General features: G+C 53.9%; 141 protein-coding genes and 5 pseudogenes across 146 annotated transcripts, besides 5 other annotated features; 73 read left to right on the plus strand and 73 right to left on the minus strand.

Moving 5' to 3' along the window:
• Positions 1-729: 729 nt before the first annotated feature.
• NCS57_00262100 (uncharacterized protein) lies at positions 730-1,692 on the plus strand (the record flags this gene model as incomplete). The annotated part of the gene is made up of 4 exons (XM_053052647.1): positions 730-1,005; positions 1,060-1,139; positions 1,208-1,490; positions 1,549-1,692. The coding sequence occupies exons 1-4, from the start codon at positions 748-750 to the stop codon at positions 1,690-1,692; spliced, it is 765 nt and encodes a 254-aa protein (XP_052917893.1). The 5' UTR covers positions 730-747.
• Positions 1,655-2,790, minus strand: NCS57_00262200 (uncharacterized protein; the record flags this gene model as incomplete). Its single annotated transcript, XM_053052648.1, has 2 exons — positions 2,637-2,790; positions 1,655-2,574 (listed from the first exon to the last, which is right to left on the minus strand). The coding sequence occupies exons 1-2, from the start codon at positions 2,734-2,736 to the stop codon at positions 1,655-1,657; spliced, it is 1,020 nt and encodes a 339-aa protein (XP_052917894.1). The 5' UTR covers positions 2,737-2,790.
• An 876-nt stretch (positions 2,791-3,666) lies between these two features.
• Positions 3,667-5,662, minus strand: NCS57_00262300 (annotated as a pseudogene). The gene is made up of 3 exons: positions 5,376-5,662; positions 5,242-5,325; positions 3,667-5,188 (listed from the first exon to the last, which is right to left on the minus strand).
• Positions 3,667-5,662: a sequence feature.
• A 3,970-nt stretch (positions 5,663-9,632) lies between these two features.
• NCS57_00262400 (Oxidored-FMN domain-containing protein) lies at positions 9,633-11,164 on the plus strand (the record flags this gene model as incomplete). Its single annotated transcript, XM_053052649.1, has 8 exons — positions 9,633-9,795; positions 9,868-9,936; positions 9,986-10,082; positions 10,142-10,355; positions 10,429-10,443; positions 10,492-10,927; positions 10,981-11,077; positions 11,128-11,164. 8 exons carry the CDS (start codon positions 9,633-9,635, stop codon positions 11,162-11,164), a joined length of 1,128 nt encoding a protein of 375 aa, XP_052917895.1.
• Positions 11,165-11,660: 496 nt separating this feature from the next.
• NCS57_00262500 (RNase H type-1 domain-containing protein) lies at positions 11,661-13,034 on the plus strand (the record flags this gene model as incomplete). Its single annotated transcript, XM_053052650.1, has 2 exons — positions 11,661-12,559; positions 12,617-13,034. The coding sequence occupies 2 exons, from the start codon at positions 11,661-11,663 to the stop codon at positions 13,032-13,034; spliced, it is 1,317 nt and encodes a 438-aa protein (XP_052917896.1).
• A 626-nt stretch (positions 13,035-13,660) lies between these two features.
• Positions 13,661-14,767, plus strand: NCS57_00262600 (uncharacterized protein; the record flags this gene model as incomplete). The annotated part of the gene is made up of 2 exons (XM_053052651.1): positions 13,661-13,711; positions 13,778-14,767. The coding sequence occupies 2 exons, from the start codon at positions 13,661-13,663 to the stop codon at positions 14,765-14,767; spliced, it is 1,041 nt and encodes a 346-aa protein (XP_052917897.1).
• Positions 14,768-15,569: 802 nt separating this feature from the next.
• On the minus strand, positions 15,570-16,994 carry NCS57_00262700 (Serine/threonine-protein phosphatase; the record flags this gene model as incomplete). The annotated part of the gene is made up of 7 exons (XM_053052652.1): positions 15,570-15,592; positions 15,645-15,694; positions 15,744-15,816; positions 15,869-16,402; positions 16,461-16,566; positions 16,624-16,665; positions 16,836-16,994. 7 exons carry the CDS (start codon positions 16,992-16,994, stop codon positions 15,570-15,572), a joined length of 987 nt encoding a protein of 328 aa, XP_052917898.1.
• Positions 16,995-17,928: 934 nt separating this feature from the next.
• Positions 17,929-20,043, minus strand: NCS57_00262800 (Exocyst complex component EXO84; the record flags this gene model as incomplete). The annotated part of the gene is made up of 3 exons (XM_053052653.1): positions 17,929-18,283; positions 18,335-19,806; positions 19,861-20,043. 3 exons carry the CDS (start codon positions 20,041-20,043, stop codon positions 17,929-17,931), a joined length of 2,010 nt encoding a protein of 669 aa, XP_052917899.1.
• A 680-nt stretch (positions 20,044-20,723) lies between these two features.
• NCS57_00262900 (Mitochondrial import receptor subunit tom20) lies at positions 20,724-21,465 on the plus strand (the record flags this gene model as incomplete). Its single annotated transcript, XM_053052654.1, has 4 exons — positions 20,724-20,784; positions 20,896-21,141; positions 21,195-21,295; positions 21,349-21,465. 4 exons carry the CDS (start codon positions 20,724-20,726, stop codon positions 21,463-21,465), a joined length of 525 nt encoding a protein of 174 aa, XP_052917900.1.
• Positions 21,466-21,782: 317 nt separating this feature from the next.
• On the minus strand, positions 21,783-24,157 carry NCS57_00263000 (TRNA 4-demethylwyosine synthase; the record flags this gene model as incomplete). Its single annotated transcript, XM_053052655.1, has 2 exons — positions 21,783-24,049; positions 24,106-24,157. The coding sequence occupies 2 exons, from the start codon at positions 24,155-24,157 to the stop codon at positions 21,783-21,785; spliced, it is 2,319 nt and encodes a 772-aa protein (XP_052917901.1).
• Positions 24,158-24,618: 461 nt separating this feature from the next.
• Positions 24,619-26,012, minus strand: NCS57_00263100 (uncharacterized protein; the record flags this gene model as incomplete). The annotated part of the gene is made up of 4 exons (XM_053052656.1): positions 24,619-24,765; positions 24,816-25,531; positions 25,583-25,821; positions 25,876-26,012. The coding sequence occupies 4 exons, from the start codon at positions 26,010-26,012 to the stop codon at positions 24,619-24,621; spliced, it is 1,239 nt and encodes a 412-aa protein (XP_052917902.1).
• A 749-nt stretch (positions 26,013-26,761) lies between these two features.
• Positions 26,762-27,776, plus strand: NCS57_00263200 (Cysteine dioxygenase; the record flags this gene model as incomplete). The annotated part of the gene is made up of 3 exons (XM_053052657.1): positions 26,762-27,286; positions 27,343-27,595; positions 27,655-27,776. The coding sequence occupies 3 exons, from the start codon at positions 26,762-26,764 to the stop codon at positions 27,774-27,776; spliced, it is 900 nt and encodes a 299-aa protein (XP_052917903.1).
• A 1,814-nt stretch (positions 27,777-29,590) lies between these two features.
• Positions 29,591-30,704, plus strand: NCS57_00263300 (Glycoside hydrolase family 43; the record flags this gene model as incomplete). Its single annotated transcript, XM_053052658.1, has 3 exons — positions 29,591-29,885; positions 29,939-30,056; positions 30,110-30,704. The coding sequence occupies 3 exons, from the start codon at positions 29,591-29,593 to the stop codon at positions 30,702-30,704; spliced, it is 1,008 nt and encodes a 335-aa protein (XP_052917904.1).
• A 166-nt stretch (positions 30,705-30,870) lies between these two features.
• Positions 30,871-31,596, minus strand: NCS57_00263400 (N-acetyltransferase domain-containing protein; the record flags this gene model as incomplete). The annotated part of the gene is made up of 1 exon (XM_053052659.1): positions 30,871-31,596. The coding sequence occupies one exon, from the start codon at positions 31,594-31,596 to the stop codon at positions 30,871-30,873; it is 726 nt and encodes a 241-aa protein (XP_052917905.1).
• A 437-nt stretch (positions 31,597-32,033) lies between these two features.
• Positions 32,034-32,941, minus strand: NCS57_00263500 (uncharacterized protein; the record flags this gene model as incomplete). The annotated part of the gene is made up of 4 exons (XM_053052660.1): positions 32,034-32,310; positions 32,363-32,522; positions 32,590-32,785; positions 32,846-32,941. The coding sequence occupies 4 exons, from the start codon at positions 32,939-32,941 to the stop codon at positions 32,034-32,036; spliced, it is 729 nt and encodes a 242-aa protein (XP_052917906.1).
• A 2,118-nt stretch (positions 32,942-35,059) lies between these two features.
• Positions 35,060-36,327, minus strand: NCS57_00263600 (uncharacterized protein; the record flags this gene model as incomplete). Its single annotated transcript, XM_053052661.1, has 2 exons — positions 35,060-36,100; positions 36,145-36,327. 2 exons carry the CDS (start codon positions 36,325-36,327, stop codon positions 35,060-35,062), a joined length of 1,224 nt encoding a protein of 407 aa, XP_052917907.1.
• A 1,555-nt stretch (positions 36,328-37,882) lies between these two features.
• NCS57_00263700 (uncharacterized protein) lies at positions 37,883-39,017 on the plus strand (the record flags this gene model as incomplete). Its single annotated transcript, XM_053052662.1, has 2 exons — positions 37,883-38,378; positions 38,431-39,017. The coding sequence occupies 2 exons, from the start codon at positions 37,883-37,885 to the stop codon at positions 39,015-39,017; spliced, it is 1,083 nt and encodes a 360-aa protein (XP_052917908.1).
• A 652-nt stretch (positions 39,018-39,669) lies between these two features.
• On the minus strand, positions 39,670-40,686 carry NCS57_00263800 (uncharacterized protein; the record flags this gene model as incomplete). The annotated part of the gene is made up of 7 exons (XM_053052663.1): positions 39,670-39,782; positions 39,836-39,913; positions 39,962-40,022; positions 40,076-40,192; positions 40,250-40,348; positions 40,395-40,491; positions 40,547-40,686. The coding sequence occupies 7 exons, from the start codon at positions 40,684-40,686 to the stop codon at positions 39,670-39,672; spliced, it is 705 nt and encodes a 234-aa protein (XP_052917909.1).
• A 3,342-nt stretch (positions 40,687-44,028) lies between these two features.
• NCS57_00263900 (HET domain-containing protein) lies at positions 44,029-45,162 on the plus strand (the record flags this gene model as incomplete). The annotated part of the gene is made up of 1 exon (XM_053052664.1): positions 44,029-45,162. Exon 1 carries the CDS (start codon positions 44,053-44,055, stop codon positions 45,160-45,162), a length of 1,110 nt encoding a protein of 369 aa, XP_052917910.1. The 5' UTR covers positions 44,029-44,052.
• A 2,026-nt stretch (positions 45,163-47,188) lies between these two features.
• NCS57_00264000 (uncharacterized protein) lies at positions 47,189-48,248 on the plus strand (the record flags this gene model as incomplete). Its single annotated transcript, XM_053052665.1, has 3 exons — positions 47,189-47,707; positions 47,776-48,001; positions 48,058-48,248. The coding sequence occupies 3 exons, from the start codon at positions 47,189-47,191 to the stop codon at positions 48,246-48,248; spliced, it is 936 nt and encodes a 311-aa protein (XP_052917911.1).
• A 45-nt stretch (positions 48,249-48,293) lies between these two features.
• Positions 48,294-49,253, minus strand: NCS57_00264100 (uncharacterized protein; the record flags this gene model as incomplete). The annotated part of the gene is made up of 1 exon (XM_053052666.1): positions 48,294-49,253. The coding sequence occupies one exon, from the start codon at positions 49,251-49,253 to the stop codon at positions 48,294-48,296; it is 960 nt and encodes a 319-aa protein (XP_052917912.1).
• Positions 49,254-49,841: 588 nt separating this feature from the next.
• Positions 49,842-50,924, minus strand: NCS57_00264200 (uncharacterized protein; the record flags this gene model as incomplete). The annotated part of the gene is made up of 1 exon (XM_053052667.1): positions 49,842-50,924. The coding sequence occupies one exon, from the start codon at positions 50,922-50,924 to the stop codon at positions 49,842-49,844; it is 1,083 nt and encodes a 360-aa protein (XP_052917913.1).
• A 740-nt stretch (positions 50,925-51,664) lies between these two features.
• NCS57_00264300 (Aldolase-II domain-containing protein) lies at positions 51,665-52,656 on the minus strand (the record flags this gene model as incomplete). The annotated part of the gene is made up of 2 exons (XM_053052668.1): positions 51,665-52,497; positions 52,548-52,656. 2 exons carry the CDS (start codon positions 52,654-52,656, stop codon positions 51,665-51,667), a joined length of 942 nt encoding a protein of 313 aa, XP_052917914.1.
• Positions 52,657-53,163: 507 nt separating this feature from the next.
• On the minus strand, positions 53,164-54,657 carry NCS57_00264400 (HET domain-containing protein; the record flags this gene model as incomplete). Its single annotated transcript, XM_053052669.1, has 1 exon — positions 53,164-54,657. One exon carries the CDS (start codon positions 54,655-54,657, stop codon positions 53,164-53,166), a length of 1,494 nt encoding a protein of 497 aa, XP_052917915.1.
• A 1,617-nt stretch (positions 54,658-56,274) lies between these two features.
• NCS57_00264500 (FAD-binding PCMH-type domain-containing protein) lies at positions 56,275-57,987 on the plus strand (the record flags this gene model as incomplete). The annotated part of the gene is made up of 1 exon (XM_053052670.1): positions 56,275-57,987. The coding sequence occupies one exon, from the start codon at positions 56,275-56,277 to the stop codon at positions 57,985-57,987; it is 1,713 nt and encodes a 570-aa protein (XP_052917916.1).
• A 124-nt stretch (positions 57,988-58,111) lies between these two features.
• Positions 58,112-58,888, plus strand: NCS57_00264600 (uncharacterized protein; the record flags this gene model as incomplete). The annotated part of the gene is made up of 3 exons (XM_053052671.1): positions 58,112-58,114; positions 58,240-58,701; positions 58,745-58,888. The coding sequence occupies 3 exons, from the start codon at positions 58,112-58,114 to the stop codon at positions 58,886-58,888; spliced, it is 609 nt and encodes a 202-aa protein (XP_052917917.1).
• A 33-nt stretch (positions 58,889-58,921) lies between these two features.
• On the plus strand, positions 58,922-59,451 carry NCS57_00264700 (uncharacterized protein; the record flags this gene model as incomplete). The annotated part of the gene is made up of 2 exons (XM_053052672.1): positions 58,922-58,970; positions 59,015-59,451. The coding sequence occupies 2 exons, from the start codon at positions 58,922-58,924 to the stop codon at positions 59,449-59,451; spliced, it is 486 nt and encodes a 161-aa protein (XP_052917918.1).
• Positions 59,452-63,268: 3,817 nt separating this feature from the next.
• NCS57_00264800 (uncharacterized protein) lies at positions 63,269-64,651 on the minus strand (the record flags this gene model as incomplete). The annotated part of the gene is made up of 2 exons (XM_053052673.1): positions 63,269-64,180; positions 64,238-64,651. 2 exons carry the CDS (start codon positions 64,649-64,651, stop codon positions 63,269-63,271), a joined length of 1,326 nt encoding a protein of 441 aa, XP_052917919.1.
• Positions 64,652-66,765: 2,114 nt separating this feature from the next.
• NCS57_00264900 (uncharacterized protein) lies at positions 66,766-67,410 on the plus strand (the record flags this gene model as incomplete). Its single annotated transcript, XM_053052674.1, has 4 exons — positions 66,766-66,782; positions 66,925-67,017; positions 67,087-67,211; positions 67,271-67,410. 4 exons carry the CDS (start codon positions 66,766-66,768, stop codon positions 67,408-67,410), a joined length of 375 nt encoding a protein of 124 aa, XP_052917920.1.
• Positions 67,411-69,182: 1,772 nt separating this feature from the next.
• Positions 69,183-72,421, plus strand: NCS57_00265000 (uncharacterized protein; the record flags this gene model as incomplete). Its single annotated transcript, XM_053052675.1, has 10 exons — positions 69,183-69,432; positions 69,490-69,540; positions 69,594-69,628; positions 69,766-69,858; positions 69,922-70,359; positions 70,408-70,976; positions 71,023-71,295; positions 71,346-71,450; positions 71,499-72,136; positions 72,192-72,421. 10 exons carry the CDS (start codon positions 69,183-69,185, stop codon positions 72,419-72,421), a joined length of 2,682 nt encoding a protein of 893 aa, XP_052917921.1.
• Positions 72,422-72,810: 389 nt separating this feature from the next.
• NCS57_00265100 (uncharacterized protein) lies at positions 72,811-74,788 on the minus strand (the record flags this gene model as incomplete). The annotated part of the gene is made up of 2 exons (XM_053052676.1): positions 72,811-74,710; positions 74,772-74,788. The coding sequence occupies 2 exons, from the start codon at positions 74,786-74,788 to the stop codon at positions 72,811-72,813; spliced, it is 1,917 nt and encodes a 638-aa protein (XP_052917922.1).
• Positions 74,789-78,643: 3,855 nt separating this feature from the next.
• Positions 78,644-80,594, plus strand: NCS57_00265200 (uncharacterized protein; the record flags this gene model as incomplete). The annotated part of the gene is made up of 6 exons (XM_053052677.1): positions 78,644-78,723; positions 78,769-78,907; positions 78,954-79,372; positions 79,420-79,960; positions 80,011-80,084; positions 80,135-80,594. 6 exons carry the CDS (start codon positions 78,644-78,646, stop codon positions 80,592-80,594), a joined length of 1,713 nt encoding a protein of 570 aa, XP_052917923.1.
• Positions 80,595-80,684: 90 nt separating this feature from the next.
• Positions 80,685-82,556, minus strand: NCS57_00265300 (Sulfatase domain-containing protein; the record flags this gene model as incomplete). Its single annotated transcript, XM_053052678.1, has 2 exons — positions 80,685-82,312; positions 82,367-82,556. 2 exons carry the CDS (start codon positions 82,554-82,556, stop codon positions 80,685-80,687), a joined length of 1,818 nt encoding a protein of 605 aa, XP_052917924.1.
• A 577-nt stretch (positions 82,557-83,133) lies between these two features.
• Positions 83,134-84,976, plus strand: NCS57_00265400 (MFS domain-containing protein; the record flags this gene model as incomplete). Its single annotated transcript, XM_053052679.1, has 6 exons — positions 83,134-83,231; positions 83,280-83,454; positions 83,513-83,592; positions 83,643-84,123; positions 84,177-84,535; positions 84,592-84,976. The coding sequence occupies 6 exons, from the start codon at positions 83,134-83,136 to the stop codon at positions 84,974-84,976; spliced, it is 1,578 nt and encodes a 525-aa protein (XP_052917925.1).
• A 2,461-nt stretch (positions 84,977-87,437) lies between these two features.
• On the plus strand, positions 87,438-88,496 carry NCS57_00265500 (uncharacterized protein; the record flags this gene model as incomplete). Its single annotated transcript, XM_053052680.1, has 3 exons — positions 87,438-87,448; positions 87,525-87,630; positions 87,696-88,496. The coding sequence occupies 3 exons, from the start codon at positions 87,438-87,440 to the stop codon at positions 88,494-88,496; spliced, it is 918 nt and encodes a 305-aa protein (XP_052917926.1).
• Positions 88,497-88,971: 475 nt separating this feature from the next.
• On the minus strand, positions 88,972-89,641 carry NCS57_00265600 (4a-hydroxytetrahydrobiopterin dehydratase; the record flags this gene model as incomplete). The annotated part of the gene is made up of 3 exons (XM_053052681.1): positions 88,972-89,205; positions 89,259-89,321; positions 89,429-89,641. 3 exons carry the CDS (start codon positions 89,639-89,641, stop codon positions 88,972-88,974), a joined length of 510 nt encoding a protein of 169 aa, XP_052917927.1.
• Positions 89,642-91,778: 2,137 nt separating this feature from the next.
• Positions 91,779-93,124, plus strand: NCS57_00265700 (BZIP domain-containing protein; the record flags this gene model as incomplete). Its single annotated transcript, XM_053052682.1, has 3 exons — positions 91,779-91,851; positions 92,189-92,616; positions 92,672-93,124. The coding sequence occupies 3 exons, from the start codon at positions 91,779-91,781 to the stop codon at positions 93,122-93,124; spliced, it is 954 nt and encodes a 317-aa protein (XP_052917928.1).
• Positions 93,125-93,630: 506 nt separating this feature from the next.
• On the minus strand, positions 93,631-96,037 carry NCS57_00265800 (uncharacterized protein; the record flags this gene model as incomplete). The annotated part of the gene is made up of 4 exons (XM_053052683.1): positions 93,631-93,660; positions 93,710-95,430; positions 95,483-95,803; positions 95,860-96,037. 4 exons carry the CDS (start codon positions 96,035-96,037, stop codon positions 93,631-93,633), a joined length of 2,250 nt encoding a protein of 749 aa, XP_052917929.1.
• Positions 96,038-96,665: 628 nt separating this feature from the next.
• NCS57_00265900 (DASH complex subunit DAD4) lies at positions 96,666-97,112 on the minus strand (the record flags this gene model as incomplete). The annotated part of the gene is made up of 5 exons (XM_053052684.1): positions 96,666-96,694; positions 96,747-96,831; positions 96,886-96,930; positions 96,983-97,039; positions 97,110-97,112. The coding sequence occupies 5 exons, from the start codon at positions 97,110-97,112 to the stop codon at positions 96,666-96,668; spliced, it is 219 nt and encodes a 72-aa protein (XP_052917930.1).
• Positions 97,113-97,420: 308 nt separating this feature from the next.
• On the plus strand, positions 97,421-97,987 carry NCS57_00266000 (YL1-C domain-containing protein; the record flags this gene model as incomplete). Its single annotated transcript, XM_053052685.1, has 1 exon — positions 97,421-97,987. The coding sequence occupies one exon, from the start codon at positions 97,421-97,423 to the stop codon at positions 97,985-97,987; it is 567 nt and encodes a 188-aa protein (XP_052917931.1).
• A 1,024-nt stretch (positions 97,988-99,011) lies between these two features.
• On the plus strand, positions 99,012-99,771 carry NCS57_00266100 (uncharacterized protein; the record flags this gene model as incomplete). Its single annotated transcript, XM_053052686.1, has 5 exons — positions 99,012-99,039; positions 99,168-99,194; positions 99,262-99,310; positions 99,375-99,390; positions 99,475-99,771. 5 exons carry the CDS (start codon positions 99,012-99,014, stop codon positions 99,769-99,771), a joined length of 417 nt encoding a protein of 138 aa, XP_052917932.1.
• Positions 99,772-100,329: 558 nt separating this feature from the next.
• On the minus strand, positions 100,330-101,284 carry NCS57_00266200 (Profilin; the record flags this gene model as incomplete). The annotated part of the gene is made up of 4 exons (XM_053052687.1): positions 101,125-101,284; positions 100,777-100,916; positions 100,541-100,687; positions 100,330-100,464 (listed from the first exon to the last, which is right to left on the minus strand). Exons 1-4 carry the CDS (start codon positions 101,135-101,137, stop codon positions 100,330-100,332), a joined length of 435 nt encoding a protein of 144 aa, XP_052917933.1. The 5' UTR covers positions 101,138-101,284.
• A 3,580-nt stretch (positions 101,285-104,864) lies between these two features.
• NCS57_00266300 (uncharacterized protein) lies at positions 104,865-106,862 on the plus strand (the record flags this gene model as incomplete). Its single annotated transcript, XM_053052688.1, has 1 exon — positions 104,865-106,862. The coding sequence occupies one exon, from the start codon at positions 104,865-104,867 to the stop codon at positions 106,860-106,862; it is 1,998 nt and encodes a 665-aa protein (XP_052917934.1).
• Positions 106,863-107,682: 820 nt separating this feature from the next.
• Positions 107,683-108,567, minus strand: NCS57_00266400 (Synaptobrevin-like protein YKT6; the record flags this gene model as incomplete). Its single annotated transcript, XM_053052689.1, has 5 exons — positions 107,683-107,723; positions 107,814-108,179; positions 108,234-108,316; positions 108,390-108,472; positions 108,547-108,567. The coding sequence occupies 5 exons, from the start codon at positions 108,565-108,567 to the stop codon at positions 107,683-107,685; spliced, it is 594 nt and encodes a 197-aa protein (XP_052917935.1).
• Positions 108,568-109,119: 552 nt separating this feature from the next.
• Positions 109,120-115,079, plus strand: NCS57_00266500 (uncharacterized protein; the record flags this gene model as incomplete). Its single annotated transcript, XM_053052690.1, has 2 exons — positions 109,120-110,025; positions 110,073-115,079. 2 exons carry the CDS (start codon positions 109,120-109,122, stop codon positions 115,077-115,079), a joined length of 5,913 nt encoding a protein of 1,970 aa, XP_052917936.1.
• Positions 115,080-115,805: 726 nt separating this feature from the next.
• Positions 115,806-116,784, minus strand: NCS57_00266600 (uncharacterized protein; the record flags this gene model as incomplete). Its single annotated transcript, XM_053052691.1, has 2 exons — positions 115,806-116,545; positions 116,592-116,784. 2 exons carry the CDS (start codon positions 116,782-116,784, stop codon positions 115,806-115,808), a joined length of 933 nt encoding a protein of 310 aa, XP_052917937.1.
• A 2,559-nt stretch (positions 116,785-119,343) lies between these two features.
• NCS57_00266700 (uncharacterized protein) lies at positions 119,344-122,597 on the minus strand (the record flags this gene model as incomplete). The annotated part of the gene is made up of 3 exons (XM_053052692.1): positions 119,344-121,833; positions 121,883-122,420; positions 122,584-122,597. The coding sequence occupies 3 exons, from the start codon at positions 122,595-122,597 to the stop codon at positions 119,344-119,346; spliced, it is 3,042 nt and encodes a 1,013-aa protein (XP_052917938.1).
• A 1,052-nt stretch (positions 122,598-123,649) lies between these two features.
• On the plus strand, positions 123,650-124,699 carry NCS57_00266800 (DJ-1 protein-PfpI domain-containing protein; the record flags this gene model as incomplete). Its single annotated transcript, XM_053052693.1, has 3 exons — positions 123,650-123,791; positions 123,860-124,361; positions 124,465-124,699. 3 exons carry the CDS (start codon positions 123,650-123,652, stop codon positions 124,697-124,699), a joined length of 879 nt encoding a protein of 292 aa, XP_052917939.1.
• A 1,497-nt stretch (positions 124,700-126,196) lies between these two features.
• On the plus strand, positions 126,197-128,038 carry NCS57_00266900 (SAP domain-containing protein; the record flags this gene model as incomplete). Its single annotated transcript, XM_053052694.1, has 1 exon — positions 126,197-128,038. The coding sequence occupies one exon, from the start codon at positions 126,197-126,199 to the stop codon at positions 128,036-128,038; it is 1,842 nt and encodes a 613-aa protein (XP_052917940.1).
• A 514-nt stretch (positions 128,039-128,552) lies between these two features.
• Positions 128,553-129,923, minus strand: NCS57_00267000 (Carbamoyl-phosphate synthase; the record flags this gene model as incomplete). Its single annotated transcript, XM_053052695.1, has 1 exon — positions 128,553-129,923. The coding sequence occupies one exon, from the start codon at positions 129,921-129,923 to the stop codon at positions 128,553-128,555; it is 1,371 nt and encodes a 456-aa protein (XP_052917941.1).
• A 2,310-nt stretch (positions 129,924-132,233) lies between these two features.
• Positions 132,234-133,128, minus strand: NCS57_00267100 (putative electron transfer flavoprotein subunit beta; the record flags this gene model as incomplete). Its single annotated transcript, XM_053052696.1, has 3 exons — positions 132,234-132,316; positions 132,378-133,020; positions 133,078-133,128. The coding sequence occupies 3 exons, from the start codon at positions 133,126-133,128 to the stop codon at positions 132,234-132,236; spliced, it is 777 nt and encodes a 258-aa protein (XP_052917942.1).
• Positions 133,129-133,767: 639 nt separating this feature from the next.
• On the minus strand, positions 133,768-135,040 carry NCS57_00267200 (Arf-GAP domain-containing protein; the record flags this gene model as incomplete). The annotated part of the gene is made up of 3 exons (XM_053052697.1): positions 133,768-134,070; positions 134,139-134,888; positions 134,993-135,040. 3 exons carry the CDS (start codon positions 135,038-135,040, stop codon positions 133,768-133,770), a joined length of 1,101 nt encoding a protein of 366 aa, XP_052917943.1.
• Positions 135,041-136,219: 1,179 nt separating this feature from the next.
• On the minus strand, positions 136,220-137,917 carry NCS57_00267300 (uncharacterized protein; the record flags this gene model as incomplete). Its single annotated transcript, XM_053052698.1, has 4 exons — positions 136,220-136,672; positions 136,723-136,992; positions 137,049-137,340; positions 137,697-137,917. The coding sequence occupies 4 exons, from the start codon at positions 137,915-137,917 to the stop codon at positions 136,220-136,222; spliced, it is 1,236 nt and encodes a 411-aa protein (XP_052917944.1).
• Positions 137,918-140,348: 2,431 nt separating this feature from the next.
• NCS57_00267400 (NADPH-dependent diflavin oxidoreductase 1) lies at positions 140,349-142,422 on the plus strand (the record flags this gene model as incomplete). The annotated part of the gene is made up of 4 exons (XM_053052699.1): positions 140,349-140,582; positions 140,649-140,824; positions 140,875-140,973; positions 141,027-142,422. Exons 1-4 carry the CDS (start codon positions 140,442-140,444, stop codon positions 142,420-142,422), a joined length of 1,812 nt encoding a protein of 603 aa, XP_052917945.1. The 5' UTR covers positions 140,349-140,441.
• A 320-nt stretch (positions 142,423-142,742) lies between these two features.
• NCS57_00267500 lies at positions 142,743-145,517 on the minus strand (annotated as a pseudogene). The gene is made up of 3 exons: positions 145,235-145,517; positions 144,775-145,131; positions 142,743-144,724 (listed from the first exon to the last, which is right to left on the minus strand).
• Positions 142,743-145,517: a sequence feature.
• A 2,735-nt stretch (positions 145,518-148,252) lies between these two features.
• On the plus strand, positions 148,253-150,784 carry NCS57_00267600 (uncharacterized protein; the record flags this gene model as incomplete). The annotated part of the gene is made up of 2 exons (XM_053052700.1): positions 148,253-148,328; positions 148,398-150,784. The coding sequence occupies 2 exons, from the start codon at positions 148,253-148,255 to the stop codon at positions 150,782-150,784; spliced, it is 2,463 nt and encodes an 820-aa protein (XP_052917946.1).
• A 782-nt stretch (positions 150,785-151,566) lies between these two features.
• On the minus strand, positions 151,567-154,995 carry NCS57_00267700 (F-box domain-containing protein; the record flags this gene model as incomplete). The annotated part of the gene is made up of 2 exons (XM_053052701.1): positions 151,567-154,544; positions 154,605-154,995. 2 exons carry the CDS (start codon positions 154,993-154,995, stop codon positions 151,567-151,569), a joined length of 3,369 nt encoding a protein of 1,122 aa, XP_052917947.1.
• Positions 154,996-165,993: 10,998 nt separating this feature from the next.
• NCS57_00267800 (uncharacterized protein) lies at positions 165,994-167,229 on the plus strand (the record flags this gene model as incomplete). The annotated part of the gene is made up of 3 exons (XM_053052702.1): positions 165,994-166,178; positions 166,326-166,922; positions 166,977-167,229. The coding sequence occupies 3 exons, from the start codon at positions 165,994-165,996 to the stop codon at positions 167,227-167,229; spliced, it is 1,035 nt and encodes a 344-aa protein (XP_052917948.1).
• Positions 167,230-169,074: 1,845 nt separating this feature from the next.
• On the minus strand, positions 169,075-171,079 carry NCS57_00267900 (uncharacterized protein; the record flags this gene model as incomplete). Its single annotated transcript, XM_053052703.1, has 2 exons — positions 169,075-170,771; positions 170,821-171,079. The coding sequence occupies 2 exons, from the start codon at positions 171,077-171,079 to the stop codon at positions 169,075-169,077; spliced, it is 1,956 nt and encodes a 651-aa protein (XP_052917949.1).
• Positions 171,080-172,345: 1,266 nt separating this feature from the next.
• Positions 172,346-173,362, plus strand: NCS57_00268000 (Non-structural maintenance of chromosomes element 1-like protein; the record flags this gene model as incomplete). Its single annotated transcript, XM_053052704.1, has 1 exon — positions 172,346-173,362. The coding sequence occupies exon 1, from the start codon at positions 172,358-172,360 to the stop codon at positions 173,360-173,362; it is 1,005 nt and encodes a 334-aa protein (XP_052917950.1). The 5' UTR covers positions 172,346-172,357.
• A 574-nt stretch (positions 173,363-173,936) lies between these two features.
• Positions 173,937-175,340, plus strand: NCS57_00268100 (uncharacterized protein; the record flags this gene model as incomplete). Its single annotated transcript, XM_053052705.1, has 2 exons — positions 173,937-175,026; positions 175,078-175,340. 2 exons carry the CDS (start codon positions 173,937-173,939, stop codon positions 175,338-175,340), a joined length of 1,353 nt encoding a protein of 450 aa, XP_052917951.1.
• A 292-nt stretch (positions 175,341-175,632) lies between these two features.
• NCS57_00268200 (Protein SSH4) lies at positions 175,633-177,335 on the minus strand (the record flags this gene model as incomplete). Its single annotated transcript, XM_053052706.1, has 2 exons — positions 175,633-176,851; positions 176,902-177,335. The coding sequence occupies 2 exons, from the start codon at positions 177,333-177,335 to the stop codon at positions 175,633-175,635; spliced, it is 1,653 nt and encodes a 550-aa protein (XP_052917952.1).
• A 2,460-nt stretch (positions 177,336-179,795) lies between these two features.
• NCS57_00268300 (uncharacterized protein) lies at positions 179,796-181,576 on the plus strand (the record flags this gene model as incomplete). The annotated part of the gene is made up of 3 exons (XM_053052707.1): positions 179,796-180,100; positions 180,151-180,692; positions 180,744-181,576. 3 exons carry the CDS (start codon positions 179,796-179,798, stop codon positions 181,574-181,576), a joined length of 1,680 nt encoding a protein of 559 aa, XP_052917953.1.
• A 3,379-nt stretch (positions 181,577-184,955) lies between these two features.
• On the plus strand, positions 184,956-185,797 carry NCS57_00268400 (uncharacterized protein; the record flags this gene model as incomplete). The annotated part of the gene is made up of 3 exons (XM_053052708.1): positions 184,956-185,008; positions 185,055-185,213; positions 185,284-185,797. 3 exons carry the CDS (start codon positions 184,956-184,958, stop codon positions 185,795-185,797), a joined length of 726 nt encoding a protein of 241 aa, XP_052917954.1.
• A 2,736-nt stretch (positions 185,798-188,533) lies between these two features.
• NCS57_00268500 (uncharacterized protein) lies at positions 188,534-192,219 on the plus strand (the record flags this gene model as incomplete). The annotated part of the gene is made up of 3 exons (XM_053052709.1): positions 188,534-190,271; positions 190,330-191,482; positions 191,532-192,219. The coding sequence occupies 3 exons, from the start codon at positions 188,534-188,536 to the stop codon at positions 192,217-192,219; spliced, it is 3,579 nt and encodes a 1,192-aa protein (XP_052917955.1).
• Positions 192,220-192,977: 758 nt separating this feature from the next.
• NCS57_00268600 (uncharacterized protein) lies at positions 192,978-194,899 on the plus strand (the record flags this gene model as incomplete). The annotated part of the gene is made up of 2 exons (XM_053052710.1): positions 192,978-194,136; positions 194,292-194,899. The coding sequence occupies 2 exons, from the start codon at positions 192,978-192,980 to the stop codon at positions 194,897-194,899; spliced, it is 1,767 nt and encodes a 588-aa protein (XP_052917956.1).
• Positions 194,900-197,117: 2,218 nt separating this feature from the next.
• NCS57_00268700 (uncharacterized protein) lies at positions 197,118-198,921 on the plus strand (the record flags this gene model as incomplete). Its single annotated transcript, XM_053052711.1, has 3 exons — positions 197,118-197,484; positions 197,534-197,881; positions 197,933-198,921. The coding sequence occupies 3 exons, from the start codon at positions 197,118-197,120 to the stop codon at positions 198,919-198,921; spliced, it is 1,704 nt and encodes a 567-aa protein (XP_052917957.1).
• Positions 198,922-199,165: 244 nt separating this feature from the next.
• Positions 199,166-200,182, minus strand: NCS57_00268800 (uncharacterized protein; the record flags this gene model as incomplete). The annotated part of the gene is made up of 1 exon (XM_053052712.1): positions 199,166-200,182. The coding sequence occupies one exon, from the start codon at positions 200,180-200,182 to the stop codon at positions 199,166-199,168; it is 1,017 nt and encodes a 338-aa protein (XP_052917958.1).
• Positions 200,183-201,200: 1,018 nt separating this feature from the next.
• On the minus strand, positions 201,201-201,917 carry NCS57_00268900 (uncharacterized protein; the record flags this gene model as incomplete). The annotated part of the gene is made up of 3 exons (XM_053052713.1): positions 201,630-201,917; positions 201,427-201,575; positions 201,201-201,375 (listed from the first exon to the last, which is right to left on the minus strand). Exons 1-3 carry the CDS (start codon positions 201,822-201,824, stop codon positions 201,201-201,203), a joined length of 519 nt encoding a protein of 172 aa, XP_052917959.1. The 5' UTR covers positions 201,825-201,917.
• Positions 201,918-203,657: 1,740 nt separating this feature from the next.
• On the plus strand, positions 203,658-204,422 carry NCS57_00269000 (uncharacterized protein; the record flags this gene model as incomplete). Its single annotated transcript, XM_053052714.1, has 1 exon — positions 203,658-204,422. The coding sequence occupies one exon, from the start codon at positions 203,658-203,660 to the stop codon at positions 204,420-204,422; it is 765 nt and encodes a 254-aa protein (XP_052917960.1).
• Positions 204,423-205,290: 868 nt separating this feature from the next.
• NCS57_00269100 (uncharacterized protein) lies at positions 205,291-206,475 on the plus strand (the record flags this gene model as incomplete). The annotated part of the gene is made up of 2 exons (XM_053052715.1): positions 205,291-205,435; positions 205,487-206,475. 2 exons carry the CDS (start codon positions 205,291-205,293, stop codon positions 206,473-206,475), a joined length of 1,134 nt encoding a protein of 377 aa, XP_052917961.1.
• A 1,925-nt stretch (positions 206,476-208,400) lies between these two features.
• On the plus strand, positions 208,401-210,312 carry NCS57_00269200 (Methylenetetrahydrofolate reductase; the record flags this gene model as incomplete). Its single annotated transcript, XM_053052716.1, has 2 exons — positions 208,401-210,099; positions 210,155-210,312. The coding sequence occupies 2 exons, from the start codon at positions 208,401-208,403 to the stop codon at positions 210,310-210,312; spliced, it is 1,857 nt and encodes a 618-aa protein (XP_052917962.1).
• A 733-nt stretch (positions 210,313-211,045) lies between these two features.
• NCS57_00269300 (uncharacterized protein) lies at positions 211,046-213,426 on the minus strand (the record flags this gene model as incomplete). The annotated part of the gene is made up of 5 exons (XM_053052717.1): positions 211,046-211,396; positions 211,459-212,492; positions 212,550-213,089; positions 213,172-213,290; positions 213,362-213,426. The coding sequence occupies 5 exons, from the start codon at positions 213,424-213,426 to the stop codon at positions 211,046-211,048; spliced, it is 2,109 nt and encodes a 702-aa protein (XP_052917963.1).
• A 774-nt stretch (positions 213,427-214,200) lies between these two features.
• NCS57_00269400 (Elongation factor 2) lies at positions 214,201-216,980 on the minus strand (the record flags this gene model as incomplete). The annotated part of the gene is made up of 3 exons (XM_053052718.1): positions 214,201-214,218; positions 214,278-216,786; positions 216,973-216,980. 3 exons carry the CDS (start codon positions 216,978-216,980, stop codon positions 214,201-214,203), a joined length of 2,535 nt encoding a protein of 844 aa, XP_052917964.1.
• Positions 216,981-219,170: 2,190 nt separating this feature from the next.
• On the minus strand, positions 219,171-228,864 carry NCS57_00269500 (uncharacterized protein; the record flags this gene model as incomplete). The annotated part of the gene is made up of 2 exons (XM_053052719.1): positions 219,171-228,735; positions 228,791-228,864. The coding sequence occupies 2 exons, from the start codon at positions 228,862-228,864 to the stop codon at positions 219,171-219,173; spliced, it is 9,639 nt and encodes a 3,212-aa protein (XP_052917965.1).
• Positions 228,865-229,616: 752 nt separating this feature from the next.
• NCS57_00269600 (uncharacterized protein) lies at positions 229,617-231,487 on the plus strand (the record flags this gene model as incomplete). Its single annotated transcript, XM_053052720.1, has 3 exons — positions 229,617-229,729; positions 229,790-230,957; positions 231,005-231,487. 3 exons carry the CDS (start codon positions 229,617-229,619, stop codon positions 231,485-231,487), a joined length of 1,764 nt encoding a protein of 587 aa, XP_052917966.1.
• Positions 231,488-231,842: 355 nt separating this feature from the next.
• Positions 231,843-233,507, minus strand: NCS57_00269700 (Dihydroorotase; the record flags this gene model as incomplete). Its single annotated transcript, XM_053052721.1, has 10 exons — positions 231,843-232,194; positions 232,247-232,391; positions 232,453-232,516; positions 232,573-232,691; positions 232,784-232,867; positions 232,917-232,995; positions 233,048-233,113; positions 233,186-233,212; positions 233,315-233,327; positions 233,383-233,507. The coding sequence occupies 10 exons, from the start codon at positions 233,505-233,507 to the stop codon at positions 231,843-231,845; spliced, it is 1,074 nt and encodes a 357-aa protein (XP_052917967.1).
• Positions 233,508-233,986: 479 nt separating this feature from the next.
• On the plus strand, positions 233,987-236,205 carry NCS57_00269800 (uncharacterized protein; the record flags this gene model as incomplete). The annotated part of the gene is made up of 3 exons (XM_053052722.1): positions 233,987-234,488; positions 234,541-236,043; positions 236,099-236,205. The coding sequence occupies 3 exons, from the start codon at positions 233,987-233,989 to the stop codon at positions 236,203-236,205; spliced, it is 2,112 nt and encodes a 703-aa protein (XP_052917968.1).
• A 582-nt stretch (positions 236,206-236,787) lies between these two features.
• NCS57_00269900 lies at positions 236,788-240,055 on the minus strand (annotated as a pseudogene). Its single transcript has 3 exons — positions 239,713-240,055; positions 237,547-239,651; positions 236,788-237,492 (listed from the first exon to the last, which is right to left on the minus strand).
• Positions 236,788-240,055: a sequence feature.
• A 756-nt stretch (positions 240,056-240,811) lies between these two features.
• NCS57_00270000 (Isocitrate dehydrogenase [NAD] subunit, mitochondrial) lies at positions 240,812-242,337 on the plus strand (the record flags this gene model as incomplete). The annotated part of the gene is made up of 5 exons (XM_053052723.1): positions 240,812-240,898; positions 240,981-241,043; positions 241,190-241,276; positions 241,341-241,463; positions 241,546-242,337. The coding sequence occupies 5 exons, from the start codon at positions 240,812-240,814 to the stop codon at positions 242,335-242,337; spliced, it is 1,152 nt and encodes a 383-aa protein (XP_052917969.1).
• Positions 242,338-243,574: 1,237 nt separating this feature from the next.
• Positions 243,575-246,696, minus strand: NCS57_00270100 (F-box domain-containing protein; the record flags this gene model as incomplete). The annotated part of the gene is made up of 4 exons (XM_053052724.1): positions 243,575-244,024; positions 244,073-246,137; positions 246,196-246,536; positions 246,595-246,696. 4 exons carry the CDS (start codon positions 246,694-246,696, stop codon positions 243,575-243,577), a joined length of 2,958 nt encoding a protein of 985 aa, XP_052917970.1.
• Positions 246,697-249,396: 2,700 nt separating this feature from the next.
• NCS57_00270200 (TGc domain-containing protein) lies at positions 249,397-251,466 on the plus strand (the record flags this gene model as incomplete). Its single annotated transcript, XM_053052725.1, has 1 exon — positions 249,397-251,466. One exon carries the CDS (start codon positions 249,397-249,399, stop codon positions 251,464-251,466), a length of 2,070 nt encoding a protein of 689 aa, XP_052917971.1.
• A 1,810-nt stretch (positions 251,467-253,276) lies between these two features.
• Positions 253,277-255,813, plus strand: NCS57_00270300 (uncharacterized protein; the record flags this gene model as incomplete). Its single annotated transcript, XM_053052726.1, has 3 exons — positions 253,277-253,471; positions 253,578-254,762; positions 254,818-255,813. Exons 1-3 carry the CDS (start codon positions 253,307-253,309, stop codon positions 255,811-255,813), a joined length of 2,346 nt encoding a protein of 781 aa, XP_052917972.1. The 5' UTR covers positions 253,277-253,306.
• Positions 255,814-256,511: 698 nt separating this feature from the next.
• On the minus strand, positions 256,512-258,293 carry NCS57_00270400 (MFS domain-containing protein; the record flags this gene model as incomplete). The annotated part of the gene is made up of 2 exons (XM_053052727.1): positions 256,512-258,062; positions 258,114-258,293. 2 exons carry the CDS (start codon positions 258,291-258,293, stop codon positions 256,512-256,514), a joined length of 1,731 nt encoding a protein of 576 aa, XP_052917973.1.
• Positions 258,294-259,572: 1,279 nt separating this feature from the next.
• NCS57_00270500 (UDP-N-acetylglucosamine--dolichyl-phosphate N-acetylglucosaminephosphotransferase) lies at positions 259,573-261,036 on the plus strand (the record flags this gene model as incomplete). Its single annotated transcript, XM_053052728.1, has 2 exons — positions 259,573-259,998; positions 260,059-261,036. The coding sequence occupies 2 exons, from the start codon at positions 259,573-259,575 to the stop codon at positions 261,034-261,036; spliced, it is 1,404 nt and encodes a 467-aa protein (XP_052917974.1).
• Positions 261,037-261,838: 802 nt separating this feature from the next.
• Positions 261,839-264,583, minus strand: NCS57_00270600 (uncharacterized protein; the record flags this gene model as incomplete). The annotated part of the gene is made up of 1 exon (XM_053052729.1): positions 261,839-264,583. The coding sequence occupies one exon, from the start codon at positions 264,581-264,583 to the stop codon at positions 261,839-261,841; it is 2,745 nt and encodes a 914-aa protein (XP_052917975.1).
• A 4,046-nt stretch (positions 264,584-268,629) lies between these two features.
• Positions 268,630-269,282, plus strand: NCS57_00270700 (Phosphatidylglycerol/phosphatidylinositol transfer protein; the record flags this gene model as incomplete). The annotated part of the gene is made up of 3 exons (XM_053052730.1): positions 268,630-268,838; positions 268,898-269,114; positions 269,166-269,282. The coding sequence occupies 3 exons, from the start codon at positions 268,630-268,632 to the stop codon at positions 269,280-269,282; spliced, it is 543 nt and encodes a 180-aa protein (XP_052917976.1).
• A 340-nt stretch (positions 269,283-269,622) lies between these two features.
• Positions 269,623-270,246, minus strand: NCS57_00270800 (V-type proton ATPase subunit F; the record flags this gene model as incomplete). Its single annotated transcript, XM_053052731.1, has 4 exons — positions 270,109-270,246; positions 270,008-270,043; positions 269,816-269,953; positions 269,623-269,763 (listed from the first exon to the last, which is right to left on the minus strand). The coding sequence occupies exons 1-4, from the start codon at positions 270,163-270,165 to the stop codon at positions 269,623-269,625; spliced, it is 372 nt and encodes a 123-aa protein (XP_052917977.1). The 5' UTR covers positions 270,166-270,246.
• A 336-nt stretch (positions 270,247-270,582) lies between these two features.
• NCS57_00270900 (uncharacterized protein) lies at positions 270,583-272,007 on the plus strand (the record flags this gene model as incomplete). Its single annotated transcript, XM_053052732.1, has 1 exon — positions 270,583-272,007. The coding sequence occupies one exon, from the start codon at positions 270,583-270,585 to the stop codon at positions 272,005-272,007; it is 1,425 nt and encodes a 474-aa protein (XP_052917978.1).
• Positions 272,008-274,807: 2,800 nt separating this feature from the next.
• NCS57_00271000 (uncharacterized protein) lies at positions 274,808-275,914 on the plus strand (the record flags this gene model as incomplete). The annotated part of the gene is made up of 1 exon (XM_053052733.1): positions 274,808-275,914. One exon carries the CDS (start codon positions 274,808-274,810, stop codon positions 275,912-275,914), a length of 1,107 nt encoding a protein of 368 aa, XP_052917979.1.
• A 1,099-nt stretch (positions 275,915-277,013) lies between these two features.
• On the plus strand, positions 277,014-279,546 carry NCS57_00271100 (3-isopropylmalate dehydratase; the record flags this gene model as incomplete). The annotated part of the gene is made up of 4 exons (XM_053052734.1): positions 277,014-277,113; positions 277,180-277,211; positions 277,285-277,359; positions 277,423-279,546. 4 exons carry the CDS (start codon positions 277,014-277,016, stop codon positions 279,544-279,546), a joined length of 2,331 nt encoding a protein of 776 aa, XP_052917980.1.
• Positions 279,547-279,943: 397 nt separating this feature from the next.
• On the minus strand, positions 279,944-280,987 carry NCS57_00271200 (uncharacterized protein; the record flags this gene model as incomplete). The annotated part of the gene is made up of 3 exons (XM_053052735.1): positions 279,944-280,632; positions 280,714-280,875; positions 280,927-280,987. The coding sequence occupies 3 exons, from the start codon at positions 280,985-280,987 to the stop codon at positions 279,944-279,946; spliced, it is 912 nt and encodes a 303-aa protein (XP_052917981.1).
• An 881-nt stretch (positions 280,988-281,868) lies between these two features.
• NCS57_00271300 (uncharacterized protein) lies at positions 281,869-282,835 on the minus strand (the record flags this gene model as incomplete). Its single annotated transcript, XM_053052736.1, has 4 exons — positions 281,869-282,048; positions 282,104-282,399; positions 282,500-282,585; positions 282,825-282,835. 4 exons carry the CDS (start codon positions 282,833-282,835, stop codon positions 281,869-281,871), a joined length of 573 nt encoding a protein of 190 aa, XP_052917982.1.
• A 2,089-nt stretch (positions 282,836-284,924) lies between these two features.
• NCS57_00271400 (Hemerythrin domain-containing protein) lies at positions 284,925-285,818 on the minus strand (the record flags this gene model as incomplete). The annotated part of the gene is made up of 3 exons (XM_053052737.1): positions 284,925-285,119; positions 285,175-285,702; positions 285,753-285,818. The coding sequence occupies 3 exons, from the start codon at positions 285,816-285,818 to the stop codon at positions 284,925-284,927; spliced, it is 789 nt and encodes a 262-aa protein (XP_052917983.1).
• Positions 285,819-286,559: 741 nt separating this feature from the next.
• On the minus strand, positions 286,560-289,221 carry NCS57_00271500 (uncharacterized protein; the record flags this gene model as incomplete). The annotated part of the gene is made up of 3 exons (XM_053052738.1): positions 286,560-287,283; positions 287,336-288,405; positions 288,457-289,221. 3 exons carry the CDS (start codon positions 289,219-289,221, stop codon positions 286,560-286,562), a joined length of 2,559 nt encoding a protein of 852 aa, XP_052917984.1.
• A 2,995-nt stretch (positions 289,222-292,216) lies between these two features.
• On the plus strand, positions 292,217-293,345 carry NCS57_00271600 (uncharacterized protein; the record flags this gene model as incomplete). Its single annotated transcript, XM_053052739.1, has 4 exons — positions 292,217-292,329; positions 292,381-292,571; positions 292,630-292,843; positions 292,898-293,345. The coding sequence occupies 4 exons, from the start codon at positions 292,217-292,219 to the stop codon at positions 293,343-293,345; spliced, it is 966 nt and encodes a 321-aa protein (XP_052917985.1).
• A 1,230-nt stretch (positions 293,346-294,575) lies between these two features.
• NCS57_00271700 (Zn(2)-C6 fungal-type domain-containing protein) lies at positions 294,576-297,076 on the minus strand (the record flags this gene model as incomplete). The annotated part of the gene is made up of 4 exons (XM_053052740.1): positions 294,576-295,973; positions 296,024-296,506; positions 296,564-296,600; positions 296,652-297,076. 4 exons carry the CDS (start codon positions 297,074-297,076, stop codon positions 294,576-294,578), a joined length of 2,343 nt encoding a protein of 780 aa, XP_052917986.1.
• Positions 297,077-298,171: 1,095 nt separating this feature from the next.
• NCS57_00271800 (MFS domain-containing protein) lies at positions 298,172-300,072 on the plus strand (the record flags this gene model as incomplete). The annotated part of the gene is made up of 3 exons (XM_053052741.1): positions 298,172-298,814; positions 298,869-299,354; positions 299,405-300,072. The coding sequence occupies 3 exons, from the start codon at positions 298,172-298,174 to the stop codon at positions 300,070-300,072; spliced, it is 1,797 nt and encodes a 598-aa protein (XP_052917987.1).
• A 677-nt stretch (positions 300,073-300,749) lies between these two features.
• Positions 300,750-301,091, plus strand: NCS57_00271900 (uncharacterized protein; the record flags this gene model as incomplete). The annotated part of the gene is made up of 1 exon (XM_053052742.1): positions 300,750-301,091. One exon carries the CDS (start codon positions 300,750-300,752, stop codon positions 301,089-301,091), a length of 342 nt encoding a protein of 113 aa, XP_052917988.1.
• Positions 301,092-303,229: 2,138 nt separating this feature from the next.
• On the plus strand, positions 303,230-304,516 carry NCS57_00272000 (COP9 signalosome complex subunit 6; the record flags this gene model as incomplete). Its single annotated transcript, XM_053052743.1, has 2 exons — positions 303,230-303,506; positions 303,558-304,516. The coding sequence occupies 2 exons, from the start codon at positions 303,230-303,232 to the stop codon at positions 304,514-304,516; spliced, it is 1,236 nt and encodes a 411-aa protein (XP_052917989.1).
• A 551-nt stretch (positions 304,517-305,067) lies between these two features.
• On the minus strand, positions 305,068-306,490 carry NCS57_00272100 (PKS-ER domain-containing protein; the record flags this gene model as incomplete). Its single annotated transcript, XM_053052744.1, has 3 exons — positions 305,068-305,872; positions 305,929-306,299; positions 306,380-306,490. The coding sequence occupies 3 exons, from the start codon at positions 306,488-306,490 to the stop codon at positions 305,068-305,070; spliced, it is 1,287 nt and encodes a 428-aa protein (XP_052917990.1).
• Positions 306,491-311,428: 4,938 nt separating this feature from the next.
• Positions 311,429-313,311, minus strand: NCS57_00272200 (Vacuolar protein sorting-associated protein 17; the record flags this gene model as incomplete). Its single annotated transcript, XM_053052745.1, has 3 exons — positions 311,429-312,300; positions 312,347-312,800; positions 312,850-313,311. 3 exons carry the CDS (start codon positions 313,309-313,311, stop codon positions 311,429-311,431), a joined length of 1,788 nt encoding a protein of 595 aa, XP_052917991.1.
• Positions 313,312-314,101: 790 nt separating this feature from the next.
• Positions 314,102-315,015, plus strand: NCS57_00272300 (Protein BCP1; the record flags this gene model as incomplete). Its single annotated transcript, XM_053052746.1, has 2 exons — positions 314,102-314,188; positions 314,245-315,015. 2 exons carry the CDS (start codon positions 314,102-314,104, stop codon positions 315,013-315,015), a joined length of 858 nt encoding a protein of 285 aa, XP_052917992.1.
• A 17-nt stretch (positions 315,016-315,032) lies between these two features.
• On the minus strand, positions 315,033-316,183 carry NCS57_00272400 (Chorismate mutase; the record flags this gene model as incomplete). The annotated part of the gene is made up of 3 exons (XM_053052747.1): positions 315,033-315,701; positions 315,792-315,852; positions 315,915-316,183. 3 exons carry the CDS (start codon positions 316,181-316,183, stop codon positions 315,033-315,035), a joined length of 999 nt encoding a protein of 332 aa, XP_052917993.1.
• A 730-nt stretch (positions 316,184-316,913) lies between these two features.
• On the plus strand, positions 316,914-320,995 carry NCS57_00272500 (TRNA wybutosine-synthesizing protein 4; the record flags this gene model as incomplete). The annotated part of the gene is made up of 5 exons (XM_053052748.1): positions 316,914-316,979; positions 317,092-317,692; positions 317,743-318,749; positions 318,799-319,005; positions 319,553-320,995. The coding sequence occupies 5 exons, from the start codon at positions 316,914-316,916 to the stop codon at positions 320,993-320,995; spliced, it is 3,324 nt and encodes a 1,107-aa protein (XP_052917994.1).
• Positions 320,996-321,160: 165 nt separating this feature from the next.
• Positions 321,161-322,681, minus strand: NCS57_00272600 (uncharacterized protein; the record flags this gene model as incomplete). Its single annotated transcript, XM_053052749.1, has 1 exon — positions 321,161-322,681. The coding sequence occupies one exon, from the start codon at positions 322,679-322,681 to the stop codon at positions 321,161-321,163; it is 1,521 nt and encodes a 506-aa protein (XP_052917995.1).
• Positions 322,682-324,697: 2,016 nt separating this feature from the next.
• NCS57_00272700 (VASt domain-containing protein) lies at positions 324,698-328,740 on the plus strand (the record flags this gene model as incomplete). The annotated part of the gene is made up of 3 exons (XM_053052750.1): positions 324,698-324,945; positions 325,418-327,987; positions 328,037-328,740. The coding sequence occupies 3 exons, from the start codon at positions 324,698-324,700 to the stop codon at positions 328,738-328,740; spliced, it is 3,522 nt and encodes a 1,173-aa protein (XP_052917996.1).
• A 2,086-nt stretch (positions 328,741-330,826) lies between these two features.
• NCS57_00272800 (uncharacterized protein) lies at positions 330,827-333,958 on the plus strand (the record flags this gene model as incomplete). Its single annotated transcript, XM_053052751.1, has 3 exons — positions 330,827-331,020; positions 331,119-333,195; positions 333,251-333,958. 3 exons carry the CDS (start codon positions 330,827-330,829, stop codon positions 333,956-333,958), a joined length of 2,979 nt encoding a protein of 992 aa, XP_052917997.1.
• Positions 333,959-336,730: 2,772 nt separating this feature from the next.
• On the plus strand, positions 336,731-338,912 carry NCS57_00272900 (uncharacterized protein; the record flags this gene model as incomplete). Its single annotated transcript, XM_053052752.1, has 2 exons — positions 336,731-338,459; positions 338,509-338,912. 2 exons carry the CDS (start codon positions 336,731-336,733, stop codon positions 338,910-338,912), a joined length of 2,133 nt encoding a protein of 710 aa, XP_052917998.1.
• A 1,605-nt stretch (positions 338,913-340,517) lies between these two features.
• NCS57_00273000 (Dynein heavy chain, cytoplasmic) lies at positions 340,518-353,674 on the plus strand (the record flags this gene model as incomplete). The annotated part of the gene is made up of 3 exons (XM_053052753.1): positions 340,518-340,818; positions 340,871-353,178; positions 353,234-353,674. The coding sequence occupies 3 exons, from the start codon at positions 340,518-340,520 to the stop codon at positions 353,672-353,674; spliced, it is 13,050 nt and encodes a 4,349-aa protein (XP_052917999.1).
• A 465-nt stretch (positions 353,675-354,139) lies between these two features.
• NCS57_00273100 (Clr5 domain-containing protein) lies at positions 354,140-355,829 on the minus strand (the record flags this gene model as incomplete). Its single annotated transcript, XM_053052754.1, has 2 exons — positions 354,140-355,607; positions 355,654-355,829. 2 exons carry the CDS (start codon positions 355,827-355,829, stop codon positions 354,140-354,142), a joined length of 1,644 nt encoding a protein of 547 aa, XP_052918000.1.
• A 784-nt stretch (positions 355,830-356,613) lies between these two features.
• On the plus strand, positions 356,614-357,207 carry NCS57_00273200 (uncharacterized protein; the record flags this gene model as incomplete). Its single annotated transcript, XM_053052755.1, has 1 exon — positions 356,614-357,207. One exon carries the CDS (start codon positions 356,614-356,616, stop codon positions 357,205-357,207), a length of 594 nt encoding a protein of 197 aa, XP_052918001.1.
• Positions 357,208-359,591: 2,384 nt separating this feature from the next.
• On the plus strand, positions 359,592-360,633 carry NCS57_00273300 (uncharacterized protein; the record flags this gene model as incomplete). The annotated part of the gene is made up of 4 exons (XM_053052756.1): positions 359,592-359,610; positions 359,693-359,909; positions 359,959-360,361; positions 360,409-360,633. 4 exons carry the CDS (start codon positions 359,592-359,594, stop codon positions 360,631-360,633), a joined length of 864 nt encoding a protein of 287 aa, XP_052918002.1.
• Positions 360,634-361,035: 402 nt separating this feature from the next.
• NCS57_00273400 lies at positions 361,036-361,748 on the plus strand (annotated as a pseudogene). Its single transcript has 2 exons — positions 361,036-361,433; positions 361,502-361,748.
• Positions 361,036-361,748: a sequence feature.
• A 1,689-nt stretch (positions 361,749-363,437) lies between these two features.
• Positions 363,438-368,261, plus strand: NCS57_00273500 (uncharacterized protein; the record flags this gene model as incomplete). Its single annotated transcript, XM_053052757.1, has 6 exons — positions 363,438-363,532; positions 363,589-366,197; positions 366,244-367,139; positions 367,190-367,447; positions 367,508-368,088; positions 368,159-368,261. The coding sequence occupies 6 exons, from the start codon at positions 363,438-363,440 to the stop codon at positions 368,259-368,261; spliced, it is 4,542 nt and encodes a 1,513-aa protein (XP_052918003.1).
• Positions 368,262-369,172: 911 nt separating this feature from the next.
• Positions 369,173-370,839, minus strand: NCS57_00273600 (Mitogen-activated protein kinase; the record flags this gene model as incomplete). The annotated part of the gene is made up of 9 exons (XM_053052758.1): positions 369,173-369,251; positions 369,305-369,488; positions 369,544-369,622; positions 369,692-370,048; positions 370,104-370,203; positions 370,289-370,332; positions 370,468-370,597; positions 370,679-370,726; positions 370,784-370,839. 9 exons carry the CDS (start codon positions 370,837-370,839, stop codon positions 369,173-369,175), a joined length of 1,077 nt encoding a protein of 358 aa, XP_052918004.1.
• A 4,460-nt stretch (positions 370,840-375,299) lies between these two features.
• NCS57_00273700 (Alpha-1,4 glucan phosphorylase) lies at positions 375,300-378,372 on the minus strand (the record flags this gene model as incomplete). Its single annotated transcript, XM_053052759.1, has 7 exons — positions 375,300-375,707; positions 375,756-375,828; positions 375,892-376,808; positions 376,861-377,370; positions 377,421-377,686; positions 377,739-378,059; positions 378,210-378,372. 7 exons carry the CDS (start codon positions 378,370-378,372, stop codon positions 375,300-375,302), a joined length of 2,658 nt encoding a protein of 885 aa, XP_052918005.1.
• Positions 378,373-382,045: 3,673 nt separating this feature from the next.
• NCS57_00273800 (uncharacterized protein) lies at positions 382,046-383,392 on the minus strand (the record flags this gene model as incomplete). Its single annotated transcript, XM_053052760.1, has 6 exons — positions 382,046-382,145; positions 382,200-382,438; positions 382,492-382,621; positions 382,675-382,803; positions 382,859-383,204; positions 383,269-383,392. The coding sequence occupies 6 exons, from the start codon at positions 383,390-383,392 to the stop codon at positions 382,046-382,048; spliced, it is 1,068 nt and encodes a 355-aa protein (XP_052918006.1).
• Positions 383,393-391,375: 7,983 nt separating this feature from the next.
• Positions 391,376-393,733, plus strand: NCS57_00273900 (UDENN domain-containing protein; the record flags this gene model as incomplete). The annotated part of the gene is made up of 4 exons (XM_053052761.1): positions 391,376-391,659; positions 391,714-392,140; positions 392,192-392,404; positions 392,465-393,733. The coding sequence occupies 4 exons, from the start codon at positions 391,376-391,378 to the stop codon at positions 393,731-393,733; spliced, it is 2,193 nt and encodes a 730-aa protein (XP_052918007.1).
• Positions 393,734-394,466: 733 nt separating this feature from the next.
• On the minus strand, positions 394,467-397,008 carry NCS57_00274000 (CULLIN-2 domain-containing protein; the record flags this gene model as incomplete). Its single annotated transcript, XM_053052762.1, has 5 exons — positions 394,467-394,655; positions 394,725-396,616; positions 396,672-396,748; positions 396,801-396,887; positions 396,938-397,008. The coding sequence occupies 5 exons, from the start codon at positions 397,006-397,008 to the stop codon at positions 394,467-394,469; spliced, it is 2,316 nt and encodes a 771-aa protein (XP_052918008.1).
• Positions 397,009-398,175: 1,167 nt separating this feature from the next.
• NCS57_00274100 (uncharacterized protein) lies at positions 398,176-399,383 on the minus strand (the record flags this gene model as incomplete). Its single annotated transcript, XM_053052763.1, has 2 exons — positions 398,176-399,167; positions 399,254-399,383. The coding sequence occupies 2 exons, from the start codon at positions 399,381-399,383 to the stop codon at positions 398,176-398,178; spliced, it is 1,122 nt and encodes a 373-aa protein (XP_052918009.1).
• A 1,986-nt stretch (positions 399,384-401,369) lies between these two features.
• On the minus strand, positions 401,370-402,292 carry NCS57_00274200 (uncharacterized protein; the record flags this gene model as incomplete). Its single annotated transcript, XM_053052764.1, has 3 exons — positions 401,370-401,781; positions 401,836-401,989; positions 402,277-402,292. The coding sequence occupies 3 exons, from the start codon at positions 402,290-402,292 to the stop codon at positions 401,370-401,372; spliced, it is 582 nt and encodes a 193-aa protein (XP_052918010.1).
• Positions 402,293-402,336: 44 nt separating this feature from the next.
• On the plus strand, positions 402,337-403,758 carry NCS57_00274300 (Serine/threonine-protein phosphatase; the record flags this gene model as incomplete). Its single annotated transcript, XM_053052765.1, has 4 exons — positions 402,337-402,353; positions 402,415-402,538; positions 402,601-402,691; positions 402,758-403,758. 4 exons carry the CDS (start codon positions 402,337-402,339, stop codon positions 403,756-403,758), a joined length of 1,233 nt encoding a protein of 410 aa, XP_052918011.1.
• A 318-nt stretch (positions 403,759-404,076) lies between these two features.
• NCS57_00274400 (uncharacterized protein) lies at positions 404,077-404,826 on the minus strand (the record flags this gene model as incomplete). The annotated part of the gene is made up of 1 exon (XM_053052766.1): positions 404,077-404,826. The coding sequence occupies one exon, from the start codon at positions 404,824-404,826 to the stop codon at positions 404,077-404,079; it is 750 nt and encodes a 249-aa protein (XP_052918012.1).
• A 1,249-nt stretch (positions 404,827-406,075) lies between these two features.
• NCS57_00274500 (uncharacterized protein) lies at positions 406,076-406,934 on the minus strand (the record flags this gene model as incomplete). The annotated part of the gene is made up of 2 exons (XM_053052767.1): positions 406,076-406,840; positions 406,920-406,934. 2 exons carry the CDS (start codon positions 406,932-406,934, stop codon positions 406,076-406,078), a joined length of 780 nt encoding a protein of 259 aa, XP_052918013.1.
• Positions 406,935-414,592: 7,658 nt separating this feature from the next.
• On the plus strand, positions 414,593-415,263 carry NCS57_00274600 (uncharacterized protein; the record flags this gene model as incomplete). Its single annotated transcript, XM_053052768.1, has 2 exons — positions 414,593-414,850; positions 414,904-415,263. 2 exons carry the CDS (start codon positions 414,593-414,595, stop codon positions 415,261-415,263), a joined length of 618 nt encoding a protein of 205 aa, XP_052918014.1.
• A 998-nt stretch (positions 415,264-416,261) lies between these two features.
• Positions 416,262-417,983, plus strand: NCS57_00274700 (uncharacterized protein; the record flags this gene model as incomplete). The annotated part of the gene is made up of 3 exons (XM_053052769.1): positions 416,262-416,577; positions 416,628-417,045; positions 417,131-417,983. The coding sequence occupies 3 exons, from the start codon at positions 416,262-416,264 to the stop codon at positions 417,981-417,983; spliced, it is 1,587 nt and encodes a 528-aa protein (XP_052918015.1).
• Positions 417,984-418,229: 246 nt separating this feature from the next.
• Positions 418,230-419,045, minus strand: NCS57_00274800 (uncharacterized protein; the record flags this gene model as incomplete). The annotated part of the gene is made up of 1 exon (XM_053052770.1): positions 418,230-419,045. The coding sequence occupies exon 1, from the start codon at positions 419,031-419,033 to the stop codon at positions 418,230-418,232; it is 804 nt and encodes a 267-aa protein (XP_052918016.1). The 5' UTR covers positions 419,034-419,045.
• Positions 419,046-422,877: 3,832 nt separating this feature from the next.
• On the plus strand, positions 422,878-425,460 carry NCS57_00274900 (SH3 domain-containing protein; the record flags this gene model as incomplete). The annotated part of the gene is made up of 3 exons (XM_053052771.1): positions 422,878-423,001; positions 423,112-424,817; positions 424,870-425,460. 3 exons carry the CDS (start codon positions 422,878-422,880, stop codon positions 425,458-425,460), a joined length of 2,421 nt encoding a protein of 806 aa, XP_052918017.1.
• A 967-nt stretch (positions 425,461-426,427) lies between these two features.
• On the minus strand, positions 426,428-427,706 carry NCS57_00275000 (BTB domain-containing protein; the record flags this gene model as incomplete). Its single annotated transcript, XM_053052772.1, has 2 exons — positions 426,428-427,550; positions 427,651-427,706. 2 exons carry the CDS (start codon positions 427,704-427,706, stop codon positions 426,428-426,430), a joined length of 1,179 nt encoding a protein of 392 aa, XP_052918018.1.
• Positions 427,707-428,214: 508 nt separating this feature from the next.
• NCS57_00275100 (uncharacterized protein) lies at positions 428,215-430,646 on the minus strand (the record flags this gene model as incomplete). Its single annotated transcript, XM_053052773.1, has 6 exons — positions 428,215-428,402; positions 428,453-429,106; positions 429,160-429,328; positions 429,379-429,636; positions 429,683-430,474; positions 430,632-430,646. The coding sequence occupies 6 exons, from the start codon at positions 430,644-430,646 to the stop codon at positions 428,215-428,217; spliced, it is 2,076 nt and encodes a 691-aa protein (XP_052918019.1).
• Positions 430,647-431,315: 669 nt separating this feature from the next.
• NCS57_00275200 (GPI-anchor transamidase) lies at positions 431,316-432,538 on the minus strand (the record flags this gene model as incomplete). The annotated part of the gene is made up of 2 exons (XM_053052774.1): positions 431,316-431,955; positions 432,006-432,538. The coding sequence occupies 2 exons, from the start codon at positions 432,536-432,538 to the stop codon at positions 431,316-431,318; spliced, it is 1,173 nt and encodes a 390-aa protein (XP_052918020.1).
• A 3,244-nt stretch (positions 432,539-435,782) lies between these two features.
• On the plus strand, positions 435,783-437,991 carry NCS57_00275300 (uncharacterized protein; the record flags this gene model as incomplete). Its single annotated transcript, XM_053052775.1, has 2 exons — positions 435,783-435,817; positions 435,930-437,991. 2 exons carry the CDS (start codon positions 435,783-435,785, stop codon positions 437,989-437,991), a joined length of 2,097 nt encoding a protein of 698 aa, XP_052918021.1.
• Positions 437,992-438,846: 855 nt separating this feature from the next.
• NCS57_00275400 (uncharacterized protein) lies at positions 438,847-439,959 on the minus strand (the record flags this gene model as incomplete). The annotated part of the gene is made up of 2 exons (XM_053052776.1): positions 438,847-439,517; positions 439,617-439,959. 2 exons carry the CDS (start codon positions 439,957-439,959, stop codon positions 438,847-438,849), a joined length of 1,014 nt encoding a protein of 337 aa, XP_052918022.1.
• A 1,829-nt stretch (positions 439,960-441,788) lies between these two features.
• NCS57_00275500 (uncharacterized protein) lies at positions 441,789-443,623 on the minus strand (the record flags this gene model as incomplete). The annotated part of the gene is made up of 3 exons (XM_053052777.1): positions 441,789-442,644; positions 442,698-442,916; positions 442,968-443,623. The coding sequence occupies 3 exons, from the start codon at positions 443,621-443,623 to the stop codon at positions 441,789-441,791; spliced, it is 1,731 nt and encodes a 576-aa protein (XP_052918023.1).
• Positions 443,624-445,009: 1,386 nt separating this feature from the next.
• NCS57_00275600 lies at positions 445,010-446,511 on the plus strand (annotated as a pseudogene). The gene is made up of 3 exons: positions 445,010-445,262; positions 445,310-445,503; positions 445,552-446,511.
• Positions 445,010-446,511: a sequence feature.
• A 223-nt stretch (positions 446,512-446,734) lies between these two features.
• On the minus strand, positions 446,735-447,321 carry NCS57_00275700 (uncharacterized protein; the record flags this gene model as incomplete). The annotated part of the gene is made up of 2 exons (XM_053052778.1): positions 446,735-447,099; positions 447,159-447,321. 2 exons carry the CDS (start codon positions 447,319-447,321, stop codon positions 446,735-446,737), a joined length of 528 nt encoding a protein of 175 aa, XP_052918024.1.
• Positions 447,322-448,095: 774 nt separating this feature from the next.
• Positions 448,096-448,812, minus strand: NCS57_00275800 (C2H2-type domain-containing protein; the record flags this gene model as incomplete). Its single annotated transcript, XM_053052779.1, has 1 exon — positions 448,096-448,812. One exon carries the CDS (start codon positions 448,810-448,812, stop codon positions 448,096-448,098), a length of 717 nt encoding a protein of 238 aa, XP_052918025.1.
• Positions 448,813-449,018: 206 nt separating this feature from the next.
• On the plus strand, positions 449,019-449,998 carry NCS57_00275900 (Diphthine methyl ester synthase; the record flags this gene model as incomplete). The annotated part of the gene is made up of 3 exons (XM_053052780.1): positions 449,019-449,174; positions 449,228-449,352; positions 449,398-449,998. Exons 1-3 carry the CDS (start codon positions 449,040-449,042, stop codon positions 449,996-449,998), a joined length of 861 nt encoding a protein of 286 aa, XP_052918026.1. The 5' UTR covers positions 449,019-449,039.
• Positions 449,999-450,088: 90 nt separating this feature from the next.
• Positions 450,089-450,756, minus strand: NCS57_00276000 (Protein bli-3; the record flags this gene model as incomplete). The annotated part of the gene is made up of 2 exons (XM_053052781.1): positions 450,089-450,511; positions 450,562-450,756. The coding sequence occupies 2 exons, from the start codon at positions 450,754-450,756 to the stop codon at positions 450,089-450,091; spliced, it is 618 nt and encodes a 205-aa protein (XP_052918027.1).
• Positions 450,757-452,871: 2,115 nt separating this feature from the next.
• On the plus strand, positions 452,872-454,329 carry NCS57_00276100 (uncharacterized protein; the record flags this gene model as incomplete). The annotated part of the gene is made up of 2 exons (XM_053052782.1): positions 452,872-452,889; positions 452,935-454,329. 2 exons carry the CDS (start codon positions 452,872-452,874, stop codon positions 454,327-454,329), a joined length of 1,413 nt encoding a protein of 470 aa, XP_052918028.1.
• A 354-nt stretch (positions 454,330-454,683) lies between these two features.
• Positions 454,684-456,402, minus strand: NCS57_00276200 (Laccase 4; the record flags this gene model as incomplete). Its single annotated transcript, XM_053052783.1, has 1 exon — positions 454,684-456,402. The coding sequence occupies one exon, from the start codon at positions 456,400-456,402 to the stop codon at positions 454,684-454,686; it is 1,719 nt and encodes a 572-aa protein (XP_052918029.1).
• A 1,080-nt stretch (positions 456,403-457,482) lies between these two features.
• Positions 457,483-458,979, plus strand: NCS57_00276300 (ECM11 domain-containing protein; the record flags this gene model as incomplete). The annotated part of the gene is made up of 1 exon (XM_053052784.1): positions 457,483-458,979. One exon carries the CDS (start codon positions 457,483-457,485, stop codon positions 458,977-458,979), a length of 1,497 nt encoding a protein of 498 aa, XP_052918030.1.
• Positions 458,980-459,227: 248 nt separating this feature from the next.
• On the minus strand, positions 459,228-460,162 carry NCS57_00276400 (uncharacterized protein; the record flags this gene model as incomplete). Its single annotated transcript, XM_053052785.1, has 2 exons — positions 459,228-459,823; positions 459,871-460,162. The coding sequence occupies 2 exons, from the start codon at positions 460,160-460,162 to the stop codon at positions 459,228-459,230; spliced, it is 888 nt and encodes a 295-aa protein (XP_052918031.1).
• Positions 460,163-460,915: 753 nt separating this feature from the next.
• On the plus strand, positions 460,916-463,847 carry NCS57_00276500 (uncharacterized protein; the record flags this gene model as incomplete). The annotated part of the gene is made up of 6 exons (XM_053052786.1): positions 460,916-461,074; positions 461,124-461,550; positions 461,597-462,393; positions 462,445-463,007; positions 463,053-463,508; positions 463,556-463,847. The coding sequence occupies 6 exons, from the start codon at positions 460,916-460,918 to the stop codon at positions 463,845-463,847; spliced, it is 2,694 nt and encodes an 897-aa protein (XP_052918032.1).
• A 166-nt stretch (positions 463,848-464,013) lies between these two features.
• On the minus strand, positions 464,014-465,921 carry NCS57_00276600 (uncharacterized protein; the record flags this gene model as incomplete). Its single annotated transcript, XM_053052787.1, has 1 exon — positions 464,014-465,921. The coding sequence occupies one exon, from the start codon at positions 465,919-465,921 to the stop codon at positions 464,014-464,016; it is 1,908 nt and encodes a 635-aa protein (XP_052918033.1).
• Positions 465,922-466,851: the final 930 nt, after the last annotated feature.

Consider the following 466,851-nt stretch of genomic DNA (forward strand, 5'->3'; position numbering starts at 1 on the left):
GTTGAAGGTGTGAATCAGATCAGTCCCCCCGTCTTCACGACAACGTCTGAAGTGAGAGAAGGCCGTGACTTATAAGGGAACGTACTGACAGCAAGTCATTCACCGTCAATAAAGAAGAGCCGTCAGCGATGAGTAGGTCCCGGTAATGGATCGGTACGGTCTTATTATTGCAGGACGGAGGCGCAATCTTTAATCTTGTTCCCTTCCGTCAATCAATCGACGAGCCGCGAATGCACGCAATGTCCAAACGGATCGCTGCGGGGTTCCAGCGAGACCTTGGCTGTGCCCCGCCGCAGCGCCAGCGAACGGCGCCCTGAAACGTGGTGACTGCAGAAGGGGTCCCATCGGACCTACAGCGCATCTACAGGGGAGAGCCCAGTGGGGAATCCAGCGCGGGCCGAAAGAGAGTGGAGAGAGTACAGTCATTCAGTCAGGTGAAGGCATCAATGAGTCTGTACATATGTGACGCGAGAAAGGAATATCAAAGATTAATACGAGAAAAGATTCATAGAGCTAATATCCCAATTAGGGCCAGCTGTTCACTGCTCTTGCCAAGATTATTTGGCTTCGAGCTGGGAATGGAACGTAAGTTGGCATCCCTCGCCCGGATAAACAATCCTGCGCATGTGATGCCTTACACCTGCTGTCATAACGACATTCATAGCTTACCTCCACCTCCACCTCGTCCCCGGCCCTCTCCACCAAGAGAGTCGCAATAACCCATCACCATCTATCTATCTAATCGCAATGGATGAGAAAAGAGCCTCGCAACGAGCCATGTCACCAGTTCGCTCTGTCCGCCGTAACCGGCCTGCCGTCATCGTATTCTTCGTCATAGCATCCCTATACACTTTCTGGCTATGGCATCCCTTCTCGCCCATCGGCCTCAACCTTCCGAATGACGTCTCGCAGCCTGTCGATGCCAGCGTAGCCGACACTATCCATACCACCGATCGACTCGTCCCTCTCGAGGCGCATATTATCAGCAAATGCCCAGACACAAAGGTAACACTTCCATCTTGTCGCGACGCCTCAGACCAAGTACTCATTGCGCGTTAGGACGCCCTCCGGTTGTTGATCCTTCCCGTCATGCAGCGCGTCCATGACAAGGTCAACTTTACTCTATCGTATATCGGCCGGTATGTCTATCCGTCGCAGCTTCTACCCCTGAGTTGCGACACGCGCTGACACGTTCTTCTCTCCTCAGACCAACCGCCAACGACGGCGTCGACTGCATGCACGGCCCCTCAGAATGCATGGGCAACATCATCGAACTCTGTGCCCGCGAGCTCTACCCTGATCCCAAGATCAACCTCGGTTTCATCATGTGCTTGACCCGAGACTACGAGCACATCCCCGACCGCTCCCTTATCGAGGACTGCGCCCTTGAGCACGCCATCGACTTCCAAAAACTAAATGACTGCGCCGTCAAGGAAGACGGTGCCCACGGCTTGGACCTGCTGCGCAACAGCATCCAGAGAACCGCAGATGTAGGTTGCCGCGCAAGTTGAAGACACAAAACAGATGCTAAATTCATCGCTCTCCCAGGCCGGCGTCACCAAGAGCTGCACCATCCGCCTCGACGGCCAAATCTACTGCATCCGCGACGGCGGCGAGTGGAGCGACTGCCCCACCGGCCCCGGCGTTAACGACCTCATCCTTGCGATCGAGAAGCTCCGTCGCCAGTCTTGAGCGGTCCAAGGACGTCGGTCCATAACTCGCTCGCCTCTCCTATTGTGTAGCTCATCGCGATCGAGTCCATACCCCTCTCGTCATCACCCCCCATGGCTGAGAGGGTCTCTATGATGCTGTCGAGCCCGACCGCCTTGCCCGTCGCCTGCGTCGCCCCAGCCTCGAGCGCAACGTGAACGACATGGATGTGAAAGTGGTAGTAGGTGGGCTGGTAGTGCACGTACATCTTGAGCTGGTCGGACTCGATGGACGGGTACGTCGTTACGGTCGCGGCGATGAGCCTCTCCTTCATGTCCTTCAGCCAAGGAATGTGCTTCTTGTGGAGGTCCCGCAACGACCAAATATCCCGTCTCTCAACCAGCACCAGCAGGTGCAGCGCGTCGAGCGTCTTGCGATCCCAGTTCAGGTCGGGCAGCATGAGAAAGCCCAGGTCGCCGGCCTCACCCAGCTTGGTCCTGTAGATAACGTCCTCGACCTCCTTACGTCCTTCGATAATGTTGAATACCCAATTGAGTCGCCCTTGTCCCCGCTTCCTCTCCATGTATGGTCGGACATGGTCCCTGTAAATTTCTGGCGTCTCGTTCACGAACCGCACGGTTTGCTTGGTGTACTTGTCCACGTGCGTCTGGGTGCAAGGGTAGATGAGGTTGATCTTGAGGTCGGCAAAGAAGTCGGCGTCGTCGGGTTTGCTCTTCTCGACGCCGCTGCGCGCCATGTACCAGTGGTAAATGTCATTCGCGCCAAGATTCTGCACCCGCGCGAGCAGGGCGGGAACGTCGGTGAGGTAGGCCTCCGATGAGGGGAAGGGGGCACGCTCGAGGATCAGGAGGGCGGGTTTGTCGTCGATGGATCCGTAGAGAGAGATACGACGACCGGCTTGATCTTTTTGCCGTGTCAGTAAAGAAATGTTTGACAGGCAAGCATGCTGTCTTCTGTTGGCATACCTTGGTTGAGCACACGAGTGAGCTTGAATCTGGGGACCAGAGCCTCTGCATTTGCCTTGGTCTCAGCGGTGACCTCTGGATTGTTATTTGTCTGAGTCATGGTCAGAGATTTCTGGAAATGCACCGGTCTTTTTAATCGTGGAGCAAGGTTGTTGGCTCGAGGTTGTATAAAGTAGAAAGTAGACGGGAGCTGCCCCTCTTTGCAAAGAATGGAGAGGCCCCCGCGGTGGGGCTGCCCGTTCGTTGTCTCATGTTCCAGCTCCACCTCAGCTCCCAGATCCAGATCAAGACCAAGATTATCAGATAGGATAGATCTAAGACAGCCTGGGAAACACGAGGACTTGTGTGACTTGTGACTGGAATTCAACGATTCTAGATTGATTAAACATCGACGTCACTGGTTATCAAGAGGGCAAGTTGCTCTAAACTTGTAGTAATTTTCGCTAAACTAAATCGTCAGGCCTCATAGAGATCCTGGTGCTGAAGAGCTCTATAGTAGTTAGTACTCAATGTTTATCAAACATCATCGTGAGAAGCCTTAAAACGTAATGAATGTGGTGGTTGACTTTCAACCTCGCGTCTCAGCCCGTTCCCTCATCTTCATCTCCTCCCAATTGCCGCCTTGTTCTCCTTGGCCACTCATACGGGCTAAAACCCTTTGCCCGATTACACCATTATCTGGCCCACAACCGCCCGCGGCATCGCGATAAAGAAAATCGTTGGTGGTTCGCACCGGGTATATAATTCAGTGTAAGAATTGAAGCCGGGACAAGAGTCCCAAAGGTTGGATGGTAGAAGAGTCGAATGATGAAGATTTGGGGTGTTTTGGCACGAATGGTAGCCAGGGGGTTTCCATGGACAAGACGGTATTGAGAATGTCGATGATACGGCGCACAATATCCATCCCATGAACCCAAGGCTGTGGAAAGCCAATCAAAAACGCCTAAAAGCAAAACGCCATAACCAATGCGCCGACAGCATGTGCCTCCCGGGGCCGTATTCAAGAGTAAAGACGTCGTGACTGTATTGATCATGAGAGTGGCGAGTGAGTATTGAAACCATTCGATCCAGATTCCGTGGAACCGTCACCCTCGATTGTCTTCCTCCAGTGCTCGGGGAGGCAGACGCAAACCAAGGGGAATGCCTTGATTTCGCCTTCTGCCACCGGTGAGCTGTCACGACGCCCTGACGTGTTGGACACGCCGCTGTCTCGCTGGGCCTGTCGTCGCGCTTCCCACTCATCCGCCCGCTCGTTGAGCATCACACCCGTCGCCCAGCCATCATCCCATATTCCAACAACCTTGAGCATGTCGCCGCGATCCAGGGAAAACTCGTCTGTAGCGCGAGGCTGGTACGCCCAGAGAACCGCAACCCGGTCGCCAGGGTGGACGTCGTCCTGGGAGTAGTAGTCCTTGAAAAATGGCAGCTGTTCTGACTGTTGGCTAGTCATGGCCTGTGGTGATGAGAATCCCCCAGCACTAGTTGGGGACTGTGGCACCGAGCTCCCAAGCGCCGAGCTGCTTGAGAGTGAGCCGTTGCGCCTGGGCTTAGCAGGCGGTGGTCGAAGAATTCCGGCACGAATGTCTGAAGCAGGGCTGTCGCCAAAGCCGTCAGATGCAGACGAAGAGTTGTCGGCACCCCTTCGTCGATACCCTGCTGCGCCTCCAATGTTCGACGAGTCGTCACGGTGGTGTGAAGGAGAGTCGCCAGAATGTCCTTCCAGAGCAGACATGCGTGCTATGCGGCCACCCGGAAGGACCTCGTAGCCCTGGGGAGCAGCAGAGTGTGTTGCCGTCGGTGGTGCTGTCTGTGTCATAGTCCCACCCTGTCTTGCGGGCGAAGGTTGGTTGAAAATGCTGCCCTTGGGGCTGCTCGGTCTGCGTCGCCTCCTCAAACAGAAGAAAATACCCAGAGCGAGCAGTGCAACACCCGCCAGAACGCCGATAACAATGCCAGCGATTGCTCCACCGCTCAAGCCGCTATCGTCGTCGTCGTCGGTCTTTTCGTCATCCTTGTTGTCGTTGCCAGCGGCAGTCGTACCGGTTGACGTAGCTGATGGCAGTGTTCGCGAAAAGGTCAAGGTAGCAGTGAGAGCTGGCAGTTTGACGTCCTTGCAACGCTCCTCGGCGCCCGAGTTGTAGCAGCAGGTGTCAGTCGAATTAAGACCTCCTGAGCCGCAATAAGAACAGAGTCCCACGGTGCTGTTGCCATAACCGCAGTTCTGTGACTCGTTTTCGATGCCCGAAATGCACTTCGAACTATCGAGTGAGCCATTAGGAAGGGCACAGTTAGTGAAGTCAGCTCTGATCAGCTTAAGCAAGTCAGTCGACGGGTTGGAGCATAGATCATCATCTGATGTCACATAGGCCTCGCTTTGGGCAAATTCCGCGCAACTATCTGCGCAAAGGGGTCGGGACTGGTCTTCAGTGAGACCGCAGGCACCGATAGAGTTTTGGACAATAGCATTGCACAATACTGTTGTCGTGAAGCGCGCGTACATGTCGCTAGGGTCCTGAAGGTCGACATTGCCACAACCAAACAGGGATTGATATCTATAGTTTATAAGTAAGGTTTCATGACAACTAGCTAGGCAAAAAAAACTTACTTTCCCTGCACATAGGCCGTCTTAACGTAGCTCGACAACTGGTTGTCGAAAGACGCTCTGTCTGACACATATTGCAGAAAGGGGCTAAATACGACTTAGTAAAGCTTCACTGTGAAGGTAAACAAAGGACTCACAAATACTCAATCAGGGTTGCGTTGGTGGAGATCGACGCAGACTCAAACGCCGGGCAAGCCTTTGAGCCTTTGAGAGAAATACAATCCTGAGCTGAGACCACCACGGGGGCGGTGGACAGCAAGGCAAGGGCAACATTCTTCATGCTGAAGGGCCTCCGAGGTGATTTGCGAGCCCGCGATGGGGTCGCAAGACGGTTGGGTGTGTCCATCTGAAGCGTTGACAGTGATTCGTCCAAGTTGAGCGGGCTGATACGGAAATCGGTGAGATCGCGTGAGGCTTGGCAACACCTAGGTCATGATCGTCTGGAAAGAATCTCGGAATGAATACGGTCCACGGAGGTTGTCGTCGAACAGATTTCGAGGTCAGGTCGGAGTCGGCCTTTGTCGTAAAGAAGGCTACCAACAGAGAAATGTTGGGCAGGAGTCGTAACCAAAACTGCTCTCCTGAGCAAACGAGTGATTGGGAGATTAGCGTAGGTCGAAACTCGAAAAGCGTCGGCACGATGTATTTGCTGAGTTCGTGATGGACGGTGAAAAAACGATCGATTGTAGTTGGTCAAGGTTGGATTAGATTAAGATTAAAATCCCGCGAGGGAAGAGAGAGAAAGTCGTGAAGAGCGAAGTAAAGGAAGGTGGTACTCGAGAGTCGGCCCCTTTGGAGGAAGACGAGCTTCTCAGCTCGTTCCTTTCGATTGTCGTCGGGCAGAGCGTGCGTGCGTGCAGTTGAGAGGAGCCAGGCGACGAGACGCACGCTGACCGGGCACGGATGGGGGGAAGGGGAGAAAAGAGGAAAAAACGAGACACGAGAGGAGGTCCCAGAGAAACCCAGAACAGCGGACGAAGCGCGCACCAGGTGGTGGTGAGGATGGCGCAGTCCGGTTCGTCAGACCAGAGCCGACCAGGATATTAGGGGGGGGTTAGGGCACTGGAACTGCCCAAGAGATCGTCCACGTCCAGGCTCAGGTTCCGTAGGAAACGCGCACCGGAGAGAGAAGAGAGAAACGCGTGCAGGTCAGGGATGAGGGAAGAGTGAAGGACCTGAGGATGGCCAGAGTGGGCAAAGGTGGTGCCGCTGTCTGGTGTTTGGACCCCATGCTCGCCGTCCCAAAGATGACCGCACCGAGAGGGAAATGGCGATGGCCAGGGTGAGCCGACCCGCCCTATACCACAAGAGGCATAGTCCAGGGCCGGGTTCGCGACAACGGCATTGACACGAGGTACCTGGCTCACCTTGGTTGTATGTGGGAGGTACCTGCCCTCTCACCGGGCGCCTGGTCTTCCTTTCTGGACGGTAATTTTGGGGAACAGGGGGTGAGGCGGGTGCTGGCCGGGGGGATCCATGTCCCCCTAGCTTCTAGCGCCAAGATGTCCCCTCCTCCACTCAAGCAACGTCTCTCGTCACCACCACGGACCACTCTAGGAAGCACTATTTTCACTAATAGGCGCCCCCACTACAAACAAAGCTGAACCAGTGCCGTCAACACCACGCTTGCGAGTCGTCGTTTCTTTCTGTCAGGCTGTGTCTTTCTGTCATGATCAATTTATCAATCTGGACCAACACATGCCACAATGTCGGCACACGCAAACACGTCGCACAAGGTGACACGCGATGTCGACGATGCATAGGTACTCACGAGAATGGAGATAGCGCTTGACCATTTCCATCCTCTTCCAAGACCTCGAAACTGCAAGTCATCATCTTCTTATCCTACCCCTCACATGGATCGGATCTCGACCCAGTTGTCTCGCGACTCAGGTCGATTGTTTCTCTCGCCAACGTAACCGACTCCAATCGTGTCGGTTCCCACGTGCACTAGAGTCAAAGTCCTCTGAGACTCTGATCCAGTCACAACTCGAGAAGCGGATGCAGGCTCCGTTCGATTGCCCACTTGAATAAACCTCCTTGCCTTCAGAGGTCTTGTCTCTGCTGCACAACCGCATAAAAAAGAAAACCGGTTTTCACAGCATTGTGTTCTGGCCCGGTTGGTCCAGCTTTCGTTAGCGGCTACGCCGTCATCTCGATTGTCTTATCACAGCCTTCTCTTCGAGTCAGTCACTGCGACTCGTGAATTGCTGCTACTGTTGGTCACAAAGTCAACAGTTGTTAACAATTGGTTCCATAGAAAACACACAACTGCTATGCACAAGCAGAAACACAAACACACAAACATCAAAGAATTATACAACATGGATGTGCGGAAGCGGATGCTACCCTCCCATGTCGTATTGTGCAGCCACCAGAATTTGGCTGAAGATGCGAACTATCAATTGCGACTGGCCGATGAGACACAGCCGAGCCCCAGCTCAAATTTCACTTCTTCGTCAACTCTCCAACGCCTCATCAGCCCATGACTTTCCTCGACAACAAAGGCATACACTTTTTTCTTTCAACTCGTATCGTGTGACTTGCTTTCTCAAGGCGGGGAAACAGCTGTGCCTTTCAATTGCAGCATTTCCCTCGTGTTGCTCGAATTGGTAACTCGGTACCGACGTTTCCATGTCACCGCCGCGCAGCGTAACATTGCAACCCCAGCCAAGCTTGATAATAAACCCTCGCGCGTTTCGTCAGGAACCTGATCATGCTTCTCCTGGCTCTTGCATGTTCTAGCGGAGAAACGTTTGTGTGCCGTCTCATTGGCAGGAGGCTGATGCTGAGACTGTGCACGCCCTGCATGCATCACGATCGTGGAGTGCATATTCACAAGTCGTCGGATGCAGATTTAGGGCATTGTCAACAATCGGCTTCGGAAAGCCACACAATCGAGAACAACAAACAGGACAGTAACACGAAAGGCTTCCATCAGTAACGCCTCACCGTTGCTTGCCCGGTTTCGTGCCTTCTAAGGATGCACAGAAGCAACTGTGCTCAGGCACAAACACAAGATGCCACAGAAGAGGAACATCAGCACCCGATGAATCCCACGCTGGCTCGGCATTAAACCTTCACAATTACTTCAGAGGCTGGAATCAGATTAGCCAACACCCACGACGTCGAGAGTCTTGCCCAAGATCAGCAAGGCACGAACTCGGGTTCCTGCATGTGTAATTTCCCAACCTCCCAGGGTCCCCTGCTCGCTCCGGAAGCGCGTTTCACTTCGGGCCAGGGCACACTGTGCGGTTCGACGACGGACGGCACACGAACGGTGGGATTTTGTCCGGTGCCGGGATGCGACGTTGATATCAGGAGCGGCGTTCCGTCCAGGAAGGTCGAGGACGCGGAGGTTTCGGGAGCTGGGCGGATGAGGGCTGGTTCCGGCTGACTAGCAGGGGCAGTGATGTGAGACGGTTCAGCGAAGTCGCAGGTCTTACCTGGCAGAATCATCGACTGCTCATTGTTTCTCTTCTTTCTCGGTTGCTAATTGTAGGTATAAGTGCCGACAGACGCCGTGGTCGGCGCTCAGTGGGGCCGAACTTGGTCAACCTTCCGTGATGCTCACTGAGAATTGTCTTCAGCGTAGTGATCAGGTATACATTTCAGAGATTTAGCTACATTCTTCGAGGGCAGGAGATGACACATTTGTTGTCCGCGAGGTCTCTAAGACGGGCTAATGCCCTGTCCTCGATGCCTTGACAACGTAATCCTGATAGGTCAAGACCGTAGTTGTTTAGTACTGACGAACAGCGTTTCTTCTGCGAGCATGAGACTAACATCAAGGCCTGTACAAATGCCTTTGTTCATTGAGAATCTCTTTAGTCGCGCTCATGTGTAAGACCCGGCTGAGTAGACGGCGGAGTAACACTGTTGATTTCATGGTGCCACCCTATAGATATTGGCAGTTTTGAGGTGCAATTCGTTCAAAGTCGATGTCTGCGGCGTGGAAGATATAAACAATGCATTTTTAAGCTTGCGATAGCAAATAAAATCTGTTCTTTGGTATGCCATGATGGATTGCCCTCTCAATGCCTCTGTAGAGTAAATTCAGGTGCCCTTTGAAGTATCAATTAAGCATCAATAGTCTCAGTCGTGGAAAGGCAATTTGTCAGCCAAACACGGCGATGATTCTGATACTGGGAGGGCTACCCTATCACGCAATCCTGGCCACAGAATAACAAGCAAACCCGCATGCAAGCTAGCAAATCGTGGACTATTGATAACTGTAGAAGCCTGAATATAGCGCAGTGCATTGCTAAGCCGAACGGAAATGCGGAATGCGAAGCTGCCCCTCGTCAAGTGTCGGCTTTTTTTCAGCCACTTTTAAGGGTCTATCTCTTTACTAACTTTCATCAAACAACACAACAACTGAGACAGAAGGCAAAATGACAGTTTCGAAGGCGACAAAGCTGTTCACGCCGATCAAGGTCGGCGCCGTCAACTTGCAACACCGAGTTGTTCTGGCGCCGCTGACACGAAGGCGTGCAGATGCTGCAACGGCTGTACCAGCTGATTGGGCGGCTGAGTACTACGCTCAGCGATCTTCACGTAAGTTATAAACAGATAGAGCGAATATGATACGGTGATATTATTGTGATGTTAACTGTTGGACTTCGATAGCTGGCGGGTTGCTTGTCTCTGAAGGGACCTTTATCGCTGAAGAAGCGGGGGGCCTTCCCAACGTTCCAGGTAATGTCTCTGCCATATTCTTGCTGTCCCATGGCTTGACGAGTGACAGGAATCTACTCCAAGGAGCAGATAGCAGCCTGGAAAGGTATCACGGACGCAGTTCATGCTAAGGGAGGCATCATCTACTGTCAAATCTGGGCTCTCGGGTAATTCACTCACCATCTTTGACATCCCCCCAAGTCGGAGGAACTGACTGGCTTGATAGACGGGCCGCAAAGCCAAATGTTGTATCGACTGTTTGGAGCGCTGGTTCAAAGCCCCTTGTTCCGGAGGGCGCTGCGTCAAGTGACCCGCCTCCCAACTTCAAGGTCCTAAGCGAGTCTGATATCGATCGATTTGTTGGGCACTATCGACAGGCTGCCCTCAACGCAGTCGAGGCTGGCTTTGACGGAGTCGAGATTCATGGCGCCAACGGATATGTGAGTGCCAACTGCCATCTGGACAAGTTGTGAACTTGGGACGACCGACTAACATGGGATGCAACACCTATAGCTCGTTGATCAGTTTGTAAGTAATCCCTTGCCTTTCTAACACAACAGACCTAACACTCCACAGCTTCAGTCAAATTCCAACGACCGCACAGACTCGTATGGAGGTAGCCTCGAGAACCGTCTCCGCTTCCCATTGAGGGTTCTCAATGCCGTCAGTGACGCCATCGGCCCCGAACGTGTCGGCATCCGAATGTCGCCCTTCTCCCGCTTCCAGGGCATGCGTGAGGCCGACCCCCTGGCCCTCTTCGTCCCCTGGGCCAAGGCCATCGTCAAAGCTCAGCCATCTCTGGCATTTGTTCACGCTGTGGAGCCACGAGCCGACGGATCGCAGGATACACCTGAGCACTTGCGAAGGGCAGAGGACACATTGGCGCCCATCCGTGAGGTCCTTAACAGTGCTGGAGTCAAGTTCATTGTTGCCGGAGGATTTCTGCCCGAGACAGCCATTAAGCATGCGAGCGAAACGGATGATCTCGTGGCTTTTGGGAGATACTTCATTCGTAAGTTACCACTTCATGATTGTCATGGTATCTTATAGCTGACTCTGGAGTAGCGAACCCCGACCTCCCAGCACGAATCGAGAATGGCTGGCCACTGACAAAGTATGACCGCTCACTCTTTTACACTCAGAATGAAGTGGGATACACCGAGTAAGTTGACTCATTTGCTGGTCTGACCGGTTCCTAATCATGAATGGCAGTTACCCTCCATACAACGACAATGAATCTAGACTTTGATAGATGTCTTACCTATCGTACCTACCTAGACAAAGATGAAATAGAAGCTAGAAATAGACTTGTTCCATCCGATGCCATTTTAAAATGAACAACTCCTCTACCATAGAGCCAATCTTGTAATTGATCACCGCCTTGCCTGGCACTGCCTGCCAGTGACTGACAGCTGCACACCCAAGGGAGCTTCCATCGGCAGGTGTAGCCTACCTCGGTACCTGCTCTGTTTTTTTTTCGTTCTGCACAAACAACCTCCTTCCCCTAAAGCCTTACCGATATCTCCTTGGAGCAGGCGCGAGAAGCCCTCTTGCCTCTTTAGAGGATACAAAGATTGTCCGTCCTCGATATTGACTTCTCATCTCCCCCTCATGAACATCACCACCATCGCAACCCTCCCTGCCCATTCCTCACTGCTCATATCTCCATCATCCGGCCCACGATTCACCTCAGTTGAAGCTCAAGGACCCCCCAGCTTGTTTCCTTCCATCCTGTCGAAGCAGCCATGTCCTTCGTCAAGGAAGCTATTCGAGACCTCTGTGCCAAAGCTCAGGATGTGTTTTCCCGTTCCGAGAGAGCCTGGCTCGCCGCGCGTGAGGCGTGGAACGAGGACCCCGATACGCGGGCACAGAGTGACGGCACAATCCTGACTGAACCCCAAGAGACTCCAGAATCGACAGGCGGGCGCATGGGCAGGAAGAACAAGAACAAGGCAGAAAAGGCAGAAAAGGGAATGTGCAAGAAAATGCGAGTTGGGTCATCTGTCGACATTTTCGTCAAACCACCGGAAAAGGCACTCGAGCGGGCACTTCTATCGGACGGCGTACCGAGTGATGCCTCGCGCTTGGTTCTCTGGACTGACGCTTCAGAAAAGCGTACCCCTAGCCACGCCTCCAGTCTCACAGGCATAGCTGTGGTATTCCGACACAAGTTCCACTGGGTACGAATTACGGCCCGGTTGAACCATTTCAACAACATCGCCATTGCAGAGACTCAGGCCATTGTATATGCCCTTGACTATGCAGTACAGCAGTCTGCACAACTAGGCGTTCCCTTGCGCCAAGTTGAGATCTTCACTGACAGCCAGAGTGCGCTGATGAACTTGGCAAGAACAAAGCCCCCAAAGCTCAAGCGCAAGACCCGCAAGGGGGCGCTCGAAGTCAACAAGGCACTACTCGAGTCAGCCAAGAAGGCAATGGATGCGCTGGATGCAGCTGGTATCGGTCTGGAGTTGCACTGGGTCCCGCGAGGCAAAGCCAAGGGGAACAAAGTTGCAGACGAGGGATCACGGCTTGCAAGACTGGCAATGGCAGACCTTGTATTGCCTGATCACGTTATGATCGAAGTCATCCCAACTCTCGATGACAAGGAAGTTCTCCAGGTGCCCGTAGAAGAGACACTTGCGTAAGCCTCTTGATATCGTTTGCTTTTGCAAATGCGCTGACAAGTATGATTGTATAGGTATGCAAGAGCGACATCTGCTCATCGCCGACTCATGGCGGAAGGAGTCGCAAAGATGTTTACGTCGCAAGTCGAACCGCCGCCAATCAAACCACCATCCGGCAAACCGGCTTCGATCGAATCACCTGGTGCAACACACTCCCTCATCCCGGACGCGGCGCTTTACCCGGTTGACCTGTTGGGGATGAAGCCTGTGTCTGAGAATCAGCCAATGCTTGAAGTTCAACACCCAGCTAAGCCTGAGCCTGAACAACAACCCGAGAAGCAAGCAACAGCGCGAGTCGGACTTAACATGCCACGACCCGAAGCGACATTTGTCAGAGATGTACATGTCCCAGACCGTTGGGCCGCCCCTCAATCCCCTCGCAGCGATAGGGCTGAGGGATGGCCCGATGTCCGAGATGCATCTCGCTTCTGAGTCGTATCCATAAGCAAAGAGCGGCCAACGACAAAGCTCCGCGCATCAAAGAGATGGACGCACTGGCCGCCTTCGCCTCGTGGACCCAGCACGCGAGGAAGCTTGGCCATTCCCACGCACATGGTCGCCAGAAACAAGACTCATATAGCCAGCCAATCATATAAGCCCGTTTCAACAAAAACGCGGGCTTGCTTCGCCCTCGCGCCGACAATAAGCTCCGACATGCCGACATTGAGCCAAACCTTTTGCCTAAAGCGGAAAGCAATCTAGACCCCCGGGCGTAGATCTGCCGTCTTGCCGCCCTTTCGCGATCCCGACGACCGATCGGCCGTGTGATTCTCAGGCACATCGCCGACTTGCAAGGGCTGCGGGCGTCATCAAAATGAAATATATACTCATGTGCCCTGGACGTGACGAAAATGCCTTTTCTTCATTTTCACGCCAAGTTCAGCCTCATCCAGCTGCGACACGCGTCACAACAAACTCAATCGCCATCCCCAGAATCGGCTACACCCTATCCAACCATTCTTGGCGTCGACTCGACCTTTGAATCCATTATACCAGGACACGCCTAGGAAAGATCGAAAGAATTTACGTCAAATTGACTACTGGGCGACAATCTCACAATGTCTTCACAACAAAGTCAAGGCCAAGGCGGCGGGATGCCTCCTCAGTCTGTGAGCTCTTGTACCCCTTCTAGTCAAAGATATCACTTCCAGGACTAACATGGTTGCCTTTTTCAGGGACCTCCATATCTCCCAAGGACAGCAGGCCTCGGTGGCAGGCCTACCCCATCAGTTGACGATCCTATCAGCGGCGTGTTACTGGGCTTGTTTGTGACCGGTGCCGCCCTCAACATGACCATCTTCCAGTTGAACAGGCGTCGCTCGCACAAGTTCATCCTCTCGGCTCTCCTTTTCGGTTTCTGTATGGCTCGAATCATCGCCAACGTCCTGCGCATCGTGTGGGCTGCATACCCGACCAACGCCCGAATCGCCATCGCAGCCCAGGTCTTTGCCAACGCCGGTGTCATTCTACTATTCGTCGTCAACTTGATCTTTGCTCAACGCATCCTCCGCGCCTATCACCCGCATATTGGTTGGAGCAAGCCTGGCACGCTCCTATTCCGTTTCTTCTTTTTCAGCATCGGCGCTATGCTCGTCATGCTGATCGTCGCCGTCGTCTACAACTTTTACACCATCGACCCTCACACCAAGCACCAGCTCCGTGATGTTCAGCTCACTGCCATTACTTATCTCGCCGTTTTGGCCTTTCTTCCTTTGCCAATTATCGCAATCTGTCTCATTCTTCCACGGAAGGCTCCCATGGACAAGTTTGGTCAGGGCCGAATGCGCACCAAGCTCGGCCTCCTTATCTTCACCTCAACTCTGCTCACTCTGGGTGCTGCGTTCCGCGCTGGCGTCAGCTACAAGATCCGACCCGCTACCAACCCAGCCTGGTATCACCACAAGGCCTGCTTCTACTGCTTCAACTATGTCATTGAGCTCATTGTTGTCTTTTCGTACGCCCTGTCGCGGTTCGACCGCCGTTTCCACATCCCCAACGGCAGCAGCGGTCCCGGCGACTACTCGGGAAGCGTCAAGTCGGACAACCCTATGTATCGTGTCTGCACCGAGGAGGAAGTCTTTGGCGACGATGAGCGGCCACGAGCCGAGCGGCAACAAGAGCTGGAGGAAGGCCTCAATCGCAAGGTTAACAACGAGAGTGTCTGAGGGTGGAACTTTGAAGGGTCTGTACAAGTTGATATTTTCCTTTGTTATACCAATCCGCGATGGAAGAAATAAGGATCATCTGCGGACACCGGACTAGTAATCGGATGCATACATGTCAGAGTCAGGGGGAGATTAAAAAAGGGGACTGCGCATAGCACACAAACAGGTATCTAGATGGATGAGTTATGAAACCTCTCACCACAAGCTTAATAATGGACCATCTCGCGAATGCTCCAAATCAAATACATTGTACAAATTCCTTGACACTAATACATTTGCTTGAACTGACACTGAGCGACCCTCAACTCCATCTTGGCCCTTCATCATGACTACACAAGTCTTTGTCCATGCCCCGAAAAATGCTTCGTGACCCATTGACATGTAGAGACTTCACACAGTGATGAGGGACATGCAGTAACAAAGTACAAAGTACAAGGCTTGATCATGCAAACTCGTTTCTGTGTCTTGGACCGCGGGACTCAATAATGCGTATCTAAACGACCATGAAGATTCAAGGGGGGTTGACGTAGGGGCGACGGCAAAATCCTCTCCAGCAAGGGCATCAAGCCGCTCCCACTGCCACCACACCTTCCCCGCCATGTCCGAGAGCTTGCCACAAGCAGATATGTAATGTCCGTACAAGTCCTGCGCCAAAGGGGGTTTTGTCTAGTCTTTGGGGGATTTCGTTGTGTGGAATCGCACGAGGTCGAGCGGCAAGTCTCCGCGGCTGGCGCAGTGGCCACGGAGAGGAATGCGGCCGCGATGGCTCGATGTTGGTGAGACGTGGGTATACAGAACGAGATTAGAGGAAGTAGTCGGGAGTCCCTGCAATTGTGTTAGAGTCGTGGTTCTAGACGGAAAACGCGAGTAAACCTACGCCTTGAGACCATAGGCTCGCCTGCTCTGGGGCATGGGTCGAATTGCAAGCTAGATATGGTTAGCATGCGACATGTATGTCAATCAAGTCGAAACATACAAAGTATACTTCAGGTGCTCATCAATCTCCATGATGGCGGCCTGGTTACCGCATCTGTAGCAGTAGTTGGGTGCTGCAACGCATGTTAGCTCTAGACCCAGGAGAGGCGAACCCTTGGAGCATACCTGAGAAGATTGTCACGACATTTCTGTCTTGAGACCAGTTGTAACCCTCCATGACGAGCTGATGGGCTCGCGCAATCAGGGTCAAGCCGTTGTTGTGATTGAAAGCCTCTGAAATATCCTGGCCGAATGTGTACCCCGCACCACGGGGGGAGATACCCCAGCCGCATCGGTCGTCGGGGTCTGACCACAGGAGATCACACATGGGACCCTCGTGGGGGACCTCCTGGATGCGATCGAGAGCTCGGATGTTATCCAGCGTGTCGATACTGGGGGAGAGACCGCCGTGAAGACAGAAGATCTGGTTGTCGATCAAGGCAGTGAGGGGGAGGTAGTCGAAGAGGTCGGTAAAGTACTTCCACACGTTTGCGTTGCCGTATTTTCGGAGGCACTCGTCGTAGAAGCCGTAGACCTGGGTGATCTGACGGGACTCGTGGTTTCCTCGGAGGATGGTGATTCGCTGAGGGTATCGGATCTTGAGGGCGACGAGGAGGGTGACGGTCTCGACGGAGTAGTAACCTCGGTCGACGTAGTCGCCTGGACACATTGGGAGTGAGTATGGTAGTCCTTGGCTATATGCCCATGTGATGCGTACCCATGAAGAGGTAGTTGGTATCGGGGTTGGGGCCACCAATCTTGAAGAGCTCCATCAGGTCGTGGAACTGGCCGTGGATATCACCACAGACGGTGACGGGGCATTTCTGGCGAGGCGGGATCAGCTCGAGCACCTGGCTCGCCGGCGCGCATCATCAACGTACCACGGGTTGCACATTCGACTCCTCCTGTAGAACTTCTCGTGCCTGCGATTCCAGTCAGTCAGCACTGCGTGTGGTTGATGATCACGCGAGGGAAGCCCGAGCTCGTCGACCGGGATGCGGCGAGCAAGACCATCGCCGTCTGCGACTCAGGTGCCTCGCCCATCCCGTCCAGCAGCATCCCAAGCGCGTCCCATTGCCAAGCAGCAACTCACCTTGTCGCACAGTCTCTGAACATCAGACTCGGCCAGCTGCTTGCAGCCCATCAAGCTCTCGATCCAGCCGTCGAGGGTGGGGATGGTGGTGGGCTCGAGGTTGAGAACGGGGGACGCATCGGCGGGTGCGCGCCCGACATCCTCCATATTGGTGTCCATGGCGGGTTTTCGGGGTATCGAGGGGATTGCTAGGTGGTTGAAAAGGGTGGGAGAAGGGGGTGAGAGGAAATGACGTTGACAGTTGATGCGGTCACGCCTGAATCGCGAGCGGTGGGGCACGAGGCACAAAGGCGGCGGTCGTCCGTCAGGGGAGAAAAAAGAAATGGAAGCTGGGGGGAAGAGAAGGGTTTTCTTGGTTACAGCGGGATTAGCTACCGACTACCAGCAGCAGCTTCGAGGGGGAAAATCGTCTATGGGAGGGCGCGGCAGGCGGGCCAGAGGTTTCGTGAGGCAGGAAAATTTGGTGTGTTGTTTAGGTGATGATGATGGGAGGAGGAGGAGAGGAGGGACGGATCGTGTTTGGCGGTTGCCAGCTGGACTGGGCTGGGCTGGGGCGACTCTGGGGGCGCTTGTGCTTGTCCTGTGCTTTGAGGTCCGGCGTGGGTGGTGCGCTGGCGTTGGCGCCCCTTGCCACTTCCACTTTCAGCCTTGGAGATTGCGGGAGCTCTCTTGCATGCGCCTCGTGTGGCGCAACCTACATACATACACCCAGACAATGGGATGTGAGACTCGAATTTGAATGCATAGATAGGTAGACAAACCACAGTCATGAGATGAAATGATAAACCTCTTTTTGCTTTTATCAACGCCCATCAATTCCTTCTTTTCCCGCAAACACTCCCTCCATGATCATATCATCTACAAGGCCTAGCCCAAGGCGGATGTGGCTTCACCATCTTACATACCAAGCAACCACCTCGACGTCAAAGCCCACGAACAACTCAACTATAAACAGGTTTCTCACAAAAGCAAAAAAAAGAAGACAATCATCGCGGCTCTCCAGTTCCAGCCCGGATTCGCACCATAAACGCCATGTATTATGCTGACAAGGTAACCAAAATGTTCCCAGCATCAGCAAGCACATTCAACTTCCTCACGACAACCCCAGTCCGATAGGCGCCTCCTCTTCCACTGGACCGCTGCTCTGCAGGTCCCGTCCCACCAGGTTGACAAAGTCCAAACCGACTTCTGACAGCTTCTTGGCGTGCTCCTTGGCCCTGTCCATGCACTGCGTCCAAACTGCTCCCCCAGGCTCCGTGCTACTAAGCTGCCGTGCTAGGATCACGTTGAACGCTTCCACCTCCTCCTTGGACCACTTGACACACACACTCATCATGGGAGGAGGAAAGCAGGACTGGAAGCACTGCACCGTGTTGTGGATAATGGTGAAATACACAAACGAGAGCTCCCAGATATAGAGGTGGAGGTCTCCCTGAAAGATGCATTGCCTGAGCTTCGTTAGCTTGTCTTCCTCACGTTATTTCATATTCTCAACTCACCTCGATCGCTTGTGAATCGTGTCTGTCCTCGCTGCCAGGTATGACTCCCTAGCACTGTCTTCAAACCCAAGTCTGGTCAGCCAGCTGACGTTGCGCCGCGTCTTGGCATTGTTGTCGTGCGTCATTTCAAGCTCACGAACAATCATGCTAGCCAATTTTGCGCATCGCTCGCCGACTTTAAAGTTGATGAAATCCTGAGCGATGGCGTTGTTCTTGAGCCCTCGAGCAATTGCCTTGAGCTTCTCGACGCGGACAACAGCCACCTCGAACCTCTGCATCGCAACATCGATATCGAGGTCGTCCATCTCACTCTCGACCCAGCGTAGGTTGTGCTGCTTGCCGTCCACCTCAATGAGCATGTCCTTGATATCGGACAGAGTCGCCAGGAGCTCAGTCTTTTGAAGGAGACCGGGATCTCGAGAGGCAAAATAGTTTATCGTCTCACGTGCCTTGTTGTTGGCCTCCATCTCAGATCGAAGACCCTTGCGAAGCTGCTCAACTGCTTTGCGCACGTTGAGGAGTAGCTGCTTCTTCTCGGGGTCCTGAGGTTTCTCCGTCCGATAGATGAAAGATTCCTGTCCGACTCCTCGCACCATGATGGCATCAGCCAGCTTGTTGCGCCCTCCAGACTCTGCAGTACTCGTCATGTCCACCACCTCGACATCCAGGAGCGGCCAGCAGCGGTCCGCCACCATCTTCATCATCGGCCCTCGCGCGTCGGAATTCGACGCATCAGTCTTTCGCTTCTTACGCGATGCTATGAGCAGGTGATCGTTGAGCAGAAAGATCTGCATCGCCCGGCGTGACTTGTACGTGGCATTGTCCAGCTCGATCCAAGGTCCTGCGTTCTGGACAACATGACGTCCTGCCGCGTTAGGGAGGAACTTTTGCGATCCTTCCACGCCCTTGAATAGTGCTTGCATCTGTGTGTTCCAGAGAGCGCTTCTGTCTGCGACGGAGCTTCGTCTGTCCCTCTTGCTGAGCGTGAGGTCCCCAGACATGTTGGAGTCGTCGCCCTTTGCGGCGGCTGCCCTCATTGCCGTCGTATTCACCTTGAGCTCCGACATGAAGTTCTTTAGATTTCTCATCTCGCTCTTGAGCTTCTCCGCCTCCTTGCTAATCTTGATGAACTGTGTCCTGTTCTGCATGACGCTCTGCTGCAGGTCTGTTCCCACACGAACTTTGACCTTGCGGAGCGAGTCCTCGAACTCGCGGATCTGATCCTCGGTCGCATCGCTCAGGACGGCCGCGACGTATTGATCCGGAGTCAGGTCTGGGTCTCGCAGTGCCTTCATGTCCACGACGGGGGCAGCTCCGGCTCGTGAGGGGGGCGGTCGGGCAGCGGCATGGTCTCTGGGCTCGTAGTTACCCAAAGAGGGCGCTGGCGGCATCGGGGGAGCACCGGCATTGTAATTGTTGGCAGGTAGAGCATTGAACCGTGTCGAGTATCGTCGCTTTACAAGATCCGAGGTCTAGGCAGAATATTGTGAGCATGTTGGGCTATGAGGGTTTCAGGCAGAGCACACCTTTGTACCAGCCACTGGAGGTGGACGCGGTCGAGGTCGAGGGGCAGCCTCGTTAACTGGCGGCAGTTTGGCTGAGCCATCCTGAAGAATAGGACTCGAGATCTGTCTGGGGGCGCTGATGGTCGGGCGCTTCTTCCTCTTGCCGCTGCGGAGCGAGTATATCTTGCTGCGCTCCTCCGACATGCTGGGCGAGGTACGACGTGAGGTGTTGGATCAGGCAAGGCGCGCGGGAAACGGCAACGACGTTGGAACTGGAGGGTTTAAAAGAAGCACAATATGGCACCGAGTCGCGTGTTACAATGGGTACGAGGTGTCATTCGAGTTCAAAAAAGGCATGTCTGGCTATGACGCCAGCCGAGCTCTCTGTTCTCATTGAAGGTACGTACGTGTAATCGTCGAGCTCTCTACCTGTCGGTATTGAAGCACAGGCCTGGCCGTGTCAGGAGGTGGGGGTACGTACCCAGCCTCTCTCAGCCGCGCGCCTCCCGTCAGTGATGGGGCCTGAGCTCCAAGCCTCCACTGTCAGTGGTTCCGAGGGGAAGAGCTCCAAGGCTGCGCTGGGGTCGTCCAGAAAAGGACTAGCGCCATCATGTGCTTCCGGGCAGTTCAGTTTGGCCCATCCCATGGCCTGCTAAAAAATTGGTTTCCCAATCGCGACGCCTCCAAAGCTGCCGCTCTCGCTCGACTTCTTGGACAACCCTACCAGCACCATTTGGACGACGTAATCGCTCCTCCGTCTCCGACCTCGCCGCAGACATCGCCGTCTTGTCCTGCCTCCCGGATCTCAGCATTGCCGTCTGATCTTGGGGTTTACTCGGCTTCGCCCTAGTGTCCCGCCCGCCACATCAAATCAATTGCCCGTCATGGTCCAAGTCTCAACTGTGGTGACGGCATCTGTCGTAACCGCCGCCGCCGCCATCGTTGGTAAGCCTGCACCGATCATGCCTCGGACGACCGTACAATGTCGAGGCTGCGATCCGATTGAGCCCGAGGAGAGCTGTATTGGCTAACTCGGACTTTGCCCCTCTCAACTAGGTTATGCCGCATACTTTGACTATCAGCGTCGAAACCAGGCCGAGTTCCGCCGGAACCTGAGGAGGAACGAGCGTAAGCAGGCCCGCGCTGCCAAGGAGGAGGCCGAGGCTTCGACCCAGCAACAACGCAAGAACATCCGCGCCAGGGTTGAGGAGGCCAAGGAGGAGGGCTTCCCTACCGGTGTGGAGGAGCGGGAGGCCTTCTTCAACGAGCAGGTCATGGCCGGAGAGATGCTCAGCCAAGATCGTACGAGCTGCCCTCGAATTGACTGTCTGCAACTTGCTAACCTGCGTCTGTAGCTTCCAAGGCTCTTGAGTCTGCTCTGGCTTTCTACAAGGGTCTCAAGGTCTATCCCGCGCCTGGAGACCTGATCCGCATCTATGACAGCACTGTCCCCAAGGTAAGCCTGATAACCACCTCTGTTCAACTCGTATAATTCTGACACCCGTGAAGCCCATATTAGATATTCTGGCCGAGATGATCGCTTATGACTCGACGCTCGACATCCGGACGCCCGCTGCTCCTGCTGGCATCAACCTTGCCGACATTCCCAACGTTGGCCTCGACTAAGAGTCTGAGACAAGATAATCTTGAAAACTACTTACCCCCCAAAAACCTCGCGGTGCTCACTACTCACTCTCCGAGCTCCACCAAAATCTGAATGGAGACCTGACGGCCTTCGATGTACCATAGTTCCGCTCTTCCAGCTTCCATAGAGCTTTGTGTAAACAGGTGTACGTTGAAACGAATGGGCTTGGGAACGGCAATGCTGGCAGCGTTTCCGTCACACATGAAGTTTAATCCTTTTTTTTATTCCTTGATATTCTCCATCTCGTGCAGTAGCTGTGGGCTTCTCGGCCGTGGTGCCATACTAAAGCCACTCCCACCTATGACGCTTCAATCTTACGCCCTTTTCTATCTACTCTGTCGTCCCGAGGATCAAAGCCACCATTACCCCAGTTAGACCAGTCAGGGTTTGGCTCTGGGTCCATATAATCCTCGGGCGTCCAGTCACCATCGGGACCACGCTCCTCCAATAGGTCAAAGAACTTTTTGTAGTCGATGCGAGTGTGCCACTTGCCATTGACGTTGAACCTGTCGCTGGCCAGCAGGATGCAGCAGCTGTGGGCATGCTCAGCCGCGATACCGTAGTTGAGGCCCTTCTCCTTAAGTCTCTTCTCCAGGGCCTTGACAAACTCGCATACTTCCCAGTAAAAGGGCACATTGGACATGCTCAGTCCAGCATTGGAGGAAGTTGATGTACCACAGTATGTGACACCCTTGACCTCAACAAAGCAAGGGAGACCCTTTTCCACGAGCCGAGCGTAGCCCTCGGCCTCTTCCTCCACGTTGAAGCCCTTGACAAGCGTTAACCGGAAGACGGTTCTGTGGCGGAAACGCTTCTCGCGAAGGATCTCCAAGCAGCGCTGGAATCTCTCCCAAAAGTCTCGGTGTAGAGGCCGGTCAATCTTTCGCAGAGACTCCTTGTCGGCGGCGTCGATGGACACGTACAGCTGGGTCACCGCCTTTAGGGCCGCCAACTGGTCAGGGTGCTGAGCGTTGCAGACGAGGAACGACGAGATGCGCTCCGCGTGCAGCATGCCGAGGAACTCGTTGATGTGGGGGTAAAAGATGGGCTCGCCAACAAGTGACAGCGCGCAATGCCTGATCTGCATGGCTTCGGCGAAGCGCTCGGCTCGGACACCGGGCATGCCACGTAACATCTTGATCTTCTTGTAGTGGTTGGTCTTGACGCCTTCAAAGATCATGTCCGGGGGGTCGACGACCCATCGCCAGGTGGTTCCAACGGGGTTTGTGCCGTGGCGCCAGCAGAAAACGCACTTGTTGGAGCAAGAGAGAGAGGGAGTGGTTTCCATACACTGGTGCGAGTTGATGCCGTAGAATGAGAACTTGTAGCATGATCCTCGGCCACGGAGGGCCGACTTTGTCCATCGGCAGGTCTTGACTCCAGAGTGGGATCCCACGATTGCGTAACCTTGCTTCGTGAGAGCGGCGTATGTGGGCGAGTTCTTGGCAACCATTTCTTTCGGTCCTTGAGGTACCATCTTCTTTGTGGAGCTGTATGTGGTGAAGTCGACGGCAAGGGGGGCCTTTTGAACCATTGAACCATCATCCTTTCGAATCATGCGTCCCAGGTCCTCGACATCATCCAGGGGTCTCCCATTCTTCTTGGCGTCGCTGGTGTCGTCGTCCTCGAACAAGACCTCGCCGTCATCCTCATCTTCGGCGATATCTTCGACATCACTCTCTTCAGCGGCTCCACTGCCTGGAAGACCCTCTCCAAGGTTTCCAGTACGGGCGACATGTTCGATGACTTCCTCAACACCTTTGGTCCATTCTTGTAGTCGTTCCTCGTGGTCACTCTTCATGTCGCCCATGCCGACGGGGTAAGCCCTCTTCCGGCTGGTCAGCTTGGCCATCCACTTGTCAACCTCCTTTGCCTGGAAACAGAAGCCTTCTCCCTCTGTGGGCCAGTTCTCCTTGTCGCCGAAGCCAAATACAGAGTAACCTAGTAGACCAGAGAGGGGCGCAGTATCAATTCGGAAGTCGTGGTGAGTCTCTTGTAGGTGCTCGAGGAAGGTATCGTTGATGGTATCGATGTTGTAGCTGGGAATGAGGAACGTGTAGAAGTAGTCGACATCTCCATGCATCTTGGGAGGGGCAATGAAATAGTCGTCAAAGTCGATCTCGGTGAGATCCTTGAGCTCGGGCTTGAGGAATTGGCGGCCAGATTGCTTGGCAAGTTCATCTTGTTTGGCTTCCAACTCTTTCAGATACGCCTGCGCAATCTTGTCCGTCTTGGTGGTGATGGACGAGAAAAAGACGAGGACCACGATAGGTCGCGTAAGATCTTTTTCTTGCTCATTCTTCTTGGACGGCTTCCTGGCTATTCCGCCCTTGATTCTTCGAGGCCCTTGGGGTTTGACATCCTTCTTTTCATCGATCGTCTCGACGGCGGGGGTCTTGGTTTCGACAACTGCCTTGGGCTTGGGAGGCTCCTTGTAAGCCTCAGCCAAGGCAACCAGTTCCGTCTTTCGGCCAATGAAGGTTAGATAGATTCGAAGAGTACCGAGGACGACGAGAGCGGCGACGAGAATGGGAGTTCGGTGGATGTGCCAGACATCGACCAAGTCTGTATTTCGAGTCAGCAACCATGTGCGCGACCCAGTGGAACGCATCAAATCTTACCTTCAACAAAAGAGTCGAGCCGCGAGGGCGCCGAATAATTTGCCCAATCCATCCTGAAGATCTGCCTGCCGCGATCAAGCTGCGAGGCCTTCTAACTCTTCAAGTTCGAGTCGGAGGAAGGTTTGTGAAGCAATGACAATTGCCGTAAACCTTCCTTCTGGGGAAAAAGCCATTTTGCCCCGCCCCAGGAGAATTTTGGTGGGGACCCTGGGCTATCGTCATTGTGCATCGCCAATCGGGTGGCTGCGATTTGATGGAGAAGCTGCTGACAGGAACAAGGATAGGGCTTCAAGACTTTGATCAAACATGTGCACTATTATCAATAATACAATTACATAAATATTCTGCATTTTTTGAACATGTAATTAATCATCTATATATGCAATTATTTTAGAAGAAGATGCTGTTGTCGGCTGTTAAAGTTGACAATGAGTACGAATCACTTGCTAAAGAGGTGAGCAAAGCAAGACTTAGAAAACACGCGCAGGCATCAAAAATCGAATAAAGAGCCTCCTAGACTCTTCTGTCCGATCCTGCAGCCTGCGACTTGTCTCGAAGATCCTTAAGGCATGGCGCATGGAACATCTCGCCAGTAATGACCAGCTTCAGTGTCCTCGTCGCCACAACTATCCACAACAAGACAACCGACAGAGAGATGATCTATAGTTCAGTTAGCACCAACTTCAACTACAAGAGTCAAATGTTCATACCATTGTAGAAACCTTGAAAAAGTCGCTGTCGAGGTTCTGTGCAAGCGCACTCGTGCAAGTCGCCAGCACACCCAGCGGGAATGTAAATCCCCACCACCCCATGTTGAAGGGAAAGTTTTGCATCGTGATGATGCTGATGAGTGCGAAGGACAGCCAGACCAGGGCGAATCCCCACATCATGATGGCCAGAAACACACCCAAGACATACAGCATTTCACCGGCGCGGGCCGAAATTGTGGTGAATGCAGTGCTCTCCGGGATCAACTGCATGGCCACTTTTCCGAGTTGCTGGATGCCATAGCCTCCCTGACCAAGAGGACCGATGGGGAGGAAGACCGAGACAATGACTTCCTTGGGAGGGATTGAGTGGATGGTAAGTCGGTGGAAGTACAAAGCCAAGACACAGGCCGAGAATGACTCGCCAATTCCCCAAAGAACGTATGAGGTGATGACCGTGGTCAGAGCGTGGTGACGGTTGGGAAGCACCTCGGCAACAATACCTCCCGTTGCAGCCGCGACCACAGCTGGCACGATGGGGAGCAACAGAGCGGCCGTGATGTTCTGAAGGCCAGGTCGATGGCGATGCATCACGATGAAGGGCATGCTAATGCAAGTACCGATAGACAGCCAGACATCAACCCACCAGAAGGCCCAGGCGAGGTAGATGACCCAGTCTCCCCAGGGCCTACAGCAGAACACCATCATGTTGATGATGGCTTATCCAGTGTCAGCGTATTTCTCCGTAATAACAGTAAGATCTAACTCACTTGCAAAGCCCATGGGCATACAGCCCAAGAAGAGGGACTGGGCGGGATGAGATACCATGGCCCCCCAGATCTCAGGGTATAGCGTATATCGGGCGATGGAGATACCCATAAAGACTGTAAAGAGAAGGACATTGAGTCCAAAAAAGACATACGAAATGTACTGCAGCCATATCGCATTGTAGGGGAGATTATGGAGGAGGATGGACACGATGCCCGTCCCCATGTTGACCGCAAACCATCTTGAATGCCGTTGTTAGAGGCTTACACTGGATCAGATGATGATAAACACTTACGATGGAGTAAAGTTTCGTACAACTCTTCGCCAACCAGTATTCTCCTTACAAGGCAGAGTCGACTCGCATGGCCTCGGGGCAGAGCCGTTACACGCAGCCTGCCCGTTGGAACACTGAGTCGACGAGACGTCAGACATGATGAAGCGTTGCACCGCCTGCTCACTCGCTGGTGAGAATGTGACGTGAGTCGCCGATCGGGGGCGCGAAGCGGAAGCTAAGATTGAGAGGCGTACAAGGGTCTCTCAGTCGGCGATTGAAAGTGAGACCGGGGTTTGGGTAATGAAAAAGAAAAGTTCTCTGTAAAATGGAGTCTTCTCGGTGCCTCTTTTCGCGTTCAGCCCGTCGTTTATTGCCAAAGGAAGCAGTTTTTATACAAAGGAAAAACGGAGCAGGCGGCGAAAACAACTTTTGCCTTGGAACGCCATGTGGACATGGTTCGCGGGTTTCCATGTGTCAATTTCGGCACCCGACAACCGGTCTAAACCCAAACATGAACCCACTGAGTCCCCGGTCCCTCCGACATAGGCGTACAGAGGGCGGATAGCGGGTATTTCGCCATATTCTAGACTTGCAAAGAGTGGGAAAAACTGTCAACTTTTCTAACCGCAAGCAATTGCTCGTAGATGGAAACTCTCCGTATGGCCCCAGCTACCATCGTCATCTGTGGCAACTCGTCCTCGCACCCCTGAATCCTTCCTGTCCCGTCCGGCAGCAGCGCTCGCTTGTCCGCCCTGTACCAAAAAGGTAGCGCCCACTCAGATACCACGGAATACCAGCAAGATACCACAGCCCTACCTAGCGTCGCCGCGTCCAACCACAATCGCCAGGCGAGCTCACCGGACCAAGTCTGGGTCGCCGATACAGCCCGTGTGGCATTTGAGCAATCATGTCGGTAACCGTTCGCGACCCACAGCCAAACGTCGGTGATACTATCGCCCGGATGCTGAGAGCCGGATCTGACCGATGGGAGCCAAGGAAGGAGAGGCCACACACGTCGTTGTCCCCCGCCCCGTGTTCCCAAGAAGCCGTGTTGTCCCTTTCCCTTCAGATACCGCCCTTCAATCCTAGAACGAGATCCGATCCTAGAGCATCATCATCAACCCTCAACAGTATAGCAACCATGGCCATCGGCATCCTTTCAACCTCGAGTGCCCTGAGCACCGGTCCTATCGACGTCCCTAATGTTGGCCCGTTCCAGCAGAACCGTTTCGAGGAACTCGTGCAGCGCCTCAAAGAGGCTCTCGGCCCGTCGTCGGGTCTGACGTGTGATGATGTTGATGTCGACTTCCTGACTCGTCTCATGCAAGACTATGATGGCTCCGATATGGAGTGGTCCCGATATGCTTTTGGCGACCACACTAGGGGCTACACCCGTAACCTCGTCGACGAAGGTAACGGCAAGAGCAACCTGGTGAGTCTTTTTCGGTCAACTAGACCTAGCCCAGCAGTGACTGATGCCTTGCACAGCTTGTCCTTGTATGGTCTCCTGGAAAGGGGAGCCCTATCCACGACCACGGCAGAGCCCACTGCCTCATGAAGATCCTCAAGGGCAACCTGACCGAGACACGCTATGCCTTTCCTAACGAGGACGAACAAGAGAAACCGATGGAGGTCATCTCCGAAAAGACATATAAGGAAAACGCTGTCGCCTATATGGCCGACGAGCTAGGACTCCACAGAGTGTCCAATAGGGGCAGCGACTTTGCTGTCTCATTGCACTGTAAACTCCCCCCTCAGCCCACGACACTTGTCGCAGTTAACTGACCTGCAACTCTGCAGTGTACACTCCGCCCAATGTAGCAAAGAAGGGATGCCACATTTTTGACGAGAAGACGGGGCGTAGGAGCCACGTGCCGGGTTGTCACTACTACTCGGCGTACGGGCGGCTGCTCAAGGAGTAGTCAACAACAGGCGCGGCTTCAACAGCCAAGGCCTTGATGAGAAATGACCCCCGTGTGATTAGCGAAGAAAGCAATGAGTTTGGTTCCCGGTTCCTTTCGTATTTGTTGCCGTTGGTATGGCCAGATTGGTAGATAGAGCAAGCGAGAGGGAGGAGTCCGTTTTTGTATGTCGGCAGCACAATATTAGCACATAATGAACCGCTCTGATTCATAAAAAAGACCCGCAGCTGGTGCAGAGGCGTTGAAGAGGGAGGATGAAGGAGGAAAGCTGGTCGTTTGCTGGTCGTCTTCCTCTTGATCAGGCCCTCATCGCCATCAAGCACGCAATTCAGGCTATGCCCTATTTGGGGATGGGTGCGGGAAGCACTGTGAAGCACTGTGCATGTCGCGATACCGAGCCGTCCCGAGTCCCGTTGATGACGGGGAATAGGAGACTGAAATGGGCAGAAAGAAGGCGTGAAAAGGTCACTCAAGTCTAGGAGGTGTAAGTACATTGTATTTGATGTCTTCTTTACTCAAATACTATGTTGTTGAGGCAGAGAATTGGAGATATGTCTCTCCGAGAGCCGGGTGTCCCAGCCGGCTTGATCGCGCAATTCATTGCCCAAGCCCACACGAGTCAAGGGTGCTTGGCCTTGGGTCGGCTTCTGACACTGCCTCTCGAATATTATTTTCTTGGGAACTGTTCTTCAAGGAAACCGGGGAAGTCATTCGGGTTCCTCGCTAACGTGATCTGCGCGTTCTACGAGAAGCGCCATCCAGACTGTTCCTTGGCTGTCAGGATTTTGCAACTATGCACTGACAATCGCTCTGGCCGATGTACAAGGAAGGTCCTTGACTTGTTGAGTGTCTCCCACTATCTGTGGTTTCTGCTGATTGGCTCGTTGGTCCTGGCCTATGTTGTTTCTCGACTTAATGGACACTGTTACTAGTTTATCTTTACACAGAACTGTCCCTAGGTTTCAAGAACATGTCCCTTCTTAACCCATATTGCTTTTTTACCATGTCTTCTTTGCGACACTGTATTTCTAGTCATACGAAGCGATATGGAGGCGTCAATGAAAGGAACACTCTGTCACCAGTGATGCAGGCATCTCCTACCTGTGCAAAGTGAATGCACCCAGAGCACATGGAACATTCGGCCAGGCCAGTACTTGGATCCAGATGATGCGATCCAATCACTTGACGTCAGACACTTGGCACAAGAGACAAATCTGCAGTCTCTGAGGTCATTCGCAATGGTAGACCGAATACGTGCACCGTGGCCTGTTTAACCCCTCATTCACTTATGCGCCATCCGTTCACTGGAGCGCTTCGGCGGGAGCATGGGTGCGCGAAGCTAGGTCCTCCTCGGATCGGCGTCCGAAACGTGGATGCCGATTTCTCATTGAGGGGAAATTGCGGGAGTAAAAACATGGTTTGCATGGAACCCCGGGTTGAACTTGTGGAGAGAGGCCCGTCCCCGCACTCTCGGGAGATCTTTCACATGGAAGACTCGGTGAAGCTTGTTTGACGGCCTTGTTAGACTGGGGGCCATGGTTGGAGGGCAGTGCTTAGGCATAGTCGGGTGACTCTTAGTCTATATGTGATGTAGTTTAGTATCCCGGAGGTCATTGCACCGAGATCATCCCGATGAGGCAACTCGGCCGCTTGTTGTTTAACATAGACGACGCAGGAGGGCAGGTTTGACTGGCGTGCTTGGCTCTGGCGGTTGCTTATATAGAACCCGTTCTCGTCACTGAGGCCAGGCTGCCCATTCCTTTATGTTGATCGTTTCCCTTCTCTGGCTCAACTTGTAAGCCAAGATATAAAAGATGAGATTTCTATCATTCTTGGCTGCTGCGACCTCGGCTGCTCTCGTCGACGCTCGTGCCGTCAACGACCTGAGTGCTCGTCAGGACTCCAGCTATGTCGGATATCTCATCTCGACATTCAGTGACCCCACTCCTCAGGTTCAGTGGCATCTTTCCGATGGCGACAGTGCATCGAGCTTCAAGTTCTTGAATGGCGGAAAACCTGTCTTGACCTCGAACGTGGGCACCAAGGGGGTGAGAGACATTTTCCTCACCACCAACGCTGCTCGGTCCGAGTACTTTATCATTGCAACAGGTGAGGGGTGAAATCGGCCCTTGATATTAGAGCACGTGCTGACACCATGATAGACCTTGATATCAATGCAGAGGGCTTCAACTGGGACTGGGCTACTCGGCATGGTAGCCGTGGTCTGGTCGTGTGGTCCTCGAAGGATTTGGTGAACTGGACCAAGCCTTCATTGAGGATGTAAGTTTACGGAATGTCTAGCCTAATGCTCAGTTTGGCTGATTCAGTTACAGTATCGAGACGGAGACCGCTGGCATGGCTTGGGCCCCTTCTGCTGTCTGGGACGACGCTACGAAGCAATACTATGTCTTCTGGGCATCCCGTCATTACAGTTCCTCCGACACCGGTCACACCGGCGTCGCCAACCTTGACCGCATCCGCTATGCCACCACCAAGGACTTTGTCAAGTTTAGCGCACCAAAGGACTACCATGCTCTCCCCGACACTCCCCTCATCGACCAAGAGTTCCAGTACCTAGGCAAGCCAGGCAACTATGTCCGATTCCTCAAGAACGAGACGGTGAACCAGGTCTACCAGGAGATAACCGAGAACGGACTATTTGGAACCTGGACCCGAATCCCTGGATACGTGCGACCCGAGACGCCGCTCGAGGGCCCGGCGTCGTTTGCCGATCTCCGCACGTCTGGGTTGTATCATCTTCTTCTTGATGACTACACGCAATACGTGCCCTTCCAAACTTCCAACATTCTTTCACCCAAGTGGGAGAGGTCTAACCTTCCCAACTTCCCCAAGGGACTGAAGCACGGCTCTGTTACGCCGTTGACCCGAAAGGAATACGACGCCGTTGCTGCCAAGTTCCGTAGCTAAGAGGTTGTATTAGCTGCTTAAATTAAAGCAAAAACCAAGTTCTTGACTGGGAATATCTCAATAGTCCATATGTTGAGCGGTCAGTCATGTACATAAGCTGAAGTATCAAGGTTGAAGACACTTTACGACTTTTGAGAAACCATCCACCGCATGTATTTGAGTGCACCTAAATAATCCGCTCCCATTCCACTTCACTTGGCTCCTTCCAGTACTTTGACTCCTCCAGCTGAACAAATCCAAGCTTCTCAAGAACTCTGCCGCTCCGAGTGTTGGTACGCTGAGTCTCTGCAATAAACTTGGTGACCCCTCTCTCCGCCGCAGCCCAATCCATCACCACCTCTGCCGATCTATTGGCGATGCGCTTACCCCAGTGATTGGGTGAAACACCGTAACGGATCTCGGCCTTGTCCTTCCATGACGAGATGTGGTCGACGTTCCGCCCTTGTCGTACACCGGCATAGCCAACCCACTCTATTTCCTCGAGCGCCAATGATTCTCTGCCAGTATCCAGTACTCGAATTTGCTCATCCTCGGTGAGGCCAGGCACTGAAATATTCCTGGTGACGGCATTGTCTCCCAAAATGCGCTTGTGATCCTGGGGTTCCAATAACCCCACGGCAAAGTCGCCCACGCCTCTGTTTCTCCAATCGTTGTTCACATCCCGAGTTGAGATGATCTCGTAAGTTTCCTCATCGGTCCAGGATCTGGCGGGGAAATGGTCCCCAAAACCCATTTCGCAAAAGGAGGTATTGGCGTGCAGAGAGGTGTAAAAAGCGCGGTAAGATGGTGATGACATGGCAACTGGCGTGGGGACCAAAATCAGGTTCGATTTTATCAAGGCCACGGGGCATTCGATGTCGTTTGTTGAAGCATGTTGAGTTGTAGAGGCCATTTTCGATCAATTGGGGATATGTGTACGGTGGAATAGGAAGTAGATGGGTGTTGGAATTCAAGACAAGATTTGCAGTATCCGCATTCCCTATTAAATGGCCTGCTCTGTAGTTTTATTCGCTTACCAAGCACCTGCACTATCCCTGACAAGGAAAACTGTTTAATCGAACGTTGCAACTTGCCGAATGACTCAATGCCCCAGAACTTTTGACACCTGCCGCTTTTGTATTGCTGACAACCGTGAACCCCATAAAATATCGGATGAAAATGCAGACAATATTGAAATGGATAATTACTACATGAGTGCCTAGTATTTGTGTATGCATGAACGCGGCAAGTCTATAACTAAAATTCACTTTTATATATGGCCTGTTTCCGTTCCATAGTCCAATGCTCGATTGATGGCAACCAGTAAAAGCGCCTCATCTATTAACCACATTAAGCGTCGCAGCCTGCAAGCTTCTTCCTCTCACGTCGAGCCTGAAACCAAGCAGAAGTGTCGCCCATGGGGACACTGAAGGGGAGCACTTCCTGGCAGAGGTAGTAAAGGACGCAGTAGAATCCTAGCAATCCCGCGATGAAACCGAAAACACCAGCTGCCTTCATGAGGGCAGTGCTGGCAGCGGCATTGCCGTCGGCGAGAGAGAAGTAGGAGGAGGCGTCAAAGATTAAGCACAGTTCGATGCTCATAAAGATGCAAATATACACAAGGTTACTATTGATGTCAGCAAAGCCAATGACGACTGGGTAGCATGTCGATCACTTACAGCTGAATTGAAGCAATGAGGAAAAAGAAATTAAAGACGGCCCAGATTAGGACAAAAAATCCGAGTGCGTTGTTGTATTCAGGATTGGAAGCACCTCCATAGGCGTCGATAATGCCCCATGAAGGTATAAGGGTCGCGCCGTAGCCGCCGTAGAAGAGTCCTGGCCAAAGAGATCAACTGAATGCTCACGCCATAATGGAAACTGTGTCTGCTGATGATGGACTTACCGAAAGCTGTAAGAACCGTGAATGTGAATGTGTCTCCTTTGATCATTGCCCACTGCGCAGCAATGAGCAGTCCAACACAGGCCACAAAGCACAAGTTCCCGACAAAGATTGTCTGAAGGGACACGCCCCGGAAGCCCATCATGGACAGCGAAAGTGTGAGTAGTGTAGTAGCAAAACCACCCATAGCTAGAGGAGCCTGCAAGGGGCAACCCTATTAGTTGTTTGCGACACTTGCTCCTGACATGCTTATCCATACCGGGTTTCCGATTCTCTCCCCCAGTGGCCTAGAGTAGGCCTCTGCTGTAATCTGGATGCTCTCATTGTTCTTCGTCGAGGATACCGAGTGGGCCATGGTTGTGTAAGGATCGTCGAATTGACGGAGAGAAGACAAGAGAAGAGACAGAACGACGAGAGAAGAACAGAGCTGCTAGTAAGACACTACAAGTTGCAGAGAGGATAGGAGAAGAATGGGCTCGGGGGAACGAAATAAATCTTGAGAAGTCGCACAGGGCCACAGTCACAGCCGGAGGTGGTTCCCGCCGTCGGCCTGCTCTCGGCCGGCGGCCTACACATAGAGTTACGTAAAGACTGCTTAGTCTCCCGGTTAAGCTTCCAAAACGGCAACGCTAGCCGAAAATGGTCGAGTTTATGGAATTCTAGGGAATTAATTGGGTTGTTAGGACACAGGGAGAGACTGGATGAGCCGCACTAGTGGTCTGCCACGGATCTTGGTGATCTTGGATGAGGATGCCTGAACAAGTCCGTGTGCTTTCCTTTGCAAATAAACTTATTAGAGAAGTTGGGGGTTGCTTCTCATGGTTTGCTCCCATGTTGCATGATGAATTAGTGTTTCTGACCTGATGCTTGGTCTGAAGCATCCCAACCTATCACCAAGTCAAGACCATAAGCTACACCACTGGCTCAACAATGCGGAGTGAATCGGAAGTGAGATGCAATTCCCTTTACAGAGCTTGCAAAACAATAACCCGAACCGGAGCCCCCGCGCTTCTAGTTCCCATCTCGGTCGTCGAGACAAACGCAGGGATCGGGTTTGGCAGCCGAGACCGGCCTTCGGGAGGCTAGGAGGCCCGTTGATTGGACGGGTCAGATTCGAAAGGAGTGGCAACTTGCTGCATTACACCGCTCTCGATCAAATTTTGTCGATTTCCTCACATGTTCGTGATCTAGACCTCTGTTGGGGTGCAATTTTGACTGACAAAGAGAAACTTGGGGTTTGCTGCCAACCCCATACCCACTCTGGTCTAGACGCCCCGGTTCCCGTTGCCCTTCCGGGGTATGGGAATGGGGGGCGCATCCTGTGGAGAAAAGCCGGTGCTCATTCTTTTTGCCCTTTTTGGCTTCGTCGGGTTTTGGTACCGAGATCGGGAGGAATCGGGCACTTGATGACATTATAAAAAGGCCAGAGTGCTCATCTTTGGCTTGAACTTTGCATCTTGGCTCTTAGAGAGTCTCTGAGAGAGACTTTGTAGTATACCTACATAGGTTCACATCGTCGCCAATCACATTCGGCCCCTGGCTCGTGCAACCCAAGCCGCCAAGCTTTCGAGATCCAGCCCTTGCTCGTAAAGCCGCTCCAAGCCGCCTCTCGCAATTGCGCGAGTGACTAATAGTCATGCAGAGCCAACATCCCCTTGGACGATGAAGCCAAAACAGACCCAGTTGGGCATCAGAGCAGCCTGACAGAGATAACATGTCTACTATTGAAGGATAGTGACGGCTTAGGAGTTATGAGCCTGAAGTTGAGGGCCTGGATCTCTAGTGGTTGATAGATATTTAAACTTGTGTCTTGGGCCTGTTTTCGCTCGCCGAGTACTCAACACCAAGTGTCATCTCCAAGACCTTAGCGAGGACAACCGGAACGACAGGTATGATACGGTGTAATGTTGAGTTGAAGTTTCTCTCATAAAAACATCGTTTTGAACAACGATGTTGCTCTTGTGACCCGCTTACTGCGAGAGAACCCTCACCAACAACGAGTATGAGTTCCAAGGCCTTGGCAACGATTGCCGAGCTGGGAATATCGACGATCAGCTTGAAAGAGGGTTTCAAGTCCGCAATGAAACTTGTTTCAAAGACTGACAAAATACCGGCCCTTCCATATTGCCTTAGGCCAGCAATTGGATACCTCCGACTGCATGGTGTGGCCGTTGGTCGAATATGCTGCACATTCTTCAGCTTCATCACCAAAGTAAGCAAATCTTGTTATCGGCTGGGCATATTCGTTTCATTCGAGCATGGTCAGTGTATTTGTGGTACGAGGGCTTGTAGATTGCCATTCATTCATATTAAATTCGTGACCTGGACTACCAGAGTGCCCCTTGATTTAGATTGCCTATTAAGCCCATTCCCCTTTTATTTTCCATGTGAAAAAGCACCAATATCTTTTCTATCAATACAATTACATCTCTTCTTCAACTCTCGTAGCTTGCTACTAGGATTTTATATGCATCTAGTGCCTCCAACTCCGTGCCGAGCCGGGGTCCGACTTTGGCGGTTGTCTATCGCCGCCAGAGATCTCAACATCCACCTGATGATTACGAGGCAAATTCTGTCCTGATATGCTATCCTGCTCGACCTCGCGGGTAATATGTATCATACGGCGGGTCGACTCGTCGTCATCGTTGCTCTCCTTGTCTTGAAAGTGGTTCTCGTTGTCGTCGTTCCTGCTGGTACCACCATTCGAAAGCTTCACGTGGGTTCGTCGACCGGATGTACCGCCGATGGTTACTAGGTTGACGTCGCCAGATCGTCCGGGGGTTTTGTCTTTTGAACCGTACGAGGGGGCGAGGTTGCGGATGAGACGGCGCAGCATGGGCATGGAGCCGGCGATGATACCGAGGTCGCATTCGAGGACTGTAAGCAAGACGATCTTGCCAATCTCGTCTGAAGTATTGTTAGCTCTGTTCCTGATAAGGGGGCGATGAATCGTACAAAATCTTCCAGAAGGTGCAGTATACGCCCAAGTATAGGTGATACGGATAGTGGTGGCCACTGATGCAAAGACACCCAGCGACAAGACGCCCATGGTCATGAGCTTGGTCCTCTTGGGCATCTGGAGGCGGCGGAGCAGAAACATAGGCACCAATGCGGTACTGATATCGGTAAAGATGTTGGAGGCCGAGACAAAGTAGGACACCCTCAGAATGACTGTCTGTCCAGAGGTGCAGTCTCCTGGCTCACCCCATGCCGCCGCGACGGGCTTGCACTGGAAGATGGCCACAGGCCATGAGATCTGCCAGACGATCCAGCTGAAGCCGAAGAGGCCCCATAGGATCTTTGTGTAGATCTTGTTGAGGTCCTTGGCGAGTCGGAGAAGGGTCCAGATGATGCTCGACTTGATGATTGCGCCGTCGAGGACGTAGATGAACTGCCAGATGATGGTCCAAAGACCTATCTTGTACTGCATGCCGACGGTGATGACATCGTCGCGGGATCCGATGCCGCTGTATGCGAGAACAATGACCGAGGCATTGTGCGCAATGTTGAGGATCTGAAGGGTTAGTTGAATTCAAGCCAGAGTTCTTCAAGACTTACCAGGCCAGCAAGCATCAACCAATCTTCGACAGCAAAGGCGTTTAGTGAGATACGGACCCAAAAACGCAGGCCCGCAATGAGGATTGAGAGAATCGTAAAGATGATGGTCACCACCAACAGAACGAGAGCCAAGCCCTCGGGCTGGATGGGCTCATAGACTGTCGTGGTTAGGTCCTTGGCCATGATTACTTCTTGATCCACACCCAAAAAGTACGCACCCAAAAAGAGACAAAAAACTTCTCAAGGGGAATCGACTCCTTCTCTATCTTCTCGAGCGGTCACCCACAGGGATTCGACCCAATGGCAAAGAGTGTAAATCATTACCTGTTTCTTTCTCCAATGTTACTTTCCGCTCGGTGGTGGCGGCGGAACGATGAGTAGTCCTGGACCCAAGATCTTAACGGCCAAGAGTTAAAAACGTTTGAGGCTTATTCCTGTCTGGCCTGGCCGGCACCATTTTGACTGGGGAAAACATGCAGAGGGCTTGCATTGGCGGGCCCAAAGGGGATCCCGAAGAGTCCGCCAGAGGACCCTTGTTGCGCCTCTTTGGGCCACTCGGGCTCAGGTGAATACCCTCATTGGAAATCTTTTGCTCATGGGAAAACCTTGTTACTGGGGGGCTGCAGAGTCTTTCAACCGAGGTATCACGGTCGTTTCGGCGATTCACCGCGAACCCCCAAGGATATGGTATCCCACTCTTTCCCAAGGCATCGTCCTGGTCTGTCTCGCAGTGACCACCAAACGAGTCGGGTACGACACCCACTCGAATCGTCTAGATCCCTGCATGGCCTCGGAGAAAACTCTTCATCGCGTTGGTCATACGACTTAGGGCTGGGAACGGGCCGGGCGAGCCGGTCCGTAGGGATGATCAATGGGACTCTTGGTATTCCCTCTTAACTACCGGACGGACTGCCAAGAGTTTCGGGCCAATGGAAAGCTACAAGAAACGCCATGATATGTTGCTGTTCATTGCGGCTGTTGGCCAAACATGTTTGGCACACCCGACAATGTGGTCGGCTCATGGCTTGGGACTCCCTTGGCGACAGCCGCATGAACAACACACTTAGGCGAGAATAGGCGAATGCAGACAACAGGCAGGAAATGCGAGATTGGGATTCGCCCCTGTGGGAAGAGTAGTCGGTGGGCGATGAAACTACCGAATGCTACCTGAGAGCCCCTTGAGTGGTCTGACAAGTCGTAGGACCCTTGCTATGCGGACCACGGCATTGGTAACTAGGGTCCAGGTTGCATTGAAACCGCATCCTGGGCACTAGGATCGCTTCTCATTGGGAGAGCAATGCTGTGGTCTCGTGCCTGCATTTACCACGCAATGGTTTGACAACTACCCAGCAGGCGAGCCCGCATAGGATCCCCCCATAGGCTCGTCAACGCCTTGATATCCACACGTTCGTCTTACACATTGTGGAGGCTACATGGGTTGAGTCATGTTAGAAAGTCGTCACAGTGCGCGAGACTCCCAACCCCCTTTTGCCGGTGGAGTTTGGCTGGTTGCATCAACTACGACGCATTGTTTCGTGGTCAGCATTGGATCATGGTCTCGAGTTTTATTATCTGCTCCTAGCTCCAAACCGGGATACAAGCTGATCATGCCCCAAGCGAGATATGTGTTTAAATAGACAAGAATTTGGTTTGGAAGCTGCTCGCTAATTCTCGGTCGCTGTCACCTTCATCCCATCCATCAACGAAACACCACCAGAAAAAAGAAAACACGCACAGTATGTCTACAACAGAGAACGAGCAGCTCCCCACCCTTCCTTCGGACCTCACGGCCGAATGGTTCGGGGCCAAGCTCGGCCACGAGGTCAAATCTGTGGAGAACACGCGCAACATCTGGGGCACGGCATCCAAGCTGTTCTACACCATCACGTACGAGCATGAGAGCAGCGAGGAGAGGCCGACGCATGTCTGTGTCAAGGGCGTCTTCGACCCCAAGATGATCGAGGCCCAGCCTTGGACCGTCAGCCTTGCCCAGCGCGAGGCCGACTTCTTCACAAAGGTTGCGCCGTCGGTTCACCACATGCTCTTCCCCAAGGGATGGTGGAGCGGCACGAGTGAGAAACAGGGCATCGCCATCATGAATGACCTAGCGAGTGAGGGTTGCACCTTTCCCCCAGAGGTCGCGGCGTACTCGGTCGAGCAGGTCAAGAATGGTGTTGAGCAGCTGGCTGGTCTTCACGCGCAGTACTGGGGTCAGAGCCAGGACGATCACCCCTGTAAGAACCCCCCCTTTCTTCTGTCCTGATTAGATGTCTAACGTGGAGATAGGGATCTGGAATAACTATGACCCAGCCATGAAGTTCATGTGCGTGCCCTGGGATGAAGTCGTCCGCAGGCCTGGCCGTCCTCAGCTGCCCGAGTACCTCATGGATGGGACACGGTGTAACGAGGCTCTTGACCGTTACTACGCCGAGCGTAACCCCCGGTTCAGGACTCTTCTCCACGGAGACACGCACATTGGCAACATCTACTTCACAGCTGATGGTAAAATCGGCTTCTTGGATTGGTCTGCCTTCCACTTCGGCTCCTGCTTCCATGACGTTGTCTACCACATGACGGCCATGCTAAGCGTCGAGGACCGACGAGCTCACGAGATGGAGATCCTCGACCACTACCTCGAGACACTGCACAGTCTCGGCGGGCCTAAGTTTGACCGCCACAACGACCCCGAGGTCATGATCGAGTACAGACGCTCCTTCATGACAAACGTCATCTGGCTCATCTGCCCGGATGGCCTGCAGAGCAAGGAGCGTATTGAAACCCTGTGCGAGAGGACTGTTGCTACTTATGACGACCACAAGGTTATTGATGTTATTCTGAACCAGCCCAAGCCGGAGCCCAAGTCAGAGTCTTGAGCGAGGAACTTGTGAGGTTCCATAATATATGAGAACGAAGAGATGCAAATAGTATTCGTATCAAGCATGCCTATTCATTTATGATTTCACTCAATTGTCTTTATGGAACTATTTTTGATTCACTGTCAGTATTGATAGTGAGTGTTTTCAAACTAGGTTGTATTCAATGAGACAGGCTTAACTCAGTCAGGCAACTATTGTCGCCCCCTTCTACTAGGAGTTTCACATTCTGCAAAGGGTAAGTAGAGCCACATGGGCACATACATAGACGGGCCGACATGGTGACATTGCGCTATGCGTATCCTGGCTGACAAGGGTCTGGACATGGGCGAAGACCACGTACGAAAGGCTATTTACTACCTGTACTAGTCTACTTGCAAGGAATAATTCCTTCTATGGAACCCTTTTATCTTGTATACGAAGTTTGAACAATAGGCCTGACTTGCTGCGTGGTGGCGCCGGTATTGTTTCAATAGTCGGTTCATCTGAAATTTACGCGAATACCCCCAGACATGGTAACAATCAAAACATCAGATCAATATCGGCGTACTGATCAAGATGCTCTCACAATGGTTCTAGATTCCCCTTGCTAGGCACACATGTTCCTGCTCCATGCTTGACCACTGCTTGCCTATCAAGCCCCAATCTCATGTTACTCGTCATCCCGTCTCTCCCTGGAAGCCTGGTTCAGTTTCATTCGACGGGCGGCGTCATAGATTTGCTGCATCTTCTGAGTATACTTGATGACATCTTCTTCTTCATCACCTGCGATCCTCAGTATGGCGTTAATGAGATTGGACAGCGGCATGTTGACTCACCAGCGTACTCGCTGATCAAAAAGAGAAATTCACTCGTCTTCAACGCGGATACATCGACTACGGATGTGCAAACGAGATCTAGAAGAGTTAGTTATGTAGCCTAATACGCGTAAAGGAAAGACTCACATCCCAAGGCGCTTTCGTATTTATCACTGAAGCCCTTGCCGGCAAAGTTCCAGCGCCATAGCTAACGTTTGTGAGCATTCGTACTCGTTTGTTGCAGAAAAACATTTAGCATACCATTACATCGAGGCGTATAACCGCGTTGTGCATTACGTAGATGAAATACTTCTCCTCTTTGTGCTGGCCGACGTCGGTCCTTTCCATAAAAGGCCCTAGAGCAGAGGTGACGACTTTCTGCCAAGCTAGTGAGTGATTTGCGCGTACGTCCAAGGGACATGAATATGAACGAACCTTGAAGCCCTCCTTGACAGCGTCTCCAGTATTGGACCCCCCAGTCCCGGTGCTGAAGAATTCATCGATGGCATCACCGATGCTCTTGCTGGGCTTGACCTTCCATTAGGATTTTATTGAAAGGATCGTATGGTTGATCGCATACCTCATCTTTGACTATCAACTTGTGGTACCTCGTCTTCCGAAGGGCTCGGATGCCAGGCACATCTACTTTTTGAGCCGCATCTTGATTCAGGAACTTGCTGCGAGGGTTGAGCGCTTTTCTGTCGTCTTGCTGGGAAGGATCTAAGTACTTACGCTTCAAGCTTTGCTTCAAACTCGTTCAGACTCGAACTGCACAACTGATTAAGCACGTCGAGGTCTTGCTCCGCCTTTGCCCTTGCCTCTTCGTCGGCCAACTTGATGGCAGAGCGAACTGTTGTAATGGCCTGGCCCATGTTGCTGGTTTGGTGATTTCAGTAGTTCAGGCTGGATGGTAGTGGCACAGAAAGTTGATGTTTGCTTTGGCTGAGAGTGCGAAAGAAGCGGGAACTTGCTCCTTACTGTAAAAGCGCGACCTCTCGCTCTTAACTTTAAACAGTGGCAACTCTTGCGGTTCATGCAGAAAAATCCAGCCTATCATTTCCAGGTAAATGTTGAGCGTAGAGTAGCTAAATGGGGTAAGAGAAGCGGCACTATTGCGGGCTGCCTGTCTTCAGCTGACCATCACACACGGCTTGATCCACGAGAGCTGGAGTCTAGAAGCCTATATATTGAAGACGTGCAGATTGACTTACCTCATATAGAAGACGGCCGCGCGGCGAACTATAGGCGGCTTAGCGCGACTGGACTATCGATCTGGGGCTGAGTTTGCTTTAGCAAGGCACGCACCTACGTAAAAAAACGAGACACCAACACAAACATATTAGCTTATCCATCTCTAGGTAAGGATGGTTAATAAAAGAAAAGAAAAATAGAGAAGAGAGCTCTAAAGTATTATTATTATTATGATATATTTCTTAATATTTCATTATATTTATATTAACTTTTTTATTAAATTGTGGATAAGTTAGTTGACACCGTCTGCCGTTCCGGTGTCTCAGTGTTTATTTCTTGACCGGCGTGCCATGCTGCTCGAGTGAGTGTATGCCGTTGGCTAAATGTATCTGAATGAAAGTGGCACGGGTGATGCTATGTCTGCAACGGGCCTCCTGACGCTGGTTCTGTGGGCCAAAACTGGCGGTTTGTCAGTCTGGATTATTTCGCCTTACTTCGTGAACAATCACCAAGTATTAAAGTCATCTAGAAATCCCCGAATTTGTCATATTCGCAAAGCTAGGGACATTGGGCACTCATCAATCGATATGACCAATCCCTAGGACAACTTCCAACCGGTCGATGGCCAGGGCTAGCAGACATTGGTACACAAAAGCTTGATTACTTCGTCTTATCTTAGGCTGCACTGCCTCAATGCTTGCCAATGTTTACTCAATCAAACTAGAAGCCCACCCGTGTTCCTCTTTTTTGTCCCAACCAACCAGGTACTCAACAGCTGGCTTGGTAGCGAACCCAGAACTGGGTTCAGCAGCATCCCTTATAGTCATGACTACATACAACGCTTTCAGTTCTCGCCGGAGAACTCCAGCTCAAAATAGCTTGTATCTCTATGACTGTAAAACAAAAATGCTGACGCCCAAGATAACCAGATTCAGCTTTGACATAGGTCAAGCCTCCGCCTCGCTCGGTCACAGCCTCAACCGATATGTCTTGGTCTGGCACTAATTGGTTGACTTTTAGCCATCTCGCTCAGTGGCTCACTAATGAGCGAGTTGAGGCCTCCATGAACTTCTAATGATCAGCCCAGCTTCTCAAGTAAGGGTGTAAATACTTGAGTGAAGGTCTCTCCTTTGACCCCTTACCTGAGTTCTTCATCTCTACGGAAATCCCCACTCTTTGATGATGGCTTCTCTGATGAGGCTATGTTGTTCATTGGCGATGACGGAGAAGAGAGTCTTCTCCTTGCGTAGCATATGGTTTTGACGTTTGCCCGTCTGTTTTCCCGAGACTACATTTATTTGCAAGAGCTTTATGCTGAGTAGAGAACATAATTGAAGTACCTAATTCACTATCAACTGCCTAGAGTTGATTGCCCAGTATTGTAGCAGGGAACAGTTGTTGAAGTTGTTTGTGATAGTTTTACCTGAATCAATAATACCCCCCTTCTAATGAAGAGACGACTTATATATCGCTTACTTAATCCCCTGGGCGTATCATATCATACCAGCTCGATCTTTTCGATATTGCATATTTGGGAGGGCTTACCCAAGCAAGACAACTCAGCAGAGCCTGATTCCCCCTCTTTCCTTTTTTCCCTTCCTAGAACTCTACCACAGCTATGAGGCAAACTTTCTATCCTTAAGCCCCGGCCCTTGATGGGATAACTAAGCCAGGAGACCTTTCTATCCTTAAGCTATAAAAACAAAGAGCCACAACCATGTCTCTGGGTGGCTCTGCGAGAGCCAGATCCGCCTGGCTTCGAGAACACCTAACACACGATCGCATTCTTCAAATCCATTCCCAGACCTTGGAGGCTACTTTCGCCTTGCAGAATATTCGCCACGACTTTGCCGAGAGCATACTCTATGGCTCTTATTCTTTCGTTCTCGCGTCTGCCATGGCCTGTGGCCATCTATTCGTACACGGAAGATGGAGAAATGCCATGATTGGAGCCGGCGTTGTCGGGGCGTTAGTCGGCGCCGCCTTCATGGTGAATGCACGGAAGCTTTGGGTGAATTTCTTACGCCACCCCCAAAAGATCCTATCTACAGCGTGGTTGCCGAAAAATCGACAGGTTACGATGAACTTGTTTCGCTTCCTCAGCGATGCTGATGATAAACACATTGATTGGTGTGTACAGCATTCATCGCCGCATCCTGCTTTTACAACTAACCAAGGAAAGGGAACCTTGGTCCGATCCAAGCGGCAACGGAATAGAGGATCGGGTAGCCCTTCAATCATCACATCTTCCCAATATATACTTCTACTTGTCCCCACTAGTGGGCGAAATTCGCATCCTTGAAATCGAACCGGGGACCTTCAATGCCGATATAAAGTGTCGAATGCGTGCGTGGCCTGCCAACGGGGAAGGGTACACGGCTCTATCATACGTTTGGGGCAATGATCCGCCGACCAAGTCAATCTCGGTGAATGGGAAGTGCGTGAAGATTCGGAAGAATCTGGACAGCGCTATTCGCTACATCCGAGACGAGAATGAACCACTCAGGCTGTGGGTAGATGCGATCTGTATCAACCAGCAAGACCTGTCTGAGAGAACTTCCCAGGTCGAAATGATGTCGGAGATCTATCAGCAAGCCCAGAGCCTAACCGTCTTCCTTGGTGAAGGGGATGGGGACCTTTCGATATTGTTCACCTTCATTCAGGACATCAACGACGACATCGCTATAGATCAAGTTCTGGAGAAAGCGGACTTGCTGAGAGTGCTAGATCAGTTTTGGCAGCTACTTCAGATGCCTTGGTGGTCACGGATCTGGATCATCCAGGAGTTTGCATATGCAGATGCGAGCCCAACGTTCGTGTACGGCCATCGCCAGTTCAGTGCTAGCTGGCTTTGGTATGGGTTTGGAGTCCTCAGAGACAAACTACTCCAAGATTTGTACTGCTCTGTCCAAATCTCAGATGGCAATCCTCAAATGGGCGACTCTGTCTTGCCAGTTTGGAGGGGGGCTGGTTCCGTGATCCAGGGCTTACATATCTTGCGATCGAGACAACAGCTCTTTCATTGGCGACAACAGCCCGCCCCAGCAATGCATAAGGTTTCGGAGCTCCTGAAAGACACTCAGTTTTACCACGCCACGGAACCACGGGATAGATTATTCGGGCTACATTCTCTCACGATGGACCCCTTTCGGGCTTGCTTTTTGCCCGACTACCACCAATCGATGCGAGCAGTCAACATCCGGATGGCAGCATACCTTCTTTGTATTGAGGGATGGACCGAAATGTACAACTACTTTCCCACCACAGCCGACGCAACCCTCCCTTCCTGGGTTCCTGACTTCTCTACCAACCGCGAACGAGATAAATGGTCTCGAATTTGGGATAGCTCTCCCTTGCTGAGCCTAGGAGAGCTTGAATGCTGGGCTGAAGGGGCTATTCTAGGCATTCGTGGTATCGATTGCGGTACAGTGACTGAGATGATGGGTCTGAACTGGAAGGGCAAGGACATGACAGTACCATCGCAGGATTCAAGTACCGCCTCCTGGTCTCAATTGGGACGTCATGATGCCAACAGCTTTGAAACTCTCTCTCGAATCCTAGCTGATACTGAGCCCGAACGTCCGTTGCCTACCACCGAGGCTGAACTGGAGAACTGGAGCGCAAGTCCCAACTTGTGGTTGGGCCTTTCAAAGATCGCACATGAAGCCGATAGCCTGCCGGCGTTTGACACCGATGTTTGGGATTTTTTGAAACTATTCAAAAGCACGCTGACCAAAACCGACTATCACCTGCTGGATCTCGGAAGGTTGGAATTTCGAGCTGACCTGACCGCACCTACGATAGAGAAGCGACTGAGGAAAATGCCAGAATGGAAAGACAGCAGTATTGATGAAGCTTGGCGAGAGATGAAGACCCAACTTGGAAAACGCTCAGACTTATGGCCGGATGAACATTTCCAGGGCTTCATCTTCACAACTGACACGGGCTTTACCGGTCTGTGCCCTCTTGAAACTCAGGTTGGAGACAAGCTCGTTGTTCTCTTTGGGATGCCAACGCCTTTCCTGGCGCGAAAAGACGAGTCAGATGGCAAGTATGTGCTTATTGGGCCAGTCCGGGCTGCTAGAGAAACCCTTGAAGGGATCAAGGAGGAGGCTAAGCAAGGAGCTGATGGGGAGGGGATTTTATATTTCAAGTAAGTATGAGGGAAAAGCGAGGTGTTTCAATGGCCTGGCCCATTTGACGTTTGACGTTTGATAGCGACATCGGGTAGTTTATATTGGACTGTAGTTTAAATTGGATAGTAGTTTCGCAGAGGATAATAGAAATACTTGAAAACTGGAGTCCATTGCCCAGTTATAGGATGACTGGTTCGCAACACCACATCAACATCAAACCCAATGCCGCGCAATATCACCACCATCAATCAACCCAAACTCAGTCTTTCAAGGGATTCATTCAGACCCACGCGTGGGTTCCGAGAGAAAGGTACAGAACCCTGTGCATGCTCCTCAGTTCTGTCATGGCCTCTTTCACTTTGAGAACAGACCGGGAACAGGGATCTGGCATCGTTATCCATGAGACCGTGTAGCATCTCATCTCTTGCTTGATCGATATTATAGACTGGACGACCCATAGGTTCGAGTGTCCGAGGAATAAAGTCGTTGCAATAAAGGCTGATTGGGTCTACCTCGACCTGTCGTGCTGGTCGACTCTCCACTGGGTAAAAGTGCCGCCACCGAGTTTGGTTAAACGAACTCATGAGCTTTTCCCGGCCTGAAAGACTACAGTAGTCAAACTGTTAGAGTGTTGTGATGATGGGGTGAATGGACGAGTCGTCATACCGATAACGTGTGCTCACGCCTGCATTACGCCTCACGTCAAAGTTGTACAGGCTCTCGCAGTTGTTGCTCCACACCTTTGCCGTGACGAGCCAGTCTCCCGTGAGCCGTGTTCCATAGTCGTTTTCCACGTACTCGGAGAATGTAAAAGTGCGAACCCAGCTGTCGCCAACGGATTTGATCTGAGGGCCCACGAGATCCGGAACATAGTAGGAAGACCACTCCTTGATGCCACCGCTACCCCTAAGCTGCCGCTCGATATCAACGAGAATGAACCGAAGTTCCATCCGCCAGGGTTCCAAGGAATGCGTGTTGCCAATGTAGATCTCTGGCATGTGTTCTGACTTGATCTCCCAATTGAACATGTCCTCGCTGTCATTGTAAGCCAGTGGCTGGAAAGGATACCAGACTGGCGTACCGTACCCTGAAGCCATGCTGAAAGGTTTCTCAAGATGGTTAACAGATGAGATAAAGGGGGGGAGGAAGGTGGCAGAATGCTCGAGGGGTTGTAAGTGATTGAGTTGGACAGCTATCAGTTGTGAATAGGGGGAATGAGCGACATTTTAACCTAGTCCCCCGCTTTAGACTGGTCATTTTGTTGAGAAGCGCCCAAGGTTGAAAGAAATGCGGGTTACGCTGTGGCTGAAGTGATGCCACGCTTTCGCTTCTTGACATGTCTGTCACTGCGAACTTGATGACGCCTCCATGTCATACTTAATGAAGCTTCATACTCTCTTGTTTGTTCTAGCCGAGAGAAAATCTGGGGTATAACCGACAGGTGCTGTATCGTCGACGGTCAGAGCCACCTCAACTTCGTGCACTTTGGAACTTCTCATGTTGGTAGATGACCTGAAGAAAAAGGGAGGCCCCAGGGAAACACCACAAAAGAGCGGATATGACATCAGTACGGAGGATATCTATGTATCTTGAGAAACCTTAGTTCTCAAATGATGTTTAGATTCTGCGGGTTGATGAAAGGCAAATCTCTGGCAATGGATGCGTGGCGGACTTGACTGAGGTACGCCGACTCCTTCATAACCACAATAAACATATCTGCAGAGCAATATCGCTTTGATATTTATCCCGAGCTACTGCGGATTTCCGCTGTCCGTCTCCGCACTCCAAACATGGCGAGCCTGTGTCGTGACGAGTGGTGGCCGACATTGCGGAATTCCGCAAAGACGCCAAACCAACAGGGGAATGTGCACAACAGACCGTGCGATTGATGTTACCACTGCAGAATATCGTAATCAATGTCTTGGTAGAGGATTTCAGCTATAAAAGGTCCTGGTTCTGGCGCTGAGAGGGAGCACCAGTTCCAAACCACTTTCACAGTATCTGCACCCTACTTAACTCCCTTCTTCCATCTCTTCACTCGCCCAGCATGTCCAGCAACCAGCAGCCCGTCGGCTACCGTGTCTTTGACATTACCAAAACCTCCCACAAGAAATCATACCCTGCCATCTCCCCCACCAAACCCTCCCTGTCCCAGGCTGGCAAGACCGTCCTCATCACCGGCGGCAGCGGCGGCATTGGCTTTGCGATTGCCCGTGCATTCGGCGAGGCTGGCGCAGAAAAGGTCATTATTGTAGGTAGAGACGATGCCAAGGTTGGCTTGGCGGCGGAGCAGCTCAATAAGCAGAGCCAAGGTTCCAGGACTGTCTTCGAGGGCAGGGTCTGCCAGCTTGCCGACTCTGAGGGCATTGATAAGCTCTGGGAAATTTTCGAGGTAGAGGGAGTCAAGGTCGACGTCATTGTGTTGAACGCCGCAATGACTGGTCAGTTTGGTCCTATCGAGAGCCTGGGTTGGAAGAAAGTCTGGCAGGAATTTGAGGTCAACGTTCGGTCATACCATCAATTCTGTGAGCGACTGCACCAGAATGCCAAAAGCCAAGCAGGCAAGGTAAGATACCTGACAACTAGGCCCTTTCTCCGCAAGTTTATTGCTTCGATTAACGCAAATACCTTCAGAGGTACATCGTCAATGTTTCAACCTCGGCCATCCACGACTTTCCGGCGGCGTCATACGCACCAAGCTACTCCCTCACCAAGAACTCGGCTACTCTTCTGCTCCAGCAGATAGCCAGGGAATGGAAGGTGTCGGATATTCAGATCGTGAGCTTCCACCCTGGGGCGCTCCTGACCCCAGGCGCCATGTCTTTGGGACTGGACGAGACCTCTCTCCCATGGGACGATAGTAAGTGGATGCCCAGTGAACTGGAATTCAGCTGAGAGCTAACTTTCCACTCAAAGTCAGCCTTCCTGCTTCTGTTGCCGTGTGGGCCGCTTCTGACGAGGCTGCCTTCTTGCATGGCCGGTTCGTCTGGGCCCGTTGGGATGTCGAAGAGCTCGCTTCGGGCGAGATTAGAGAGCGGCTCGAGAGTGATGAGAAGTTTCTGAGAATCGGTGTTCATGGCCTTGAAACACCCAAGGCAATAGTGTGAATGGCCGCCGATAGCTTGCACAGTTGCGCTTGATGCAGATGTCCTCTAATAAGCCGGAAGCGATCTGTCTTCCCTCAACCCCCATCTCTTGAGTGTTGCCTTGTCTCCACCAAACCACTCCTCCAAGGCGTCCAAACCACGATAGGTGGCGCAAATAACCCTGCCCAGCTCGTCAAAGTCTTCAGGGTCGGCACCTTGTGTGTCATGACCAAAGGTGGACATGGTGAGCTCAAGCCGTCTGGACGTCTTCCATATCTCCCGCCACTCGGCCGCTGATCTGGCCTCCCAAAGAGCTGCCTGGGCCGTGAAACCAAGCTGGGATACTTTCCCCTCGCAATCCCAACCAAGCTTTAAAAAGGTGTATACACCCGAGATTGTTTCGGCAAACACTACCGTCCGTCTCACGCTTTCCTGCCGTATCCAGTCTGCCCATTCCTTGACTGGTCCAAACGGGCTGATTGTTAGCCTCAACTTATCCGCCCATGCTGATAGCCGAGCTCCATCACGCTCTGCCTGAGCTTGTTGGGTGATGTCGCTGGTTGAAAAGAGCCGTATGCATTGGTAGATGAGCAGTGCTTGCACAGGAGGGAGTAGATCAAGTTCCATCGGAGGATCGCAGGCCAAAGCAGCTTCAACTGCATCAACCAACAGTGATGCTCGCCGTGCAATCTCAGTCTTTACGATTGCCACATTGGACGGGTTACGCATGGCGTGTAAAGCACTCGCGGCGAGAGCGTCCTGAAGGACAGTAGAAGCCCCGACTTGAGTGTGGTGAATAAAGGCAGTGTGACCAGCCTCTGCTAGTGCGCAGGCTTGTGCAGCGAGACGTCTTCCTGCATACTCGGTGCGGGCTTGAAACCTGCTGCCTGTTGTGATGGTTCCTTCGTTGGGGTCATCGATGATTGGCGTTTGCTGTGAACTGCTGTTTGTTATAGACGTGATCCCTAGGTCTAGCGGTGACAGAATTCCCCCATGTCCAATAATATCGCTGAGAAGAGACATCATGGCAGGTGATAACGGCGGAGGAATTGCAGGTGTAGAGTTGGTAGAGAAAAGCATGTAGTTGGTAGCGTCAGGAGTTCCGATCCAAGATGTATCTTGGTATGGCAGACTGGCCTCCAAGAAGGCATTGTCGACCGGAACCAATGATAGCGAATTATCACCACTCTCATTGTTGGATGAACGACTAGGTTCGGGGGCTCCCCACGGATACACGCAATTAACTCCTCGGGAAATGCATCGTCCACAGCATGGCAGGCCAAGGTCACAGCGTCGCTTCGAAGCCACACACGCGTTGCATGATTTCCGCCTCGTTGAAAGCTTGGATCGCATAGTGAAGGAAGAGAATGAAGTTGTAAGTGGGAGCAAGATTAGCGCGACGGGAAGGCACATGTCGCGATGATTACGCGATTGGGCTTGGAGGCACGGAATGGAATAATGCTGCACCGACCCCAGCTATCTCCTTCGGATTGAGGTCCAACTCGGGACAACTCACTTTCTTCAAAACCCCCAAACATAGTCAACTAAACTCTACTTCCTGCCTGGCTATGGCTTCAACTCGTCGTTCTCGCAGGCGGGTGAGGTAATGCCCACCTACTTCGACTCAAGCGGATGAAGCTGAAAGTTGAAAGAGACCGACCCGGTCACGACATTCATGCTGTTCCTCCTCTTCAGATAATGGAAAGCATCGAGTTTGCTCCTTTCCTCTGGCGTCCCAATCTTCAGCTGCTCAAGAACCTCGGGCACGACCGCATACAGAATCTCGAGGTTGCCATCCTCGATCTTGAAGGAAATTCCAATCCCGCCCTTGGCACCGAGACGTCGAGTATCTTCAGACTCACGAATACCCACTCCATAGCACGCATCAGCACCGACTTTGCCAAACAATTGTCCCTGGTAGCTACTCATGAGCTCAGTACAGAACCGTCCCGTACCTCCAACAAGTTCAGGATATCGTGTCATGGCGTTGAAAGTGCGTGCGAGGTTTCGAGTTCTCTGAGTCGTCGATGAAGCATCTTTCTCAACCTCGTCGGCAGCGTCTGCAAAGAGGGCATACATGCGTGCCATGTAGAAAAGCGGAAAGGCCGGCGCAGGAAGATTACACCCGTCAATGCCCCATTCAACATTCTCAGGGTCAAGAGAGAGTTCCTCCACAACCTTCTTGACCTGGAGCTGCATGGGATGGTCTGGCAGGTGATAATCCAAGATATCAGCACCGAGACCCTGGGCACCAGCCATCATGGCAACGTGCTTGCCGCTGCAGTTGTTGTGAATACCAGTGGGCTCAAAGTCGGCCTTGATCCAAGCCCGGTTCAAGTCCTCAAGAACTGAGGGGTGACCGCCGCATCGAAGATATTCTTCCCCAGCCTTGATCTTAGCGAGCATGCCTCTAGCACGAGTGACATGGAAATCCTCGCTGTTGTGGGATGCGCACATAAGAGCGAGATCAGCGTCGTCAAAGCCAGACTTTTCAAAGCCTCCAGTCTCAATAACGGCCACTGCTTGGGCAGGCTTTGCAGCGGACCGCACATGGGTAATTCGAGAAGGATTTCCGACAGCGAAGAGGATGTTGCCTTCAACATCAGTTACGGCAACGTGAACGCCATGAGTGTTTTCGATGATGCCGCCTCTGTCGGTGACGACGTAATCCCGGTCAATCTGTGTGGACCGAGTCATGCCGGTGTGTCTGTCAAGAGCAGAAATCCGTGATAGAGTCGTTAGGTATTTCACGGGATGAAGTGAGGAGATCTTGCCCAGCTCAGGCGCAACATATTGACCCCAAGTAGTGCTGTACTGTTCCTCGGAAATTCTTTTTACGCACGACCAGGTCGAATCTTTATCTTGTTTGAATGATGAGCCAACTTGCACAAGTTACATCAAGTCCTGCAGTGAACGCAAGGGTAAAAACACACCGCCTCTCAACTACCCCTCTCGGCGAATGACTCCGACTCTCGAGGATCGTTAGACAACTGGTCGCTGGCAACTCCAGATCAACACCCTGCGTTTGACAACTACTGCTTACAGTGGGTAACGTTAACCCAGCACCAATCGCAACCTTTTTTCCAGCCGCGAACTTCGCGCGAAATCTCCCAGGTGCGTGTGGGACAGGTAACTCGATTGGCTCAATGCAACAATGGTATCATATCACAAATATAACCCAGGCAGGTCGATGAGTCAATTGGACAACGTGACTTGGCTCTGCTGATCTCGATCTCGAAAAGTTTCCGAAAATGGTAAATTGAATAATAGATTTACGCTTTCCTTGCAAGATGGTGTCATTTACCACTCTGAAGGCATAATTCACAATACTTGAACCACCAACTTCATGGAGCCGTATCACATCATCAAATTTGGGCTTAGACACCTCCCCACTGCTCTATCTAACTGTAACTTGTTTATTCACTCCCCCACGCTTATCAAGACGTAGAATTGGCACCGTTTGGCAGCGCCAACTTGTCGAACCCCCTTGCCAGAACCTCCTCTCCGCCGGCCAAGAAGAATTCAAACTCGATATCGGGCTGGGCTTCTCTGTACAGTGCATTCTTCTCAGACGCCATCTTGAAGTTGTAGGCCGCCTCTTCGTCCGTAATGATATTCTTAGGGATGCCATTGGCCGCTGCAGCCTCGGCTTGGAGTTGGATCTCGCATGACCGCTCCAGAAGTCCAAACATGAACCCTGCCTCATCCACCGTCTCGCCGCATGTGAGCAAGCCGTGGTTCATTAGAATCGCTGCCTTCTTGTTTGACCCCAGGGCCTCGGCGATGTTGATACCCTCTTGAGGCCCAAACACGATCCCGTCGTAGGCATCGTAGATGGCAAGAATTCCATAAAAGTTGCAGACATCCTGGGTCAACATATCAAGAGGACGGCCAAAGACTGACCAAGCCCTTCCAGAAATCCCATGTGCATGGCAAATGGCATGTATATCCGGTCGCCGAAGATGAACTGCCGAGTGGATGTAGTACCCGGCCATGTTGACCGTTCTTCCACCAGTTGCCGGATTAGGTGCTCCTCCAACGATCTCACCCGATGAAATATCGATGCAAAGCATATCTCCAGCCGTGAGCATACCGAAATGCCGACTCAGAGGGTTCATCCACATCAAATTTGGAAACTCGGGATCTCGGACTGAGATGTGGCCAGATTGACCTTCGACATAGTTTTGACGGGCAAAGTATCGAAAGGTGGCCGCCATATGAGTCAATATGTGTCTACGGTGCTCCTTGAATGTTGGAAAGGTTGGGATGTCTGATGAACTGATCAGTTCTGATCGAGCTTTCCAAAGGTGCTAGATATACCTGGCAAGACATCTCCATGGGAGATTGCCTCCAAGGGCGTCTTTTCCTTTAACTTGGTGCTTTGAGACACCTCCAGGGCCTCGTTCAGGATTTCTGCAGATGGAGTCATTGTAAAGTGATAATAAGTAAAGAATGAGGGTTGAGAGAGAATCAAGGCTCAGTTATTATCAAGATGCCTGGTTCGAAGCAACGTTGGGCAGCACGGGTCTACTTGAGATCTAGATATACCACAGATCTTAAATAGCCCAGCCAAGGCCCTTTATCTTGTTAGGGCGCCTTCTAAGAACGAATAATCTGTACCACATTGGAAGGCGAGCATGCAACGGGCACAATGGAAATACTGTCAACCTCGAGATCAGAGTACTGCGACATTTTACATCAACAAACTATTGGAGAGACTAGCGTACAGATACATGTCAAGAAAAGGCCAGCCACTCGCTGACAGGCGTGACAGGCAGTGTATGAGACGAGTCTATGTCATGAGGTCACTAGAGCACCCTCTAATCACAACGCCTTCTAATAGCTGCAGCGCCCTCTAATCAATTCTTCCATAGCCTGTGTACCTCAGAGATTCTTTTCAGATAAGCCAATCAGCACATGAGAAAAAAAAGTGAAATCACACCATGATGATCTTTGATCGCCCTGTCCCGTTCCCGAACAGATCCGTTGAGAGAATGGATCCCCTTTCGTCGTCAAAGATAGTGGCAACGCCCACTCTTCTCCAGACTTCCAGTGATTTTCCTGTTCTTGTCGTATCTTCTGGCCCAAGCTCAAGAATGAGGCCCGTTAGGCGCTTATCAATGCCGATGTGCAGATAGAGCAGCCTAGTGTTCCCTCTGGGCGTGTTCATATCCAACCTCCCGTGAGCGAAAACATGCTCTTGTTCTCCGCTGCCGTGACTGACTCCGTCGGATCCAGCTACAAGTTTGAACGGGAAAAATTCTTCGTCATCATTAACACTCTTAGCCTTCACAACCGTTGAGATAGGCCGCACCCAGGCTTTGACCTCGAGATAACCATGTATCTCACCAGTGGGAGTATGTTCCCTCGAGGGGTACACATCGATAACATCCACCTTGATCTCATCAAAGATGAGAGCCAGTGGCTCTGGTACGCTTCGCTTCCCCTTTGGCAGGATTCGGGGATTGAACAAGACGTGTCCATCCAGCGCACTCCATGACCAACTCGGTGCACGAGCGGCATCAGGCCTTCTGGCTTCTCCGTAGGGAAAAATCCAAAAGAGCTCCTCGCTGATCTTGTGCCTCCACATCCCTGCAAATCTGATGTACTCCCACTTGGTGATACTCATCATCTCCTCAGCCACGCTTTGGATTGCGATGAGCTTGTCTTTGCCCTTGGTTAGGTTTCTTGGGCAATACTGCGTCAGGCACCACTGCCAAAACTCATAAAGCGTATCCCAGGATGTCGAAGAATCTCTGGGCCAGAGTATTCTGGTCATCAGGGCATAGTGGGCAGCTGGTTCGTTCTCTTCAGACTTGATGCAGGACCGGCATTCAAAGAAGATCTTGTTGCGGCAAAAGTGTATGAGCCTCGTCGAGAGGCTTCTCTCTTGCATTGTCCAAGCCCTGGTGTTCCACTTGGAGTTGTTGATTGCGTATGTAGGGAACGAATCTTCATAGTGTTGACGATGGTAGAAGACCATATATCTATCCCGGCCATGCCCAGATGGTGGAATATCTTGGCCATAGTCAAAGGAGTAGTAAATCTTTGCGGCCAGAGTCTTTTCGAAGTCGCGGTCAAGGAATCCGTCATGCGTTGACGTGGCTGAAGTTGCGACGATGGTTACTACGGCGTGGCGATACACGAGGTGCATCTTGACAGCCTCCCGCTTCCAATCATCGGCCGAGTCTTGGATGATGCAGAGTGAGTCGATCCAAAGATATGGGATCCCGAGTTGAATGCATACTCGTGCCGCATCAGCAAAGTTCTTGGGTAGGTCGGTCGGCTCTATAGTCTGCCGTAGCTGCTCAAGATTTGACTGAAACGTCTGTAGAGGAGGTGATGTAGATATATCTCCCCACATATGACTGAGTGCAGCAAATCGAGATGCTGTTTTGAAAGCAGAACTGGTTGTGTCAACCAGTCGCATCTTGAAGGAGTTGCCATTTGCAGTCACCTCCAACAGTCTAGTAGGTACCCATGGCTCCATTGGACTATTGCAGGATGAATGATTGTCAATGCAATCATCTATCCAACCCTTCATCATTCTTGTCGTGTCTTGGCAAAGAGTTTCCAAACTAGGAAATCTCCTCCTGAAGCTCTCATCATCTGCCTCGAGATCTTGCAGCGAATCATTATCAGCTATTGTCTCTGAAGATCAAGATGACTTACCGGGAGAATCAAAGGCGGACATCTCAATAACAGACCCAGACCAAAATTCGGCACCCGTTTCGCTCCTCAAAGGACGTGTTACTGGGCCGTACTTCAGCCACAGCGAGTGTACCATCCCGTTATACTGCGGAGGTTGGCCCTCGAGGGAGAAACTACCCGATTCATGGAGGGGTTTGAAAGGCATTAAGTGAAGAGTGGCCGTGATGGCGATTCTTCGATCCCAGTTCATCGTCAGAGACAGATCTTGCCCAGTTTCGTGATCCCAGAAGGGGTGCGTGTCATTCTCGTCGTTGCGCCAAGCGGCCAAGGACCCGACCGAGATCAGAGCATGACGGAAGAGGTTGCAAAGTTTGCATCCACTAGTAGCCGAAGCTGAAAGACTAGGATAGTCTGGATATACATCTTCTCGTCGGTATGTCGTGTGGATATAGGTAGCCTCGTCGGTCTTTTTGCGGTCGGGCACCAGAGATCTACATGTTTCGCAAGGCCACTCTGCCGGTGATCTAAGAATATCTGGAAGTCTTTGAGGGTTCATTATCTCCAAGTTCTTTAAGAAAAGGTGCTCGTTTCTTCTTCCGTCAAACTTGACTATGCTGCTGCCTTGTTGAGTGAATTCATGGTCGTGAGGGGTCATTAACCTCAGGCCAAGTTCAGCCAATGGTTGAAAAGTGCATATGCACGAATAACAATGCGGCTTGAGATTCTGTTAATCGAGCTTGAGGATAAGTTACTAAGCAATGATCTTGTGGTCTTATCAATGTACCTCAGCTGAAAAAATCTGAGTCTGGACGAGGATTTCTAGTCGCTGTCAGTCCGCCACAGCATTCGTAACAGTTTCCCCATTCCTCGCACGGAGCGGCCCGTAGTTTAGCTTCGGGTAGGTAGTTGATACGCAGTTCATGTAAGCTAAACTCAGCTGGTCTTGGGCGGAGGTATGTGACTGCAAATCTATCTCTGTGAAAGCCAATAATCACAACACGGTGAGCCTGAGGCTGGCTGAAATACGTGATCAGCATCTCAATGTTTCAGCGCAACTGAGGGGTTCAACCCGCGTGTAGATCACCGATTGGATGCAGCACTTTGTGGCGTGGCCAGGAGCTGTTCTTCGCCTCGGTCTAGATCGAACTATTGAGTAAACCCCGGTCACTTGGCTATGCATTCTCACCATAGCATCCGCGCCGAGATATCACAATACGAACAAACACAGTGCTAGGAATGAGAAAGTTAAGACATAGTCCCCTATCAGACTAGAATCACCCATAACTATAAATAAGTGCTGTGTTCCCAAGCCTTTTCCACTCCAAGTTAAGCATCCACAATCTCAACTGTTTCTACTCTGACCACACACATCGTCACTCTCATATTGTCCCCAGCCATGGCACAAGCACAGAACCAGCAGAGCCTGCTCCAGCTTGGCATGGAACAAGTCGGCTGGTTCAAATCCAAGAAGATCCCCGTGCACACCCCCGGAGAGGTCGAGTATGAGAGAGCTGTCGCAAACAGCAACCTCTTGTACCGCTTCGCTAGACCAGCCTGCGTACTCCAGCCCGAACACAACTCTCACATCCGCATCATCATCGCCCGTGCCAAGGAGAAGAAGCTGCCTGTTTGCATCAAGAATGGTGGCCATTCTTATGCAGGCTTTTCCACCATCAATGATGGTCTTTTGATTGATCTGGTCAACATGAAGAGAGTCGACCTTGATATGGAGAAAAAGACCGTCACGATGCAGGCTGGTGCTCAATGGGGCCATGCATACAAGGAGCTCATCAACGATCATCATGACGGATGGATCATCAATGGCGGGCGATGTCCTACTGTCGGAGTCAGCGGTTTCACCCTCGGTGGCGGCCTTGGTCCTTTTACTCGTAGCTTCGGTATGGGTAGCGACACCCTGCTCGAGGCCACTATCATCACGGCTGCCGGGGAGACTGTCACTGTCAAGAACACCGGCAACACGAAGAAGGAGGAGGATGATCTGTTCTGGGCACTCTGCGGTGCTGGTGGTGGCAACTTTGGTGTTGTCGTCGAACTCAAGATGAAGCTTCAAGAGCTGCACGGAAAGGATGTTGTTGCTGGGAGGTTTACATGGTCGCCCAAGCACTGCGAAAAAGCCCAAAAGGACTTTATGGACACCATGGTCAAGTTCTACACCACCAATTGGCCCAACGAGATGACCATCGACAGTTCGTGGCTGTGCGATCTCAAGGATGGGAGGGAAGATCCTGCGGTTCGGTTCCTGGTGTACTACAACGGCACCGAACCCCAGTTTGATGAGCTGATTGATCGGCACCTCGGAGGCGTCAACGAAAACGGGAAAGAGAAGAAACTGCCAAAGCAGCTCAAGAGACGTACACTGCAAGAAAAGTCGACGAGGTTCCTTCACGAGACCCTTGTCTCCCAGTGGTCAGAGGAGACCGTCAGGGCGTTCCCCTCGAACCCATCCTACAAGATCTACACATCATTCGTCTTTGGTAACGGGAAGGACGAGATCCAAAAGATCACCGAAATCATCAAGAAAGAGATGGAAGAGTTCAGAAAGGAATTCAAGGGCGAACAGGGTCTGCTTCAGGTCACATGGATCCATTGCGGAGGCAAGGCGAGCGAGAAGCAGCCCGATGAATCGGCCTATCCCTGGCGCGGAGGCGTCTACCACGCATACATCATGATTGACTGGCAGGAGAAGTTCCTCGAGCTGGACATGAGGGGCTTCTTGGAAAAGATGAATGAGAAGCTGAGGCCCTTCTCCCACTCGCAGCGAGCCATCTTCATCAACTTTCCCGACCCAGCTCTCAAGAAGGATGCCCATGAGGATGCATACTACGGACTAAACAAGGAGAGGCTGCGCAAGATCAAGGCCTCTTGGGACAAGGATAATTTCTTTGGCTGGTCTCAGGGTGTCCAACTTCCGGAGAAGGTGGCGCATCACGAAGGGGACGAGTGCGCAGACGTAGCCGGTCATGAAGAGTTCCTGGAGGCAAACGAACTGTTGGACAAGATTGCCAAGCGTCAGTGGGAGACCTTTACGGCGCCCCCTATTAACGCGCTCGTTGGGGGTGTTCAGGGTGTTACTGGCTTTGCGTTTTAAGTCTGAGACAAGGGCGTGGATCATACATCTCATTGAAGGGGTAATCAGTTGCTAGAAACATCAAAAACATGGTACCAATAACAATGTTGGTCAATAGACAAACTGTGTTCTTGGCGTCAAAAAAATGGTAGAGTGGCGCATCTGCCACCAACAAACAACAATCTCTCCAACCCCTCACTCTCTGTGTGGCGACTTGTCCTCTTTGCCTTTATCACTTGGACTCTCTTTAACACTCTACTCGTCCATCACCAGCTAAATGCGGCCGGACAAACTTCTTTGAAGCCACAGAGCCCCGTCCGAGTGTACATCGCAAGTCTGCACTGGAACAACGAGCGCATTCTTCGCGACTCTTGGAACCAAGGCCTTCTCGATCTTGTATCAGTTCTCGGCCCCAGCAATGTCTTTGTGAGTCTGTACGAGAGTGGCAGTCGGGATGGTTCCAAAGACACCATCGGCGAACTCGACAAGGCGCTGGGGGTAATGGGAGTCCCACGGAATATCACATTGGACAAGACTACGCACGCCGATGCGATGGCTTCACCACCTCTTGAGCCAGGGAATGGCTGGGTCAAGACACCGCGTGGAAGAATAGAGCTTCGCAGGATTTCATACCTTGCCCGACTACGGAACATGTCTCTCCAGCCCTTGAGAGCTATGGCACGGAATGGTATCGAATTCGATTATGTTCTTTTTCTCGGCGACGTCGTGTTTACTGTATGCTTTACTCATCCGCTACGGGTGAAACTAACAGATCTAGATCCCTGATGTGCTTGCACTGCTCAACACAAACAATCGTGATTACGCAGCGGCATGTTCACTAGACTTCAGCAAACCCCCTCGGTACTATGACACATTTGCGCTGAGGGATGCCGACGGCCATGAGCATGCGACGCAGACGTAGCCGTACTTTCGGTCATCCAAGTTGAGAGCTGCAATGAAGCGAAGGGAACCTGTTCCTGTCAGCTGCTGCTGGAACGGTATGGGTAAGATAGCCCTCAAGTCCCTGGACTAGCCTTTCAAGTAATAGGTCAATTAACGCTCGGTCCAGTCTTTATGCCTGCGGCTTCATTTGTTGGTGATCAGGGACTCACCTTCCGAGCCATCGACGACTCTCTCGCAGCAAAACATCTCGAGGGCTCCGAGTGTTGCCTCATTCATGCTGACAATCCAGAGTCAGAGACGAGAGGTGTTTACCTTAACCCCAACGTTCGCGTCGGATATGACCGCCGCGCTTATGAGTTGGTTCACTCTAGCAGATCCTGGCTCACTCACACTCAGATCTTGTCCGGCCTGTGGAAGAATAGGCTGGCAAGGTGGTTCACAGCGCCGTTGTTCAAAGAGTGGTGGGTTCGAAGTTTGGAGCGTGAATGGCAGAGGCAGAATCCTGGCCGCAGTAAGAACGGGATGATGTGCATCATCAATGAGATGCAGGTGCTTGTTCATAACGGTTGGGCCCATGTTTGAATGGTGCTTTCAGATAGTTAGAGTAGATCAAATGTTAATTTCAAATTCATTCAATCGTAAAGTTGCTTGATCCATTGCAACATAGCTTCGGAAAAGAGTAGAAACGCATGAAGCTTGTCCGATGTCATCCCTACTTGGCCATCATCGTAGTTCCGGCTACTAACATGTTTGCCTTTTTGCAATCAACTCTTTGACAGTCAACTATCTCATATTCCTTTAATAGGCCCTCCTTGAATGGTCAGGCATGAGCCTCTAGACCCACTGCTCTAAGTCTAGAACTAAACCCCCTTCGTCCACTAATTAAGACAACTTTGAAGTCCTCGAGAGACTATTGAAGGAGAGATTACTTGAGGGAGGTTCCCAGGTTAACTGTAACCTGTCTGAGGAAGATTTGACTGGGACTTGCGTTGATATTCAGCAATTCTACCGCTGTTAAGTTGTTACGCCGCGCGAAGCACTGGGAGCTCAGGGGTGATGGCAGATTTTCCACAGTCCCGCGTCAGAAGAATAAGCCCAGAATTCATATTTAAGCCGGTTCAAAGAACAGATATAGAACCTTGATTGGCCAAATTTAATGAAGTCAATACACAGGCTGAATAGTTCTCACTGTATCATCCAGTTCGTCCAACCGGATCATCTGGATACAACGCATTACCCGCAGCAAGCAGAAGCAAACAATCCTTGAACGTCTAACCAATCACACAGCGGAAGGATTTCAGTTCATTTGTTGGTTCATCGTCGGCATTTCTTGCAGACAATCTTGGTGGTGTGGGGTTTGAGCCCTGAGCCCTGGTTGTGCTCGGGAGGAACACATTGGATCGTTGGATCAGTGCTCCGATTTGTCCAGAGGCAGTCTCAGATAGATATATTTTACTTTATAGGTGCTGATTGGCTTGCTGGCGCTTTGAGGCTGTCTGCAACCAGTTGTCAACTGAGCAGTTTGTGTCAATGGTTCATGAGTTGAGGGTGACACAGCGTACACGGGAAGGATTTAAGGACATTTGAATCTTGTTGGAGATTTAAGTTATATTGCATGTTTTCTTTATGCAGACCATCCTTCAGGTAGAGTTAGTTGAGTTAATATGCCTTGTTTGACAAAAATGGTAGACTTGCGATAGTGTCACAGGGAGTAATGGCTCAGGCATTGCTGAACAAAACACACATAGACCAGCTCGTGCAAATACGTAGATGACAAGATACTAAAATAAACCATCAAGACTAAACATACTTGAGATAATACGGTGAGGGTTCTCTAAATTCCAAACATTGGCATCCTTGTGTGTAGGGTAGAGCCACCATCTTTCACTTCATCTGAGATTGCCACGATGGAAGGCATCCAATATTAGTGTGGAACTAGGTATACCAGATGAATAGAATCAAAGACTCTTAATCGAAGTACCAACTAAGCTTCTATCTTTCTGCCAACTCAAAAGAATGTTCTTTTCCTCAGTTACAGACAACACCTTCATGTCGACTCAATCCCTTTAGCAGCTATTCACACTCGAATCTATCAACGGCCACGGAGACAGTCAAGGTGTGGTATTGCCCCATAAAACCAGACAGGGGTCATGTTCGAAAACAAACCAATGCCAGCGAATTGTGGGCCGCGCAAGCCTTCAGGCATATACGAAAGTGACTAGTAAACAAGCAAGGCACCGATCAAGATCCATCTTCGAAACAAGGCCAAATCTCGGTGTACGACTCATGAATCTGTTCAGCCGCATGCGAAAATAGATTGTCTCTGATTCGGACGACAATTGCAGACCGGTCATTTCCGTCAAGTCTTCTGCCGGGCTCCACGTGGAGTGTGGCTAATGTAGGAACCCGGCGGGAAGCGATATTCAATTCCCGTTCATCTCCGGCCAAGCAGTGTCTATTCTGAGCCTTGACTTTCAGACACGTCGTCTTTCTTCTCCGGCTCCGAAGCGGGCGAGACAGAGTCAAAGACGCAAGGCTGGCCTGATCTCATGGCGGCTCGAGCTGCGAGGTGCGGCTGTGGCTGCGGGCGCAAAGGATTGCTTGGATAGATTACCCATCTGGCATCCAGTAGACCTTTTTGGTCACGGGAGACGCCAGCATGCGCGTCCTGACTTGTCAATTCGTCAGATAGATTGCTTGTCGTGTGGGACCGGAGAGGCTGAACAGAATGCCATGTATACATATTTCCAGGGATCTAGCTTCAACGCACGATGCATGCGGCAATTTGCAACGGGCATGACGTCTTGTGTGTGAATTCTCAGAAGAACTCAGATTCCAGGCGGCCGACCTTTGATGCGACCGTTTGCTTTTTGCGGGGGGGCTGGACGGAACTTGACGGGCTGAAAGATGCCAATGTCTCAAGTCAAGGGCCCTTGTCTCTTCATCAGGTTTATGTCGCGCATATGAGCGATTCGCCTCGCCTCGCCTCAGATGCCCGATCCGACGTAGCTGAACGGAGAAAAAAAAAAAGTTGGCCTGACTGTGGCAAGGGTCTTTCTGTCTTGTGCGACATGCAACCTTGCAGCGCATCATCTAACATTGGCTGATCGCCTAACCCCTTGATCCTAGTCCCTGCCTTACCCCCACCCCGTCGAACTTGGCGCCTCGGGAGTTGTTCTGGTGTCTGGGGAAGAAGAAGAGGGCCGGTCGAGCTAGGGTGTGTGTGTGTGTGTGTGTGTGTGTGGTGATGTGTCCAGGGGAGGATCGTTGACGAGATCTTGCCCCTTGTAGCCGCTCAAACCCCCTTGTTTCTCACCCATCCTGCCATCTCATCGCACTTCTCTCCTCCCTCTGCAACCCGATCTGCATCCACCATGATCTGAGCCCGGGATGCTCGGCGGACATGGCATGCCGTGAAGGAATAAGCGCCCACTCCATCTCTGTGCGACAGAAGAGGACCTTTGACACCTGTAAAGACACACTCTGGCATCCATCCAAGCATTCTAGACCCCCAGATCTGAGACAGGCAGGCCTGCCTGCTTCATCATCACCCACTCCAGTCGGCACCTTTCCACTTCCCGGCCCCCATTCGCCCGATCCGCCGAGCGCTCTATTCTTCATGGCCCCTTTCACTCATTGAAACACGCGTAGATCCAGACACAGTTATCCATTATCGCGTGAGCTCTGTCTTGGCTTGAGACATGTCACCATCAAAGATCGAAAGATGAGTCTCAGAACCTGACTCGATTGCCGGCTTCAGCCTCTCTCATCAGGCTACCCGAATTCCTCGGCCTCGGCAATTGGCAGCGGGACAAGTCGTCCTCCCCCTTCTCACAGCCCATGACCTGATCCCACCAAAATGTCTTGGGCGTCGTCCCCCACTGAGACACCTGGATGTTCTCGCACATCATCAACAGCCCCCGGTCCGCACGCCATCCATGCTATGCCATGCCATGCCACTTCGATCCGCGCCGCACGTACCCCGGCTTTTCTGCAGATGGCTTGTAGATACCCGTAGGGTCCTCCTTGTTTTTAGAGGCGGCTGTGGCGGACTCTTTGTGACCGGATATCCGACCGGATGCACCATGGCACACCATGGACAACTCATGCATTGGCGTCAACGCCATCATCATTGAGCTCAACAGCGTGAATGAGCATGACACGGAGTGAGCTGTCCGAGACTGCCAGCTATAGAGACAAAGAAAATGTTCAATTTAGTGCTAGATTACAGTACAATTTCGTTGCGCGGGATATAGTAACGATTGCCGTGATAGTTCCTTTTCTCATCTTGTTTGTCCCCGCCCGCCACCAAAAAACGCCTGATGAGTGAATGATATCCAATCCCAATCTAGTATGCTGCAAATCCTTTGTGATATTCGTGCCGGGCCGACTAGCCCCCTCATGCATCATCCTCCACCGTAGGTCTCTTGTACGATGAGCCCTCGTCCGATCCATTGGACACGCTGCCAGAGTCGTGGTTGCCCTTCTCCTTGTTGTCCCACACTGAGCTGGCCGCCGTTACCGAGCCGCTACTGTTGGCGTGCTCCGCCAGCTTCTTGGCAGCCGAGAAGATCGAAAAGTCCTGGGTGATGCTTGTGACGATGCTGTTGCCATCATGTGTCTCGGTCGTCTTCTCCGTCTTGCTGTGTTTAGTGTCGAGGTTGAGACGGCGAAGGGCCTCGCTGATGCGGTCGCGCTTGGCCTGCTCCGACTCAGGCTCGGGAGATGCAGTCTTCTGCTCCGGCTTGAGGACAGGTGACGGTGGCTCAGCACCGGGGTGACGTCCGGTCTCGAGGAAGCTGGCCTTCTCAGCCTCCTCGCGGGCAGTCTCCTCCTTGTGCTGCTTCATCTTTTCATCGAGGGTCTTGGGCGCAGTGGGGTCGGGCACTGGCTTGGGCTCCTTCTTCTCACGACGGGTAAGCTCAACTTCAAGGACACGGGTGCCCATGGGCACCTTGGACTTGAGGCCATCGTCGTCGCGGTCATAGTAGAGGGCCCAGATACCGGGGAGCTCTTCGACGGCGCAGAAGCCCTCCCAGCCTTCACATGTCATGCGACGGTCCTGCTTGGTGCAGTCAAAGGGGCCAGTAATATGGCCTTCAGTATCGGCACGGACGCCATACTTGACCTGGTAAGTGTTCTTGTCGACGTAGATCCAGTTCAGGAAAGGAGGATCATCGCTGATGGTGGTGACAAGGCCTTCGTACTCGGTATCAGGGAAGGGAAGGAAGTAGCCTGAGAAGGCATAGCCTTTGCTGACATTGTTCTTGGGGTCGTGATTATACAGCGGGTGTTCATTAGCGATGTAAAGCTACGAGACATCATGTCAGTCATGTCGTTGTCGAGAGTGTATTGAAGATCAATCTACCTTTGAGTCCTTGAGGACAACCAACTTGTTGTTGATGTCACGACTTCTGATGGAAGGCTTGACACAAGAGACGACCAAGTTGCATCGTCGACCACGATGCTCTTCACGCTTGGACTTTGCCTGACTTTGTCGGATGGCCTCTTGTGTGCCCAGCATGGCCGGACACACGGTGAGGGCAAGGAGCATGGGGACGGACATGACGACGGCTTGCGGGTCGTCCTTCTGGACTGCTTCCTTGAGCTTGTCGACTTCCTCGAGGAGTTTCTGCTTGCAAAGACCGCCAAAGAGTTGCTGGAGAGTGCTCTGGGTCGAGTTCTCGGGTGTGTTCTGACTCTGGCTTGAGCTGTCTGGCGTGCTCGGTGGTTGGGGAGTGGAGTTGCAAGATGAGGAGGACGAGGGCGATGGAGACGACATTGATGTCGCCCGGGGTCACGTTTGACGTACGTACGTGAGGCGATATTCACGGCGGCAAAACAAACCGGGAAAAACAAAACAAGGAAGTTGTCTCGAGAGAGTATGCAAGACACGATGCAGGAGGAGAAGAAGGAAGGAAAACTTCTTCCGGGGTAATCTCTGAAAGAGATTATACAAAAGTGGTACCCTATTTATGGAAGGAGAAGCAGCCAATGGAGGAGCTGAAGACACCCCCAGACGCCTGCCTTCCATCGGGAACAAGAGATTTCTGCTATGGAGGCATGTACGTGGACGGGAAGGAGCTGCCCTGGCTGGATCGGGTCCATCATTGGGGAGGCAAGAGACGGACATGGTGTCCGGGAGGCGGCCGGTGTTTCCCGATGGAATCATGCCATCCTTAGATCCGAACCGAGCGTGGACAATGTACACAAGCGTCAAGCGTTCCACTGGCCGTGCTTTTGGTCGTCGAGAAAAGAAAGTTGATGGAATTTGTGGAAAAAGAGCCTGACACGCCCAACCCCATGTCCCTTCCCCGAGTGGAACCTGCCCGCTGCCGGAGTGTGGAGGCGGCGCTGATTTCTGGCCAACAATGCGCATGATGCGAAACATCGACGACGGGGATCCCTGCCTTGCCGCAAGCCCATCTCTTGACAACCTTGGCTCAATCGACGATATCCTTGCCCAGCTCCAGGGAGGTCGACCCCTGTCGTCGAGCTAGAGCTCTCCCACCCTTCGAGAAATGCCGTGCAGATTTGTTCAGCCCCCAAGGCGTACACCAACATCTTGAGAGGGCTAGGCGCGGGACTCAACGGCGGGCAATCGGAAAAGCCGCTCGACTATCGACTGCGGGCCGTCCATGAGCGAGACAATCGGCCGCCACCGGGTTCATCGGAGGTCCGGAGGAGTTGACTATCGGGAGGGGCCGCTTATACCGCTGTGAGAGTGCCTGGCTAACAAACTGCCTAGGCTCTATCCTCGGAGTGCCGCGACCTACGTTCCTTGCTAGGCGTCTCAGCCGCCTCGCAGTGTAGCTCCCGTGCTGCCCTTGTCGCTCAGTGTCGCCACGGCGTATGCCAACATCGGATGATATCGCGGATACGTGTCACTCGAGTACCTCCCCCTCCCTAGTGTCCCCATAGGCCCATCTGTAACCAGCCGTGGTCGTGACCGTGACCCTGCGACTACGCAAGAGTGAGTCTCTATGATGCTGTGCTTGCTTTGTGTGGTATCTGGTTGCGTGCTTGCTTTGCTTTGCTCTGCCTGCTCGGGCTGCCACGCCCCCATGCCCTTACCCATGCCTGCTTCTACAGCCGCCGCCCCTTGCTGCCCTGGATCTTGAGCCTGGAAAGGGCGGCAAAGAGATGTTATCGGCCGAGGCCATGTCGGTTGAGCGCCTCTCCGCGCTCGCAGGGGATCTGGATCGAGGTCAAAGTTGCAATTGAGGCTTCGGCAAGGACCCTCTCTCGTGCGGCTGCGGCTTCGAGATGGAGCTCCCCAGGGGCATGGACGCATGTAGGTCATGGGGGGCTCCAGGGTGTGCAAGGTCCCAAGATGCAACCGAGACCATCGATTGACGAGTGTCGATGCACGCGCGGCATGCCCCAGGAAATTTGACAAGAGCCGCGCAGCTATTCCTAGCGTGCCTCAGCGTGAGACAGCATGGACAACTCATCAAAGTCGTGAGGTTGGTGATGCTGGGTTCTGCTGGTCAAGGTATCCGCAGCAGCATGGATGTGCCCCCGTCCGGTGTGTGGAGGGCGTGCTGGAGCGTCTTTTTCGGCATGTCGTCGAGTTCACCAAGGCGTCCATCGGGATGTTTCGCGGCAATGTGGAACTGGATGCGGCCTTGCGAGTGTGGCCCTTCGACGCAGCCTGGCAGGCATACGGACAGACGAGACATCGCAAAGACGACACGGACAAAGCAAAAGTCACCCTTGAAGGCTGGGCCAAAATGTCTATATAAGACGGCCTTTCCATCGCCCAAGATCCAACTTCTTTCCTCACCACTCACCATCACATCTTCTCAACAATCATCTACTTGATCCCCAGCTCCAACCACCACCACCACTTTCAACTACTTCGACAACCTTTGTCCAACAACCCCAACCAGCACAATGTCTGCCCCTACTTCGTAAGCAACCCCGAGTTTCCTACAATCTCCTTCCTTCTCTCGCAATGGCACTGGCAAGCAATGGCTTCTAGCCACCGCTTTGGAGCTGCTTCAGCCTCTACTCTCCAGAGTCTCAACAGCAATGGAGTCTAACACTGATTAGCACTCCCCCTCCTGCCTCTGACTCCCCCATTGCCCAGCCTCCTTCTCCTGCTCCTGCTCCTGCTGCTCCTGCTCCTGCTCCCGCTGCGCCCACGTAAGAATATCATTGACAGCTTGGGCTACCAACTTGATCATCGCAATGGCTAACACTTGGATATCACAGCCTCGCTAAGCCCGCCTACGCTTCCGACTCTGACTCCGACGGTCAGGCTCGTGGCGGCCGCCGCGGCCAGAAGCAGCAGTTCGTTGTTCCTCTGCCCACCTCCACCGGCCTCTCTCAGCCCGCTGGTAAGTGATTGGCTCTTCTGAGCTCTCTCGAGAACCACTTTACTGACGAACTCCTGCAGGCCAGCTCCTCAAGGGTGCTACCGACGATGCCGGTGCCCAGAAGTCCGCTGCCCTCCTCGTCGGCATCAAGCTCGACCTTGAGGCTGAGGTCCACCTGACTGCCCGCGTCAAGGGTGACATCGTCGTCGGCCTCTACTAGACGGCGAACTCGTGCTCGCTTGAGTCCATACCTGGTGGATGGTCGCAAGTCAATCAGCATGGGGACATGTGATGATAACGAGAATGGTGAGCACTCTGGCAACGCCCACCGCTATTGAAGGGCAGGCAATTGGAAACCTTTCGAGGTGGATCAGGGTGTCCAAAAATGGAAAACTTTCCTTTACTTCTGGACCGGCATATATGAAAATTCTTGTAGCTTAGACAATACAACCTCTTTGCTACCTACTTCTCTCTCTCTTTGCCTGGCATTGACTTGACTACTTGGCTTGACTGACTGACTACCTGACTTGGCTGACACTGACTTTTCTGGCTTTTAACACAATCTGAATAACATCAACTAGCAGCTTCAACTACCTGGTCATTAATAACAAAGAATGCCAAACATATTAACCCTCAGCACCGACTCAATTCTTCCATCTCAATCATTCGACTCTTCTTGGAGGTAGAATTAAAGCTGACAACCTGACAGGCCCCCATGTCATGCCGAGCCGCTGTCTCACGCTTAGTGGCCCGCGTCCCTGGCCAACACAACCGCACTTATCCAATGCGAGTAAGGCAAGCGACCCGACACGCCATTTTCCCGGTGAAGGTTGCAACGGCCCGTCCAATAGTCGCGATTGAAAGCAGAAAAAAAAGATCCGATTGAGATCCGATTGAGGAGAATCGACGATTCCCCCCAAAAAAATTCCCCGGCAGATTTTCAGCCCCGAAGCGAGGTGATGTGTCAATTCACCCGCCATCGAGCGCTAATTGTTCGAGAAGGTTGCACTGCAGCGACCACGTCTACGTTGTAGGTTGCTGTAGCGGACTTTCGGGGAGGATTCATCTTGCGCCCGTCAATGCGCGAACTGCATCGATAATTTCTCGGGGGAAGCGAACAAAAAAAAAAAAAAACATTAAGACATGCAATAACAGCTTCTGCGAACCCGCATCCTGCACGGATACGTGTGTCGTTTTGCGCTGAGGGGTTTGAGGCTGTCGGTCCGAACGGGAAAGTGTTTCGGGAGCTGAATCTCGTGATGCAGATGGTTACCAAGCAATCAGATCATGAACTGCATCGGAAGTGTTTCCGGTAGGTTTGTCATGTAATAATGAGATCTGTTATTGATAAGAGATGCTGAGAAGAAAGGTCCATGTCGCTTCTGATGTGGAATCGCTGCACATTTGCGGGGGAATGTCTACCTGGGGACTTACCTGAATACCCGGCTTATATCCAATACCACCCTCCTGTAACTATCTGGTTCTACAGCAACCATAGTTGCTGATAGCCCTGGCTCTATCCTCCCAATCACGGCTTTCGCGTTTAGAGAAATAATATCACCAAGACATTATACCTTGAGGTATCTAGGAAGCTAGATATGGTGCCAGGTACCTATATCGGGTTTGCGGGGAGCCCCAGCCACAGGAACCTTTGTATCAATCGTATGGTGAATCGCCGTGCATGTCGCATCGACGTCGCATATCGCAGACACTGATAAGAGTCTGAAGGCATAACATCAATGCTCACTGCAAACACCTATCGCTTCATCAAGGAGATATCGTCAACGATGGTGTAGCCGGATCATCTGGTTGATCCGGCCCCGGCCCGAAGAAGCAATTACACCACCGCGTCGACTGTGATGAGGAGTAGCAGAGAGGAACGCGCAATTGCGCCAACATTTTCAAGAAGAGATAAAATAAACAAGAGCTAGAATACGTGTCTCCTCCAACTCCCGCTCTTCACACACTCTTTTTTTTTATGGCGCAGCTACAATGCCCAGATCTGTGAAACGCGCGCACGAGCTCATCGACCTTACGGGCGATGACGATACTGAGACGCGTTCCAAGCGGCCCGCGCGGGCGGCGCCCGGCACTTCCAACTCGGTCCCCACGCCGGGCTTTTACCCGGGCAGCCAGTCTCAGGGCGTCGTGCCTGCCTCTCTGGCTTCATTCGCCGAGCCTGACTATCTCGACCTAACTCAGGAGAGCGAGGATCCTCCGTTTGAGCTCTATGGAACCTTTGGTGCGTTTGAACCCCCTCTAGATCCGTGCGCGTGTGCACATTCCTGACGGGTCGCAGTGGGCAAGATTGTTGGTGTGAGGTACTATAATGGATATGCTTCACCGGGTGGTAAGTCCCTGGGTCTTGGCTCTCACGGACGAGAGGAGGCTCACATCAGATAGAAACCGTTCTGTGCAGGCGAGAACCCCATAATCAGGTTTGTGACACCTCTGTACCACCTCAGGTGGTCCCATTCTCTGTCTCGGCCCCCGCGCCGTGACATGGTATCGCAGCATGGACCCGTGTGTCTGTGTGTCTGTGTATCTCAGGGCAGGCTCTCTGACCTTTCTGCAGTACGACCGAAACGCCATCCGGGTCAACAACGTCTTTGGTGATCAGATCGGCCATCTCCCGCGCAAGGTTGTCGAGAAAATCACCCCATATGTGGTAAGACGAGCAAAGTGCTGTGCGATCCGTCAGTTTGTGTGTGCCCTGTCTAATGTGCTCCAGGACTCTGGCGACATCATGCTCGAGGCCCAGCTCGCGGGCGAGAAGGGCTTCTACGATTGCCCCATCAAGCTGTTCTTCTATGGCCCTAGCAACCCTGCTGAGCGCTCCGTGCTAGAGGAGAAGCTCAAGAAGGACAAGCTTGTCAGGCCTACGGAGCTGAAGAAGACCAAGAAGGAAGCCGAGGCTCGTAGAAGGGCACTGGGCTTGGTGAGCGGAACTTCAAGCCATGGACTTGGTTCAGAGCCCGCCATTGCTCAGAAGCCTGAGAAGCCTGAAGTGTCCATGGCGACGCTTTTGCAAAACAGTGAAGCGATTGAACTGCGTAATGGTGCAGACGCCATCAAGAAGCTGGCAATTGGCGAGGACCAGCTTGAGAAGCTGCCCAAGGCCGAGCAGCCTGCCCAGTTGAAGTCTCAACTATTGCCGTACCAGCTCCAGGTTCGTCTAGTCATACGTAGTGTGTGATTGCCACTGACCAATTTGTAGGGTCTGGCCTGGATGGCCTCCAAGGAGAAGCCCCAGTTCCCAGAGAAGGGTTCAGAGGATGTCATTCAACTCTGGCGGCGTGACGCTAGAGGCCGCTGCTGGAACATCGCATCCGACTTTGTCACCTCAACAACCCCTAAGCTGCTCTCAGGTGGCATCCTTGCCGACGATATGGGTCTCGGCAAGACCATCCAGATCATCAGCCTGATCCTCACAGGTGGCGGGGGTCCTACTCTCATTGTCGCCCCGGTGAGCGTCATGAGCAACTGGGCCCAGCAGATCAAGCGGCACGTCAAGGAGGAGCATCAGCCTCAAGTTCTCGTCTACCACGGCGGCGAAAAGAAGTCGGTAGAGGACCTAGCCAAGTACGACGTCGTCATCACCAGCTACGGTAGACTTGCTCGGGAACGCGACCAGGGCGTGTACAGAGCTCTCACGTCAGAGAGCTTCAAATGGCGCCGTGTAGTCCTCGACGAGGGCCACACCATTCGCAACGCGAGAACCAAGGTAGCCCAGGCTGCATGCGAGATCAACGCCGAGTCGCGATGGGTTCTAACCGGTACCCCAATGTGAGCTCCCCAGACAATTCCTCGGATAACTACTAACCCGACATAGCGTCAACTCGGTCAAGGACCTGCACTCGATCCTCAAGTTCCTCCACATCACCGGTGGCATCGAACAATCCGAAATCTTCAACGCCAAGATCACTCGCGAGCTGGGCTCCGGCAGCGGCAGTGGCGAGGCTCTTCTCCAGGCCCTCATGCATGACCTCTGTCTCCGCCGTAAGAAGGACATGAAGTTTGTCGACCTCAAGCTGCCTGAGAAGAAGGAGTACATTCACCGGATCGCCTTCCGCAAGGACGAGAAGCGCAAATATGATGCTCTGCTGTGAGTTGGGTGAGTCCTCATGCTTGAATCAATCGCTGACAGTTTGATAGGGATGAAGCGAGGGGTGTTCTTGAGGCATGGCAAGCTGGATCTTCCTCAGGACAACAGGGCCGCTTTCAAAACGTCCTCGAGCGACTCCTCCGCCTCCGCCAGGTGTAAGTCCCCTACGTCTGACTCCATGTGACCCCTTCTAACCTCTTCAGCTGTAACCACTGGACCCTTTGCAAGGAACGTGTCGCCGACATCCTCAACCTCCTTGACGAGCACGAAGTCGTCCCCCTCAACGACAAGAACCGAGCCCTCCTCCAGGACGCTCTCCGTCTGTTCATCGAGAGCCAAGAGGACTGCGCCATATGCTACGACACCCCATCCGACCCCCTCATCACAGCATGCAAACACGTCTTCTGCCGGGCCTGTATCGTCCGCGCCATCCAGCTCCAGCACAAGTGCCCCATGTGCCGCAACCAGCTCACCGAAGACTCTCTACTCGAACCCGCCCCCGAGGACGCAGGCGACGACGCTAGCAGCTTCGACGCCGAGACGCAGAGCTCCAAGACGGAGGCCATGCTGCAGATTCTCAAGGCCACCGTCCGTAAGCCGGGATCCAAGGTGGTCGTTTTCTCGCAGTGGACCTCGTTCCTCAACATTATTGAGGTGCAGCTCAAGGCTGAGGGAATCGGCTTCACCCGTATTGACGGCAGCATGAAGACAGACAAGCGTGATAGCGCTATTGAGGCCCTCGACAACGACCCCGACACACGTGTCATGCTCGCCAGTCTTGCTGTGTGCAGTGTTGGACTCAACCTCGTCGCAGCCGACACCGTCATTCTCTCAGACAGTTGTAAGTCTAACCCCCATTTCCTCATAGTTGTAGATCCCAGCTCACAAGCCAATAGGGTGGGCACCTGCCATCGAAGACCAGGCCATCGATCGTGTTCATCGCCTAGGCCAGACCCGCGAGACGACCGTCTTCCGACTCGTCATGGAGGGCTCGGTCGAAGAGCGCGTGCTAAATATCCAGAAGGAGAAGCGGGAACTGGTGACAAAGGCCTTCCGCGAGAAAGACGCCCGGGGGAAGAAGGCCAAGGAAACTCGGGTGGCCGACGTACTCAAGCTTCTGGGATAGAGCAGGCCATGTGGCTGCTGGCGTAAAGGTGTGGTTGGGTTTGGAGGCGTCAACGGTTGTACAGATATCTGGATTCTGGAGCGTGGAACATAGTGCTCGGGATTGGCGTCCATGTAGTGAATGCTCGGGTCATGAAAGCAAAGTCACAGATTCGAGCGCGAGAGAATCACTGTGGTCATACAATACGATCTGCCTGAATGGTTTGTTTGCTATGACAATTCGTTTGTTCTGACGACTTGTTTGCTCCTCCGGCCAACAGCAGTAACCGCCATGTATGTCAACATGGTTTCCACTACCTCCAGCAGCCCGACATCAATTAATGGCCATCAAGACACTGATCGATGCTATATTCACTAGTTATACAAGGGTATTGTCACAGCCCAAGATCATCACTTCAGCCATCTGGCATAAGCCCAGCGAATGCGCTCCAAGGCCTTCTCTTGCACCCGAATGTCTTTCTCATTCGACAGGTAGTCCAGATCCTCAAGAAACTCCTTGCCAACCTCCCGAGGCATAAGCTTGTCGACGAGGTTCCGCAGAACGTGCACTTCGCACAGCAGGAGACCGTGGTCCTTGTGCTGGAGACTGTTTCCTGAAGGATGGGCCTGAGAGAGGATGCGGTCGATGTTACGGAGGATGCGGATGGCCTTGCCAGTCTTGCGGGACTGGCGCAAGCCGGACCGGCCACCGAAGACACCGCGAACGTACTGGAAAATGCTGTACGAGACGAGAACACCGGGAGTAAGACCAACAAAGCCAAAGACCAATTCCTGGCTCTTGAGGAGAGAGTCGATGCCAGTCATGGCAACTTCAAGGTCAACCTTTGTCTTTTGGACTTGGATCAAGAGGGACCGGACAAGATCTCCACGAAGGGTGCCCATGAAAGGGCTTTGCAAGTCCTTCTCAAAGGCTCGCAACACGGGGGTAACATCACCCTCAGCAACCTTGCTTCGGATGTCGGCGACTTGTTGATCGGTCAGCGGTGCTCCTGATTCAGTGGCGAAGTGAGGCTTATCGAGAGCAAAGTCAACCACCATGCGCTCGAGACTCTCACGGTCGGCCTTGAGGCTGTCTCTGCTCATGATGGCGATCTCACTCGTCTTGTCATGTCGAATCGTCGATACAATCTTCTCGACTGGCTCAACAACCCAGTTGAACCAAAAATCCCGTACTGTAGCGCCAAAGTCCAAAAACCACTCGAGGATATCAGCCTTGCGATTCACCAAGATGCGCAAAACCGTGGTGGAGGAAACGAGACCAATGGATGCAGGAAGCCAGTAGCGTACCAGACGGTTAGGGCGGCCGTTGTCTTTGGTGATGGCACGTGTGGCACCGACATACTCCGGAAGGACCTTATCAATGAGGTGGACCAAATGTCGAGCAACAACGCCTGGCCGATCAGTACTGCTTTCCCTCATGATGGTAGCCGACAGCACGTGGTGGTTTCTAACACCTCCAAAGACTTCCTTTTCAAAACCCATGACGTCCAGGCGGAGAGAGCCTGCCTCCAACAGGACCATCTCCATGAGGGCGACACTTTGTCCGACGACCTCGGTAACATGGTCCACCTGAATCTCCGTCTTGCCGTCATCGTGGCCGAATTGGAAGCCCGAATTCATCAAAACACCGAGACCGGTCGCCGTGAGCTCTCGCAAACGCTGAAGATTTCTCCGGTTCTGGCGGGCCTCTGCGCGGTAGAGGGTCAGAGGCGACAAAACCCTTCGCCGTATATTGCTCAGCGATCGATCCTGAATGGTAGCTTGGACGATGCTGAAGAAGTTCTTCCATTGGTGAGCGAGACGCGGCGATGTCGCGGCGTAAATCTCCTGTGAATAGGCCCAAAGACGCCAAGGAGAAGTCTGGATGGCGTAGAGGCTTGTGTATGAATGTGAGCCAAGGACGTCATCCCAGTACCAAATGTCATCACTGAGAGGAATGATCTGACCCAGCAGGGTGTCGAGAACGATACCGTATAGCTGGATGGTAGCTTTGCACACTAGTAGCCATTCGATCTCGGGCTCAGCAGACGCGAGTTGGCGGAGTCCACCCTCCCCTAGCGGAGGACGCTCCTCAAGGACGCCGGATGAAGCAAGAAGACGTTTGATGCGTTGGGCAGACAAGAGTGGTCGAGAAGAAGAAGTGCCGAGAGCCTGGATGATGCTGGACAGATCGTCTAGACGAGGATTAGGTGGAGCATGGCCGAAAGAAACAACCGACTCGTCCACCGATGGTTCAATCTCATTCAAGGGAGGGAGACGGTCCAGGTAGGCGTCTAGACGCCTAACCCGACTGTAAGCAGTGTCAGTATCAGGGTTGGTCTAGTCAATTGGAACCCAGAAGGTGAACGCACTCCAAGACAAGAGACATGGCTGAGAGGTGAGCCTGCTAGAGATGCCGAGACGGAGCTGGGACCGGAGCCGCTAGTGGAGAGCACGGCCGATAATGCCGGGCGGCAGCGGCAGAAACGGAGACGATCTGGTCACCGAGTCACGGAGTGAAGCTCGGGACAGGAGCGGGAGGCGTAGGGACAGGGTTGTCCGGCCGGGATATTGTGTGTGTGTGGTGTGTGTGGGTAGAGAGAGATTGTGCGAGCGAGATTAAGATGAGTTGGACAAACACGAATGCGGCATGTGGAGAAACAAACAAACAAGGAAGTCGCTATTGGGCAATTCTGGCATGGCAGAATGGTCAGGTTCGGATCTCTCGAAGCCGGAAGGCGTGATGTGATGGAATGGAAGAGATGGAAATCCGATTGGACTCGGGAATTGGCTCCCCATGGATGTAAACATTCAGATATTTCGCGATGACGAATGACGACAGTAGCTGGTGGTTGCCCTGTTTGTTGCAAGCCAGATACCTAGCCACGGGTAGTGACGTCTTCAGAAAGAAAGTTGTGGGCTACAGCTATGGTCCGTATTCGTATTCGGATATGGTACCACCTCTCCCTTGCAAGTTCTCATTACCCACCGTTTCAGTAAACGTTTGTTCAGACAGCCACTTGAAGAGTCTCAATTGGTTGATGATTTCGATATCTTGAGCAAAAACCTGACCCAAATCTGCTTCAAGAACTTCACTTACACCCTGCCGGCTTCAGCGTAACGAGCACAGCTTCAGAGCTCTTCAAATCCAGCTCCACAACACCTTTATTGGCCGCATACAGCTCCCAGTGTTTGGAACCCTTCTCAACCAACCTGCCATCAGTATAATTCCAACTCTGGCCCGCCCATTGAATACCTTCATCCGCGCTCGCCCCATTACCAGTGAGCCTCTGTACTTCCACCTTGTCAGCCCACAAGGGGACTTTCAGGTTGAACTGCTGGACGGGACGCTCGTAACGCGTGGTAGAGTTCCACTCATCAAAGTTGATCACCACATACTTAGCCAGGTTGCGAGACTCGTAGATGCCGTATGCAGACACGTTCCAAGGTAGCTGGGGAATCGGGTAGACCTGGACCTTGGGGTGGTGGCCGAGGACATCAGCAGCAAAGATCTGGCCGTACAACGGAGCGCGGACATGAGGCTCACGCCCATCTCGAGGAACAGGAACCCAGCCGCTGTAGCCAAAGGTAGTTCCCTGGATCAGGTTGTACCTGGTAATATTCTCCAAAAGGTTAGTCTGAAATCTGTATGATCCTAAGAGTAACTCACTGTTGCCATGCCCATGAGGAGATGATCAATCAACCAGAGGGCTGACCCAAACACACCCTCAATCTGAGACATGTTGAGATTGTATGAGTTGCTGTTGGTCTCGCCAAAAACAAACGGCAGCTTCGGGTCATGCTCATGACAAAGCTCGATTGCACTCTTGTACTGCGTGACGTTGGCAGCATTGGCCGTGTGGTTCATGTATGAGTTCTGCAGCCGAACCCACGGCTCGTTCCGAGCGGCATACTGGTGGTAAGAGACTGACTTGAGAAAGCCGTTTTGGTCCAGACCATCTTGAAGGGCCTCCTCTCTGTTTGGGTCAGACAGTCAGTTTGGTCTTGAAAGCCGACGACAGTGAAAGACTCACATGCTCCATTCCGGTTCCTTTGTGCCGGCTACAAGTAGGCCCTGGAAGAACCGCTTCTTTGCGAGGCCATACTTATTGTGCTTGAGAACGTGTTTCGAAGCCTTTGTAGCATACTGATTCCACTCATTCACATATTCCTTGAGAGAATAACCTTCGCTCCGGTGTCCAAAGCGAACCATGAGGTCTGGCTCGTTGCCAATCTCGAAGCTTTCAAGCTTGTCTTTGACATTGTCCACGACAATCTTGGCAACCTCGAGAGCATTCTCAAGGCCGCCTTTCTTGCCAAACGTGTTGCCCATGTTGAGTTGCCATGACCAGCGAGTGCCGGGGAAGTTGTGAAATCCATCAAAGAAGCCAGGACCGATATAAACCATGTCTGGAATTCCATACTGCGTGGTGAAAGATTCGGTCGTATTCCACCAGTTATACGCGCCAATTTCTTGGCTTGCATTGTACCAGACACGGTCCCTGATAATCATGAGTCAAATTCTTGCTTATGGTTCTGGAAGTCTTGCGTTGATGTGCCGCCTACACGGACAAAGGGATGAGAACCCGTCTTTGAGTAGAGCAAGTCAAAGATGTCGCGAGAAAATAGGTTGGGATGGGTTGAGTTTCCTAGGCGGAGACGAAGCATGTGAGCATTTGAAAGATTCAAAGGAACCTTGAAGTAGCACTTTACCTGTATAGTCGACAAAAAAGTGAGCTGGAAAGGAGAAGGACGCAAAATCGTGAGGGATAATCCATGAAGCACCAACTGGGAGCTTGTCAGGGGATGTGATCTTGATGGGTTCTGAGAAGGCCTGGGCAGCTGTGGTGCAGCACAGGGCCACAGCAAGGACCGAACCAAGGACTGAAGCCATTTCGAATATTCAGTATTGAAGACAGAGTTGATTAGGTTTGCCTATTTCTCTCGGATCCTGGCCCTTCTTATACATGCCTAAGATAGTAGAGGTACCGCTGATCCTAGCCGTCTAGTTCATCAACTCGCCCTACTATCCCTGGTAACTACTCATTTCAGCAATAATACCAAGATCGCTAGAAAGAACCATGACTAGAAAACGCCATTTGGATCCAATATGTCGAAGTTGAGTCGCCGGGGTGAAGGATTTAATACCGCCGGTCTTCGCACCGGAACTCGCACGCTAGCTTCGGCTTTCGGCCCGCGGACTTCGCACGCGATGGTGCAATGGCGTGTGGAGAGGCAAGAGGATCGCGGGGAAGAGGCTTGGGCTAGAACTTGCCGTTGTAACTTTCCACTCGGTTGGGTCGAGGCTAGGCGGTATGTTTATGGCCTCGTGAGTGATTGCTCGGTTATCTTCCTGGTCGACGCTGTCATCTGGTGGCCCTTGTCGGCTTGGGAGCGTGTTTGCGGGGTCACACGGCTGAGAGTTGCGGATACTACAGCTGGAAACATGACAGACGGATAGGAGTAACTGGGAATGGCCAGAGAAATTGATGCAAGAGTCCGTTTTCCGCCAACCTTGGATCAATGGATCAACCAATGTCGGCCTCGGAACGCAGTGCGTCCAATGACGCCCCAGAAACCAGACCTGGTAAGCCTCAGTGAATGGGCAATACAGGGCCTTTGACTAACACGGGAGAAAGTTGCAGGGTGCTTAGTCTGCCGGTCACGAAAGGTTGGTGATGTCGACGGCTCCCCTCGCCTCCTCACAACTGAGAACTGACATAAACAACACCAGGTGCGATGCGACAAGTCACTCCCCAGCTGCCGGAGGTGTAACCGATTAGGAGTTGCATGCCCTGGCTATGAGCCGGATCACGGCTCCATGTCCAGGTCCGAGATGCTCAAGTCGGCAGACGACATCTTTAAGGCGGCTGGAGTTGACAAGCGTCGGATTGGGTCGTGCAACGAGTGTCGGGCATCGAAGAGTCGGTGTACCAGAACGAGACCTACTTGTCAACGATGTAGAATGAGAGGTCTCAGCTGTGTCTACCGAGGACTCGGTGCCGACAAAGACTCGAGTGTCAGTCCCTCAGATCTCACCTCTCACAAAGGCCCTGATGAGATGTCAGGGGTAAATGCTGGGTGAGTATCTCCATCTCGATAACTCGGACAGTTAGAATGACGAAATAGACTGTACTCGGAAGTCATCCCAGATGATCCTGCCTTGCTCTCCCGCCTCATTAATACGTATTTCAATCGCTTTCATCACCTGAGATGTCTAGCGTTCATTCACAAGCCATCGTTCATGCACTCAATGGCTCGAGCCAGTGTCATTCAGGATTACAGCGAATCTCTGCTATACGCCATGTGCGCTTTGAGTGCGAGGTACACTTCACACTCTTCCACTTTAAGCTGTTCTAACCTCTCTAGATGTATTTACCTTGACTCTTTACATGCCTCATCAGAGCCAAACCATGAACCTGGGCCTGTCCCGGGCGATGTGTGGGCCGAAAAGGCGCGCAAGATGGTGTTTGACGAAATTCACCTCCCGACCATTCACCAAATAATGGTACGTCGAAAGTCGGCAATCGGTGACAACGATCTTACATATATAGACCATGATTCTTCTCTGCGAGTATGGGCTGAGGAATGATCAACACTCACTAGTGTTCATGCTCTGTGGCTGCGTGTTCCGCGCTATGCGTCTTCTCGGCCTGGACAGTCCCCCGCAACACCTCCAAGCGACGACTCAACTGTCTGGAAATCTTGAACAAGAGATTAACCACAGGATAGTATGGGCGTGCTACACAATTGATGTTCTTCTATCATCAGGGGTCGACAAGAACTCTTCTTGGCGGGAAGACATCCCTCAGGTGCCATTGCCGTGCTCTGACAAGGACTTTTTACTTCAAACACCATCAAACAAGACGTTTCTACCCGGTATCGAACAGGAAGACATGTCAACATTCGTAAAGGATCTCGATCTCTTACCACTGGTCACAGTGTTGGTTAGATTGCGAGGCAAAGTCCTTCGGTAACTCATTGTGTTCCTCCACTCGTGATGTCACTAACAATTGACAGAATCATCCGAACTTTGCCGCCCACTGACACAAACATATGGGACTCGTCTTCACCGTTCATGCTTCTTATCAGGGAGCTTGACACTTTCTACGAGAGTCTTCCAGACAGACTCCAGATCACTGAGCTCAACACTTACATACACAAGGACCAGCACACGATCGGAGCTCTCTTCTACCTCCACCTGATGTATAATGCCGCCATCTTTGATCTCACGAGGATATCCCTAGCCGGATTCAGCTTTCCCCTAGCTGCGGCGTTCCAGCACGCACCACCCGAGTTCCGTTCTCAGTGTCAAGAACGTTGTCGCTTCCACGCTGCAGCAGTCTCCGATATCGTCCGGCAAGGGCTCACACATGGTCGTGTCGCATTTGATGACAACTTCTGCGCAGATGCGGCGCTCGAGTCTAGCAAAGTGCAGATCATCCATTCAGCGACAGTGGCAAACGATGACCAGTCTACGGAGAAAACGAGGCAGAACTTGAGGACAACACTTCAACTCTTTGACCTTGTACATGCGAATCAGGATGGTCAGAGTACATATGTGAGTTTACATTGTCTTCGAAGAAGTCCAGATACTCACACTCTAGGCAGGTCCGGACGCTATTGCCTCTATGCATTCTCTTTGGCTTCCGTGACATTGCAGAGGAATGGCGAGACTCTCAAACGTATGTTCAATTACACAACTACCAAACTCTCAGACTAACCATTCTTCCAGACCACATCGCATGTCACCTGAAGTAGCTGGCACCGCAGAGGTTCACCACTTGGTCAGCTTCGCCCCGTTCCGTCGAGCGCAGACAGAGATAAAGGCACGCCAGAGCGCCAGTCCGAGGACCTTTTCTTCGTCTGTAATCTCAGCTTCGCAACCTGCGCGACGTACAAACGAGGAGCGGCCGCCTATCAACTCTGTCGACAATGCTGGCCCAGATCAGCATCTCGTCGCAGCTCCCAACCCAGGACCTACTGCTCCTCACAACCAAGCAATGGAGGTCATTGCACAGGGGATGGATCCAGGTCAGATGGAGATGACCGATCTACACATGGTACATCCTTCCATGGAGGACTATATCCGGACAGCGGGTGAGATGTCAGACTATCTGACGTGGAACATGTCTGAGCTGCCTGATCTGTCCATCTGGACTGACTTTGGAGGCCAAGATCCATCTTCTGGCTGACAGCTGAAGGGTGGCCTTTACTAGACATCTTAGTATGCCCGCATAAACTAGCAGTTGCAAATCTATATATCCTAATAACTGCCAAAATCCCTACGATACAGATGGAATGACGCCTTTGAGTCTCTCCGGTGTGATCTCGGGCCTACCTATGTACTTGATCCACGCATAAGGGTCTTCCAACTCATCCACCAAAGTCGTCTTTGCATCGCCCTGAACGCCAGCCTCGTACTCACCAGCCAAGCCCACAACTCCCACATCCTTCTTATACTCCTCCCACAGCTCGAGCATTTCCTTGAGAAGCTGAGGATGCTTCTGAGATAGATCGTCCACTTCTCCAGGATCCTCCCGTATGTTGAAGAGCTCCCACTTCTGTGGACCCTTTGGTGCTGGGACAAATGTGATCTTCCAGTCGCCACGCCGTAGAGCCCCTGATCCAGCAATCTCGAATCCCATCACGTAGTCTTGGTCGTGCACCTGCGCCTTGGAGCTTCCTTCTGTGTCATGGATGAGTGAGAGGAATCTCGTCCAGCTACGGCCGCGAAGAGGTGCAATCTCTCTGCCTTTATAATGTGTCCCAGGGTGCTTCAACTTCGCTAGGTCGAGAACAGTTGGTACAATATCCATGACGGTGCAGAACGCGTCCGTGATGACTCCATTTCCAGCTGTCGAGGATATACCCATACTGACGGGTGGCCTCACCACAAGAGGAACTCGGCATCCGCCCTCTGTAGAGTGCATCTTGTAAAGTCGAGAGGGAGCTGTTGCCGCTTGAGCCCAACGACAGCCGTACCAGACAAAGCTGTTCCCACGGCCGATATTCTCCAGACTGTTATTGTAGTACTTTTCCACATGAGCCATAATGCTATCGCCAACGATAGGCTGGGCTTCATAACTCGCCCCTTCGGCACCATTGTCGCTCATGAACAAGACAAACGTGTTATCATACTCGCCGGTCTTACGAAGATAGTCGACAACGCGGCCAATGTTCCAGTCCATGCGATCAACCATACCAGCATAGACCTCCATTGCACGGCCCGAGGCCTTTCGGATGTCTTCAGGAAGATCATCCCAGTTCTCTGGCTTTCCGTCTATTATCACCACAGGATGAGGGTTCACGCCTGGGTCAACCATGCCAAGCTCCTTGAGTCTAGCCAGTCTTTTCTGTCGCAGCGCCTCAGGGCCATCGTCATAGAAGCCGCGGTACTTGTCGCATACCTCCTTGGGTGCTTGAAGAGGCCAGTGCGGCGCGCTGAAGGGAAGATAAGCAAAGAATGGCTGGTCTTTCTCCTCTTCTGTCCGGTTCTCCAGATATGACATGAGCTTGTCCGCATATGCATCGCTGCTGTAAAAGTCGTCTGGCAGCCGACCGAGGACTCTCTCATCCTCAACGTGAAGGGCACGGGTCGCAGTCTCAAAGAACTTTCCAGGCTCCGTCGCAGGATCCTTGTACTGGGGTTCATAAGCGTAGTGGTTGGCGCACCCCGGGAGGAGGGCGAATGATTTCTTGAAGCCGCGCTGTATGGGGTGATGTTCTGGCCTGAGGCCGAGATGCCATTTGCCAGACATGCAGGTAAAGTAGCCGCCGTCAGATAGAAGCTCCGGGAGTGCCACAACGCGTTGGTTGAGGTAGCCCTCATGACCCGGCTTTCCGTAGTGAGCTGGGGATGCGCGAGTGATTTCTTGGAGTTGACCGAGTCCAGCAATGTGATGGTCAGTTCCTGTATTTCGGTCAGTTTTAGCAGCAAGTAGAATAATCTAGGATTAATTCTTACCAGTCATCAGCATCGATCGCGTTGGGGAACACGCTGCAGCAACATGATAGTTGGTATATCGAAGAGCACCGCTCTCAGTCGCCAAGGCGTCAATGTTGGGCGTCTCAATCTCCGAGCCAAAGCAACCGCAGTCGCTAAAGCCCAGGTCATCGGCAACGATGATGAGAAAGTTTGGTCGCTTCTCCGCCATTGTCTTCTCTTTCAATTGGCTCAGGATGAAGCTATTCAAGGTTGGAGATGAGGTGCTTGGGCAACCGTCCCATGATATGTCTCAGCGTGAGCGATATCGTGTCAAATGAGCACGCAATGGACCTTGAAGAGGACGACCCCTTGTATTCCCATTAGTTTCCAGCAAGGATTTCTCTCGGGGCGTCAATTGGCGCTCAATCAGAAGCCCCGTGATGATCGTCGGAACTCGCGCCGGAACTCGCAGGCCCGCCACCGGCTTTCGCATCATCTCTCCACATCCCATCTACGGACTTCGCACTCAACGGCCCGCAACCTTACGCCCTACAGCGCCGGTTCAAGGTTATTCTGATTGCCCATGGGGTAATTGCTACGATGATGTGATCTAAGTTAGCTCTTGTGCCATTTCCGGCCCTAGCTCTGGGGTCCTGGGGCTTGTATATATACCAAGCTCAAACATACGAGACCAGACCATCCAAGAGCCCAGGTCGATCAGGTCTCTTGTGTCTCATATTCCTCTTGGCTCACATATATCTCTTGACTGAGGCTCAGCAGAAGACTTGATTGCCGACCCCGTCAACATGGCAGGAAAAGAGTCCGGCAGCCATGGGGCAAACGACAGTTTGTCGCCGGCTCAGCGACTGAAGCACTTTAACGGGATGCTTGTTTTCATCATGATGTGAGCCAACCTTTCTCAACACCTGACACACGATACTGACTTGAATAGATACTTGGCATTTTGCGCCTTCAACTTTGGCTTCGATGTCGGAACGTTTGGTGGCGTCCAAGCTATGCACAGCTTCACCAGCATGTTTGGCGAGTGCGACGACAAGAACGTTTGTGCTCTTCCTGGATGGCTTTCTTCAGTCATGACAGCTACACCTTTTCTCGGCAAAGCAGCGGTATGCTTCTCGCTAAAAAATTCATATGCCGCCATCATGATGCTGACGCTCACTTCAGGGTTGCATCGCCTGTGGTTGGATTGCTGAGAAATGGGGACGTCGAGCCGCCATTCTCGGCATCTGCCTTGTCTCTTTTGTGTAAGTTATGCTGGAAATGGTTCAGTACTTCAACTGACGCTCATCTCTAGCGGAGTTGCTCTTCAGACGAGCGCCACTACAGCAGCCCAGTTCACCATTGGCCGAATCATCACATTCGGCATGACGGGCATGGCCATCGTCGTGATTCCAATCTACTCGGCCGAAGTCTCCCCCAAGGTTCTTCGTGGAATGTTTGCTTCGACAATCCAGGTCATGATCATCTTTGGTCAGGTCATCTCAACGCTCGTCACCTACGGCACCAAGAGCATGCAGAGCGCCTCAGGGTGGCGTATCCCCATTGGTCTTCAGCTTCTAGTGCCCGCCATCATCTTCTGCCTCTTGCCCTTCTTGCCAGAGTCACCTCGCTGGCTGTTGAGCAGGAACAGAAGGGATTTGGCCGTGGTGAGCATGAAGAAGCTGAGAAAGTCTGCTACCGATGAGGATATCCAAACTGAGATTGAGGCATTGGCTTATGCGCACGCTCATGAAGAAAAGGGCACCTGGGGAGAGGTATTTGATAAGAGCAACCGCGTGAGTACATTTCCCGGGTCGAAGAGTGTAGAAAATACTAATAATGTCATCAGGTTCGAACTGGCGTTGCCGTCCTGGCCATGTTTGGCCAACAGATCACAGGCCAGGCGTTCCCATCCCAGTATGGCGTCATCTTCTACCAGTCTCAGGGTTACGGTGATCGCTCGTTCCTGTTCAATGTCATTTCCAACATCATTGGCATGTTTGGTGTCATTCTCACCTGGTTCTACATCGATACCACGGGACGCCGGCCGGTCATCATGGTCGGTGGTTTCCTGATGGGAGTGTTCCTCATGATCCTGGGAGGCGTGGGATCCATCGACGCGAAGAGCATCAACCACCATGAAAAGGAACTCATGGTGTCTTCTCTTATGCTCTTTCAATTCTTTTACAGTCTGTCGTGGGCTCCATGGTAAGTCCATATGAAAATCTCCGTCTGAAAGGGATAAAATATCTAACCTTTCACAGTTCATATGTTGTCCTCTCAGAAACGGCCGCGCTTCGTCTCAAGGAAAAGACCAACCTCTTTGCGAGCGTCATCTCTGTGCTGACAACCTTTGTCACCTCATTTACCATGCCATATCTCATCAACGCCAAATATGCAAACCTTGGTGGAAAGGTCGGCTTCATCTATGGATCCATCAACTTTATCATGGTGGTGGCAACCTTCTTCTTCATCCCTGAGCTCAAGAGCAGGACCTTGGAGGAGGTGGATCAGCTCTTTGCCAGCGGAGCGCCGTTGAGAAAGTTTAGTGCGATCAGTACCAAGTCTGCCACAGAGATGTATGAGGAGGAGGTTAAGCAGGGTGGTGCTGAGGTGAATGAGAGGGTTGACAAAGTGGAAGTGGCCTAAGCTTGGACTCTGAGACTTGTTCAAGATTGACACTCTTAGTGAGTGCCGGATTTGTGGTTTTCCTCACAACAAAAACGCGCAGTCAATTCCAAGCTTTCGTACATCACATATTAAAGCAGTTTTCAATACTATGCATAAGACCATTATTAAGTAGAAAACCATGGCTTTTTGCTACTCCTTCAAGCACTCTGTTCTATTGTGTAACCTTTTAGAAGAGAATTTAGAAGTATCTGAATAGGCTAATCTAACACAAGTGTAAAACTTGAGTATGTTTTACGACGTTCTGTAGTTTTGACAGGTCCTTTAACTGACATCATCGTGTGAAGAGTGAGCCTTTGTGGATCACAGTTTCTAACAAATAGCCCAAAAAACAGACGTTTATAACAAAGCATTAAAACATCATCTCTGGAACTCAATGGCTCGTCTCAATACACATAAAGAACAGCGCAAGACGAAATCAAATCATTAATTTAACCGTGCGTAACTATGTTCCATGTTATGCGCAAGATATGGCTCTACAAATGTTCATCCTACTGTAGCCACCCTACACTAACACACTGTTCCATCGGGGAGTTGTCAACAAAGCTTGAAGCGCATAGAGGAGAGGACGCCAAATTCAGGGAACCAATAGCAGACACTGCAAAGGCGGTCAACAAACTCATCAAGCTACTATTGCACCCCAGCGATGATGGTCATTCACGTTGGCCAAGAAGAAACGGAGATTCCCGGTCCCACGACCGTTTCGAAAAGGGCATCTCAAGCGCAGGCATAAAATGTACAGGGCTCGTATTCGGTCGCGCAACGAGCCGCACGCCTTCGCAGCTTCCCCGAGTACGGGAGGCGCCCTAGTCCAAGAAAGGAAAGTCAAGATTCGCACCAGGCCGTGGGTATGAACCTCTTCTAGATCATGGAGGATCGAAGCGCCGTCTGCTGGCGCCGACAAAGTTGCAATTGCAAGGAGCTTGATTGGGCGGATGGCCTTGCATGTGAATGGGAATTTGCGGGAGTCAAGGATGGGAAGAATCATGCGAGTGAAGACGAACGGGTGAGGCTTGGAATGGATGCCGAAGGCGCGTCTAAGAGGAGAAGAAAGCCGAAAACGAAAAAGAGGGCGCAAGATTGATGGACGGCCATGCGGAAATGTGTGACGGGTTTAGAACAAGGGGGGAGGGGCACCCACTGACATTTGACCCAGTAGATCGGATTTGATAATCTGATACTTGGAGGCGAGGGTGATCTGCGCAGTAGTCCAGGGGTATTTTTCTAACTCGATCGCTGCCGCCTTCAAGCGCCGGTGAAGGAAAACCACACCACTTTCTCGCCAACTCTCACGTCCGGGAGAGCGCCGTCCCGAATGGAGCCTCTCAATCCAGTCGAGTTACACATCACTTGCTTGGATGGCCGGCAGTGCTCTGCGAGGATGAGATCCCAGGGTTCGGGTTGGAGATCCCTGTGGGAGAATGGGAAAATGTGTTGCCACCTACTCCATCCAGGATACGCTCAAATGTAAGAATCACCTGTTATGATGAAGGCAGAGCACGGCCAGCAACAAGGGCACGTAGGGGTCGAGGCATGAACAGGTTGATGTGCTCTTGAGCTGCGCAGCGAGTTCTGGATCAATTCGCGACGCCTCAAAGAGATGCTGTCTGGAGTTAGGAGTTGGTGATTGCGCCCGCTAAATTGATCTTGATTTGGATCTTCACCGCCTTCAATTGCACCTCCAGCTTGTTAAAGAGGCGCCATGTTCCCCCTCATGCTCGGCCCCGGCAGAAAAAAAAAAAAGCAGATACCAGGGGCCTCTGAATGGTCCGAGAGCACCTCAATTCATTCCTCAAAATTGCCGTCCAAGATCCTGGATATACGAAATCTGGAGCGGTGACGAGCCTCCGAAAACACATCTGAAAATCCCCCTTGACGGTCCCTGGAACGCCGTCTCCCGTCACGTTTCGGCCGTTTTGACTGGTGCTCAGCCATGCAGGCTGGGGCCGGAAGCCGGAAGGGCAATTAGATAGTGGCCTCATTCTGGAACCATTTTCGCTGGCTCGCCCATCTGCCATCGAGTTTGCCGTTCCGTCATGCACGGGCCACACGATCCAGGGGTCCTTATGCTTTTGTGGAAGCCTTTGTTTGGGCTGTCAACGGCCCTGTTGGGGGCGAGGAGCACGTGTGAATCTCCCTTCTCGGCCTGTGTGTAACCAACCCAAGGGCCCGCCGCCCACCACTGGTACGTACCCCCATTGGATCTGTCCGGGCAATCGAGGAAATGATAAAACCTCCCCAACAGCCGCTCTGTTTTCTTCTCCCATCACCGCCCATCGCGACACTTGTTCTACGAGCCGCCTTCCTCGACGACTCTTGGCTAAACTGGTGTTTGCTGGTGACCTTTTCCTAGACCTCCCGGGCCTCTCTCCTTCTTGAATTTGTCCTTGCGCAATCCGGTGCTTCAAGTTTACCTTTCACCATGGATGTGCTGTGAGTCTCCCCCTGATACTCTTGGCCACATGCGCCAATGCCTCCCACAAACATTCTCTGACCCCTTCCCTCACAGAAACACGACCATGAATTCGTTCAACCAGACGAAAGACTACTTTGTTGTCCTCGAAGAGGTTTCAAAGTACAATGTCCAGCTCAATTTCCTCGAGAAGCTCTGGGCCGTATGTCGATCCGATTCCCTCTCGCCGCCGTGCGCCTAGACGAACGAGACTGACAATCTACTCAGGCCTGGTACCTTTGGATGCAGAACGACACCCTCGCGACCGGAATCATGAGCTTCGTCCTCCACGAGCTCGTCTACTTCGGCCGCTGCATTCCTTACATGATCATGGACTTCATTCCCTTCTTCAACCGCTACAAGATTCAGTCCCAGAAGATTCCCACCCTGAAGGAGCAATGGGACTGTGCCGCCATCGTCCTCGTTAGCCACTTTACCGCCGAGCTTCCTCAGATCTGGTTCTTCCACCCCATCGCCACCTACCTCGGCATGGACTACAACGTGCCCTTCCCTCCCGTCTGGAAGATGGCCTACCAGATCGCCATCTGCTTTATTATGGAGGATGCCTGGCACTACTGGTTCCACCGCGCCTTGCACTACGGCCCTCTCTACAAGGCCATCCACAAGATGCACCACACCTACTCCGCTCCCTTCGGTCTCGCCGCTGAGTACGCCTCCCCCATCGAAACCGCCCTCCTCGGTATTGGTGTCGTAGGCTGCCCCATCGTCCTCCTCAAGGTCACTGGCGAGCTTCACCTCTTCACCATGTACGTCTGGATCGTCCTGCGACTCTTCCAGGCCATCGACGCCCACAGCGGCTACGATTTCCCCTGGAGCTTGCGCCACTTCCTCCCCTTCTGGGCTGGCGCTGAGCACCACGACCTTCACCACGAGAAGTTCATTGGCAACTACGCCTCCAGCTTCCGTTGGTGGGACTTCTGCCTGGACACCGAGGCCGGTGCCGAGGCTCACAAGCGCCGCCGTGAGAAGAAGCTGGCTGCCATCAAGGCCCAGAAGAAGGCTCAATAAACGGCTACAGAGGAAACCCTGGGAGGACGACACACTCTTGATTGCGGTGAATCGAGGCCGGCCGAGCCAGGAGCTTGACGAACTGAAAAGCAAGTGGAGGCTGTTGATCATGATGAAGACGTAGACCGTTTGCCCAGCGGGCATGTGTGGTCTGCGATTCGAGCATTCGCATGGCGTTTTGGGGATGTGGAATAAGAACGACTTTTTACGCTTGTATATACAGAAAATCATTACGCCCGGGAGAGGCTCTAGACTTATCTACTTAATAATCGACGTCGTTCGTTGAAATTGGAGCAGTTTGACAGAACCTGATGTCATCATATCTCACATACCCAGGTGTCATGATATCCAATACAGTCTCATGAGAGCTCAGCAAGGTGTTACAATTCGTCAATGTCATGGACAATCTCCCCGTTATTCTGCCTACACCATATGTACAAACCTCGCCGTTGCTTCATCGCACATACGCCATCGATCATTTACTCTTTGGCGTACAGCAGTCTCCTGCAGCACCAGCAGCCCGATCAGCCAGCCCTCGGATCGCGCAGCTCTGCCCCTCCGCCTCGACCGCCGCCTCGGGCACTGGCTCCGGGGGCAGCTCGCCTAGCTGCGCGGCGAGAGTGTCACACTGGGCAGCCATGTCGATATCCTTGTCTGAGAGGCCGGCTGGGTTGTGGGTCGTCCAGCGGACAAAGGTGGTGTTGTAGACCTGGTTGATGGTTAGAGAGTGAATGAGAGAACGAGATTAGGAGGGATATTCACATTAGACCACTCTGGGTGGTGGTTTTTAATCTTGCATTGGAGTGCCACACCTGTCATGAAGTCCTGGCGTCGAGTTAGTCGGTTTGTTGATATTTTCACAACCTCAAAACTAGTTCTGCAAAACCCATACACAAAACCACTCAACAGTATTGAGATGTTTACCAACTCACCCACGTCTTTGCAAAAGTCTTAAACTTGAACTGCCTCTCCAGCGCCGCACCATCCTTGGCAAGCGTCCACCGTCCGCCGTCGGATGTGAGCAGAGCCTTGAGGGCTGGCGTGACGCTCGCGGCGTCGGTGCCGGCAGAGAATCGTGGCTGGGCCATGGTTGAAGCTTGACGGAGGAGACCGGGGAGACGGGTCGAGGGACGGAGAAGGGGCATCCTGGGGGAGGAGATGTGTTGTTGGTAGCGATGTAGATTATCGGGGTAGGCTGAGAGAAGGTTGGGTGAATGAGAGGTGGAAGAGGAGTGAGAGGCGAAGATTGAAAATACATTGTGCACTGGAAATTGTGGGTGGCGGGCCATGTACCGTCTAACATCTCCGCTTCATTCATGGATCTTGGGCTATCTTTCACGGTGTATATTTAGATTATGGCCAAAACCCGAGAGATGCACTAGGCAGTTTACAATAAGAGCCTAGTGGTGTTTGATCTCTATTTCGTGTTGTTTATAGACGTCCGAGAACAGGTACTGTATCTCGACAAAGGTACGTGGGGTGAGCCGGGTTATGAGAGGGGAAGATACGGAGTTGATAACTGTGGTCCTCGTGCTGGCAGGTTTCCTACTGCCTCTCTCGGCTTTGGACTTTACTGTACACTTTGTTGAGGGGATTTTAAGCCTGAATGGGTGTCACGTCGTCCTACGTAATGAAGAGGACTATCCTCTCATGACCATTTCGGTATTGGGTGTGACTTACACAACTATAACCCGAGGTTGACGAGACAAGCTACCGAAGCTTGAGTCTCGGAAATTATCCAAGCTAATTTAGCGTATTCATCCCAATCCCTTTTCGAAGACATTATCATTTATCTCGGACAACAGACCTGAGGCCTGGAGATAGGCGCCGTCCAAGGGCCCGGAAAGCTCGGGAGGAGCTCCGAGATCATTGGCCGAACCAAGCGAGGCGCCGGGCTTCGCTGGTCCAAGGCCTCGTGCGGACTGGGAATGGCTGCAGGAAAGATTCCATGTTGGACATGAAGGCGTGCTTGCTTGGTGAAGCTCTGGACATGGATGTTGTTGACCGAGTTTGGCCCGCGCCAAGCAAGCAGTCTGTCCACATGGTTACTGTAGCAGTTTGAACACTCAACGCCAGAGGAGAATGTAGCAAGCTGAATCATCACGTGTGATGTCGTCGGAGGTGGAATGAATGTGTCTTGGTTGATGGTTCGCATGCCTGCAGTACGCAGTAAAGAGTTCAGGGCTTGCTTGTTCAGGGCTGGTGTGAGGCTTCACTCACTAGGTCACATTGCTGTAGATGGCGCGTCCAGAACTCTGAGAAGATTCCAATTCACACAATAATGAATTACAACGTCAACACCATTTACAGTTGTTGCGACGATCAGCCAAGGACTTCCACATCGGGCATTCAGGGTTTTGTCCGCGTGAGTCCGTGGCTCTGCAAGCTGGTGTCGGGAAAGGTGGCCCGAGCTCCTTCTTCCCCCCCACCATCGCTCCTTCTTGGCGCTGGGCACGGCCCATTTACATGATTTCACCCGCCTTCGCTGCTGACAAACCCTTTTCCCTGCTGCATCTACACCACTCCCCCTCCCCTCCTCATCAGTCAGCTTCCCATTTTGCGATTGCGAGAGCTCGACTCGTCTTGCGCGCCTGTTGTTGCGCGCCGCCAAACTTCATCAGCAAAGAAGAAAAAAAAAAAAGTCGGTGCCTGGTAAAGGCAAGAGGTGTCGGTTTTTGTTGCTCTTCTGGAACTAGCGTGTTGGTCTGCTACAAGTTTTCATTCAGTCTGTCGCTCAATCAATCAACCAGGCATCAGCGCCTGAAGCAACGCGTCTTTGTCGCTCCCCTCAGGTTGAAGCTTCACTAAAGCTCGCGGCTTCGCCTTGGAGACGAGAAGAAGCTACAATCTTAGTGGCCCCTGGGATTTTCTCAACAACTTGCCGCCTCGGTCATCATCGCATCACCACTCTTCTCAAGAAAGAGATTGATTCCTGGCAACGGCTCTCAGCTCCGCGTACAGCAGTAACGGAGACGGCACCATCATTCAGCCTAGCAAGCTGCTGTACGTGCAGCAGTACTGTACAAGCGATAACCTCCACCACCTAGGGCGGAGAGAAGCCCCATCCATCATCGACGGAGCCTGTCGACTGTCGCATCCCTCCATCCCCGGCCCAGCCACGCCATTTTCCGCCTGGATCACCCTCCTCTACGCATCCAGGTTACATAATCCCTCTTCGAACGTATCACCAGTCGCCGGCCTTCTCCCTCTTCGTCAGCGTCTTGCCCGCCCCTCGTAGTAATAATCATCGCGCCCACGCCGCCGCCCACGCCCACTTCCTGAATGCTGAGTCAGACTCTCTTCCCCCAGAGCTCAAGCATGCAGAACTCCTCAGCCAACGGCGCCAGTACTCAAGGTCAGTCAAGACAAACTTCTCTTTCTTTTTTGTCTCTGTCTCTGTCGCTTCGCTTGATACTCAGGCGCGTCCTGGTCCCTCGCTGTACACTCCTCCCTTCGTTGCACCCGCCACCCATCGTCATCTGTCCATCGCGACACTCATACAGCACCTTGCATCTTCCACTTGACATCATCCCTGTCGCGCCCTAGCGTATGTCAATAGTAGAACTGGGAGAGCTTCATCTGTCATCTCCTGTACATTCTGCTCCTCATCGCCGGCGTCGGCCTCGCGCTTCCTCCGATTTCCGATCCGCTTGCCCCTGGGCGCATTGGCTAACACCAGCACCCCTCTCCAGAGCAGCATCTGCGCGCACAGCTCGAACTCCTCAAGAATCACGACGCGACGTCGCCTTCGTCGGCACCTCCTGGCGCTCGCGACCTCAGGAACCCGCCGCTGCAGCCTGCTCCTGCGCGGCCATCGAATGGATTCGACCACCTGGCCGCTCCTCAAGACGCTGTTCGGGCTATAGCCGCTAAAGGCGAGGCTGAAGCTCACATTCATCCTGAGCTCCGCGCCCGACCCAACCACGCGCCAACCGCAAACATGATGCCCATTGCGCCCCCGTCTGGACATAGTCCAGGGGCTACTGCTGGTCCTTCTGCCGCACCCATTGCTCCCGCGCCGCAGATCCCTGGCCCGATAGACGAGATGCCAGGCGATGGCCGCAAGGCGAAGCGGGAGTTGTCCCAGTCAAAGCGCGCAGCCCAAAACCGAGCCGCTCAAGTAAGTGGAACGAATCGCGAGCTGTAGATCCGCTGTACTAATTGGGTTTGTTTAGAGAGCTTTCCGACAGCGCAAGGAGGGATACATCAAGAAGCTCGAGCAACAAGTTCGCGACTACATGGAGATGGAACAGTCCTTCAAAACTATGCAGTCAGAGAATTACGCCCTTCGCGAATATGTCATCCACCTGCAATCGCGACTGCTGGATGTTCACGGCGAATTCCCCCCACCTCCACCTAATGTCAACCTTCAACCGGCGCCACCAACTTCGGGACCCGCGCCGAGCGTTCCTGAGCCGGCACCTAGTAATCCTGCCGTGGGAACACCTCTCGAGGCCGTCGCGCAGGCCGTGGCCGGCCTTGCGGCTCAGGAGCAGATGGCTGAGCGACAGCAGTACACGGGTAATCAATTCAAGCCTGAGCCCGCCGCCGAGGACACGCGGACAGCGGAGGAGATCAACAGACAACTACAACAACCCGAGGAGCCTGCACAACAACCCGCGGCTTGACCGCAAATGATATCCATCTGACTGTTGGAAGACGTTATTTTTATCACGGCGTTGAGGATGCGATTGTGGTGACCAATGTTATGTTATATAGGAGAGCGGCGTTTCGGCTCCTTTGATGTTATTACAACCAAGACCCCCATGTACGGAGTTTCCGTACGGAGCCTACAAATCTCGCGGTAATGTTATCCGTGCCGTTTCTACCCTTTACAGGTCTTGAGGAATCTGCATGATTCCAACAGGACCGGGGTGCTCACCGGCTGGGCTGGCCGAGCTGATATTGGAACAAGTGGGAGGTGATTTGCAGAAGGGCGTATTGTGTTTCTGTTTTCAAGACTTTCAGACAGTGCTTGCAATAAATCACCCAAGTTAGGGTTAAGCTGAGCCAGAGCTTTTGAAAGACATTGTTCCATGATTAACGCAACCTGAAGCTAATAAGTTGACAACCTGATCTACCGTACATGAACCAACCCGCTTTTGACTCCATGCCCCCATCAACACTGCCGAATCTACACGTACGAGTTGCCCATGTCGTGTTCCTAGGAGAGTCAGTGGTGATTCGGGTCGAGCTTGGTTGGTCAGACGTACCTTGATATATTCCGCCCCCTTTTCTTGATACTCCTCCCTCGAGATCTTGGCCGTCTTCCATGCCGAGCTTCCCGCCCAGCCAGCAGCGCCCTTCCAGGCATCCAGCAGGGCATCCTCAGCACGACGCACAGTCAGCGGGGCGTCAGCGGGCAAGAGGGCGCGCAGACCATCGCGCACGCGGTCATCAAAGTTGCGGAACAGGGTGTTGCCGCCAGTGAGGAAAACGTCGCGGAGGAAGTCGTCACGGTTGGGCACACCGCCAAGACGCTGGTTGAGGATGTCGCCGGCGATCTCGACGATGCCTGATTGGTCGACACCGGCGATGGAAGGGCGGAAGACGACTTCGGGGACACGGATGCGCTCGACGTTGAGGTGGATCTGGTTGAGCTCGGCCTGAGAGGCAGGGTCGAAGGGGCGGGGACCGCGGGCGAAGGCGTGGAGGAGAGACTTGGACCAGTCGGACTGTGCCTCATGGGTGTGCTCATAGTCAAAGTCTGGATCGTACCGGAGGAGGTCCTGCTCGAGGGACTTGAGGGTCGAGTGAAGGTCCTCCTCCTCCTGCTCGTCATCGCTGTTGTCACCCACAGCGATCTGACGGTATACACCCCAATCATCATCGTTGGCGCCAAAGTTATCGTCGTCACCTCCGCGCCGTCGCTTCTTGGTCGGGTTGTCGGAGGCCAGGTTGGCGATGCTCTTCATGCGGATCTGCGACGCAAGGGACTTGCGGTTTCCAAGATCCTGCTTAAGGCGCTCCCGTTCCTTCATCTTCTGGAGCGTGTCGGCGCGCCTCTGCCGCTTCTCGTCGAGCCAGCTCTCGAGGTCGTTCTGGCGTCGCTCCTGGTCTAGACGCTCCTCCTCGGCGACGCGCGCCTTCTCGGCCTCCTTTTCAGCCTTGGCACGAGCTCGAGCTTCGTGATTGGACTTTAGCAGACGCTGCTGGCGCTTCTGCTTGATCTGAGCCTCGTCGAGCTGGTCGTCGGGGATGTCGAGGAGATCAAAGTTGGGCTGCTCCTGTTCCTCCTCAGGGTCACCACCGACATCCTTGGTCCGGGCCTTCTTGATGGCCTTTTCCAACTCCTTCATGATCTTCTCCAGGTGTGCCTCATCCTTGATATCGTTGCTGTCGAGAAGGCGACGGGTCTCCTTCTTGGTCTGGTCCGTGATGCGCCTCTGGAGGTCCTTGTAATATTCCAAATCTTGCTCCTTCTTCATCAGCTTTTCCAGGCGCATCTTGGCAGCCTGCTCTTGGAGTCTCCGCCCACTCTCCTTCTTGCGCTCCGCTATCCGGGCCAGCTCCTCCTCGCTCTTCTGAACAATCACCTCTTCTGTGTAAGGATATTGGATGACAATATCGCGATCTTCTAGACCTGTCCAATCCAGGTACCCCTTTAGCTCGTTGTCGTAATCCTGGGAGACGTAGCCGTGATCGCGAAGCATGTGCTCTGCTTGTGAGACGTTCAGCTTGCCAGCAAAGGCCGGGTATTTTAGTCGGATGAGTTTGAGAAGATATTCGGCATTGTGATAGCCTCCCCAGTTCAGCCGCGTCGCCTGGCCAAGCAAGGCCTTGGAGTTGTAGACTGGAATTACGTGGGTGGAGGTGTATGATGATGAGACCACTAGACCAGTCTTGCCTTTGTTGTGTCGATACGAGAAGAGAGAATCGATTCCGTATGCCAATGAAGGTGCGCCGTAGCACTCGAAGATGATTTCGGTCATGGCTTGGAGACGAAGGGTTAGCATGCGGCGCGCGCGACAGGTGATTCAACCTACATTTCCTCGAGTATGGCAAGTTTGCGACGGCCTCTGTCATGACGATGGGAACCTCAATACCGCCGTCCGCCTCGTTCATTCCGAGTTTGAGAAAGATGTAGTCCAGCACATGCTCCATAACGTCCCAGTTGCTGACGATTCCGGTGCCAGCCTCGAAGGCGCCTCGAATGTGTCCTCGCGCGGTCGTGTCGGCGTAGCAGTCGGAGCCAGCAAAGGAAAACGTCTTGCCCAGCTTTCGATCGCGATACTTGGCCATGATGGGAGGGATGCTGAATCTCGGCTTCGAATCGAAGGACCAGCCGGCGCGCACGGCGGAGGATCCTGAACACCCTGTGTTAGCTCCTGGCTCGTCGCACGCCCTCGCGCAGAAGGCTCACCATTATCGATGACGATGGCCGCACTGCCGGGATTTTGCAGCGCGCGCCTCCGTCCATCGCTCTGAGGCTCGATGTAGTTCTCGAAGCGCGTCTCCTTGACGGGGAAGATCTTGGCAGGAGGGTACGTTTTCGGCTCGGGCGCCTTGATGGCAGGCTCGTCGATGGCAGAGGGAGCCATGGTTGTGGAAGTCTATGGCGGATTACAAGAGGGGGTTGGAAATCATGATGGGGAGAGAAAAGAAATGGGAATATTCGACACGGATTTAATTCGGTGGCCAATTGGTGTAAGCTTGCGAGACGTTGGAGCTTGGAGAGAAGCAAGGTAAGGTAAAGGGTGCGAGGCTGCAAGGCTGATGAGGGACGTGACATGCCGCAACTCGGGATCCACTAACTTAACGCGATCAACGCCACGGTTCAGGGCAACCAGCGACATGAACGAGAGTGTTCAAGGCAAGTTTCAAGGAATAGGATGTTATTCATCCCATTATTCAAGTTAAGTATCAACAACAATAAGATATTTGACGGCATTCGTATCGACATCCATCTCTCCTTCTACCATCCGTGTAGTTGCACCAGTTGATAGGCGCAGCGTCCCGTCTCCAGTATCACCGGGTTTCAGTCGGTAACCTCTGGTATCTCGCCTATCATCGCCAGGGTGGATATGCCCTTCCGTGGACAATAATGACCATCTGGTCGTGCAGGTAGACTCTCAGGTCTATTCTCTTATCATGACTTCGTTCATTCGTTCAAAACAGCATCCATGGTAAACACCAACCGCCGTATGTCTAACAACCCTCACTCAAGTCTCAGTTAGGAGGCTTCAAGTTATCCGTAGCTGCCAAATAGTGAGAAAAATCCTTTGTAGATTGAAAGAAGGGAATGCCTACCCTCAAGATGAAATAGAACATTAGACTGGTAGTTCTTAAACATTTGAGCTACCAGCTCCACGTTCATGTTTTGGATGTTGATGTCCTATGGGTATTCGTCAGCCCGTGACGTTGCGGTCAAAGGGGTTGTCAATTCTACCTGAAGGCTCTTGTTCATAACAACGACAGCTTCATTGAGCTTCTCCTGCAAGCTATTAGCGCCCTCACATTCTGAGCCTGAATCCATCACCACGTACCACATTGGTGATAATGCGGGACAAGAGGAGGTTCTGTTGATGCTCGTGTGGGCTCTCCTGTAATTACTCGTAAGTCCAGAGTCATAATTATATATGCATTTCGAAACAGCTAATGTGAGAGACTTACCATTTTTGCAAATTGTGTAGTCTACAAGTGTTGATGTCTCGACCGAGTATGATACCGTGGAGCCCTTGTTTACTTCGCCCTCCTCGGGCATTCGTCTTGGCGTAACTTCTCCCTCAACACCCTGGCCGATTTCAGGAAGGCGGTGAAACGCGGCAGAACCTGGAGGTCCGACCAGCTCGTGAGCTATCACGCCTGGCGTAGTTCAACGCCAACACGCAGTATTCTTGCCATTCAATACTCAGCAACATTCCGACTTTTAATCAAGTTTTATCGCAATCTCATCGAATATCATCCGCCAGGAATAAGCGAAAATGGCCGCCCCTACCGAGGCGCAGATCGCTCATCAGCAGCTCATCGAGAAGCTCGATATCCATTCTACCCACAAGAAGTTTCGCAGCTCAACCTGGAAGCCGAACCAGCGTCGAAACAAGAACCTGAAGGCCATCGTCGGCGATGCCTCGCGACGGGAAGCTTCAGCGATGGGCACGCCCATGGACGTTAGCGGCAACGCGACCCCGGCCGACGATGGCCTCTCGACCAGCGGCACCTCAACACCTGCCACCGAGAACGGCAAAGAGCCTCCGAACCTCGCCCAGGCGTCGCGCAGCCTTTCGAAGCTCGTCCTCGAGAAGAGCCTCAAGCCTACGGGTGGCCCTGTCTCGGCTCCCACTGCTACGTACACAAACATCGAGTCAGCGCCATCTCTGGCGCACAACAAACACTACTGCGATGTGACGGGATTGCCAGCACCCTACCTCGACCCCAAGACGCGACTGAGGTATCACAACAAGGAGATCTTTGGTCTCATCAGATCTCTACCTCAGGGTGCTGCAGAACAATTCCTCGAGGCCCGTGGCGCTCACACGGTTCTGAAATGAGCGTGGACACTTGACATTATACACTTAATTAAAGCGATGATTTCTACGTAATCCAAGAGAGGACGGATGGATGGTCGAGCTCTGCAAGGAACTACAAGGCACATAAACACTACGCAAAGAACAGCTAGAGACACACGAGTGTCGGACCAACAAAGTCAAGCCCCAACTATGCACCCAAGGCCTCTCGGCCAAGGGATGGCAATTGACGCTCCGGCTTAATCGTGATCGCGGTTGCTCTCCGCCTAGGTCGACAGACTACCGAGAACGTATGGGGAAGAGACGTGTCTCAGTTGCCAGGGCGAAGAACGCAGCTGGCCGTCGCGGCAGGTTGTACAGAAAGGAGGGATGCAAGGGCAACTCCATCTGTTGTGTTGATTGATGATTCCATCCGGGTGAAGCGGTTCAGACATAATAGAACATGTGTTGGGTCTTGCTTGCAGAGTCTCCATTATCGCCATAGTCCTTACCGTGAAGAGATCCCCTATGCGGACAATCGTATCGGAATCGCCGCGAGATCAAACGAGGTGGTCGTGTGAGCCATGATCATTTCGAGAATGTGAGAATGCAAGGTGAAGAAGCAAAGCCTCGTAAAACTCGCAGCGAAATTTCAACTGAAGCCCGCACCCACCCACCTCGGCCCCAGCAGCCAATCGCCACCCTCCCGTTCCAGGGGGGCCACATCTCCCCTAGCCCACTTGGGCAGGGCCCTGTCCATCAGCATTTGAGCCCCAAACGCTCAGAGGACTTTACGCGCCCCTGGAACCTAGGGAAGGGAAGGGACCTCTGGTGGGTGGCTGCTGCGTGTCCTTGAGGGCGGCGAGAGCTGATAAAGGCAGGAACCACGTGTAGCAAAAACGAAACATCGACCTTGGTGTAATCTTGCACCCAGCTTCGCCTTGCAACCAATTCCTCTCCTTGCAACAAGTCCAGTCTCGCGCAGTTATTACCGATCGTCGTTATCCCCCAGTCTTTGCCTCCATCCATATTTTGACCAGCAAAGTTATACCAAACCAAATCGCCCAACATGTCGATGTGGATGTCGGACAGCCAAAGTACGTCTGTGCCTGCCTGTGCCTGCGCGCGCCCTCGCGACCATCTTCCTATTCGGTCCCTGAGTTGCATTGGATCGCCGCGCATGGACAAGTCGAGGAGGACTAGCAATACTAACTGTTGTAACTAGAAATTGGAGTTGTCTTCTGCTCTGGCGGTAGGTATGCGCTCGCGCAGAGCTTCGGCGCATTGCGAGCCATGATGGCTGATGACTTGTCATGCAGGAGGCTTCTTCCTCATCGGAGGTGTGATGCTGTTCTTTGATAGAGCCATGTGAGTGTCATCCAGTTTTCCGAATGCCCGCCGTCCTGTTGTTGACGATGCTGACTGCTTACAGGCTTGCCATGGGAAATGTACGACTCCCTCCCTTTCCTCGAACCCCTCGAACCAACGAGCGATGCAAGAACCCGAAGCTAACATGTCCTCCGCACGAATAGATCCTTTTCCTCATCGGCTTGACAATCATCATCGGACCTCAAAAGACACTCCTCTTCTTCGCTCGAAAGCAAAAGGCTAAGGGCACCGCCGCCTTCTTCCTCGGCTTGATCCTCATTCTCATGAGATGGACATTTATCGGCTTCCTCGTCGAGGCGTACGGCATAGTCATCCTGTTTGGAGACTTCCTCGGTACGATTGCTAGCTTCGCGCGTGGCCTTCCCGTCGTGGGGCCCTATATCGGAATGCTCGTCGACAGGATTGGTCTTGGTCGACGCAACGCCGAGCTTCCTGTCTAGGTGGTTTAAGTCGGTTCTTCCAGGGAACACAGACTTGTGACGAGACGAGTTCATGTTCACGAGGCCCAGGAGCTTGTGGGGAGTCGCATTGATTTGGTAGAGTGCCAGAGGCGGAGTTCAGGGAGGAGCATATTGGCTTGGAATCCCGGCATCGGCGTTTATGAAAGGAATGTGTCACGAGCACATTGGGAGGGACAAAAGCACTGTATATTACCTTGTCTGCTTGAACCGGCGCAGCAGTTTGGCGTAACAGCGAATACAGTCAGTTGGACATTTCAGTTCACCATGCTGAACAAGACTTGTATGGGAAGATTTGGAGGGCACTTGGATTGCCTATATGCAGAATCGTTGTAGAAACAAATTCGTTTGGACGATTCCTGGCCAAACAAAGAAAATGTCCTCCTCGCCGGTCGACGCTTGGGCTCACCGCCCAGTGCTTTGAAAACAAAAGCCCTCCTCTCAACACCAGCTCGTCACAGCTGCGATGCCTATCCGGGCCGCGGGTAGACAGCGTTCTTGGCGCTCCCTAAGGGGATCCCATCCCGTACTCGCGAATATCTAGTAACCCTGGCCGATGAGGTAATCGGCGAGGGCCTCGACGGTGCTGGTGGCGTTGCCAGCAACCTGGGCCTCGCCGTGGTGGCCGACGACGATGGCCTGAGTGGTCTTGGCAACTGCGACGCCGAGGCGGCCCTGTTGGAGTCAGATGTTAGCATATGCGGTGAGGGATGGCTATGGAGAGAGCTCTCGTGGGGCTCGGTATCCGTACCGCTCGGGCGTAGAGACTTCGGCCCTCGACTCGGGTCAAGACGTATCGCTCGCCGCCGATGTACAGACCCTCACCAAAGGCCTTGTCGATGGCGGCCTTGTCTTCGCTGACAATGGAGGAGATGGCCTTCATCTCCTCGGGCTTGAGCTGTAAGTGGGAAGAGTCAGTACGGACTCGGACAAAGACGGCGTATAGAGGATCAGAGGACCGCCCAGCTGTAGGACGAGGTTCTGTACCTGAAAGTCGGGGGAGTGGGCCCAGGCGCTGTCGCCAGCAACGCTGATGATGGCGCCCTTGTCGATGTGACCGGTGGCGACGAGGCTGTTGTGTTGATAGAGGTCAGCATCGGCTCGGTACTCGGTCGGGATCAAGACGGCTGGAGGCCTCGGTCATGACTGAGGATTAGGTGTAGAATTACCTAGTGTCGACGTATGCTATATCGGCGAGACAGCCATCACGTCAGCTTTCTTGAAAACCTCAAAATGTGCAGTTCAAGGTGGGGTTATCCAGAGGCGGTGATGAGGGAACCAGACGATGGAGGGGGAGGGGGAGGGGAAAAGGTGGGATGGGGGATGATGACTGACCTTGCCACGACATGATGATGGAAGAGGACTGAAGAGAGCAAAAAGAAGAAGAGGCTATAGGCGGGTATGCTGAAAAGTACAAGGAAGACGACGGGAGGCCCAAGATCGGAGGAGGTTCAAGTTGCGGCGCGAGGTTTTGAAGGTTTGGAGGTTTGGCGGGGGAGGTCGAGTTGGGGCCTTTGGCCGTCCGACGACTGGACTGGATGTTGTGATTCTCTGGAGCTTTCCATTTGCCCCTCCACTCCAGGCTCCGTCCGCCCCCGCCAAAAAATTGTTACTGACTGAGCTGCTGCTGCTGCCCAGCCAGCAGCCCAGCAAGGGCGTCCTCTGCAGTGAGGCAAGGTATTTTTGGGCCGTGAGGATGATAACCCCCCGCCAATGGGTAGATCTACCAGGAAATGCGGTGTAGGAGCGGTGTCGGTCAATGTACCGTCGACTTGCTGCGACTCAACGGTTCCCAAGCATGATCAGCGCGCCTTGCTTCATGTCACGCATTTTGCATGTTGCCATTGTCGAAGCTGGGCTTGTGTTTGTGTGACGTCTGATCCAGGCACGCATTGTTTACTCAGCTTTTTTTTCCTACTCTGCTTGGATGCTTTACATTGGACGTCCTTTGCGAGGCTATGCGTTGCAGCACACACAAAGTAAGCTTACTCTGAAGCTCGTGATGGACAACAGACAGAGACAACCCTCATTTCATCATCCGACGTCACTGGGAGGGGCTTCAGCTTTGGTGTTGGCGCCAGAGGCACGGGAAGCTCGTACGGGCCGCTGGTACAGACGGAAACATCCGCCAGGAGTTCAAGGCTAGAATTCTAGCATCGCCAAGGACTCTATCTTGAGCTTCGAGTCAGAAGAAACTTGAGAGAAATAAGGCCGAATTTGACGAGAACATTACGATGATGTGACACTCTCAAGACTCTCAACATGCGCCTCGGTTTCGTCGTTCGGCGAAACAACGATTGTGGCGGCCTGTTTCCAAAAATGGCTACAATGTTGAGAGAGAAAAGCAACTTGGAAACAAAAGATGTGAGGATGGCAACCAACTCGTTGCCTGATCCCTAACAAGACTCCATCGTCTGACGTGTCCTGGCCGTTGTTAAAATGAAGAGTCCATTCGGCAATACTACCGAACTTTAATCATAAGAGAGCAGCATTGGCTCTCCTCGGATGCCCGGTGTACGAGCACAGGCCGACTTTTCGTTAACACCTGAGTTTGCCGGTCCTCTTTGTCCCTGTGCAATATGCTCTCTACAATAATTATCGACAGGCTCGGCTCTTTAAAGTCGAACCAAGCACAACAGCCGCTTACTTAGACAACGAGGATCCTGGGATGTTTCACGTCTTAGGTCGTCTGTTAAGAACAATAGCATTGCCGGTATTGCCCAGGAGCGGGTATTGGCCGGATGAAACAGATTGCTGCCCTGGCTTGGGTAACCTTCGCATCAACGGCGAGCGGTTCCGAGGCCCGACGCCTTGAATGCAACTCTGCTGAAGATCGCTCACGAGCCTCAGGGCTGCTCCCCCCCCCCCCCGGGCGAACGCCTTTGGCCCGTGTGAGGGAGGCCTTAGAGAAAAGGACCCCTGGAAATTGGCAATCTGAGACGCGTCACAGAAATCCCAGTCGACTTAGTGGTGGGCAACATGAAACAGGGCACACAGAGCCCCTGAGGTCCTTGGGTTGATGAGGTAGGAGGCGAATGATGAACCTAGCGATCCAATGACGAACGACGGATGCGCTATTATTCCTGAGCTTCCCTTTTCGGGCCTTGGGGGACTCACGAGGGCCTGGTCTGAGGGGGATAACTTCAACTTGACCGTCAGCCCTATTCGAAGCGCTAGCCTGGTGATTGCTCCCCCCGTGTAAGTGAGATGAAGGACGGGTGCAGCTCTGGGCGACGCCGGCGAGGCCGGTTTCTACGAGCCGCGCGGGAGCAGCTCGACCATGTGCGCCACCTGAACTTCTAGAAGAACGGGAACCGCTTGTTCTACATAGCGCAGCGTAGCATATTGTTTTGTCCAGCCAAACCGTTGGAAACAACGGGGTCGCGTGTGTGCGGCCTGGCCCTGTGGCTGACCGGCAGAAGAAGAGCAGGTTTTCTGCGGCTGTTTTGGATCGGTGGTTTGCTTTTTACCCTGAGACTAGTTCCTGCTAGTGACGGGGTGGGTTTGGGGGGAGACATTTTGGCGCGCGTTCCTCCAATTTAAAATCAACCACCCGGTTGTCGCAGAAGAGACAGACAGAAGGTATTTTGACTACCGAACATGAGACCAAAGCTCTGCCCAGCGCCGCGTAGTCGCATGCATTTCATCACTGCGACGTGTGCGCCCCAGAATGGTTCCAGAACCTTTTGAGTTGTGATCCAATGCCAGCATTTGCCCTGTTGCGGTGTGAGGTCAAGTGCCGCCCATCGTCAGGACAGGGATCCATCGCGACCGAGCGAGCCGCCCACGCCCAGGCTTTGACAAGTCGCTGCGCTGCAACACCTGAAAGATTGTCGATGCGATTCGGCGTTACATCGAAGGGTCGACATGGGGCCTGGGGCTGTTCCGGGAGGGTTGAGGGGGCTTATTAGACAACGATGTGTCCTTGTTGCTACGTGCTACGCAGTAATAAGGCCATGGGCCATCTCGGGATGGCCGTTTGGCGGTTAGACGCAGCTGATTGATGCATGCGTATATCACGACGGATCATGTAGGCAGTCAAAAGCGCCGCTAAATCATGAAACTCGGAGGCAGGCTCGCAGGCAGGCAATGTGACTGTGTAACGCTGTCTGCTGAAAAACACACGACCGGCTTGACTCTTTTTTGTCCATCCCTCCAGATTTCTGACACACGAGACAGACCGTGTCTACCCCCGGGTCCCACCTCGGAACGACAGGGCTCCCTCGTCGACAGCTTTGGCGCTTGGTTCGGACCACGTATGAACGGCCGACAGCGCAAGTAGCGCCAGCAACCAAAGAGTCCTCATGCGGTTAAAGGGCATTTTTTGGATCTAAATTCTGAAGAACCGCCTCATCAACCTCAAACGTGCGGGCGAGTTGCCGTCTGCTGGCCCGTTCACACCAGAGTTCTCGAGTATCAAAACGCAGCCCCAGGACTAACCCCCCCTTGGTCGCCTCCGTCATCCCAAAACAGCACATCATATCTCGTTTGTCGGTTGACGAGCATGATAATAAGCTGACGTTGCGTCCGTCCATCCCATCTTTCCATCCATTCCTTCCCAAGCAAGCATCGCCCGCATAGGACTCATTTGCTCTCGGCAGCCAATCCGGGGATGGGCTCTTTCGACAACAAAATTGCTCTGCGCTTATTACAAACCATCCTTGCTCGCCGCATCGTCATCCAGGGACCCAGTTCCCTGCTTCTAGCCGGCCGTTTAACCGCATTAGTCCGGATTCACATCTACAGCTTCATACAATAGGCTCCCGGCAAAGGCGGGGTGGTCCTTGTGAGACGGGGGGGCAACCTAACTAGACGTCTATATCACCGATACTGTCCCTTCTTGACGAGGATCCCGGGCCCCTGGGAACTTGGTCTTTTGGTGAACCATCTGCTGTATCAGACCCTGTCGATACAAGGGATTGGCGGTCAAAACAGGACGGGACTCACACTCTTTACTCTACCCATACCCCCCGCTTCCTCTGCCTGCCCAATTTATTCTCGACACTCCGCATCATCATCCCTCCCCGCCGCAAGATCGCGAGCGAGTGAGTGAGTGAGCGAAGCGATCTTCAGTCATGCCTACTACACTATCGAGAGCCGCCACTGTATCTGCTGCAGCCGGTCCCAACCGACGCAGAGGAAGCTTCACGGCTGACCGAACAGACACCCACAACCTCTTTGACAGGCACGCTCTCGACAAGCGAGTTTCAAGAGACGACCTCTCCCTCGCCCTCAAGAGCTACCGAAAGGCCAATAACGGAACCGCATTCCATGTTCCCATCCATGGCCGACCACCGTCTCCCGACACCAGCCCCCGGAGCTCGTCACTAACACGCATGACTATGGTGCGGACCTCGACGCCGGATTCCATAGGAGACTCTAGCGAAACCGGTGTTATTGCCATCGGCATGGCGATAGGAAGCCCAACACAAGTGGGCGAGTTCACGCCAATCGCGGCGTGGAACCCGCAAAGAACCAACACCGCTGCAGCCGAGATACCAGAGCCCGCGCCTGAACCTGTCGACGACACGCAGCAAAAGACACGGAAATGGGGGATATTTCGTTCAAAGTCGAAGCGAGCTGCCCGCCCGGCACAGCCTCAGCGGTCCATGACGGACACGCCCAACGTATCTACAACATCACTTGCCTCTGGAGGCGCGGCGCAAGACCAGAGGAAGACACCAAAGCACACGCCCATTGTCATACGGTCTCAGACAGAACCCGTACCGAATGAGCCAGAAGTACCACCACCGCCACCGATACCAGCGGACCTGAAAACCCCGACAGACCTCAAGCCTTTGTCACCAGGCAAACTCGTAAAAGAAAGGCCAACGGGCATCGAGAGGAAACCCTCAAAAGAAGTGAAGAAGGAGTCGAGTTCATCAGGGGGTATCGGCCGCAAGATGTCATTGAGAGCACTCCGTGGTGACTCGGCGAGGAGAAGAGCAGAAAAGGCGGCAGCGGCAGCTCCTCCTCCTCCTTCACCTCCCCCAGTACCTCCCATGCCCCAACTTACGGCGTCTCTGCTTGATATCGAGATTCCCAGCATAAAGATGGAGCGATACAGCGTCATGTTTAACGGCGTGCTCCAAACGCAGGCCACGACCTCGTCCGCTTCATCGCTCCTTGCTCGGCGACATGCCACATTGGACCGTCTCCAAACGATTGGCGATGGGGTTGCCGAAGGACAGGACGATAACTCACGGCCACGAAGAGCAACTTCACCACAGCCTTCACCGACCATATTAGTAGGCGCAGACACATCGAAGCCGCTGCCTTCTCCTCGAAACCGAGCCTACACGTCCCCCGCTCTCATATCGCCCGTGCAAGCATCTTTCCAGGATGAGGTACAAGAAACCGCACAGGCACGAATCGTTCAGGTCCCAAAGCCGTCTCAGAACGCACCGAAACTCGTCTCCAAGTTCAGCGTACGCAGAGCAGGCTCTTCTCCAAACAGGCGGAATCTCACTCCTACTCGGGGGACATCACCTGTGCCGCTCGTCTCACCTACCGCTCGTTCGAAGGCGCCTTCTCCTTTCACGCCCGACACCTCTAGCCTTATCCTCGACTCTCCCGCGCATACAGACGACGAGGCTTCAGAAGCCCGTTTTGTACGGGGGCACCCTCAATTGTCACCCTCGGAACCTTCATGGCGCATGGTCTCCCCTCCAGCATCCATCACATCGTCCAGCCCCGAAACCTCTAAGAAGCTCTCTCCTCCGTCATCCCTAGCATCGCCAGATAAAATCACCGTCGTCAGACCTCCGGAGAACAACCCCGAGGATGCTCTCCGCAACGCCGTCGAGATCTCTATCGCCCGCCAGATCAGCGTATCGCACCAGCAGCGCAAGATGCTTCATCCCCTGAAGAGCAACCCGAGCGTGAGACGAAGAGGCGACAGTAACCCCATGGCACCAGCCGGAGCCTACATTCCCATCGAGAAGAACGAGCGCCTCGCCGAGACCAAGACAGCAACTCCAGTGCTTGTGCATCCTAGGGGGGAACTGGCCCACTCGCCAGATACATGGCAGATGCATCGGAAGAGTGAGAGGGTGATTCTCGAGGGACCTTGAAGAGCCACGCTATATTTCACACACAACGACACCTTTACCTTTTCTTCCCTATGTTGGACATTTTAGACCTCTTTATACTTCTTTTCACCCACATGTTTTTTTTTTACAAAATACCCCTTTTTTCAAAAGCTCTGGCAGCAACCAACTCGCAGAGGCCTCACTGGCATGAGTCGACCTCTTGCATCCACCTCAGGGCAACCATCCCTCCAAAACAACGTTTTTCCCTTTGTCTTTTTTTAAAGAGCAAGCAAAACAGCAGCCTTGATGGCCAAGATTGGGATACCACGAGTTACGAGTTGCAGCAAGGCGCAGGAGAAGCATCGGATTGGCAGGACAGGGAGAGCGAAAAACTTGAACCCCCTGGAAGCAAGCATCTTGCTGGAGTTTTTGTCACAAAGGGGGAATGGGGTTTTTCTTAAGAACGGATTTTTTTTTTTTTTTTTCTCTCAAGAACGGGTTTTTTTCACATTTGGTCGAGACGTCTTTTTTTTTTTCAACTTCATCTCTGTGTCCGTTTGTTGGGACTATATAAAAGAAATACAAGGCACGATTCTCCCATCATTAGCAACTCTACCCGCCGAGGCTCCCACGCGTAGTTGATGTGATGTGATGAGATGATTTCCTCCCTTGCCCCATATCAAAAAAGTCTAGTTAAGCTGCTGTAACGAAACGACATGGCCCCGCGAACGAATGGTGGACGAAACGATTGGAAAGTATCTGCGCCGCACGAATAGGTAGGTAGTTAACCAATCTCAATACCGACATTCCCATGTATGCTGAAAAGAAGCCACGTTCAACGCCGGAAAAACGAAATGATTCATTACATCAGAACACAGCACGAGTTCTGCTTCTTGGCTTGCTCTGTCGGGATGAAACGTTAGTCAGCCAGGTCGCAAGTTTGACACCCGGGAATCATGGACGCCCGAGAGACCGAAAAGGGGGGTAACATACGGTAGAACATCTTGCTCTGAGCGCTCAGGCCGTCACTCTTAGCCACCAGGTCGTCAATCTTCTCGCCGCGCTGTAGCACGCTCTCGATGGTCTTGTGGAGGACAATCTTTGTCTCGTCGAGCTCCTTCTGGATCTTCATGATGCTGTCGGCCTGCTGAGGGTCCTGGTACTTTGTGAGGTACTCCTTGAGCTCGGGCATGACGAGGGTGGGTGTGCCGCTGGCCCAGCCGGATCGGGGGTTCTTGGAGAGGAACTCGTCGACGACCTTGCTAAGGAGCTGATGCGCCACGAGGGCAGGGTACTGGTGGTCCGAGATGATGATGCCGCAGACGCCCTCGGTGCGGCCGTAGGCGTGGAAGGTGTAGTCTGTAAGATCGCGCGTGAGCGTCTGAAAGATTTGTGCGGCAGAGGCTTATGTACCTTGCTCCTCGACATCCTGTCGCTGGCCGGGACGGGTGCGCTCGGCGACGGTCTTTGCGAAAAGGGTCATGAACTCGCCATAGCTGGAGGAGATTGGGTTAGTTGGGCGTTATGCGTCGGGACCCTTGAAACGGGGACCCGAAACTGAAGACTGACTTGTTGCGTGTGAATCGTGAGTAGCTGCTGAGCTCCTTCTCAGCAACAATCTCGTGAGCGGGCTGGCTCTCGTTTCGGAGGATCTGGTCGCAACAAGCTGTGTTAGCCCAACTCGGTCGGTCGGTGAGGGGCACGGGGGGTGGGTGTTGTAGCGTACGCCGATGTAGTGCAGCTTCATGATGGCGGAATTGAGTCGATAATAGGCGTGCGATTGGGTTTATAGAGGACAGAGAGTGTGCGGTCGGGAGCGCAAGCGGGCGGCGATAGGAGAAGGCGGGAAGGTTATATGTAAAAAGGAAGAATGAGGCCAGCCCGGCTAGATAGATGCGCCCATGCCCGCCCGTCGTTCACGGAGGTCGGTAGGACTTTAGGCCAGGCCAGGCCCGGGTCAGGGCGTCACATGTTCCCCACGACGGGCTGACGGGGTCCTTGACTAGGCCGCTGCGATTGCCAAGTTTAGGTAGTTTGAGCCTTCTGTGGCGCCTGTGGCGGGGGCTTGTACAGCGAGGTGGGGGTTATCAGAGCGGTATGACTCTACGAGGGCCACCGTCATGAACCAATCCACGACAAGCAACTTCAGTCAAGGTCAGCGATATCAAAAAGGCCGCGACTGCTGCTTGTTCAGGCAGCAGGATATTGGATTCTTTCACACATTACGCAGAATACAAGGCTTTTTTCGATCACGCGGAGACCAATTCAAGAGCTATCTTTGTCATTCACAAACCCAATCATGGCGTCTTCGGAACTCAGTGCCGCCGAGGCACAGTGGAGGGAACAGTTTGCAGCTATGCAAGAGGCCATCGCCAACCTCAAGATCCCCAATGAAAACGGCCCCGTCGATGGAGATGTCGACGAAGACGAATTTGGTGGCTACTCTTCTGGAAACAGCGGCCAGGATGTCTGGGACTTTATCTCGGACGATGACCAGGATGCTTTCAGCAGCGACTTTGCTGATGGAGAGGCCGCCTTTGACGGCTCAGCTGTAGCTGATTATAGCGCTGAATGGTTCGCCATAAAGTGTTCCGGCATTGCGGCCAAGAATGGGCTCTCTGCCGATGTGTTTGAGAGTCAGATTATGAGTGTTCTCTCGTCCAGCCGCTCCGACGATGAGCTTCAAATCCAACTTACCGACCTTGTCGGATTTGACGATCTCGACTTTATTATCGAGGTCCTAGGTCACAGAGACGAAATCGTTTCTGCTGTCAACAGCCAAAACCAACAATCCTCAACTGGACCCCGACTTTTGAACAAGTCCCAGAGGGAGGATGCTCTCCGTCGTCAAGACCTGGCGCACAAGACTGCCACTCTTGCGCCAGCTCATTCCAAAGAGCCTCATTATCCTCACGTCTACAAGTCATACAGCGCTGGCAACACCCTCAGTTATGCTGGAAAGAAGTATGGTCTGCCGGTGGGCAGTGAGCGGAAGCAGTTTGACAAGTACGAGGAGTACTCTATCCCAGCTGGCCGAAAGGGTGTCCTTGGCCCAGGCCAGAGACTCATCCCCATCAAGGAGCTCAATGGGTTGTGTCGAAACACTTTCAAGGGTTACAAGACGCTCAACCGCATGCAGAGTCTTGTCTATCCTGTTGCGCACAAGACTAGTGAGAACATGTTGATCTGTGCCCCCACCGGTGCTGTAAGTCTTTCGTCCGATGTTCGAAGTCCCAATGCTAACTTGTTCAGGGTAAAACTGATGCTGCCATGCTCACCATTCTCCAAACAATTGCTCAAAACGTTGAGCCCAATCCTTTTGAGGATCCAGCGGCCACCGACTTTTTCGTCAATGCCGAAGACTTCAAAATCGTCTACGTTGCTCCCATGAAGGCTCTTGCTGCTGAAGTCACGGAGAAGCTGGGCAAGCGTCTGGCTTGGCTTGGTATCAAGTGTCGAGAGTACACTGGTGATATGCAACTGACAAAGGCTGAGATTATCCAGACTCAGATCATCGTCACAACCCCTGAGAAGTGGGATGTTGTCACACGAAAGGGAACTGGTGATACCGAGCTCGTCCAGAAGGTCCGCCTCCTCATCATTGATGAGGTCCATATGCTCCATGACGAGAGAGGTGCTGTCCTCGAATCCCTCGTGGCCCGAACCGAAAGACAGGTTGAGAGCACACAATCGCTCATTCGGATTATCGGTCTCAGTGCCACCCTGCCCAACTACGTCGATGTGGCCGATTTCCTCAAGGTCAACAAGTATGCTGGCCTATTTTACTTTGATTCGTCTTTCCGACCTGTGCCCCTTGAGCAGCATTTTATTGGTGTCAAGGGCAAAGCTGGATCCAAACAATCCAAGGACAACCTTGACCAAGTCGCCTTCGACAAGGTCAAGGAGATGCTCGAGCGTGATCATCAAGTCATGGTGTTTGTTCACTCACGACGAGATACCATGCTCACGGCTCGCATGCTGAACCAAAAGGCTATGGAGGCGATGTGTGCCGACCTATTTGATCCCTCCTATCACCCTGGTTACGACCAAGCTGCTCGAGACATCAAGCAGTCCAAGTCCAAGGAGATCCGAGAGTTGTTGTCAATGGGCATTGGTGTTCACCACGCCGGTATGGCAAGATCTGACAGAAACCTGATGGAGAGACTGTTTGGTGAGGGCGTCTTGAAGGTTCTGTGCTGTACAGCAACTCTGGCCTGGGGTGTCAACTTGCCTGCTGCCGCAGTCGTTATCAAAGGAACCCAGGTTTACAGTGCCCAGGATGGTAAATTCGTCGACCTCGGCATCCTCGACGTGTTGCAGATCTTTGGTCGTGCTGGCCGTCCTCAGTTCGAAGACACCGGTATTGGCATGATCTGCACCACTCACGATAAGCTCACACACTACTTGACTGCCGTGACAGAGCAGCAGCCGATCGAATCCAAGTTCTCTACCAAGCTAGTGGACAACTTGAACGCTGAGATTGCGCTGGGAACCGTGACTTCCATCCCTGATGCAGTCCAGTGGATTGGATACTCTTATCTGTTTGTTCGCATGCAGAGGAGCCCAATGACCTATGGTATCGAGTGGTCGGAGATTCGAGATGACCCTAATCTGGTCCAGAGACGACGTCAACTTGCTATCCAGGCCGCCAAGACACTGCAGCAGTGCCAGATGATCATCTACAACGAGAGAACAGACGAACTGCGCAGCAAGGACATTGGTCGAATTGCGAGCCAGTACTATATCCTTCACACCAGTATTCAGGTGTTCAACGCCATGATGCAGCCCCAAGCTACAGAGGCAGACATTCTGAAGATGATCAGCATGAGTGGAGAGTTTGACAACATCCAGTCGAGAGACAGCGAAGAGAAGGAACTGACTCACTTGCGGCGGGAAATCATCCCTTGCGATGTGGATGGAGGCATCGACACTCCTCAGGCGAAGACTAACATTCTTCTCCAATCTTACATCTCTCGAACTCAGCCCGAGGATTTTGCCCTTTCAAACGACATGAACTATGTTGCTCAGCAATCAGGACGAATCTGTAGAGCACTGTTCATGCTCGCCCTCAACCGTCGATGGGGTCACCAATGCTTGGTGCTGCTCACTCTGGCGAAGTCGATCGAGAAGCGTATCTGGCCGTTCCAGCATCCCCTTCACCAATTCGACTTGGCAAAGTCTGTTCTTAACCAACTTGACGCTAAGGAGAGCCTGACGATTGAAGCCATGAAGGATATGGAGCCGGCCGAGATTGGCGGCTTGATTCACAACCAAGGCGCCGGCAAGAACATTGCCAGGATTCTCAACAACTTCCCCACGGTTCACGTCGAGGCCGAGATTGCGCCCCTCAACCGAGACGTTCTGCGCATCAAGCTCTATGTCATCCCTGACTTCAAGTGGCATGATCAGATCCATGGCACCTCCGAGTCCTTCTACGTTTGGGTCGAGAACTCGGAGACGTCAGAGATCTATCATCACGAGTTTTTCATTCTTAACAGGAGAAAGCTCCATGATGACCATGAGCTGAACTTTACAATTCCTCTCTCAGACCCCCTGCCGAAGCAGATCTACGTCCGCGCCGTGTCGGACAGATGGCTTGGTGCGGAAACGGTGACGCCAGTCTCCTTTCAACATCTCATTCGACCAGACACCGAGAGTGTCTATACAGATCTGTTGAATCTGCAGCCGCTACCAATCTCGGCTCTCAAGAACCCAGCACTGGAGGAAATCTATGCCAAGAGGTTCCAGTTCTTCAACCCCATGCAGACTCAGATCTTCCACACGCTTTATCATACTCCGGCCAACGTGCTCCTCGGATCACCCACCGGCAGTGGAAAGACTGTGGCTGCTGAACTTGCCATGTGGTGGGCGTTCCGGGAGAGGCCCAAGTCCAAGGTTGTCTATATCGCCCCGATGAAGGCACTTGTCCGCGAGCGTGTTAAGGACTGGGGAGCTCGTCTGGCGCGGCCTTTGGGGTTGAAGCTGGTCGAGTTGACTGGTGACAACACACCCGATACTCGAACGATTCAAGACGCCGATGTCATCATCACGACTCCTGAGAAGTGGGACGGTATCTCGCGTTCTTGGCAGACGAGAGGATACGTGCGACAGGTCAGCCTGGTCATCATTGATGAGATTCATCTCTTGGCAGGTGATCGAGGTCCCATTCTCGAGATCATCGTCTCGCGAATGAACTACATTGCTTCCTCAACCAAGAACGCCGTCCGTCTGCTGGGTATGTCGACTGCATGCGCCAACGCGACGGATCTCGGTAACTGGCTTGGTGTCAAGGAGGGTCTCTTCAACTTTAAGCACTCGGTTCGTCCAGTTCCCCTGGAGCTGTACATCGATGGGTTCCCAGAAGTCAGGGGCTTCTGTCCATTGATGCAGTCCATGAACCGCCCAACGTTCCTGGCTGTCAAGAACCACAGCCCTGACAAACCTGTGATCGTCTTTGTGCCCTCGCGACGACAGACACGTCTTACTGCCAAGGATCTCATCAACTTTTGTGGAATGGAGGATAACCCTCGTCGGTTCCTCCACATGGACGAAGACGACCTGCAGCTGAATCTCTCACGAGTCAAGGATGATGCGCTCAAGGAGGCCATTAACTTTGGCATCGGGCTGCATCACGCCGGTCTCGTCGAGTCAGATCGTCAATTGGCTGAGGAACTATTCCTCAACAACAAGATCCAGATCCTCGTTGCCACCAGCACACTCGCCTGGGGTGTCAACTTGCCCGCCCATCTCGTCGTCGTCAAGGGCACGCAGTTCTTTGACGCCAAGATTGAGGCCTACAAGGACATGGACCTGACGGATGTGTTGCAGATGCTGGGACGAGCTGGCCGTCCCCAGTTCGACAACTCGGGAGTTGCTCGCATCTTTACTCAGGACGCCAAGAAGGACTTTTATAAGCACTTCCTCCACACGGGCTTCCCTGTCGAGTCTTCGCTGCACACCGTCTTGGATAACCATCTTTGCGCCGAGGTGTCTGCTGAGACCATCATCACCAAGCAGGACGCTCTCGATTACCTCACCTGGACCTTTTTCTTCCGGAGACTGCACAAGAACCCTTCGTACTATGGTCTCGAGATCTCGGCTGAGGAGCACAACAGCATCGCCGCGCAGCAGCTCGCCAACGAGTACATGATCGAGATGGTCAACAAGTCGCTCAGCGAGTTGGCAGACTCCAAGTGTGTCGAGGTGTTCCCCAACGGCGACGTCGATCCCACACCACTTGGCAAAATCATGAGTTACTACTATCTCTCCCACAAGACCATCCGTCACCTCGTCCGTCACGCCAAGGCGCAGGCCTCATTCCTTGACGTGCTCTCATGGATGTCCCGTGCAACCGAGTACGATGAGCTCCCTGTTCGTCACAACGAGGACCTCGTCAACAGCACGCTCTCGGACAATCTTCCCTTCCCTGGTCATGCTTTTGGACTCCCCATGTGGGATCCCCATGTGAAGGCCTTCCTGCTGCTTCAGGCGCACATGTCGCAGATTGAGCTGCCCATCACTGATTACGTGGGCGATCAAACCAGTGTCCTCGACCAAGCCATTCGTATCGTTCAGGCCTCCATCGATGTCCTCACAGAGCTCGGGTATCTGTCCAGTTGCCTGCAGATGATGGCTCTTCTCCAGTCTATCAAGTCAGCTCGCTGGCCCACTGATCCCCCTGTTTCGATCCTCCCCTCGGTGGACACTGATATCAAGAACGATACGCCTCTCTCCAAGATCAGCGCCCTCACCCGTCCGCAGGCGATTCAGTTAGCTAAGAAGCTCTCTGTTCCGACCAGCCAACACAACCGCTTCGCACGCGCTGTGTCAATCCTCCCTAACGTATCCGTTTCCATCGACGAGGCCACTGCACTCTCGGTGACAATCGGTCTGAAGCGACTTAATCCGCTTGTGGAGAGGGAAGCCCGTATCTACGCGCCCAAGTTCCCCAAGCCGCAGACGGAGAGCTGGTTTGTCATTGTTGCAGATGTAGCCCGCGATGAGGTCATGGCTGTGAAGCGAGTTGGCTGGACTACGAACCCCAACCGCAAGCTTCAGAGTGGTGGCAAGCCGACGGCCAGAACAAGTATCAAGCTCCCTCCGGCCGAGGCTGGACAGGCCCGCAAGTTGGACGTTCTTGTCGTCAGCGACGCCTACCCAGGTCTCGAGTACCGAGTTGAGGGTGTTGATATCCCCGCGCCGCCGACGGTCGACGATGAGGTGCAGTCAAAGAAGGCGGCCGCGTCTGGATCAAAGTGAATTTAGTCTATTTATGTATTGACACAATGGAAGTGGTGTTTCTGGGGGTTAGACCGAGACTCTGGCGGCGACCCATATGCTACATGTAACAAAGACGATGAACCCAAGAGAGAAGAAGATGAGAGAGAAATTTGGGTATAGACCCGAGAGCTAAGAAAAAGAGAAGATAGAAAAAAAGAAACGTCTCGTGAGAGAAAAAAAGCCATAACACAACCGTGGCCAAGACACACAAAAAACACCCCCCCAATGATTCCCCCTCCCCTATTATATCCCCTGAAGAAATGTCGTGATGCAAGCTTGACCGCGCCCGCCCAGCCTCATGACCGATAATCCTCCAACTCCTAGCGAAGGAAAGTGAAAAAAAGAAGAAAACATGAAACGCCCGATGCGTCATGAGAGCAAAAAAGAAACAAAGAAGAAGAACAAGCTATATCGTGGGGTAAACAAGGAAAAAAAGGAGCCAAGACCAAGTAACATGAGAGAAAAAAACACCCCAATGCTTTGAACCCGCAAAACCATCCCTCCCAAAAAGCAGAACCAGAACCAGAATCACCGGGTATCACACAGCATGCGCTCGCTTGATCCATCCATCCTGAACTCTTTCGCTCGTCTCGTAGTTTGGTTGTTTTTGTTCCTTCGTTCGTAGACGCGCCATTCTCGAGAGGGGTTACATCGTTTCACCCTCCAATTCACCCCTCTAGTCTCGCGCGTCTGGCGCAGGGTCCTTTAACAGCACTTTTTGCGCTCCTTGTGGTTCCAGTCGTCCGGAAGGGTCTGTTCCTGGGTGCCGGCCTGCTCGACGGTGACGGCGGGGGAGAAGCCAGGGGAGAAGAGCCAGCTGCGACGATCACGGCCGACGCGGAAGCTGGATCGAGGGTTTGCGCCATCAAAGTATCCCCCGTCCATGCCCGTCTCGTAGCCCGGAGTGCCGGGGATGGCGGTGGCAGTGAGGAGGGCCTGCTGCATCTTGCGGTTCTGCTCGACGAGCTTGCGGGTGACGACGCGGAACACCTCCTCGACACCCTCACCCGTCTCAGCGCTGATCTCGTGACAAGCGTCCCAGCCTACTTCTTGTGCCCAGAAGCCCGAGCTACGCTTCGAACTAGGACTGCGGGGCTCGATGGTCGGAGGGGACATGGCGTGGGCGCCCAACATGGGCGTAGGGTCGCGGTAGGGGGTCGCGGTCGGAGGCGGAGTGCTGCCCATTCCCGGGGCGAGGTTCTCGGCGACGTAGGCGATGCAGCGCTCGAAGGGGACCTGACGAGCCGAGGGGTCGCGGGCGACGATGTCGGCCTTCGTACCAACGACGTGGAGGACGACGTCGTTGGGGAGGTTGCGGCGGAGCTCGGTGAGCCAGACGCCCATCTCTGCGAACGAGTGGGCGTCGGTGATGCTGTAGCAGAGGATGCAGGCGTTGGCGCCACGATAGTAGAGGCGGGAGATGGATCGGAAGCGTTCCTGGCCGGCTATTTCTGTCAGTAGACCCATGAGGGAAGAGGAGAGGTGACTGACCTGTGTCCCAGATCTGCAGGCGCACGACAGTGTCCGAGTCAGAGTCGACGACGCGCTTCGCAAGGAAGCTCGCGCCGACGGTAGAAGTTATCTTTGCCGGGTCAAAAGCGCCCTTGCAGTACCTCATGACGAGGGACGTCTTGCCGACGCCCTGGGCGCCGAGGACGACGATCTTGGCCTCGAGCGACGACATGATGAGGGGAGGGGGGCGCCCAGAGGTGAAGAGGAGGAGGATATCCCTCCAGATTTATTTGAAAAGGAAAATAATTAAAGAGAAAAAAAACAACAACACACACAACCTGAGTCACACGAAAAAGAAGAGGGAGGGGAGGGGAGAAAGAAGCAAAAAAGAGAAGAGAGAGTAAAAAGGAGGGTGAGATCCGGGGTGAGGGGGGGTGTGTGCGGAAAGAGAGGGAAAAAAAAAGATAATGGACAAAAAGGAAAAAGAGGGCCGCAACAACAACAAATTTCGGTCCTCGTGGTGATGGTGGTGGTGTGTGCCTGTCTCGTTTTGTTGGTTAATAATCCAACGTGCGACAGCCTAGCACAAGGCTAATCGACGAGGCTACCAGGTCTTTATTCCTCTGGAAGAGAGAGTGAAACGAGAAGAGGGGAAGAAGAGGAGAATCGTGGCCGTCTCATGGTGTTGAAGAAGAAGAGCAAACACAGTCGGGAAAAAGCAAATCCTCACTCGCAACCACCATCAACAACGGCCACGGCGGCGGCGATACCCGGACAAGCAAGTCGTCAGGATTAGGCACCAAGAAAGGAAAGGATTCAGTTGATTTAAACATGTCTCAACAATTGGCATTTCTTCAACTCAATTACACCCCCCAAGCCATCGTTTCCTTCATCGCACACTCTCATGATATCCTCATGCTCTTTCCCCCTGTCGCTTCAGGCGCTTTAGGGGAGGAGACCACCCCCGCTGACGACATTCGCTAGCGTCCCAAAGTTGAACGGGGGGAGCTTCACGTGGTGGTCCTTAACTACGTCATCCATCGCCAATCGACTCTCTCGGTTCCTCCACCACCTTGAAATGTTTGGTTCGCGGGAGAAACATCAGATTGCTCGACAACAAACAATTGCTTAGCTTGGTTTATTTCTTCACCGCCATCTCATGCATTTTCATTGACAGGAGGCACACACACACATACAACAGCAGCGAAATGCCCTATCATGGGCAAATCCACCATGTGGGCTAAACCTACAAAGAACCACCAGATCGGCCATGCATGCCATCCATGGATGTCAATGTACGTGCGCACACATGCATCCTGCAGTCGGCTCATGCTCAATGACATCTGCCCGCCAAGCTGCTTCAACATCAAAAGCCTCAACTGTCCTCATCTTCTGTTCCACCAAGGAAAACATGCGTCGCACCGAGCACCTGGGAACATTCCTCAGGGCAGCCGCCTTGTCCTTCCCCCGCAACTGCGCCCCCTGGTCTGCCGCCCAATCTTGGCCCGTGATCCACAGGGGTGAGAAAGACGCACGAGAGTTGTTGCACTCTTGTCCTCTGAACCAGTCAGTGGGGAAACATGGACGGGCGTGACATGCCCTTAGCCCGTCACGCCCAAGACAACATGACGCACAGCCAGGGGCTCAGCTGGCCCAAGATCGCGATCTTATTAATAACAGCACCTCTCTCTCTTCCCTCAAGCCCAACATGAAGCAGATATGCCCATCACATTAGCTCGAGCCCCCCGGAGATTAACGCCCATGCGTCGGGCAAAAACGAGAAGAAAGGGAAGGAGCCAGTCGGCCAACTCCCTTCCCGATGCCCAATAAGCTTCATCCCGCAAAAACGCTCCCCACAATCTCGCCTCAGCCCTGTTTACCTAAGGCTCCGAGCTTCCCCAGACTTCATGCCAACAACACCAACACCACGGCACAACACAGGCATCATGAGATAGTGCAAAAAAGGGCAAAAAGAGAACAATTGGATGGCGATGGGATTGCTCCCGCCAGGGCTTGAACCTGAGACCTTCGCATCACCGATATTACAGTGTAAACTGAAGTATTAGTACGACGCTCTAACCAACTGAGCTACGGAAGCCGTCCAATTGTTGAGGGAAGGCCTCCGTAACGCGGGTCAAACCGCTCAGCACCACACGACACCTCAGGTTGTCTCATTGTCCATGCCAATGGTCATGGTAAATGGCAAAGCTGAATCAGGCCGTTGGCTATGAATCACTGCCTTCTGTGGTCTCCGCAACATGGATGCTAACAGCATTGGTGGAGTTGATTGTGAGTGACCAACTACCCTACGGCTTGCTACTTCCCCCACGATACTTGGCACCCATGACAAACTCATCAAGAGAATCTTACTAGAAGAAATGATCCTTGGGTCCCTCCCGTTCTGAATATGTCAGAGGTATCATATTCTTGGGTGTTTGGCGCTGGCATCAATACCACGACAGACAGAAACTTAACTGTCTTCGTAATATCTCTTCATAAGTTTATTGCAGAATTATCCTATGAATGGAAGAAGATAATCAAAAGTAAAACAGAGCTTATATACAACATATTATAATCAGTTGTCTGATTCACATGCTTAAGTATCAGCCAAGAACTTCTCATGCAGGTCATTGCGTGAATCAATGGGTGAACAGGCACAACACACACACGATAAACTTGACCGATACGATCCAATGCCTACAAAGGCGAGATAAATTATAAAAGATAGTCATGCAGAAACGCCAACTCCTGGTTGGCCCCATCTATCTGTCGTCCTCGCTAAATATAGTCGTCATGTTCCTGATTCATATACGAACCCTCGGATCCCTCTAAAACCCGACGGCTTCTTGTCCTTTTTTGCAACGCTCTCCTCTCGTCCCTTATCCTTCGAGTCCCTGCGAAGCCTGTTGTGCGAAGCGCTCGCAAACAGATCTGAATGGCTCCTGGCCATCAGCCGTCCTGACTCACTACGGCCAAAGCGCTGGTCCGGACTCATCGAGAGCGACCCCGAAGCAGATCCGTCCGTCCCTAGCGGCGACCCCGGTCGGTGAGCCCAACCACTTGACTTGGGTGACAATGGCGTCCCTGGTTTCTGATCCAGAGGCGGCGTCACGTTGTATGCTGTGCCCTCCGTCACATCCTGGCTTGACAGCACACGCTGTGGTCGTGTCTTCATCATGACCGGACTTGTCGACATAGACAAGCTTTCGGCGTCTCCTTCTGATGCGTTTGACGTCTCGATTCTGAGCTGCCCTGGTGTCGCGCCTGTCTGCATATCCAACAAAGACGACTGGAGAGCCGTGTACTTGCGCATCAGGAGGTCGTATTGCTTCTGCAGCTCAGCCTGCTTTTCTCGGCTCGCTGCGAGCAGGGCCTCGATGGCTTCTTTCCCTACAGGAGGGGTTCGGCTCCGCCCTTCTTGCGCTTCTGACAGTCTGGCCTGCAGTGTTGCTACCTGAGATTGGAACAACTTCCTACTGCGTTCCACCTCACCGTCACGACTGGCGAGCTGCAGCTTCAATACCTCGACCTTGCCCTCGGCTTCCATAGCTGTGTTGATAGCCCTCTGTCGCTCGAGTTCCTTGGCCTGGTGGTCCCTTTCCACCACTGTTAGTCTCTCTACCTCGCTCTTGAGTCGGTCAATCTCAGCATTGTGGATTTCAACAGACTGCATATTTTGCTTCGAGCTGAGCTCCTTGACTTCGGCCTCGCAAAGAAGGACGCGCAACTTGTCGCGCTCTGCCTTGGAGCCATCCAACTCCTTTTGAAGTGTTTCAAAGTCCGCCTTGAGTCGCTTCGATTCGTCACGTAGCTTCTTGAGCTTGGTAGAGAGATCAGCCTCCCACTTCTTTGCGAGGGCTCGACTCTTCTCTGAGTCTCTCCGGACCTGCATCTCGGCCTTCTTGGCTTCCTCAAACCGATGCTTCAAGTTGCGGTTCGTGATGAGGAGATTCTGGGTTTCTGCCTCTGTCACCGCCTCTTCCATATGTCGCCTTCGCAAGTCGCCAATATGAGCCATATGTTGCTGCTTCAAGAATCTTTCAAAGTTGAGATCGTTCTGTAGTAGAAGTATCTGGCGTTGTAGATGGGCAACCTGAGTGCTCGTGTCTGTCAGTGAGAGAGGCGAGCTTATTGTCGGCGGTGCTGCTAGCAACGATGCGCCAGGTCGCTCCGCCACGGACTCTTGGTGGCTGAGTGATAGTGATGGTACGCTGTCGTTGGCCAAGGACTGATGGAGACCTGACTTGATGGCCTTGTTGGACTGGATCATGTCCTGTAGTTGCGTATGCGACGACGATTGTGTAAGGTGAGGCGGTAGAGTCGGACTATCAGCACTTGGTTCTCTCATCTTGGCGTCTATTGAGTCGCGGGTGGAGGGGTGGCTTGACTGAGATCCTTGTCGAATCAAAGCCGAAGGCCGACGACTGCTTGCTAGTGACTCCATGCTTGCGGACTGAGGCAGGCGATATCCATCCTGGTTCTCAGTCGTCGCCAAGCTGAGTAGTGCTGAATCCTGGCTATCCTTGGCAGACCCCTCGCTCATCGGTGCAGCTCCAGGCACAGGAATAGAGGGCAAGCCTTGTCCGAGCACTTGGTTGGGCTCAGTGGTGAGGCAGAGACCCATGCACTCAGCGACGACTTCGGGAGCCTCGCTCTTGATCCAACGTCCGAAGTCCGTCTTCTCTGAATCGATGGTGAGGGTGTAGAAGTTTGGGTGGAGCAGATGACATCTTCGGAATCTCTCAGACTGATCCCTGATTTCCGTAGGTTGCACTTCCATGTCGTTGGCGTTTGCAACGTTCGCATGTCTCAAATATCTCTGAGGCTTCCGAATGTAGTCCATGAAGTTGATAGGATACAAGCCATAAAGAATGGTGTAGTAGTTTTGAAGGTGGTAGACAGGATGGTCATCGATTTCGGCCAGGTAGCCACACACCTCCCAGCTGGCTTGATCGGCATCTTCAGGCTGTGGCTCGACTATCCCTGCGCGTTCCCGCGACCAGAATAGCAATCTTGCGTAGATGTTGAACAAAGTAGGGAGATGTGGAACTAGTGAGCTAGGCATATGCGGTAAGAGCATGATGAGGACGGTCAGAGCAGCAGACACAAGGGTGGTTGAAGTATCTTGTTGTAGGCATCTGAGGATATCCCCGAACAAGGGCGTCTGGAGAATCTGGTGGATATGAGGAGGTTGACTTTGGAGGTAATCTCCTAGAAATCTCAAAACCGCCTTTCGATACTGTCTTTTAACAAAGTAGCGGTCCAGTGCGGTGAACAAGTCCTTGATCAGGTCAGACGAGTCGGCGCAGATAAGATATTGAAAGACTAACCTTGGGATGTCTCTTCCCGAACTCAACAAGAGCCTCCCGAGTAATCTTTTCATTGTATTCAAGGTTCGTAACTGCTTCAGTGGCAGCTGGATAGAGCCTTTCCATCCACCTTGTGAAAAGGCGGTCGATCAGCGGGCTGGAGGCAAGGTCGGCATCGGAAGTCTCGTGGTTCTCCTCGGCAATAGACATGATCTCCATGAGGATGGCCAGAGACTCTTCCACAACGCCCTTTTCTGGGTATCCCTTGGCCAAGATCCCTGAGCAAGAATCCCACCATGTAAAGATGCGCTCGGGTGTTCGAAGGACAGACAGCAGCTGTCGGAGGATGCTTAGCCAAGGCGCATAGACGGCTGGCGTATCCTTGACGTGCTTGTCAAAGATGGACAAGAGCTCCTCCTGGAGGCGATCAGCCGCGGCTTCATCGTGCTTCTGGTTTCGGCGCAGATAGGCGTCGATGGTTTGGGTCAGTTCGTCGGGGTGTGAGGCGGTTGGCTCGGCGAGGAAGGCGACGATCGCCTTGGACAGATCCTTCAGCGACCTACACAAGTGGAGATGATGGTCAGCGGATGGCGGAGAAAGGGAGAGAGATGTCGCAGGAGTCAAAGGAGGAGATGGAATGGACGATCATGAGGTCGAGCTGCAGGACAAGGCCCGAGACGACGACTTGCGATGGAAGAATTTTAGGGGTCAAGATGACGTACGCCGATGAAGCCATGACTGGCGTGACGGCCTCATCCGGGCTCGCGAGACTCAAGGTGAGCAGACCGAGGCGATGAGGCCCGTACAGAGTGGATCTTCAACTAAGTTACTGAGGCTCCCGGGGGTTTATTCTGGGTGAAGCTATTCGGTCGCTCTCGGCGTCGGACATTGAATGGATGGACAGCTGATTTTGGTGCAGGCCAGGTGGTCCGTTTCTGGCTGAGCCAAGTGGGGGATAAGCCTCGGAGGGCAGCGACGACGACCGAGAATTAGCGGGAGGTGGCCTGGGAGGTCACTGAAAGCAGCTGGTTGCCGGGCGAGGCAGCGGCCAGCCACAGGGGGGGTTTCAGTGGCTAGGGGTGCTAAGCGAAAATGGGCTTAGGCCTGAGGCGGCGGCAGATGACCGGTTGGTGCCTTCCGCCTTCCGGAAGAGTGGATACCTGCCTCACCTTGGGTGCGGCGCGGCGCGGATGGTACCTACAGCAAGGTACCTCGCCGACTTAAGGTGATGGGATGGGCTGGGATGCCGTGCCGCCGCACTAATAACCCCGCAAACCAGAGTGGGCTAGTACTCTTTAGTGGGCGTATGATCGATGGATGGATGCACGGCAAAGGCCTGCGAGTTTCTCTGGCGCCCGGGCTGCTGGCGTGATGACCCACTCGAAGCCGTACGTCTTGTGGAATCTGTCCCAGAGGTGCCCATCTGACCTGGAATCGAGCCACTCGACTCTGGCCCAGGCTGCGAGGGGAGGTATTGGCTGGTTGCAGTTGAGTTGCAGTTGCTGAGTCGCGGGAGGTCAATCCATGAAGTGAGGGGAAGAACATCCCTAGGCTCCCTTCCATTACTTAACTCGGCCTCCTCCTCCTCTTGTCCTTCCTCCTCTTCTCTCTCTTTCCCATCATCATCATCATCATCCAGATCAGATCAAAAGCCAATTCACCACCACAAACACCTTCTTAGCAGTCAGCATCGCCTTTTGTGCTTGCCTGCTTAATTCACCTACATACGCATACCCGCGACAAGATTCAGTCTCGAACCCTTCCCAAACCACCACTTAAACCGCCAAGATGAGTGCGAACAAGACCTCGGCCGTCTCTGACGAGCCCATTGACGTCCTTTTCGCCGTCCACGAGAAGTTCGATCTTTTGGACTTTGCCGGTGCGCTCGAGGTCTTCAACACTGCCGCCCACGACTTCAATGACCCTGAGAGTATGTGAACCCAATGGCGCCCCCTCTGACTTTTACCCCTCCCGCTGATCACAATCCCCCTCCAACAGACAACAAGGCCTTCGAGATCACCATCGTCGGCCCTGAGCCCAAGGTCATCTCGGACCAGGGTGTCATCGTCGGCTCCCAGATCTCCTACAAGGAGGCCCACGACCGCCTCGAGGACTTTGATGTCCTCGTCGTCGTCGGCGGCAACTCCAAGGAGGTCGTCGAGAAGGAGCTCGAGCCCCTCAGCCTCATCACCGATTTCTCGGAGCTCCAGAAGCGGGACCCCGCCCGCGAGCGTACCATCCTCTCCGTGTGCACCGGTGCCCTCTTCCTGGGCAAGCAGGGCATCCTCTCTGGCCTGTCTGCCACCACCCACCCCGACTTCTTCACCACCTTTGAGAACATCTGCAGTGATGCAGCCACCCAGAACCTCCAGGAGCGTACCGACGTGATCGAGGACGCCCGCTACGTCGTCAACAACCTGCGATTCGACCTCGGAGACGAGGACGAGAACCCCTACATCCGCCGAAAGTCCGATTCCGGACGCCGCCCTTCAAACGCCCGGTACGTAACAAGTTCCTCTGTCCTTGCACCCCCATCCCCGTTTTACCCCGCTTTGCCATGCATTAAGTTTGAGACGGTCAACTGACTTGGGTTGGTGTAACAGAAAGGGAAGCATGTCGTGGAAGGGCTCCAACACGCGCCGCGAGTCAATCACTCGTCGTGCCGCAATGCGGCTTGGTGGCCTCCGTGTGGTCACCTCAGGGGGTGTCAGCTCTGGCATTGATGCAGCTCTGTATCTTGTCAGCGCTCTCGTTGATGATGCGTGTGCGGCGGAGGTGGCCAGGATCCTTCAGTGGACCTGGAACAAGGGCGTTGTCGTCGATGGTCTCGACGTCTAAGATCCCTGGCAGTGAGTGCCGATTTGTATGAGTTAAGAGTTTACGACGGGCTCAGGTATAGCCCTGATTTGAGACCAATGTTTTTTGTAATGTAGTTTCGCGGAGACGAGCGGGAGAAACCTAAGAAAATCCTAAAAAAGACTAGGAGCTCTCTATTCAATTCAATTTTCTGTTTTGGTCACACTCTCTTGACTCTCAAAACGATCTGCAAATCCCGGCGGGGGTAGTGGAATCTTGGTGTCTGAGTGAAAATGTGGAGGTGGAGGCCACAAAAGGCGCCAAAAATGCCACAAAAAGCGGGCACCAAGGGCAATGACGTGGTGTAGCTGGCCCCACACAAGCTCGGAGAGCTCCAACCCGGCTGAGCAGATGAGGGCGAGGTCGTGTGATGCCGATGAACCAGGGGGGCCAGGGCAGGGTCAGGGCCAGGGGCAAGGAGCGGGCAGAGGACAAGGGGCACATCAGGCTATCGGCAGACAACGACATACAAGTCAGTCCACTCCCACCTCTTGGATACATGAGTCAAAACAAAGGTGTAAGGATCAAGAGCCCGACAATTTCCAGAATGGGCCCAGGTGACGCTGGTGAGCAAGATTCGGTGAAGGGATGTGAGATTTGGCCTCATGGGGTGGATGGAGTTGGACTTGGGAGGGACAATATCGCCAGGTGTCAGCTCTTTGCCATGGATGACAATTGGGTTAGTGCTGCAGGGAGTAAATCATGAGACTGGGTTACAAATGGCCATTGTCCTCCCTGACGGACTGCTTGTCAGATATGCGAGCGTATAACAGCACAGCCATCCATGTTTTCTTTGTTCTTGCGCGTGCTGACCCTGCCCTGCCATGAGCTCACCTTGCTGTGCTCACCGATGACTTGATCAATGTCGTGCGGCGGGCTCAATTGGCAGCCCGAAGCGTTTCTTTGTTCTAAAGACATGTTCATGATCCGTTGCTCTCGGTGGATAAAATCATGGTTGAGCATGTTGTTGGAGATCCACCATCAGCTGCATATCATGAACGAGATATACGAGAATGAATGGGCCAGGAGGGGCTGTGCACTGGGTCCAGTATGGGAAAAAGTTTGATATCAAGCTTCACAGAAAAAGTCCGTGACGTCCGAGCTGGATATACAAACATTCACTCATGCTTTTGTCATTGTGTTTCATGACATCTAGAAGAGAGGTTGATGGCGGCTGACTCCGGCACGGTGGAGCCCGAGCTGGGTGGTCTAAAGTGGTGGGTCTTTATTGCTGACATAACCGCCTTCCACTTCGGCTTCTCATTGGCCAACGCGACAATGGTGGGCTTGACTATTGCGACGAGGCTGAAAGATGCTGAATACGTTGGAAGCCTTTCGCAGCTCCCTTTGTCTAATTCCATCCTTTCAACCTCGACCGCCGCCCCGAACCGTTAAAACTGCGTCTGTTTTCATGAGGAAGAGCGTTGGAACGAAGATTTATCAAAAAACAGCCGCCGAGGCTAGCCAATTCCTCAAATCATGACCGACTGGGCCAAGCTCAAGGTCGTCGACCTGAAAGCCGAGCTCAAACGACGCGGCCTCCAGCAGCATGGCCTCAAGACCGAACTTGTCGCGCGACTAGTCGAAGCCGATGAAGAGCAATCGCGAGGGGAGGGCTTGGGCGAGCCTGAAGGCGCGAACGAAGATGTACCCATGGCCGATGAGCCTGTCGACGATGAATCTCGAACCGAATCTGTAACCCCCGATGTCGAAGCGGTCGAGAAGCCTGCGGCCGAAGATGCAGAGGTGGAGGAAAACACGACGAATGAAGAAAAGGCGGGAAACGACAAAGTTGATACGACCAAGGCAGACGTGAATGCAGAGGAGAAGAGCGAGCCACAACAACCAGAGACTGTCAAGAACGGGGCGCCCGAGGAAGCTCCTGAAGTCTCCAACCCCACTGCAGATGTGCCGATACCTGGAAAGGAGGCAGGTGCTCAATCCAGAGAACCGACAGTCGAGGAGGCATCAAGAGCTGCAACTACGACCGCGGCCTCTCCTCCCTCTCTCGAAGCAACACCCGCTGCAGAGAGACAGAAGCGCAAACGCCGCTCTCTCACACCGCCGCCAACTGAAGAAGCCATCGCGCGCAAACGCGCCCGCGCAGACGAGGGCACGGCAAACGGAGACTCCTTCCCCGCGCGTGAGGAACAATCACAGCCTCAGGCTGAGGAGCAGGAAGAACCTGCGCCTATGAACATCGACAACGAGGAGCCGCAGCCAGAAAAGAATCAAGAAACTGCACCTGCGTCCGCGCCCGCGCCCGAACCGGAGCCCGAGTCAAACGCGCCGCGAGAGGAAGCACCCGCCGATAAACCGCAGGAAATGGACTACGAGAGAGATGTTGCACCTTCGGTGCACCCAGCTACTCCAGCCCTCTATGTCAAGAACTTGATGCGCCCCCTTCGGCCCCAGGACGTCAAGGCGCACCTCGTTGACCTCGCAACGCCACCAAGAGATCCCCTTGACGATAATATCATTGTCGAGTTCTTCCTCGACCAGATCCGCACCCATGCCTTTGTCGTTTTCAGGACCACCGCTGCGGCCGCCCGCGTTCGCAACGCCCTCCACGACATCGTCTGGCCCAATGAGAGCAACCGCAGGCCCCTCTGGCTCGACTTTATTCCTCCCGAGAAGGTACGTGACTGGATTGAGACGGAGCATGCCAGCGGCGGTCCGCGTGGACGCTCCAGTGCTAGATGGGAGGTTGTTTATGAGAACGGCCCCGACGGGGTTGTCGAGGCTCATCTTGAAGAAGCCACAGCCTCCACGTCTCGCGCAGGCCCTCCGCCGGGTCCACGACAGCCCACGGGCCCCTCCATGATGGGCGGCGACCCTGTTCCCCTCGGCCCCAGAGGCTATCGCGACCCTGCTATTCCAACAGGACCTCGTCCTGTCCGACCAGGCACCGGACCTGGCCCTCGTCCTCCCCCTACCAACCCAGGTGGTGCCTCCAAGCGCACCAACAGCCGGCCTGCTATCTACTACCAGCCAGTGTCCGAAGATCTCGCAAGCCGCCGAATCGACAACATGCGCTCCTTCTACTCGACGGACCGCGACCGCGACTTTGGCCGCGACATCAACCGCTACTCCTTTGAGGACGGAGCCTCCTTCGTCGACCGAGGCAAGGAGGTCTTTGAAGGCATCCGACCCCCACACCGCGAGCGTGCCGTTGAACGTGAGCGTCGCGGAGGACGTCGCCGTGGCGGCAGAGGTGGTGGTCGCCCTCGGAGTGATCGCTACTTACCTCCTCCCCGCGACGACCGACGACCTCGGTTTGGCTCCGAGCCCGAGAACGGCTTTGACCGGATGAGGGACTGATTCTACTTGCTCGGAGGAGGAAACTTGGTGCATATGCTTTTCCGTGTACATACATGAGAGATGAAATGGGAGATGGTCACTGGCTTGGAGGGCGGCGTCGAGGGGTCTAAAAGGCTGGCACGGAACAAAGGGATGGGATCATGGTGGGCTTTACGGTATATGGAATTGAAGCTCGATTAATCAATTACCTTATGACTCGTCTGCCTGTGATATGATACAAAGGGTCATGGTTCTGAAAGAGATGGGGAGACCCAGAATGTTGTGAGACCTGCATTTGCAACCCCTCCACAATTGCAGGATCAGGTGGGGGACAGTGGAATCATCAACCTCACAGCGAGTCGAACTGGGGAGAATTAAGATATAATGTTCCAAGTTTGTTTATTGCTCTACGTATCCACAAGAAAAAGTATCAATCTTTATCCCTTCTCCCGCAAAGTGCAAAATCATCAACTGTCCGTTACCCAGCTACCGATCCTTGACGCCAAAACGATTCTCTACAATGATCCGCCTAAGCCTAAGCCGAAGCGGCAAGGGGAGTGGGCTCGACGCCAACACGCTGTCGGCTGAGAATGTCGAGCATGAGGGGGCTGGGTCGGTTGTCCTTGTAGACGGTCTGGTTGCTCTTGGCGAGCTGGACGTTCTGGAGGTACTTGTCGAAGAGGTAGGAGCTGTCCATGGGACCGCCCTTGGCCTCGGGGTGGAACTGGGTGGAGAAGATGGGGCGGGTCTTGTGCATCATACCCTCGTTGCTACCATCGTTAAGGTTGACAAAGTACTCCTTGAACTCGCTGGGAAGAGTGCTGGCGTCAATGGCGTAACCGTGGTTCTGGCTGGTGATGTGGCACTGGCCTGTGGTCAAGTCAAGGGCGGGGATGTTGTGAGCACGGTTGCCGTACTTGAGCTTGATGGTGCGGGCACCGACGGCGAGGGCCAGAAGCTGGTGGCCCAGGCAAATACCCATGATGGGGATGGACGAGGTCTCCATGAGGCGAGCGAGGTTGTAGACAGTGTCCTGGCAGTGAGTAGGGTCACCGGGACCGTTCGAGATGAAGACACCGTCAAAGTGCTGAGCGACCTTGTGGATGGGGTAGTCGTAGGGGAAGACGGTGACGGAGGCGCCTCGGCTGACCAGGCTGCGGAGAATGTTCTCCTTGACACCGCAGTCGATGAGGGCAACGTGCAGAGAGGCACCGGGAGACTCGACAACGAAGGGAGCCTTGGTGCTGACGCGCTTGACCAGGTTGATCTGGCCAGGGTCGATGAAGCTCTCATCCTCATCGGCATCGTACTCGTCACCAATGGAGATCCTAGCGAGGGAGGAACCCTGCTCTCGGAGGTAGGTGACAATGGCACGGGTATCGACGCCAGAGATGGCGGGAACACCCTCTCGGGCGCACCACTCTCCCAGACTCTCAACGGCGGTCCAGTGGCTGTAGTTGACAGCAACGTCGGAGACGACAACACCGGCGCACTGGACGTGGGGGGACTCGAAGTACTTGAGGAGGTTGTACTGGTCTCGGGCGTTGGAGGGAACACCATAGTTGCCAATGAGGGGCTGGGTGAAGACGAGGATCTGGCCTCGGTAGGAGGGGTCGGTCATGGACTCGGGGTAGCCAACCAGGGAGGTGGTGAAGACAGCCTCGCCAGAGATGTTGGCGTTGGCGCCGAAGGCCTTGCCCTGGAAGACGGGACCATCTCGGATAGTGAGAGTCGCAGGAAGGGAAGCGACAGGAGCAGTAGCTCGGGTAGCAGTGAAGGGCATTTTCCTGCCCTTGCTGCCAGCAACGGCCTGCTCAGACAGGTATCGGACCTGAAGCATAGATCGGCCAGGAGCCGACGCGGACTTGGCCGCGGGTTTGGCAAAGGATGCCAGTCGGGAGAACATTTTGATGTCGGTTTAGGGTGGTTGTTGAAGTCAAAGGAAGAGGAGCTGGTTGGTCAATGAAGCCCTTTAGCAAGATTGGGACTTCCAGAGATGGTCTGTAGCGGAAAGTTAGATTAGTTTCAGAAGCCCAACGGATCCAAGATGGGAAAGCTTGGGAAGCGGTGAGTCAGGCCAAGCTAGAGGTGAGACGAACCAGAGAGATAATCCTGTAGCAAGCGAGTCAGCAACGAGTCAATTGAAGAGTAGAAGTATTGGAGAGACGATAGGAGAAGCATTGGGTGTCGAGGAACCCGTTCTTTACTTCCCGTCAAGCGGACAAGTTTTCAGCGGGGTCGCGATAGGATGCTCACCGACGAACGGAGCAGCAGCCGCACGCGACACAATGACTCGACAGACATAGAAAAAAAAGATGGTAGAAACGTACCTGCGAGGTGAAGATCGAAGGGCGTCCGTTCATATGAGCGGATTGTGAGACAAGCTCGGGGTGGGAGGAGGGGTGAGAAGCGTGAGACTATGCAGTCAGGGCGTTTGTATGAGTTGTACGAGAGTTGATATATCGCGAGGATTTCTTTCTGTTGTAGAAGAAAAGAAAGAAAGAAGAGGGAGGGGCCGAAGAAGGAAGAGAAAAGACGAGAGAGACGCTCGCGCCTCCCTCCTCCTGACAACGCCGTGTTGGTCATTGGCCATGTTGGCTCCTCCCCGCCAAGTTTTTTTTTCTTAGTGGGGTAGCTTAGACTCGATTTTTGCTCTGGCGGAAGCTCAAAGCCGCCGAGCCGCCTGCGAGAGCCTCTGTTTTTGCCTGTTTTTGCGTGGGCGGCTTCGGCGCTCCGCCTGGTGACACCGCTACGGAGCCGCTAATGCAGCCCCTGGACCCTGGTGACGATGACCCGTCATTGTGGGAGGGAGTTTGCTCGTGCTCCGATATCGTTTTTATCTAAGCTTGGCGGTTGAGTCTGAGTCTGGTCTGGGCTTGACCAACACCAATTACACGTCGCATCCTCTATCGGATCGACACTCTTTCCTCCATGACTGTTGAGTCGACGAGACGAGGGCAATGATGGCCTTTTATCCTCCATGGCCCATGACGTACCGAGTCAACTCACGCGACGTCAAGCTCTTCACCTCAGCTCAGCTCAATGGGGAGGCCGGGCAGTGGAGCAAACAAGAGACAGCTCCAGGATCCTTGTTGGGACGACGGAAGACCAAGGGCGCGCCCACTGATTCGCCCGCTTTCGCATGCGGGCGGTCAAGCTGAGGGCTGCCATGGGGCTAGAGTCGTTAAGAGTTTAGATCCATCACGGGTTTTTTGTTGATAACGGGCCAACAACCCCAGGAACATGGCGTCCGTCATGTCCGAATCCCGGACGGGACGGCGGAATGGGCTTCGATAAGGGCGTTCCTGGATCGGACACAATGAGTCAAGACAGATAATCAGATCGTAGTAGTCAAGGATCATTATAAGCCCAGACCATGAATGCCGAGATCAAGATGGACCTGCTTCTATGTAGGGAGATGCATGCACAATCTCAAGCACAGTCCTCTTCTCTCACGAGACTCTTTTCCACTTAGCATCCACTCATGATACCCACAGGTACCACATTCATAAGTGCAAACTGCCGCCCATTTCTTTCATCGCACCCCGGCAGTACCAAGCGGAACGGACTGGGGCAGTGGAATTTCACTTCATCTCAATCTGAGAGTTGTAAAATCGAAACCTCACCTGTAGTGGTGAGGTTCTGATTTTTGCATTTTTTGCCATTTTCTGCGAAACTAGTCAAACATGGAAAACTCCAATTGTTGCATCGAGGAAGGAATCAGAAGCATTGGACCTGGCAACTCAACTTGGAGTTAGTATGGAATCGATTGATCAATTGATGAATCAATCAAGGTCGTCAACCTGGTCTCAAGGCGGCTTCTCACTGAGTGGTATACCTGTTGCAAGCTTGGAGTTTCAACTCATCTTCACCAATGGCGGGATAATCACCGTGTCCAAGCATCTGATTCCCAACAGCTTTCTCCGTATATACTATTGAGATGTCTTGCTTGGTACATGTAACTACGTATTGCAGTGGTTTATGAGGGGCCGTTCATGGCTTTAGGTTGTAAACTATGGATACTCTTGTGCCCAAATATGTCGACTTTGCTCCTACACCTAGTGCTCTCCTTGGCTCTCTGAGAAGGGAACTGGAATCATCAACAATTTACATATTGACATGACGTTTATTTATTCTATTTCTCGTACACTTCACCGAGGTTCTTTTTACAACAAAACTCCTCGGCTCGTGCATATTCATCAAGTTGCCCTCTCATTTACAGCGCACCAAGCTCCTTGAGCTTGCTAACCAGGCCACCAACATCCTCGACCTTGCCACCACCCTGTCGAGTGGGAGGCTCTGTTAATCGTTAGCAATCCATATCTCTCGGACATTCTTCCCAATTGCACAGGAAACTCACCGGCAACCTTGAGCACCTTGAGGCGCTTCTCATTGTCCAGCCCAAAGTCGGACAGCTTGACCTTTTCGAGCTTCTTCTTCTTGGCCTTCATGATGTTGGGCAGGCTGGCGTACCGGGGCTCGTTGAGCCGCAGGTCCGTCGTGATCACCAGGGGCAGCTTGGCCTTAACCGTCTCGACGCCGCCGTCCACCTCCTTGGTCACAATCACCTCGTCGCCGGCGCCGAACTCGACCTTGCTCGCCTGCGTCGCCTGCGGCCAGCCCAGGAGACCCGCCAACATCTGGCCCGTCTGGTTGGCGTCGTCGTCGATGCTCTGCTTGCCCAGCACCACCAGGTTGCTCTTCTGCTGCTCCGCCGCCTGTCGCAGGAGCTTGGCCACCGTCAGGGGCTCCAGTTCCTCGCCGTCCTTGAGCTCCACATGGATGCCGCGGTCCGCGCCCATCGCCATCGCCGTCCGGAGCACGTCCTGTGCCTTGGGGGGTCCAGCCGAGATGACGCAGATGTCCTCAACACCACCGGGGGCTCGCTTCTTCTCGCGGATGCGCACAGACTCCTCGACCGAGAGCTCGTCAAAGGGGTTCATCGAGTGCTTGACGCCGGCCGTCTCGACGCCCGTCTGGGCCTTGTTCACTCGGGGCTTGACCTGCGACGTTGTCAGAGCTCAATGGATCTTATCTCATTCCAATTCTCGTGCCCTTACCGCATAGTCGATAACCCGCTTCACAGGGACGAGGATCCGTAGTGCCGACATCGTGGTGGTTTGCTGTTCAATGCGAGGTTGAATTGAAGTTGTCGGGGGGGAACGGCGGCAAGAAGTACAAGACGGCCGAGCCAAGTCGTCATGGCAAAGCTCGGGCGGGAGCGGTACCGGCTAGGGCCGGCTCCAACCTCGGCCGACTACCCCACGTGACAGCCGTCTTGAGGCCGAGCATCGGATTTGTGCGCCCGGTCACCGGGACCTTGAGATGTGAGCTCAAGACTTCGCTTTCTTGATTAGAACCGTCAAAACCGGCGTTTTCAATGTCAAAATTCGTGTCCAAGAGACCGATTCTTGACCGAGAAAGACAACCTCTACCATAAAACCACCTGGGACTTACAACAGCCCCCGTGGCTAACTCGGCTTATAGCCGACTTCGACCGCCGGCGACTAGAGGTAGAATGCCGAGTCCAGCCATCAATACCCTCTTACATACGTCAGGCATATATCGAATCCCCTTCACACTGGCAAGCATTGCTGCCGTCTTACTGCAAAACCCTGGAGATGACCAAATTCTCTTGATCGAGACTCGCTCCATTAACAAGCACGCCTATACTCCAAAGCTCCAACTCCCAACCATCAACAACATGTTTCCTCTCAATCTACCGTCTAACATCCCTCCTGTAGTCTGCCTCACCAATCATCCCATTCGTCCGTCTGCTTCTTCGGCGCCGGAGCTGGGTTCTTCTTGCCCATGCCCATAGCACTTGTGCCGATGGAGCTGTTGTTGGGTTGCCTCTGGTCTGCCAGGTTGGAGAACTCGTCCCAGAAGTTCTTCTTACTCTCGTCCAGCGGGGCATCCCGGCTCCTTTGGTGCTCGGGGCCCTCTACGAAACGGTTGAAACCCTCTTGTGCGTTCTTGCCAGCTTGCTGAGCTGACTTGGCGAATGAGGCTGCTGTTAATTGCGCCTGCTTGGCAAAGTCACCCTCGGCGATCTGTACCAGGTGGTCATGTTAGTCGAGGCCATCAGAGAGGATAGGAATCGTAGATAATGAGGTCATACCTGCTTGGCCGTGGGCTGGATGTAGCCATCGTTGACTGTCTTGGCAGTCTTGGAGACTGTCGACGTAAACCAGCCGAAACCCTTGGTCAACGCCGCCATCGTGTCCTTTTGCATATCGGCAAAGTTGGGCAGGTCATTATCCGACTGGCTCGGCCCAGGCGTGCTGCCAAACCCAGCATACTTGCCTCCCTGGCTGGGAGGCAGATGGTCTGGCCGTGAGGCATTGTCGGCGCCCAGCCTGGCAAAGTACTGGTCGTCCACCCTGACCTTGCCCGACCCCGGCGCCGGGCTCTGGTTCCGGTTGGCGGTACCGCCCATGGGAGTTGACGACCGCGACGCCGGCTTCGCAGCAGCGGGCGCGGGAGCTGGCTTCTTGGCGCCGGGCACGTACTCGCGGCCCTCGACCTTGCAGCTCAGCCTCTCCTTCCACTCCTCGCCGACCTCGCCGCTGTACCGCTCCGCGATGGTCGAGTCCTCCCAGGTGATGCCCATCATCTTTGTCTGCTCATGCGCCTCGAAAAAGTCCCTCCACCCCTCGTTGCCACCGAGTCGCATCCGCTCGATCTCGCTCGACTTGAAGGCGTCCATCGAGATGCTCCTGACGAAGGAGATGTGCACGCCGAGACCTCGATGCACGCCGGCGCACGACAGGCAGATAAAGATGCCAAACTTGGGAGATGCCCATTGCGGGGATGGCGCATTGCAGTCGCAGCAGAGGTTGTTCTTGGATTCCTTCTGGAGGGCGGCAAGCTGGGATAGACGTCAGCACGTGTGAGCGCATCGCCGCCAGGAGGCGACGGCAGAGAGGCCACAAGCCTGATAGGGAGGAAAGGGAGAAAGAAGGCTTGACTGACCTTGGACCGCGTCTCGGGATCTACCTCCCACATGCCCTTGGACGCCATCGCGACAGACGTAGAGACCGTAACCGATCGGATGCTCTCGAGTCGAAGGTTTGTTTGGGTGACGGATGTTTGGTATGGGTGGTTGATGCCCAGCTGGCGGCTCGAAACCAGTTGCAAAGGGAGACGAATGGATGTCTCAGTGCGCTAGAGGCTACAGTAGGTGACCCCCCTGCCTCTTCTGCTTGGATCCAGTACTCCGTACACCACTCAGCGCTCAGGGCACTGAAGCATGGGTCCTGGTCCCGTCGGGTCTTGCTGCGTGCCAGTAGGCTCCGTGTCCAGTTCAAGCTGGATCCATCCATCCATCCAGTGGCAGGGTCCTTAAGGGGTTGGGTCGGCGGGGCAGGCCGCTGCAGTTCATACCTGGGCACCGTCCTTATCCCCCGAAACAGCACATTTCAAGGTTCTAGAACCAACATGTACAATGCCCACGTGAGCTTCAACACCACACTCCTTGACATGTCGTATCAGGAACCTGGAATAGCGTTTGAAAGCATATCTTTGCGCCCACGAACATTCACACATAGCTACCTATTGACAGTTCATCCTCTCCAACCGAGCTGGAACGCTCTCAGCTTCCCAGGTGAGAACCATGACGCCTCCCCGATGATCCCCACAATCCTCCCAAACAACGACGTCAACATCGCCTTCGACATGCCTATCAAACACTACATCACATCATCGACAAACTCACTCATTCACTTTCAGACCACATCACTTCAAACGCATCATCAGGCATTCTAACCCACCAGCATTACAATCATCTTGTTTCATCAAAAAAACGCCCTGTTTAATAAATGCGCCGAGCTTTTCTCTCCCTCGAGCCGCCTCCGGCGTAAACTAGTGTACATCCCAGCAGAAGAGTGATGGAGAAAAGGGTGATACAAATACATGAATGAGGGCCTGCGAACTTTTGCGTTCCGATTATGGAGATATTAAGTGTTTTGAGAAAAGAGAACAAGGTTGACAAGAAAACACCATCCCGAGATTTCATCAGAGTTCGAATAGCTCTTGGTTACGTCCCAGTCAAGGTGTTGAGTAATCCCCTTTGTTTCTTTTCATCTCTGTAGCGAGAATCTACCGTAAGAGAAATCGTTGAAATCGCGTGCCAAATCGTAAGAGTGATCATCGTGGCATGAACAAATCTTCATACCCGTGAGACTCGCGTCAGGCCCAGACTTAGGCAGTGGTGACGGGAGTGGTGGTAGCGGCGGCAGGGGCAGCAGCGGGAGCCGCAGCCTCAGTCTTCTTCTCAGCAGCAGCCGGGGCGGCAGCAGGAGTAGCAGCAGGGGCGGCAGCGGGAGCCGAGGCACCAGCAGCGGGAGCAGCCTCAGTAGCAGTGGCAGCCTCCTTCTGGCCGTTGACAGCACCGCCATCGTGGTGGTCATCATCGGTCTTGTCGGGGCTGTCAATAGCAACCTTGACGGCAATCTCACGACCCTCAATCTCCTTTCCGTTCATCTCAGAAACAGCCTTCTGCTGAAGCTCCTCAGAGGCCAGAGTGACGAAGCCGAAGCCACGGCCCTTGCGAGCCTCACCGCGAGCCTGAAGCTTCTTGATCATGAATCGGGGGATGGGTCGGAGAGCGATCTTGGCAGAAGAGGGCTCGTAAGCCTTGAAGAGCTCAATGAGCTGTTGACAAAGTTAGCAGATACTCATCTCACAGCTCAGGGGTTACTGACCTTCTCCTCGGTCAGGTCATAAGGCAGGTTGGCGACCATGACCTTGGTCTTGGAAGGAATTCCATCAGCGGGAGGGCCACGCTCGCGGCGCTCGCGCTGAGGTCGAGCTTGAGTCTTGGTCTTGGTACTGTCGTCAGTGTTGATCTTGTTTGTGATGTCGGTCAAAGGTTGAACCTCAGTGGTGGTAGGAGCAGCGACTGCGGCGGCAGCATCCTCGGTAGCAGCAACGGCCTCGGTAGCCTCACCCTCCTTCTTCTCACCGGCGCCCTCCTGCGTATTGGTCAATAAAAGTTTCAGAGGGGCTACATCTTTCGATTGTGACTCACACGTCCAGCGCGGGCGCCGCGACCACCACGACCACGGCCTCGGCCACGGCCACGTCCCGAAGCACGGCGACGAGATCCCTCAGCGCCGGAACCCTCTCCGTTGGCGCCCTCGGTCTTCTCACCAGCGGGCTCGGGCTTGCGAGCGAGCTGGACGGAAACCTTGCGCTCGAGGATCTCCTTGCCGGAGAGCTCCTCGATGGCACGCTCGGCCTCAGTAGGGGTGGAGAGGTCGACAAAGGCGTAGCCGACAGGGCGGTCGGTGCGAGGGTTCTTTGGGATCGAGACAGACTCACTAGAGAGACGTCAGTAAATGCTTGGCGTTCGCCATGAGGTGATGGTGCGGTGGCAGTAGATGGACGTCAGGCCCGTGCAGCCAACAGGGACAAGCCCAGTTTGCGCGGCGCCTTCCCAGTTGTGAACCGTCCAGATGCGACGTAGAAGTCGAGGCCTCCTGATGTGGTGGTGGTTCTGGGGCGTGCTTGCCGACATTCGTCGTCGTCTGATGTCCAGGGAAGGAGCGCATCGCGATGGCAGAGAGACACGTGTCTCCAGCGGGGTACTCGAATGTCGAGCTCAAAGGGCGGCGAGAAGGGGGACAAAAGGCTCGAGGGATGGGAGGCGAGATGATCAAGAGAAGAGGGAACTCACACAAGATAGCTCTTGAAGAAGTCCTTCAACTCCCCCTCAGTTGTCGCATAGGCCAGGTTGCCGATGTAGAGGCGGCGGCCCTCAGCAGCGCTGGCCGAGGCGGCCTCGTTGGCGGCCGTCTTGTCATCGGCAGGCTTGCTGGTAGAGGTATTGCTCAGAGTGTTTGCGACGTCATTAACGGCAGCATCCAGGTTGTTGGTGGTGTTGGCGGTGGTAGTCATGATGGCGGCTGGTGGATGAAGGTTGTGGTTAGGTTGAGTATGACGTTCGGAACTTGGGGACCTGTGGTGGAGGAGCGTTCGAGAACGAGGGCTGCAGGTTGGACAGGTTCAACTCTGGTGCAATAAGGAGGAGTTTGATCAGGGTAGCTTGGTGCCCTAGAAACGGGGGTTGGGGATTAGACAGACGACGGTGCGTTGCGCGGAGACACAAGTGAACTGGAGTTGTGATGGGGAAGAAGAGAAAGGGAGGAGAGAGAGCGATAGGAGCCGCGCGAATCTTGAAATATTTTTTCGGATTTGGGCTTGGGGGAGGGAGGAAGGGGCGTGTTGAGCATGGGGTTGGGTCGGTCAGGTCAGGGGGGTGGGAGGGAAGGCGTGAGCGAGCACTCAGCAGGCAAGATGTGGAAAGTGGGAAAGTGGCCAGGGCTGGGGGAGACGGGCAGGTGCGACGAGTGGAGGAGGGCTGCGGGTACACGACACGAGGAAGGTACTCGAGGGGGGATCGTGATTAGGCGGTGTCTGCACGTTGCGGTCAAGGAACTGAGGTACTGTCCACCACTGAATGGGTATCAGATACATGGAAGCTCCCAGAGAGCTGTGTGCGTTGTGGATTCCCTCCCGCTTGGTGGTCCCGGCACACCTGAGGCTGCTTCCTGCTGGGGGAGTTCTCGATCAAGTCACGAATGGCAGGACGTACCTAGAGATGAGGCGAGGCGGTCGCTTCGAGGAGGATGTCGATGATTCAGAGACGCAGAGTGTAGCAGAGGGGCAGAGTTGAAGAGAAGACGGTCTCCTGATTTGTTTTTGGACTTGTTGACGGCTGTGAATTTGTGCCAGTTCATGTAGGTATTAGGGCCTGGCGTGTGGGTGTGCGGGCCTGCATGTGCGTCACGACCTTGTATACTGTATCGGTCAGGTCTGTGGCATAGCATTGTAGATGGACATCTGTCATTCAAAGTTTAACATGAATAGGGGAGCGTTTGAGTGACTCGTGACTTGGTGTATACATTGTCATCTATAGGAACACCAACACCGCCGGGGAACGGCAAACAAGCCAAGCTGCGCAATGGATACTATTGTAGTTGACCGCTGGTTCAACGTTGTTCTCAGATGGACACCTGTGGGGGCGTGTTGTTGACAGGCTTGGCACCTCAGCTGTAGTTTCGGCGTGTGTCATCGGTCACCAGCCATCACGACATCAACAGCAAACGGTTGCCGTGCCGTGCTGCGATGCGCTGTGATGCAGGTCTTGCCATCCATCCATCCATCCATGTTTGACTTACACGGGGCTGAAGAACAGTCGTCAACCTCGTTCGCCTGTCCCGCAACTCACGTTGATGCGTTTATGCACGACACGGGCAGCTACTCCAATTAGAGCAAGTCTGTTTTCACCTTTATTTGGAAACCTGGCCTCAGGGCTGCCTCATTGGGAAACGAGAGAAATGCAAACGCGTTGTATCCCGTTGGCATGGAGAAAAGTACGGACAGAAGCCAGCAAAATGCATGATATCGTTGCAATACTCCTGACTGGGCGCCTGAAGGGCCGAAATTGCTTCTCGTCCTGGATAATTTCACAGCTGATTGAATCTCCCGTATCTCTGGAGGTTGTCTCCCCCCCTGACAAGGCCAGCTCGCCCTCCCCGACCCCGACCCCGATGAATAGGGGGTTTGCTGGGACACTGCCCCAGGCCAGGACCTTAATGGGAGCTCCCCCTCCACCAATAAATAAACGAGATGAGTGAGCTGCTATTCTTGCACATCCACGCCCATGCCCGACAGCTCGGATGCAACGGGCCAGGATACCGGTAGGTACAGTAGGATGCCAGGTCCCGGGAAAAGAAAAGCCAAGTCCTCGAGGCAGTGGAAGCTCCACCGCGACTCGGGGGAACGAGGCTTCTAGAACGAGGCCGCTGTCAGTGCACTTAGCACCCCCTGTGGCTTGCACCTTCAAGGCTCCAGGGCCCTGGTCAAACCGGCATCATGGAGCAACCGTCCTTCTGTGGCGCCTCCACCTCGATGGGATTCCGGGGATTAAAGAAGCGGATGAGTGTGTGCGTGCATGAGGCTCTCAATCATGATGGGAAATGGGCGGCATGGGATCAGGTGAAATGCGGTCTGCTACACCGCAAACAGAGGCCAGTGATGGACCTGGGGCCCTTGGCTGCAATTTCACCAAACGACTGATTCTACTGACCGAGTCTGTACAATCCCCCAGCACAATTGCTTTTCACAGCCCAACTCTTGAATACACCCCTTCCCCCAACATCGTCAATGTGCAACAAACAGTGGCTGATTCATCAAGCTTTGCCGAGCGAGCAGCAGCCCGATTGATAAGATCCGACCCGACGCAGGTCAGGTCTCTCACACACGGGCCCCGCCATCGGACATGGAACTAAACGGGCGCTAACCAAGAAACCTTCAATCTTCAACTGCGAAAGCGGAACCTGCCTTGAAGCCCCCCTGCTTTCCCCATTCCTTCAACTCGAGTCCAGCCGAGTCTCAGCAGCAGAAGCAGCAGTTCGCCATGGCCGTTCAGGACAGGACCGTGCTCATCCTCTACGGGTCAGAGACTGGCAATGCCCAGGACATGGCCGAGGAGCTCGGGCGAGTCTGCCAGAGGCTCCACTTCAAGAGCCGAGTTGAAGAGCTGGACGCGGTAGATCTGGTAGGTCGCCTCGCCATAAGCAGCCAGCCCAGCATCCTAGTCACTGACGAATACCTTGTTGTGTAGAATGCCCTCTTGCAGCATAGGTTTGTGATATTCGTCATATCAACCACTGGTCAGGGCGATATGCCACACAACTCGCTCCTCTTCTGGAAGAGACTGCTGCGCAAGAAGCTTTCCCCAGGGTGTCTGTCTTCTGTTCAGTACACAACCTTTGGTCTGGGCGATAGCACTTATCTCAAGTTTGTGTCCCCGTAAATACTACTTTGTGACACCGGCTTACACCTCTCAGGTTCAACTGGGCAGCCCGCAAACTGAACAGGCGCTTGGAGCAGCTTGGCGCTACTACTTTCATTGAATCCTTTGAGGCTGATGAACAATTTCCCGATGGGTGAGTTTACTTATTGAAACTCGCTTCACACACATCTCACTGATGCTGTTTAGCATTGACGGCAGCTTTGTTCGCTGGTCCGAAACCCTCTCCAAACACCTCCTGGAGCACCACCCTCCACCATTTGGTCTCAAGCCCATCCCCGACAATGTTATCCTCCCTCCCAAATGGTCTCTTAGCAATGCCTTGGAAAATGGCCAAGTTGCCAACGGTCACTCTTCTCCCCAACTCTCAGAGTTACCTCCCGCCTCACTTCTCCCCATCCCCAACGGCTGGACCGCCACCCTAGCCGACAACGTGAGACTCACACCGGAAACCCACTGGCAGGATGTTCGACTCGTCTCCTTCGACATACCCAGGCGGGATGGGGTCAAGCTCCAGTGTAATCCAGGGGATTGCCTCACCATCTACCCCAAGAACTTCCCCCAAGACGCTCAGAAGCTCATCACCCTCATGGGTTGGGATGACATCGCCGACAAGCCCCTCGACCTATCCCTCTGCGACTCCCTCCCGCAGAACCTCTACATAGACCCCAAGTGCACACTAAGGGAGATTATTCTCAACAACATTGACTTCACCGCCATCCCTCGGAGGTCCTTCCTAAAGAGCATGTCCTACTTCTCCACCAACCCCGACCACAAGGAGCGTCTCCTCGAGTTCACAATGACCGAGTATCTCGATGAGTATTTTGACTATGCCACGCGATCTAGGCGGTCGATCCTCGAGGTCCTTGAAGAGTTCACGTCGGTCAAGCTCCCGGCTGAGCGCATCCTCGACATCTTCCCCCTTATTCGCGGCCGGGACTTTAGTATCGCCAATGGCGGTGTGAAACTAAACCATCCAACAGATGAGGATGTCACACGCGTTGAGCTCCTCGTTGCCCTGGTCAAGTACCGCACAATCCTCCGCAAACCTCGCCAAGGCCTCTGCTCTCGCTACTTGGAGAACCTCCCTGCGGGTTCCTCCCTAACCATCACCCACAAGCCTGTCTTGTCCCCCATCCACGGTCCGCAAAACGCCCGGCGTCCTCTCGTTGCTATCGCTACCGGCACCGGCCTTGCCCCCATCCGGGCTCTCATCCATGAACGCTTGACCCACCCCTCGCGAGCGCCCATGCACCTTTTCTTCGGCAACCGAAACCGCGATGCCGACTACTTCTTCCATGACGAATGGGACGCTGCAGAGCGTGATGGGAACCTCGACGTGTTTCTTGCCTTTTCGCGGGACCAACGAACCAAGATTTACGTCCAGGACAGACTACGTGATGAGGCGAAGCGCCTGGAGGGGCCCATAATGGACAATGGCATCTTCTGCGTCTGTGGCGGCTCAACCAAGATGGCAGATGCAGCAAAGAGGGCGGTCTTTGAGCCCTTCTCTGAGGGCTCGGATGATGCCGAGGAACGCAAAAATGTGCTGTCTTCGTTGACATGGTGGCAAGAGATCTGGTAGATGATGATAATGGATAACGAACAATAGACGATAGATGACTTTTTTGATATGGACATAACAGTCTTGAATAGAAAGCTAAAAACTATCACATCATTCTATTTGATATCATATTAAAACATGTGCTCGCTCATACATATGAACATAGGGAATGACGACGAGTAACCACCACAGGCACTCGTACCTTTTTTGAATAACAATTCAAGAATGCCCACAGACGCCATAGCTCAAAACCAATTCTATGGCCTACCCAGTACCACCTAATGTAAAAAAACACCAGAAGATAGCTCCAGGCTATATCATGAGACATCCACACCAAAATATCATCGCTCTTCCTCCCAGCTGTACCGTCTCTCAGCCAATTGCGGGACGTGGACCAGCTCACTTCCCCCGTCGATGCGCTCTTGGCTACGAGGCGTATCGGGCTCAGCTGTTTGACTCATGCTGGACAATCGCATAGACTGTGCCTGAGTAGATGACCCGTTTGTCGTTCGTTTCACCTGCCCGGCCACTGCTCCTTGTCTTCGCTCCTCCTCCTCCACCGTAAAGTTGCTGCCCAAACTATCCACGGTGCCCTCATCGTCCGGTGTGGCGTTGATAACATCATCAGCCTGGTGGCTTTGATCTAGTGTGATTCGAGGCGTATCGTGTCTGGAAAAGCGAGCATTTCCGGGCAGCGGCCCTAGGAATACCACCTTGGACGGGTCAATCGGTGTCCTTTGCACCGTTTGAGGTCGCGGTACACTCAATGAGGTGTTTGATGCCGAGAATGATTCAACTCCAGAATTAGGCCGCCTCGTTACTGTGGAGCCATTGGTCTGGCCGTCTGAAGATGGGGGGAAAGGTGAGTTGGGTGAGGTGCTTCCGTCATGAGTAGGTGAGACGGGATAGGTGGCCGTCATCGGAGAGGCCACGGTGAGGGGGCGGCCAGTTGCATCGAATCCAGGAGTCATAGGAGACGGCAAGGGTATCGAATTTGGATTTGAGTTGCCTTCTTGACCCGTTCCTGTCGAAGGAGTTGGTGAGCGTTGCAACGCACGCGGTTGGGCGTTTGCCGGGTTTGGTTGATAGATGGCCTTCTCTGGAGGCAACACGGTTCCGTCGGTAGGAGGTGTATACGCTGGGACAGGGCCTTGTAGCTGTCTGTCAAGCTTCCGCCTTGCCACCTCATATGCGGATATGCCTTGCGAGCTGTCTGTGCCCAGTTCCGTATCTCCATTCCATGAGGTACCGTCATCTCCGTCAAGTTCCGCCGGCGGTATCGGAGCTGGCATCTCGTATATTTGTGTGTTGGGGGCTTCGGATATCTTTTCGTTCTCCTTCCCGTCCTTGGGGGTCTGATGCTCCGAGTTGCCCCGTCGAGTTAGTTTAGAGAGTAGTTGCATAATAGGTGACCTCGGAGATCGAGTCACTGGACTGGCAGCCAAGTTCTTGTCGTCTTCCGAAGAAGGAGCGCTTTCAGCAGAACTCTTTCGTTTGCGACGATAACATAGCCATCCCACCAAGGCCGCCACGCAGGCCACAAACACCCCAGAGCCAGCTCCAATCCCTGCAATCGCACCCTTAGAAAGTCCATTTCGCGAGTTACCTAAGAAAGGTGGTGGGTAAGGACTGCTATTGGGCTGTCCAATGGCGACCAACTCGGGGTCGGATGATGAGTCCTCGGGGAAGAGGGCCTGGTGTATTGAAAAGATTCCCTCGTCGTATTTGGTGATGAGGTATGACTCCTGCAAGAATGACCGGCCGAGGATATAAGTGGTGCTGTTATGTGCCTTCCGAAGCATGAAATAAGGGACCGCAGGTTCGCCATACTTGATCGTCTCTTCCATAAAAGGGTACTGAAGAAGGCCGACAAAGGCTCTCAATGGCAACGTAATGTTGACAACGCCAGAGACGTTATAAGGATCGCCAAAGTTGTCGTTGTTGTCGAAGCTGGACAGTACAAAGGTGAGAGACAAGTTATCTGCCTTCGAGTACTCGCGGTATTGCTCGTTGCTAATGAGGTAAAGGTCAAAGGTGCTGTTGTATGTGAGGTTAAGCGCTGCCGCGAACTGATCGCAGACATCATCCGGGAGCCATAAATAGGGAGTGCTACTGTCAAAAATAGCATCGAACGACGTTTCCCACTCCGAGAGCAGCATAGATTCTGAGTCCCAGCTATCCTGGACAACACTGCCATTGATCTCGATACCACGGACGAGAGTTCGCTCCATGCTATCTGGTTGAGACAAGGTGAAGTCGGCATTGTGCGATTTGAATCTCGACGGCTCATAGCCTCCGAGTGTCAACGAGACGGGAGCGTTTCCTGCGTAGTTAGCCTCTGGAGTCAACAGACGAAGGGCATGTGATGCATACTGTAATGCGCACCGGCTGTATAACCGAAGCTGTAACTGGGAATCCAGCCATAATCCTTGACTGCTTGGGTCAATGGCGACTCTGCAACTGTTCCGTTAAAGTTGCCCTGCGTGATTCCTAAGCCAAAGAGTCCGTTGAGATAACTAGTGGTGTTGACGGCAGCCATGAGGACCCCATCCATCGAATATGGCACCGAGCTGGTAGAACTTTGCGTGGTGATTCGGTCGCGACCATACTCGCCGTTCCCCCCGTACCCTAGGTAACTGAGTCCCAGCTCCCAGGTTCCCAACGATTGCCAATCGCTGGATTCCTCGGGCTCATAAATGCCGCCCCGAGCAGCACTACAATGAGGCTCCCCTATGGAATTATTAGCACGGTAATGTCGCCGAGGTTCGGCCAGGTCCTCTTTGTTGAAATCAAAGGAGAAACGTCGAGGTAACCATGGGCCGGGCAGACATACGAGGTAAACATCCTCCTGATCCAACAGCCCAAAATTCCGAAAGAGCTGTGCTCACAAGAACATCAACAGCCTGTGAGTTTGAGCCCAGTGAAAAGGAAATAGTTGACCAGTTGCCGTCGATTCCTTTCCTAGTTGAGAAAGTCAGACGTTGATGTCGAGTGAATTTGACAGGGGACTTGCCATTGACTGGGAGATAATAGGAGCGGCGCTGGATCACCAGCTTGGGCTCCAGCGACGAGAAGGAGAGACGATCCAAGGATAGCTGTCCACATCTTGAGACCGACTGACACGATGTGAAATTTCGAAGTGGTTAACCTCAACGGCGAGGCTTCTGCTCGTCCAGGGCCAGGCAGGTATTCTCTTCAAATCTCTGGGTGGACAACGGCGATGATGTGACAGCGACCGCAACGCGCTGTCGGGGGGGCCGTTTCACGCCGTTTTGGGTCCGCATACAGGATCGAAGGATCTACCTAGCCATGGGCTTTTCAAAGGTCCGAAGCCGCTGGATGTACGTTGAAGCAAGAGAGCGGGGATGGGAGGTGATTCACGCGGCTCTCATGAGATAGGGACATCGACTTCTCTGCGCGAGATGGCAGAGTGAGACGACCGACGGAGCCAAAAAGTTCGACGCGCCACTCCCTGAAGAAAAGCCACAGGGCGCAGAGTTGCTACACCCATCTTGGCGTGTCCTAGCTTGGCCCTGGCCCATCTTACAGGGCCTCAAATGTCTTAGGTCTTGTGGCGGGAGGAGCGGAGCCCAGTTCGTCACCCTGACTCGCCGACGCCGAGCTGGGCCTGTCGAAGTTGCAAGGATACCCACCACCGACACATGGTCCTCCGCTTCTAGTGGATTTCGGTTCAAGCTGAGAGGAGGGAATGGCCTTACAAGCATCCGTCGTCCTTCCAGTCAACAGGGAACGGAGCCCTAGATCATCAGGCTCCCCGGTTTCTTCAGCCTTGGGGCTGAGAGGATGGCAGGCGGGTCGAAGAAATCACCGCCGCTCTTCCCATACAATTTTGGTGCTGGTACCGGCGGTGTTTTTTTCGACCTGCCTGGATGCATGCATGGTGCTTGCAGAAGCATGGGGAGGATCTCTGGACCGCATTCTAGATGCTGTATGTCGTGCGGCACAGGAGAGTTGGAGAAGGAAGGTGACTCGCTTGCGAGAAAAGGGTCCAAGGCGGCAGGCAATCTGCAGGATTGTATCGAACTTCAAAGATGAAAAGAAGTGAATTCTTTGCGGCCAACTTTTCAACTCCAAGTTTCGGAAGCTGATCAATAGTCTCAGATGGTCCGACATGAAATGCAATAACTCTACCACTGTCAGTCGTCCAACCTCGACGGAACCCACCATGACAGACCGAGGCCGTGACCCCGATTCCTCCTTCGCCACCAATGCAGCTGAAAAGTTCCTTCAGTAGCGCAGATAACGAAGACGGTGAATATCCAAGCCCCGGAATGAGATCATTGGAGACGATTAGTTGGAAGCACCAGTATCCGCAGCCAACAACCGTAATTTTAACCTAGTCCAACCTCGATCACCCCTGAAGACGTTGTGCCTCGAATCTCCCACGTAGGATATCGATCTGTACGATAATAAGACGATAGCCGGGAATTGAGGACCAGGTCCAGCGGATGCACATATCCCTGACATTGGAGTTGTCCTCGTGATCCGAGAGCTGCTGTCCACGGGCTCGAGTCACGGAATCAACCAACAAGACAACTGGTGGTGAAGCCATCATCTCACGACTCCACAACACCTGGGGATCGACAGTAGGCGCTAACAATTCGCTAAGATTCATCTCCCCTTTCTTGCTTTAGGGAGGATTCTGTCGACATTAGCCTTGAGTGCGTGCGCTGCACTTGTCGCGCTTGTTTTCAAGTCCTGATCTGATTTTGATGTTCAGTTAATCAGACAACGGCAGTTCTTTTCAGCCCGCACAATCGATGTCCTGATTTCCGAGCTGAGTGTCTTAAACATTGTTCCACGGGCTGTCGAGATGTATTGAACTTTTGAGTGACAGCGATGCAGTCTCGGTGAACATTGGACAGGCACCGTCGTTAGAGCTTACGTGTGCCATCTCCTATCAAAGCCCGCGTGCCTGAACGGTCCGATGAGGCAGAGCGAATGATATTTCAGAGGTCGAGTCGGTTGAAGAGAATACTCAAGCCAAGAGATCAAAAGGCTGAGTGAGGGAGGTGCTGGTTTGCCAAGAAGGATCACCCTGGTCCAACACTGGGCTGGTCCAACCTTGTGGGTTCATCCCCAGTACAGCGGAGGTTGGAACCCAGGAGTTGGGATGCAGAACCGGGAGAGAAGGTTGAACATGGCTTTCGGAGTAATTGAACCATTGAAACACGTCTTTCGGGTCTGATGGGCATATCGGAGGGCTTCACCCACGCGGGTTGTACACTCCCGCAGCGCCTCTGCTCTAGACCAGTCCATCATGGCTCTCTGTGGGTGTCCTCCGACCGACCGCAGAGATGCGCCGCTGGTGCTGGTGTCGGTGTGTGGGTGTCACATCCCGAGAGAATGAACACTAGACACTCTCGGCCTCCATGGCAGGATGAAACAGTGCAAGGAGGCCCTGGCTCCAGCGACAGGACGGCCCCAGTTCCTTTGTGGTAGTAGCCCCAGTCGCTTGGCCTGGGCGGGGGCGCATTGTCGCCTGTGCCGTGGCCGATAAACCCATGCCAGGTTGCGCTAGAGCTTGGCCGTTCAATCGGTGGTGGGTTGGGACAGTAGCGTGCCGGCTGGTTCATTAACGTTCAAGCCCTCGCCATCTTGTTCTGGCTTTGGTTCATCTTTCCATGCTCTCTCGACGACGTCAAGGCCAGGCTTGGTCAGACCTCGTTCGGCCTCTACAGAGATCAACAAGTTGATGTCGAGACGAATACCTACCTCCTCAGACTTGGCCTCATCACTCGCTTAAGAGGCCTGCCTGTCGTTCGTTCGTTCGTTCGTTTTCGGTTCGATGGCTCACTGGCGCCTGACGTGCTAGGCGAAAAGATCCAGCATGCATCTACACACGGTCGCGTTGCTCTCGATCGCAGCGCTCGTGCATTCCGTCGATGGAATTGTCGTGCGTCGAGGTGAGTTTTATTAGTTGTGATTGATGATGGAGAGGGGGAATACGAATTCATGCTAAAAATCACCCTCAGACGCCGTGAACCGTGAGGCGGCACCTGCGCGATTCCCCTTAATCAACAGCACCACAGTCGCGACTTCCTCAGGCGGCACCAGCACTCGCTTACTTACACCATCAACCTCGGCACTGGAAACCACCACTTCCAGGCTATCTTCTTTCACCTCCAGCCTCACCACTGAAGCTGCCAAGTCAGTTTCTTTAAAAAATCCTCTGACAGCTGGACACAAGGACCAGACCAAATCTTCCTCTGGCCCGTCGGCACAGCCTCCCATCGGCACCAAAGTTATTAGTGTGCCCAACGATCACTCGTTTTCGAAGCATCATTCGGCTTCATTCACTGCAATTCCGGCCAAAGCTCCTCCTTCAGCGGCCAACCAAGCCCCAGATACAGGGGCATCTCCCGACAATTCCAGGGGTTCGGCGGACAGGGCCAGGCCTCAACAAGCGTCTGATCACTCCCTTCCCACCGCAGCTGTCGAGCCGGGGAACAATGCCAGGCCTGCGCCTGAAGCGGCCTCAACGGCCTCAGCACCCTCACGAGGCAGGGTGAGGACTAAACACGCTCCCGATTTCTCGTTCCCGACTACATCCGCTCTCAACAAGACCAAGTCATCCACTTCAAGCACCAATGGATGGTATGGTACCACCATTACTTTCAAGGGGAACGGCACCTTCACTGCGGTACCTGCAATCTCTTCAACGCCTTGCACCAGCCTAGGAGAGGATGAGCCCGTCACCGTCTTCTCCATCGTCTATACAGCTACGACAACATTGTACGGCAACTACAGTGACTACACGGCACCTTATCCCGCCATCAACACCCCCAACTACTGTACCACAAGTTCTGAAGCGCTTGGCGAGGAAGAACCTACATCTGCCCCCAAGCCTGGGCAACCACCGCCACCGAAATCATCGGGAGGATTCGGTGTAACCACCAAGCGACCTGGACAGCCAGTGGAAACCTTTTCATCCTCTAGGAGGACTGTCACCTTTGTCACCACTGACAAGAATCCTGCCGTCGTTGTTACTTCAAAACCACCTCCACGCTTCAACCAACCCACTCAGGGAGTCAATGGGCTCCCGGTAAGTAGGAAACAGATGGCCCGTCCCTCTAATATGCCTCAGGATGGAAATCATGGCCAACCTGGGGGGGATAACCAAGATGCGAGACCCCAGCAACGGCCTGAATCACAGCCGCAACAACGGCCCCAATCGCAGCCCCAATCGCAGTCTCAACCACAGCCTCAACCCCAACCCCAACCCCAACCGCAGGTAGAGTCGCCAAGAACCTTCAGCGTGACTGCCAGAGGTCCAGAAGTCATTATCAACGACCACACCTTTTCAGACCTGAAGCCAGGCCAAACAACAACGGCGACAGCAGACCATGGAACATTTACTATTTTCCCCTCCAAGGTTGTCGGCGAAGGGGCAACGGTCAAGAAACCACAACCTTTGGGGAGCGTCGTCTCGGCTGCCACTCCTACCAAGGCCACAATCGGTGGAGTACCTGTTGTTGTTTCGGGGTCAGAGGCTGTCGTCGGCAGCACGACATTCAAGCTGCCTTTTGTCGGTATGTCGACGAGGATCGAGGTTCCTGTGGCTGGTGCCACTGCGACAGTAGAAGAACGGCCGGTCTCCATTGTGCCGGGTACAATCGTGGTGGATGACGAGACGCTCACCTACCGCGCAGTCGGTGCACCCCAGACGGATGTTATCATACAGGGAGGCGAAATGGTCACTGCGTCCGGAGTGTCTATCTACGTCTTTCGTTCTACAACCCTCACATACGGACCAGGCATACCAGCGACAACCCAGGTCGTCGACGACGACACCATTACCATTGGCCCTTCCGGTGTTATTGTTGAGGCAACCACTCTTGGTGGTGCTAATGCCAAAGCCACTGATACCAAATACCAAATCGTGGGCGGTGCCACCATCACAAAGGTCAGCCCTTCATGGGTAATAATCGACGGGACAACCTTCACAGCTGGGCCTGGCGCCAAGAGTACCACGAAAGTGATTGGCGGCGAGACCATCACCATCGGTCCTAGCGGCATCGCCATTTCTACTACACTTACAGTCCGATACCCATTTGGAGCTTCAACTGTGACTACGATCAAGGCCACGGCAACAGGAACAGGAACAGACAGCCTGCCTACCGAGACTGGAAGTGCCAACAAGAAGGCGAAGAAGAAGGGTAGCAGCGAAGACGAGGAGGACGATGAGGATGATGATGAGGACGAGGATGAAGATGAGAAGGACAAGAGTAAGGACAAAGACAAAGGGAAGGGGAAGGATGATGACAGCGGTGCGGCTTCTCAACGGTTTGGCCTCACTGGGGGAATGACTGGGTTCTGCATAGCGATTGGCGTTTGGACTTGGATTTGGATTTGGATTTAATATGGGCCAAAATGGCTTGGATGGGTGGCATCTTGAATGGAAACCCAGGTTAAGGGGCACATGTCAGGGGTACTACGGATGGTACGGGAAAGACTGGCTCTGGTTGGGCATGTAGGTTTACGATATGACGAATACCTGGCAAACGGGGCTCTTGGAAATACGAGCCATAAGCACATGGAAACCGCAAGATGCGGGATATTGTACTGTACCATAGTAATGTATTATCTTGAGACTTGAACCGAGATCATATGACCATGATGTCTCATCCTATCACCGCCTTGCCTGGATTGAGCTGGCATTCCCCTCCCTATTCATAGCCCAAACACAAACTCTGGATCATCCAACCCGAGCCGTCCCGAGGCATTCTTCGTCCTCGAGTGTGCCTGGCAGGAATGATCGACACGAGGATACGAGCGGGGGCGTTCGCGGCATGACGACGCGTCACGGCTGGTGATTTGAGACTTGCATCCGTTTGGTGCTGACAGGGGGGAACAAGGTTCAGCTGTCTGTGGCCGTGATGGTGGTTGTTTCGACGTCGGTGGTTGCGAGATGTCGACAGATCACATGTCGCTGGTGGAACGAGGACAAGAATAAGAGATTGTTGCAACGGTTCAGGTAAATGTATAACTATGGTTCTAAAGGGTGCCATGGAGAGGCCGAGAAGTAAAGTAAGATAATCGGATGCTTGCAAAAGAGTCCGATATGGGTATCAGACTCATCGGCAGCAAGAAGTGAAAAGTTCGAAACGCAAACGCAAGCACACACAGATCTCTCGGCGAGCATTACCACCTCTGCACCCCTTTTCCCTTCCCAACACCCTCCGTCTCCAGAGGCGGGAACTCCTCAAACTGAACGCCAAGACCAACATCGGATGGAGCATGGCCTGAATCCTCCATGCTGAGCTTGAGAGCAAGTTCAAGGTCATAGTCGCGCGGCTCGGCGCGGCTGGATGAGCCGCCGGTCTTGGATGCCCCTGGAGAGCTGAGTCCTGAATGTTTGCCCTTCTTGCCGGGTTTGGCCTTGTACGTGAGGGAGAACTCGTAGTCGCCTGAGCTCATTGCTGGTGGTGAGTGGCCATTCTCGTTGACGCCCTCCATGAGCGAGAGACGAATGGCCTGCTGGATCTGCTGCTCATAGTCGTCCTCGTTTTGCATTCTACAAGAATCCTCCCCGGGAGGGGCCGTGGGAGGAGTCATCTCAGTGATGCTCGGCTCAGGGGTGATGGTGTCGACAGTGGTTTCGCTGAAGGTCGATGCAGTGTCAAGACTGGCATCGGCAGCCGAGTCGCTGGTTCGTCGTTGTTCCTCGAGGAATGCCTCTTCAGAGACCATCTGTGCATACCGCAGAGCCTCTTCCTCTGTCAGGTCACCAAGCGCACCAACGCCGAACCGATTTTGCAGGCGTGCCCGCTCCTTGGCCTTTTGCTCGTTCTCAAGTCGTAGTTCAGCCTCCTCAGCGGCGATGAAGTCGGTAACGACTCCGCCCTGGCGGCGGCTGGCCAGACGACCATGGACGTCAGAATGCCTCAGGCGGCGCTTGCGGCCCATACTATGGGCCGCAGAACTATATGCCCAGTATCTCAAGAAAGCGCCAAAGGAAACGACGCCTCGAAGGATTGTTGGATCAGGGTCAAGATAGATGGCGCCAACCGCAGAGTAGCTGGACTCGCGAAGAGAGGGATTCATTGTCATCATGTGTCGAGGAACTCGACCGTTCGACCTCGCGTTGAGGGTCCGAACAGGCTCAAGGGTAGAAGCCAGGGGATCCCAAGCCTGGACAAGCCCGTCACTTCCGCCGTGGACAACATACAACGCTGTTAGTGCCACGCAGGAGACTTCGGGGGACTCGGTCTGAATCTGACGGACTGGGTCGATGCCTGTACCCTTGGTGTTGTCCCTGGCATTCCACACAAGAACAGCACCTGTGTTGGTTCCGATAGCAAACAGACGAGACCTACGACCTGGGATTTCCTCCTCGGCTGTGTAGAGGGGGTCTTCCGCGAGTGTGAGAACCGAAGTATTCGAACGATCCAGGCCAACACTGGTGACTGTAGCATGAAAGTGGCCTTTCAGGTTCATCGGACAGCTATCCCATTCATGGAGATGTAACAATGAGTCTGGCGACGATGCAGAGGCAGGAGAAGCAAGTCCTGGTGATTCTTGCTCAGGGGTCACGATGGTCTCTCCCGGTGCTGTTCCGAAGAGCGATGATTGACTGGCAGCAGGAGGCGCAGGAGGGGCTGGTGCCAGAATGACCGAGGACGACTGAGCCTCCTGAGAAACCAGAGATCGAGTATAGCGTTGAATGTTTGCAGGACGGCCTTCAGCTAGGCCACAGTCGATCACAAAGATGCTCTCGCCTGCACCCTGGCCGTCGTCACTGGCAAAATCAACTTCCAGCTTGCGCTGCATGTCCCATCCCTCACAGACCTTCCTGAAGTGAGCCGGCTTGTGGCGCAGGAACTTCTCAATCTCCCGAGCTTCAGCAGTCAACTGACTCTTGCTCAGGTTCATCGAATTGGAAGGAGATCTAGGCGAGTATGCTCCTCTAATTGCATTCTTGTCCAGATCATCCGGGCGAGCAACGCGTCGCGTAGAGTCGAGGAGGTGCCAGTATACTGAACGACCAGCATACCAAGCATTCTTGGTGATGTCCTCACTCTTTGCCTGGTTCTGTGCGCTGGGTGTCTCAGCCAGGTAGTACACTTCGCCGAGAGCATTCAGAGCAACTGCAAAGATTCTTCCAGCCGTCTTTCGCTTCTGGCTGTAATTGTCATCAACCTTGAGGGAAATGATGGGCACACCAGGGCTAAGAACCCATCGAGCGGTGATTTCTCCAGCCTGATATCGCTGCGGGCCAGAATCACCACCAATAGCGAAGGATGATACGACACCAAGGGTTGAGCCAGTAAGCATCCCGATCATCGAATTGGTGTTTGCAGGCACAGCCTGCGACTTTGCCAGCCAGACGCTACAAATAGCCTCAGACATTTCTGGTATTTTGGGGATATCAGGGTAGGTATCCACGACACCAGAATCACCGCCAAGATACCGTCCACGGTTCTCGTTGGTGCTGCGGAAATAGGCACGGCCTCCTGGGAAGCCTTCACCGGCGAGCAGGCCGTAAGGCTGACTCACATCAAGAACGTTGGGGGTGGCAGCAGGGCCTTCTCCCAGCCCAAATGGCACCAAGTTCGGGACAACCTCGTCAAGCTGCATTGAGCTGAAAGGATCCACGAACCCCCATTTCTCGATTCTTCCGTTGGTGGGATCGCTAATCGATGCGACTCCTAGATCTGCGGCTCCATGGATGGCTCGCGGGGGCTTCTTCCCGTTGGTAAAGACAGCGTGGAGGCTAGATACGAGCCAGGGCAGCTTCGAATTGAAAGTCAAAACTGCGCTGGTTTTCTTTCCAGAGCGGACAGATGCGCCAATACCACCAGAGGCAGCCGAAGCACCAGGCTTGCCGCGCGCAAGACTCCTCATCAGGCGCGTACGGAGCAGGTACTCCTTTCTCCAAGATGCCATGGGCGTGAGACGAGCAAAGTATCGAGACTCGGACTGGATCAAGTCGTGCGAACCATGAGCCCAGATATCCACGTTTGTCTTGACTTCGAGCGCCTCGTGTCCTGGGAAATACCGCAGAAAGGCCATTCTCCAAGCATGTGAGCTGGTGATGAGCGCATAGAAGCGCTTCGATACCAAGGCGATTGCGGCATGGGAATCGGAGTGCAAGTGCGAAAAGATGTGCGTCAAAAGCTCTATAGAAGTCCCAAGTTAGACTTTTTACATTCGATCTTATCAGAGGTATGATAACGCACCATTGGGGAAGTCTGCGAGCTGAACTCCATCAGAAGGTGTCTCTGTGCGCTTGGTGACCTTGAAGCCCAGGGCTTTCTTAGGGGTCGGTGGAGTCATTGCACTCTCATACTCGGAGATGCGATGGCCGGGAGCTGCAGGTCGACCGGCCGATCCATGGCTGAGACTCAGTCTGCGTAGCTCTTCATCGAGCAAGTCGGCGTCGACGTCATGGCCAGAGTCCCGGCGGAGGGCCGAGGCAGAGCGTGGCTCAGGACCACTCGAGTCTCGGGAGAGAGCTCGGCGGAGGCCGCGCGGGTCACGGTGAAGGAGGCCATGCTGGGAGGAAGAGGTGTAAAAGGGATTATCCTGGTGAGTCAGAGGTTCTGGATTCTCGGGAGGCTCTTGTTGCATATAGCTGAAGGCGTGGAACTCGGGGAACAGGGGTGACGACTGTGCAGGGAGTGTTTGCACAGTCTGGGGCGCCGGGGCGATAGAGTTGAAGTGGGTGGATAGATTGATTGGGCGCTACAAGTGTGTGTCGCTGTGAGGAGCTTGGAGTTGACGACGACGAGGGGGGGAAGTTGGTGGTGATGGTTCCAAGTTGGTCTTTTCTGCCGCGCGACGCCGCGTCGAGCTTCTTTGGCTGGGAAATTGCGTTGCCGATGATGAGCCGGCCAGAGAGTCCGTAGAGGTCGTGAGGAGGGGGAGCCAATAGCTGACCACAACAAGACATCGTGTTTCTCTATTTCGAAAAAGCGATCAAGTGACGATTTCTCACGATCGATGCTATGCTCTGATCGGAAAACGTGCTATTCAAGAGTTCCGATTCTTATTCTCGTTCTACTGTGGGCGTTGTCGACTGGCTTGAGTTCGCCGCGTGAGTCATCTAATGGCTGTTATTGAGCCATTACACTACCGACTTAGATTCATCAGCAGTGATGCCTAGCGGAAGAAGATAAAAGACTTTGAACAGGTGCATCTCGAATACCAATTCTTGAATCATTTCACAAACCTTACTGTCAAGTTTGACTTTCATTGCCCTAGAGTACATCTGCCTATCCAGCCGAATGAGACTGAGATCGGATGAAAACATCAACCCTCTATTGTTGTCAGCTTTCTATCGAGATGAGGTTGACCCCAAAGACTTAAATTGTGCGCCTGGACGAAGCTGATGAGTTCTTCTTGAGCCCTGATTCACTGAATGCACCCTGATCTTCACCCCAGTTGAGAGACCTCAAACACATTAACCACAATGATCTCAACGCCGTGCCACAGCAACGTCTTCCGAAACTCAGGCTGAGACCAATATCCCTTCAACCGCCTCACTGACTTGACTTAATTTGAATGTCTCTGATCATCTGAGACTCTGCCAACCAACCTTGTGAGACTCCTGTTGAATGCCTCAGCCTGTGGAACCATATGCGTGGGCGTCAACATACCCGATACCCAGCCGTGTCTCCCTATCGAAACGCCCCTCGATCTCAACAACCCGTGGCTTCATTCCCGATCTTGAATTCCTGCCTTAGACATGATTCTTGCAAAGACATGACTCTCCAAGACCTCCACTGTTGGGCCGCCAACCCTGGACCCCGTCTGGGTGAAACAGACAGCATCATCTTTCGTATCGGCATGTCCATGACATGACAACCCCAACCTATGAGCAATATACTGCGCAAGAATCTGGAGATTTCCACGTTGTGGAACGATGTTGTAAGAGTCCCGGGCCTTGGGAGATGGGTCTCTCTTTTTTCCCACATGGCCAGAACCTGCGGGCAGCTCTCAACTCGTAGGAGTCGGCAACGTCATGTAGGCTTGAAACGAGTGCATCGTGACCAGTCATCGAGGCATTTATCCGCTCTGTGATACAGCTTATTCATGTAATATGCCAACTGCCGGCAGATGAGCTGAACTGGGACCAAGAATAACGGCACTCTCTGGTAGGTAGGCGACTGTGCCAGCACTTGTGAAATATGGGGAGACTGGGACATTGAAAGTGTTTATTGCGGGGATAGCTGCAAGGACAGGTGCTCCGTAATAGATGAGAGTCTCATTCTAGCACATCCATCGACCCGAAATCACAATTGAGTTCTCGTGAGCATGTCCTAGTTTCTTTCTCCTGTCAACATTTGGCCGAGTTGCCGTCTGGACATGGATGAACGGGAGCCGAAGTTTCAGTGGCGCCGGCGGATCAGCGGGCCCTCCCGTCCCGCGGCGCCACTCTACGTTATCCGTACAATGGATGGAGAGGAGATCCAACTTTATCAGCAAGTGTTGTTGGTTGAGCTGAAGTTTCTTGACCTCTGCTGCAGGCCAGGTCAGGCCGCCTCGCCTCGCTTCGGTCGTCGGAAGGATGCCATCTGCCGAGATTTGTCACCATGACGATGCCGTCCAGGAAAAGTCTCTCTCCTGCAAGTGCCTGGCTCCGGGTCATTGGGTCATCAGCCCATCCAGCACTAGAGGGCCGCGGAAGCAAGGCGTTGCAGGCTGCGTGACAAGTCACGCTGCACCGAGCCCAAGATGGTTCTGAACCGGCTTCAACTGACTGCGGCTCCTGCAACCATTCACTCTCGGTTGGAGCGGGAGATGGGTACATAGTAACCAGGCACACTGTACAGTACAGTACCTACAGTACAGACACCCAGCCCAGCACCCTGGCTCGTTGTCCCCACGCGCGAGGGAGTCCAACGAGCGTCCTGCCTTTCCAGGGATCGACCTCCGAGCAGGAGATCTGACACCCCCCCTCCCCGGATTGCAAGCGGTTCGCATTTCGACAAAGTTCACAAGGAACCGGTGAGCCAATGCTGTCATGGCCGCTATCAAGGGTCCCGGCCATCAGTCTCTGAAGCCGTCGAACCCGCGTCCTCTGGTTTGTCAATTTCGAAAGTACCTGACAGCTTAGGCATGATCCCTGGCACCTCTCTCGATAACGGGTGGCCGTGCGTGGAACTATCCATCAGTCCCTGCAAGCTAGCGTTGATACTTTGGCTGGCGCTGATTGCCTGCCCGTAAGCTGGGGAGCCTCCTTTCCTTTTCCTTGCTGCTCTTGAAAAAAATCTCTTCAAGGGATTGAGTCGGGGGATATCGATTTCCAAGGCGGCGACCCGTCGTGCAGACGGCGCCAAGGCAGAGGGCCCATGTGTGCACCTCCAATTTTGCCTGACGAGACCGTCTTCAACGCCGTTGCCAGCCACGACGGGGCGGGGACTGGGACTGCAGGCCAGGTCACGGCTTGTGGGCACAAGCCCTGCCTGGTGCTGGATTCTTGCTGTGCATTGTCGGCGAAGAGGGTTGGCCGAAGACAAGGCGTCTTCAATCATGATCTGACGGAACCCTGTTGCTTGCGTAGTCCTACGTATCCCTCGAAGGCTTGGCCTCTTTTCTTGACGAGTCCAAGGCCCTGAGTGTCGGGGCGAAAGGAGGTCAAGCCGGGCACGACGGAGGTGGAAGCAGTTGTGAAGGGAATACTCTACCAGCCGAGAATCTTGAGGGCTTGTAGGGCCAAGACCAGGCCAAGCAGGAAATACGAGCACCAATCTTGAGCAGTTTGCAGTTCCTCGCGAACTGTATTCTCACGTGCGATGTTGTAAAGACTGTAAAATGTTAGTTGTTAAACACGTTGAAAGACTCTACTGCCAACAACCACAAACCTGATCTGCTTTGCTTCATAAAAATATGTCGACGAGGCACACTCTACCGTTACTAGAAAGAAGCTGTTTTAAACAATGTACCCGGAAGACACGAAGTAGCTTGTCCCTTCAGGGAAGGTTACAGAGGATATTGATCCAGGGCAAAGAGGTTGGGTGGGAGGCCAGTTTCCATTGACATCTCCAAGAGTTCCCACAGACTATAACAAAAACACATACATATAGCTGGCTGGAAACACGAGACTCAAAGCGTGCAATCATCGCGGAGCATGCAAACGCCACATGGCATTTTAAACAGACGTCATTCGGCGCATTGAAGATGGCGTCTGGGTTTGAGAGAGTCTTGGGGGGCTTCTAATAAAGACTGGTCGAAAACGTTCAGGCCAGAGGGTACACAAGCCAGTAATCCTGATCCAGGTGTCAACAACTAGAGATCACGAGTGCGTACATGGGCTCCGATCGAGTAAACATGCCGGTGAGCTCTGCCATCCAGAAACCTCTCAACACATCCGGTGTTGACGAAGCCCTTCACACCCACAGATCCTCAACGATTCAATAATGCGAAAGTGTGTTCTTGAATGTCGTATAACCCAAACGCCCTTCCCGTCATTCACACGGATGCCGGATCAATTCAATCTCGCTTTGTTAACGAGAGGTCATGGCGGAAATCTGGCTACCTGCCTCTTCATTTGGGCACGAGCATCACCAGCTCGCCAGCAAACCTAACTGCTCTCCCGTTCAGCCGATGTTCGTATAACGATGGATTCAGAAAGAGCGTCAAAGGCGGCGCCACACGTTTCAACCACAGTTCCTAAGCACGAGTCTACTGATGAGGGCGTACACGAAGGCAGAGAAGTGTAATGGACATGGCGTCTGTTAACATCGCCAGCAAGCTAAATAGCCCTCCATGTGATCTTAAGCTTTTCGGAATGAGGCACAACCGCAGTGTAAAATCATTAAGTCCGAAGGTCCGGCACGCTGTATATACGAAACACGCTACTCACGCAGTCAAAGACAGCCTTCCAATCATCTACTGCCTCTACACCTGCAAATGGTAATCCGATGTGACTTGGATGATCCATGTGGGGCAGATTTGTTTTTCAAGCACAGACGGATGGCAGTAAAACTACAAACAAACAACTACGAATACAAACACTCTTCCATGACTTACAACTGGATCATATATCGATCATCCTATCCTCCAGATACTCTGTGTTTAGCGTGGGATCAATTCCATCTCTTAATTTGTACCGCATATGCCTTAGCATTTATCATCTCGTCCATCGTCTGAGTTCACCTTCAACACTGTCCAGGCGGTGGTCCACATGTCGAGGCATGTGCATTCTTCTCCGTCCGTGGCATTTTCGTCTTGCAGGTGGGATAGAGGTGGAGAGACTGGGATTTTTTTAATATGAGGCTGGCAAAAGGGCCTGGAAAGAGCAACATTGTTTCTCAACTGTTGTAGTGGCAGTGGGCACAGTCACAACGCATGACATCCATCAAGGGGACATGTGCTGAAAACACTCCGTCCAGCGGCCATGATCACCTATGTTTCACATGCTAACAAAGGATATCAGAAGGAACACACGCCGTACCTTCGGAACTGGAGTATATGCAGATATAATTGCCACGGACATCACAGCGCAGGATAGACATTCTCAAACGAGTGGATCAAGAGGCAATGCAACCAACAACTGCCGAAGACTGATTCCCCACGGCGGCTACCCGGCTCAAAGAGATGACTGTAAGAAGCGGCATTGATATGTGATGAAGCTCTACCGGCTTGATGTAGCCAGTGTGCCAAGGAATCGTATGCCGCTGACTCCCTAGTAAACTCGAGGATCTCGGAAGCAAGCAGACCTAGAAGGATGCACCCCTAGGAATGTCGCCACAAACAATGTCCAAAAGGAGGATGATTGACCTGTAGCAATTCGATCTGTGTAACCCTTGTCCTCTGGCACAACGACCAGATATTTGTGTACGTAGGAATAATCCCGCCGAGTCCGGAGTCTTGGGCAGAGGTTTATGCGCCCCCCTGCTTGGAGCGATGAAGTGTCCAGCTACCACTGAGTTGTAAATCTATATGGATGACGGAGCAAATGGAGCATCTTGTGAGCACTGTATTTGCTGACTTTGAGTTTCTCGCCCTCCCTGGTGATAGCAATTCTTCTCCAAGTCATTGATGGACCTGACGGATACGGCAACTGGGCCATTCCTACCATGGCCAAGCATAGTATCACAAAGGGAGCATGCCTTGAGATAACAAGAGAGATGCGACTAAGATAGTGGTATGTGTAACCAAGTCTGGCCCATGCCCAATTCTACCCCGGCGGTCCAGACTAGCCAAAGGATAGAAGGGATCAGGATTATAGACCTCTGACGGTGACATAAATTCCGGTTTGCTTATGATGCATACGCAGGTGATCTGCTTTAGACAAGATGCACGTAGTACAGACAAGGGCGGTGAAAGCCCAACGCCCAATTCCCAGACAGGTGTGTACAGTACAAGCGCCGGGATCCGGTGGCAATGGTCCATAATCGGGCTGTCAGCTTCTTGTTGGCCATGTCTCAGGTGCTGAAACCGGCCCGCTGGGACTGCTGGGAACCCAAGACCTTTTGAAGAGGGCGCGCACATGAAGCCACCGACGGCTATTGATGGGCGGATCAACGGCTGCCAGCCTGTCTCACTCTGTCAGCGAGCGTCAGTAGCACAAGGTTCTGTCAGTCAGCGTTAGGTGCCCAAAGTGCGACTACCAGGATCTAAGATTCCAGCATCACGACCGACTAATAGCTCGATCTCATGAGAGCAGCAGCAGCCATTAGCAGGCAGGCAAGCTTTGGGCCCGAACTCACGCCTCCCGCTCCCCCTCTTCTGGACGGCTACCATTTCTGGCCAAAGTGCAGGCTGTCGGGCTGTCTCTGACGACAAGCTTACCGCCGGAGTGGTTCGTGGAGCCTCTCGAATCTTACCCTCGAGTTAGCCCGAAACCTTCATTTCCAGTCCGGTATTCCTATTCTTTCACTCCACTCCCCTCTGATCCATCCAATCCATCTTGATTTTGACCAAGGAGAATGGGGGTGGACGCTCGGTCTCCCATGGTCGATCCTCTGGAGGCCCAATGCTAATAATATTTTCCCCGTCCAAGCTCCAATGAGAGGAGAGAAAAGAGACGGGCGGGCGGGACGATCCACCAGGTTGGCACAGTCGTTTGGCGGGAGACAGCGGGTATCTGCAGGACGGGCGAGACTTCCATTGAAATCAGCTCATGGCGCTCCGGGCCACGGTGGAGGCACGATGCAAGCAAGTCATGCCATGCAGCAGAGATGGGAAGGGAAGAGAAATGTCAAGGGAGAGAGGCCTTGCTATAGTTGCCGTAGGCAGTCAATAGCAAGGCTATTGAATGTGGCAACGATAGAATGACAATCAATCAATCAATCGTCCCTTGGACAAGACCACAACGAGGCAATCAGCGTCATCGGAGCAATCCCCGTGCCAGATTCAATTCTCAACGGGTAACTTGAACCGCATGCCCCCTCAATTGATGGACCAACAACAGTCGTGTCGCCTGCCTGCCTCTGCCTCCAACTCGCTGCTGGGCCACATCTGCAAGCGACTGGAATGTTGCATCGTGCCACGGCGACTGGCCATGTGCGAGGTGCGGTGTGCGAGGAGAGTTGAGGAAATTCCCTATTCGCATCCATACATCGCGCTTTTGCAAACTGGGCTTGAACCTCCGTGCCAGAAGCCTCAAGGATTGCACAGTGCCTGCCTGTCATGGATGAGGTGTTTACCGCTTTTGCATCTTTAAGCGGGAGGATCAGACATGGGTGCCAGATTCGGTTCCTCGGACATTTTCCTCTACGTATTGTATCGAATCGACGATTTGTAAATTTGGCCTTTTGTCTTTTGCCATGCGAATGCGATTGTTAATCTCGGCAGCAAGCACAGACAGACAGTCAGACCCGACAGAACTCGGGCGGTGTTTCGGTCAAACAACGTCAGAACGTCAGCGAACAGACGTAGGCGTAGGCGCAGGCACAGTAGTCGGCCAAGCTACTGCGCGCAGTGAGAAGTTAGAACCCTCGGCCGGGATGATTGCATCGTTGATGTGTGTGCTGTAAGCATGCCTGCCCCTTGCTGCTGTTGCTGTTGCGCGTGTAGTTGTGGTTGCGGTGCCTCGGCACGCACGCAACCACCAGAAGCAAGGCGACGCAACGCATGGCGACCACAACCACACTGCCCTGGCGCGTTGCAGGCGGCACTCGGCCCTTATTCGCTAGCGAAGGGACAGGTCAGCAGCTTGCAAAAGAACCCTTCCATCACCATGTTTTCCATGATCGAGATGGGCAAGTTGATTTGCCCACCGAGAATGAACGGTTCTTCCAGACGTTTAGCGCAAACGTCCATCGCCCTGCACCCAGTGGCCTGGGTTTAATGAAGATTTCTTCCATCAGTGCCACTCGGGACACTCCTCGCGGCCCCACGTGTGATTGGGGAGCTTGGTTTGTTTGAGGAGTGGAACGGTGGACTGATGGAAAACGGAGTCTCCAATGGATGGATGGATCCAGGGGTGCATCTTGCACTGAGGCAAACGGGAGCGCGGGAAGGGAGGAGGAGGTGGTCCGCCCATGGTAACCCTGGGGTTGCCCATGCTGTCGGGATGCAAACGAGGCGCAGTCAATCATTGACTTTTTGTCGAAACGCACGCCGCGCTACAGTCGGAGATAGGAGTTGAGGCGGAAGCGACATTGGGTCATACCGACTTTTCAAAGCTGAGGCTGCGGTACCAGAGAGTTGGGCATTTGATTGTCAACGCCGTCGCGGATGATGCAGCCGAGAGTAGACCAGCCAGAGCAGACCTGGAAAACGATGCCCGTCAACGATAGCAAAATGCAACAGCAAAAGAGGAGTCGGAACGGATGGAAGTGACGTCTCATAACGAAAGCCAAGGGTTGAACTGGCGCCATGGCTACAGTAGTTAGTAGCTCGCGATGCCCTTGGCCAAGACAAGACAAGGCCTCTCTCTCTCGTTTGTCCCCAATCTCGTCTCGGCCGGGAGCTGCCCCCGAAGAAGCGAGACTCGTGCTCGAACATGTTGGGTGCGAGAGGTTCAGTGGCAGGGGAGGGGATGGACGGGTTCTGGTTGGGATCTTGCTTGGGCGGGGTCCCGGGAAGGGGGTGTGTGCCCGGTCCCATGGGTGGGAGCAATGATGTGACTGACGTTGATGTTGCTGCTGCTGCTACCTTACCGCTCCAGTTACCAAGGAACGGCGTACTGTGCATTGCGCACTGTAACATAGCCCTGACCCTGACCTCTTCCTCGGGACAACCCCGAAAAAGGGTTCCCAGCTTTGGGTCTAGGTATTACGTGGAGGTGCATACTGGCGTTTTGCATTTCTCGCGAAATGGATGGATAGGATGCACGGATGGCGACAGGCAAACGGTTTTTTACTTCTGTGCAAGTCCCAACACACACACACACACACACACACACACACACACACGAATGTTGTGAGACACGGCAGAGACCAGAGACGCTGCCTGAGTCAGAGGGCCCAGATCTTTCCCTTCTCTCGGGTCTGATATTGTCTGCTGCCGCGACCGTGGCTGGCCTTGACCGGAAGTGCCGTCTTCAACATCTGGACCTTCCCCGCTAATCCTGGCCTTCTGGATCACGCCGCAGCCGCCACCATGCTTGAGTTGATGACGGGAGAGAGAGAGAACGGCGCGCGGAAACAACAGAGGTAGCAGGAGCAGTTGGTAGCCAGAGACAGTGCTACGTCGTGGAGCTCCTCGATAGGGACCCCTGGCACGCGGCCAAAAATATTGAGACACGCACGTATTGGTAGACTTAGGGCTGCCAATCTATTCAGTGGAGGAATAAGCAATGAGGATAGGTAGCTAGTCAAGTTGTTTGATAAAAATATGCTGTGAGAATTCAAGGTTCTTCCTAACCCAAGGTATTTTTTACCATAATTTCTTTTGCCGTTTTGACAGATTCTCTTGTTATTGGGGCAAAAAGTGGTCAAGTTGTGTCCTTTTCTTAGGCCACGAGCTTTTCTAAAGTTGGGCTAATACTAAACCCCACTGGGCTAGCAACCTAGACTCATGGATCATGCTAATGCTCCTCTCGGCGGGGGGAGCATCCGTTGGCCTTGCACAACTCATCAACTTGCGACTCGCAACTCCCAGCTCTCTGGGTCTCCCTTCATCAATGACACCCGATGGTTGGTTTGCCTTCTCCACACTCAACACGGGGCATTCCCCGTTTCCGTGGTCGGCCTTCGGTGTCGACCCGTCCACTCACCCACCCATGTTTATCGTGTCGTGTCGTGTCGCCTTGTGCGACCGACGAGACATGAATCGTCAACAGGCAAGGCCTCCATGCTGGGAGGGACAAAAAAGTTTGAACTGACAGGCCGACTCAGGGCCTCGATGCTGCCACTGACGGCTGGCGGCCGACCGCAAGGATGTGGTCTCGGAGCAATTGCATCCACGTTGGCTGCCATTTGCTACCATCTGCTTGCCACCAGGCCTCTTCCAGGACGACCCAACTGTGTGCACAAGCAGGGCGTTGATCAGTGTACCGCCCGTCTGGAAAGGGAAATACCACGGAGGATATTGCTGTTCCTCAACTCCGTCAGACGGACACTGTGTTGCTAATGGATCCATGGGTCCATGACAGGGGTCGCTCTTCTGGTTAGGTTCCCTGTGAGGAGAGAGGCGCCTCTGGCCATGCGCACACCCTCCAGGCCAAAAGAACCAAGCGAGGGACGCATCGCCAGGGCCGCCCGAACCACGCGCCAAACCACACCTTTCCCTTCCCGTCCCCAGAGTCCGAGCGACGGCTTCTTGGCGTCGTCCCTCTCCCTGGAAAGGGTCCCGCCATCGTCCACTACAGTTCCCGGTTCCAGCGTCGACTCTTGCATCTGGTGTTGCTGCTGCTGCCGCCCACTGGAGATCAGGTCTCGCTGCCGGACTGATTGATTCTCACAGGCCGCCGTCCACGACTCGCACGCCCCTCTCCCCTCTCACCCCCGTCCTCCCCCACAAGCCTTTTCCCGCATGGGGTCATGGATTCCCATGGATCCCTCACAACAAACTCGTACGGCTTGTCACCAGGCATTGGGTGCTTTGGGCCCTTGCCGCCATGGGCCGCCTGCTATTCGCTGTCCGTCACCTCCGTCTTCTGTAGCGCTGTAGCGCCGGGCCGCCTGTACCCACTGATACCACCACGCCGGCTCGCCTACTTCAGCGCCGCCCCAGCTAGCGATGACTAGAGTAAGTATAGTTCGCCCGCCCTCGCCCATCCTCCCTCTGCGAACCTTCTCTCCCTCTCCTCTTCTCTCCTCCCCTCAAAACCTCCAACCAACCACTCCATCTTCGCAATTCGTCTGCGTCATGGGAGGTCTATAAACTCTGCCTCAGCCTGTGCCAATCCTCGATACACGATCCCCTTCCGCCTCGACGTTCCTTGATTTGGTCCGTCACCATCGTTCGATAGTCGCCTCTCTTGAGCGCCACTCCCCGGTCCGACCGAACCTCGTCCACTTCGACCCGTTATTCGGACTACACGAAACATCGCAATCCCGCCCATCCACAATTTTCTTGACATATTTGCCTCCTGCATCCGGACTGTCATCTCAGCGGGCAATTAAAGCATAACTATTCTCCGGTCTTAGCTCCCGCTTATTCGGCCCTCGTTTAAATCCCATCAATATCAACCATCAGTAGTCGACCAGTTACACACAACCAGTCGACATCATGAGCTCTCCTTCGCAGGCCGGGCCCTCGGCGCCCAAGGAGGAGAAGAAGGAGAAGGGTCTTAGCAAGCTTCTCACCAGAACTAAGACCTTCCTCAAGCGAGAGGGTTCTTCGAACAAGCGTCTGTCGACGATGTCCACCACCAAGCCCGCTCCCGCCGGCCAATCTGAGCCTGTCAAGACGAGGTACGCCTTTTCCCGCCACGAATTGCACGGTTCCCCTGGATCTGCGTGTCCCGAAAATGCTCCTTGGAGTATGCCTGGGCGTTTGCGACTTAACCAGGACACTGTCAGCTATTCTGCGATATCAATCGGTTGCTAACTCTTTGACAGTGAACCTGCCGCCCCTGAGAAGAAGGCTCCCGACGCCAAGGCTCGATACGAAGGCCTCGAGGGCGTCTCCAAGTTGACCAGGAGCCAGCTTATTGAGGAGCGCGCCAAGAAGCTGGGCGAGCGTTATGGACTTGATATCAAGATTTCGGAACTTCAGACTGGATCTCCCGACGACACCGTTCTCCGTATGGATAAGCCCATCCGCATGCGCGTCCGCCGAACCTGCCACAAGTGCAATGCCACCTTCTCCTCGGCCAAGGAGTGCCCCAACTGCCAGCACGCCCGTTGCACCAAATGTACCCGTTACCCTCCCAAGCGAACCGAAGCCGAGATTATCGCCAGCCGCGAGCGACGTGCCGCCATCATCAAGGCCAACAAGGAGAACGCCCCTATTATTCCCGACTACTCTTACGCCTTTGACGAGAAGAAGATTGTCCTTACCCGACCCAGCAAGACTGGCGGACAGGATCTGGTACATAAGAAGCCCCGTCAACGGGTGCGCAGAACTTGCCACGAGTGTTCGACGTTGTTTATTTCCGGTAACAAGACTTGCGAGAAGTGCGGCCACGTCCGCTGCACGGACTGCCCTCGAGACCCGTATGTTAAGACCTGGAATCCTTGGCGTGATGTAATTGCTAACAACCTGTGCAGGCCCAAGAAGGACAAATACCCGTACGGTTATCCTGGAGACGAATTTGGTCCTAGTAGCGTACCCCATTACGAGTGCAAGGACTGTAAGACGGTATACCCAACTGGAGCAGAAAACGGAACCAAGTGCAAGAAGTGTGGCTTAGAGAAGACGGACGAATCGCCTCGTGTTCTACCTCGCAAGGTCGAACCCGAACCAGATCCGGAGTTATTGAAGAAGCTACAAGAGAGGCTTGAAAACCTGAAGGTGGCATAACGAGCAGCATGAACCGACCCCCTGGATCAGGGGTCAGGTCAGGGGATGAAGAGAGGAGGTATTTCTTTGGTCTTTCCTACCTACGACGACATTCGACCGGCGAGAGCGAGAAACGATTGCCAGAAGATTTGTCACCCATCCCGATGAGTTGAAAGATTGTCCGCCCTCATCAGCAGTCCTTTCTACTTCTGTTCGGCCATACGTTGCACGGTTCATCCACCCCATGTCGCATGCATGCATCCATTGACAGGCCCCGACACGACGGTTTGCATCCTATTACGAATGCCTGTTGGTTCCCACGAGATAGAGAAGGCGGAGTTTATTCACCTAACGCGTACGACATCACGATCTGGATCATTCAAGCGCCACCTCCATGATTTTGCATTCACCAGTCATTTACACACGCATTTACGAACAAGAGTTGTTTCAAGGGGAGCGGAGCGAGTTTGGAGAGGACACTGATTTTTTCTGAAAAAGAGGAGTTGGGGAGAGAAGGGACGGCACTGGGGAAGAGCCGTCGGTTGAGTTTGTGTCTCGAAAAGCTGCGCATAGAACTTCTGGGGAACTGGGGGGCCTGGCAGAGGAGCGGATGAATACCAAGCAGGTGGGCCATATGGTTAATGTGTTTGGCGACAGCGAGAAAGCGGTGTTTTCCTTGATTCTCTCGTGGTCACAGATTCTTTTGGGGAATGTTTTCTCTCCTCTCATCAATCAATGAGACAATGTCATTCTTCACGACATGATTATCTGTGAACGACAGACAACTGATTATCTTTCACTTCTGATGCAACAATAACAAGAGCAGCAATGCAATAGCAACAATTGCTTATCATACCTCGGCCCTGAAACCCTGGTCCATGACCTCACCCTCGTCTCACAGTTGGCCGCAATACCTCCCCAGGCCCGTGTAACGGCGATCTCTGCATGCTGCCTCACACCACGCAACACACCATACCCACACCATTTTTATTTGTTCCCAGGAAGAACCCCGCCAGGGTATCTCCCTTTTTACCGGAGCGCCTCAGCTTGCCTGCCCCAAGGCGGGGGAAATGTCGTGACCAGACTGGCGGTACGGGGGGGGGACGGTGGCTCGTGTGTTTCTGAAGTATCACCGCATGAGTGGATTTCTTGCATTTGGGCCGCAATCAATCTCATCAATAACTATGTGTCGTTCTTGTCTGCATACACGTATTGCTTTTGTGGATGGTTGGGGAGGGTGAGAGGACTCCAGAATGTCAGATTCCCACATGCAACTTTGCTTTTTGAAAGAACCACTGCGCCCCCGAGTTGCGCCGACCTGTTTTTTTGTGAGCTATCTAACTGTCAGAGGTGGGTATTTTCATCCACGTTACGAGGTCGCTTGGGAGAATTCGGAGATTGTGTGCACTTGCGTGTGTGTGTGTGTGTATGATGGTCTCGTGGTTTGGGTTTGTAGCGGTGTGGGTTTCGGGCTGCAGCTGGATGGTGGTATCGTGAGGAGAAAAGCTGGTGGTTTCGGAAACAGCGGGGAGGGGGTTTGAAGAGGAGGGAACCAAAGATGGGGTAAAGACGGGTGTTTCTGGTGGTTGAGAATGGTGTGCCAAGGTATGCTGTATGCGGGTTCTCTTTACTTGGGTGTCACGGCTGAGAGATATCATACACGCGTAGACGGTTGCTGGTTGATTCAATGATACCTTGCTACTCTCGCTTGGTGCACTATCTACTGGGTACCAAGATATCAGCTACAATAGAATACATTAATAACATGACTCCTAACCTGCCAGCTTCCATGGCTCCCTTGTCACTCATCTCCCCCCCTGCAAACGTGACGCTTCTGGAATACATGCCCAGAGTTCCATGGAACAATCATTCGATAGCCTTCTCGTTAAGCTCTTCCCTGATAAACGGCTCCATGTTGAGCCTAGCCGTATGTGTCACCGACGCTCCCAGGGTACCGATGCGGTTCACTTTGCGGCCGAGATACCTCCCGGCGCCATCCATGCGGTTGTTCAGGTGCGCGTACAGGTCGTCCACCCGGCCCTTGGACACGGCGTCGCGGAACTCGGCCGGGTTGAGGATGGGCATGAGGCGCTGCGTCGGGTAGAAGCGACCCCGGATGGACTGCTCCTTGAACACGACGTTCTCCTTGACGAGCGCGTAGCGCCAGCGCTGCGCTCCCACCGAGTGGCGCCACTGGCTCTCGAGCCGCAGCGCGATGGGGAGGTGCTCGTCGCGCACAATGTTTGGCTTGTCCTCTGACACGAGCTGGTAGATGTGCCCGCGGAAGAAGACGTTGCCTGGAAAGTCCTTTGTCGTGAAGATGAATCGCAGGCCGAGCACGCCCGTCTCGGCGGGCACGTTAAGCTCCGCGGGAAGTGATCTCAGCCGCATCGCGTCGCCGATCTCGACCCGCTCTGCTCCAAAAAAGCAGCCGTAGTAGGTCACAGGCTTACTGTTAGGGTCCTCTGACAGCGGAGACCATAGGGAGTAGGAGTAATCGATCTTGGCGGCGGCCATCTTGGAGGCATCGAGGGCAATCATTTCTCGTCTGTTGCCATCCGCTGCCCCCTTTAGTAATGGTTCCCATGGGACGCCATCAAACTCCTTGTCCTTGAGCTCTGGTAGGGTGACTGGCGGGACCGTAAACGCATAGAATGGCCGCATGTCACCGTCAGTCTTGGACACGTTGTTCTGCTGGACGAGGCCGTGTCCGATTGGCATCACCTCGTGGCGTCCGTTCGCAGACGCGGCTATGACGCCGAGACGCCATGTGTTTCCGTTCTGATACCAGACCAGCTCTCCCGCGCGGAAGAGCACAGCTGACTTGAGTGCCCATTGGATAGGCTGGGGCTGCCCTTGAGGGGAGGCCTGGGCCTGGGCCTGAGGTTGTGGTTGAGGCTGAAGCTGGGACTGCGGCTGTGGCTGAGGTTGAGGCTGCAGTTGCTGTTGTTGTTGCTGCAGTTGCTGTTGTTGTTGCTGCTGTTGTTGTTGTTGCTGCTGCTGATGTGGCTGTTGTTGCTGTTGCTGAGGTTGCTGCGGCTGGATCTGGGGTTGAGATTGGATGGGCTGTGGTTGCGGTTGTAGTTGGACCTGGGGCTGTGGTTGCGGTTGTAGTTGGACCTGGGGCTGTTGTTGAGCCGGAGGCTGGTGGGCTGTTGTAGCGGGAGGTGCTGGTGAGTTCTGAGCCGTTGTTGTTGGCGTTGGCTGAACAGATGACTGCCGTGACCCAGCATTGTTTGGCTTTTGAGGAGGTCGTCCAGGCATCGGGGGTAGAGGCACCGGCGTCACCTTGGGTGGTATCTTTTCAACCTTGGGGGGTTCATGGGTAATGATGAGCTCGTCTGTAGCTGCTCCGCCCTTGACAAAGTTTGATGCGTTGCAGTGTGCGCAGCAGCAGTCTCGGTAGTCCATCGAGGTTGAGAGGAGCCATATCAAATGGACGGCAAACTCCTGTGGGCTCTTGAATAGCTTCGCCTTGATCGGGTAACCCGATACCCAGAGATGCTTGGATTTCTCGTATAGCCAATATCCCCGTGGGAAATGCACCAGCCATGGGTTCCCTTCTATAGCTGCCGTTAGATCTTGGTCGTGATGTTGGTGATTAAGGCTTACCATCGGGGTTGGGACACAGCTCCTGTTTCAACAGAATGCCCAACTTGACTCTCCACTCGACAAATCTCGGGTCATCCTCCGCCAGCCGGATCATCTGAGGCTTAGTTCTTGGGGTCTTTTCTGTTGTTGTCGCGTCCTTTGTCTTCTTAGCGGTGACCGCAGGTGGAGCTGTCACCGGCCAATAGCCAGGACCAGTATCTGCGCCATCAGTCCTCGCTACCCGGATGACGTCGAACTCCTTCAAGTCTGTCGTAGCCATTTTGGTGTTTTGGTGTTGTCAAAGGCTCGGAAGGGGTTGGGTTGGCCGTATACTGGGCTTGAGCAACTCGGCGCCGAGATGCGCGTGGGACCCAGTTCTCAGGGGTGAGGCCACCTCGATGGTCGTCTGGTTTGCTCGGTGGACGTCGCTGGTTGGAAAATGGGCTAGAAAATTCCCTCTTTCTTCAAGGACACGCAGGTTGTGTTCTTTTCGTCACGTGTTTGGCAGATGTCGCACCTCTGATCAACATCTATATCACCACGTCTCCGACGCGTGGCTAAGGTTGCACAAGACCACTTGGTCGAACCGGCGCAACGACCAGAGTCACTCAATGCCGCTTATCCCCCGATGAGATCTCCTATGCCGGCCAGCCGAATACACTTTGAGGAGCTGTCGCCTATGAAAAAGCTATCCGCATGTGTTGAGTGATGAAAGGGTTCTTGAGTTGAAGCTCAAAGCTCTTGGTCGCCAATCATGCCGCAGCTGAGTCAGCATTCAAAATCCGAACTACCCTACACCGAGACATGAATTCAAGATTTCTTATCCATGAACCTGTTTAATTATATTTTAGCTACCCCTGTTTGATACATGTTTCTATCGCTACTCTTACGTCGATGTGTTTTCTGTGATCCATGCGGCGAATACACTGGCACGCCCGTAGTAGTTGCAGAGAGAGTGTGTAGGTTCTTGGCTGCCTTGAACACTGGCCCATGGAGCACCACCTCACTTGTGTCGAGTCACAACAAATTTTTCAGGGCCAAGAAGGCAACCATTCAATAAACAAGAGTTGGATTCACCCACTACGTTAAGGCAACGCGTAAGAATACGAAACATCAATAATGTAAGGTGAAGGTATTGTCCTCAAAGTAGTTGACTGCTCTGACGTCACCAGCCACCTACCTGGGTCAAGCAAAAAAATAAGACACAAGGATGGACGTATTAGCTTATTCTCCCCCAAATATAATTATTAAAATATGATGAAAATAGATAAAAATCTTCCAGACTTTATACTATTTTATGATATTTTTTCTAAATTAATTTATTATACTTATGATGCCCTCTTGATCCTCTGGCGTCTCGTTTATTTCCATACCCGCGTGCCACTACAGCCACACGAGGCGGTGCATGCACTCAATTAACCCTTCGCAGCAACGCGTGAAACGCGTCTCCCAGCTAAACCCAAGCCTATCGCAACTTCCTTTGTTCTGCGCAATTCTCAACACACACTCTCAACGCCCAGATACCGCAGCGCGCACCGAAAAATAACAGGCGCGGAGAATGAGCGACCACAACTTCAACGATGGGAACCGGGCATTCCTACAGGCAATCCTAGCCCGAGGTTCCATCACCTTTGAGGATTCCCGCCCTATCCTCGCTGCGATATTCAACGCCGACCGCGGCGAAGACGAAGGTGATGAAGTCCGACCGGGCCAGATCACAGAAGACCATTTCAAAGAGTACATGGACAAGGCAGCCGAAGCGGCATCACTCTTCGACTATGAAATTCGCACCACCATCCACCAGACGACGAAGCGGCGCATATATGCGCTGGTCAACACCACTTCCGACCCGCAGACCCAGCTCGCCACGACATATAGCCCCGACGAACTCTCATTTATCAAGCGAGTCTTTGATGCCATGTTCGACAAGTTCAACACCCCGCGGATGGAAGTGCTCGCCATCACCGAAATGCAGGCGATCAAGTGCGCACGACCGAGGCAACAAGAGGCCGAAATCGACGCGGATGCGCAAACACAGACACCAGCCGACAAGGGCCTGAAGCACAGCGAAGTTGAGGCTGTACTAGCAAGCCTGGTTGAGGGAGGCTGGTTCGAGAAGAGCGCCGAGGGGTTTTACACCTTCTCACCCCGAGCGCTGCTTGAACTGCGGCCCTGGCTTGTTGAGACCTACAATGATCCAGACCTTGACCCGCGAGAATGGCAGCGGATCAAGTTTTGCGAAGCATGCAAGGACATTGTCACAATCGGCCTAAGATGCCTGGAGCTGGAGTGCAATTTTCGATTACACGATGTCTGTCAAGAAGCGTTCTGGCGAACAAGGCGGGAACAAAGATGCCCCAAATGCTCTAGAGAGTGGACAGGCCAGAAGTACACTGGCGAACGAGCCGTAACATCAACCGACGCGTTCGAGAGAGGCCGGCGAAGAGGTGGCGGTTGGCGAAGAAGCACACTAGCCGACGATATCATCCGCGAAGAAGGAGGCGTAGCAGACGAAGCCCAGGATGAGGATGAGGAGGAAGAGAATATTTATGACGCGGATTGAGACGGCCGATACACTTTTCCTTAGCTATTCGAGATACCCAGGGTCAATTGGAATCTGAAATGTTCGGGGGCATGCCTGTACCTGGCCCTCTAGCCGAAGTTGCAATTTGCAAACCTCTCAAGTCTCCACCCACACATGGGATGGGACCTTATGCTTATCCATCCATGGAAGGTCTCCAATTTTGCAAAACTTCCAGAAGGACGTCGGCAGTTGGTTGTCGATCATGAAGCAGCGTTAGTCGCGTGGGGGTTGATGGAGGGGATGGAAGTCAAGAGAGGGGAGCGAGCTCGGCGCCAGCCACGATTTTCATCCATGACATCACATGTGATGTGGCTGTGCAAGCTCTTCAGCTATCGATTCGTGTACGACGAATGCGAGTGAAACAAAGGCGAATCATCTCAAGCGCGCGCCTACGCGGACCTCTTCGCCCCTCGAGAGTCCTTCTTGATCCAGAATCGGCGGCCTCTTTATCCTCTGTTTGTTAAATAGCATCGAGCATCGTCTGCGACACGAGCACATCTCTGGATCTTCCAACTTCGACGACCCCGCGAAACGCCAAGACACCACAACCACAATGTTGGAATACTTCACGTACAAGAAGATCAAGAAGCATAGGGCCGAGAAAGCGGCCGCAGAAGAGGCTGCACATGCCACGGAGGCGGGGCCTGCAGCCGATCAAACACCTGCGCAGACCCATGCGCCTGTGCCTGAGATCAAGACCGAGGCAAACGATGCATCTGCTCAGGGTCAAGAGAGGCACAGCACCGAACACCGTCCCAGCTCCGATACCCCTCCTCTAAGCCCGGTTCTCGACCAAGATGACGAGTCCTGGCTCCGAAGCATCCTCGAAGATGACAGCCCGCCCCCACCCTTGCCACCGCGCATCAAGACCCCCCAGATCGACCTGTCGTCAGCCTCCGAGAGTGAGTTAGAGGCTGTTAAGGAACTGGACGCCAAGAGCAAGAAGGAGAAGGAGAAGGATAAGAAGAAGCACGAAAAGGAGAAGAAGAAGGAAAAGAAAGAGAAGGAGAAGAAGGAAAAGGAGAAGGAAAAAGAAAAAGAAGAAAAGCATCCCAACCGTCTTACAGCTCTATTCACGAGACACAAGAAGCAGGGCGATGAGCTCAAGCCAGAGGATGTTGTTGTTTCTACCCAGGAAGCCGAACAGGAGACAAAGGACCTTGGAAATGTCCTCGATCGTCTGAACCTCCAGGCCAAGAACAACAAAATCGTCTCCCTCTCCAACGAGTCATCCGATCTCCTGTCGCGCTTCACACAGGTCTTCAAGGACCTCGCCAACGGCGTGCCGACGGCATACAACGATCTCGCAAGCCTCATCGAGGACCGCGACGGCGCCATCAACCGAGGCTTCGAGAAGATGCCCTCGTCCCTCCAGAAGCTCGTCACTCAGCTTCCAGACAAGCTGACGTCGTCTCTGGCGCCAGAGATTCTCGCAGCTGCGGCCGAGAGCCAGGGTCTCAAGGCCCAGACGGAAAAGGGCGTCAAGGAGGCTGCCATGGACCTGCTCAAGCCACAGAACTTGACTGACCTTGTGACGAAGCCTGGTGCTATTGTCAGTATGCTCAAGGCCGTCGTCAACGCCCTCAAGGTGCGGTGGCCCGCCTTTATCGGCACAAACGTCATCTGGAGCGTTGCACTATTCTGTAAGTACCTCTGAATCCTCGCATACATCTCAGTCGCTAACATTTGTACAGTGCTCATGTTTGTACTCTGGTACTGCCATAAGCGCGGCCGCGAGGTCCGGCTTGAGCGCGAAAAGTCCGAAACTGAGGCCCCTATTGATGGAAGTGAGCGCATCGAGGAGCTTCCTGATGACCCTCAGCTCCCTGCACCCGAGACCGCTACCGCGACCTCGAGCACCAACCCAGCGGCCACCAGAGAGCCTGTATCACCATTATCGGAGGCGTCACCAGTTGTTGTTGAACCAGCTGCCCCACGTGATTCGGCTCCTCGTTGATAGATGTTCGAGGCGAGTTTTTTTACGAGTTTGGAGTGCTTCTGCATGGTAATGAGCAATATGTTACGACACAAGTTATGACGACGATCGATGATATGATAAGGCCGATACTAGGCCATGAAGCAGAGGATACCAGGTTTCATTAGTGATGAGTATCTTGATAATTACAAATTTGATTCTGCGTTGCCACAGTGGGTATCTTTACTTAATAAGATGTGAAAGTCGATCATGATGTACCCCGGCATCTCCTTATGGGCTTCCATGGATAGCAATGTTAATCTGCCGAGCCGTCTCAATCATCCTGGACCAGCTCCTTGATCTCTTCCCGTCCTGGCGCCATGGCAACAGCTTCGCTCTTGGCGCTCACGCCTTGGCGATCTGTTGCACCCCCACCATCCTGCATCCAGAAGTCAACCTCGTCGATAATATCGTAGACAATATCCTCAGCGATCTGGTCGCGATAACGCTCTGAAACAGCGTGGAGCTTGGATAACCTGGCGTTGGAACGTGAGACCATATCCACGTCGCCGTTTGTGGTGTCGTCGGTTGGGGGATACCAAAAGTCTGGCCCAAAGTTGACCTCGACGGCGCCACCACGAAAGACGCTCACGGCAGGGTAGTATCCCAGCATGCCGTCGTCGAGGCCTTCGCGGGCGCCCACTTGAGGCATCGGGCGAGACGCAGGAGGGAGGAAGCCAAGGAGGTTCTCAAAGGGGGTGCCCATGAGAACGCCGTTCTTGTATACTCTGATACGTGAGTTGGGAAGGGTACGGAGGCCTGGAGTCGGATGAGTAGGCCCGGGTGCTTCTGAGGTATTGTTGACACTTGTAGAAGCCGGGTTCATGAGATCCTCCAGCTCCTTTGTCGTGTGATATTCGATTTTTTCGAAATAGGTGTGAGCCTTGAAGCGGATGGGGACGCGATCGCGCACAATGTTGTGCGCTTCAGCCGAAGGCGCAGGCTCCTCGTCAGCCTGGTCGACTAGCGGGTTGTACTGTCCAGTCATAATCTTGCGATGAAGATGTTCTGATGGCAGTTGAATCTCCAGTCCAATGACATCACCTTCTCGGATGCCTTCTCCCTCGGGGAAGAATTCTTTGGGCCGTGACATATGGACCTTTTCTCCCGCGACATCTCGGATGCCATAGCTGTAGGCATCGAATCCCACGGGCGCATCTAGAGATGCCTCCCGTCTTGCCCAGCCCATGCGAACATGTCGTCCACCGTCTGGTTTGGACTCGCCATCCTTGGGCGGTCTAATTCCTTGTGTGATTTTGCACTCCCAATACCACCGACCCTCTCTTACAGCTACATTCGCCCGTGCCATTCGAAACCCTTTATCAGTTGTGACTTGTCGCGCCGACTTGTCGAAGAAGACGTGCCCCGCAGAGTCTTCGAAGCTCATGCGGGGCCCGAAAGGTTCAGGCTCGGTACCTCGATAGTAGATCATGGATGGGAAGAGGGGGTCAGCGATACAATGCGTGTAGCGGAAGTTCTTCTTGTTGGAAACACTTTTTGTGTCAGCTTGGGGCGCATTGAGCTGATTGCGATCGATACTTACTGATCAGATGTCTCAAAAAACTCGACCGCTTCACCGCTGGGAGTAGTGATTTCGTGGTGCGCCGTCAAGACAGGCCCTCGTGGGGGGTCAAAGTCGGACGGCTTGGGAGGCGCAAGCTTGTAGCGTAGCGGACTAGATTCGCTCTGCTTTGGTTCCTTTGCCCTTGGATCCGGAGTCGCGCGGGCACTGTCACCGCCCTTGGCCTCGCGTTTCTTGAGCGTGTCCTTCTTTGTACGGGCCGACTTGGAACGGGCAGCTTGCGCAGCAGCATCTTCGGGGGCCAGAGACTCGGAGGGCCTGACTTCGGGGTTCAATGGCGAGGGAACGACGGGGCTGTGACGGCCTTCTTCGAGGGCGCGCTTCTGCGGGATCGAGGATAGGGGAAGGGTTGGAGTAGGCTCCCGGTTGGGGCTGCTGCCGCGCTCGGATGTCATGATGGAGGATCCAAGAGGCTTTCCTCTGCGGGCGAGGGTATCGCGATGGTCTCCAAAGACGCCAATCGGGTGTGGGTGACGTTCACGGCGAGGTTGACGCTCAAAACGGTGACGATTGCGATTCGCGAAAACCCACCCACTTTGGGCTGAAGCTACCGGCAGCCTCGCGTCAGAAGCACCGACCCAACACCTCAATTGGTTGGCGTTCGAGAACTGTGGCGCAGGAGCGAGGTACGAGGTACGTACCTCAGATAAGAAAAAGAGGGCCCGATCTCGGCCTAGCGTCGACTGGATCTTGGTCCATCAGGGCACCAGGGCGATGATCCCCTGCGCAAAAGCCGGGCAGCGGTGTCAAGTGGCCCTGAAGAATTTCTCCGTACGAGCTGGGCCAATCAGGAGGCGGGCAATGTAATCCGAGGCATTTCAGGGGCGACCGAGCCCATTTGACAGAGCCGCGGTGAAGAGGGGGGCCCGCTAACTTTTGGATCTAAGGGCCTGTGAGGCCCCTGTGACGGCACCTTGCGAAAGGGTCCTCGGCGCGCCGAAGGCTGCTGCGAGAGGGCTGCGATGCTCCCCCATGGGCGGTTGAGTGAAGATCCGGAGGGCTCCCGTCAAGACGCCGCTGGACAGGGGACAAGTTGGGGGATGCGTCTGGCGTACGACCAACAAGCAAGCAAGTCACCGCCAAGGGGGTTTGACAGCTCGCGGGCTCCAGGCTGTCGGAAACGGCACGTCGTCGAAGCTAAGAGGCACTAGAATATGGTGCTATGAATGGCCATGGATGGCTCCAGAAGAGGACCGGTCGTTTTAACCCCAACCCACCGACCGAGAAGGCCGTGGCGGTCATGGTCATCCCACGCTCGAGGGGCCCGTCTCCGCGTAGTCGCATCATGCTGGGCCTCACCACCAGAAAAGGCAATACAGAGGATTCTGGCGACGTCTTTTGCACGTCACTCCCAGGCTGCGACTCGTTTTCTCGTTTCTGACAAGGGAGAGGGAAGAGAGCACAAGGCCTGCTCCGTGTGCGGACTCCTGGTTCCATTAGGTCATGCACATGCACCTGCCGACGTCCACTCTCATATCCACCATAACTAATCTACCTTGCGCAGTACGGCGCGCCTATTGTCACTGACTGGAGCTAGACAATCCAGCCCCAGCCCCATCCTACCTTGCAATCAATCGCCTTATCCTGCTCATCCTCATCCAACCTGACCTTCCCTTGCCCTCAACACTTCCAATCCATGCTACCTGTTGTTTCGGTTGCTTGGTTGTGTGCGTTGCCGACTTGCGCCTCGTCCACGCCCACCGCTGCGAATTCGAATTCTCCCCTCCTTCACCTCTCCCACCTCGTCCTCTGACCTCACTCCCTCCGGGGGTCCTCCACCGCTGTTCTTTGTCCGCCGCCGCCTGTGTGCGTTGATCGATCTGGGACCGCACATCTACCCCTGGTCTTCGTCACCGTCCCAGCCTGGTGGTGCTGCGAGCTCATTGACGACGGCCTCCCCTGCCCTTGGCTGCCACTGACCTGCCAAGCACGCCTTCGAACCTCTCGACGTCCTTCGGTTTGCGCCGCCCTGTTGTCTTACCAACTTCTGACTACTCCCAACTGATCCCCGCGCCCATTTCCTTGGTCGGCGATCCTTCTTTCACATCGTCTTTGTTTCTTCCCTCCTCTATTCTCCCCCTCCTTCTCTTCCCTCTCGACATCATCTCCCAGTAGCCCACCCCCGGCTTTGGACCCCCGACTGGACTCTCGCCCTGGCCTGACGTCGGCCCCGACCCTTCGGTTGCTGTCGCGTCGCTATCTGGCATCTCTGTCGCCTGACCAATACGTCGGCTCCCGTTCGTTCCAGTCCTGACTGACTGACCGATCCGTCCATTGGGGCTACTGGCTGGGTCATCTGCCTCCGAGTCGACGTACCCCGTACCCTGGCGCCTTTGTCGACTGGTCTGCCCACCGACGAATTCGCAACCCGGCGATACATATCTTTTGGCCTTGCGCCAGGCCCCTTGCTAGGTACCTGCCTGAACTCCTGGCTTACACCTGGCACCGAGGCTAGGTAGTCATACCTTATTTAGCTCTCTCCTTGCCCAAAGGATCCTGTTCTGTCTGTAGTTGCGGCACCCGGCCCCGGCACCTCTCCGGATTCGCCTCCTTCGTCGGCCGGCTTGCAACCACTTGACAAAGCCGCTGCAGCCGTCCACGACTCGCTCCAAAGAACTTCTCTTTCATCATCAAACCCGCCCTTTCTGCCCCCCAACCCTGTACAACCATCCATCGTAACCTTTCGCGCCGACTCGATATCGACGCCGATGCATGATACAGTTCTCTTGTATAACTGACCAATCCATCTCTACTCCAACACACCCTTCCATTTGGTGCCCCGGTATATCCACTCGTCGTACCCCAGAGGCACCGTCATCTTGGTCGCTTCGATAACATCGGCTCTACCTACGGGCATGAGCGAAGAGATTCAGCCAGCGGCGCTGTATAGCCATCAGCGCGAGGCGGGCGCGGTGCGAACTGCTTTGCCATCAAGGCCCATGTCCTCGAAACCGAACGAGGGTGTGGCTGCATCTTCTCAGGAACGAACACGGCTTCCCACGGGCCAAGAGGAACACGGCCAGCGACAAAGGCTGAGCGGAAGCCCACCTGGTTCAAAGGCAAGCGCATCTTCAGGCCCCATGTCCAAGCGAAGCCCTGGTTCCGAGCGTGGCACGAAAGCGAGCCCTCCTCCAGGTGGCAGTCATGGCCAAGTGTGCAGGTGAGTTATTCAAATATCTTGTCGTCTTATCGATTCTCATTATGGGTTAGCAACTGCGGAACCACTCGAACGCCATTGTGGAGGAGATCACCTCAGGGCGCCACGATTTGTAATGCCTGTGGACTCTATTTGAAAGCCAGGAATGCTGCTCGCCCGACAAGCCTCAAGAGACCGCCGAATGTCGTCCCCGCGGACCCTCCACGAACCGCTCCACCGAAACCCGCCGCGGCCGCGGCATCATCGAAGGCTGCGTCAAATGCGACTTATGTATCTGCCGATCAGACCCCTGGGGGAACTTGCCCCGGCGGTGGCCGTTGTAACGGAACGGGCGGTGCTGAGGGTTGTAATGGTTGTCCGGCTTATAACAACCGAGTCTCCAAGAGTGCCAACCTTGGCGGAGTGCAAAAGCGACAAGGCTGCCAAAGCCGGGGAGAAAGTGCAAAGACGGAGCCCGTTCCTGTGGACGTCAATGCTGCCCAGGCCCAGCAGAATGCCAATGCTACTGTTGTGATTGCGTGCCAGAACTGTGGCACCACTATCACTCCTCTCTGGAGACGAGATGAGAGCGGCCATACTATCTGCAATGCGTGTGGTAAGTACTCTTGTGGTGAAAATTTTCCTGCGTGGTTGCTAATGTCCGTAGGACTTTACTATAAACTCCATGGAGTTCACCGACCTATGACGATGAAAAAATCAACAATCAAACGACGAAAACGAATTATTCCCGCCTCTCAAGATGAAGACATGGAAGACGCGATGGAGTCTGTCGAGACACAAAGCCAACATGACTCGGGACCGGAGAGAGGGTCGATGAACGAGGATGGATCCGTCAACCTTGGCCTACGTCGTCGACCAGACCACCCACTCACGATCGAGCCTCAGCCAGTTGTGCGACCTACCAGGACAATGTCACCACTTCCGTCGACATCCGATCTCGCTGCATATCATCAATCGAGCAACCCTCGCAACTTTCCTGGCTCATTGAACGACGATAATCGATTGGCTCCCATGACATCGATGGGAACGACCACTGAAAGGCAGACATCTCTTTCCCCTGCCTCATTTCTCTCACCAGCACGAAAACGATCCTTCTCCACGACCGAAAGCGAGGCATTCAACTCGGGGGAAACTGCACAGGAGAGCTCGAAGCGGGTCTCGTCGATTAATATCAAATCGATACTCAACCCTTCGACCTCGGCCGACAGCCCTCCCAACATGGGAGCAGGAAGTGACGACGGGGACTACTCTCTACCCCCGATACGATCACCCGGAAGCACGATCGCCTCGGCCCCCAGCCCTGGGGCCTTCTCGAATCGTGATCACACCCCGGGTACCCCATCGATGTCGCGCGATTACAGCATGGATGGTGAGAGGGTCAAGTCGGAGCGTCGAGCGGCGCTACAACGTGAGGCGGATAGAATGCGGGAAATGCTTGCCGCCAAGGAGCGGGAGTTACAGGAACTCGGACATGATTAATGAATGGGATCCATGACGGAACACAACAATGACTTATGAAGTTCTTCGTGGTCAGTACGGAGTCACTGGAACGCGAGGCTTTCGCGAACGGGGTGGGTTACGGAGCCCAGAGGGTCGGCGCTTTTGGAATTCACTACATGAACAACACATCAGGACGGTTTCCGGCTCAGGACATGCGGCGCATCGTGTTCAAGGAGTCTGATGGTTTACAGACATGGCTGGCCTGCATTTCTTTTTCTCCTTTGGGAGCGGAAAATGGCTACACAAAACTATGGGACGGAACAGCTACACCATTTGATGCTCGAAAACTGCCAATCCCGACGACTTGGCGAATGCATTTATAGACAGGTTAGGCTGGAGGGATCGCGAGATAGTTTCTAGGAGTCCAAAAGAGAATGCAGTGTCGCATTGAGCGACTAAGAGTCCAAGACTCGGCAAAGTATTAGCTTTGTGTATACCATTTGCTCCATTGTTTGATTTATTGATCATGATGATGACGCGGTTATAATGCCTGGCCTTTGTTATGGGTTGGTAGGCCCTTGAGGCCAAATTTCTCCTCCCAAGATGGTGGAAGAGGTGTTGATATTGCCATTTATCACATCTTGGACAAGCACACAGGGTGACGGTGACGGTGACGGCCCGATCTGGGGGCGGTAGCCATCAAAGTAACTGACAGCAAGAGAGAGGTTGTGCTTCAATATTCACAACTATCTAGATAGTCCCCTCCAATGCCAAACCCGTCACGATCACATCTTGTATTGACGAACACGCGGGTGTCGGTCGGGAGGTAGGGCTGACCCTTGCGACTGCGACGCTACTACGAGTCAACAAATTTCGAACGCCAAAAGGACCCTGAATATAATAAATGAAATACTCGAAGATTTAGGATATTATTTCTTATTTCTATCTCTTATTTAGCTCATAATTAGGCTGCAAAGTGAATACTCTTTACTGGCTTAACGGAGCGCAGCCATTCAGTTTTTTTGCTACGACCGCGTGGCTACCTCTTCGTGCCGTACGAACCGAGGCATATCCCGCCACGTTGCAAAAGAGGAAACTGCTGGGAATTTTTTTTAGGCTATTATGGCACGATAAGGCACGGCGGCGCGAGACCAAGCACGCAACACAATGCTGCATTGACAAACATAGGGGTCCTTTGGGATCATGCCATGGCCCGTCGGTTGGCGTGCCCGTCGAACCCGTACCACGTGCGAATCTGGGGAACGTTGATCTGGACGGATTGGGCATGAATGCTGTTTGATTTCGTTACTTGGGTTGCCATTCCTTCTGCAACATTGTAGGGATATCTGGTTGTGAGGGTGGGATGGTGGGACGGGGTTCGCATTCGAGAACCCGTTGAGAGGCATTTCTCGCTCGAGATACAAGTGAACGACCGTTATTTGTCATGGCAATCAAATTCCCGGAATGGAAGGCCTATGAAAGCCCGGTCATGGCGTGCCTTCGTTGCTGCCGGGTTGGAGGGGATGACCTGATTTACAATATAGCTGCGACGTCACGTTGACGATTGGGGATGATGAAGTATCGCCAACAAAGAGAGAGAAACAGTGTTTAGCCGGAAGAAGAATATTGGAACGTTTCTGTGGCAGGGTCTGCCTGATTTACGAACATCGTTGTCTCGATTTGTCAGACGCAGGTGAGGGTAGGTTTGTTTGGAGTCATGATGGCATTTGCTATGTCATTGATGTGACTCGGTCAATGTTTGGAATGAAAATCTTGTAAAAAGACGATTCCATCACATTGAGGAATCACGTACCTTTGGTTAAATGCCAAAAAGACCCCCCATGTTTGCAGAGGCTTCTCAAGAGCGGATGTATAAACCAATAGCTCTCACTAAGAGGAGGTTTCACTCCACTAGCGCTTCCAATGGATGTCTAGGTAGCCAAGGCCTTCGGTAAAGCCAGTCGACACCAGTACAAAGTCCTCACTCCATACCCGCCTTATACGGGCCTGCGTTTAGCTCTCCCATGCCTGGGGCTTGTAGCTCACCCGTCTCGGTGAACTGGATCCGCTACAAGGAGGCATCGCAGAACTGGCAGGGATGGGGACACAAGTTGTCTGGAGCCGAATGCTAGGCCTGGCTCAACAACGCTACGAAGTTGAACACCACGCGCGAGACCAAATCCCCGGAGCGTCAGCCCCTTGGCAAGACGGCGAGGTTGACCTAGGCAGCCCTGACCCTTCTCAAGATCATCTATGGCACCGACACTCTCTTGGCTACCGAGCTTGCCCTTCGATTCCAGAATCAAGTCCCCCACGCAGACTTGGGGCAGCGGGTGCCCAACATCCATGAATGGACAGTACGCCAAAAACTCAGCCATGGATGGCTTTGCTGAGCTAACTCTTAGGGAATACTCTTATTTTACAAGGTGAGAATCGACCTAAAATAGAAAAAGAATTAGTTAATATTCTATCAATCCTCTATAAATTATTTTACGAGTCTAATCATATTAATGAGAGCACCCAGCCGAGATGATGCTTGGAAGGTGTACCAATGACACGTTAGGGTAAAAGCCTCTGTTGATATCGACGTGTCTCTCCCCAACGGAGTAGGGAATCGGTCCACGGCCCACGGGTGCGAACGATGTGTCTATTTCTGTTCACGCCTCTTATCCTATCTTGCAACCTTTCTCGAAACATCTCATCCAACTCCTCCTCTTCCAAATCGTACAACCCATCTGAATCAATCTCGTCAGCGATCTGGTTGTCGGGGATGTCGATAGTGACGTCTCGGAGACGGTCCTCGTCTGTGTGGAGCATGGCGAACACTCGGAATTTGACAAGGTCATCCGCAGCGATGAGATCGAGCATATGGCAGTCGATATGGTTTCGGCCCTCCTTCATCACGGGAATCATCGACTTTCGCATCCTTTCCGTCTCGAGGGTGTCCACCGGGGCAGGCGAGTCAGGGTTGATGCCCGCCCGGCACAGAATCTTTGGGCCAAACCAAGCCAACGTCATTGTAGTGAGTGAGGCTTTCAAGCCAGCGGTGCTTTCGATCGATATGTTGTGATGAGAGAAGTTTGGAGTTGGGGTTGGGTGATGTGAAAGCGAAGTTGGTTTGATGTATCAGAGATATAAGGGATAGAAGAGATGATCAAGAGATTTGAAAGCGGCAGAGATGAGCACGAATTTCTGTTAATACAGCGGAAAGTATAGTAATACCAAAAGTCGGTGCTCTAACTGGCTTCTTTGTGGGCTCTGATTTCATCACTGGTCGCCAGCTGTCAATAACTGTCAACACCTGTCAGGCAGTGATTCAGCATCACGACCCTTTGTTTATTATTTTCCACTGACTTCCAAACTCTTCCTCTTCTTTTCTTCTTCTCCATCATCACAACAACCTGCCATCACCGCCAAGATGGCTGAAGATTCCAGCAACCATGACGAAGGCTTTGGCCTTCCTCCCGCGCCGTACGTTGAGGCTCATCACTTGAACTCACCCGCTAACCTCGTACAGTACCATCGCACCAGAGTTTTCGGCTGAGTGGCTTGATTTAGAGCACCCAGAATCCGTCTCAGCCATCGAGGCGGTTATCCTATCTCGCCTCCATTTCATTGCTGCTCAAAACCAGCACATCATGTTGCAACTCAAGAACTTGCGCCTCACCAACTATCGGTATGTCCCAAGTCTTTCCCCAGGTTGATCCTGATCACCAACCTTATCCCCAGTACTGACACACTGCTAGAACCCAGAGCCGCCGTGGCAGCATGTCATCCACTGCGACAAGCACTGAAGGCGGCGGCGATGGCAACATCGCTCCCATCCCCGGAGCCCGAGCTCAAGAGGCGTTCGATGAGCTCAGAACCGGAGAGCTTCAGGTGATCCTCACGGCCCTCCACAACCCATTTGTCACCATCAACAACAAGAAGCTCTATGTCCAGCGAACCATCAACGCAAACACAGACGCTCAAACTTTCATTGAGCATATCACCCAGGTGATCAAAGAGAAGCAGGCCAACCCCGAGGGCCAAGAGGCGGATGTCGCTGAGCACCATGAGAAGCTGTTGGGTTATCTTGATAACCTGACGCTTGGCCTCAAAACGGACTTATACATCGAACTCAACAAGACCAAGAAGAAGCGCGACAGCCCCAAGGGCAAGGGAAAGGCCAAAGTAAAGAAATCTAGTTCCCCCGTTTTTGCCCCTACCGATGACTCTGGCTCCGGATCTAGCCGTGTCAAGGGGGAACAGTCTGAGTAGTCGTCGCAGCTCTCTACAACCCCGGTCCAGCTTCGCCGATCTAAGCAGAGAACCCGCTTCGTGATTACGGACTCTGGGTATGATGACGGTGATGGGGCTCAGGGTTGAGGCTGGAATGGATGAAGGATGTCACCCAGGGTGAGGTAGATGGCCGAACAAATGGCCACATGTATTTTTTGGTAACAACGGAAGGGTCGAGAGGGTGGTCTCCATCGATAGGTGCTAGCAAAGTACCATTTCTCTATGACATACTTTTATTGAATTGCCTCCATACCACTGTAGGGTTGGCCATGACTGCGGGCTTCTATCCCAGGCCATTGGTTATCTCGTAGGCCGCTCGGTTCCCTCTCTGGTGATCTTAAAATCCTCCTTTAGTCTTATTGCGTGGCTAGATACTTAACCCAACGACTAAAACTCTCTTATAAAAAGGCACATGTGCCTTGAGGGTACTGAAGAGCCTGTGGATCAGCATAATATCCAAACACCCTCACACGTGGGCAGGTCAATAAACAAGACACTGACCAAGGAAAAGCAATAAGCATATCCTACTAGAAGGAGAGTAATAAAGAAAATAAAATAAGAAGAGACTTTGAGAGAATTTTATTATTCTATGACTTTTTTATTATTATTTAATGTTCTTTATGTAAGTCTAATTATCATGATGATCATAGCCTTTGAGGAGTCATCACCATGTGCACGTCGTTCGACCAGGAGCAAAGTCACCGAGTAATAAAAAAGTAAAAAAAAAAAGTGTTTTGTCTCGTTTAGTTCCCAACCTGCCTGTCCCATACCACTATAGACTTAGTCATGACTACGGGGTTCATACCTAGGCAAAACCATCAATGTCACTCTAACGTTTGAGGCATAGGGGGTTCTCTCCCTTAAACATGTGTGTTTAGAAAGATGATGAACTCAACACCTAATGGCTCTGGAGCAACGATTTTAGCCTTTTAGGCAGCACGTGTTAGAAAAATACAACTTGGAGCTTTCTATACTTCAAGCGTGAGAGATGTGACCTGTCTCGCTGTTTCAGTCTGACCTGTACAGTTGATTGAAGTTGGCCGTGTTTCTCCTCAGATTAACCTTGATCCCACTAACTCGGATCTCGCCGCGTAGTAAGCGGAACCCAGGAACCAGGCTGCGGTACTTGCGGCGCCTGCGGCATGATCACTTGGCCGTCAGTCCGGTCCGGCCATTCAAGTTGTCGGGAGTGCAGCTGTACACGTGCCGGACCGGCAACGGCGCATCAACCATCTGCTTGAGCTTTGTACCCCAGAACCTTGGACATGACACGGGGAAACAAGCGAGAGAGAGGGCGGCCCAGAGTTCCTCCCGTGTATGCACACCATTACCATGTCGGTCATCGTCAAATACCCCGGGCTTAATGTCCAGAAGACCGGGTGTCTGCCTGCATCGCGAACTCCGGAGAAGGTGGGGGCACGGCCGGGAGGTACGTACCTGTAGGCCGATGCGCCGCAACAGGTTCGCATGACGCCACTCCTTCTTTCCCCAACTGAACTGAACTGACCGACCCCAAGAACACAGCATCGACCACCACCCCAGATTTCAGCTGGACCTCCAATGCATCCATATCAATCACAACACACAAGACCTGATTACCAATCTGTAAGACGGCCAGATGCGGCGCCGCCTAAGTCAAGAAGGAAGGCCGCTGCTAGAGGGATCAGCGGCCCGGCTAATGCATGCTAGCCAAGGACGCGGGTGTCGGTGGCTGCGTCTAAACTCTGACCGACCGACAGAGGCCTTCTTTTTCTCCGACAGTCGCTCTCTAGAAAGTTCCAGCGCATTCGCAACTTTCGATACGGCAGGATGGATCGAATGCGAGGAAACGCGGGACATGGTAGCCAGGACAGGCAGGGGAGGGCAGGGGATGCTTCAACCCCATCGGTGGACACAATTGGCTTTATGGGGAACCATGCGGTATTGATTCCGGCTGGTCTTGAATTCGAGATTGTGCATCTCCGTCAATCCTTTTCCAAGAGTCACCCCCGATTGATGGTGGACCGGTCTCGGGCTTAAAGCTTTGCTGGACTGACTCTTGGACGTGGGCCACGCCTTGCGAACAACGAGAAGCGGAGCCCCGGATGCGCCCCGCTTGGCCTGGCACGGTAGGCAAGACACTGTGAAGTCGAGCCCATGATTGGGCAGTCTGAAGATTCTTCACCGACAGGTCGGGCAACTTGGCTAGGACTGGCGGCCAGCTGAGCATACGAGTCCGGAAGACCGAGATGCCACAGTGCCTCCAACACGGTCACTCTGCGGCATGGGTGCGTGGGTCCTTTGTCGAAAAAGATCCCTGTCTGTCAATTGAAGGGCGCACGACTTGACATTCTGGCACGAGACTCCAGCTGGTTGGTGTGGCTGGCCGATAATCTGGGCTGCAGTGGGTGCTTCGCGGCTGACGGTGACTCCATGGTCAACGACGACGCATCGAACAGACCGTTACTTGTGGCTTGTTGGATCCTTCACTTTGAACAAAACTGAGAGTCGATCCTCGATTCTCGGGCTCCATTCTCTCCTCTTTATTCTCGTCCAGACTCATCGACGACCCAAGTCAGAGTGGGACAGGGCCAGCCTATCAATCTGACTTGACTTGGCTGACGGTTGTCATCTTCACGCCTTTCACATTACACAACCATCCCATCCATGAGAGATATACGCGCGCCTTTCACTTGACTTCTATCTCTCCACATCGGTCCCTGAACCGTGCCCAGCATGGCTACCATTGACGAGATGGATCAGTTTGTCAACTGGGACAAGGTCGACGACACTGTTGGTCAGCCCTTCCAGGAGGACGCCCTTGCTGGTCTGACAACCGGTCCCGATGGCGACAACATTGATCTCGTCCTGGCCAATGTCAATGAGGATGACTTTAGCTTCTGCGCCCTTCAGCACTTCTCCGACAACAACTTTCCTCTGCCGGATCTCACGACCGAGCAAGTGATGGACTTCACCACCACTGCTGACAACCTCGCCCATCAGTTTCAGTGGACCATGCCCGACTCGCCGTGTGCCAACTGTGCCGTCGGCGGCTTCTCTTGCAAGAAGATACAAGAGGGTCAGTATAAGGGTTACTGCACGACCTGTGTAGCTCTGAGGGTGGACTGCAGCTTTGGTGTCACGGCCGAGCCTCTGAACCCCACGACCACGGCCCCCTTTGGCATCAACCCTTGGATGTCATCTGAACCCAACCCGCCCAATACGGTCCTAGAGGATGCTCAAGATGACTCTTGCCAGTCCTCTCGTAATGACTCAGTCACAGATCTGACCAACTTGACCGACACATTCAACAAAGCGGCGCCTCCTCCCAAAATTGGAGCTCGATTCTCTCGAGAGTCTGTCCGCATCCTCAAGAACTGGCTCTCGACTCACAACCGTCACCCCTATCCCAGTGACGAGGAGAAAGAGATGCTACAGCGCCAGACCGGCTTGAATAAGACACAGATCACTAATTGGCTTGCCAATGCTCGCCGCCGTGGCAAGGTCCAGGCCCCTCGCTCGACTTCACCACACTACACCAGCTCCTGGTCGGGCCCCATTGACATTCCTCAACGCCGAGGAACGCCTGCTCTCGAAGCCATGAACCCCCTGCAGCGATGGGAGCACTCGCCCCCGGAAAACGAACCCGCGTCCGTCACTGCCATTGCCAGAGCCGTCACTGCATCATCCTCTGGCATGTCGTCGGGCCTCAACAGTCCTTTCAGCTTCCACTACACTGACGATGGCTCGAGCAAGTCCCTCTGCAACCAGTCCTCTGTCAGCAGTTTGGGAACCTCTCATTCGAGCAATGGATCGCTCGGATCGGCCTATTCTCATGGGTCACGCAACTCATGGGGCTCCTTTGGTTCAGCCCCTTTCAACTCTCGAGGCCGCCGCCGCCGTCGCAGAAGGACCTCGACAAAGCCGGGCAAAGAGCCGAGCAAGACTAGCTTGTCTGCACCTCTCAAGACCTTCCAGTGTACATTCTGTACGGAAACATTCAGAACTAAGCACGACTGGCAGCGCCATGAAAAATCGCTGCATCTGTCTCTTGAGCGATGGGTCTGCTCCCCTCATGGGCCCCGAGCTGTCAATCCTGACACTGGTATGCTCTCTTGCGTCTTCTGTGGGGAGGCCAACCCCGACGACGCGCACATCGAAAGCCACAATCACTCGGCCTGTCAAGAGCGTAGCCCAGAGGAGAGGACTTTCTACCGAAAGGATCATCTCAACCAGCACCTGCGTCTGGTTCACAACATCAAATTTCAGGACTGGTCGATGAAGTCATGGAAGGTTGCAACGCCTGAAATTCGGTCCCGGTGTGGTTTCTGCGGTATCATTATGGATACTTGGACAATCCGTGTCGATCATCTGGCGGAGCATTTCAAGACTGGTTATTCCATGGCTGACTGGAAGGGTGACTGGGGTTTCGATAACCCTGTACTCGAGATGGTCGAGAACTCTATGCCTCCATGTATGAGACCTCTGCAGTATCCTGTAGACAAGCTACCAACGTCTAACTTTTGAAATAGATCTGATTCATTATGAACGCACCTCCCCGTTGCCATACGTAGCGAACCAGTCCCCGCCAGAGTCACCTCGCAACGCCTACGAACTGATCAAACTGGAGATGGCCTTCTTCATGCGGAACTATGAGGACCAGCACGGACGACTACCCAACGACGAGGAGATGATGGTGGAAGGATGCCGTATTATTTTCGCCAGCGAATTGTTGTCTCTCCAAGGTATCGCCACGCGCCCTTCCTGGCTTCGTGACCTTATCATGAGCTCCGACTCGCACCAGCAAAAGGCCAGATTCGGTCCTCTGCGAGGAGCGGCTGAAAACAGACTGGCTACGCTGAAGATTAATGGCAAGGACAACTTGTTCGAGGAGTGCCCTATGGAGGTGCAACTCCAGGAGTTTGTCAAGACAAAGAGGTTACTGGGCCTGACCGCTATGGATGATGAGCTCCAGGAGGAGGCTTGTCGCATTGTTGGTCGTGTCGAAGAGGTGTCGACCCATCCCTCAGACGCCATCGCCAACTGGCTGCTGCGCCTGGCCGTGTCGTCTACTCACTGGCTCGCCTCTTTCCGCCGACGAGCACACTTGCCACGAAGCGAGGATGTCAAAGATCACATTTGCCGGTCAACCGATCCCTTGTCCATCGACTCGACCATCCACAGTTATACTCGGCTGGAGCGAGAGCTAGGAGACTATCTCAAACTGCAGCGGTTGATGGGGTCGGAACCCACCGACGAGGATCTCCAACGACAGGCTCGTATCATTATATACGAATTCGACGACGGCTGGAACCAGACGGCTGCCGACAACATGTCATGGCTCGAGAGCTTCAAAGCCCGACACCCTCCGACAACAGAGAGCTCGCCGGCTTTCTCACTCCAACCCAGCACCACGTCGACCTTGGGCGGCACCACGGCGACCAACGCCACGACGACATCGCCTGACTGCCCAGTTCTCCAAGGCTGCAATAGCCCCTTTAACGTGTGCAACTTGGGGACTTCCCAGCCTGGACCGTACTTCCTCAATGACGCCAACTGCTACCGACGGTTGGCAAAGGAGCTGGGAAGATGGGTGGGAGCCACTATGTCATCCAACAACCCAAACCAGCATGTGCCGACCGACGCCGAGCTCCAGCACCAGGCGCGCTGGATTCTATATGATGAGTGAGTTTACCAAATGAGGTTCTGAGATGATAAACTAACAAAGCTCTAGCGATGATCCATGGAACCAGACTGCTGCAGACAACGCCGAGTGGCTGCAGAGGTTCAAGCGTGACGTTGGAATTCTCAAGACGGATGGACCTGGTCTCCCTGTGAGCGACGGATGGGCTCTCGAGCAAGGTGGTTCAGGATTTGCGCCACCATACGCCTGTCCCAAGGCCTCACTCGAGCCGTTCCCGGCCAACGCCCACGTCCCAATGGGACAGGGTGCCAAGTCCCTCCCCGCGGCCGTTGCCAACAGCTATCTCGAGAACCTGACGTCACAAGCTGCGCGTCCGGCTATGGTCTTCTGCTCCCGAGAGCTGGAGCGTGGCCTGGTCGACTACGTGGAGGACCATGTGGCCTGCACGGGACGTATGCCCTCTGATGACATGATCAAGGCGCGAGGACGACAGATCCTTGGCGCAAACACGACGCCCGCTGAGGACGGAGACCTAATGGAGAAGTTCAAGGCCATGGTGGCCAAGAAGGTTCCCCACGCGCTGCCTGCGCAAGAAGCTGAGGCGGCAGCCTCTGAAATGCCCAGCAACATGGGCGTGAACATCTCGGACGCGGACCTGGACAACATTTTGCAAGACATGAACTTTGAGTTTGATCCTCAAGACTTTGGAGGCGTTACGATGGAAGGCCTGCAAGACGCGGGCGGCGTTAGTCTGAACATGACGGGCTTTAACAACTAGGGACCGCTCTTCACGATTGAGGAGGCGTATTGATGGAGATGAGTGCTGGATGAGAGACGAAAAAGCAAGAATTATTTGCGAGAATTTTCAACAAGATGCATATGGCATGGCATGCAGTACACGATAATTTTAGAGGTGGATATATCAGGGGACTCAACGGATGGCTTGGTTCATGGGCGGTGCTATTCACATTTACATGGATGGATTGTATGTATACTCATTTTGACGGAAAACCCTCCCTCAAGCAAAAAGATACCAAAACTCGAAAAAGTTACCAATAATAGCAACAACACGTTCATCGGCGATAGGTGCGAAAGTGAATTAAATTGTCTCTGGTCTTGAACAGATGCGTCAATAACTGAAACCCTTGTTTGTTCGCATGCGGACGAGATGGGACCTGACGTGCCTGACACGATGGGGCGCGCCTTCCGAAGACGGGCATTCGCTCGTGAGGCTGCCTGTGGCTTGTTCCCCCCGTTCCGCCGACCTACACATTGCAGGAGCAGCCCATTGGTATTACTCTGGAGGGAAAGAATGCGATGCAACTCAGTCTCTTTGGTCTTATCATCAGCACACGACGCGTCAATTTCGACTGTCAATGCGGCTGTTCTGGATTCTGCAGAGGTTGCTCTGTGAGATTTAATCAACGTGGTTTTCATTCAGGTGAGACAGGACCTGCGACGAGAAGCGTAGCGGGGCAATTGGCCGTGTCGTGATAGCCTGGGGCTCTCAGAGCGTCGATCGCGACCTCTATCGCAATGCCCACGTATCTATGCCACGGATTTCGATGGCATCGCCGGGCCATCCGCATTTACGTCATCCTCAACGATCTCGAGGATGCCGCCTCAAATTGGATTATTGGACCTGCGACTTCTTCGTCTATCGTCTCTCAGTTCTACACCTCATACGACTTTCTCCCTGAGGTCGCACCGCCACAGCAGGAAGCAAGCGTCAGCATCAACAAGGCCAAGAAGGATAATCAACATCTCGACGATGACCTCTCACTCCCACCATCGCGTGTGCCACCTGAGAATGATGGCGTCCTCATGCATTCGTGGTCCGCAGTCAAGCTTCTGGAGGAGTTTGACCCTGAGGAGACCGTGACGCCGTGCAGGCCGTACGCTTATGTTGCGGACTATGTGGTGCGGGTCGACTTGAGTGTGGATGTGGCAGGTGAAATGGCCAAGTATTACGAGAGGATGGCAGGTGAAGATGGGTGGATTGTGAAGTTGAGGGATGAGTTGCAGAAGGGGGAGCCGGTGAGATGGTATGTCGTTGTTTGTGGGGATGAGGTCAGGGACTTTCCGGGAGCGAGTGATGATGAGGAGAGCGAAGAAGATTCAACATCTGAGTATGGTGGCGAAGGCGACGATACTCTCACAGTGCTGGATGCTGTCCCAGAGGAACAAGAAGGGCGCACAACACCGAGACCTCCCGAACAGGAGTGGCCAGACATCCGCCAACCTATCCAACCCAGCGAGCCCCTTCCACAGAGGCTATCAACTTCAACGACATCATCATCACAATGGTCACAAGAAGATGCAGCCGCGCCGCCGAGACTAACGCCGGATCTCGAAATACCACTCCTTCAAACCTTTGATAGCGTCTCGTCACGGTATTCGACATCGACGGCGTCGGGACTCTACCACGATGGAGACCGCTTGCTGCTGGAGCCTGAAGAGTTTGTGATGGCGCAGTCACCTGCGCGGACTCCTTTACGGGAGGAGGCACCAGATATCGTCATGCCCATCAGAGCTGAGGAGCTCAACCCATCTCTATCAGCGTGGTCGACTACACCGAGCCCTCAACATACTGAGCTGCCAGACTCAGGCTCACATCCATACGCGGAGATTATGCCATCTCGGTCACCCTCACCAATGTCTCCGGCTACTGTGAGACAAGAAAAGACAGGTCCAGGTCCGGTTGAGGTACATGAACCTGAGAAGACCCAGCCTCATCAAACGCCATCCCCGATGACACAAAGCTCGCCATGGCAACAGCTACTGGGATCGAGATTACAGCACTCTGATTATGGTTCATCTTCTGGAAGGTCTTCACCAGTTGCACCCCAGAAAGAGGGGCCAGAATCGTTGCACGATCCCCGAGACTTTCAGTCCTCTCAAACACCGTCTCCTACCTCACCAAACCCCCCACGGTTAGGGGTGATCAGACCATTGAATACTGCCCAAGATACTCGGCCGCCCCAAACACCGTCACCAACTTCACCGAATCCTCCAATGTCAAATATGACGAGGCCATTGCACGATCCCCAAGAGACCCAATCTTCTCTGATACCTGCGCCACTTTCACCGAAACCTTTACAGCCAGGGCTGAAAAGCTCATTGATCAACCCCAAACATCTTCATCCATCTCGAACGCCCTCGCCAACTTCACCAACTTCGCTCGAGTCGCCGCAGTCAAGCATGACAAGGCCATTTATCAACCCCCAAGCTCTTCACCCTTCTCAAACCCCATCCTCGACTTCGCCGAACCCGCCAACAAGGTCGTTGATAAACGCTCAAGATCTCCAGCCATCACGGACACCCTCGCCCCCGTCACCAACTTCACTGGGTCCCTCACAGACAAGGCAACTGATCAACCCCCAACATCTCCTGTCTCAAACGCCCTCACTAACTTCGCCAACACCATTAGGGGCTTCACAAACAAGATCACTTATTAATCCCCAAGACCTTCGGTCATCTGAAACTCCCTCACCAACTTCCCCGAGCCCTTTACAGCCAGTGATAGCAAGGTCACTTATCAACCCCCAAGACCTCCGGTCCTCTCAAACACCCTCACCAACCTCGCCCAGTCCTCTGCCACCGGACATAACAAGATCATTGGTCAACCCCCAAGAACCTCAGCCATCACGAACACCATCCCCGACCTCGCGGAATCCCCCAACAGGATCATTAATAAATTCCCATAACCTTCAACCATCACGAACCCCCTCGCCAACTTCACGGGGCCCTCCACAACCAGAAATTACCAGGTCATTGATCAACCGTCAAGATCTACGAGCTTCTCAGACACCCTCGCCGTCTTCACCAGAACCTCTGCAGCCAGTGTCAACAAAGTCACACATTGATCCTCATTATCTTGGAGCTTCTCAAACGCCCTCGCCGACTTCGCCGAGCCCTCTTCCGCCAGGGCCAAGATCACCAGAGAGACCCCGAAACACCAGGTATTCTGAGACGCCTTCACCAACTTCGCCGAACCCCCCACAGCAAGGGGTAGCGCGAGGATTAAATCCTGCAGACATTCAACCTTCTCAAACACCTTCGCCAACGTCGCCCTATCCTCCCCAAGCATCGAGACAGCCCCTAGATTATTTTCAAAATCAACATTCTCGAACACCATCTCCACCATCTCCAAATCTCTCACATGGTCTCCTAGGGTCATCATTTCACAGTGCTCTACAAGCTCAACCACGAACACCATTATCAACCTCGCCGAACCCAGCTGGGCAGGGGTTGCTAGGCTCAGCATTGCCCAGGCCTGGGGACGCAGTTCCGTCTCGGACCTCATCACCGATGTTGATGAACCCCTCAAGACAAGATCTGCCGACTCCTGATATATCACAAATGCCTGGAGCCTTGCCGCCTTCGCCGTTGACACCAATACCAGATCCATTTCAAATGACCGAGGTCCACGGGGCCCAGGAACGAGACCCTATGTCTGGACCGTCGTCGCGCCTCGCAACACCAACATTGGTTCAAAGGGAGACACCAGATCCCCGCACAGTGGATCATCCTACAGAGTCGTTGCTGCGATCACCATCACCAGCATCGCCAGTTCGTAGACCACAAGAGACACCCATACCTGATGTGCCGCCACCGCCTGAGCCAGTGGAGGTCATCCGGGTTCCTCCGCCTACACCGCCAAAAGCCCGATCTGTTCAGGAGGAGGAGATAGGAACAATGTCAAGGTCAGAGCGAGGAGAGCCGTCTGGGGCGGGGGCGACTATCAGAGCGCCGCCGCCAGCACGAATGGCGTTCCAGGGCGAGACGTCGAGTTTCGTGGACGAGCTAGAGAATGAGGAGACTGTTTGGGAACCTAGACCGTCTCCTGCGTCCAACCATGGCTGGGATAGGGGCCCTCAACGCACGCCACTTGGGAATGGAGAGGGCAGAGCGCCACCAGTGCCACCACCACCACCAACGCAGATTGGGACTCGACAAGTGAGCGTTTCTACACAACATACGGAGGTTCACAAGCTCGAGGGCGAGCAACAACCTCGTCAGGCGCGCCGAAGACATTCAGTAGCTGATGGATTGAAAAGACTGTTTCGAAAAGGGCACAATCAAAATGGAAGTCATTGAGCAAGAAGCGAGCAGGTGAGGGAAAGTCATCTCAGTAATATCTGGTTGAGCTAGTTTGGGGCTGTTCTAATATGTACTGTAACTCAAAAAGCGTGGGTAGCGATTGTGGGAAAGGGGTCAATGTTTGGAAAACAAGCGGATAATTGCACATCACATCTTCTTTTTAGGAAAACAATCATGATATTTAGCAAGCTGGCAACATCAATTGGCAAAATCACCCAAGGATAATTATCCTAAATAAAGCCTATCTGTTATCTGTCCATCGATTTTTAATTTAGTAACGGTTCAGTTGGCGATGGACCTCTAATAAGGGGTCCCGCGTCACGTGTAACCAAGACATGCCGCGACGTCGTTCAAACAACAAGCTTCCTCCAACCACAACGCAGCAGATCCCAATCCCCATTCAACCCCCTTCACGCCAGGCGAGGATGCATCCTCCATGAACCGAATTGGACGGCGCGCACCCTCAGTCCTCGCCTGATCTGATCTTTCGCTGCCTCCTCGAAGATTCCCACCTCGGCCGTCCGACGACCTACATCCCCCTTTGATACACCCCGAACCTCCGCCCATTTCGACATGACCCACCCCGAACCCGGCCGGGCCGCCGAGTCCTTTGCCCAGACGAGTGCCGAGTTTACCCTCGACGATAGCGACGACGAGGACCTCCGGTCTGCCGTCGGCGGGAGCGAGACGTATGAGCTGCGCGAGAGGGACGATAGACGCCGTGTAGGCGGCGGCGCCAGCGCGATATGGGATGCCGACGCCGACGCGGATGCCGATGATCCTCTCGTGGGCGGCAGCCGGCGAGCCTTGAGCCCCGGCTCCGTCGCGAGTTTCCAACTATACACTCCCGACGAAGACCGCGCGGTGCGGCGCAAGTTTGACCGCCGGCTGGTCCTCTTTGTTGCGCTGCTATTCATGCTGAGCTTCCTCGACCGGTCGAGTACGCATCTCTCCCCCTTACGTTCGTCACATACTTACAATGGTTATAGATATCGGCAACGCTCGCATAGCAGGCATGGACGAGGACCTCCAGTCCGACCCCCCGCGCGACGACTGGTACGAGTGGGCGCTGACGGCATTCTACATCTCGTACATTGCCTTTGAGTGGATGTCGCTCCTGTGGAAGCTCATCCCCGCCCACATCTTTGTGTCCATGGTGGTGCTGACCTGGGGCCTCACGGCGTCCCTGCAGGCCGTCGCCACGTCGTACCCTGTGCTCATCGCCCTGAGGGCGATGCTGGGCATCGGCGAGGCGGGCTTCACTGGCATTCCTTTCTATCTTAGTTTCTTCTTTAGGCGGGATGAACTGGCTTTCCGGACCGCCATCTTTATATCTGGTAGGTCGTCGTCTTGTGAAGACAGATAAGAGAGACTTATAAGATTGATAGCTGCTCCTCTTGCAACGAGCTTTGCATCGACCCTCGCCTGGGTCATTGTCAAGTTCGCCCAGCTAAGCCCCATCGCCCCCTGGCGTCTCCTCTTCATCGTCGAGGGTTTCCCTTCAGTGCTCGCCGCCGTCGCCGCCTGGAACATCATCCCCGACTCTCCCCAGACGGCGCCGTACCTAACCAAGCGAGAGAAGAAGGTTGCCCGTCTCCGTCTCCGCAACGAGAAGCCCGCGGCGGCAACCGAGGCAACCTCCAAGCCGTCGTCCGGCCTCCGCGCCCGGGACGTGCTCGCCGTGTTCAGTGACCCAGTCGCCTGGATCACCAGCGCCATGTTCTTTCTCACGAATATGGCCTACTCTTCCCTTCCAGTCTTCCTCCCCAAGATCCTCACCGAGATGGGCCACGATACCCTCACCTCACAGGCCCTCAGCGCACCCCCTTACCTGGCTGCCTTTGTCATTGTCCTCTTCACTGCACACATGTCAGACCGCCTACGTGCCCGCACCGTGCCCCTTATCTTCCATGCTCTCGCCTCGGCGAGCGGTTATGCCGTCCTCGCGCTGGCCAAACCCCTAAACCTACCCGCCTTTCTCCGCTACATGGCTGTCTATCCTGCCGCCATTGGCTTCTTCAACGTCGTCACCCTCATCATCGCTTGGAGTATTAACAACCAATCCAGCGAGAGTCGCCAGGGTGGTGGATTTGCTCTTCTCCAGCTCATCGGCCAGTGTGGTCCGCTCGTGGGTACCCGTCTTTATCCAGACCGAGATGCTCCCTTCTACGCCCCTGGCATGAGCACCTGCGCGGTTGCCATGTTGACAGTCGCGGTGTTAGCCTTTGTTCTTCGTTTCTACCTGAGATACCAGAACCGCAAGTTTGACAAGGCCGAAGAGGAAAGACGGGACAACGGGGACGAGATCGAGGAAGAAGGTCTGGTTGGCCCTGGACGACGAAAAACAACAACAGTTGCGTTCAGGTACATGTTGTGAGATGGCATTGCCAATATCAGGGCTTCTATTCTCATATGGCTGAGATGATATATACGAGCCAGCGTTATTTAACCGGACGCTGCAGATAACAACCGTAATGGTAATGGTACAGAAACAAAGGACCTATATTAACTAGGCTACGTCGATATGTGTATCTTGTTGATACCTTTAATACTTGGATAATCCACTCTGAAACCTCCCTTCATGACATGCCACAAAGGCCATGTTCCTCTTGCTCCTTTAATCATTTCCCAAATCGCATCCATGAAGGAGCTTGATACTTGTTCACACCAACTTTCCACCACTCCTCGTGTCCATGTCGACTTCGCTCCACTGAAAACGAGGCAAACCCCTTTTCGGGTTTGCCCTTGATGGCATCTCCTGGCTTGAGTCTGCGACGCAGTGCCTTCCATGCAGAGTACTGCTTCCTCTGCTTTACGTGCCGGCGCTTGATGCTGTTGTAAGTTCGACCGAACTTGCGGGAGCCGCTGCGGTAAGCGCTTGAAGCAAGTTTCTTGACTTGACGACGTGTTCGCTTGACGCTTCTCGTCAGGCTTCGAAGGGAGATTCCGGAAGCGCTGCGCTTGATAACTCTGGGCTTTGCCTGAGAAGGTTGCACTGAGGATTTTGGGCTGCCTTGGTAAAGCTTTTCGACAGCGCCGTCAAGTTGAGTGTTGGCGGTTACACGTTTGAGCGGAGATGTGCTATGAGCGAGGATGGTTTGGCTTGAAGAGTTTTGGCTGTTTTGGCATTCACCGCTATTTCGTTCTGTCGTGTCATCTGGAACCAAGTCTTCTGTGCTCGACATTAACTCGTATTTATGATACGAGGTGACGGGACGGTGCCATTCTAACATAGCTGCAGCAGCGTCTGCAGCAGCTTGATAGGCAGCGGTAGCCGTTGGGCCACCAGACGAACTAGATGAACGAAGGTTGGATAGGCGATCGTTTGCACGACTGTACTGCGACAGATCTCCTAGGCAGGGCTTCGTGTTTCCGAGATCCGAGACTGGCGACTGCATGCGGGAAGGATTCAGGGGCTGTTCTGTGTACGACGAAGATGTGCTTCGTACATGTTCGAATTTGCGATCAAAAGACGATGAATCGGACCTTGCGAGCTTTAGATTATCGTTTACCAGCCGGAGAAGACTGGCCTGGTCAGCGAGCAACTCTGCCGGTGGCAACATAGGAGGCTTGTCTGCTGGTATCTCCCGGGGTTGCACATCCTCTTGAGGGCGCCTGCGAAGATGCAGGGGCATCATGGCATTGCGTTGGAGACAACCGTCTGACTTGACTCTTGTCTTTGAACCGATAGACGCTGATGGCAACGAGGGCTTTGGCGTATCATCCTGCTAGGATGCTGTCGGCCTGGTGTTTTCTGAGTTGTCCGGTGGTCTCTGGAAGATGGAGGGTCGCTTCCGTGCCACGCTGTGGTTGAGCTTGGCTTTGGAGTAGGCCTGACTGCCACAGGAGTCATTCCTGATCCCCGCCGGGCGAGGGTAAGGGTGGGAGCGGATGGGGAGTGTAAAGGCTTGAAACATGACGCAGTTGATGATGCCGTCTGTGAGGATTCAGTGTGATGATGCCTGTGAGTGGGTTGGAAGATGCAGTGTAAAATGAAATGGCGGCTTGCAGAAGGGAAAGAAAACGAAGAGGTTCAGTAGATGAAGCACAGAAGATAACAAACAAGAGTTGACAGAAGAGGAAGGGGCACCTGCCAAAGATAGACGGAGAGCAGCTGCATGAGGGCAGGGTGGAAAGAGAAGATTCAACTACCCAGGAAGGAAGGCAGGTCTTGCCCTCTCCTGCCTTGTCGTTGCAAATCGCCATCTCAGTCCTCAACACCAAAAAGAATCATCACGGCACAACAACCAGCCTCAGAAACTGGCAAAAAAATATGAATCGGAGGGCATTGGGAGATGCTCCCGCCAGGGCTTGAACCTGAGACCTTCGCATTACCGTATACTCGGTGTGAAGTATTAGTACGACGCTCTAACCAACTGAGCTACGGAAGCCATCCAATTCGTTGGACACCGGGGAAGCTATTTGGTGATATACGGAGAATTCGGGATTGTGGGGCACGCAGTGGGCCATATCCACAACACCAAGCGGGGATCATGATGAGCTTGGATTAAAACATGATAATGTATGACGATTAATTACCTATGGATGCATTAAGTAAAAGTGTAGGGTGTATTAGTTCCTCCTGTTGTGTATCCCATGCCCGGTCGTCTCTCATGAATTACCTCCTCTTCTTCTCTTACACAAATTCTTGGTCGTTTACTGTGGGTTACGCACACAATTCGTGCACTCGGCGCATGTAAAGTGCGTCGTCTCATATCCAAGCTTGCCTTCGCCATCGGGGCTCTCCCTTTGGAAGAGGTCGGGCCAGCCGAACTGAGTTTCTGGCCAGGCAAAGAACTCGATCGGGTAACATCGGTCCTGGGCGCTGAGTCTGCAACCTTGTTAGTTATCAACAGCGACATACGAATAGAGGGACACGTACGTTGCCATTCGACAGATGGTACCGGGCTCGACAAAGACGGATCCAACATGACCTGCGAGCTCTGGCCCCAGCTCGGAGCATGTGTACTCAAGCTCAGGGTAGTAGACGAAGCAGGGAGGTCCCCAGTTTTCCTCACGGCAAAAGTAGACCTGAGCCGCCATTAGCGATGCGAGTCAACACCGTGTTTGTTGGGTGAATCCTACCATTCCAGGGTGCCTGTGCTCTGGATCATTCTCCTCGGGCGTGGTGCCCAGTCGAGACTTGATCACCTCAGGGTCAATGGGCTCGTATTTGGCTGCGCTCCGGGCGCTGAGGGGAGCAGACCACATGTCGACTGAGGCCGCAAGGCATTGCGAGGCAAAGAGCGACAGAGCCGCCAAGGTGAATGTTGATTTCATGATGGGGTTGTGATGAATGAAGTGAAAGAATACAAACAAGAATAGTTTGCAAAAGATCAAGTTGTAATCTTGAGATGATTTCTTCCTTGCGAGATTGCCGAGATTCAACGGCAGTCAATACGCCTCGGGTCGAGCCTACTTATACCAGAAGTTTGTTTGTCTTAGCTCTCCCTTCCATGGGGCTTGAGGAGCGAAGCACAGGATGACGCGGAAAGCCTCGTGATTGCCCATGGCCTAATGCGATGCTACTGCACCCCGAACCCACTCGCCTCACCTAGTCCAAGGGTCGCGTTAACTCTGACCGATGGGAAGCCGTCATGGTGATGCTGCCAAATCCCGTGTTGGGTGAGAATCACCCGCTCCCCCTCCAGCCAGCCTCGGAACTGCGGTCATCCCGTGATTCGGCTCGTCGGGCGGAGATCCAAGGAATGTCGTCGACTCGCATATGGCTTACATCATTGGTAGGAAGGGGCTTCAAAACTGGACCTCGAGAAAGCTCTGGCTGGGGCTGGACTTGTCAGCTCAGTGACCGAAAAGCTCAAGGTTTGACTGGCCGCAAACTGGCTGATCGGCTGTTGACTGATCGGCCGGCCGCAGCGTTGCTAAACTTGGATACACACATAATCAACAACGGTCTTACCGGCATATCCTGTGCGACTCTCGTGTCTGCTGCTCAACCGCCTGCCTGGGCCAGATTTTGTTGCTCCGGCCACCGGCCTGTTGAGCAGCAGCTTTTGCGTCGGACTCCCACGTCGCGCATTGCATCACGGGATGAGTCTGCCTGCTCGCAAAACATCGTGGTTTGCCAGAGGTGCCTCTCCCATGAGGACATATGCAAATGCAGACGCCTTTTGCAGCCAACACGACGTGAGGCCTTGCTGGATCGCCCAACCTCGCATGATTGATCGTCCCAACCTGACGTAGGCATCGAGGCAGCATGACGGTCTTTTGGGTTTTACATGCTGACTTACTTTGACGTCGATTTTCCCCAACCCCCCGGGCGCCGATCATGAGTGAGCTTCCCTTGAATAATTCTCCGAGTCCCGTCCAGTTGCCGATGGCTGGGCAGAGACACCCGGGGCTGGTGCCGGAGCTCGGCGGCGGAGACCCACTGGTCGGTTGCCTAAATAGGAAATGCTCTCACAGCCAAGATGGCTCTCCGCCATCCCGTACTCACGGGAGCGACCTCGTGACGGGAAGCATATACGGACAATTTAGAGTCTAGATTTGAGTAGGGAATCCCGGTGATACTAGTATAGTGTGTGTCACGCTTAACGCAACTACTAACTGATCTCTGCAACAACCAAGTAACCCTGCAACCATGTCTTGGCGTTTTGAAGCAAGGAGGACCTGGCCGTCTTTGGACTTTGCCATAGCTGCTGCGATGGCTGTTCAGAGTCACTACTTAAAAGTAGATTGAAAAAAAATTGAGAACTAAGCTATCGTTAGTAATAAAATAACCATAATTCTCCGGCACGTCCATCATGACTTGGCAAATCAACAACCCGTGTTGGTTGGCTCTACTCCATACTGTTGGACGGGTAAACTGTCGATGAAACGTAACTAATCTGCCCCGTATCTCTCTTCAACCAAGCATTGCACTCACTTCCAATCCACATAATTTACTAGCGACTCAACCCCAGCAATGAAATACGGCGCAGCAACAAAAACCCCAGGGTCAAGCACGCGCCCCGAACCACAAAAGGTCGAGACCATCTCTTCGGCTTGTTGATTAAAGGTCTCCCATCGGCTGCACGACATGCCTTGATGCAGCTTCCCGCGCATACATAATCCAGCAAGCAAAGAATCCCGATCTGGAAAGATATCGTCGTCATGGCCGCCATCACATCACTGCCCAGGTCGGAGTGGCCTTCCACCTCGCTGCGCGCCATGTTTCTGTACGACACCGACCACCCAGTATCCCTCGAGGCCTCAGTCGTGGCCGCTGATAGGAGCCACTCGACATACATCGTCACCTGCCCGTCGACATGCGAGACATCCGACTTTCCAGAGCAAACCATCACGCATATCGGGGGATCTTCATGGCTGGGCGAGCGAACTTGGGATGGTACGACCACGCGCTGGGGTTGCAGGCTCGGCAACGGGGGCAGAGACATTCTCACGGACCAGTACGGCTGGTGCAGCGCAGTCACGGCGGCTAAGGGCGAGGCCACCGAGTTCCCAAAGTCGACGGCAGTGAACACGTGCTACGTCTCTATCCGTTCGGTCCCGGCAATCATCACGGCGGGCATGGACAAGATATACAAGGACGCCGGGTACTATGACCTAGGGTTTGACGCAGACGATTGGGTCTCGGGGTACCCTTTGGAGCTATCGTCGAAGGGCTGCCTGACGACGGCGACAACGACTACAGAGGGATCAAAGTCGACGGCTGAGCCATCCAAGGAGGGGGATGAGTCCAAGACGGCTCGCGAGACTGGGTCAGCGGCGGAGGCTACAACGACTGGAGAAGCAGAAGCGGATAACACTGTAGCATCAACAACTCCGACAGAGACGGCGAACAAGTCACCAAAGATGTCCGTCAATAAGTTGGTCGTTATGGGCTCTTTGTTGCTGGGAGCATGGGCTTGTGCCTAAGCCTCCCACTTCTCCCACGGCCGTTCACATATTTCCGCGCCATGCACTTCCCTTCAGATAATAATTCACTTTAGAGCTCTAGTTTATTGTGTTTGCCAAGACTCGTTTCTTTTCTAGCTGCCCTATCGGCTATATACTCCGTTGCTCAGGCATTATGCTTCAGCGTTATGCCGGCGAGAGCTCTGCTTCCAACGACGCATACAAAGAGAGCGGCTCGCCCTTGACGATTTTTGCAATAACTAAACTTCTTGAAACTTTTTGAACCGCAAAATGGGTCATTTTGAAGCGTGAGCTTGAAGGTATCTATCTATTCACCCCCTCTTATCATGGCTGTGAATGTTGATCGAGGTCAAGCTAACTGACAATACGCTTGACAGAGCCTTGAAACGGCACTTTTGGATTACCAAAGAATGCCAGTCCCTCGATACTATCTATACACGATGTCTAGCAGAGACCTTCTTGGTTATCGGAAGAAGCCACAGCAAGTCGACGCCACGAGCGGCTGACAGGCCTTGGGCCGGAGCAACATTGCGGGAGCCTTACACAGTACGACCCGCACAGCCCGCTTGGCACTCGAGACCATGGATTAGATCGAAAATACCCGGCCACCACGTCTTACACCTGCTGTTTCTAGGTGTCCACTATCCGTTATGCTGCTACAGTGCGCAAGCTAGACCATCCTTACGCGTTATGCTGGGTGGAGATGGGCCAAAGTCGCCCATCATTGTTGAAAAGCGACGACGTTTCTCTACTACAGTACATCGCGAAAGGCAGAACTCGCACTTTGTTGCTCTTTCACGCTCATAATTCTATTTGAAGGTTTTCGAGGACGTCACAGAGATCCTTTGAGTGAAAACAACCTAGAATCATGGAGACAGGCGCTTCTTCAACAAACCGCCCGCGGACACGACAAAGGGCGTATAAGAAGCCGCCACCGCTCGAAGTACCTCACATCGACGATGATGCCGCGGAAAGGAAACGCGTGCTGAATGTGCTAGCACAGCGCAGGTACCGTATGTTTTCTAAGCACAGTTGAATAGTCCTTGTCTTGACAAGAGTCATAGGTGAAAGAAAACGCCTGAATCGCCTCCAGGCCAACTCTGCCGAGAATGCAGAGCCACAGTCACACAACACTCAGGCAACCGGGACCACCACAGATGAGGTTATTGAAATGCCGGCTGTGCCAGGCAGTACACGAGGCACGATCCCGAGTGCCATCATCACCGTCCCGGTCACGGCTCAGGGCTCCGATATCATGGCCGGCCTGGACCTCAGCCTCCCACCGTGGGATCCCCTTGCCGATGTAACGCTTACATCCGTACTGCCGGACACGGGTGCTCTCCCGGACTTTTTGACGGATGACAACACTGGCGGTGAGACGGTGACGCAGCCACAGCCAGAGCTACCGATGGGCTTCACCGGATCCGAGAGTTTCCCATCTGTCTTTGATACGTCTTCCTCGCTCGGCGCTGCTTCTTCATCCTCTTCTTCGCCAGACTGGGATTTCCCTGACAGCTATCACCTCCCTATCCTCGAGCTCACCCTCCTCAAGGCAGTAGTCCGTATTGCGGACCGCCTCAACTGCAAGACTGGCCTCTGGAGCCTTGAGTGCATCTCGCCCTTCAACACAGGCACCGCAACACCATCAGACCAGCTTCCTGCAACATGGAGACCGACGCCGTCACAGCTCATGATACCTCACCACCCCATGTTTGACCTGCTGCCGTGGCCGGGCGTGCGGGAGCGCGCCATCACCATCCTGTCGCTGCCGGACGAGCTGCGGCCGCCCAGCGCGCAGGGTCCGCTGGCCATGGTGAACTTTGCGTACGACATCGAAGACAGCGCTGAAGGCGTGCGTATCTACGGCGAGGACCCGTATGACGCGTCCAACTGGGAGCTAGGGCAGGTGGCCTTTGAGCGCTGGTGGTTCCTCTTTGATAATAACATCATTGAGACGAGTAATCGGTGGCGGAGGCTGAGAGGAGCGCCCCCGTTGTTGATGAAGAGTGCCAGCCCAAGCCCAAGTGCTGAAGCATCGTCGTATACAAGTTAAGTGCTATGGTTGGGAAAAAGTGAGGTTGGCGTTTGGGTAATTTGTGCCACTATGGTTGGCGGTATTGCATATGAGATTTATGAATGGTGTATACTTATCTGAACACAACTGCTTGAAGCAATGCTATACCAAAGACAATTCAACTCTATGGCATTAGGATCACCGGCATAATCAAGCTGCGCCTCGGGATTGATAGGTATCCAACCTGGATGGTGGAGCTGAGGTGAGCTCACCGAGTCAAGTCTTGCAGCTCTGAGCATCCTTGGAGCAAGGTATCTGCCAGTTGGGTGTAACAACATGCTTCCTCGTGGCCAGAGCTGGCCCTGGCTTCAATGCTAGCCGAATTGGACATTGTGAATGGCCAGAAGTCAGCTGTACCTGAGTGGCATCATCGGTGGCACGAGATCATGAGAGCTGAAAGAGACTTTGACCAGTCTAATAAATCGTTGAACGTTAAGCATTATCACATGAAGATGCTCAGATTCATTCCCAACAGCCCCTTCAATATTGTTAGTACGAATTGTCTTGAATCCAGCCGTTGAAACACGTGGGAGGAACCTTGGACGGCTCCGGCACGGCACCGAGTCTAGGGTGAGAAAATAGACGGAGTGGACGGATACCCGCCGGTCGATCGACCGTAGCTTTGGGTAGCTTTCGGAGCTCGGATTGCGGGACTTTTGGCGGTGAAGAGGATACAGTCAGATTCTGCCAGTAGCAATCATGATGAAGGAGGGGTCAAAAGGGTCCTCGATCGTTGGTTGGCGCAGGGTATGCAGGGGACTTTGGGGGTAACAACCAAGAGAGAGAAGAAATGGGAGGAAGACGAGATCATCGACAGGGGCTGGCTATGGTTCAGGTTGCATGGCAGGGTGGGATGTTTTGAACTGCTGGTCCATACAGAGAAGCAGAGGTGGAGAGTTCTCTGCATCTTGCTTGTTTCTTGATGGCGAGATGGTGAAGGACATCCTTCAACGGCCGGCGCTAGAAACTTGACCGAACCATCAATGATGGTATGACTCTTCATCCCCGATGCTCCAAGTAGAAAAATTTCTTTTTAGTTGGAGTTGGAGAGCTTCCAGGGGAGCTTTAGTGAACGCCCTCGCTGCAGATTAGCTGGTAACCCCCGGCCTTCGGCGCCCGGGAACGGCGTCGGGGCTCTGCAACGCAGGCAGAGGCAGGTCCCCGAGCCAATCAGAGCGCATACTTTTTGCATCGGAGCCAGAAACGGACCTCCACAGGGCAGTTCTCAAGGAGGGGCAGGTGCGGGCGGCGGGGGAGGGGAGAGAAATTTCTAGGAAGGTACCTTCCATCCCTCCCATCCTCTCTGGTTAGGCAGTCCAGTCAGAGCAAGTCACGGACGACGTCGGAAGCTTTTTTCTCCTTCTTCCCTCCCTTCTTCCCTTTCTTTTACTCTTTTCTCCTCTACTCGTCATTTGTCCCCTTGGAACATTTCTCATCTATCCCATACTCTAGAGTAAAGCCTCTCTGGTGTCTCTCGCTCTCCGTGCTCCCCTTCTGCTGCTGCTTCTCAATAAACAGATTGAGAGAGGTTGAGGTCGAAGGATCGAATAAAAGATCGTCGTTTCCGCCCCTCGTCTGGAGTTGCAGCGCAAAAACAAAGACCCAATAGACAGTAATGTCAGTTGCTCCCACCGTGCCCAAGACGGCTGCAAATGCAAATCGTTCTCTTGAGCCGTCATGATGGTTTCCAACTCCAATTGTCCTCTTGCTAACTGTTGCCGTGCAGCTGTTCTCCCCCCTCCCCCGCATTACCGTATCTTACAGCTTCCTGAAAGCACCAAGCTTCAGCCCGTCGATACTTCTGCTGCGCCATCTTCTCCTGGATCAGCTTACTCTGCCGAACCCCAATTGTTACTGACGACACTTCCCTCTATCCACCAGTCTCTCCGCAAACCGCCTTCACCATGCATATCAAGGAGATGCTCACCGACGCCGAGAGGAGCGGCCAGCCCTCCTTCTCCTTCGAGTACTTCCCTCCCAAGACCGCCCAGGGTGTTCAGAACCTCTACGACCGTATGGATCGCATGTACAACCTCGGCCCCAAGTTCATTGACATCACATGGGGTGCCGGAGGTCGCATCGCCGAGCTGACCTGCGAGATGGTTCTCCAGGCTCAGGCTGTTTATGGCCTCGAGACCTGTATGCACCTGACTTGCACCGACATGGGTGTTGAGAAGGTCAATGATGCCCTGCTCAAGGCTTACAAGGCCGGCTGCACCAACATTCTCGCTCTCCGTGGCGATCCCCCTCGAGACCAGGACAAGTGGACCGCCGCCGACGGTGGCTTCCAATACGCTCGCGACCTTGTGAAGCACATCCGCAGCACCTACGGCAACCACTTCGACATTGGTGTCGCTGGCTACCCCGAGGGCTGCGACGACAACAAGAACGAGGACGAGCTCCTTGACCACCTCAAGGAGAAGGTCGACATGGGTGCCACCTTCATCGTCACCCAGATGTTCTACGACGCCGACAACTTTATTCGCTGGGTGAAGAAGGTCCGCGAGCGCGGTGTCAACGTCCCAATTCTCCCCGGAATTATGCCCATTGCCACATACGCCAGCTTCCTCCGAAGAGCCAATCACATGAAGGCCAAGATCCCCCAAGCTTGGCTCGACGCCCTTGAGCCTGTCAAGAACGACGACGTTGCTGTCCGAGACATTGGTAAGAGCCTTGTCGCTGAAATGTGCCGCAAGCTGCTCGCCAATGGCATTCACCATTTGCATTTCTACACCATGAACCTCGCCCAGGCCACACGCATGGTCCTCGAGGAGCTCAACTGGGCTCCCTCGGCTGAGCGTCCCCTCCAGCATGCCCTGCCATGGAAGCAATCCAAAGGTCTTGGTCGCCGCGAGGAGGATGTGCGACCCATTTTCTGGCGGAACCGCAACAAGTCATATGTCATTCGCACTCAGGACTGGGATGAATTCCCCAACGGTCGATGGGGTGACTCTCGCTCTCCCGCCTTTGGAGAGCTGGACGCTTACGGCATTGGCTTGACGGGCACAAACGAGGCGAACCGCAAGAAGTGGGGTGAGCCCAAGACGGTCCAGGACATTGCCCAGCTCTTTGTCCGCTATCTCCGCAACGAGATCGACTCTCTTCCCTGGAGTGAATCGCCCCTCACCAGCGAGGCTGATGAGATCCGAGATGACCTCGTGGAACTCAACAAGCGTGGCCTCCTGACTGTGAACTCGCAGCCTGCTGTCAACGGTGTCAAGTCTTCTCACCCGGTCCACGGTTGGGGTCCCTCCAACGGTTACGTCTACCAAAAGTCGTACCTGGAGTTGCTTGTCCACCCTGATGTCTTCAATGACATGATCAGCCGGATCGAGGGCCACCCTGACCTTACCTTCTATGCTGTCACCAAGGATGGTGAACTCCGCTCCAACGCACCCTCAGACTGCCCCAACGCTGTCACCTGGGGTGTGTTCCCTGGAAAGGAGATTGTGCAGCCAACCATCGTGGAGAGCATTAGTTTCCTCGCCTGGAAGGATGAGGCTTTCCGACTGGGAGTTGACTGGGCTCACTGTTATGATGCCAGCTCCCCCAGCAGGGCTCTTATCGACGAAGTAATGAACGAGTGGTACCTGGTTAATATCGGTAAGCATCGACATTATGAAGCTGTAGTGCTGGATCTGAGACTAATATTTGATAGTGAACAACGACTTCCACCAGAACGGAACCATCTTTGAACTCCTCAAGGGCCTCGAGGTCAAGGACCTGACGACTCCTGCCACTCCCAAGTCTGAACCTGAAGCCAACAGCGCTGAGCCCGTTGCCAACGGTGCGGCGGCTACCGCAGCTGCGAACTAGGGGTTCACGGCAGTAAATTCCTTCCCAGAGCGACCACGAGCATGACCGGGCGTTTCTGATCTTTTATTCTTTGATAACGTTGACGACATCTTCTCTTCTTTTTTTTCTTTTGGGTTTTGGGTATAATAGCATCACCAAGGTGTCTTTTTCAACAAAAAGTTACCAGGGATACGGGGCAGCATTTTCAAAAAAAGGGGCGCAAGATACGAAAAATCAACACCCGGCGGGGCGCAGACGACTTTATGTTTTGGGGGCTTGCTTTGCTTGTTCTATATCTCAACGATACCCCGCCAGCAAGGCCTATGGATGGATGAATGCATGAAATGATTTGGTGTTTTTTGTTTGTTTACTTGGTTGGTTTCTGGTTTCTGGTTGCAGAATGGAAAGGAGGAGGAACAAGAGACTTGACGAGTTGGCCGTTGCCATATCAGGCCAATCAATGTCCCAAGGACAGCCCGTTTCAGTCGTCAACTTGATCACGACTGGAGGCCAACGACAATTGACTAGGGATCTAGCCCCTTTTTGGTGGCTATGATACTCCAGACTCTGATGTTTCCCCATTTGCCATGTGTTTGTCATGTGAATGCAACTAGCCTGAGACTTTACTCATTTGACCAGACGCCCATCCTTTTGTCATTCATTGAATCCTACCTTCACCCCTCTTCTAACCAACCTGGAGAAGAATCATACAGATTATCTTTGAATCATGGTATACAGCGGTTGCCTCTGGCTCTCACCACCCATCCTCATCCGCCACCTCGTAGTCCATATTAACCGGCCGGTCTTCGTCCGGCAGCTCCGCGCTCCTTTCTCTACGGGGATGATCGTCAAAGCCAGCCATGGCGTCGTGCTCCTTGTCCTCGGTGCTGGTATGAGCACCGCTGGCCTCACCGTTACCAACAGTCTTGGCCGTGTTGACAGGCGGTAGCGGCGTGCTCACCCATGAGAGCTCAAGTCGACCATCGATGCCAGGGAGTTCCTTGCCTTGAAGGCTGTAGTAGAACTTTTCTGCCGTCTTGCGGTCCTGGAAGGAGACGTGAGTGACGGTAGGGCCCGTATTAACCGACTCGAATTCGCCCAAGTTCTGCCATGAGGTGTTAGTGAATTGCTCGATACGCATAAGACAGATAGGGAGAGAAAACGTACGAGGAGGAAATGGCGCAGCACCTCGTCCTTGTCCGGCGCCGTAAAGTCGACGCCTGCCACGGCGAGCTTCTTGGGCCGGTTGTCGATCGAGTACTGCGCATACGCCGCGTGCATGTTGCCGCTGCCCCCTCGGCCCCTGAAGCTTCCCCTTCCTCTCGGCGTGTAGCCTCCTCTTCCGCGATATCCCCCGCGGCCACGGTACCCACCACCGGGATGCCATGGCGCACTGGTGACAGAGCCCTCGTCCTCGGCGTTGGGGTCGAGGCCGAGCATCTTGGCCTCTTGCTCGAGGACCGCCAGCTGGGCACGCAGGGCTTGTGCGCCTGATGAAGGGACTTCGCCGTCCTCGCCCTTCTGGCCGGCTAGCTTGGCCTGGAGCTTGGCATTCTCCTCGCGGTGCCGAGCAAGGAGTTCTTGCTGCTTAGTCTCGAGCTCCAGACGCTGCTTCTCCAGATCGGCACGTTTAGACTCGCGCTCATGGTGCTGCTTCTGCGCCTCCTCCTGCCTCCGCTGAAACTCCTCCATGTCCAATTCAGGCTCGGCCTCCTCATCCTCCCCTGTGGCCTGGGGATCGCCGGACCAGTTACCCGCCTGTAGAGGAACAGTCGGCGGCAGAGCGTCGGCCTTGTCCCTGTACCAAAACACCTTTACAAAGCGGTTGTCGAATATCACCTTTGGCGACTGATACGCGGCGTTGGCAGCCCCCCACTTGTCATACTTTACAATGGCGAGGCGCTTGTACGGTTGCATCGAGACCTCCGTGATGGTGCCGAACTGCGAGAAGAAACCTCGCACCTGGTCCTCGGTGAAGTTCTCCTCGGGGATGCTCTCGACCACGATGGTGCTCTTGGAACGATCGTAGACTGGCCCATCAGCCGAGAAGGGTGCCCGCGCACCGCCCTTTTTCTGACCTCGATTCCGACGACCTCTGTTGTTACCGCCGCGGCCCGTCTCTGGTGTGAAGTTGAAGGGGTTCATGGGATTTGAGGGGTTCGACATTACGGAAAAGGGGTATTCGTTGGGATCGCCGCGCTCTGCACAGAAACCAAGTTAGCTCAAGTAAACCCCAAAAGGTAGCTGATGCTGCATACCATCACCTCCAGGTCCCATCGGGGGCACGAATATTGACTCGTTACCATGATCATACGGGCATGTGCTCCCACGGGAGCAGAATCCCTTGGTATCAAAGTCCCTGCACCGTCCCCTCCGCCGCGGCTGATTCCTACCGCCGCCAAAGTTTTGTGGAGGCATACCTGGCATCCCTGGGTAAGGGGGCATGCCCATGGAGCTCATCTGCAGAAAGGCCTCCATAGCCTTGGGGTCAAAGGCCATGTCCGACTGCTGAGGAAGACCGCGCATATATCGTCCGCCCCTCGCGTCGTCTCGTCTTTCGCGACCGGCTCGACGGGATTGCTTCGTTGCGCGTCCGCCGTGCTGTGGACCATCCTGTCCGTCCGGGTCGTCGCGATCGTGGAAGCCTCTCTTTCTCGAACCGTTGGGCGCTGCGCTCTCGGATGAAGGAGCAGGCTGAGGCTGCGGTTCGGAGCCGAGCTTGGGGGCTGGGGGAGCGCCTGGGAGATATGATTTGTATGTGATGGCCTGGAAGACGTCGTCGAGGAAGGTTTTAGGGTCTGTATGCCACGGTCAGCTTCTGCTGCAAAATACTCGCCTGCTGTCCTCCTGCGCAGTAGCAGATGAACTGGCAGTACACACCTTCGCTCAGAAAGTCGGGAATCTCCTGTTCGCACAGCTTCCGCACCGCGTCGCGATCGCCATCGTGCTTGAGTAGGGCAATAACATAGTCAGCAAGGACATCTGAATCGGCGTCGGATCTGTTCCTCAAGCGTTAGCGCATTCATTGAGAGCGACTCAGCCATCGCCATCGACACAGGCGGTTACGAACGTGTTTTCGATGCGCTTGACGATCCACGCCTTCAGCAGCGGTCCATCTTCCTCTGGGAACAGCATGGCTCACTCTGACCTAGAAATGATACAAGAGACCGTGTCGCATCTGCCGCCAGAGCCAGTAGCTGCGCCTAGCAGAGAGCGGCGATCTGGTGGATGGAGCTTGAGGTTGTTGGTGTTGGGGATAAGATTCGAAATATGCAGATCCAATTTTCGGGCCGCTGAGAGGAGTGTCGTCACAGTAAAGTTGCGGTGCCAATTGGCCCAGCCACAGAAACTGAAGCAAATATTGACACGTAAGAAATGAATCCAAAAAAAGAGATACATAAATGTAGCCGTTGATAGTACTTATTCATGTTCTTTGTTTAATTCCAGCATTCTAAGCAGCTGCGCATTTGTACAACACAATCAATGGATAGGTACTTAGATCCCCATCCTTGAGAGCTCTCACCCGTCACTAGCTCACTAACAAACCCCACCACCAACCAGCATAGTTATCCATTCCCATCAATACATCTATCTACTCGTTCCTACACTGACATTCAGACAGACTTCACTCAAGCACATCTTTTGAACTTCAATCTAACGTGTTCAACTCATCAATACGACATAACTGCATAAAAAGCCGAATCGAGCTTCCTCATGGCATTCAGCCTCAACCCGGCCACTCGACTTTTTTCTTTTACTTTGGTATTCGCTCAGCATGCCCCTCCTGAGCTCAACAAGGAGCTCCTCCATGGGCTCGGGCATACATCCCGAATCTTCGTTACCAGCCGGTTGATGTCATGTGCCCATTGCGGCATCCTTCGTCCTTCCATCGGCGTATTAGAAAGCCGCTTACAGCTTGTCGTAGTACTGTCACAGAGAGTTAGCAAATCCATCTTCCTATACATCACACGCGGGGGAAAACTTACGTTCTCGACACCGGGCACCTCGACCTTGACACCCTTGCGCTTTCGCATGTCGGTGACGATGGCACCGACCTTGGTGCTGCTGTCGAGGGGAGAGCCACCGGGGAGGATCTGCCAGTGGTCGAACACGGACTGGGGGAAAGCCTGTCCGGAGGTGGCCTGTCGAAGGTCGCCGTTGAAGCCGAAAGACTCCAGAATGGGGAGGTAGGCCTTGATGTTGAACAGAGGAGTACCGGGACGCTGCTCCTCGCTGAAGACGTGACCACGTCGTCGGGTAAGGACACCGTACACACCACCCATGGCGTTCTCGGGGACCTGAATCTCCACCAGGTACACGGGCTCGAGGAGGGCGGGCTCGGCGAGCAGGGCAGCGGCGTACAGGACACGGCGGGCAGTGGGGATGATCTGACCACCACCACGGTGGATGGCATCGGCGTGGAGGGTAACATCGAGGATGTTGAAGCGGATGGATCGCATGGGCTCCTCAGCGACGGGACCCTCACGACTGGCCCACTGGAAACCGGACACAACGGAATCCTTGATTTCGTTGAGGTACTGGACGGCCTTGGTCTGGTCGATCAGCAGGTTGGCGCCGGTGCCGTCGGGACCGAAGGTCCAGATCTTTCGGGCGTCGGTGACATCCCAGCCGAAGTCGTCGGCGAGGACACGGGCACGAGCCTTGAAATCGTCACGGGCGCTGACCTTGCCAGCCTCAATGGCGAGCGAGAGCTCCTCATCGATGGGCTCGGCAACCATGTACAGACGGTTGTGCTTGTTGGGAGACTTGGACAGGGCAGTGATGCTGGACTTGGCAGTGACGGTCTCACGGTACTGGACGACGGGGTCGGAGATGATCAGGGGAACACCAGCGTGGTCCTCCTCGAGATCCTTGAGGCAAATCTCGAGATGCAGCTCACCGGCACCGGCGACGACGTGCTCACCAGACTCGGAGGTCATGGTAAGAACGCAAGGGTCGGACTTGGACAGACGCTTAAGACCCTCAACGAGCTTGGGGAGATCCTGGGCGTTCTTGACCTGGACGGAACGCTGGACGACGGGGGAGACGGAAAACTTCATGACCTTGAGGTTGTGGGCGGTCTCGCTGGTGGTGAGGGTACCAGACTTGAGAAGGAACTGATCGATACCGACCAGACCAACAATGTTACCAGCGGGCATGTCGTCGATAGGCTCGACCTTGCCGCCCATCATGAGGACGGTACGCTGGATAGCCTTGATGAAGAGATCGTCCTTCTTGCCGGGGACGTAGTTGGGGCCCTGGATGCGGACCTTGAGACCGGATCGGACGGTACCGGAGAAGACACGACCGAAGGCGTAGAATCGACCCTTATCGGAGGTGGGCACCATCTTGGAGACGTAGAGCATGAGAGGACCCTTGGGGTCACAGTCACGGATACCAATGGCAGCCTCATCATCAGAGGGACCCTCGTACAAAGTCTCGGCACGGTACTTCTGGGCAGTGGCGGGGGAAGGAAGGTGGAGAATCATCATCTCGAGGAGAGAGTCGGCAGCGGGGAGGAAAGTTCGCATGACAGCCTTGAGGAGCTGCTTGCCCTCCTTCTCACGGTCCTCAGCGGGGAGCTTGAGCTGGAGCTTGTCGAGGAGGGTGGCAATCTCCTCCTTCTTGAAGTTCATGACGGCGGAGAAGATCTTGAAGATGGGGTCGAGGATGAACTGGTTGAAGGCACGCTCGAGCTGCTTACCCTCGTAGGTGCCGTTCTTGGTCCACTTCTTGGTCTTGGGGTTGAAGTAGTTGTCGCCCCAGAGACGCTCCATCATCTTGTTCTTGTCAACACCGAACTTCTTGGCGTATCGGACAGCGAACTGGCGGACGGTGAAAGCCCAGCCGTGCAGACCGGAACCGAAAGCGACGGTACCCTTGTCGGGGTAGACCTGGATGTCACCAATGGACTTGTCAAGGTAGGTGGAGATGATGACGTTGACGGACTCGATGGTTCGGGAGAAGGACTGGTACAGATCCTCCTTGGAGACCTGAAGCTCGAGAAGAGCACGGTCGACCTTGTTGATGATGATGACGGGCTTGATGCGCTCACCAAGAGCCTGTCGGAGCACAGTCTCGGTCTGGACACAGACACCCTCGACGGTGTCGACGACGACGAGAGCACCATCAGTGACACGGAGAGCAGCGGTAACCTCAGAGGAGAAATCGACGTGACCGGGGGAGTCAATCAGGTTGATCAGGAAGTCCTTGCCGTCGGTCTTCTGGCCAACGATGTCGGCAACATCGTCGTCCTCGGAGAGCTGGCCGTACAGGGAGATGGCAGTGGACTTGATGGTGATACCACGCTCCTGCTCGTCGGCACGAGTATCTGTCGCTCGGGCATCACCAGCCTTTGCGGTGGAGATGATACCGGCCTTGGCGAGAAGGGAGTCGGTAAGGGTAGACTTGCCGTGGTCGACGTGGGCAATAACGGACATGTTACGGACATTGGTGGGCTTGTCCATAAGGGCCCGGATCTCGTCGATCGTGAAGCTGTTGAACGGGTGAAGGCATCGCGTCAGCTCATGGACATTGACAGTGGCTTAACTCCGAGCGGGGTATGAGGTTGAGGATGGAGGGGTGACGCGAGCGAGCAGTCGCAAGGACTGAAGCACGTAGAGATGATGATGATGGCAGCCATGGCGCGACGGCCTTGACGATGGAGCAGAAGCAACTTACTTGACCATCTTGACGGTATTGACGGGATAACCTGTCTATGTGTTGTGGTGTGAAAAGTCGAAGTTGTTGATGTGGGAACAGAGCGGGGTCGAAGTTTTCACCCCGCGATCTGAGCCTTGAGAAAAGGGAAGAAGCAGGAAGCGATTGCCTGAGAAAAGGGCAACGGTTCGAGAGCTACTGGGGAGAAGAGAGACAGCTCTGGGGGGAAACCACTGTCACTCTTTATGCGTCCCTTTTGGAGGAGAAGGTTTGGAGAGAAGGAAAAGAGGAAGAGAGGAAAAAAATCAGAGTGGGTGGAGGGGGGAAGAAAGATTCATTCGGTGGGCGTGCCCTTGACTGAGGTGCAGCCCACGGAGCTGTGACGACCCATTGGAAGGTTGGACCACCGGCGGGCAGCGAGCCCCACTCGAGTTCCAGCCCACTCACGGGTTGCTCAGCAGACGAGGGAAAAAAAAATTGGGCAGGTGGGCTGTGGTGGGGCAGCAACCCAGAGCATCAACGCAACTGTCCGCAGAGCACAGCAACCCGAGGGAACCCCGCCGTGCTCGCCGCCGCATTTCACTGAACAGAGACGTGCTCCAGGCCCTGCCGGAGGGGTTGGGCTCGGCCACGATAGGCCCAGAAACCCGCTAAAAAAAATGGTCTGCTTCTTCTTGAGCTTCTCACCTCACCCGGCGGGCTACCGAGCACTATTGCCGCAGTGGTTTTTTGTGCACGTCCAAGGGCACCAACCCTGATTCGTGGGAAACTTTCACAGCCTAGGTACCTAGGGAGCTCTCCAACTCTCTTTTCGGTATCATGACTAATCACCGAACTCTCCTGTGCCCCTCCCAATGAAGCTCTACCATTATTAAACCATGCCTCATATGACATCCGCCATCATGGATGGCTATGCTGCTCTCGCCGAGAGACTCATCGCGAGTAATAATAATCCAACTCTCTCCGGGTGGGGATGAGCAAAGCAAGTGTGGCATGGGGGACACACATCCATGGGATGGGATGGGATGGCAATATCAGAACATGGACAAAAAGCACGGCCAGTTTTTTCCTTCCATGGAGGATTGGGATTGGCATTGTTCCATGCCCTGCCCGGACAGCTCTGAAACCGAGCATGACGGGCACCCCTCCCTCCCCCCCCCCCCCTCTGCTCGGTTCTAAACCTGGTGATGAGCAACTCTCGATGACGTCCATCAACGTTGAATGCTTCGGTGATGAGCCATTGCCATTGACTCTTCACTTGCTGACTCAACAGCCGATGCCAATTGTCATCTCATCTACCCGGGCTCTCTCCCGGTGTGTGTGCGTGTGTGTGTGTGCCCTTGTGTGGTGGTTTTGGGAAGTGGGCTGGAGCTTGAGCTGGAGCTCCCGCACCACCACCCCTCCTCCACTCGGACGGATGCCCATCCATTCTCTACACGAACCTGGCCTGGCCTGGCCTCACGTCGAGCCCAACCTTCCATCCGTGGCACAGGCCAAGTCGACTTCGGGATACAATCCACCGCCTTTATCCCTGTGTATTTCTCTGGCCGTGTCTGCCCAAGCCGGTACCTAACTCGACCGATCCTCTGCCGTACCGCCGCTCACATCACAGCTCAAACCTCAGACCACCACGAGAGGCTGGCCTCGCCCAAGCCCCCATTGGAGGACTTGGGAAGCTTTTCCGGCTTCGAGTCCGTCAGATCCGTCGCGGCAGATCCAATGGGATTCCGTGGAAATGGTCAAGATCCGATGCGAGAGCTTCCTCATACAGTAAGGCTATCCCGGAACCATCCTGGAACCTAGCTCTCTTGAGGCATGTGGCGAGCAAAAAAACACCGCACAGTCGGGATAGTCGACATAAACATCAGTACACCTTGAGTATAACACGCCTCATAAAACGTATGTTTTATTTTGAAGGCCGCCTCTTGCTGTCTCACTTTTTTACACACCGCTCCACTTGGACTGGCAGGAACAGCTTCACCCAGCCTAGCATGGAGCCTCGATATCAACCTCATACCGAGTCCAGTTGCAAAATCGTGTATTAGTATTCTTTCCAACAATAATTACCTCTTTTGGTTCAAAAGCAGAAATTGTTTCAAGTTTCCCAAACGCCTCGCTTGCTCGTCATGCTTACTGTCGCCGAGTGACTCACTCGCCGGACAAGTACTGCAACCTCATCAACCTCCTTCATAACCCATGATTTTCATCCATGACTGATCTCATGATGATCCCAAAATGCGAGCATAAGCATCCTCTACCTCGCCAGCCAACTCCAACAGTGACACAATGACAATCTGATGTGTCAAGTTCGGCAGTCGATCACGGTGCAGACCGATCCATTCAAGTGGCGGCGTCGCCTCGCCCATGTCACGCAGCTGCGGCGTCTCGATAATGGGCGGCTCCAGCGCCACGTAGTCGTACTTGGATACGGGCACGTTGACTTCTGCCGTGATCTTCTGCTGTTCACCCTCTCCCTCTTCTGCTCCTGGAACTCCCCTGATCTTGACCGCTGTCAGGGGGATTTCCTTACCCCAGATCTGCTCCAGTGCCTTGGAGTGATTTGCAAACATGCCTCGGATGTAGCTGACGCGGGAGAAGTTCCACCCCACTTCCACCTTGCCCTCGAATGCACTCTTGAAGATATAGCTGATCTCGTTTGCTCGTGGCTTCTGCCATGTCTCCATGACTGCAGAAACCTGGGGAACGTTGAGGATCGTCCCGCCTCGTGATCCTGTTGCTCGTTGAACCACATCTTCGACAGAAATCTCGCTCAACGTCTTGGGCGCCTCCACGTTGCGAACGCCAGCAAGACCAATACGAAGCTGACCCAGCATCATCCTCAAGATGCTGTGAATGCGCCTTTGCTCCATGCTGGCTGCGAACCGAGCATAGGCGTTCAACGCCTCTACCTTGAACACTTGATGATCTGAGAATGTGCTAGGGAATACGCCCAAGTTGAGTGCCTTGAGTGTCACAACCACATCGGTGTCCAGGGAGATGGGTGATTTGGACAATGTGTCTTCCACCTTCAGCTTCGGTGGTAGCTCGATCTGTGGCAGTGTGTTTCGCGAAGCCGTGGACCTCCGGCTCATGAATTTCTCGATCTCCTTCAGGGAGCTCTCGAAGCTCTCCCTCCTTTCTTGAACAAGCTTCTGGATTGCCTGCCACAAAGCAATGCCCTGGGCCGCCGATGTTGTTGTGCCAAAGATTTGCACTGCCTCGCCATCGAGCATTGCAACCAGTCTATCTCCACTCCCTTCGAGACTTTCACGTACGTTGTACATGAGGAACTCCAAAGAAGTAATGTCAGCAACCAAGAAGGCTTGATAATCAAACGCAGCCTTGACTCGGAATGCATTGAAGGCGATCGACGCCTGAACCAGGGGTGTCTCGTTGAGTGCCTCTTCTCGTTTCGGCCACTGAATCGAACTTCGCAGACGGAAATCTTGCAAGGCCACGAAGCCGCTCAGGCGACCAGTGCAGTCAACACCGATCCTATCGAAGCCGAGGCAGAGGTTCTGTTCCCAATCCGACGTCTTCTTGGATGACACCCAGAACTTTTTGATCGCAAAGGCAGATTTGCCAATGGCTTGTCCAAGGTCGATAGTGACGTCCAGGGCTGCGATGGAAAGAGTCACAGTCCATGGGAACGCGGCTGTTGCCGCCACTTGCTGATATCTCTGGACTAGATGGCCGCCCTGAGAAGTCTCAGTTGCCAGCTTCGCGACAGGAGCTGTGGGTGGTGATCGCAACTCGCTGGGATACCAAATCTCACGGAACAACAAGAAGTCTTGTGCTTGCTTGGCGTTGATGGACACCACCATGGGGCTCACGTTGATGATGGCCGAAACTCCGCTGGTTCCACTAACGTGCTTGCTGTTCATGAACGAAAGCGTGATCGAGTCCAGTTCAAAGCTTGCGGTGGACTCGCGTGAGTACACGTGCTGTACAGACGCTTGCAACTTGGTAAAGTCTCCGGAAATCGCAAAGAAGTTGCCTTGCTCTGATGACCGAACGGTATTGACAGTGAAGTAGATGTTGTCGAAGCACGTCGTGGCGGCGACACGGGCGATTGGTTGACAGCTCAGCGAGAACTCTTGTCTGCAAATGCGCAGGCCCAAGTTGAGCTTGAGACGGCCTAGCACAGCGCTGGGATCCGCAGTGATGATGTTATCCTCGTCTCCGGACTTGTGAACCTTGGGCTTGGATGGCTCCGGTTCTTTGGCTGGCGCGGCTTCGTCGTCGTCCTTGACAACCTCTTTCACGCTTGACAACATGTCCATCACGAGCGGAACAACAGAAGGGTAGATGATGTTGCTGGAAGCGTCCACCTTGATCTCTCCATAGAGCGAAGGGTCATCCTGCGCATCATCCCTGTATTCGACTTTCCAGGCTAGGCCAGGACTGCGAAGGGCCGTTCCACTTCCAGAATCCTCCGTGTTGAACTGACCATACTTGCCAGCCATCGAAGAACGTCCGAACGAGTTTTTGGAACTGTCCATCGCCTTCTTGTTGGCAATGTAGACAACAGCACCGGCAAAATCTGCGTCGATAAGCAAACTCTCCAGCCTCTTGTTGCCAAAGATGCTTCGCTGTTGCCCCGTTTTGGGTGCCTCGTCTGGCTTCTTCTCTGTTGTCACTGCAGTATTCCATTGCGTCGATGCTTGTGCCACATTGTTCAGCGAAAGCATGATGGACTCGGTCAAATGTGCAGCTGGCACAATAAAGGCGGACGTCAGCCGCAGATCCAAAGACTCACCCACAGCCTGGAATGCCATGCGTCGTGCAGAGGCAGTTGACATGTAGGCAATATTGAATGTGACCACGGGAAGCAGCGCCGAGTGAAGTGAGCGAATATTCATATCCTGACCAGGAGGCACCATCTGAAGCTGGAAGTTTTCGATCGACAGTCGAGCAGATCGTCGAGTTCTGGTGCCAAATTCGAACAGTTTGACCGACAAGACAAGATCCTCCTTGGTGCTTGACTCATCAGCACTGCTGTCTGCAACGATCCAGCAGACGCGAATGTTTCGAAGCTCGAACTGATATTGAACTGATGCAAGAACCGAGTCGATGATGTCGACTTCTTCCGGTAGCTCCTCGTCGCCGTTGATGGTGATTCTTGGCTTGGACTGTCGTAGCTTTCTCAGGTATTCCAGCTCGCGGGAGGTATCCAGATCTTTGATCTTCTCGCCCATGTACCCCAGAACATCAACGACGGTCGAGATGGTTTCCGGGGCCAGGTTGCATTCAAAGTCGTCGCTGCTGAAGTTGAAGGACCAATCTTCTTTGCCGTCTGAGCCCAGGGTTGAGCTGGCGGAAACCGTCACGCCCACACCCAAGCTCCCGCAGGATCTCATGGAGCCCTCACGACCTCTTCGGATATCAAGACCAATGTGACTAAGGTTGACGTGGAGCTCCGGGTACTTCAGGATAGGGCCATGTGTCTCGTGTCGGTTAGACGCGTGCAGATGAGCCCTGTCCAGAGAGAAGAGAACTTGAGCCATGGGCTCAACTTCAGACTTGAGAGACGTCTTGGCAAAGACATGGAGGCCAGCCAACGTCAAATGAACATTGTACACGACCTTGACACTTGGATGATCCAACCTAATCGGCTCAATTACAGGCTCCGCTATCTCAAGCTCGTCAGAGCCAAAGATTTCCGAGACATGCCCCTGAATGATCTTGGTCTGCTCCTGCAGCTCTTGGATGGCACTGGATATCTGGGGCCTGTTGAGTGCAGTGAGAAGGCTGTAGACGGCGGATGCGTCCAGGTGAACGACTTCTAACGATGAGAGAACGTTAATCTGGTGTTCCGTCTGGCTCATGTGGCTGGTGATGCGGCCATTGGTTGGAGGGATCTGCAGAAGAGAAATGCTACGAGGCTCATTCCTGACATTGATCTGCATCTCGTGATAGTTTTCTTTGATGTCGAAATCAAAGATGACTTCTTTTCCAAAGTTGGCTGCTGTTGCCGCTCGCGCCACGGTTCCGGTGATTTTGTACGTTAGAGATTGCAGGAAAGGAATCGAGACGCTGTACTCGTCAAGGAACATGGCGAGATTGACCCTCACGCTCGAGAGCCGGTCCGACATCCTCTTCTGTTCTTTCGGCTCCTTGGGCTTTGACAAGCTGGAAAGTTGGCTCTTCAGACCGTATACTTGATGAATCTCGTCACCGAAGAGACGGTCGAGAACTTCCATCAGTCCAATCGGGTCCTCCTTCACCGCAATGGTCAGGTTTCGACTGCTGGCACTGGCCTTGACGGTATGGCTTGACGTGCCGTCAATGTCATGGAGTTCGTGTGACAGGAAAATGCTTGGGTGCTTCAGTTGAGACATTCCCAGAGCATGAGCGTTACTGTGTAGCGAGGAAGTGATGGCGTTGCAGTTCAGCATCAGGCTCAGCGAGCTCGAAGTGTCGACTCCAGCTTGGTGAAGAATTGACATCTTCAGCCCATGACTCAATGTCTTGGCTCTGAGGTTGATGGTTTCCAATTCCACCGCACCTCGAGTCACTTCCACAACTACGTGGACCGGTGGCCAAGCAGCAGGATTTGGCTTCGCTGGGCGTTTCGGCTTGGGGATGACGGGCATGGATTGAGTTTGGCCTTGGCTCTTGCTGTATAGTTGCAATACGTCTTCAGCCAGTTCGCAGAGTTCCCAGTTCAGATTGATGCCTGCTTCCGCGCAGGAGATATTCAACGTCGTTAGGGGGACGCTTGGCTTCGCGCTCTCGTCTTGATCCTCCACGGCTTCGGGCATCTGCTGGGCGATTCTAGCGGCCAGATCGATGAAGCCGAGTTTGTTTTGCTTCGGGCCCGGGTCGAGAACGAGCTGCAATTCTCCGAGCCTGCAAGTACCGGAGAGAGGAAGCTGGTCATCATGACCTGTATCTACTTCTTCGATCGGACCGAAGATGTTCACTAAGACGAGCGAATGCGCCAGGTCCTCCAAGTCCCAGCCACGCCACTTTTGAAGTGCTGCTATCGCGTACTCTACCGCGTTCGCAGGGACATCAGGAGAACCAGTCAAACATTGATGGATGAGTTGAGCCCTGGTGTGCTCTTCCATAGTTGCCCATATCTGACGAAGTCGCATCGCCAACTTCCAAGAATCAAACGTGCGAAGGTGCTCGTTCGCTGATCGAAGCACAGCCGAAGGTCGGACCACGAAAGATGGGTCATTAGTCGACTGGCCCTCTTCAAGAAGGCGATATGTGAAGTACCTGTGGCGGTTCTGGTGCTTTGTGATGGTCTCAGAAAGCAGATGCCCCAACTCAGTTGCAACAGTGCCAGTTCGATGGATCAACGACGCCAGGTACTCAATCTTGCCCGAAGCAGTGCTTCCAACCACGGAGCCGATCTCGGCTTCGAAGAACCTGATTTCTTTCGCACCAACTGACACAGTGACCTCATCAATCTGTGCCATGACTGCCGGCTGAGGTTCCTGAAGCGACGACTTACGCTCGGACGCCGAAATCTCAGCTGATCCCAGCCGTAGTTGAAGCGAAGTCTTTGAATTGCGCGTTTCCTCCTTGAAAGGGTCCTCCCAGTTGGTTGTCGTTCGAGCAACCAATGACACCTTTGAAATTGTGAGGTCATACTGGTCCTGCTCGTCTTCAACATAGTCCGAAGGGTCCTCAGATGTCGGGTTGAGAAGTCGGAAGTTGGCATTGGGCACTCGAACCATAAAATCCTTGATCTGGCCACTGGTTCCCCGTTCTTTCTGTAGGTCGAAGATTTTAGTCATGGCATCGATCTGGAAGGCGTCCAACAAATCCTCTGGTTCATTCGGCTGCAAGGCATCCAAGAGGGAGGCGGCGTAGCGTATTGAAGATGGGTTGGCAAATGCTGATATGCCAGAGGGGAACTCAACCAAGGCACTGAAATAGGGGTGATCCTCGCTCAGTCCATTTGGATCAATGTCATCCAACCCGATCGACATTGTGTCAAACATGGCATCTTCATCGCCTTCTTCAGTGCTCTGAACTGGAACCTCCCGTGTACTAGGCTGCAGACCCTGCAGCGGGAAGTGTGGCGAGACATACTGGCTGGAGAAAGCCACAGAAGAGTGAGCAAGGCCCTCCTTTGTAGCGTAATCTCCAGTTGAGTAATGTGATACAAACGATCCCTTCTGCCTCAAAGTTGGTCGATTGTCCAACAAACCAGACCCAGTATCGAGGTAATTGCCCTGGTTTGATCTGGATCGAGCACGGTGTTGACTCGGTGCTAGAATAACGCTGCCGTTCTCTGAAGCGGCAAGGGAAAGGAATGAAGATTTGTGGCTCAAGCCTCGGGACCGGCGTGATGCCAACGTTCTGTACGAAACGTCTTCGTCCTCGCCCTCGAGTGAGATGGCTGGATGAGGCGGAGGAGGCGCACACTGCGCTGGCGGATCAACCACTTCTGGGACAAGATCATCCAAGTATTCCGGTAGAATGAGAAACTCGGCTCGATGTGTCCGTTGATCTTCCCGCTGCACTAGCTCTTGCTGAATTTTCCTTTCTTCGGTGAAGTTGAACTTGCGTCCAATCACAGCAAGTCGGACAGTGGTTTGCAGGTGAGCTTCCGTTTCCACGGGGTGTTGGTATCTGGACTTCTGCCTTGCTGCTGATTCCGCGTTGACACACGATACTTGGATGTTTGGGACGACAATGTCGGCACGCTTCGAATAGTGTGACCGAGCCCAATCATTGAAATTCACATCGATGGCGTCGGTTGATACCAGAAACGCTGCTTCATCGACGTGTAACCACACCTGGACAGACTCGACAGCGACTCGCGCAAAGGTGATATCGAAGAACACCAGAGACGAGTATGGTACCAAGGCGTTCTCGACATCGTCAAAAGAGAAAGCAACCGCCTTGCCGCCTCTTGCCACTGCAACAAGGAATTCGGAAGTGCACTCTCCTGCAATGCTACCGACACTGACATCCCAGTTGCAGACGTAGGCGGGCTCTGTGGGCGGCAGACCAAATAGTTTATGGCCATATAAGCGCACGCCATCGATAAACAGCTGGGTATTCGACGATGACATGCCAGGAGAATCCAGAGCACCCTCCGAACTGCCCAATGAGAGACTCACGGGGCTAACCTCAATCTCGACCTCCATGAAGTAATTTGTAAAACGCAAATCAGCGGCGACGCTGGCAAGTTCTCCTTGGACGAAGCGATCTGCTGAGTAGAGATTGGTTGGCAGCAGGATCCTGAGATCTTCAACTTTGACACCAAGGATAACGTCCATATCGTTTGACTTTTTAGTGGGTGGCTGATTTGCGGCCTCGGCACCTGGGTTCTTCTCCTTCAACTGGAGTTGATTTTGATACTCATCCAAGGTTCTGAAGTGGACATAATCTCCGAAGTAATTGTCCTTCAGCAGGATGATATACCGGATAAGGAAGCCATACAAGTAGACGTAGGGGGACTGGCCACGAACATTGAGGATGAGCGTATCCGTGTTTGTGGTCGATGTTGTCGCATTGTAATTGTAACTGCCGTCCACCACGAGACCTTCGATGTGACCAAAGTCTTGTGAGGAGAGAAACGCCGCCTGCGTATTCCACTGGGGAACCCGAAGTGCCAGATCCAGCTGATCAGCACGAACATCAAAAGGAATGGCATTCTTGCTAGGTCGGAAGCTGTCGATAGGGATACAGGCCTCAGCCGTCAGGCAAGGGCTAGAGAGAACCAGATAAGTGTTGTCTTCTATCACGGTTGCTTTGTCAATGATGTTGGCCTCGTTGACGTTGAGGTAGAGCTGCAACGATTGCAGCTTCAGGTGAACGTGGTATTTGAAAGGCACGAACACGAGATAGTCTGCCGGCGGGCCAGTTGTCCAGTCATCAACCAGGTCAACAAGAAGGAAGATGTGGTCTCTCAAGATGAACAGATCCATCTTGGAGCTGGTAATGCTGAAGTTCCAATTCCTGAGCGAGTTCCAGGAGAGCGGGTTAGAGAGATCACAGGATACCTGCAGAGCACTTGATCGCCAGAGCAGATCGTGGTTGACAGAACTCCAGAGCTCTGAGCTGGGCAGGTCGACGTCGAGTTTCGTTGTGTAACCAGTCGAGCTTGCCATCATATCCATATTGAACTTGACCGAAGAGTTGGCTGGAAGCTTTACCTCCAACCATCCCGCAGGGCGAAGCTGGGTGGCATCTCCTTTGCTGTTCTTTTTCGCCCTGTTTCTCTGTTTCCGCTTCGTGGGCGCTTTCTGGTGTTTCATCGCTGGTTCCTTGCCTCGCCAACGCCAGTTCTTGGACTCCTCCCTTATAGGAACTCTCAAAGTAACCGTGTCGTCTATTTCAACGTAAAGCGAGAAGGTTGTAGCGGCTCTCCAGTCCCCTGGCTTCAGCGGTCTCGCAGGGGTTGCGTCTTTGCAGAGTGACGGGAAAAAGAATCGCTGCAAATCTGCCCTTTGACGATCTGCCCATGGGCCGTAGTTCATGGTTCCTCCTTTAACGGAGAAATTCATACCCCAGGCCGGAGGCTCACTCCCGTTAATATTGAGTGGGAACGCCTTAGAATTCCCATGGCCTCGATCAGGGACTTTTCCCACAGCGTCCCAGTACACGGTCAATACCGCTTCAGGGCTATCCAAGACTGTAGTCACAGCGGCATACTCAACTGCTCCCCAGCGAGCCCTGTCGTCCCGGTCGCGGTCATCCAGATAACGTGTTAATCCTTGCCATTGGTTGGCACCTGGAACCTGCGAAGCTCCGGTGTTCGCGGCTCGTGAATCGGTAGAGAAGGACTCAACAGAGCGCCGCCAATAGGGCACCAGATTGCGCAGAGAGTTGACAGCTCTTCGCCGATGATGACGGAAGAGTGATCGCTTCGAGACCGCCTCCTGACTTGGAGTAGTGTCGCGATCTCGGGTGGCCCGGGTGGCTTGGTCCTCCTTGAAGTCCTCATTATCCTTGAACTCGATGACTGGATGTTTGAATTGAACCTTGAAGGTTTGCCTGTAAGGATCGCGCGTGGTAGTTTCTGAAGCGTCAACTTCCACGTCAAGCGAGTCTGCCCTGGCAACGAGGATCGCCTTTGTGTTCTCACTGCCCATGACAGCAGCGGCCTTTTGACAGCGGAGATGTATAGGGAACAGCTGGATCATGAATGGTAGCTCCATTTCACAGCTGTGGGTGTTTTCGTCGTCCTCGCCGCTTCCGAGACCTGTCGTCGTGCGCCGGTACACGTACCTCGCCTGAGCGTCCGCATCTTGCTTCTCGTCCAGCCCCTTTTCACCTTCAGCATCCCTCTCCAGCTTGGGGCCCCGAGCTCTCAATGCAGATTCATCCTTTTCCGACACACCACTCGATCGAGCATCTGGGTCATGGTGCTGGGTAAGACCGGAAAGGACGGTATCGTACGCTGGACTTCGATTGTACACAAACCACTCCAAGCCGATCAGGTCCACTTGTATACGACAGGGAAGCTCGGAATTTTTTATGTCGCTCGACGGTGTAGCATCGGTGGTCGGCAGCTTGGATCGTCGGGAGTCTGTGATGTCTGCGTCGCGAACTCGTCGAAGCCAATATCTCCATGTAATGTAACCATGCTGGACCATAAACGTCTCGTTCTCGCCATGATACCGTAAACCCGTAAAGAAGACTCGACCACCTAGAAGAGATATTTGAATGGCCTTGATGTCGATATAGACTCGATACTGGTGCCAGGTGTAGGCTCGGATGAAGTAGGAAACGACCGACGCAAAGACTCGATTGAAGTATAGGAGGAAGAAGATGGCCAGGATGCAGCACAGGGCGACAAAGATGAGGAATTCACTACGAGAGGGTTCGAGTTAGTAGACGAGAGACAAACAAACAACGTCCAACATACTAATTGAATTTGGGGGTCCTGGTGTCTCTGGCTACAACAATCGCATTGTCGAGGGCGGCCAGGGTGATATTCATGTTGGAAGTAGCTCAACGGAGCTCAGCAAGCTCCATAAAGTAGCAGGGAGATACGTCGCATCATCTAGAGCACAGCGACAGCTTGGAAATACTTTAGCGGACAGAAGGTGTTGCGAGGTTCCGCAGGTGAAGCATAGCAGCTGGTTAATGTTATAGTCGGTCAGGAGCTGTCAGGTCATCCAATCCAAAAGAATGTCGCTTCGCGACGCGGTTGTTGAGGTGCTGGTATCCGCCCCCTGTCAAATAGCGGACGCAGGGTAGCGGAGCCACTGTGGTTGGTGTGGCTTCAGAGGTCTTGGGCCACGGTCTAGCGCCCCACACGCCTAAATAAGCGGCATCAAAGCTCCTGGACTCCCCATGAACTATTAGGCAAGTGCGCCCTAGGTCATTACCATGGGAGGAAAGTGGTTACCTAGACGCATGAAACATAATTCCGTGCCGGCCCTACCAAACCACCCATTCCTGCGACAAGGCAACGAGGACATCATCTGGCCGTCTGTCGTCTTTGCTTCGTCCACGACAGTTTGGCCAGCAAGGCGGCAGTCGATAATCACGGGGTTTCCGTCCGAGCGGTGTCGTCATCACCGGTTTGCGCCACCGTCGACACTCGTCCATCCCACTGAGCTTCTCTCATCTCCCCCTTCATCATACATAACCTTGCGCGCACCGTCAGTCATGTGCTAGGACGCGCCAGCCGATTGCCCATATACTAGATCACCTCGACGGGACAGAACAGCTGAATCCACGTCGCCATGGATGACTACGTCGAGGCCATGTCAAATGGCGGCACAGGCCAGAAGCTTACCTATGCCACTACGGTGGTATCTGGCGTCGCGTCCCTAGCAGCGACAATACTGTCTATCGTGTATGGACCCCCAAGCCCATACTCCAGCTTGCCGGTGCACATAGCTAACTATAACTACAGCTCGATACTGTTGCAAGCCAAGAACTACCGAAAGCCCCTCCTGCAAAGATATGTCGTCCGAATCCTTCTTATGGTGCCCATATACTCGATCGCATCATGGACCAGCATGATATCCTTGAAAGCTGCCGCTTTCCTTGATCCAATCCGCGATATCTACGAAGCCTTTACAATCTACACGTTCTTCCAGCTGCTCATCAACTATCTTGGTGGAGAGCGGTCCCTGATTATCATGACGCATGGCCGAGCTCCTGTTCACCACCTCTGGCCGCTCAACCACGTCCTACCGAAGGTCGATATCTCAGATCCTTATACCTTCTTGTCAATCAAGCGAGGTATCCTTCAATATGCCTGGCTGAAGCCCATCCTTGCCCTTGCTGCTGTCATCATGAAAGCGACAGGAACATATCAAGAAGGTTATATCGGACTCACCTCTGGCTACCTTTGGAGCGGCATCATATACAATATTAGTGTCACTGTCAGCTTGTATTCTCTCGGTCTTTTCTGGGTTTGCATGAACCGAGACCTACAACCCTTCAGACCAGTGCCCAAATTTCTGTGTATCAAGCTCATCATCTTTGCTTCGTACTGGCAAGGATTTTTCCTATCCATCTTGGTTTGGATAGGTGCGATACCAGACAATGTGCAGGGATACACGCCAGACAACCTCGCAGCTGCGATCCAGGATGCTCTTATCTGTATTGAGATGCCCATCTTTGCCGTGGCACACTGGTATGCCTTCTCATGGCATGATTTTGCCGATAACAGCATCCTGTCCGCGCGGATGCCTCTCAACCATGCCTTCAAAGACGCGTTTGGCGTACGAGATTTGATCGAGGACTCGAAAATCACTTTTCGGGGAGATACTTATGGTTACCGAGTGTTCGATTCTGGCGACAAAGTGATGGCCCACGAAGATTCCAAGTCACGTCTGGCCAGGCTCAAGGAAGGCATGCGATACGAACGTGGTGGAAAAGGAAAGTATTGGATTCCCAAGCCTGGCGAGATTAACACAACAACTCCTCTGCTTGGATCAAATGGGGAGGCAAGCCATAATCGCCCGGACCTGATCAACGAAAACACGCATGGCACATTTGAAGAACCCGAGCTGGATGCTGACGAGGATCGCCTGTATGCACAGGCGCGGCAGCTTGAATATGGCGATTGGAACGTAAGTGGAATGGATCCGAATATTGTGCCTCTTCTAACCACGTTCAGTACCCTGTCATTACAGCCAGCGAACCCCTGAGGGATCGGTACCGTTCTCCTGGAAGCTTTGGAACAAGGTCTCCTGCTTACCACAGCCCATCTGTAAGGTCGCCAGCACCGGAAACGGCCTCATCTACCAACAAGGGCAAGCAGAGGAGCAGAGACTCTCCCCCTACGCCTCAGCCCGAGCCTGTTCCCGAACCTGTGGTTCCAATCAAGAAGAAGAAGAAGTCCAAGAAGGTCGTCAAGCACGCAGAACCGGACCCAGCCAAGCTTGGCCTGGGCAAGGGTCCTCCGGCGCCCGCGGAAGCCAGCCACGCCCGGACTTATGACGGAGGTGACAGCCCTGTCAACGAAGAATCGACAGAATGGAGTGGAACTCAGAACCAGACGCAGCCCCACGGCTTCATGTCAAATTATCAATCAAACTATCGGATAGACGACGACGACGAGTTCCGTAATGTGTGGGGGAGGGATGAGGAATCTAGGTAACATAGCTAGGTATTTTGTTTGAACTAGATACCCTCGAGTCTACTTGGGGCTGGTGTAGACTTGGGAGCATAGCACGGAGTTATGGATGTTTACTATACAGAACACGGGTGGCAATAGTTACTTGAAATGCGGTGCATTATTTAAGAATCGTGCGACTGATTACCTATAATCCCTCGAGATTATGTACTGTCTAGAGTTGATCACTTGTTCACGCGAAACCATTGGAGACGGGTGCTCTCATACACGGGTTAGAACCCCTATTCACAACGCACTTCCTATTTTAGACTCCTCATTCTATGCTCAACACCCCCTATGCCGCAACTCCGTTTTCCAATCATAGCTCATTTTTATTGACTCAAGCCCAGGTCAGGCTGAACACCTCAGCGCCGTGCCTGGAGATGCCAACCTCATTCTTCCCATCGGCACTGCGGATGCTAGTGGGGATCTTCTCTCCCTTCCTCTCCAGAATGATCTTGTTCTCCGAAACCTCGGGGAGCTTGTAGAAGCGACGGCCATTGCGGCTGAAGAAGTTCTCAAGCTTCTCCTGGGTGACGTCGGCGTCGGTGATGACGCCACGCTCGATGGCCTCCTCGAGGCCGAGAAGGACGAGCTGCGTCACATATGGCTGGGTGAAGACACCGGCGGGCGCCTTGCCCTGCTCGGCAGAAGTCTTGGACTGGAGGGGGTGAGGGGCACTGTCACTTCCACTACAGGAGGTGGTTAAAATGTGAATTGAGTAAAGGTGGGAAATGGGCTTACAAGAAGAACTTGGTGTTGCCGCTGACAACGGCCTTGACCAAGGCATCGCGGTCGGTGGGCTTCTTGGGGATGGGCTTGCAGAAGGCGAAGGGATCGCAGCAAGCCTCGTGGGAGGTGAGGTAGAGGTGGTGAGCCGTGATGGTAGCTATTAATGGCGTTAGATGAATGTGATTCTTTGTACGGTCTCACAGCCGAGGAGAACATACCACCAACAGTAGGTCCACAGGCCTTGACAGCCTCGACAGCAGCGGCAGTGGTGCAGTGCTCAAGCTTTGGTCTCGGTGTTAGTCGCCGTTTAGTTGAGGTGTGGTTGAGTGCCAACATACCACAATGCGAAGGGCAGGGAATCGCTCATGGAGCTGCTTCAGAGTAGGGAGGAAAGCCTCTTCCAGGGTAGTACCAGCTGGTGCAAGAGACTCGAGAACCTCGCCGTGGATGTTCAACACTACGAACAGACGGAGATGTCAGCCTAGACAGCCCCTGCTTGACTATTCCCCGCCGAAAGGAGAACAAATCTCAAAGAATGGGATCTCTTACCAATACCATGCTTCTCCATGGCGGCGAAAGTGTCGTAGAAGGCCGTAATATCCGAAACACCACTCTCAGAGTTGGTGGTCACACCTGTATGGTGTAAGTGCCATGTCTATCTCAACAGGAGGAGGGAGCTTGCCCTGGGGGTAGAGCTTCACACCGGTGATACCGGCAGCAGCAGCCTGTTCAATAACCTCTGGGGTAACAGAGGGGTGAAGCTAGCAGAAGTTAGGGTACGCCATGGATATCATGGACAGGGGCAGGACTAACGTAGAGCGACATGAGAAAGTTGACATCCTTGGTGATGGCAGTAAGCTTGGACTTGTACTCGAGCACCTATACAAGGGTTAGTTATTTGTTATAGGTCGCATAGGATAATTCCGTGTCAATGGGGTACGAGTTACATACCTGCTCAACCGATGTGAGAGGAGGCAGCTATAATCAAATATCAGTAACCATTCAACAAGCATAGATGTCATGATGAAGCCATCTCTGAAATAAATCACTCAAAACACGGAATTTACAAAAGCCACATACGAGATTGGGCATTCTATTTTCTTCTATTAGCTTTCTCAATTCTCTCTTCTAGGATACAGAGTCCATACACGAAAGCCGTATCAACTCCACCCTGCCGCACAGTCGGGACTACTAAGTCCATTAGTTCACCCTGGCGCAAGTGAACATGCATGTCAGCCGCGGCCGGCAGCTCAAGTCGCTGAATGTTCTTCATGGTGGAAGATTTTGGAGGTGTTTCCGAGTTCAATTGCAATTATTGAACCTTGTAATTCAAGGACGAGCAAGGATATGATTGAGCAGCGGGGTGTCGCTTTTTTTCGTGGTGTGATGAAGGGGACCCCGCGATTTGGAGGGTGCACGGGTGATGACTAAGATCGACGTTTGACTTTTCTCTGCATCGGAGATTTTCTACCAATCACAGTGTCCCAACCATGACTCGGATTAACCCCTCGGCCGGCTTTCGACAGGCGGTGTGAGAAATTTGTCGGTCTGAGGAGGCAGAATCTAGCCACGGCGAATCCCCATCACCAATTCCGCCAGCCCTACGGTGCCATCTGCCTGCTTCTACTGAACGGAACGGGACTGGACGTCCAGCTCTGGTCTTTTTTTGGTGGAATAGGCGTTTCTGACGCCTTGACGGATCAGGTTGCGGGCCAGGCGCTTGCAACCACCGCCCGTGAGCGCGCAATCGCCATGGGCCGCAAGCCCAATCCTCTCATCCTTGAGTACTTCGTCCGAGGCCCCAAGCTCAACGATAACAGCAACAGGTATCCGCACACCTGTAAGCAATGCGGCGAGAACTTTCCCAAGGGCCGCATCGATAGCTTGACCACCCACATCACCAAGAAATGCCCTGCCATCTCCGAGTCAGACCGCATGCGAGCCTGCCTCGAGCTCCATGGTATCACCAACGCTCGTGCCGCCCCAGAGCGACCGCCTCCTGATGCGCAGACCAACGGCCAGACAGTGGACGTCCCCAACCTTCCCCAAGGATGGAGTGCTCTTGAGACTCTTGCCGAAGCCTCGCGACAGGTCGATCTTAATGAGAACAACCGTGGCCAGAGCGCTCCAGGTGCCACCGACCCCGCCGACCCCGCCAGTACTCACGTTGTTGAACGTTTCGAACTTCATGAGCAATTCACCCTCGACAACCCTCCCGTGAGCTACGAGAATCGATCGCAGCAGCAAAATAGAGGTAAGACGCTACACGGTCCGTTGTGAGAAGTTGAACTAACGCTCAGTGACAGCCGTAGTCCAACAGCCGCTTCCTGGACCTGAACTATCTCCCGAGGAACGACTTCAGGCATTGCTCCCCAACAGCGTTGCCTCGCCAGATGCTTCCAACATATCTGTTGCCGTTGCTGCTACCGCGCGGCTAAACCCGTCGCTTCTCGACCCCCAGCTCGTCAATGAAAATGGTTCATCGACACCGCCTCCGACCGTCGAACTCGCGCCTCCCGTCGAAACCTCCCCAAGTGCGGTAACTGCCCCTGATGGGGGCATCTCGCAGCCATGGGGCGAAATGACATACTTGGCTACCGCATCGCCAGTGCCGATTGTCCCCGATCACCCCCCTGCGCCTATTCAGATGAACCGAGGCGGTGTACGCATGGATACGGGCGATGGGCAGCTGAATGGGAGGCCCCGGCATTCTCGATCCCGATTCACAGCAGCTCGGCGCAAGGAGGTCCAGGAGGTCCGCAAGATCGGTGCCTGTATCAGATGCAGGATCCTCCGCAAGAACTGTGGCAAGGGAACACCATGTGATACTTGCCGAAAGGTCTTGTCGCCTCGCGTCTGGAGAACTGGCTGCGTTCGGACGAGGCTTCAAGAGCAACTGGATTTGTACTCGGCTGGTGTTCAGGTTGTCTTGTCCCAGAATCGAATCAACCTGCTGAAGAGCCAGCTCCAGATGACCCACGATGGCACTGTGATTGAGGTCTCTCACTTCCCCGAAATTGGCAAAGTCATCGTTATGGAAGCCTTTGTCGCATTGCTAGAGCCTAGTGAGACATTGGCTGCGACACGAGGTAGCAAAGACTCTTTTTGGCAGGTCATCATGATCGATCAGGACAAGGAGGACATCCCGGGCAAGGTGGAAGCTTATATGCGGGATGTCTTTCACCTCTTCATTGAGCGTGAGCCATCGAGGTTCATGCGCGTCACCCTGGAACTCGCCATTCAGCAACTGTCAGAAGGCGAGGATGATCTACTCCGAAAATCCCTGGAACTTTGGGGTTTGGTCGAGAGTATCGACCGTGAGAGACAGTGGAACATTATTGAAAAGCCCGCGAGTGAGGGAGAGGAGCCACGACGTATCCAGGAGGCCGAGAGCGAGAACGACGCCGATATCTACACCACCATCTGCATGCAGCTGAACGCAGCAGCCGAGAGAAAGGCAAACAACACTTCCAAGGCCCTGCTGAGCGGCATGCACCGAGTACTTCAGGACAGTAAAGTCAAGGTCAACTTCAAGATGTACCTCACGGCGCTCATCTTCCTCAACTGCCTCGAGAAATCGACGTGGGCTTTCAAGGCTTGGGAGCAGGACCATCTTCGTCCTGGGTGGCCCCTGGAGAGGGATCCCAGCGTGTTCACACAGCAGGGAGGTAACTTGGCAGGCCTGCTCAAGATGCTGTTGGCAATTCGCAAGGCTCTGCCACAGACGCTTCGCAATGCCTCTGGGAAGCTGGCCACTTCGGAGCAAGAACCTATTGTTGCGAGTTACTTCCAGGACCTTGATCTGGACTGTAAGTCTAGTAGCCCCTTTCATCTTATAACAAGAATGCTAATCATCATTCCCAGACGACGCTATCCTGGCCCGACAAGAAGGGTCCCAATTCTCTCCTGCAGACTCTCGGTCCCTCGAGATGATGTTCTGCTCTCACCTTCTCATCACCAACACCCCGTAGACGGCATGAGCCAGGTGTTTTTGCACGCTTGCCTCATATTCGCCAACGGGTCTCAGTGACTGGGAACCCGACTTTCACCTTTCGACCAACTAATGGCTAATGACTGGACGGAAAACAAAAAAGCAACGATTCTTTTTCTTTCTAGATACCACACGATGATGCATGTATGACTATAGGCGTTTGAGCCAAACGGGCTACTCAGGGGGGAGGGAGGGCATGAAAAAAGAAAAACCTAGTATAAAAACGGCCACGACTACTTGGAACTGGCGTTACGGCATAGACAAAGCGAGATACCTCGGGGGTCTTGACGAGATGGAAGATATAGGTTTTTGGTGGAACTCGGGAAATAAACTGCATTACCGTGTTGCTCATCATTTTGCATTGCTCGCTCCTTGGAAGAATCTTTTTTCAGACACAGTATATGGCCACTTGCTACTATATCCACACGCTCCCGTCATCAACGATACTACTCCTAGGGTCAAATGTACTACTACTGTTGGACTCAACCTCCTTCTCCTTCTCCTCCTGCTTCCCGCTCTCGGAAGCCCCGAAAGCCGTTCGAGCACGCATCTCGGAAGCCCCCTAGGTCGACGAGATGCCGCTGTTGTTCCGACTCGGCCCGTGGCCCGGCCGCTTGGGCTTCCGGAAGCAGGCAAACTCGTTCTTGCTGGCGTCGCGCAGGCGCTTGAGGACGTTGCGCATCTCACCCAGCTCGCCCTGCAGGCGGGCGCGGGCCTCGTTGTCAGTACGCGCGTCGAGCTCCTGGTAGATCTGGCTCTGCAGCTCCGAAGCGCGCTCTGAAGTGTAGTGGCTGAGGGTCTGGGCGACAAACTCGACGTCGAGCGTCGCCTGCATGAGGGCCTCGAGGGAGTAGCGCGGGCGTCGGCGGAAGGCCTCGAGGAGCTGGACCGAGGTCTGCTCGAGGAGGAAGGACAGCACCTCAAAGGTGAGGGCGGGCGCCGTGGTCGAGACCTGTGAGTGGACGAGGACCAGGCTGAGGAGGGCTTCATAGACGTATGGCTTGGCCGTTTGAGTGCGTTGACCATGGCCAGGGGCCCAGTCGGGGGCCGAGACGCCGGACTGAATGATGTCGCGAAGCCTTTCGATCGACTGCTTGGTGTAGGATTGGAAGAGCCGCTCGTGGATTTGTCCGAGGACTTCGCGAATCTTCTTTGACTCCTCCATCAACTTGACAAAGAAGGCATTTTCAAACTGCAAGTTGAGACTCGGCACGACCTGCGAGCGGAGTGATTGGAGGTTGCTAAGGGTCATGAGCATGCGAATGTTCTAGAAGTAATGTTAGCAAGACGAAGCAACCAGCAGTGTTGAAATGTCACTCACCCTGTCTCCAGAATTCAACGCCGCCTTGCCCGCCATCGAGGGTATCGCGGCTGACGCAAGTGATCCCTCGCCATCGATGGACCAGTCGTCTTCAGTCCTCTTCAGAGAGCGCTCGGCGTTCTCAACCATTCCACTCAACGCCTTGTACAGGGTGGAAACGTATTGACTGCGCACCATCTGAAGCAGCTTCGCCGGGGGCGGCAAAACGATATCTCCCGCTCCTGGCTTGGACATGGCGTCAGAGATATAGAGGATCTTTTGCATTCCCGTGAGCAGAGCCCCCTCAAAGGCAGCAAAGCTCGCCGGCATTCTTGTCACGTCACCCAGCTCGGCTGAACGCTCCCAATCCTCCGCATACTTAATGTTTTCAGCATCTCGGTTCCAAGCAGCGCACAAGGCAGTGACACAGCGCTCCCGTGAGCCTCCGACGAGAGTCTTGAGGCGTTCCAGCACTTGATTATCCCCTGAGGCAATGGGATCAATGCTCGCCATATCAGATGCTCCTGAGCCGACAAGGGTGAGCATCTTGGATAGGTAGTGAACTCCACTGATAGAGTTGGACCAAGGAGGCCAGAACGCGAGCTTCTCCCATGCCTCACCTCTCTTGGGCGATGGTGGTGGTAGGTTATTCGGGTCAAAGTTGAAGCGAGGATCTCGCGCCGAAGTCGGTGTCAGGCCACCAGATCTGGGGGTATGTGGTACAGGAGAGGGTGAGTTTGGAGTTGGTGGTAGGGGCGAGAACAATAGCGAGACATCTTCAGGTGGCAGATCCACGAAGAAGGCAAAGACGTGCTCACGTAGCATGTCCACCAGTTCGACTGCTCCCTTCCGCAACTCGCCGATGCTCTGCGGCGATAGTTCATGATGATGTTTGGATTCTCCGAGATAGCCCACGGGGAGAGTTGCTTGGGACTTGCCGTCAATGAATCCTGAGACCATCTGCCAGAAATCCACAACCTCAGCGAGAATGCCCTTGGACGACAACAGGCTGCTCAGGAATGAGAGCATCTTCTCCCAAAGTTCAATAACATCGGCAGAGTCGAATGTGAGAGGCTTGCCCTCGATGACGGGCCGGCCAAGAGATCTCAGATGAGCTGCGATCGCGCTGGGGTTTGGTTTATCGGCGACAGCCAGTCTGCGACGAAGCACCTCAATCTCAACCTTGGAGCGGTCTGCTGTTGACTGGATCTTGCCCTTGAGATAATCATATCGGCTCAGAAGCCAGACCCAGATCGGGTTGTCGTCAGCGCCAAGTTCAAGGAGCAGACTAATGAGCTCCGTGTGCTGATCTGAGGCTCTGCCCGTCATCGTATCCGACTTGGATGCCGTATGAAGGGTGACAAGCCTCTTCCATACATCGCGCTTGAAGCTTCGAATCTGCTGGTCCACGTCATGCCACATCCGCGCCGCCATCAATAGTTGATAGAGTTGCGGCTCAGTGGGAGTGTCTCCCCCCAGCTCATCCGACAATCGTCGCGCTTCATCTGCAATCTTCCTGGCCTTGTTAAACTCCTCGACGAGTGACTCGTAGTCCTTGCGCTTAATGCTGTCAGCTACCTGGCTGCTCAGCTCCACATAGTCCTTGAATCTAGTCATATGGTTTGACACGGTCTTGAGGTTCTCCTCCTTCTCGCGTCCTCCCAGGGCAGGGCCCCAGACATCCTCAGCTTTGGCCGAAACGTCCAGTAGAGGGGCCTTAATACCCAGAACACCATACTCGCTCTCCTTGGTAAGCGCGTTCTTCTTTCGCGTATCAGCAGCCGCAGGTGATCCAAGCGGGTTGCTGAGTCCCAGTCCAGCTCCAACGCCGCTGTTCCGGAAGCTACTGCGACTAGCAGCGCGGGAATGGCCACGAGCGCGGGCGGAAGGCGGTTCGACGCCGCGATACTTCATCTCCTTATAGACATTATCTATAGTAGCTTTCGCCTTGACGAATCTTTCAAAGTTCGTCTCAACCAGGACTTTGAGTGAAGCCGACTTCTGATCGATGGATTGTGAGAGAACGTCGAGACCGGTGAGCAAACTTCGAGTATCGGCAGTCGCATGCATCTGGGAGAGGAAGAGCGCAGGAGAAAATGTCGTCGAGGAGAGGAGAAATCGGTTTCCTGAGTATCATGCCAAGTCAGTCTCCGTCCAACGATAGCTACGGGCGAGGCGGAGCCGTACGGAGACGGTGATCATCTTGAAGCGGTAGACCAAGATGCTTCAGCGTTCTAACGACGCTGTCTGTAGTTCCCAAAGGATCTGGCTCATCTTTCTGAACCAGGTTTCCAACACCGCCCTTGCCACCTTCTGAACCTGGGATCACGCTCTTTCGCGTGCTCACGGCTCTCTCAAGCGCCTGGTATCTGGACTGTCTTCGCTGCAGCTTGACATCCTTCTCGTCGTCGTCCGAGTCAAGGTCTTCCAGGTCCTTCTCGGCCGGCCATTCTGAAGGATACAGTGTAGGGATCTGGTAGAAATCGAGGATTGTGCGCTCGGTGTCGGCCATGATGACGACGGAGCTTAAGCTAAAGGTGGGACAATCAGGGGATGCGGCGCATGCTCGTTTCGGTGGGCGGGTTGGATTGCGCCTGGTCGGCGCTAGTAGAAGCAACTCCTCTGCTTAATATAGGATCCGCTCGTGACGATAATTCGTGCCGTGGTGTCTTGTTACAGCGGCCGTCGTGCGAGGCGACGTTGGTTTAAAGACTCGATGCTGTGCTGTGAGCTGTAACTAAGCTGCTGCATGCATGTGGCTGGGCCGTCGTGGTGGTGAAACGCTCCAGCCTCAAGTGTGGCTCAAACCTGTGACGTGCATGGCCTAAGCGCGCGGTGTGGCTAGTGAGGGTCCTGCAAGCAACAAGTGAGGCGCGGCTGCCCACCGGCCCCTCGTCGGCTCGGAGAGGCCGTTAGGGTAGCAACAAAAAAGGTGCTAAGCGGAAGTCCGGCGGCATACGAGGCTTGTAGCCGAAACAAGATCTAGAAAAAACGCGGAAAAGTGGAGGCCAGTGGATCCGTGCGCCACAATTACCACAGTATGTCCACAATTGCCCGTGGCTCGCGGTGGCTAGTGGCTCTCTTTGGGCTGTCATTGTGGCTCGTCGGCTCGCAGCATTGGCCCATTCATCCATTGCCCTTGGAAACTTCTAACTTTTGGTCCCATCAACTCTTTCTCTCAAGAAACCTCTCTTTTTTCCCTTCCTTCTCCTCCACGCCTCTCCCCTCCTCCTCCTTGCTTCTCCCGCGGTAGTCACCCCGTCTAATTGCATCGCTCGTCCTCAAAATGCTGGCCATTCGAGCTATCCAGACCTCTGCCTCGCGGCACGCCGTGCGCGCAGCTCCCCGCGCTGCTGTGTCGTGGGCCGTCTACGTATGAGATCACCACCACCCGCCAAACTCTCTGCACGAGTTTTAGCGCAACACCACCAATCCTTTACTGACTGCTTCTACAGAACCGATGCTACTCGACCGCTGGCGAAAAGGTGGCCAAGTATAACGGCACCAAGGATGCCAATGTACGTTTTGCGCTCCCTCATAACACAGCATCTGGATGATCCTAGCGTTCGGCTGGGCCGAGCATGGTGCCGAGATAAAATAGCTCAGTCACAACGCTTGGCTACAGCCTCGGTCACAATTGACAGTCTGCTAACATGATGCGCAGGGCAACTTTCTTGTCAGCTTGATCGAGGGTGACGGTATTGGCCCCGAGATCTCCCAGTCCGTCAAGGACATCTTTGCCGCCGCCAAGGTATGTCATGACAACTCGCCTCGTGTAAGACGAAAAGGCCTGTGCTAACAACAACCACCTCTAGACCCCCATTGCCTGGGAGCCTGTCGACGTCACCCCCATCATCAAGGACGGCAAGACCGCCATCCCCCAGGACGCCATCGACAACATCGAGAAGAACAAGGTTGCCCTCAAGGGTCCCCTCGCTGTATGTTAACCCGAGCGCAAATCCGTCGCATCCGGCGCACCTCGGACAATGAATGGCCATGTCCTCTAACATGATGCTCCAGACCCCCGTTGGCAAGGGCCATGTCTCCCTCAACCTGACCCTCCGCCGAACCTTCAACCTCTTTGCCAACCTGCGACCATGCCGCTCCGTCGCCGGCTACGAGACCCCCTACGACAACGTCGACACCGTCCTGATCCGAGAGAACACCGAGGGCGAGTACTCTGGCATTGAGCACGTCGTCGTCGATGGTGTCGTCCAGAGCATCAAGCTCATCACCCGCGAGGCCAGCGAGCGTGTCCTCCGATTCGCCTTCCAGCACGCCGAGTCCATTGGCCGCAAGAAGGTCCGTGTCGTCCACAAGGCCACCATCATGAAGCTCTCGGACGGTCTCTTCCTCAAGGTCGCCGAGGAGGTCGCCAAGGACTTCCCCGGCATCGAGTTCGACGCCGAGCTCCTCGACAACAGCTGCCTCAAGATGGTCACCGACCCCACCCCCTACAACGACAAGGTCCTTGTCATGCCCAACCTGTACGGTGACATTCTCTCTGACATGTGCGCCGGTCTCATCGGCGGTCTGGGCCTCACCCCCTCGGGCAACATCGGTGACGAGTGCTCCATCTTCGAGGCCGTCCACGGCTCCGCCCCCGACATTGCCGGCAAGGGCCTGGCCAACCCCACCGCCCTCCTCCTCAGCTCCATCATGATGCTGCGACACATGGGTCTCACCGAGCACGCCTCCCGCATCGAGACCGCCATCTTTGATACCCTCGCCGAGGGCAAGGCCCTGACCGGCGACCTTGGCGGCAAGGCCAAGACCCACGAGTACGCCCAGGCCATCATCTCGAGGCTGTAAATACCCTCCCACCTAGTTTAGATACCTGCTGCTTGGCCCGGATGTAGGCGCGTTTTCCTTTTGGGGAGTGATTGATGTAAACTGTACCACACCTAGATTCAGGCTACGGCGAAATGATTACGGAGTTGTCCTTCACACAGACTCGGATTTCTCATGAGAAACTGGTGACGCCCAGACTACGCACAGATTAGGTTTGGCTGCTGGTGTCTTGGTATAACGAGATGTAGTTGATGCATGAATATGATTTTCTTTGTTGAAGCAATATATGGACCATGTGCATTGGTGATTTACTTCCATTTTCTCTGTGCAATAATGCACTACAAGTTGTCCTCAAGCTGTTGTTGTGGTGTTGAACCGCTTATCTGGCGGGGTTCTTTATCAGATAAGCGGCTGGGCTAGTAAAACATCCAGGGTAGTGGAGGTTCCTAAGGTGGGGGGGCGCTCAACTACTTACACTGAGTTGCGAATACCTTCACAACGAATTCATGCAACCGGGCGGATGGTTTAGTGGAATAATACTCCTATTGTTCATTACTATTGGAGTGGTCCAGGGTTCGAGTCCCTGTTCGCCCAGGCTTCAACGGTCAGATTCAGTGAGATTTCCAACGTTGTTGCTGACTCTTTTTTGCGGAAACAGGCAGCAACCGGACCCAGGCCAGCCGCAAAGTAACAACCTTAAACCAGGGTTCTCAGTTTCCATGGAATCAATATATCTATCCAATGTTTCAAGAGGGATATAATTGACTGTTGGCTTCTCCAAAGGAAACAACCTCAAGTTAACGCTTTCATTCACCCCTTTTACACATCTTTAACCCTTACTCTTCCACTAAACCACCACTTACAAGCGAGTGGGTTACCGTCAGCAGGCATAATACTAGGCACCAACGCAATCCAGTCACCGGTTATTTTCTTCAACACATCTTCACATGGATCGATTCACAATAGGAACAGCATCATATCTCGGCTCCGTGACATGGCATAATTTTAGATCCCACGATATGCTCAAGTCTCAACTCCATTTCGCTTGAAATCAAGCCCCATTAAAAATGCGTCGCTTCGTAACATACATACATAGAGACCCAAAATCGTGATAACTCGCTATATCCAATCGTCCCATGAATCGCTCCTCCTAGTCCTTTCCAAAGCTGATGCCGAGGAGCCAAAGGCATCATTTTCCCATCACAAACCACCCATGACTCCAGGTGCTTCCTTTCCAATATCCAACCAACATGCGACTTTACAGTCGTCCAGTCCGAATCTCCTTGTCAAAGATCCTGACCCCCCAAACTTCGAAAAACTGCAACACCCCAACTGTTTTGAGCCGAAGTCGCTTTCCACAGTTTGACGCGTCGTCGTCATCGTCATCGCTTTCACTGTCGGATGCCCAAGTCGGCAGCACGGGGAGAGCACTGTCATTATGGTGAAGGCCCATAGACAGCTTTTCCTTACCCTTGTCTCTCCTCTTGGGCGCCTCTTCAGGAGTGTCTGAAGGCCTGATCACTCGGTCTAGCCTGTCATCTTCCATTGCAATCCACTCCAGCTTCAACTCGGGATGGTGTGAGAGGTTGTCCACGATAAAGTTGAGAATCTCGCGCATGACCCAGATACAAGTGTCATTGTTCCTGAATCGAAGGATATTGATGGCACGAAGGTTGACCAACCCAGCAAAGTATTGCATAAAGGCATGCTGTCATTCATGTTAGCCGAGCTCGCTCAAGGATTTCACTAGACTTACCACCGCGTGGATGTTCATACTCAGAGCCAGCTCCTCTAGCTGTGCTCCGCGGTTGCAGATGAGAATCATTGCCTTCTGGTTGGCATCCCAGACAGAGCTGTTGGACTCGTCCTTGATCATGAGCCTCTTGAGTGTGGGCATGTGCTTCTTCAGCACCAGTCGACGAATCTGATCAATCGTTACAGTAGTTCGAGGAGCGAAGCTCTCGGGCTTGAACTTGGGGCTTCGTTCCAGCATGAAGAGGTCGTGAAGCTCATCCAGCTGCGACATGCAGGTGAGGAATGCCGTCGACACATTGTCCGTAAAGACGCTCCGCAACGCCAGCGGGTGAATCTTGTTCTCCTTGGAAAGCATCGTCCAGATTGGGCTCTGGTTTCCCACGTTGAGGAGGGTCAAGTTCCTGATGCACCTCAGGTCAATGGCCCTCGACAGGACAGAGGCTTTGACCGGGATGAGGTGAATTCCCAGTGTTTCAAGGGCGATTCCGCGTGTTTCTCGGATATAGTCGTCCATCGACTGTTGCAGATCAGCACTGTTTGCCAGTGGCTTTTCCTTGAGTTCTTTCTGGACTTTATGGACTTCGGCGTCGGTTGCCCTTATCTCGCGCTCAACGTCCAAAACGCACTGCTTGAGTCTCTTCATGCGGCCCTCTGCTTCCATGACCTGCTCGATATCCACCCCATTGCTGTCAGCCAGCAGTGTAGTGATCCTCTGATTGAGTGAAATAATGTCATTCTGAAGGTGCGACAGATTCAACAGGAACGTCTCATAATCCGATCGCTGATCATCTAGTGCTTCGAACAGTTTCCTGAGGCCGGATTTAGAGATCGTAGGTGGCGTCTTCGGTGGTGTCTTTGAGGAAGAAGCCGGCTCCGACGTTTCTTGGGGCTGTGGCTCAGGTTGCTTGTCATCTGAATCCTTGGTTTGCTGTTCATCGGACTCCTCATCCATGTCTTCCACCATATCCAAATGCTCGATTTCGATATCGTCGGGCGACAAATCGCCACTAGGGCCCTTGTTTTTGGATCGATCAGGCAAGGTTACCGAAGTCTTGGCCTCTGAGTCCGAACTGGCATCTTTCTTGGCTGGTTGCTCTTCTCCATCCTTGGGCGCCGCTGAGCTGCTATCAGATGGTCCATCGGGCTGTTGAGATGGCTGTTCGCAAGAGTCTGCATACTTTCTTGCAGCCTTTTCGATCATATCCAAAATATCCTGCTGCGCAGAGGTGAAGTCACGCGAGCCGTTGACATGTGACATCAACCTTGAGGACACACTCTTGATAGACGACACAAATTCATCACGAGGGTCGACCGAATTGCCATTGTTGTCCGTCTCCTGGCCTTCTGGCTGGCTACACGCCACATCCCGGGGGCTGTGATGCAATGCCGGTTTCTTGGTGATTGATGATTCAACATCAAAGATCTTTCCTAGGATGGCTTCTTGAAGCTTGCGCTCCTCTTGAGAACGGAATGTCTTTGCAGGGCCAGTTGCATCGAAATTGGTGCTTTGAGAAGCGGGGACAACCTGGAACTCGTCGTCGACATCGGAATCATCCGGATCAGAATCGGGCGGCGGTCGCCTCGCCTGCAACGCCATGGACTCGGAGAGGGACAGGTGCAACTCAGTCAGGGTCGAGGCTGAGTTTCTGACACATGCTTTCAGCTCAGTTACCGACTCGAGACTGTCTATATCAAGGACGGAGAGGCTTTTTAGTCGCTTGAATCCTGAAAGTGTTGGGGGCTCTTGAGCCTCTGACCCACGTTTTCCAGCCTTTGACTTGGAAAACTGCTTCGACAGGGGCAGCATGGATGGCGGCGAAGCGCTCAAAACCGGTCCCGAGTTCACGCCAGTGAGAGGAGCTGAGAAGACAGGTGGGGGCGGAGGCGGAGGGATGTCATAGTAATGAGCAGCCACTGGTGGAGGGTCGTCAATGACCAGTGGAAGAGGGGGCGGCGTCATGTAATAGGTCTCTCCAGCCTGCATGCGAATGTGGAATTTGGTCAATGTCCTGATCTTGTGCAGTTCTCGATAGACAGGTCTACTGAGTTCGACTCGGATGTTCCACCTAAGAGGAGTCAGTCGCTGAGGAGTCAAGGAGAATGGAGCAATGCCTAGACACATACCTGAAGGTCTCGAGCGACTTGGCCTTCTTCAGGGTCAGGTAGAGAAGAGTGTTCAGAAACTTGCCGCAACTAGCACTGTATAGATAGGGCTTATAAGCATGTTCAGCCTTAATGCCAGTGCTCACCGTATCCATGGACAGTTCCCTGAGATGCTTGGCATAGTTGTACTCGCTCGTGGTGAAGGTGTCAAGGCCACCTGCGAGGCCGTCGATGGGTGACTCGAATCTGACATCATCGTCGTCTGGGAAGAGAATGTTGAAGCTGCGGTAGAGCTGAGCAGAGGCGAGGTCGTGGAAGTGCCGGGAGACGAGCGCGCAACATATCAGATCTGACTGGGAACACTATGAGGGCATTAGTAAATGCATCATGCAGGATGGATATACATCTAGGACTGCGCACATGGGACAAAATCTCCTGTTGAGTCTCGGCCGGGAGATCCAGAAACGTGAGCGCGGTCCTGGGCGGGGTGGCAGCCTCGTCGCCGGCAGCCTCCGCAACCATGATGTATGAGCGGGGGCAGCGTGGCAACTAGGCTGGCTGGACCGACGACAATGGTTGTCGAGAGGTGTTTGTATTCGGAGAAACAATACGCAGTAGGAGGCGCGGGTGAGAGGATGAAGTTGTCGTCTCGAAGCCGGAGCGGATGGTGGATGAAGCGATGGATGGCTCGTCTCGCGATGCGACTTGGGGATGCGATGCGGATGCGCCTGATATTGATGAAGTCGAAAGATGGTCGCCAGTAACGAGAGTCACAAAAAGTTATAGGCTAATACCAAAAAGAGGGAGCCGATGTGGCGATTCCAAAAGGTTATATGTAGGTACCGTAGGCGCTGTCGTTGCTGGCTGTGTGTTGAATATGGGACGGGTTGAGGAGAAGCAAGTCGCAAGTCGCTCTGTCGCGGGTCTCAGGTTCCGGGGTCTTTGTTGGTTGGACCTACCGGCGGAGGACTAAGATGTGGATGCTGGTTGATGTGGATGTGGGTGTGGATGCGGACGGTGGGCGGGGCGGATCAACGATTCCCAGTCGGGGCCTGACAGGTCGGGATATGGTGCTACTTTATTACCACGGCGGTTAAAGGAGTCAATAGATTGACAAAGGCTGGACGGTTTATGGGTCAGAGGTTTTCTAGACTGGTTGCTCAGATATCTATCTTCACAGACAAGTCCTATCGACTATCCGGGTTGCCTTTCAACAGGTAGGCACCTACACTACAAGCAAACCTGCGGCTTGCTCTCCCGACGGCACGAACCGAAAATAGATGATATTAGGCGTGTACCACCGATGGTCTTGGCGTTTCTCGCTCTCCGGCATTGTGCGACAGAGAGAAAACAGAATGAGACTGCTGTAAATGTCCGACATGAAAGTCAAATCGCCTTGTCTGCAGGGATCCCTGTTGTTTCAACGCAAAGTGCGTTGACAAGTGTATTTTGGAGTCAGCCAGTCAGTCATTCACTCACCCGCTAGCCAGGTATCTTTGTTGGTTAGTGGAGATACTCAGTGCTGTTCTTGAAATCAGAGTCAAGAATACGGTGAAGCCGACAGTGAGGCGTCCGGTCTGCCTGACAATGAATCTGCCGCTGCTGAATTCTCCCACAGACTCCGGGCGATCTCATCGACACGTGGCCATACTTGACTTGCAGCCCTGCCTGTCGGGATCCTGGGCTGTTGGCAATGAGACATCCCATCTGATCTCAGAACGGTAATGGATGTTTAAACATTTACAACCATCCGGGTCACCGGCACTAGCATTTGCGGAGAGGCAACCATGTAGTTGGACCAAGACGCCGGTGAACACAAAAAGTTGGCAAATTTTTCTGTGCATCAAAGCTTGACCCATAAAGTGTGTGTACTCTGGTTTTTGTGCGAGTGCTTTGGGCACGTTACTCTGCAGCCCCTTTGTTGCTTGGACTGTGTTGGTAGGATGAAAGAAGGTAGTATTCTCATCCAGATATCGCCATGGGACGAACCCGCAGCCCGCCCTGAATCACAGGGACAACTGCGAGGCTAAAGCCCGTCGGTTCGGCAATGTACATGATGCATTAGTCGTCTAACTAATAATTCCCATTTCCAGCTGCCCCCAAAATCTACGCGTTGTACTTATTTAGCGTAACTGTCTGGCCCCGCGCCCCGGTGCCCCGTGCGGGTTACGGCACATTGACCCGAATCGATTGTCGATCGAACGTTCAGAGAGGCTGTTGCCCGTATTTATTGGGGGCTGTGTTTGAGGTCTAGGCATTTTTAGAACCCATAATACCTGCAAGTGACGATAATTTGCTACCCCGTAAATGGACCAAATACTACATTGTGTACCTAAGCGATGTCGAGTTTCTCAGGCTTTCGTTCCCCTTGCAGAGCCGTCTCCAGGGTACGGGATGCACAGATGCATCGGGAGATGGGACCCTCCACATGCCGTTGGGACGACGAATACCGTGTGACTCAACTTTGAAACTGAAATTATCTCTGGATCAAGGATTGCAGTCGGGTTGGCCAATTCTCGCGCAGCCAACACTCTCCTTTAACCTGGACAACTCATGGGCTAATGTAGTCCAGCCTGGGCACAGATATAGAATCTGATGCTGGGCGATAAGTTGCCACAGGCTGTGTTGGTGTTACAAGGAAGCGTCTTGACGAAATCCTCGGACTAGCTCGATAAACAAGCCAAAGAATAGACAAGAAAGAGACAATATGCCTGTCATGGTGTGATCATCAGCGTAATTTTAGCAGCCAAGATTGTAAGATCGGTTGGCTCTAGAATATGATGAAACTCGAGCTGGAGAAGGATCTTCCCCTCCCCGCCCTCGAAACTGCGGCTCCAGGTCCCACCTACAGGGCTGTGTCCGACCCCTTCAATCAGCGCTCAAGCATGGACAGGACAGTGGTCGCCTGGGGCCTGGGCAGACCCCAAATCCTTCGAGACTTTCCATATCTTCCAATTCATCCCACCATGGAGGCCCTTCTTCCCTGAGTCACCTTCAACATCTCCCTCGCTGTCGTTACCTATCCTTTCGCTAGACTTCGAGTCACAACCTCGCATTCGTCTTCTTCGCTGGCAACTGACGTGGCCGTCGCGTCTCCAAGCTGTTTCACTCTTGCTTGTCGCCACACTCCAGCCGCACCTCCACCTTCCGGTTTTCGCAGACCATACAAGGCACCTCTTGAACAAAACCGCACATTTGAGGCCCCTTTTACCTGCCAGCATCATGGCCGAGACCGAGGAGCCCCAGTTCAACAGTCTGGCTGAGAGAATTGCCGCTCTCAAGAAGCAGCAGAGTTTCACTGGCGCCCCGAGTCCTGAGCCCTTTCGCAAGCGGCCTCCCCCTCCACCCCCTCCCGGCCGTCCTGCGGCTGAGGCCAGGAGCCAGACGGTGCCAGTCATTTCAACAACAGCTGATGCCCCCGTTAAAAGCAATCCATTGATTCCTCCGAGGCCCAAGAGGATCGTTTCGACTCCTGCTGTAGAGCAAACTATAGCAGAATCTCCACATGATGAGGCCCAACATCGTCGTCCTGGGGGCCCACCTCCGCTCCCAAGTCGCACATCGTCGATGCAGCCAGCGCCGACCTTGCCACCGCGGCGCGCATCGACACAACCTCCTGGGTTGATGGTCAGGCGTGGCTCTGGCTCTTCAGAGCTATCTCAGCATTCCACATTATCTACACTGTCTGCAGGGCGGCCCCCTTCGTCAATCACAAGCCAAGGTTCTGAAGGCACGCCTGGGCACAAGCTACCTCCAGCTTATGATCCAGCAAGCCTCCCAAAGTTACCGCCAACTCGAAGGGAACGAGAGGAGGCTGCAGCTGCCGCCAAGGCAGTAAAGACCAAGCGGTCTATACCTTCACTTCGGCCTCCCAAGAGTGCCGAGCCTGCACTGCCGCCACGGCCAAGCCTTCCACCAAGACTCCCTTCGCGCCCAGCCAAGCCACAGGCGAGTGCCGTTCCCGAGCCTCAGGAGACAGCCCAGCCCAAGAAACTGCCTCCTAGGACAACTGCAAACACCAAAACAAACACCAAAACGCCCATTATTATTGGATTCTCGTCCGGACGGAAGCCGTCACATGAAGATGACTCCCAAGAACCCCCGATACCAACCGTGCGACCTCGTATACCCAGCCGTCCACGCTCAGAGGATGAGCCTCCGCCAATCCCTACCTCATCGCGCCCCTCAGCGGCCCAGATCGAGGCATTCACGGTCCGAGCTGCTACTCCAGTAGCGCCGGTATATGGTTGCCTCATTTGTCGAGATTGGAGTGGCCCCGATACAGTGGCAGCGCAATATCCTAGGGGTTCGTTGCCGAGAACCGACCCTACTGGGTATTTGGCAAAGGTGCTCTGTGACCCATTCCCGTCTTATACAGACAAGGCGCGAGCCATATTCACCTGGTTCCATCATAACGTTGACTACGACACGGCCGCATTTTTCGGCAATAATGTCAGACACATGACTGCCGAGGACACTATCTTCACTGGAAAAGCCGTCTGCGCAGGGTACGCAGAGACATACAAGGCGATCGCAAACAGAGCTGGGCTCGAATGCGTCGTTGTTACTGGCCATGGAAAGGGATTCGGATACACACCACTCAAGAAGGGTGAGCGTCCTCCGCCGGCCAAGCCAGACGGGCATGCCTGGAACGCAGTCCGTATCGATGGCGGGGACTGGAAGCTTTTGGACGCTTGCTGGGGTGCCGGTCATGTGTGCGGGCAAAACTACACGGCTAAGTTTTCGCCTGTGCAGTTCGTAAGTTCCAACGAGGATTTTGGCAGAAGACATTTCCCAGCCGAGTCACGCTATCAATTCCGCTCCGACGGCCAGGTTGTGGGTTGGGACGCGTACTACACCGGCGGCATCGATGGGGAACCCCATACGATGTGCGGGACAACTGCAGATGAAGGAATTGCCGAGTATAGCGTGGAACCGAAACAGCTTCATCTCTCTGTTGACAGCGGCGAAATCGTGCGGTTTCAGTTCTCCAAAGCCTGCGAACACTGGTCATCCAAGATGAACGGCGGCAAGGAACGCCTAGTGATCCTCAGCCTCCCCCGCGGCGAGGGAACCCGCGACGAAATGGTGCCACTGCAGACTGACGGCTATTGGTATTGGATCGATGTCAATGCGAAGGACCTGGGTCCTCGGGGCAAGTCGGTTAGGCTGCTTGTCCTGACAAAATTCGGCGATCATGACCCAAGGGGTGTCACGGGTGATGAGTTCCGTGCCAAGATCGGCAGATACGCAATGCAGTGGGAGTACCTTGTAACCTGGGATTTGGTTTGAGGTCTGGTGGTATATTCAACATGGTTGATGTGGAGTCTTGGGGTTGGCATAATACTACAAGTTGCAAAGACTCTTACGATATAGACGCCAAGATAGTAGGTCAAACTAGGAATCTTCCGCCCTGCATTGAGATGCACGAACCAACGATGACCAGCGTTCTGGAACACAGGTGCCATTTATTGGTTGGGATTTGCTAAGTGCTGTATTCCCAGCATAAAGCCGGAATGGCGCTGGAAGATTATCGCCAAGTTATGCGGCAACGCGGCTGTTTCTTGGAAATCGGCACCAATACGGCGTAAGTCCAAATAATCGAACGTGAGGCTTATACATGGCTTCATCCATGCAGCCTCATTTGTGGTTTGAGAGTCTGGAAACTCTTTCTCAGAATTTGACATCACGCACAAGTACCCAGTATCAATCAGCATGATCATGACCAACACCACTATTACAAATGCTCAACTGATGTAGTGGGGATATACTTTCAAACCTCCACAATTAGATCCATGCGAGTAAGCTGCTTGATACCCCGAGATGATTTCTCTTTTCTCCGTCGTCAGCCTTTCTTCTGCTGTGGGTTCTGCAACCGTGAAACCTGAGGGAGGGGGCGTGATGTTATGGATGATGGAGGCATGTGGTCGCAACTTCCTTCTCCAATTCTAATGCAGCCGGCCTCGGAAGGAAAGAGCACCTCAGACCACCCAAGTTCTTCCAGTTTTTGTTATGGAGACCTTGTATTCTCAACGCTTTGTGCACTGACTGGGGCATACGTCGGATTGCAACATGCTTGGCCCGGCAGAAAGAATCACAATCACACTATCACCGTAAGACTCCAAGACCTCTCAAGCAATCACGTGGGTCTCTGGTGAGACTCGGATGGAGGGCTCGTGGATACAGACTGACAGGATTCCTTGCCCTTTCACCGAAGGCTCCGCCCGCCACAAAAGCCAGAGGCTGGCTCGAACGGCCATGGTCGCATGCGGGAAATCTCGGTAGCCCTCGTGTGTGGTCTCGGACGACCGAAAGGACCCCTACGGCGAGGACAGAGAAGCAGCCAAGAAACGGCCAAGAGACACCAAGAACGAACCCAGCTTTTAGCGGCTCGGCTTTTTGTCTGCGGACGTGACCGTCTTGGGTCAAGCCCTTGGCTCTTCCACGGGGCAAAATCGACTATCCCCGCACTTCTCGAGGGCTAGATTGGAGGGAGGACTCGAGACCTTGAGGTCTTGGGGCAGGTGATTGGGGCGTCGCGGCGCGCCATTGGACCATCACTTTTGAGGACAAGGAGATGCTTGCCAAGATGGCACCTCTCTCCGACATTCTCGACTAACTGTGGGCAGCTTTCTCGGCCGTATCTTGGCCACAAAGCCGTGCTGCCGATGACGAGAGCGAGGAGGCAATTGGGGGAGACTTGGCCGGCCTGCATACGCACACAGCCCCGAGGCCTGCAGTCGCCTGCAGCGCAGCTTCTACGCAGGCCATCCATCGACGTCTGCGGGCGTGCTCTACCGGGTGGAGATGTCCGAGAAATTAGGTCTAGGCGAGTACGCGACGGCCTATCAGCACCGCAACAGGCGACGCCTGTGACTTCTTGGCGGCCAAGATAGGCGCCGTTTGCCAGACTTGTGGCTGTTGCCAGAGTGGATCGCCCAGAAGCCAAGTTCACCAGCAAGATGGCGTCCGGCCGATGAGCCCGGTCATCGCTTGGACGGCTTAGGCTCGTCATTCTACGCCATCCCAGTCCCAGCATGGCCAGAGTATATAACCCCGGGCCCCAGGTTTTGGCCCCTTGTCCTCTGGATCTCCAGCGTCACCGAGTGACCCATCGCGACCAAGGATCGAAATGATCTCATACAATGCTCGTAACCAGAGGATAGAAGCCTGGGTCAACGCGGCCACCGAAGAAAGCGAAGACGCCGCCCCCACAGACCCCGAAGCCCGCGACCTGCATGACCAGGAGAAAGCCCAGCGAATCGAACATGAGGATCTGTGTCGTGAGAATAAGCAGGTAGGTCCCGCATCGTCGGCCCAACCTCCATGCCGGCAATCAATGTGTTGCTTGCTTGTTGTATCATCGAGTGCCGTTTTGTTCTGACTTGTGATTGTGTAAAAAGACCTACAAGGGCCGCGTTTTGCTATGGCTCGCTCTCCAGAGCACCGGTGTCGTCTATGGTGACATTGGCACCAGCCCTCTCTACGTCTTCAGCTCGACCTTTACCGAACAACCATCATGGAAAGACCTCGTGGGCGCCCTGTCAATAATCATCTGGTCGCTCACCCTCATCGTGACTGTCAAGTACTGCTTCATTGTGCTGTCAGCCGATGATGACGGCCAGGGAGGCACCTTTGCCGTCTACTCGTTGCTCGCCCGCTATGCCAACATTGTCCGAACCGACCCCAGCGGCCCCGAGAGGATTGTGGTGCGCCTGGATCGCGAAACTGGCGCCGAATTGCCGCCAGCCGGGAGGATAGTACGAGACTTCCTCGAAAGGAGTCGAGCCGCGAAGGCGGTCCTCAAGACTGTCGGCATCCTGGGAGTCGCCATGGTCATGGCCGATAGCGTCTTGACACCCGCCCAGTCCGTACTGGGTGCCATCCAGGGCATTCAGGTTGTGAGGCCCGATCTGGGAAGGTCTGCCATCGTGGGAATTAGCTGCGCGATACTCGTCTTCCTCTTCCTACTCCAACCACTCGGTACATCCAAGATTGGTACGACCTTCGCGCCAGTGGTCATGGTCTGGCTCTTCTTCAACTTTGCCGTCGGCATTGTTAACCTCGTCCGATACGATCACACCGTGCTCAAGGCCTTTAGCCCACACTACGCCTTTACATATTTGATCCGAAACGACTCGAACGGCTGGAAGTCCCTGGGCGGTTTGCTGTTGGCATTCACAGGTGTCGAATCTCTCTTTGCAGACCTGGGTGCCTTTGGGAAAAGGGCCATTCAGCTCTCCTGGCTGGTCCTGGCCTACCCTTGCCTGCTTATCACATACTGTGGCCAAGCTGCCTTCATTGCCCACGACAAGGATGAGACGGCCTTCACGAACCCTTTCTTCCGTACGGTGCCCGAGGGCAGCTTCTATTTCAGCCTGATCATTGCCATTCTTGCAGCCATTGTCGCGAGCCAGGCCTTGATTACCAGTTCATTCCAACTCATCTCGCAGCTTATGAGGCTGAGCTACTTCCCACATATCAAGACAGTTCACACCAGCCGTCAGTTCCACGACCAGATTTATATGCCCTTTGCGAACTGGCTGCTGATGATCGGCACTGTTGTGGTCACGGCTGTCTACAATAACGTAAGTTGGTCCTTACCACTCTAATTCGACCATTCTCTGACCTACTTTGGAATAGACAACGAGTCTAGGCCATGCCTACGGTGCCTGCGTCATTCTCGTCACGTTTATCACGACTTGCCTAGTGTCTCTGGTGGCCCTCATCGTTTGGCGAGTGCCGACCATGGTTGTGCTGTTTGGATTCCTAGTCTTCATTCTCCTGGACAGTATCTACCTCAGCGCTGCAATGAACAAGGTACCGGATGGTGGTTGGTTCGCCATCGTGCTATCCTTCATCCTTTCAACCGTCTTCATACTCTGGCGATGGGGTAAGGAGCAACAATGGGAGGCGGAAATCAAGGACGTGGTAGATCCGGCCGACTTTCTGCTTTCGTCCCGCAGCACCTCTCGCAACAACTCGATTGCTAGAGAGGCGGGAGATAGTTCGATCCGTTCGGTCCGTCTTCGACTTGCGCCCGAGTTTGGAGGCGGAAGCATCACGCCGGCCCCAGGTCTCGGCATCTTCTTCGACAAGGTTGGCGGCAGCGGCGATCACATCCCAAAAGTGTTTACACAATTCATCCGAAAATTCCAGACTCGGCCGCAAGTTATTGTCTTCTTCCACATGCGGCCCCTGTCTCAACCCACAGTGCCCTACGACCAGCGATTCGTCATTTCCCGGGTCACGACCAAGATCCCCTCCTGCTATCAGATTGTGCTGCGACATGGTTACATGGACGACATTCTTACACCAAACCTGGCCCGTATCATCGTGAATGAGCTTATGACGTTCATCACGAGGGGCCCGTTCCCACCAGATGAAAGTGACTTGCCTCCGGATGTACGAGACGAGCTGGATGCCCTTCGGTCCGCGGAGGAGGCCCAAACGGTATATCTCATGGGCAAGCAAACGATGCGAGTGCAGAAACGAGAGAAACGAACACTCAAGAACATTTGCCGACGCGTGGCGCTTGAAGCATTCTTGTGGATCAGGGAGAATTCGAGAACCAAGCTGGCCAACCTAGACATTGACCCCGACAGTCTCGTCGAGGTGGGCTTTGTAAAGGAGATATAAGGGGAGGGCGATTGTATATTTTTTATGAAGCGATACCCGGCATACACCACGGATAAAGAAGAAGCTGGAGTTTTTGGATTTCGTTTTTCTCTCTCTTTATTTTGATTTCTGGGTAGGACATCTGAGCAACAAAAAACACCCAAAAGGCGCTTTGTCGGTTTTTATATCCGGGATCCATGGTTGGTTGGTTTGGGAGGCTAAACTGAAGATTATTTATATTGTTCGGGAACTTGGGTAGCGTCGACGATGTTTATGAATCTCTCCACTTCGATCCTGTCGCCGGGGTCGCTTTTGCTTAGATAGTACGGAAAGGGGTTGATATACCCAAAAAGCAATTGCAATTGAAACGATGAATGATCTCAGTCTCTGGTCCTGGGCCTGTTCTGGCGATGTTGCTGTCTTTGAGACGAAGATGAAGGCTTGAGACAATCTAATAAGCTTAGATTGCCATGGCGTCTGGACATTCCAGACATGATGTTGGGGACTCGAGTTCTCGGGCATTTATATCCTAGAGATATTCACGACACGCTTTTTCAGTTGGCTGTGTCCCACGGTGGAGAATCTTTTTGTATGAACGCGAATATTTCGAATTATCCAGCTAAAGACTTTTGTATTAGATATGCAGAATTTTGATACTATGTGCCATAGATTTACCCCTGATGCTAACCATGGTTGAGGGTCCCCAGCGTCGCCATGCTTTACCACTTGAAGTTCTCCCTCTTCCGTATCCTGCCTCCATACTTGTACACAATCGTAGGGATAGGGATCAACGCGATGGCGATGAAACCCAACAACGAGTTACCCCAGCCGACGCCAAGGGATGTAAACATCTCTGGTCCGGCGAGGGGCAGGAATGCAGCTACGACGCTGCGCATGACGGAAAATGCGGCGAGAGCACTGGCGGCATAATGGGCATAGGCGTCGATGAGGTACGCCTGGATGGGCATCCACGTCCCCACGATGCCGATGCCAAACGGCACGAGACCAATTACGGGGACGATCCAGTGGACGGCCTTGTCGGCGGACCAGCCGTACCAGAAGAAGGTTATGGGGAAGATAAAGGCAAAGTAGATGCAGTCTGGGAGGCGCATCTCGGGCTCGTAGACGCCGTTGTTGGCCTTTGTCATGCGGACGACCGTCTTGTCAGACAAGGCTGAGAAGACGGAGAGCCCGACCATGTAGCCAATGAGCAGGGAGAGGTAAACGATGCCTGTTATGCCGATGGACCAGTGGTAGCTGCCCTGGAATACCATGGGGATAGTGTTGAAGAGGAGGTAGAGACAGCCGTACGAGAAGGCGATGTAGAGCGACACGCCAAACACGATGGGGGAACTAAAGAGTAGGCGGAGGGGTCGCGTGAGGCCATTGAGGAGGATTCGACGACGAGTCAGAATAGGGGCGGATGGATCGATGTAGCAGCTGCGTAGCTCTGGACGGTTGAGCTCCTTTCGAAGACGCCTCGTCTTTCGGCGGATGAGGACTTGGTGGTTCGTCTCGCAGCTCAGGATGGCGATGGCGATGACGATAATGGTGGCAGGAATAAAGGTGATCCAGTTGACCCAACGCCATCCGATAGTTTCAGCGACGAAGCCGCCGATAACTGGCGCGGTCGAGGGACCGATCATGGTTCCGATCATCCAGAGGGTCATGGCCTTGCCTCGTTCACTGACAGGAAAAAGGTCGGCGACGATAGCACCTCCAACGGTCTGGGAAGCAGAGCCACCAAGGCCACACATGAAGCGGAAGAAGATGAGGGTGTCGAGAGATGGGGCAAGGGCACATCCTATAAGCCAGGCGCAGAAGAAGGCATTCGCGCCGGTGATGATGATGTGTCGGCCGTAAATCTCGGACAAGGGCGAGAGGAAGAGGGGACCAACAGCATAACCTAATAGGAAGATGCTAACAGGCATGGAACTCTTAGTTAGGTCAGTCTCGTGGTACGTATCCGCAACGTAGGAGATTGTCGGTGCCAAGATGGAAGATGCAAAGGGCGTCATGAAGGTGATGGCGGAGAGGAGGCCAGTGATGAACCACTTGCGGGACTGAGAAAAGTTGAGGGGATGTTGAGGATCATGCTGGCTCTCCCAGCCGACGATGCCATTGTCTAGGTCCATGACTGGGTGTACAGGCGGCGGTAGTCTCTCTTTCGTCTTGCTCTTGGCTAGAGAGAGGCGGCTGAGGATGCTGCGGTGTGTCTTGCGGCTGGCATTTGTCGCTCGTGTTCCAGTCCTTTCAACTTGGATCATGTCCTATGAACATGTTAGTAGAGCTATATCGCTCTGTAAACAGTCAATACTCACATCTTGGGCCTCAATGTCAAAGTCTTCGGGTGACTCCCGCCCTTTCTTCTCGTTGATTTCATCATCTTTGTCTGAGATTACCGATGGAGGTGAGAGAGTGGCCTCCTTGTCTTCTACCGCGGCAGTGTTTTTCTCTCGAATAAACCCAGAGGCCTCTCCCTTTTCGCTGCCAGAGCTCATTGTACTGAGAACTTCAACTCAATAATGTTCCTGACGAGACCCATAAGCCGACTGAAGCCGGACTGAAGTTGAAGTTGTAATCTTTGGCCGAGGACTACAAGACAGATGGTGGTGAGAATACAAACAAGACAACCAGAATAGTGCAAAGTGAGGTAGGCAATTTGGAGGATATCGAGACAAAATATTGCATCAAGAGGGCATCTATCTGTATTTCAAATCAAATCAGACAGGGTCACCATCTAACCCCACCCCTATATCCGGCGGAGTGGAGATGCCATGGCCAAGCCCTCGGGGATCGGAGCCGAGGAGGAGTAGGCCGGCCCCACGAGTCTGTCGATGGCAAGGCGCATGATGAGCGAGTGAAAGGGGATCGGATCGACAATGGTTTCTAGTTGCGCCGGCAGAAGAGGAGTTGACAATGGTTGAGAAGCCGGGAACTAGACGGATGTACATCGTTGAAAGAGAGCGATGTGGGAACCCTTGCTCGGGGGGTGACTCAACAGCGACGCTGAAGTTCCACTGAAGTACGCAAAAGCAGCTCATGCACAAGTATCGGAGATGCTGCTTTGGGTGTCGTATCGACTCTCCTCGTTCGTTAGGAACCTACGGATCCCCAAAGACCTTCTATTGGTTCAAGACGTTAGCTCCCGCCGCTTCAACCAGCCAATAAAGCCAGACCAGGCTCTAGGTACATACCCGCAGTTCCTAAGATCCGAGTCGAGTCGGTATTAAAGACCATCATGGGGCATGGCGGTGTTTTCAAACCGGACTCTTGGGGGCCGGGGGTGGCATGAAGTGCTGACGAACATGCTGCAGGTGAGATTGGGTCTCGCAGCGTCCCACAGTGAGAAATCAACTACAACGGATCCGCATTGAAATGTACAAATTGGACTGTTTCCTAGAAAAGCGCAGTTAATGATTTGCTGTTGAATCAATGTGGAGTTTGATAATGTCTCCTCCCCCGGCGGCACGTGCTTCCGCGACACGCCTCCACATCCCGTCCCCAGGTACCTACCCTACCAAGGATGGAAGCTCAACGTGTCACCAAAACTTGAACCTCGTATTTTGTACTTCCATCGGCTGCAACAAATCGCAGCATCCATTGTCTCTACTGTAAACCACCTATTCATCGCCCACGCTCTTTAACACCGTCAATCGATTCGTCTCCTTCTCGCGACCAGGATGCGCCCTCACTCGTTCCCCGCGCGCCACTCGAATTAACTTGGAACTACACCCCCACCATTCCATCATACCTTTCAAGCCGACCGTCGCTTCCATCATGGCCGCCGCCTCGACGACTTCGCTCTCGCGACCCGAGACCCTGTCCCTCCTCGCCCTCTCCGGCGCATCCCTCGCCGTCCTCGCAAACACATTCCACGGCGATGGCGAACCCCTCATCGCTTCGCTCTCGCTCTCCCTGCTCGCCTTCTCTATCTGCTATGCCATGATACGCTGGTTGGGGCCGACCTTTATGCGCGCCGGCTTCCGTGGTCGCGACATGAGCAAGCTGCACCGTCCCGACATCCCAGAGTGCATGGGCGCTGTATGCGCTGCTGTCTATCTCATCACCGTCATGGTCTTCATCCCTTTCCCCTTCTACAAGGACATTGTGGCTGCGACGAGTGGTGGTGGAAATCGCGATGTCGTCGTCGAGCTGGAGCAAGTCAACCAGGGGCGCTTCCTGCACCGCTTCCCCCACAACAAGGTAGGCTTCTCATGATGGACACAATCTAATAGCCAATACTGATATCGATTTCCCCTCCAGCTTGCCTCCTACCTGAGCGCCATCATCTCCCTCCAGACCATCGCTCTCCTCGGAGTTGGCGACGACCTCTTTGACATTCGATGGCGGCACAAGTGGTGGATTCCTGGTCTGGCTTCCATCCCCCTGCTCGTTGTCTACTTTGTCGACTTTGACGTCACCTCGATCGTCCTCCCCGTCCAGCTCCAGCCCTACCTAGGAGAGCTCTTCGATCTCGGTCCCTTCTACTACGTCTACATGGCCTGCGTCGCCATGTTCTGCCCCCAGAGCATCAACATGTTGGCTGGCATCAACGGCATCGAGGTTTCCCAGTGCGTCGTCGTTGCCCTGCTCCTCGTCTTCAACGATTGTCTCTACCTCTTCACGCCCTACCCTCACCCCGCCACCGACTCGCATCTCTTCTCGCTCTACTTCCTCCTCCCCTGGATCGGCGTCTCTTGCGCTCTGCTCTGCCACAACTGGTACCCCGCCAAGGTCTTTGTTGGCGATACCTACTGCTACTTCTCGGGCATGGTTTTCGCAGTTGTCGGCATTCTCGGCCACTTTTCAAAGACTCTCGGCCTCCTCCTCATCCCGCAGCTGTTCAACTTTCTCTACTCGTGCCCACAAATTTTCGGTCTTATCCCTTGTCCACGCCACCGACTCCCTCGCTTTAATGCACGAACCGGTCTTCTCGAGCCCTCCGTCACCCCATGGTCTCCTGAGCGCCAACCCCACCCCCTCATCGCTCAAGTCCTCCACCTGCTGGCCAAGCTCCGACTCCTCAAGGTCACAACCGACGAGAAGGGTCAGTTTGTCGAGACGAGCAACTTTACCATCCTCAACCTGTGGCTCGTCTGGCGCGGGCCCCTGCGCGAAGATCGCCTCGCCTTTGAGGTGACCATGCTGCAGCTTGTGGTTGGCCTATTTGGCTTGTTCGTGAGGCACCGTCTTGCTCTGTTGGTATTTAAGGAAGACAACTGGGGGACTGTGCACTACTAGGAAAAAGGGCATCCGGGAATGCCCCCAGTAAAGATCTGGTACGTACCTATACAAGAGTGCTCAAACTTGACAGTTTGAAGACTCAACTCTCGTCAATAATGATACCCTGCCTAAATAGATAGCGTGACGAAATGAATACAACATTGAATATTATCCATCAAATATAAAGTTGAAAGATTTCGAGGCGGATGCGTACTCATCCACCCCGACTAAGAATTCATTGTTTCCCTCATCGCGAGGCGACGGGACTGACTGACTATACGGATACTACATCGAACTGCATATAGAACATGCAAACCAACCCCGGTCGCGCCTATAAGTACAAGAGAAAATCCCAAAGCGAGACTTGGCATAGGCATCATTCCTTGCCGTCCTTTCCTTTCCTTTCGTTCTTACAACACCAACCAGCCAACCCATTCGTTCGTTTCCATCCGAGGAACTCATCGTCCATCATCCTCTTCAACATAACTAACTTGGCCATCGCCAACCAAGACACCTGGTTTTCTCGCCAATACATAAACAACCCAAAGGGCGCATCGCGTGCCGTCAATACATAGACACCTGGACCCTGCGCCATGTCGAGGCTTGGTGTCAAGTCCTCTGCAGGATCGCCCTGAACCCATCCATTCATTGTCCTGATCCTCTTCAAACGCCAACCATCGGAGGTGCCACCCGACGTACAAGCCAGTGTATAAGAATAGCAGAACTCCGGGCTTTTGAATCCGCCATCCCCAAGAAAAAAAGCAAACAACAAAATTTTGGAAATCGATAGTGATGCTAAGCGTACAACCGCGTCGTCATGTTACAGGGAACCGTTGGTCGCGACAGCTGGTACTGTAGATGCCAGGTTCTCCGCAGTCTTCTCGGCCGAGGGGGACTCGAGAATGATGTCGACTTTTGTGTCTTCCGGACTCGAAATGGAAGGCTTGTGGAGCGTATTGCCCCCGGCAGTTTTTCCTGCCTTGTTCATCCGGCTCTTGGTGTAGTCGCTCAGACTGAGTTTCTTCTTGATAGGGCTGGGATGAGCTGCAATGCCGTTGACCGCTGGAGGGGCGAACGGACTTGGCAGGGTGCCCATAAGAGGAGACTGAACCAACCCAGCGGACTGTGGAGTTGTCGCATGCTGGATCCCAAGACCGGTGCTATCAAAAGCAGGTACTGGAGGCAGCTGGACACGAAGATCGGGAGTTTTTGTCTTTGTCGACGTGTCGCTCGCGGCAGATCCGAGAACAGGTGTTGTGTTTGCTGAAGAAGCATCAGGCATGGGCAAGTCTCCAGCCTGTGAACGGGGTGACGGCAGTTCGGATTCTGATCGCTTAATCACAGGAGTATGCTCCATTATAGGCGAGTCGACTTCCATTGCGGTCCCATTCGACGTTTGCGTAGTTAGGGATAGTCTGCGGCGCTCTTCTTCATCACTTCGTGCTCTTTGGCGATTGTTCAGCAACCGCTTAGAGAGCGAAATGATGCGCTTCTTTGGCCGGGGAGATCGGTTGGGCTCGCTGTACCACTCGCCCTCGACCGGATCGGTTTGCACAGCAGCGTCGCAGTACACCGCTCTTAGCGTGGCAGATGACTGACGGGAACGGCTGATGGAAGATGCTTGGGTCGTAACCGAGGCCTTGTGGGTGGTTCGAGGAGAATGAGAACTTGCGGGCGAGCAAGACTTGCTCCTGCATGTCCCAGAATCGACATAGGTCTTGTGTGATGCCGTTGAACCATGGCGGGCTTTTGATTTTGACGAGTTCGATGCGGTACCGTCGGAGACGCGCTTCTTCTTCCTTGCTGGTTGTTGCTGTTCCTGTTCCAAACGACGGAATGTGGACTCGACTGCAGCAAGCTTTCGCTTATCCCGGTCCGTCTGCTCGGTTAGGATGTTAGGCTTATCCAAAGAACCTTGTCGAAGGGGAGTTCGATCGCGGCTTGGAGGCTTGCTACGCGAGGAGCCCGATTGAGACCTGTTATCGTGATCTGCCCCATCGTCAACCTGACCTTCACTCGTGGCCCGGCTGTTGGGAGCCGGTCCTGTGCTGGTTGGTGAGATGGCTTGCGCCTTGGATTTCCGTTGCTTCTTCTTTGCAGGACGCGCTTGGGTTTGTCCAAAGAGATACTGTCGATGGAATCGTGCAAAGGCACAGTTGTTGTCCAGATCGCAGGCACAACCACCATACTCGGACAGTATACGGTCGATCCAATTCGATATTGCCATGTACTCGGTTTCGTCCACTGGAGTTTCGCCGTTGCTGGGTGATTCGTCGTCGCTGAGACCAAGAAGATGAAGCCAGCGAGCATCAACACTCTTTTCCAGTCGGAAGTCCCAGGGGAGAGTGATCTGCTCGCCAGCCGAAATGTACCTATCACTTACAATCCAGAAATGGTATTCGCTCTCGTCGGAAAGGTAGGTGTCGAGCTGTGAGTTAGGTTTGCAGCTTCGGCGGACATAGCGAGCGAGTGACCCCTCCTGTCTTGTGTCGATATATAGGGGGAGAACAGGATGGAAGAAAACAAAGGGAAGAGGAGAGGAGAGGTCGGCCCAGAGATTTGCTGGGTCGGCACAGTAGTCTTTTTGGAAGCCAATCGCTCCATTCAACTCGACGAGGGGTACGTCCTTATCGATGGGTGTAGCAGAGTTGAGAAACCTCCACCGCAGAGATTTGCCATCATCGAGTGTTCGCGTGGCATCCCTGACGTCGAGTTTGGGCTTTTTGGCTTCCAGGTTTGCCGGTGTCTTTTGGAACACCTCGGAATGACGCCTGCCAACCTCATTTCTCATGGTGTCGGGCTCGCGGAGCCAACGGGACAGAGCTGTGGGGATGGCCAGACTGGCAAACGCATTATTGTGGGAGTCTGGGACATCCCTTGCATTGTACAAGTCGTAGAATCCTTGTGAATAGTGGTGGATCTGAAAATCTTCGGGAAGGTCGGGTGGGGTGGTTGCAGGGCTGGGAGGATGAGCAGGATTTGATCGCGCGTTCCCGTAGGAGGGGCTTCGTTTAGGAGCCTGGGAGCTGACGGATTGAGAGGATCGATGGGAAGATTTTGCCTTTTTCGGAGGAGGAGGATGGTCTGCGGAATGGCCATGCTTTCCATTTTCTTGTGGTCCAGCATGGCCGTTTATTTGCAAGTCGTTGGGTTTGGCCCGCTTCTTGTGGCCCTTGGAGGGGGGCCGCTTCGTCTTCTTGTCCGCAGGCTGGTCTTCGGGGGCCCCGTTCTTGAGACGGGTTGTGCGCTCAATAGCTTTTTGGCGATCGAGAGGACGAGGTTTGCATTCTGCACAGGAGTGGTCAAAGTCCTCACGGATCGCCTCCTCTCTATTGTTAGGGTAGAAGCAGTCGATGTGTTGCCACGTGTCACACGTCTCGCAGTAGATTGTGTTTCCATCATCGTCAGTGAAGTTGCAAATACACTTGATCGTGTATGGCTCTTCCTCCGCCGTCTCGACCTTTCGGGCGACGTCGCTCTTGGGCGTCGCGCCTGGCTGTGCAGGAGGCGAAGTCTGACTAGGAGCCGCGGACTGCGTGGACAGCGCCGCCGTCTTGTCGGTCATAATCTGTGGTGAAGCTCACAGGGCAGTGGGCGTCGGGGAGGATGCGTAGGGTGTTTACCGTCGCGGTCTTTGGGGCATGACGACGCCGTTCAGAACGCGCGCCGGGGACACCGCAGGGAAGAGTCGCAAAGAATAGTCGCCGGCAGTCTCATGCGGCAGGAGAAGGAGGGTGAGAGATCTCGGGGAAGGTAATCGCAGGCGTCGAAGCGTGGACTCGAGAGACTCGTCGAGGCGTCAGCGTCAAGGGTGGAGGGCGAGCGCCGCGACGACGGGAGAAAGAAAGGCGATAGTCGTGATCAGTCGGGTGCCCAGAGTAGGAATATGGGCGGTAGACACGAGTCGAGGGCGTGTTGGGGACACGATCGGTCGGTTTGTGTTTTCGCAAAACTCGTTGTGATCCGTCAAGGCCGGGTTGAAGGCGAGGAGGGTCGAGGTGTCGAGTGCGAGACGACGTGGATTAGGCTTTCGTTAAGAGAAAAAAAAAAAAGGAGGAAAAGAAGTTGAGACTACTCAAACACAATCCATACACGGGGAGCGCTTGGAGCAGACGAGACAGTAACGAGAGGGAGGATTGAAGATCGTGGACTGCACGAAGAAGGATGGGTGATGGAGGAAGAAGATGGGGAGGAGCGACAAGGCCGGGTGCTTGCTTCAAGACGAGTGCGGTACTGCGGTACCGACCTGGGACCTGCCCGCCTGCTGGGGGTTTCCAGTTGGCTGAGGCAGACGGAGGAGCAAAAAAAAGGTACGTACCCATGGAAGGTACCCTCATCAACGGCACCTCACTCGCCCTTCTCGCCCACCGGGGACTCCCACTCACCTTGCGCAGCGCTCAGCTTCAGAGGGTACCAATGGACCACTGGGTCTGTCTCTGGCGTGTTCTGCTGGGCTTCTGCTGGGTTGGGCGGCAGTCCAAAGGGGAAGTAAGAGGGACGGGGACAGTGGTCCCCCCCAAGAAGAGACAGGACAGAGAGACATGGAAGAAGAGACGAGACAAGGACAAAAAGAGAAATCTGGCGCTAAACCAAACCTTGACTGGCGGTGGATAGGGAGAAATCTTAGTGCAGCACGCAGGGCGCTTTCTCGGCCTGAGGCACTGATATGGATGACATGAACGCGGCCGCTGCAGCTGAGCACAGGGCTGGGAGGGGGGAGGGGAGGAAACTCAAGTGAGGGGAGATCGGGGGGGAGGAGACTCTGAAATTGCGGATGGCGAGAGACACGAGCGGGAAACCCTTGGGCTCGCTGGCGTGAGCAAGCCCGCCAGGGGCGCGAGGATGAGAGGTCGTCGAGACTCGAAAGGCAGAAAAGAAAAGAACCAGGGCGGGCGGGTGAGCGATGTCAGGTCCAAACAAAGACACCATGGATGTCTTTCGAGACTTGCGAGTCTTGTTTCTCTGATGGGCGGACACTAGGAGTCGAGCATTTCGGTATGAACGGGAAGCGAAGGAGTCGGGAGGGGACTTCACCAGATTTTCAAGCAGGCAAAATGACGACGACCACTTTTGCAGGGAATCAGGCACGTAGGGTGAGGACGCCGTCTGCCAGCCAGTGCCAGCCAAAGAGGCGAAGACCCCAGCCAGCGGCTGAGACTGATTCTGCTGGCTGCTCGTGGCATCTGGTTGGCGGCTGGGCGGTGGAGATGATGAGGTGAGCGGGGGCCACTGGAAATTGGCACCCGCCACAAAAACCACAAAAACAAGCCGTGTGTGGTGAAACTGGTGAGCCACTTTAGCCAACGCGAAGCGGCCGAGGCAGCCCGTCTCGAACGAGTCTAGCGTGTCAATAGAGGTCCGGTTTGTTTTTCCCTATTGCCTCGAGCCTTCGTACTGTGCGCGCGACCACCGCAGGACGGCACCCGTAACCGACTCTCATTGGCTTGGCTGGCAGGGAACAAGCTTCGTGTCTCTGGCGCATGGCGGAAGTATCCAATCAGCTGAGCTTGCGCAAATGGCACCGTGCCTTGGAGCCAGTGAGGAGATTCCATGATGGTTTCAGCAGGGAGGGTGCTGCGAAGCCGTGTCGGGTGTGGTACGTGATGGGGGTCGCGTCATTGCGACGGCAAAGTAAAGGGTAGGTTGCGGGCTGTTGGAGGCTGTCATGGAGGAATTGAAGTTGAAGTTTCCCAACGGAAGGTGAATTTGGCAAGTCTCCGGTACATCCACAATCACATTCACATTCACGCTCGGGTGATCATGAGCCGGGGCGCCACGCCCTGTATTTCTTCCGAATACCAAACGCCATTTTTCACGCATCTCTTTGTTCGTGTTCCATTGTGTTTGCATTGCCATGCTACCACGTCCCGTATTCGCACTAACCAAGCTGCTCTGGCCTTGGCAGGGTGCTGCTACGCACCACATGTAACTAATCTGCATGCCATGGCACATAGAGCTCCCTCAGCAATCCATGTCGCAGTCATCTTCCTGCGCTTTGCCGTGCTTGTCCTCCTCAGGCTCCGGGTCGCAGCCTTTCTGCTTACCCGTGAAGGATACGCGCAACATGCTTCATCCCCGTGACCACTCCATCTTCATGCCTTCTTCATGGAAAGAGACTCAGCAACCCTGGATCTCTGTGCTCGCGAAACCTTAGCTTCACACCACGGACCCTCAGCGCTGGATGGTGGGTGGGCACTGGAAGCGGGGGAGATGCTGGAAGCTCAAAGCCGTGTTATCACGCATTCAACGCGTACAGTGCGACCAACTCGGGCTATTATACAAGCGGGCATTCATTACTCGAGAATCCCTGCTGGCATCGCATTCTGATAGCAAAAGACCAGCATGCGAAATGCATGAAGCGGCTTCTTCGAAACAAATCCCATCAGGTCCTGGGCCGCGCCGCCGTATTACCCAATCGCACGTCGTTCACACTCATTCCAGCATGACTCGCTCCCATTCGCGAGATACATCCTGGAAGCGGACGCGTCTCAACTTCATGGGTGGCCTCATTTGCATTTCCAGACGATTGCCTAAAATGACATGGTAGCAATCCTGGCCAAACAGCAATAATTGCCGAGCATTTGGCCGTCTCTCAGGGTTCTCTCCGTCGCAGTCATGTGAGAAAGTACCATCGACGCTACGCTGAGGTGTCCCTCTTCATGGCCGCCGCAAGCAGCAGTCCACAATGAAAGAAGTGGTAAATCAAAAATTACACCCCCCATGGCCCCGAAGGACAATGGAGCATGGAGCGACTCCGCGCTGTGCAATGCAGGCCCTCCACGCTGATTCCCCCCATTCATGAGCGGGGTTAATCGGAATAAGGTAAGTATGAAGAGGAAAGGAAACCAAGTAAGGGTCGGGAGAAGGCTGCGGTTATATAGCAGAGAAATGGCATGGTCCGTGCATCAAGCGGACCCCTTGTGCCTGAGGCCCAAAGATTTGACTCAGCGGGTGCCTTAACTTCGGCGTCAATGCTCCGCTCTTGCCTGGGGCTGAGCGAGGATGCAGCAGGTGGTTGGCCTCAGATAATCGATAATCGAGATTGCCCTGGGCGTTAATCAATAAGAAGCGCAAACGGAGAGGCCGCGCCGCATCAAGATGGATATGGATGTCAGCCACTGCGACTGCAACAGCCACATCGCGCCAAGCGCGAGACAACCAAGACTGCATGGCTGAGGTAACAACAGACATGATGGCTCCAGGAGACGGCATTTCTCTGTCGTAACGGACAAACAATTCCAGCGTCATTGCAGGTCACTCTCCCCGGCTCTGTCGTGCAGGTTCTAGACGCTTGCACTCCCACGGCAAGGCACGGAGCCTATTTGGTGCCCTCCGGATACGGCCCGGGGTTTCCTTCTGCATGCTGCAAGGCGGTGAGGCATCAAGAGTTCTTCCCAGCCCCAGCCGCCTTTGGCCAGTGGTTGCCATCAGGGTGGAGCCTCGGTCCCATGACGCATTCAACACCAAGCCACTCGCCATCTTCCATTCTGCCCTGATAACGACCTCTTCATCATCTGCACTCAAACTTTCATCCACGACATCAACCGCTTTACCACCTTTCTCATCATCACCGACTCTCAAACTCGAGTTTAAGCACGAGACCCTTGTACCATGAGATTCTCGACCGTCACCGCGTGTCTGACTGCCTGCTTGGCGCCAGCCGCGGCTCTCAGCGTCCTCAATGGCCGCGCGCCCGACGTCACGATCAACGATGACCTCAAGATTCCTGGCAATTCTCCCCTCGAGCTCTGCCCTGGCGACCATGCTGCCGACCTCATCAAGATCGACAGCGTCGATTTGCTGCCCAACCCTCCCCAGGCGTACGGTTACCCCGCTCAACGATAATAGCGCTCGGGATATAGTACTAACGTTGTGATAGTGGCCAGGAGCTGGTGATCAAGGCCAAGGGAACTGTCAAGCAGAAGATTGAGGAGGGCGCCTACGTCTTGCTCACCGTCAAGTACGGCCTCATCCGCCTCATCAGCACCAAGGCCGATCTCTGCGAGCAGATTGGAAACGTCGACCTCAAGTGCCCCGTCGAGGCTGGCGACCTGGAAATCCTCAAGACCGTCGACCTCCCTGCTGAGATTCCTCCTGTACGTCCATATCCGTATTGTTTTTTGTATTGTCATTCTAACCTTGTCCAGGGCAAATACACCGTGCTGGCTGATGTCTTCACCGTCGAGGATGTGCAGATCACCTGCCTGACTGCGACCGTTGAGTTTTCCCGAAGTAGCAAGGGTTTGTTTGGTCTCGACCTGTAATGGTGGATTTCGGCGTACACAGCAACATGCGTATGGCGTGTTGTCTTAGTATTGAGTATTGGGCACTGGCACGTTGTCATGGGTCTCTGGGTTTGATGTTTGGTTTGGCGAATTTCTTGCTCTCGTTTAGCATCTTTCAGCGGCTTTAGAATCGATTTGGCATATACGAGAATCCGTCCTTTGTATCGTTTCCACGTTCTCGTTGCTAGACATGCGGATCGCCCTGGATAATATGTTGAAAGTAGAATAACAATACCGCCTGCCTAGCCTAGGTTCATGTCTACACTGCGTGTGCGTCCCGCTTCCCGAATTACGTGCGCCGAGAATACCATTGCTCCCCTTACTCTCCAAACAGACGTCGAACTCGCCTCAAAACACTGTCCTTCTCGGGGTCATAGGGGTGATCTTTACTAGGGATCTCAAGAACGGTAGGGAAGGCCGCAGTGTAGGTGTCGATACGGTGTCGTATTCTATCGGCAATCTGCAAATCTCGTCAGGATCTTGAACCGCAAGTGATATACTGGGTCTCGGACATGTTGGTTGATAAGCACAATGCCAATGTCCTTTCGCTCATCGGTGAACCGGTCGAAGGCAGCCTCAATGGCTCCGGTGTCTGTTTTGTTGTCGACAACGAGAAAGTTCTTCTGAGGATCGGCGCCCGTGGTGACGTGCTAGTCTCTTGTGTCAGTCAAGAGAAGAGGAGCCCAATGCGATGCGATACTCACACCGATGCCCGCGAGGAGCAGTCCTGTTACGGAATCCTGAATGCGAGCTACGTCAGCGCAACAGCGTCTACCAAGAGACCGTGATCGCAGCAAGCCCATACCTCATCACCGATGACGGCGAGAAACTGGCGATCCTTGTAGTCCGCCTGAGAAGCCATGTCGAATGTTCTGAGCGAAGGTGAAGTCGTGGGATACTCGTTATTCGATCCCGTCCTCGAAGATGAAGGCGGGAGGTTCGTGTGTTAGGTAAGGTACACAACAGAAGGCGCCTGAGGCTCCGCCTGGTGCCGACTGGTGAATGGACCTGCCTGAAGCTCTGACCACCCCCCGCGCCCCGGCCTAGAGGTGCTGGCCACTAAGATAGAGATGCTAAGAGGATACCTAACAAAGAATTGGTATCGCCCTCAGCAACAGCCAACATCTCATCTCCAAGTAAACAACATCTGGCCTCGCTGCCATCGCCTTCTCACACTCCCTCCGCTCCCTCCGCTCGCTGCGGTAACATATGACGGTCCATCCGAATATCGCAGTTTCGAAGAGCAGTGTTTTACGCCATACTTGCGCCTTTCGTCACCATGCCGCGCTTGGTTCGTAGGACGCCGCTCCTTGAGCGCATCAAGTCCATGTTGAATCCCATGGACTTCTTGCTTTGGCTGTCCGAGGAGCTTGAGACGAGAGATTGGGACTCGACTACTGCAGGCACTCAACTCGGCTTGGCTATGAACTTTGTGTTCCTGATTGCGCGCGCCAATTCAGCTTCTTCGTCGAGCGACGACGTTTTCAGTGATGACGCTGGCACTGGCTGGTTAGCTTTCTTTGTGAGCTACCTCCGCCTCCTTAGTCTTGTTCAAGCTAACCAAACAATATCAAAGATTTACCCTCTGGTCTGGATCCTCATCTTTTTCTCGTCCACGAACGCTTTCTACACGATTACACGAACCCGCAAGTACCGACTTTTTCAAGTTGACGTCGAGGAGAAGCTCTCGACACCTTCTGCACGCCGTGTGAAGGTCGACCAGTCCAACTCATCGCCGGCAACACCCCTGAGATATCTCGCAAGCATCCTCACACCAGAATCTGCCGAGTCGCGAGCTCATCCCGATAAGGGCTCCGATGTTTGGGAGTTGTCGATCTGGGATCCTCTCCCAGTCTCGCTGCGGCTCTTCTGCCTCTTTGGCCCCGGGCATGTGCTGGTCTACATGATCTTTCTGCCTCTGGCCCCCTTGGACCCCCGACCCAGCGTGACCGTTTTCAACACTCTCCTTCTACAGGTCATCATCACTGGCCAGCTACTCTTCTTCTGTTCTCGATTCACGCAACAAGCTAAGGACACGGCAATCATCCAGAAGCAGGTGATGAAGGAGTATGACACCAAGTTTGTCCACCCTCGATTGCACCCTGTTGTCCGTGATGTTGGTACGCAGTTCTCCGACGACCAGCCTCAGAAGTACCAAGACTTTGTGCAAACTGGCACTCCGACCACTCAGATCCGGCACTCTTTCCAGACTCACGCCAACCCTTATATCCAATCTGTTGGGACACCCGAAAAAAAAGACATCACCCCTACCCCCAGCAATGTCATGAAGCCGCAGATGTTTACACCTCCTACGGCTAGCCGACGCTCAGAGCTCTTCAGACCTAGCGCCAGCCAAAGAAGTTCTGTCCCTCGCCATAGCCTGCCTGCCGGATATACTTCAACTGGCACTTCATCAGGAGTTTCAAACATCAACTTTGGCGGCAACATGGGAATTCACACCCATCACAAGTCTCCTCTAAAGAAAGCCACGAGCTTGAACGAGCTCACCTCGCAGGAGACCGCATCTCCACGAAACTCGCGAGAAATGGCGGCCTATGAGCAGAGGAACTGGGGGCAAGGAACTCCTTCCAAGCACACAGAGAACCGTCGATTGACGGGCTCAAACCTGAGCGGTGCTGGTAACCCCTTTGCGAGCCTGGGTAGAAAACAGGCCCCCCAAGAACGACCTAACCCACGGTGGTAGACTGGGGTTTTCTTTTCTCTTTATTTTACGTGCAAGTTGCATTACATAGCGGGCAATCGCAACTTCGGGCGGCATTCACAGGTTGGCGTTAAGGCTGTGCTTTCTGAATATGGATCTCGACGCGAAATTGAAGACATGCATATCCCGTTACTGATGAAGTTTATTCGTGTTATGGAGGTTTCCCCCCCTGGTTTTCCTTTACGCAAATAGATACCTATCTGCCCTCGCCCCTTCATAGCCTGGAAAGCGTGATGGTGTTCTGGGCGTAGATGCCACCTGCCCTTTGCACTTCCAACACGTCTGTACCTGCCTTCTCCGAATAACGTACGAATTGTCTTGGTAGGTAGGTACCTACCTACCTAGGAAGTGAGAGTAAAAGCATCCAGTACCTCCTTCTCCTGAGACAAGATTGTGCGAGCTGTGTTCAACCTATGGATTTCAACATCATCACATTGATTCATTCTTGTTCTGCTCATCCCCGACTCTTCTCGCTCATATTAGCTGACATCTGTGAGGCTCAGCAAATCGTGTCAACTGGTTGTCTTGTCTGCCTCCGCCGAACTCAACTAGAAGCAGCACCCTACATGGTACACCGATATCCCATCGTCCTCTGGCTTTGCAGCTGTCCATCCTCTCGATCCCATACATGCCTGACCCGCATTGGGCATCCCTCCGACGTAGATCCCCGTCTTTCGAAGGCCCTGAAAAGATGACAGAGGCCCGCCCGGGAAAAGGGCACAACCGAAGGCTTACACTCGGTGATGTTGGAGGATGGATCAAAATTAGACAAGAACCTGGCCGGAGCACCACCTTGGGAGACGTAGGAGCCTGGTTCAAGAACAAGCTCCCGAGCAACCGCCCAGAGCGAGGAGGGACGCTGAGAAAGAATAACCTCTGGGAAAATCAGGAACAGATGGCAAAGAAATCGTCGGAAGCACTTGGTGAGGGTAGCCGGGACACCCCCCGGTCCACAGGCCACACTTCACAACATCGACGTCACCTTACTGATAGTCACCCTCTGAATCGACGAGGTGGTATGCGCGCTTCGGACCAAATTACGGCTTGGAATACACCAAAAAACCTCAGCGAGGCGTTGCCAGACCCCAGTTTCCCGGAGGAGAAGGCTCCTGCAGATCATGGCATTTCTACAGATAGCCACAAAGAGAGCCGGACTCCTTTGGGTCATATGCGCTCTCTCAGCGTCGGGAAAATGCGTGGCGAGATGGCAAGAGATGATGTTGGAACGATGGAATCGAAAAAGACACCCGAGTCGGCAGCTATCGCGGAGCCACACACCTCTGCAGTATCTGTGAAGAAGCCACCCATACTGTTGCTGGAAGATATGGAAGCCAGGGAAAAGGCCCGCGAACTACGAAGAAGCTTGAAGGAGAGCGGTGATTGGCTCGGTGTCCAGGGTTGTAATCCTCACACAGGAGTTCCCGATGCCAGTTCCTCAGAGAGCGGCGGAGACACCATGAGAGTGGTGCGCGAGCTCCAGGGGCTATCAAAGATGAATTTGTCTGAAGCTACGAGGCAAGAAATTGAAAGTCACATCGAACAAATAGCCCAGGAGCAACATGACAAACGGAGTCAGAGATTGGCCCAACAGCAAGCTGCAGCTTCTGTCACTGGCAGATGGCGACGGAAAACTCATCAGTGGTTATCAGCCCAGGAGCCCGTTTTAAGCCCTATTGCCCAATCGCAAAGAAGCGAATCGGTCTTTTCAAGTCAGTGCTTTGTTTTCTTTCTCTTCTGCACAACACCTACTAACCTCGAGGTTGATATAGGAAAGCGACAGCCGCATGTCAATGGAGGGATGGCCGAACATCAGGAACTGGTAGATCTGGGTACACCCGAAGGCCGTTCGCCTTCTAGGCAGTGGCCAAAGACAAGCGGATCTCCTCAGCGATCTTTCTCGGACTCATCAGACACGGTAGTGCGAACTCCTCACCAACTGCGCCTCGGAGACCTGTCACCTACCGCCCTGGAACTCTTTGAGAACGGGATTATTTTTGACGAAACCTCAGAGCCTGGACCAAATGATGGCTCCCCTCTTCGAGCTAACCCAAGCTGCTCCCAGCATTTCACAGAAAGACGGGGTGACTTTCCAGAGACAAAGCACCCGCGGGACGACAAAGCGGCGACTGTTACCAATGATGCACAAACAAGCGAACAAGAAAAACAACGTCAAAAGCGAGTTGTCATGCCTTTTTTAGGCAGAGGCCCCCAGGTGGAAGCAGACTCAGGAGGGGTACAGAAGGTCCCCAAAACACGCAGCAGCGCTTCACTTCCCGGTCTCTCGAAGATCGTCAACCCGCTGCCACTGAATCACAGCTTCAGCCTGGCCTCTTCAAAGAGCATGCTCGACGAATTCATTCATCGCAGGAACCCTCCTCCCCAAAGCCCCGTGCACGATTCGACGACAAACCACCACAAGAAATCCGCTATCCTTCAGACATCCTCAAGCCCGATCGTGCACAATTCACCAGCAGAAAACCAGCCACACCCCAACTTAGGGTCGTTATACCAGCAGGAGAACCTAGAAAGAAGTGTGTAGAGCCCACAGCTAGCAGGAGCCCTGGCAGACGAGTCGCACTGCCAACGGCAGGTGAAGGACAGTCCCTGCCGGTTGCCGACAGTGCAGCGACTGGATTGGATCCCAGAAACAGCGAGAAGCGAAACCGGATTCCTGGATTACGACGAATCGACAGAGACATCGGATTCAGATCTCCTCAGCTATCCCCAGACATCAAAGAGAGAAGAGATGGTCGGTACAGGATTGAGAGATCAGCTCATGACGATGGAGGAAATACAAGCCGACGTCAATACCCTTAGGAAGAAGCTCGCCCTGGTAGACCAACCGAGCTTGACGACGCTCAAGAGCAAGGACGACAGCAGCGGCATCAGAACCTGGGCGCAGGACGCAATGCGGGACATTACGAACAAGGGCAACGAGGTGAAACGGACGTGCGCTTCCACACGCATCACCACCACTACTGGATACGCCCAGACCATGTCAACATCCCACCCCAAACCAGATTACGGCTCACAGACAGGTCTTCAACAGAGGCGCAAAGCGAACCGCACGATTCAGAAACTTCGAGGCTTAGGAACAACGCCAGGCGCCCTGGAGATTTCCCAGGAGAATCGTGGTCGGAGTACTTGGCCGAGATCGGGGTCTGCAACAGAGACTCGAGCAATCGATACTATATCGAGAAACCAGGAGCTTACAGAGCGGTACCCAGAACTGCCCCCCGAGACTTGTGTTTCCAACAAAGAGCCAGAACCGACGTCAGAGGTGCCCGCGGCTAGTCTCCAGTGCAGCAGTCTGTCCACATCAACTTCTACGATGGAGTTGGGCGACATGGGGAACACGACAGCGGCAGACACCCTCCAGGAGGACAAGACCTGCAAGAGCCCGGAATACCTTCTCAGACAGAGGCTGGAACACGGCACAGAAGCCAACAATCAGACAATGGACCTGGCAGTGCACGTGCCAGGCAGCTTTCCCACTCGTCTCAGCGCCGAAGACGGCATCGCAGATCCTTCCAGTAACGGATATGGTAAAGACGGCAGACGAGGATTATGGGATGCTATTAAGGAGGTCTCGAATGCGGTGAAGGGGTGTTGCATATGGGTTTTGAAACTGTACTGGCGAACAGTGCAGCCTGTCTTTGATTCAAGATCGGAGTACTGGGAGCGGACTGGCCAGGCTAACAACTGGAGGGACTTGGCAAGATTTGCTCTTGCGTTTCCCTTGATATTCAGCATGGTGGTGCTCATGGTGTGGATTATGGAGTTCACGACTATCATGAAGCGCTGCATGAATGAGTACGAGGACGAGAGAATGGAATGTTTGGTTGTTGGAACGTTGGCCATGTTTCGGCGGAGCCTAACCGGAGTGTAAGGTAACGGCCGGGCGGATACTCGGGAAGCGGCCGGTGCCGGCGAGGAGAGGCGGTGGCGGGGCTTTGGGCCAGGCCTGTTGCAGGGGAGAAAAGTGATATGAACATTGACCCGGGGCAAAGCGTGCGCCGATGGCGGGTCCGGAGGGCTGGGCATCAGGGAGGTTTGGCGACTACGGAGGGGAAAGGGGTGGCATGAGGATGTGTTGTGTAGACATTGATAACACTGATAGAGTCAGAGCATTGGCCAGGATGGTCTGTTAATGAAAATGACGTTAATTATAAAGATTCAGCAGCGGAAAAGCATTGAAGTTTGCTCGAGGTTTAGATGATAGATACAGGCTGAAGGGTGCAACAGCGATATAGGAGAGTGTGGATAACCGTGGGTTAATGGCCCTCCAAATGTCGGGCAAGGGCGAAGTAACGTAATGTAATGTAATGGCATCAAGGAGAGGACAGGCGCCCGCTGAGAAGCAAGCTAATGTCGTAATTGATGGAACCCTTGGTTGCTCCTCAGCGCTGTCTGAGATGGAAGCTCGCATCGGAGGTTGAAGAAGCGGGCATCGGCCGGCAGGATCGGAGCGGCGGCCAATGGTGGCACGTCATTTAGCAATCAGGGCAGGTGCGGCGTGTGGGGCTACCCCGCGCTGGCGTCTCTGTCTGCCAGTGTCTGGCCTGTTGGTGACCTCGGAATGCTGACGGGCGCCGCAAACGGACCCCTCCGATCATCGGCGCTCCCAAGAAATGGCACCCTGTCTGGTTTTTTTATCAAGCTCGACGAGTTGGTCCGTAGGTAGGGGAGGGGGGCAGCTCAGCTTGGGAAATTTAATAAAGTCCAAGGGTCGGGGCGTCCTTTTTTCTTGTTCTTTCCCAATTCCAGTTCTGCCTGTTTCTCCCTTGGACGTTGTTCCATCATCATAAAATCTTTCCCTCGAGGTGAACGGTCCAGGTTCTCTCTCCTCTCTCCCCCTTTCACTCTATACATCCTCCTCTCACTCTCCTGGGCACGCCATTTTACGCTCCTCTTCGTCCTGTTACTCCTAGATCACATCTTGTGTGCCTGCCAAAGACTCGATCTTGTCTCACGCACAAATCGCCACAATGCCTGCTCCCGTGGGTACCCCCCAGACCCTCTACGACAAGGTGCTGTCGGCGCACATCGTCGACGAGAAGCTGGATGGCACAATTCTTCTGTACATCGGTAAGTTTGAGAGTTTTACTGCTTTCTGCATTGAAAAGCACGAGGCCTGACAAGAAATTCGATTAGACCGACATCTGGTCCACGAGGTGACATCACCAGTAAGTTTATCTTGACCCTCCTAAAAAGGATCTACATTGGCCCCCGACAGCCGCTGACCAGAATTCCTTACAGCAAGCTTTCGAGGGCCTGAAGAACGCCGGCCGAAAAGTCCGAAGACCAGACTGCACTCTGGCCACCACTGACCACGTATGTTTTGCCAATTGCATCTAAACCTGGAATCTTGGCATCGGCTAACATGAGGCGCCACAGAACATCCCCACTACCTCCCGCAAGACCCTCAAGGACATCGCCTCGTTTATCGAGGAGGACGACTCGCGAACCCAGTGTGTCACCCTGGAGGAGAATGTCAAGGACTTTGGCGTCACATACTTTGGCCTGAGCGACAAGCGACAGGGCATTGTCCATGTTATCGGCCCTGAGCAGGGCTTCACCCTCCCCGGCACCACCGTCGTGTGTGGTGACAGCCACACCTCAACCCATGGCGCCTTTGGAGCTCTGGCCTTCGGTATCGGCACCTCCGAGGTCGAGCACGTGCTGGCCACCCAGTGTCTGATCACCAAGCGCAGCAAGAATATGAGGATACAGGTCGATGGTGAGCTGTCCCCCGGTGTCAGCTCCAAGGATGTGGTTCTCCACGCCATTGGCAAGATCGGTACTGCCGGAGGTACCGGCGCCGTCATTGAGTTCTGCGGTTCCGTTATCCGCAGCCTGAGCATGGAGGCTCGCATGTCCATCTGCAACATGTCTATTGAGGGTGGTGCCCGTGCCGGTATGGTTGCCCCTGATGAGATCACCTTTGAGTACCTCAAGGGCCGACCCCTGGCTCCCAAGTATGGCTCTGAGACCTGGGACAAGGCCGTCGCCTACTGGAAGTCTCTGGCATCGGACCCCGACGCCAAGTACGACATTGACGTCTTCATTGACGCCAAGGATATCATCCCTACCCTGACCTGGGGAACCAGCCCTGAGGATGTTGTCCCCATCACCGGCTCCGTTCCGGACCCCGAGACTTTCAGCACCGAGGCCAAGAAGGCTGCTGGCCGCCGCATGCTTGAGTACATGGGCCTCACTGCCGGCACTCCCATGGAGGATATCCCCGTCGACAAGGTGTTTATCGGTTCGTGCACCAACTCGCGAATTGAGGATCTGCGCGCCGCCGCCAACGTGGTCAAGGGACGCAAGATTGCCGCCAACATCAAGCGCGCCATGGTTGTTCCTGGCTCTGGACTTGTCAAGACTCAGGCCGAGGAGGAGGGTCTCGACCAGATCTTCCTCGATGCCGGTTTCGAGTGGCGAGAGGCTGGATGCAGTATGTGCCTGGGCATGAACCCCGATATCCTGGCCCCCAGGGAGCGATGCGCCAGCACGTCTAACCGAAACTTCGAGGGCCGTCAGGGTGCCCTGAGCCGAACTCACCTCATGTCGCCCGTCATGGCTGCCGCCGCCGCCATTGTGGGCAAGCTGGCCGATGTCCGCAAGCTGTCTCACTACACTCACGACTCTACCTTCAAGGCCCGCGAGCTGCCTGCCGAGGAGCCCCACGTTGACGAGAGGACCAAGGACGATTCCGAGGAGCGGGAGATCATTGGCGACCAGCCCCTGGACACCGAGCCTCACACCAACACCCTGGCTGGAGACAACGACTCGGCCGGCCTGCCCAAGTTCACCATCTGGAAGGGTACCGCTGCTCCCCTGGACCGATCCAACGTCGACACCGACGCCATCATTCCCAAGCAGTTCCTCAAGACCATTAAGCGAACTGGTCTGGGCTCGGCTGCCTTTTACGAGCTGCGATACAACCCCGACGGCTCCGAGAACACCGACTTTATCCTGAACCAGGGCAAGTACCGACAGAGCAAGATCCTGGTGGTTACCGGACCCAACTTTGGTTGCGGTAGCTCCCGAGAGCACGCCCCTTGGGCTCTCCTCGACTTTGGCATCAAGTGCATCATCGCCCCCTCGTTTGCCGATATTTTCTTCAACAACACCTTCAAGAACGGCATGCTGCCCATCAGGATCGATGACAAGGCTACCCTTGATGCCATCGCAGCTGAGGCCCGGGCTGGACGCGATATCGAGATCGACCTGCCCAACCAGCTCATCAAGAAGGATTCGGGCGAGACCATCTGTAGCTTCGACGTTGAGGAGTTCCGCAAGCACTGCCTGGTCAACGGCCTCGACGACATTGGCCTCACCATGCAGCAGGAGGACAAGATCGCCGAGTTCGAGCGACGGATGACTGCCAACACCCCTTGGCTCGACGGCACTGGCTACCTGAAGCGCCCCGGACAGGGTGGCAAGCTGGCTGCCAAGGCCGTGGCCGTTCCCAAGACAAATCGTGGCGAGGAGAAGAAGGAGCCCCTGGATTGGTAATCGAGATGACCAGCTGGTAGCGGTCAGACGAGGTTTTATATCAAAATGGTCTTTACGGCGAAGTGGATTGGGCAACTGGCATACTGCTGCGATTAGCATCTTTTTTTTATTTGGTTTCTGGAATTGGCATGGGACGGAGGTTGGTGATCAAGTAACGCCGGCCCCGTGGTTGAATGAATGAATTGATGAAAAAAGTGCCCAAAAGTGGCATCAATATTAGTTATGGGGTGTTTTCTAGTCGAGATTTATGGATGCTTCAACGCGGAGTTGATCCAAGTCGAATGAATCTGAAAGACGCAATTGCGCGCTAGATCTTGAAATATGATGGTGTCCTGACCAGAGTGAAAGAGACAGATGTACATGTTGTATATATCAAAAGGTGTGTTGTGGTTATTCCCTACCTCATCTTGTCTCTCAGGACGCCAATGTGGACCACGAATCCAGCACTGGACCTCAAGTCCTCTGGGAGGGCATCGTCCGGGACTCTCCAGACGCGGAAGGATGCGTGAAACGTCTCGAGCCACGACTCAAAGACCTCGTCGTTGCGGAGCTGCTGGCCGATGACACAGATACACGGTCGTGAGTCGTCACCCGTGAAGGCGTCGTCGGCGGAGCGTAGGCGGCACGCATCGACGCATGTTTGGACAAAGGGCGACACGAGGGCGTAGTTGTAGACGCAGTCGCAGGCAACGACGGCGTCGAAACTGCGCACTTCACCGCTCCCCGTCAGGCTCGGTGTTACCTCGTCCGTCTCCCAGTCCAGTGTGGTGAAGTTGATGCTGGGCTTGGACACAGGATGAGCATGACCACCACGCTTCTTCCTAGACCTCCCAGTTGGCGTAGACGTCCCTGAGGAGCCCAGAGCGGACTCGAGGTTCTCGTCAATGTTGCGCTGGAGGAGGCGCTGGACGTAGGACTGATCGGTCAAGACGTAGCGGGCGACGCGCGGGGCGAGAGCGAGGGCACTCAAGGGGGAGATGCCGCAGCCGAGCTCAAGGACCGAAGGGGAGCTTGAGGTGGTGGCCCATACAGGGTTGGAAGGGGAGGCGAGCCATGAGGCGAAGCTGGGGGATATCTTCCAGATGACTATAGTTGAAAGGTTTTAACAACTAGTTGTAATGGGTGAAGGAAAAATACGAATGCTTGAATAAGACGGTGTGTCCTGACCTGCTCCGGTTGTGCCGCCTGCACGAGATGATGAGAGGACGGCGGGTGACTGATGAATGGTAAAGTCATGCCCCGCGACAGAGACGTCTACTGACGCAGCGCGAGGGTCGATGAAGCCGAGGTCTAACGAGGGAATAGGTTGAGAGTAGAGGAGAAAGGTTTCTATCCCCAAGTCAGTGACCGAAGCTTTTGGATATACAGCATGTGTCTCACCTTCTTCTGGATCCTCAACCTCGGGCTCCAGCTGGTCTATGAGGGCTGCAAGGGAGCCCATGACGGGAATACGGGCACGCTATGAGGCTCCTATGAGGAGAGTTGAAGTAGATGTACTGTTTTGAGGTTGCTGCACAAATCATGAGGGATAATGGAGAAACGTCGTTCGATGGGTGAAAGTTGAGGTGAAAGTGCCTGAGTTGGTCGTTGCGAGTGGATCCGCTTTTCCATATTGAGCTTCATGATGGACCAGGGCATGGGAGTTGAGTTGTCAACGCTAATGATTGAAGAAGGGAAGAAATATTTACATAAAAGAAGACGTAATTTTAAAAGGAAACGTGATATTCGTAATTCAGTATGTCGACTGTAAACGCCTGGCTAAGCTCCAACTGTAACCAACTTGCTCCCATTCCTTGCTCCATGTTACTCACCTCTGTATCTACCCACGCGACCAAGTATTGCCCATCATCCTCCTCATAAATCAAGTCTCCAAAACAGTAAACCCCCATGACTAAACCCAACCGGCATCACTATACCCTTATATCCCAGGATCCCAGCTCTCTGACCAAGCCAAGCATCTGCCAAGTGTCCGTGGCTTGGCCGTGGCCCATCCCGGACAGTGACAGTGAGCAATTCTCCGATACGTTCACGACTCGACAGCCATCTCATCTCTCGATCAACCTCATTAGACACATGAACGATTTATTCCGTAATCATAGACCATCTCCAAGACCCTCACTCGCAAAAAACAAGAGGACGTGCCCTTAGGAGTTAAACAAGGAAAGCAAAAAGACACAAGCTCCTCACACTCCAGGCCAAGTCAAGCATGGCGTTCCCGTCAGTCAGCCCTCCTTTTCATGCTGCATGTTTCCGCTTCCATCTTCTTTCTACTTTCTGGGCGAGTGGGTTGTCTGTCTGTCTGTCGTTTCTCCTCTCCGCCTTCTACACCAGCCCGTCATACAGGGATAGCGCCGAGACAATCGTCTCGTCTCGCTTGCTGCCCTCCTTGAACTCTTCCATGTCTAAGCTGCCGTTCTCGTCCTTGTCCATCATGCGGAAGATCTTCTTTACTCGCTTTTCTGGGGTATCTTCGTCTTCGGGGAGTTTAACCATGGACCCAACCTGAGCGACGTTAGCAGCTGAAGAGGGGACATATCCCTAGAACCCTAGGACTCACCATCTTGTAGATGGCCTCAACAATCTTGAGCATCTCATCGTAGCTAATCTTGCCGTCGCCGTCAATGTCGTACAGCTGGAAGGCCCAGTCCAGCTTGTCCTCCATCTTGCCTCGGCTAGTAACACTCAACGCGCAGATGAATTCCTTAAAGTCGATGTTGCCCGACTTGTCGCTATCGAACACGTTGAATACATAATCGGCGAATGAGCTCGGATCCCCGAACGGGAAGAATTGTCGGTAGATCTTTTGGAACTCCTCCTTGGTGAGCGTGCCCGAGGGGCAGTCCTTGAGGAAACCTAGGGCCCCATTGTCAGGCAAACCGTATTATCTCGGAGAGGGGGGTTCGACGCGGCGGCCAGGGGTAGGCAGTGGCGACGGCGGCGGCAGCAGACTCACCCTTGTACCATTGCTGCAGCTCCTTCTTGTCAAAGTGAGTCGACTTTTGGAGCTCGACGAGCTGGTCTTGCGACAGCTTGGACTGCCTGGATGGGGGAATGAGAGTGGTCAGCATTATAAACCGTCATCGTGGTTAAGCCGATCCAAGTACAATGACGTCGGTCCCTAGCTTCCGCGGGGATCCGAAGTTGACAAATGCGATTGCGCCTGACGAGGCTCTGGCTCAAAGGGCGATGCACGTCACCGGGGTGCGCGGGGGAGGCAACGCCCATGAAGCGAGGACGGCGAAAAACATGACAGATGTAGATTAGAAAGATGCACTCACGATTTGCCCATGGTGTCTTAGAGTCCGGTTCGTGTATCGGCCGGGCCTGGATAGCGAGCGCGAATTGCGCAACCGTCTATGGGAAATAGGACGTCCCGGTGCGTCTCGAAGTCAGGAAAACGAGGGACTGCGGAGACAGGTCGCGAAGGCGATAGAGAGGTCTGGTTCGAGAGGCGTCGGGCAGTCGTCGATGAGTGTATCGAGGTTGACGTCTCAAAGATTTGGTGGAAGAGGCGACGTTGGCGGAACCGAGTGGAAACGACGGGACCTTGGTGAGGGGGGAGGCTTTCAGGGTCGTGAGAGGTGGGCGTGTGGTGGGCGTGACAGCAAGACGCAGCCGTTGATCGCGATCATCAAGTTGGTAGGTAGGTATAGATGTTGTTTCAGGTTCTGGGGTTCGAGAATATTCAAAGGTGAGAGTGGTAGATGCAAGCACTCGAGAGAGCGAAGCAAGCTTGGGGCGGTGGTGGTGGAATACCGGTACGTCGTAAGAGTGGAGGCCGCTAGGTGACAAGAGGACGGACGGACGACGTTTGGGTTGGAGGAGGAGAGGATGTGGATGTGGATGACGGACCGGGCAAAGTTGGAATGAATGCGAGCGAGTGCGCGTGTGAGAGTGACGGCCCGGGTGAGCGAGATCTGGGGCGTTGAGAGTCCCTCTACTGGGCTGGAGGCGGCTCTTGAAACGTGGGACCTGAAGCAGGGCGAGCTTCAGCGGGCCTTCAGCGCCTTGTCCAGCAGGTCATAGGGGCCTCGGGTGCGTCCAGGTGCATCCAGCCCGGTGGCCTCCCTCCCTCCTGTCGGGCTGTTGAGGTGCTGCCCACTGGGGACACGCCGCTTTAGTGGGGGCGGGGTCAATCAATGGGTGACGGACCTGGACCCCGCAGCAGGTGGTGATGGACAGACAAACCCTGGGCACTTCAGTCAAGGATCCTCGCTCTCCCTCTCCCAAGACCGACTCGGCTCTGATGACGAATCCCGACGCGACGACTCGAGACTATTGGTCTATCGTGAGTCCTTGTACAATTCGAGACGTGACCCGAAATGTCTCGCAGACTTGGCCAAGAGCTTCAGATGTTCCATTGCTTATCCTCGCAAAAAAAAAAACATGGAACGCTACCCATCACCGACCTCTAGCCGAGCGAGGGCCAATCACTTGCCTCTTTCAACGCCTGCCACCTCTTTACGGCAACCGCTCCGTTGACCATCTGCCCTGGGTTTTGCGAGAAGGGCGTGGCAGCCCAGCCCTGGCCACACCCGGGGGCGAGCTTCCCATCCTTGTGTGGCTGTGGCGGAGTCTTGGAAAGCACCGAGAAGACGAACTGGTTCTGTTAGAGGAGAGTCCAAGCTGGCATTAGTCACCATCACCTACTCCACTCGGGTTAGCTGCCAATCTCTACGCTACAGCAACACAAACCCTGTCTCTGGCTCTGCAAAAGGTACAACCACCATCAACCATGCCATTGACGAAAGAAGAAGTACCTTGCTCCCTCCCTGGCAAAAAAAAAAAAAGGTACCAAGCGTCCGTTGTATGCCAAGTCGGAAACGCACGACTCTATCGTCAATAAGCTCTGCTGCGCCCGCCTGACTAGACCAAGGCGTCAGCGCCGTTGGGCTGCTTAACCCATCCTGGTAAGCTCCGTTCCAGCCATGACATGGATTCTTTCTGTTATCTTTGATGAAGGAGAGACGGATGTTTGTTCAAGGCAAAGGATGAGATGTATTATTCAAATCATGAAAAATGGTCGTTGTTTGCTTGCCATGAAGGCGTTGCTAGCTACAACATCAGTTCCAACCACCATCATCCAGCCAGGCAGCACCTCATGATGCCTCAGATAGCGTCCCTCCGGTCTCGCTGCACAGCCTCAAAACCCACTCGAAACCATGTCACCCTCGAATTCGCCGAGCATTGTCGACAAGGTCCCTCCCTGCCCTCCTCGATCTCGACATTATCCCTAGCCTCATTGGGCCGCCACAGGCCATGCTATCATGACTCCGTTCTTTCCTCTGCAGCAGCTTGGGGCTTCTAGAATCCATGATTCTGCATCAACTCGCTGCTCACCACCAAAAGCAAACTGATATACACCGTCTTCTGCCGCTTCATGATGCAAATGGTAGCTCCTGGGGCTGCGAGCTGTAGTCGCATGGCGCGAACCTCCACCAGTCTTTACGCGTATTCATAAACAGGTACCGCATCACCCACAGGACCAGCCATGGAACAGGTGGGAAACTGCTCCAAACGCCGCCCTCAAAGGTCTTGTCGTGGAGGATCATGGTCAGAGGAAACGTGTTGGTCTAACATTGCAACTGTCAGCTTCTTCGTCCAGCGTCTTGAGGGTTGGAGACTTGCCCGAAACTCGGAGTCCTTCATGTCCTTGCTCACAATGGCATCAACCGTCTTCTTGAACCAGGCTGCCCAGTCGCACTTGTCTTCATGATCTGTCAACTTGACGAGCGATTCGATCTCGTGAACCAGATGCTCCTGCATTACTGGAGCAAACGAGTCGATAATGGCCTTTAGCTTCTCTCCGTCATAAGTATCGTTGCCGCTGCGAACTTTGTCGAGATACTCCATGTACTGCGTCAGCCCGTCATGAAACGCATGGTGCTCTGCCACGCTGTCCCCCATCAGGCCCGGCACCTCTGTGATCTTCTCAATCTCCGGAAACACCATCTTCTCCTCAGTGTCGTGGTGCTCCGACAGCATGGCCCCCCACTGGTACGCAAAGTTGGCAAAATCGAGCTTGTCCTTGTCTGTCCCTCTGGCCCCGACGTTGACGGCCTGGTTGTAGACTGCGTTGATGCCCCGGAGGATGAGGTTGTGGACGAGTGTCATTTCGGCCGCGAGCTTCCTTGCCCCTTGGACCGGCTTCTCTACCTTTTGATGAATTAGCAAGGAAGTTGGCTGCAGGTGTTGAAGTTGCTCACATTGTCTCCAGATATTGAGGCGCTTATAAGGGGGAATGGGCCATCAGCCCAAGGTTTAGAACTCATGATGCTCCCGTTTTAATTATCAAAGTGGACTAGAGTGTCGTTCAAGACATCCCCTCAGTCTAGGGGCCCTTCCTCGAGCTCTTATTTATACTTCATGTCCTCCCCCCCAAGATGTCACCCGTCAGCCCTATCATGCTAGTGTTACATTGCGTAAACCTGATTAAGCCTTATTAACGAAGGATCCTCATCAATACCCGTGCAGGCGGCTCGAAAATAAGCACCGCGCCGGTACTGGCACCAATATTGTATGGGGAGAGCGGCGGGGAGCCCACCGTGTCCGACGGACTTTGCTTGTTGCTTACGCTCATGCCTTGGCCCATGATGCCGTGGCCCAATCAGCAGTGGCTCATCAAAGCACTGGGAAAGTAATCAGGGAACCGCGGTCGATCGATTGGTGGTTGAATACGGCCAAGTCCTTGGATCCAACCTCGACCTTCTACTCTGGGGCATAACTAAAGAATAAGCAAACCAAGAGACTTGACAGGATTCATTTGTTTCAACTTTGATTCAAGGTATCATTAGCCACAGACAGTTCCGCCCATGCGTGCATGCTATGCTCTGCTATGCTGCTTTTTCCCAAGTCATGATATGATGCCTCCCTCGCCTCAGTACTCCTACTCCATCCCAGCTCCAACAGATTTCAAAAAACTAATCATCCCGTCTGCTTACCTGTGCCATGACGAATCACCACCACCATCGACGCCACAAGTCTCAATCAACCACTATACACTGCCGCGGCTTTCACCCAACCACCGCCTTCATACTCAGACTTTCGAGGAAGCCTCCAAGATCCTCCTTCTTCACTTCCACCACGCAGTGCTCAAAGCTGTCGATGCGCACTCGTGTGTTGGTTTCTGATACAACCTCCTGGAATGCGCTGCCAAACTTGTTCAAGCCGTAGCCCTTCTCATGCTCGACATCCTCGTCTTCTGACTCGTCCGAGTCTGAACTGTCAGATCCTTCTGATTCTGTCTCCAACTCGTCTTCGTCGTCGCCTGCGTCTCGCCGTGCTGCCCGCTTCTCTTCCCGAACCTTCTGTTTAGCAAGTCGCGACTCCTCCTTCTTCTTTAGTTTTGCTTCTCTTTCAGCCTTCCGTTGTTTCGCTGCCTCTCTATCAAGGAACGTCGTGTCTGGGCCACCTCCACCGCCCGTTCCTACAACGACGTATACGCCGCGCTTCTCGTTGAGGCTGGCTACAACAAGAGGTGTACCACGGCCGCCGTGCGATAATTTTCCATGAGCCTCCCTCTCCTGTTCGGCAAGGGCTTCTCCAATCCATAGTGAGAGCTTGGTAAGTGCAGCGGGATGGGTGAAAAGTGATACGTCAGGCCCATCCTTGACAACGCACATGCGGAATGCGCGGAGATGTTTGATCTGTTTCTTGTTGATGAGAGAAGTTCCTGTGCGGTAGATTGCGCGGTGAAGAAATTGGGCAGTGGGAAGGCCACTCTTCAAGGCATCGATGCTGTCATGACTGTTAGTATGAGTTTCTTGGCTTGCGAGAATGGTCAACTTACTCCTCAAGGGCATCGTACGCCTCCCAGAATCGCCCAACCCATTCCTCTCCTTGCGCAGCGAATTCGGCTTCCTCCTCAATTTCCTTCCCGACTTGACTTGCTGCTGGCGCATTGTCTACTGTTTGTGCGTGCTTTCCCACTTCAAGGAGTGCGCCTATAACGACACCGACATCTTGAGCACTTAGCGTTGCCCGCCATCCCCAGCTTCGGACAAAGCCCCAGCCATCTTTGGCACCAGCGCGGTCTTTTCCATCAGTGTCGACCGACGGTACCATCTCGTCGAGATTATATAGTGAGCCATATTTCAAGAGCTTGGCCCTGAGCTCCCGCTTGAGCATCATGTCCATGTGCGTATAGCTCTGTTTACACTGGGCCAGGCTAACTCCCATCTTGGCAAGCAATTTATGGAGACGCTTGATTCCCGTCTCGCTCCATGTTTTGAGCCGAGAAAAGAGGTAAGGAGAATGAAGCATGCTGTCATAAAGACTCCAGTGTCGGATGAGTAAGAACCTGGGCTCAGGGGATAGGCGAATCCCAGTATCCTCCGGATTTCGAGCTGTGGTAGGGATAACGCCTGTGTTCTCTGCAGCAACACGTCCGTTCGAGATTTCTGGTGGGTTTAAGCGTCTCACTTCATCACGAAGGAGTTGCCGTATCCTGGCTCCTCGTACACCTAGCCAACCCGTGGGACGGCTCCTGTCGCTCTGTCTGATAGGAGCAGCAATGCCTGCCGATGAACGGCCATAGAGCTCCATAGATGTGACACCAACGATTGTAAGCCAGAGCAAATCGTTATCCTCTCTACCAAGTTCAGACGCGAGCGAGTACATCATCGACGACAGTGGCTCCGAGAAAGAGGAGCCAACCTTGTAATAACGGTGGAGAACAGCCTCGTTTTCTTGTCGTATTCGTAGGAGCCGCCTTCGAAGTGTGCGTGCCGATGCAGCTGCTGGCGGTTGCGCTCCTGAAGGAGGCTCAACTGGATCGCTTGATAGACCGATGGTGGGGTCTTGCAAAGATATAAGACCTCGAGGCTGAGGGCGTCGCGGTGACTCTGGGATAGGACTTGACTGGAAGGCTGTTAGTCATGGCTGCGTAGCAATTAAACCTGGGTCACATACTGAATTACTCCTCCGCCGTTGCCGGGGCCTGTCGTCGTCGCTGAAATCATCATCGGCGTCTGACCAGCTCTTACGCTTCTGCCCTGCATGAACAGGCTCCAAGTGTTGAGCTTCATGCTCGTCGTCGTCTTCGTCGGAATCTCCCAAATCCTGGTCGTCCTCGTCAATCTCGGGCATGTCCACCAGAGCGAGATAGGCGTTTCGCTCCGTCTCCATGTCCTCCTCGATATCACCGTCGTCAAAGACCACAATCCCACCCTTGCCTGGTCTAAAACCACGTGTGATCTTGCCGCCATCAACTCCCGGGGGGCTTCTGGATTGGTAAGATGATGAGATCTCGGTTGCAGGATCGAGGGGTAGACCGCCAAACACGTTTCCCAGGTTCCATGGCCGGTGAGCATCCATGACCCAGACCTCCACGCCACTGTAGGGGGACTCTTCGCCTTCAGGCTCGAGTCCAAGAAGCGGGCCAAGATCAACCATGCCTCCCACGCCCAGGCATACAACCACACCTCCGCTACCGCCCTGGGACTCCATCATGGGCATCACCAGTTCTCGGCCGGCCTTCTCGAGGTCGGTGTACCCGGCCACGGGCTGTATCTTGTGGGGGATGTAGTCATGTTTCAATAGTCTCGTAAGGATCCTGCACGCGCAAAGAGCATCTGGTTCAAGGGCGACTAGGATAAGGACGGGTGGAGAGAGCGGATGCCGAGTTTGTTGGAGGTGAGTGTATAACTTCGAGATCAATGACCGAGGGAGATACATGGCTGTGAAGTCCTTGGAGCGGTTCGATCGCTATATCCGTATATCGTCGATTTCATGGGGCGCGTGGTTGATTAAGTGACAATGGAAGAAAAGTAGTCAAGGGGTGAAGTCGGCGCGTTGGCGTGGTGTCGCGTAAAGTAGGTGGCTCAGGGCTGGAGGGATAGGCAAGAAGGAAAGTCGACAAAAGAGAGAACAATAGAGCTTAGACGATCAACTATCGGCAAAGGAGCCAATGTGATAAGGAAAGTAAACGGTCGAAATGTGCGTATATCGCGAGTCCGGGTTGGTATGGCAGAGCAATCTAGCGAGTGTCTCGATTGCACATGGGCCACTCCAGCCAAATTGGATGGACGTGTTTTTGGCGACGCGACTTTACACGGTCTGTCAGTGAGCCATGACGCGCCTTCCCTCGTTGACGAATTAGGCGGCGAGGGTTGCCCCTCCTTCCAAAAAGGGATGCAACGGCGGCCGGAAGCGCTGAAGCAAATAAGCTTTAGGGGACACACAGCAAGGGCAAAGTACCTCTACCTCTGAGGAAATACTCCTAGTTTGTTACGACATATCTTACCTAAAGAATAGGAAAATTTAGGAAAAGATTCTAATTATGAGAATGAAGGCTCTATAAAGTCTCCAGGAATTACTTGGGATTCTTTACGATGAATAGGGCTCGTTTGAGGCGGGCATAAAGTGATGCTTGTACTGTTGTCCCTTTTTTTCTTCGACCGCGTGGGGAGTCCAGCCACTGAGAGACGGCAAAATGCCAAAGGAAGGGCATGAACTGTAGGTCAAGCACCTCAAGAGTGCACCTTCCGATCGATAACCTCCTTTCTCGAGATTCTTCTTCCCAGACTTCGACTCTACCCCTTCTCAACCCTGCTTGAGCAATTTCATATTCTTCTGTGCCTGAAACATTGTCAGCCGCAGCGCAAGCATATTCAAGCACTATTGCGGCACGGCAACGTCGAAACGCCAACTCTCGGCTCTCCCGAGCTCCCTGTCGCTACAAAGTTCCCAGCATCGAGGCCTGGGCTGGGCCCTAGGTTGATGAATTGCAGGCTTCTCGGGGGTTAGGGATGGCACAAACCCTTGACCTTCTCACCAGTCTAATTGATGGGGTTGCAATGAGGCTTTGATAGACAACAACAACCTGGGCGCCTCTTCCCCTCCCGTCACTAACAGCGCGAGAAACGAGAAACCTCGCTGACCGCTACCAAGCTCCGACCGAGGCAGAAACCCTAATCTCCAGGGCCCCCTCGTCCTACCTATCGATGGACACTCTGGCAAGGCTCCTAAATGATCTGATTGCTGAGCTTATGGAGCGAAAGGATCAGAGCAAGCATGTAGCTGGTAATCCGCCAGGCGGATTGACACTAACTAATACCTACCCACTGGGATCGCCTCGGCTACGAGCACCGTTACCGACCAGGTGGTTCAGCAACTTTCCAGAGCTTGAAACTCGCATTGGAGTGGCATCTCAACCCCTGAGATCTGCCAGAAGATGGAAGGGCGGACAGGAACTAGGCTCAGCGTTGTGCTGTGCTGTGCTATGACAAGCCAGGCGAAACACGGCAGTTGTAGCATGCCCGGCCCGAACACCCAGGCCTCCCAAGGGTTGCATACGGTTGCAACTGAATGCGGGCTGGGCTGGCTCTGCAGAACCAGCATGGACTGTTAGGCTAATGATTGCAGGAGAAATGCCTCCATAACGCGATGCAGCGCAGCCATGTCGAGTGTCGTGCAGTCCGAACCGCGAGCGGGCAGATCGGAGCTCATCTGGCGGGGTCCTTTGCACTGTGGTCCACACCGGTACCAGGAATGACACGCCCATCCCATGCCATCCCATGCCACCAAGGTCGAGCCGAACTGGTGACAAACACCTCCAGCCTTCGCTTGGTGTGCGTGAGTTAGCGGCTCATGAATGAGGGGTCGATCGAGATAATGGCACGATGACTCTGTATCGTCGTCACGGCTCCCTTGGATATTTCAAGTCGCAACGTGTGAGCATGGCTCGACGTGCTCGGACAACCTTTTCCTCGTTTGAAGCAGAAACCGCCCTTTACCCACTCAGAGTTGGAGGGCAGCAGCAGCAGCAAGGTCCTTCATCTCGTCGGCGTGTGTCCATCTATCCATTCCGGTGCATTAGCTGAATGGCACCGTCTCAACTTGGGTCGTTTTGGCCTCACCCTTTGGACCACGTCATAACCAGGTCGCAGCTCGGCCGCTGATCGGTGCACTTTTGTGGTTATCTCACAGGCAGGCTCCTGAAAAGGGTTTCGGCTTGACCCGACGGCTCGGGGCCCTGGGCTGGCTGCTGGGGCTGAAGAAAGCATCCCGTCCCGCAACGGCCACCTTGTTTGTTACCAGACCTCTGGGAGGTTTCCTGGGGCATCCTATCCCTACGCCGGCCACCCTCCATCCCGTGCTTCTGGAAGCGGTCCCTCGAGGCGCCCCCTTCGCATTGGCCAGCACCTCGACACCATTCCCCTCTCCACGGCCCGGTTTGCTGGGTCCTCAAGCGCCCTGTCCTGTGGTGTCGGTCGTGTCCTGCCCTGCCCTGCCCTACGCAAGTTGAGTTCTCTGTCAGACAACGTCCCGCAGTCCCGCCGTCCTGGGCGCCAGGGCGTGACTTTGGGCTTCATCGGCGTCCCGAATTCCCAGTTCTCCTGGTCCTGTCGCATCCCACCCCTCCAAACTTTACCTCCTGGCCTCTCCTCACCCCCCCAGTACCCTTCCCTTGGGATCAGCTCTCTCCGTAGCTGCTATCGGCATATAGTCACGACCCACCGCCCACCCCATCCCATCTTACACTTAACGTACTTGGTTAACCTGACCAAGTGTCTGTCTCGCCCCATTTGGTTTGACTCTATCTTTCTTGAGCCTAGCTGTGTGCCCATGTATTCCTGTCGTCGTCCTTGTCTTTTCTCCGCCACAATTGTCTCTTCTCGAGCACATTCCCTCGTTGGGGACTCGGACTCGGAGCAGACATTCTGCAACCATGGACCGCAACGACCCCGAAGAGGACCCATCATCGGATTATGGAGACTCAATACAGACATCCGAGTTCACGTCAGTCAACACGCGGGAGCTTTACTCGTACGAGCACGGAAGGTGTGTCATATTTGCTGAGCTACACTCAATGGCGGGAGACTAACTTGCCAGGCGATATCAAGGCTTCCTTCGAGGTCGCTACGGCCTGCCTAATGATGATGCCGAGCAGGTTCGCGAGGGCCTGAAGCATAAGCTGTACTTGGACTACCTTATGGATGGCAAGCTATTCTTAGCTCCAATTGGAGACTATCCGCAAAAGATTGTCGACCTTGGGACTGGCGTTGGGCTGTGGGCGCAAGATAGTCTGTTCCTCCGCACCTCGACGCTACGTTACCGCAGACTGACCCTTTTCTATCTCAGTGGCCGAGAACTTCCCCAGCGCACGTGTCATTGGGACCGACCTGTCACCTATTCAACCACACTGGACTCCTCCCAACGTGGAGTTTCGGGTCGAGGATCTCGAAGACGAAAACCGCCCATGGACAAGGATCTATGCCGATGCAGATCTAATTCACATTAGAGCTCTACTGCAAACCCTGCGCAAACCGCGGCAACTCATTCAGAGGTCTTTCGAGTAAGAGTTACAGTTACGCATATTGGAACAACAGGTGCTAACAATCTGGGTTAGGGAACTGAGGCCCGGAGGCTGGATCGAAATTCACGAGGTCATCTCAAGAGTCTCCTCCGAAGACGGCACAGCCGATGACCATCCCATGAACAAGTTTTACGACCTTGTTGAGGGACACTTTACCGCTATCTACGGATGGAACCTGTCCTTTTCCAACCAAATTGCAGAGACACTGGAGGAGGTTGGCTTCACCAACATCAACACGCGGTGCCAGTCGACTCCCGTTGGACGATGGCACAGCGAAGCAAAGATGCGAGAGATTGGAATTTTTACCCAGAACATCACCGAGGATTGGATCACAGCAATTCTGGGTCGGCCTGATACCATGGGGCTTTCAGATGAAGAGGCGGATGAGCTCGCGCACAGTGTGTTTGAAGCCTTCAGGAACCCCCGCATTCACGCACAACTCAGATGGGTCGATTTCTGGGCACAGAAACCTCTGTCCTAGAAGGGCGCAGAGAGCCAGGCCAGGCCGGCTAGGCGAACAGCCAGCACAGCTCGGTCATCGGGGCATCAGCCGTTGCTGTGGACCTTGGGCAGAGCCTGATCCAACGAGGTTCAGGTCGCATGCCGCATCTGCATGCTCGCGTCTCCGCTAGAGTTGTGCAACATACCTAGCAGAACGCTGAGCCGTTGGTCTTGGCCGCCGGGGCGCCATGGGTGGAGGGTTACTTCGCATGGCGCCCCGACGCAGAAGAAAAGCAACATACGGCAAACATTTCGTCCTCGAAATGACCTATCACATGGACGGCGAGGATCGGCACTCTGCCTCTTGCTATCCAACAGGGGAAGAGCAGCATGAAAGAATGTCTCGCGAACCGGTCGGTCAATGAATGGCTTTGTCAGGCGGTGGAGACTAGGCTGCTGCGAGAGGCAGGGGGCTGGGAACAAGGTATCCGTACCCAGGGATGGAAGGCGAGTCAAGTTAATAGTGTGCTGGGGCGGCACTTGTTCAGGCTGCAAGACGATACCCGTACCGTAGCTATCTTCACACATTATGTCTCAAGGAAGAGAGAGGAATGAGCGCATGTTTGCATGGGCGGGATCAAGAAGACGGACTCTTGATTGGAGGGGAAGCAAATACTATACTATTCGCAATAGACGATCGAGAACATCAGCGGATTGATCTCGTCATGGCTGCATCCATGAGACGTCTGTCTTGTCGCGTCTGCATGTTGGTGCTGACAATTTGGTTTCAGGGTTCTGGCTTCTTGATATTGAGGGCCGTCTGTCACACATATTTAGAGTCTCAGGCCCCCGAACACGTGGATGCCATCAATAGATGCTCTCCTTGTTCAAGTAACCTGAGTTGGGTTCTATATACCTATCTACAATAGCAGTGAGAGGAGTGCTCTGCTCCCTATCGCTCCGCCATAACTACATTGCGAGCGTCTCAAGCATCCATCGCAGATGCAGGCGATATGCATGTCCTGTGCGTCCCTTTACCCCTGCCATCCCGGGTATCCAAAAAAGACAAAATAAAATATGCACAACACGCGTTCTCTCGCCTTGTTCTCGTTGCCAAAGGTTCCCTCTTCCAGTCGACGCCCATTTCTATCAACACCCACTGCAGAGACAACAGCTTCCCCCGCTTGCCCACCGTCTCGACTCCAAAAAAGCAAGTAAGGACGCCCCCGTGTATCGTGCCACATCATGCGCAAACAGTTGCCTGTACCATCTAGTTACCGCCAAACATGTTGCCCCCTGGTGGACTTCCCATGCCTCCCATCCCAGGCACGCCAGGCATACCTCCCATTCCAGGACCAGCCATGCCTCCGCCAAACCCCCCGGTAAAGCTTCCAAAGCCACCCATCGGGGGATAGGTTCCTGCGTCGTTGTAGCCGGACATGAGGTACGTCCAGTCCATCTCGCCCGGCTCGTCACTGGAGGCGACAGATCCTGAGTTGGCTTGCTGGCCACCAGACATGGAACCAGAGGCGGTCTGGTCGGCGACTGAGTTGAATCCTGCTGAAGACGAAGGCGTCTCGGCCTGTGACCGCGGGACGCCAATCTGTGGCTGCGAGAGTCCTGGGTCAGGACGATTCTCGGCCTTGGCACGACGGCGGGCTTCAGCACGTTCTCGCAGAAGCCCGAGGAAGCTTGGTCGCTGGACAGTTTTGCCAGCTGCAATGAGCGCGGCTTCATGTGCGTCCCAGGCTTTGATAAAATGGCCACCGAATGCAATGTGCATAGGGCTATGGTAGTTGTTGAGCAAGCCACGCAGCTGGTGGTTCTTGGAGATGGCGTCCCAGGCACGCTCTACCATGGGGCCGGAGACTCGATGACGTAGCTCCTGCACGAGAAACATGTATGCCGGGAAGGGAAAGTGGTGCATCGAGTACCACTTGAAAGGCCGCAGGGACTCGGATGATTGGACGACATTGTCGTACTCGATCATCTGCGTGGCCTGGAGGAAGAGGTTGTCTCGTTCAATCTCCTTAAGCGGTACGTGATCGGCATTGTGCATGCGGACAAGAAAGCTGAGGATGCGCATCTTGCAGAGGGCCTGACGGGTCATGGTGAGAGTGAAGAAGTGCAGAGGAATCTTGGGGTCGCATTGGCTGAGATATGTGCCCTCAATATGTGCGCAGTAGCCTTCTAGGGAATAGGAGGGTCCGTCCTGGCCAGCAAGACGGATGGTTGCTGTTGATCGAGAGCCAGATGTGGCCGCCGGGCTCTTATCTGGGTTGTTTAACTTGTAGCTGTCGCGATTACTGTCACTCGAGACAGCCATGGCAAGCTCAACGCGCGTAAGGGCAAACAGCATTTCAGTTGGTCCCGTATGCGGTGTTGGCATCTCTTTGCCGTCCACGTGCAAGTCTGAATCGTTGACATTCAGGGGTAGTTTGCAGTCACCACCGCTGGAGAGGGCCGTGACGGTTGATCCAGACATTTCCCCTAGTCGACGGTCGTACCCAACAAGAGTCCACCACAGTCGACGACGCTGTTCAACCTCGAATGGGGGGAGACCAAATTGGCCTGGGTCCCGGTGAAGGCCCATTCGCTGAGCTATACGGACAGCAAGTCCAATAAGACAAAAGACTTGCCGAGGGTCGACGAACCACCGAACAGCGAACTAGAGATTGTTACCACAAGAGCTTGATGACATGTCCTGGATATACTCACGAGGTAGAGGATATATGCCTGTAGGAGAATGGGATCGTTGACGCGCATGAAGCCAGCCTTGGTAAGAGCCTGCTGAGTACCGGAATGATATCTCGCCAGAAGCTCTTTCTTGGACTCGTTAAAACGTTTATAAACATCGGCGTCCTCGAGAGACGTGATGGCCATGAAGTAAATAGAAAACATGAGAGCTTCGATATTACTTGGTGCATTTGCAATGTCAGAGCTCGCCTCGATGATCTGTGCTTGCACTGTGGGGATGTGTGTAATCTTGAGCAAAGGGTTGATGTTTTCAATGTAGATCTGCCAGAGCTGAAAGATGTGAATGGTGGAAGGATGAAGTTGGGTGATAGGGCCAAGAGGGCCGCCGATGATAAAGGGGAAGCCATCAGTCGCAAACATGCGGTCAAAGGCACGGTGAATGGTAGAGCCAACTTCAGGCTCATCTTCTGAAGAGTCTTGAAGCATATGTTCACTTGCTCGGAACTATAACATGGATCAGTATGAGGAGAAAGAGGGGGCTGATGTGTCTCAGGGGCGTACCTCTTTATGCAGAGAGAACCATGTTCCACCGCCGGTTCTGTGACAGGGTCAACATAACTGAAAGTAGGCGAGGCGAAGGTGTACTCACTTTTCTACTTGAGAGGTAGCGGGTGAGGAGCTAGCCTCGGGTGACGTCTTGAGGCCTTCAAAATCGTTTTCCAACTCGTCAACATCATCGCCCGGTGGTCCATCAGGTCTCAGCTCATGGCCGATGGCATCAACCTTGACACCATGCTCAGCCAGAAGACTTTCGTACTTCTTGAGGCGGTCAATCAAGTCTTTCTCTTGTAGACGCTTCTTCCGGCGCCGGGGAGGTTGAGGAGGAATGACACGGCACTCAACCTTTGCCTTGACACAGTTGGCACAGGGCTTGTTCTTGTCACAGCGAACCTTGCGTTGCTGACAGAGTACACAGCTGGTGCCCCGGGTCAGCTTGACAGCTGCAGGGTCGAGAGGCGGCTGCTGCTGCGGGGCAGAGCCCGGCACACCGGGGACGCCGTCGGGGTAGGGCATCTCGAAGAGTGACGGGACGGAGCAGGGAGGCTCGGGGGGCTGAACCGGAGAAGTGGACCAGGGCTTCGGCGGAGGTTAGCCCAGTCCAGTACTACCCGTCCGTGTGTCGGTGGCGCGGGAGGGTCCCCCCTTTGGTGGTGTGCGTCGAAGGGAAGCAGGGAAGATGGGGCCTGCTTGGATGGGTCCCGACGAGGCGTTTACCGGGACACGAATGAGAGATGAGCTGATGAGGGCCTCCTCAGCTGGGCTGCAAGTCAAGTCAAGTTCTTTGCCCAGCCAGCGGGTAGGGCTGAGATTGACGGGGGACCAACGAGTTGCGGCCGGTGACAGGCCCAGAAAGGCGGTGATGGTTCCAGGGGGGGGATCCTGTGTCGTAGGGCTGTTTCTGATCTCGGGCCCGAGCGAGCAGCAAAGGAGTATCTCTTTGCTTGGCGCCTCTCTCACGATGGACGATGGACGGTCTGCTCGGGGTCTGATTGGGCCCGTCTTCGGGTTGCGCAGAGGGGGAAAGTGCCCTGCCCAGCACAGCAGATAGTGCCCTGCAGGAGTCAATGTGACGGCTCAGGGCCTGTTCATGTATGGAATGAGTGGCCCTCGGGTACGAGAGGCTCGCCGAAGCAAGAGGCGACAATGTCAGAGTTGAGGGCGAGTTTATACCCGTCGGTCCCGAGGAGGGGACGAGCTCTTGGCGGTTTCGAGACGTGGGTTTCCCAATTGGGATTAGTTTCTCTTCCCGGATCCGACCCTGAGGCTCCCTCGCCGTTCGGACAACTTCAAGACGTGTTTTTTTATTAGAGCCTCGAACCAGGACGCGTACTATTGCATGCGAATTTCATTGGGCTCGGTTATTAGTTTGATCCATTTTCGCATTTTTCGCATATTTGTTCAAGTCAGCCGGTCATTGATTCTCCCGATGGAAGGATATATATATCTTGGCCTTGGACGCCAAGAGGCATCAATAAGTCGACACTTGAGTATCTCTTGACAATCATCTCTTTTTCAAACAAAAGAATTACCTCTTGAAATATTATCTTAATGAGTATTTCTTATTAATATCTTGATATTTGAACGCCAAACCTTTCGTGTCAACTCGCCATGTCACCTCCTGACACAACTTCACCCCAACCCGATCGCCAACAAGATCGAAAGTCTACAAACTCACTATCCTCCACCGAAACACATATCATCGCCGAAAACATCAACGGGCCATCCTCCGAGAAACAAGAAGAATCTAGACAATGTCAGACTCAGCAGCAACAACCCTCAGAGGAGCCCGAGGTGGAAACACCAAGGCCCCAAGGCCCAGCCTTCCAGCAAGAAGCCATGGAAAACTACAAACCAAAGACGCTCAAGTTCTGGCTCATCATAGCCTCCGTCTTTGCAGCCATGTTTCTCGTCGCTCTCGACCGGACCATCATTGCCACCGCCATTCCCATGATCACAAACGAGTTTGATAGTCTGGGCGATATTGGTTGGTACGGCTCGGCGTACATGCTCACCACTGCTGCGTTTCAGCTCATCTTTGGCCGTATCTATCGCTTCTACGATCTACGAATGACCTTTTTGGCCTGCATTCTCTTGTTCGAAGTTGGCTCTGCTGTTTGTGGAGCTGCGCCTAGTTCTGTGGCATTCATCATCGGGAGGGCCATTGCTGGTATTGGCTCTGCGGGCATCATGACAGGTTCGATGATGGCAATTATCCCCATGGTCCCTCTCCATAAGCGGCCAATGTTCCAATGCAAGTTCTTTATACCTCATTCTACAAATACGTCAACCTCGCTAACTCTTACAGCCATGTTCGGAATGGTATTCGGCATCTCATCTGTCGCTGGACCCCTGATCGGCGGAGCTTTTGCTGGGCGAGCCACTTGGAGATGGTGCTTCTACATGAACCTCCCCATCGGCGCCGTGGCCTCGGTCTTTCTGCTCTTCTTCCTCAAGGTCTCGAAGCAAAAGCACGAGTCCGTGCCCATCTCGAAGCACATCACCCGTCTCGACCCCCTAGGCACCTTCTTCTTTGTTCCATCCATGATCTGCCTCATCCTGGCGCTCCAGTGGGGTGGCTCGACATATTCGTGGAGTAACTGGCGGCTGATTCTTCTGTTTATCGTCTTCGGTCTTACAGCCGTTGCGTTTGCCGTTGTGCAGGTTATGATGCCGGACACGGCGACTATTCCTGTCAAGGTTATCAAGCAGCGGACCATGTTGGCGTGCGCGTGGGTCATGTTCTTCATCGGAGGTGCCATGATGCTCGCCGTCTACTACATTCCTCTTTGGTGTATGTACTCCTCACTATACTCTTACGAGTGGTCACTAACACGCTTGCAGTCCAAGCAACAAAGGGCGTCGACCCTGTCAAGTCCGGAATCTACACCATCCCACTCGTCCTCAGTCTCGTTGTCGCGAGCATCTTATCCGCCGCCTTTACCCAACGTATCGGATACTACGTGCCTTCCATGATCGTCTGCCCCTGCATCATGGCCGTTGGCGAAGGACTCTTGACCACTCTGACCCCCAGTACCGGCTCCTCGCATTGGATAGCCTATCAGTTCCTCGTCGGCTTCGGCGTCGGCCTCGGTATGCAGACGGCCGGCCTCGCCATCCAGGCCACCCTCCCCAAGGAGCACATCCCTACGGGTATTTCCATTACCTTCTTCATGCAACAGCTCGGCGGAGCCATCTTCGTGTCGGTTGGCCAGACGATCCTCAGTGGGCGCCTCGTGGACCGTCTATCCGACATCCCGGGCCTCGACGCAAAGGCCGTCGTCAACACGGGCGCTACGGATCTTCACGACGTTGTGCCGGCCAAGTACATGGGTCAGGTCCTGAGCGCTTACAACTACGCCATCACTAGAATCTTCTTTGCAGCTGTGGCGCTTTCCATTGTTCAACTGCTCTGCGCACTCTGTGTGGAGTGGAAGAGCATCAAACAGGGGAAGCAAGGTCCTGCAGAAGACAAGCCTCGGGAGGAGCAGCAAAAGTCGGAGGAGTCATGATGAGCACACAAAGGTGCCATATCTGGAGTTCTGGAGTTTGTTAACATGATGCCAAGGAAATATATATCCCCCCTCTACGCCTGTTATGGTTAGACAAGCATGTAGCTTAAATGTCCTGCCTTGGATTAAATAGACCATTCCCACTCAGACCGCGCCATCATGTCCGTGTTTCTCGTGAGGATTAGCCCCGTCATGACTCGAAATCAAGAGCATTCCCGTACACCGTCGGTTGCCCACCGCCTCGACGCTTCGTCCTTCCCGCCCCCCTCAATCTCGTTTGCGCCGTCCAATTTGGCTTTGCCGGTTGCAACCGTGAGGCGTAGTATGGCGGTGAGGGTGCTCTGTGCCATGATAATCATGCGACACTCAATCACCGGCTTTTGAGCAGGGGTTCCCCCAATTGTTTGGGAATTTGTTGGGCAAGAAGGAGGCTTTCTTGGATTCATTGAAATTCAGCCTGTTTTCCTTTTGACGCCTTGACCTGACTCGTTTTCAAGCTGAGCTCTTCGATGGGTGCTACTACATACGGACAAGCCGGCCACAACCAAGTCGCCCACAACCTCAACCACCACTACCGCCATCCATGATTCTATACCTACACAACCTTAATACCTTCTCGAACACCTGATCCAAGCTTTTCGAACGCTTCCAGAATGTGCATGAGCATCAAGACAACCATGGCCTGCGGCCACACCTTTACAAACTACGCCACAACCTGCTGCACCGCGTCCGCCTCGCGGCCTTGCACCCCCGACGTCAAGGTTCAGTACCTCGACGACACGTGCGCGGCATGTGATCCCGAAGCCCGGCGCCGCCGCGTGAGACTGGACTACGAGTCCCGTCACGCCGAGCTCATGGCGCTCTACATTGCGGCCAAGCGGTCGGGCGACGGGGACGCCATGGCCCGGGTCGAGCAGCTCGTCATGGAGAACGCAAGGACCACCATGGAGCGCAACTTTGAGATCAGCCCTTCGAGGAGGGACGAGAGCGTCATGTGGTGGGAGATGGACAGTGAATGAGCATATGGAATAACGAATAATGAGATATGAAGAATGCCTTATGAAGAACAGGAGTTTGTTGGTGTGGTATAGGAAAGGCTTTGCTTGTTTATAATATTAATTAGGAGAATCTGGTGCGTATGCCGTATCCTACTTGTACGTGTACCATTAATACATCGTTACCCAAACAAAAAAAAAAACATATCCTCCTTTGGATATCCCCAGTCTAGTAAGTGATGCTGCTTCTCCGTGATCCCTCCGCTCTATAAGTTGTTGACCCAACACCAACAATAAAAACAAGACGCTAGAAGAGTAAAGTCGAGGGCTCGTAACTCAAATCCCTGGTAACCAACCCCCCATCAAAACCGGTGTACTTCGTAACTCGCGTGAAGAAATAAACAAATGGGAATCATTCTGAGTCTAGAATGCTGAGAACAAGTCTGCCCCCCTTCGCCGTCGAGGGTGGTGGTGCGTGTGGTATCGGTATCCAATCTTTTTTATAAAAACAATTCCGTCCCGTGCCGTGCCATATTGAAAATTGGAAATCCAGAAAAGGGGTGTTTCGTCAATGTGATCTTGGTGAAGGAGGTTGAGGTGATCTTGATCGAACTGTGGGACGATCATATTGTACACTCTTGAATGCTGGGAGAAGAGTGTCTAGGCGGAGTTGAGGATGTACTGCGGGATAGTCCAACTCGATGGAGCCGGTAGAAGTGGCTGTGGTTGCTGAAGTATCGGAGCCAAACGAGGTTGCCTGCTTGTACTTCTTGCTGGGTACTGGCGACGCACTGTCGATGCTGTCGTCGTGGTGACGCTTGCCGCTATGAGAATCCATGATATGATTTGATTGTGTATGTCCAAGGCGAGGCTGGTGTGACAAGGGGTGGATGTCGTCGAGGTGGGTAGGCAAGGCTGTCCACCTTTAAAAGGTAACAGGGTCTCGAGGGAACAAGGAGTGCTTGCTAGGCGATCTCGAGATGAGACTCGACTGAGACGAATCTCCCAGCTGGCGCCCCTCAGTCTTGCCAAGTTCTCCAAAAGTCGAGGAAGACGGGAGGTAGATAAGAGAGAGACTATTTGAGATCAGATGAGTTGGAGATTTGCCGAGAGTATCCTGGATTCTCCCAGCCAGTTAGGGTCGTCCAAAGGGGGGCACAGGTAGAAGACGGCCAAGAGCGAAAGGGGATATGAAGTGAAGTGTAAAAAAAGATGCGAGCCTCTATGCACAGCAGAGTCTGCAAAAGAAATAAAAAAGAAATAAGAGAAGAAAAAAACGAGAGGGCGAGAACGAGGGCAACCAAGCATGGATAAAGAAGGAAAAAGGAAATAAAGAAAAACTGCTGGGGGACCTACTTTGAGGTGGAGATTCTCAAAGGAGATGCTTGTTGCCAAAGCTTCTTGCAGTAGTAGCAGCAGCAGCCGCGGGACAACAAAAAAAAAGGTTTTATGTACACAGTTACACCGGGAGACAGAGAATCGGCGGGAGAAGAGCCGTGCCGAGGCCGGTGTGGGCATTGATGGGCGAAGTCAAAGAAGGAGGCTTCTTTTGTCGTCGAGTGTCCGAGGAAGACGTGCAGCCATGACGGAAGGACGAACAAAGCAAAAGGTGCGTCCGTCTGTCAATGCCTGGCTGCGCTGCCTGACTCCTGATGGATAAGGATGGATGTCAGTCACTTGAAAGCAGCAGGGGTCATTGTCCCTAGGCTTTCGGTCGAATAGGCGACAACGAGTGACGGCAGAGCAGACGCCGACACGGCCCAGGTTGTCTCTGAAAAGAGAGAAGGAACCAGCGTCAGTTTGATCCCCCTTCTTGATGGTGTATATTCAGGGTCTCATGCAAGTCGAGCTGAATTGAAATTGAGTCGAAATTGCCATCCATGGGGGAAACATGAGAGAGCCCGGCAGCTTAGTCATGTTCCGCTCCACCCACTGACTGGAATGGGCCGCGCTGGAGCTGGGCCAACAACGTCAACGCCGGGCAACCCCACATTCTCGCGGAGGCACCACCCACGCCCGGAGCCGCACACGGTCAGTAACCAACCAACTTTAGCTGAAGCCGACCAACGCGGGGCAATCGTTGTTTCACACGCTGTCTGCCTACAGTTGCAGCTCACTTAGACTTCACATCAACCATCTACAGCTCCTTCTTGATCAGCGTCATGGCTGCCGCAACGTCACACCCCCTCCTCTCCAACCAAAAGAGCTCCGAGCTCCAGGCCATCCTCCATCCTCTCGTTCTCTTGACCATCTCCGACTATATCACACGGCACACTCTTCGACAGCAGACCGGGCCCATCGTGGGAGCGCTACTGGGACAGCAAAATGGTCGCGAGATCACCATCGAGCATGCTTTTGAAGCACACACCATGGAGGCCCCCAACACACAGGGCGGTTACCTTCTCAACGCCGAAAAGTTCAGCGCACGCCTAGAGCAGAGTCAGCAACTCCTCCAACCTACCACGGGTCTCATTCTCTAACACCTCGCAGTGATCACCGTCCACAAAGATAGGCAGCTCGATTTTGTCGGCTGGTACACCCTCCTCCCCTCCTCCGGTCCAACCCCGACAATCCTCCCCATCCACAACCAGATCCTCGAGGGCTGGAACGAGTCGGCCGTCCTCCTAGGCTTCCACCCCGAACAGGTTCTCGACCACTCTGTCGGCGGCAGACTCCCCCTGACAATCTACGAGAGCAACTACGAGGTCGACGACCCCCGCGCCGATAACAACGATGGCGAGGACAAGAAGATGGACGACGGCGAGCCCACCCTCAAGCTCAAGTTCCGCGAGCTGCCCTACTCGGTCGAGACCGACGAGACCGAGATGATCAGCATGAACTACGTCGCCGGCTCAGGCGGCAACGCCGCCGCAGCCGCCCCCAAGGAGGAGAAGCCCTCGCTATCGGTCGAGTCCAACGGTAAGGGGAAGCGCCGCCTAGTCGAGAGCCAGGACGAGGAGCGCAAGCCGGAGGATGACGCCGCCGCTCTCACCCCCGAGGAGGACGAGATGATTGCCGCCCTCACCGCCAAGGCCAACGCCATCAAGATGCTCCAGTCCCGCATCAACCTCCTCACCGCCTACCTCGAGCGTCTACCACCCTCATACGTAAATGGCGACGCAGCTGACGCCGGGAGCATGGACGCCGACTACACAACTCCTTCGACTACTGTACTACGCCAGATTCAGGCCCTCGTCAGCCGTCTAGACCTAGTCATCCCCTCGGACGAAGCCTCGTTCGAGCGAGAGATGCTGCACGAGGCCAACGACGTCAACCTTGTCGGTCTCCTGAACGGCATTATGCAAAGCGTCAATCAGGCCCGCGATGTGGGCAAGAAGTTCAACGTGGTCGAGATGTCCAAGGCTACCAGCCGCCGTGGTGGCAACCCAGATTATCCTGTCGACCCAGCTGCCTTCAACATCAGGGGTGCGGGCGATATCCTCATCTGATAGGGCTAGCCGCCGACGGATTACCAAAGAACTCGAGGGAAATGGCGAATATCAGAGCTCTCTGCCATAGTGAGCTCATCCATAAACATTTCAGCCTGGCGTTAGGTGTTAGGGTAGATGAAGAACAAATGACGGTGCATTATAGAAGACTGTCTTACGAGTACGAACAATATCATGGATGTCAGCACATGCCTGCATAACTATTCTCGAATCCCCGATGGTGACTCTACGCTGCGTTTATGATTTGAAGCTTGAGGGAAATGCATGCGATAATATCCTATTCCGTCTATTGCTGATATAGATTTTTTAAACTTTTTGTTGAAACCCATCCGGAGTAGCAGTCTAAACATTTCCGCCAATAAGCCCAACTTTTTATTCTTTAACAAAACCAAAATAACAAATCCCAACGTCAAAGACAAACAGTTCCCCCATATTTTGAAACCCAAATCTCGCCTTCAGAAATTCATAAAAAAAGATGGTACCAGAATACATGGCACCTGGATATCTCTGTCTATCAGTCATAACGCATTCAACCAAGTAACTCAAGAGTTTCAGGCCTCAATCACAATCTTCAAGACCAGGTTGCCCTCGTCGTCGCTGGTGCGGGTTGCCAGCTCAAAGGCACCCTGCGCCTTGTCGAGTCCCTTGAAGCGGTGCGTCACCATCTCGTCCAGGGATGGCAGTCCAAAGCCGGGGCCGCCTCTGGCCTGGGAACAGAGGAGCCGGATGCCGGTAGGGTAAGTGTTGGAGTAGCGGAAGATGCCCAAGATGTCAATCTCGCGAAGGTGGGCTACAGACAAGGGGAGTGTCTGGATGGGTGTTCCCATGCCCACCATGATAACCTTGCCGCCAGCCTTGGTTGCATACAGGCTGGTGTGCATGCAGACTTCCTTTCCAGTGCATTCAAAGGTCACATCCACACCGTCCTCGTCCTCCTCGAGCACAAAGGCGCCCGCAGGGTTCGAGGAAGCAAGGATATCTTCAGCCAATGACCTGGCTCCATCGAATCGGCTCGCAGCAGAGAAGGTGCTCGCCGGGGTCATGGCACCAGTCTCAGGGGTGGAGACTCCAGAGGAGACGTTAGACGCGTTCAGCCGTGATCGTGGGGTCACATATCCATGTGTCGCGAATCCTCGACTGACAGCATAGTTGACCCGTCCTGCGTCAATGTCGGTAATCGTGACAGAGGTGCAGCCCGATTGGCGGGCCATGGCAGCAGTCAACAGGCCAACGGTACCGGCTCCAATTACCAGAGCAGTGGAGCCAGGCTCCGGTTTGGCACGGTTGACCGCATGAATAGCAACGGACAAGGGTTCAAGAAGCGCAGCGGCCTCATACGAGACATTGTCGGGAAGCCTGCAGAGTATGGCTGTTAGGGAGGGTCCAGATGAGACCGTGGGAGCAGAACTTACTTGTGACACCAGACGGCAGGGTGGTTGATCCTCTCTTGAAGAGTACCTTGGTAGTGAGGGTAACTCTTGGCGCTGCTCCTGAAGCGCATCTTCTTGCAGAGGTTGTATCTGCCCTTCCGGCAGATCCCGCATTGACCGCAGGCAACACCAACCTCGAGAGCAACTCTATCACCCAGCTGGAAGCCAGTCACCTGGGGTCCAATGGCAACAACTTCACCAGACGACTCATGGCCCAGGGAGAGTGGGTGGCAGGCGCAGAGATCGCCATTGGCAAACTTCTTGTAGTATGAAACATCTGATCCACAAATGCCAGTGGCCTTGATGGCAATCTGCAGCTCGCCAACCCCGGGAGCCTCGATCGTCCTCGTTTCCTAGCGTGGCATACCAGTTAGCCGGGTGTCAGGTAGGGCTGAGACCACGATGCTCGTGTCACCTGGTTAGAAGCACTTACCAAACGCAGATCGCGGGGACCATGCAAGACAGAGGCACTGATCTTGGATGGCTTCGAGGAACAGACGGGTAGATGCATTGGCGCAATCTCTCCTGTAGCAGCTGGGGCCATGGCTAACGAGAATAATGCTCGAAGCGTGGGATGAGGGTGGGATGTTGGAGAGAATGGAGACTTGAAGTCGGTCGATGGCTTGGCCGGTTGCCTCTTGGGGCAATTACAGTCAACGGGATTGGCTGGTGGAGGGAGCAGAGCGTGGGAGCAGTCCGGTGCGTGGGGGTTGTGGTCCGGGATAGTTCCTGGAGGCGCTTCAAGTGCCAAAAGCAGGTTGGGATTAAAGAAATAAGGTATGAAACGTGGGATATGGGACCAGTTTGACGTGGGATGTTTGAGCTAAGGACAACAGATGAAGAAGACCTGAGGATTTATCTCTCTTCGGGCAGAGGGATATAGAGGCAAATAAGAAGGGACCCCACCCCTTAAGTAGGTAACAATCCTCGCCAGCATCCTCCGGAGTCCTCGTCCAGAGGAGTCCGATTCGAGGGCAAGAATGAAAGGCAGGGCGTGTGCTCATCAGCAATTACCCAACGCCAAGGTGGCCCGGCGCCTCGAGGCGTTGAGCTGGTTGACGGGACGTGACCCAGTCAGGGAACAACGAGCTATCTCCGGGGGACAAGGAGTCTTCCGCTAGACATTGCCATCTCGCCAACTAGCTGCAGGGCCGGACGAGATGGCAATGGCGTGGAGGGGCGGCCCCTGGTGAGCGAGATGGTGCGCCGTGTACCTGGGCCGAGGCCGGACCATGAGGGTAGTCTTGGTGGATGTTGCGAACGGGTTTGTTTCGAGGACGGGCGTCTTGCATGCACAGATGGGGCGTCACTCAAGGCCTAATGCTTGGTCGCGGGGCGCGCTATCAAGGGTCAATTAGCGGCGTCAAGGGTCCTAGTAGATGGAAAACCTGTCGCTGGTCCCCAGCATGGCGTCAATGCTTTGAAGGATACGATCATCGCTTTGCTGGAGGAGGGGTGGTGCCAGGAGCCGCACGCTGTCCTTTGTTACGACTCCAACATGCTGTTCAACACCTTGACGATGCCAACTACGACTGGTGCCCGCTCCAAGGAGGAAACAAGATCATCAATTGCGACGACAAGCCTACTGCGGTATATGGTGTTGCATCTTTATGTGACGGAGGGCGGCCAGATGGACCGTAACCATGCACAGCTAGACGGAGGGTGTCCCCCCTAATCCACCCGAGATCGCGGTGAGGGCACGATAGGGCGTATGTCGTCGTGCGTAGCACGGGCAGAACAGCTCGCCAGCGTCTCTGACAGACCAGGGCCTGCTCAACGCCCGGCCTAATGCCCCGGCAGCCCGGAGGGCCGAGGAAAGAGTGACGATGTGCCAGTGGAACGACAAGGCCAAGAAGCCAAGGCAAAGAGCGGTCTCGGGGCCGGTAGCTCGAGCGTTGAGACAGAGGTCTACCTAGCTTGAGGGCAATTAACTCTTGAGAGAGGCTCGGGAATCCGTCGTCTCCCTCGGACTGGAGTTGATGGGTGTGTAGGCGGAGATCTTGTCTAAACCCATGATTGCAGGGGCACCATGGTTCTCTGTTGCCAGTTGTCGTCAACTGTCTATCCTTATCCACCAGCAATCGTCAGCCGCAAGCCGTACGCCACAAGCCGCAAGCTGGAGGGGACGAGGCCCATGAGGAGACCCAGGAGGAGACAGGGAGGACCGAGCCGCATCCGAGTCTCGGTGCTTCCGCCGCCCCAGGAGTAATTTCGAGAAGTGATGATTCCAACCCTCAGGTGCCATGGAAGTGGAGGGAAGTGGAGGCGTGCCTGGTTTCGCCATGTTGGTAGGTAAAGACAAGATCCTTGGTGCAGGCGAAAGGATCATCTCGGCTGCAAGTCTGGCCGTAGAGGTGCTCACTCACACAATCACTGCAGAATTTGTGGAAGGCGCGTTCCAACGTTGGCGTTGGCGTCCTCGATAGGCGGACTTTTAATTCTGGAAAGGCCGTCTAAGTCGTGCCTTCCACCCGACCCGATAAGCGTGCGGCGTGCTTGCCCTCCTCCCCTCCTACCCTCCCCTCCAGGCTGGGCAGCCCATTCCCAATGCATTTCCCAGGTCCTTATCGCCAATCGGGGCACATCCATGCCCTCCAACTCCAACCTCTTCCCTCCCTCTCCATCAGATCCATCTTGATCTTGGTGATTCTCCAGAAACTGGGGCAGTCCTTATTACTCATTACCTCACCTCGGTCACCAGCTCCAGTTTTTGCCATTGGAAAAAACAAGATCCTTGCACCGGTGATCACTCGTCTGACGGAGCCTGTGTGATGATCGGTCCTTATCAATCAGAGACTTTCTTGCGCTACCGGTCTATCGCCTCCACCTGTCAAGCGTTGGCTGCAGCTTGTTTCAAGCGACCAGGGACACCACGCGAGAGGATGAGGTCCTTCGATTTGGTCCCAACGCAAACCGCGCCTAATACGGACGACAGGGATTGTAGGGTCAAACCCCAGACCCCAGGACCCCAGGCTCTGGCCAATTCCTCCCCGCCGGATGCTGATGGGGTGTCACTGCATCCGTGGCTTTCACTCTCGGGTTCTCTACATCGCGATCTGGTGTCCCATGTGGGAGGAGTGCTATCCAACTCGTCAACTCGGGCAATTCTGCCCAGGCCTCTACATCAAGAGACAACAGCCTCATTGGAAGGTTCCGCAGCAGATTTGACCGAGTCATCCAGATGTCAACCCTGCAGAAATGACGGTTCGCAAGCCAATGCGCTACGGCTGCACCTCCCTCTCGTTTCGTTCAAGACCGCCGCCTGGGCTTGACCATGGAGACCCGCCAGGCCTGCTGGTGCTCGGAACGGTTTCGCAATCCCGAGCCATACGGCGGCTGGAAGCGCCTTCTAGAATGCATGGCCGAGCCGACTTTAGTGCTCTAGCCCTTGCCTCAAAGTTCAGCTTGACTAAGGCGTTGCAACCCAAGTGCCGGCACTATTTGCTCCTCGACACAATCTAAGAGACCGCTCATTCCGTTGTCTGTTGGAAGGATCCGGTTGACATGATGCAGTCTATGTCACTCACTGGGCTGCAGCAGGCCTCTCGCTTCCAGCTCAATCTTAAGGGTTGGACACGTTCAGGATGCAAAAATGACGAGATCCATGCACTCTTGGTTCCACCACTTCATCATCACCCCTGGAATGGTCGACAGCTCTGTCCGGCCACCTCGTGGCTACACACACAAGCTCCCATAGCTGTGTCAGATCATGGTTAAATGTGCTTCCAATCACATCAACCACGGATGTCTCGATTCAGGCTCTATGCGAGGATATCAACAACTTACCTATCGGCCAAGTACGTGCATGACACAACAATCGTGAGATTCAACTTGATTTGCTGTTCTAGAAAGCGCTTCCATCGCTTCCGCAGCGGACCTTTGCGTCGCCTACGCGACAATTTACATAATTACTGCAGTTCCCAGCATGGAGTGTCGGGGAAAGATATCCTGTTCGAGGCCAGAACGACCAGAGATCAGCACTATTTAGCCAACTGCTTGTGAAACACTGATCTAAAGTTATTTGAGAAGCACACGGAAGACCCTGGTCCTATCAGACCGCCACTTCGGAGCTCGAGACTCTGACAACCCTTGGTTTCCCTCAGCCATCGAGAAAACCTCGCATCCGTTACCAAAGATCGGGACGGGATAACAGTGAGCGTGGCAGGAGGCCGATCATAGTTCGATTGTCAAATTTCGGAACAAGGTAACAATTCGGCATGCAGTCCTGCAATGCTACCCAGTCGAAACTTGGCGGCCAGTCACCGACATCAGTCCCGGAATTGCTGCACGCTTTTTTGGGACGGAACATGCATTCGAAACCTCTACTGGCTGTCGACGTGGTGGAGCATCGTTCCCTCGATTCAAATATACGCGTCTTCATCATGCCCCCTTGCAGCTTCAGGCTTGACGGCCACAAATCCGTTCCGCTTTGGGTTGGTAAAGAGACGACATTGTCACGCAATATAGCCAACCACCTAAGCATGTGGTTTCGAGTGAAATCTCATAGGATGCAAGCGGGCCGTTCCCAGGGTGAATGGTTGTTTGTTCCGGAGCTATTTTGCCTACGGGATGACGAAAGCTGGCCCACGAGCTGGCTCCAATGGTCAAGTAGTCATGTCGAAAGGAACCAGGAGTCATTCAATGTTTGCGGGGAATTGCTTCATTCTTTCTCTGTGTCCGCTTCATCACTGGTATCAGAAAGAGATCTGCCGAATCCCCCAATTGCCATCAAAGTACCACAGTATGTGTGTTGGGATTCCGCTATAGTCATTACATGGGCACAATCTATAACCGCCTACCCTTATGACCCAAACAGCTGGTCTGTGTCGCAGTCACACAGCACAACGTGTTGTGCTGCAACTTGTCACTGGTCACGGTGGAAACAGATGTCCGGTCTTTCACACGACTGCACATCCAATGAGCACAGGGCCTCTTATCTGGGTCTATCTTCGAGGCCTCTGAATCCCAGGATTTAGTGCAGCAGATGAGTAATGCTGTGCACAGGTCTCCATGCGGAATACATCTCGATGTCTGGCCTCAAGATGATGGATCAAGATCAAGGCTCTGACGCAACACCTCATCAGCACCTCGCATCCGGAATCGGGGGCAAACAGTTGGAACAACTGTGACAAAAACCCACATCTACACCGCTTATCACTTTGAGATCGGGTATGATGGATGATAAGTGACGAAATAACAGTCAACCGTGGGCGCCACCAGGACAAGGGGGCAACAGAGTCGACCGGTAGATGCATGGCCCTCTCGGTTCACACCTCGGCGTTCTGGCCGGGGACGCACTCCGGAAAGGTGAAACCTTTCCCGCACGCATGTGAGATGAGACGACGCAGATGAGGAAACAAAGCATACAATTTTACATATGACATCAGGCTCAGAGCAATGTTATCGTGAGAGGGGGAAACTGATACAGGCCCTGATCCGTCATCCCATCCACATAACTACCCTCCCATCACTCATAGATAACCTAGAAGGTGCTGGCCGCCAGGCGACTCGCAGCATTTCTAGCATCCACACGATCCTCATCGTCCTCCTCATTCACTCCCTTGAGGCCTGTGCGACCACCCGCGGCTCGTCCCTGGGTCGTTTCGGCGGCATCTTCATTGTCACCCTCCTCAGAGACCTTGCTGATGAGACTGCCCGATACGCTGCGATTCGCTGCATCCGAGCGGCGCGGGACACCACTCCAGGCGTCACCCTTGGGACCCTGGCTAGCGGCGAGGCTTGAACGACGCACCGTTGGGTGCGCTTCACGACCGAGACGGCTCAGGCCGCCCGAGGCATCAATTGATCGAATATCTGGCCGAACCGTCTCGAGAAGAGCCAGTGTCCGTCTCTCAGCCTCAATTTCGCGGAGCACGTACTCCCTGATGCTCAGGCGCAGGTCAGACGACGTCCTAGAGAACCACTTACGGCGCTCCTGAACAAGGTTCTGGGTGACACGGTTCGTCTTGTTGTACAGGTAGGTCTCATGCTGACGGGCATCATCCAAGGCTGTGATGGCCTCATCCACCTTCTCGCGACGGACGCTGGAGCTGGCCTTTAGCCGGTCAGCTGCGTTGAGCTTGCCGCGTGTGGCTTCTTGGGCTTGGAGAAACTCGCGGATCAGAATTTGGCGGTTGGTTAGAGATTCCTTGACAATGAATGCATCCTGGGAATGATATTGGAACGGGTCACCGATGGTGGTGGCCTCGGCTGTCGCCTGAGCCGCATGGTAGTCGCCAACGGTCTGGACGACCTTGCCCAGTTTCCGATAGGCATTGGCCAGACCGGGGTGAAGCTCTTGAACATTCATGCTCGTAAGCTTGGCACCGTAGTCGGCCTCAGAGAGACCAAGCCCTTGAATAGGTTAGCATTATCCACAGAAATCCTGCGAGATACCTACCTCTCCGGGCCTTGACCAGCTTGTCAACCTTGTGGCCAGCGTCCATGCTACCAAGGTAAAACAGCTTAACAGTCGGTCGAGCATCCGCAAGTTCAGGGGTATCGTCAGGAGGAGGAGCAAATTGCTTCAAAATCTTTCTGCGGACGCCAGTAGCTGGCTGTTTCCTCTTAACCATGGGGCTGTAGCCAAAATCGCTCTCGACAAAGAGTACCATTTCGTCGTCTTGCATCAAGACCTCGTTGCCACAGACGTAGTTTAACCATCGCTGCATCAGGGCCTTGACACGAGACTCATCCTCATCCGTACCTGCGCCGGCCGAGGTCAGAGGCGGGGGAACTGCGGGAACAAGGGCCTCTGGGTTGGCGGATATCAGATGCTCGGCCAGCTTAACAAACTCGGAGTGTAGTCGGCGGACATCGCGGAACTGAGTAGTACGGAAGCGGGGGATGTTTGTCTGGGTTCTGTTAGTCCGCGACCAAGAGAGAGGACAGAGGCCTTCCTACGTGAACGTCGAACCGAAGGATGGGATCCTTCTTGCCCGTTCGCTCGAGTCCTGTGATCTTGGCCTGGAGTCTATACTGAGGCTGGGTGGGCTTCTGCGGCTGTGTCTGCGTCTCCTGAGCCTGCGCAGCAGCCTGGCCTTGTTGTTGGCTATGCGCGGGAGCTCCCTCCTCGACCGCTGCGGTCGACTCTGACTCGGAAGGGTTCAGGGTGCCCGACGCCTCGGTGCCATCCTCGGTACCGGAAGCCGTCGTCGCAGTGCCTGGCCTCTGGAAGCTGTCTCCTTCAGGGTGATCCTGCGCAAGGCCATTCGAAGACTGAGCGCTGTAGCGAAAGGGGGGAGGATCGCCTGAGATGGGGTGAAAGGTGGAGGCGTTTCGCGAAGGCGACGACACGGGCGAGTTGCCCCAGGGAGAGGCACCGGCCGGGTCGTCAGCGTCGTGGATGGTGGAGCTGTAATCCATCGTGCGGTCGGCGATGTTTTGAAGATGGTTGGTTCGAGGCGATTGTGATGCGAGAGGAGACGGGGAGGCTGAAGTTTGGAGGAATGACGTTGCGGCGCGGCGGCGGCGGTCGGCAGGGACGGACGGGGGAGACACGACCGACGGGGGTTCAAGCTGAGCTTCCTGAACAGAGCAGGGGTGGAGCGGAGCGGACGCTTTGGGCAGTGAGAGAATCACACAGCGCGCACACGAGGCATTGAGGTGCCGTCAAGAGGGGAAGAGCGGTTAATTAGAGGACTCGATTAATGCCTCTGTGGAAGCTATCTCTAACTCTACAATACACGCGGCTGGCTGACGGAAGCTGAGGTGGTGGTTCAGGCTGCAGCCGTGTTGGGTCAGGAACCCACCCCGACTTTCTTCACTGGGCGCAAGCTTCTGCCTCGGACGTCAAGATGGTGCGAATAATACTTGGCCACCCTTTGGAGCGACATAATTAATAGCGCACTCTTTTGCTCAGTTTGGGCCATGCATGATCCAATACTTATGTCATATTTAATAGTGAGTGGCTTTTTATACTCAGCCACCAGCCCATTGGCTCGCTCTTAATGGGCGGCCTTATCTTATCGGCGCCGCTAGTGAGGGGCTCGCAAAATGTTTTGGACCTCGTTGACTGGTCATCGAGTTAAAGATTTGCGAGTAAACTTCAATTCAACTTTTCGCAAGACGTCTCAAGTAGCCTCCCCTTGCTACATTACCTCCATTCCCTTTCCACTGGAATCCTCAACACAGTTTCTACACACTTACAATCACAATGGGCAAGAAGCGAGCGCGCGAAGAAGGCAAGGATGTCCCGCCTGCGGATGTAGACAAGATGGACGAGGATGGCTCTGATGATGAGGTAAGTTGCGACTGCTGGAGGATCGCATGCGCTTCTTTACTAATTAATCCTTGCAGGATTTTGACATGGTCAATGTTGAGTTCGAATGGTTCAACTTTGACCCCGAGGTTGACTTCCACGGCACCAAGACCCTTCTGCGACAACTCTTCGATGTCGATGCGAACCTCTTCAACATGTCTGCTCTCGCCGACCTCGTCCTCTCTCAGCCCACCATCGGCTCTACAATCAAGGTCGACGGCAAGGCCAACGACGCCTACGCTCTGCTTACAGTCCTCAACACTACCGTTCACCAGAACAAGGAGCCCATGAATGATATTCTCAAGTACCTGGTGAACAAGGCGCAGAGCAACCCATCCCTCGCGCCCGTCGCCAACGTGCTCAACAGCGGAAAGCATGTCGGCCTGATCTTTTCGGAGCGGCTCATCAACATGCCCTCCGAGCTGGCGCCGCCCCTCTACTCGATGCTCATCGACGAGGTCGAGGCGGCCGTGGAAGACAAGGAGCCCTACGAGTTCTCCCACTACTTGATCCTGTCCAAGACATATCAGGAGCTCGAGTCGAAGCTGGACCAGGAGAACCAGAAGCGGAAGAAGGCCAAGGAGGAGGCTGGAGTGTACTATTTCCACGTCGAGGACGAGGTGCTGCAGAAGCACGCCGAGGCGTACGGTAACTTCAACTACACAAAGGAGGACGAGTCGGTGGCGGACAGCAAGCGGGCATTCCAAGAGATGGGCGTCAAGGCGCATGGACACATGATCCTCATCGAGGCGAGCAAGTTCCCGGGGGCTGTCAAGGCCGTTAATGAGTATCTGAGTGCTCCGCAATAGATCAACATCAACATCCATCAGGCGGCCGGTTCCAGCCTCTGCATCAAGTATTCCACCTCCACCTCCTTGGTCAGCGGGATGACAAAGTCCTTGTACATTGACACGACGGCATCGACGTTGATCTTGGCGGCGCCCTCGGTCCCGTCCGGGATGGAGGGGTCCTTGCCGTAGGTCAGGGCCTTGAGGCGGAGCCGCTCGAGCACCTTTCTCTCGACGGCCTTGTTGGTGATGGACTCGGCGATGCCCTCGCGGTCCTCGGCCTTGATGAGGCGTGTGAACTTTTCCTCCTCGGACCGGAACTTGGACTCGGCGACAAACTTGCCAAAGTGGATGCGCCGCGACAGAGCCTGTAGGCACGCAATATCGCACGTCGCCGTCGAGCCGTAGTTCTCCTGAGACTCGCCCCGCTCCTCGCGGCCGAAGTCGGGGCACACGGCGGGGAGGAACTTTTCAATATAGAACTTCTTGATCTTGTCGTTTACGTTGACATCGTTGTCGTGGAGGATCTTGGGGTAGTTGAGAGGGTCGAGGATGGGCTTCTGCAGAGCTTCGGGGTAAAAGGGGTACTCGTCGGGCGACTCGAAGCGGCGGATCAGGGACTGGAGCTTCTCCTGCTCGCTAAAGTACCAGTCGAGGAAGCTATGGTGGCCCTGGGGTAGCTCGAGGGCGCCAGGGACGTAGATTTTCTAAACATAGAGATGGTCAATCTTGAATATCATGCACCCCAGGAGGGCAGGGGTAAGGGTTCGCATGAGGGGCAACGGTAGACCACTTACACTGTTCAATGCAAACTGCACCCGCTCAATCAGATGAAAAGTGATTGTATCCTCAAGACGGCTACTCGTGTTAGTCCCTGCCGTGACCTTGTCGGATCCGGTGGCGTCTGGGGGAGGGCGTACATGAGCTGGAACCGGATGCGGGCAAGGTCGAGAGCGTGTTCGGCATCGGCCATGTTGATGACGGTATCCATGTCGGCTTTCGCAACAGCGATTGAGCGGAGCTGGGAACGGGTTATAAAGAGATATCGATTGAGTGGACCTTTATAGGGCCTTGCGATCTGGGTAAGAGAGCGGAACGGGGTCCTAGAGGGAGCGGCTAGGAGCGACTTGGGCGGAAATCCGGAATAGCTGACGATGGAACGTTGGTGATGGGCCAGGGCAGAGCGCATTCGGAGACGGGAGCACCTCAGCAAAATCAATGCGTGTGGGTACGGACTTGTTTTTTTTCGGTATGGATTTTTATTTTGTTAGTCGAAGCGCAGAAAGGTACGTAGAGGGCATTAACTGGGTCAGCGGAGCGAGCGAAGGCCGGCACTTTCATCAATTGTTGCGCCCGTGCGTGCGAGTATCGGTATCGGAGGGGTAAAGCCGGTAAAAGCCACGGAAGATGGAGCCGCCGCCCCAGAAGCAAAGCTTAGGTCTATCTACCCAACCTCGGGGAGAGTGTCCGAGATCAAGGACGTCACCAAACAAGAAAAGAAAAAAAAAGCCACATCGGGCATTGGAGGCAATGGATGGATCCTCCAGGGCATGGGCACAAGCTTCTGTGCGCAACAGCCCGATCCATCCATCGCATTCCAGCGATTCCAACGGAGTGGTGGAGGTACCGCAGGAACCAATTACAGGGGGTCACTGCACCTGTAGCCGGCCACATTAGCGCCTCGGTCCAGAAGCTTTTACTCCCCAAGCCGGCCTGGGGCTTTTTGAGAAGCCCCCCCCGAAACTTGGAAGCAGCCAAGGTTATCCCGGCGCGCGTCATGAGAATCTCCTCGCGAACTGCCAAATCTTTTGAATCTTTCTCCCCCGAAGACTCCAGCGCCATTTCCTCCCCCCTCAACCCACCCGCTCCCTGACCCCTCCGATCCCCTTTAGCTTCTGCAGTTTAGCAGTCGCTAGGCCATGGCAGAACAGGAGAACCACTATGGCTTTGACGAGGGCGGAGACGACGACCAGTCCATTGTGTCGGTATGTGTTGTGTTGATCTTTTTGAGAGCTGGAGCCGCATTCAGCCTCAGCACCCCTCGCCCATTGTCCAATCTCGGCCGCATATAGCTGACCGCAATGCTCCCTCGAGTAGACGCGCGGGCTTGAGGCTTTCAGTCGCAAGGTCACAACCACAGCGACGCATCTGATCGGCCCCAATGCCGAAGCTACGGCTCTCCACTATCAAGCCGCAATGGCCGAGGTTCAGAAGCAGATGAAGCGCCCGACGGTCCAGCGAAGCATGTTCGCAATGGCAAGGACGACGCCCACCGACATAATGCGCTCCAGGCTTTCGACCCACGAGATCCAGCACCGCGCCCTCACCTATCTCCCCGACGAGCTTCTTGCCAACATCCCCGACCATGAAAACCCTTACTCGCTGTTCCAGGGCTTCCAGGCTAGCTTCCCCGAGCTGACCGAGGAGGGCAAGAAGTTTCGCCGTCGGGTCTCGCGAGGCCGCAAGATGATTGAGGATTCAGACGGTGTGCCGGGAAGCCCCAAGCGGTTGACCCAGCTGAAAAAGGAGAAGGCCGCCATGATGCACGAGTTTGGTTTATTGGGCACCCGCAAAAGCATGGCGAGCTACGAGATTCGGGAAATCGATAACAAGATTGCCAACCTCCACGGCATGCGCAGAATTATCCTAGAGAGACTGGCTGGGTTGGAGCAAGACGAGGCAATGCTGGAACACGACAGTATGTGCCCTGCTAACCAATGCCCCAGGAGCTCCATGCTGACTTTACAGTTTCCGAGATGGAGGTGCGGGTAGAGGAAGCCCAAGCTCTGGTTGATGAGGCAGAGGAAATTGCGAGGAACACGCGAACCAAGGATGAGCAGGATCTTGTTGGCGACGCCGATGATCATGACCACGAGTTCATGTCACAATCCGTCTACGAAAAGATTCCATCTTCAACAGGAAGCACTCCCCGGAAAGCGAAAAAGGTCCTCCGCAAAAAGTCAATGCCGATTCTTCACGAGCACTTTGAGCCTGGAACCAGCATCCGGGAAGTCAGAGCACACAAGGACACTATCACGGCGGTCGATTTCGATGCGCCCTTTGGCACAATGGTAACGGCTGCACTAGACGACACGGTAAGGGTTTGGGATCTCAACGCTGGCCGGTGTATGGGTTACTTGGAAGGCCACACAGCATCGGTACGCGCTCTGCAGGTTGAGGATAATATCTTGGCTACGGGATCTATGGACGCAACTATCAGACTCTGGGATCTCAGCAAGGCCCACTATGACCCTCATGGAGGACTCGGAAAGGACGACGAGGAGGATGCTATCGCGTTCGGTACGGACAACCACCTGGAGCCTCCGGACGGCAGCATGTCCGACTGTCCGCTGTACACGCTAGAAGCTCACGTCGACGAGATTACGGCTCTTCACTTCCGGGGGGATGTCATGGTTTCCGGTTCTGCAGACAAGACAATCCGGCACTGGGACCTTGAAAAGGGTCGCTGCGTGCAAACATTGGATGTCATGTGGGCAGCAGCAGCAAGCATGACTTCTACAGATAACACATGGAGGCCTACTGGACGATCTCAGTCAAGCTCCGCCGACTTTGTCGGGGCTCTGCAGGTCTTTGAAACGGCTCTCGCGTGTGGTACCGCCGACGGCATGGTGCGTCTGTGGGATCTCCGAAGTGGACAGGTCCATCGCAGTCTGGTTGGCCACACGGGAGCGGTGACGTGCCTGCAGTTTGACGACGTGCACCTGGTGACGGGAAGCATAGACAGAAGCATCAGAGTAAGTTTACAAGGTGTTTGTTGCAGGATAACCTCTAACCAAGCTCCAGATTTGGGACCTCCGAACAGGATCTATCTACGACGCATACGCATACGACCACCCGGTGACAAGCATGATGTTTGACACACGGCGCATCGTCAGCGCGGCGTCCGAGGACGTGGTAAAGGTGTACGATAAGGTGGAGGGACGGCAATGGGACTGCGGCGCTGGCGTCACGGCGGCCGAGGACGGCAAGTCTCCAGCTATCGTGGAGCGTGTACGTGTAAGAGACGGGTACCTGGTCGAAGGCCGGAGGGACGGCATTGTCGGTGTATGGACCTGTTGAAGAGATATATACGTGTAACATGTAAAAATCCACTAGAAGCGATTGAAAAGAGCCGTCGAGAGAGTCGCGGCTCTCCATGTTGCTTCCTCCTACGATACAGGATGCTCCAGGCCTTGTTGGCGCATGTCGAGCAGCAATTATATAGCAAACATGATGAACGTAGCGTTTCCGGGAAAACTATAGATCCTAGTATATGGAAAATAACGGCCCAAGAGCCGTTTCTGAGATTCGAGTTATCGTATGTCGTGTGGTCTCACCAACTTCCCAATTGAGCAATTCCAAGTCTCAAATTCTGAACCCTTCATCTTCGCCCGGGGCATTAACAATGCAACGGCCCGAAGCCACGTTTCGCACGGGCTTTAATTAATAAAGCCCTCCTTTTGGTTTTCTTATACCCCAGGTTTCTTGAGACATGGCGTCAGAGGCTCATCGGCAGCTCCTTGCCACGTACTTGGATGTGGCGTGCGGCCTCACACAGCATGGTCTTGAGGAGTCGACAAGGAGCACGTCAACACCCCAGGATGGAGATGATGACTCCAAGGACCTCTCAAGTGACAAGGCTAGTCGCATTGAGGATGGTTCAAATACCTCAGATCCAACGGCGGAGGCCATGATGCGGCTTCTCGCGCGACAAGCCCATGTGCTCCTCAAGATTCATGAGAACTTAGCCTCCAACAACGACGCCCACGAGGTCGACGAGAGCCTACTGCGGAGAAGAATATCAGACCTAATATCCATCTCATCATCCAAATTCTACGCTTATCGCTTTGATCTATTACCTGCCGTGTGGCGCGAGATCTACACAGACGCCCTCATACTCGACACCTTTCGACTGATACTACGTCCTCTCCTGGCATCACAGTCTGTTCCAGGAGATGTTCTAGACGTGATCGTCGAGAAACTCGATAGGGCTCTCGTCACAGCAGGAGGTGGGCGACGCAGTCAGTGGCTCGAAAAGACTCTCCAGTTGCTCGAGGAGACTTGGGCAGCGAGCAAGCAGCATGAGCGACCAGCAAAGCGCCAGAGGCGAGAGGCCTCACCACAGCGTAGCTTCTCCAGCGAGGAGCTATATGGAAGGCCAGAACTATCACCCGAAAAAGCGTGTCCTCGCTACTCTGGCTGGACGATGGAGCAGTTTGAGGACTACATGAACAGCAACGGAGGAGAGCCTCGGCCGATCGTCTTTACCGACCTGATTGGGAGCTGGCCGGCCCTTACGGATCGTCCCTGGAAGAGCCCCGAGTATCTCCTATCCAAGACGTTTGGCGGAAGACGTCTCGTGCCGGTTGAAGTCGGGAGGAGCTACGTCGACGAAGGCTGGGGACAGGAACTCATCCAGTTCCGCGAGTTCCTCGCCCGCTACGTCGAGGTAGATTCTACAGCATCTGCAGCGACTGGCTACCTCGCTCAGCATAATCTCTTCCAGCAGATCCCCTCTCTCCGCAATGACATCCGTGTGCCTGACTTTTGCTGGGTTGATGTGCCGCTTCACCCGACGACACCGTCCATCGACCAGGCGCCCCTCGACGTTCCTCAGCTCAACGCCTGGTTCGGTCCTGCGCGTACTATCACGCCTCTGCACACTGATGGGTATCATAACCTGTTATGTCAGGCTGTCGGTACAAAGTACCTACGTCTCTATCCTCCGCGTGCTACGCCTATGATGCGGCCCAGGTCACCAGAGCATGGTGTAAACATGAGCAACACGAGCGGGTTGGATGTTGGTGTTCTGGAAGGATGGGATGAAAGACCCGAGGGGGTTAGTGGGGAAGACGTAAGGCGGATGAAAGAGGAGTTGGGGGGTGTTGAGTACTGGGAGTGTGTGCTTGAGCCGGGAGACACGTTGGTGATTCCCATCGGATGGTGGCATTATGTGAGGAGTTTGAGCGTGAGCTTCAGCGTGAGTTTCTGGTGGAACTAGACAAAGTCATGAGAGCGAGTATCATAAACGGCAACATGTTGAACAGACGTTGTAGAGACAAACACATCATATGAGACGATTCAGTTTGATTCATTCATATACCGCAGAAAGAGTGCAGATCAGATTTCTTCATATGCTTGCGAGAAAATCAACGAGACAATGTCCCTATCCAGCCGCCGCAGACGCATCCTCCAAGCTATCGCCGGCTCCCTGGGCCTCCCTCCTCGCCTTGGCGCCCGCCTTGAGCACCTCCCACTTCTCGCGGTACTTATCCAGCGTCTTTTGCATCTTGCGGTTGTCCTTCTCGAGCCGCTCCATCTGCTTCATGGCCGCCGCGAGCTGCTCCTCCATCTCTTGGTTCTTGCGCCGCAGGGCTTCGTCGCCCGTCTTGCTGAGGTGTGGCGAGGCGATGGGGGATCCGGGTCGTCTCAAACGATAACTTTCTGCAAGAGCCATGGCAGGAGTCTGGGCGCTGGCTTCAAAGGCGTGGAGGCGCTTGGTGAGCTTGTCGATCATGTCCTTGAGGGAATTGTTCTCCGTGTACAGTTCTTCGATGATGTTGTTGAGCTCCTTGTCCGTGCGAGCCCGGCCGATGCGGCGCTTAACCCCGGGGGATTGTTGCGGAGCTTCTCGAGCGTCTACAAAGTCATCATCGTCTTCATCCGGTCCATCAACAAGTTCCGAGGCTCCGCGTCTCTTTTCCTTTTCGGCAAAGCTCAAGATATTGGCATATGACATGGTGTGGCCGGTCGTCGGTACGACGTAGAAGGAATCGTTGGGGCCATGGCCATCTCGGACGAGAGCCTGCATAGTCGCTTTGGAGTAGATCTTGGAGAGGTCAGGCTCCAAAACCTTGGACGGAGAGGCCTTGAGGTGACTGCGCTTTGGGGATGTCTCTGGTGACTCTGGCGTCTCGGAAGCAGTCGACTCTTCCTGGATCAGAGGCAAACCAGCAAAGGCCAGAGGTGCAGAGATCTTATTGATGAGGCTTCCGAAGGTGCTATAGAAACGTGTATATCCTCCATCATCACCAGCAGCAATAGATGGCGCCGTATCAGGTCGTGGAGAAGACGAGCTCTTGCCGTGGCTCTCGGATCGTGTGGGTGGTGGGATAGGCGGGACCCAAGCCGGTTTGCCCGTCTGCTCTATAATATTCTGCATCTTTGCTTTGGGACCCCGCGAGTGAGCATCGACATTGCCCGGAGCTTGGTCGTTAGAGACACTTGGCGCAAGAGGTTGGCCTCTGTACTTGGATCGAATGCCACGGGCGGTGGCCAAGTTGCTGGCGATGGACGAGGACATTTCGCGATGGGCATATCGTCGCTGCGTAGGAGGGCCCGGCTTCTTGGATGTCGCCGACTCCTGTCTATTCTCCTTCTTGGCGTGGGCATCCTGCGCACCGGCGCCGACCTTGTCGGACTGAGCCTTTTCGTCGATGTCGGTGTCGCCGGGCTGGGACGGGGTTTCGGCCGGTCGCTTGAGAATCTCGGCGATCTTGCGGTGGTGCTCTTCGAGTAGCTTCAGGGTTCGGAGGGCCTCGATGCTCGACGTCGACCTGGCGGCGCTGGCAAACTCACCGGCGGCCTGGGTATGCTCGTTGATGGCGACGATGGTATCGGAGGACTGGTGAGCGACACCGGCGGCGCGCACATGGTCGTGGGCTCTTACAAGCGGCGAGGGCTCCATGGTTCCATGGGTGATGAAAAGTTGCAATATCGACGGAGGAGAGGAAAGGTGTCTCTTCTAGAGAATACGTTTGCGTTATCGCCTCGTAGCACACGGTCTGATGTCGAAGCGTGACGAGGTCAAGTGTGGAGAGACAGAGACAAGAGGCACAAGACTTAGAGTTCCACACTGGGATGCGACAGCTGCTAGTACCGAGACGACCAAGAATAAAATGCAGGCAGATAAAAGAAGACAGGAATGCTGGGGCTTTGGTGTGCCTGGTGCCTTGATGTTTTTCTTTCTACCTAAGCCATAGGTGAAGGGGATAGTTGCTGATGTTGTCGAACCTTTGACGCAATCATCAGTCATTCAAGGAAGGCCATTTCAGCCCTCTGTATCCGAAAAAGGACCTGTACAAAGTGATCATCACCTTAGTTTGGCGGGGTTCCGTCATGGAAGTTTGGGGGCGGGACTTTTTGGTATCTGTGGAGAAGGATAGCAGTTCATCGATGAGAAGTTTCAAGATGAAGAGAATACAAGTGTAAGTGTTCTTAACTCTATCTTTCCGGGTTTCTAGGAACAGTAAAGCCCGAGAAGGTTTCGAATCCAATATGTATCCTTGAAATGATCAACCAAAGCATCAACAGTTGCCCACCCTCCCGTCATTCTTCCATCTGCAAGAATGCACGCGAGATGATGACTGCATCAACTTGGCGGCCAAGAACCACGACGGCACGTCGATCCGGCTCCAACCCTCATGCGGAACTTTGCGACATTATCCGTAGATGTAGACACCCTCAGAGGTTTTATCCCATGAAGTGGAAGCTGTTGGCTTCATACCCCGCCTCCGGGTTAAAACTATAAGAGATCCATCCATCGAGTTGAGTACGCGGCCATGGCCTTGTCTGTCGCCGTCTAATCTCTCCTTGGCGAGATGTCACCCTTATACACGGAATTCTCCTTTTGTCTTCAAGGCCGGAGATTTTTCTCATCTCTCTTGGATAACCCCTCGTCTTCTTAGCTTACCCTCACCTCTGGAAATAGCCCGCAATCCTTGTCGCGGCATTCAAGAGACCCCTTACAGGCAGGTCAGGACAGGACTCTATAACTAAACGCGTATTATCTCGCGTAAGGCGGACTCACCGCTGCGCCACAACGCTCGCTCCAAGCTGCTGCTGCCGCTGCTGCCCGCGGCTCCCGTCCTTGCCTGGTGAGAGCTTCAGCGCAGGACCTCGCAAGGGGTTGCGTATTGCTCTCCACTGAGTCTCTCCATTGGCGGCCCCCACCCGGCGGATACATCCAGGGGTATCGCACTCGGGTGGTTACATACGAGTTTACGACCGAAGGGACCGTAAGGACGGCGACGGAGGTTGGGGCTGTTGGTGAACGGCGTTGCGGGTTTTCGTTTCGTTACCTGCGGATTTGCGAGCTGACCGTACCGCCGACTCGCTTCCTCCTGGCTGCCTGGTTGCCTGCATGGAGCGAGCGAAGCTATCCCCTTTCCATAAGGCCACGATTATTATGCGCTCCAGCTCCTTAGCAACGCTCGTCTCAGCTGTAAGACCAAGACCACCCCATAAAACCATGTAAAGAGAGCATACGCTGAACGAGAGCGAGGAATTCAGAGAAACCGAAAAACGAGCACTTGGCCAATCCTGGTCTGGACTAGCCTAGCCTAGGTCCCCCGTAGCCTGGCCCGTCTCCAGCAACCATCCATCATCGAGCTAAGACCGACCAACGACGTCAAACCTGGGTCGGTCTCGAACAGATCGTCACTCGACTGCAATCCAACTACAAGACCTCACTTTCCCTCTGGCTGGCCACTGAGCCTCACATTGCAGAGGATACTCGCATTCTCCTTGCCGCCGCCGCCGTACATACACTCGCAAACCCTACATCGACTACCAAGCATCGGCCCGCTGCGCGCGAGAACAACGGCCAGAGCGTCATCGCCGTCACCTGGACGCCGCCACTCGACCACCCCATCTGTTCCCCTCGAATCCAATCCTCCTGAGCGCGGCGATCGGCCAGGCCACCATGGCTACAATCGACAACGGCAGCAGCAATGGGCTGAACAAGCTGCTGCCAAAGTCCATTTCCAACAAGCGCCTTCGGAGGAAACAAGAGCGAGACGTGGGAGGGTTGGCCTACGACGACGCTGATGTCTTTGGCAACTCGCAATCCAGTCGCGAGACGCTCGAGAGTGACGGCACGCGCTCTGGCAATCTTGCTGGAGACGAAGACGAAGACACCAGCCATCGCTCCTATGAGTCGGACCCCGAATCGTGAGTTTCTTCCTCCATTTCTGTACTCGAATCCCCATCGACACTTTCCCTTCCTTTCGCTCGTAGCTTGCCTTGTTGTGCGGAAACCCCGACGGGCGGGAATCGCGAGGCTGAATCAACCCCCCCGTTGTGCCACACTGCACTCTGCGACATTCCCAGAAGCCACCAAGAGCGAGACAGACTGGCAGACGGGCTGTCAGCGCTTTGACCGCCGCGCCAACCTTTCATGTCATGCTTCCATCCATCCACACGTGCTGTCTGTCACTGCATCTTTGCTTCTTTGTCGATTCTTCTTCGTTTCCGTATAGCTCTCTTATTCTCGTTTTGCCGTCTTATCTCGTTTGTACCTGGCAGGCTTGGCACTCAGCTCTCCTGGCCCTACGGCACGCTCTCCATCATCTCCACCCACCAGCCTTCTGTCTTACTCGTCTGTGCTCCTCCATCTAACTGAGGCAACTTCGTCGACTCCTAGATCCATCTCTCGACCTGCGCCCTTCTCCTCACATCCTTCCCAAATCGGGTACTTGACGACTTCGTCCCCCGTCGTCCAGCTGTCGCATCACCCCGAGTCCCAGTCGCCCACCGATCACGACTCCAACAGCAGTGCGTCCAAGTCTTCCACCTTTCCGGCCAAGCGTTCCGATTCGACCGATTCAAAGGAGTTCCGGATCGGCCGGAGCAAGACGGGCCTGCTTCCCCCCCACAGCTCCAACCGCCGTTCAGCCTCGCCCGGCACCAAGTTCAAGGGCATCTTCAAGCCTAGAAAGAGCAGCGGCAGCAACTCGAGCCCTGAACGTCGACCCTCAAGCGAGCCTCGTCCACCGCCAGAAGCGCACCGGGAACAGCCCACCATTACCGTGGACCCTGAGCCTGTGCAGGTCCCGCCTATTATCGAGCCACCAGCTGCAGCCAAAGTTGCGTCCCCCGACAGGCGGTCGCGGGTTCAACCAAAGGTTGACACGAATCTTCCTCCTCGAACCCCCCCGAGTGGTGACAAGCCTGCCCCCGTCATCGTAAACACCCCACCGACGCCTACCGAGCTCGCCAACGCATCCGGCCAGTCATCTCCCGATAGGAGATCCTTCTGGGGTAGTGCGGGCCACGGCGCCGGCACAAATGGCACTTCCTCCTCACGGGCTATGAGCGCGCACCGAAGGAGTCGATCAAGTTCTGTGACTATCGGCCCCAGCAAGCTCTCGAATATCGTCTCAGCACCATTGACACCGACCCTGGAGAGCGGTGAAGCCACTCCGAGCGCGCAACCCGCATCAGGCTTCTTCTCGTCTATGCTATCGGCTGCACAGAACGCTGCCAGTTCTTTCAGCATCCAGGGTGCCGGTATTGGTATTGGCGGAAACAAGGCTCGAAACTCAACCGCGAGCACCCAGGAAAACACAGAGCCCGCAAAGACTGAGAGCGAATCTCAGCCTAACCCATCCACCCCGATGCCGGACAACAAGGAGAACAGGAAGTCGGCAGTGTCAACGATTGGGGCAGGGGAGCTCAGTCTCAGCCAGGTTCTTGGCGAACCGGCCAGTTCTGTAGCATCACCCAGCAACCCCAGGTTCTCCGACATGACCGACACACGCGCCCGGTCCGAGTCGGCCCCGGTTGACTCCCCGGCGAGTCCCGTGGAGTTTATCCCAGATGAGCCGTCGAGTCGCCCTCGCTCGCTCTATGAGACGGCCAGCGGCGAACGTACGCCCCCGCCGGCCGAGTTCATGGACAAGAGTAATGGAATGCAGCGGACCTCGAGTCTACGAAGCGCCCTTAAGCAGTCACATAGGAAGCGCGGAAGCTCTGTTACTACTGGAACGACCATAGGCGCTGCGATTGTCGCTGCCAACAGCTCGTTGGCGCATCCAAATCTGAGCGCCCCGAAACTTACTGGGTTTGCTATCGCCAGTAAGAAGAGGAATCGCGACTTTCATGACTTGTTCAAGAGCGTGCCAGACGATGACTACCTCATCGAAGACTACAGCTGTGCCTTGCAGAGAGAGATTCTCGCGCATGGACGGCTCTATGTCTCAGAGGGTCATCTCTGTTTCAGTAGCAACATCTTTGGATGGACAACCACTCTTGTTATGAGCTTCGACGAGATAGTGTCTGTCGAGAAGCGAAGCACGGCGCTAGTGTTCAAGAATGGCCTCATGATCTCGACATTACATGCAAAGCACGTCTTTGCCAGTTTTACCAGCCGAGATGCGACATACGATCTGATTGTCAACATCTGGAAACTAGGACATCCCACTCTCAAGAGTACTTTGAACGGTGTGCGGTTAGAAGGAACCGGAGGCGACAAGACAGAAAAGATCGATACAGAGCCGCCTATTGACGAAGACGAAGGCGATGGGGGCTCAGAGACGGACGATGAGAGCGATGATGAGGAAGAGTACTATGACGAAGATGTCCATGAGGAGATGCACAATGCAAGCATGGCCGAGGCCAATGGAACAGACGCCGATGCCGAGAAGGTTACGTCAAGAAAGACGTCAGGGGCTGTCCCTGCGAATGGCGCAGCTCCAGAGGAAGCTGCACCTGCATCCGGTGCAGCTGGCGGCTTTCCGGGCCCGGCAACACATGCCCCTACCGACTGCGGTGACTCAGCAACTCATTATGACAGGGTGGTGGGAGACGATGTTATCCCAGCACCTCTGGGCAAGGTGTATGACTACATGTTCGGTCCAGGATCTGTTACCTTCATGACCAATTGGTTGACAGGGGAGCAAAAGTGCACCGAGTGGCAAATGGAGGACAAGAAGGGTCTGAGTCTGGATAACCGGACTCGAACATTTTCTTACATCAAGCCGCTCGGTGGATCGATTGGACCGAAGCAGACCAAGACCATTACCTCTGAGACGCTGGAGAACCTCGACTACGAAAAGGCAATTAACCTCACTTGCTCGACGCAGACTCCTGACGTGCCTAGTGGAAACGTCTTCTGCGTTAAGACCAAGTACTGTCTATCGTGGGCTGAGAACAATGCCACTCGAGTGCAGATGAACTGTACGATCGAGTGGTCCGGCAAGAGTTGGCTGAAGGGTATGTACAAGATCAAGCATGAGACGTAATATTTGCTAATTTGGCATAGGTCCCATCGAGAAGGGTGCCACTGATGGACAGACACAGTATGCCAAAGACTTGTTTGCCGCTATTAAGGCAGCGACTTCAACCAAGCCAGCCGGGACCACTGCACCACTCACTCCAGCACTTAAGGGTTCAAGGAAGAAGGGTAGGAAGGCCAAGCTCTCCCAGACGTCGACAGGCATCGTCGAACCAGGCCACGCGCCGAAGCGGCCGGCCCAGAAGAACTGGGGGCCTTTGGAGCCAGTGCGGGGGATTTTGGAGCCTATTGGGGACATTATCCAGCCTCTTCTGACAGGCAATGTCATGTACGGGCTTTTGGTGGGCTTGCTGGTTGCGACGTGGTTTGGATTTGGGTTCACGCCGAGCAGAAGCCCGCCTTCTTATGGTCCTGAGATGACGGTGTACCGACCCGAGAGGATCGCAGCATATGAGGAGATGTGGCGGAGAGAGGACAGTGAGCTATGGGAGTGGTTGGAGGAACGAGTCGGCATGGACCGACTACACTCTGACCGACCCAGCGTGCCCAAGAGGGCAATGGAGCCGAGGACTGCAGAGGAGAACCTGCGTGCCGCCCGCATGGATGAGCGGGAGGTAGAAGAGGCGATCCGTGTAACTGAAGAGAAGCTACGGGTGCTAAAAGGAGTTATGGAGAAGAAGGGCAAGGCGGGCAAGTCGAGCGGTACGGGAATATCCTCTCGGGGTCTATAGAATATTGTTTTGCATGTTACAGATATAGCATAGCCAGATCGGAGCATCAGCGAGCTCCCACGTTCTTTTGTCGATTAAAAAAAATTGAATCAAGGCATTACTTGACTGTGGCTTGTCCGTGAACTGATTTGCTTTGCATATGGTCCCAGGAGTATGGATAGGAACGGATGTTGGTGAGGAATTGGCAAGGGTGCCATGGCAGATAAGGCTCGGAAGATCGGCCGCTGGTCAGCCTTATGGCTTGCATTGGATGGATGGATGGGATACAAGCAAGTGTCCTGCGCAGTGTGACTGATGGATGTCCTTGACGCCTATTGCTCAGAATCAAGGACTTGAGGTGTTCCTGCATGGGTGATGAGTGGACGGCGAGCGAATGTGTATGGTGGTGGCCATGCTCCAATCGCCATTTCAGCTGGTATAATTTTGAGGCCCACGAGGCTAGGCATTGCCGAGCAGCAATAAACGGCCAGTGACTCTTGAACTCGATAGTTTACGACTATGGCTTGAAAACAAGGTCCATGTCAGGTGGGAGCCGTTGTGGTCGAGCGCCCAGTAGGCGGACCATTTGTGTAAGGCGTTTTTTTCTTTTTCTTTCTTTTTTCCCACCCTAGAGGCATGGGGAACTCCGGGTGAGATGACGCAAGTATCGGTCGATACATGGTATGTAGATATCTAGTCTGAGTGAGAGAGTCGTGTGCATCTCGAGTGACAGTGTAGAAAAATCGAATGGATTATTTATTGCGAGTGATATTTTTCGTAAAGTATGCGTGGGGAGATTGATCGAGTGCCGGTTGGTGGTCCCAAGTGACGAAATAGAGTGGGAGATCTGGGGTGGCCCGTTTGGGCAATTGAGCTGTTGGTGTCAACCAGAATAGAACAAGTGCGAGAGCGAGCGCAAGATCGAGTTCGGCATGACGCAACGTCTAGTCCAAAGTTAAAAGAAGGAGAAGAGAAACGGCTCTCCCGTTTTACGCCAAGCGCGGCGTGACCCGATCTTAGTTGGGAGGGAAGCACTGGATACGAAGACTGCTGTCGTCATGGCTTAACTAAACGTTGAGGACGGGACACCCGTCGAATGGATGAGAGAGTCTGTCTGTCTGTCGAACCGGAGCGGCGCCACACAACGCCCGCCGCATCCCGGACTTGACTTGTTTAAACTCCACTGGGTTCTGCGTCAGCGCGGGCAGGGCATTCTTTTGAATCCACCTCACGTCGTCAGTCTGGGGGCCGGAAATGGTGGGCGCAGCAGGTCGCTGTCCGCCTCGTTGCCTAAGCCCCCCCATCCCCATCCCCGGGCATCCCCCATCCGTGGATGGATGAGCAGGGGCCAGCAATTGGAGGGGAGGGAGGTCATGGATTGGATGGATGGAGCGAATGATGGAGCTTGGACGGTTTGTCAGTGGCAGAGAAAGCGAGTGAGCTGTGCTATGCTGTGCAAGAGCCAGGCCAGGCTGACTTGGACCTTTCTCCTGCCGCGTCCTCCCCCTCTACCAACTCTCCATCTTCATCTGTGCTCTTCGGACAAGACGAGACAAGCGTCTGCACTTGTTGTTAGAAGGCAAAAACAGCCCAAGCGAGACACATACCGTCCCAAGACCAAGACCCTTGTCCATTTGATCGAAGCTATCGCTGCACCAAAGCTCTTGAATCGCTCGACCCTTCGCTGCACGCACTGCAAGCAAGCTTCCATCTGAAGCATCCCACCCACCCCCCAGCATATTCCCCCCAGCTGGCGCGCGGGTCCACCACAACAAGCCTCAAGTCCTAGGCCCTTCTCGAGTCCTACACCCTCCTCTCATTCGCCCTAGGACCTCGATCGCCAGCTGCCTCCCGGCTTCAGCTTTGACGCTCCAGGAGAATAAAACAAAAACATCATGACCATGGGTGGCGGATAAGGAAGGCCTCTAGCTTCTCGTTTCCTCGATACCCTCCTTTTTTTTCTGATTGCCCCTCTCGGTTCAGTCCTCGTCGCCCCCTGGCTTGTTTGAGTCCCGTCCAGTCCCCACGAGCCATTGTCCTATCCCCATCCACCTCCCATCTAATCCCATACTCTTATAACCAAAGTCCCGGTTACGCTTCTCCATCAATGGAGACCAAGAAGCGTCTGTCCCTGGATGGGACAGGCCCCGGTTCGGGCCCTTCAGCCCTACGCCGACTCACTCGGAGCCCCAGTCACCGTCTAAGTCTTCGACGTTCGAGTACAGAGTCGACCTCGTCGTCCGTCTCCGCCTCGGTTTCGGTAATGTCGGATGACAGTGAAGCATCGTCGACCGCCTGCGTGTAAGAGATGAACATTTCCTCACATCCACCTCGTCTCGTTTCCTACTTGTCTTGTCTGTTCTCTCATGCTGCATGGGATGAGGCTCATTGCGTGCTAGGACCCGTGATACGGCACGCGATGAGTGCGCTCTTCATCGATTCATCGTCTGGACCGCCGTCAAGCGCAATGAATGCGACAAGATGTCTGCCCAGGAGAAGCGGGAGTGTCCAATGCTGCGCTGCCGCAAGCGATTCCCCAACCACGAGCTGATGCTCCAGCATCTATACACCTGCGACTGGCTCGCCGCCGGTGAGTATTGGTGCTATGAGTGCGAGAAGCCCGAGCGCTTCACCGATTCCAAGTGCAAGCGGTGCCTGGGCCACCCGTCGAGGAGGAGAAAGATCATGTCCATGGCCAAGAACTTCTTCAGCTCCCTCGGCCACAAGTCCAAGAACTCGACCCTGGGCGACCTCGACCTCGACCTTGACGATACTGAAGCGCCCCCAAGCTACGACTCAGCTGTGGCCCCGCCAGAGGTTGAACTGTACTCGAACGAGATCCACGAGATCGACTCGTGCGAGATAGCGCTGCCTACTATTGTGGAGGATGAGGGTGAGGCAGACGCCGCTCCCGTTGCGGCCCCCATGCCTACCCCCAGCATCCCGCCGCTGCCTATCCAACCTCTGCCTACTCACCCCGCAGAGCTCGAATCAGGCGCGACTCTGTGTGAGCCCCTCCTTGACTGGAACACTCTCCCAGATACCGTGGCTCCGGTGAACCTCATCGACCCTGGTGCCAATGTAGGACCGGAGCGGCCCGTCCTCCAGCTCCATATCCGTACAACGGACCTGGATGAGTATCGCAGACAACAAAAGACCCGAAGCAAGGGTGCAGTTGCCCCTAGCACCTCGGTCCGCTCGACCGCCAGCACCAACTCGACGGCGAGCACAAACAGCACCTTGAGCACGGCGAGCTACAACATCTCGCCCGTCTCTGCCTGGTCGGGGCCTTGGGCGAGGACGACGGGCTTCGAGTCCACTTTGACTTCGCCGGCGGACGACCTAGCAAGCCCAGGAGGCCTCCTCAGGACGAACTCGTTCGCCATATCCCGCAAGGCATCCACGGCCAAGGACTGGGGCACCTACAACAACGAGCCATCAGAGTCCTATGACTCCTACGTCCCGGAGCTCCCCGCAGATATGCCTATGCTTGGTGCCTTGTCTAACGATGACTCTCTTCAACCCCCTCTTGCACTTGACCAACCCATCTTTACCTTGAACGACTCTCCCCTTCCTACCTCAGACTTCTCACTTGGATCCAACCTCGCCCTCACTGACAACAATGCCACGATGCCACCCTCACTACCTCCCGCGCAGGCGGTGCCGACGGTTGGATACTACCACAACCCTCGGTCACTTGTCGGCACAGCGTGGGGTGCTCTTGAGATGCACGTCGCCGAGTCCATGACCAAGCTACAGCAAGTGACCAAGAACCCTCTCGTCAGCCAACTTCGATCCATGTCGGCGCACTCGATAGCCACCAACGGTCTTGAAACTCTCGCCGATATACTCGAAGGCCGTCAGCCAACCACTCCCGTAAAGCTTCTCTGTTTCGTCCACCTGGTCTACTGCTTCTCCCTTGTCGTTCATGAGCAAGATGCTCCCAATCGGTCAACGGATCTCTTTGGTCAAGCAATGTCGTACAGTGCCTGGTTCTCAGATCGTCAAGTTCGCCAACACTACATCCAAATCGTCGATGCTCTGTGGAAGCCCGCCGACATGACTGAAGCGGAAGTCGTTAAGCTCGTAAGGGCCAAGGCCTCTTCTCCCTCTGTGTCGCGGTCATCGAGCTTGAAGGGCAAGGAACGTGAATCGGCACCTGTCCCCAATGACTCTCTGGCGTTTGTCTCTCGGTACTTCTTGGATCAGCTGGAATATGCTACTATCCAGGTTATGGATGAGCCTGAGACTCAGGCGTCTGAGCTTTACATGCAACACGTTCACGATCCCTCTATGACCATGCACGTCGGTTCACCATATGCTATTGCTACAAACTTTATGCTCAAGCATAGCTTCCAACCGTACACCGATATCCCCGCCTTCGCTGCCAGTCTGGACAACCTAGTCCAACGTGTCAACTCAAACTTTGTATCGACATTGCGGCGCCTGGAACTCGAACTGATGCATGCTGGAAAGGTAAGCTAGTCTCATGCCAAGGGGGTAAACTTAGTTGCTAACTTGATCGCAATAGATGTGTTTGCCCTCGGATATCTACTTTGATCACTATATCGAACACGTTAGACAACAGATGGACTCGTTGTATCACCAAAACATTCCTCAAACACATACTCGGTCAACCTATTATCGTCACGGCGTCAAGTTTATTGGAACGATTATTAATACACTGGCTCAACCAACTCTGGCCCAATCGGTACCAAACGCAACACCTGCAATTTCGGCACTCGATATCGACGAATTCTTTGAAGCTATTACCCCAGACCCATTCGACTTTAACCAGAATGGCGCATTTAATCCAAACGCTCCCATTGATTTCCCGGCCATGCCAGACACTATCGACCCTTACACACTGAACCCACAACCACTCCCCACCCCGGCAGATACGACGTCGGTACGTGGGCCTTCGACTGCAGCAAACTCACCGCCGTCACCAGCCGCGGCGGGATCTTCTTCGACCAAGGTCAAGTCGAATAGCTGCTGTGATATCTGCGGGTATAGGCCAGAGGGTGATCCTCGCTGGTTCAGCGGAAGCATGGCCAAGCACAAGAAGCTGCAGCATGCTACGTCCCCTCCAAAGATCTACCGCTGCCCATTCCCAGGCTGTACCAGTCAGTACAAGAACCGACCAGACAACCTGCGACAACACCAGATCGAAAAGGGCCATTTCGTTGACGGGCAAGAGGGTGCGCGACGGCCGAAGAAGCGACGCAAGGTGGAATGACATGATGACTTTGACGCACTGGGGTCTACCTCGCTTTCGAGGAGACCATTACTATCCTTCTTCCTCTCCTTATTATACGTTATACATATACAGCGGACACGGCGTTTTGGAATTGTCACGGGCGTAGCATAGCCTGTTTGGAAAAGATACCACAATTGGGATAGTGCATGATGAGCTGCACGAGACACGGAAACAGCCCATAGGATGAACTACATCGAGGAGCATATAGTTTCAACTATGAGATTTACCAAAGAGGAAATACAGTCACCTCAGTCAGATGAAAGTTTATACATGCCACGTGTGAATAATGTGCGGGTTGCATGAGGAGAAAGGGCCTCGGTACAGCCTCCGATGACAATAGTGGTAGTGGGCTTAGCTCAATGCAAGCAACGAGAGCTCGGATCTACTTCTATCAAGGATGCATGGCTGTGCTGCGTACGACTTGGTGATTATTGACGGTTGACGAGGGAGGGACATATTCAAGTCTTTAATCCAGAGAATGAGACAGAATGACACCCATGAAAAGGATTGTTGAATCAGGGATGATGTGTCTAGAGATGAAATGCTGAACCACCTTCAACGCATTGTATCAAGGTGTCAATGAGGAAATTGAAACATTCGCTATGTTTCTATCTCACACGAGGCATGCTGCTTTGAACCCGAAATTGGATTGTCACAAAGCTATTAATATACCCTATATCGACGTCTAGCGAAATCCCAGATCCAATCGAAGCACAAACCCCTGGCCATGTTCGTATCTCGGAAGCAGCGGTACCATGAATGCATCTCGTGCTAAGCTCTAGGGTGGGCCTGTGAGCATGACGGATGCCCGGGGGTCTGTGAGGCGAGACACTGTTTGATGGCATCAAGTTTGATGTGCCACTCGATTTCGGAATATGAAGCGATTTCAACAGCACGGCAAGTACATTAGCATTTCGTTGCATTACAAATCGGGTGAGGCTCTTTTTTCAGATCGGGAGACGCTATGGCTTGAAATGATGGAAAGCACGCCAATGACGACGCGTCTTGTACTTGGCAGGGAGTGTGTTTGTGCGTGCGTGCGTGCGTGTCTCTCGTGTGTGAGACCTTTCTCTGCGTTCTGCAGCGGAATGCTCGGGAAAGTTTTCCTGTTAATAATAGATGCTGGTTGGCTGAGTGAGACGGTCGGTCACGTAAGGTAAGGCGGGCAGCGCCCAAGGCGCGCAGGCGGGAAAGGGATGGCGTCACGTGTCCCGTCAAAGGGGAGTACGTAGTGGGAAAAAAGCCACCTAGGGCGACAACAGGAAGGCAACAAACACGACGGACGAGAATTAGGTGTCGCGTTTTTTGTGTTTTTTACTTCCAGCCAGTCCGGGGTCCCCTTTGATCGTTGCTTGCTTCTTCTCTTCGGTTGATATTGGCGAGCGAAACGAATGATTGCCACTAGCAAACCAATCTTCTTTCATCCCGCCTCATTTGCCCTCTGATGAGACTCTCGACTGCCGAAAGGACCTGCTAAAAAAAATAGACACCCCAACCACCAACCAAACCAACCAACCAGTGGCAGGGGCTCAATTTTTTTCTTCCTCCTCCCGACGTCTCGACCTCACCTCTTTCGCACTCTCTCAGATCGCCCGCCGACGCCTAACGCCACGCCGCCCAGAGAAAATCAAGCAAAACTCCCTGCCCCCCACAATCAAACATTGACAACGGACACACACCTTGCACCTGCACACTTGCCACTCCCTCCCTTCCCCTCTGTGTCCTTGCTCTCTCCATCTCTCTCGGGCACGCACCTAAGGCAAAGGCGTGTCTTCTGCGCACCCTTGGCTGGCTTTTTTCCCCTCCCCTCTCTCGTACCGGCTTCTTCCCTTCTGCCTCACCTCCCCCCTTCCACATTGTCCTCTTGCTCTCACGCGCCCCCCCTCCTCCCCTCTCACCCTCACTCCAGCTCTCCTCCCCTCTGCCCCGGGTTCTCTGTTTCCCCTTCGCCCCTCCCCCCCTGCCAATTGCTCACCCACTTCCTTCTCTTTGGTCCCCCTTCCCGCTTGCCCTACCCCCCCCGGCGCGTAACCTCGTCACGCCAGGCAGGCAAGGCAGGAGGCACCTAGGCAGGCAGGCACGCAGGCAGGCCAAATTTTTTTTCCGGGCTGCGGGCGGGCTGCTCGTCCCTCTCCATAATTTTATTCACGCCTCTGCTGAACCACAACTCCACGCCTCCTCCCCCCATCCCAAACCCAGCTGCTCCATTATCGACACCCCCAAAGATCCTTGGGCCCCAGGGTTTGCTTGCTTCCCACGCAAGGCCACACGCTCCGCAATCCGAACTACACTGCACCGCACCGCACCGCACACCACCGCGCTCCGCTCCGTATCGCACCTACGTGCCCGGCCAGATCTAAGGTCAAGGTCACGGTCTCGTCCCTTGGATTGCTCACCGTCACCGGTCACCGTCTCCGGCTACGCCTGCCGCGTTTCGGCTTCGGCAACGGGCCACGACACCGCCTGGCCTCGACCGACCGACGACCGACCGACTTCATCATCATCACCGGGGGACGACTCGCGACAGTCACGCAACTCCGAACCCGCTCCCTTCATCGACTCTCGGGGTCACGTCACGTCACGTCACTTCTTCTTCACGCACCCTCCTCCCGCTCGCTTCGCCGCGGCCGAACGACGATAGCAACACCTCCGCCGTCCCCTCCCACCTTGCCGACCCCAGATTCTGCTCCCCGCGCGTCCCAATTCTCGCGTTTGTAATCCGGCTCCTCTGCCGGGGCCTGACGAGACGACATGTCGAGTCTGCGTCCGGGATCAAATCCCCATGCTGGCCTAAACTTTCCCCAGGCCGGCATTCGCCGCAATCCATATCCCTCTCCTCATCCGAGCCAGCAGAATAAGCAATCACCAGCGCCTCACTCCGCGTCTCCGTACCAGTCTCAGGCCTATGCACCGCAGCAGCCATCTGGCTATCCCCAACATCTCTTCACCAACCCGAATCCTGTGACTGGTAATCTTCCCAATGGCTCCTCGCGTTCCTCCTCCTCGCACATGTCCAATGCTGTGCCGAGTCCACTCGACGTGTCAAACACGCGAACTGTTCCGCCGCCGCGTGGGCAGATGATGTTCCCTACTCTTGGGCAAGTTGTTCCCAACCAACTCCACCACCATCAACAACAGCAGCAGCAGCTGCACCACCAACACTTGAGTCACCCTTCGCACCCGCTCAACCAGCCTCGGCAAACCCACCACCCACACCATGTCCAGGGCTCTCCACAGCAGCGGCCTCCATCCCAACAGACTCAGCCTACGCCAAAACTCGGGCAGGTTCAGGTTAAGCCCCAAGCTCCTTCGCCCCCTCTGCCGCAGCAGTCAAGCCAGCAGCAAGCCCAGACGCAGCAGCATCAACAACTGCAGCACCAGCTTCAGCAGCAGCAACATCAACAGCACCAGCAGTTGCAGCAACAGCAGCAGCAGCATCAGCATCAACAGCAATTGCAACAGCAACAACAATTGCAGCAGCAGCAGCAACAACAACAGCAGCAGCAGCAGCAACAGCAACATCAACAGCAGCAGCAACAACAGCAGCATCTGCAACAACAGCAGCAACATCAGCAGCTTCAGCAGCAACAGCAGCAACAACACCAACAGCAGCAGCAGCAACACCATCAGCAGCAGCAGCAACATCAGCAACAAGCTCAGCTCCACTCCCAGCAGCAACAAATCCATACTCCTCAGCCTCCGGAGCAACAGCAGCTTCCTCATCAGCAGCAGCAGGAGCCACAACGGACACAATCTCAGCAGGCACAGCGTCAGCCGAAGCCCCAGAAGTCTCAGAGGGATCAGCAGCGGGACCAGCGAGATCAGCAACAGGTTCAGCAACAGCAGGTTCAGCAGCAACAGAAGCAACAGTCGCTTCCTGCAGAGCCAGTTCAACAGCCTCCTGCACCGGCTGCTGCGCCTCAGACGCAGCAACAGCAGGCACCGCCACAGAAGCAGGAGACTAACGGAGATGAAGCAATGGATATTGATAGTCACAACAACGGCGAAGAGTCGGGGGGCCTGGATATGAAGTTGCTTGCTGACCCCAACTACATCCCCCAACAGCCGCTGGGCGAGATGATGTCGCCCCCACCGGAAGGTGGAAGCTACCCGACCCTTGAAGCTGTGCAGAAAGCCGTGCTTCGGTACTGTACGTCTGTCGGCTATGCCATTGTTATCGGCCGCTCGAAGAAGACCGTACCGGGATTGAAGAAAGTTTTGTTTGTCTGTGATCGCGCAGGCAAGCCGCCGAGCCGTGTTAGCCCCGAGTGCCGAAAGCGCAAAACGTCGTCCCGAAAATGCGATTGCCCCTTTGGGTTCTTTGCCATCGAGCAGCGAACCCAGTGGACAATTCGATATCGCCCGGACCCTACCCATCTCTCACACAACCACGGTCCTAGTGAGAGCCCTTCACACCACCCTGCTGCTCGAAAGCTTGACAGCAAGATGGTTGCTGCAGTGAAGGAACTCAAAGAAAACGGTCAGTCTTTTATATAAGCATAGTCAATATCATACTAACTGACAAATAGGTGCTGGGGTTTCAGAGACATTGCAGATTCTGCAAACCGCTAACCCTGATTGTCACTTGCTCCCAAGAGACATATATAATGCTCGTGCAGCTATCAACCGCAACCCTCAGAAAGTGGCGACTGGCCTGGCAGAGAACAGACCTGCGATATACAGCAAACCTCATCAATCACCTGAAGACCGCATACGCGCAGACTTGAGGCGTGAGCTTGCAAAAGCACGAGAAGACATGAAGAAGATGGAGGAGGAAAAGGACAAAGAAATTGGCGAGTTGAAGACTAAACTGGAAGAACAACAAGTCACGATCGCCAAGTTTGAAGAGTTTATCGACATTTGTAACGAGCGGGTCATGTTTCAACGGCAGAGGCTTGCAGGCGGCAACGGAGGCGGGGGCAACCAAGCGTAGGTGGTACCTAACTACCTTGGGTAGTGTGTAGAGTCTCGATCTGGCGCATTGGTCGGTCTAGTGGTCTGCATGGCACGAAGGCGGGTTATGGATGACTGGACAATGGTTTACAAGGGCGTTGGGACTGGTCTTGTTTGTTTGGGACATGCTTTCGCGAACTTGACGGGAGAGACTGGGATTTTGGGGGATTTACGGGTTGAAGCTGGGTTGGGAGGCATTGTCATGTTTTCAGATGGCTTAAGATTATGACGTTTTCTTGTGCTTCTGGTTCTAGGAGGGAAAAGAGTTCTGTCGGTCGGGAATGGTGAGAGGACGACTGTGTACATGATTGGTTTTGTGGTTAGGTACTTTTATTAGAAATGTTAGCATGTAGTTGAGGATTATTCCTCGTTAAATGATTCAAGTTCTATCAAGAGGTATAGGTAGTTATTGTGTGAACTTATGTGCGGACTGAACTAATGGAAGCGTGTATGTAGTAGACGAGCTTGGACGCCACTGGAGCGGGAGGAGACGTTTCGGCTGACGTACCCTTTGTTGTCTGCTGTGCGTGCTTGTATTGGATAAAGGTAACCTGGTTCAAGGTTGTGAAGAAGGATAGTGGGGTTTCAATACTGTGAGTTGTGGCTCAACTCAAGGTTTGAGTTAGGGACCAGCCGCAGCCCGTCCACCATGGCTGCGTGTAGATGGAGTCTCGTTAGCGGGAATGTGTATGCACGAGCATGGTCTTGAGTTGGGATGGACGTAGAGCATTCCTACAGTGAGTTCTTTAACTGAGCCGGATGGTGAGTAACCTTGCCTTGCAATGAGTGACTGATTGTCGTTGAAGACAGACGCACATTTAAAAAGCGTAGCATTCAATCAAAACCCTTGCTGGAGTTCTTTCATTTCCTTGGGACGACCAATGCGACCCCTGCGCCAAAACGCCAACCTGGCATGACCCGACCCATCCTGGGGAGCCCCCCCTTGTCGCGAGATGTGAGGCCAATCAGAGGCCGCGTGTGGCAGCTTGTCGCAGATTTGGCGGATGGGCGCTGTGCTCCACCAGAGGGCGTCCATGCTGTAGTGGGCTTCAGCGGGCTACAGCGTGTGCTTCAGTGCAGGTGCCTCCTGTGTTCATTATTGGGTCCGGTGGGCGGGCTTCCATTTCGATTTCTGTGGGTGCACGCCTCCTGACGACACATGCCGTCCAGTCCAGTCGCGGCAGGGGTTCCCCTGGACCTAGTCGCGTAAATCCGGCAGAGACACAGCAGCGCCCTTGGCTACTTATCCAAACCAGTCCAAAGTCAACAACCGAACTCCTTTGGTGGACACTGGAACTTCATCTCATCAACCCCTACCTACCGCTGCGTAATACCTCTCTGCGACTCCCGCCTTTGCTATCATCGACACCACGCTCCTTTAGCCTTCGAGCTCATCGTACGCCGTCGCTGAGTTTGTTTTCGATAATCTACGCAAGCTTGCCCACCTTGAGCTCCTCGTCCCTCCATCACCGACTCCCCTCGTTTGCGTCCCTCAACCCTCCGCGAGCCGACCTTTTGGAGATGACTGGGCGCTACTAGGCCTTCTCCATCTACTCTCTTTCCCATACCGCACCCTCCTGCCATTATGGAGGTCACTTCGGCTGCTGCGCCGAGCACTGGGAGCTCCGCCAACGGTGTCGCAGCTGCCGCGCCGTTCCCGACCATCGAGCCCGAACGCGTGGTTGAGCATCTCGCTGCCGTCTGCGAGATCGCCCTCGGCGCCACCCACGACGAACTCGAGCAGCTGGGAAGTCTGTTGCACAAGGCCCGCTATGGCGAGACTGTCTCGCGCTGCACGCGGTTTGCGAGCGATAGCCAGAATGTGCTCTATATCCAGAAGGATATCGCAAACCCATCTGCTGTAGAGGCCGGAGCCGACCCTGCTGGTTCGTCTACGTGAAGCTTGCCATGTTGTGTAGTCTTGCTGATGTTTGATAGCGCCGGTTACCTACAACTACACCCTCTCTACCGAGATCTCTTCGTCCCCGACGACCGTCTCCTCTCTTGTCCTTATCAAATCTCCTCAACCTATAGACCCGACACGACCCCTTACATCTCAAATATTTATTACTAATTTGCCTGGCCCTGCCTCTCTCAACGCCGGAGTTGGAGAGCAGGGTACGGCCCTCTCTCCTTGGGAGGTTCTTCATTCTCAGGTCCACCACGCCTTGGTGCCGTACTTTGACGCCAACACCAAGAGCCAGCAGTTGGCCAACGGGTCGAGAGGACGGGCGGATGTTGATGCGAAGACGGGAATTCCAGTCACCAAGAAGCGACTCAATGATCTGGAGCTGAGTCTGCTCCATCTTCAGCAGAACGTTGATATTCCCGAGATCTCACTCACGTTTCACTCCATCGTTCAGAATGTCCTCGACGATGCCGAATCTCGCCATACCCGGCCCTCTCTCGATGCGATCCCCCAGAATCTTCTCCAGGACAGCACATTCCTCAACCGGCTGCAGGCCAACGTCAATACCTGGATCAAGTCCATTCAGGGCATCACCAAATTGACCAAGGACCCGTCTTCGAATGCGAACCAGGAGTTCAACACTGCGAGTCAGGAGGTCAACTTTTGGCTGTCCATGGAGTCGGCTTTGGAGGGTATCGAGGGTCAGCTCAGGAGCGAGGGTGTGCTCCTGACACTCGAGATCCTCAAGCATGCCAAGCGTTTCCAGGCCACCGTCAGTTTCACGGCTGACACCGGTCTCAAGGAAGCTATGGACAAGGTTCAGAAGTACAACCAGCTCATGCGTGATTTCCCTCTCGATGAGCTGCTTTCTGCTACCTCGCTTTCCAAGGCACAGGAGGCTATCGCGCAGATCTTTGGACATCTGAACAAGAAACTGAGGATTTGCCCTTATCCGATCCGTAGGGCTCTGCCGCTGGTTGAAGCCATCTCGGCCGATCTCGACGAAGTGCTTCACCGACTGCTACCGGGAACTGAGCTGGTCAACCTGGACTACCAGCAGTTCCAGACCATCATGCAGACTTGCGACGACATATTCCGAACTTGGGAAGAGAATGTCAAGGAGTTCACCAATGTGGCCCGTGAAGTGACTCGACGTCGAAACGAGAAGTTTATCCCTATCAAGATCAACAAGAAGCACTCGGAGCTTGAGTCGAGGATCAAGTACGTCAGCACTTTCCGTGACAACCACGAGCAGCTCCAGCGGACGATCATCAACGTCCTTGGCCCTCAGGCGACTATCCCCGGCGTCACCGAGACAACGGGCTCAAACGGCATCGTCATGGAGGAGATGGGCGATGTGGACGCCGTTGAAGAGGTCAAGCAGGCCTGGGAGGCTCTGCATAATGTCGACCTGCTGGATGTCACCGACCAGGGCAAGGAACGCTGGGTACGAGCCGAGAATCTTTACAACGAGCGCACGACTCGAGTGGAGAACTCTATCATTGCCAGACTTCGAGATCGACTGGCCACTGCCAAGACCGCCAACGAGATGTTCCGAGTCTTCTCCAAGTTCAACGCCCTCTTTGTCAGGCCTAAGATTCGCGGTGCTATCCAGGAGTACCAGAACCAGCTGATGGACCACGTCAAGCAGGCAATCAATGGACTGCATGAGCGATTCAAGCAGCAGTATGGTCACTCGGAGACTCACGCTATGGCTCAGCTTCGTGATCTCCCTCCTGTCTCAGGTGCCATCATCTGGGCTCGCCAAATCGAGTTCCAACTTGACGGCTACATGCGAAAGGTCGAGGCTGTCCTTGGTCCTGATTGGACTATGCACACCGAAGGTCACAAGCTCCAGGAGGAGAGCGAGCTCTTCAAGCAGAAGCTGGATACTGCTCGAATCTACGAGGCTTGGATTGCCGACGTGGGTAGACGCAAGATCTCTATTTCTGGCCAACTCTTTGAGATTGCTCGTGTCAGATCTGCTGGTGGTATCCTTGAGCTCACTGTCAACTTTGATCCTCAAGTCATTACTCTCTTCAAGGAGACACGCAACCTTACCTGGCAATCGTACTCTGTGCCGCACGCTGTTACCACCGTGTCCAAGGATGCCAAGCGAGTGTACCCCTACGCTGTTAGCCTGATGGAGAGCGTGAGAACACTATCCCAGACTCTGCGGCAAATCTCGGTCATGGGTGAGGAGTCGGTCCTGCTCTATGGTTACCGAAACGATGTCTACAAGTTGATTAGTGAAGGTGTGCCGCTGCGATGGGAGTCGTTCATCAACTCGCATGAGCTCTTCTACTCTGATAATAGACAAACACGACCACTTCTTCCTGGTGGAACCGACTTTGGCCTTGCCAAGAACACGGAGAGCAAGCACGGCATGTTCATTCGCGGTTTTGCAGCTGCTGTGTCCGTTCTCCAGCAGAAGGCTGTGTCTCTGAACTTCATTCATGCCACTGTTGAGCAAGCTTTGAAGGAGCTCAACACCTGCCCCTATGAGGAAGCTGCTTTCCACACTCGCTTGGATACGATCCAGGCTGCCGTGGATCAGCTGAACTTGGAGCAATATGTGAACTTGGACTTCTGGGTGCGTGGCCTGAACAGCAAGGTTCAGTCGATTCTCCTCACCCGCCTCCAGAGCGCTGTTCACGCATGGATCGAAGCGTTTGAGGACGACACTCCTGATGATGAATTGCGACGAAAGGTCAACAACAACAATGAAGAGGCTAAGCCCGATGGCCCGACCATGAAGCGTCTTGTTCTTGAGCTGGCCATGCGCAACCAAGTCATCTACCTCGATCCTCCTCTGGAGTTTGCTCGGGCTAGTTGGTTCCTCCATCTTCACGAGTGGCTCGGAATTGTCTGCAACCTTCGCAAGATCAAGGCGACTCGATACCAGATGAGCCTGACCACTACCGCCAATGATGAGCCTCGCTTCACTGACTTGCCGTCGGAGTGCGCTGGCCTGCTGCAGCGTGTCTATGTCTCTGTTGAGAAGAAGCTGCATGAGGTTAGTGCCTATGTCGACAAGTGGCTTCAGTTCCAGTCACTCTGGGATCTTCAGTCTGAGCAGGTTTACGATGCTCTTGGCGAGCAGCTCCCTCGATGGTTGCAGCTTCTGCAGGAAATCCGCAAGACCCGGTCTACCTTTGACACTCAAGAAGTCAGCCGGGCGTTTGGCCATCTCACCATTGATTACGATCAAGTTCAGACCAAGGTCAATGCGAAGTATGATCAATGGCAGCATGAGATTCTCATGAAGTTTGCCAGCCGCCTAGGAAACCGTATGCGCGAGATCAATGCAGAGATTGAAAAGGCACGCAAGCACCTCGAGAGCCAGAGCTCAGATGCCTCCTCGACTGCTCAGGCCGTCCAATTCATCACCGTTGTGCAGAGCTGCAAGCGCAATGTCAAGACGTGGGCGCCCGAGATTGACATGTTCCGCCAAGGACAGTCGACGCTTGTCAGGCAACGATATCAGTTCCCCAATGACTGGCTGCACATTGAGCAGATCGACAGCCAATGGGAGGCTCTCAAGGAGATTCTTGAGAAGAAGTCTAGAATCGTCCAGGATCAGACTGATGCGCTCCAGGCCAAGATCGTCGCCGAGGACAAATTGATTAACGAACGAATTGCTGAAATCGCCGCCCAGTGGAACGAGGAGAAGCCTGTCTCTGGAACCATTCAGCCTGATGTTGCATCTGCCACCCTGAGCTCCTTTGAATCCCGTATCTCCAAGCTTCAGGATGATGCTCAAATGGTGGCGAAGGCCAAGGAAGCCTTGGATATTCCTGCTAGCCCCGATACCTCTCTTGAGGCCACTCTTGAGGAGGTCCGCGACTTCCAGTCTGTCTGGTCTAACCTTTCCACCATCTGGGCGAGTCTCAATGAGACACGCGATATTCTCTGGACTGCTGTTCAGCCACGAAAGATTCGATCCAAGGTTGACGACCTCATCAAGAGCACCAAGGAAATGCCCAGCAGGATGCGACAGTATGCTGCTTTCGAGCACGTCCAGGGCATTCTTCGCGGCTTCCTCAAGGTCAACTCTATTCTCTCCGACTTGAAGTCTGATGCCATTCGCGAACGTCATTGGCACAAGATCTACAAGCAAATCAAGCCGCAGAAGCGCTTCTCACCGAGCTCGATGACCCTTGGTGATGTTTGGGACCTCAACCTGGTTGCTACCGAAGTCATCGTCAAGGACATCATTGCTCAGGCTCAGGGTGAAATGGCTCTTGAAGAGTTCTTGAAGCAAGTCCGTGAGACATGGCAGAACTATGCCTTGGAGATGGTCAACTACCAGAACAAGATCCGACTCATTCGTGGTTGGGACGATCTCTTTGCCAAGTGTAGTGAGAACCTGAACTCTCTGCAGGCTATGAAGCACTCTCCCTATTACAAGGAGTTTGAGGAAGAGGCTGTTGCATGGGAGGACAAACTCAACCGCGTCCATGTTCTCTTTGATGTGTGGATTGATGTTCAACGCCAATGGGTCTACCTTGAGGGTGTCTTCACTGGCAACGCGGATATCAAGCACCTTCTCCCTATCGAGTCGGGACGTTTCCAGAACATCAACAGCGAGTTCTTGGCTGTCATGAAGAAGGCCAACAAGTCGCCGTACGTCCTCGAAGTTCTCAACATCCCCAACGTCCAGAAATCTCTTGAGCGACTCGCAGAAATGCTCAACAAGATCCAGAAGGCTCTCGGTGAGTACCTGGAGAAGGAGCGAGTCTCGTTCCCCAGATTCTACTTTGTTGGTGACGAGGATCTCCTGGAGATGATTGGTAACAGCAACGACACACTGCGCATTGCCAAGCACTTCAAGAAGATGTTTGCTGGTTTGTCAGGTCTCGTCATGGACGATGAAACTGTCATTTCTGGCTTCACTTCCAAAGAAGGTGAGGTTGTTCGACTCAAGAAGGAAATCTCTTTGGCCAAGACACCGAAGATCAACGACTGGCTGGCTCTCCTCGAGGGTGGCATGAAGTCGACCCTGGCTGAGCTGCTTGCTGAGGCCGTTGACCAATACACGCCCATCTTTGAATCGGAGACGATTGACCGAGAGGCTCTGAACGAGTTTATGGACGCCTATCCCAGCCAGATTGTTGTACTTGCAACCCAGGTTGTTTGGACGACCGCGGTTGACAAGTCTCTTACCACTGGCGGCGAGACGCTCAAGGCTATCTTCGATCGTGAAGTCGAGGTCCTCCGCGTTCTTGCCGATACCGTCCTCGGAGAGCTTGAGGTCATTCTGAGGAAGAAGTGCGAACAGTTGATTACCGAATGTGTCCACCAGCGTGACACTATTGAGAAGCTCATCAATGCAAACGCCAACTCCACAAGCCACTACCTCTGGCAGTTGCAGATGCGCTACGTCTACGAACCCCAAGGCGAATATCTTGATCGCTTGTACATCAAGATGGCCAACGCCAAACTCAACTATGGCTTCGAATACCTGGGTGTTCCGGAGCGCCTTGTTCGCACCCCTCTTACCGATAGATGTTTCCTCACCCTCACTCAGGCACTGTGCCAACGACTGGGTGGTTCACCTTATGGTCCTGCCGGTACGGGTAAGACTGAATCAGTCAAAGCCCTTGGTGTGCAGCTGGGACGATTCACGCTTGTCTTCTGCTGTGACGACACTTTCGACTTCCAGGCCATGGGTCGTATCTTCCTTGGTATCTGCCAGGTCGGCGCTTGGGGTTGTTTCGATGAGTTCAACCGTCTGGAGGAGCGTATCTTGTCCGCTGTCTCGCAGCAGATCCAGAACATTCAGCTGGGTCTCAAGCAGGGTGTCGAGGATGACCAGTCTCAGATTGAGTTGGTCGGCCGCCATCTCCACGTCAACGAAAACACTGGTATCTTCATCACCATGAACCCTGGCTATGCTGGTCGTTCCAACCTCCCCGATAACTTGAAGAAGCTCTTCCGAAGTGTTGCCATGTCTAAGCCAGACAAGGAGCTCATTGCCGAGGTTATGCTTTACTCGCAGGGTTTCAACCAGGCCAAGCAACTCTCCAAGCAGACTGTTCCCTTCTTCGATCAGTGCTCTGGCAAGCTGTCTAAACAGGCTCACTACGACTTTGGTCTGCGTGCTTTGAAGAGTGTTTTGGTTAGCTCTGGTGGCCTCAAGCGTGCTCGCTTGGGCGAAGGCAGCCTCGGTGCCGAGGAGGTTGTTGAACCCGAGATCATTGTGCAGAGCATTCGGGAGACTATTGCGCCCAAGTTGATCAAGTCCGATGTTGACATCATGGCCACTATTGAAACAACCTGCTTCCCTGGTGTTCAATACGTGCCAGCCAACCTTGAGGCCCTGGAGAACGCTATCCGCGAGCTTGCAGCAGAGCGTCATCTCGTCGTCAATGAGCTTTGGATGACCAAGGTCCTCCAGCTCTACCAGATCCAGAAGATCCACCACGGTGTCATGATGGTCGGTAACTCTGGATCCGGAAAGTCTGCTGCGTGGAGGCTTCTGCTGGATGCTCTTCAGAAGGTCGAAGGTGTTGAAGGCGTGTCTCATGTGATCGATTCAAAGGTCATGTCGAAGGAGGCACTGTACGGAAACCTCGACTCGACAACTCGTGAGTGGACCGACGGTCTGTTCACCAGCATTCTCCGCAAGATTGTCGACAACCTGCGTGGCGAAGACTCGAAGAGACATTGGATCGTCTTTGATGGTGATGTCGATCCTGAATGGGTCGAGAACTTGAACAGTGTCCTCGATGACAACAAGCTGCTTACCCTCCCCAATGGTGAACGTCTCAACCTGCCTCCTAACGTTCGAATCATGTTCGAAGTCGAGACTCTCAAGTACGCTACTCTTGCCACCGTCAGTCGTTGCGGTATGGTCTGGTTCAGCGAGGACACTGTCTCGCCGATCATGATGGTCCAAAACTATCTCTCAACTCTCCGCAGCGTTCCCTTTGAGGACTTGGATGAGGATAGCGTTGCTACGGGACATAGCCCTGCCAAGACTCTGGCTGTGCAAAGCGAGTTTGCCAGTCTGCTCCAGGTCTACTTGACCGACGAGGACTTTATTCTCCAAGCTCTCCAGCGAGCTGAGGGTTACAATCACATTATGGAGTTCACAACCGCTCGTGTGCTCACCACCCTCTTTTCGCTGCTCAACAAGGCCGTCCGAGACGCAATCGAGTACAATGGCCAGCACTCCGACTTTCCTCTCGAGTCTGAACAGATCGAATCCTTCATCTCGAAGAAGCTTCTGTTGGCGCTTGTTTGGGCACTCACTGGCGACTGTCCTCTGGCTGATAGAAAGTCATTTGGTGATGATATCTGTGCCTTGGCCAACTTTGGCTCGCCTCCTCTTGATGGCACCAGCTCTCTCATTGATTTCGACGTCACTCTTCCCAAGTCTGAGTGGGCTCCTTGGCAGAACCAGGTACCATCTGTGGAAGTCAACACTCACTCCATCACTCAGACCGATGTCGTTATTCCCACGCTGGACACTGTCCGTCACGAGGATGTTCTTTACTCTTGGCTCGCTGAGCACAAGCCTCTGCTGCTTTGTGGTCCTCCTGGATCTGGTAAAACAATGACTCTGTTCAGTGCACTTCGCAAGCTGCCCAACATGGAAGTTGTTGGTCTTAACTTCTCGAGCGCGACAACTCCTGACCTGCTCATTAAGACATTCGAGCAGTACTGCGAATACAAGAAGACACTGAACGGTGTTATGCTCTCACCCACTCAGATCGGACGATGGCTTGTCATCTTCTGCGATGAGATCAACTTGCCGGCACCAGACAAGTATGGAACGCAACGCGCTATTTCGTTCCTTCGCCAGCTTGTTGAGCATAATGGTTTCTGGAGAACATCCGACAAGTCATGGGTCACTCTGGACCGTATCCAGTTCGTCGGTGCTTGCAATCCTCCTACTGATGCTGGACGTACTCCCATGGGTGCCAGATTCCTTCGACATGCTCCTCTCATCATGGTCGACTATCCTGGTGAGCTTTCTCTCAACCAGATCTACGGCACTTTCAACTCTGCTGTTCTCAAGATCATCCCATCTCTTCGCGGATATGCAGAGCCTCTTACCCACGCCATGGTTCGCTTCTATCTCGAGTCCCAGCAAAGATTCACACCCAAGATTCAGCCCCACTATGTCTACTCCCCTCGTGAACTCACTCGATGGGTCCGTGGTGTGTACGAGGCTATCCGGCCCCTGGAAGCCTTGACCATTGAAGGTCTTATCCGAATCTGGGCTCACGAAGCTCTGCGCCTCTTCCAAGATCGACTGGTGGCTGAAGAGGAGCGACAGTGGACCGATGAGAGCGTACGACGCATCGCATTGGAGTTCTTCCCCAACATTGATGAGGAGAAGGCACTTGGAGGCCCTATTCTGTTCTCCAACTGGCTGTCCAAGAATTATGTCCCGGTTGATCGTGAGCAGCTGCGAGACTTTGTCAGGGCTAGGCTCAAGACCTTCTGCGAGGAAGAGGTTGACGTGCCCCTGATCCTCTTCAACGATGTCTTGGAGCACGTGCTGCGTATCGATCGTGTCTTCCGACAGCCCCAAGGCCATCTCATCTTGATTGGTGTCAGTGGCAGTGGCAAGACTACACTGTCTCGCTTTGTGGCTTGGATGAACGGCCTCAAGGTCTTCCAGATCAAGGTCCACGGAAAGTACTCTGCTGAGGACTTTGATGACGATCTTCGAGATGTCCTTCGACGATGCGGTTGCAAGGGTGAGAAGATTTGCTTCATTATGGACGAGTCGAACGTCTTGGACTCGGGTTTCCTGGAGAGAATGAACACCCTGCTCGCCAATGCCGAAGTTCCCGGTCTTTTCGAGGGAGACGAGTATGCAGCCCTTATGACTGCTTGCAAGGAGGGTGCTCAGCGCCAGAACCTGCACCTAGACTCGCCAGAGGAACTATACAAGTGGTTCACGCAGCAGATCGTCAAGAACCTACACGTCGTGTTTACCATGAACCCCCCCGAGGATGGCCTCTCCTCAAAGGCTGCGACCAGTCCTGCCTTGTTCAACCGATGCGTCCTCAACTGGTTCGGAGACTGGTCTGATCAGGCTCTCTTCCAAGTCGGCCATGAGCTCACCCAATCTATCGACTTGGACCGAAGCAACTTTGAGTGTCCTGATACCATTCCTGTGGCATACCGTGGTCTGCAACTGCCTCCTTCTCATCGTGAGACAGTTGTTAACTCGATGGTGCACATCCACTATTCGCTGCAGCGATACAACGAGAAGCTGCTCAAGCAACAGGGCAAGGTTACTTTCTTGACGCCTCGACACTTCCTTGACTTTGTCACGCAATACATCAAGCTCTACAACGAAAAGCGGGAGGATCTTGAGGAACAGCAGCGTCACTTGAACGTTGGTCTAGAGAAGCTTAGAGACACGGTGGACAAGGTTCGCGATCTTCGAGTGAGCCTTGCGGAGAAGAAGAAGCAACTGGAGCAGAAGGATGCGGAGGCGAACGAGAAGCTGCAGCGCATGGTTGCTGATCAGCGTGTGGCGGAACAGAGGAAGAATACTTCACTAGAGATTCAGGCCAATTTGGAGAAGCAGGAGGCAGAGGTTGCCTCGCGGAAGAAGGTTGTGCTGGAGGATCTCGCAAAGGCAGAACCCGCTGTCGAGGAGGCCAAGGCCAGTGTCAGCAACATCAAGCGTCAACATCTGACCGAAGTCAGGTCCATGGGCAACCCACCTCAGGGTGTTCGACTTGCCATGGATGCCGTATGCACTTTGCTCGGTCACAGGATCAACGACTGGAAGGCGGTGCAAGGAATCGTGCGAAAGGACGACTTCATTGCCAGCATTCTCATGTTTGACAACGCCAAGCAGATGACCAAGGGCTTGAGGAACAAGATGCGCAACGACTTCTTGTCCAACCCTGAATTCACCTTTGAGAAGGTCAACCGCGCTTCCAAGGCTTGCGGTCCTCTCGTGCAGTGGGTTGCTGCCCAGGTCAACTACTTTGACATTCTCGACCGGGTCGGTCCTCTCAAGATCGAGGTCGAGCAGCTCGAGGATCAAGCCCTGGAGACCAAGGCCCAGGCCAAGTCTGTGCAGAACAACATCGCGGAGCTCGAGGCCAGCATCAACATGTACAAGACTGAGTATGCTGCGCTTATCAGTGAGACCCAGGCCATCAAGGCCGAGATGTCGAGAGTCCAGTTCAAGGTGGACCGCAGTGTCAGACTTCTCGACAGTCTGTCCTCGGAACGAGTTCGCTGGGAGGCTGGAAGCAAGTCGTTCGAAATCCAAATCAGCACCCTCGTCGGAGATGTCCTGGTGGCTGCGGCCTTCCTGGCGTACAGTGGTCTATACGATCAGACATTCCGAAAGTCAATGATGGACGACTGGTTCCATCAGCTTCACCTGTCTGGTATTCAGTACAAGTCGCCAAACCCTGTTACTGAATACCTGTCTACAGCTGATGAACGCCTGGGCTGGCAGGAGAATGCCCTCCCCGTCGATGATCTGTGCACTGAGAATGCCATCATTCTCAAGCGTTTCAACCGTTACCCACTAATCATCGACCCTTCGGGACGAGTTACCGAGTTCCTGCAGAAGGAATGCAAGGATCGCCGCCTGACGGTGACGAGCTTCTTGGACGATACCTTTACCAAGCAGCTCGAGAGTTCTCTTCGATTCGGAAACCCCATTCTCATCCAGGATGCCGAGCATCTGGATCCTATCCTCAACCACGTCCTCAACAAGGAATGTCAACGAACTGGTGGTCGTGTTCTCATCCAGCTCGGCAAGCAGGAGATCGACTTTTCGCCAGCCTTCAAGCTCTACCTTTCCACTCGCGATCCATCGGCCACCTTTGCCCCTGACATCTGCAGTCGAACCACCTTTGTCAACTTTACTGTCACACAGAGCAGTCTGCAGACCCAGTCACTGAACGATGTGCTCAAGTCAGAGCGGCCGGATGTTGACGAGCGACGCTCCAACCTCATCAAGCTTCAGGGAGAGTTCAAGATTCACTTACGACAGCTGGAGAAGCGGCTGCTTCAGGCTCTCAACGAGTCTCGTGGTAACATTCTGGATGATGACAACGTCATCGAGACGCTCGAGACTCTCAAGACCGAGGCTGCAGAGATCTCTGCCAAGATGAGCAACACCGAGGGTGTCATGGCTGAGGTGGAGGAAATCACACAGCAGTACAGCATCATTGCCCGATCTTGCAGTGCTGTCTTTGCTGTTCTGGAGCAACTGCACTACCTCAACCACTTCTACCAGTTCTCGCTCCAGTACTTCCTCGACATCTTCCAGTCAGTGCTCCACGGCAACAAGAACCTCGCCAACGTGACAGACCACAACGCCAGACGCGATGTCATTGTCAAGGACCTCTTTGTCAACACATTCAAGCGGACCGCACTTGGTCTGCTCCAAAAGGACCGCATCACTCTGGGAATGCTTCTCGCTCAGGCCTCTCCCTACAAGATGGACAAGTCTGTCATCGACATGATCCTCGACAACCGTGTTGAGGGCAAGGACCTCTCGTCACACCCTGACGACAGAGAAAACGCATTCGCGCAGGCCAAGAAGCTTAGCGCTATCAAGGACAAGATTGATGCCATCTCAACCGAGGACTGGGACAAATTCTTCACTGAGGAGTTGGCCGAGAACGCTGTGCCCCAGATCTGGGATGAGAAGACTGAGGCCGTGGACCAAGCCCTTCTGTCTCTCCTGCTCGTCAAGCTATTCAGGATGGACCGATTTGTTCCCGCCGCCGAACGCTTCGTTGCTCAGGTCTTTGGTTCCGACATCTTTGATATCGTCGAGGACCTGAAGCAGACCGTCACTCAAGTATCTGCCACACTGCCAATCTCCCTGGTGTCGAGCCCCGGCTTCGACGCCAGTTACAAGGTGGACAACCTGGTCGAGAGGATGCGCGTCAAGTGCACAAACATCGCCATGGGTTCCAACGAAGGTCTCGCCAGCGCCGACAAGGCTATCAGCAATGCCGCCCAGACTGGCTCATGGGTCTTGGTCAAGAACGTGCACTTGGCTCCTACCTGGCTTCAGAGCTTGGAGAAGCGCATGGAGTCACTCAACCCTCACTCAGACTTCCGTCTCTTCCTTTCCATGGAATCGAGCCCCAAGATTCCTGTCAACCTGCTCCGAGCCTCCCGCGTGCTCATGTACGAGCAGCCTGCTGGTGTGAGGGCTAACATGAAGGACTCGATGTCATCCCTGTCCACGCGAGCCACCAAGAGCCCCGTGGAGAGAACACGACTTTACCTGCTTCTGTCCTTCTTGCACGCCGTCGTGCAAGAGAGACTGCGATATGCGCCAAACCTTGGCTGGAAGGGATTCTGGGAGTTTAACGACAGTGACGTAAGTGAAGCCTGGACCTCGCCTCCCTTGAGATGATAGCTAACATATACGATAGTATGAGTGCTCCGCCTACATTGTCGATACTTGGATCGACGGCGTAGCAGGCAACCGAACCAACCTTGCGCCCCAGAATATCCCATGGGAGATGCTGCGATACCTTGTGACTGAAACGTATGGTGGCAAGATTGACGATGAAGGAGATTTCAAGCTCCTTTCTCAGCTCGTCACATCATTCCTCACTCCCGCCGCCTACGAGGTTGACCACAAGCTTGTCGATGGACCCGAGGGCGGTCTCGTTGTGCCATCAGGCACAAGTTTCCAGGACTTCCAGGCTTGGATTCACCGTCTGCCCGAACGCGAGCCCCCTACCTATCTTGGCCTGCCTGCCAACGCCGAGAAGCTACTCCTCGGAGGCCTCGGTCGCAGCCTGATTGGCAACCTGCGCAAGGTTACTGAACTGCTCGACGAGGGCGAGCAGCTGGTGACGGAGGTTTAAGTTGTCATGGACTAGGAAAGATAGATTGTACTATGGATGGAATTAGGAGGCTGTGTCATTGACTTCACTTCTTGAAAAGGGCTTGGGTCCCTTCCTGTTTTCTTTACTTGTGGCATCAAGCGGCGGCGCGTTGCGAGAATGGCGGATACTGTCGAGGACTACACTATACTTGGTGATACCCCCTGCGTCACATAGACTGGTGCTTTGTTTTTCTTGATTTGTTTTAGTGTGTTTTATCTACAATTACAAAAGAACGGTTCGCTATGCCCTGATCTAACTCGTGCGTGGACTCGCGAAACCTTTGATAATTCAACCCCTGAATCCTTCCAACGGTCTTTGCCGATATAAATGAGGGGGGCAAATTTACGATAGAAGTAACGACAGAAACCCGAAAGGCCTAAAAGGTAACCCAGAAGATAGAAGAAGCATAAAACAAGAGCAGACAAAGAGAATGCAAAGGAAAAATTACCTCTCAGGAACTGCCACGAACCCGTACGCACTCGGCGACGGCATTGGGGCAGAATAGTCCACGTTGACATTGACAAACCCCAAGTCACCACCAAACGCAAACACATCAAAGTGGTCCATGTCCGGGGCAGCGCTCTCCTGGCTCTGGCTCTGAGCTGGATAGGGGAGCTGGATCCTGAGAGTCTCAGATAGGTACTGGCGCAGCTGTGATTGGAGAAAGGGCTCGAACGACTTTTCTTCGTCAACCAGGTCAACGAGCTCGTTCATCCATTCAAACTTGTCAATGAAATCGATCAACAGCTCACTCTCTTTTAGTTCCAAAAGGCTCTGGGCACGCTCGGCAGCGTTCTTGAGGAGGCTTTCATCAGACATGGCATAATCGCGAGGAGTGGTCTCGGCGCCAATCATCCAGGACACAGTGACAAGGAGCTCAGAGGCAGAGATGCCATAGGCAGACTCGCACTGATTATACCAATCGGGCGCGCAACCAGGTCTAACCAGGCCCAGCAGGACGCCCCAGAGGGTACAGAAAATCCTGGTGTTATCCCACCAGTGGCGCATGGCAGGGTTGGGCTGGACCGACGGATTCTGCAGGGGAACCGGGTGGTTCTTGAGAAGCTGTTCACTACACCATGCCACGCAGAGGCGCAGGGGCTGCGAGGCGTTTCGTCGAACCATGTCGACAAATGGTTGTCCCCTGATGAAATCGTTGAGGAGGTGCTCTGCTGAGAAGTTCGGAGCCTGCTCTTCCTCGCACAGAGCGCGCTCATACTGGTCGAGGCCATAGAAAAGGAAGTAGTCGGCCACCAGGTCAATAGAGGAATAGTGGTGAGGAAGATGCCTCAGTGATCCGTTCTCGTCGACAAACTTCTTAATGGTGGCGCAGGTGTGGCGCTTCACTGTCGTATTATCAACCTGTTCGAGGCGGTCTTCCAAGTATGCTGTGAGCATCGACATGACGAAGTGAGGCTCATCGTCGTAGGCTTGTTGCTGAGATAAGAGACTAGAGAGCAGTCCCCATGCTTGGCGGGTATTCTCTCGTTTATCAGCGACCCGAGCACATGAGATGGCAAGGAACATCTGGGTTGCAGAGTGAGGCTGGTTGGACCTGGATAGGGAGCTGTAGAGGCCTGAATATAGCTGGAAAGCGTTCTCATCGTCAGACATGGCAGCGCAGAAGTCAGCGGCAAGCTTTCTTGTCGCCTCACCATCCCCAGGCCCCCAAGGGTAGCGTATACGATGGCGAGGGCTTGGTTGCGTAAGAATGTAGTCATCGTGGTCCGTATCGTCGACAATGGCACTCGTCGAGGCCATGGTGCTGGGCGGGTTCAGTCGGGGACTTGTGTCGAATGGTCGACCATTGTCGAATTCCATCTGCTCGAGCGCACCCATAGAATTCTTCTTTTCGCCAGAGTTGTACTTCTTGACCCCCCATTTGTCAAGACGATACCCATACTGGCGCTTGCTGCGGAAATCAGTCAAAGGTCGAGACAGCTCCAAGGTCGACATACCTCGCGTAGAAGTTAAAACGCTTCCTCATAAACTCCATGACAATGTTGAGAGTGTAGGATTTGTAAAGAGTACAAAGTATAGGCTTGAACTTCTCCCAACTCTCGTCAGTGATACGATGTGAACGTTTGTGTGCCGGATCAATCCATCTCGAGTTTGAGGGTCCCACGCCTGCCATTGTCTCGGTTCTTTGCTCTCGGGTTTGCTTGAGGGGTTCGGTTTGCAGGAGGTAGAGCCTGAAGGGAAATCGAAGAAGGCTCAGGCATGATGAGAGCCTGGTTTTAAACAGACCGCCATGACCGGCTGCGGCTATGCACGCTGGGCAACCCTCAACTCCAAATCGCCTAGAGCAGAGCCTCGTCGAGGCAAGCCCCCCTATCCGGTTGCCTTAAAGACAATGGCACAAGCCCATTGACGGGCACATTGTGTGTATCGGACCAAGGCAAGAGTCGTTCGCCAGCAGAGCGCCATCGGCAACAAAGGGCCAATTGTAATTCCCAAGCCACCCTCACCGCGGTTTGGCATTTGATTGGCAAATAACATCCTTGCTTGCATTTGGGATTTGCAACTCGGCGGAACAGCCCAAAACCAAGCCGCGCATGCCCAAGGCCGTCCCCAAGGCCGTCCAAGCCCAAGACAAGTCCAAGACAGGTCGGCACAGCCCAGACGAGAGTGGGTTTTGCTCTGCGAGGACATGGAAATTGCAAAACTGCACCATGGGCCCTCGTGCATCGTTTGAGTCGTGGCCCAACGGCACCCAACGGGCACCCAATACCCGCCAAATTCAGGTCCCGGCGTGAGCTTCGCTGGCCGCGATTGGCGTGACCTGGCATGCAGGTCTGGCCATCATGTCCCATGATGCGCGTGAGCTCTAATGCGTGTGCTTCCGCGCGAACGATCTTATTCAGACCAAGCAGAAAAAACCACATCACCCTGACTCCCCCATGCCATCAACCGCAATCATGGACTTGAATAAAGGCTCGCTCAGTCCCGCCGGTCCATCCATGCCCGACACCACTCTCCCACCTCACCCATCATCATCTCACACCCTGCGCCTACACCTGCAAATACCATTAGCATCACGTCATCTCAAAACCATGATGAGCGAGGAATACTACAACTCCTGGGAGGAGCCTAGCAAATATCCGCGGATACCCAACGTCTATGAGCCCATAGACAGCGTTCCATCTCGCAACGCTCACGACACCAACACTCGGCCTCTCAACCGAGACAAGACAAAGGCCATCGCAGTCAAACTGAATATCGATAGCCATCGCCGGTCAACTTCACTGCGACAATCCCCTGACTTTGAAAATTGGCCAGACCACAGGGCACTTGAGGACGATCAAGCGAATTGGTCCGTCGCAGCACAACTGGGGAGCAGTTATACCTGGAGCGATGATTCCTTCAACTGGCGTCCGAAACCGTCAAACCCGTCGCATCCGCCGCAGCGTGAAACAGACGAGCAGAGGCGAGCAAAACGGCAGTCAAGTTTTGAGAAGTGGATGAATGCTGGCGACAAACTCTTCTGTCACTCACAGAAGGCCCGGTCATGATGCTCTCAAAAAGAGCTTGACGACGATGACGAAGACAAAAATGGTGAAGAGCATGAGACATGATTTGGCGTTTTAACTGCGAGCACACATAACGGATTCAGGAAGGGTATCGAATAATTGCATGATCCTGTCAAGACGGATCCAAGACGCATCGGCAGCTGGCCGTACAAACACTTTGGGTCGATGCAAGAACGGCGTTGGTTTGGTCTTTGGCTGTTGGTAGAATTGATGATTTTGGCCATGATGCGAGGTTCAGCTTTGTACCATGTCGACTTCAGATGAGATGAGATGAGATCGCATGCCTTGTAGCCTGAAAGACTTGCATCATGTCGAGCCGAGTCTGCCAAGAGCACAGGATATCCCAATCGAGCCTTGTCACTGACCCTTCGGGAACCTGGGGTCGCCCGGTAGATGGATGGCTCGAGGTCGTGGTGATGCCTAAGTCCACGAGGCCTCAGGAAGGAACGAGAATGGCCAGGGGACAGAGGGTGCGAGGGCGTCGACTGAATAAGGAACGCACTCTCGGGAAGAATTACACCAAGGCTGCACCAATCTTAATGTCAGCTCATCTTGGTGTGCAGGCTCATGGAGTACAGATGACGAAAGGGTGTTGTCGGAGTAGGTAGTGGTGGTGATGTGAAACACGACTTGTTTTGTGCCGTGAAACCTGCAGGAATGAAGATGACCGGGGAGAACTGCTGTTAGCTAGAAAGATAGAAGAGTGAGTATGAGGAACAATGGTTGCCAATTGCTCGTCGATGGAGGGATTTGACTTTAGGAACGGAACAGGAAAAGAATTGATGCTCGGTTTTGGCGAGGGCCAGCTCAAGTTATCGACAATCGTCAACCCGGGATGTACCTGCCAGCTTCAGAATGAGGATGGCTGTGGCGTTGCAACCATGAATCTCGATGGGCAGCCACTACAGAACAAACCGGGCAACACCTGCCCTCCTTCCTTCTGCCGTCCCTCTTGGTGAGGGTCACGCGAACCAGCGACTGCACACCCAAATCCTCGACAAGGTTCTCGTTAGCACAACTGCCGATATTGCCAAAGATGCCTTAACAAGGAGCTGGTCTCCTCGTCTGTCAGTCTCTACACGCGCTGCAAGCGGAAGAGAAGCCGTTATGAGCCGATCTCGAGGCAGAGCCCAAGTCGAGGTCGTCATTAGGGGGTTGAGGTCAGCCAATCACGTAGCTGCAGAGACGCCTACTTCCCTCGCGACAGTCCCAATACAGGCCTGTGCAGCGCAACGCACCAGGGAGTGACTTGCGCATGCACCACAGGTTCTCTGAGCAGGTGCGACCTTGATGAAACTGTTTTAGCGGTACCTGCCCTTGGATGGAGCTCAGGCCACCAGCAAATACTGTACATGGCATCATTCAATGCCCCCTGTAGAAGCCTCTTGGAAGCAGGCCAATCTCATCCGACGACGCAAAGGCTACTAGCTAGCGTCGTGTAAGACAAAGCCATCCCGTTTCTCTCTTGGCTGATGACTTTTCTGTACGAATTAATGGACTTGTGATCATGGAAATGGAACCCTTGAATGGGCTGTCGCGGACAATTACGTACCTTGGCCATGCACCTCAGACAGAGCACCACCATCAACGCTGCCTTGCTTGCACACCAACTCCACACCAGCACTTCCGGAATCCAGCCTGGCCACCACCTTGATCCCAAGGTTTCCGCCAGAAACCAATCAAAGCACGACCTTGTTTTATTTTCCGGTAGTCCTTTCGACTGATCCGGCACCCCGCAAGACAGGCCCGTCCCCTAGCGCCCTCCCGAGCAGGTCATCTGGCCTGGCAGGGCATGGCATGGTTGGTGATGCAGGTGTTGCTCTGAGGATGCGCGGTTGGAGATCTGCCGCCGAGAGGCGATGGACGGCGGTCATGCGCTGACCATCCCCAATCCTACGCTTATACCGACTTCGACGTACCCGTCCCTGTCACTGTCCAGCTACGTAGTTAGGTACCTTTGCGAATGAGCTTCCCGATGGAACCGCCTTCCAAGCTGTTACAGTGCCTTGATTTATTCGAGGCAAGCCAAGGTACAGTAGAGTAGCTTCCATGGCGCGTGGTGTGACACGAGCATCGTCGATGGTTGCTTGCTCGGCCCTTCCCCTCCATCATGGGCTGGGCTGCTTCCCCGCATAAACTACTCGGCCGTCTGCCTACCTATTCCCAGCTGTTTAAATGCTTTCGTCGCCCTCTGCCGCTCTTGAGAATCCTCTCCCTCTTCCACACGTCACCAGTTCTCCAGCGCACACCCACACTTTGAACTGCGTCCTTAGCCTGCCTTAGCAGCTGTCTTCACTCGAATCGACTTTATTCTCGACTATTCTCGACGTCTTCCATAGCCAGGGCCGACTCTCTCATCTGTCACCATGGCGAACTGGCAACAGCGTACGTTCCAAACAATACGAGGCGCTCTCCTCAGCTCTCCGGTCCGTAACTCGGGAGCTACATCGCTGACCATGCCTGCTAGTCAACCCCTTCAGCAAGAGGGAGTCTCACTCAAACGGAGCTATCCTCACGTACAAGATCCTGACTCTCCTCACCTGGGTCCTGTCCCTCGTCGTCACCGTTTACTACACCGTCCGCCGTCCCGAAGATGGCCACACGAGGAATAGAACGATCTGGGAGCAGAACCACTTGTACCCCACCGCTTTCAGTCTGAATTCGACCATCACCTCCATCTACTGGTACGCTTCGCCATGGCCTGTTTGTTGGAAGCGCTAACCTCTCCTCTAGGATTGTCCTCTTCTTCCTCCAGGCTGGTTACATCGGCCACCTCTTCTCGAGCAACTCGGACATTGTTCATGCTGCCGCCAGCGTTGGGAGCCACTTCATCTTCAACAACCTCTTCCACTTCGCCTTTGTCATGCTCTTTGTCCGATCTCACTTCCACTGGGCCGAGGTCATCTTGATTCTAAACTTCATTAACCTTTCTTCGCTCTATTTCCGCCACAACACCTATCCTCGATTCATCCACACCCCGGTTGCTTCTGGACCTCTGGCCTGGACCTTTGTTGCCATCTACTGGAATGGCGCTCTGATGATTCCTCACCCCCACCATCTGGTGCCCCGCATCTTCGGAAACATCTTCATTTGGGCCATTCTCGCCTATGGATTGTTCTTCATCATCATCTACAAGGTTTGTGACGTATCCACCTGTTGCCGCAGTAGACTAACCGGACGCAGGATTACACCATGGGCTTCTCGCTCAGTGTTCTATCCGCGGCTATTGGTGTTTCGCAATTCCTCGACAAGGTCATTGCTTTCCAGTGGATCTTCGCTTTCGTCATCATGGCTCTTCTCTTCATCGCAACTATCATCGTCGCAGTCCCTGCCTGGACTGGCAGAGAGATTAGCTGGCGATCTGCGCCTGCTGACCAAGAGCGCGCTCCTCTCCTTGCAGAGAACTAAGCGCCCGGTATAATCAAGAGAGCGGTGACTTGTCTCTAGATACCCAGCGGTTATTCTCGGTCAGCACGGTATTTTCAGGTTTGATTCGTGGTCATGATTGTCTTGCGTCTCTGGACCTCCCGTCATTCGCAATTCGAGCCCATCGGACGTGGAGTTAGGAAGGCATGGCGTTGTATGTTTGCCGAAACGTTGTTAATTATTTGCACGTTCATTGCAGGCGCTCGATCACCTCGGTAATTAGCTAGTAATTGAAGGATCCCGACAGACAAACTCACGCGGTGTCACCAAGATTCAGGAACTTTTACTCCGGTGACGATCATGACATGCTGAGAGTGACGTAACTGTGGGGACGGACGCGAATCGATAAGTTGCCGGTATAAGCTAGTCTAAGTGCGGTAAAGAAGCTCGGCGGCTTGGATCGAGACCGCACGTCAAAGATTCTTGATTGCCTCACCCGATACACCACAACACGACGACGGTCAACACTTGCAGATGAAGCCCCTGAGGGCATTTCCCTTTCCTTTGAATATTGGGACCGATATTTGCCAAATCTCGCGCATCCACCGAATCCTCTCAGGTCCTCGTGCTTCACGCTTCGTTAGCAGGATCCTGTCTCCTGAGGAGCTAGCAAAGAAGGACGCTCGCCTCGACATCCTGAAACGGGTGCCGGCGAGCAATGGTGCATTGGCAGTAGGTCAGAGGAGTGAAAACAAGGCATTAGTCGGGGATGATCAAAACCATGAGAGTATTGCCGCCAGAGATCCTGAACTATGGAAGTGTGCTGCCTTTGTTGCAGGGAGGTAAATGCTGTCCAACCCCTCCATGAAAATGGAGATTTGCAATGCCGCTGACTTGAATATTGCGTCAGGTTCGCGGCAAAGGAGGCTGCCATCAAGGCGCATCCATACCGACGCCTAACGTTTCACGATGTGATAATTGAGAGGCGCCAGGTGGAGGGAGAGAGGTTGGGGAGCGGGCCGCCAGTGGCGCGCATACGCAGCGGCGAAGGACAATCAGAGGATGCAAGCGCTCTAGTGTCGATCAGCCATGATGGAGATTATGCGACGGCTGTGTGTTTAGGGTATGAGCCAAGTAAAGGAGACATCAAGAGCTAATACTGAGAGACTGAGTTCGCTGCATACGGACTACTATGTATAAGCTTTACTTGTCCAAAAAGAGTGCATAGTCAGAGAAGAGACATCAACCATGTAATGCAAAAGTGAGGGCATCAAGATGATGAAATTAAATGGAGAACGTTGCATGACGTGAGGAAGGAGCAGGCGGGTATCAGCCTTGCAAGGCTGCGGGGCCAGCACCTTCCCGCTCAACGACGACAGACGAGGAAGGAGCAAAAACAAAACACCACACCAAGCATCACCACCTCCAAAAACATATTCATCCTCCAAAAATGAATGTATCACGGTATACCAGGGACTCGAACCCTGAGCCTTAGTCTTAGGAGGACTACGCGCTACCATTGCGCCAGCACACCGCCGCAGGCCTTGTTGATTGGCTATGTTGAGTGAGGTGTAAATTGAATTTATATAGACTGGGTTGCGGGGGGTTGGTTGGGCTGGAAGGGTGGGATGTTGTCTGGGTGGTTGGAGGTTTGGCAGGTGATGGTCGTGGTTTTATGGTATTTTTAGATGGATTAGTTGTTTCGTTTCTGCCATGTTGATTGCTTGAGCGGGTCGTTGCGTTGTACATGTTTAGGGCAGGTGCTTGCCAGTGCCTAGCCGCGTGTTATCGGCAGTCTGTAGGCAGGGCCGTCGAAGACCATTGCATTTGTTATAGAGGTAGGTAGTGATTTGACAACTACATTAGTTTCTTGTTTCTGTTTCTTCATTCGATTATGCTGGTAACAACATTGCGTGGAGAATTGGCAACATTGTGCTTGCATACCAAATTACACTTCTTGTTGCTATGCCTCTCTCAACACCCCATACCAGAGAAATAAACTGCCAGACGCCCGGCTACAGTAACCGGCTCTCCAGCCCACAATGATTCTTCACGGAGAAGTTATTATCCAATCACATAGTCAGGACAGGCACGCAAAGCCAAAACCAGCAAGATCGATAGATGATGCCATATCGAACCAATCTGGCTACCCTGGAGATAAACCGGTCGTTGGAGAGGGTGACCACCACCTTGACACAGCTCCACCCCCACGAATGAAGGCCTCAATCGCGGAATTGAGACAACAGAGAAAAGAGACAACTTCCTCACCGTGACGCCTCGGTCTAAGCCCTTCAGGCAACGATGAGTCCTCACCGAAACCGGTCAGAAAGCAAGACGAGGCGGTCAAACAACGAGGCAAACGACGGGCGGTCGAATCGACGTCTTGACCGTTGTCGTGCCGTCCCCCCCCCCCGTACTCTGGTGCATGCGGGCTGTGTCTTTTGGCGGCGGGTCCCTGCTGCGGTGGATCGGGCCCCAGGGCGACGGTCCACTGGGAGCCCTGGGGAGCCCACCCAAGCTCCAGCACTAGAGCCTCTGAAGTCCCGATGGTCGGCCTTTGACGGGGCCCCACCAGCTCTTTCCGCCCCAGCCATTGTTCATGAGAACTGGAAGGGACATGGATTGATAACGTGCTTGCTGTTTTCCTCCCAGGGGGACTTGATTTCAACTCTTCATTCACAATCTTTGGTGTGACGGTGGGTTGAGACGGGAGTCAATTGGTGACTCAACTGCTTCTCAATCGCCTGCGTTGACATTCGTTGCCTCTGCGCTCTCTCCTGCTTTATCTCTCTCACTTTAGCATCTTCTCAAGCTTCAGTGGGGTTTCTCATGTCTACGCGGCCATCATGGATATCCTGATCCACCGGTTCGGCGGATTTGAATTCTCTCCTTACCAAGGGAATCAATCATTTCTGCCTCCACAGCCTGCCTACCTGACAAGGTATTTATTTGTGATAGAAACACCCCTGTTGAACAGCCATGCTAAGCCATGTCCAGCGTCTATCAAAGCACAATGTCGTTGACTCAAGTACCATGGATCGCTGACGTCTCACGGCTTGCCCAATCTGGAGCTCCTCAAGCTGTGTTGCTCTTTATATCTTTGACACGGCTTCTGGTTCGAATTGCTCAAATCCGAAGCAATTTCTCTGCTCAACGGTTGAAAGCGGCCAAGATTCGGTGGCCGTATGAACTTGCATCTCAAGCTGCAAGGCTCGCCGCCACTGCCCTCATCACAGTTGCCTTCATACAAGGCCGGATACACTGGTCAAATATTCTAGTGGTTGCATATGCTTTCGTCCTGGGCTTGCTGCGCCTTTTCAACCACCTACAATGGCGACACGTGGCTCTGCACCAAGTCAACCTGGTGCTCACAGCCATGCTGTTCATCCTTATCGTCGGTTACACCCTGCCCTGTATCCAGACTGGTACACAATGCCTCCGCGATGCCAGTGTTTCCGGAGCCATCGCGGCCCTCACCGTGGCATTTGCTGTAGCTATTACCACACCGCGAGAATGGACGCCTTTGCCGATTGACCTCAACATCCCCGGCTACAACCAGGATGAGCCTGCCCCTGAAGAGGCCTGCAGTTGGTTCACCTACTACTGTTCCTACGACTGGCTAACACCCGTCATCTGGAAGGGTACCAAGCGCAAACTTGATATGGCTGACATCCCCAAGATTGCTTGGTATGACGAGCCCATGTACCTCCTGCGCCGTGTCCAGGAGGCCAGGGCCATCTCGAAAAAGACATTGCGCACGGTAATCCGCTTCCAGAAGAGCGAGCTGATCCTCATGTCTGCTTGGGTCGGGTCTGCATACACGGTAGAGACTGTGGCCGCCTACGCCATGTTCAAACTCCTCGAGTACCTTGCTAACCCAAACGGTGCCATCTACAAGCCCTGGCTCTGGCTGCTTCTCATGTTCCTCGGCCCCCTGGCTCGCTCTGTTTGCTTCCAGCAGTACATCTTCACGTCCACAAGACTCGTTGTTCGCATCAAATCTGCCTTTACTCAGGAGTTGTACTACACTGCGCTCGAGTCGATGGAGATGGAGGAAGACCCCTTTGAGCTGCAGTCAGGGGGCGCGAAACCAGGCCACCACAAGAACCAGGGCCAGAAGAGCGCCAAGAGCACATCAGCAGGGCGATTGGCAAACTTGATGGCTTCTGACATCGACGCTATTTACAGGTCACGGGATATCATCCAAGCTACAGTCGGCGTCCCTGCTGGTACAATAATCTCTCTTGTTGGCATGTATCGAATGCTCGGTTGGGCTTCCCTCGTCGGGACTGTCATTCTATTCCTGGCGACCCCTCTCTCTGTCTGGCTGGGACGCAAAATGTTCTTCTCACAACGCCGGGTGAGGAAGGCCCAAGATTCACGCATGTCTCTGGTGACAGAGTATCTTGCCTCTCTCCGTGCCATCAAGTATTTTGCCTGGGAGAATCCTATCACGGACAAGATCATTGAAGCTCGAGCTGCAGAGCAGAAAGAGCTCTGGAGGACTTCTATGCTCCAAGCTTTGCTGAACCAAGTCATGCAGATCTTTCCCTACCTCTCTCTGCTCGTCATGTTTGGGCTCCATGTTGGTATCGAGAAGCGTCGTCTCGATGCTGCCACTGCTTTCACAACCATCTTTCTTGTCAAGAATGTTCGCAGAAATATCATGCAGGCTAGTGCCTTTGGCAGAAACTTTGCGAGCGCCCTGGTGTCGGTGAAGCGGCTGGACAAGTACTTTGAGAGCACAGTTCCCATTGTTCACTATCCGGTAGGTCCGCTCCGGATGCAGGGAGCATCGTTCCGAAAGACCAAGAAGGCTACGTTCACCTTGAACGACATCACGCTCGATTTCGCCCAAGGAGGCCTAAACGTTGTTGGCGGTCCAAGTGGAAGTGGAAAGACGACACTCTTGTTGTCTATTCTGGGTGAGACGTATCTCGAGAGCGGCTCTTTGACAAGACCTCAGGACGTCGCCTTTGCATCCCAGTCTGCTTGGCTGCAGAACGATACCATCCAGGCAAACGTCCTCTTTGGCAGTCCCATGGAGGAAGCAAGGTACAAGCGTGTCATTGAAGCATGCTGCCTCTGGGAAGACTTCAAGGAACTACCCGCCAGGGACATGACGACGGTAGGTGAGAATGGCACTTCTCTCTCAGGAGGTCAGAAGGCTCGAGTTGCCCTCGCGAGAGCACTGTACTCCAAGGCGCCTCTCTTGCTACTCGACGACATCTTTGCCGCTCTGGATGCCAAGACAGCTGCAGGTGTCTGGAAACATTGCTTTTGTAGTGACCTTCTGAGCGGGAGGACGACAGTGTTGGTAACTAACCTACCTTGGATCTCTGAGCAAGCCGACTTTTCTGTGTCGATGGAAAAGGGGCAGATCAGCTCGGCCGAATCCCAGATTGGTGTCGTTCGCAAGCCTATCGCCATTGCTCAAGTCTTGGGAGGAGATGCTGAGGACAACGAGGCTCCTAACGAGACCGAACCGGCGATCCAGTCTAATGGTGACTCTCTGAACGATGCGAACAAGGTCTCGGAGCATAAGACGATGAAGGATATTGTGAGCCAGGAAATGAAGGCATCTGGAAAAGTTGGCCGCATGACTTGTATGCGCAGTTCATTCATTTATCGACTATGCTGACTCGGACACAGTTTTGCAGTACATGAGCTACTTTGGGCATCCGCTGTTTGTCATTGTGTGTCTCGGTCTTCTTCTGGGTACCAACATCTTCACCTTTGCCAGCACTCTATGGCTTTCCGTCTGGGTCGAGGCATATGACCATCAGGCGCATATCGACATAGCTTACTACATGGGCATTTTTGCTGCTCTCACTTTTCTGGAGATTGGCACCTATTGTCTGGCCATTATCATGTTTGAATGGGGAGCCTGGCGTGCGGCTAGACGCCTACACAACGACTTCATCCGTGCCATCATGCGAGTCTCTCTGTCGTGGTTCAAGCATATTCCTATCGGGCGTATCACCAATCGCTTCTCAAGCGACATGGCCTCGATCGATGGGACTATCTGTACCATGCTGCGGCTCATGCTTGATACGATCCTTCTGATGCTATTCCGCATAGGTGCTGTGAGCAGCATCATGCCTATCTTTATGGTCCCGGCACTTTTTACTTGTCTGTTTGGTGTTCTCATTGGAGAGATGTACACTCGCACTGCCGTTGTCATCAAGCGTCTTACCTCTTCAGCACAGTCGCCAGTGTTTTCACAGTTTGCCGATACCCTCGCTGGACTCCCTGTCATCCGTGCTAGGGCGGGCATGTCGTCAACGTTTCGAGAGGAGCTGGCTGCAAAGTTGCGAGCTTGGTCAGCGTCTTCTGAGGCCAGCTTCAATGCCAACCGTTGGGTTGCTGTGCGTGTGGACTTTGTGACGGCGCTTGTGAGTCTGTCAGCTGGTATCATTGCAGTATCTCAAGCTGGGGTTGTGGCTGCGGGCCTGGTTGGTTTCTCACTCACCAACGCCAACGGACTTAGCCAGACAATCCTGTTGCTGGTCCGGGCCATGAACGATCTCGAGGTCGAGATGCAGAGTGTAAGTATCATTGGATTCAGTGAACTTGCGGCTGCTAACCCGAGGCCTAGTTCCACCGAGTCAAGGAGTATGTCAAGCTGGAGCCCGAGGAGAAGGAAGACAAGACCTACCCCGATGAGGGCGAGTACACGGATGATCCGACTCATGTGATACCTGAAGACTGGCCTCGATCTGGCGAAATCGAGTTTAGGAACGTGACCATTCGGTACGATCCGAACGGGCCTGATATCCTCACCGACGTCAACCTCAAGTTCAAGGCGGGTGAACGCGTGGCCGTGGTGGGACGAACAGGGTCGGGCAAGAGCACGGTGAGCATCGGGTGTTCTTCTTGAACTTGTTTTCAGCGACACTAACCATGATGCTTCCAGCTGGTCCTCTCGCTACTACGCTTCACGCATGTCGTCTCTGGGGAGATTCTGTATGACGGTGTCGATATTACCAAGGTTCCTCGACATCGTCTTCGCGAGAGTCTGACCATAATTCCACAAGAAGCCGTCCTGTTCAACGGCACCGTCGAGTCCAATCTCGACCCGGGTGGTCAAGTTCCCAAGAAGGTGCTAGACAAGGCCCTCGACAACTGCAAGGGAATAGCCTCCTTTTCCCCACATGCCTCAGACGATAGCGACAACGAGGAAAACGCTGCTGATGACGAGGATCATAGTGCTGTGACACTAGGAACAATCGTGGACGCCCGGGGCGAGAATTTTTCGCATGGCCAACGACAGGTGCTCTCGCTGTGCCGGGCGCTCATTCGTCAGAGCAAGCTGATGTTACTAGACGAAGCGACAGCCAGTATGGACTACGAGACGGACAGGGGTATTCAGAGCGTCCTGCGAAGGGAGCTGGAGGCTGCTGGCGGAGACCGCACGCTGGTGACGATTGCCCATCGCCTGCGTACCATCATTGACTATGACACTGTTGTTGTCATGAGTGCTGGACGTGTACTTGAGTAAGTTGTGGTTTCACTATTGTGTCCATACCCCCCAGGTAATGAGTGCGTACTGATGAAGCTCGTCTAGATGCGGTTCTCCCCGAGACCTGTACAATGCTCGAGGCCAGTTTTACGACATGGTGTATCACAGTGGCGAGATGGAGGATTTGCGAGTACTTTTAGACGCGTAAATGTTGAGAGGCTACAAAAGTAGACGGCGGAGGTCAGAAGTTGATTGAGACGCCGTTGTTGGATAAAACTGCATGAGAAGCATATATAACATAAGCATATATAACAGCAAAATATGGTTATTGTGGTGGTCAATTTGCGAAGTAGGCATGATGGTTTAAGAATTGATACACATCCGTCTTCCTCTGACATGTTGAACACATACATGCTCTATGCACCAGAACCTCATGACAACCCTTACAAGGCATGGCAGTTTAAAGCATCTATCATGATTTCTTACCATTCTATAAACACATCGACCATCATGATCGATTTCGAGTCTCAGTTTAAAACCATTTAGCAATGGATGTCATTCACAAGGTCTATACTCATAAAGGCAGCAAGCAAAGGCAACAAGAAACTAAAAGTACCCAAAACATCAAAACCCACATGCGTCGTATATTTTCATGTCCCGCTGTGTCTCATTAATTCGAGAAAACTTCATATATGTTGCGGGAAAAAAACAGACAAGAAACAAATGAATACAGGCGAGAAAACAACCAGTTGTTATATAAAAAAAAAAAGACCCCCTTTGCCCAAACCTCCCGCCGATTCCCAAAGTCTCCCCAACGCCATACGTGCGTTCGTTTGTTTGTGTCTCTTTGCTCGTGCCTTGAATGCTTTGTTTTCTCAAATAAGCCAGATAAAAAGTCCTCCCCCCACGCGTATTCTTGATTGTTTTTTTGCTCCCTCTTGTTCTTGGTTTTTCATGTAGGCACGGGATGCGAGTGTAGATAGGTAGGTAGTGTGGGTTTATGGGCGTCCTTGTTGAATTTCGTGGTATCATCGGCATTGCGACATGGTCTGCTCCTCCTCCAATGTATCTGCATGCACTGCACTCGTAGCCTCTTCCTCCTTATTAACAATGTCTCGTCTATTGTCCGTTGAACTGCTGCTCCTCCATGTTGGTGACCCCGGCTTCCACGTTATGGTAGTCAAGTATCTCCGAGTACCTGAGCATGCCATATTAGTACTTGGACTAGGTGGAGACTTCACTCGGACTCACATCATGATCTTCCACGTATCAACGGGCAGGTCAGCATCGTTGAAGCTCCAGTCAAACTTCTCCTCGGCCACGGGCTCGTCGGTGGGGTCGTGGTAGGGAGCAAGGTAGTCGTGGGCGAGGGCCTCGGTGGCCGTTATCCGCTTCTTAGGATCGAAGACAAGCATGCGCTCAAGGAGATCGATGGCTATTGCATGTCAGTTCTGGTGGACATTGCGGATCGCCAGCTAAAGATGACGTACCTGAGTCGTCGGCGTTCTTGAACTTGTTTCGGAGAGGCTGTCGCTCGCGCTTGGGCAGAGACTTGACGAATCGTAGAGTCTAGTTCTCAAAGTTAATTCCACTGTTCCATAGCCGACCTCGGCCCGACAAAGCGCAGAGACAACTCACGTTCTCGCTAGCAATAGTGTTGATAACATCATCAGGGGGAGTGCCCAGGAGCTCGGTGATAATGGAGAACTGGTTGACGTGATCCTTTCCGGGGAACAGAGGCTTGCCCTCGAGCATCTCGGCAAAGATGCATCCAGCGCTCCAGATATCAACCTCAACGTCGTATTTTTGCCAGGTGAGCATGATCTCGGGGGCTCGGTAGTATCGGGTGGAAACGTAACCCGTCATCTGGGGGTCCTGAATTCGGGCGAGGCCAAAGTCGCAAATCTTCAGATCGCAGTTCTCGTTGACAAGGATGTTGCTGGGCTTGAGATCGCGGTGGACGACGCCGGCCGAATGCACGTACTTGAGGCCTCGCTGCGGGAGAGAGGGTGGTTAGCGTCTTTTGTGAAAGGGAATTTGGCAGACATACCATGATCTGGTAGAGAAAGTACTGGATAAACTGCTTCTCGAGGGGGCGCGAAGTCAATAATCGGTGAAGATCAGTGCCGAGAAGCTCTGTGACGAAATAGCTGCAGCATTGTCAGCTCGGAGTCCCGCGGGGAGCAGAGTGGGGGGAGGGGCAGAGCCGGTGACGGTGAGGTCGGGCAAACGCACATGTCCTCGAGAGGGGAAATGAAGATATCGCTGAGTGAGATGACCTGATGAGCGCATCGATATTAGCATGGTGAAGCTGGCAATTGACCCAGCTCGGTCATGAGCATGAGATGAGGCATGCGGGCAGGGAGGGGCCAGGGAGGGGAGCTCTGGCGGGGCGAGTGGTGGTGGTCGCTCACGTTTTCGTGCTTGAGGTGCTTGAGCAGCTTGAGCTCACGGTATGTGCGCTTGGCGAGCACCGGAGTGCTGAAGGGCTTCATGATCTTCTTGACGGCGACATTTTGGCTGGTAAGCTGATCTCTGGCGGAACTGTCGAGTGCACGTTGAGTCAGTTACTGTCATTGAAGGCTCGCTCGGGAGCGAGGGCGAGGACGGTCGGGAGAAACGCACCAGACGAGGCCAAAAGCTCCCATGCCAACAGGCTGGAGATCCGAGTACCTGCGAATCGGAAGAGTCAGTAAAAGCGGTCGGTCGCATCGTCGTGTCCAGCCTTACCTCGAGGTGATCTCGAATGTGGTGCCAAAGATCTGGGCGCGGACGAACTCGGCCATGGTGAAGGTCTGTCCGGAGCGGGGAGGGTTTGGGACGAGAGTTGCAAGATGCGAGTTTGTTTCCTAGCGGCGAGACAAGGAAAATGCTAAGACGCGAAGGTTTGGAGTATCGGAGCGGGGATGGCCGAAGCAGGTGGCAGTCGCAGATTGTTGAGCTGAGCTGGACTGGACCGGGTACTGTACTGTACTTGACCGCGCTGTAGGGACTGGCGTAAGAAGTTGGGGGAGCAAAGTAGTAATCTAGTTGCTGGATTGGATGGGCTGGGATGGGTATGGATGGGATGGGATGGACCGATAATGGGTCAGGTGAATGGGAAATCGACGATCGAGCACAAGGCGATGGAAGAGTGACCGGGGGGTGCTAGGGGAGACAGTGAAAAAAAAAAAAAGCGATCCAGGTTTCGATGGTGTCGATGGAGCGAGCGAGTATCGAGCGATGGACGGCCACAAAGACTGCCAGGAAGCGATCGGGGCGGGGACGATGGATTCCCACTGGACGGGACGACAGAGAGCCAAGCAAGCCTGTTGAGTCTCTTGTTGTTTTTCTTTGCCCCTTGTTACCGAGCGGGCTTATATCGAGATGGATCGATCGATGTTTTTGTCCGTGTTTTGAGATGTCGTTTCCCGTCTTTTCCCTTGTCTTGTCTTGCCTTTCAGTTGTTATGTTATGTCGTAGGCGGTGCGGTAGGCGGGGTAAGGTATGCGGGCAGCCAGTATCCCCAGGAAATTCAGGCTGTAGGTAGGTAGGCAGGCAGCGAAAACGACGTCTGTCAATGGCAAAAAACCCTCTTGTTAGCCAATACCCATATTAAGAATGTAGCGTCGCCACTCGAAATTCACGACAGAAGGGCACTAAAGCAGCAACACTGAATCGGAAGTGTCTCCAGGTGGTCTTCTGATGGCTTGTGACTGGTGAGGGGCAACACGTCCACTCCAAACAGCCAGGGCATGGCCACTGAACCAGCTGCACTGCGCTGGGCTTTGCCTCCCGTCTGGTCGAGATCAAGGCCATGGATAATCGCAGAAACTGCATAGACCCGACTCTCTATTCGAGCCTGGACTTCGGCCGCCATCGTCTGAGCGATAATGCCAGCAAGCGCCGGCAGTGGGGTCAATTGGCCTGTCCTTTGACGCCATCGTGCCCCCCAAATGCTCGCTTTACCGCTGGCTGGCTGGCTAGGCTGGACTGAGCCCGCGCGCCCTCTCCCGCAGTGGCGGGAGCAGGACGCAAGCGGCGCCGTGCGTGGAGAATATTCTAGACATGATGGACCCGAGAGTGTCTCCGGGGTGCAATGTCTCTGGCAGAGGTGCTGTAGGCTTACCTTGCTATCGGCGCAATAACCCAAAGCAACAGGAGAGCGGGTATACGATGCGGTGAAGAGCCCAAGGGAGGAGGGAATGGGCGAAGGGACAAGGATCGAGTCGCGTCTTCGAGTGTCGGCCAAATGTCGATCGCTGGCTATTGCGCTGTTGAACAAAGTGCCGTTGGAGGGAGGAGATTTTAAGTTTGTGTCTAGGTAGGAATCACGGGACGCCGAGGAGGGAGGAATGGATCCGAGGCACTGTAGGTAGATGGAGGATGAAGTGGGAAGAGGAGGGAGAAAATGGGCAAAGTCAAGAGGAAATCAAGTTTACCATCTGGGAAGGAGGGTATATTAGTAGTGTTCCGTACCAAGCCATGGACGACGTGGATGCGCGCACCGCCGGTTTCTGCACGATGTCTATTCTGTCTTGTCCCACCAGGCCAGTCAAGGTGGGGGAGGAGGGGGGACAACAGCTCCGGGGAGGCTTGATTACTTTTTTTTCTTAGAGCTAGGGTCCGTTTGATTCTTGCTCTTCCCTTGTCACCGTGGTTTTTTCTTCCGTCTTTTCTGTGGGCAGAATGGTGGAGGGAGGACCCTTGCGCTACGGGGGAGTGAGGGGATCGAGATCTACGTGGAGATGGGAGATTCAAACATGAGAAAGCTGAGATGAGAGAGGGGATGGCGTCTATCTTTTCTCCCTTGGTTGAACTCTGTGACGAAACCAGGGTCCTAGGTACTAAACCCTTTATGCAAGTCCCTCCTGGTGATGGGGATGTCTTGGTTGAGATGGCTGATGTCGGTGTTGCTGATAACTGATGGATTTCTATCACAACTGATGAGAGTTGAGTCGGTGAGAGTGAATCTCGGCGACATACATACGTAGGAGCTTAGATGAGACGAGGCCATATACCAGTAACAGCTTCCAATGTTACTGGCTTCTTTCATGTACTGACTGTATCACGTTCCGCTCCATGGTCGCCATGAATGGCTGCCATGATGGAATCCACACCAACCAGACCGATAACCAAAAGGCATGAATGTATGGCATTGACTGCCTTGCCCTGCCCTGCTCCGCATGGATGGGATGGGGCTGCGCGCACATGATTCATGCTTCCCCTCTCCCGAAACTTATCGCACAATTACAGCTTCAACTCATCATAATCGTTTTCTCCGCGTCCCAGAAACCTGCATTCTTTGCTTCGCGCTGCTTCTTTACATGGCGCCCATGACGTCACCCCGACTCTACCCCTGTCGCCGGGGTGCTAGCTTGACAGCACAACGCACGTCCACGTCTGCAGCAGCGCTTAGACCCCCTTTTTCCTTTTTCTTCTTTTCCAACGGGCCAGGACCCATCACCAGAGCCGCTTCTGGTTGGTCACCTTGTACCTCTCCCGCGCAACTCGGCCGGAGAGGTACTTCCATCGTCGATTCACCCTGTCGCAAGACCTCTCCCGCTCATCGTGAAATCAAGGCGCGGATCGAACAGGGCCCGAGAAACCTGAGTGGCGGGGGTTTAACTTGAAGCCCCCGCCGTTTACCCCCCCTCAAAGCAGGTGAATGGACATCTTCTCCCTTCTAGCGTCCAACGTCCAATGCCATCCCATCCCGCTACCTGGTTACTGTACCGCGCTGTATCCATTCTGGCTCCTCATCACGCGCTGCGACGCTGCAATTACTTATTCAGGATCCCAGAAAAACTGTCGGCACCGACGTCATATGCATAAGCCACAAATTTTGCCTTGAAGTCCCCTGTTTGTCTGGGTCCCACAGTCTTGAGGGTTGGGAATGGATCCATTGCCAACATCAACAACACCTGCCCTGGACTGCGATGCTTGGTGAAGGCCACCAGATATCTTGAGTGAGGAATGAAACAGTCAACTCTCTCGACGGTTTTGTTTCTGTCGTTGTTTTAGTAGATGTAACATAATGTGGTCAAAATGTTGATCATCTCTGACTTACACACCTCAACCACGGAGAATCAGAAACACTTATATACAACTCCCCCGTTGTCTAGACTACATAAACAAATTGCAATACAAGACGCCTGTCTCCAGCCCGGGATCATCGCTGTCCATCCCTAGCTTCCTGATCTTGCCCTGTCGATCCTCAACCTCGTCCCGTCCATCCACCTCCCATCTCGGAATCCATCTTCGCCTTTCCCCTAACCCAGCAAGATGCCCCCTACCCATCACGCATCGCGGATCGACCCAGCCCCTCCGTTCGAGACCATATGATCGACAGTGTAGTGCTTAAAATGCTCGCCATCGGCGCGTCTGATGCCCCATCTTGGGATCCTTCCAGAGCCAACAGGCTGAGGGTGCGGCCTTGCCGAGCGATCCAGCTCGTCGGTACCGAATAACGTCTGATCCACTGCCCACAGTACGTACATGAGGCCTTGCGACCGTTCTTGGGGCGTTTCTGGCTCAACGATGCCATCCCACTGTCATCCCCAACCTAGGGCTAGGGGTCTTGCGCTGGCTATGAACAACCCATCTCCCTCTACCAAGACCCCCCAGGTCCGACTAACGTTAGAATACGACTACATATCAACGGTCGTCTTGTTCCTCTCCCTTTAAACTTGACCTACACAAAACAAAAGCTAATTGGTGGGTATTCACCCGAGATGCTAGTGCTCCAAGCCTCTAGAACCTCGCCCCTTTTGACGCGTGACCTCTCAACTCCACAGCGTAATTCTATAGTGTCCATGATCCTCCCCAAAATCTTGCCAATCATCTCTTTCCCAAATGTCTATTCAAGTGGATGTCCGTTGCCACAAGCTATGTCTGGCCAATACGGTGAATTGCAGTAGTTGTGCTTGGCAAACCAGACTACACATGCTCGCCAATCTCCACCACTAGCATGGTATGTCTAGCACCCAGACACTTGCTGGTCTGATTTACAAATCAAAAATCAAAATCATTGCTACGAAACCGGCACAAATTGTGGGAGCAGTAAACGTACTCTGCCAATAGATCGATGTGTATCATGCTCGTTTCATTATCAAAGGGAAAGCCTATCCGCCATGAACACTTCTCATGACCCAATCACCCTTCATCAATCTGCCTAAATCCCTCTCTTCCAACCTGCCAGCTCTAACCTACGCCGGTTGCGAGTTTATCCCTATCCCTTAATCTACCCCTCTATCATGATCATGATCTAGTCATGGACAACCAAAGGCTCCACATTCCAGATGCCCTCGGCATACTCATCAATGCAGCGGTCGCTGCTGAAGAAGCCCATGCGGGCAACAGAAATGATCGACTTCTTGATCCACTCTTCCTGGTTCTTGTACGCCTCATCAACAAGGTGGTGCGTCTCGTTGTAGCTGTGGAAGTCATCCGACACCAGGTAGTAATCACCATGGTCGCGCACAGCCGCGATCAGAGCACTAAAGTCGTGGACTGAGCCGAAGGTGCCCTTCTGAATCTCGGCGAATACCTTCTCCAGGTCAGGGTCGATGGTGTGCGAGCCATACTGGTGGGCGTGGCGAAGGTCCTCGACATCCTCCGCGAGGTTGCCGAACAGAAAGATGTTGTTCTCCCCAATCTCGCGAGTGATTTCGATCTATATCAAAGTTAGTCTACTATATGAAGATGCTCGTGTTTTACTCACGTTGGCACCGTCGCAGGTTCCGATGATAAGACCACCGTTGAGGACAAACTTCATGTTGCTGGTACCCGAAGCCCTGGATGACCTGTCAGCCGATTGTCTCTTGATGATGTGGAGCGTATGCTCCATGGTAACTTACTCAGTGCCAGCGGTGGAAATGTGCTCGCTCAGATCCGAGGCCGGAGTGATAATCTCGGCCTTGCTCACATTGTAGTCGGGCAGGAAGATGACCTTGAGGAGGTCGCCGATGTCACTGTCGTTGTTCACCACGGATCCGACGGCGTTGACCAGATGAATAATCTGCTTCGCCATCCAGTAGCCGGGAGCAGCCTTGCCTCCGAAGATGGAGACACGAGGGACAACCTTCTTTCGCTCCTCAGGAGACAGGGCCTTCAGAGTGAGGTATCGATGAATGACACCAAAGATGTTGAGCTGTTGGCGCTTGTACTCATGGATTCGCTTGACTTGCACGTCGAAAAGCGACGATGGGTTCACAGTAACGCCGGTGGCGGTCTTAATGAGCTTAGCAAGTCGGACCTTGTTGGCGTACTTGATCTCGGACCACTCCTTGCGGAATTCCTTATCCTCAGCATACTTCTCGAGCTGGTTGAGAGTTGTCAGGTCCTTGAGGAAACCATTTCCGCCACACTTGGAGGCGATGAGCTCAGAGAGACGAGGGTTAGCCTGGTGGAGCCAGCGGCGAGGAGTGATACCGTTGGTCACGTTGGTGAACTTGTCAGGGCCATATATCTCGACAAAGTCCTTGAAGATGGTGGTCTTGATGAGGTCCGAGTGCAGCTCAGCAACACCGTTGACCTTGTGAGATCCGACAATGGCGAGGTACGCCATCCGAACCATCTTAGGCTGGGACTCCTCGATGATGGACACACGGCGAAGGATGTCTCGGTCGTTGGGGAAGGCCTTCTCGACCTTCTGAAGGAAGAAGAGGTTGATGTCGTAGATAATCTGCAAGTGCCTTGGCAGAAGGTGCTGGAGCAGACCGACAGGCCACTTCTCGAGAGCTTCCGGCAGAACAGTGTGGTTGGTGTAGCCGAACTAGAGAATTGTTAGACTGTGACAGCCTAGCTCATATAACATTAGGACTTACAGTGTTGGTCACAATCTCCCAGGCGAGATCCCACTCGAGGTGTTCGATATCGATGAGGATTCGCTGCAACTCAACAATGGCTAGTGTAGGGTGGGTGTCATTGAGCTGGATGGCCACCTGGTCAGGGAACTCCCTCCAGGGGCGCTTGGCCTTCTTGAAACGGCGAACAATGTCGTACAGAGAGGCGGCAACCCAGAAGTACTGCTGCTTCAAGCGAAGTTCCTTTCCTCGCTCAAGGTTGTCATTGGGGTACAGAACAGCACTGATAGTCTCAGCTCGCTGCTGATCCGCGACCGAGCTTTCGTAGTCGCCGTTATTGAACTTTTGGAAATCAAACTCTCCGCCCGAGGCCTTGCTTGACCAAAGTCTCAGGTTGTTGGTGGTGGGCGTATCATAGCCGGGGATGGGGACATCGTAGGCGACGGCCTGGACAATCTCACCACCCTCCCAGATGGAGAGGGTCTTGCCATCCTCATCAGTAGTCTTTCTGACGTTGCCGAAGAATTGAATCTGAGAGCCTAGGTTACCAACAGTTGCTTCATTTCATCCCATGTACTTACATCGACAGTCACGTCGTGTCGGGGGAATTCCCAGGGGTTAAAGTCGAGCCAGTAGTCAGGCACCTCGACTTGGTATCCGTCGATGATTTCCTGCTTGAAAATTCCATATCGATATCGAAGACCGTAGCCCCAGGCAGGGTAGTTGAGAGAGGCCAGACTGTCAAGGAAACAAGCGGCGAGTCGGCCGAGGCCACCGTTACCCAGCGCAGCGTCGTTTTCCTGGCTGATGATGTCCTCAATTCGGAAGCCAAGCTCGGCGAGACCGGCTGCACGTTCATGTCAGCAGGCAGTCATAAGATTGAATCTATCCCTTCTTACCCTTGGCAGTGTCCTTTTGGCCCACGTTCAGCATGGCGTTGTCCAGGGCGCGGCCCATGAGGAACTCAAGACTGAAGTAGTAGACACGCTTAGAATCGCGGTATGTCTGACGCTGCTGAGTTCTGTTCCAATCAAGAATCAGGCGGTCACGGAAAGCCAGACTGGTGGCAGAGTAGGCAGCATGTTCGTCGCAGTTGAACATGGAACGGGCAAGGGTGGTCTCGACATGACGGACAACCTCCTTCTCGAAGCCATCTTTGCCAGTGAATCCACTCGACTGGTTGCGCTTCCATGCTTCGCGCTGGGGTTCGGGAATCGAAGCTATTCAGAAAGTGTAAGCGAGAGCCTAGAACCGTACAGATTGAGGGAACAGAATGCCCGCGACAGAGAGCAGCAAGAGCCATTGACACGGCACAATGGCACCAAAGCACCAGAAAAGGCCGGATTAATTAAATAGAGATAAAGTCATACCTTCAAAGCTCTTGATCTCTCCAGGGCCAAACCCCGTCGCGGTTCGGGTGTGCTTGGGACGAGAGATGCCTGCGGGGCCAACGGCACCCTGGATGTCGACGATGGGGGCACCCATGGAGGGGCGCCTCTCACGGGTGGGCAATCGCTGCTGTTCGGAGGCCATTGCTGCTAACCTCTGCGGATTTCACTCGCTTGTTAGTCAAATGACGCTCAAGTGGTGAAGGAGGGAGGAATTGAGAAGAGAAGAAGGACAAGAGTTGGTGGCCTCGGGGCAAGCCCGCGGCTTGAGTTAAGTAATGGCCACTCTCAGGTCCCTTGTCTCTGTGAAAGCGAACATCAGATCAGATCACCTACCTCAAGGTTTACTGATGCCACAGAGCGAGTACGTCAGATAAGGCGACTGGCCAGGCGAGACGAGACGCACCACAGCTTGGGGTGGGGGAGCGGGGTCGGAGGTGCAAGGTAAAGTCGCAGTAGCTCGTTGCGTGCCCTGCTTGTGGTGGAGGGTGAGAATCCAGAGATATATAGGGATTCGGGGAGCAATGAAGGAGGAGTCCGTCCGAATGGTCCGGTAGAGGCAAAGGATGGCACAATTCTCGCGCAAGCCCGCCGAACACAGAAAGCTGAAGCGGATGAAGCCGTCGGAGGAAGCGAGCGGCCGACAAGCTTCTTAGACCTGGGCGGATCCGATGAAGCTTGGGGAGCAGGGAAGCTCGGTGGAGTCGACAAAAGAGATGGAGCAAAAATGGCAAGGGGGGAGCGAGAGCGAATTCAAAAAGAGGTGGCGGATAGGTGGGTTATGTGTCAATGGAAGAAAAAATTGATGCTCAAAGGACAGGACAGGATCAAAGGAAGTCGAAGAGGATGACAACCAGAGTTGAGGAGAGGAAGAACGTGGGAGGAGGGAGGGATGAAGTAGTAGCTTGAGCAATGGATGTGGGAAGGAGCTTCTCCTCCATCATGACAACCTCCCCTCCATCTCCATACCTACCGGCCTCATCAACAGCTGCTGGTCTAGCTGCCCCTCTTGGCCACCCCCTCGGTCTAATGCCAATAGCATCAATTCCTAGCTCTTCCCCGGGTCTCGTCTCGTCTATTTTTGCGTCGGGTTGCCCGCTAATGTCCTGCCGCCCCTCTTACCTACCCCGACGAAGATGAGCACATACCTGTGGTGCCTTCAGCAACCGTCCGTGGTGCTCAGCTGGTGAGAACCATGATACCTCCCCCGCAGCAGCACTCGGTGGCATGACGACATTGTCGAAGCACACACCTTTGGATCCTCCAAAGCAGCCGCCATTATCATAATCACAAGCTTGCGGGTGCAGCACAGCATCGCATCGCATCGCATCCGACACCCTACCCTAGTGAACGGGAGATGCTGCAGCATGAAACCTTGGAAGAGGATGCTGTCCCCCGCAGACGCCCACACCCACGCAACGACAAGACTGGAACCTCAGCATTGCCCCTCCAACCACGCACCCGGTTGACCTTGAGAGAGAACCTTCGGAGCCTTTGCAATGGCCGGTGAGCACCGCCGCATTCCTTACAAGTTGACCGTTTCACACCTCTGCTCTGCTTTCCCCTCTCACGGGACGGCGCTCATGGCTGCTCATCTGCCCCTCCTCATGCCAGCCATGGTCGTCCTGGCTGCGAATCCAGACCGTATCTCGGGCCCCATTATCCCAGCCAGCAGCTTGCAGTTGCAGCAGAGCTCCATCCCAATCGACCCCCTCCAGCAAGCACACGAGGGAAGCTCGCCTTAGCGGCCCCCTCTTACACCACGGACTGCGGGGCCGCGGCGTCCGGAGTCTGCCATCCATGCGGCGGACCTTTTCTGGCAAATCGAGCCCAATCCCACCGCCAGATATTGGCGCTATCAGCCTACATGCCGCCTACATACTGTACGTACTGCGTACATGCTGCTGCTGCTGCTGATGCTGCTGCTGTAGGAGCATGGAGCAACCGTTTTGAAGATTGTGGTACCTACACACGAACGCCTCGTAACAAATCCCAAGATCTAGAATGTCTCTGATGCACCCGTCCCCCGGTGACTATTTGCGTTCCAGCAGAGGTTGCCAGCGGGTAACGCCCGAGACGGTTTACCAACATTGCCGGGCTCGGCCTTTCAACTCCCCAGGCAGACCTAGCCGTTGGGGCAGAGAAGCAAGATATGGATGGCAACGGATACGCAAAACGTTCTGCCCCCCTGCTGTCCCGTCTCACATACTCTCCGTACACCTGGGCGTCTTCCAACATGCTGCATGTAGCACCAAGATCGGCACCAAATGGCCGGCGAGTTGCTGTGGCCTGACGCAGCCCCGTTGAGAGCTGCCAAACCAAGCTCCATTGTATTCATGCAAGCTGCCGCGCCTCCTCCATCCCGCTTCTTTATTGTCAACCTCTCTTGAAACCACCTCGAGGTGGAGGCTACTCTGTTGCCCAATCCCCGTTGACCAATCCACCTCTGACCTCCAAGCCTCCATCACATGGGCCACAACATCCATCTCTCGCAGCGCCATCTGCCTGCTAACTAACGTCCTACTGACCGACCTGGCTTGCTCCATCGATCGACCCGTTCATATTCAGAGGTCAAAGCTCCCAGCCACTCCCCATCTGCCAAGCCTTTCTCCCCTCTTCCTCTAAGTGCAACTTCAAAGGCCTCACTGCTCGGGTCTTGTTCCTGGCCAAAACCCTATTGCATCTAAATCTTGGGTCGGCCTGGCTTGGCCATCATGAAACTTCTGTCGCTTTGGGAGGAGAGATAGCTCGACACGCACGATGAGGTGATTGGACGTGTTCTGTCCTAATTGCCGATTAGATGCTGCAGCTGGGCAAAGAGAAAGGATAAAAGTCCATCTTTGTCCAGTCCGCTTCTTCATTCGGCCGATATACCATCATCCACCCATCTCTGGGCAAGCCACCTCCGCCCATTTCCAGGTAATCAACCTATTGTCCCGTGCTCAATAACCAGCCTCATTGCGTCACCAACAAAGATCCTCTTTCACTTGCCCCTGGTTGCCTTCTCCCGGACAAACAATACATGCTTGGCCAATGTGGACGGACGCACACCCCCAATATCATCAATTCGTCTCGTTTGAACCGAGGGCTATGTACTCTGCGCAAAATGAAGCAATCCATTAGCATGCCAACCTTGACCTGCTTCCCTGCACACGTTCCCGTCCAGCTCCGTAAACACCACTCTCCCTGGAAACCATGCGCCTGCTCCATCTCACTCTGAAAACCCGACAGAAGCCACAGGAATGTGACTAGGGTGATGTCTCCGCTTTGTACCCCCTTCCTGGCCCCAAGACGACGAAACCAGATACCAACCACCAGCAGCTCCGTGCTGCCATTCAGGCGCTATTCATAACCATCCCTCTCATTTCGTACAGAGCTCCATGCCTGGGTGAACAGATCCAGAGCCCAAAATCTTGACTTCTCACAAGGTCTATTGGCCCACAAAACAAGGCAAGAGCAGGGGCGAGAAATATAATCCAACAAAGAAATTGTCCTCGTGCTGAGCGCGTCTGTGTTCGGGAAGCCTTGGCTGACATCTGCTGTATTGGGTTCGCTTGCGTCTCGAACACTCGCGCCATCGTTGCCGCGCTCTCGGCATTATACAGAAACGAACTCGATCGTGAGTGAGTGATATTGATCAGAGGTGAGCGTCCAAAACGAGGAAACGCTGTGTCGAAACGGAATAAAACAATGATCGTGTAAAGTCGAAGTCGTCCTCCCTCCCATGTCCCCAAACTCCGGTTAATGCTCTCGACGCCAGCCCACAGTTCCGTGTCCTAACATCATGGTCGAAAATCAAAATGCGCAGCGCTTCGCAATCAGAGAATGCCCGAATCCTTAAGTGCGTTATTCAAGATAGTCTCCTTGACTGCTGCAAAGACGAGCCGGATGTTTGACGTATCTGTTGCTTGTGTCAAGCTGGTATAGTGTTAGAGCATCAATCTCCTCTGCTTCATTACGCGAGCCACTTACTGAGGGTACAGATTTAAATGTGCTCTGTTGACCTGGTTAAAGCGCCAGAGCAAATACTTGGCTGCTTTGTTGACATCATTGCCGCCTGAGTAATCTGGGAAATAGTTTCCCAGGGGAGACCTGCTCAGTTTTTGCTTGAAGATATCCACCTTGTTGAGGAACAGGATGATACTAGTTCGCATAAACCACCGCGAATTGACAACCGAATCGAACAATAAGAGACTCTCCATCATTCGGTTCTACTCTTGACGTTAGCGCAAATAGCCGGGGATCCAGCCTTGCTGTAGCTCACCTGACTGCTTTCCTCGAGCAATACTTGATCGTACTCGCTCAATGCCACGCAGAAGATGATTGATGTTACATTCTCAAAGCAATGTATCCATTTCTTCCTCTCGCTGCGTTGACCACCCACGTCAAACATGCTGTATCGGCGTTAATACACAGACTTGGTGCTCACGCCCAGTACAAAACTCACTGGATGCTCAGCTGGCCCATCTGGAATCTCGTTTCGTAGATACCTGTTGTCTTCGTTCGCGCCCGGAGGACATCCATCTCGTTCGGAAGGTAGTCGGATCCCACTATTCGCATCGCCTCCTGGAAGAAACTGGACGGAACAAAATTAGTATCTGGCCATGCAAGGCAAAATGGTCATAGCCTACTATTCAGCCGAGTCCATGAGATAGAACTCTGTCTGGTGCTCCATGAGGAGATCTTTGGCTGGGTCATTCCATAACGACTGTACTGCAGCGCCGACTTTCGGGTCGATCTGTGCTTGAGGGCCCGATTCGGCTTGATACTCCATCAGAAACTCGGCGTGTGCCTTGTTCTCCTCGTTTTGGGGTTCGATCTCGAATTGTTGCATGGCCATAATAACGGCCTTTGCGCACTCGACGAGGTTTTTGAAGACTGTGGGCCGATAGTTGTACAGCTCATCTTCTGAATAGCCCTTAAGGTGGATGATCTTCATCTGCTTGACGATAGTCGACTTTCCACTTTCACCAGAACCTATGGCTTGGTCAATACGATGCATCTTGGGAAGCGCTGCACGAGCTGCCGTGAACGCCCTTACCTAGCAGCAAGATCTTGCATTCCTTCCGTAGTCGCTTAGAATCTTCTTCGAGGATCTTGTCGATGGCCTGACTCTTCTTCTTCTGTTCCGCCTCCTCATTACTCGAGCTCATGCAGGCGCCCATTTTGCCAAATTGCGACGCGAGCGACAGTCGGCTCTCTCACGCGAGGTGGATGGTGGAATCGAGATCGGGTTCAATTCGGGTGCGCGCGATACGACGTTTAGAAGCGCATGACGTTCGCAGTAGTCCGCAGGAAAGCTAACGGCGTCGAGGGATGTGAAGATCCCCGAGAAGCAGGCGGTCTTGGATGGGGTTCTCGGTATCAAGATGTGGTTTCGTGTCAACTTTGTTGGATTCAATGATGATCAACGGCTGAATGCGGCAGAATTACGGCGAGGCAGCTATGTGCAGAGGCAATCGGGAGCGGCAAGGGCGGATGGGAAGATCGGTTGTGGCGGCCGAGGTAGTGCGAGTTTGAGGCTTGAAGCTTTCGGAGGAAGTATTGTCGGAAGGATGGCCGAGGAACAGCCAGCGATGCCGAAGGAAGTTGACAGATGCAGGATGAGAAGTGCTGGAGCGACGTCGAGGCTGGAAGGGGAGTGTTTGGCGGTGGGCAGGCGAGAAGAAGAGATGGATGGATAGACCTTGTCGCTCCAGATGGACGGCCGTAACCCGCTACGGCACGGTGCTGGGGAGCTCGTGGAGGCAGGGCGAGCGGGCGAAACTAAAAAGGTACAAAGGCACCAGGGCACCTCGACGATGACGAGACACAGTTGGCGGAGCGCCACCAATTGGCGAGGACGAGCTGGCAGTGGAGAATGAGTGAGAGCAGGGGTGTGGGCGCGACGAACGAGTGAGAGCGGGTGGATGAGGAGAATTTGTAGGGAGCCCTTTTTTTTGGGGAGGCTTGAGGCTTGGGCTTGGGGGGTCGAGCTCGATGGAGCTGGCTGTGACCGGGTCCAAGGGGGGTCCGCAGAGTCAACTGCTAGTACCAAAACGAGGGGTGCGAATCAAGGAGGCGGTCTTGAAGGATATCGTTGGCTGAAAGGACGACCGTTCGTGGATGTCTCTGCTCTGTCGAGTCTTTCGAGTCAATATGAATGTGGTCTGGGTCGCGCAAGTGAAAGCGGAATTGGAAGCGATGATGAGGAGCAGAATCTCCCCTTATCGTCAACTGCAGAAAAATGAGGTACCTGGGGAATGGCCAACGCGTATGGAGATGAGGAGGAGATGACGGCCAACGCTGGGGGACGGCAAAGTCGAGGTTGAAGTGAGATGAGGTGAGGTGGGAAAGTATAAGGTTGGTACCTACCTTACTTTCCCGCAAGTCTGGAGCTCAAGTAGGAGCCCAGGAGGCTGCGAGGGTACAGGTAGTACCTGCTGTTCTTGGGCACTGGGCTTTCAACGCTACAGCAGGAGGGCAGGGATCAACTGGAGGGAGCATGGGGGGAAGCCGACCTGCCAGAATCAAATAACACTCATGGCATCCATCACCATTCACGCTCGAGCAATACTGTCTGTACTCCATACCTCCATATCAAACCCACGGGCAAGAAGCAACTCCGGCGTCTCGGCGGATGGAGACGCAGCGCATACGGACAAGAGCAGCACCGACACCGACTAATGGGTTTAGCCGCCGTCAAGACTCGGCTGCGACGATGGACTCTTCCGGCCCGGTCAGAATATCAGTTGATGGCCAAAGAATCGACGGAATCGTACCGGCTGGCCGGCAGCCCAGGCCCGGCTTGGGCTTTTGTGCCTTGGGCGTTGAAGACGTGTCCGTCGTGGTTGGGCTTTCCAATCCATCATCCATGCTTGATGAAGCCACGACGTCTTGATCCGTCCCGTCGGTAATGTTTATGATGGGAATTCCAGAACACCCTTCCTCAAACGATTGTTCCATCTGCAGGGCCCCCATCAGAAGGTATTTGTATTTCACACAGACATTGGATGCTAATCGAGCCGGTTGAAGGATGGGATCTCATCAAACTGCGAGCCTATCAGCCTGGTACGACTCTATGAGTCCCAATGAGGAAAAGAGACCAGGTCAGACCATGTTGCGCTTTGCACCCGGCGATAGCTAACAGCTGGTGGTGCCAGCTTTGGCCTCTCGAATTTCTCTTGTGGTGGTCAAAGGTGCTGATCCTTCACAAGAGAGAGTCTGGACCCTTGCCCTTGAACCTCTGGGCCTTTGCTCACCCGCGACGAACCTACATACATGGCAAGCCCAAGACAGTTCCTGATGGGCGCCATCTGTCCTGGAGGCTGCGCCTGGTACCGGCCTTCTATTCAGTTCTTCACCGGCCGATTTCCTAAACCGGGACTGTCCCCCTGCTGTTCTCTGCTAGAGCGCCTTGTAGCCTCACGCGCATTGATCGACCCCTTCAAAAACACATCTCCTGTCGACCGATGTCTCAACTCACCACGCGCGCTTGGCAAAGGGGCTGCCGGGCTCTGCTGCAGACTTGCTGTGTGGGAAACAGCCCTGTCCAGCATATTGCCGCGAAGAAGCGGGCGAAGAAAACAGGACGGCAATGGTGGGCTTGTTTTGATGGAGGCGAGACGAGACGTGGGGGAGTGAATACCTCGTCGGGCGTGACCAAACAAACACCCGACAGGCAGTTGACATGCACGCAGACTGACCCACGATGAATCTGGAGCGCGTACTGCTCGAGGTCAAGATGGAATGACGGGTCCGGTGGAGAGAGTGCGCCGCCCGCACATGGCAGCCCTCTCAGCCCCTCAAGCCCCCCTCAGTTTTCGTTCAACCGACGCCCCCCGGTAGGTCCCATTCCCCGTACTGCTGCTTTAACGACTGCCCAAGGGCTCCTCGCTGAGGGCGCTGCCCGTCGCGAGAAGACTCGATTAGGCTACCTAAGGTTGAGGCGATTTATCCGCATTCCATTCGCAGCCGATAGCAATCGGCCAGCAACCGCACCTGTATCGAAAGGGATCTGCCAGTCTTTTGGAAATAGCAGGCAGACGGGCCGAGTTGGGAGACTAATTCTTGCTCACGTTTGCGGACGGACGACAGCCTCTGTTAACCCCAAGCTCAAGAGCTTACGCTGCTGGTCCAGTGGCACCGTCTCTTGCCAGGGGTTGGGGGATCCTAGAGTTTTGGAGTGGGGTATTCGGATGGGAATTCCTCGCTGCCCGCCCTCCTGGCATCCCCTGTCCTTCTTCGATTTACCTTCTGCTTCTCATGCTATGCTGCATTTGATTCTGCCTGCAGAAACGCCCGGCCAGTTCCTAAACCCTTACCATCTCCTTCACCGATCAACCAGGCTTCCACCTCCCAGGCATGGCAAGGCTCGACATGCACGGCGCACCGTTGTACAATGGCTTGGCAAAGCGGATGAGGTGCCGTCTTTGATTGGACGACACAGCCTTCAAGTCTGTGTCAGCATGCGTATCGAGAGCCGAAGCTCGGTGAATAGGCAGGTGAGGCAGCTTCCTGTTGTTGTCGTTCACTCGCACAAGGTGGCGATGATCAAGTTATTCTTGGACTTGTACCAACCCCGAGGGTTGGCAAATAGCTGCCCCTGTTATTGACTATCCCCTGAACTCCTCCAGAAAGATCGTCAAAGGGTGCAGCTTGTCCTTCCACATACGTACTCGTTTCTGCCCCTGGTTTGCCCAGCAGGGGCTGGTGACAAGGTTGCCATCGTCACCGAGTTTCCAGCTGGCTTCCATTGAAATGTGTATGCCACAACCCGGGGCGTGAGCACGGGTTATCCATGGGCAGATATTGCAAGATGGGATCGTTCTCTTGTTTACGTGCAATTCAAGCGTCCGCAAATCAGCAACCCCTATCTTTACCCCGTTCTTAAAGACCTCCTTAGTGATTGGATCGACTTGCTAGTGCGAGATTGCTTTCAACCAGGATGGCAAGGAGCGCCGCACCATTTCTGTGACCGCAAAAGCAAATTGAGCCACACAGCTGTGCACAATTCGATGTTTCGAGCGCGGTAACGAATGTGTTACTGCCGGACCCATGGTGCCGCCATGGCTGCGTCTGTCGGCGGTTGTTTCCAGGATGTGGAGTGGCGCGCAAGCTCAGGGTTGCTGGCAGGTACTGTATTTTCCCCTTAATCTTTTCTTTTTACAGACTGCCTTGGTGTTGTCGGGATGATACATTGACGGGTCGAGGAGGAAACGAAGCGCTTCGGGATCAATCGAGTGCGCTTTGTGATAGGCAAGCTGAAGTGTGGCTTTGGATTGACGACTAATTAATCCTCAGCCCTCAGCATGACGTTCACATCCAAGACTGTCGCCTGTCAATGGATGTTTCTTATAAAGCTCTTGAAGGGAAGCCTCCCCTTGGTTCGAAATAGACTGGTGAGTCTCGGGCCCTCATCTCCCTTTCGTTCCTCCATAGCATCTTGCACACCTGGTCCCCAGACTGATGGTCTGTCAACAGGCAATCTGGTAGAGAATGGTATCTCATTAACTGCCTTATTAAAGATTGAATTGTTTCCGAACGGCGCCGACCATTGGGCGATGTTGTTCCTGGCGACCTCGCTCTGCATCGAAACTATGCCCAAAGCGCAGCAATGACCGACATGCCAACCCCACAGCTGCAGCCACACGCCTCTTGCTCGGCTCTCGTTTGCATCTCAGAAAGAGACAGCTCAGTTTTGTTTGTTGGTAAAGTTGCTTCTTTGATCTCCATTCAGGGACTCAAGCAGTTGTTGCTTCTTTCTCCTGTCAGCTCAACGTCTGTTTTGACACAAATACTAGCCGAGTTCAATCTCCCTGAGCTCAATTTAGCGTCCGTCACTCATTACTTTGTACGTCCGGATACCGAGTACTCTACAGAAACAGGTCCATGGACCAGGCACGGATGACAAAGCCGCATCCGGTATGTCGATCAAGGGCACTAAGGCTCTCAGTCTTTGAGAAAATGCGACCGGAAGCTAAGTTTATGCAGCTGTGAAGTCTTTAGAAGAGACATGGCACTTTCGATCCCTGGTGTCTTGGGTGATGGTTGTCTCAGCCACGCCACGATCCTCGGTTTGGCCTTGCTTTTGAGCTTGCGTCCAGACCGTAACGACGACTCGTTCAGGTGGGAGTTTGGAGGGCCAATCACGGATAGTTTACCAGCCTGGCTGTGTTGCTCACACGGCCTCGACGACCAGGCATATGTCCGGCGTAACGATTTGTGCTAATGTCGTTCTTGAGGACTATGGCAACCTGAAAGCACACAAGTGAAGGAGAGGAATACGCCGATGGCCATCTGCCCGAAGAATGGCGTTCGGCTAACTTCACGGGATCTTGGCGTTCTGATTCAGGAGAGGGCTCACTTCCAGGCACTTGTCTCACAGAGACATGCTGAACCTGTTCGTTTGGCTTGGCGAGTTTACCCGAGATTCTGGTCTATCGCGTGATGCATTCCTCATGTTTGGACCGTGTCCCGGATGGCGTTGGTCACCCCAAGAGGCCATTTCCCGTCGTGCCTGTCTCAGGAGGACCGTTTTGCATTTACCAGCACGGGGCGCCAACGACATGCCTGAGTTACACGAACGATGTGTTCTAGACGACCCTGTTTCAGTTTACCTCGCGGGATGGAGACGGTGTTACGATGGCGTGCCTTGTCAAAGATGCGGCTGCTCTGGTCCTGAGTCAATCGAGATGTGATGTCCAAACTGGAAGGACCTATGCCTCGGGCTGTTACACTGAGCGCGAGGCTGGTTTTGGACATGGTCTCTATCAATCTCTTGTCAGCCTTGACCATGGTCTGGCCACTGCTTTTAAGGTTGGTTCTGGATGTGCCGCTTGATATGGGATGGGATGGGTGAGTGACGGGAGAGGACGGGCCGAGACCACGAGACAACGACATGACGCCAAACCTATTGCGACTGTTGGCATGTGCTGCTTATCCGTTGATAGAAGAGCCTCATTGTCCTTGTGCCTGGAGCTGGTCCACCAGTGGCGATGACTGTCATGATTGAGATCCAAGCAAAGATGCTAGACCAGCACGCGGGTCGGGAAATAAACGAGACACCAGAACATCAAGAGGGTCAGTTACCCAGGTCCCCTTAAGTAAAATAATTAACCAAAGATATGTCATAATAAAGGTAGAGCTTGAGACCTTCTTTGCCTATTCTTATTATACTCTATCTATTATCTTTAGGGGAGAATAAGCTAAAGAGTTTATCTGAGCATCTCTCTTTTCCTCGACCCAGGTGACCAGGCCATGACACGAAGTGGTGCTGGTCACGAGCCTCGGTTAGTTAGTTTGGATGGAGCCAGAGTTTGGGTGATCTGGACCAGTTTCTTTCCAATCCGGATCGGTTTGACATTGGAGGATCGGCAGCGTTCAAGATAAACTTTGGGCGGTTGAAAGATGGCCTTGGCTTGTCGTGGTCGTCGTCCGAAGTTGGATGTTTGGCCGAAGCACGGCCAATCGAGTCGCTGGCTCATGCACAGAGGGTTTAGAGCTGGATGATTGGTCAACATAGAAATGACCGAGTTTCTACTGTACTCTACAGATACTGGACTGCCCTCGATCTAGCGCGAGCAAGCCAGTTGCTTTGGCTGAAGGGCTGTTTGATGCAGTATATCAGCAATTGAAGGAATCATAACATGATGCTAGCTTGTGAGCACTAATGGGACTCTTTGGATCAAGGCAGGTTGTTGCTGATAACTTACTCACATGGATGGATACATAACTAGATGCCATTTCGCGAACTATGAGCGGTATTGCATACACTAATGTTTGAATGCTCGCTGACTTGCACTCAGGGCCTCAAGTTACAGCCCGTCGGGTTGGATTTCATGTTGCATGGCATTGAGATATGTAGTCGGCGTGGGAGCAATCAATCAGCCACTCCTGAACTGGTTACGTGATGGTGACGCCTGTCTTTGCTGTCTCTGCTGCTGTTCACGGCCACGACGACAAAAGGCGTCGCGCTGCGCTGCGTTGCGTTGCGTCTTTGGCGCGTGACCATGGATGCGGTAAGTTCTTGGGAACAAGTCTGAGGCTACCCAAGGTAGGCGATGCAATGCAAGACACGTCGGCTTACATGCGATGCAACCACGGCGAGTCGAGCGACAATGGAGCAGTCTAGGCTAGCACAACACAGCACAGCACAGCAGGGCGCAAGTGTCGAATACTTGCTTGTTTGTTTATTCTGCATGCGAGAAGCAAGGCGGGATGGGATGTGTACAATTGGTGCCGGGGAGACGGCGATTGATATTGGCATGAAAATGATGGATGAAATGCTGCTGGGATCCGTCAGACAATTGCCCAAAGAGTCTACAGTGGAGGCCAAGGGCAGGATCTGATTTGCTGGGCTCAAGGCTCAACTCCAATGGATGGAAGCTGATCCGCCTTGAATTTTGTTGCCAGGGATGAAATGACCTGAAAGTCGATCCGATGTATGGATATGCAATTTCTGGTGGGCAATTTCCAGTGGAGGCCACATCAGAAGCTACGTTATCAAGACGCGGCGCGCACCATTTATCCATCCATCCCACCAAAGCCACACCCGACTAACTACCTAGGTACAGGTACAGGTACAGGGGCCCCTCCTCTCTCCCGTCCCGTCTCCCCTCGAAGAAAGACGTCAATGATGCAAACTTTTTGAGTGTCTCGGCCTTGACCTTTTCATCCTTTGTCTCTTTAACCTTTTCGTCCTGCTTTCAGATAAACCCTCGCCCATCGACCGCTCAAAATAAACAACATCTACGTCTGTACGACTTGACCCTGTCGCTCGACTCGCCCGCTGGACTTGCTCCATCTTCGATTGTTCCAAGGGAGACACTGACCGCCTCATCGAGCCCATCGGCAGCTTCAACATCGCAGCGACGACACGGAGCCTAGATTGAAACGCCGATATCGAAATTATACTACGAGCTGTTGATGATTCGGGCGTCTTGACGTCCAATCCAGCTCCCTCGCTCCCCTGGCATCTCCAACACATCCATCGTCCGCGCAAACCACCCCTTTATCGCGCCAACCAAGAACTCCACCGTCATCGACCGCGCCCCGTCTTCGCCCAGCACGGCGGCACGTCTGCTAGGCGCATATAGATAGATACATGGACGACCTGTAGCGCCGCCCAAGGCCGGAATATACCTACCACGCACCCAAACCAAGCTACCATGAGCTCCGACGAGTCCCAGCCCCAGTCCCCGTCCCCCGCCAGCGGCCTCGGGGCCCCCGATTCCAATGACGACCTCAAGCCCGTCCTGTCGCCCATCATCCCCTCGTCACCCGCGTCGCCCGCAAAGTCCGACTTTGTCCCTCTCGTCACCGTTGTAGGATTCCACCACGCCAGGGGCCCCGAGGTGGAGGCATGGTTCGGCGCCGATGAGGGGAGTGATCCAGCTGTCGACTATAACTGGACGCTGCTGCCGTTCATGGCTCTGAGCGATGGCGCGCACGCGTGAGTCGCTATTGTCTTGTTGAGAAGGAGATGAGGGTTGCTGAGACGTCACAGATCCGAGGAGGACTTTTCATACTTTACACTGCTTCGCCCAGAGACGGACGAGAAGCCCGCCACGTCGCTATTCGGCATCTCGTGCACCCGCCAGCTCGACTCGTCCCAGCTCATCAACCGTCCCGCCGACGTGACCCGGTCCACGGTGCAAAAGGCCGTCGTGGTCATCGCCGACAGCCCCCAGTTCTTTGGCATGCTCCGTGAGCGCCTGAGCGTCGTCACCCAGGCCTGGTTCGCCCAGCGCGAGTTCACCGACGTCGAGATCCTCCGCCGCTTCCAGGAGAGCCTGGCCGACGAGAAGGCGAGGGGCCTGCTGAACGACCACGTCGACCGGGACCAGTACCTGGGCATGAGTCTCCGGGAGCTGATCCACGAGTTCAAGTGGCAAACACTAGTTCTGCTCAAGTGCTGTCTCCTCCAGCCCAAGGTGCGACTGCCCCTGTTCGAGTCGATGCATGCAAAACTGACCATGGTCTAGATGCTCTTCTTTGGCTCGAAGTGTGATCGGTTGTGCATGATGCAATTTTCTCTTTTGTCCTTGATACCCGGCCTCATCCGCAACCTCCAGGACAGCGCAGACCCAGAACTAAACAATTACGAGAAGAGCCTCACCAAGCCCACCAGCTTGCGCACTAGTGATCGCAACTCTCTCCTGTGCTACATGGGTCTCCCCCTACAGATATTTGGCAAGGTCCGCACTTGGGAAACCAGCTTGATTCGTGAGAAAAGACTATCTGACATTCATGACTAGGGGAGCTTATTCGGCCCTTATACGCCTCTGCAACAACTCGACATCCTTGCAGACTTTGGCACCAAGTCCTATATCGTCGGGAGCACCAACTCGCTCCTCCTTCAGCAAAAGGATCGCTACAGCGACATTCTCATCAATCTGGATGAGGATTCAGTCACCATCAACTCACAATCCCTCAGGAGCGCCCTGACCCTCACAGCCGCCGACAGGAGGTGGATAGACTATCTGACACACGAGATTAATGAGACGTGGGACGAGGCCAACCCCAGCAGGCCCAAGACTATGAAGTACGTGGGCAGTGAGGAGTTTATCAGACTTCAGTTTGAAGAGTACATCCTCGCCCTTATCTCATCGGTCAAGTACCACAACTACCTCGCCGCCAACCCCAACAACCCACGCGCCATCCTCCCAGAGGTTGAGGGAGATCCCATCTTGGACTTTGGCCACGACTGGGTAGAGGCCTGGAAGCGCACTGAGAACTACCGAATGTGGAACGCAAACACCGATTCTCACCTCTTTGATATTGTCGACCCTCGTCATCCTTGCGCTGGAGGGCTCAACATTGAGGATGTTCAACGCCGCATCGCAGAGCAGGTCAAGGAGCTGCACCTCGATGAGCGCTTTGCTCAGGGCCGTGAGGTCCTTGGCCGCAACTTTGCCGCCGGTCGTGAAAAGGCTTCATTCGTCCTCAACAAGCTGTACTCGGACATGGAGGCCCTCCGTGAGGCCCAGCGTCGTCGCGCAGAGGAGGCCCGCACAGCATCACCCCCGGCGGATGGCACGCCGTCCGCACCCCCTGCTGGATACGACGTGTCAAAAGCCCAACAGTCAGTTCAGTCGGCTGGCGCCAGGGCAGGCGCCTACATCGGTAGCTGGGCGGCCTGGGCTGGTGAGAAGCGCCGGACCAGCGGCTGGGGCGCTGGCTGGGGACGCAAGACGACCCCCAAGCCCACTGAGTCGTCGAGGTCGGGCAGCCCCATCGAGAGGGACTATCAGATGATAAGCGCCCCCGTTTCGCGAGGGGGTAGCTCGGATGATGCTACGGCGCGACCGGGTACAGGTGCGAGCTTTAGCGAGAGCATCCTCTCCGGCGTGAGCGACTCGCCCGGCCGGCCAGGGACAGCAGCAGTGTCCAAGCCTCTACCGGGCCCGCCAGTGCCGGACAAGGATGAAGACGGCTTCCGGACGGAGGGTGTCAGGGGCTCGAGGGACAAGACGTCCGATGTGAAGCCCCTTCCAGGCGAGAATGGGATTACAACCAAGGATTGACTGCAGCATGTTGGAACAAGATGAAGAAAAAGATGATGAGCCAATTGTAAAAGGGCAATGTCATGATATAGCTAGATAGGATAGGTCAGCCGTGTTAGTTAGCGCACTATATATTGGACGAACTGGGGGTGTAATTCATGCGAGTCAATTCACACACATCATCAATCTCACGAGACGCCTCGAGAACCCGTCTTTGGAAAGAGTCTACTCTTGAAACATGCCCTGTTCTTTTTCCTGCCTGTATCATTGGCAAGTCATCCATCCGTCTGTCCTTTTTTTTTTACTTGCAACATGCCGCACCCCAGATCACCAAAAGCCAACCCCTTTCCTTCCAACCGAGTTTAACCCCCCAATAGTCATCATGAAAAACTCAAAACGATAAAGAACAAAGTGCTGCAGAGCAAACATCCATCCATAGATAGAGAGATGGACGAGTCAAAGGGAAAAGGCTGTATCCCATTGTTTGTTTGCGCGTGCATATCTCATGCCGACTATCTAGTTGTTTAACCCGTCCTCATCACCGCTGCCCATCATGACCATTGCCAGCCGCTCAAGGAAACAAGAAAAAGAGATAAAAATGAGAAGTAAGTAGTCCTTCATGACCACCGATATACCCGGGCACTCATGCCTTCAGGGAGTAATACTAAGATGAGCGTGAAAAGGGACGTGATATGGGCGAGTCGAGTGGGTCTAATGCCTTGGCCACGGCGCCATCTTGTTCGTCGACGAGACCTTAAGCAAGGTATCCAAGCTCGTCGTCGTCCAGGCGCTCCAGATACTCCTTATCGAGGAGAATCTCGATGCACTTTTTGATGTCGCTGACCTTGGGCACGAAGCGAGATCGGATCTGGTTGATGGTCTCGCTGACGAGCTGGGTGTGCTTCATCTTCTTTCGTGCCTTCATGATTCGAACAATGGCCGACTGTGAATACGTTAGCACAAGCCTGTTGCAACTGTTGCAAGAGAAAAGGGGGACAGAAAAGATACATACCTGGAGAACAAGCTTTCGGTCTTCCTCAATCGTCTTGTTGGTCTCGGCTTCCTCTTGCTTAGCCTCCTTGATTCCACCCAAGTTGAGGTTTACTCGGATCTTCTTGCTCTTGAAGTCGTAGTTAAGACGGAACGTCTTGCCCGGCTTCGGCTTCTCGCCAGTAGGGCCAGACATGATGAGCACCTTGGCCTTGAGGATAACAGCAAGTGCCTGGTCCAGCACCTCGCTGCTGAGTTGAGTTGCGCTGAGCATATCCTCGTAGCTGTAGTTATCCTTCTCATTGAAGAGAAGGAGAATGGCCATCTGGTAAATCGATACCTGGAACGTGTAAGGGGTCTTACTGGCCTTGCAGTAGCCAGCCTTGATCTCGCCCTTGCAGAGGTGCCACAGCCACGTGAGCTTGCGACCGTCATGCTTGTGCTTGTAGAAGCGGATGAAGCGCTCGATCTCAGCCGCAATCTCAGGAGGTGGTGTAAAGTCCGTGCTTGGGGCAGTCAACGGCCAGAAACCCGTTCCTAGGATGGAAAAGGCCGAATCAACCGATTTGGTATACTCAACCCCCTCGAGGTGATCTCTAAACTCCTTGTTCAAGTCCTTGGAAATCTGCATGTCCTGGAACATGCGCTGGAGCTTGTTGGTGTACTCGAAACCACAGGCCTCCTTGAGCTTGCTGATCATGCTCGTCTCAGCGTCGTCCGAAGACGAGTTGCTGTGCACGAGACGACGAGCAAGCATTCTGGAGTAGAACTTTTGGAAGACGTCCTTGTCTTCAATGTACTTGAACACGGTCATGATCTGACCCAAGGTACGCTCCAACTCAGCCTCCTCAATACTAGTGCTGCTCTTTCGAAGTAGCACATCCGTGTACTTGGCGAGCAGTTCAGGTGACTTGTTAGAGCCGGCCTTGCAAACTTCGTTCCTGTTCACAAACTCCCTGCAGGCATTGTCAAGGGAGCGTGTGAACTCTGGCTCATCGGTGAAGGCCCTCTTGACCAACCCTTGGTACTGTGTGTGGATCTCCAGCAGAGCATCGACGTAGACCTTGGGTTCCAGCTTGTCGCCCTCCGAAGACTGAATCTTTTGCACAGCCGCCAGGCCAGCTTTCCTCACGTGCGTCTCGAACTTAGAGCGCAGTGGGTCCAGGCCGTCGGGGATTCGGGAGAGTAGTCCATACATTCTCGCCATATCCTCCTCCCGGTCGTTATCCAGGAGGACTTGGAATTCGTCGCGGAGTAGGGTCGAGTGATCGGCAATCAGAGCTTGATTACAGGTCTTCTTCAGAGGAATTGCTATGTCCTGATGCAGGTACATACGCACACGCTCCTCTTCTTCGTCCAGGCGAGTCTCTGCCTTCTTCATGTATTCCACAATGCTGTTTTCTGACACAAACTGCTTCGACTCGGCCAGGTAAAATTCCTTGGTTGCGTTGAGGAAGGGGCGCTCAAAGTGGAAGCGGTAGACATCGAGTGTCGACTTGGAGGGGTCGGCCTCGTCGAGTCCCAGAGACACGAAGGAATCCACAACCTGCTTGATCTGGCCGTGTTCAATGGTCTCGCCGTTTCGTTGCTTCTCAACAAGCTTCAGGACTGCATCCATAACCTTGGAACTAACTTGTTCGAACAACACCCTTCTCCATTGTACCAAGTGTAGTGTGTAGACATCGTAGATGTTCTTCTTGCCCTCATCGATCTCTCTCTTGACCCAGTGGCGGTTCAGATAGCGGAAAAGATGATGAATATACTTGGCGGCAACGGTGTAGCGGCCCCATTCCTTGATGTAGAATGTGAGAAGTGCCTCGTCGGTGTGCGCTTTGCTCTGGTTCACGAGACCCTCGAGGTGCTGTTTCAGATAATCGATCAGTTTGTTATACAATTCCTCACCAAGCAGATGAGCTAGCGAACTGTCAGCATTTCGGTCTAAGTGAGTTTATGCTCGTAGGCTTATCACCTCCTCGGTGGTTAGATTGCATGGCGGGACCATTCATACCAACCGCCTTTTGTGATGTGCAGAAGTTGTGGACGGCACTGCATAACGTTAGCATAGTCCTCGTGGAAGCTATCGCGGAGCGTGACGCACGTGTAGACACCCATATACATTTGCATATCGATGCCTTGCTCGAGATCGTTCATGACGCGAGAAATGCCTGCCTGGAGGTAGGTCCATCTATCAAGGTCAGCTTCCAGACTCCAGGTGCGCACGATCGGGCAACTCACGTCGCCCCAATGTCCTCCCTGTTGGGTATGGGGGGCATCTGGGTCGGGGCAGCCATCTTTGCAGCCATCATGCGCTGACGGGCAGATGGGGATGGCGGCTTAACGGAGGTGTTGTCGGAGGCGGGGTCAGAATCGAGGGGTCCGACGCGATGTCGTCAGAGTCGCGCTGGGGTCGAGATGCTTCACGGAGCAAGAGTCTCAGAGCTGTGCTTGAGGCGCAAAGACTCAGGGTGGGTGGCGAGGGCGGTGCAGACGCTCGTGGGCTTGTCGACCAGTTCGTCAAGGCTGGGTCGAGCTACTCGGACGACACTAAGAGTGAGGTCGAGAACGGGCGCCTTGGGAGGAATGGAGGGAGGGTTTTGTCGGGGGGTTTTTGGTTGACAACAGAACTAGAAATAGGCGGACGACTGAGACCTCAGACCGGTTGAGTCATAAAAGAAAAGAAAAAGGTCAGAATGATGCCGAAAGTTAGTGTCGAGAAATGGAGGTAAAGTAGCCAAGGCAGGTAGACGGTGGAAGAGATCAGGCAGTCAGACCGCAGCTGGTGCTGGTCTCATCCATGTGTTGGCTGAGGCAAGGCCAACAGGCAGGCAGAGCGGGACCAGGTCGGCTGAAAATGGATTAGCTGCGGGTTCTGCCGTGGCTTACCGCCCTAGGCTGAGGCTGGGACGGCTCCGATGACAGGGCCCCCCGGAGCTGGCGCCTGGGGGCGGCTGCCTTCAGAGCATCAATCTTAGCCGCCTGCGCCACAGGAGCTCTTTGTCTCCATCAATTCTGGAGCCATTCATGCCATTCATATCAATCGACGATAAAGGCGCTTTAATTCCCAGCCTAGCAACAAAGAGCAATCTTGCAGACGAGTCCAAGCTTGCACCCTCAAGAAGGAGTTCATTCTCAAGGGCAAGCAGGTGTGTTACTTTTCAAGACAATGATCCCGAAAGCCTCACTAGGCAGCCAAACTGCAATACAGTCAGCAGCTCAACAATAGCTCATGTTAAACTACAACTAGATCATCACACTTCATAGCATCTCTTTGCTTCAACCAGCCCTCTTATTATGAATAGTATTTACAGCTTTTATTCCGTGACGCTAAGAGATATAGTGTAGTATGTAAGATAGTACAATAAACGCTTCGCGCGCCTTTATACGTGCGATAACAGATTCCCATGAGCCAACACAAAAAACATTCCCTGCAGAAGGGGGTATTCCAAAAACAAAGAGTCACTCCCAAGCCTTTCCTAACCATGTGCGCCGTCGTCTTCTCCTCCGCCGAGACGCTCAACCGTCCGAAATATGTTTACTGCAAAGTTCATGGTCCAAGCCATCAACCCTATCAGCATGAATGCTGCCAGAGCCTTGGACAGGTTCCGCACCGCGGTGTCTGTCAAGTTGTGGTAGACGAGGCTCTCGAATGCGAGCGCCGTGCTCGCCGACTTGAAGATGATGAAAAAGAGGTCTAGCAAGATCAACGAGATCTTGGAAACCACAGACCGCAGACCCAAGGGCTTTCCCGTGTACTCGTCCCAAATCATGTAGCCAATGTAGGGGATAGCCACACAGTCCACAGCAACAGCGACAACAGATTGCGTCTCCTCAGCGGTGCCTGAACTATCGACATCTTCGAGTTTGTGAATCCGTGCCGCTATCGCAAGGGCAATAATAGAGGTGACCATGACGGTCAGTCGAAATATTAGTGGAGCAAGAGAATGCCGTGTAGCCAAATACCATAACCGTTTATATGGACCCAATGTCCTCTTCTTCCGCGATATCCGAGCTTCCAAGGCGTTATAAGGCTGCCGTGCCGGGTCGTTAAAGCTCGGTTGAAGACCCCTCATAGCCTCCATGTCGACGACCTTGGACTCCTCGTTGGGCATGCGGCCCCACGCCGACGAGTGCACAAAATCCGTCCATGCTATGCTCGGTTGTGCCGTCATGGCGGGTTTGTAGCCCGCGACAATAACGGGCTCTGCCGACCTGAGGTGGTCCCATTTCCTTCCGCGCATCGACGCGCGCCCATAGCGCAGTATGTGAGGAATTTTCCCCCTCGTTCCCTGGCCTTGGCCCACGAGGGGGTCATCCGGATCTATGAAGCCATCCTTCGATACTCGTCGTTGTGGGTCACTCGGAGATGAGTTGTGCTGAGGTTGAACGGCGCGCAGAGGAGGATGAAGAAGTCGTAGCTGGTCGTCGCTCACGGAACCGTGCTTCTCTTCGTACGAATCGATCCAGGCTATTGTCAAGTTCAGCTTGGGCTCAAAAAGTCACGCGGGATGACACGGGTTGGGTTGGTCGTGTGCGCGCGAAAGGGGCGCTTACGTGGAAGGGAGCGGGGAGGACGCAGACGAGGAGTTCGACTGTCGAGAGAGCTGCTCAGAGTGCGGCCAGAATCATGCGTACGGGGCGAGTCGTAGAGTGTGCCAGTTCGTGGGGGAGAGGGGGACGTCATGGCCTTGGGAGGGCTTCGTTGTTGGGCACGATCGAGAAGTGGTTCAGCCGGATATTGGAGCCGGCGAGGGCGATCGCAGGACGCACTCAGGCCAAAGGGGCATGGCAATCGACTGCTTGGAGCGCGGCAAAGCCGGCGAACGCGATGGGATTGTTGAAGCGATCGAGAGCACCGAGCCTGAGCCTCTCTGTCTCTGTAGCACGGGGGGGAGGAAGGGCTTTTTTTGAGTTGCGGAGAAATTGACGGGACCGTCAACGGTTTGAGCTCAACGATGAGACGGGAGATTCAGCTCCAATAAACCTGCCTGCCTGTGGTCCGCGGATACCGTTTCTGTGGCGGCGCTTCGATGGGCCCGGGCCCCTAGGACACGCGGGTGGGCGGGCTTCTATAGTTGGTCTGTGCGGGCCGTCACCCACTGGCGTTCAGCGGGTGAGAAGGCCACAGGCCATTGGGTCAGGGGGCATCTTGGACCTCACGGGGCCTCCACTGCCTAAGCTTAAAGCGCTAAAGCCCATCGTCATTGCCAAGGTCTAGGTAGATGCCGCATCCGTGAAGAGTGCCTCGGCCGGTTTCTATCAGGCGGAATGAGATCATCGATCATATCGACTCAAGAATTTTCAAGAATCCATTGTTTGTGCTACGTACCGCGGGGAAGACTCTTCCTGCCATCCATGCTACACCGCATCACAGAATGCATTTCCAAAAAGTCATTTCTTGATGCGGTCGGTCAGCCTGTCGCCCTGCCTACATTGGATGCCCAGGCGTAGAGGCATGTGGGCTGCCTCCCTGCTGCGGCTGTGACAGCGTCTGACACGACGAACACGGCTTCTAATTATACCGGCACCTACGGAGGAGTGTCTAACGAGATCACGCGACTGGTGGTCCTATGGCTCCACAACATCTGCAATGGATTCATCTGTCTCAGCATCCATATCCCTTTATCTGATGCTCGCAGCCACATTGCAGTATGTTACACGGTTTCAAGTACGAATCTTTTCTTTGAGATTACAGTCCTTTCATGCTGCACCCATTTGAACTCCACCATTGATTTGCCCGTACTGGAAAGCTGGCCAGTTCAGGTATAAAGAATGCAAAAGATGGGGTTGATGCACGGGGCATATTATACACTTTGCTTATCCGACAGGATGGTTTCACAAATACCATCAAGATGGCATGGATATTGATAAGAATTCACTCTACGGACATGTTTGCAAAGTTCATTTGGCCATGCATGCCATGTACTTCGTAACAGAAAGGCAACAGTCAACAAGTAGCAACTCGTGCAAGTCCCAGTCTAAGTTTCAAAAGACAGTATACAAATGCGTAATAACTCGGCCTGCATTCATTTCCAAACGGATTCTGTTTTAATAATCTGGCAGGAACTCGACTTACGCGTATTAAAAGTCAACGCGGACGAGAAGCCGTCCAATAAAAGCTTGGTTAAAATGACCCCATCGAAACATTTCCTCTTGGCACAAACCTGGTTGCACGACTCCACCGTTCCGTGTCTCCGGATTGACAAAGTGACTCAGTCTCGGTGCCATTGTGACACGAATTGCGGACAATTCTAATCAGAATGTACAATATTCTCTCTTTGTTATTTCTTTTTCAGTTCATAGACACAGCTAACTATACATTCGGCATGTGATTTACAGCAATGTTGGCCTCTAGGGCCTGAAGAATTGGCCGTATGAGGCCGCAAGGGAATCTCCCGCACGATCATTGTGAACCACTGCTATTCAGAAACTTGCACTCCTCTTTCAAAAATGCATCGGTGACCCTCCAGAGTCTTCTGCAACGTGGGACCCAGCATGGGGTAGTCGAGTTCTCCTCCGAGTGTCGAGAGAATATGGTACGATCGAGCGACGCCGGTCTAAACGATGAATTGCGGCTTTTCGGGTATATGTAGCGGTATCCAACGGTCATAGAAGGCCTCGATCGTTTTCTCGGTCGATATCGTTCGGGTCGGGTCGATAATATGGTCCATCACCGACCAGCTCTGGTCTCGATCTCGCCCTCGCCCTTGTGGAAACCCAACCACTCGCCAAGCATGCCTCCAGGCTTCGGCACAGGACACTCCCTCCGCACTCGGTCCTTTCCTTGCTGGACGTCTTCGGCCGACACATCGTTGAACTGCACAATGCCGTGCTCCACCTTGGGGGTGCTGTCCTTCTTCTTCCATCGCATCCGCCGGCCGTTCTCGTCAACCATGATTTCTCCGTCGGCGAATCGGGCCCGTGGTACTGGGCAGGGGAGTAGATGCGGCATCGTGACGACGAGGAAACATGCGGCGACGGTCGTTGCGAAGAGCGACGACGTCATCCGCGATTTGGGGTGAAGAACGGGTGGCATGATCCCGGATCCAAAGAGTGAGGTTCGGGTGAGGGACTCTAGTGGTCTCAATTGACCGTCAGCGTGGGTTTTTGCGAGCTCCGGGTGCCATTGGACTCACAAGGCGACGGTAGCATCGTCCTCCCGACGCGTAGTGACCGGGTCGGCGAGTCGGCGGAGTCGAGGGATTTGTGGTGGTGTCGAGAAATAGCGAAGCTGCTCACCCAAGCCTGAGATATCGTGGGGCTCCCATTGGCTACCGGCTCTGAGGGTTCCTGTCGGGCGCGGCGCTACATAAATCCGCTTTCTTCGACCTTTGCGCCCCGTGTGGCGGGGCACAAGATGGAAGATCCAACCTATTTCGGCTCCACCCTCCCATTCACGGCATCACCCGCCAGCGCGAATCAATCGCGAAGACCAACCAGGCCAGGGCCATTTCCCCAATTTCCATCTCCAACACACGCGACCGGCTTTTCTTGCTTCCCCGCGCCGTTATTTCGTTATCTTGCGCGAGATCGCCCAACGTTGCTCTCTCTTCACGACATGTTATGAGCATACGTACCGACACGATCCAGCATCTCCCACCGGCGCGCAAATCGCACGCCCACCTACCCTTGCAATCATGAGCGACCTCGACAAGTGAGGCTCACCAAGGCCGCCGCCGATCATGCTTGGATCCGCCAACTAACGTCGACCTCAGGGCGATCGCGCAGTTGCGCTCATGCCGACCGATCCCAGAAGCCCAGGTCCGCGAGATCTGCCACAAGGCGCGGGAGCTTCTCATCGAAGAAGGAAACGTCACCACTGTGATGGCGCCGGTAACGGTATGCGCCACCTCCACCCGAGGCTTGTGATGCTCGGAACGATGGCTGATGCCCAGATTTAGATATGCGGTGATATTCATGGCCAATTCCACGACCTGATGGAGCTGTTTAGAGTGGGAGGAGACGTCCCAGACACAAACTACCTCTTCATGGGTAAGCCGAGCACCTCCCTCCGTTCTCGCTCCGAGCCGCATCTCTGACCATGTTTTCTTCGCGCAGGCGACTTTGTCGACCGTGGTTTCTACTCACTAGAGTCCTTTCTCCTTCTCTTATGTCTCAAGGTCCGATATCCTGACAGAATGACGCTCATCCGCGGCAATCACGAGTCCCGACAGATCACCACCGTGTACGGTTTTTACGACGAATGCATAAGAAAGTATGGCAGCGCAAATGTTTGGCGATATTGTTGTGATGTATTCGACTACCTTGCTCTTGGCGCGCTGGTGCTAGGCGCGTCAAACACTCTGTCGCCTGGCGAGCCTGTCGACGACGACACCGAAATCGAAGTTTGCGACCAGAACGGCTCTATCATGAGCAGGTTCCCGAGGCGCAAGCCTGGAGAGAGCTCACAGGAGCAAGCGCAAAGTCCAGGGGGCACGACGATGGACAAGACGGGTCCTCCAGGCTCAGGCGCCTCAGGCTCCAGCGGCGGTTCTGTTGGAAACTTGGCTGGCGCCGTTCTGTGTGTTCACGGCGGCTTGAGTCCCTTGGTGGACACTGTCGACAAGATTCGCCTAATAGACCGGAAACAGGAGGTCCCTCACGAGGGTGCCATGTGCGACATCCTTTGGTCAGATCCTGATGAGATCGATGGTTGGGGTCTCTCGCCGCGAGGCGCAGGCTTCCTATTTGGCGCCGACATCGTCAAAGTCTTCAACCACCGCAACGATCTCAGTCTCATCGCCCGCGCCCATCAGCTCGTCATGGAAGGTTTCAAGGAGATGTTTGACGCAAGTATCGTAACCGTCTGGTCGGCCCCCAATTACTGCTACCGGTGCGGCAATGTTGCTGCCGTTCTAGAGCTGACCGAGGACAATTCTGGCATGGGACTGTTTGCCCGCAGCAACGGCGATGTCGGCCGCAGCGATGGCGGTGTCATGGTCGAGGGCAGCTTACCGCCCAGGGAAGGCCCTGCAAGGCGCTACCGTGTCTTTCAGGCCGCGCCGCAGGATTCTAGGGGCATGCCGGCCAAGAAGCCAGTGGCGGACTACTTCCTTTGATTCCATGTCAGATATCCAATCTCTTCTTTGTTACAACCTTTCGATGGATGCCTTGTTCTACTCTACTGCACTTTCTTCTTTCAGACGCATGGCGGGCTTTGTATCACGGATTACCACGTTAGTTACCAGGTCTTGGGTCACGGATGGGAACGGAGTTTCGTGAAATGCAAGATTTTGTTATCTTTTTACTACCTGAGTAAAATGGGGGGTATCGTTGTACGCCATCCAAATGCTCATCAATGCGATCCATTCATGCAGTCTCTCTCCTCTCTCCCTCTCTCTGCCTAACCAGGTGTGCCCAACTCACACCGAGTTGTCTCATACTTCAAATACGCCCGGGTGTCTCTGCTTCGGTGAGGCCCTAGATCGCGCCCGAAACAGCGTCAATCCCATGATATCATCGCCCAACTTATCAAAGCTCTCAATCGGCCCCCACCTCCCAGAGTCAGGGTGACGGTATACAAACTCCCGGAAGCGCGCTGCCATCTTGGGCTGCTTGCCCCGGCCCTGACGGGTCAAGAGGTCGGGCAGTTTGGCAAGCTGGTCATGCAACTTGGCTCGCGTCTCCGCCTTAGGTTGTCCAGAGATGGCGTCGCAAAGGTTAGATATGGTGGTGAGGACGTCGACTGCCTTCTCGACGTCGGCAATGCTAAACTCAGCATCGGCAGGTAGCATCATAGATGGAGATGTAAAGGGGGTCATCCTTGACAGCTTGCAGGCAAGCAAGTCTTCTGCGTCATCCTCGACCGTGCTAGAGGTTTTCGTGCTTGTATTCCGCACCGAATCAGAGGCAGCCTGGGAGTGCATCTGACTCTTGTGACCAGTCCGGCCTTTCACACCGCCCTGCTTGGGTTCCAACATGCTGCCTTCCCTCCTGGTTGTGGCAGAGTGTTCTCCAGCATCTTGTCTGGGCTGCGGCTTTCCACGGCTGTCAGTCTTATGCCCCTTAGTTACCAGCGAAAGCGCCTCACCTCCCACCTTAAATATCTGCCTCCGCACGCGTCGAAGCGACGGTCTGGGATTTAGCAATTTGCTGGATCCAGCTGGTCCCAGCTGCGCCCGCTCCATCTCTTTTCCATCCACTACATGCGATGTGAGACTGCTCACACTGTCTTCTCTCTTCGAGCCCTTGCCTCCGCCTCCAGAGAAGCGCTCAACACGCCGAACAAGGGCTCACTTCTTCTCCTGCGGCGCCACTTCGGGTGCAGTCGAGACCGATCGTGTCTGGGCGGAGTCTTTGGTCTTGGGGACGTTGGTGTCGATGGTGGAGTGGCAAGCAAGAGCTTGACCTGCGGGAGACCACTGGCTGGTGCAGTCAAAGGTATGCTGCGTCTGCGCTTGACTATTCCTCTCTCGTCGAACTGTTGTCCTTCGGCCGTGGGAGGGAGATTCGAGGTTTCTGGAGATTTGCGCTTGTTAGGGTTGTGGGCGTTATATGCTCGTGGTGTCATGTCCCGGGGCTGCTGGATGCTGTTCGGTGTACTTTCACTGAGAAGTATGGGTGCTTGTTCATGCCTCCACTCAGGGGCAGGTGAATTCGATGTGACCTTTCGAAGGCTTCCAATCCTCGTTGATCCCTCTCGCCCGTTGCTAAATCGAGGCATCTTTCTAGCTGTTGTTGTAGATTGCGATGAGCGATAGTTGAAATGGCAAACACTTGAAGTTTGCAGTTCTCGTATCCATCTCGCGAATCTCTTGAACAAATACTCAGCAAAGGCAAACCAGAACTCACATCCCTTTGTTGCCAGATCTTGCATCGTTAAAGTCCGGTCCTGAACAATACACAAGTGGCCTGGTGCAAGTTCTTTGAACTTTCTATCCACCGGAACAAGGGATTCGATCCCTTTCATCTCTGATCTTGTCGTTTTGCTCTCCGGGACATTACGCAACAAAGTATTTGTACTTTGTCCTTCATGTCAGCGAATGAAACATGGCCAGGTTGGTCAGTTACGCTTGAAGACTCTCCCTGGGCCAGTTGTTCGTCGTTCCCATGGAGTATTGTCGTCGGAATTTGGGGAGCCTGGATGTCAATAAAGCCGGTTTTAGGTTGAGCATGAATCAGCCAAAACCTCCTCTGTCTCGTAGTTCGTCCGTGGTGCCTTTCTCCTAGAACCGTCGATACCAGCCGGAGGTGTCATCGAGATGAGGTCCCGCATCGATCGAGCTGTTCTACAGAGATTAGCATAACTCCCCTCCCACCTCGGGCAGCCTGCCCGAGGTGGGAGGAGTTGCTAGCCGCCCTTGATATGGACCTCAAGCAAGTTTCGAGCGGTAGGTTCTAGGCCAGACTCAAACTCCTTGAAGGCCCCTAGTTCAGTCAACACGGTCCTGAAGGCCCAGGGTCTGGTCCAACGGGGCTGTGAAATGGGTTCATGGGGATGCTGTAGCCCAAAGTTGATGAGGCATCCCCAGGCATAGGTGCCACAGAATAACTATGCCGCCTCGGATCCTCTAACAAGGGTCCAGGTGCAGCCACTGGGTGGTAGGTTTCAGTGCGCGGTACTTGAGTGCCAGGAAACACCTGCGCGGCGTATTGCTGTGGGTGCATCTGTGACGATATCGATTGCCGTCCTATTGGAGTGGGAACGTTGGAAGGGAGAGGCCGGCCGTATGCTGGGCCGGGTTGGATAGCTTGCCCTGGCTCCCACAGGGAGGAGCTGCTCGTCGAGACACTAGCAATAGAGGTTTCGCGACTCTCTTGCGGCGGCACAACATAGGAGACACCGGGATCGAGAGGAGCAGGTCTCCTGGGCGCTATAACGTGCTGGAGAGACTGAACAGCGTCGCTAGGGTTGCTCGAGGGGAAGTGGGGGATTGGCGTCGGGTCGGTCTGGGCTGCCGCGCCTCCGGTGTGCAAGTAACTAGATATGTAATCATCGGTGATGCCGTGTCGGTTGAGGAGACCACGAAGCTGACGGTTCTCCTCAGCCACCCTCCTGGCGGCCTGCTGGACTTCAGAGGACGCCTCGACGCCCTGGAGCTCGTAGACTCGAAGCCGTTGCTCGAGCTCCTGGAGATACTCTCTTCTGCGAGCCCGCGACCTCCTTTGGTTGTCTCTTATCCGGGCAAGATTGGCTTTTTGCTATGGAGAGGAAAATGCTAAGATTAGGAACAAGGGTCGAGGGGAAAGGTTGAGGTTTGGGCTAGGGCGGGCCACATACTGCCGGCGTTGACATTTAGCCGTCTTGTGACTTGACAGAACAAGTAATAGAAGTTTCGCGACGAATGGAGGGCATCTAGGTCAGGTTGCGATTCTCGGAGCAATGGCTTGGGGAGCGCAAAGGTGGTGGTGGCCGGCCAACCCTGAGCAGGGTCGATGAAGCTGGAGCTGAGCTGGAGCTGGAGCTGGATGATGAAGCTGGAGCGAGTTCAGACGAAAAGCAGACAGGCCCGGCAGATGACGCCTTTCCTTTTATCGAAAGGGGGAATGGGGCGCGAGGAGTGACATATAAGTTGCCGGGATTTTTACAACGAGCCAAAACGATAAGCTCACGAAGCTGGGAGGGAGGAGGGCCGCCACAACAATCGAAGGCAGCCACAGCGAGCGACAACCACTTTTGAAGATGGCAAAGGAGCCGCCGGGGTCTATAAGTATCGAATACTTCTGCAGGAATCCAGGGCCCGTCCTAGCCCGGAGAACCCCATCGAACGGACGGGGCAGCCCTATTGGGACCACCACGACCGACGAGTCGGCGGGGATGCGAGACCATCGGTGCAAGTGGCAGCCCGTTGCGTCCAAAGGCCTGCAGGGCTACACTAAGAGCAGATTCGCGGGCTAGACAGCATACGGCACCGTACAGTAGAACCCTGGCGCATGCTGCAAAGAAAACGGCGTAGCTAGCTGTTGAAGCAGCGCAGCAACGCTGCGTTGCGCTGCCCAGGTCTAGGGGCCGAAGGCCCAGCACGACGGCCACCCAGCGCCACCAACTCATGGCGCCCGTCATGGACGAAATCGAGGCAAGCCACTCTCGGCACGAGTACCGCAACTGTTGCCAGCTTAGCTTGTCCAATATCTCCTTGCCTTTGAAGGAGGCGAACGAAGTTGCGTTGCGATTGCGTGGTAAGGGCGTGGACGCAAGCCGGGGGGGTGGCAGAGGTGTCTAGATAGAGACAGGATGGAGGTCAGGGTTAGTACTGTACAGCAAGGCTGATGGTTGGATTAGTAGATGTGTGTGTGCGAGTGTATGGAAAGCTATGAAACCACGTTTTCTTTCGAGACCCGGAGAAGCTGTGCCCAGCCAAGCTGTATGTACTGTAACCGACAACTCGAGCTGGAAAGCTGCTTCGTGTTGCCAGCCAGCGAGAAGGCCTGGCATAATTGGGCACAACGTGGCTGGGTAGTTTTTTGAGTTTACGCGAAGCGGAGTTGGAGCTGAAATGACGGAGGCCCGGTGCCAGGGAGCGACGAGGCCCGGTGCAGGTCCTGCACTGCAAGCCGGCGGTGCTAATAATGATTCAACGGGTCTCGGCGCGTGGTTGGACAGAGCCCACCGGCGGCGACGACATTATTCGCTTCCTCCCAGTCGGCACCCTCTGGCGGGGATATGCACCGCACAGAGGGTTTCGCACCTCACACCCTCTCTCTTGGACCTCGCTGCAGAACCAGACGGACTGGCGTGTGCCGTTTCGCCCCTTGTGGCGGTAGAGGTGGTGGTGTAAGTCAGGCAGGGTGTGCTATGGCGAAGATCATAGCTGAGCCACGCTCTCATAACCGCGAATCCTTGAGGTCGGGTCATTGGAGACTTCAAGGTTTGAAAGTCTGAAGCCCTCCCAAACACACCGAGCTGCAAGACTCTTGTCGCCGCTCCTTGAATCGCGCGGCGGGCGTAACGCAATAGCGGGCAGGGCCAGAGGAAGCAACTTGGACGAGTTGAGTGGACTGCCGCAGCAGCATCTTCCCTGGCTCGACGGCAAACGCCTCTCGTCATTCGGCCATAGCGGCCGGCATCTTGGAGAGAGATTTGGTCTCAAGACAGGCATCCCTTTGGCTGCGAGCTAGGACCCTGGTGACACCATTCCCCACGCTACCGGACAAAGGCTAAGCTTTGCTAGGGTGCCTTGCCGGACGCCGTCTGTTTCTTTTGGGGAATATGTCGATGGACTTTTTTGAAGGAAATCAAGACCAGAGGCCGGTGATGCCGCTAACGAATGCACGGCCGCCCGCAGCCAGGGGAACGAATATGAAATCCGACGACAAGAGCTCTGGCGCCCGGTAATTCGGTTTGGCGATGGACCAAGACCGCAGCCCGATGCTGCGTTATGCAGAGCTGGATCTGATTGATCAACTCGTCGATGACGCCTGAGCGGGAATGTCCAGGACTGGGCTCGGGTGATTGTTGAGGAGGTAACCCATGACCATAATCCATACGGAGAGAGCGAGTGCTTAGCATCCAACGATTCAGTGCAGAATCGAGAACGCCGGGATCAGCAAACAAAGGGAACAGAGCAAGGCGAGACAGGCCCGAGCCTGGACCAACCGGACAGTCAATGTTGCAGAGGCCGTCGAGGTGGACAAGGACGCAATGTAACGCACGTGGAGTTGTACCCATGATTCAGAGAAGAAAGCAGTGCAGTGCAGTTGAGCAGTCACTAGTAGGGGCGCAAGGTGTAGGTAGCGAGAGGAATGCAGCGAGCTCAAGATGAAGGCGAGTTTTGTTTTGTTGAAATGTGAAAAGTGACCTGTTGACGCCCTTGTTTCTGCAGGTTCCAGGTTGTGTTTTACAGCTGCCGTAGCAAGGCACCGATTGAGGAGTTGGGCAGACCATGGCAGACGCGCCTGCGTCCCCTGGGTTGCGTGCCTGCAGTTTTTGTCGACCGACGTCCAGGCTGGACCTGAAATCTCGATCTTGGCGGAAGGTGACCTGGAACGCACCTTTCCCAAGGGTTTGGGACACCAGGTCTGGGGGGCTTTTTTGGGGCTGAATCCAGACAATTCGATGGGCGGCCCCCACACGGCATTTGCCGGCCGTTGGGGGTGGGAGCCTTTCCGACACGACGGGAGTCTTACTCTTACTCGACCTTATTAGGGGGCCAGCAGCCACAACCTACCATTGGATTGGGTACCGGGCCCCTCTGAGGTTGTAAGCCCGGTTGTCGCAATAACCACCAGGGGGGAAACTAGCTAATGAATTGTTGGATCTCTGCTACTATTGCAAAGAGGCTACGAGCTACTGAAACGCCTTCGGTCAAGAGAGGCTACTGTAATTAGCTAAACCGCCGGCACGGGCTGCGGGCGGCAATCAGTGTCACGAGCTGCCCAACTCGTCCCGCTAGCTAAGCGGCAATCGACAAGATGGGATATCATGGAGGAGGGGCCACGAGCTCAGGGTCTCGTCGAGGCTTGTCCTAGGGCGGAAGAGGTGAGACTGGTGAGTGCTCGTCTGTCCTATCGACGTCTTCACTACGTAAGACAGGGAATGGTGTGGTTGGACGATTTTCCTCAAGTCCCGGCGGTGGACTACGGCGCCGGCATTTGACCCGGGATTTTCCACTCTTTCATCTTCTCGTCAACTCCATACCAAAGCAGGGGGCGGCGACGTCACATTATTCAGGTGCTCCTGCTCTGCGCATCCCAGCCAATTGCTCCACAAAGAATAAACTACACGTTAAGACTGGCTCCCGGGACCATGGCGATGGGAGCCGGGGCGTCGGGCTTGTCGACCGCCTCCAAGGTGTTGGTGATGCTGCTTGGACGGCGTCAGAAATCACACCCACCAAACGAAATAAGGAGCATCATACAAGGGGTGCCCGAGATCTCTCGCCATCACATCCCCCCCCTGATCCCGAGGATCTGGGAGCATGTAACGTCTTGGCAATAATCACCCCGGGAGCCAGTCGGCGACGCCCACTCACCAAAACAACCTGGGAAGTAGAAAAAAAAACACGTCGGTCATCATGATAAAGCAGACCTGGTGGATTTACATGACCCGCTATTGCCCGCTCCTGCCCGGGCTTTCCCCGGCCGCGGAGCTGCCGTTAAAGGTGGGTCACTGCGCCTCTTTCCCCCGGCATCCACTATCGGCCACTCCTCCTCTCCTCTCCTCTCCTGTCTCCTCCTTTCTTTCACTTACAGCCCGTACAAACCATCCCTCCCTTGCTTGCAGCTCCGTTTACTTCCACATTCCGACAAACATCCGCTTTTTGCCCCCTCAAGTCAGAAGGCCCAGCACAGCGGCGTCGAGATGCCGAGGGGCCGCGTCCAATCAGATCTCATACAGCCAGGTCATCAACACTCCGAGGGTCTGGGTGTGGCGCCGGGCGACTCAGGCTCATGCGCCGCAGATCGCCCACCAGAACCCGAACGAGCTGAACTGTCGGGCCGTCGACCACAGGTGAGCATGGTTTGTCGGAGGTTTTTCAAGGCCAATACGCACCGAGGACGCAGCCTACACGTCAGTTGCACGACTCAGGATGACGATGAAAAACGTGGTTTTGCGGGTCGATAGGCATAGCCGATGGGAATCGGAAAAAAGCATGTGGCAGCTGTGTAACGTCGTGTCCCGCCTCGCTCAGGCCTCTTGACCTTTTGCTTACCTGGGGCTTCCTTGACTCGAGCGGATTGACAGGTTGACAGCCATCTCTGGAGAGGCAAGTATCAAATACTTTGACTGATATTGGGCATGATATTCATGGCAACTCGGCTGAGGCCATCGCGATCCCACCCTCCTTGAGAGTCGGTCTGCAGTTAGTAAACTTTACCAGCTTGTCAACCACGTGCTCAACTGCCTTTGGTAAACTTCGTCCCGCAGCACCGTCTCGAACTCTTCCCGCTTCACTAGCAGCACAGCCTCATCGGCCGCCGCCCCAGTCTCGTGGAAGCGTCGTCTTGCCTCTCGAAACTCTTGCGTGGCCTGCCGTAACCTCACCTCCGCTTGACTCAATAAGCTTTCGCGGAGGCACTGCGCGCCGAGATGCGGGATCCAGCCCCAGTCCGGGAGTGTTCGCTGCGAGAGATGCAAACCCTCCTTTGTCAATAGTCTCGCCGGAACGCTGTGCCCGCAGCCCGGATATTTTAAGCAACTCCGGCAGAAGGGACAACTGTCGTGCCTCCGCAACCACTTGTCGAGACACCGTGAGCATGCTGTGTGCCCGCACGGCGTCATGCTGAAGGTTGTGTCGTCAACTAGTTCTGTATCCGACTTGATCTTGCAGTGAGCCTGACGGCATATCTGGCACTCCAACTTTGGAGGGCTATCAATAAGAAACGTGATCTTGGGGAACGGGAAGAACGATTCCTTTGGGTTATAGATCCGGTGGGGTTGAAACCATGATGAGAAGGCCGGCAAACCCTTGGACCTGAGCCATGAGCCGGAACCTATTGTTTGATGTGGTTGCGTCGATGGGGGAGCCGGATTCTTATCCGAGGCTCGAGTCCGTAGATACTTTTTACAGGTCCGTCGGGTGTGTTCTTCCGCCATTTTTATAAGCTTTACTTGCGTTTTGTTTGTCTGTTGGATTTGCTAGGTTGGTTTCCAATGTTGTTTGGTTGTGTTGGTTTCAGAGTGCTTGCAACTGGGTTGTTGCGTTATGATAAGTTGTGATTATTGACTACTGAATTATGCCGGTTCTGGCAAGGGGAACCTCTGAACAGGCCACTTACACGACAAGCCAGAGAGAGCACAGTCATGTCTGTTCGGCCATTCTTTACGTCGAGTCAAGGGGTGTCTTCTTTGTTCGATTCATTGTGGTTGTAAGTTGTCGCCCCGCAATGGGGGGTGTTCTCTTATCCACCAACATGTTGTTCTCCCTTCACTGCGGGACTTTCGAGGCCAAGACAACTTTGAAATTCCAACCAACAGACAATCTGCAAGTGTGGATGCAACGGTAGACAGGCAAGCACCGCCTCAAACATCGTCCCTGAAGTCCAAAGTGCTCGCGTTTCAGAAAGCCACTACTGGGGAAATTGCTCTAGGTAAGACATTAATAACGAGGCGAGCCCAGTCACAAACAGATCGCCAAGTGTTGCAGATTGCTGCCGCACGCAATAGATGATGTGCATACCAGCTCGCCTCACCTTTTTTTCCCTCTGGGCGTCGAGATTTCCCTGTTCCGTCGACCGATTCTGCGCATCGCAATATTTGCTACTGGTGTTGTCCGCGGGGAGGACCGGAGTCGGTCCGAGGCGCTACGGAACATTGCGACTTCACTCTTGGCCTCTTTGATTTGCCAAAACGTACCTGGTTGAAGCCGCAGCGGTCCTAGTTCGCCGTAGCCCGTGGAGACACTTGAGATTAACGGCGACCAAAAAAAGTGACCTGTTATATCTAGATGTGTCCTCTCATGAAGCCCTTCATGATCCCCCCCCTCATCTTGGGTCTTTTGAAACTCCCAGCAGCAAACTTAGTACTGAGTTCGGCTGCAACTCCTCAATTCCCGGTGATGGAATGTTTACGTCAGGGCTACGTCGAATCGCCCATTTTTAAAGTGCGGCTCAAAAAGGAACCCGCGTCTGATTTACGGGCCTTGGCAATGGACGGCGCCGTCGTCTCCCTAGTGCCTCAAGACCAAATCCCCGCTTCCAAAACGTAGTCTGGCGACTCGGCCGAGGGATCCGCTGCGAACGGGCCTTTTGCTGGGTCACTGGTTTTCATGTGTTTTCCTCTTTCCGGGTTGTGGTACCGCACCGAGGAAATCAAGGACCCGAGGCATTGTCGGCCCGGGGAGAAGACGGAGTGCCGGTGCCCACCTGCCGGAAAAGTGGACCCGGCCGGAGTCCGGCTTTGGATACGAACACCGGCTCTTAGATCGGGAAGTGGGAGCGATGATTCGGCGAACAAAAAGGACATGGATCAAGTCATGATATTCCACCGCTGCTTCAAAAAGAATAGTGTTTATTCCATTGCGGGAATAGTGGTGGGACTTGCGACTCGTCTTGATGACAGCCCTTCGGGCCGGCTCGAGCGTACACCTCGGCGTGCTTGGAAGTTGGCTCTGTAACATCGCAAAACAACGAGGTGTTCGGGCTGTGCAGCATGCATTACTATGCTATGTATGTACTATGTACAATGAACAATCCAGTCGGTCGCATGAACTAATGTTAGCCGTTGGATCAGCGACAGGGTTGGGCGCCCCGTCCCCTTTGTCTCCATCAGCTCATCTCGCCTGGTCTCAGCCGCTCCCCACAATGTTGGCTGCTGATTCTCGGTCGTAAAAAAAATCCCGAGACAGAAGTTTTTTGCGTTCTTCTTCCCGGGGCATCAAGGCTATTGTTTCGCCGAGATCTGGCTCGGGTAGCAAGTAACGACGCCAGTATGGGAGTTGTTGATAGATGGACACATTCTCAGTCCATTTGGGCGACCTTCAAACTTGGACTTGTGGATCCACCCTTGGTTGCCCTGGTTCCCGTTGCTGGGGACTAACTAAACAACACTTGGACCAGGATCTTTTACCAAGTCAAATAACCGAGCGAATCCTCCTTTCCTACGTCTGTCAGCCTCGAGCATCCTCCTATGAAAGTTCCCTGTATCATGCTATAGCGGAGTGCTCTTGGCATCTACGTTGGGCACTGCATCGCTGTCCATGCATCTCGGCTCGTGTTTCACTGCGTCATTGCATCCGGTTCAGATCAGCCCACGGCATGACTGCCAGCCAACCCATGCACGAAGAAGAAAAAAACAGCCTTATTAGGGGGCTGCCGAGCAACTGTGACTATCACTTGACCAATGCACTTTCTTGTATTTGACCTCGTAGCTTCCCTCATCAGCGGCTGCTATCTGCCTGTCATCTAATAAACTTCCCGTCTCTGCTCGCCTGGTGTAAACTCCTCCCGAAGCCTCATCCATATTCGCATCGCTTTGACATATTCTCACAAATCTACACTACTTCAACTATCATCATGCCCTCTTTCAAGACCGTCTTCGCTTCGGCTGCCCTGGCCTGCCTCGCCAGCGCCGAGACCATCAAGGTCACCGCCTCCAGCGACAACAAGTTCGAGCCCGATGAGATCAAGGCTGAGAAGGGTGATATTATTGAATTCCACTTCGAGCCCAAGAACCACAGTGTCGTCGCTGGTGACTACCGCTACCCTTGCTCTCCTCTCGATATCGGCACTGGTTTCTTCTCCGGTTTCGTTCCCACTGATGATGGCACTGCTGTATGTCAATCGCAATCCTCTTATCCAAGTGCAGCTCAGCTAACTACCTCTAGGACAAGGTGTTCCGGGTCACCGTCAACGACACTGAGCCCCTACCATTCTACTCCTCTCAGGGTAAGGAGTGCCCTAATGGCATGGTCGGCATCATCAACCCCAGCGAGAACAAGACTCTGGACGACTACAAGAAGGAGGCCGCTAAGCTCAGTTCGGGTGTGAGCCCTGGCAGGGCGGTCTTTGGCGGCAGGCTGGTCGATGAGGATGATGCGGACTCCGACGACAGCGACAGCAAGGACAGCGACGACAAGGACTCCTCAGAGAGCAAGGATGGCGATGACAAGGACAACGCCGCTGGTGCCCTCGGCGCTCCTCTGGCGGGTATTTTGGCTGTCGGCCTTGCCCTCATCATGGCTTAAGCGGTGGGTTTAAAAGGTTCAAGAATGCGACATGAAATTAATGATATGCCTACGAGGCTGGATAGGGAGCAGTGGGAACTAATTTATCTGGGTCTATAATCGTAATGCCCACGATCCTGTAGATAATACACTGACAACCGGGCCATTTGCCCTTGTACTTGAATGGCGCTTGACCATCGTGAAATGTGTACGCGTATGGCATTGGAATAATTGAGCTTGGCTTTTGTTCAAGCTCATATTGTATATGTGCCATATAGGGCTAGTTCTACCCGTGGATAGATGTGGTTGTGAATGGATGCAAAGAGCTCCATGCTGAGCCGTGAGATATGACCAGTATGGCGCTGGATATGAATGGATAAACTTATCGGGCAATGACTTGCAATCTCAAAAGCTGGTCTGGGGCTGTGGTTAGGAGTCTCACACTGCCATTGTCTTCCTTCGTTCGTGTCGACAAACTCATCATATGATGCCACCTCCCTGTCTATTTGTCGGCATATCCGCCGATGCAGCTGGGGAACATGCCGGTCAGATGCATTTACCCTTGCAGAAGCCTCCAGCACTACATCATCACCAAATCACTCGGAAATCAAACTCCAAGGTAGCAGTGACACGGATCGCGGACATGGAACATTTATCATGTGAAAGTGAGGACACATGACCATTGCTTACGGGCGACAGGAGCTCGTGATCATCTCGAATCTTCCTCCAGGGTAGGTCGAACTGATTATCCCCAGATTGATAAGCGACAACGCCCGTTAGTGGACCTCGGCACAATAGACTGGGGCGCTTAAACTGCGGGCGGGACTATTCGGATCTAGGAACAACATTGCCGGGAATCACTTCTAAACCCGGCCCACATCGTCATCGCCTCAACACCGAATTCGCGGGCTTTCTCCATGGCTTGCATCCTTCATATCCCGACCCCTCCTCCGTAATGCGCGCGAGCGACCGGTTACCAGCGACTCCAATCCCATTCAACTGACACGAAATCGAACATCATGCGCGGTGGTGCGAGGTGTAGTGCCTCTCTCCGCCAACTACGGCTTTCCCGGCCGTTGGCGGATGGCGGCCGGTATGCGAGGGCCCTTCGGACGAGCGCGGCGCCACAGGCGTTGAGGTCGCTGCCATATTGCCGCACGCAACGGCCGGAACTTGCGATCCAGGGCGCCAGCTTGTCGACGTCGTGCCCCAATCGATCTCGGTCAATGGCTACAGTTGTCGACGCGGACCCCATTGTCCACGACGGAGGTCCAATTCCAGAGTACGATAGGCGGGTGGAAGTGGGCAAGTTGCGAAACGACGAGCATCAAAGAGGTGAGAACTTTCGCGGGACAACTGCCAGGCATTGGCTGACCGAGTAAAAGGCATCATTCAGAATCTTCAGAATCTCCATGGGGAACTGCGCAATTATAACGCCCCGCCCGTCAAGCACCCGAGCATCGAATCTCTCAAGCCCACACCCAAGAAGTCTGTATTCTCGTCGCTCTTTAGCAAGGGGCCAAGCAAGCCCGCTATTGGAGATATCCCCAACAACCTTCCTCGAGGCTTGTATCTGTACGGCGATGTCGGATGCGGCAAGACCATGTTGATGGACCTGTTTTATGAGACTCTGCCCGCATCTGTGAAATCGAAAACCCGCATCCACTTCAACAACTTCATGCAAGATGTGCACAAGAGGTTGCACCGCATCAAGATGGAGCATGGAAACGACATTGACGCTGTGCCATATATCACGGCTGAGATTGCTCAGCAGGGCAACGTGCTCTGCTTTGACGAGTTTCAGTGCACAGATGTGGCAGATGCCATGATTCTGCGAAGGCAAGCATCTTGATTCATGTCCAAGCTGGTGCATACTAACATCTGATAGACTACTGGAATCCCTCATGTCTCACGGTGTAGTGTTGGTGACAACATCCAACAGACACCCCGATGAGCTGTATAAGAACGGTGTCCAGCGAGAGTCCTTCATCCCCGCCATCGATCTCCTCAAGAACCGCCTACATGTCATCAACCTCGATTCACCAACCGATTACCGTAAAATTCCCCGACCACCTTCCGATGTCTATCATACGTCTCTCGACAGCCACGCCCATGCCCACGCGGAGAAGTGGTTCCGATTCCTTGGTGATCCCGAGCAGCCTGAACCTCGACCAGAAATCCAGAAGGTCTGGGGCCGAGAGATTTATGTTCCCCGAGTCAGTGGGCGAGCAGCCTGGTTCACCTTTGACGAGCTCATCCGACAACCAAAGTCAGCAGCCGACTACCTCGAATTGGTCCGCTCTTACGAGGCTTTCATCGTCACGGACATTCCCGGAATGACTCATCAGCAACGTGATCTTGCCCGTCGATTCATCACCTTCATCGATGTCGTATACGAGGGTAATGCCAAGCTGGTCTTAACCACTGAGAAGCCCCTCACTGAGCTCTTTGTTTCCCGGGACGAAATCGCCGAGAGTCTTATGAAGCAGGGCTTGAAACACGACCAGGCTGCAGAGGCCGCCAAGAATGACCTGGAACACAACGTGAACAACCTCAAAGACTCGAATCTCTTTGCTGGATCAGAAGAAGCCTTTGCCTTTGCCAGAGCGTTGAGTCGACTGCGGCACATGGAGAGCAAAGAGTGGGTGGAAAGGGGCATGGGCCTCGAGAGCCAGGGCGGTAAGCAGGAGCAGGAGAACTGGAACAAGACGAGGAGTCGACAGATGGAGGATTCGATGTAAAAGGAGGATTTGGTTTGTGACATATGCATTATACCCGGAGCGCTGACTCGGCATAGCGAGCGTCTGCCTGGTTTGTATGAATTACCCATGAGTTGATGTTTGTTGGATACAAGGTGTATGAAATAGAGATTACAAGTTGGGTTGAGTACATATAAGCCGTATGAACACCGTTTTGTTACATGCTTTGTTAACCACTCATGTGATGAATCCTGCATCCATTCCTCCTCATCACCTCCAGTGAATAGTTTAGTAGATTCCTGGCAGGACAGTCCACTTCACATCCTTCTTGAAACTCTCCCACTGCTCACCATATCTTTCACTGCAGTACCTGTTCAAAGATGGCACAGCTCTGGTGACAAAGTCCCATGCCTGTCCGCCGCCCATCACAAGCCCAGCAACCAGTCCACTCGACGCCAAAGTGTAAGCGCCGCGCCAGAGGGCATATCCGCCATAGTTGATGTGCCGCGCCCAGTTCCACAGCCCCGATCGCATCACCTTGCCCTTGTTGGCCGGGTTGTCCTTGAACACCTTGCGCTGATACTCGGACACAACCTCGAGGGTAATACCGACGGTGTAGAGGGCAGGCCCAACCACGAGCGGATACGGAATGCTGGTCCCGGGGAAGGCGGGCGCGTTGGTAGAGCTGGTAGCGGCGGCGACGAAGAGCAGCGTGTTGACCGAGTTGACAAAGCTGTTGTACACGCTGACAGTTATGGCAGCTGTGGGAGGAAAGTATATCTCCGACAACTTGACGAGCCAGTAACCCTGCTTAGCGGCAGAGCCAACTGCCATGGCGAGGATGATTAAATGTGAGAGCGGAAGGCCGAGGGCGTCTATGGCCTGAATACCAGTGTGGATGACGGCGTCGGGAGAGATGGATGAGATTCCGAGGTTTCCAAGGAGAGCGGCGCCACCGCCGGTGAGGAGGCTATACTGGAGGACCGGATCAAGGCCTCGAAGGCCAAGAAAGGCGATTGTGCCAGCCGGGCTGGACTTTTTCACATCGCGCTGGATGAATTCCTTGGATCCGCCCTTGTTAGATTCCGCCATTGTTGAGATCTGTTCTTGCAACGATGATGCAAATGAGATGCTACGAGGTCAACGTCATGGACGTTGGAGCTTGATATATACTCTTGCGCTACTGTGCGTCGGCGACTTTTAGAGACGTCGCGCCTGAAAGGGCCAATCGTCGTCAAGGCCGGAACAGCCACGGCTCCGAAGACCGAGATCTTTGGAGAGACCGGTGCCGTGTGGGGACCGGATACGGACCTTTCTTAGAAATCAATCGGCCTTAGTCCGTACGGAGTAGGCTTTTGGCGGATCTTCTCATGCTTAAGCGCCATTAAGCGTCTCGTAACTGGACGCTTTCGATACAATACGGTGTAGATAGGCGCCTGATTATCAAGCAACTCTGCTGGATGAAGTGGTTTGTGACAAGAACTAGCGATAACAAGCCCATCTGAGAGACGGAGCTGTGCGACGGGTATAGCGCGGTCTTTGGCAATGTCTGTGCCAAATGGAGGAAAACTCTCAGAGACAGGCTTTTACACATTCAAACTCTTGTGATGTCATGGATGGCGTTTGCATCCAAGACCGGAATCCTGGGTGTGGCATTGAGACAGCTGGAAGGACTCGGTGAAAGGAATTCAATGTCTCGTGGCAGTGTCTTGGCCTCATTGTTCCGGTCCCTGATCCGTCTTTGTGACGTTTTGACTCGGAGTTGATTGAAAAAAAAAGGGTCAAGGCTCTGTCCGGCACGAGACAAGCAAAGAGCCTTTGATCCGATGTCTCTGAGGCAGCCGGAAACGTAACGAGGGGAACAAGGCAAGTCATTAGAATCAGAAACAGATCCGAGATGAGGCTTTGGGATCCAGACTGAGGCCTCGTGAAATTTCGTGATGCAATGGCCCGTGACACATGGTAGAAGTAGGATCCTTGTGCAGTGTAGGCTCTCTGAGAATGCCTTGCCCAGCCGAGGCCGAAACACCGGCGTTTGGAGCTGAGGCTGGGGAAGGAAGCTCGAGTGAAGAACAGGCCATGACCATGACCATGATCTCTGAGGCAGGATTGATGTTGTTTACCAGCGACCAACACGACCAAGGTTCAGTATGAAACAACAACGTTGACCCAACAGACCCGAGGTGTAACTCAAGATCGAGGTTGAGGAAGAGTCACACCGTGAGCAATGCCCAGCTGGCAAATTGCCTCTGTTAGTCGTACATACGAGTAGCCCGTAATTTGTTGGCGTTGAGCTAAAATTGGTACCACACCTGCGCTTTCTTTTGCCTTTGCCTTTGCCTTGCGCCAGAGTTATGCAGAACTTGGCGTTCGCAGGACATGTGAATAAAGGCAGCACAACTGTCTACAACTTACTGACCAGGTCTCGCATTGCAGGCACGAATAGCTCATCTCGGACATGGGCAACCGGGTGCATGACGCTACTTAGAGGGGAGGATCGGCAGATGCACTGACTGGGATGCTTGTTTCAACTTGGAGAGAATCCCAGCTAGCGGGAGAAGGGTGGCGCAAGGAAAAGAAGCGGTTTGTGTCTTCCAGGCAAAGGCCGAACGCTTGAGGGCAGACAAAGAAATGACGGTGTTGGGGTTCTAGAGTGCGGCTGAACGGAGAATGAGGCCATTTCTGCCGAGCTCATTAACTGGACCTGTTCTCTCGAGTCAAAAGGATTGCGAGATGAGGAGGAGGGCTCTCAGCAGCGGGCGGAGCGGGACTTGTCACGATGATGATGATGACGGGAGATGCGAGACTGGGATGGGTAGTATGGAACCAACAGGTTTAGAGAGGCTGAGTTTGAGGTAGAGAGAGTTTTGTTTGTTGAGAGTGTTGTTGTTGGTGTTTGTGTGCATCATGTAGGGGAGAATAGACTCCATCACTCTGCATCAGATGGAAATTCGTCCCGTCGGCTCAAAGATGGATCCGTGCATTCTCATGGTGATCATTGGAAAGTGACAGGAGATGGAAGGCACCAGTCAAAGCAGAAGCTGCTGAAAGAGGTAAGCTCGAGGTCGATCATGGATGCGAATATTTTCTCAGGCCGAGAAAGACATCCGACACGATGGGAGAGGCTGGACAAGGGGAAAAGGGGACAAGTCTAAGTCCAAGTTCATGGGATAGGATGGGATAATTTAATGAAGAGACCAAAGAAAGCAGGGGTTAGGCCAGCTTGACCAGGTGATGAGACCCTCGCGCCACGCTTCAGAGCCCGTTGGACCATTGAAGCCACCGACAGCCACTGAATTGCAAGTTGCAAGTGTAAGGCCCGGCGCCCCGACATTCCCTGGATTGGCTGGCGCCGCCAACGGTTCCTGGCTAGCAAGATGCAGTGGGGTGACCCTGACCAATAGCGGCGCCTTGGTCCCTGGCGGCTGGCGTCAGTGGGGATGGCACCCAAGCCACCCCTGACTGCAACTGCAGCAACCCCAGTCCGACTGGACCTCATCATCCATCACAACCTTGCCGCGCGCGGGGGCCCTGCACATTGGAGGAGGGTCGAGAGGGCTCTCCAATCGCTCGATTCTTTGTCGGCAAAAGACTCTGCTGATCATCATCTGCAGCGCCCGATGGATGCGGCAAGTGGGAATGGGGAGGGCCCTTGGCTCATTTCTCGACCGAGCTGTCATGGACGTCTTGTACGAGGACACGGTAAACATCCGTCACTCCCATGGGAACACATGCACACACACACACACACACGAGTGATGGTGTGCAGTACTAGTAAAATTAGAACATTCTTCTTCGTGTCTCTAATGCACCTGATCTCTGCTGTGCACTTTTATGCACGCCAGCAGCATCTTGCAGCTCCCCCTAGGTCGAGTCATCCGTTGGACGTAGCACCTCCTCCAAGCGCTGCCCAGTCTTGCTTGGTAGACAGCAGCGTCACATCACAGACAGAGATGGTACTGCCAGGTACTCACCAGCTGGTCGCGGATGAAACATTCACCAAGAAACCCTGCTGCCCTGTCCAACGGCGCGAAGCGAGTACCTTGCTGGTACGGCGCTCCAGGCACTGGCACTGCCCTGCAGCTGGGGGTCGGGTTCCATCCTCTGCTAAACTTGCACGTTAGCCCTTTCTGGGCTCGTTTCGCCCTATCAAAGAGAAGTGATCGATCCAATTTACGGTCCGGGGGTCGCTTCACTGGTAATCGATCCAGCGACTGACGGACTGTTGGGTGCCCTCGGCAAGGCCGCACGTTGGCTCCTCCCCCACTCCCACTTCCACTCATTCCCTTTCTTTCGTCTCCTCCCTCTCTCACCACCGCCCTCACTTTCTCCCTTCTACCCTTTTTCACTCCCTCAAAATCCACTTTCTAGAACTTGTTGCTCTTCACGGTCGCTTCGCATTTTTTGTCGTTGCTCCGTGTCTAGTTCAGTTCGTCCATTCGTTTCCTCCCCCCCTGCCTGGCGCGTTTTTTGCAAGAACGACTGCTGCCGTGTGCTCTTTGTCACCAACCAGTCCGACCCGGCCGAGCCAAACCTCATTCACAAACCGACCGGATCAACCTCTTTTTTAAACCAACAACACTCTCTCGTTTGGCATCTGGTCCAACAACAACCACTTGCGCTCCGTTGCACTTGAAACTTGCGTTCCCCATTACCTTCCTTTACGACATCCTTTGTTCGCATCTGAGACATCGCCGCCGCCTCCCGAACAATCCGACTCCGGCTCCGATAGTCCCTGCGAATTCATTCTTTGTTCCCGCCCTCGATTGTATCGCCCTCCATTCCAGTCGTCTGAGCAACCAGCCCCGCGATTTGAGCAACACGCAAGGACGATATATCGCATCACCGCTGCGAACACCGCGTTAATTGATCACCGACGAATTTCACCCTTCAAACTTGCTTCAACCTTTCGCAACTACTCGATACTTTTGCCAAAATGCATGCCCGGCACGCGCGCGTGCATCGCAGGGCCGACGGCCTATTCGGTTTCGGTAACATCGCTCATGAGATTCAAGGATCCGCCGACACCAAGAAGCGCCATGTAGAGAAGAGGGAACCACGTGAGTCTCACCTCTGTTTGTCGCGTTGATGCAACGAAACTTGGGAATGAATATTCATCTTGCGGAGCGACTCGATATTTGTCCCATGTAATTTTACTAATATTTGACAGAGGTCATCAAGACGGTCTTTAAGACCCTGGAACCCACTTTTGAAGGCGAGGTTGGCGGCTATAAGACGGTCGGTCATGAACCTGAGCCAACCAAGGCCCAAAACAAGGCACCTGTGATTACCCACAACGCCCAAAAGGAGGCCGACAGGGACGAAGACGAGGACGACGAGGATCAGACCGAGAAGCAAAAGGAAGCAGCTGAAAAGAAGAAGGAGCAGGAAGAAGCCAAGGAAAAGGCCGCGGAAGAGGCTGCAGAGAAGAAGAAGGCTCAAGAAGAAGCGGCCAAGGAGAAGGCGGCCGAAGAAGCCGCCGAGAAGAAGAAGGCACAGGAGGAAGCCAAAGAGAAGGCAGCAGAGGAGTCAGCAAAGGAAAAGGCGGCTGAAGAGGCAAAGACCCGCAACAAGAGCAAGGATGAGGACGACGAGGACGAGACCGCGACCGAGAAGGCCACAACGACCAAGCCCACAAGGACTCGAGTCCTCACCACCAGCGGGGACCACTCATCCGTTCCTACCGTCATCAGCGAGCCTACGGAAAGCTCGATTGAATCTGTCCTTGCCAAGGCCACTGGCGATGTTTCCGGTACGGCCGCCGTTGGTGCTGCCGAAGATATCAGCGGATCCTCGACTATTTCCAGTTCCAGCGCCACGGCAGAAGCCTCCACATCCGGCGGTACCAGTGCCGGAGCCAAGGCTGGCATTGCGTTTGGTGTTTTGGGTGGACTTCTTGCAGTTGCCTTGATCGTCTTCTTCATCTTCAACAGGCGCCGCAAGCAGGCTGAGATGCAGCGACTGGAAAATGACGACGAGAAGCTGAACGGCCCAATTGGAGGTGGAATGGGCGGAATGACTGGCCCCATGCGTTCAGTCACCCCTGAGGCCCCTGATGTTGTCGAGACTGCTTCTGTTCGCACTGACGCCAAGGCTCCTCGCGTGAGCCTCCGACCTGTTACCCAGTTCCTCCCCAACTGGAACGGTCTCGATAATCAGAAGCGCACAAGCAAGGGCGCTGCCATGGCCCTTGCTGTCCCTGCCTCTACCTCCGCCGCCGCCGCCGGTCCTCTGTCTCCACGAACCCCTGGAGGCAGTGCCTGGGAGCGTCCTTCAACTGCTCAGAGCACCGATCCCGCCAACCCATTCGGTCACCAGGCTGAGCGTGTTCCTTCTCCTGTCCAGGAGGAGAGCATCCAGTCCCGCGGTGCTCCTAGCCCGATTCCTGAGCACTCTGCTCCTGTCGCTGCCGCCGCCGCCGCTGCTGTTCCTGTCGCTGCTGCCTCAGCTAGATCTGTCTCTCCTCAATCGCCTTCATCGCCCGTCAACGATCCCTTCACTGCCAATGGGCCTCCTATTTCTGCTGGCGCCGCTGCTGGAGCTGCTGCTGCTGGAGCCGGAGCTGGCGTGCTGGCCCGTAAGACGTCGATGCGCAACAACGGTCCCCCGCAGCTTGATCTCACTATCCCTCCCGGTCCTAACCATTCTCTGGCCGCAATCCCTGCTAGCCCAGCTGGTACCGAGTTTAGCACTGCCTCTGCTGCCCCTGGTACTCCTGATGGCTCAAGCGGCGCCGCCGCTATTGCGGCTGCTGGAGGTCCTGCCAACTCGGCTGTTCACCGTGTCCAACTTGACTTCAAGCCCACTCTTGATGATGAGCTGGAACTGAAGGCTGGTGATCTTGTGCGACTTCTCCACGAGTATGATGATGGCTGGGTAAGTATCGTCAATGACTGTGTTTTTGATCATGCACTAACCAAGTTTCTAGGCGCTCTGCATCCGACTTGACCGCTCTCGCCAGGGTGTCGTGCCGCGCACTTGTCTGTCTACTCGCCCTGTCAAGCCTCGTCCCGCCCAAGCTGGTCCTCGCCCCGGACCTCCTGTGAAACCCGTTGGTGCTCCCCGAGGACCTGGACCTAACCACCCCCAGGGACAGCGTCCCATGACCCCCCAGGGCAACTTTGGCCCAGGTCGCCCTGCCTCGCCCGCTGGCCGTCCCATGACACCCAACGGCACCCGTCCTCAGTCCCCCATGGGACCTCCCATGGGACCCCACGGCCGTCCTGCTGGCCCGATGAGCCCCGGTCCTCGCACTCAGTCGCCGGGACCTTTCCAAGGACCTCCTGGACCCCGATCTCAGTCCCCAGGCCCCCGCCAGGGACCTCCTAACCGAGCCATGAGCCCTGGCCCTCGCTCACAGTCGCCAGGACCTGCTGGTGGTCGTTCCCAAAGCCCCAGTGGAATGAACCGACGAAACAGCCCCCCTGGGCCCAGCCCCATGAACCCTTCGCAAGCACCTCGCCCAGTTCCCTCCACCGGGTCTGTTAACAGGAAGCCCGTGCCCGGCCAGGCATATTGAGAATTTGCACAACCCAAATCTGGCTGAGGAGCTCACCATTTTGGACAGCTCTGGACGAAAACAGGAATAAAAGGACCGGCGTTTTGCGATACCAAGGAGAGGACAGGGCATTACGGTCTGCCCACGATCCTGCATGACTTGGGGGATGATTTCGACACAACTCTTTTTTTGAAACTTCTTGTCACTCACTCTACTTCTTTTTTCCTTATGTGGCCACTTTTGAGCCCTTTTTTTTTCTGTTTCATGTTCATATACACTTCACATATCTCAGGCGGTCGTATCCCGCTGCTGCATCGTGGCACGCTATCTATCGCTTTTGTCGGGGCAACCTGATGAGAGTTCGAGTTCCTTGGCCGAAAGGGCAGTTTTGAGGGAAACGCGCATACAGGGTTACGACTTTCCGCCTTGAGACAATGTCCTCTCTCGCAGGGCTTTGCGCTAGTCGCTAATGTCTATCTATGTTTGCGCCTTTTTTGTATTTCATTTTTCGTTTCTTCATCCTGCGACTGGTTCCAGGTCGTTGGATGGAGGTTGAGAGGAGGAGAGCTTGCCGAGGAATGTGTGCTGTGCTGTGCTGAATGAAGCTCGGAAGCTAGGATGTTAAGACTTGAGATGAAAGGATAGGAAATGAAGAGATTTCTCAATGACCAACACTTGTCACTGTCCCTTGTATGATGAAACCAGCTGTGATGATCCATATTAGCAAAGAAAAGTGGTGATGAAAAGCAAACGAATAGGGGATGTAGCAGGTATGAGTATATGATGGATTCGTCTTTACAGTATTATATCCTGACAGGTAACTCTTTTAATCATGAGGAGATGTAAGAATCTCAAAGGCAATCAGTTGAAAATGTCCCAACTTGCCAATACCTCAACGCCTCGCTTCCAGCTCCATTCCATCATCCTTCCCCCCATAGTATCTTGTTGTATCTAAAGTCATGGCGTTCTGTTAACCGCCATCCTTGAATCATATGCGACGCGTTGCCATCTTGCTGACCAACATAGCAGGGAAATCGCCTCCTCGACGCAGGGCCTCTTCAAGCTCTGGGCTGTCTTGGATGTCCTCGATGAAGCAGACAAAGTAGTTGACAATGAGGGCACGTGCGTCGTCCATTTCCATGGTATTGTCAAATATCTCCTGCGCCAGGGCGACGAGGTCGGAGATTCTGTCCCTGTGGACGACGTAGTGAGTGAGGGTCCGGTGAAGACGGGCCAGGGCTAGTCGGCGGAGGCGGTTTACGCCGTACTTGTCGGCCAAGATGTACAGGCGCGCGTGACTTAGAAAGACGGGCCGGTATGACTCGTGGGGGTTCACGTTGACGCCGGTCCGCAAGGCCGCGCGAGGAGTTGGGTGGTACATGGGCTGGATAAAGATGCGCATGGCCTCGTACTTTTTGTTGACGGGTCTGGGCGGGATCCGGCCGACGTCGGTATCAAAACGTCGGCGCTTGTGGGGGGGAACGTCGGGGTGGCTGATGTACCTGTAGTGTAGGCACTTTTCCCACTCGATCATGTAGTTTTCAAGAGAATAAGGCAGAGCGGTGTAGGAATGCATGATGCCGTGCTCGTCAATCGACACATCAATCGGGCGCCGGCTCAGGTGTCCGTTCCCTCCGTTGTCCAGTGTAGATGAAGCCTCTGAGGAGGAAGAGTATTCGGACGTCTCTTGATCGTCAGACGAGACTTCGATAGGTTCGCCTGTGTCGCTGCCTTCGCTGGAAGCTGAAGAGTCATCATCCTGGTCCGATGAGTCCGCCTCCTCCTCCTCTTCAACATTCTCACCAGCCAAGGCCTTGCCAACCTGCTCCTCCAGTGCTGACATGAGAGCGACAGCATCGTCCGGGACGGCGGGGACGATGAGCTCGGGCTCCGCCGGGGTGTAGTTGCCCGAGTAGGCGAACTTGGCAAATCGGACAAAAGTGTCGACGTCGAGGTCAAGCCACTCGACGCGCCCCTCACGGGCTTCCTTCATGTTGCCATTGACCAGGGCATTGAGAACAGGCGAAAGCTGGCCGATGAGTTCCTTGTGTATGTGAAACTCTTTGCGCTCTTCGCCAACGACGAAGATGAAGGGCTTGGAAGAGATGGATCTAAAATAGGCATGTTAACGGATGCAAATGGGGGTCAGACGCGATGGAAATCACTATGGCAATGATTCATGTCAACGATCTGGAGGTGGCGTCGACTCACTTCTCAAACTTGTCCTTGTTGGGCACCTGGGCCACCTCGGCGCGTGTAGCGGGCATGGTGTATATATCAAGGCTAGGGCTGCCGACCACTCGCTAAAAAGGAACACCAGCGGCGGCACCACCTGAAGCGGAAAGAAATTGCAGCAGCTATCGCTAATATCTAGGAACTGATGTGTTTGAAATGCAAGGGCAGGAGAGAGAAAGGCTGAGGCTGATGGGGAGAAGGAGAACGGGAGGGAAAGCCCAAACGGGACGGGACATTTGCATTGACGGGTAGACGCCGTGGCGCCTGGGGAAGCGCAACCTAATCCTTTTCACTGGATTTTGAGGGCGTTAGTGGGCCAGACAGACTTTTATTGGCTTTGTTGCCGCGCATGTCTTACATTTTCCTCTATTTTAAGGATGGGGTGGACCAATTAGAGGGGGTGGGGCTTTGATCCCACGAACCAACCCTTCCTATCACTCTGGGGTCAAGTCAATTAATCGTCGAGATATCTCAGCATTGGATAAAAAAAACTTATTCGTTTGTATTCATACATGGATTTCTGAACCATAGTATACCTAACTAGGCGACAAACTTTCCTCCACACCCACCGCAAACTTCGCCTGATGATTCAACCATCGTTCCAGCCCCAAGATGCTCCTCAGCTATTCGCGTCAGCTCTGTCACCTTCAGGCACCGCAATTCGCACACGGCGCAGATACGCGAGATATCCGGAGCCATGATGGCCAGCCCCGTAGAGGCACACCGTGCTACTCAAGTGTTAGTTGGTAACCGTCGAACGACATGGGATCTGACATACCAAACATGTGCCCGTTCTCGCACTTTGCTTCATCTCCCCCCATCTGCAGACCTGCGTCACAAAAGACACAGTGCTGTCTTGACGCAACACTCCTGAACTGCTCTCTAAGCGGCGAGTTGTGCAACTCCTGCGATATCTTGCTCTCCGCTGTGGTTCCGGCCACCTCGGGTCTGTTGCCGTACATCCACTCCCAGACCTGTCCCTCGGTCGTGAGCGGTCTCACAGATGGCATGATCCCATTCTGTTGAACCTGTTCATCCCTTGAGAACATGACCTTGCAGAGGGCCCGACGTTCTGGATGTTGTGTGCTGTACCGTGACACGAGTACTGCCGTCACGCTGCCCCCAGGTGAGGATGCCATGCCCCAGATACGATATCGTGACTCGTGGACTTGTAGCTGCGAGCTGTCTTCCTCCATCATGTCATATTCAGAGTCGTCCGAATCAGAGTCCAAGCCTTCCAGCGCCATGGCTCTGGGGATGAGTCTTGTCGTGTGTTTCCTGATCTTTGCAGCCCACTGCGGGAGCGAGGCTTCTGCGTCAGGGAGGTTGGTCTGAAACCAGTCTTGGTTCTTTCCGGTGGCCGACAACCTGACTATTGAGTAATAGGGTACGGAGCCCACGTTTGAAGCATCTCGGTCGTGAATCATGAGTCCTGAACACACTGTTAACCATCCCCTCAGTCAACCAACTCCAAAGAGTATTCACCAGAAATAGGATTTAGTGAAGTCTGTTCATCCTCCTTGGAATATGACGTTGCGCACTCCCATGTGTAGTGTGGCTCGGCAGCTTCCTTTGCGGTCTCATCAACTGCAACCTGGAACGGTTTCACATCAAATGGTGTAGCGATGACGCCTCTGGCCATTGTAGTTACGATCTTGCATGCGTCAGCGAGGAAGACGTAGGCCTTTATGGAGATATCCTTACCTGATCTTCCCACTTGATGTAGGCGTCTGTCGAGAGGAACATGCAGATGGACGTCATATCCGTCTGCTCAACCTCAACCTGTGGCGTCTGGCCCCTTTCCCAGTCGCCGGCAATCGTGATCCTTCGGAACCCGACGTAGTTCTTTGCAAGATACGCCAAGATTGCTACCCGTTTGCCGTCGACGAGGAACCAGGGGCTCCAGTCTAGGGAAAAGGCGCTTCCGTGAGGAACATAGTCTGGGTCTGTGATATCCATGGCCTGTTCATGTTAGGCCATCCCCCAAGGCACGCTTAGAGCAACTCACATCTTCCTTGGTATGTTTCCCTCTTCCATCGAACCGTCCAACTTCACGGATGTCCCATATCGTCTCATCAATTGACGGCTCTCCCTCCCTTGGTCGTGGAAACAGCTGAATGCTCATGATAGCCACCTCTTCCGCGTCGTTGCAATATGCCATAAGTGCCCTTCCCGGAGCAAGCTCCTTCGCCCAGGAGAACGACTGGATCCGCTCATTCATGTTCCGAAACCCATCCTCCACGCTCGCATCTGGCAGCGGCAGCTGAGCCCCCAAGCCCCAAAGCGTCTTCCACGCCTTGAAGCTCCTGGTTCGCATCCCAGCAACCATGGTGGACTGCATGTCGATGTGCTCCCCCAGTGCATACACGCCCCCGTTGGTCGACAAGGCCGTCAGGATTGGCCGTAGGTTGCACCCTAGCCCATTTGGCGACCACTCCAACCTCACAATCTGGCAAATAGAAGCCCCCGAGCCCGTCACCAGACCATTTCCCACACCCGGGAACCAATTCTCGTCATTTGCGGGCGGCCCTGCAACTCTGATGCCCGAGAAGGAGCACAGCTGTGCGTTGATGGTCGGATCTGGGCGGATCAAGCCTGAGGCGCGGTAGGACAGTGAAAACTGGCTCTGGAGCTCCTCGTCCTCCCCCGCGTCGTCGGGGCCGCCGCCTCTCGGGTACTCGGGGATGAAGATGTAGATGGTGTCATCTGTCGCGACCGCTAATTCGCCGTCGCAGGACCACGAGAGGGCGTGTGATGTAAGCGGACGTGATTTCAGATGGATGGTTCTGAGGGGGCGTGTCTGCAGGGTTCTCTTCGTTAACAAGCAATTCCTTTTCAAAGATGAGTTTCGGGAGTAAGAATGAAGCGCAGCTCATCCAACTGCGATCTATTCATGTATTTGACAGTTGGAAAGCAAAATGACATTCACATTAGATTTCGAGTGTTGTTTTCCTCACCTTGGATTTATCCATGTTGATGAACAGAGCTCACCCGCGTCGAGTGATGGCTGGCTACCGACAAAAGCATTCGAACATGTCTAATATTGGAATCGCAGACAACTACACTTAGGGGTGCAGATTGTAAGACAGGGCGCAACAAGTTGAGACCTCAGCCTGGAAGAAGCTTGAGCTGGGAGATGGATGAAATGTTCAACACCAAAAAGTGGATGACTAAGGCATCGAACCGCCTTCACGACAACCGCTGAGAGAGAGAGTGGCACCGTCAACCAAACGTCGTTCTAACATTAATTAATTTTATTCATCAGCTTTATTTCAATCATACATGAAATGTTAGATAGTATATCTCATAAAACAGACAATCGCAAGCCTCAAAAGCGTACATCAAGGTTCTGCACATAAGTCGTTTCAGATTCGGCTCAAGCGATGGGGTATCCAATAGTTTCGCCATAGTCTCTTGGCTCACGATCGAGATATATGTGCCCCCAAGAGCAAGAATCTCGCCATAAGCGCAATTGTTTTGTGTTCTTCCGGCTGCTGTTCTCGACATGTCTCACTGAGCCACGTCCAGAGCGTGTCGGTAATCCACCCATTGCACCAACCTTTTCGAGCCTTGTTGCCAGAATGCCTGTCATCTTAAATGCCATGGTCTCGCAAGTGAAAATCGCCAAGAAATTCCAGCACTCAACCCTCAAGGAAGGACCCTAGGCCCCAGAGGAGAGCGCAGCCCGCAAGAGCTGTTGCGCCAACCACCTTCTTTGTCCACCAGTTATCATCTGTCAAGGCCTTGGCCTTTTGGACCCTCTTTGCAGCCTCCGTCGGGGCGCTGGCGGCCGCACTGGCAGATCCTTCCTGCGAAGGTTCCTTGGCTTGCTCTGCTTCCTTTTGTCGCAACAGGGCAATCTTCTTGCTGAGGGCCAGCAAGTCCTCCTCAAGGGTCAGGTTGCCAGCACGGTCGACTTCGACGTTTTGAATGTTGCCGAAGAAGTCGGTGATCAAACGGCTGCGAGCGTTCTCGGCACCGCCGGGGAATAGATCGTAGCGCATACCAGCGTGCGAATGGATCTTGTCATAGTCGTAACTATCGAACAATTCGCCAACGGTCTTTTGGCTGTTCAAGTCCTTGACGTTGTTCTCAAGGAATTCTAGGTTGTAGTAGGTATATCTATCGATAACGGCCACGCCAACATCGTTGTCGGCGTGATGCGAGTATGAGGATTGGTCGAGCTCGGATGAGCCGGTAGCAATGATGTTGGGAGAGTAAAACCTGCTGTACATGGTGTTGGCCTGGCAGGTGTCGATCATGAAGAGAATTTCATGGTATCTGGAAAGCATTAGCACCGAAGTGAGGGGTGGTTGACCACTGCGACTAACCTCTTCTTCTCCCACATCTGTTCGAAGGCGTCGGCAAGATCGAACGCGCCAATCTCCTCTGCATCCTGGAACTTGAGGAACTCGTTTCCGCCGTGACCAGTCATGTACACCAAAATATTGCTCCGGTCGTCGGTAAGAAGGCGCTTGCTTCGTGGCATCTCGGCGCCAACGCGATCGGTCAACAGACGGATAAAGTTCTCGACGGTAACCTCGTAGCCACGATAGTCAACCTCGATGTTGTCGCCATAGAGATCGACGGCGCGATCAGAGTTGCTGTAGACGGTTCCGGGGAAGGCGTTGCGGGGGTTGCAAGCCATGTCGTCGGGGAGCATCAGGATGATTTGGGAGTCGGGGATGCCGAGGCGTTTTACGGTTCGGTACATGGAGAGGACATTGGCAAGGTGGCGGTAGTTGAACCAGAATCGTGATGTGCAGACGAGAACGGCCCAGTTGCTGGTATGCTCGGCTAGGATGGTGGTTGCGAACAATGCCGCCGCCACGAGGGCGTGGAATCGAAGGAAGGACAGGTTCATGATGGAGGCGACGCGACGAGCTGTGGTGATGTGAAGAGAAGAGAAAGCAAAGTAGATAAGGAGCGAATATCACAGCCCAGATGCGACCAACAGCATATCCGCTACGATATGGACTGCTGGAATGAAGTCGCTGAGAGATGCTCTCTCAGGCTTACAAATCCGGGGAGCGACGATGATTGAGCATGGGATGTTCTTCGTTCGTTAATCCCCTTTTGGATGGACGTCACCGAATCGAAGGGAACACCTGTTGGAGTTGCTTCCGTGAGCTAAGCTGGGCCCGGAGTTTCGGAGTCAAGGTTCCGACGATGGAAGCAGCCCCTGGCGCTGGCGCTGGCTCTGGCGCGGGACGGATTAAACTCAAGCACTAACAATTTCCCGATTGGGATGTTTCCCTCGAGTGAGCTGATGGCTGGTAACTTGCGTCCCAGCGTCTCACTGCCCAGCACTGCCGCAAGACAGAAATCTTGGGGTGAGCCAAGGGGTAGATGTTGACGAGATCTCCCCTGTTTTTAGAGCTGGGGGTGCAGCCAGTAGTTGGGGATTGAATTTGTTGGCGTGGTAGTTGTCTGGCGAGAACATCTGGAATCGTTCGACTCCTGGCCGGGATGGATGGCGATGTTGGGGCAGCCGGGTCGCTCACTGATGACAGATGCTCTGATTTTCTGACATGGCTCATGGACCTCCCTGGTGCAGAGGAGGCCCAAATGGTATCAGGCACACGTGGCCCGATGCCGTTCTCAAAGTTCTGGTGTCACTGCAAGGCAAGGCAAGGCAAGATACGAAAATAAAACGCCATTGCAAAATGGACCGATGCAGGCGGCGGTGCTGGTGCTGCGCTGACGGACAGGAGACGAGCCGATTTCGGTCTGTTCTTTTCTGAGCTTGTGACAGAGGCAGTATGGGATTAATAATTGCCAAGGGAAAACAATGCAGCGCAAAAGGCAAGATTATCCCTAGTCAGTCATGGCCGTGAAGTGAGTGGCACGGATATGCCGGCCGTGGACCACTGTTTCCCCTCTCGCTCCAGGTCGTCATGGGAATCATGCCTCATGAGGACAAGAAAAGAAAAAAATGCAGCACGATCATCTGGGATCGGTGTCTGCAGGGAAGAGGGAATTAAAAAAAGAGGACCCTGCAACTGACTCCACCATGACGATGGTACTTCGACCTCGAGTTCGTGTCGACTGCATCGGCCAAGCAGAATCCGGCACCATGGAAGGGGTCTTTCTGTAGCCACGATGCTAAAGGATAGCGCCGCTCTCTGTGAGAAAGCCCGCTGCATGTGCAAGACAACAACAGCCCCTGGGCGTCAGCATCAGCAGCATGAGATGAGATGTGCCTTGAAGGGGCTTCCATCTTCACGTTGCACATTTGGAAACGCTCTTAGCCATTCTCCGACAGGAGACGTCAGGTGGGCGAAAGAGCTGGGCATTCTAAGATGGCCGCGGCGAATGAGATGCCGCAAACGAGGCGGAAAAGGGCACAATCACATGAATGAAATCCCAATTCCTCGACTCAGGCGCTCCGTCGTTTGGATGGCGTCGCTAGGCGCTGGTCCACCCAAGGATCCATGGAAACCGACAGCTCCACCGCTGTGTCGCATTGCAGCCGCTAGGCCAAGACCCATCCCCGTCCCATGGATCTCTTGTTTGTGCTGGATGCCGCGGCGTTCGAGCAATGGCATCCTGCAGAGGGCCACGAGGGCACACTCGCTGGCTGAAGAGAAGCTGTGAGGTGAGGGAGGTTGGTTGCGAGGTGCTACGTGGGAGAATGCCGGGCTACTGCAACGGTGCATTGAGGCTTGCGCACGCAGTGAGCATCATCGGCGTTGGATGGACAGATGCATCATGAAGTCTTGCCTACATGGAGGAATACTCGAGAAGGGGACTGAAACCCGGGGCTAATTGACCATGTTATGGATCACGACCCCCAAGATCTCGGACAGTAGTACTGTATGTACTAGTTGGACCCCCAAAGGTATCGGCTCCATCGCTTCGCTTCGCCTTACCATACACGTCTGACTTGCCTTGGTTTCCTTGGTCTTGGTTCCATCTTACTCGGCCCAAGATGGTCCACAGGAAACGTTTTCTCGCGCATGCTATTCATGAAAGGACAGTATTATAATATGTCTTTGTAGCCGGCATGACTCTTAATCAGGGTTCTCGGGCCTTTTTTGTATAATCTTTTCCAACGGTTCAAGATGTAAAACGGCCAGGGGAGCTGGCTTGACTCTGGACTTGACTTCACGTTTGCCATCTGTTGTACATGGATATTATTAACCTGACCTCGTTGATCAATACCTGGTCGGACTCGCACCCTGCCCTGTCCTGCTCTGCCTGTGCGAGTTCCGATCCTGGTCCTTGAACCTTCTGCCGTCCTCGGTTGTTTATTTTCCTGTTTTCCCTGAGGCTTACTAGCAGGAGAGCGTTCGTCGATGACTGAGGGTTAACTCCTTTATACTCCGGGCAACTACCCCGCTGGAATACGCAGTACACAACCTTACCTCTACTGTACTTACCTTAACCCCCCTCCCACAGCCGCAGCCTGGAGCGTAAACAGGACGCGAGCTTAAGATCTTTCATCATCGTCACCTGTTTCTCTCCTCCTTCTCCTCATCTTCTTCTCTCCCCCTCCTTTCGGCCTTGATCGAATCCTTTTCCACCAAAGAGACCAAAGCCTCGATCCGACCTCGACTCCTTTTCCCATCAAATCTCGCCCGGGGTGCCACGGCGTGCGCCCGCCCCCCAAGACCAAGACCAGACCGGACCCTGTCTCTGCCTGCGACTCGCCAAAGTGGTTCTAGGGACATCCCTGGCCACCAGCTGCACCGCGCTCGCCGCCTGGAAGCCTTCTGGACGACCTCCATTGCCTACCGCACCCCGTGAGGCGTGAGGCCTGGCTGTGCTAGGCGCCAAACCGTCCCAAGCCGCCAGTGGAAACCTTCCAAGTTTACCTGCTTCGACCGACTTTCCCTGCCTGGCCTGGTCTGGTCCAACTGTGGGCGTCCTCCACCCTCCTCCACCTTGCCCTGCGCACTCCCACTCCCTCCCTCCACTCCAAGCTCGAGGTACAAGCCTCTGTGCTACGTACCTTCTTTGGGATATTTGACTGATCGTCCCCCCTGGCCTCCCATATCCTGTCCAACCTTTGCTCCTCCAAGAAGCGTCTTCTTGCTGCTCAACACCTTTTGCTTCATTTACCCTCTTGAGGCCTCTACGCGCTTGCCGCTGTTGTCGCCTACATCATGGGCCGCACGCCGGCCTATATCTTTGTCGTCAGGTATGTTCAATCACCCACTGCTGGCCCCCCTGTCGTCATGATGCATCGTCGCAATCGCGTCGCATAGCATAGCACACACATCGCAGTATGGCTGGTCTAATATCAACTCTAGGCACGGCAACCGACTCGACGCCGCCGACAAAAAATGGCACCTCTCTTCTCCCACTCCTTACGATCCTCCTCTTACATACGGTGGCTGGCTCCAGTCAAGACAGGTCGGCAACCAGATTTCAAGCATTCTCGAACAGGCCAAGATCGAACATGAAGCATGTGGCAGCGGCTCTACAAAGAAGCGACGACGATTCAAGGTGGTAATCCACAGCTCGCCCTTCTTGCGATGCGTCCAAACCTCTGTCGGAATCAGCTCTGGTCTCGCCCAGACTCCTCCAGACTCGCCTCATCGCCCTTCCGACATATTTGTTTCGGCAGCCGGCCCCCCCAAGCACTTTCGATCGACCATCTTGCGCCTTGACTCCTTCCTTGGAGAATGGCTTTCCCCCGAATACTTTGAAATGATTACTCCGCCGCCTGGCGCGGCGCTCATGATAGGTAGCGCAAAGGCCGAACTGCTGAGGCGCGAAGACTACAGCACATTGGTTTCTCCTCCTACGATTTCCCATACAATTTCTCACAAGAGCTCAACGGCCTCTCTATGGAACGGTTCACCCAGCGCAAGCCCTTCGATTCATCCAATGCAGCCAACATCATCCTCTGCACCCGAGATGGGCGCCACAGGTTCAGCCATGGCAGCCGCGCTGTCTGGACAGCTCGCCAATCAGCTAGAAAAGAAGGGCTATACTGTTCCTAAACCCAACTATGCCATCTCGAGTTCTGGCAGAATCCCCGATGGCTTTGTCGCACATGCCCGAGATGAATGTGTGGTGGTTGATTATCAATGGGACTCGATGAGGCCCAACTTGAATTTTGGCGATGGTGGTCAGTTTGGAGAAGAGTGGACAGCCATGCACAAGAGATTCCGACAAGGCCTCAAGAAACTGGTGGACTGGTATTCTACGACTGAGACGCCCGATGAGATGGTGACACGGTCTCCTGGCGGAATGCAGAACGGTGTCGACGGCGACGCAGCTGACGAGGAGGACGAAGAGGTGGAGACGGTTGTCATCCTCGTGTCGCACGGCGCCGGCTGCAATGCCCTGATCGGCGCCATCACTCACCAGCCTGTCCTGATGGACGTTGGAATCGCCTCCATCACTATGGCGACGCGGAAACAAGACGCAGACTACGCTGCTCTACTGGCCAGGTCCCAGCTTGAAAACCCCGACGGAGAGCCACACGTCTCACCTCATCAGGTCTACGATATTCGCCTGTCTGCAAGCACCGACCACTTGCGATCAACCACATCAACTCCGATCTCTTCTCGATCGACCTCGGCCGAAGGGTTTCCCATCTCTGCGAGCAACCGTGGACGTGCCCCGAGTATCAGCAGCACTGATGGACCAGGACCACTCATTGGCTCCTTTGTCTACTCAGACCCCATCATTCCAAACGGGAGTCGCAGCACCTCAGCCAGCGCAGCTCTGGGATCATCGATACGCCGAAGTTCGGGTTCCCAGCGGCCCTCGACGCGGACCCCGGCTCTAGCAGCGGGCGGGGCCGGGCCGAGGAGCAACTCGCCGGGCATGGCCCCCTCGTTTGGCCTGTGGTCACCAGGACCATCGTCACTCAGGCTAATGGACGATGGCGGGGACGATGAGTCTGAGAAGGAGGACTTTGACACTGTGTTGCCCAACTTTGGTCGCTTCAAGGATGCAACCCACGAGAACAAGCAGGATACTGTACAGCCTTCGAACCTGGAGTCGGCCGTGGAGGAGTCCAGTCCACCACCGACTCTAAACTTTGAGTTGACACCCACACTCTCCTTCTCTTCACCTCTTCCACCGCCAGCATTCCCTGCTCTGGGTTCCTTTTCATTTCCTTCCAGCGGGGACTCCACCCCCAAGAGCAAGCCTCGAGGGCCTATATTGTCGGCCCCAATTCGAATCAAGACGGATGTTATCCACGACTTTGACAGGCCTGCCGAGGAGCTGACTATTGGTCAGCTCGGCGACGGACTTGGTGGACTATGGGGCCTTCCCCGGCCTCCTGGTGAGGCTGAACGGTTCCGTGATATGAGCCTTTCGAAACGACGCTGGACGACTACAGAGCGTGCTTGAATATGCGCTACAAACTCTCATGATACCCCACTCCCCATCTATGCTCATAAAGGATGATCCAGACGTCCTCCCCCTGGGGGAATAGAGCAGATATACTTTCATCTCCTCTCGCCTTGTGATATTTTTTAGCGCGCGTTGCTTCCTGTTGGTCGTTATATTTATAATACTGGACGGCAGACAGGTCTGTATATCATGATATTCATTGCATCGGCGAAACGGCAGGGATTTCCACTCAAGAAGAGGGACAGCAATGCCGGAACATGGCAGTGGGATTGATACCTAGGGACTGGCGGGGGGCTTACTACCAGTACGGATGCGACTTGTTGTTTCTTTGCGTCTTGGGTTTTTGGTTGGTTTCTGTATTTGATTTGTACTAGGGAGTCGGTTTTTGGCGAAAGATGACACGATTTGCTTCACTCATGGACCTGGATGAATACCTAGGTAGGCAAGGACGGCAGCGAGGAAACAGGTTTACGAGGGAAATGGTGAACAAACAAAAAAGACTGCCCAAATATATTTGATTTGAGATATTCAATTCGCAGGTTGTCTGTCTATGATGTTGACTTTTGCTGCTCCCAACGACATCTATGGGGATGGATATACATGAACGCAGAAGAAAAAAGGGTATGCTATGTGTTGAGACGTTTCAAGTAGAAAATGCTCCCTCGCAGTCAAAATCATTTATATGCTAGCCCCAGCAAGGAACGCCATCCCATCCATCCATCCATCGTAAACTCTTGTCCACCGGTCAACCAGTCATGTATGATGTATCCGTAGTGATAACCCAGCAACCTTGAGAACTTTTAAACACTCCATTCCGCTATGCTCCACTCGTCTCTCTCTTTGTTACACCATCTAGTTGAAGAACTTGTTCATGGCCTGGTGAGCCAGCTCAACACCAAGGAAGGTGGCGGCGTTGGCGGGCACGGCACGGGTCAGGGCAGGACCGAAGCCGGGGAAGAAGGCCTTGTAACCTCCCTTGCCGTACAGCTCCCGGATGACACCGCCGAGCGTGACGTTGCCCTCGGCCGTCTGCAGGCGGGACTTGACTGTGTCGACGGGGAAAACGGGGATCCACATGGCAACACCAGCGGCGGCACCGGCGCAGGTGATGGCTGTGAGACTCAGCTGGCCGCTGGGCTTTCCGGTGTCGGGGTCGACGGGAGTGAGCTTGCGCTTGATGTACTCGTACGCGGCAAAGTAGGCGGCAGAACCAGGACCGTCACGGGCGAGGGTGGCTGCGCTGCCGCGGAAGACGCTGCGCACACCTCCCTCGCGGTACAGCTGCTTGACGACGTCGAGGCCGCCACTGTACTTGGGCTTCTCGCCGGGGGCGAGCTGCTTCTGGCCCTGGACCTGGAGGATGACCTTGACTCGCTCAAAGGGGGCCGTGATGGCCGTCATGGGGATGGCCGAGAGGAAGCCGGCGGCCGAGGTCTGCGCGATGGTGAGCCCCTCGGCGGGGACCTCGCTGACGCCTCGGACGATCTGCTTGCCGAGGTCGTAGCCCCAGAAGGAAACGGCGACTGCGGGGAATACAAAGTCAGCTCACTGAGCACGGGCGATGGCACCAGATGCGGAAATCGTCTATCTGATCTGGGCTTGAGAGATTAAGGAGGACATACACATGGGTGTGACGCCGACGAGCGGGGCGCTCACGCCAGCGTAGAGACCTCTCCGGAGTCCATCGCGGGCGATGCTCTTGCGGACGACGTCGACGGCCGAAGAGTAAACGCCTCGCTCGGCCGTCTGGAGGCGGACCTTGACGAGGTCAAAGGGGTGACCGACGACGACGGCACAGATGCCACCGAAGCCGCCGGCCGCGAGGGCGCGGAGCTGCTGGGCGAGGGCCGAGGGCGCTGCGCTAGTCGTGGGCTGTTCCTCCTTTGGTGACGAGGCGGCGACGTTCTTGAGCTGCTCGGCGACACGGGCCTCGAGGGCGGAGTCGGAGGTGTCGGCGGAGGACATGGCGTGTGGAGGAGTGAGGAGATGAAGATGAGGAGAGGAGGAGGAGGAGAGGTTAGGTTATATGAATGAGTCGTGGAAAAGAGAGAATGTGGGGGATAGCTTCGGCCGAGGGGAGGTCAGATATGGGTATATATATCTATTCAATGACGCAAATCCCGAGATTCCGTTCTCCAGTTTCCCAGCCGTTGAAGAAAAGAAGAAAAAAAGACAAGCAAGGGTACAGTGGGAGGTGTAAGGTGGGAAAAGATTGCTGTCCCCTTGATATAAAGAGAGCACACACACGGCTATGCAAGCCAAAGTCAGTGGCCCCCCCAGCCTCAGGTACGTCACCGGGAAAGGAGATTGGGTTTCGTCCAGTCAAAGGCCGTACCTTCCTTGCGCCCGGGTCCGTGCATTTGGGTTCAATTCAACTGGGCTGAAGTTGTTTTATTGTCTTTGGTGATAAGATCTGCGTTGGAGGCTCTTTGGAGCAGTAGCTAGATGTAAATTATATCGATTAAACTCGTATAATTAGAATCTATTTTGTGACTTTCACTGTCAAAAACATACCCAACTCTCCAATCCCTACTATGTGCCCTCCTCCCTACTTGGGAAAAAGTCCTCGGTGTCCCGGGGCAATGATATCAAAAGGTACGTACCTCCGTCCCCGGCCCGCCTTGCTCCATCCCCATCCTCCAGTTGCCTCGGCTTCGGCTCGCGGGGTGCATCCCCATGTCTCCTCGGTCGACTTTCATCATCCCCCACATTCACTTCTCCAGCAAAAAAAGGGTCCCCCTCTCTTCAGACACCGAGAACGCTCCGATGAACGGGGGGCAGAGACACAGAAGCCCCAGTAAGCGCCAAATGCCGACGCCCTGTGTGGCTGCTCGCTCCCCCTTCTGCAGACTGCCCGTCTTGCCTATTTGCGGCTTGGCTTAGCTACCTATTCCACAGAGCTCCTCGTGGGATTTTTCTGGAGAACGGCTGCGGCGGCCGGGCAGACGGAATTGGTCTCCTGTGGATGCCGGAGCTGGGGAATTCATCATGGCCGACAGAAGTGAGGCTATTGTGAAGAGTTACACACAAGAGTAGAACTCCAGTCACACGCATCCTCCTTGCTCTGCTGTGCTCCTTCACATGCAAGTACATGGCCTCATGGTTCATGGAAGAGCCCGTCAACCAGCCACGAGTCAACCGCCAAGGTACCTGCATGCGCACCGCCAGATCCAAGCCAGATCCTGCTGGTCATGATCCAACACTTACCGTCATGGATGACCTTTGCGGCTCTTGTCTCCGAAACTTTCAGTGACTACCATCCATGTCTCTGACCACATGTTGGAGATTCTCTTGGAGAAATGCCCCACACGATACCCTCTCACCTCATCATCACATGTAAAACCATCACGACTCGTTCACACTTTAACATGGCCCCCAACTCAAGACAAGAACAAAGTAATCACTCAAGAACCTCGTCATCCTCTCTATTTCTACCGTAGACATCCACTATCCTCCCAATCTACCTCCAACGCGTCTGAGTAATACAAAACCAGGGTAATCATGTACATGTGATCCTCCATGCATCCATCCCATGACCTTGTTGGCCAGATATGCCCAAGATATACCAGCTACACCGCGTAGCCCCCTTAACACTCAATCCAAATCTGACATCTGCTTCCCCAAAATTTCTTCTACCGTGTATCCCAATAACGGCCGTCCCCTCCTCGTTCGACTAGTTATACACCCCTTGGAATCATGCATCCCCTCTTCTACGCCGTGACCCCCGTCTCTATCGTCTCCTCTATAATCCCCGTTCAACTCTTCTCATCAAATCTAACCAACAACTCCAACTCTCAAAGCCCTTTTGTTGCTGTCAAGGCCGTGGGTGTCGCTACCGGCGCGGGCACTCCTCGCCTGCTGCACCAGCAAGAGTTGTCTCCCTCTCGTTCAACCTGTACAACTACATCAATCCCCTCCTTCAGCAGATACTCGCGCACACGGTCCCGGACATCTTCCATAGGTGCTCCTCGCGCTGCCACCACGTGTACGATTCCGAGTAGCTTTCCTCCTGACGCACTAGCACTGTGGTCGTCGCGCCAAAACTTGGGAGAAGAGTAGCCCACCACACCTCGCTGCTGAAGGATACCGCCCAAGCTGTTCCGCAAATTATATTCTGTGTCCTCCGAGATACTGAGCAGCAGTCGCTTTGCCGACGAGTAGACAAGAGGCTTTGACGAGAGGAAGATTAGCACAGCGATCAGGCACGACGCCAGCGGATCCCATCCAGCCCAACCCCAGAAGCTCGTCAACACCGTCGATACAATGACCGAAACGCTGCCCAAGGTATCGGCAAGAATATGCAAGTAAATGCCATGCATGTTCTCATTGTCATGCCCGTGGCTATGGCCGTGGCAATCGTGTCCACCATGAGAATGGCCATGGTCATGATCGTGCGAATGTCCGTGATCGTGTCCATGATCGTGTCCATGATCGTGTCCATGATCGTGTCCATGATCGTGTCCATGATCGTGTCCATGATCGTGTCCATGATCGTGTCCTCCATGGTGATGATGGCCAAATGCCATCATTCCCACCAGATTCACTACGAGGCCGAGTGTGCTGACAACAAAAAGTTCGCCCAGTCGCTTCGTCTGAGTTCCCTCCAGCAGTCGTTCGAACGCCTCAAAGGCAATCTCCAAACTGAGCAACCTGCATCTCGAGTTAGCACTGTGCCTGCATTCAAGCTGTCGAAAGTTCCTTACATCAGAAGAATACCGTTGGCAAACCCACTCAAAGTCTCGATCTTGCCGAATCCGTACGGGAATCGCTGGCTTCGGGGCCATTTGCTCAGCACGGCAGCCAACAATCCCACCAGCAGCGCCACGCAGTCGAAGAACATGTGGATACTGTCGCTGAGAAGGCCCAGAGAGTCGGTGACGTATCCGTAAAACGCCTGAACAGCCATGAAGGAAAAGTTGAGCCTGATTCGGTATTAGCGGGCATTCCGACATGGGGAAATGGGAAAAGCGTACGCCATAAAATAAAAGATACGTCTTGAATCCTTCTCAATTAGGATTGCGTTGAGAATGGGAAATCGTGCCGTATATGGAAGTATCATCCTGGTGAACAATGATCTCTTGGCAGCTTTTTCAGGGTCGTGAGAGTGAGCGTGGTCATGATCGTGTCCATGATGGTGGTCGTGTGAATGAGTGTGGTCGTGCGAATGAGAATGGTCGTGTGAATGAGTATGATCGTGGTCGTGGTCGTGATGGTCGTGAGGATAGTCCGGAGGGGTGTAGGGCATGTTGGCTGTCTCAGGACCTGGGGTTATGACACTCTTTCCTCCTGGTGTCCTCTCTTGTGTCCAACCCTCCATTGTGTTCAGTGCTGGCGGAGGGAGCTTCTCCCGGGAGAGCATGGCGCTCGTGTTGGACATGCGCGAGCGGCTGTGTCCATGCCTGTGGCCACTATGACTGTGGGAGTGACCATTGAAGTTTCCACCACCATTATCAAAGCTTTGCTCGTGGCTGTGAGCATATGCCTCGTCGTCGGGGACCGATGGAAGACTGCCGTTGGAAATAGTTGTCCTGAGCGCGTTGAGCGACGACTGGGAGTGGGATCGCGCGTGCATGTGGCCCTGGTGCGCGTGTGGTAGGGAAGAAGTCGGCAGAGCGTAGGAAGACGCCATCTTGACAGCAGCAACGAGAGGGATGCAAAAGTCAAGTCTGGGCTTCGAGTCGAGGCCCCGAGATCAAAGTATCGGTCGGATTATCGGCGCAGGGATCGCGAAGAGAGGAGTGTTGGAACCTCCGAGAGCCAATCGCAACGTCATCAGCCGGAATGAATCGCCAGAGGAACCCGCAAGAAGGCGATCTGCTATGCCGTATGCGTTGGTGAAGAAGGAGAGGATGTTGTGGGACGTCACCTTTCCTCTGGAGGCGGGCGCGGGAGGCTTGAAAGAGCCGTGGTTGTGGCGGGCTACAGATAGGAGATGATGGGCGACAGAGCGCAGCACGTGGAGCTACGAGAGCCAACCCGAACGAGAAACGATCGACGAGGATGGATGGCACAGAAGTTTAACAAGGGCCAAGAGGAGCCTCTGAAATTGCCCAGATCGGATGTTGAGAGGCCTAAATCATGAATGTGGGAGGGTTGAGACATGGACAACCCAGAGAGCGGTCTTGATCTGGCTTCTTGCCATCAAGAATCAGTCATATGGATGGATGGCTGGCTGGTTCGTTCGTACCTGCCGTGCTCGGATCCCTCCTCATCGAGCAGCTTGCTCCTTCCTGTTTCTTTGATAACGGATGGCCATGGCGGCCAGGGTTCACTGTCGAACGCTGGCCGGTTACTGGCTGCAGCGCTGCAAATGGAGGTCTGCCCCCTGCATGCGGCCTGGGAGGTCCGCTAAACGTTAGTGCCCTTGATGCTTTAGCGCGGTTTGAGGGTTGTCCAGGTGCAGTTGGCCCGCCGTCACACCCCGCAGCAGCGTTGCACTTGCGCCTCAGACTCCCCGTGCATCCCGTTCTCGACCCCTGAGCTGCGCACTGCGGTTCAGGCAGGTTGCGATAATCTCTCTGCTTCGTATGACGACGTAATCCATGACGTTCCTGGTATAAAACGCTTGGCGGGTTTCTGTAGCGAAATTCTATTCAGTTTTCGACAGCTGATAGGATGGCGTGCTGAGGTCGGTCAAAGGCAATTCTCGACTTGGGTTCTGGCGTGGAATGGGCAAGAAAGGCTACCAACCAACAGCCAAGCATCTCCTACACCTCGAGAAGACGGCCGGTTCAGGTACGCTCTGTGCCTGCCAGGCTCGAATCTCAATCTAATTCAACTCGCGTATACCTTATCTTGTGTTGCGTTTGATCATCTTCCGGGGTTCACTCCTCTGAGATCGAGATTGTTTCGTTTCCTCCGAGTGTCACTGGCGGTCCAAGTGCGCGGCCACGGCGCGTGTGGAACCCCCGCTGCAGGGGACACATTGCCTTGACCACCAAGCAACCAACACCAACATCCCATCCCGTCAACTTTCACGCATTCGATAGCCTCGGCGCCATGCCCTGATTGAAAGCTCCTTCTCCGCAACATGTCAGCCGCTTTCGTTGTTTCCGTCATCGCTGGCAGCCTCAGCTGTATCCTCCTAGTATGGCTTTTGAGGGGGCTCGCCAATCTCATCCCAACCCGATATCGTCCAGCTGAGAATCCTGAAGATGAGCACATCCAGATCCTCGTCGTCGGCGACGTTGGTCGTAGTCCTCGCATGCAGTATCACGCATTGAGTGTAGCTAAACATGGACGAAATGTCGATATTGTCGGCTACAAAGGTGATACCTATCAATTTGTGGCTGCGTTCAAGGCTAATATTGAGCAGAGACGGCGAGACACCCTGATCTCATTGGTAACCCTCGAGTCACCATGTATCCCCTTCCGCCGCAGCCTGAGGTGCTTCGATGGGGAACTCTGCCATTCTTCCTCAACCTTCCTATGAAGGTTCTATGGCAGTTCTGGGGCATGTTTCATACTCTCATGTATGATGCGCCTCCAGCCAAATGGATCATCATCCAGGTGAGTTGACAACCAGTTACACATCGTGAGCTCTACTAACATAAATAGAACCCTCCATCTATTCCGACCTTTCATGTGGCACTCATGGTCTCTCTCATCCGAGGTAGCAAGCTTGTCGTGGACTGGCACAATTACGGATACACCATCCTTGCCCAGAATCGCTGGTATAAGCCCCTTGTGCCCTTATATCGATGGTATGAGACCGGCTTTGGACGCTATCTCGGCGATGCCAATCTTGCCGTCACTGATGCCATGGCTCGTCAACTCAAGGTAAAGCCATTTAGTGTGAAGCACCCCGTCTACACTCTGCATGACCGACCAGCCCAGGTGTTCCAACCTATCTTGTCAACAACAGAGCGACAGGCGTTTCTATCTAGGCTTGCGGAGACCAAGGCCCTGGCTAAGGATATCATGGCCGGTGCGGTTCGTCTTATTGTCAGCAGCACCTCGTGGACACCAGACGAAGATTTTGGCCTGCTTCTCGATGCCCTCGTGTCCTACGCCAATGACTTTTCCGAGTCTTCTCCCATCCTAGCCATCATTACTGGAAAGGGTCCACAAAAGGAACACTACCTCGAGCGGATCAAGACGCTCCAGGAGGAGGGCAAGTTGCCTGGCATCCGAGTTGTGACCGCCTGGCTGTCTACTCGGGATTACGCCTCGCTGCTGGCCTGTGCTGATCTCGGCATCTCACTGCACAAGTCTAGCTCCGGTGTAGATCTCCCCATGAAGGTTGTCGACATGTTTGGTGCCGGTCTTCCTGTTGCGGCATACTCTGCGTTTGAGAGTTTCAGTGAGCTCGTCAAGGAGGGACAGAATGGTTGCGGCTTTGAGACCTCGTCCGAGTTAGCCGAAATTCTCCGAAGGCTACTTGGATTCTCCGGACAAGAAGAACTGGCTCGATTAAAGCAGGGTGCAGTCAGTGAGGGAAAACTACGATGGGATGAGGAGTGGGATCGAGTGGTCGGAAAAGTCATTGGGCTGGTGGACGAGGAGAAGAGCACATAGCCACCTTGGCTACCTGGGTTTCTCTGTCCCTGATACACTTCCAACAAATGCAAATGAACGATGTCGCTTCATGGTCATGCTAGAGCTAATCACCAAGAAAAATCCCACGACGCCAAGCGAATGCTAATAACTCGTCGGCGCCAACCTCACATCCCTCCATTTCCAACAACCAAACGCCAATCCAGAAATCGACCGCCTTATTCCCGAAATTTTTTATTCCCAGCTAGTCCTCTCCCAGACTCTCCCGCACACATCTCCTGCACCGTTTCCGAAAGTCCTTGTGCTTGCCTTCCCGCTCCTCGCGGAGCATCCGAGCGGCCTCGACGTTAGCCGGGCTCTCATCGTTGGGGCTGTGGAACAGGCTGATGGTACTGAGCAGGATAGTCTCGGGGGTCTGAACAGGGGTCCAGCGTTCTGAGGCATCCTCGTAGCCGTACTCGTCCTCCTCGGGTGGATGCAGGATGGAGATGCAGAGCTTGCCGTTGTCGTAGATGTTGGGGTGGAAGGGGATCGGGTCTTGGAAGGTGAGCGAGGGCGGCATGTGCGGGTAGTTTTCAGGGAACACGAGACGGGCACGAAAGTTGCCTCCTGGTAGTCAAGATCAGCATCACGTTTGGGTCACAACAGGAGGGAGAAGGGATCCGTACCGCCATAGTATTTGCAATCATCGTTGATCATGAGCATGACTTCCCACTCAAAGATGTTGTTGTCGTTGACTAGGCCGCACGAGATGCCAGGGATGTCCTTGCCGGTCTGCATCTCCTTGAGCTGACGCTTCAAGAGGGCGGCGGCGGGGGCAGAGCTCGCCATGGTGATGGAATCGCGTGGTGGTTAGTAGACGGTAAAGGAATAATGCCGCCGAACTTGATTCCGCGCGTGAGACGTGACAGAGAAAAAGAAGATGTAAAAGGGAAAGGCTCACTGGGTGCCTGCAGTCAGCTATTATATGCAAGGTCCACACGGAAACCGCAGCGGTGGGAATGGGATGCTGGGATCTTCTGATGGTGGCAGCTCGAGGAGCGTCCCGGGTGGTGGGGGACGGGACGCCGTCCGTCGTGCATCAAGGCGGGGGCTCGCCCTCGTGGACCGCCCCGCTATGGAGGTAAACGTGCCATTGAGGATGGAAGAGTTATTGTTTGTTCTGGAACTTTGAGAAGCAATTCACGAGACTGTTTGTGATCTATGCATTGCTGGTATAGGCAAACATCCGTAGGTTGTAATGATGCAATGGAATTCAATCAGCTCATCCAGCAGAGCTGACCTCAGGCTGTCTCAGGGATAGTGTTTCCAACATGAATGCCGAGCTTGCCAGGTACAAGGCATGCAGCATCAATCTGACATCTTGTTATGACTTCTCCAGCCAACAGAATTGGGCCACAGCGTTATCCAGAAACCGTTCATCTTCTGCGCGTGCAAAGGGGGTGGCACACTGCATCCCCCTGCATCGTCAACATCAATCGTCAGCCCTCACCGACTTTGCGGCAATCAGCTATCATGCCAATCCAATGCTTCTTGTATGGTACAAAAATTCAATATACAGAGCCATGTAGAACACGGGGTATCATCATGTTATCCAAATATCCATCACTTCTTTGACGTTCCAAACCCGGTAAATCCCATCTGTGCCATCATGTCGTCCTCATCATGCTCGCCCTCGATTCGGATGTCGTCTCCGTATTCCATCTTGACCTTGGACTCCTCTTCCCGTTTTGCCTTCTTCCTCTCATTCTCTTCCTTTCTCTTCTTGCGTCGCTCCTCGGCCTCCTTTTCAGCCTCCTCTTCCCGTAGCTGCAGTCGCTCGTGTAGGCTCGTCTGCTTCTCCTTTTCCAGCTCCTCTCGCCGTCGAATGTAGTATTCTATGCGCTGGTGTACCTCCTCAGCCGTTGCGCGCTTCACCTCTGTCGTCTGACCCGTGTTGAGCAAATGCTGCGGTGTGTTGAGATGCTCCACGAATTGTTTGTTGTCCTTGAACGTGAGGTCGCAAGCCTCACAGTAGAAACCAGCTCCACGACCGCGCTTCCCGACACCTGCTCCCGCTGGAACAAGCTGTGTCTTTCCAACTTGTTGAGTGAGGTCGATAACATTTCTTCTCGCTGATGTGTATGTCTCGTCGCCCGTCAGGGGTTTGTAGTATTTCTTGCCCGCAAGCTTGGCTTCATAACGGGCCTTGGCCTCCTCCTTCTCCTTAGCCTCGCGTTCTTTGGCTTTCGCGGCGTATTCGTCAAGATCCCAAGTCTTTCGAAAGTCGGTGTCGCCCGATGGCGCGCCGCCGTATGCGCCTCCCTTCTTGGAGTCGGACATTGTGGGCGATGCTGTGGAAGATGCGCGGTTGAGAATTGGCGAGACGCGAAAAAGTTCAGATTGCAATCATGGATGCGATAAGTTGAGCCGTGGCAGGGGTAGGTACTTGTCATGGCGTCACAGGCGCGAGGCGCTAAAAGTACCCCGCCGCGGGGCATCTTTCAACTGGAGACGGCCGGATGATTTTTCATTTTTTGACCTGACGACGATACGTGAAAAGAATCGCCATGTTGTACCTCGTGGGCCTTGGTCTCTCTGATGAGACAGATATTACTGTCAAGGGTCTTGAGGTTGTCAAGAAGGCCTCGAGAGTCTACCTTGAGGCGTACACCAGTATCCTACTTGTAGACCAGTCGGTCTTGGTACGCGATCAACAGTTGACCTTTACACGAGTAGCTAACGCTGACTTTAGTAGGAATCCTACTATGGACGATCGATTACGGTTGCCGACCGTGAGATGGTCGAGTCTAACAGCGATGAAATTCTACGAAATGCGCAAAACGAGGACGTAGCATTCCTCGTTGTGGGAGATCCATTTGGGTATGCTAAAGAAGCCTGACCCAATAACTAGCTGACATTCCCCAGCGCAACAACACATACCGACCTCGTCCTGCGTGCCCGAGAACTCGAGATCCCCGTCCGAACTGTCCCCAACGCCTCCATCATGTCCGGTATCGGCGCCTGCGGCCTCCAGCTCTACAACTTTGGCCAGACCGTCTCCATGGTGTTCTTTACAGACACGTGGAAGCCCGCGTCGTTCTACGATCGGATAAAGGAGAACCGAGAGATTGGTCTCCACACTCTGGTCTTGGTGGACATCAAGGTCAAGGAACAGAGCCTGGAGAATATGGCTCGAGGTCGTCTGATCTACGAGCCCCCACGATACATGACTGTGGGCCAGTGCGCCCAGCAGATGCTGGAGATTGAGGATGAGCGCAAGGAGGGCGTCTACACCAAAGACAGCCTGGCCATCGGTGCCGCTCGCGTGGGAGGCGTAACAGAGAAGTTTGTTGCCGGAACGCTGGAGGAGCTTTGCTCTGCTGATGAAGAGCTTGGCCCCCCTCTTCACAGTCTCGTGCTCCTCGGCCGAAGGACCCACGAGCTCGAGCACGACTATGTTCGACAGTTTGCTGTTGACAAGGAGAAGTGGGACAGGCTATGGAAGGCAGAGTATGGCAAGCAGTAGGATTAAACGGGTGCTAACTGTCATGAATTCGTGCCGCCGTTGATAAGAAAAAAAGTCATATCGTACAAGCGAGATTTGCATTCCAACCCATTACTCTCGCGAAGCGCGCCACGATCGCACATCTCCCTCCGTGATCTCCCTCAGGCTGTTGGGCGAGGCAGGCTTGCCGGTGACGGTGCTCGTGGCGACGTCAGCAACGCGGCTAAGGATGTTCTTGGCCAGAAGCGAGTATGTCGACGAGACGGTCTTGACGCGAATGACACCAATGCGAGGGTCGTTCTCGGAGCCATCGTGCACGCCATCGCCGAGATCACCGAGCCAGGCCTTCAAGGTGGGAGTATAGTGCTTGGACACCAAGCTGCGGTCGGTATCAACGGTGGCAGTTCCAGCGATGGAAGCCCACTCTCCAGAGGGGTTGACAAAGGAGACGTTGACGTGAGGGTCGGCGGCGAGGTCGTCAGTCTTGCCAGACTCGGTGTTGGTGTGGAAGAGTAGGTCGATGCCTCCGGTCTCCTATAAAGGGGTCAGTGTGGACATGAGTAGGCATAGAAGGATTGACGAACGGTAGCGGCCAGCGCCATGCATCTAGAGACGAGGTTGCCCGAGGCAGAGCCACGGGTAGTCATCATGCCAAACTTGCACTTGTTGATGAAGTCGGCCAGGTCCTCAATCTTGGTCTGGAGAGGAAGATCCTCGAGATTGGCCTTCTTGTAGGGGTCGGCGGGAGCATCGCCTGTGGAAGTGTTGGAGAAAGACATGTTGATTATTGGTAATGTGCTGGAGTGTTGAAGTAGTTGTTTGTAGATGAGATCAGAGCTTGGATGTAGAGCTCAAGGCACTCATACAACACTTTATACTCCAGCCTGAGCTGCCTGATTACGTATCGAGCAAGCCATCGAGACACAATCGTCGGTATTTCATCATCGATGTTCAGTTGCAGTGGGGGGTTGAGGTCGTGAACGGAGGCGGGTTGAGTGGTGACGTCACGGACGAATAATTGGTTTCCCAGGGCGTTGATGTTCTGGCGATGCCGGGTAGGAGTGTAGGGTACTCCGAGGACTTTGCGAGTTTGTGTAAAGCATTAGATTTCATAAAACGGCAGCATAGGCTGAAGTCAATAATGTTGGCTGTTCCAAAAAAGGTTGCATATTTTTGTGACATGACAAGGTGGACTCGAGCAATCCAGTTTGCCGAGAATAGTCGCTCAAGACAGTAGCCAGCCGTGTGATGCCAGCTTGGAGACAAGCTCTTTGTTAACGACACGGGAAGCCATGTAAGTGGCCGCAAGCTCAAGACATCCTGACGACTCAACCACCCTGGCTGATGATATCGGGAATAGCGGGGACCCGCCAGAACGGGGTAGAGTGCGGCATGTCTCTTTAAATAAACGAGGGGACATGTAGTGTCACTCCAAGAGCTGATTAGCCCTGTCAAAGGGATCGTACTGTTGCAGATTGATCGACGTTGTCTAGAAGTCGTGGTTCAGACAACTCGGGCGGTTTCCTGACGAGTCACATGACCGCACGTTGCAACTCCAACAAAGCGATAGGGAGTTTCACTTCTGGGTGATTTTGCAAGGATGTTGGCTCGCCCTGAAAATAGACTATCCTATTGTAGTAGTGACGTTTGTAGGCTTGGCAAGAAGACAGTTGACTAGTGTAAGACAAAGGAGCGATTACACAGAGGATTCCCCTTTGTCGTGGTTCAAACGGCTTTCGACAAAGTATCGTTCTAGTGAACAAGCTACCCAGTAAAATAGCACCCGTCAATGTGACGATGAAGATCGCTCCAGCCTGTCAATACAGTATCCAAACAAACGTGGACAAAGACAGCCGAAAGCTTTCTCCCCTAGTGCTTTGCTACATTGTTATTCCCGTCAACAAGCTGATTTCATAGGTGGGCAATCTCGATCGGATATGCCTCGCCCTGACGACACCACATGAAGGTGATTGCAGAGGCAGGTGCAAAGGATAACCGTCGCTTCCCGCGCACACACACTCCGCCCTGGCCCTTTCCCTCTTTTTTCCTTTTTGTCTCCCACAGTCTCCCCTTCCTTCCAGTTCCGCTGAGCTCATCACGTCACACGAGAATAACGAGAGGGCAGCAGACCTTTGGCAAGCTCCACAGTGAGCAGCACCTCAGGACCAAGTTTCCCCTTCCATACAAACCTGAACCCGTGCGACATCCATCCATCACTCATCTTCCCCTGGCCCTGTCCTCCACTTTCACTTGACCTCGTGGAGACTTTGCCAATTGTCGATTGCCAGCAACCTACTGCGACCCTCCAGTCGCATCCGCAGGCGTCTCCCATCAATTTGTGGCCTTTACGGTTGCTGCTGCTGTTGCCGCTGCCCGTCGCCTACGCTCGCCAAATCGGGGTTTGTAACTCACGGCAATCCCGGCTTGTCGTCGTGCCTTCCTTCTTTTCTGCGTTCGCACTGTCACTGTCACTCACTGCCTGCCACTGCCGTCGCCCCAAGACATTCTGAGCACTTTATACCACATCACAGTACCTGCGAGACGACAAACTTCGATTCACTGTCGGCGCAACAGGAGCGCGGCCTATTTGTACTCTCTGCGCGCCTCATCCGATGTAAATCCTTGCTCCTTTCATTTACCTCTTCTCTTCTTCATAATCTCGAGGCCGTCCGCATCGTCAACCTCACCACCTCTTATCATCACCCCTCTTGTGTCTCTGTGGTCCCGGTTTCCCGATCAAAGTGACGCATCGCACCCTTTTTCTTTTATTCTGAGCTCGCAGGCATCGTGACCTGTTCTTTCCCTCATCTGCTGTTGAGCTGTGTCCAAAGCCGATCTCCGGGCATCATCTGCGAGACTCAACCTTGATCGCCTGTTTCAGTTCGAGCACAAACATGTCGGGCGCTTCACCGGTGAGTAACCTTTCTCCGTCGCATCCCAGCGACTGACATTTCCAGACTGTCTTTCCCTGGGAGTGCAGGGACCGGGAGGACCAGGCCAAGGCGGCCTTTCAGCATCCTCTTCGACGTGCCAATCAGTCTCTTGCCGAGGAGAACATGCGACTCAAGCGCATCCTCCGAGAGAATGGCATTTCCTGGTCTCCCATCGCCTTGAGCCACATGCAGCAGCTCAACCCGCTGAAGCGCAAGACCCGATCCTCCATGACTGCTCAGGAGCTTGGCCGTCCTTATCTGCCCATGGAAGTCCTTCTGCGCATCCTCAAGTTCGCTATGCAGTCACCTCACCCTATCATTGACCCACTGTCCCCTCTCACACCCGAGAATCTGTCCGACAAGGAGAAGGCCCATGGCAACCATATCGCTATTCATTTCCTCGCTACCTGCAAGGCCCTTCACGTTGAGGGCACTCGTTATCTCTGGGAGTCGAACCAGTTCACGTTTACCACCCCTCAGGCCGTCCGCGCTTTTGCCGATCTGCCCTCCAAGTTCCGTCAAGGCATCACTCATGTCAACTTTCGCATCATTGCCAAGTACTACGATGATCAGCGTGGTCGCCGTCACAAGCTCGACCGTTGCTATCACTCGGATCTGAGAAAGGACCAGCTTTTGAAGGTTCAGCTGCGTCCCACCGAGTCTCCTCTCATCCGCGGCGGGTTCCGGTGCTACACCTGGAACCAGATTGTCGACTTTCTCGAGGGGCTTCGTGCTCCCTTCGATCCGAGTTACCGGAACAAGAAGCAGCCGCGACCTAGACTGCTGCCATCTCTCACGTCTCTGCGGGTCGACCTGGTCAACTTTTCCGACACCCTTCTCCCATTCTCCGGGTCAGAGCTGCACGACATTTGCTCTCATGAGCTCGGCTGCACCCTGAATGAGCTCCAGCTCACGGGAATGCCTTTTGATGATGCCGGGATGAAGGCTTCAGCTGAGATGAGTGGCATGCTCAAGGATGAAGGCCTCTATCTCGACGGACCAGCGGCATACATTGCCCATTCTCGCTACCTGCAGCCTCTTTCGGGAAAGAGATGGTGCGCCAGGGTCATCCGCGCTTGGAAGGCCAAGGAGAACCCCGATGACGATAGCGACGACGACTCTGACACTATCCACGGCCACTCTCACGGCCACGCAAGACTCGGAGCCCTTCCACCCGCTCCCAAGGAAGAGGGACACCCAACTTCCAACCGCGACGAGGAGAGCGTCATCTGGAAGCGAGTTCCCACCTCCCGCGATGTCGAGAGTCGAGAGTGGATTCAGTTTTCTCGATTTAGCGGATACGAGATCAGTGATCTCGATTGGGACAGTGATGAGGAAGGCATCTGCCCCTGCTGTGGAGAATCTCACCCAGGCTCGTCCTTCCTGGACTTTCTACTCGATGAAGACAATGCTGACTGAGAATCAGCCTGATGATTTCACCGGACACTTGGCGTTGAGAGATGAGATGATGGAATGTGTTGATGATTCATGTATTTTTTCCGTCAATATGCCTAGATACCCCTGCTAGCTATGAGATTGCTGCTGATTGATTTGAGGACACGGAACAAGGAGTCAGGCAAAACGGAACGGAAAATGGACTGGTGAAGGGACTAGGCAAGATATTTTAGACAGGCCGGCGAGCCACGACCAGCGACTATCGAAATCAAATGCTGCGATGTATGCCATTTACTGGTGTCTTTTAAACGCCGTTAAGTGATGATGTCTATATACGTCTACCATAAGCACGCATGGGTAATGCAAGTAATGATGGTATCAAATTCCAGAATCGTCTTGCTCCATCTCAGAGTTATGAGTAAACTCCTTCCATGCTTTACAGCCTTGGTTAATATCCTTGGCTTGTTGCTCCGATATAAGGGCTGGGATCTCGTCCTCGCGTACTACAAACTGTAACGAGAAGCCTTCCGCAGCGTGCCATCCGATATGACAATGCATCAACCAGACACCAGGGTTATCAGTCAGGAAGGCAAGCACGAGATGTCCCGAAGCGGGGAGAAGTGCGGTATCGCGACGTGGAGGGTTTTTGGTGTTGAGAGTGATATTGGGTCCGTAGGGTCCAGGGCCTTGGGCGAGAATCTGGAAGTCGTAGCCATGAAGATGGATGGGGTGGGAGATGTCAAGGTTGGTCTCGATAGCAAGGTATACCCAGGCGTTGGGTTTGGGGATGCGGATGACGGCGTTGGAGGGGGCGAAGGAGGTATTTGTGCGGAGCTTGAGGAGGGATGGATTATCCCATTCGGCGACCATTGTGGTGCTGTTGAGGGTCCATTTGATGATGCCGTCTTCATTCCATGTGCGGTTGGCGTTTTGCTCGAATTGGTGATCGGGAGGGCCAACGTTTCGCGGGACAACGGGGACGAGGCTTTCGTAGGGCTCGTCTATGCACTTGTCCTCGAACTTGGGGCCCTTGGTAGTGGGTGTAGAGTTGCTTGAGCCGTAGTAGACAATGCCCAGGACGTTGTCTGGGTCGGCGATTTTGCTGCAGTCTTGCTGGGGGGTGGCGCGGAGCCAGAAGGAAGAGGCTTCTGAGGCTTGGTCGGCAGTGACGAGGACATCCATACGTTCACCGATAGCTAGACTAACGTGATCGGTTTCGTATGGTTTGATGGAGACAAAGTCGACCGCAATAACCTTGAGAGTGTGGTGGTCGATGGAGAACTTGTACAGGGTGTCGATCCCGACGTTGATGAGACGAAGACGATATGTCTTGCCCTTTTTAAACCTCATGGAGAACCGCTGCCCAGTCTGGTTCCTTTGACCATCTCTCCCGTGCACGTTGGTGCCATTGATCAGGACGTTGTCCATCAAAGCTGGGCCTTTACGTGCAACTTCGGGGAGTAACTGGTGGACGGTCCGATGAGACCAGTCACTGATCATGATGGTCCCCACGTCCTCATCGTAGTTTGCACTGGCCGGGCCGCGGATGATCAAGCCGCCAAAGACGCCATCGTACGTCTGGAGGCCAAAGTGCGAGTGATACCACGATGTGCCGTACTGGGTGGCGCGCCACTTGTATGTGATGGACGAGCCGGGGGCAACAGGGCACTGGGTGATGGCCACGACTCCATCTTGGGGGTTGGTGTAGTTTTGGTGAGTGCCGTGGAAGTGAAAGGACGAGCCGTTGGTGGAGCCCTCTAGGTTGCTCTTTAAGTGAACAATCACTTCATCACCCCAGTCAGCGAACAGTGTCGGTCCTGGTATTGTCCCATTGATAGCCTGGGCTGGCCTCTCTACTCCATCAAGAGCAACGAGAACTTCGCTGATCTCGAGCCAGTACTCTCTCGTTACGCCAGTCTCCGGTGTGACTGTGTAGTAGTCGCTATGGATATCAAAGTCGCACCACTGGTCTCGAGTAGAGGGGGTGTTGCCGGAACAGGGTTCCCTTCGCTGGATCTGAGTGTGATGTGTTTCGGGCAAGGTGCTGATAGGGGTAGCAAGGACGAGAGACAGGAATGAATATAGAGTCTTGTACATAATGAAGTGTGTATTATGGTGTTGAGTGATCAACTTGCACAGAAACTTGTCTGGCAGCAGATTTCTGCCTTTTGAACCATCCTGATAGCGGAACGTCCGCTCACCAGAAAGCAGGTCGTTCGACAATCATACGTGATGCCGGTCTCCGCGAGATGTTGAAAGCCACATTCGAGAATTGATCTAGAATCATTCTAGAAGCCGCGGGAGAAGTTCTGTTGGGACGCCATGGCAACTTGCGACGGTTCCTCGGGCGGGCCGATATGGGTCAACGATGACGCAGATGGTTGAAAGTCGGGAAGGTATTGCGAGTTGGGCTCGGAAATCCCATACCCATGAGTAAGACAGAAACAGGCTGCCTACCACTTAGAATACGCCGAAACCGAAGCGGTAGGATTCAGGCGTCAACGGAGTGAGTTCTCCAACGGATGAAGCCATCTCGGCGTTGATGGCATCGGCCGGACCGTCCGAACGAGAACTCGAGTCCTGTGTTCCAATGCACTGTGCTGACCTCGCTTGAGATCCTATGAGGATAAATACTGAGCACTTGCCCTCTTCCAATTCCGAAATCGCCTTGATTCGAAGTTTGTGTTGTCAAGAAGCCTTGGTTGACGCTTGGTAGCTCTCAGTCACCAGGATGTTGAAGATGCATCAACAACAGCGACAGCAGCGATAGAAAAGAAAATGGCCTTGCTAGTTTATTGAAATACATATCCACAAGGGTACCTAGTCTCAAGGTTGACGAGCAAAAGAAGTGTTGGGGTTGTGTAACAGTGTAAGTGAAGCTGGGTTCGTGGATGGAGTAGCATCTCCCCGCCAACGTCACCTGACGTCGCGACTTGGGCGCATTGCTCCTTCCCAGCGCGCGCTCAGAATCGTGCCTCCCGTCTACAGCACCAGCCATCAACGAAAGGGACATCACTCCTTCAACCTCTACCTCGAGTCTTTTCGAACCGTCGCCTCGACTAGGCCTTCATTTTATGGTCTTTCGCTCTTTTCGTCTAGATCGTCGAGTGCGCGCCCATCTTTTTCGCGTCGACCTTCAGGAGTTGCTCTTCATGTCCCACCAACATTAGACCTTCTATGCAACCATCCACGCGACCGAATTTCTCCCTCGCATCAAGGCCTCAGGGCCACAAGGCAACAGGAAGCGTGCCGCCATCCCTTCAACCCTTGCCGAATACTTCTGCTGCGATACCCACACGCACGATGGCACCGAGTCTCAAAGACAAAGGCGGCCGGCTCCTAGCCTTTGCCAACGCTGGCCCAAAACCGATTCGATCTCAGTCTCAGCCAGAAAACGCGCCCCAAAATATCGAGCAACCGCAGAGTATTGCTCTGGTTCCGGAACGACGGGCCTTTGGCGATCCTCGAGAAGTGCCTGGGCTTGCTGGAAGGCACACTGCACCTCCACGCGAAAACCATCCTCTCAGCATACCACCCCCCCGTTCGCCTCCACTCTCAGTAGCTTCTTCTAATGGCCGAATGCGAGGAAGTTGGAGCGATCGCCGCCCAGACCTCTTTTCTGGGTCTCAGCTGGGAGACAACTTTATGGAGTCGGGCATCACAACACCACAGAATGAGCCAGCCGAACCCGTTAAGCTCGGGCCAGAGTTGACTCGGGACCTTAAGAAGATCAACCCGCCACGTCCACTCCCTGACAATCGACTTCAACGGCTGACGCAGATTACTGGGGGGTTCAATTTTGGGGGCGGGGCCAATATGGAGATGAAACTCCCACAACGACATACTATCAACCCCATCAGTGATGGTTTCCAGGATACAGTCATTGCTGCTCGTGGGAAACCAAATGGTCGCCAAGAGGAGAGAGTTCGTCCAGAGTCTCCTGCCAGACCTGATGCTCGGCTGCCCATGCGTGAAATAAGGATTCGAAAGTCTCATACTGGCAGATCAGAGGCATACGATATTGGTGACCGTGTTAGAAGCCCATCACCTACGGTTCGTGGAGTACAATGGCCAACACATCATCAACAAGAGGATCCACGCCGAGCAGTTGATAACGATGTTGAGTATCTTTCTCAGGAAGACGAACACGCGACGCCCAGGCCTAAGAAGCCCAAGCCAGCTCCAAGGGTTCTTTTGGAGAGCTCAATGCCAGCTGTTGCTACTTCTACGAGTCGGGATAAGAAACGGCGACGGCCAAGTCCCGAATATGACGATGTAGCCCTCAGATCCATGTCATTCGCCGCATTACAACAGCAGCCCTTTGATTTCGATCCATCCAAGGAGGAACAGAAGGGCATTGGAGTCAATGCCGACAACCTAGCAGCCAAGCTGGACCAATTTCGCCATCTCGGCGATAGGGAACAGCGTGACCTGTTTTCCAACATGTCCATCGAAGATTGGGAATCGTCGGGAGATTGGTTTGTCAGCGAGTTTACCGGCTTCATGCAGCGTCTGACAGAGGCGAGAAGACACAAACGCAGAATCATTCGCGAATTTGAAAAGGAAGCCGCCGATCGCGAGGAAGCTGTGCGTCTGAGAACGGAAGCCATTGACCGAAAGCTGTGTAAGATGAAGCAGGACGGTCAGCGAGTGGTGGAGGATAGGGGTGCGTAGGCTGGCGTTCAAGGTTGATGGATGAGTTTTTACGACTGATATGACTGCATGCTGGGAGTTGTGGTTGATTTGGCATCGAGCGTGGGATTTGAGCGGCGTTAAGGACACCTAGAGCGGATGAGCTCACTTACAGATACGGTCTGTTCAGCTACGACGGTCACATGCTGCTGCGGATTGTTGCTGGAAAAGTTCAGTGCCATGGATGGATGGGTTAATTAGTGTCTGGTCGGTTGGCATCAATTAGCCCCTTAGATTCGGCGAACATGTTTTACTTTTCTGTCGCGGCCCACCACCATTCTCAACTGACGGCCTGGTCGATTGGGAAAGACGCCTTTTCTCATGCTATCAGTGTAGAGCTCGTAGGCAGGGTAGTAGCCATCGACAAACTTGACAACCTCTTGCGAGGTCATGCCCGCTTCGGGGTCGTCTCGCTCCTCTCGCAGGTGGTCCTCCTGCTCAAGCCGCCAACCGTAGACGTAGCCGAGGTCCTCTGCGTCGATCTGGATGAAGGCGTCGAATAGATCCGTGAGGGTATTGTACTCGGCCAGCTTTTCGTTGACAAAGAGCAGGTCCTCTAGCTTGTGCTGCTTGAGAGTGCGGTTGGTGGTGTTTAGTCTTGCCTCGACGCCCTCACGAGTGAGAGGACGGAAGCCGACACACCAGCCCTCAAGGATGATTGCCTGGACCTTGGGTTGGCCTGGCTGATTGACGGGGGTCCATTCTGACTCTGGAAGGCGGTCACCTTTGCCACCAGAGATGGCCTTGTCGTACTTGGGCAACTTGGCAGGTTCTCCCTTGAGGAGAGCATCAAAGAAGGCTTTTGCAAGAGGCAAGTCATGGGTTCCTGGGATTGTCAGTGTTGTTCACATAACTGCGTGTAAGGGTACATACCGGGTTCCCCCCGATGTTGCACGAGGGCATTGTCTGGGTGAGACTCGGCTAGGGCAACCTGGTCTGCGCGGGTGAGGTAAAACTCGTCTATGCTGCAAACAAGAGTCGGGACATTTTCTTCCTCAAGGGCTAGGCACAAGGCCTTGACGAGAGTCGACTTGCCAGCGCCCTGGATGCCATTGAGGCCTATGACGAAGGGACGGTCAGGCGCCTCCTCGCGGTGTAGCTTGAGCTGGGAGAGGATGAAGGGTAGGCAGATGGGAGTCTTGTCGTCGACAAAGTGGGGAGGCATGCTGGGCGAGGCTGAAGGGAACGTTTACCGCGGGATGGGTTTTGGAGGCTTGACCAGAGGCTTTCTTCGGGCGTTTCAGCCGAAGCTCACGAGGCGATGCCGGGCGGCGCATTCAGGCTGTGGCCCGATGTGATTTTGCGGGGGGTAAATTGTGGGGTACGTCCGTAGCCGGCCGGGAAGAGAATCGGCAGAGGATATGGAAGAATAACGCGTTTATGCTTATGCATTGGATGGCATTTCGGATATAGAATTAGTATTAGTCTTGATTACATACAGTAGAGTCCGGCAGTTACAGTATTGAACGTATTGATTCATCATTTCACCATTGACGAGCAAAGGTTGCATTGCAGCCGCCTCTTCCATCACCGTCAACATTCCTCGAATGACTCGTGATCTACCCTAAACGTATCGCAAATATGAAATCTATTCCTCTCTCTTCATCCGCATGTGACGTGAGATTTGCACATGACCTCATCTCATCAACTTTCCCTCTGTTGCATGTGAAGCTCCCCCGAGTCCAAACGCGGCCTAGCGCATCCCCGCAAGTGACCCCCTCGGTACCCCATAGAAGCCGAGGCTTCCCCTTCACGAGCGCCCCAGCTGGTCGCTTGGAGAGTTGCCGGGCTCAGCTTGTTAAGTTAAGAGCTGCGCGCCCCGACCTTGGAGATTTTGTTTTTTTGTCTTTTAACCCTCCCTACCTTGTCTTGAGCGTGTCCTTTTCTCTCTATACCCCCAACACACACACATCACATCATGGCGGATCAACTGAGATACGACGGCCAGGTTGTCGTCGTTACAGGCGCTGGCGGTGGTCTTGGTAAGGCTTATGCCACCTTTTTCGGATCCCGCGGTGCCAGCGTTGTCGTCAACGACCTCGGCGTTTCCTCCAAGGGCGAGGGAACCTCTTCAAAGGTGAGGAGAATCTTGACGCAAGCGCATTGCCATTGCTAACGATAGATAGGCTGCCGATGTCGTCGTCAACGAGATCAAGGCCGCCGGCGGAAAGGCCGTCGCCAACTACGACTCGGTCGAGAACGGCGAGCGCATCATCGAGACTGCCATCAATGCTTTCGGCCGAATCGATATCCTCATCAACAATGCCGGTATCCTACGAGATATCAGCTTCAAGAACATTAAGGATGAGGACTGGGACCTTATCATGAAGGTCCACGTCAAGGGTTCCTACAAGTGCGCCCGCGCCGCCTGGCCTCATTTCCGCAAGCAAAAGTATGGCCGTGTCATCAACACAGCCTCTGCTGCTGGTCTATTTGGCAACTTTGGTCAGACAAACTACTCTGCTGCCAAGCTTGCTATGGTTGGCTTCACCGAGACTTTGGCCAAGGAGGGTGCCAAGTACAACATTCTATGCAACGTCATTGCGCCCGTTGGTAAGTAGCGTCGCGTCGCATCCAAGATATGCGCTGACCCAAGTAGCTGCCAGCCGAATGACCGAGACCATCATGCCTCCTGATGTTCTCGCCAGCCTGAAGCCCGAGTGGGTGGTGCCTCTGGTTGCCGTCCTGGTTCACAAGAACAACACCCAGGAGACTGGTGGTATCTTTGAGATTGGCGGTGGACACGCTGCCAAGCTCCGATGGGAGCGATCCAGTGGACTGCTCCTCAAGGCTGATGAGTCTTATACACCTGGAGCCATCATCAAGAACTGGAACAAGGTTGTTGACTACTCCAACCCCCAGTATCCTACCGGTCCCAACGATTTCCTCACACTGCTTGAGGATTCCATGAAGATGGGTCCTGCTGAGCAGGGTGAGACCCTCGACTTTACCGGCCGAGTTGCCCTCGTGACCGGTGGTGGTGCTGGTATCGGACGAGCTTACGCTCTGGCCTTTGCCAAGTATGGTGCCTCTGTCGTGGTCAACGATCTCGTCAACCCTGACACTGTGGTTGAGGAGATTAAGAAGCTCGGCGGTAAGGCTGTCGGTGTCAAGGCTTCGGCTGAGGACGGTGAGGCTGTCGTCAAGGGCGCCATTGATGCCTTTGGCCGCGTTGATATTGTTGTCAACAACGCTGGTATCCTCCGAGACAAGGCCTTTTCCAACATGAACGACGATCTCTGGGATCCTGTGATGAATGTTCACCTTCGTGGCACCTACAAGGTCACCAAGGCTGCTTGGCCTTACTTCCTTAAGCAGAAGTATGGTCGTGTGCTGAACACTACTTCGACCAGTGGTATCTATGGCAACTTTGGCCAGGCCAACTATGCTGCGGCGGTAAGTTTTGAGTCTTGTCCCAACTCGTCTGAACTTGTCTAATGATGATAGAAATGCGGTATTCTCGGTTTCTCGCGAGCCCTCGCTCTTGAGGGTTTCAAGTATGGCATCTATGTCAACACTATTGCTCCCAACGCCGGTACCGCCATGACTGCTACCATTATGCCCGAGGAGATGGTCCAGGCCTTTAAACCCGACTACATTGCTCCTCTCGTTCTTGCCCTGTGCAGCGACAAGTGCCCCGAACCTACTGGTGGTCTCTACGAGGTTGGCAGCGGTTGGTGCGGTCAGACTCGATGGCAGCGAACTGGTGGCTACGGCTTCCCCGTTGACGTTCCTCTTGTGCCTGAGGAGGTTGCCAAGCACTGGAAGGAGATTGTCACCTTTGACGGCCGGGCAGACCACCCCTCCAAGAGCTCGGACTCGATTGGCAAGATCATGGCCAACCTGGAGAACCGAAGCAAGGGTAAGGAGGGTGAGAGCGAGCACCTCAAGATTATCAACGAGACCCTCAAGAAGGAGGGTAACCCCACCGAGTACAAGTATGAGGAGCGAGATGTCATTCTCTACAACCTCGGTGTTGGTGCTAAGCGCACCGACTTGAAATATGTCTTGTAAGTTGAATGATTTGGGTTGTAGAGCTTGGCTAACCATAACAGTGAGGGCGACGAGAACTTCCAAGTCATTCCCACCTTTGGTGTCATTCCTCCTTTCAACGCCGAGATGCCTTTTGACTTTGACACCATTGTTCCCAACTTTTCGCCCATGATGCTTCTCCACGGAGAGCAGTATCTTGAGGTTCGCAAGTACCCTATCCCCACAAATGCCCGCCTTGTCACCCGAGGTCGCCTCCTCGAGGTTATCGACAAGGGCAGTGCCGCCATTGCCAGGACTTCGACTACTACTGTTGATGCTGCTACTGGCGAGGAGATCTTTTACAACGAGAGCAACATTTTCCTCCGTGGATGCGGTGGCTTTGGCGGCCCTAAGCGTGGCAAGGACCGTGGTGCTTCTACTGCTGCCAACAAGCCTCCTGCTCGGGCACCTGATGTTGTTGTCGAGGAGGCTACCAGCGATGACCAAGCAGCCATTTACCGCCTCAGCGGCGACTACAAGTGAGTTTTATCCTTATGCTATCATGACCACGACTGACCAATTTTAGCCCTCTTCACATCGACCCTGCCTTTGCCAAGGTTGGTGGTTTCAAGGCTCCCATCCTCCACGGCCTTTGCTTCTTTGGCATTGCCGGAAAGGCTGTCTACGAGCGCTTTGGTGAATTCAAGAACATCAAGGTCCGCTTCGCCGGTAGTGTCATTCCCGGCCAGACTCTGGTGACTGAGATGTGGCGCGACGGTAACAAGATTACCTTCCAGACCAAGGTCAAGGAGACGGGCAAGCTCGCCATCGCAGGTGCTGCGGCAGAGCTGGTGGAGGCGCCAAAGAGCAAGATCTAATGGAGGAGAGCTGTACTATAACGTCTGTATTGTAGTCATTTATGATGTCCTGTTTCCCAATCCGTTCCCAATAAAATACAGTAGACGCCTGCCATTCTTCCATATATGTATGCAAATTCCCTAACGGTCACCGCGAGGCTCCTTCTTTTACGCCGTATAACACTACCTAAACAAAGATTGTTTCCACAATGAGATCGAATACTTCTGGGAGAGTTGGGATTCTTCCGCTGAATAAAACACGCTCGACGCTGCCGTCTGGGTTTTGTGCCGCGACGCCTGTTTCGAGGAATGCACGCTCTGTTCCTGACAGATCACGGTTTTCCATGTCTTTCCACTTTCGCTCTGCTTCTTCGCGGGCGGCTTGCAGTACCTGTTCTGTGTCTTCTGACTCCCACAGGTTGCAGCGGTCGCATTCCCTGCATGGTGTGGGATCACCGTCTGGTCGGAAGTGGTCACAAAAGTGACGATATCCTTCTTCGCTGAGATCAGCGCGACACACGTAGCACATTTTGTAGCCACAAGGACAAGTAAGCTTGTTGCAGCCAGCGTTCTTTACGAATGACGTGTTGCACCGAGGGCAGACTCGCTTGATGGCCATGCTCATTGCCTGCTCGACCTGCGTGCGAAGAGCCACCAAAGATGACTCGTTGCACACGTGGATATCACGCCACGCTTTTTGACACGAGAGGCATGAGGTGCGTCCGCAGTCGGGGCTTTGACAGGTGAATTTGAGGCCTCGGCGACGTCGGCGGTGACGGTTGACCGACTTTGTCCATTCGACCGAGACGTAGTCACCGAAGGACTGTGTGCTGAGGACGAGGCAGATGATGGATGAAAGGACCACGACCGGGAAGAGAAATGGGATGGTGCCGATGCAAAGGGCGAGGAAGAAGAGATTGTAGATGCTGCCTGATTTTATGCGAAGGGCGGAATCGGCGGCTGGAGTGTAGATGTCGTCTATCTCGGCGTAATCGCAGAAAGGGCAACGAACAAGAGGGAGGTTTGAAGCCAAGAGACTGTGCTCTGCAAGTCGACGGTCAAGTCTATGCAGAATATCGGCACCCATCTTTTCCTCTTCCATGGCTCGGCGGATATGATCTGGTGGGATGTGTCCTGGACATCCGTCGCCTTCTGAGGATAGACACTTGAGAGTTCCAGTTTCTGGGTTTATGCTGCTGTTCCAGCCTTGGCCGAAGACTGCCTCTTTGATAGAATGCTGCACGCATCGGAAGCACACCATGTGGCCCTCCCGGTTGCAATGCGTAAACTCTTCAAACGCCGCCGAGATGTAGCAGCACACACACTCGTGCGTCGCTTCCGCCTCTTCAGCCTCTTCGTTGTTGAGTATCATGGCCAGCCCTCTGTCTCTACCCTCTCTGTCCCTCTTGTCCTTTTCCTTGAGCGGCGCAACCAACGTGTCGTATAACTCTCGGTCCAGCTCGGCGCTGCCTGTCGCTCGAATCGTGGGGATTATGGAACCTTGATCGGTCGACCTCCATGATACCAACGGGTGGTTCTCGGACTCGCCCGTCGCGATGGGCTTTCGGCGGAAGAAGAGGGACGATATCGTGAACCGCCATGACTTGGACGACAGAGTCACAAGCGTCTGCCGGGCTTCGAGATATGAATAGTTGGACTCTGCAAGAACAGCATTTATCGTCGACCGCGACAAACCCTTGAACTCGTGCCATGCCAGCTTCTGCACCGCCGTTTTGTACTCCTTGCTCTTGAACACCTCTGCCTTGGGCACCTGCCCCGGCCGAGGCTCATCGGCAACCCTCCACCGCCCCTTGACCCAAGCGACCCTATTCTTGAGCAACGCGTCTGCCACGAGCGCGAGCCGCGACTCGCCGTCGAAATTCCGCAGCAGCTCCCGAAACACCTCGACCTGCACGTCGGGAAACGCCGCGGCCAGCGCCTCGAGGCTGGCGTTGAGCTCGCGGAGGTCGGGCCGCTCGGGCGGGGCGGTCGCGAGCTGGGCCTCATCGTAGATGTACTCGGGGTCCGGCTCGCCCGCCCGGGACCGCGTCGAGGGCGTCCTATCGCTGGAGGAGAGTAGCCCGGGGAAGACCATCGTGGATGCTCATACTGTACACAAGTGCGGTGAGTGTGAGAAAGTTGTTTGGGGGAAGATTAGGTAAGGGTGAGGCGTCTGCCTTGAGCCTCGCAGGGCTGAGGCGCAGGTGACTCTGAAGCGGAAGGTATGAATTTCCTAATCGGGATGTCGGAGCAATATCACCATTCTTGTAAGTCGCACTCTGCTTGAATAGCAAATTTGATTGATATTGAATTATTTAATGCATGTGGCTTGGCGAGTGATATCACAATACTTGAAAACAGGTGGTGCGAGGCTGGGGAGCAGTCTGCCTTCGGGCGGTGGGTGGTGGGCGTCCAGATGGCAAAAACGCCGGCATCCAACCGTGACGCCCAAACTTCGCCGAGAGAACTGGGAGGAAGCATTTCACACTGGACTGATGCCTAGAATCCATGGAGACAAAAAAAAGAATCGCGATGGGAGGGGTGGGCAACGTGAGGTGTGGTGTCCAAGCTTCAACACCAAGACACCATCACGGCCACCACAACACCACCAACAAGAACAAAAATACCAGGGCCTGACCGGGGTTTGAACCCGGGACCTCGCACATTTTCTCTAAGAGAACTGGGTAATTGCCCGAAGCACGAATCATACCACTAGACCATCAGGCCGCTCCTTGTTGAGCTGATTCGCGAATCTTGTGTTCATATGGGGTTGTAGAACCAACTTGGTTAAGATCAGCAGAGTTTTTGACCAAGCCCCACCCGTATGCTCACATGACCCACCTGTCACGTGCTGTACTTTGTCATCAAGTCAAGTATGTCCCCAATCGGTTGCGTTCCAGTTGTCGAAGTGTGTGTTGATGGGAACTTGACATTTTGGACAAGCAACCTCACATGACCCATGATATTCCCGATCTCACTGGGCAGGACAACTGTACGTTTCTTGCTGTTTAGAACCATGTTGAGA

Source organism: Fusarium keratoplasticum, chromosome 2 (assembly GCF_025433545.1).
Source record: "Fusarium keratoplasticum isolate Fu6.1 chromosome 2, whole genome shotgun sequence".
Lineage (NCBI taxonomy): Eukaryota > Fungi > Ascomycota > Sordariomycetes > Hypocreales > Nectriaceae > Fusarium > Fusarium keratoplasticum.